This window comes from Homo sapiens, chromosome 17 (assembly GCF_000001405.40).
Source record: "Homo sapiens chromosome 17, GRCh38.p14 Primary Assembly".
Taxonomy (NCBI): domain Eukaryota; kingdom Metazoa; phylum Chordata; class Mammalia; order Primates; family Hominidae; genus Homo; species Homo sapiens.
Window position 1 is genome coordinate 48484725 of NC_000017.11, and position 545601 is coordinate 49030325.

Below are 545601 nucleotides of genomic sequence, written 5' to 3' on the forward strand. Positions count from 1 at the left end.
ATACTTCTAATGTCACATTCCCCTTGTCTTATAGTTGTTTTGTGATGAAAGAAACTAATGGGATCTTAGAATCAGACCTGGGTTACATGGCTTAAACTTTTTAAAAAAAATTTAATTGTGGTAAAATATGCATAACATAAAATTCACCATCTTAATGATTGTTAAGTGTATAGTTTAGCAGTGTTAAGTATATTGACGTTATATTGCAACCTTTTTTCATCTTGAACAACTGAAGCTGTACCCATTAAACAACGGTTCCTCATTCTCCATTCCCTTTCAGTCCCTGACAACCACCACTCTACTTTCCATCACCATGAATTTGATGACTCATGAGTGGAACCACACAGTATTTGTCCTTTTGTGAATCACTTATTTCACTTAGCATAATGTCCTCACAAGGTTCATTCATGTTGTAGCACATGTCAAAATTTCTTTCCTTTTTTTTTTTTTTTTTTTTTTGAGATGGAGTCTCATGCTCTTTCCCCCAGGCTGGAGTGCAGTGGCATGATCTGGGCTCATTGCAACCTCCGCCTCCTGGGTTCATGCCATTCTCCTGCCACAACCTCCCGAGTAGCTGGGACTACAGGTGTGCGCCACCACGCCCAGCTAATTTTTTGTATTTTTAGTAGAGACGGCGTTTCACCATGTTAGCCAGGATGGTCTCGATCTCCTGACCTCATGATCTGCCTGCCTCGGCCTCCCAAAGTGCTGGGATTACAGGCGTGAGCCACCATGCCCGGCCTTCAATTTCTTTCCTTTTTAAGGCTGAATAATATTCCATTTTATGGATATGCCACATTTTGTTTATCTATTTATCCACTGATGGACACTTGGGTTGCTTCCACTTTTTGGCCATTGTGAATAATGCTGCTATGAACATGGGTGTACAGATATCTTTTTGAGACCCTGACTTCCTCAATTCTTTTGGATATATATCCAGAAGTAGAACTGGTGAATCCTATGGTAGTTCTATTATCAAGTTTTGGAAGAATAACCATACTGTTGGCTTAAACTTATTGGGCTTTTATTTTCCTCATCTATAAAGTAGACTTGAGGTTGTTGTGAGTATTAAAGAAATCATGTGCATAAAGCTCTTGGCTCAATGCCTGGTACATGGTTGAAATTTAAGAACTGGTTGTTTCCTATGAACTCTTGAAGACAGAGACTGTTTCATTTCGGTATCTAACCATTTAGCATGGCGCCAGACATATAGTAGGGGTTCACTATATGACTGTTAGTGAATGAATGAATAATGAACAAACATATCCTTGTAACTTTGAAGTATGGCCGGGAGCAGTGGCTCATGCCTGTAATCCCAGTACTTTGGGAGGCTAAGGCAGGCGGATCACCTTAGGTCAAGAGTTCGAGGCCTGGCCAACATGGCGAAACCCTGTCTCTACCAAAAATACAAAAATTAGCTGGGCATGGTGGCAGGCACCTGTAATCCCAGCTACTTGGGAAGCTGAGGGAGGAGAATCACTTGAACCTGGGAGGCAGAGGTTGCAATGAGCCGAGATCGTGCCATTGCACTCCAGCCTGGGAGACAAGAGCGAGACTCCATCTCAAAAAAAAAAAACAAAAAAAACCTTTGAAGTACATAGAATAATTCCTGCACATTGTGGGTGTTTAATAAATTTCAAATGAATGCATGTAATAATCCTATATGAAGCCTACTTCTTCTGCATCCTACTTCATGAGAAAAGGAATTTGCTCATGTCCCTAAAGTTCCTGAAGGACAATTCAGAATCAAGTATTTGACCTACTCCCAACTTTCTGGGGATCCTCCTCTTTCACCATTCATGGCAAATTCTACTGTGCAAGGGATACAAAGGAGGAAGATCTCCATGTGAGAGTAACCGAGCACTTCAGTCTGCACTGTGCTTGCTAAGTTTTCTCTCTTTCTACCATGTTCACAGAACACTTGCTGTGAGCTCCAAAGCATGTTGAAGAGCGGGGCTGTCCATGTTGAATCCTGTTAGTCATGCAGCTGAGGGAATTCCAATCACCTGACCCGGGTCTGACCGCAGTTACCAGTCTCAAGTCTGAGCAGCGTCTCCAGTGCTGGGCTGCCTTCTTGACTCCAGGAGGCATGCCTGCTCTTACAATGAAACTCAAGTCTTTTTTTTTCCTTCCCACAAGTTTGGCTTCTACTTTTCTAAGTGCTGTTCATCATATACTCTGTGTTGTAAGTACTCAGCTCTCTAGCATCTCTTTATACTACCTTTTATTCTTCTGGAATATCCTTCCTTCCCACCCACAAGCATATTAGGCAAAACTTGCCCACCGTGGTAACTGGAAACAGGACTGAGGGGAAGGAAAACTCTCTCCCAGGTGCATGGAGTGGGAACTCATTTAGGGCATCTTTAGTGCCATACATAGAACCTGGAATACAATAGGAGCTCAATTAATACATGTTAAATGGATAAATATTGGTTAAATGCATCATGTTTCTATACAATTCTCTTTAAACTATAAACTCCCCAAGCACAAAGTTAAGAACTATGTCTCTCTTATCAGACAAGATGCCTCCTAACCCAGATTATACAGGAGCATTGTGAGGGCAAGCCCATGCCAACTCCACATTCTGTGAGCTCCCAAAACTCCACCAAGGACCTTGCTTAATGATGACTTAGACCAGGGTTTCTCGACCTCAGCATTATTGACATTCTGGGCCAGATCCTTCTCTGATGTAGGGAGCTGACTGGTGCATTGTAAGATGTTCAGGGACATCCCTGGCCTTTACCCACTAGATGCCCATAGCAACCCCCTCCCAGTTGTGACAACCAAAAATGCCTTCAGATAACAACAGATATCCCCTGTGTTTGGGGGAATGAAGAGGTACAAAATCACTCCCTGTTGAGAACTACTGACTTAGACTGAAGCAAAACACGAAGGGATTTCTCTACTTTTTATTGCCTGTGGGAATGGAAAATATTTTTCTAGCAGAGAAGTTGAATATTTATTAGATTAAGAATTGGGCCGGGCACAGTGGCTCATGCCTGTAATCCCAGCACTTTGGGAGGCCGAGGCGGGCAGATCACAAGGTCAGGAGATCAAGACCATCCTGGCTAACACAGTGAAACCTCGTCTCTACTAAAAATACAAAAAATTAGCTGGGCGTGGTGGCGGGCACCTGTAGTCCCAGCTATTTGGGAGGCTGAGGCAGGAGAATGGCGTGAACCCAGGAGGCAGAGCTTGCAGTGAGCTGAGATCCGGCCACTGCACTCCAGCCTGGGCAACAGAGAGAGACTCCGTCTCAAAAAAAAAAAAAAAAATTGGGCCAGGCGCAGTGGCTCACACATGTAATCCCAGCACTTTGGGAGGCCGAAGCCGGCGGATCACAAGGTCAGGAGTTCGAGACCTGCCTGGCCAAAATGGTGAAATCCCGTTTTTACTAAACATGCAAAAATTAGCCAGGCATGGTGGCAGGTGCCTGTAGTTCCAGCTACTCAGGGGACTGAGGCAGGAAAATCACTTGAACCAGGAGGCAAAGGCTGCAGTGAGCCAAGATTGCGCCACTGCACTGCAGCCTGGGTGACAGAGTGAGACTCCATCTCCAAAAAAAAAAGAATTGATGAAAAATGTACTTCCAACTCCCAGGTGTTCTCAGAATTGAACCCGGGAGGACTCCAGGTGAGAAAATCTTTGCCAGGGACAAAATTTCCTTGTCTAACCATTGGAGTGCAGAACAGAGTGACAGAAGAGGGAAGTGCTAGAGGGTAAGGGCATGCCCCAACAGAAGTTACTGGAAACAGCAATTACTTTCCATTCCTTGGGACCTACTAGGGCTCTGAACCTGGATTCAAATACATAAAGGCCCACTATGGTTGGGGCCTACTTGCCTACTGAAATTGGAGTTTCAGAGACTGAGTGACCTTTCTGATATTGCACAGCACATCAGAGACAAAACCAGCACTTGAACTCCCTTTGAGTTAGACATCTGAAGGACAAGGGCATGTGGTGCATCCCCAGCTATCCAGTGCCTTTTCTTTTTTCTTTCCCAATCCAGTGACCCCTCTGATTGTAGGATAACAGACCAGACAGGCAAAAGGTATCTGTGGGTGATCTTTGCTTGGGGGTAGGGTTGGGTAGGGGGCAGAGCTGCTCACAACAGCAGGCCATTTCCCAAGATGCTCAGGGTTGCTGGCTTCTGCACTCACCATCTCACTTTCTGGTTGCTGCGTGGAGATAAGCTATCGACTTCTGCACAGGATCAACCAAGGAAGTCAGGAGGGTGGGGAGGCCCTGGCGGCTGGCAGGAAAGGGCTGGCAGAAAAAAAAAAAAAAAAAAAGCAAAGCATCCTGGGGACAAAACTGCTGACTGGACTGCTAAGAGACAGGAGGGAAGAAAAAGGAGAATCAATGCAAGGGGAGAACATTGGAAAAGCAGGAAAGGCAGAAAGACCCACAAAACCTAAAGAGACTCAGCAAGGCAGAAATCAGGAGAGTTTTCCCCTTTCTATTAAAAATGTATTTTCTCGGCCAGGTGCAGTGGCTCACACCTGTAATCCCAGCACTTTGGGAGGCCGAGGTGGGCGGATCACCTTAGGTCGGGAGTTTGAGACCAGCCTGGCCAACATGGTGAAACCCCCTCTCTACTAAAAATACCAAAAATTAGCCGGGCGTAGTGGCGGGTGCCTGTAATCCCAGCTACTCAGCAGTCTGAGACAGGAGAATCACTTGAGCCCGGCAGGCGGAGGTTGCAGTGAGCGGAGATCATGCCACTGCACTCCAGCCTGGGCAACAAGAGCGAAACTCCGCCTCAAAAAAAAAAAAAAGTATTTTCTCATCTACCTGTAGATATGTCATTTTAAAACATGCTTTTCTTCTGCCTTGGCCTTCAAAGAGTGAATGCAAACCAAATATTCTTAAAATGCATTTGTGATCCAATAAACAAAGGGTCAAGTCTTCAACAGTGATTTACTATGTGACTTCTGGAAAGTCACTCAACTGTACTGAGGCTTTATGCCTCTCTTTTATTTAAAAGAAAAAAAATGCAGAGATTACCCCAGCCGGCTATAAGGAGAGCCCTCATTGTCTAACTCACTAGAAGTGCTAAAGAGCTGTTCTTTCATCTGAAACTACCTAGGGAGAGATTTTCTTACCATGAGCTTTTACATCCTCATTCATTTGAATTGGTGCTCTGGGAACCAGGCAGGGAACAGGTATTTTTATCTTACTTTAGTGGATAAGCAGTAGTGTAAATAGTGAAAAACAAAAAGGAGGGGGGGAGCCGGGCGCGGTGGCTCACGCCTGTAATTCCCAGCCCTTTGGGAGGCCGAGGCTGGTGGATCACACGGTCAAGAGATCGAGACCATCCTGGCTAACACGATGATAACCTGTCTCTATTAAAAATACGAAAAATTAACCGGGCGTGGTGCAAGCACCTGTAGTCCCAGCTACGTGGGAGGCTGAGGCAGGAGAATGGCATGAACCCAGGAGGCGAAGCTTGCAGTGAGCCGAGATTGCCTCACTGCACTCCAGCCTGGGCGACAGAGCAAGACTCCGTCTCAAAAAAAAAAAAAATGGATCTCTCTTTTATTACACTCCGATGCGTACCATAAAAAAGGCCCTGCCTTTCTCCTTCAGATAGAATTCAGAGACTAGGCTAAGTAGACTAGATTTGGGTGGGCAAATCCTGCTCTTTGGAGAGGGAAGGGACCCATAGACTAGCAGGGAGGCTGCTGGTGTCATGGAAAAGCTAAAACCCAGAGCCTCTCGCCTGAACCCAAGCCCCTCGCAGTTATGTGGGTTCACAGCCTTGGCTGCTCTGGCTTGGTTTCAATGCTGGAACTGAAGCAGGACTACATTCCATAACTCTCTGATACAGCAAGTCAGGGGTGACTGCGGAAGTAAAATCAGGATTAAGAATTCCCAGCCTGGGCTCTTAATGAGCAGGCAGAGTTATTTCCTCTTCTGTCCTTTCTTATATGCTCACTCCCAGTTTCTCTTTCTACAAAGTCTCCTCTCCATTCCTATTCAACTTGTAGGTGGCAGCCCCTTTTTTATTTATACTCTTTTCCAAACCACATCCTCCAGGAGGCTACTCAGATTACACCTGCCATTGAGGAATCCTTCCTTTACTTTGTTATTAGATCTCCAAATGTATCTATAAGAACAAGACCCTGCACACCCAAAAAGACAGCAGTAAATTAAGGGTGAGTTACATGCCTAGTGTAATTTATATGCTAGCATGTAAGTTAATACCATGTGGATGAAATCTAGATCTGCCCCTGTTAATGCAACCCCTTGGGCTCTGAAATTCTCACTTTTAGGAAACTGGTTTCTGCAGAGTTTCAGGGACTATGATTCCATCAGGCATGGGGCTGAGTCCCATGGTTGTTAGAATAACTGGGTGCTTTTGCTGTGTCAAATCCAGCCCTCGCCCTAAGCCCTAAGCTCTACCTCCCCAAGGACAAAGACTAAGTTAGAGAAGGTGCCCCAGTGGATGATGGCTTCATTCAGAACCACTCTGGGGCATCCAAGTCGGATTGCTTCTGAAGCATCTGCCTCTGCTTTTGTCACAGGATAAACCCCAATTTTGGACCTCCAAATTTGGGAAATTGGGGTTCATGTGGGTTCTTGACTTCATGCAGGAAGGAATTCAAGAGTGAACCAATACAGTGAAGTGAAAGAAAGTTCATTAAAAAAGTAAAAGAATAGTCCAGGTGCGGTGGCTCACGCCCGTAATCCAAACACTTTGGGAGGCTGAGGCAGGTGGATCACCTGAAGTCAGGAGTTCTAGACCAGCCTGGTCAACATGGTGAAGCCCCATCTCTACTAAAAGTACAAAAATTAGCTGAGTGTGGTGGTGGGTGTCTGTAATCACAGCTACTCAGGAGGCTGAGGCAGGAGAATTGCTTGAACTCAGGAGGCAGAGGTTGCAGTGAGCCGAGATCATGCCACTGCACTCCAGCCTGGGCAACACAGCAAGACTCTGTCTCAAGAAAAAAAAAAAGTAAAAGAATAAAAGGGTGGCTACTCCATAAGCAGAGCAGCCCCAAGTGCTGCTGGTTGGCTATTTTTACGGTTGTTTATTGGTCATATGAATTTTCCAGGAAAGAGGTGGGGGAATTCCCAGAAGTGAGGGTTCCTTCCTCTTTCAGACAATATAGAGTAATTTCCAGACATTGTCATGGTGTTTGTAAACTGTCATGGCACTAGTAGAGTGTTTTTTAGCATGTTAATATATTATAATTAATGTATAATGAGCAGTGAGGATGATTGGAGCTCATTTTCGTCACCATCTTGGTTTTGGTAGGTTTTGGCCAGCTTTTTTACATCTCATTTTATCAGATGGATCTTTGTGACCTGTACCTTGCAAAACAAGTCCTACCCAACTCCTGTCTCACTTTGAAGTCTAGGTTAGAAGAATCTCTAAAGACAGGAGGCCTCCCATATGTCAAAGAGGAAGGGAGGTTCCAAGTTCAGGGCCAGGAACAGAAATAGAGAAAGGAAGGACTATCAGGCAGGAGGAACCTTTCCCCTCTCCTTGGGAGGACACAAAATCACCAGGGAACAAAAAGAATGTCCTTTCTCTACCCTAAGTGATTCCTAACCACCATCCCCCAGCCCCCCAATCCCACCCCCAGCCCCCCACCCACCCCCACCCCCGCGCTGCTTTTCCTGATCTGGCAAAGAGAGAGTTCCCTTGCCCTTGCAGTAGACCCTTGGGCCAGGCCAGACCAGCTGACCACACACCAAGGAATCCCAGGACTGGGAAAGAGTGGGAGCATCCAGGTCAAGGGTCCTCTCCAGCCCCAGCCCCCACCGCAGCTGAAGGAATGCCGCAGGTGCAGTTTCCCAGCAGGATGGAGATGGTGCCTCTGTTCTTGACCGAAATTGTTTTCAGGACTGTACCTGCGTGAGATAGTGAGAGGGAGAGGGGCGAAGGGACGAAGGCGCGCCCGGAGAGGCGCGCGGGAATGCGGGAGCCGCGGGCGCAGAGGCCGCCGCTAGGGTGCAGCTGTGGGCTGACGTGGGAGCCAGGCCTGGGGTGGAGCCGCGCCGGAGCCGGGCCGGCAGCGCTGGCGAGGAGGTTCGGGTGTTGTGTTTCCACTGTAACTATAATTAGGCGGATTCAGTGTTTATTTAGGCTGAGAGCTGTAAGATAAATGACAGCTTCGAAGATGCTTTTCAGCACTTCGTAAATCACCCATCCGCCCGGGCAGTTTGCTGCTGCCACGTCTCGGTTCTCCCTCCGCGCGCTCCCTGTCCCCCCACTCACCTCGGAAGAGGGCACACCCGGGGACGACTCCGGAGCTGTCACCACAAAGGGCAGGAGGGCAAAGGGGAAATGGTGTCTGTGCTTCCCAGAGCCCTCAGCGCCCCGGAAGGGTACGGGGCAGCCTCCAGGAAAGCTGTCAGGAGACGCTTCCTCCCGAGGTGGTCCCGGCGGCCAAGTGGGGCTCGGTTGACGGGCAGGCTTGCCCTCCTCTGGGAGAATATGGTCTCTAATCGGCTCTAATTCAAGATCTCTTCCCTGTGCCCTGATGACACATCTGGAGATTTACAGGAGACGTTTGAGAAATATTTATAGTATGGGGACCGTTCTTTACCCTCCTGTGACTGTCTGCGCCTCTCTTGGGGGCTCAGGGTGGAAGGGCCCATGCCCTTTCCCATGGGAGAGTGCATTCTTGGAGAGGGTTGTGGACAGCAGGCCTGTCTCCCAGTGGGAGTTTGGAGCTCTCATGTCATTAGAAAGGGCAAAGACCTGGATGGCAACCCACCCTGCCTAGCCAGGCCTGGGCCTGATCAGTTCCCTTCGCAGGAAAAGGGAGCTCGGTGTGGGGAGGCCAGCGTTGGGCTCATCAGGCTTTGACTAGAAGCATCTAAACAGACCCAATGCAGAGGTGATTAACCCAACAGGGACCTGAATATGGTCCCTGGACCAGCGCCTTCCCTCACAGAAGTTTTGAATCAGAGTGGGTACTGCAGGGGCTCATGTCACACGTCAGGGCCAGCGCCATGGACCCTTCTCCCAGTATGGAAACTGGGAGAAGGAAATTAGTCTTGTGTAAAAGGAAACTGGATTTGGGGAAATTAGTCTTGTGAAAAATAACAAGTTAGCCTCTTTAGTAGAGATGGGGTTTCACCATGTTGGCCAGGCTGGTCTTGAACTCCTGACCTTGTGATCCACACGCCTCGGCCTCCCAAAGTGCTGGGATTACAGGTGTGAGCCACCCGCACCCGATTAGCTGGGCATGATGGCACGCGCCTGTAATCCCAGCTACCCGGGAGGCTGAGGCAGGCGAATCACTCGAACCCGGGAGGCGGAGGTTGCAGTGAGCCGAGATCACGCCATTGCACTCCAGCCTGGGCCACAGGGCGAGGCTCCATCTCAAAACAAAACAAAACGAAACAAAAAACAAACAACAACAACAAAAAACAAGTTAGCCTTCAGCAGCCAATAAGCCCTATAATTTTCTTATGAGGCCCATGATGCCAGGTTAGGTCATTCATGGTTTGGGAAGGTCCAGCCAAGCCACCAAGGAGACTGATTCCTGGCTTCAGACATCAAAGTACTGCTGAACTGGGGAGGGGCACCACACCACCACTGCTCTTTTCCCCATGCACAGACCTCCCCAAGGGATCTGCATTACCCCAGAGAGCAGAGCCATCTTCCCGCATCGAATGTGTGCGTATTGATACGTAAGGCACCATGGCCCCTGGGTTCTACGGCTACGATCCTCACTGCCCATGCCATGCCTCTAGGCCAAAATGCACCCAGCAAAGGAGTACATAGGCCAAATTCTGGCTTCAGAGATTGGAAGATTATCTATTGACATTTGTATTTGGTAGGGCATGAACGAGGTTGTTCTTTCTCCCACAAGGAAACCAAGCCGAGAGAACAGATGTAGTGGATCAAGTCCCCAATTCAGAGGCTCTGAGTCATTCTGTTAGTGTTGGATAACCCTGGGAGCTGTGTCAGGGTTTCATTCAGCTCTTCATTTATTCAGCACATATGACACACCTTCTCTGTGCTAGGTGTTGAAAATAAAATGATTAAAGACACGATTTCTTCAGCTTCTACTCTCATGTAAGAGATGGGAATAAAACAAATAATTACAAACGGGCTATAGTGGAGATGTATACAAAATAGGATGGAGTCTGGTACCTACTTAGCAAGGGTGATTCCTCTATCAGCAAGTGAGCCCAGTTCTCCATAGTGGGGCATTGCTGAAGTCTGAGTAACGCTGTTAAAAACAAACAAACAAAGAAACAAACAAAAATTATAGAGCCATGGTTAAGAGCATGGACTCTACAGTGAGACATATTTGAGTTTGAATTCCAACCCTGCCACTTACTGATTTCGGGATCTTGGGCAAGTTGTTTGACTTCCTTGTACCTCTTCTACAAAATGGGAATAATAACTGTTGCTGTTGTTATTATTATGTTTACTTCATAGGGTTGTAGTGAAGATTAAATGAGAGGGCTAGGCATGGTGGCTCATGCTTGTAATACCAGCACTTTGGGAGGCTGAGGCAGGTGGATCATCTGAGGTTAGGAGTTCGAGACCAGCCTGGCCAACTTGGTGAAACCCTGTCTCTACTAAAAATACAAAAATTAGCTGGGCATGGTGGCAGATGCCTGTGATCCCAGCTACTCAGGAGGCTGAGGCAGGAGAATGGCATGAACCCAGGAGGTGGAGGTTGCAGTGAGCCGAGATGGTGCCATTGTGCTCCAGCCTGGGTGATAAGAGCGAAACTCCATCTCAAAATAAAAAGATTAAATGAGAGAATGTGTATAAACTCTTTCCTGCTACACCATAAGTATCCCATACTCTAAATGTTAGGAATAGAAATAAATGAAGGAAGGAAGGAAGGAAAAAGAGAGAGAGAAAGAGAAAGGAATGCCTCTGTGTATAGGAACTAGGAAAAAATGCTCAAGTCCCCTGAATAAGAGAGAAGTAACTCTTACACAGCCACTGCCATCTTCTCCCTGGTTTCTAAGCCTTTATTGTGAATTGGGAGGCCTTGATTCTAATCCCAGCTCTTCCATTAGCTGGTAATACACCCTTGCTCAGTCTCTGGGCTCCCATTCCTCATTTGTAAAAAGAAAGGGGCAAACTCCCTTCTATAGTATTTTCACTTTTAACATTTGATGGCTCTGTTCAAGAATGCACACAAACTTTTGGAGGTGTGGATATGTTTATGGCATTGACTGTGGTGAAGGCTTCACAAATATACAACTAATCAAGTTGTACACATTAAATATGTTCAGCTTTTTGTGTGTCAATTATACCTTAATAAAGTGTCTTTTAAATGCACAGAAAAATATGAACAGTTAGGTATATTAATAATTTTACAAATCAACTAACAAAATGCATTGCTGCAGCAGTTTCTAAGCAATATTCTATCACTGATAAATGCCCTATGTGGTGCTCAAAATGATGACATATCAGCTGTCCTCAGTCCTGTCAAATATCTTTGTGACACTATTAACAGCCCAGCAACCACACTGAGGCTGTAGCAATGTCAAGGTTGAAGAGGTCAAATTTCCAAACCCAGGATTATTTTGAAAGTTTCCCTAAGCCCAAGATACTCAGAAGAAAAACTTAGATCTATTTTCTTTCCAAAACATGGATCTCTCTGATTAATTCGTCCTTGTCCTCTCAACCTTCTGTGTTCATTCCATTTAGTCAACATATACTGAATATTTCCCATATACCAGACCCTGGCTAGACACTTAGGATAAAAACAAATACTAGGCCGGGCACGGTGGCTCATGCCTGTAATCCCAGCACTTTGGGAGGCCGAGGCGGGCAGATCACGAGGTTAGGAGATCGAGACCATCCAGGCCAACATGGTGAAACCCCGTCTCTATTAAAAATATTTTTAAAAAAAGTTAGCTGGGCATGCTGGCGGGCGCCTGTAGTCCCAGCTACTTAGGAGGCCGAGGCAGGAGAACCGCTCGAACCCGGGGGGTGGAGATTGCAGTGAGCTGACATCACGCCATTGCACTCCAGCCTGGGTGACAGAGCCAGACGCCGTCTCAAAAAAAAAAAAAAAATACTAGTACAATTCCTTCCCTCAGCTGTGTATTGTCTTTTAAAGGGAGATATCTGAAGACATATCAAATAAATGCAATAAAATGCTGTTAGGTTTGTGACAGAAGTCTGCATAGGGAACACTGGGGTGCCAAGGAAGAAGTGGTCAGTTCTCTCCCATGCCTATGTGGTGCTCTGCACGCTATTGGTGTCCCATATGTGTTGGATGAATGAATGAGCTTACAAATAGCTTGGAGTAGAAGATCTGAGTGGGTGGAATAGTAGGAAGGGAAAGAAACCTACCTGCCCCCAGCAATGCTATGAGACGAAAAACCAGCTAAATTAAAGGGAATAGGAATGGGGTTATACATCCCTGCAAACAACCCCTGGAAACTGACATATCTAATAGATATACCCTGAAGCTGGTACTCTCTTATTTTAATTTTTTTTTAAGTTAAATAAATGAGTCAGGGTTTCACTATGCTACCCAGGTTGGTCTCAAACTCCTGGGCTCAAGTGATCCTCCCGTCTCAGCTTCCCAAAGTGCTTGGATTACAGGCATAAGCCACCACTTCCTGCCTAGTATGTCTCAGACGTAAGCCACTACTCCCAGCCTAGTACTCTCTTCCTTTCTGATCTAACTCTTAGAAAATCCCAAGGCTAGATTTCCTGGCCAAAACAAGTTGAGCAGGGTAAGGACAAAGGGAGGGCTTTCTCCCACCCATATCAGAAGACTTGAATCCCTGCCTGCCCAGATCATTATATAGAAGGAAAAAAGTCATTTATATTATACTATATTATACTATACTATATTATATTGTATTATCCCTGCCTACCCAGATCACTATATAGAAGGGAAAATGTCATTGTGCTGATTTCCAAAGAAGCTGGGCAAGGATGAACCAAGCCTCTCCAATCTTCATATGATCAAAGGCCACATTGTGTCTTGTTGCACATAGGCTTCCCTCACTCTGCAGCGTAGGGTCTGATGCGCACAAAGGAAGATAAAATTATAGACTTCTCTGTCTGATGGCTCACAGACTTCACCAGACACAAAGAGTGTTGGATGAGAGTATGTGGGTAAAGCAGCAAAACCAGCCCAACCTAAGTAGAAGAACCCCCAAATTGTGCCCACTCAGGGAGGGTAAGGATTGATAGCTTCCTTTGAGATATAGTGTATTCCTTTCATTTATATTTTGGCTTGAGATGCTAAAATGCAAGGAGGAGTGGAATAGCTGTCAAATTTACTAATGGGATCCATCTTCATAACGCAGATCTTCAGAAAACTTCTTGCAGCATAATAATTCAACTCTCCTCAGAACTTTCCTTCATTTCTGCCCTCTTGGGGAAGGGAGCAAAGAAAACTAGGCATTTCCCATTCAGCCCTGTGTCCGTTTGATGCACTGAGATCCCCTGCCTGGTTAACTTCAGGTTTTTCCCATCAAAAATCTCAGAGAGAACCCCAAACATTAGCGGATGTTAACAGGCAGTCCACAGTTACTGCCACCCAACAATCTCCTTCTGCTGACCCCTGGCTCCAAACTGGATTCAGTCAATGCGCTTGACTTTTCCCACACTTCCTGCTTCCAGTCAAAGAAAATGCAGCAGAGCCTGTTTTCCAGTGTAAGCATGTAAATTCCACACTCATCAACTTCAGGCTTTTGCAGCTGTTGGCTTGAGCCCTGCTCAGGACACAGAGAGACAGAGACAATAGAATTTGTTTTGAAAATCTGTCCTTCGAGTTAAAAAGATGGTGTCACTAATTCTTGTCTGGAGGACCTGTAATTTCAATGTTTCTGCAGGACTAGAGAGAGAAGTCACGAAGACCCAGAACGCTTCTTTACCAGTGTGCCTTGGTAATCAGACTGAGAGCTTTTGCTAATGCTAGGTAATTCTATTTGGCTCAACAAACATGTGTTGAGTGCCTACTAAATGCCAGGCACTGTGACAGGTGCTGGCAATTATTGCTAACAGCCCGTGCTTGTGTAGTATTTGGCCAGGGTTAGAGATGCTGTTAGGTGGCTGGGGGAAAAAAAAGGACTGAAGGGAGAACTGAATTCATCATTATAGCTTATCCTCTTTCAGAAAGCTTCTTAACACTACTTCAGGTGAGAAACACAATCAGCAGCACAAAGAGGTCATGTCTCAGGATAACACATTTGCATCAAGTCAGCTACTTTGTCTCCACTTCTGAATAATGGCATAGTAGGCAGAGCTTGGCATCTGGAGTCAAAAGAGCTAGGCTCAGATTCCAACCTCTCCGTTTAGTTGTGTGAGCATGGGCAAGTCGCCTGACCTCCGAGCCTTGGTTTCCAATTATATGAATTCGAAATAAAAATACTTGCCCTGTCCGGATCACTTGAGGTCAGGAGTGTGAGAACAGCCTGGCCAACATGGTAAAACCCTGTCTCCACTAAGAATACAAAAATTAGCCAGGCATGGTGGCAGGCACCTGTAATCTCAGCTACTTGGGAGGCTGAGGCAGGAGAATTGCTTGAACCTGGGTGGGTAGAGGTTGCAGTGAGCCAAGATCATGCCACTGCACTCCAGCCTGGGCAACAGAACAAGACTCCACCTAAAAAAAAAAAAAAAAGTGCCCTGTCTACCTCATAGGTAGAAGAATCAAGTGAGATAATGTAATATGGACCAGTGATTCCCAAATTTAATGTACATATGAATCATCAGGGGATGTTGTTAAATTGCAGACTGTGAGTCAGTAAGTCTGGGTGGATCTGAGATTCTGCACTTCTTTTTTGTTTGTTTGTTTTTTTGAGATGAAGTCTCATTATGTTGCCCAGGCTGGAGTGTAGTGGTGCGATCACAGTTCATCGCAGTCTCGACATCCTAGGCTCAAGCAATCTTCCTGCCTCAACCTCCAGAGTAGCTAGGACTACAGGCCTGTGCCACCACATCCAGCTAATATTTTTAAATTATTATTTGTAGAGATGAGGTCTTGCTATGTTGCCAAGGCTGGTCTTGAATTCCTGGGCTCAAGTGATCCTCCCCGCTCAGCCTCCCAAAGTGATGGGATTACAGGCATGAGCCACCAAGCCCAGCGTGCAGGCCTAACAAGCTCCCAGGAGATGCTGCTAAGGATGGCCTGTGGATCACGCTTTGAGTAGCAAGCTATGGACTGTTCACTGGTCATATGAAAAAGATGATGACACTGATTAGGCCCACCAGCTAAGTAAACATCGAAAACTCATTCAGCCCCATGAAGTCACTAGAGCTGTGTTAAACAGCCAGTGTGGTCAACAGAAGAAATTTATGTCATGGTATTTGCTTATTTAGGTGAAACCATTAGAGAATAATACCAATCTATCCAAACACAGCAGCTAGGTCAAAAATTTTTCCTATCTCTTTCAGTTAAAAACATTTACCCTGGATGTAAAACATTGAGATAAAGATCAGACAGGCTTTGATCCTGCCAGATCATATCCATCCCACTGTAACTGTCTCCTGCCACATTCCCTTGGAATCTTAAAACTGTTAGAACAGATATGCTTGAGGGTGGAGACTGCAAATCCTCCCCTGCCCTGGGCCTTCTCCAAGTGTTTGAAGACAATTTTGAGGTCACTTCAACCTGCTTCTGGGCACTGAAACATCTTCCTCTTTCCCAAATGCCTTCAGAACAGGTTTCTTCACTTCCCGAATACAAATGACGACTTACTCACACCCATAGGAATATTAATTAGTTAACATTTGTATAACTCTTATGAACTCATGGGATTATCCTAACAATGTACAACCTAGAAGAAATGAGCTTAAATCTGTTTGTCCCAGTCGCCTGCAAAGAGATGATCCATTCCTTAGAGCCTGCATGGCCAGGCCTCCAAGGGCCAAGACAAAACATATAATTAAGGCAATTATTGAGATAAACGGGAGGGGGAAATACTATAATGCAACATCCCTGGATGGGAGGCAGGATTCTCAGATTTTGGTCTTATCTTTGCCATTGTCCTGCTGATCTGGGATGGGGCTCTCCACTTTGCTAAGTAGAATTTGCCTGCTTGTAATGTACATACCGCTCGTGTGGATGGAAAGAATGTGTGAGTCAAAGGCAATATGAAGTGAAGAAAAGTAGTAAAAAGCAAGAAAGTAAATAAAACACATAGTTTTTTTTTAAGTTAACATGCCCTAGTGGTTTTTACCTGTGTTTTTCAGACAGTTGTGAGTTTTCTGCTTGTCATTGGTCCTGGAGACTTGGGTTCAGCTGGAGTTAAGAGGAATCAAGGTTCTCATCAGAGTTCCCTGAAGTCTCTGCTCCCTCCAGAACTTCCCTGGAGAGCAGCCAGCACTGAGATCTCAGCTTCTGCTCCAAGCCCATAGCTGATGCAAAGCGGAGTCTTTCCTGAAGGAGGGCGGGGAGGAGTAAGTGGCGACAGTTTATCTGAAGCTGGCGCTGGGTTCATTAAGAGACCTGGTGCAGTTTATCTGCTTCTTGTCCACGGAGTCAGCTGCTCTGAACGCTGAGTCCAGGGCCTGTCACCATCCCAGCCCTGGTGGCGTCAGGTTGGAAGGGTGTAAAACAGAGCGTCCTCTCTCTCCCCCAACCTCAATCTCCCCTTGTCTCCAACTATCTGTCCTCAAGGGGTCAGATAGGAGCTGCAATTGTAGGAAAGAAGCTAGAAGCCCTCCTGTCAATGCTTTCTGCCCTGCAGACAGTGAGGTCCTCTGAACTGATTTGACTGCTCCCAGAAAGAAGCAGCCTAGAGCTCAGTGGAGGAGGTGGAGAGAAGAGACATGGACTTACCTTTATCAAAGCCGCCTTGCCTTGAATGTAGGTGACATGTATTTTAAGTGATGCCATTTGTCCTTGTCCATGTCACATTCTCACGATGGGGAATGGGATGAACTTCTGTATTCCAGAAGGGGAGGCCCAGGGATGGTAAGACTTTCTTAATATCCCACAGCAACTCAGTGAAAGCGTCAAGAATACAACACACACCTCCTGAGTCCTGGACCAGTCCTTCCTGGGCCCTGAAGTGAGGTCTTCAGTCCTTCTTCATGCCGTTCTCATGATCACAACCAGCTTTAAAAATGAAGATGTTCCAGACCGCTCCGCAGGATAGTCAGATGGTCAGGATGTATCACACTGTGCCATCCATGCTCTCTTGCCTGGTTCTCCAAGATCATCAGCACAACAGGTGTGTCTGCCTGGGCTTAAAGGCCCAGCCTGTGAACAGGGGAAAGATCCATTCTCTGGCCAGGCTCAGTATTCCTTCAGTTCAGGACAGGTCAGTGACTTATCCAAACAACTTAAGACACCTGTCTCAGGAGGGAGGTGGCACCTTCCTAGAGCATCAGTGCATCATTCAACTATTTGGAGTAGACTCCAATAACAGAGATGATCAACTTCCTACTCTATTGGAAGAGTACCACCACCATATCTACTATTGGAATTCATTTCCAAAGGGTTATTGACTTTTCCCAGGAAGGTGGGAGACAGCAAGTGGATTTAGCCAAGTAAAGGAGAAATGTTTTTTTAATGGAAATCTGCCTCTTCAAAACTCCAAAAGCTGTCAGCCCCAAACCCTCAAAGCCCATCTCCAAATTCAGCTTCTCTGAGGGTCCAATTCACACTTACCCTTTGCTATCTGCTTGATCCATGACCCCTTAGAGTTGCTGCCTCACTCCAGGTTCAAGCACCCAGGATGTCATCAAGCAAAAGCAGGTAGAGATCTCACACTGGTCTGTAAGCCCCCACAGCCCTCTTTTCCCCCAGGAGAGAAACCAGCCACAGTGCATGCCTACATTGGAGGGTAGACTTGTGGCTGAGGGAGAGTGAACAGTTTGGCCAGAAGGTGGCTGGGCTCAAAGCCTGCACTGGCAAAGACCTAGGAAGAGTAAGACTGTGAAGGGGGTCGCTGTGCCACTTTTTGAGTTTCTTGGCTGGAAGTGTTTGGGTTTTGTTTGTTTATTTTGTAGAAACGAGATCTCACTATGTTGCCCAGGCTGGTCTAGAACTCCTGGGCTCAAGCAATCCTCTCACCTTGGCCTCCCAAAGTGCTGGGATTACAGGCATGAGCCACCATGCCCAGCGTGGCTGGACATGTGGAAAACATTTATTGTTGCTAACTCAACAAGGAAATTTTAGAAGAAACTGAAGAAGCCTCCCTCAGAGGGCAATTGTTCCTTGCCTCAAGTTCATAACTGCTTGCCTCTCAAGGGGTAGAAAGGGGAGGAGTGGATGTGTCAGGATCCTGGACCTCTGTAAGTAGCAGGATTTGATGTTGTGAGACTGCATAAGGAAAGGGCTAGGGACAGTTTGACACTCGGTCCGCTGAGCAACTCTAAACTCAAACCGGAGTCCACAGAACTCTGTACCCTCAGACTCAGCTGCCCATGGTATGTCTCTCTACTAGAGCACAGTTGTTAAGGGTTTGGGGCCCTGGAGCCAGGCTATTCCACGTTTACATTTCAGCTTGTCATCTTACAAGCTGTATACTTAATCCCTCTAAGCCTCTATTTCCTCATCTGTTAAATGGATATAATAAGAGTATTTATTTCTTGGGATTAAATGAGATCAAGTTCTTAGCACAGGGCTTGGGTGCATGGTAAGCACCCCATAAATGTTGTTATCATTAACTTTATCTTTAGAGGCTTTTAGGGAGGGGGCTTCCTCACTCTCCACTTCCAAGTGCATCCTTCTAGAATGCTACTTCTGTCCCAGTGGGCCTTTCTCTTCGTCTATCCGTCCCCCTCCATCATAAAACAAGGTTTGTCTCTGATGCCCTCTGCCAAGCAGACACCCCTTCTCTCTTAATTCTCCAAAGGCAAGAAGGACAGATGAATTATTTGACTACCTGTTTCCAAAATCTGTAAATAGAGAAAGAGCGAAACACCCTGCACACCAGATAGCTGGAAAGCAAGTCTCACTTGACCCCTTGATATAAAACCTCAGCAGCCCTCACCCCATCCAGCCCTGCTGCCCCTGGTAACTGGGATGGGGGCTCAAGAGAGGTATGTAAAGCCCGTAAGTGGCTCTCCCCGGCTCTTTAGAAAGCTGCTTATCAGGGAATGAAACACTGGCCCAAGCTTGCCATGACAGCAGGAGCTGCCTGAGAAGAGAGGCTGAGATAAATGAAGTATCCTTCATCCCCATCAGTGTGGGCCAGACAGAAACCAGGTGCGAGGCAGTGAGCCTTCATCTTCTGTAAACAATCTTCCATCGCCCACTGCAGCAGCTTGAGCCTGAGATGAGGATTAGAAGAACAGCTTCTGCAGGCCTGGGGCCTCTCAGCTGGACAGAGAGTTAAAGGGCGCACAAGATAGCTCACTGCTGGGAAGGATGCTTGAGGAAACACAGCCATTCGTCACCAGGGGGTTTGCCTGACCTGGCAGGAGAGAATCTGATATCTAAACAGTTCCCTGCGTCCCTGAAGCACTCTGAAAGTTCTCCAGCTAAATATTTGATACTGCATCAGATAACAGCCCAAAGCTCTTCCCACTAGTTTGAGAAGGCTGCTGCTACAGAAGGGAGAGACCTAGCCAGTGCTGGGCTTGGCTGCAATCATGCAGGACTTAAGGTGGGGGCATCCTAGCTCCCACCTCAAATTTTTGGTGTCCTTTCACCTTGGCCAGGTTAGGGCCAATTAAGGGCAAAGAGGTTGCCCACCAAAAGTTAGTGCTCTATAAATCCATGAAGAGAAATGGAACCTAAATCCCTTTCAAAGGTAGTTCTCTTCTCCCCACCCCACTCCACCTGCCTCCCCTACTCCTTTGACAGAGGTTTCGCTTGCAGGAGCTGAAAAAATTACCATGACCCCTGTGCTCAGGTGGTAGATGGATGCCAGGTTCCTCAACCTGAGATTACAAAACAAAGTTAAGTGCTTGAATCCCCTCAGGGAGCTGGGGACAGACAAGCCTGGCTGAATGAAAGAGCTATTCTGTTTACAATTCTTATTTTTCCAGCAGGGGGGATGAAAATGTCTCCAATTCCGTGTTTCAAGTTTCTTGTAAGATAGGCAAATGAAAGCACATTTCAAACAGTATTGCCTCCAAGAGAAAGATGTTCCCCTCTGGTTGTAAGGAAGTGAAGCAGTGGAAATAGTTAAAGATGAGACTTTGGGTTGGGCACGGTGGCTCACACCTGTAATCCCAGCACTTTGGGAGGCCAAGAGGGGGTGGATCACTTGAGGCCAGCAGTTCGAGACAAACCTGGCCAATATGGCAAAACCCCGTCTCTACCCAAAATACAAAAATTATCCAGGCATGGTGACACATGCCTATAATCCCAGCTACTTGGGAGGCTGAGACATGAGAATCACGTGAACCCAGGAGGCAGAGGTTGCAGTGAGCCAAGATCACACCACTACACTCCAGTCTGGGTGACAGAGCAAGACTCTGTCTCACAAAAAAAAAAAAGGGGCGGAGGATGCTTTGGGACTGGACACACCTGAGTTCAAGTCTCAGCTCTGATATTTACTAAGGGTGTGATCTTGGGCATGTTATGTGACCCCTCTGAGCTTCAGTTTCCTTATCTGTAGAACAAGGATACTAGTACCTAAGTCACAGGCTGGTTGTGAGGGTTAAACACTAAGACATGTGAAGAAAGCACTTATCAGAGCACCTGATACACTAAACTCTCAGTTAATGGCCATCATTGTCAGTAATGAGACTCAACCATTAAAATAAAACTTGGAGACAGGATTTATGGAAGAAAGTTTCAAAGGGGCAGATTTCAGCACAGAAAACAGATTTATTCTTTTTTGAAAAAAGTTTATTACAGAAAAATTCAAACATATACATAAATAAAAGAATATAATGAACTTCCATATACCCAACAACACCCAGCTTCAACAATTATCAATCAAGGCCACTTTTATATCATGCAAACTGCTCTAGATGGATCTAGTCCATTTTAATCTAGTTATTTTGGTCACAAGGGTAGGTATTTTCTTATAGGAGAGGGAATTCGGGATTTAGAGTCTGAAAATGTGTTTCACCTTTGATTAAATGTATGACCTTGGGCAGGTCACTTAATTCTTTTGATCCTCAGTAAAATGAAGATCTTTCATCTGTAAAATAAAATTGATAACACTGGCTACACATACAAAAAGTGTACAGGCAGTGAGATGTCTGTGAAAGAGGCTCAAAAAGGAAGCACTATGTAAACACCTGCCACTGTGTACAGCACCAGGTGTGGCTCAACAAACATTTATTGAGGTTATTGTTAAGTATTAGGTCATGCCAAAAAAAAAAGAGAAAACCCAACTCTTCAATTTTAGGTTGCACCATTGAGCTTCTCTTGTCACATTGCAAATGTGGTCACTAAGGCAACTGGGCCAGACAGAATGGATGACTCATCCTGCTCCAACCTAGTATGCACATCCTGTTGGTCCAGGAGAGTCACTTCTCATACCACATGTCCTTGTTCAATGTCAAGGCCTGGAAAATGTCAAATCATGTCAAAAGTCTCCAGTCCTATATCTCCGTGAAGGTTCAGAGTGAGAACTGCAGAGCCAGTGGGCAAGACCTGAAAATTATATTTTGAAAAAGCAGCTGTTGTGAACACAAGCCAAATCACCCTTTCAAAAAGAATTTGGAGGTAAGTCTCAGATACAGAATTTAAAGCTGCAAGAGGAGACTATAGGTGAATGCCTGACCCAAAGGTTGGTCCGAAAACTATTTTGACTACAGCCAGAGAGATGCTATTTCTTCCTTATTTTTCTTCCCTTACAGAGAAGAGAATTTTAGAATTTCATCTTTGCCCTAACCTCTGCCTCCTGGTGGCCCATGAAAACAATATTGTCCTGCTCAGCAGGGCAAAGCCTCCTATTTCCAGCTGTCCTTTACCCATCCCGTAGCTCCACACTGAGGTCCCCGCTGTAGATGGATTTCTCAGCCAGTGATTTTCTCACTACTGAGCCCCAGCTGTTTTGCATCCGTGGAGCACATGAGGGCGAGAGCAGAAATGAAAGGACCAAGGCAGTGTCAGTGCACTAGGGTCCAGGTCACTGGTGATTCCAGTTTTTAATGAACATGGAGTCCAGGGACCTGAAAGGAAGGTCAGAGTTCACAGAAGAGTAAGCACAATATGCGTCTGGATTATTAAATCCTCACTGTGCAGACATCACTGTTCCTCAATACCCATTCCTCTCAGGGGTTCAGTGTTGCCCTGAGCAGTCAGGGCTCCTGATCTCCTGGAAGCCTTTGACTTCATGCTGTCAAAGGAGTATGAAGGACATTTGACAACTGGGTTATGTCCTAAGAATTTGATTCCCACTCTGACTCTCCAGGTTTCTGACTTCTCCTTTTCCCCAGAAAGAATCCATAACCAAGTCTCCAAAGTGGCTCCAGGAGAAAGATGTGGCCTGCAGAAGGGAAGTCTTACTCAGAGGTCTATTCTGGCCTCTGCTTAATTCAGCTGTTCCCCGTATTTTCATTTGGTCATGCCTTTGAATTTCAGAGATCTTGACTTCCTGGTTCCATCACTGGAAAGAATACGTTTGCTGGTGGGAAGCAGTCTTTATTTCTTCCACTTCAGAGTTGTTTTCTTTATCGGCTTCTAGGAGAAGATACTATCCACTTCTCTCCCTCTTTTTTTTTGAAAGAGGGTCTCACTCTGTCACCCAGGCTTGAGTGCAGTGGCATGATTTGGCTTATTGCAAACTCAACCTCCTGGGCTCAAGTGATCCTTCCACCTCAGCCTCTTGAGTAGCTGGGACTATAGTTGCACACCACCACACCCAGCTAATTTTTGTAATTTGTTTAGAGACGGGGTCTTGCCCCATTGCCCAGGCTGGTCTCAAACTCCTGGACTCAAGCAACCCACCTGCCTCAGTCTCCCAAAAAGCTGGGAGTATAGGCATAAGCCACAACGCCTGGCACTATCCACTTCTCTGCAAAAAGGCGATGCCCATTTTTGGTGGTAGTTGTGGTTAAGCCAGGCATGTAGATGTTCACATGACAAGGTATAGGGAAAACCCAAAAGGAATCCTAGAGTCACTGAGAGATCTCAGGGCATCTGGTCCAAGCTTCCACCCAAGACTCTCCCCTACTATATCACTGATGGATGGTCATACACTGATGCTTTAACAGCTCAAGTGGTAGGGACCTCATTTGGAAGCCCAGCTCAATTTTGGACAGTTTTTATTTAAGAAAACAAAACAAAAACAAACAAAACTTTTTTTTCTATTCATTTTCTAATTTCACTCAAAGAAGCAAAATGGGATGAATGGAAGCCCTCTCAAGAACCTCATGTGACATCCCTTCAAATCTATGAAAATATTTATAATGTCTGCACTGAGTCTTTTCTCCTCTAAAGTAAGCATTTCAGGTTACTTCAACAACACCTTATGCAGGGAAATAACAATTAACTGGGACTGAAAAGACCTGGATTCAGGTTCTTTTTTTTTTTTTTTTTGAGATGGTGTTTTGCTCTTGTTGCCCAGGCTGGAGTGCAATGGCGCGATCTTGGCTCACCACAATGTCCACCTCCCGGGTTCAAGCAATTCTCCTGCCTCAGCCTTCCAAGTAGCTGGGATTACAGGTGTGCGCCACTATGTCCTGCTAATTTTGTATTTTTAGTAAAGATGGGGTTTCTCCATGTTGGTCAGGCTGGTCTCAAACTCCCGACCTCAGGTGATCGGCTTGCTTTGGCCTCCCAAAGTGCTGGGATTACAGGAGTAAGCCACTGCACCCGGCCTTGGATTCAAGTTCTAATTCCATCAGTTTTCAGCTGGGTGACCTTTTCACCCAGTCATTTAACTTCCCCGAGGCTTACTTTCTTTCTCCATAATGTGGAGACCACATGTATATAACTTACCTATGGTTGAAAGGATTAAATGAGATGATATATGCCTACATTATTTGATTATTATAAAACATTATACATATGCTTTGTAATCACCATCATACTCTCCTCTGTTCTGGCTGACCTCCTCTGGATCTCTCTAGTTCATAGTGTTCAGCTAAAAATAGCAGTTGTTAGTTCAATAGGCATCTATGAGCCAAACACTGTACTAGGCACTGGGGAAAACAAGGACTAACAAGATGATCCCTGTCTTCAAGGTAACCAGGGGATTATAAATGCACTGGTGTAAAAGCCATGGTACAGGTGTGCATGTGGAGCACTATTAGAATACAGGGGAAGGGCTCCTAACTCAGGGCGGAAGGAAGCAACACTTGGAATGGGTCTTAGAGAATGCATAGAAGTTATCTAAATAAACCAGAGGAAGGTAAGAGGGCATTGTAGGCAGGGATGAAAACATGCAAAGCCATGAAGTTTAGTTGGGATAAAGATAAGCTATTTTGAGTTCAAAAAGTCATTGTTGGCCGGGCGCGATGGCTCATGCCGCTTTGGGAGGCCAAAGCGGGCAGATCACGAGGTCAAGAGATCAAGACCATCCTGGCCAACATGGTGAAACCCCATATCTACTAAAAATACAAAAATTAGCTGGGCATGGTGGTGGGCACCTGTAGCCCCAGCTACTTAAGAGGCTGAGGCAGGAGAATCGCTTCAACCCATGAGGCAGAGGTTGCAGCGAGCTGAGATGGCCTCACTGCACTCCAGCCTGGCGACAGAGTGAGACTCCGTCTCAAAAAAAAAAAAAAAAAAAAAGTCATTGCTCCATCAAAGGACACAGTCAACAGGGTAAAAAGGCAATCTGCAGAATGGAAGAAAATATTTGCAAATTACATATCTGATAAGGGGTTAATGTCCAGAATATATAAAGAAGTCCTACAATTCAACAACAACAAAAGCCCCAAACAATTCAATTAAAAATGAGTAAAGGACTTGAATAGACATTTCTCCAAAGAAGATATACAAATGACCGATAAGCACATGAAAAGATGGTCAACATCACTAATCATTAGGGAGATCCAAATCAAAACCACAATATCACCTCACACCAATTAGGGTGGCTACCATTAAAAAAAAAAAAAAAAAAAAAGGCCAGGCATGGTGGCTCAGGCCTGTAATCCCAGCACTTTGGGAGGCCAAGGCGGGTGGATTGCCTGAGGTCAGGAGTTCGAGACCAGCCTGGCCAACATGGTGAAAACCCGTCTCTACTAAAAATACAAAAAATTAGCTGTGCGTGGTGGCAGGCGCCTGCAGTCCCAGCTACTTGGGAGGCTGAGGTAGGAGAATCACTTGAACCTGGGAGGCGGAGGTTGCAGTGAGCTGAGATCGCGCCATTGCACTCCAGCCTGAGCAACAAGAGCAAAACTCTGTATCAAAAACAACAACAACAAAAAAAACAAAACAACAACAACAACAACAACAACAAAAACAAGGCGAGGTGCTGTGGCTCATGCCTGTAATTCCAGCACTTTGGAAGGCCAAGGTGGGTGGATCACCTGAGGTCAGGAGTTTGAGACCAGCCTGACCAGTATGGTGAAACTCTGTCTCTACTAAACATACAAAAATTAGCTGGGCATGGTGGCATGTGCCTGTAGTCCCAGCTACTCGGGAGGCCGAGACAGGAGAATTGCTTGAACCCGGGAAGCCAAGGTTGCAGTGAGCCGAGATCATGCCACTGCACACCAGCCTGGACAAGAGTGAGACTCCATCTCAAAAAAAATAAATAAATAATAATAATAATAATTAATAGATGGCATAGATGTGGAGAAAGTGGAATCCTTGTGAAGTCTTAGTGAGAATGTAAGATGGTTATAGCCATTATGGAAAACACTATGACAGTTCCTCAAAAAATTAAAAATAGCATTTCTATATAATCTAGAAATTCCACTTCTGCGTGTATACCCCAAATAACTGAAAGCTGAGTCTCATGTTCATAGTAACAGCATTCACAATACCAAAAGATGGAAGCAATCCAAGTGTCCATCAGTGGATAAATGGAAAAACAAAATGTGGTATAGCCATACAATGGAATATTATTCAGCCCTAAAAAGGAAGGAAATTCTGACACATACTACAATATGGATGAATCTGGACATTATGCTAAGTAAAATAAGCCAGGCACAAAAGACAAAAACTGTGTGATTCCACTTATATAAGGCACCTAGAATAATCAAATTCACAGAGACAGAAAGTAGCATGGTGGTTTACAGGGACCAGGGGGACCGGTGAATGGGCAGTTGTTGTGTAATGGGTATAGAGCTCCAGTTTTTCAGGATGAAAAGAACTCTGGAGATTGGTTGCACAATAATGTCAATATACTTGACACCACTGAACTGTACATTAAAAATGATTAAGATGGTAAATTTTATGTTTTGTGTATTTAATCACAATTTTAAAAAACATTCGGAGAACATTAGAGAAATTTGATATGGACTGGGTTTTATTGCTAATTTTTTAGGTATGACAATGGCACTGTGGTTATATTGAGCAATGCCCTTATTCTTAGGAGATGTGTGCTGAAAGTCAAGGTTGAGGTACAAGTTATTTTGAAATGCTTGGATGGAAGAATGAGTGCTTGCATAATAACATACAGCCAAACTGGCAAAATGGCAACAATGGATTTCAGGCAGTGGATGTATAGCATTCATTGTACTATTCTTTCAATATTGAGAAAATAAAACCAAGCCACCATATGTGCCAAAAAAAAAAAAAAAAAAGATGTTTCAGTATGAGTCAACTCCGGGTGTCTGCTCCCCGCAAAAAAAGTCAGCAAAACAAAACATGAAAGTAACCATGAGCTGTATTACTAGAAATATATTTTAGTTTTTATTTAAAAAAATTTTTTTTGAGACAGAGACTCACTCTGTTGCCTCAGCTGGAGTGTAGTGGTGCAATCTTGGCTCACTGTAACCTGTGCCTCCTAGGTTCAAATGATTCTCATGCCTCAGCTTCCTGAGTAGCTGGGATTACAGGTGCGTGCCACAGCACCCGGCTAATTTTTGTATTTTTAGTAAAGATGGGGTTTCATCATGTTGGCCAGGCTGGGCTCGAACTCCTGCCCTCAAGTGATCCACCCACCTCGGCCTCCCAAAGTGCTGGAATGACAGGCGTGAGCCACTGCGCCTGACTGCTAGAGATATAATATTTTAGTATGAGCATGGACAGGTTACTTATCCTCTGTAAGTGTCAATTCTATTGGATGTAAATGAGAATTATGATAATACTTTGCTTCTTGGAGTTATGGCAAAAAGTAAATATGGTTAGCCTTGTCATTTAAATCTTGAAGATCTTTACTTTATCTGAAGAGAGAAAACCAAAAAAGTGAATAGATTTGCTGTATCTGTCAGCTATAATATTATACCATCTATGCGAACTGTCCAATCTGTCTCATCTTTACCGTCGTATTCATTCATTTATCTTTTCAACAGTTCATATATACTTACAAGATACATATTTTCCTAGATACTAAGGATACAAAAATGAATAGACGTATTAACAGGTGAAAACAGCAATGTGCTATGTGCCCAGCAGTGGGCTGACCATGGCACAGAGAGAGCAAACAAGGAGAGAGTTTCATGCTGTTTGGAATGGCAGGGAAGGCTTCTGCAAGAAAGTGACATTTGAACTGCATCTGGGATGATAAAGATTTTCTAGACAGAGAATGAGTAGAAGATCATTCAGACAAATGAAAGGACTTATTGGGCTTGGAGCGGTGGCTCACGCCTGTAATCCTAACACTCTGGGAGGCTGAGTCGGACTGATCAGGAGGTCGGAGATCGAGACCATCCTGGCTAACACGGTGAAACCCCGTCTCTACTAAAAATACAAAAAATGAGCCGGGCGTGGTGGCGGGCGCCTGTAGTCCCAGCTACTCGGGAGGCTGAGGCAGGAGATTGGCGTGAACTCGGGAGGCGGAGCTTGCAGTGAGCCGAGATCGCGCCACTGCACTCCAGCCTGGGCAACAGAGTGAAACTCCAACTCAAAAAAAAAAAGAAAAGAACAGAAAGGACTTATTAAAAATCAAGATAGAAAGAGTGCCACTTTTGTTGTTGTTCTGTTTTGTTTTTGTTTTGAGACAGAGTCTCTGTCTCCCAGGCTGGGGTGCTGTGGCACAATCTCGACTCACTGCATCTTCTGCCTCCCAGGTTCAAGTGATTCTCCTGCCTTAGCCTCCCAAGTAGCTGGGATTACAGGCGCATGCCACCACACCGGGCTAATTTTTGTATTTTTAGTAGAGACAGGAGTTCACCATGTTGACCAGGCTGGTCTTGAACTCCTGACCTCAGGGGATACACCTGCCTCAGCCTCCCAAAGATTACAGGTGTGAGCCACCACGCCTGGCCAAGAGTGCCATGTTTTAGAGGGACAAGTAACCAAGTAAGACTGAATCTCAAGGAAATATGAAAAGCCAGAAACATTAGGAACATGGGTCACAGTTCTTAAAGGAGAGAGTTACTTAAGCACCAACCTTCTGTTTATCTTCTTCTTCCCATTTTCAGAGCCTGTCTCCTAAAACCCAATATCTTTTCGTTCTTAGAATTTTCTCTCCTCCCAGGTATCCTTGCATTTTAAGATTTGCAGATACAACCTGGAATTGGTCTCTTCCTCATTGTAGATTTCAGATTTTTTGACCCCACACAGTACGTCCTACCTGCCCACTCTGCCCTTTAATGGGCTTATCTTGGCTCTCTCGCCATGACACTCCCTGAAAGCTTGTCATGTGTGGAGAGCTCTCGGTTTCCTCTGATATCGCCTCCAGCTTATTGAAATTCCGTGGGCCTCCATTTCTGTAGCTACCAATCAGGGCTGATGATGGGAGAGGTGAAAGTGAAAGTGCAGGAGACTCATGAGGCTTTAACTTGGTCTTATAAAAAGAAGCTGTAAATCCCACCCCACCCCCTTATACTCTCACTGTCGTTTAATGATTTTTACTGATTCTCGGCAAAAATTGATATTCCCCTTGGTCAGGGGGCTGAGTGACTATCTGCAAAGTAAGTGAAATATTGCAGATTTGGAGTCCCTTAGCTTGTGAAAATTACCAAGACCCATTATTTCAGCTGGTTGTCTCCAGGCCGGCTCCAACATATGAAAAAAGAACTTGTAAGGTGCCTGGATCCTGCCTTCCCATAAACTATTTAATCTGTTTGACACCTCTTGCTGGTAAAAGCTCAGGTAAAGACATACTGAAGCTAGACGAGAGCTAGGATCTCTAAATATGTTGAAAATGTTATCTGTTCTTTCTCAAATATGTCTCTCCTATTCAGGTATTTGCTCTGTGATAGCCTTTTACCTTGGCAGCCACTGAGGCTCTGTGCCTTGTATTTCAAAACTGATAAGGAAAGGCAAGATCCTCCCACACTGTTCCCTCAGAGCACTTGGTGAGGATGGGCCATATGTGATGTGGACCGCGTGGCCTCGCTACCAGTGGCTCACCCACCTCCCCCTTCTTGTGCATGCCTTGCTCATCTAGAGAGCAGAAGGTAATGGGAAGGAGAAAATAAATGGGCTTTCTCTGAGGATCTCACACAGGCACTCCAGTGATCTCCTTATCTGCAGACTTGGCAAATTCTTTACAACATCTGATCAAGGAAGGGCTTTTTTGATGTTTCTGCATGTTCTCGATTTACTGCCCTGCTGCTGGGATATGACGAGATGCCTGTATCAGGAGCCCCTCAGAGCTTTCCAGATGGGCTGCAAAGTCTGCATATTTTTAAATAAACAACAAGCTAGTCTCAGAATGTGGCTTCTTTGGGGTTAAAGCAACATTTGCATAAAGCAGAAGAGCAGATGCCAGACCCAAGTTATCTACTGCCCCTAATCTGGCTCTGTGTCCCTTTCCTCTCCTCTGCCTGCCTCTCCCCATCATGTTAATTCTGCTGTCAGGACCCTCTACAGGTTCCCCAGGACCTGGGCTGAGTTATAGGATGGGAAGCTGCTTGTAGCCTCCAGGTTTCTGCCTTCCATCTGCCTTGCAGCTGGCTCTGCAGTCCAATGATGGGAGATTCACAGGTGAAAGGAGTTGGACATTTGGACTTTTGATCTGCTTATTCCCCAAAGTCTTCAAAGCTCTGACCCATATATCTACCATGATGGGGTTTTTAACAAGGTGGGGGAGGAAGCGATGTGCAGGGAGGCTGATTCATGTGAGGGCAGGAAACTGGGCAATGCTGTGGTCTCTAACTCTGGGACTGAAAGCCCCCACTTCTTACTCCTCCCTGTATCATGACTCCCACTATCTGGATAGTCATAGCATTCCATGCCCATTGGAAGGATTTAGAAAGAGATGTCCTCAAAGAAAACGCTTCTCAAATTCATTTTAATAACCCCCTTCTCATTTTCCCAGGCTTGCTGTGGTATAGAAACTGGAACCTTCAACTGCAAGATCAGTCACGTTCAAACAATATCTTTCCAAACATGGAGAAGACCACCCCAAGCGGAAGATCCCTAAAGCAAAACTACCCATCACCACCAAGCCATGGACTATTAGAGGTTTTCGCAAAATCTGAGTCAGTGTCTGACTTGGACTCTATTTGCAGTGATTCTCATCTTAAAGGGTTACACAGAGAGGGGTATTCTCTTGCTGAACCTGATGATCTTGGCTATTTGGGCAGTCTGCTTGATTTTTCTTTTCCAAAAGGAAAAAGAGGAGGGAGTGACCTAAGACGCTAAACAATGCTTGATGATCTGATACCTAGGGGTAGTGTTGAGGAGTAGGGAGAAAGAGAGGCCATCATCCTAAATGTACTGCATATTCAACATATGTAAATGTATATAAATTCTTGAGGACCAGAGGCAGAAAAAGAAAATTATATGTTGCTTTTCAGATATATGATCTGGAATACATTACTTATTTTCTCCAAGCCTTGGGCTCTTCATATGTAAAGTGAGAATAATGATCATACTAACCTCCCAGAGATGTAGTGAGAAATAAGCGCTAATAGCAAAGTGCTAGATAAATGTCAATAACAATAACGACAACAAAGCTAGTAACAGCTGCCACCAAGGAGGAAGGTGGGGATACAGTTTCATGAAAGAAATAGATAGTCAGGCATCGTAGCTCATGTCTGTAATCCCAGTGACTCAGGAGGCTGTGGCTGGAGGATTGCTTGAGCCGAGGAGTTCCAGACCAGCCTGGGCAACTTAGTGAGGCTCTGTCTCTAAAAAAAATGAAATAAATTCGTCAAGCGTGGTGACACACACCTGTAGTCCCAGCTACTTGGGAGGCTAACTTGTGAGGATCCCTTGAGATCTCTTGAGCCCAGGAGTTTGAGGCTGCAGTGAGCTATGATGGCATCACTATACCCCAGCACGGGCAACAGAGCTAGACCCTGTTTCTAAAAAAGAAAAGAAAAGAAAAGAGAGAGAGAGGAAAGAAAGAAAGAGAGGAAGAAGGAAGGAAAAAGGAAGGAAGGAAGGAAGGAAAAGGGAGGGAGGAAGGAAGGAAGGAAAGAAGGAAGGGAGGGAGGAAGAGAGAGAAGGAGGGAGGAAAGGAGGGAGGGAGGAAGAGAGAGAAGGAGGGAGGAAAGGAGGGAGGGAGGAAGAGAGAGAAGGAGGGAGGAAGGGAGGGAGGGAGGAATGAAGGAATTACCTGAACAGCAATGGAAAAGAGGAGTGGAAATAGTTAGCTTCCCTAGCCTAGGTCATCTGCACTTCCTTCCCTTGAGATAACAGGGCCTCTCCTTCTCACCTGTCCACATTGTTTCTCTGCACTAATGCTCCTTTCCCTTCTCATAAATTACAGATTCTACTCGGCAAATGTTTGCTTGCCACAAATGGCTGCTGATGTGGCAGCTCCCTTTCTGAGCTTGGAGATTTGTATGGATTAAGGTATCAGTGACTGATGCAGCCCCAGAGCTCAAGTAGATGGACACAATTTGCAAGAGAAAGAGAATTCCTCTCATTTCTCACTCCCAGCCTGCCCCATAGTCCTTCCCTGCCCCGGCTATCCTGCTTATGTCAATAGAAACACAGTGCTAGCTCAAGGGATATAGTATTCTCACTGTATTAGAATTTATCTGATTATACAATATTTTCTATTCAGTTCTGGATACCTCATTTTATAGAATATATTAACTAAGGAAGGAAGAACAGAGTGAGGAAAGATCTGGAAATCAGGTCTCAGGAGGAACAAATGAAGAAATTGAGAATGTATATTGCTCAACAGAGGGAAAGACCTATGGGCACACAGGACAGCTGTCTTCAAATATTTGGAGAGGTAGCGTAGGGAAAAGGAGTTAAGAGTTATTGTGTTGGCTCCAGAGGGCAACAAAGAAGTAGAATCAATGGGTGTAAGTGCCAAGAAGGCAAACTCCCATTCCATATAAAGAACCATTCTATCATTTACAGCAGCCTAACATTATGGGAGTCTTCCTTATAAATAGTGATCTCTGCCAGGCACAGTGGCTCATGCTTATAATCCCAGCACTTTGGGAGGCTGAGGAAGGCAGATCACTTGAGGTCAGGAGTTCGAGACCAGCCTGGCCAACATGAAGAAACCCCGTCTCTACTAAGAAATACAAAAATTAGCCAGGCATGGTGGCGGGTGCCTGTAATCTCAGCTACTTGGGAGGCTGAGGCAGGGAGAATTGCTTGAATCCAGGAGGTGGAGGTTGCAGTGAGCTGAGATTGTACCACTGCACTCCAGCCTGAGTGACAGAGCGAGACTCCGTCTCAAAAAAAAAAAAAAAAAAGAAAACAAACAAAAAACCAAAAACCCACCATCTCAGTCTTCTTGTTTTTTGAGACAGGGTCTCACTCTGTTGCCCAGGCTGGAGTGCAGTGGCGCTATCTTGGCTCACTGCAGACTGCCTCCTGGGCTCAAGCGATCTTCCACATCAGCCTCCTGAGTAGCTACAGGTATGCACTACCATGCCTGGCTAATTTTGTTCATTTTTTTATAGAGACAGTCTCCCTATGTTGCTCAGGCTGGTCTTGAGCTCCTGGGTTCAAGGGGTCCTCCCACCTTGGCTTCCAAAAGTGTTGGGTTTACAGGTGTGAGCCACTGCAACCAGCCTCCAGCTGAGATTTAAAGCCTGCCTCAATTGAAAGGAGAGGATGGAAGAGGGCTCCTCTAGGTTTCCACATGACCCAAGAGAAGAATCTGAGTTATTTCTCAGGGACTGGGCAAACATTTACACTCGTCACCAAAAACAAAACTGAGAATTAAACTTAAAGGTTCTGGGAAGGATAAAAAGAGGGAAGTGGGTATTTTCTTGTTTACTAAGGGAGGAATCCGACTTTGAGAGCAACTCAGCGCCTGCCCAATGCAGAGGTAATACTGAAAAAGAGGTTTATGGTATCTATTAAATTAAATGGAAACCTAAGGCATTGTTTTTGTCTGGAGATTTGTGTACAAGAGGACTAGAGGAAGAAAAAGAATAAAGCAAAATCTGCATTGAATTTTTTTCCAGTCTCCCATATTCCTTTGATTTTGAAAAAAATAAAGAGGTCAGATGTGGCTCATGCCTGTAATCCCAATGCTTTGGGAGGCCAAGGCAGGAGGATCACTTGAGCCCAGGAGTTCAAGACCAGCCTAAGCAACATAGTGAGAGCCCATATCCACAAAAAGTAGAAAAAAATTACTCGGGTGTGGTGGTGCATGCCTGTAGTCCCAGCAACTTGGGAGGCTGAGGCAGGAGGATTAGCTTGAGCCCAGGAGGTCGAGGTTGAGGTTGAGGCTCAAATAGAAACTCCAGAGGGTGGAAGAGAAAGAGACTGTTTTCTCATAATTAACAATACTTGTCTCCCTCGCCAGCTTTCTCTGGTTATGCAGAAACCAGGTCTGCAAAACTGTGTACAAGGTCAGTTTGTTTTCTGACTGAGAACACAAGGAACAATGCTTGTGTTTTCATTTGTTTGCTTGTTTGTTTGATTTTGAGATGGAGTCTTGCTCTGTTGCCCAGGCTGGGGTGCAGTGGTGTGATCTCAGCTCATGGCAACCTCCGCCTCCCAGGTTCAAGCAATTCTCCCTGCCTCAGCCTCCCAAGTAGCTAGGATTACAGGTGTGCACCACCACACCCAGCTAATTTTTGTATTTTTAGTAGAGACAGGGTTTCGCCATGTTGGCCAGGTTGGTCTCGAACTCCTGACTTCAGGTGATCCACCCACATCGGCCTCCCAAAGTACTGGGATTACAAGCATCAGCCACCATGCCTGGCAACAATGCTTGCTTACAGATAGGTCTGCAAATGTGTAAGGGAGGCCAGCAAGTCTGCAGCAATGTGTCCAGGTGTGGATTTCAATGGGTTTTCAATGGGTGTAAAACGTGCGAACTGTGGGTGGGAACCTGCAAGCACTCAGAGTCTTTCAAAGTCATTTTTTGTAATTCCCATTTCCAACATCCAGATTACTGGATTTGAGTGTTCTGAATGGAGACCCCATGCTGGATTCAGGCCTTGCCCCATCCCAGCCCACCTATCCTCCAGGGACGCCTTCCTGCTTTGCTCAGACTCTTTCTAGTCCAGCGTCTCTCCTGCCCTACTCAAGTGTGGGGATTGAAAATTGAGTTTTGGGGCTGGGCACAGTGGCTCATGCCTATAATCCCAGCACTTTGGGAGGCTGAGGCAGGTGGATCACTTGAGGCCAGGAGCTCAAGACTAGCCTGGACATCATGGTGAAACCCTGTCTCTACTAAAAAATTACAAAAATTTGCCAGGTATGATGGCTCACACCCGTGGTCCCAGCTACTCAGGAGGTTGAGGCATGAGAATCACTTGAACCCAGGAGGCAGAGGTTGCATTGAGCTGAGATGGTGCCACTGCACTCCAGCCTGGGAAACAGAGCAAGACTGTCTCAAAAACAAACAAACAAAAAAAAAGCCAGGCGTGGTGGCTCACACCTGTAATCCCAGCATGTTGGAAGGCCGAGGCAGGTGGATCACAAGGCCAGGAGTTCAAGACCAGCCTGGCCAAGATGGCGAAACCCCATCTCTACTAAAAATACAAAAATTAGTTGGCTGTGGTGGCAGGCGCCTGTAATCCCAGCTACTCAGGAGGCTGAGGCAGAGAATCACTTGAATCCAGGAGGTTGGAGGTTGCACTGAGCTGATATCGCGTCACTGCACTCCAGCCTAGGAGAGCAGGTCTCTGTCTCAAAAAAAAAAAAATTGAGTTTTGGAAGAAGACTGAGTGTGAATAGGAGAGATAGTGGAGTAACTGGAGGTGACGGAAGAGAGGAAGTTCTGGGCCTGAGAAGAACATGAGGTAGCTCTTCCTGCCATCTATCTTCCTGCTGTGCTTCCAGGAAGATACACCTCAAAGGCATCCCCCTGCACAGCTTGTTGTACACATTTTGCCTCTTCAGACTTTCCAGCTTGAAAAGTGACAGCTCCTGGCAGAAGCTTTGAGCTGGTCTGAAATGAGGAATCAGAGAACTCTGGCCAAAATTATTAGATCCTTGCCCTGGACTCTTGAACCTTCATTTTCCTTCAAGTGAGGAATTCTCTCTCCTAGCTTCATTCTCCCTAGGAGGGGGGTCCTAATGTAGAAATCTAACCCCAGGGTGGAACAGGCAGGTGATCTTTTTTTTCTTTTTTTTTTTTTTGAGACGGAGTTTCGCTCTTGTTGCCCAGGCTCAATCTTGGCTCACCACAACCTCCGCCTCCCACGTTCAAGTGATTCTCCTGCCTCAGCCTCCCGAGTAGCTGGGATTACAGGCATGCGCCACCACATCTGGCTGATTTTGTATTTTTATTAGAGGCAGGGTTTCTCCATGTTGGTCAGGCTGGTCTTGAACTCCCGACCTCAGGTGGTCCATCTGCCTCGACCTCCCAAAGTGTTGGGATTACAGGCGTGAACCACCATGCCCAGGCAGGTGACCCTCTTTTTTCTCCTTTTCCTTTTCCTTGCCAGTTTTCTCCTTCCCTCTGCCTGACTCAAGTCAGGTTCCAGGTCCTGTTTCTGTGGCATCAGGATGCATGTGTGTAGATCCATGTGCGGAAGAAGGAAGCAAGAAGATGTCATCAATTCTCAACAATTTCCACTGATGGTAACCGACCATGCCAGACTGATCTTCCCAAGGGCTCTGTGAAGCTTCCAACAGGTGGCCATCCTTGCCCTTGAGTTCCAGTAATGTTGTCCCCTTTCTGATCCCAAAAAATCTAAACCCATAGCCCTGTGTGAATTCACCTTACTCACCTTAGAAGGGGGAAGACAACCCAGATGTTTTTGGAAAAGATGAAACCAAACCCTGGTATAGTGGTGGAGAAGGGAATCTGACACTAGCTTCTGTGGGAAGTGGGAAGATGGAAAGGAAGGGTTGAGACAGGCTCACTTCTCTTGGGTGTCCCTGCAGGAGGTCTTCTCTGTCCATTTTCTGCCAATAGAAACATCCAGCTGGTCCTTCAAATCCTTTACATTTCCAAAGTTGAGTCTTTTCTTGGGTTTACACTTGCTAAAGTAAAGGAAGCCAAACAAAACAAAAGAACAAACAAAAACTCTGTGGGAGAACCCTTAGATCAGACTCGCCCTAAAGCTATCCAGTGAATGCTTTGTCATTTGCCTGAGATAAATTCCTCTAACAGAAGGGAGGGAGAAAGAAAATGCCTCCCAAGTCCTCATCCATCTCTAACCCTGTCTGAAATATCTTCATATTAACATATTCATTATGATAGCACTATTAGACTAATCAAACATCTAAAGCTAACATCGTTTCTTCATTTCTTTCTTTTTTTTTTTTTTTTTTTTGAGACAGAGTCTCACTCTGTCGCCCAGGCTGGAGTGCAGTGGCGTGATCTCGGCTCACTGCAACCTCCACCTTGCTGGTTCAAGCAACTCCTCTGCCTCAGCCTCTTGAGTAGCTGGGATTACAGGCGCATGCCACCATGCCCGGCTAATTTTTTTTTTTTTTTTTTGTATTTTTAGTAGAGAGTGGGTTTTACCATGTTGGCTAGACTGGTCTCGAACTCCTGACCTCAGGCAATTTGCCCGCCTTGGCCTCCCAAAGTGCTGGGATTACAGGCGTGAGCCACTGTGCCCAGCCTAACATCATTTCAGAACACCATTTTTGGGGTGCTTGTCTTCTAGGCAGAAGAATTTTGCTTCAATATTCGTTTATTTAACAGATATTTACTGAGCATCTACTATGTTCCAGGCATTGTTATAGGCACTGGAAATGGAACAAGGAACAAAACAAACAAAAATCCCTGCTTAGCCGGGTGCAGTAGGCATACACCTGTACAGTCCCAGCTACTCAGCAGGCTAAGGCCAGAGGATGGCTTGAGCCCAGGAGTTCAAGTCTAGCCTGGACAACATAGCGAGACTTTGTCTCTAAGGAAAAAAAAAAAAAAAAGTCCTGTCTTCATGGATCTTACATTCTAGAATGTTAGGAGATAAGAGATCAGTTTTCAGATGTGTTGCTGAAAACCCAAGTGTCACTTATTTATTGTATTAGCTCTTTTCGTGTCTTTGGAAAGAGTTCAGACTGTTACAAATTTACCAAGTTTCTCTACCATAAACCATGGTTTATAATATTGCACACAGCTATGTGAAGCTTTTACAGTCCTGGATCATGTCCCCAACCCCACAGTTCCATTTTAGCCAATCTCCACGCACTCTTCCCCCAAAAGACAATCATTTGCTGAGTCTTCTCTTCTTCTAGAGGCCTAGGCTGCTGGTCCAGTAAGGGTGGAGAGACCAGGACATGACCCCACGACTGACTGGTGCCCTTCCCCCGCTCTTCTGGCCTCAGCAGTCCCCCGACAGGCGGCTCTGTCAGGGCTGGGGAGTGGAGGGGGCTGCAAGCCATTGCAGGGCTGAACTCTCTATGAACCGGGAAGGAAGGGGGTGGGGGCAACAGAGCAGAGCCAACAGGAGGAGGCTGGGGAGGCAGGCTTCTGGACAAACCTCTCTGGCTGAGTAAATATTGAGCTGCCTCATCTCCAAGGTGGGGGTTGAAATGGAGCTGTCAAGCCAGAGTAAACTGAAGGGAGCATCAGGCCTCTAAGGAGCAGAGGGCGCATGTTTGGTGCAGCTCCCTCCCTGCTCGGTTCCCCTCCAGGCAGAAAGGGCTGCAGGGCTCAGAATTCTCTGGACTCAGGCCAGTGATCTGGAGAGGATGAAGGAAAGGGGTGATTTTAATTAGCTCTAACTAGGCCAGTAAAATACATCCAACAGGATGCTTCTCCACCCAACTATTTCCATCTCCCACCAAGTTTACACTCTTTCTTACCTAAGTCTTCATCTACCCTCAAAGGAAAGAATGAGTCCAGCTGCAGTGGGATAATTTAACTTATATTAAAGACTGGGAAAATAGGCCCAGAGAGGTTAAGTGACTTACCCAAGGACACAAGGAAGGGTCTTAGTAGACTAAACTTAGGTCTCCTGACTTCCTACAAAATTATTTCTTCTCTGAAGCATCTGATCCATTTCTTTTCTGATGAAGAGAATAACAGTGGATGAGGGCCAGGAGGTCAGCCTTGGAGCTGAATCCTGCAGCTACTTGAGCCTCCATGTTCTCCCAGGAATGGACATTAAGTATTTTACATCTCCAACTTTTGTCCCACCCAGGATACACTCTGATTATAGGAAGCATTTTGAGAGCCACAGAAATAGCAAAAGCTGAAGCCTCTGGAATACTCTGGTTGAGTCATGCAAGGAATTCAGAGCCAGGACTGAGGCACAGGGGAAAAAATCTGGTACAACTGCAGGGGGCGCCAATTTCGTGGACTACAACGAGAATACCCTCCCGAGTTACGCAATGAGTCTGTCTTGTCAAGGACATCCCTCATTATAATACTGTACTTAACTGTAAGCCTGTAAAGCCTGTATTCTGTGGACTCCTCTGAAACCTTTCATTCATAATTATTTTACTGTCTAGCAGCAAGTCCCATGCTTATGGTGCTGGCTGGGTCTGCTGGTACAGCGCAGGGGGGCCAAGGCTGGACAACATCTGCTTTCATCATGCCAAGACCAAGAATAACTCAATGTAAGAAAGTAATAGGAAAATGTCCTATGTAACTATGTAAAATAGGAAGCCTCTGCTCAACACTCACCATACACCAGGCAGTGTTCTAAGCATCTCTCATATATATCATGTATTATTCAATATCCTTCATTGTATATCTGAAGAAACTGAAGCACAGGGAAACTAAACAACTCACATGAGCTCATCCAGCTAATAAAAGGGGACCATTCTGAACACTAAGTTATACTCCAGAACCCTTGCTCTCCACCACCCTAAGTCAGGGAATTGAAGTTTCTGCCTTCCAGACTTCTTATCCATCTTCTATAATGGAGAAGAGAGGGAATGAGTGTGAGAGGCCAGGATAACTTTCCTCTTCGACAGGTGGGTACGCTGAGAACAGAACAAAAAGGTTTCTCAGCCAAATGAACCTTCAGTGTTCTCAGCTGCTAAGAGGGCAATCCCTTCCATTTGTCTCTAGCTCCATACACCTATCAGGGATCAAATAAGCTATGAGTGTGAGAAGTGGGCATAGTCAAGATACTCCCTGGAAGAGATTGGGGACTATAGAAGGGAAGATCACAGTCCCTTTTAATAATGATAATAATTTGTTATTGCTCACTTTGTTTATGTGGGACCATTCCAAGCATTTTACACATATTAACTCATTTAATCCCAACATCAACCCCATGAAATAGGTACTGTCGTTATCCCTATTTTGTAGATAATGAAACTGGGCACAGGGAATTAGGCAACTTGCCCAAGGCCACAGGGCTAGTGAGAGGCAGGGCTTGGATTTGAACCCAGATATCCTAGACATGTCCCCCAACTCCTTGGTGCTGCTCTCTGGCTCATTTTGATCTCCCTTGTCTGTCATCTGGAGAGATTCCTCCAAGCCTGCCATCCACACTCTCTTCTAAACATCATCCCACCAACTCCTTCCCAGGAGCCCGGTGCTATCTGCACAAGGAATGCTCACAACAAAGAAACCTGCATTGGCCGGGCAGGCGTGTTGGCTCACGCCTGTAATCCCAGCACTTTGGGAGGCTGAGGCCGGCAGATCACCTGAGGTCAGGAGTTCGAGACCAGCCTGACCAACATGGAGAAACCCCATCTCTACTAAAAATACAAAATTAGCCGGGCGGGATGGCCCATGCCTGTAATCCCAGCTACTCCTACTTGGGAGGCTGAGGCAGGAGAATCACTTGAACCTGGGAGGTGGAGGTTGCAGTGAGCCGAGATCACATAGCCTGGGCCATAAGAGGCAAACTCCATCTCAAAAAAAAAGAAAAAGGAAAAGAAAAAAAAGAAACTTGCATTAACAGTTAGAAGAGCTTCAGGGCTGGCCAGGCATGGTGGCTCACGCCTGTAATCCCAGCACTTTGGGAGGCTGAGGCGGGTGGATCACCTGAGGTCGGGAGTTCAAGACCAGCCTGACCAACATGGAGAAACCCCGTCTCTACTAAAAATACAAAAATTAGCCGGGCATGATGGCGCATTCCTGTAATCCCAGCTACTCAGGAAGGCTGAGGCAGGAGAATTGCTTGAACCTGGGAGGCAGAGGTTGCGGTGAGCCGAGATCGCACCATTGTACACTAGCCTGGGCAACAAGAGCGAAACTCCGTAAAAAAAAAAGAAGAAGAAGAGCTTCAGGGTCTTCAAAATCTTTTTCTTTCTCTCTTGTTCAGGAGATCAAAGGGCCTCACAATGGGAGAACAAACGCTGAGGGAAAAGGCAAAGGAAAGAGGAAAAGTTCACACTCTGGCTGAGAAACAGATGGTGCAGAGGATTGGGTGGAGTGAAGACTTGACTGGCTCCCTACCTGATGCCCGGGTTTGTGGGGAGTGGGGGGCTCCTCAGAAATCTTGACAAACTTTCAACCAGCCTAGAGAATTCTCCCTCCTGTGAAGAATGAAGACTAGGCAGGCATGGTGGCTCATGTCTGTAATTCCAGTATTAATACTTTGGAAGGCCAAGGTGGGAAGATCCCTTAAACCCAGGAGTTCAAGAGCAGCCTGAACAACACAGCGAGACCCCATCTCTTAAATTAAATTTTTAAAAAAGACAGTCAAGACTCAAAAAACTCAAGCTTTTTGTTTTCAAACTGGAGATATTTTTTGACATTTGGGAAATGGAGGTGTGGGTGGACAGCTTTCAAATTTTGCAAAAAAAAAAAAAAAAAAATTACTTTCAGACCTCCTAGTAAATATAATACCCTCCTTCCCAGAGCTATGAAAAAAACAGCAATCTGAAAGACATGAAGAAGTCTATGAGTGAAGCAATTTGGCATCTATTCTGGAAAGTTTAACAATGAAGGGCTGGGCACGGAGGCTCCCAGCACTTTAGGAGGCCAAGGCGGGCAGATTGCTTGAGCTCAGGAGTTCAAGACCAGCCTAGGCAACATGGTGAAACCCCATCTCTACAACAAAAAGATACAAAAATTAGCCAGGCATGGTGGCATGCGCCTGTAGTCCCAGCTACTTGGGAGGCTGAGGTGGGAGGATCACTTGAGCCCAAGAGGTCGAAGCTGCAGCAAGCTGAGATCAGGCCACTGCACTCCAGCCTGGGCGACAGAGGGATACCCTGTCTCAAAAAAACAAAACAAAACAAAACAAAAAACAATGAAGACTATCAATTTATCTCAATGGGGGCAAAATGTTTTTGTTAGTTTACCATTCTCTCCTTTGTCCTAATGTCTCCCATGTAGGCCTGTCTAGGGCCTCAGATTGGAAGTGGAATTCAAGTAGGAGAGTGCAAGTAGGAGAGAGGAAGGGGTCAGGATCTCTGCATCTAAGGAGATGGAAGGCTTACATTCACTGGATATTATTTTGAGCCTGCCCCTGTGTGAACAGAGAATTGATTTGTCCCTCACCCTTCCCTGGGGGAATCTGGTGGCTCCCTCTGCTATGATCAAAAATCAAATGGGCCAGCAGCCTTCTTCTTTCCTCCTGGCCCTTTCATCAATCCTCCCCAAGGACTTGTCGGCCCCTCTGAGGCCCTGCTCCACCATACTCATGGTTCTGCTTTGCTCTCACCACCGCACCTTCCTCCTCCTCCCTGCTTTCTTGCCCACTTGTCCAAAATTTGGAGGATCCACAAATACCCCAACCCAGAAGGCTCCACTGGCTCACACTGAATGTCTCCAAGGAAGGGGAGTTTTGTTTCCACCGACACTCACTCTCTCCCTTCTGTCAAGGTGACCTCTTTGGGGAATCAAGCTTGGTGGCAATTTCAATTAAATGCAGAAAAGCAGTTAATAGAATTTTTTCTTTTTCTTTCTTTCCTTTTTTTTTTGTTTTGACAAAGGGCAAGACATCAGCCTCTGAGAAAGCTAGGCTGCTTATTGCAACAGACTTCTCTTCCTCTCCAGCTGGGCTATACAATTATTGATAACGTTGCCTCTCATATAATGGCACCAATTTCATTAGGAATCAAATGCTCAGCGTTTCTCACGTACGCTTCTAGTCCTTTTGGCTGCCTCCCTCGAAAGACCAAGAATTAAATAGATCAGAGGGTGTGGAGAAGACACCCCGCCTTGGTCTGGCCCGCCTCCATCCTGGCCCCTGGGCATCTGGGCTCCCGGGGTAACCGGAATCAATAAACCAGGGCCCGATCCCCGAGGCCCGCGGCATCTCGACGGCTCGGCGGGGCCAGAGAGCGATCGAGGTTTGTTGCCCGCCGCGGAGCTTCCTGAGCCCCGGCCCCCCGCCTCCGCCGACCAAAGGTTTGCCAGTGGGACCGGCCCGGAGACAATAGCTGCCCCCGCGGGCGCGCTGTCGGCTTGTTTGGAAAGCCCAGAGGCGCTTCGAGGTAAAAAGGTCAGCCCGGGATCCCAGGTTACCTCGGCCTCCTCCGCCCGCCGTCAGGCCCCCGACCATCCTCGGACTCCCCCCGCCCCTGACGTCTTCCTCCCTCTCCAGACCTCGGTCTCCCCTCCCCCGCCCGGCACACTGCCCCCCACTAGGCCCCTTCGCGGCCACCTCCTTCCTGCCGTCCAGTGCCCGGAGACCCAGGGCTTTCACCTTGAGCCCAGGCGGAAAGGCCTTGCGGAGGCTGGCCGGCTGCGGCCGGACTCAGGCAGCCACTCCTGACGTCCCCGAGGAGTGGCTGGGTGGAAGGGCGCTGGGCTGGGGTGGGAGTGGGGGTGTTAAGCTGTGTGCCAATTTGGAGTTTGTCAGCGACCCCTCTGGAGTCTAAGCCAGGCCTGGCTCTGGGCGGGAGGGAGGCAGGTGAGGGGGAAGGGAAGGGGTAGAGTTCACGTCGCCTTCCCCCACACTTCCTCCTCTTTTTAACACCCTCTTTTTGTCCTCTCCAAACAGATGTTTCTCTTCTTTCCCGTCTTCCTCTCAAGACCCTCTGGGCTGACCCGGCGCGGGGGCTCACGCCTGTAATCCCAGCACTTTGGAAAGCGGAGGCGGGCAGATCACTTGAGCCCGGGAGTTGGAGACCATCCTGGGCGAAATGGCAAAACCCTGTCTCTACAAAAATACAAAAATCAGCCGGGAGTGGTGGTGTGCGCCTGTGGTCCCAGCTACTCTGGAGACTGAGGTGGAGAATCGCTTGAACCTGAGAGGCAGAGGTTGCAGTGAACGGAGATTATGCCACTGTACTCCAGCCTGAGCAACAGAGCGAGACCCTGTCTCAAACAAACAAACAAACAAAAACCAAAACACAAAACCAAAAAACAAAACACAAACCAAAAAACTGCACTCCAGCCTGAGCGACAGAGCCAGACCCTGTCTCAAAAAAAAAAAAAAAAAAAAAAAAAGAAAAAGAAAAAGAAAGAAAGAAAGCAAGAAAGAAAGAAAAAAAGAAAAGAAAAAGAAAAATCTCTGGGAATTGCATTCATTCCACAGACTTCTTCCATGCTTTTCTGGATTCTCCCAATAACCAAGGGACTGACAACTGTCAAGCCTGAATGCCTGGGACCCAATCCTGCTTAGGCCACACCCAGTAAGTCCTTCTCTTTATCCAGCTGAGATCTTAAAGCTCAGTTCATTCCAGCCCAACCAGCCAATGGCCACTCTTTCTTCACCTCTTCTCCACGGTGCACGGAGTATGAGGCCTCTTCTACCCCTGAATGGAGAAACAGAAGCAGGCAGGAAGAAGGGAAAACACAGACTTTATTGAAATGAGGTAGTTGCAGGTACAGAGAGAACCCGGGCTCACTTGGGGCTCAGGTTTCCAGAAACTTAGATGGCTCCTCCTCTTTCTCAAAGGTTCAGATAAATCCTTGCAGCTGTTGGGAGCCCTCATTGTGCCTGGCTCTCCCTGGGCTGCCCCCAGGGGTAGGGGTGGAGATGGGGAAGAGGGTCCTGGGTTTTCCAGGAGGCAATAAATAGGGGAGGAGCTAGTGGGGGCGTGCCTGCACCTTCCTGGTTGTGGCTTGCTGGGGGCAGGCCTTGCACGGCGTTCCAGAAGTCTCTGGAATACCAAGTTCCAAAACACTTTGGTGACATAGTGATGAGGTCGCTGGTGTGAGGAGGCAGGTCTCAGAAAACAACCTCTGAAGGCTGCATTAGTGCAATATAAATATGCCAGGAGAGGGCTAATGGGGTTAGATGGGGGCGGGGGGCTTTTTGGTCTGTCACAAGGCAGCTGGTGCTATTGTAAGGTCTGTGGTGACTGGATTAAGCATTGATAATAATATGGCTGCACCCAAACACCTCCCACACAAGAAAATTTAAGGTTCTGTGTCAGGCCTAGAAGGGGGAGTTAGGATAAGAGTGCGTGAGGAGACTCCTCAAAGCTCGAAGGCACTGAACCGAATAAACCCAAGTTGGAAGGGAAAGGAGGATGAATCCAGGAGGATGAGGCTGGCCCCCACCCCCACCACATGTTGACACTGAGCTGATCCCCAGATCAAAGGCAGAAGCCCTTCCCTCTACATTTGACAGGTTCCATGCCTCCCAGGCCTCTGGTCCTGTAGGGCCCCCAGCCACCCAGGTCTGAGAAAAATGTTTCCCCATCCCCCCTCCCACCCCCAGGCAGCTCTAAACTGGCATTTCAGCCCTAGAGAGGATCCCCAGGCCAGTGAAGCCCAGGCCTGGGGTTGGGGAGAGCCTGGGATAGGGCTGGACTGGGGCGCTCCAGTGCCTGGAAGCCCCATTGGTGGCTAGGTTCAGTTCAGGAGGTGACAGAGCTGGGTGAGGCTTCCGGGGAGGTGCATGTCGACTGGTCTGAGGCATCTCCAGCTGCCTCCTTGGGGCAGCCTGGTGGGGCTGGGGGGACCCGACCTTCCTCTCGCTCGCGCTTCTTCTGCTTCATTCGTCGGTTCTGGAACCAAATCTTGACCTGTGTTTCATTGAGCTCCAGGGTGGCGGCAATCTCCACCCTCCGGGCCCGGCTCAGGTACTTGTTGAAATGGAACTCCTTTTCCAGTTCTGTCAGCTGCCTTGTGGTGAAGTTGGTGCGGAGGCCACTGGGCGAGCCCAGGCCTGGCTCTGACACCTTCGCTAGGGGCGGGGCAGGGAGAAAGGCCAGGTCAATTCTCTCACCTCTTTCTCCTTCCGCTTCCCTCCTCCCGGGGCTGGCTCTGGACCTCCATTTGCCATTCTGCCCAAGTACAGTTGTCAAAGTTCCCAGGGACCACCAGGTACCCCCATGGTGATCACCAAGTCTGGAGCAGCCTTCCCCATACTTCCATCCCCCATGCACACCAGGTCCTGGGTCTGTGCTGGGTGCACAGATCAGGAAGTGGGGTGTGTATGGAAACTTACTCCTGGGGTGACCGGTTACATACTGGGTGGGGAGACCTCACCTGACCTGAGACGTAGGTTGTGCTCTTACCTGTGTCTACCAGAGCCGCTGAAAGAGAAGAACCCAGCCCAGACCCAGGACATGTCACTGCAGGGGAAGCAGAGATGCTTTGGGCCCCGGAGAAGGGGTGGCCACATCTGAGCCCTACCTGTCTTGGGTGGGTTTCTCTTAACCTTCATCCAGTCGAAGGTCCGGGCCGTGGGGGTGTTAGGTTCTGAAGGGCAGGGTGTTTCCTTGTCCTCGGAGAGGAGATCAGCATAGGCCGGTGCAAAGCTCGCGGTCTGCTCGTTCCCATAAGGGGGATGCTGCGGAGGATATGGCCCCGGACCGGCTCCACCTGCTCCGTAGCCATCGGACAAGCCCCCTAGCTGGGCCCCGTAGCTCGAGGGATGAAAATAGCCTCCGTCTCCTTCTGATTGACCCAGAGGGTAGTACTGAGAAGGCCCGTAGCTGGGGCTGCAGGCGGCAGGAGCATACCCCGAGGGCGCGGAGCTGGGGAAGGGCACCCCCAGGGTCGAAGGCGGCTGCTGGGCGGGATAGCCGGAGTTCTGCTGAAACGCAGGGCTGGACAGCCCCCCACCGTAGCGGCCCTCGCTTGCATAGCTGTCAACCGCCTGAGCCGAGCTTGGGGGAAAGGAGGTTGGGGCGCTGTGGGCGCTGTAGGCGCTGGGTCCCCGGTTACAGAGTGGGTACTCTAAGAAGGAGTTCATCCTATTATAGTCCATGCGTCAAGGCCGCAGGAGGGTCGGCCCGTTTGGGGGAGACACCCTCTTGCCCTACAACCTTTCGGCAGTATGTCACAGCGCTGGGGCTCGAATCCATGGCCTGACCCGCTCGCCTGGGCAAGCGCTTCCCTAGGAAGGGGGTAGGGAGTGGGGGTGAGGGGGCACATGTGATCTCTCCCAGGCCAATGGGCTAAGCGGGCCAGAGTTTGGCAGCCCCAGCGCCCATCCATCACCCCCCAAGCATTAGCATGACAAAGACACTTCAATCACCCGCAGCCCATCCATCTGAGAGCGACATGGAAGCGTCAAAAACATCTTTCTTCAAAGACTTTTGGAAAGAAGGGACCAGAGGGAGAGGGGGAAAAAGTTAGGAGAATATTCAAGACTTTCCTTCCCTCCCAACCCCCAAGGCCTTCAATAGGCTCCTGGGTTATTAGATTTGGACAAATTCAAGCCAGCTGCCCCTCACTCTTCCCACCCCTCAGAGAAACCTTCCCCCTAAGTCTGTGGACCTGGAGGTGGGGAATCCAGCTTCCATACTTTGCCCAGAACTCCCAAACCATGTTCCTTTCTTCCAATTTGTCTTAGGGTGGTGGGCTAGGACAGCCGGGTGAGGTATGTTATCTTGGGCCAAATGGATGACTGTGTGGTGGGGAGGTGGGGGAAGGTGGTGCAAAAACACCTAAGGGTGTGGGGCAGGATCTAGAATCTAGAGGAAGAATTCATGAAGCCAGGGGTGGGAAATTGGCATTTCAGGGAGCAAGGCAGGACTACAGAAATGTGGAGAAAAGGATGAGAAATGCCCCATCTTCCCTCTCTCTCTCTTTGCATAAATGTTCTCTCCTCATTCACACATCCATTTCTCTCCCTCAGCCTCTCTTTATATTCTCTCTGTCTCAATCCATCTCTCTGTTCGTCCATCTTTCTCCATATTTATATTCGTTCCCTACCTCTCATCTCTCTAGATGTATTTATCCTCTCTCTAGCCATCCATAGCTGTAGCTGGCTCACTCACTCAGACTTAAATAACTCCCTATATCTCTCTAGAGAGCCACAATGAGCACAGCCAGGTGATGTTTACAGCGGGGTGAAGAGGAGGGGAATTTTTTATTCTCTTCTTGAAGTGTTTAAAACTAGTGGAGACCTGCATTCTCCTGGTTCCCTCCTACCTGTCTCTCCTTCACCACCCTCCATCTCCTTCCAAAAAAAAAAAATTTCCAAACCTCAAATGCATAAATTTAATACCAGTTAAATCTTAAAGATTCCTCCAGATTTCAGTAATTTTTCTAGGATTGATAAAGGGAGTTTGGTCAGAGAGTGGGAGAATCGGGGTGGAGGCCCTGAGGCTCTGAATTCTAAGACTCCAGAGTGAGGAGTGGAGTCTCGCCCCTTTTTGTTCTGTGTGGCTGTTGCGGAGGGACACAGGATGTGTCTTCTTCACTCTCTCAGACTCCAAACCCAGATGGGACTAGAAGAGAAGCCCTTAGGTAGAGCCCATTGACTCTCCTCCTCCGGACAACTTGAGGGCAAGAGCTTGGGGCAATCCAACACCCACGCTCATTTGTAACCTGTCAGGGTGTCTGCCTGGCCGGAGGCCTGGGGCCGAAGCTAGGGCAAGTCCAGGAGGGCAAGAGTTCAGGGAGTGATCTCTGTAAACAACGGAGCTCAGGAGAGGAAAGGGAAGCAGGTGGGACAGGTTTAAGGAGGACCCTCAAAACTTCTCAGGTTTCCACACCCCAAAAAGGGCAGGGCGAATACTCCTTCCTCTGCAAGGGACCCCAAAGTTGTCCCCTGCAGTCTGTGTCTTGCCCCTCCATCTTTGTCTCCCATTCCCTCTTGTTTTGCTTGGCCTTACCGTAGCTGCCTCTCCTGCTTTCTGCTCTATACCACCAGCATCACACTGCCTTTCTCTTCTCTAATAATTGTGGGCCTAGCCCAACTCTGTTTTTTTGAGGGGGAGGGTTTTGTTTTGTTTTTGTTTTTTGAGATAGGGTCTTACTCTGTCATCCAGATTGGAGTGCGGTGGCATGATCTCAGCTCACTGCAACCTCTGCCTCCCAGGTTCAAGCAATCCTCTCACCTCAGCCTCCTGAGTAGCTGGGACCACAGTCAGGCACCACTGGGCCTGGCTAATTTTTTTTGTATTTTTAGTAGAGACAGGGTTTCACCATGTTGGCCAGGCTGGTCTCGAACCCCTGGCCTCAACGATCTGCCTGCTTCGGCCTCCCAAAGTGCTAGGATTGCAGGCCTGAGCTGCCACACCTGGCCATCACCCCCAACTCTGAAAGAGCTCAAAGCATTTCACAGAACCCCTGCCTCCTTTTCCCGATCATGTGTACTCTGCTTCAGACCCTGCTTCAAGCTGAGGGGGAGGGGCACAAGCTGGTAACTTCTTTAATAGATGCAATGGGGGTGAGAGAGAATGTTCACTTGCCAAGGGAATGAGGGCAGACAAGAGAAAGGAAAATTGAGATGGGAGGAGGTGACCTGCAGAGGAATTGAAGAGAAAGAAATTATTGAGGTAAGAGCAAGCTTATTTCTTTCTATTTTACTTTTTCGGGGAGAAGATTTGCAGATGCTTCATCCTTTCATTTTAAGATGTCTTCCACAGACGCTAAGAATAACTTGTCTGGAGGAATCTAGGGCTTGTCTTCTAACCCCAAATTTGAACAAGGCCTGTATCTGATCTGGCAGCCCTGCTTCTGAGAGACTTGAGACTTGTTCACCTTCCACCTTTTCCTCATCCCGGGGAGAATCTTCTCACCCCATCCTTTGCCTTCATAATTAAGGGAACAATTTGAGGTCTAAAGGAAGAAGTGAATTTCAAATCAGTTTAATAAAACAGCACAAATCTGGGAATTGAGGAATGCATTCCCTTTATAACAGCTGAAGTCACCAACAATCTATTATTCATGACAGCAAGCAAAGACTGAGGCAAAAGTGCCCTAAGTTGGCTGGGTGCAGTCCCAGCACTTTGGAAGGCCAAGGCAAGAGGATCACTTGAGCCCAGGACTTCGAGACCAGCCTGGGCAAGATGGTGAGACCACATCTCTACAAAAATAAATAAATACAAAAATTAGCTGGGTGTGGTGGTGCCTCCCTGAAGTCCCAGCTGCTCAGAAGGGAGGATGGCTTGAGCCCAGGAGTTCAAGGCTGCAATGAGCTATGACCACACCACTGCACTCTAGCCTGGGTGACAGAGAACCTGTCTCTATTTAAAAAAAAAAAAAAAGTGCCTCAAGTTATACTGTCAATTGCAGTGATTGCCTCAGCTTTCCAAATTCACTATGCTCCCCAATTCATCCCTGAGTCATGCCACCTTCTCTTGTGTTAGCAGGGACATTAAAACTTGCCCAAATTCCTGCTGGCTCTCCCAGCCCCAGCAGAAAAGACTGGGAGAACCAAGCAACTTTGCTCCCTAGGTTCCCAATCTCCTCCTCCTCCCTAAAAGAAGCTTCGCTGACTGGAATAACCTATGGCCCATAGGATTTTTGGTGGACCAAATTAAACTCACCAGAGAGGGTCTGGGTGGACCCAACACCAAAATGAAATAAAGTTGATGTCCTAGTTTGTATGATCTGCTTGTACATAAAAGAGAGCAAGGAGAACATAGACATGTTTGGAACTGAAGTTATCTTTGACAGTTTTCACTCCTTATCACACTGAGAATGCAGGCAAGGAAACTATCTAACCAGAATGGGGATATATTAGAAGTTTAACCTCAGATTCTGGTCCTTTCTGTGAAGGAAGCTGCTTCAGCTGGGGGCTTGGCAGGAGCAATCTAAATTCTCTCATTAGACCTTAAATGTCTCTATCTGCTCTCCCCAGCCCAAATCTAGGGAGGCCAAACCCAAGATCAAAGGTTGGGGCTAGGCCAGTGAGGTGGCTCATGCCTGTAATCCCAGCACTTTGGGAGGCCAAGGAGGGCAGATCACCTGAGGTCGGGAGTTCAAGACCAGCCTGACCAACATGGTGAAACCCCCATCTCTACTAAAAAATACAAAAATTAGCCGGGTGTGGTGGCAGGCACCTATAATCCCAGCTACTCAAGAGGCTGAAGCAGGAGAATCGCTTGAACCCGGGAGGCGGAGGTTGCAGTGAGCTGAGATCGCACCATTGCACTCCAGCCTGGGCGACAGAGCAAGACTCAAAAAAAAAAAAAAAAAGTTGGGGCTTAGGAAGTAAAGAATATTCATAATTTTTTCCTTCTTTCTTTCTTTTTTTTTCAGGCAGGGTTTCGCTCTGTTGCCCCAGGCTAGAGTGCAATGGTGTAATCACGGCTCCCTACAGCTTTGACCTCCTGGGCTCAAGCGATCCTCCCACCTCAGCCTCCTGAGTAGGTAGGACTACAAGCATGCACCACCACAAGTTTTTCACTATGAGATGAATTGTTTTTGTTGCTGTTAGAGAAAGGATATTTCTTTTAATGCAAGCTAATTAAACTGTCATAAATCTGGTTGAGAACCTTAGACTGTATGTAGTACATATTGTAATGGGATTAGTGCTAGCTATGTGGGCCAGAATAGTTGGGTTCAAGCCCTTGCTTGGCCATTTTTTTTTTTTTTTTTTAATACAGGGTCTCACTTTGTCACCCAGGCTGGAGTGCAGTGGCGCAATCTCGGCCCGCTGCAACCTCTGCCTCCCAGGCCCAAGCAATCCTCCCACCTCAACCTCCCAAGTAGCTGGGATCACAGGTGTGTGCCAACATACCCAGCTAATTTTTTGTATTTTTGGTAGAGATGGGGTTTTACCATGTGGCACAGGCTGGTCTCGAACTCCCAAGCTTGGGCAATTCACCCGCCTCAGCCTCCCAAAGTGTGGGATTACAGGCGGGAGTCACTGTGCCTGGCCTTTGCTTGGCCACTTCTTAGCATTGTGGCCCTGGACAAGTTTCTTGATTTCTATTAGTCTCAGCCTCGGAGAAAAAGAATGGGTTTAATACTACTTATCTTGCTGCCTTGTTAGTAGGATTAAAGCAAACAAGAAAATACAAACCACAGGGAACTCTCTAAATGTATGATATTAACTTTAAATCACATTCTGAAATGCTATGAGTCAGTCTTCTGCTTTTTAATATAACTAGCATATTAAAATATGGAAATAAGTAGGCTGGGTGCGGTGACTCATGCCTGTAATCCCAGCACTATGGGAGGCTGAGGCAGGCAGATCACCAGAGGTCAGGGGTTCGAGACCAGTCTGGCCAACATGGTGAAACCCTGTGTCTATTAAAAATACAAAAATTAGCCGGGCGTGGTGGCACACACCTGTGGTCTCAGTTACTCAGGAGGCTGAGGCAGGAGAATTGCTTGAACCTGGGAGGTGGAGGCTACAGTGAGCCGAGATCACGCCATTGAACTCCAGCCTGGGTGACACAGTGAGATTCTGTCTCAAAAAACAAAAAACGAAAAACGAACAAAAACTTATCTATCTATCTATCTATCTATCTATCTATCTATCTATCTATCTATGTGTGTGTGTGTGTGTGATAGGAGGAGAATAGCATTTAGGCTATATTTTCATGTAACATAGCACCATATATTATACAATATAATATGTACTTTATCATATGCAAATTTCATTGAGAATTGAGAAGATTGGCTCTGTTTAGGCAAAGGATTTTCTTCTAACCTGAAGGGTTTCTTGAAAACCAAAGCCTAATATTTTATGCCTATAAAGAATCCAAATTATTAAAATTGCAACAGAAAGGTTTGTGGTTGGATATTAGAAAGAACTTCTTGATTTTCCAAACATTGGGGAAAAGTTTTCTAGGGAGGATGTTGTCTCTTCTTCCTTAAGGAATTTCGCTTGGAAACTGTCCATCCTAGAGGTGACCTGACTTCTGGATCTAGACAGATCAGCAAGATGTAAACTTCCATCTGGAGTCAATAATTGGGGGCATGATTAAATAATGACTGAGATCTTTCTAAAAGGAAAGGTTAGCGTGACATGAAGAATTAAAATAATTTTCTACTTAATCGAGTTTATCTAAATGCAATAGTTTTTTTTTGGCCAAAATATCTGCTTTGGAAATCTTAGCCAAACAGTGATCAAGCTGAATTTGGGTCTGAATGACTATACAGATTGTGATTTTTCTGCAGTTGTTGGGGGAGAGAGAAAGTTTTTTTTTTTTTTTTGAGACGGAGTCTTGCTCTGTCACCCAGGCTGGAGTGCAGTGGCGTGATCTCGGCTTACTGCAAGCTCCGCCTCCTGGGTGCACGCCATTCTCCTGACTCAGCCTCCCAAATAGCTGGGACCACAGGCGCCTGTCACCACGCCCGGCTAATTTTTTCGTATTTTTAGTAGAGACAGGGTTTCACTGTGTTAGCCAGGATGGTCTCGATCTCCTGACCTCGTGATCCGCCCGCCTCAGCCTCCCAAAGTGCTGGGATTACAGGCGTGAGCCACCGCGCCCGGCCCCGGAGAGAGAGAAAGTTTTAAGAGGGCTCCTTTACTATTCATTCTCTCCTCTGAAGAGGAAGATCTCTTTCCGGCACTAAATATCTACCTTACCCTGAATGTGGACAGAGGGATGGCTGGAGGAGAGAAGAGGGGTAGGCAGAGCTGGGCTGGAGAGATCAGTGGAGGATCTGGGCTATAATCAGCCTCAGCAGGCAGAAGATGAATTGAGGCCCTACAGGCCACCTTCTGCAAAGTGAGGACTGAGAGTACATCCCAAGAAGATCTGCAGTGGGGCCAGCAAGTGCTTGTCAGAGACTTGGGTAAAGATGGGTAGGTGAATTCAGCAGTGCTGTTTAGGGAGTCTCAGAAATTGTGCCTATGCTCTGATGCCCCAGCAACCAGATTAAACATAACTAAAAGGGACTGTTAAAGTCTAGAACATCATGTCAAAAAAGAAGTTTGGTGGCTCTTTTTATATGAAATGGCCTACTTAAAAAAACAAACAAACAAAAAACAAAAGAAAAAGAGTAAACATAACCAAATGTTGGGGGAGGTGGCAGAGGATGAAAGTCAAAGGAAAACTTGGCTAGGATACTTTTTAATACTCATATTTATTGAATACCAGGCACCTGGCAGACAATGCTGCACCCGATTACCTGCTTGTTGAAAAGATTTTGCTCTCTACTCATTTAAATAAAGATAAATGCATGATTATTGGTGTAAAGATACTAATTAAAATGTATTGACCAGGCACAGTGGCTCACGCCTGTAATCCTAGCACTTTGGGAGGCTGAGGCAGGAGGATCACTTGAGCTCAGGAGTTCAAGACCAACCTGGGCAATACAGTGAGATATCATCTCCACAGAATATTTTAAAACTAGCCGTAAAAAATAAATAAATAAAATAAATAAAAGGCCAGGGGAGGTGGCTCACACCTGTAATCCCAGCACTTTGGGAGGCCGAGGCGGACGGATCACTTGAGGTCAGGAGTTCGAGGCCAGCCTGGCCAACATGGTGAAACCTCATCTTTACTAAAAATATAAAAATTAGCCAGGCGTGGTGGCAGGTACCTGAGGTCCCAGCTACTTGGGAGGCTGAGACAGGAGAATCACTTGAACCCAGAAGGTGGAGGTTGAAGTGAGCCGAGATCCTGCCACTGCACTTCAGCCTGGACAACAGAGTAAGCCTCCGTCTCAAAAATAAATAAATAAATAAATAAATAGCCAGCCAGCTGCGGTAGCTCATGCCTGTAATCCCAGCACTTTGGAAGGCCAAGGCGGGCAGATCACCTGAGGTCAGCAGTTTGAGGCCAGCCTGGCCAACATGGCGAAACCCTGTCTCTACTAAAACTACAAAAATTAACCGGGCATGATGGCGGGCGCCTGTAATCCAAGCTACTCAGGAAGCTGAAGCAGGAGAATTGCTTTAACCCAGAAGGCAGAGGTTGAAGTGAGCCGAGATCACGCCATTGCACTCCAGCCTGGGCGACAAGAGCGAGACTCTGTAAAAAAAAAAAAAAAAAAAAAAAAAAAAAAATTAGCCAAACTTAGTGGCTCGCACCTGTACTCCTAGTTACTCGGATGGCTGACATGGGAGGACCACTTGAGCCCAGGAGGTTGAGGCTGTGGTGAGCTGTGACTGCACCACTCCATTCCAGCCTGGGTGACAAAGTGAGACCCTATCTCAAAAAATAAAAGAAAATTTGTTAAAATGGCCCCACCAGATTCACGTGAGGTAGGTCACTGTCAAACACCAAGAGTTACTTAACAGCACAAGACATCGGCCATAATAAACAGTTAATACATTGTTTGTGAAGACTAAATAATATATACTAAAGAATATGCATATATTAATGTAGAGTACATTAGAGGCATTTAATTCTTACATTTATTTCACAGATAGAGAAACTGAGGTCCAGAAAGGGGAATAGACTTGCTCAGGCATAAGTTAACTTTTTTTTTTTTTAATGACTCAGGGTTACCATGATTGCGAGTAATTCCTCAGTCTAATGGTCCTTTGCTTTCACTGTAATATTAATGGGACATGCCTCTTAAAAGAATGATTCACTAAGAGCAGGGCAGACTGACGAGCAGCTTTCCGGGCTGCACTGAAACCTTCCCACTCCAACCACAGGGAATTTATAACCACTCTGTGCTACAGACCACTCACAATTGGTCCTGACCCAAGAGGAACCCTGCCCCAATCAGGATGGAATAAGTGAGTGCGGCCACTTGGAGCTGCCCTCTAATCTGCCACCACCACTGGGGTCTGCTGCCCTATCTGGGAACCACCCCCTCTTCCCCTTACTCCTCCATGGCCAACTGGGAAAACTCAAGCTAAAAAGGATGACCCAAGAGATGAAAGAAGGAAAAGAAGTTAATTCGGAACACAGGGATCCTGAATTGCAATCCTTTATGAATCCCAAATTGCCAGGCATTCCCTTGAATCTGAATTGGGTAGGGAAATTGAAGATGGGAGTCACTTCCTTCTGCAAATTCATTGCCTCTTTGTGCTGCCGTGGTATCATCAGAGACGGTGAGTTTCATAAATTTGGAAAGAAGACAGCCAGCAACGCTTTTGTGTTTCCTGTAAAAAGAGTTTCAACTCCTCTCCAATAATCAGCCAAAGACAACACCTGGACTAAGACCTCTCACCCCTAGGATATCCAAAGTACCTGAATCTAAACAGGTACATTGAGCCTTTGGTTGGCTCACCACTACTTTGGCAGGAAGGAATCAGGACTGATGCAGGCCCAGGCAGGAACAAAGATTCCCTGCCATTTGAGCTACTGGTTTGGGTTGGGAGAATTGGAAGGCAGGGGCCAGGTAAAGTGAGTCAAAAATTCTGAAGCATGGAGGAAGGCAGAAAGCAAGGTGGCACTGTGATCTAGCAGTACTTCTCAAACTTTTAAGTGTACATAAATCACTTGGGGAGCTGCTAAACTGCAAATTCTGATTCAGTAGGTCTGATTCAGGGGCCTAAGATTCTGTATTTCTAAGTAGCTCATAGGTAGTGCTGATGCTGCTGGTCCATGGAGCAGCCAGGCTGCAGAGAACTGGTGCATCGGAGGCCCTTGAGTGCTGCAGACCATGATGGGGGATAGGAATTCTCTCCTGCAGAGCCAACTCTGCATTTTTTTGGCATTGAGGAAGGGTGCTCTCATTTTGACCAAAGAAACTGGAAGGTAGGACATTAGCAAGATCCTTGTGATATTCTTGATCTTTGTAACAACCTGCTATAGCTAGCTGCAAGAGCATTTTTAATTAGACCAAATTATCTAGTTTGACTGTCCATAGAAATCAAAGCCCCAGCTGAAATATCTGTTCATTTTGCTAGTGTAGAGATGGCTTGTGTGCTGTGATTTTTAAGATGTTAAACACTGCCTGTGGGCATATTTTATGGAGAAATAAACACACAGCCCAATGAGATGTATAGCGTAGTTTTAATATATTGTATATTCCCTTATTTATGGGGAAAATAAACACATAAGCCAATAAGCTGTGTATTACTACTTTAATATATTGAATTTATTTCATACCTATATATTTTATGAGGGAAAATAAGATACATGACATTATTATAACACATCTAATTGTTCTATATTTATTTATGAGAGAAATAAGTGCAATTTAACATGATGTAAGATTAATGCACGAGATGAATTCTATATTAAGACAGTTTAAGGGATTAAGTTCCAGCTAACTAAGAGGTGTGTACTTCCCACACTGAGGGACCCATTTTAAAATATGCAAAGGGCCTGTCTAGTCCTCTGTGTCACAACCTATGTTGGCTCCTGGCTTATCCTGACAATTGCTGCCTCTGGGTGACTGGTACTCTAAATCCCGGTCCTGTTGGTCCAGGGGAAAGTCTGGAGGCCCAGGAAATAAACTGCTTTTTGAGAAGGGCAGCATCTGCCGGGGAGATAGCCCCGTAGTGTCTGTTTCTGAGCGGGAGAAATATTAAAGAAACCTAAGGAGGATGGATGGCTTTCCGGGGACCTTTAAACCTCCACCTTCCCAGAACAAACCAGGAGGCAGATGGGGGAGATCGATCCTTGCTTCCCGCTTACCAGGTTTACAAGGAACCAGGCAGGGTGTGGTGGGGGATAGACAGGACATGGTGTTGATACGTGAAATGAAGTTGTTGGTCAAGACTGGTGGGTCTGCATTCAGAGAAAGCTCTGGCCTGGCTTCAAATCCCACAGCGAAGAATCAAAAGTCAGACTGGATGAGGCACACCCAGGCCCGCAGACCCGCCGCTCTCCTTCCCTTCCCACATCCACCCGGACTCTCCTTCCATCTCGCGTCCTCAGCGTCCGTTGGGCTCCACTTTAAAAATAAAAAAATCAAACTAACTAAAACGAAGGTGGGACCCCCCAGGCTCCCCTTCTTCCCTGGCCTCTGGAAAATCCAGCTGGGAGGACGCAGGGGCGGGGGCAGATCCCGGCTGGGCCGGCGCCTCCTGCAGCGGCTGTCATGGCGGCCACAGCTTCTTCCCTCGCCCCCCCCCCGGCCCGCCGCCCGGCCCCAGCGCCATTTTGAGCATCGTCTTTGCTTCCCTGTCTCCCTCCCGCTCTCCTCGCTCCTCCTTCTCTCCCCGCAGGTCCAGCGCCTCGCGACGCTGCCGGGCCACCCTGGGCTTCTCGCCCGGCTGCTGCTTGGATGGTCTCCCAAACCCCAGCAGCCCGAGTCCATGGGTGTCCCGGCAGCGCCACATTTCTCAGCTGGCCTCTTTTCTTGCCCACTGGGAAGCCAGTTACCATCCCTGGGTGCGGGACCCTGCTTCCCGAGAAAATCCCCGACCCCACTCCACTCCTTGGAGAGCCACCTACAGCTCCCAAAGAGGCCCGGCTCAAGCCCCAGGCCTCGCGTCCCTAGGCTTCTTGAGTTCGGAAAAAGGTCCTACACCGGCTTCGGTCATAAGAAGCAAAAGCCTAGGAAGCCCTTGGATTGTTCCCAATTCCAGTAAACTTCTGCCCCCGCCACGACCCTGAAGACTGTCCACAGGCTTCCTCTCCTTTCACCCTCCTCTGTTCGCTGTACACTCTCTCCCTCGACCTGCCCATCTCTATTTCCAAGCAGAGGCCCCAGAACCACCCGCTCAGGACCAAAGACCCTCTGCTGAGGGGCGGGGAGGTGACCCAGCTTCCTGCAAACTCCCGACTTTTGCCGGAGCCGTGGGCGAAGCGGCCATCAATCGGGTCACCTTTGTACCACCCGGACTTCGCCGGCCCTGGAGGCTTTGCTGCCATATGGGCCGCTGAACCTAATCAACTTCGCACAGGTCCTGGAGGGGTGAGGACCGGCCTTGGGGCCGCGGGGAAAGAGTTTAGGTCCCAACACAAACACTCGTTTTGGTATTATAAAGACATTTATTTAATCTATGAAAATAATGTACAATAAATACTTTCCCCTTTTCCTATTATTAAAGAATTTTAATAAATAATCTACAGTCTAAAACATAAAAAAGAGGAAAATAGGTCCCTCTAGTTATTTTTAAGAAAGTCCCCCTAGAGTTTAATTATTCCTGAGATTTCATTGGAAGGAGTCTACCAAACGGAATTTTTCTGTGTGAATTTTAAAAGATAACCGAGTGCCCAATATTTTAGAAGAAGAAGAAAGGGAGTGGATTAAACGCTAATTCAGTAATACCTGAATTTTAGCAAAACACATAAGTCTATGCGACTGAGGGTGGGAGAGGCTCGATTTTTCCAGTAGACGGCCAAGGAGCGCGGGGGTCGAAAGGACCGGGAGGAGGAAACAGGTTAGGGAAACTGCAGGTCGATGGCACAGAGCGTACTGGTGAAAAAATCCAGCTCTTCCTCGGAAAAAGGGACCGGGCTGTCGAGAGAACCCTGTAGGCTAGGGGAGAGGCCTCCGGATAGCTGGAGACAGGAGTCGGCCGCGAAGAAGTTGAGGTCGGGAAGGAAAGGTGAATCCTGGCGCCCCGAGAAGACGTCTTCTGGCAATGGCCCGGGCTCCAGCCCGCCGGCCCCGCGCAGCGCGCAGCCGGGACTCGACGCGCCTGCGCCCTCTAAGCGAACGGCTAAAGGCCGGGGGTCCGCGCTTAAGGCCCCCGGCACCACCTCCGGCGGGTGACAGCAGGCTTCCCACGCCGCCCGCGAGGCGGAGGGGCCGCCCGGGCTGGCCGCGGGTTCCTCGGCAGGGTCGCAGATGTCCTCCAGGGCTCCCGGGCAGGCAGGCTCCCCATCCGGCGGCTCTCGGTGCTGCGTCTGCCGCTTGTGCTTCATGCGCCGGTTCTGAAACCAGACTTTGACCTGCCTTTCGGTGAGGTCCAGCAAGGCCGCGATCTCGACGCGGCGTGGCCGGCACAGGTACTTATTAAAGTGGAATTCCTTCTCCAGTTCCAGCAGCTGCGTGTTGGTGTAAGCCGTGCGCAGCCTGCGCGCCCCGCCGCCACCAGCCTCCGGCAGTCCCAGGCCATCTGCAGGGAAAACAGGCTCGGCGTCATAGCGGGCCGTGTACTCAGCCCAACCTCAGTTCGGACTACCCCATCCTCCAAAACCAGTATCACCTCTCCCCTTCCTCGCCACCCCACCCCCGCCCCCACCCCAAAGCCGCTCGCTTTACTGCTTTTGGGTTTTCTTCTCTCCCTCTCTAGTCTACAGCCCCGGCCCGGGTCAGGGCAAAGCATTCAGAGCCGCCCACGGGCCACGCAGGGGGCGGAGAGCGGCTCCCTTCGGCGCCGGAACCTCAGATCCCCCTCCCAAGCCCTCCCAGTGGACCCCTCAATTCGGAACTTTCCAACTCAACCGGAGCGAGGGTCAGAAAGATTGTTCTTCACCCCTCTTCCTCCCTAGCTCTGAATTCTTCCTCTTCTCCTAGAGTTGGGGCAGAAAGGACCGAATCTTTTCTGCTTCTAGGGTCTATCCCAGCAACAACATACTCATTCCCCTACACAGATACGGGTGAAAACCTCAATCAAATCATTTTCTTCTAGCAGAAAAAAAGGCGTTTCCCCAACCAGCTTCCAAAATCAGCCATAGGGAGAGAAAGAGAGAGAGAGACAGAAAAAAAAAAAGACGCTGTTAGCGGCCAGGCCTGAACCCCAGTGGGATATTCTACTTCCCCATCCCAGGAATGGAGGGGGTAAGGAACCCCAACAGGCTCGCCACCATTTTTTTTAAACCTCCTTCCACTGCTTTTTCTCCCCCTCTTCTAGCTGCCCCTCACCCCACCCCCACCACGCTTACCGACCTGCAGGCGATCCGACCCCGGAGGCCGGAACGGCGGAGGCGGCCGGAGAAGGAGACGTGGCGGATTGGCTGGGTTTCTTGGCGGATTTCTTCTCTTTCATCCAAGGGAACTCGGGGGCCGGGGGGGCAGCGGGGAGTGGCGGCGGCGGTGGCGGCGGCAGAGCAGGCCCATCTTCGGCTCGCTTTTGGCTCCTGGGTCTCTGAAGGGTGGAGGCGCCGGGCTGGAGGCTGGGGAAGGTTTGCTCGAAAGGAGGAGGAGGAGGAATTAATGTCGACTCCTTGATTGATGAAGTTTGAAATGTCTCCAAGACAGCGGGGAAGGAAGTCAGACACTCGGCGAGCGACGGCTGGCTGTTTATAAACCCAATCTCCCTCTCAAATTCAAAATTCATGGCTTTCAATGGTGGGGGAGGGGGCTGCTGGGGGGGGCGTCAGGAGGGAGGATCGGAAGGGACCCCCCTCCTGCACCCCCCCCGATTTATGTAATGGAGCGATTTTGGGAGGGGGAGATTTCGGTCTCTCTTTTTTTTAATTTTGGGCCTTTATAATTGTATATTGCTGATAAATACAAGCGTATGGGGACTCTCTCTATTAAACCCAGGACTCCAGCGAAATTACAGGGAATTCGTGGTCACGGGACCGGCCTCCGCCAATCGCTCGTCTGGGCCTGGTGGAAAACAGAGAGCATTATTTGGTTTAATTGATTCAAAAACACCAGAGGACCACGACCAGGACACCATGAGCCCCCATTCCTACACCAGTGCCTCACATGCTCTCTCCCCAATGCCTCCGTTTCTCCAGAAAAGCTAGAGGAACCTTTTCCTCATCCCCTTCGAAGGTTAGAAGGTTTCAGAAGCCTGGAAAAGAAGAGACTCTAAGGGAGAAACCTTCCTCTTTTCCAAGTATTTTAATAGAGTAAATTAAGGCCTTCTTTACGTGGCCAGCAGCATCCCCTTCCCTTCTCCCCTTCCCCAGGAAAAGATGAGTGAGGATCTCCGCGTTGGAGGAAGAGGGAGTCGAAAGAGGCTTCCACTCTTTGAAAAAGGTCAGTATTAAGGTGAAAATAAGAAAGAGATTTACAATCATCACACCACTATCCCTGTTACCCTCCAAAAACAACAGTTAAATCTTGGGAAATGGACAGGAACTCCCAGGCAGACACATAGGAGTGAGATGGAGCATAAGGGGCATTTTTGGGCCTCTGGCCTCCATCGCTGTATGGTCTGGGTTCTCTTCTCTGCCCAGTGTTTGCAGCACTGCCTCTGCCCCTTATGTACCCCTGCTTTCCTCACTTTCAGGCTTCCATGCTTCTCTGTGACATCCCCCAAAAACAGGCAGAGTCTAAGATGTGCATGTACCCACTCAAGCCTCAAGCTTGTATCTGTATCCATATCCAGGGACATGAACAAGAACTGAGGTAGCCATTGGTTTAACTTAGAGCACTCTCAAAGTTCAGATCAGCGTTATGTGTGTGCATGAGTGTGGTGGGGAGATTTTCCCCTAGGACAAAGAGACTTTCCCTCCCATTTTTGCCATTGTGCTAGTTAAAAAAGAAAAAAGAAAAAAAAAAAAAAAAGAATCCCTGACAAGGAAGAATTCCCTGAAGATGGTAGGGGTGGAAATAATGACCACTGAGATGATATTCCATTTCTGGCTGCTGGGGGAAAATGTTTTTAAAATTTATTTTATTTTGAGGAGACCAAGATAGTCTGAAGTTTAGAGTGTTGTAATTTACTATGGGGAGAGGGCACAAGACTCTGAGCCCCAAGCAATTGGTGGGAAACTAGGCCTCAAAGCAGAAAATGAAAAGTCGATCTGGGGGAAGATTTTTAAATAAGTGGGTCAGACGGATGGAGAGGAGATGAGGCGATCAATCTTAGCCCCCTGACAGCTCCCTCCGATTGCATCAAAGAATTTGGCTCTTTGGGAAAGCAGAGCGAACAGCCAAAATTTCACATCCCTTAAAAAGGCCTGGGGGTGGGGGTGGGGGTGCAAAAGAGAAGGGTGATTCTGGGAGAGCTGGGAAACAGATGGGAAATGGGGACAGAGGGAAAGCGCTAAGTTGGGTGGAAAGTTTGCCTGGAGAACTCCCATGGCTTTGGCCTCCCCTCCCCCTCCTCTCTCTCTGCTGCCCAGCCAGGAGGAGAAGGCTGGTTAGCAGAGAAATGGCAACTGAGCCCGGAGCTGGAACTAGAAACTTTCTGTCAGTGTAACATCTGCGTGAGTACTTAAAAAGAAGGACAGAGAAGTCTGAGTAGAAGCATGAGGGTGGGGGAGAGGAGGATGGAGAAAGGGGAGTTGGAGGTGGGGGCTGCAGGGACCGAGGAGGCATGCTCTGGAGGGCTCAGAACAGAGAGAGCTGCTCTGACCTGGGCAAAGTGGCCAGCGACAGTAGTGTGCAACTAGGCTCCAAAGAAAACAATTTTTGCCATTTAGAGGTGTGGATGGGGGTGGGCATAGAATAATCCAAATAGTAGCTGTCTGGAAGTCATGCAGGGAGGCCTGAGAGTGGGTTCTCCCTCTGGCCACCCCCTTGAACACCTCTGAAAGTTTAGCAACAGCTTCTGTAGCTGGCTGAAGGATCCAGAGCTTATCTCAGGCAACTCGGGCAGACTGTCCCTGCAGGAAATACAGCTCTCTCTAACCCTCACTGACAGATTTTATGGCCAGATTAGCAAACAGCGGAAAACTTGGGTGTTAAAAGGGGCCCAGAGAACCCTCCTTTTCAGAGACATCCCTCCCCCGCCCCCCTGTCCTGCTGTGAATTTAACAGCACGGATATTTTACCCACGTCTTTGGCTGCTTTAGCTGAGCGCCTGGAATCTTCCAAAGAGAAGGATAGGGAACACCAAGCCAAGTTGGTTCTTATTTTTCTTGTTTGCAATTCCAGCTTCGAGCCAAAGCTCTGTTTTTCAAACTTAAGCTAAATTCTCTTTCTTGGCCTCTTTCCTGCTAGATAAATAACAACCCAACCCAGCCCCAGAGCCAAACATGGTGCTTCATCTAGTTATATCATTCAGAAAATGTTATTCAAGGAAGAAGAGAGAAAGAGAAAGAAAGAAAAACCCTTGAGCGTTATTTGATCCCAATCAAACTTTGCACGCTCTTATGCCTTTAAATTATAGCCTGACCCAATGCTAAATTGCTTGCTGCTTGGATGAGTCCAGTTAAAATCCTACTTGGTGGTGGGGAAGGGGGAGGGCGTAGAGTTCAGGTTGCTTTTTTATTGTTATTTATTGTTGCATAAAGACTATAATTACTAACCTTGGACTGCCAGGATGCAACATAAAAATGAAAATCAGCCCTCTCTTTAAGGCAGGGCCTGGAACGATTCTCACTCCCCCAACATCACTACCACCAAATATATGCTCCTAATTAAGCAATGCGGGCACATCGCTTACAATTAGAATTATGCAGCTCTTCAGCAAGCAGCCATCGCTTCTCTTTCAACGAATTAGCTCCATATTTCAGCCGCCCTGTCTTCTCGCTCTTATCGGCTCCAGCGACTCGGCGGTGACATTTCATCTTTGACAGACCTTCTCTATTTTCACTCCAATGTGATAAAACTTTTATGGAACCACAACTAAGAAATGAAGTTTTCCCAAGGATGATGGAAACAGAGCCGCACATTAGCCTGGGGACCGTTTTATTTACGCTTGGATCCAACAGCTTCTCCCACCCTCCTCTCCCCTTTCTCTGGCAGGGGAAATCGAACGTGCTTCCCCTCCCTCCGCCTCGAGTTTTATTTAGTGATTTAATTTTACTTAGTTTTAAAGTTTGACCTGAGAAGTCTAGGCCTCAGTTTTGTTTTTTTTTTTTTTTTAGATTAATCATTTTTCTTTGTTTTCATTTTAGACCCAATGGTGGTTGGGCTTCGGGTCACGTGACACCTTCTTTGTGGCTCCGGAAGAGGATTGTGAAGTTTAGGTTTCGTGGAAGAAACCGTAATCGGCCAGATTTTCTTGGTGGTGGTGGGAAGGGGTGGGGGGTGGGGGGTGCATGGACGCTGTGGCCAAAGGAGCTAACAGACGAAAGGTCAATGAATGAAAAACCTAGAGGCATACAGGCCAAACAGAAAAACCTACAGAGAGCATCCAAGAGTCCCCCGTTACCTCCCAACTTGCTACTTAAACCACAGCTGAAGAAGTTGGCAAAATGTTACAGGCTCTTATGAGTGAGAAAATGGTATTTAAACTTAAGACATATCAAGGGGGAGACAGGAACCTGGGCAGTGGACAAAAAGGCCAGGGAAGGGTCTTCAGTGTCCTTGTCCTTGTCCTTCTTCCCTTGGGGGAAATTTGGCAGTCAGCAGCCTTGCTCTGCTATCTAAATTGGACCACCAGGACAAGATAAAATTGATAACAGAAAGTTTATTCAAGAATTGTTTGACAGACAACCCTTTTAGGTAAGGAAAAAAGTAACTACTGAAGAACAAAGAAAGTTCCAAGAGGGAATTAACTCTAGTTCTACAAATTCAGGACTATACAGTGACGATTAGGAGCTGAGTTCATGCCTTTTAGAACTAATTACAATTGTTCGTAAGTACGAGTTTAACATAAATCTACAGCTCTTTTCTAGAGTACAATAGTAACTAAAATAGCTGGTTTTACATGACAGGAAACACAATGTCCTTTGTAACAGGTAAATACTAAAAAAGTACAATTTTTTCCTTTTTTTCCCTCATATAAATACATAATGTAGGGGGATAAATAATACAAAAAAGAAAATATTTTAACAGGCTATAACCAATAAATATATATGAAAATGTTCACTAGAACACACGCTTTTTTGAGCAATGCTGGACTTCTGCAGGCCCAGACATCTCTCACAGTTGTTTTTACATCCATTAAAATGTAAATTCTAAGTGCAACAAAAGTGTCCTGTCAGGAGGCTGAGCAAGGCACACAGGCCCTGCCCAGCCCCTGCCTGGGACAGTTTGTTCAAATATACCCTGTTTTCACGTTAAGTCAAGAGAGCAACAGAAGAAAAGTATAGAACCTCGTGTCACCAACTGCTTTCTGTGGAGAGGGGGATGGAGCTGGAGCTGAGATGGAGGCAGCAGAATGGGCAAACCTTCAGTCCTAACAACCTGCCTGCCCTAGCCTCCACACTTTTCCTTAAAAAAAAATGTATATAATTTATAATATAGGCAGCTCTTTCAGGATCTCTCACCATCCCTGAGCCCTCTAAAAACTGTAATTGATGGGGGTGGGATGTATAGATATGAATGTTCTAGAGCAGAAAAACCGGGGGCTAGAAGTGTACCTCAATAAACCTCAAATGGGAACAAATTTGAGGTTTTGGGAAAGTTGGAAGGGAACGTGTTTTGTGCCTTTTGGGTTTGAAATGTGTTTTCTTATTTTTTAAAGGATAATTGAGGAAAAAAAAAAATCAAGATTTGGGGGGAATTACCTACAAAGATGTAAGGTAAGTCCGTTGGTTGGTGATGGCCTAGCCATCTTGTCTGGTTTTTAAAATGTGCTTTTCTGCCTCGTCCTGTCTCGTCTTCCTCTACCCCACTCCCGGGCGTGGAATTCCAACTTGGTAGTGCTGGAGCCCTGGGGTTGATGGGGTCATCTCCAATATGATGTGGATTCCTTTCCGATGGGTTGGCAGGCAGATGGAACAAGGGGTGGAAGACTTAAAAGCAACCTCTCAGGCCAGGGGGAAGGGAAGGAGCTCCAGGCCGGTTCTGACCAGGAAGCCTGGGTACCACCTTCTCTGGCTCCTCTTTTCAGACCTCCAGGTTGCCCCCCAGAGCTCCACAGTCTCTCTCTTCCTCCCCATCCCCTAATCCTCGTTCGCCCTTTCCCATCACAGGTGTGTTAATTTGGGCGCTTCTTGGATTCTACCCTGAGGAGGAGGCGCGTGGTGAGAGGAGAGGTCTGTGTAGGTGGGGTGGGGTTCGCAGGGTCCGTGGTGCTGGCTGGGCGCCATAGGGGGCGCCCCGTTGTAGTCCAGGTTCCCGGAAGGGTGATGGGAAAGGTGGTTGAGGCCATAGAGGGAGGGGCCGGCAGGGGGCGGCAGCGGATCCGCGTAGCCGCCCCCGCCCACGTACACCGGACTGCCCTGCATGGTGGGCGTCCCGTAGGCGCCCCCGTTGGCTTGGAGGACGTGCGGCTCATACTCGGGCGCCGGGGTCGGAGGGTACTTCTGCGGGGCGCCGCAGCCTTTGAGAGGGGGCTGGTAGTTGGAGGGCAGCGCGTAGGCATTCTGGTGGGCTTTACCGAAGGCGGGTGGGGACGGGCTCTCGTAGCTGGGGGTCATGGAGTGTAAGGCGTTCATGAAGCCGGCCGTGGACTGCATGGGCTGCGGGGGGCTGCCGGCTGGAGATGGGCCCCCCGACGACGAGGCCAATCCCTTGGCCTTCTGGTCCTTCTTGTACTTCATGCGCCGGTTCTGGAACCAGATCTTGATCTGCCGCTCGCTGAGGTTCAGCAGGTTGGCCATCTCTACACGGCGAGGCCGGCACAGGTAGCGGTTAAAATGGAACTCCTTCTCCAGCTCCACCAGCTGCGCGCTCGTGTACGCCGTCCGCGCCCGCTTGGACGCCGCCGACCCCGGGGGGCTCTTGTCCCCTCCCCCGCCGCCGCCGCCACCGCCCCCGCTGCCACCACTGCCTCCGCCGCCGCCGCCACCGCCGCCGCCACCACAGCCCTCTGCTGGATCCGAGGGGGAGGGGTGGGAAGGGGAGAAAATGAAATAAAAGATAATTACTGAACACGCCGAAATTGAATGCATCGTTTCTTAATAAATCCAGGCCTGGACTCAGAGCCCCCGCCGCCCTCCCCTTCGGGTCCCCGCCGCCTCCTCACTCCCCCACCCCACCGCCCGTCGCATTAGCGGACACTCTATAATAGTGGCATTTATTAAGAGACCTGTTCTCCTTTCGCTGCCCCAGCTTATGAAAATTTGATCATGTCACGCAGACAGAGCCGCATGGCCATTTATTTAGGGCTGGATTTTCGCGTGCGTGCTTTCTCCCCCTTATCCCCAATTCCAGGTCAGGGAAGACATTTCCCCTCCCCGCCCACCCCGTCCTGAGGACAGGATGGGAGACTGAGGAGAATCCTCGGGGTAATCTGGACACTCGTGGGCAGGAAGTGTGGCACGAAGAGGCTGCCGTTTCTGGAGGCCGGGACCCCGGGCCGTCCAAGCGATTGTGATTAATACCCACAGTAATCATACTTAATAATAATCAATCGTTGACGACTCTGCATCCTCCCGGCAGCGCCTCGTCTTGGCTCTGTGGCCTTGGGAAGGGCTTTGAGGCCACGCACTGGGCCTTCTGGAGCTTTCAGAAGCTCCGGTGGAGGGCAGCTAGAGGGAGGAGGGTGTTGGCGGGGTCAGGGGTCATTAGGGGGTAGGGGTATCAAAAATGTACCCGCTGGCCACCTAATATTGTTCCCAGGCAGCCTCGCGGGCGCCTAGGGGCTGGGTGCTAGAATAACAGTGACATTCCTGGCTCCGACAAAAGCTGAGGACAAGGAAGGCAGAGAACTGGTACCTGTGCCGGGGGAGTTGTTTTTCAGCTTGGACGTTTGCCTCGACTCTTTCATCCAGGGGAATATCTGTTTGGTGAGGGTGGAGTTGGTGCCGGGACCGCACTTTGGGGGACCACTTTTGCTGGGCCCGCCCCCATTACTGCTGTTGCTAGTGGCACTGGTAGGTGCGGCACTGGGCGGGGGTGAGCCAGGCGGGGCCGACAGGGGCTCGGGGGCCAGACCCGGCCTCATGCAGCTGCCGTTGAGCTCCTTGCTCTTGGCATGTGGGGCAGCGTTGCCCAGGGACTGCAGCGAGCAAGCTGAGCGCTGGTAGTCGCCCTCCAGGTGCGTGGCGGCCTGAAATGGGGGTTGGGGGGGGACATCGAAGCCGAAGCCATTGCTGCCAGGGTACGAGGAATAGCCTCCGAAGAGAGCAGCCGCGGCGTTGTCGTAGTAGGTGGCTTTCTGCATCGCTGGGTGAGGCCTGGGCAGTGGGTGGCAACTTGGAAAGGCCTGATACCCTCAGGACCGGACATTGGCAACCCTGGGGGTCACGTGACACGCCGGACCCCCCCCCCCCACCTCCCCTCTCTGCCCCCCTCCTCCGGGGTCTGTTCCAAGCGGCTGACCTGCGAGGCGAGAGAAGAGACACAAGGGGGAGAAGAGGACTGGGGCTCGAATCCATCTTAGGAACTGAAAAGGGAACTGACATCAATAGGGTTTTTTCTTTTCCCCTCCCCAACATCTCCAAAGCAGATGCTGAGAAAAAAAAGCCCACCAGTTTTCATTTCCACTAAAAAATAAAAAAATAAATAAAGACTATATGCCTTTCAAGACTGCCTAGATGTAGAATCTATGGCAAAGGCCATTGCTTCTCTCCTGCCTGTGCACTAGCCCCTGACCTCCCCTAGTCCCTCTCTCCCTATCTCTCCTCCCCAACTCTGGGATAGGATGGCTCAAGGGAGGGGACACTAGGAGACTCCAAAATAAAAGCATCATCAACACCCTCCTCTGAGCCCAGAGGCTTCTATGCTTCCAGCCTTTGCCTCCTTCCAAGTCGGTTTAGGTCTCTTGCCCAAGCAAAGTCTAGCCTGAAGGAAAACCAAAGGATCTCCTAAAAGAACAGGCAGGAGAAGCAAGTTCAGCAGAGAAGCTTCTCTTGTGAGGTATCCTCTCCACTTCCCACCACTCTCCCACCAGGAAGACAACAACAGCCTGACCTAGAAACTTCCTGATGATTTTTAACCTCAAGAGCCAGCTGAACCGAGACTCATCTGTCCATGGCCCTGCTGCAGGTACCACCACCTCCAGCCCTTGTCTTTGCTCAGCCAAACCTGGGATCGGGCAGCCAGTGGCCCTGTGGGGCCCCCACATGGAGCAGGATTGTTTCAATTTCCTGGGCCACGCCAGTTGGTGCTGTGACCATTTGGCCCAGGTCTCTCCCCGGACCTCTTTTTTTTTTTTTCATGAGACTTAATTTTTCCCACCCTTTCCTTCACCGTCTGTTTTCTTTGATTTCCCCCAAAGCAAATAAGAAACAAGAAGTTACAACTGCTAGACTTTTCTACTGAGACGGGGAAAGTGCTTTCCAAAAGAGAAAATTATTCCTGAGGAAAAAAAAATTAACAAAGCAATTTTAACAATATTATTCTCTAGGTTAGAAACAGAGGTATTCCTGTTGACTGAGGTTCCCTGAGGCAAAAAAAAAAAATCACTATTTTAATACAGCCTTTTAAAAGTGTGCCAGAAAAATAAAGATTCAAACTAACATAGGATTTTGTGTATTTGTTCTGAAACTTCTGACTGCATTTTTTTCCCTCCATCTCTCCCAACTCTTCACCATCACTTTTCATAAAACCTCCATACTGCCATGTGTGTTTGGAAAACTTTAATCTCATTCAGCCTAGCTGTTCAACTCCAAAGAAAACTAAACATAGGAAAATAAAATAAAAGGAGTGCAGGTGAAGAAAAGTCCCTCCCTCACATAAATCCCCTTCTTCATGGCACAGATTTATACTCAAAAGGGAATCAGTGTAACCCTGAGTTCCGATTGGTTTCTGGAAATACACATGGGTCTGCAAAGCAGCAGGTCCTTCCAGGGAGAACCAGAGTTCAATTGACCAGGCTGACCCAATCCCTTTATTATTATTACCATTAGCCTCTGCTGATTTAACCAAAATTAGCTTCCAAGCAGCCCTGGCTGAAGGGGGAATTAATTAACAGGCATTAGTTGTGGTTGTTATTAATAGAGAAGAGAATGAAATAAAAACGTTGGAGGGGGTTGGCTGGCTAGGCCCTGGCTTTATTTAGTCTGATTGTTACAGCAATAATAATGATGACGATGATGATGATAGTAATAATAATAAAACAATAATTTAACTAGATGCCTGGGGCCGAAATTCCTGCCGCTCCCCTTGCAATAAACCCCAAACCATCGCGGGACGGAGGCCAGGCGAGTGTGGAAAGCGAAGGAGCCAGAGACGCGATAGGAAAGAATGGAGACTCCGCCGGTGGTGCAGACAGGGCTGGGAAGGTTTGTGCACCCGGGTAGTCCCTGGCTGCTGCTGCCAGGCTGCCTCAGCCGGTCGCTGCTGCCGCGGCGACTGGCGACAAGCTACCAGCCACCTACGATGGCCCAAGGAGGCGAAGAAGAGCAAGCGATCAGGACACCAAAACGGTTATCGGAGGCAGGTTCCCAGCACACCAGCCGGCCGAGGGCCGAGCCCCGCGGGCGGCAGCAAGTTTTGGGAGCTGGAGGTAACCGAATTAAAAGGCGCCTTAGAAACTCCGCTTCGGGACTTTGCTCAGCAGGGCTCCGGGTTGGAGGGCGCCGAGGCCTGGCGGACGGGACAGTGGGAAGAGAGAAAGGTGCTAAGGGGACCCAAGATCTGGGATCCAGAACAAGAGGGGGTGGGGAACAACTCTACCAAGCCAAACAGATCTATTTCCCTTGCCTCCATGTTGGAAAAATTCAGGTTCCATATGGCTCCTCGGGAGGGAGGGAGGGAGACGGTGGCTGCCGGCTTCCCCCCAGGGTCTCGCTGGAGAAGGGAGATGAGCCCCCCGCAAGAACCCCACCTTGCCAAGCACACCCCAGGGAGAGCCAGGAGAGTAACAATAGCTGGGGAAGCCCCGAGAGAGGGGATAGGCCATCTTCCAGGACTTAAAAAAATTAATGGGAGAAAGAAAAATAACAAGAAAGGAAGACAGAGAAAGGTTGAGACTTTCTTAGCAGCCGCGGAGAAAATTCAGCCCTGGATCTGGCTGCTGAAAGAAAAGAGAGAGAGGAGAAAAGAGGAGAGAAGCAGGAAGAGAGAGGGGAGAGAGAGAGGGAGAGAGAGAGAGAGAGAGAGAGAGAGAGGGAGGGAGGGAGGGAGGGAGGGAGGGAGAGAGAGAGTCGCTGCGTGGAAGGAAGCTTAAAGCTTGTGAACTCTTCTTGAACCGAGATTGGAGTCATATGGGCCATAAATCATTGAGACATACTCTCCGCCATTCACAAACTGATAGCCTATTTCAGTCCAGCTTACCTTAGCCACCGACGAGGGGAGAACAGGCAGACATAATATATATTCACATCGAGCCCCAGAGCGAGCGGCAGGCGACAAATCTCCCCTCCTTGAAGGCAAAGGAAAAAAAGACCACTGTTTAAAGCTGCGTCGCCCCCCGCCCCCCCGCCCCCGCCCCGCAAAGCCACCCCGGCTGGGGAGCCCGAGGGGCAGACCGGCCAGAGGAGCCGCGCGGCGTCCGCTTCAATTCACTCGGCTTAGGAGCAGGGGTGCGCAGGAGGGAGGGGGTGGGGGAGCGGGAAAAAAAATAGAAGACCGAAAGGTGCCGGGCGGCTCAGCTCGCCAGAATCCAGCTCCGGGCTCCAGCAGGGCTAAGCCGCCACAGTGTGGTTGCCCTATAAGACTGGTACGCCCTACTCTCCGTAACAATGGCCTCTGCTTTTGCACAGGGAAAAAAAACCACACAGACACACACACACACTCACTCACACACAAGCTCACACCCCCCCACCTCTCCCCCTTTAGCAAGCTTAGATGCCTGATAAGGAGGGAAGGTGATGGTGGTGATGGGGAAGGGGGGAAATTTTAAAATACCCGCCTCCCCAAAAAAAGAGTAAGAAGAAAAGAAGGAGGGTTTTTTTTTTTTCCTTAAAGAACAGGTAAAAATTTAAATCTAGATTGGAGGGACAGGGAGGAAGAGGTGAGCAAAGGCAAGGAAGGGCGGTGAAGTTCACAGCTCCCCCCATACCCCACTAGTGAACTATTATGCTAATATGAGAAGTAGTATTTGGAGGCTGAGTCAAAGGCAGGCCTGGCCCGGGGGTGAGGGTGCCGGGTGCCCCTCTGCACTCATTCGCAATTGGAACACCAGGACTTTTTTAGAAAGTAGTTCTGGGTCTCCAACCCTCACACTCTGGCTCCCTCCTTCTGAGTCTCCAGCCCCGGCTTCTTCCCTCCACTACACCCTCTCTATTCCTCCCAAATCTCCCTCCAGTCTCCAGGCCCAGTCTCTAACCAAGGGAGAGGGAAAGACCAGAACTTAAAAAAAAAAAAAAAAAAAAAACACCCCTCCCCCTTTTTCTTTTTGAGAACAGACAACAAGCGGTGAGTGATGATTTTAAAAACTCTGAACATCTTGCAGGGGGAGGAGGGTTGAGAAAAGGGTGACAAAAGGAGGACTCTGTGTTTTAGTTTGAGCTCCAGACTGGCTGGCAGTAGACGGGCTGAAAGAACTTCATGGATAAGTTTCTGTTATGATTCTCACCTCCGAATAGGCAGAAGGGGCTAAGAGGTGATAAGGACATTTGTACTTCTAAGAAGAGAAGAACTAGCAGGGTCGCTTAATTTTAAATGCACTGGCAGAAGAGATGGAAGATGGTTATTATTATTATTCAGAACAACCCTGTTTGTTTCTCTCTGCCCTGCAAGATTTATGACTCTTGGCACAAGTGAGGAAGGCCACAAAAGCTAAAGTTTTCTTAGGGTGTGTTTGAGCAGGGCAGGAAAAGGCAAGGAGGAGGCCTGTAGGAGGAAGACAGGAGCCAAAAATGTAGGTGTCTGCAGATTTGGGACAGGGGGTGGGGAATAGTCATTCCGGGAGGAAGGAAAAGACAAAAAGAGCACCAGGACATTTCCCAAAGCAGGAGTGTTTGCAACTCTGCCTAACTGCTGACTCGGAGCTAGGGGATGAAATAGAAAGCTGACTCTTTTCTCTAAAGGCAGCTTGGAAAACTGGTCCTCTTAACTTCATGTAAGGCACTACCCTGTGATTTCCTGGTTAGAATACTTGGCTTTTGCCTTCTCCCATCTGGATGCACCAGAAGAGGGAACGGGACTGGGGACAACAAAGGTGAGAGTTGATTTCCAGCTTTTGTGTTCCCTCCAGCATAGGTTGGAGGTGTCTGGCAAAGCTTCCCTCATTCCCTCTCTCTCCCCACTCACAGGCTCTACTTTGGGATGAGATAGGGAGTGGCCCCTGGCCTCCAGCCCCTACTTCTTCCAGGCAAGGCTAAGTCAGGCCAGGTGATTTGGAGCAGCCGGTTTCCAGGGGCCCTGATAAACTGGGGGTACCTATGGCCTTCCTGCCCTCCAGCAACAGAAGCCACTTGCAGAGCCTCAGAATGTAATGTCCTGAGGACCCCACCTCCCACCTAGAAAGTTGACAGCTGGGGGGAAGCACGGGTTGGGGGACATGGGGATGGAGGGTGGGAGCTATTTTTCTGTGTTTATTAGCTATTATTCTGTGTTTATTAGTATTTTTCTGTGTTTATTAGTAGTATCAAGAAAATAAAACATCCAAGTCAGACCTAGACTTGGGGCTCAAGCCAGCCTGGAACCCCAAAGAGACCTGTTAGGGGTGCCTGAGCATGTGGCTGCAAAAAGTCTGTCCTGAGATCTCTACACTCTGGTTAGAGACCTACAGGGTCAGACCCCATGTAACTTTGAGCTTGGTGGGTCAGGGACTCAGGCCAGGGAGGCTTCCAGAGGCTTAAAGAAACCAGTACCTTTGGGGTTTTTTTTTCTATCACTCCCCCAAATAAAAAAAAAGCCAAGAATGTACCTCAAAACCTCTGCTGTCCTAGCTGTTACTATCATTGGGTTAGAGAAGGTCATTGTAAAACTGAGAGAAGAGGAGAACCTGATCGCTTTTGGGACTGCGCAGCTTTGCCTCTAGGAATAACACGAGAGTCCAGAAGGCACCCAGGCAGCCTCGGGCCGGCTGCAGGAGAAGCGGGCCTGGAGCTGAGCTGGGAGTGGAGGAGTGTTCCAGAGACAACAGCAGACCCCTCCCTTCCCCAAGCCTCCTCAACTCTTTGTGGTCCCTCGGGCTACAGAAGGCAGTGGGGCATAGTGGGGTGGGAGTGAAAAAGAGGACCGAGAAGCAAGAAAATGAACCTGGAGAAAATCTCAGAGGACATATACCCCCAAATGCGGTAGGAGATGGAGTGGGGGCTTCTTAATTCTGGAGTACAGAGCCCATTTGGAATACTTGGGAGGCAATTAGATCCCAGTTTAGTTTCTGTCTTGCCTTTTTTCTTCCATTCTCAGAGGTCTCTGGCGAGCAGGCGGGCTGCCCTCTGATTAGGGCTGGGAGGCTGGAGGACGGAGGGTGGAACAGGCACCCCTAAGGGCCCCTGTTTGGACTGAGGTGTTGCTGCTAGCCAGGGGATTTTCAAACTTCAGGGGATAAAGGCTGGTAGTGAGGAGTTTGAGCAGGGAACTTGGGGTGGGGGACGCCAGAGCAGGCTGAGGGAAGACTTTGGGGTCTGGGAAAAGAGAAGCAGGAGAAGGGCTTATCATCCCTGAGAGTGAAGCCATGATTTCGGAACAGACTGGAGATACAGAAGAGGGAACAATTTCTTCTTGGATTTGGGAGGGAAACCTGGAAAACTGTGTGTGTGTGCCCATGTGTGTAGGGTGTGTGTGTGTGTGAGAGAGAGAGAGAGAGAAAGGAGGAGAAAGAGAAATTGAAAAAGAGGAAAATTGAGTAAGAGACAGAGACACTAGCATAAACTAATGAAGTAAAAAAATAATAAGGGTAAAGATTAGAGAAAATGCCCTTCTTCACAGACATCTTTTCCTCTTCCATTCCGTTTCTTCAGAGCCAGAGCACTCGCTCTGGCACTTCTCTCCCCCACCCCACTGGGTACCCAGTATCAGGCGACGGGAGCACTTTAAACCCTCTGGAACAATCAAGGGCTACCCGCCCTTCTAGACCTCGGCGGCGGGATCGTGCCTGTTTCTCTCCTCCCCCAAAAATGCATCAACTAGCAAACAAAAATTCTCTCAATAAGGGCATACTGGTTGGCTCTTTTAAAACCAATTTCTGATCTCAGACTTGGGGCAGTCAAGGATCCTGCCCCTGGCTCAATCCACACAAAATTTGCCTGGCCCAAAGGCTAGCTTGGGAGCTAGGACCTGTAAGCCTGGGGCGAGATGTTTGGCGATGTGTTTCTTCCTGGCCCTGTCTGGGTTCCCAGTCCCACACTGTTTTCCAGCTTCACTGCCCAACTTTGTAGCCCTAGAAAAGTGGTGTAAAGGTCACACACTCACCCGAATCTCCATTTTCCCCTAAGTATTAACGAAGATTTCAAAGCTGGGAGTTGTAAAGTGGGAATTGCTAATGAAGAAGGCTCTTGGCATTTGGATCCCCATCTCCAGCTCTCCAATAAGCCAGAGCAGGAGGGAACAAAGGGGCACCCGGAAGGGAGAAGAGGAGACTCGCATAGACACTGCTCAGCAATAGTGGGGATCAAAAGAAGAAAAAGGTCGCTGCAGTGGAAGAAGAAAAATCCAAGCTGTACTTTTTCCCCACCCCACGTGTGGGGGCGCTGCCCTCTCCCCAGCTGAGCCTGTGAAGGGGTGGCAGGACAAAAAGGGCAGCCACAAGGGTCTGCGAAGTCCACTCGATGACCACGGAGGCCGCCTGAACATGCTAATGAGGGGATGGCGGTGCTGCCAGCGAGTTGGGAGCCTCAGGCAGGTGGGCTCCTTGGTGGTGATAGATCCCAATCTGAATCAGGGCTCCCGCCTCACCTAGAAGCTCAGCCTTAGCCTGGCAAACCCCACCCCCAGCAAGTGTTGAGACAAAGGTGGGCAGAGCAGAGAAGGCAGAGGAAGGGAGGCTGCAAATCCTGGGCAGCTTGGGGGCTGCAGGGGGTGCTGGGAAAGGGAGGGAGAAGCAGGAAAAGAGGAACGGGCCCAGTCCCTGAGGTTCAGCGGGCCTCTCCTGACAGACTGGATGTTTCTCTCCCAGTGACCTCTGTTTAGCAGACAATAACTCAGTGGATTAATGACCAATCAGCGAAAGGCCTTCCGAATTGCCTCCAAATATAAAACTCCGAAGTCAGAATGGGACAGAGCCAGAGTCTGGGCCTGCCAGCTCTTTTGTTTTTTTTTTCTCTCTCAAATTAGTGTTTGGGGCTAGGCTTTAGGAAGTGGATTATCTGCCCAGTGTCTCAGATTTCCAGAGCCCCAAAGATGAGGTTGTTTCCCATCTCTTCCCATCTTCTTCTTCCCTCCTTCCCCGGAATTCATATTCCAAACCACACTTCCCAAGGCAGCCTGGAAACCTCCCCTCCCCTGCTAGCCTCTTCACATCCCTGATCCTGCAAGAAATTTCCTTGCTCACAACCATGCAATTGAGAAGCCACCACTCCTTTGGAACTGGGGGAGGAGCTGGAAAATAAAAGCAAGTATAGAGTGGGAGTCTTCCACCATGCAGGCCTTCTGTCCTGGCTACCCTAGAGGAGACCCGGTAGAGTGCTGTGGCACCCTGTGTGTGCTTCCTCCCAAGAAGCCAGGGCTCAGAGGCCCAGGGTTGGGGTGAGGCTGAGAAGGGAGGCACCTGCTATCACAGAATCTAAACTCTGAAACCACTGTTCAGTCCCTGGGCTGGGGTAGGGGGCACCTTAAAAACCACACTCTGTTGGGAGGCCGAGGCAGGCGATCACCTGAGGTTGGGAGTTCGAGACCAGCCTGACCAACATGGCGAAACCGTGTCTCCACTAAAAATACAAAATTAGCCAGGTGTGGTGGCGCATGCCTGTAGTCCCAGCTACTCGGGAGGCTGAGGCAGGAGAATCGCTTGAACCCAGGAGGCAGAGGTTGTGGTGAGTGGAGATTGCACCATTGCACTCCAGCCTGGGCAACAAGAGCGAAACTCCGTCTCAAAACACACACACACACACACACACACACACACACACACACACACACTGAACAATGACAGCCTTAGCCCAGTGCCTGGCAGGGAAAGACTCTTGCTCAGTAAGGCCCAGCCCTTCTTTACTTAGCCCTTCTCCAAATGCCAATCTCAACCCAACCCAGCTAGCTGGCCCCTCACCACTTCCTTCTAGTTCCACTGCTCTCCTCAGGGCTACTCCTCAGCTGAGAATAAGGGCACCTTCAGAAAGAGGAATAGTCCAGATTCCAGTGGATTTCCTAGAGCCAGACTGAGTAAGCATCCACTGCTCTGGGTGTATGTAAACTCTGAATATTGCAAATAAACATGCAGTAACTTCTATACCCAGATGCCCACAGAGCTCCAGGACACACAAGGGAGTGCCTCCCATGCACTGTCCTGCTGAGGATGGGTACACACAGAGGTGCCCAATTTCAGAACAGGAGAGAAATCAGGAAGTGTCCAGTCCAACTCTTGCCATTGTTACAGATCAGGAAACTGAGGCCCAGAGCAAGGAAGTGATTTGTCTAGAGTCATACTTGGGATAGGCTTGGGAGTTGGAAGGCCTGAATTTCAGATGTTCCAGCTTGGCTATGTGACATGAGGCAGGGCACTCCTTGGGCCTGAGTGTCCCCTTCTGTAAAGCCTGGGCATGTGTATGGAGGGAAGGGGTTTAGCTAAATGATCTCTAAGGTCTCTTTTTGGACTGAATGTTAGTGATTCTCCATGTGCTGATGTAAAAGTGAGTGACAAGAAGTAATAAACTGAGTTCAGACAATAACGGGCACCATCGTCACCAGATTCAGAGTATTTCCTCTTGAGGTTTAAATGCTTACCACCACTGAGCACCAACCCGATGCCTGGCCCTCCCTTGCCCCATAGAGGCTCATGCACTGCGTTTTACTGCTCTTCTGTGTGTAGGGTGGGTTGTTTTCTACCCTCATTACCAAACCAAAAGTGCTATATTTAGACACTGCAACTTGAGCAGTAAATAATTAATTAGTCTAATTAAAGGAGGAAGGTTTCAACCTGGCAATTTTTAACCAGGCATCAATGCACCCATTGTACCAGCCGAGCCCTCTCACCCGACCCCCTCCCTGCCCATACACCTACCAGCCTTCCCAGTTGCCTCCCCCTCAGTTGGAGACAAGCATTCCCCCAGATGGCCAGCAGGGTCCACAGGGCCAGACTGTGTCCCTCATGACAAAGTTCCACGCTCTGCTGTGCTTCCCCATAGAAATAGGTCTGCCGGCAGCTGCACCTCAAAGCTTGCTTTCCCTACCCCCAAAGCTGTGCTGGGCTCCAGGTCTCTGCTCTCTGCTCTTGGGAAATGTGTAATCTACCTCCCCAGCTCAAGATGCCCCAACAATGCAGCGAGTTTGCATTTCAAGAAACTCCCATTAATATCAATTTACTTCACTGAAACCTCGGGTTCTTCATCAAGTTGATGATTTATGATAAAATCAATTAAATTACGGCCACTTAGGGCCCAGCCGCTTCCTCTCAGATTTCATTGGTGCGGGGCCCAAGTGTCTGGTGGAAAAATGCAAGTTTAGCTGGAGGCGAGGAAAGATAATTCTGCGGCTGAGAAAATTTAATGCAAAACAATTTCCAGGCAAAGCTGGGTGTCTGGACAGAAATGCAAGAGCCACTAGTTGGCCTGCGGAAATTACTATCTGGGGGTCAAAATGTTTTTCTCCCCACCGCCATCCTCCTGCATGGCTCCCTTACTCTGCTCGTCTTTGTATTATTCACTTGCTCCCCACTCCCAAACAGAGATTTTGGGGGAATTCGAGCAGTAATGGTGGGACACAAGGCTGCCAAGGTCCAGCCTCAAACCACGGATCTCCCCGATCTTCCCTACCACACCAAGCCTTTTCTCCTTTTGGCCTCCCCTCCTCAACCAACCATACTCACTAATTCCTTGGCTTCCCACCACAAAGTTAAAAATTCAAAGTGAAGATGAGGCTGGGTGGGCAGAAGGCACAGGAGGCACACAGGGAAAGGGTAGAGGGGCAGGGGCCAGGAGGCCAGGCCAAGTGGGCTCTGCTGCATGTGGCTGCGGGAAGAAAAAAGCAGGAAAGAGCACTACTTCGTGGACAGGACAAGGGGCAGTGTGTCTAGAGCTACCTCATCCCAGAGTTCCAGAACCAGAGAACATGGGGTCTCTCTCCTGACTCCCAATCTCCCAGCTCACAAAGTGATTCTGCAAACCCATCCGCAAAGCCCCACCTGGAGTACATACAGCTCCCGATGTGCAGATGCACTCACACAATACACAAACATACCTACACATGTGCCTGCTTACATGCTCCCTTTGCATACACCCACCACACTGTGCGCCTGCAAAGGGACAGTTCCCACTATTCTCCCTCATCTGGGAAAATAAATCCCAGTGCGTCAGGCTGGCATCGCTTCCCACTCCAAGGAGAGGGGCTTCTCTGGCCTCTGCTCTGTTTGGTTTTTGGTTTCCAGAGCAGGCAGGAGTAAACACAGCTTCTCTGAAGCCATAAATCACCCCCTTTCCTACCTTCTGGGCTTAACACTCAGCCTCAGTGCAATCCCTTGTAGTTTTGCCTTCAAATAACCCGCTAGGTGCTAAAGGGTTGGGCAATGGTGGCAGCTGGGTTGTGGAAGCTGACCCAGCGGTCGCCCCCCAACCCCACTGCCCCTAACAGATGCCCCTCACATTTCCCTCAGTACCCACAGCCCCCAACTGCCCTGGAAAACCCTCCTGGGCCTCAACGCCCTTTCTGAGCGGGAGGGCTCTCCCATCCCCTAACAAGATCATGTCCACACGCCCACCCAAACAGCTCCACATTCCTCCACACTCGTCCTCCACCCCCAGGTCCCTTTACCCCCTTGAAGCCCCCACCCTGCCTTTCAAAGTTGCTCTCATCTTCGTCTTCAATTCGGATCCCGGCCTGTCCCAGGAGAGAGGCCTGGGGGCGGGGGTCTCAGCCACCCACCTCTGCACCCCCGCCAGGCCCCGAGCGCCCCGGCTCCGCACCCCACACTTACCTGTGCGGTCTTCCGCTAGGGCGCGGGCAACGGCGGGCGGCCGGGCGCTGGGTGCGCGCGGGGGCCGACTGCCAGGCCCCGGACCCTCGGCCCAGGCTGGGGCTCCGCCGCCGCAGCCAGCCGCATCCTAGTCGCTCAACCCGCAGCAACCCCCAGCAACCCCCGAGCGTCCCGCCGAGCTGGGGGAGAGGCCCGGATGCGCTCGCCCCCACCCCGCCCCCGCCCCCGCCCCCGGCTTTGTTCGGCCTCCAGGGCCCCAGGAGCGCGCGGATCTGGCACTCCGGGCGCGGCAGACGCCAGTTTCCTGAGAAGCTCCCACTCCGTCCGGGCCGCGCAGGGCTGCGGGAACCCCGGGCTCGTCTGGCACCGAGCTGAACTCGGGCTTTGAGAGCGGGCCAAGTTGCCAGGCGAGAGGAGCGGCAACTGACAGGGGCACGGCGAGGCGTAGGGAGCGCCGGGGGCGCCATGGCGGAAGGCGGGCACACCGGCGACTCTTCAATGTCACCAGCGAAATGGGTTCCATATGTCCGACCCGGCAGAGAAGGGAGGGGAAGGGAGAGAGTTCTGGGCAGGACAGGAGTGGGGACAGGGAGGGCGGCAATGGAGGGAACAGAGCAATGGCGAGGGGGCAATAGGAAGGATCAGACGGGCGAGAAAGATTTGCATCTCCCCTTTTCCCTCGAGTTTTCTAAAGCTGCTTAGGCTGGTAGGAACTTGCTTTCTCTTTTTCCTTTTCTTGTTCTTTCCTGTAAGATGGGGGAGGAAGGAGATTAGTAGGGGAAGCATCCGCTTGTTAAGGCTGGGAGTTTGAGGGAGGAGATGTGGAATGGAGGTGAAAGTTCTTAGGCGGCTGGAAGATCAACAACTTCCCCAGGTCCCTAGAGAAAAAAAGAGACCAAACCCACAAGGGGGAAGAAAAGCCAAGAAAGGATTCCAGGGTCCAGGTGTGAAAGTCCCAACTCCCCCCACCCCCATGATGAAATTCTGTTTGGGGAGGTCCCAATGATTAAGTTACTGATGCTGGTGATTGTGGTGGAGGCTGAAGTGTCCTGGACATCTTGGCCATTCCCTGGCACTTCAGCTCCTGCCACAGCTGCCTCACACCTGATTTAGCACCCCCAAGGGCCTACTCTAGAGGCAGTTGTTTCTGAGATGGCCTGGGCTTTGGGCAGCTTCCTGTAAAGAAGGCTGCTAGGGAGCAGGGAGCCTGGAGGGGCTTCCCTCTGTGCCTGCTCCCCAAAGGGTTTGGGCTTTTTTTCTGTGTTGGGTCTCTCTGTCTTTTCTAACCATCTCTGTTGTCTCCGTTCCTTTCTCACAGCCCCTTTGTCTTTTTCCAATTCTGCGTCTCTCAGTGTCTTCAGTGAATTTGAATTGAGCCTTGCAAAGGATTTAGGAGTGTCTCCAGAAATCACTTCTGGGCTCACCCATTAGGTTGAGTCTCTTCTTCCCTTTCCTCTGTGGGGGAACCCACCCTCTATCCAGAGAAATTCTCTTCTAGAGAGAAGGGGACAAAAGGGGTAGTTTCCTTCCCACTGCCCTTGTTCTCACTTAACTCTGTGTGTGTGTCCCCTTGTGAATTGTGGGGCTCCTTCCTCCAGGACAGCCTCCCTTCCCCTCTGACTGGCCTTTGTTTCCACTCTCCCTGTCATCACCTCCTTGGGCTCAGCCTTGACTTCCCATCCCAGAAAGGGATCCTGCTGCTTGTTCTCTCTCTGGGTCCCTCTCTTCCTCATCTCACTCTTCATCTTTCTATCCAATTCCTCTGGTCACTAAAGCGTTAGCAGCCTGCCTCCTTAAAGGCACAGAGATAAACACTGCAATTATATAGAGAGGATACCAGCAGAGAGTTAGGGGAGAAGACAGAGTCAGCAGCTTTCTTAGAGCTCTGTCTACCAGATGCATTCTATCCCAACCCCTGAACAACACAAAAGCAAATCAGTGGGGTGGAGGGTGCAGGACTGGTAAGAGACAGGGTGCTTCATAGCTAAATGAAGCAAATGTATATATAAACAACAAAGTCCTTTCAAACTTGCTGATTTGGGGTAGGCCTAGATGCCTGGATGGAAGGCATTAGGCATCACATGGGGGATTTACCAGATAATGGTGGCAAGGGATGGTCCCCTTGCTTTGTCTCCTGGGGAAGAGTCTGTGCGTGTTGGGGAAAGGGAAGGGGAGGGGGTATCAGTGTCACCTCCTCTCCTCTGGGCCAGAGGAGACAAAGACCTGAAGAGGGCTGAAAGAATAAAGAGGAAAAGCTGGTGGAGTGGGGGTGGGGGTGGTTGGTCAGACTTCCACGTCACAGGCAAAGGTAGCAGCAGGAGGGGAGATGGAAAAGGGTTGGGGAGGAGGAGTTGCAAACGCAGGGGGAAGGGGCCTGTGGGACTGGCTCTCCATGCTAGCTATGGGCTGGCCCAAAGAGCAGATCCTTTTCTTTCCCATCTTTCAAAGCATGCTGAATTCAGAAGCTAATACAAATGATTCTACCCTCTTCCTTCTCTGTCATGTCCCTCCTCCTCCCCATGGAAGAAGTGATCCTTCCCTGCTCTCTCAAAAACTCCAAGACTTTGCCCTAACTCTGGACCACCGGTTTGAGGGAGAACGCACCCTCTTCACAGTCATACCCCCCAACACTTTCCAGATGAGGGAGAAGTAGAACTGCTTGCCTCTCACACTGAATGTGTGTGGGATTCTCCAACACTCAAGGAGTGGGTGGGGAATGAGACTGAAAGGTTTGGAGCCCCTATGCCCCAGGTCTCTTTGCTGCCTCTGCCAGCCCTTCCCACCTCCTCACAATCTCCAGTGCTGTCAAAGCTGCCCCTGTATCCAGACTTTTCCCTAGTTCTTTTTATCCAGGTCAGACAGTGCCTCTACCCATCCCAGCCTTGGGTCCTGGCCTTCTCTTTCTCCCCAAACCCTTTTCAACTGAGACTCCTGAATTGGGAGGCTTCACCCACTACCCACTGAGAATCCCTTGTTAACATGGATGAGACTCAGTGTTCACTTGGAGCAGAGTGTGGGAGCGAGCTCCTGGATGCTGCAGGGACTGGGGCCTAAGCTGCCACTCCACGTAGTGGATGCCATGAATAATTAACACCTGGGCGCGGCGTTGCTCTAACTTCCCTGCTCAAAGGTTTACACTAGCAGGCAGAGTTAAATATCACAGATAATCGTGGCTATAAAGTCAGTTGGCCTGGCTCCAGTCAGGGAATGAGGGGCCAACAGCTGGGACTGGAGTTGGTGAAGGCTCTGGCCCTCTGCACCTCATCCATCACAACTTTGGGGCACAGTGCAGAACATTCCCCAAAGCCACCTCTGGCTTTGCTCTTGACCAGCAGCCTCTCCCCTAGTAGGAAGGAACTGTGACCTCCACATGAAACTATAGGAGAAAGTTAACAGCTCTTCCCCTCCCTCTCCAATCTGCACCCCGTTTGCTCCCTTTTTGGATGGGGACTTAGTTAAAAGAACACACCCAACATCCTCCAACACTCCCAACTTTCTGGGACCACCTGATTCCTAGAACATTTCTTTTCTAGAAAAACTTCGGAGAACTTCTCCCCACTTTAGCCCCAAACACAGAGTCCCTCACTGCTGAGGAAACTTTTCTTTGTTTCAGCAGGTCAAAGGAAGGCTCCTGGGGTGTGAATTCATTTCCTTGTTTTGTTAGCCAGGAGGGTGGGGAGCCAAAGCTTTCAGCTTCTCTCCCTGCCCTTCACCCTCTGCTTGCCTCCATTGTCTCCCCCAATTTGGGTGATTCCTTTTCCACCTTTGACCACCCCCCAGACACATCAGTCCTATAAATTAAGCTTTAATAATGTAACGGAACCCCTCCCATCCCTTTCCAATTGCACAGAACTTTGATTTGGTCTCCATTGATCACAAAAATATTTGCCTTCAACTCCAGTAATTTCTTTCTCCACTTCCACCTCTCTTACTCTAAGGCTCCTTCTGCCTTCAGAGTTGGGTTTGTTCATCCAGGGCTGGAGTTGGAGAAGCCAAACTCCTGGAGGGGAGCTGCTAAAAAATGGAGCTCTGTCTGCTGCTGCAGGAATGTTGGCTCTATCAGGCTCACAAATATAATTTTTATATTAGACCATGGTCATTGACTGGGTTTATATGCCAATGAGGCATTTCTGGTTTACCAAATTTATGAAAATCTCGCTTTAATTGATAATCACAGATGCTGTAATTTAAGACCTCCAGCTATAGAGCTTTCATATTAACTGCTGATATATTACTGTAAATCGTCTGAAATAACCAACTCCTGGGAGCAGAGCAGAGAGGGAGGAAGTGCCTCCGAGAGCGACTCTCTCCCGGCCGGCCGCAGAAACAGCCCAGCTTCCACATCATTTTCCGTGAAAAATGATTTATCGAAGACATGGCCATAAACAACACAACTCGCTCACAAACACACGCAGACGCGCACGCACACACACGCGCGGACACACACACACACAATGGCTGGCATGCCGGCTGAGAAGCTGACACCCATATTGCTATAAATCAAGAAAAAGGTTGGAGGACAGAGGGAGAGAGGGAGAGGGAGGGAGGGAGAAAGAGAGAGAGAGAAAAGAAGAATATTCCTAAAATCTCTATGCAATGCCTCAATGGGCATAAACACACAGAGCACCGTGTGAAGAGAAATGGCAGGAAATGAAGATGGCTATTTGTCACATTTTACGACAATAACATTAATAACAAACAATAAATTTACATGGACATATAAGACGCGGTAGGTAGTGAGAAATCCCTTCTACTTACAATACCCCAGCCCGCGGTGTGGCTCCGGCTGCGGGGCTGTTTTATTGCTGTCTCCCTTTCTTTCTCTCTCTCTCTCTCCCTCTCTCTCTCCCCCCTCTCTTTTTTTTTCTCGGGGTACAGGCTTGTTTTTCAAAGGACAGTTGAATTGCACGTCAGAAACAGGGAGACCGAGCCTGCGATTTTCCTGACGAATACATATCTATTCTGCAACCTCGGCATTAATTATTTAATGAATCACGTGACCGGGAGGGGGAAGGGGGTCTTTCGATTTCAGGCTCAAAGGACCACTATGACCTTCCCCTTCAGGAGGAGAAATTTTCCTGCAAAATAAGTTCCCCCTCAACCCACCAATGGAACAGTAGTGAGGTCTCCGTCTGTCTCCCACACTCACATCCATACCTACTACATCTGCAGCTCCCTAACCCCCATGGACACACACTTACCCACAGCCCACCTCTCCTCTCTCCCTTCTCCTCCTGCTTCTGCTTAGTTCGTGGAGGTGCAGAAATAGTCTGCAGGGGCGTCTAGGGGGTGGGGGTGGGGTGGGCTCAGAGCCCTTCTCCAAGCCCCTGGATTTCTCAGCTTCCAGTTCTTCTCTCTGCATCCTTTAGGATTAAGGTTCCCTCCCCAACTCCATTTTTTCCCCAACTCCTGGGGATATTTACTTGAGTGAGACCCACTCCCTCTCTTCCTAAATAATGGACAAAATTTCTGAAGGAGCCACTTTGAAAATAAACACTTCATAAGTCCATGGTATAAGTGGATAAATAATGGGGCTTCTGGCTTTATTCTCGTTTTGATCTTTTCTGGTACCTTTTGAAGGGGCAAAAAAGGGACAGGGTGAAGAGATTACTCTGGAGCTTCCAGAGTTGAGAATAACCGCAAGGGGGACTTTTTTCCCTGTTGTGTTGTTACTACTATAGGAAATCAAATGCGACTGACCGTTTGAAAATAGATTCTAGAGACAAAGACTGGGACTAAGGTTTCTACACAAAAGAATCGGACTGTCAGCCTCTCTCTACCTATGTCACACCCTGTCTCATTTCCCCCCCTTCCCAAACCCACCAGTGAAGACAGCTGGAGATTTGAACAGGAGAGGAGGGAAAAGAAAAGAAAAGCTTTGAAGTCAGCCTGGCAGCCCCAGGATCCCTATTTCCCAGGTGTTAGCACCCCGAGCTTCCAATCAACAAACAATGGAGGCTGATCAGTGGGAAAAAGATGGGGGATGGCTATGCCTGTTAAAGGGTTAAATACCAGGGACTATCTATTCCCCAGGCCTAAAGAGAGAGACACACACAGACCCCTTCAACTCAAATATAAACAAAATAAAACAAAAACAACCCCCCATCCAAACTTGACCAGTTACGTGCAACTAGAATCAGAGTTCTCGGCCGGGGCATGGGATGGGGGGTGGGGATGCAAAGGGAAGCAGAAAAGACATTCCTGAAGAAGTCGCAGCCTTATCTGTCCTCAGCAGCTCTGGAGGCAGCCAGGACCACAGCCTCCGGGGCAGGCAGGGAATCCAGGAAGAATGAGCTTCAGGGTACGGGAGCAGGGGTCTGAGGGGCCTCCCCCGGCTTGTTCGAAGGGGTCTAAACCAAAAGCAACTCAGTGGAGAGAAGGTTGAGGACCCGGTTGTCTTAACAAGCCCCAAAGAAACAGCCACCCCGGTGTCGGCCTCGGAGGTTCCAGCTACAGTGGCAGCTGCACAGCTTCTGCCCCAGCTAAGAGCACTGGAATCTGCTCTGGCCTCATGGGGTGGGGGCGCCGGCCAGGCCTGGACTCTGTAGGGGAGGTGGTCAGCTTTGATTGTCCAGATACAAAACACAGACTGGTATTGAATTCAGCCTGATCCCGATGTGGGCCCTGCTCCCGGCTCCAGCGAGGGCAACTCCCTGAAACGTTCTGGCCACAAATCCATTAAAAATGGTCCTCCAGAGAAAAACACTCTGCTAAAGTCTAAAATGAAAATAGAGAGAGAGCAGAGAGAGGAGAGAGAAATGCTGGATGTGGGAAGACAGCAATCTCTAAAACGGAGAAATAATTTTTAAGGACAAGAAAAAGAACAGCAAAATGACACGAAGGCACGCCAGCAGGTTCTGTTAAAATGACCATACTCTTTTCGGATCCTGGGAATGTCCACGTTCAAATAAACAAGCGCCTGATCGCGAGCCGAGCACTTTCTTGCTGCCGATAAAGCGAACGTTTACACTGTGAGAAAGGCGAGATTGATTTACGAATCTGAACGCGCCAGTTTTATGGCTGATCACAAATCCGTCAGCGCTCAACTCACGCTGAGAAACTTCCCAACTCCGTTTTCCAACCAGACCCCCTCCCCAGCTGCCGCTTCCCAGGGAGACCCACTGCCAGCGCTGGGGCCGCCTTCAAGGGCTCTGGCAGAACTGGGCAACCCCCTCTGCCCAGGACAGGCGGGTGGAAGTAGGAGGGAGAATGGGGAGGGCCGAGGGAACTGGGGAGAAAGAGGGAAAGAAGTCAAAAGGTTGGGAGGACTGGAGTGGCACTAGGATTGTCTGGAGTGAAGGAAATGGGAGATCTGGCAGTTCCCCTTAGTGAACCCCAGGCTTCCCTGACTATGGTCTCTCTCCTTTTCCCTTTGGTGGGCCCTAATCCTCACATTGCAGAAAGCAGTTTGTAAAGTCCTCGGCGACTAGGTCTTTGTCACTTGAGCCTGTAGAAGGCCCACAACTGGCTATCTGCCCTTACAGGTAATGAATACACATCTCCCTGAGCCCCATATATTTTTAGTCCAGGAGCAGCCTAGCTAGCTTTGTGCTCATCCTCTGTCTTTCCTGAGGCCTCCAGCCCCTCTACTTATGCCACCCAGGGACAAAGGAGAGAGTATCAACCACTCCAGTTATTTCTTGCCTGAGATAGAGTCCCCAAATGTCAAGAAACAATTTACAAAATGCAAACCAACAACCCACATATCCCAGCAAGGTTCTGTCTCTCCTAGTCTTAACTGAAGGGTAACATTTCATCTTCCCAGCCAGCGTCTGTCTGTATCTGTCTCTCTTTCTCTTTCTCTTTGTCTCTGTCTCTCCCTAAGAGGGTGGCTGCTGGTGTGGATTTTTAAGATACAGCAAACAGAATACAGTTTTTGGAAAGGCTCTATGTTCAGGGCTCACTGTTTGGCAAATCCTTCACCTATTTCTTAAAAGTTTCTGGAAACTTTGGCTAACCTGGGACAGCAGGCCCTGGAAAGTACTCAGAATAGCCTGCACTGATCCTCCTCCCATTTCCCTTGCTCCTCTGGTGGGTGAGGCACTCCAAGGGCTTTTTTCATTATTGAGGAGATTGAGAATTAGGGGAAAGAGGTAAAGGTAGTTATAGAAATAGCTTCCTCAACAAATGAACTTCAGAAAATGGGTTGACAGGCTGTGGATTTGGATGTCAGCCCTCAGGGAGATGACAGCCTCTGAAGCAATGTTCAGGGCGGATAAGCCCTTTCTCTCCTCGCAGCCCAGGAGTTTATTCCCCTGGCCCTCTGAAGCCTTGTGGATTAGGCCCCTCCAACCTCTCATATCTTCTCCCTTTGTCTTTCTTCCCTCAGTTCCCTCCAGGTGAAATAGTAAAGAGATGAACTGGACCTGGGAGTGGTTGCGGGGAGGATGGCTGGAGCCTGGACTGCTGAAGGTGCTGTGTACAGAGAGACAGATTAGCACCCTACTTTCGTCCCCCAACTGGACCCTTGGGCTAAAAATCTTTACGTTTTTTTCCCCCAGTGGGCAGTAATAGAAAAATAATCCAAAATTTCCAAAATAGCAAAGATGGGTTTGGGGCCTAGAGGGGGATGGAGAAGATGGGACATATGATGGGCCAAGGACCCCTCCCTGCAGAGGTGTGACTCTCCCTCCTGGGCAGGAGGCAAATGCCAACACAATGTCCAGTCTCAGCGAGGTCAAGGGGCTTCCGAGGTCATTTTGTGGTTCTAATACTGAGCTAATCGCCTAGAAAACGTGGCCTCTCCATGAACTCTCTCTCCTGCCAGCCTCCCGCCTCCAAACCCTAAGTGAGGCCTCAGGGAAAAAGGGCCAACACATTCAGGTCGGCTGCAGAGCCCACTGACTCCCTCAGCCTAAGAAACAGGGCTGCAGAGGAGAGAACAGAGACCTCAAATTAGGAGAGCAAAGGGAAACCAAACCAAACCAAACCAACATTGCTCCTCCAGGAAGAAGGCTGGGGGGACAGAGCAGAAGAGAAATATTTCTGCATCAGTCCACCTTGTCTGTGAACTGAGCAGTTTCCTGCTCCAGAGAGTAGCACATATTTGTCTAGAATCCCAAGCTAGACACAAGAAGAAAAAAAAGAACATATCCACTTATACCCGCTCCAAAGCTGGAACATTCCATCCAAGCACTGGATTTGATTTTTCCAAGAGGCAGCAGTGACAACGTCTCACTGGTAAACAGGCATAGGGGACACCAGTACCCAGTGTAGACAAGCAGAGTCACAGGAACACACCGACCACATGTGGACCTCACTAGACACACCCATGCACACATGCTGGGGCTCGCTGTGCCTGCCTGCATTTTCCAAAACCAGAAAAGCGCTTCTGAACTGCCTCACAAAACAACCGTCTTCTCTGGGGTTTTTCATGGGCCCTGACACCTCAGTCCCAACCAGTTCAAACACTCTCCAGGTGTCGAGGCCCCTCTTTCTCTCCCTCTGACCCAAGCATCAGTCATCATAAAAGGGAGCAAACCTGCTGAAGCATCCACCATAAAAACCCAGCCAAGAAAGTTAAAAAAGAAAAAGGAAGAGGCGAGAGAGTGTTTCTTCTTTCAGTTGTGAAAAGAGCTCATAAAACGATCAAAACACGCCAGCCCGGGCCCGGGCTTTGTTACCTTTGCGCCTCTCGCCTCCTCTCGCCCGAACTCTGCAGATCCCATTCATGACGAAGGGCTTCTTCCAAACTGAGAGAAAAAAGTTTTCAACTTTATGGTTCCAAATTTTTTCCCCCTTGCAGATCCGGGAGAGACGGCTAACACTTTTTTCCCCCAACAGCCGGTCCAAGGAGATTTGCTGTTGAATAATAACAAAGGAGAGAGGATACGTATTTAAAGAAAAGAAGTGATTAATGGTTTTCTGTATAATTCTCACATTTTTCTTAGCTCTTGTCTACACAGAATGGCTGTGAACTTTAAGCTCCATAGAAATCTTTTTTTTTTAAATTCTATTCATACCTTCCAAAGAGCAGCTTTGATTTGGTTCTTTAGAGACATTCCTTAGGGGGGCATATGCTTTTTAAGAACTATTTTCCCCCTCAACTGGGGCTGCGGCATCCCCTTGCAGCTAAACCACCACACCGCAATCCGACCGAAATAAAGCTCGCCCCTCTCATCCTCCAGGTCCACGATGATTTTTTTACGAGTCTCCCAGCAGCATTTAAACGGACAGTTCAGCAGCTCTTTTGCGGCTGGGGACACCGGCCTGTCGGTTCCCCCTGCCCTACCCAGCCTCCAACTACCGGAGCTGCAAGCTGGAGGAATGCAAAATAAATAACAATAAAACGCGCGGGTGGGATTGGTTCTTTTTATTTTCTGAAAGGAGATGGGACTGAAAAAACGACTTTTAATTGCATATGCTCTCCCGAGCCCCGAGCTTTTTGGAGATGTGGTGGCTGCACCCTGGATGACCAATAGACCAGAGACCCTGAGGCTGGAGCCCCCAGACCTTAGAACTTCCAAGCAGTGCTGCACAAAAGCAATCTGAGCCTGACAGAGCTTCTGAGGGTCACCTGCACCCCTTTCCCCTACCCCCACTCCATTCTAGGGGTGACTGGGACCTCAGAGACAGAAAGCTATTTGGTCCCCAGTCATACTTTCGATACTTTCTATGAGAAAGAAAATGAAAATTAATACTGGAGCAAGGCTTCACAAAAGAGGCCATTTGTCTTCTTGATTATCTATTTGCTTGTCAGAGTTTGAGCTATGGCACTGGCTAGCTTCTTTGTAATATAAAAATACTCTGAAAACCTGCAAACACCCAGAAACATCTGTGCAAAAAATTATACTCATTAAAGCCTTAAACACCTCAGAGGAAAGCGATACCTTCTTATGCTGCGAGGAAAGAGGCCAGCCTCATGGAATCCTCTCTCGGAACTTTAATAACCAAAGAGCCTTCTGTCTAAAAGGAGACAGCTTAACCGCATTTTATTTGCTTATGACAAATAAATCACGATATGAAAGGCTTTGCCGTACTTAAGCCTCTTGTGTCCTACAATGAAACATTTTCCCCCATTAGGGACTGGAATCAGCCTTCCCAGTCCTTTCAATCCATTTTTGGACTGAAGGGAAAAAATTAAAAGCCCCAAAACAAAACACACCCACCCTAAAAGGAAAACAAACCAGCCACCACAATTTGGAGTCCTCTGAGATAAAAATTCCCATCAGACTCTTTGAAAAAAATCTTCAACCACACACAATGTGGGGCTGAACCCAGTAGGGTGCTTAAAATATACACTGGGTGGCATTTGTCCATATCTTTACGCCAATGTTTCAACAAAAACACGCTGTGCTGGTCACAAGAAACCAAACATTTATTTCTATTGTCACTCTGTACAGCACACAGATATTCACACATACGAAGGGTTCTAGACTCAAGCAGCCCCAGAGGTAGGAAGGGGCCTGGTTTTGGAATGTCAGAAAGAGAAAAGGAGAGAGGACTCACATGACACAAAAAAATAGTAATAATAATATTATCAATAATAATAATAAACGATGCAACATAATAAACTATGGGAGAGGGCTCTGCAACATCCTCCTCCCAGACTGGGAGGGGCACATTTTATTTCCTAGTTTCACATTCATTTTCAGTCTAGGAGAGAGGCTTCTGCTGTACAACTCTGGACTGGCAGAGTAGTGCCCAGCTCCCAGAACTCAACTGGCCCCTCACCCTGCCAAGCATGGCTTGGCTTGGCCTTTCAGAGGAAGGCCCTCCCGGGTCTCTGAGTCTCTCTTTTTCCTTGGACTCAATTTTCCTGCTCACTCCTGAGTTGTCAAGGCCACCCCCTTCCCTACTTGCTCCCCTCCTCTGTTGCCCACCCCCAACCCCACGGTGGAAGTGGGTGAGCAGTCATTCTGGCCCTCAGTGAATGGGCACGAAAGATGAGGGAGAGTGTGTGTGTGTTACCGTGACCAAAACACTGCACTATCTGGCAGTCAGAGGGTGCTTTCGCTGGGTATCGGGAGTGGGGGACAAAGAAAGGAAATCCAGGCTGTCTTCCAGCAGCGGCAGTAGCAGAGGCGGAGGCGGCCGAGCCGGGCCTCATTTGTTAGCGGGTGTCGAGGTAATGGTCGCCACCGAGGCCCGTCTTCTCCTCGGCAGAGGAAACAAGACAGATGGGCCTGGACCTGGCGTGATTAAAGATGAAACGTGGATCCATCTTCGCCAAAGCTGAAAACGAGGAGCTGCAGCCTCCTCCTATTTCTCTTTCTGTCTTTTTCTTTCTTCCTTCTTCTTGCTTTTTCTTTTTCTTTTTTTTAAGAAAGAAAGCAAGAGATTTGAATCTTGCTTCTGGGGGGGCCTCCCCGTGGCCCTCTATTGTCATTTCTATAAATAAAGCTTCCCCTCCCCCTCTTCTGCGTTTATTCGTATATAAAGTGTGGGGGAGGGCAGATAGATTTTTCCGGGGCCCAGGCCCCAGGGCCCCCTCCTGTCCCCCCACCCCATCCCCTGCACTCACTGCCCACCCCCACCCCGAGGTTCGTGGCTCCCGCGTGCGGGGGCACTAGAGCGCGCGGGGGCCTCCATTGGGCCGGCCAGGGGGCCCTCCGGCTGAGCCTGCCGCACCACCCGAGCGGATCTTGGTGTTGGGCAACTTGTGGTCTTTTTTCCACTTCATGCGCCGGTTCTGGAACCAGATCTTGATCTGGCGCTCGGAGAGGCAGAGCGCGTGGGCGATCTCCACCCTCCGGCGCCGTGTCAGGTAGCGGTTGTAGTGAAATTCCTTCTCCAGCTCCAAGACCTGCTGGCGCGTGTAGGCGGTCCGAGAGCGCTTGGGCTCCCCGCCGGCGTAATTGGGGTTTACTGGACACACACGGAGAGAGGGAGAAAGAGAAAGTTTTATTGCCCCCGAAAGAGAGAGTCCTTTCTTCCAGGGAACACAGCGTTTCCCTCCCTCCCTCTCCCGCCACCTCTTCTTCCTTCTGAGGGAGAGCGGGGAAAAACGAAAAGGGAAGAATGCAAGACCCAAGAATGAGAAAGAGACCTCCAAGTTTTGGAGGGCTGTGCTGTGTCCTTGTTTGGGTGTGTGGTGGGGAAGGGGGGCGTGTGAGGACTCCCCCAAGGTTTTAATTGCTCCTCTCTCCCCCTCAGCTTGGGGCCCCCAGAATGGGAGAATGAGGGGGTGGAAGAGGGAGGGGAGGTTTCCCTAAACCTTTCCTCTGTTTAGTTCCCACCCTTGCTGCTCAGATTCCAAGCAGTGCCTACCCCTACTGAAAACTTTTGCTCACTTCTCCAGCCAAGGAGTCAGACTGGAAGAAAGGAAAAAATAAATACTGGGAGTTGACTCAACTCTCTGCTTAAATACGGATTACCTCCTCCTCCTTCTCCTCCTCCACCTCCTCCACCCCTCCCCAACTTCCAACTTCATTAAGACTGTATCTCCCTGGCGAAAAAGTCGCTGGTGAGAATGGTGAAGAGGATGGGGAACCTACTTCAAAGGCGCAGGGCCCACCAGGCCATAAAAATTTATGGGGGATGTAATTATGTGGCTCTGAAAACAGGCGACCGTAAATCTCCGGCAATGGCGAGTTTATAGCGGGGACAATTGGCTTCCCCAGCTCAACCCCCCCCCAACCCATGCCTCCGAAGTCCCTTTGGTGTAAAGCTCCAGGGGTGGGAGGGGGAAGGGGTGCCCACGCACTCACCCGTGCTCACGTGAACTTTGCGCATCCAGGGGTAGACGACGGGCTCTTTGCACGCGGAGTGGGACGGGCTGGGGTGCAGGGGGTTCTGGGCGCAGGGAGGCGGCGGGGGGCTGCTGCTGACCGCCTCGCAGCGCTGGCCGGGCTCCGGGAGGAGGGCCCCGGCGGGTGGCGGCGCAGGAGCCCGAGGGGACAGACCGGGCGGTGGCGGGGGCGGCGGGGGTGGTGGCGGAGGCGGCGGGGGCCCAGGGTCCCGGCAGGCCGCGTAGCGCTGCACGGTGCACGCCGCGCGCCGCCCGAAGCCCGCCTCCGGCTGGAAGCTGCTCTCTCGCCTCTGGCCGCCGGCGTAGTACCCGGGCGAGTGGTCGCTGGGTAGGTAATCGCTCTGTGAATATTCCTCGCATGGAGGGAACTTGGGGTCGACATAGTTTGAGTTGATCAAAAAAGAACTCATAGCCATTAATTTCTGGGAATTGCCCACAAAATATACTAAAATTTATTCCGACCCCTGACTCGTTTTCCTGTTTCCGAAAGCCCTCCTACTTACTGTCAAGTGAACAAAGTTAGGCGCCCACGTGATCCTCCGAGCCAATGGCCGCCCCGCCTGCGATTCCCGGATAAGGAAATCTGCTCACCCGGACCCCACTCCAGCCAAAGAGGTTTATTTCCCCTTCTTCCCTTCCCCCTCCCCACCCACCCACCCAACACCAGGATTTACATAGGGCTCCTGCGGGGCGACCCCCTCCTTGCCTCGCTCTCTCCGGGATCAGAGAGAGAGCGAGAGAGAGAGCGCGCGCAGGTTGCGACTGGAGGGCCTGTTGGGGCGCTAGGCAGAGCGCAAACCCTAGATCCCTTAAGAAGTTGGGGCTCCCGGTGTAGCCCTCCTGTTCTGCCTCACCTCTGCCCAGCATTCTGTACCTTCCAAAGGCCCCAGTCTCCTCCCCTCGGCGGGAGGGAGCGCTAGCACCCTGCGTCTCTATGGGGAGTTAGGTTACTGGCGGGTTGGGGGCTCCGTCTCGAAAGGGGAACCCATACGGGGGCCAGAGCACAGAGCTTGGGGCTTTTCTCTGCAGCTGGATGGGGAAGGGTAGGGGTGAGAGAGGAGGCGTCCAGAGCTAGAGGGCGGGTGCGCAGAGGGACTTGTCAGAGATGAATGGAACCGCGGGCGGATCGATAGGAAATTCATGCACTAATTCGGGGAGACTTCGCCTTCCAAATCTCATTTAGCTGCACGGTTAGCTAGACTGTGTCCGTCAGTCCGTCTGTCCCCCTTCTCCTATCCACTCCTCCCTTTAACCCACACGGCCCAAGCCTGGAGAAACGACTTGGTTTCCCACACTATAGACAGAGCGCTGGGGTAAAAAAACCTGCAACTTTTGAGAGCAAAATTGATTAGCAATTTGCTAATTCCATAACCACCCGAGCAATACTAACCATGGGTCCGAGACGTTCTAATTGTCGCCGCCTCCGCGGCGAATAGAAATCTCACATCCCTTTGATACTGGGGATACAGCCATAGAGGTGACCCACACAGACAATAACACTCCTTGGTAATCGAGTATTTCCAGGTCATCTTGTTCTGAACTGAAACGGAAAGGCGGCCTCAGCATCCGTTTGTTAAACAAATTTCCTTTGCCTTCTTCGCACACTGAAGACAAGTCATTTTTTTTCGCAATTTCCAATAAAGCCTCCCTGAGCCCAGAATAGAAAATGGGTGCGTTTGGGACGAGAAGATAAATTTAAAACTTCAACAACAATAACATTAACCTCTTAAAGAGATGTGAAAAGGGACCAAGGCTCCCAGGGGCAGGCGTGGGGAGAGTTCAGGTAGATGATTTCTCCATCTCTAACCAGTTGAAGGAGGAAAAGATAGAGGAATAAAGAGGAAGGAGTCTTCGTGTGGCCAGTCACCAGACTGTCCTCATTCAGAAAAATACTACATATACATATATATATATTTTTTTCTTCTGGAAAAATAAGAGCGGAGTGTTTATGTCAACTACATATTCCCCTAGATACGAATTTGTGACCACAAAATTCCTTACACAAATTCGGATCTACAGGGTATATACAGAAGACAGACAGATCTTCTTGGCCCAGAAATTTTCCAGTTCTCCTACTTTCCGCGCCTTCTTCGTTTGGGGTGTGGTTTGAGTGCTTTGGTTTTATTTCGTTTTGTTCTAGTTTTGAGCTCTGGGAACAGAAAAAGGCAGTGCGAGTCTGTTCTTGGGATTACAAGGTTTTCAATTCTCCTCTTCTATTAGAATTTCAAGTAGCCAGTTCGCAAAGGGACGAGAACCTTGCCTCCGCCGCCGCCGCGCAACTCTCGGTGGCGCATGAATTATGAGATGTAAACATTAGCTAAGCACAAAAGGAGGAAGGGTCATTCTGAGGCTGCCACGAAGTCAGATTCAGGCCTTTCTGGGTGCCTTCGCGCCCCTCCCCTCCCCCCAGGACTTTTTTTTTTTTTTTTTTTTTAGAAAAAACAAAACCCCAATCGGCTCCTCCGTGCCCCTCCAAGCCTTTAGTTTGTGATCAAACGAATATCTAGATATTTTCCAAAGCGCCTCTCAGCGAAGGGAGGAGGAAGAGGCGGCTGGGTGTGAAGGTGGTGTAATAAAAGTCCTTTTGGAAAAATTCAGTGGTAAAAAGAGAGAGAAACAGCTGTAAAGAAAAATGCTGGGAGACCAAGCAGATGGGGCCCCGGATATTTAATGACGGGCAATTCCGTTTACAACCTGAGAAAAGATCAAAGGCGTTTCATTTCCGAATGAAGGGCAATGAGGAACCATAAAAGATGCAGCCAGATGATATAGGGCCCCTCCCAGCCTCTCACACATCCTGGGAGCCAGGAGAGAGGGTCTATCCCGGGGAGGTGTGGGGAGGAACCCCATTTCCCCACCTTCCTAGCCCCAGACGGGTCCTTTCCTTCTAAACACATATGAACTCGCCTAGCCACCTGCTTGGGTTGCTGGTGGTAGGGCCAAAATGGGCATCTGGGGTTTACGAACCAACTTTCTGAAGCTCCCAGAAGCCGTGAATTTACTAAGCTGAGAGTCTGGGGATTGGGCTGGAGGGAACTGAGACTGTGAAAGCTGTGACAGAGTAAGGGAAAATGTGCATAGAAAAAGCCTCCACCCCACCCAGACTCCCTACTCAACTCCCTAGGTCTGAGAAATACTTGCATCTTTAGTGAGGAAGTCAAAATAATATCAATTTCATTAACAAATACAGGAACAACACAAAAACAACCCTCTAACTGCAACACTCCAGAGATCTCTGCCTATGCCCAGTCCTGGGACCTTGCAGGTGGGTAGGAGGAGAGTTCCCACCTGCCCACAACTAGGTCCAGAGACCCTCTGATTTTCTTTTAATCTTAAATCTAGGAATTGCCAATGTTGGCCTCTGGGCCTGATTTCTAACATCAACATTCTCCCAGACAGGCTGAACTCACACATATTTGGGAGAAAAAAGCAAACTATCACACTATGGTTGTCTTTGCCAAGAGAGGGTCCAATAGGTAATCTCAGACCCCCATCTGGGCACTCAGGGAGACTAGAGTCTGGCCCAGGGCCCACAGACAAAATGCGCTGCTAGGATCCCCACCAGCTCCCTAGCGTCAACCAGGGACCTTTCCAAATCTTGTCATAGGCCACTTAGGGTCTCCAGGACCCACTCCAACGGTCCAGGCCCCTCCCCCACCCCATACCTCCTGTCCTTCTCAACTCGCCAGCTCTCGGAAACCCGTCCAACCCGTCGGCATTTCGGAAGTTTGGGAGGGCCGCTGGGCCGGCGGCCGGGCCTCTCTGCTGCTCTACACTTCACAAGGGATGCGGCCCAGGTGCCCCAGCACCCCAAGAGAGAGGAACAGGCGGCAGAGCCACCGCGGGTTTGGGTATCCTTGATCCTGGCGCCCAAGAGCAGAGATTTTTCTCCTCTGCGCCCTGGAAGTCACCACCTGCCAATCCCACCAAGGCGCCGCACCCCCCTCACCCCTCCAGCCGCCTGAGATGGAGAACAGGGTTTATGGGCGACTCCCAGGACGGGTTTCACCGGAGCGGGAGGCTGCCTCTCCCCTTCACCGCCCAGAAGGATACGAACAGCAACACGCATAATAGTAAAATAAGAGCAGGGGCTGCGCGCGAGCTGAGCCACCTCCCCTGCGCTCCCGGGTCTTTCCGTGGCTTCCCAGCCGCCTTCTCCTGGCAGCCACAGGTTGCTAGCGTGACCTCGCCCCTCCCAGCCACCCTCCGCCGTCCAGGCGTGCCCAGTCCGCTAGGAATCATCACCTTTTGTTGGCGGGGAGAAGGGACTCAGCGAGGGAGCGAAACCGAAGGCCCGAGCGGAGGCGAGTCCCCAGCCGGCCTGCGCACCGGCGGCGGCGGCGCGGAGGAGAGAAAGGCCCAGAGGGGGCGCGGGCGAGGGTACTCACCGGGAGGCTCCCCAGCCCCGCCGGCCGCCGAGCCGCCCGCGGACGCGCCGGGCAACAGCTGAGCTCTCTCCTGTCCACTATTGTGTGTCCGGAAAACCGGACCGCGGCGGCGGACACAGCCACGGGCTCCCTCAGAAGCCGGAACGTGACTTTTTTTTTTGGTGTGTTTTTGTTTTGGAAGCGCAAGTTTTCGTGTTAATCTCATACTTTGGCAGTCTTTGTTAAACAGCTAGGCGCGTCACGAGGCTCTCAAACATTTTAATAATTTTTAGACGCCGTGACCTGCGGTTCACCTCTCTCCCAGCCTCCCCCACGAGCAGGCAGTTACTATAATATGCTCGCGCAGTTCGCTGGGTCATATTGAATTTTGCGTAGGTCATTACTTGGGAAAAAAATGACAGAGCAGAAATTTGATTCAGCTCATCCTCTCCAGCTCGACTTTTCGCCAGAGCCTTCTCTTCTCTTCATCCAACCCCCACCCGAAAAAAGTCCCATTCGGATAGGAGTCAGTCGGCCACGCCCCTGTTTTGATTTTCCATCATTCCCATATTTTGTCAGCTCGGGTTCCAGAGAGAGTGTGGGGTTTCATGTGGGATCCTTTTGAGGCCTGAGAATGAGGCTGGCACGGGGAAAACTGAAAGCATGGCTTTGGGCACCTGGGCCCCAGAGAGCAGGCCTGAGCAAGAGGCCCCTTCCCTGAACCTTACCCCTAAATGCCTGTATGGCCAGGGCCCGGATCCCCACCCCATTGCACACTCCATCTGCTTTATTTGCTCCCCCAAGTGTCAGAGATATCCTCATTTCTACAAAAGCTTTGGAAGCTCCAGGGCCTAGAAATGACCACTCCACCTCTTGGGGCCAAGATTTTGGTCCACACAACCCAGCAGGTTTGGGGAAGATAGAACCCTGAGAGAGGTGCTGGGCTGGGCTGGTCAAAGCCGGCGACATAACTTTCAGAGCTTTAACTGTCCTTTAAATACAAAACAATAGCTTCCCCCTCCCCCCGAAGAATCGTTCTCATCAATACAGTAACACTTTTGCCTACCCCCATCACCCACACAAGGAGGTTCAGGAGCAGATCAAGAAGGCATTTAAAATAGTGAGATTTTCTTGGGTTTGTCTCTCCAGGATTAGAATCTGGTGGATTGCCTACAACACACTTCTCCCTTTCTCCAGCTTCCTAGGGTCCTGCAGAGGTGGGTCAGGTGACTCCCTTTCCTCCCAATTCAAGTCTACAGACTGAAACAGGGCTCCAGCCTAGTTGGTAGGGTGGTATCCTCCTAGTACGGAGAGGTCAAGAAAGAACTCCCCAAGGCACCCAGCTTGGTCCAGAATGGCAGAGGCCACTTCTTCCCCATCCTGGTCCTTCTAGCCCAGGACCTTGGGCTGCTCCAGTCTATACCTAAATTTGCTAACGTTCTGTGCTGGAACAGAAGGAGATGGATTCTTCAGTTCAGGCTTTGACATCTGTCTCTTCAGGACTCCAGGAATTCCTTCCTGGCCTGACACTGCAGAGAAACTCACCTAAGGACTAAGCAGAAATAGGGACCTTCACCCAATTGGTTTAGTCAAAACCCTGGGTTAAATCTATTTGAAATTTGATATTAAACCTTTGTCTCTTCTGGCCATGTTTCAAAAGGCATCTTTACAGAAACTCTCAGGTTATCTCCATCCTGGAAGGAAAAACGCCCACAGTGTACCTCCTATAGTAAATGCTTGGAAGAGCAGATAATGACATCTCATAATACAACAGTCATTTAAAGACCCAAAATAGACATATGCCCCAGTGTTATAATTACTGAGTCTCTCTAGGCATTTGCTCATGAGCTAAGTTTAATGTATGGATTCAAAGTTCATTTCAGGTTGTCTGTTTCAACTCCCGTAAAAAAGATCTCCGTGAGGCCATTTGGTATTTTTCCTTTGCATTTCTCCTCCCTCATCCAAATAGGAAGAGAAGGAGTCAAGATGAACACACAAATGGAGGCTTGGGAGAGAGTGAGAGAATTAACAAGCTAATCTTTCAGTAGGCAAGTTCTTAAACTGGAGCAATTTGGAGAGAGGAATGAGAGTTTGGAAAGGCTCCAGTGTTGGCCCATGCTCATGGACCCCACCTTCCTGACACAGCCTGGGGGTTAAGGGTTCTTGAAAACAGGCCTGCCTCTCCCAGGGGTGGAGGATTGAAAGAGCCAGTAGTTTGACCCCTTTAGGGCAAGCAGAGTGAGTTGATGTTGGTGAAAATCAAACCTTCACATTGGAAGTATTCTTTGGCCCTGCCAGAAGTCCTACAAAGACGTGGGGGTAATTTAATTGAATTTCTAAAATGTGTGTGGCTAGGAAGGTTTTAATTAAATTTAATATGGTGACTCAAAGATTATCTTTGGAAGAGAAAATTGCTCAGAGGGTTCACCACACCCTTAAGCGCTGTCTTTTCTACAACTCACCACCACCACCACCAGTCTCGCCCTTTTTGGAGAAGGGATTTTTCCTTCCTCAGTTTCCCTTCCCCAGATATCTGCCTCTTCGCTGCCCATTTCTGCTCCCCCACTTCTGCAACCCACAAGTCTTCCTTACCTCCAGCATCCCAGGCTCCCTCGTCCGTCTTCACACACATACAGCCCCCTCCCCCACCGCCCCACCCCGCCCCCGCCGCTAGTCGCCTCCGCCGCTCCCACTCACGCATGGTGTAAACTTTTGACCCTCCAACTTTGCGACCCCTCCGGCAATAACACTGGCCTCACCACCCAGGGTCTCATTCTGCTACGCGCCGGCCGCAGAAACCCCAGGGCAAAACGCTTTCCTTACCCCTCCCCCCTTCGCCAATGTCCCTACTACCCCAGAGCCTTAGACCTGGGCAAGAGGAGTCTTTTGACTATTAAATAACTCCTTGGAAAAAGACGCGGAACCCACCTCCCGCATTTTCAGCGGTCTCTTCTATTGGGATGCCTGGAAGGGCTTTTGACCACCCACCCTTCTTCATTTTTGACACCCGAGTGGGGCCGAGGTTGCCGGATGAGGAGACCTATGGCGAGCAGTAGAATGGGCTGACCTGGAGAAGGGCATTTCTGGGGTGAAGGGTGGAGAGAGCTTGGAGCAGGGGCTCCTCGGGAGCAGAAGGGGCCGCTGTGCTCACAGGGCTAGAGGGAGAGTTCAGTGTCCCAACGATGCGGGGGGGCCCGGGGCCACCTTGCGCGGCCGCTCGCTGACGCCTCAGAGGCCCCAGCCTGGCTGTGAACTTGGTCTAAGGCGGACTCTACTGGCAGCTCCGGGATGTTACAGCCTCTGCCTCTGGTCCAGAGCAGCGGCGGTGCGGACAACCCGTGCGCTTTCGGTTTCCCTTCCGCCCAAATATCGCCTCCCAGACCCCCACCTCTCCCTGGGAAGGATTTCCTTTCTCCCTCCTTGGGATCCCTTGGGATTCAGAAAACAGAAAAGAAAACGAATTAGAGAGATGCATGCACCTAAGGACAAGCCTGCAGGAGCCCCGAAATAGGGTATCCTCTATCATGCCTCCAAATCCCTCAAGAGGCGACGCCCCACACAGGCTGGCACTTTCCCTCCACTTCTCCCCTAGGTGTGCCTTTCCGTCCTGACTCCCCACCTTTCCAACTGGCCTGGGTCATCTTTTGGTAAGGCAAAATGGTCTGGGGCCTGCGAGGTACCTTTCCTCCCTAGATGCATTCAGCCCTACCCCACCGGGCTCCGAGGTCAGGGATCCAGGGATCGTTGCGACCAAAACCAGCCGCTGTGCTCCGAAGCCGCAAGGCTCAGCCCGGATCCACTAGGGGAGAGGCAGTCCAGAGGGCGGCCTCGCAGACTGGGAACTGTTTCCGGGGAGGAGAAGCTAGAGGATACTGCAGAGAGTGCATTTTTCTCTCCAAGAGGAACTTTAGGGGGAGAAGAGACAAGAGAGGAGACGCCTAAATCACTGAGAAAAGGAATAAGAAGAGAGGGAAGAGAAACGTTAAAACTTGGGGACAAGGTGCTTTTTGGGATCCGACAGGTTCCCGAATTGCCCGAAGTCCAATACTCTCCAGGCTCCCAAATTTCCCCTCTTCCTCTTGGAGCCTGCAATCAGTAAATTCGCCAAAAGAAAGAACGAAAGATCCGCCTAAACCTGCCGGCGTGCCCCCACCCCCGGTCTACAGAGGCGGAGGTGGCTGCGGCGGTGTGGCCGGCGGCGCGTAATGTATGCTGCAGCGGCTCGGAGCCCCACGTAGGCCGGCGCTGCTGCCCCCGTCTGCTGACCTCTGCATGATCCCGGACTCTATGAATTATTGATGAGATATGAGCGTTGATTTCCCCTTTCAGGATGCAAACTCCATTATATTGTTAAAATGGCGATTTAATCGTTGAGAATAGCTTTGGTGTGGGTTTTTTCCCCCAACTCATTTGCGCCTCCTTCCTTTTCATTTAACTCTCTTAATTAAATCCTTTAACAGATTTTAATCACTTTTTGGAGGGAGGGATAGGAGAAAGGAGAAGGCCATAAGACCATCACTACCAACAACAACGGGACGCTAAAGCAAAATAAAACAAACCAAATTCGAAAACCGTCATAAGCCTCTACCTTTGAGAAGTCGAAAGGAAGGTGAGGGGGGAGGTTAACCCCTCTAGAAAGGATGCTCACTAACCTCTGCTGGAGACAGAGCATTAGAGGGCTGGGGAAACCCACCAGAGACAAGGAAGAGTGGGGTGGGGCCTGCAGGAACGACCTGAGGGGTATTTAATCCCCCACCCCGCCAACCATTACCACCATGAGACTTGTGTGTGGAGTTGACTGTAGAGACTAAGTCATTTTTGCCCTTGCTGAGAACTCCAGGGGCTTCAAGCCTGGGGAGGGCCACAGGATTCATGTGCAGAGGGCCCTCCAATCTCAACCTCAGAGTCCCTTAGGGAGAAATATCCATTCTGCTTAAGGGGCCCCCGTTTTTCCCTTCCCCTCCCCAAACAGCTCCGTTTCCAGGCGGTGTTAATTAATATGGATGTGTAACAGCGCTGCAGCAATCAATAAGTCTCACTGTGGGCAGATCTCAGCCTCAAAATCCGATTACTCTGAAAAACTCCAAAAATGGGGAGGGTTACCAGTATCCCCTCCCTTAAAAGAGGGGAGCTCATTCTTGCTAGCCCTGTCTTCCGAGATTGACCAGGTTGGTCCCCCAAGCTGAGAAGTCCATGCTGGGGAGACTAGCCCTGGGAAGGGACTGAGTTTGGGGGGGTTGTGCTGAGCTTCTGTCTTCTCCATTGCTCAGAATCCTTGGCCTGCAATTCCCAGGGATAAAGGAACCAGGCAAGGAAAGGAGCTGCCTCTTAGATCTTCCCATTCTGCTCACCAGCCCTCAGAGAATAACTTCTCACAGCCAGGGAAGGGTTAAGTGTCCCTGCCACAGTTATGGAGAGGAAGCTGATGAAATATGGGCACTTGGAACTCCAGGCCCAGCTGGCTTTCCTGTTTACACTTCTTTATACTTCCTCCCACCCATTGGCCTCAGAGAAACAAAACAAAACAAATAACCAAATAAAACAAAACAAAAAAAATCAAAATTGAATTGTCCACCGAGTGGTGGCCAGGCTGGCCTCAGAGGGAAAAGAGAAACTGCAGCCTTAATCTCCAGCTGTCACCTCCTGGGGCCTGCCCCAGGTTGAAGATTTGGCCAGAGGGTACCGGCTTGGCTTATAGCTCAAGAGGTTGAAGCCTGGACTGGCAGGGAGAGAAAGCAGGTGGGAGAGGAGGGAGAGCAAAGCCCTGGAGAGAGTAGAGCAGCTCTCTTAGAGGGAGACAGCCTGGGAGGGCAGGAGGAGAGGACAGAGGTCTGGGGCAGAGGAGAGAGTTCTTGGCATCAGAAATCCCTTCACACCTCTCATTGCCTCCCGCAGCTTGTCCTGACTGGGGTTCAGACAGGACTGGGGTTCAGCTCAGGGAGCCTGAAGTGGAGAAGAGGAAAGCCCAGCCTAGGGCATCTTCTCCAGGACCTGCTTAGAGCTGGAGGAGACCCTTCAAGAGTTTGTTCACTGAGGTGGAAGTGGGCACCCCAATTTGCTCTTTGCCATCCTGGAAAATCCGACCAGATATGCCTAGTAGATGTTAGAGCCTACAGAACTGACATGAGAGGGGGCAAAGAAACAATTTTTCAGGAGCAGGCCTTACTATCTGGGGTTCTAGCTTCCAGAAGGGCTTTCAGAAAGGGAAGTATATTAGAGTGAGGCCAGGGGCACAATAGGAATGGGGTTCCCCTGGAGACCCAGGTCAGACTCTCCCTTGCAGAGCTCTTTGTCTGCATGTCTGTCAACTCCGTTGCCTTGTAGAGTGGAAGACTGTGGAAGCTGTGCCTCCAGCACTTCTTTATATTTTCAGTGGTGCTGGGGATCCTTTGGGAGATGACCTGTGTCTCCTTTCTAAGGGATACAAATGCCCTCATCATTCTTGGGATGATATGTCTTCAAACCAGGGTGACTCTGCTCTTAAAGCCTGTTAAGGATTTCCTGTAAGTCAGGCTTGGGCAGTGGATAGAGAGCTCAGGGAATAGAAAGTGGCTTCAGGAGAAAGAGGACAGGGGGAGAACTCCAATGTCCCTTAATGAGAAAAAGGGAGTCTTATGACCCCATCCTTGTCCCAAAGATCAGAAGCCCCTCGAGGTGCCACATATCCAATCCCAGAAACTACCTATGGCAGTTGGTGAGCTGAATCAAGGGATGGCAGGCTGGTGAAAGTAGGAGTGACAGGGTAGTTAGCCCCACGGGTGTTAAATTGGAGGGGGGTCAATTTGGTGGGGAAGAAGCCTCTGACTTTTAGAAGGGTGACTTTTCCCTAGAAAATAACAGAACCCCTGGGGATCAAATCCTGAAGTCTCTCTGGTTTATGGTTCTACAAAACAAAGGGGACTTTGAGGGTGTGCCCAGAAAAGAAGAGGGAAAAAGAGAGGAAAAAAGAGCACCTTTCCTATTTTCTCTTCCAGCTCCTGAATCTATTTCCTCCCGACAGTTGAGGGATTTGTATTCTTGAGCTGATTTTATTTGAGGAGGGCTTGCCAGAGTTCTACTTAAACACCTAACACCTCTAGGCAAGAGAAGAAGCTCTTCCCTTCCCCCACTCCTGGTTCAGGAATTAGGTTTTGAATTGGGGGAATTGCCCTCTCTGTCTGCTCCCTAGTCTGACTTCAGGATCCTACTTCGAGCCAAGGAGAAAGATTAGCTTGAGACCAACAGGCTGAAGGTGGAGGCAAAAGCAGCGCTGTGCTCCCCATCCCAGAGAAGCCTGATGAAGCCAAAGATAACCGGAGGGACCTCTTTTTATGGGCTTCAAAGATCGGAAAGCCAGAGATCACCCCAGGGCAAGGTAGCCCACAGCAGCCGCCTACCCGGTGCTTTTTCTCAGCTCAGATGTATCCAGATAAAAGTGCCCAGCGGTGCACCCCCACACACCTCCGACAAATGAATGTCATAAAGTTTCTTTCCGGAGGATGGGGGGATAGTTGTCTGAAGATATCCAGCAGTGAAGTGGCCCCCACCAATGGCCCCTTCTTTCAGCAATATACACCCCTCCTTCCTGGTCCCTAAATTTCCGCTGGCACTGAGGGAGCATGGATCCCCCACACAAACCCTTTTCCCCACAAAGTCAGACACTCCTGTTGGTAAAAATCAGGCACCCCCGACCGATGAGGCCTTAAGAAACTGAGAGCACTCATTTCAGGCACCCAGTCCCTTAGAACTGGGTGCATAAAACAGGCTAAATTTCCCCTACATCACCCCACAGCCCCAGGTGGAAACAAGTTTTCTTCCCCCAGTCCCAGGCCCCAGAATTGCAAGGGGTAAAAGCGAAAGCTGAAAGCGACTTACTGCGGGAATGCTGGCCTGGGCCGCCGCTGCCTTCTGGGCTGGTCCGGCTGCTCCAGGCTGGGAGAGTGCTCACCTACCTCTGCCCCCTTCCCCACCACAGCGAGCAGTTAAAGTGTCACTTAACATTCTGGAGAATGTGAAATATACTGCGCGGTGTCAACTCCCCAAAACCATAAAACTAACTTTATGGACCTCACGTGACTTTCTCGAGCCAGTGAGGGGTATCTGTCTGACTTCTCGGCGATTTTTACGATCTAACTTCGAGATAAAACCCCTATCCATTTGACATCTAAATGTCATAGCGACTTTTGGGATAGTTTGCTATCGACAAAGGGAGACAAAGTCAAGGGGTGAAGGGAAAGGAGGGCCAAGTAGAGCCTCCACGACCCTCGGCTTCCTCCTCACCAGCTCCCCCTCCCTCCAAGTCCAGTAAGAAGTTGGGCCAAGCTGGAAGGGATTGACCGGGTAAGTGTCCAGACTTGACTCTTGTGCTCAGGGTGGAGGCTGACTTGGATGGAGGTAGACTGGGCCCTAGCCCTGGGCCAGGCTGAAAGGGAACCAGGGGTCTTTCTGAAAGGACCCTAACTCCTAATCAAGAGGGAAGATCAGTTGGGCCCTTGGAGAGAAGGAGCCCTTGATAAGGGTAGGGAAGGCTGAGGGTGAGAGAAATCCTTTGAAATCCAGCTGAATTTTTTTTTTTTTTTTTTTTGCTTTAGTTGGTGGCAGAGCTGAATTGGGACTTGGAGTAGGAGACAGGGGGCTGGGCAGGCCTCTACCACTCCCAAAAGGCCAGGAGCCTCCTGCTGAGGACTTAGGCCCAAATTACTTTCCCAGAAGAGTTTTCCAGAGGCTTCCTTGGCCAGCTAGTGGAAGACCAGGATGAAGTCTAGCTCAGCCTTTCCTCTGCCCCAGCCCCACATGGGGTTTCTGGGCCTTGGAGTCCCCCAGGCATGAAGGTCTGTTCCCTGGCCCAAGCACTGTTGACCAAGCCAGTGACTTACATGGCTGAGAAGAGTTGTTGGGGAGCAGCCTACTTTTTCTTCCCTGCACCCCAGATCTATTGAGAATGGTGCAGGGTGTGCCCGGGATGGGAGAGGCAGACCCCTCGGAGAAAAGACAAGTGGAAGGGCAATGGAGTGGGGGAAACATTTATTTGACTTCCAGGAAAGCTACAAACAAATACCAAAAGCGAATCACTGAGACAGGCCCCGCAAAGACAGATTTCACACGTAGCACAGCATCCACTCGCTCACTACAAATGGTCTTGGAAGCAAGATGGGTAAGGGAGAGATGGGTCTGACCCAGACTATCCCCATATTTACAAGCTTTGGGCCCTCTAGCCAGACCCATGGATTCACAGAGAAATACACAAGACATTTTGCACTGAGGATCATTTTTGTTTCCGTATACTCCCAGACCAGGCCTTGTGGGGCCTACCCAGGCAGCAGGAACTTAAATCTCACTATCTTCTTTCTCTCTTCTCAATACCATCCCTTTGGTCCTCCCTAGCCCCTTCCCACCCTAGGACCAAGCCCCTAGGAGACTTGGGCCTAGGGAGTGAGGAGGGAGGAGGAGGAGAATGAAAAGGGACTCCATCTCCGAAGCCAGCTCAGCTTGACCCCACTGCGGCACTACCCCACCTCAACTGCTGCCCCTTACAGAAGTTTCCAGCTGAAACTCAAAATACAGCGATCATCTTTTTATAAATAAGTTAGAACACAGATGGGGAGGGGAGAGTTCACATTAAACATGCGAATTTCTTTTTTTTTTTTTCCTGGGGGAAAGACTGCAACCACAGACACAAACATTCAGAAACACTGGCGGATTTGGGACAAGCAGAAGGGAGTTGGGAGCATGGAAGGAAAATAATAATAATAATTATTATTAACAATAATAACAAGATAACCAGTCCAGGAGAGAGGGAGCCACAGGAAGACCTAAGACCAAACGAAATATCGTAACACAAGGCGAGGCAGGCTTGTGGGAACCGGTCCCCAGCGGGCGGCGGCAGAGCGGGGAGGATTGGAGGGGCCAGGGCTGGGGGTGGCACGGGCTCTTGGGCCGCTGGGCTCCTCTGGGCGGGCTCAGGGCTGGAAGGCGCTGCCAGCTGTAGCCAGGCTCATACTTTTCAATTTGTTGTCCTTCTTCCACTTCATGCGCCGGTTCTGGAACCAGATCTTGATCTGGCGCTCGGACAGGCAGAGTGCGTGGGCGATCTCGATGCGCCGTCGCCGGGTCAGGTAGCGGTTGAAGTGGAACTCCTTTTCCAGCTCCAGGGTCTGGTAGCGGGTATACGCGGTCCGGGCCCTTTTCCCGTCCGGCCCGGTCATATCTGGAGCAGATAGAGGAAAGCCGCAAGGCAACATTATTCCGGTTAAGGGAGGGGGCACTGGGTGGGAGGGGGCGGGGGAGCAGGACCCAGGCGTCCCGGCACCCAGCTCACCACAGCTCCAATCCTCTCTACTCCAGATGCCCACATTCAAGCTCGATTTCTGCACCCCTTTCTACTGCATCCCCCACTTCTGCAGGCAGCCAGTGCGCCCGGCTTTGTCTCTTGCTCGCTCCTAGTGCCTCACCCTTGGCTGGGCTCAGGCGGCCGCTCGCCCCGGGAGGGAGGAGAGCGGTTGCACTTTTGCCCCGGAAAGCTCCTTTTACTGTTCACCCCTTCTTTGCTAGCGACAGTCTCAAAATTTCAGGGGTAAGCAGGACCCTTCCCCACATTATATGAACCCCATCCTTTATCCTAAAGCTGGTTCAGCTGCGCTAATAAAAACCTAAGCCGAAGCTGGAAACAAATTATTAAAAATACCCCCCTCTTAACAGAGAGACCCTTTTTGGCTCTGTCTACGAAGCTATGAGGCCCCTCTTAGATACTTCTCCCCCTTAGAAAAATGAATCTATATTTAGGGTAAAGCCAAGCTCTCCTTGTCCCCCCGATCCCACCCCAAAACGCAGAGAAGGAAAGCCGAGAAGACAAAAAAGAGAGAGAGAATTACCATGGCTGATGTGAAGCTTCCTCATCCAGGGGAATATTTGCGGAGTCTGCCCCTCGGGCGCGGCTGTGGAGGTGGCCATGGGCTCTGGCTGCGCCCGAGCTAGGCTGGGGCTGCTTAGCTGGCTTGCCGCTTCCTCAGGCTCCGAGGACGCGCTGGCCTCGTCTATTTCGGTGAAATTGGCGCTGGAGCTGGCTGAGGTCGCCTGGTCGGAGGGGGACGAAGCAGAGGGCTTGGCGCCGTGGCTGTCGCCGTTGGTGCAGGGCAGGGACTCGGGCGAGGACAGGGAGCAGCTCGAAGCCGCTTGCCTGAAGCGGGGCTCCTGGGCGGGCGCGGGGAAGGCGCGCGAGCTCTCGCCCACCGCCCCAAAGTGGCTGGAGGAGGCCGAGGAGCGGTTGACGCTGAGGTCCATCCCATTGTAATTGTAGCCGTAAGAGCCGGTGTGCATGGCAGCGGGATCCCTGTAAGAGCCGCTCAGAGAGCTGCCACTGCCATAATTTAGCAACTGATAGTCCGGGCCATTTGGATAACGCCCCGAGAAGGAGTTTACAAAGTACGAGCTCATTTGGGTGATTTTGGAGGGCTTGATTTGTGGATCGTGGTCGTTATAACCCTGTGCTTCACGATTTATGATGTATTAATGAATTATAGCGATGCACTGTACTTCGTTTTGCTATGTATGCGGCCAAATATGGGGGGGGGGTTGGAAGGGGGGTGGGGGGCGTTAGGGAATCACGTGCTTTTGTTGACCAGTCGTAAATTCTCGCTGATGACCTCAAGAGGTAATTCATGCTCTATGGTTACAAATAATGACGATCCGAGAATCGTTAGGGCCGATTCAATGCGAGCCTCCGAGAGAGGGGGAAAAAAGGAGAAGGGGGAGAAACAGAGAGAAGGTTGGCTTTGGCCTCTGAGCAGAGCGCGCCACCTCCCGGCGACCGACGGGAGCGCGGGCGTGAGACCGCCATGGCGGCGGGCGGCTGCCTCCCTGCTGGCTCCCTGCAGGCTCCCTGCAGTCGCCGGGAGAGAAAGAAACCCGGCCAAGGCTCAGCCACAGGGTTGAGCCTTTTAGAGCAGGGGTTGGGCTTTTTACCCACTTTCTTGTGGGTGGGGTTAGCCTCTCTATTTGGTTCTTTCTCCCTACATCATCATTGTCGTTATTATTTTAACTTTGGATGAGAAGATCAAAGATAGAGTTGCTTTTCCCTTTCTTGGGCTTTGCAAGTCTCCGAATTGGAGGCGGAAATGGGGGAAGGGTTGGAAGTTGTGTGTGAAAAACAATTATTGCAACGGGTTTTCCCCAGGAGCTTAGTCCGGCCTGCATCCTGGTGGAACTGCTGTTACCGGTCCACAGCGCCCAGGCCGAGCCGGCAGGGCTGGGCGGGAGGCTTGAAAAAGAAGGAGAAGCGTTCACTTCTCCTGGGCCACTTGGAAGTTCGAAATCCCCTTCCGGACCTCCTTGGTGGTCCTTAGCCCAGGCGTGGGGAGTGACAGAGCAGGACAGGGACCCCAGAAACCGAGCACAGCTGGGGCTAAGCGGCCTAGTTGCCGAAAAGACTGCAGCGGCCACCGCGTCTGCTGCTTAGTTTGAGTAGTAACATGTGTCTGAGAGTTTGTAAAGCGGGATCCCTTCCCCTCCTCCTCGGCTATTGCATTCGGAGGCCCCACTACAGGTCCCTCACTCGCAGCTAGGCAGTTTGAGAATTTGCCTGGTGGCAGCCGCCTTCCCGGAAAAGGGGTTCCAAGGACCCGCATGCTTTGCTGAGCACGCTGGGCGGCCAGAGACCGCCGCAGCTGGTCTCCTATTAGGAGGGGACTATTTTCTTTAAAAATAAGAAAGGAAGCGAGAGGGCGGAGGAATAAAGGAAAACAGTGACCGCAGCTTGCCTTCTGGGTGCCGGTGCAAGCAGAGAGAGAATGAGCCATTCTGGGTTGAGAGGATGACACTAAAAGCCCCATCACCTGGCCTCCTGCCCTGGGGTCTCCAAGGAGCAAGGGAAAGTTGTGGCCTTCGGCCTGTGCCTGGCTGGTGGCTTTACATTCCCCTACTTGAGGCTGATCTCCTACTTGAGGCTGATCTGCTACTTGAGGTGGGAAGGGGCACCTGGAGCCTTCAGCTGCAGGGTGAGAGATACCCAGTGGCCCCATTTTTCAGTCTCCAGAGCCACAGGCCAGGAGCGGAGGGCCAAGGCTGGCGAAAAAACCTGGCCATGTGGACGGGCCAAAGACCAGGGGTCGCTGCGAAGGTGAGGACAGAAAAGCGCTGCAGAGGCCCCCAGACTATGGCTCCGTCTCCGCCAGAGAGCTTTAGGGGCCTCAGTGGCTCCCTTAGTGCTGTGTATACACGAGGAAAGGCTAGAGAATGAGAGGGACACAGCACCTCTCCATCCCCCAAGTCTGCACGGGGAGAAGCGGCTGTGAGCCTCAGCACCAGGGAAACGCAGCGCTGGGGCCTGGGCAGGACTGATCGCTCCAGCCTTTATCTCAGCTGTAACTTCCCAGTCGAACAGGGCTCGCTTCGGCGGGCCAGGGCTCTCGCCTTTGCTGAAGAATTCTGGCTCAGGAAAGATGGAGAGGCTGGGGGTTGAGGAGAGAGGAAAAAATGGCAGGGGAGGATTGGAGGTGACCGAGCGTCGAGTTTTCACATCTTTATTATTGTTGTTGTTGTTGTTATTATTATTATTATTATCATCATCATCATCATCATCATCATCGAAGTATTTCACGTCCAGAGCTAAGACAAGACTACAAACACAACACATAGAAAATTAATAAAATAGAACTTTGTTTTCTTCTGAGGCTCCTCTTCTTACTTCTAGGTAGTATGTGCTCCTTCCAGTGGCTTTGGGGAGGGGGTGGGAGAGACGACAGGTCTGGGATCAGGGAGTCTTCAAGGCCCCCGCTGAGGGGACAGCGAATCTACCATTGAACCGTGCACGGGGGACATGGACAAAATGAGACGCGACAGGGACAAGAGCATTTTGCTCTGCTTCCAGGAAACATCAAGTGAGTCCGCTCCTCAGTTCTCACCAGGAAGCCTGATCAGGCTGAGGCGAGTTCCTCGGGAAGGAAGGGCGCGCGGGATGCTGGGTGGGCTCGAGTAGTGAGGCCTCAGAGCACCCGCCGGGAGCTGTGCGGGCGGGGGCGTCCAGGAGAGCGCTGGGCCCCGCCTGTCTGCGCCGGAGAGCAGGTCTCCTGGCTCCCCCACCCGAGAGCCTTCCTTCCCGGGTCTCTCTGACGCCCTCGGCTCCCCACAGGCCTTTCCCCTCGCGTCCTCCCTCCCTTTCCAGCACCTTCACTCGGCCTGTTTTTCTTCCTCCTCCTCGGCACTGAGCTGAGACGCGCTGAGCAGTTTGCTCTCCTTTTTCCACTTCATGCGTCGGTTCTGGAACCATATCTTGATCTGCCTCTCCGTCAGGCACAGGGCGTGCGCGATCTCGATGCGCCGCCGCCGCGTCAGGTAGCGATTGTAGTGAAACTCCTTCTCCAGCTCCAGCGTCTGGTAACGTGTGTATGTCTGGCGGCCTCGCCGGCCGCTGGGCCCAAAGGAGGAACCTGTTACGCAGAGTGGAGATGCTGAGGCCTGCGGTCACCGGGCCCAGGACCCCCTCCCCTAGTCGACCCTCGAACACAGACTCCAGCCAGTACCGGGATGCCCTCTATTCTGCCGGCTCCCTTCCCCCGTTTCGCACTCCTCCAGCGCCCCCTCCAGATTCCCTCCTAGTCTCCTAGGCCTGTGCCGTCTGTCTAGACTCTAGATGGGGGAGGGGAGGAGCAGTTTGAACTCCCACCTGAGCCTGGGGGGAGGGGCTGGTCAGGTGTGTCTCTTCCTAGTTGCATCTTGTCTTTCCCTCCCTTTCCATCCATCTTGTTCCCACCCCCCGTCATCCCCCCAACCCAATGATAAATCCAGGCCGTTAATCCGTAATGACGTAGATCGATCCATAGTCCACATTAACGGCTCCTCACTTTCGAGTCCGGCTAATGGACATCAGTTGGGACTTAAGGCCAACAAATAATCCAACCTGAGACCCCGCGCCTGTTTCTCCCTCTCTCGCTCCGCCTGCTCCCTCTCTCTTCCTTCCCCTTATTCCTCCTCCCTCCTCTGACTACCACCCCTTTCCTGGTGCCTCATCTTGCCCCAGCTCCCCACCCACAGGGAAACACAGTCCCAGACAGACTCAACTCTTTCTCTTCAGCGTCACCCCCTACCCCCTTGCATGACGCACTCCGTTTTTAATGGAGCCGTCTTTGGTTGGGGAACCCTACCAGGGCTGGGAGAGGGGGGTTGGGGGCTCAAAGTAAAGCCAAGCCAGTGACTGCAGGCTCCTGCTCCCTTCCCTGTCCTGGAACCCCGGCTCTGGCCAGGCGCCCCAGGAGAGCACACTTGCTCCCCATGGCTCCCAGTGCGGCTGGGACTTTGCAAACTTTGTAACTCCTGCCTAATAGGGGACACAGCGAGAGACCCCCGGCCGGCGCCCAATCTTCTTCTATCTCCTAACTGAGATGCCCACCCAGCACCCTGTGGGAGATTGGGGCAGGGGGCGCTCACTAGTTCTGTGTCCCGGGGTGGGCGCCCAGGGGAGCCGGGGCGACGGCGACGGGAAGTCTCACTCACTGTTGCACGAATTCATCCGCTGCATCCACGGGTAGACCGGAGTGGAGCACTTCTGCTCTTCTGTCTCGCCGAACACGCTCTTGTCCTGCGCGCAGTCCGACTTCCGCGGCTCGGGGTGGAACGGGGGCTGCTCGTCGGCGCCGGAGAGTGCGCAGGCCGACTCTTTCTCGCGGTAGAAGGCCGGCGCCGGCCCGTAGTCGCAGGGCGCCGCTCGGCCGTAGCCACCGCCCGCCGGCGGGTAATAGGAGGAAGTGGCAAAGCCCTTGTCCTGGCCCGGCCCTGGCCCGTAGGGCGCGGGGTAATGTCTCAGCGGGTCCGCATAGCCCGACGAATAGAGCGGTAGCTGGCCCAGGAAGGACTCCTGCCCGCTGGCCAGAGTGACGGGGAAGGTGGAGTTCACGAAATAGGAACTCATTGGGAGGGGAGGCGCGCGCGGCCGCTGCTGCTCCGCCGGGTTTATGATTTGTTGTGTTTTATAGTCCGAGCGCCGCGCCTATTAGTAGTATATCCGAGATTGGGTTTTAGCTGAGGGGGGATGGCGAGGTGCCAGTGAGGGCCAGAAGGAAATACAACCATCTGATCCAACACTGACCAATGGCAGAGGCAGGAATTGTCAAATAGCACCCAGGAGGAGCGCAGCCCGCACGAGGGACCCGCGCACAAACCTATCAACCTTTTTTTTTTTCCTCCTTCTCCTTCGCCTTTCTCCTCTCTCCCCCCAACAACACAACGCGTCCTGTTCCACCTACGTAGGATCTGTGAAACAGGCTCAGTGCCTTTGAGGGAGGAGGGAACGTTTAGATTGAGACCACCCCACTCCCGGGTGATTAAATAAATATGTCTCTCCCCCACCCCACGCAGGATTGGAAAAAGTTAATTGTGTTTTCAGAAAAGTTAACCCCTGCGTTGCTTCGACCCCTTCTCTCCGGGGAGGGTTGGGTAAATGTCTCCGAATCGCCTTGAGAGAGAACTAAAGAAGGTTTGTTTCTAGGGTTTTGTGTCGGTAGAAGGTGAGAAGAGTTCTCCGCTAAGATAAGCAAAGAAGAAACACCCTCCTCCCCAGGTTTTGAACATCGTTTTTCCTGTTTATCAGATCTGCTCTGTCTCCTCCAAGCCTCGGCTTATTGTTCCTGCTTCTCCACAACCCTTCTGGTCTGAGGGGGCAGGCCAGATCCCACTGCCTAGAAGACCCAGAAGAGGAGGAGCTGGCAGGAGGGACTGAGCCCAAGCTTCCCCTTCTGACTCTGTGGCTAGACTAGGAGCTTCTTGGAAGGCGGCGACGAGGGTGGCTGCCCAAAACATTCTGCCTGGTTCTAGTATGCAGCTGCTCACCCTTGGCAGGGGAAGGGGCACTGGGGAAAGGGACTAGCCCTCTCCTCACTTGGTGATATGGAGTGAAGGAGTGAGGGGTATCCCTCAGCCTAGGTGGCTTTATTTGTCTGATCCCTATCCTGCCTGCAACCCTCACTCCAGTACCCTCTACAATCCCAAAAGACTTAAGAATAGCCTGGGCTATAGGATTTTCAGGAATCAGGGATGTCCCAGTAAATCTGGGCACAAGGAAGAAATCATTCTTCTTCCAGTTGTGGGCTTTGAACCCTCCTGATAGTTGAGGCAGTCAGAGACCACTGGGAAGAAATGCATCCTCACTCCTCTTCTAAGTCTCTGTAGGAGCTGCCAGTTCTTTTTAAAATTAATTCTTTCCCAAGACTTGGTTTTTGCTTTAGTTTGATAGGGAGAGAAGGTCGTTTGCGTTCTCTTGGGGACTCAGCAGGCTGCTTCCAGCCATCAGCCAGCATCCCCTCTCCCTTCTGTCTGTATCTCAGCATCGCTACAATTCCCTCCCACACCCCGTGTTTGTATCATCAGCTTTGCCGCCTTACAAATTTAGGTGTGTCAGAGAATGTATGTCTCTGGCTCTTTCATCCAAGGAAAATAAGCATTGAGCCCAGGCTGGGAGACAGGGCCACAGTGCATTCCCAACATTCTAATATACATACACAGGCCAAGTAGTGAAGGGTGACAACCTTCACACCTGGGGACAAGAAGGGGCCAGGGCATGGAACAAAGTCAGATGTCAGGCCAGGCTGACCCTCCTCTGCCTTGTCCTTCCTTTGGGCTCCTTTTTCTGGCCAAGTTCTGCCCACTGAAGATGGTACAAGACACTAGGGAAGGTGGCAGGGGACTGAGCTTGGATCACCAAGGGTGGGAACTTATTTGGTTGCAACGTGGTCTCCAAGGCTCTCTAAACTCAGGGCAACTTCTTGGCTGTACCTTAATGGCAAAATAGCCATCCCTAGATGGCCTCCAATTACTTCCTAACCTGACTCTGTGGGAGTGTTTGATAAGCATTTAAGAAAACAAATTTAAACCCCCTGATAATGAAGAAGGATAAATATTCCATATCTAGGTATGGCTGGGCTTGCTTCTAGAGAGGACTAGGGGCCATTTGAACAGGGGGAGAAAAGTGGGAGAGAGTACCTGCATGCACCTCCCTGCCTACTGCTGAGGCTGAGCCCTGGGCCTCAGCCTTCCCTGCCTCCTCCCTGCCCACAATGTCTCCATCCTAGCACTAAATAGTGTGGTTTTCTCAGTGAAGTCTGAACAAAATAAGATCTGGTGAGGAAGGGAGCATTTCCCTGTGTCAGAAGCAGGGAAATAATTGCCTTATCTTTAGAGTCACAGCCCCCAAATTAACCTCACCTCTGCAGGTTGCTTGTCTGGAGATGGAGCCACTACAGGCGGGCCTGGGCGCCTGGAGTCGGGCATGAAAGAAAATAGCGCCTCATCGCTCTTATCTAAGCCCAGAGGTATTTATGAGCGTTTATTCGTCTGATCCGTTTGTTTGGGAAAAAGAGCAGGCGGGCAGGGCAGGCCAGAGACCGACTCCTTTCTGGAGCCAGATCCCTACGAATCTGTCTGTGGTTCGGTCCACCGCCCTCTGTCTGTCTCCTTGGGGGAATATGTAAATACACAGCGGGCTCAGCCATCCGCCAGTCTGGGGTGTCTCTCCCTGCCTCAATGAGGAAGTGTGTGTTCAGAGAGATGGATAGAAGTGTGTACCAATTCTTGAGTACATAACAGAGGGATTGTACAGATACCCCACAGGCAGGATTTATAATTGTAATTTTCTATGCTGTGAGTCTGCAGTCCTGTGGGCAAGCTAACACATTCCAGCTCCCAGGAAAATGTTTCCTAAGTTGTGTTCAGTTCGGGAGTAAAATTCTTGATAGGTAACCTCAGGAGGGATATTTGCGTGTGTGTGTGTGTGTGTGTGTGTGTGTGGTGTGGTGTGGTGTGTGTGGGAGGGTGCTGAGACATTGTCCAGGCTTCCAATTTCCTCTAAGCTATAAAGCCCTCTCCCTCAGCTCTTTGAGGTGATGAGCACCTTCTCCCACCACCCCCAACTTTGGCTGGGGTGGGGTGGGATGAAAATATTTCAACTCAATTCTCGTCCTGGACTCTGTTTCTCTGGGTTTGGGGAACATAAATAAATGTTCCCAGGGGTACTGAGTGATCACTCCCATAGGTTGAGGGAGGCTGTTTAGATGAGACACTTTGCCCTAAAATCGGCCCCTCCAAATCAAAGTACAAAGACTTCATTTTCATTATGCAAAGGAGCGGCATCCTCTTTGATCTTTAGGGGAGTGAGCAGTAGTGCTGAACCCACTCTCCCGGTTTCCTACCCGCAGGTCCAGGGGACAACCTGAGGGCCCTGAAGTGTTTCAATACCATGTACCAGCTTGACTTCTCTACATGTCCTTTGGATTGCCCAAAAGCAAAATCTCAGAGGGGCCAAGGACCTTCTAGGGCTGGCTCCCTCAGGGCCTCCTATAGAGCAGCTCCTTGAGTCGGGCCTTATAGCCACCAGAAAGTCACCTCGCCGCAGGAAAGCTATAAAGAGCTGCTCCAGAGGCGCCGAAAGAGGGTGAGGGCTGCAGCCACAGTGTTTGTCCCCAGCACCACCAGGCCCCTTAACCTCGTCAGCTCCTCTAGCCCTCGGCCAGACTCTGGCAACACCTTGGTTTGCCTGGCACCGCAGGCAATTTCCTGGAACCCCACCCCCACCCAGGAACGGGGACCACAGCACCTTTAAAGGAACTGCCAGAGCTTCCTCCTACGGCTTGAAAGCCCAAGCTAATCAGTAACCCGTGAGACAGGGGCCAATATTCAAACGCTGCAGCAGAGGCGCATAGCCTAGCCCTGGCCACCCCCTCTTGGGAAGGAGGTCGAGTTAAGCCGGTGTGGAGGGTCCAACAGGAACGGAAATTACGACGGTGTGGTTCCTTAAGGATTTGGCCCCAGTCCCACTACCAAATTTTTCCCAAATCATATTTAGGTAGACTTCGCTTGAAAAGATCGAGAATGGAGGAGGGGATCGGCACTCACTTGCAGACATCAACAGTTTCCAGAAAATTCGGTTCAATTCCTTCACCACGGACCCACCAACCAAGGAGCTGGCAAAACCCACTAACCAACCAGGAGAACACAGACCCGGTTTGTCTTTTGACAACCGAGTGGAACTGACGGGGCCGGCGCCTGCCCTGCGGGTCCCCTCCCTTGGCTGAGAAGAAAACCAAATAAACCTTGAACAGCCTTGGCTTCGGATGTCTCAAGCGGCCTCATCCTCTCCCGCGCCTTGGTGGGGTGGGGGTGGGGATGGCGGTGGGGGTGTCGGCTCTGATCCCTCCACCCTTTGATTCAGGGCCCCTGCCCGCTGGAAGCAGAATTAGACCTTTTTATATATGCCCTAGAGGAAGCCGCTTCCCTTGCCAGCCGCCAGGTTTGGGGCTAGGATGGGCGGGGACGGGGGCAGTGGGAAATTGGGGATGATGGGTGGAGGAGAGACTTCTGTTCTCTAACTCACACCGGGGAACCAAGATCTAGCTGAGAGCGTCGGTGTGGGCCCGAAATCCCCCGAATCCCGTGGACCCTGCGAGGCCGGGGCTCCAGGCGTCGGGCACCTCTGGACAGTGTCGCGGGGCTTGCGGCGCCGAAGCCGCGTGTCTCCGAACGGACGGTAGATGGCAGCAGACCGCATAATTTGGGTCACAGCGAACTGTCTAAGGGAGGATTTATAACCCTCCAAGACTACAGGAGAAAAAGACCTTTAGTATGGGTGGGTTTGGGAAATTTTTCCCTTGAGAATAGTCCCCGAGTGCCGTGGGTGCTGGCGGAGAACTCTAGCTACGAAGCCCAGCGGTCCCTCCAGGCGCCCAGGCCGGGCCTGAACCTAGGGCATCTACCTGGGGCCACAGAGCCGCCTCTTCCGCGCCACAAGTGGCAGCGTCGTCCCTCTCCTAGCTTAGGACTGAGATAATAAATATATCCCCACTTCCAAAACGCCCCAGACCCTGTAACTCCGGGGCAACCAGAGGCCCGAGGCTGAATGTCCTGCATCTGGTCTTAAGAAAGAGAAAAGCAATCACATGTTCGTGCAAACCAGACTAAAAATCACAATTTCTCCTGCCCTCCACAGCCAACATCACTTATCTCTTGGCTGGAAGCTTCCCCAGAAGCTCCCTTACCCCATTTTTAAGTCCTTGCCTCAAGGCTGGCACCTACTTCCACCCCACGAGCTACTTTAGGAATCTCTGTCACCTGCCCAATGTTCTCCGCCCTCCCCACCCCCTAGAAGGCCTGACTGAGGGATAAAATTGGACACCCGAGGGACGGGACTGTCTGAGCTCAGTGCCAGTTAGCTTTTCAGTTTAGACGCCGCTAGGTCCCATAATTGGATTTTCTTTTTATTTTCTTCTTTCATTTCTTTCTCTTTTATTTTTATTTACAAGCCTAAAACAAAAAGGCACTTAACAGCTTCTTCACAATCACCATGTCTGGACCCAGGAAAGTTTGAAATGTTATCATATCAGACACACACATGGCAATTTTTTCCTCCACCGAAATCCACACATCCCATACCAATACAACGCAAGTAATAGAATCAGTATCACGCAGAAACCAACAGCTGTAACCTACCGCATTAAAACCACAAAACTGTCTCCCTGTAGAGCGAGGCTCCCTCCTGCGGGAGTGGCGAGATACTTGGGCATTCTCGGGCAGGCTTCCTGGTGAGGGGGGAGTCTCCCTCATTTTTGGTGTTTCCACCCACAGCCCTTTAATTTCAAAAATGTCTCCGAAGGGAGATAGTAAACATTTCTCTGTAAATTGTCTTTTCTGTGTTTCTCTAGCCGTTTCCTCTCCCTCGCCGGCCTCGGCGGAGATTCCAGGCCCTATAGAAACCAGGACGTCCCTTAGCGCCACCGCCTCACATGCCAGTGCTGCCGGGAACCCAGCGATATCCGCACCAGGCAAGAGAACTGCGCTGGGGCAATAGCCAGAGGCCGAGACAAGGGAGGGATGGCAGGAGGGGGAGGGGCAAGCCCGCGGAGGCCAGAACCACTGGCTTCTTTGGGTGCCACTGAAGCCCAGATACCCCCCATCCTCTCTTTCGCACCCCCCTTGCTTGAGTCTCTCCTCCAAGCTTAAAAAGGCGACTTAGAGCTGGTCTCCTGGCCCTCTTTTGATTCCTCTTCCCGCTTTCCCTGCCTTGGCTCCCCCTCCAGGAAGCAGCCACCCATATCTCCACCACTGAATTTCCTGGGAAGCTTCTCCCTGCAGCGCCCAGAGGTGGGGTTCAGCCCCGTCTTGGAACGGGGGAGGAGGGAGAAAAACCCAAGCCCCACCCCCACCCTACAAAAGCGATGCAAAAGAACAAGAAGAAAATTGTAGAATCTCCCTTACCTTTGCAGACCTTGGGATTTTTTCCCCCTCCGGATTTAAAGGAATGGGTGGGGAGGAAGGAAGGAGTATTCAGTTTCTTCTTCAGCTTCCAGATAATATTGTCCCAACGTGAGAGCCGTTGCTTCCCCTTCTCTGACTTGGGAGAGAGGGTGTTTCATTTTTCTGACATTTGCATAGAAAATGGAGTAAGTTCTGGCTTTGAAAAATAGTATCGGGCTGCAGTCCTGGGCAGATTGTCCATTTACCCTCCATGGTGACTAAAATCCCAGATCAGTGAGCAAATTAACTTAGGAATCAAAATTATTTTTGGTTCTCTCTTTGTGTAATTCCCACCCCTCCTTCTCTCCCTCTCCCTCTCGCGCTCTCTCTCTTTTCTCCTCACCCCCCTCTCTCGTCCTCTCTCTCTTTTGCTCTATCGAGCTGATACTGAAGTACAAAAATATCAAGAGGCTGGAGCCCTGAAGGACGACAGTGCTCCGACCTAGGTGTGGTGTCCAAAAGAATGCTGCATTATAACCACCAGGGAAATGATAAAAAGTTCATGTTCACGATCGCCCGGCCACATGACCGGCGCCGGCCAATCGCTGGATTCAACCACTCATAAACTTCTATCACAAAGTTGTAAATTTTCATAAAACAACAAGGAATTTATTGCATTTCTTCATGGCTGCTCCACCAGCAACCCTTTTCTCAGTCGCCATCTTCTTTTCTTCTCCTTCTCTCTTTTTGGGGAAACCCCAATCTGAGAAGGGGTGAGATTTGGGGGGGCAGGAAATCAGAGTGCAAAAGCCATAACGGTACAGCTGGGAAGGGGGTTCTTTTCCGAACCTCCCCACTCTCCACAGGAGCTCTGCTCCCTCTTCTAGTAAAGGTCTACCCCAAATCCTCTGCATAGGGACTGTTCTGAGACAATTTTGGGGTGAGGCAGGAGCAGGAAACGGTGTCTAGAGTTGCCACCTGCATAAGGGCAAAATGAAAGCTTCAGTGTCCCCTCTCCCCCTCTGAACTGGCCCCCTCATTCCTAGCCCTGTAGACAGCAGGACCCCCACCTGTGAGGCTTGCAGCATTGCAGGCGTGGGGGCCTTAGATTCCCTAGGGCTTAGTTTTTGCCCCAGGAGGAAAAGTGGCCTGGATGGGGGCCAAGGCAGATAGTCTGACAACCTGATTCTCGCCTCCGGAACCCAGAAACTGGGGGAGGGTAAAGCCGGATCCTGGCTTCTCCCGCCCAAATGCAGGCAAGTCCAGGTTTCCTATGACAGCTCCATGCGCTCTCCAGGGCGTTACGTGGTCATTAATGGGGGAAACTGCAGGTTTAAAAGCATTTTACATACAAATTCAAATTCAACAGATTATCCTAAAACCAACCCTCTTCCCTCTTTCTATCCAAAGTCTGTTTAAATTTAAACAATCCAGAGTTTATAATCGAATAAATGCTAAAAATCAATTCAGCGGGTCTAGCCGCATAGACACCATCCTCCAAGTTTTGGTCCTGCAATCAGCGGATGTTTGGAAGCAAAAAATAAAATAAAAATTCAGCCCAGGTTTTTCAGGTCCCCTGAAATAACCCCGTATTTCAAGTTGACCTACCAATGCCCGAATTCTGGAAACGAAATAACCTCCCCCAACATTTTCCCCCCTCTCTCTCTGTGCAGCGGAGAAGGTTCCAGGCTGCCGGCGGCGGCGCAGAGAGCGGGAAGAGAGGCTCGGAGGAAGCCCCGGGCGTGGCGTGGTCAGGCTCCGAGAGCGGCCGGGATGCGGCCACACCGGCCTGGTAAACTCGCACCTCTTAGGATCTTGCTCCCGGACTCATTCCCTTCCCCACCCCCTATTTTAAAGTTTTATTTGGGTCGTCTGTATCAATTTAGAACGAGATAAATTAAGACAAAGAAAGTAAAATAAATCGAAATAAAATATAGGAATAGCTCTTGGCGAAAATGTTTGCCGTGCGAGCAGGAAGCCGTGAGCGCCCTAGTTGGAGGCTGCTCTGCGCCGACTAAGAGGCCTCTACTCCCAGGCCTGGCCTCTACGCAACGCCACCCAAGAAGCCAGAGTGAATTTGGGTGTTCATTTTCCCTTTCCTTCCGCTCTTCCTTCATGTGGGGCCTAGCAGCTTGGATTTCAGCTCCGTCTTTGTGCCTGGGCTGCAGCCCAGATCCAGATCCCGCAGCTTGGTTTCCAGGCCTGAATGAGGACGCGGGTTTGTGAAACTGTGAGGTTTTTGTTTTGTTGTTTTGTGAGCTTGTGTGACTAAGCATGTGGGCTTCTGAGTGCGTTTACTTGGGGGCAAATGTGAATCTGTGTTTATAAGCCAATGTGTGAATGTACGTTGGTATCAATGTGTCTGTGAGTGTGAATGTGTGTTTACTTGTGAGCGTGTGTGAACATGAATGCCTATGTTCTGGGCGTGAAGCTGGTATTACGTGAATGCCTGTATGTTTGTTAACATATGGGTATGAGTGTCTCTTTGTGACTGTGACAGTGTGTATGTTTGATGTCAGCCTGTAAACACATGTGACTGTGTGCATCATGTATGTCAATGGGTGTAAAAGGGTGTAAAGGGAATGCATGAGTGCAATATCGGGGTTCACTACTTGGCAGCCCCCCAGAGCAGGAGGCACCAAGAAAAAGAACAAACTCAGCACAGAAATGAAGCTGCATCAGAAGTCAGAGCCAAGGAGCTCTGGGATGCCCACTCATCTCTAACCCTGAACCCCTTCCCAGCTTTAGGAAGACACAGAAAATAGGGCATCTGTTTATTTTTAATTGCGTTTTATTTTTCCATCCTTTAGATACACACAGAATGTAAAAGGGAGCATGGGGCTGGGGGACGGGAAGCAAGAAGCAGCAGCCAGGCGCTTGGGGAACACGCGAGTGGTAGGTTTTGGGGCTCCCTAAGGCCCCTTGGTGCCGCTGCTGGGAAGGCGGAGGCTCAGGAGGGCAGGCAACCACAGGGTTAGTCCAGACCCACAGTCCACAAAGACAGCATTAAAGAGGGCTTACAAAACTGCAAGATTTTACAAAGACCTTACAATAGCAACATAGAAAAGGGGAGGTAAATTCCAGAAAGCTACAGAACAGGTAGATAATATCCTTTTCATATTGTACAAAAAAACCAAACCTGACAGACTTTCCTATAGGTAGTATTTTTTCAGTGTTGAAAAACCAAAATTTCTCCTTTCTCCCTCCTTAAAAAATGTTTTTAAACTCCTTTCATTTAAATAGGGTTTTTTTTTTGTTTTTTTTGTTTTTTGTTTTGTTTTTTTACTTCCCTATTCGATTTGAGTTTCCTGATTCAGTTCCCAGAGCTGGGCTTCTCTTCCTCTCCCTTTCTCATGTCTCTTCCTCTGCCCTTTCTCCATCCCTCACTCTTCCTCTTCCTCCTCTGCTTCAGCCCTGTCTTGGCCGGTGGTCCCCGGGCCCGCGGTCTTGTTCTCCTTTTTCCACTTCATGCGCCGGTTCTGAAACCAAATCTTGATCTGTCTTTCCGTGAGGCAGAGCGTGTGCGCGATCTCGATGCGCCGCCGCCGCGTCAGGTAGCGATTGTAGTGAAATTCTTTCTCCAGCTCCAGGGTCTGGTAGCGGGTGTAGGTCTGGCGGCCTCGTTTGCGGTCAGTTCCTGCACACAGTATTCAGAGGAAAATCAGTGAGTAAAGAAAACGCCGGCCGGGCGCGGTGGGCTCAAACCTGTAATCCCAGCACTTTGGGAGACCGAGGCGGGCGGATCACGAGGTCAGGAGATCGAGACCAACCTGGCTAACACAGTGAAACCCCGTCTCTACTAAAAATACAAAAAAATTAGCTGGGCGTGGTGGCGGGCGCCTGTAGTCCCAACTACTCAGGAGGCTGAGGCAGAAGAATGGCGTGAACCCGGGAGGCAGAGCTTGCAGTGAGCCGAGATTGCGCCACTGCACTCCAGTCTGGGCGACAAAGTGAGACTCCGTCTCAAAAAAAAAAAAAAAAAAAAAAAAGGAAACGCCAAGAGAGTGGCCACCTCCCTCTTATACCGTGTATGTGATTTGAAGTCAATGGGCGATGGGCAAAGAAGCCCATTTTCCCACTAAACCAAATTCTGGCTTTTCATACCCCAGCCCTTACTCCAGCTGCAAACTCCCCTAATTGCTGAACTTTCTACAGGCTTCTCAAAGCAAACATTCCCATTTTTCATCCAAGAAGTCTTTTTTAGCCTGGAGCTTCTGAACCCAGGAAAGTAATCTGCTGGCTCTTAAAGGCTCTGCACCTAAGGGGTGCAAGTGGGATGAGGGGAGGTTAATCCTCCTTTCACTCTCTGGGGTCAAGGACCCTAAACCCCCTTTTCTGAATGCTGATCTGATGGTCTTTCCAGTAGAGACCAAGAGAAACCATGCAAGTGACCCTGGAGTGGGGCGCCAGGCCTAGCTTAAGAACGTTTCCCAAGAAGAAAAGGAGACAAAGGGGCCTCAAAGGCCCAGTCCCCCCAACTCATCCCCAGCATGTTGTGGAATGAGAAGGTAAGAATTTGCAGATTTCCTTGGAGCAAAGAGTTGGTCTGACAGCAGTGACCCTCTGATGATTCTTTTCCAGTGAGTGGCTAAGCTTCAGCCAGGGCCAGGCTGTCCTGCTTGCCTGCTTGCCTAGACAGCCCAGCTCTCTAAAGCAATCCTTGGGCCTCCAGGAATGCACAGGGGAAAAGGAGAGACAGCAGCCTGGGATAGGATGGAACATGGAGTATCTGGGTGGTGGGGACTGAAGGGTAGAGGGGAACTTCTGCATTAGGACCAGAACCTGAGGAGACTTTAAAGAGGTGCTGATGTCAGCCCTCCTGGGAAGGAGACAAGGGAGGAGGGGCTAGGGGCCCTAGTTTCAAGTCAGATAAAAGCCAAGCTGAAATGCTGATGAGCAGAAAAAATGGGGCTTTGATAAATCAACTGGAAAGGCAGTTAAACTATGGAGCAGGTAATGGGACCTATAACCACTAATACTGATGGTATGAGAGCTGGGCTGCTTCTGGCCCCTGACCATTGCTGGGTTGGGTGCCTCTGACCATGAGTCTTGGGTCTTCTGGACTTTGGGGCTAGCCCCTAAGTTCGTCTGCTTTGGAACAGTGCAGAAAAGGATGTCTGGGTCAGACTCGGCAGGGACCCCATGGAACCTCAGCCTCTTGGGGTTCTGCAGCAGCTGGCTAGGTGAACTGCACTCTCTAATTTTTGAATTGGCTCCAGAGAGTCCTAGCCCCTCCCCCAAGAAAAGGGTCACTTATCTGGAATGACACCTCCAAACTTGGCCAGTTCTTTAGGGGTTCCTAGGAGCCCTAGGAAGAGCACCTCAGGAAGCCAGCTGCACTCCCATGAAGCCTCTGCCCCTTTCTAGTTCTCCTGTTCCACTCCCCCACCCAGGTTCACTGGGATCAGGAGGATCATCTCCTTTGGCCTCAGCCCCCTCCCTCCACCTGCCTCTCTAGCTCTGTGTCCCTGGCTGGGTCCTTTTCTCCTCCCGCCAGGCCTCTAGAGCCCACCTCTAATTGTCCTGATGGGAATAATGGGGGAGCGGGGTTGGCTGGAGAGGAAGGGGGAGGGGAGAATTGCTTAGCGCTATGGCCCCCTCCCCCATACCTTATCCGAGTGGGGCAGGGGGACACACCCAGGGCTGAGATCCTTAGCTGGGAAGGGGGGAGAAGGGGGAGACCCTAATGGCTATTCTCTGCAAACACCGGCCTTCCTCCGCAAGACAAACGGCCTCGTCTCCAGCCCGTGCCGGCGCTGCTGATAAATATTTAAAGCTAAAAGGCCGAGAGGAAGGGTGGGGGCGGGCTGGGGGCTCGCAGCGCCGTGGTGCCGGCGAAGAGAGATCCGCCGGGAAGCAGAGCGAGCCTGAGAGCACCGAGCAAATATGGGGGCGGGGATGGCCTGCTGGGTCGCGGCCCAGTGGGTGCAGCCTTCCAGGGCCGACCTCCGGCTGGGAGCACTCTGGACGCGGAAAGGGGCGCCCAGCCGGGAAGGAGGCGCCTTCAGGGTAATGTGCCCCGGCCCCTGGGGCTCAGGACAGCTCGGTGCGCGGCGTTACCTGAGCTTCGCATCCAGGGGTAGATCCGGAAGTTACTCTCGGCCGCCAAGTCCGAGTCCCTCTGCTCCTTGGCGCCCGCCGCCTTGGCGGAGTCGCCGGGACACACCCCGGAGAGGTTCTGCTCAAAGGGCGCGCAGTGCATGTTGAAGGAACTCGGCTCGAGCCCATAGCCGGCCGCGTAGACGCCGGCCGCGCTCTGGCCCGCCATGCCCCCCCCGCCGGGGTACAAGCCCTGCATCGAGGCGGCGAAGGAAGCGCCCGAACCCGCTCCATAGCCCGGGCGCTGGGGGTTGGAAGCAAACGCACAAGAAGTTTGTTCTGGGAAGGCTCCGGTAGCGAAAACCGAACTTGAGGCTGGATATTTAGAAAATAAAGTATTCGCATAATACAATGAACTCATAATTTGGCCGGATGATTTGTAGGCAGGGACGTTTTAGTGTCGGTTTTACGAGATTCCTTGATATATTACAGAATTAGAGTCCAGATTTACACCAAAAAGGACCCCCTTTTTCCTCTCCGGACCACGTGACCCCGCCCACGTGACGTCCCCTCCGCCAATGGCCGGGCCGTCTCCCCACGGCTCCCGGTAATGTGGAAAAAATTGTGTGGCGTTGGATTTATAAAATATGATCAATAATGAATGGGAAAGCCGAGCCCTGTGGATTGGGGCTGGGGGCTCAAGGGCCGCTGCCGACTCCCGCGGGCTGGAGGCCGCTTGCAGGCGAGATTTGGGGAGGAAGAGATTGAGTGGAAGGGAAAATAAATAACCTCGGGGCGATCCGTGTCACCCTCCACCCATCCTCTTCAGCCCGTTACCGAGCGAGAGACAAACGCAGGGATTGAATGCACGCAACTGGGTGGGTGGGTGCTTGGGGCAGGTCTGTTCTTTATTAAACCAGGCCAATTCTGCACGGCAAGGCCTTTTGGGGAAGTTGGTCCGGTTCTCCCAAGACGAGGAATGAGGCGAGCCTGGCTCACGACTCTGTCTCTCTTGGTGCCCCAGATATGCGGGCGGAGATGGAGCAAGTCTTCCTAGGTGCTCCTAGGGCACAGGATCCAGCCCACGGGCCTTGGACGCTGCCGTTTCTGGTGGCAAAAAAAAAAAGAAAGAAAGAAAGAAAAAGAAAAAAAAAGGTTTGAAAGTAAAAGAAAAAGGGGGTTGGGAGGGTGGGGAGAGAAAGGAAGGGTGGAGGTTGGCCCGGGCGCGCTGCTCTCCCGGTTCCCGGAGGCGGATGCCTCAGTGGAGCGTGACTACCAGAGAAGCAGAGGCAGCGAAGGAAGGAAGGCAGAGAGCCATGGCCTCAGAACAGAGCGAAGGTGGCCAAGTCCCTGAGAGGGAGAGGCAGGGAAGAGCGGTCTCCCTTCTCCTCCTGCTCCCCCAACAACAACAGTCCGAGGGAAAAAAAGTATGCTCAGCAGGCCTGCACTCCACCTTTATGCCTGCCCCCCACCCCACCTCCCGACACACATCTTGGGAGGACACACAGCAAAACAAAGAGGGAGGTGGCGGGGGACACAGCCACCAGCCCAGCCGCAGGTCTCCAGCGTGGCCTGGGCGCCCTGGCCTCCCTGGCCGGGCAGCCTCGGAACGCGAGAGGAGGGGGTTTCTCTTGGCTCCCCTCCCTCGTTTTTCTCTCCTCCAATCAGGCTCAGCCGCCTCCCTCACCCCCAGCGCCCCTGGGCCGAGGGACTCGCACCACCTGCCTCCAGCCCCCGCCCCCTCCTCTCTGCAGCCTAGCCTCAGCAGGCGCAGGAGCCCGGTGACAGGCTCCCCACCGGCTCTGCAAGGCACCCGGGAGCAAATGAGGAGCGCTGGCCGGGCCAGTCTCGGGTTCTCGCTTGTAAACTTTATTGTAACTCTTCCGCCCTTTTCAGGCGCAGACAACAGAACAAAGTATAGAGGAACAACAAAATATATAATTAGCCCTCCCTCCCCCCCATAAAGCAATTCACGGATACAGAATACATTCTCTTCACAGTAAACCTAAGAACACTTGTAACAATTGCCCACAGCGCGCATGCTAACTAAAGTAACCTCTTTTGAGAAACACTTAAGACAAAATTGTCAAACCAAAGGGGGTGGGTGGAGGAGGAAAAGAGAGAAGCCAGAGAGAAAGCCAGCGAGCTGGGGGGTTGCAGAGGGGAGAGAGGATTGGGAGGGGAAATGAGGACGCAGCGAGAGAGAGCGAGAGCGAGAGCGAGCGAGCGAGAGAGAGAGAGAGAAGGGAGACAGAAAGAATTACGGCGTGAATAGGCAGTTTCATGTTGTTGGGAGAACTTAGCAGAAATCGGTACCTTGGTCATTACAAAGAAGCACGTTCAAAGGAAAAAAAAGACAATTGCACAAGGAGGCTTTTTACACGGGGAGGGGAGGGGCATGGGGGGCTCAGCCGGGCCTTTGCCGCTCGCCCTCACAGGGCGAGGGAGCCTTTGCTTAAATCCTTTTCTTTCCCCCCGGCCCCCAAGAGAAGGGAAGGAGATCCACGGTAGCTCACACACAGAAGCTATTACGAGATACTACCACTAGCGGGGACTGGCGCGGCGGGGGACGCTGCGGTGGGAGGCCCGGCTCCTGGCCCCGCTAGCGGGGCCAGAGCTCTCTCGGGCAGGGGCGCGCGGCGGCGGCGCGGCCGGGACCCGCGGACGTGCGGGCGGCCGCGGCCCTGGCAGTCCCAGCTGAAGCCTACTTCTTGTCGCCCTTCTGCGCGTCGCCCTCGTCCGCCGCCTCTGGGGCCCGCTCCAGCTTCTGTTTCTCCAGCTCCTCCTGCTCGCATTTGCTGCTGGGGAACTTGTCTTTGTTGTTCTCTTTTTTCCACTTCATCCTCCGGTTCTGGAACCAGATTTTGACCTGTCTCTCTGTCAGTCCCAGGGCGTGCGATACCTCGATTCGCCGCTTACGAGTCAGATAGGGATTAAATAGGAACTCCTTCTCCAGCTCCAGGGTCTGGTAGCGGCTGTAGGTCTGTCGGCCTCGCCTGCGTCCGGCGGCTGCTGGGAATGGGGGAAAGGGCGAGACAGAGGGGAGGGGAGGGTGGGGGAGGGGGCAGGGACGGAGAAGGTTGGAAGATTCGTGAACGAGCCTGGGAGACCATTATAATAAGGGCAGGGGACCTTCTACCCCGTGCGGGGGCGGGGGGGGCGCAAGAAGGCCGCGGTCGGCGGAGGAGGAGGGGCGAGGGGGATTAGACACAAGTGAATCTAAGGGAGCCAGAAAGGGGAGCCCCCTCCCCCGGTAACCAGCACCAGAGTTGTGTAGGAGGTGGTTCAGATCTATTAGAAGTGCCATAAACTTTAGGAGGAAGGATGTGAAGGAGGGGGGAAAATAAGAATAAAAAAGCCGGGTGGGGACGAATGGACCCACCTTGAAAAGCCCCCAGAGCCTCTGCCCCAGAAGAAAAGTTTCTTCAGGGTAATTAAACTATAAAGCAATTGAGAAGTGCAAAAGTTGAGCGCCCCCACTCCCACCACCCTCTCTTCACTACCCCCCATAAAACAGTAAAAGGGGAAAAAAAGGAGGAGAAGAAGAAGAAAAGTAAGGCAGGATGAGGGGTTTATAGATTCAGGAAATGTTTCTAAGCGACCCCCTTCAAGGGAAAGAAAAAAGAAAGAAGAAAGAAAGATAAGAAAGAAAGGGGAAAAGCGGCAGGCGATCGGAACGGAGCCGGCAAGTCTTCCAGAAGCTGGAGGAAATGCGCCCCGGCCTGCCAGGCCTTGGGCCCTTCCGGCCCCCTCCTGCCCTTGTCGGCCCCGAGGCGAGCTCACCTTGCGGGCGCATCCAGGGGAAGAGCTGTGTGGGCGACGGGCTCTGCTCGGAGCCCTCGGCCTCCTCGCCCAGGCCGCTGGCGGCGGCAAGCTTGCAGTCTGCGTACTGCACCAGGTCTGGATCCTGCGCACCGAATAGGCTCTGGCGTTGCAGCGGGTCGTAGCCGTAGAAATTGCCGGGGTCCCCGTGGCACGCCACGGCGCACGGGTTCTGCTGGTAGGGAGCCGTGGACAGCGACGACGGCCCGTGGTAGAACTCCTGGATTTGCGACGGGTGCTGGAAGCTGCCGCCGCTGCTGGGACCGTACACCACGGTGGGTCGGCCGCCCAGGTCCTGGGCGAAGCCGCAGTCATAATAATTGGGGCGCAGGGACTCCCCGGTTTTGTATTTGGAGAACAGTGAGTTGACGAAATAAGAGCTCATTTTATTGAATTTTGAGGCGGCGGCGGCGGCGGAGGCTATAGTTGGGGGCTGTTGGGGAGGGGGTGGGGAGGGGGAAAGGGAGGGAGAGAGAGAAAAAAACGCGGATTCGCCGGCTCCTAGTCACCCTCGCCAGGAAAGGAGAGGGAAAGAGAGGAGGGAAAAAAAGAAAAGAAAGAAAAGGCGAAGAAGATCTCGAAGCCGACACACTTTTTGTGGTTTCCAGGAATAGAAAAGGACAGAGAAGCCTCCAAAAGTCTAAGCTTGCATGGCAGCCGCGGCTCGCTCGCCCTCCCCCCACCCCCCACCCCCCAAACAAAAATATACCACCACTTAAAGAGGTCCTCGCTTTACATTTCGAAGAAGGGATGCCAGTTCATAAACAGTTTTCGGTGATTTACTTCCCTGCAAATGAGTTGTTTCATATTTTGCACTGTCTTTTCATGATCATTTGCATCCATTAGAGACCCCGCATCCTATTGGCTTCTTCGTACTCCTCCCGGACAGAACGCAGAGCGAGGGTGAGAGCGAGAGAGAGCGAGCGAGAGAGAGAGCTAGAGCGAGAGAGCGCCAGGGAGTGAGGAGAGAGCGGAAAAAAAAAAAGGAGGGGAAGAAAAAAACACCCAGGGAGAGAGAGGGGGAGAGGGGGAGAGAGAGGGGGAGAGGGAGAGGGGGTGAGAGAGAATGAATACGGATTAAATCTGTTTAACTACCTACATTAATGAGATATCTCTCGCCTCACAACAAATCAAATACCTTCGCAGACCACCCCCAAAGACTGATGTGGGGGAGTCACGGAAAAAAACACGCACACACACATACACAACGCGCCAGGCGTAGGCACGCTGTTAATTTCGCGATTTTAACGAGGCAATTGGAGTCTTTCTAAATGTCAGGGTCGCTTCGGAAAAATGTAAAAGAACACGGTTTAATTGCGCCGAGTTTTAAAAGGTCCTATAAATGTAATTGGTATTTTAATACAAGTTATCAAATCATACAGCTTCCTCTCCTAAACGTATTTTCAAACAAACGAGGTAGTCATATTTAAAGCTTTAATGATCAATTTCCTTATTATTGATAAAGGTTTAACTATCGTGTGGAGGGAATTGGCTGGATAACCGGCCCCCCAAAAAACGGCTGTAAACTCTTTAAGAAACTATAAAACGCAATAAAGCCGGAGTCTGTTGTTGTTTATGCCGCAGCGCATAAAAGCTGTTAGCATTTTACGAGTTCTTTCCTCTACAGCTATAAAACTGCAGCTTCGATCGCCCCCGCCGCCCGATTGCAGCACGGTGGGGGTGACGAAGCCGAAATGAGAATGATTATGGGGATTTTTTTTTGGCACAAACGGTGACTTTTCTGAGATTTTCACCTCCTTCCGTCCTGGCAAGCACCTGCCCCCACCCCTTCTCTGGAGCCCCCAAAAGGTCCCTTCTCTGCCCTGCCCTCTCTGCCCTGCCCTGGCCAGTCACAAAACTTCCTCTCATTAAACAAATAAGCAAAAATTTTCTGTGAAACAGGGATCTGGGAGATCTTGAGGAGGGAACGGGAGGGAAGAAGAAACTTTCTGGTTAATGAGCAGTGGTTGAAGCACAGAGCAAAGTTCGAGCTGCCACTGCCGATTCTGCAGGTTTGTGCACTCTCTGCTTGCTGAAAAGGGGGTCTCCTGAAGGCCCTTCAGCCCATCAGCACTTTTGAGGGCAGACTTTGCATGAAGGGAGAGGGCCTGATGCCATCAGAGGGATGAAGCCCCAATGGGCTACCCGACACTTGCACCCAGGCCTTGGGACCCAGTAGCCAAGCCCAATTATTAATAGCTCCCAACCTTCCCAGGCCGACCCCCACACCTTCTGCAGTGCCTAAGGGTGAGAGGGGACCACTGAGCCCATCACTGCATCAAAAGGAAAGAAGGTTGGGTATCAGGCCCTGGCACCTGGCCTTCGTGTCCGCTGTCCTATGCTCTCAGCCACCCTAGGCAGTGCCTGCAGAGTATGTGTTGGGAGGGCATCTATTAGTCCTCAGTGTCCCCAAGACCTTTTGAGCCACTGTCACCACCTAAACTGACTTGGGTGTGGAATTCAGATAAAGCAAGGTTGCTGAGTCTCCCATTTTCTCTCCTTTCGCCTTGGGGAGCCTGTAGTTAAACCTGGCTCTCCCTGCAGACCTGGGAACCAGAGGTCTGAACACGGAAAGCTGGAACAAGCTGACTGGGTGCCACACTCTGTGGCCACTGCGTTCCCTGCCTACCCGGCTTCACGATGGTGGTGGCCAGGCTTTAGAAGGCCCCAGTCTGAGGGTCAGAACCAGTAGCCTCCTGTAGCAGTAGATTGGCAAGGGAGAGGAATGAGAGACAGAAAGAAAATTTTGAGCAACAAAAGTGGAGGCTTTACAAATATATTCAATCCATTGTTTATTCAGGAAACAGTGGTTTGTTTTTTTGACGGGCACCTTTTGGGGACCCCATACACCCCAACATTTGTAAAAATGAAACTATCACTTTTCCAAAGGGAACCTTACCAGTGAGGTCATTTGGTTCTTCAAAAGTGAACCTAGAGAATGAGAGAGGGGCTAGAAGCGGGAGAGAGATAAAGGAAAAGAGGAGGAATGGAGAGAACCAGGGCTTTGAATTTTCAGCGCGTGGCTGAGGGGACCGTGAGGCAACGGAGGGCCGAGTTAAATTGTTGCCGAAGCAAACATTTTTATCAAGTGCAGAGGATTTTATGGTCATTATTTGAAAACTCACCGGCGAGGTACAAATTCAATGGCTTGTTCTAAATCATCTCTACACCGTGCCAGAAATTCCTGATGGAAGGAAAATGTTTCTGTTATAGGAAAAAAAAAAAAAAAAAACGAAAGAGCGAGGAGACAATTTATAAACACCCAGCGGAGCGCAGATTTATTAGAGAAACTCAAGTTGAGGAGAAACTCCGCTTACCTCCTTGCACTAAGTCCTGGTGGGGGAGAGGAGAGGCTGCAGCTGGGGTGATTTTGAGGGGGTGGGAGTATCTATTGCTGGCGCAGGTTTGTCGGATGGAAGGCAGGGATCCGGCGGGGCCGGGAGGACACAGGAGATTTGGAATGCAAGGGGCTGTGAACAACCAGGGTGCGGGTCTCAGAACGAAAGTGCCCGGAGTCCAGACCTCCAGCTGCTCAATGAGGAAAGGACCGGCGCCCCCAGGTTTGCCTGCGGCCAGGGCCAAGGCGCACTGAAGCCGCACCTCTCACCTGGAAGCCCAGGAACCCAGGGAGAACAGAGCTCCTGCGTCCTGACGCCGCGCCCGCCTTCGCGCCCATGGGAAAACGCGCATTCTTTGGGAGCGCGCAAAGCATCCAGAGACCACATCCGAGCCTTCCCGCACCCTGCTGCCCTGGGGAGCCCCTGCCCCGTGCCTAGGTCGCCCTGCGCGAGCCCAGCCCAGCCCTGGACTCATACAAAGGCTCCAGAGCTTGCGCCCGTGCGAAGCCGCCCTGCCGGCTTTGGGCATCTCCGAATCCCCACAAAAGCTATGGCTCCATTCCCCCACACACACAAACTGGGGGGTCTCGGGCTGGCTTACGTGATTTTCTCTCCAGCCGATGGGCAGCTTCCTCTCCATCCTACCTTCTTTTGCCGGCTAGCCCCTCTCACCTGACCTGCTGACCCGCATCCAGGGACATTCCTTTCGCCTCCTTTCACGGAAAATCTCGTTGTTTCGAATCAATTCTCCTTTTGGATTTGGACCCATTATTCCTATTATTACTATTATTCCCCGTTTTCACGCATTTGTTGCCCCACCGAACACAGCAACTGGGTGAGAATCACTGAGCCCTCCTCTTGGGGAAAATTCAGAAAATTGACCATTTGAGGAGATGGGGGAACACTACTATAACTGAAATCTATAAAATGGGGGTAAGGCCATAACGAGCCCTATTTTTTTTATTAGGTACAAATTATTCATGACTTTTGGTAGCACTCAGTTCCTGGATTCAGGGCCGACCAAGGCGCGGTGCCGGGAGCAGACATCCGCAGCTGCCGCTCCAGGGAGTTTCACATGGAGCAAGGGTGCCATCTAGCGGCTGCTCTGCGAAAAGGCGCCGCAGCCACCGGCTCCACCAGTTTTCTGGGAGAGCAGCCGCAGAGGTGGCCAGCAGGAGAAACTTTCATAACTAGCAGTAAAAGGGGAGGGATAGGGAGTGGGCATCGGAATCAGGAAACGGTTCATGAAATTGTGTAGATAAGCTAAAAAATAGAAAAAAAACACAACAGAGGGGAGGAAAAAAAAGAAGCCCTAAGCTTTTTTCTTTCTACGTACACCTCCCACCCCTGCCCCTAATTTCTAGCGGAGACCGCAAAGCAGTGCGCCCTTTATGGCCTGTAAAAAGGGGGACCGAGCAGTTTTCAAACTCCACGCGATTGTTTCAAATTCTGAGGAGAAACAGTTGGGCTTTTTGTCGGGGGAGAGGAGGCCTGAGAGGATAGGATGAGACTGTAAAAGAATCAAGAGGCTGCCCGCGCCCAGACGTCTGGCCCCGCCGGACCTGAGTGTGTGTGTGTGTGTGTGTGTGTGTGTGTGTGTGTGTGTGTGTGTGCGCGCGCGCGCAGGAGGCTCCTCGTTTCCGACGCCTGATTCTGGAGGGGGTGTGAAGAACAAAGACAAGAGCCCCAGTTGCAATTTCTGAAGCATTTGCGACAACAAAGTGTTCTTTCCCGGCTTCTCTCTTCTCCCTCTCTGCCCCCTGCCACCCCCCGCCCCGGAAGCCCGGAGCCCCGTGTTCTGTGCGGGTGAGGGTGAAGGCTGCCGGAGCGGGGCCCACCCATTCCCCCGCCAGGCCGGGAGCCCCGGCCCAGCTGCGGCTCTCTCAGCTCCGGAAAGTTTCCCCTCGCTGTTTGCTTTGCTGCTGTTTAGTTTCTTAACCTTCAGAAATTTATACGCTATAAACTTTTATAGCGGTCATATTATTTTATTGCTGCGCACACGGCATTGAATTCCTCTCCCGGCTTCTCTCTGCCTCGCACTCTGGCGGTGTCCCTCTCTGAATCTCTCTTTTATGACAACTGATTTCCCCATCTCCGGCTTCCGAGCCTCCGCATCTTCGCCTTTGTTTGTCTTTAAAGAAGCAGCCCTGGGCTGGGGACCCAGACGCTGCAGGCAGAGGCCCCTCCAAGCGCCCTCGCCCCTACCACGCAGCACTCCCCTCTGTTCCAGCCTCGCTGAGCGTTTGCTTTAGGCAGAAACCGACCTTCTGTCTTTGCTGTCAGCACCGGCTGGGCCTGGGTAGCCCAGGATGGGGCAGGAGCCTGGTCTACACCAGCTGTAAAGCCAGATTCATTTTGCATCCCTAATGAAACCCTCTTTGGAGGGTGCCTGTCCGGGCCTGCCTGATGCGGAGCTCCGCTTTCTCCTGCCTCCCGCCGTCTCTTGGATCAGTTCGTCCTTTCGTTGGAGGAGGGTAGGCCTGGCCTTTTCACTTGCAGTCTCCCTTCATTCGGGCCATGCTTCGTTCCCAACTCTACCCCAACTCGCAGGGTCTCCGCGGGCCGCAGTGTTGCCGGCTTGGGTTGGGGAGAGGCTCCTGAGGTAGGCGGGCTCGGGAGCGCCGGCCCGCCGAAGCGGAATCCCAAGGCCTGGATGAGAAGCGCAGGCTGCCGAGAACTGCGATCTTCATAAGAGGCTCTGGCGAAATCCCTCAGTCTGAGAGGGACAAAAATGTGCCTCTTGAAACTGAGTTTAATTCTGGGGTCCTTTTGGGAGGTGAATTTTTCTACTGAGACATTTCTGCTTCACACTCAATGACCTCTCCACCCTTTGCAGAGGTGCTTACCCAGGGCTCAGCCCCTACCAACCCAGCCCACCTCAGACCAAGGCTGCTACCCTGTGGCTCAAACTGGAGCCTCCAACCCCAGGTGGGGGCCGAGAACCCTAAGGCGTTGGCTCCCTTTGAATGGAAGGAAAGAGATTCCAGCCCTCTGGAGGCCTCTGTCTAGACCTAGGCACCCTACTGCAGGGAAGAACAGAGGGAAATTACTGTGTTCCTCCCTTGCATCATATTTTAAAGCGGCCAAACTAAGGTGACATTCTCAGTGGCTGAGGGAGGAGAGCTACCCCCAGGAGGTGCAGGAAGACCTACCTTCCCTCCTATTCTCTAGTCAATGAGGAGGTTTCAGGACCTCATTGCTCCCCAGACCCTGTGCCCTCTCCAAACAACCCACATTTCCTTCCCTCCCCGCTCGTTTTCCAGTTCTCCTGTTGGAAGGCTCTTGATCAGTTTAACCAGTAGTCTTGGGACCTGGGGTCTGGGACTGGCTCTCAGCTCCACCTCTAGAGAGCTCTGCAGGGGACCTTGCCCTGCAGGGTGTAAGGAGAAACCTCCTGGACTCAGCAATCTTTTTTTTTCCAAGCCTTTCTCCCGACAACTGGGATCTCTACCTATGGTCAGGCCCAGAGAGCCAACACAGAATAAGACACAGGAGAGATTTATTTTCTAGAGTGATATATATTTTTTGTTCTTTTTCTTTTTTTCTTCCAAAACAAACAATTAGAGCTCTAGGCCCCTCGCCCTCCCCACTCCCACCCAGAACCCTCCCATATAATCGACAACTGAAAACAAGCGAGACAATCACCCCCAAAGAAATCACGAAACACAAGCACAATTTCACGACAGCCACCGACAAAGCAAAAAACTTCTACTGGAATGTCCCCTTGCAGGATCAGGAGAAGCAGGAGCAAGAGTCTACAAATTGAAGGGGACTGAGAAGTAGGGGAGCAGGGGGAGGAACGGAAGCAGAGAGTAAGCTTCCATCTGATGCTTAGGTGCCATTTTGCCCCTTTCCTTTGCACGCGGGACTGTTTCCCAGAAGCGCGCGCACGCACCAGCCACGCAGATCTGCATCCAGGCCCATGAAGCAGGAGGCCAAGCCCGGCCCTGGGGCGGGTCTCCTTTGGCGCTGGGGCTAGAGCCGCCAAGCCCGGGGCTTCTCTGCGTGGGTCGAGAAGCCGACGGGATTCGGAGGAACGCGCAGAGCGTTGCGCGCTGGGGCCGTTGCTCCTCCCTGTCCCAGACCACTTGTCCCGGAAGGGAGCTTGGGAATCGATTCACAATAAATTCTCATTCGGACTCTCCTGGCCTGGCTTTCCTGTCTACAGTGGGGTTGACCTAGCGGGGAACGGAAGGTGGAGGGATTTTTCTACAAGGGGCGGCTTGACTTGCGGGTGCAAGGTGGATACGACCGAAGAGAGTTGATTTCAGAGCTAGGGAGGGTGCGGAAGAATGCAGGGCCGGTCGAGAGCAAGAGAAGCTACAGTCTGTCAAGTGGTGCACAGATGAACAGGAGGACAACATTGTCAAGGCTCTACGACCCACAGTTTGACCTTCTTTTGTTGGAAGGAGAGGGAAACATCATGCGGAATTAAACATTTCCTGCAACAAAATGTATATGTTGGTGGGAGGTGGGGAGTAGCTCCACCTAAGATAGCTTCATAAAACCACGTGCTGCCTTTTCTTGTACTTTCTAGCCCACCGGCTTGGGGGCTAGGTTTGCTCCATCTTCCCCATGGCCCTTGGCCTGAGAATAGTTGGCAACTCCATGGGAATGGTATGGCAATGCTGCAGCCTTTGGGCTGCAACACCTCACTCAGGAGTCTGCCTCTAGACATCTCCCTGGTGGGTATTTGCATTAGGGGTAGAACCCGGGCTTGCCTGACAGTCTGAGGGCTGTTTTGCCAAATTTGGTGTGCGATGGTCTGCAACTGGAGTGTCACCTCACTTGACTGAATGGTGGTTGTGAGCTCACCCCATTACTGTGTGTGGATGTCTGCTGAGCTGTGTAGAGTTGGAGTGTCCCTGGGTGACTTTTGGGTGGGTGTAGAGAAGAAACAGGCAAGCTGGAAGTGAGGGGCTAGGACTTCCCAGAAAAATTACAGGGCATACTAGGAGCTTGACTGGGGTCTCTCTTTCCTTGTGGCCCATCACATTCTTAGGAACCAACTATTTCTATCTTCTAAATCAACAAAACTTTCTCCTGACACCTAGAGAGAAGAGAGAGACAGGTAAGGGCAAAGGAAAGGAGGGAGGTTCTAGGTGCAGATAAAGGACTTGGAAGAGAGACTCCCTTCCCCATTCACTTGAATACATCCCAGACAGCACTGGCTTTGCAGTCGTCACATAACTAAGAGTGAGATGGGGAAGAGCTAGGGAGGACTGGGGGTAATCTTTAATCTTTACTCTTTGCCCTGCTCCTTATTCATTTTCTTCATTTTCATCCGCCGGTTCTGAAACCAGATTTTGACTTGTCTCTCACTCAGATTGAGGAGTCTGGCCACTTCGTGCCTACGGTCCCTGGTGAGGTACATATTGAACAGAAACTCCTTCTCTAGCTCCAGCGTCTGGTATTTGGTGTAGGGACAGCGCTTTTTCCGGGAAGAGCGAGCGTGCAGCCAGTTGGCGGAGGGGTTGGCTGAAAGAGAAGCAGCGATAGAATCAAAGAAAGGAAGGGGGTGAAGGGCCCCAGATCAAGAGGGCACTCCCTTGGTCTCCACTCCCCATCTTGCACTGGAGAAGAGGCCACCTGGGTCTTCAAGCTCCCAGGAAGGGTGTCACAGATGGGCCAGCCATTGCTATAGACACCTCCAGGTGAGAGGCTGTGTGGAAAGGATGGAGCCAAACGTGGGCCCAGGCTTCCTCAGCACTTCCAAAGCTCTGCCTACATCAAGTTCCCTCTCAATTTTTCTCTACTTGGGTCCAAACTGCTTAGGACTCAGGTCAGAGTTCAGCATGGTTGAAGTCCCACCAGCAGCACTCCCAGGCTGACTAGGGGTGGGTGGCTGACCTGAAGGGTCCTGGCTCTAGGAGGTGAGAGGAGGAGTTGGGTGGGGAAGTGAGATGTCTGTTCAGTCACTGCATTTGGGGTGTCACTTCACCCCAAGAGACCTCTCAGCCCTTCAGTCCAGTCCCAATATCCCCTGCCTTGATCACAAACAAGCTTGTGTCTCTAGACCACATGGCAGCAGGCATGTGTGTCTGCGTAGAAATCTCCCCCCCTGCCACCACCACACACCACGAATATGGGTCTGCACTTAGAGCCACAAACAGCCAGCACACTCCAATTCACACGCAATGCAATTGCAACCATTTATCAACTCCAGCTTATGGACAGGGGAGCACTGGGGGCTCACAGATAACTTATGGTTGCAATAGTCTCTCTCCTTTTCAGCTCCTGCTCAGCTCACAGTTTGGTTAACGCAAGTGCAGGGAAATTAGGGAATAAAATTGCTCCAGTCCCAAGGTGGGGAGCCAGGGGTGATGTGGAGGTAAAAGGAAGCCCTTCACAGCACACCTAGCCTTAATTGATCCTATGTGGGGGCTGGAGGGGAGAAGAGGGTAACCGAGTGGAAGAGAGGAAACAAAAATATATACAGGCTTCTCTTCTTACCTTCTCTCCCCCTACTCTGGAACTCAAAAAAGTTGCCAAATAAAGCTAAGCCAATTAAAAATAACAGCCACCAGCTACTAGCTTCCTTCTCCCCAAGTGAAAAACACTGGATTTTTTTATATAAAAAATTTGGTTCATCCTACACTAAGTACCGTGTCTTACCAATTTGCAGCGCTATTTCCTTAATGTGATTGCCTGGGATGGGACCCGCAGCCGCATTAAATATGAAAGAGGGAAAAAACTGTTAATAATTGATCCTAGCCAAATGGCTGCCTTGCCATAATGGGCTTTTCAGGCAGAATTTGGGGGTTTAGGGTGGGGGATCTGTTTGGGAGTGTGCGGGGAGGGTTGGGGAAGAATGTGTTCCCTAAATGCCAGCTCTTAGGATTCCACCTGGCAGGTTGGAGGTGACAGGACCCTGCAAGGAATGGGGCTGCTCTTTACTCTCCAGCAGGCAAGGATGCTCTAAAGGGCCCTGGGGCCACTCCGTCAATGGGAAATCTAGCAGGGCAAGGAGAGACTAAAACATCCCTACTTCCCAAAAAGAGTAAGAAACGAGGACCTGATCCACCAGCCTGCGAGTCATTGTTTGAGGCTGAGTTCCCTCACCGATGAGCCCTTCTCAACCTTAAAAATAAATAATAGGAGAACCCTCTCTTCTCATCTAGTAGCACCTCCTGAAAATCAGCCAGACTTGGCGTTCTGGCCGGGGTGCTTTTGAGGAGTGGGAGGTGACGGGAAACTACCCACAAAGGGTAAAGTTCTCCGCCTCTCTGCAACTCTCTCTTCCCCCCACCCCTCCTCTCCCCGGGGTCCCTTCGAGATGCCCCGATATTCGGAAGCGATTCCCCGACTCCCCAAGAGGCGGACAGCCCGGGCTGGGGCTCGGGAGCCCCGCAGAGAGCAGCGGGGGACCGCAGAAAAGGAAGCGGTAGCCCCTGCGAGGACGCCGAGGAGGAGAGGGGCCACCGGAGGGAAGGCTCCCGGGGAGGGGCCGGCGCATCCGGGGAGGGGGCTCAGTCACCGCGTCCTGGGCTTCCCCCGCCCCTCCTGTCGCCGGTTGCGGACTCTGCGCGGCTACAGCGCGAGATCTGCTAGGAACAATCCTCCGCCAAGCTGTTGCATCGCAAATAAAATCCTAATGAGCTCCCTCCCCCTTCCCCTTGGCCGGCTTTTACGGTCTGCGCGTGGCGCGGGGAGCTCTGCCAGCCGCACGGCCCCGGGCAGCCCAGTGCGCTCCGGCCCTTGCCCTCGCCGGCTCTCGGCCTCGCTGGCCGCTGGCCCCGGCCCCCGCCAGCTCCTCTCCCGGCCGTCGCCGGTCTCTGGCCGGGCTTTCAGCTGGGGCCTCCGGGAGAGAGGGGGAAAGAGGGCCGAGAGAGCTGCAAGTCGATCCCCGAGCCCCTGTTCCCCGCAGGACTTGGAGAAGTGGGGGCAGCGCTCCTCTGGCGGCCTCAGTCTCCCCTTCTAGAGCACGCAGCTTTCCCCTTCCCTCCGTCTTTCCTTCCTCTCCCCTCCTCCTCCCGGCCCGCTCTCCGGCCACCGCCGCAGTTTCCCTTCACATTGTCCGCAGTTTATTGCCTTTCCCCTCCCCGCCCCCCTCCTGGCCTTCGGCCTGGGTATTTCCTCACTTTTTATAACTTACTTTGATCCGGCCTCTCTTTGTCCTCGCTTCCTTCGCAAATTTTATTGTCCCCGTAGCCGGGTCTTTGATTAGACAGCACGGCCTCCCTGCCCGCCGAAGTTTCCAAACTGTACTCGGGCGTGCCCTGTTTGAGCAGCTCCCCAGGCGCGCCCAGCAGCGGCTCCGCCTTCACCGCCGCCTGGCCCTGCCCCGGGGCCGCTTCGCCGCGCGGCGCCGGCTCCAGCCAGGTGCGGAGGTACCTGCTCTCGGCCGGCGGGACGCCCTGGGGCTGGATGTAAGGGTGGTAGACGGACGGCAGGCTCCCGGACGCGTGCGGGCTCAGCGGCGCCCAGGAGGCGCCGAACACCGGCGCTTTGGGCTGGAAGCTGCACGAGGGGAACTCCAGGTGCTCCGCGTGGCCCGGCTGCCGCGAGCTCGCGTACTGGCCAGAAGGAAACTTGGCTGGAGGCGCGTCCTCACTCTCGTGACTTATGATCGAGTCGACATAATAGCTGCTAAGCGTCCCAGAAATGGACATTCTCAGACATTATCCGGGCGCTTGCAGGGGGAAGGGAAGCGCTCGCGCGGCGGCGCCCAAGCAGGGAGAGGTGGCACCCGGACCGGTGTGAGGGCTTTCGGACGCGACCCCCCCAGCCCCCCACCCTCCCACCCCCACCCCCTGCTCAACTTCTCAGCCAACAAAGTACAGTGGAGCAGCCCGTCTCAGCTCTCCTTGCAAAATGATTGGTCAAAGTTTTTCCGACTGCCTGATAAAGCGTCAGCTCCGACATAAATCAATCGGGCGAGGGGGCTGCGCTCTCGCTGTCATCCGTCCGCACCGCACTCCATATCGAGGATGGATTGTTTTATGCTGATGCAATGTGCTATCACGTCAGGGCTCCGGCGGCCACGTAACCTCAGCCCCAGCTACCGGCCGCCCGGTCCCCCCCTCCCGCTGCAGGAAGGGGGGCAGTTCTCAACATGGGGCGGCGGGGGCGGAGGAGAGGCGGAGGGAAGCGGCGGGCTGCCTTGGGAGGGACGCAGGCTGTAGAGCCCTCTCCCCAGGCGGGTCGGGGAGGGAGGGAGAGCAAGGGCGGAGGGAGGGAGAGAGCCCCAGCCCGGGGAGAAGCCATAGAGGCCCGAGAGGATACTGGAAGAGGAGGTGCTCCTGTCCCCCCACACACACCTCCACCCCGCAGGCCCTCATTTCCTCTTCTCTTTCCCCTTGACAAAAGATGTTTATTAAACAACAACAGCAGCAGCAATCCACAGGAGATGAAGTAAAATGATGAGGGGAAAAGTTGGGGATTTTAGGACGTTGTCCGCTTTGGAGGGGGCTCTCCTTGCACTCTTTGTAGAGATTTACATGACTGCGAGCTTCCCTGGGCCCCTCAGTAGCTGAGGGAGGAGGAGAGAGGTGAATAAAACGACTGAGTGTCCAAGAATCCACTATCTGTCCTGAAATTAGAAACTACTTGAGGTTAAAGGGATCCATCAGGTCCCGGAAACGTGAGCCTAGGAAAGAGTTTAATACAAGGAACCAGAGCGCCTTTACATTTATTGGGCCTTTCTCTGACTCTGGCCAGAAGGATGGATTTAAGATGGTGGTGGTGACGTGGGGGGTGGGGGTGAGGGAAGCCATTTCTCCTTTTCTCCACTGAATAACCACCCAGGCCCCTAAATTTGCCCTGATGAGGGAGCTAAATAGGAGAAAGGGTTAAGGCCACTTTCCTGAGGTGTGACCAGAGCAGAGGCCTGGGAAAGGATCCCCAGTCAGCAAGGGAAGGGGTCCCAAGTTATCTCCCCTTCCATCCAAAGAGGAAGGAGCCTGGGCTGAGTTTTCAGCCCTCCTGTACTACTCCTCTCACCTGAGGCTCCTGCTCTGGAGATTTCCAAACACCGATATAGGGGCCAGTGTGGACAGCGAGCCCATGGTCAGTCTCTTCCCCTCACTGCCTTACCCCCTGCAGACCCCTTCATTGGAGCTTCCAAATAGCCCTTTTTATATATATCTATTCTGTGGCCCTGCACAGGGACTCCCCCGGGGCCCACCGACTGGCTTCCTCGCTCCTCTCCCAGCCCCTGCTCCTCAGCTTCTGCCCTGGTTGCAGTCGCCTCTCCTGGCACTTGGGGAGGTGTGACCCCTGGACAGACCCAGTTCTCCTCTGGTTAGGCTCAGGGGTAGATTGGGGTGGATTTCTCGGCAACTCTCTGACTCTGAGTCCTAATAAGGCAGGCTGCCCTCAGTCCGGTCCTTTTAGCAAAAGAGGGGCCACTCTAACTTGAGTCCGTATCTTTTTGGCCACCTACCCCTCTGCCTTGTAGAAGGCTGCGGATCACCTCCCACACAGGCACACACTCCCACCCGCTTGTCTTTCCAAATGAAGCCATCTCGTGTCATTACACGTGAAATACGAGGGTGAAGCGCCATATTTCTTCACATTATGGCGATTTCAAAATGATTTTTTAAAGATCAATGCCGGCGCCCATCTGGCCCCCTCCTTTCCCACCCCTGCTCTCCGAGGGTGACAGCCCGGCAGATCCGTAACCAAACAGCATGAAGGTCTGCCTTTTCCATAGGACCCAAGTGGGGAAACAAAAATCCGATGCAAATTCTTCCAAGCAGAGGTTGGACGCTTGGGAAAGTCGAGGGAGCTCCCCGGACTCACCAGCGAAAAAGCTGGGCACTGAGCGAATGAATCACAGTTAAGGCAAAGCACCTGTTCTCAATTTGCCAGCCCTATGAAGTCTGCTGTTGGCTTTACCTGTCATAAATACACTCTTCAGGAAAAAAGATTCCCTCCCCCGCCATAAATAATGGTGTTATGAAGCATGGTGGGCTGAGTATATGATTTCTGTAGTATATAAATTAGGGCCTAAAAGGACATGTTTACTACGGACTGGGGTTTTTTTATTTATTGAAAAGTCACAGCGCTGGGCTGTCCTTAAGACCCAAGCAAAGCAGGCACTGCGCTCTGACTGCCGTCTTCCTGGTTCCCCTTCCCTCTCCTGCCCTGACTTTGCAGCTGCCTCTCTGCAACAAGAGAGGAGTCAAGAGGACCACTCAGTTTAGGGAAGAAGTTAGAGGAAGAAGAACACTTGGGCTGATGGCTTGTGCTCTACAAGGGTGAGTTCTCCCAGCAGACAAGATTTGGGTTTGTGGGTTGCTGTCTGTCTGAGGAGTTGCCCTTTATTCCCTGGTGGCTCCTGAGTGCTGGGTGAGAAGGGGACTTAGGCCTCTTTTCTGAGATCGGAACTTAGCCTTTGCTCATGAAGAAGCTGGAGAGTGGAGACAATTTTAAAATGACAGGTTTTGGAGGTCTTGGTCTTCTCAGGGAGCAATGACTCCAGAGGAAAGAGAATGAACTGGCCCCTAAGCCCTGTAGTCTGCATCCCAGCTCTTTGCCGTCCAGGTAAATGCACCAAGCAAGGAGTCCCACCCCAGCCAAGCTTTCTGGAAAGCACTGCTGCCCCAAACTGGAGTTCAACTCCAGCTCAGGCAAATGATTAAAGGGTCAGCTGAGAGACTGTGGACTCCCTCCCACCAAAAAAGCCTTGTTTTCTCCCCAGACAATGGTACCCACCATGAAGGAGGATAGCAAACAGGATTGTGGCTCCTGGAGCCCAGCTTCCAAAGACACTTAGTAAAGGGGTTGCTTCAGTGGGGGTCACCTTATCCTAAGAGAGCAAAACTGCTCCATACCCCACCCCCAATCCTAAACAGAAAGAAGGAAAACCCTGCCTTCCCTTGCAGCCTTTTGCCATTCCCTGCACTGGAGCCTCGCCTGAACACAGCTGGGGCCAGTAGCTGGTAGCTTGGAGAAGGGCAAGCAGGGAAAAAAGCGCAGCTCCTGGCCACACTGGGGCCCAGAGCAGCCAACAGTGAGGCCGAGGTTTGAAGAGCAGAGGCCGACCAGCCGGTGAGTGCCTATGCTGTGGGGGTGACTTTTGGAAGGGTCCTTGTCAGTAAGAAGAGAGAGAAAATCTAGAGGAAGGGAAGGAAATGGGAGAAGAAAGAAAAACAATAAGTGAGAATGGGGAAAAATAGTTTGTTTTTAATTAATAAGCTTAGCTGAAATTTACGCGTGTTTAATGTAAATAGATGTGTGTGTCCTATATGTATATTTCAAATCAATATTTCTGTATGGGGAACCCAGTGTGCAAATGCACTCTGCTCTATACTGTATATAGAATATGTAATAAATAAATCTGCCCAACTATGAAACTTGCTGTGCTTGGGCGTTCGTGTATGCAGGATCTAATCGTGCATATGTGGATGCATGCATAACCTCTGTGAGTGATGGAGGTTTCTGATTCTGCTCGTGTAAGAAGATCAGTTACCCAAAAGGTTGTGTGTACATTTTTATAACCATCACACACCTATGGAAAAGGCAAAAGCTTGGGTATTTGTGTACTTGAATTATGGCTATAAAATATTAGCTAATTCAGATGTCGCACTTGAAAATCTGTCCCTTGACTTGATATTCAAGCAAAATATACAGCGTATCCTCAAACAAGTGCATATGACTTAACACTACGTTGATTCTACGACAACTTCTTTCCAAAATGTTTCTCTGGAAGGTAAAATAAATGCTTCAAAGTGGCCCAGAAGAGGTTATGAAATTTTGTGACTTCTTTGTTTGACCATAAAATCCTTTACTGTGTTTCTTACCCAAGACCGCAGGGACGGTGTGCATTGTGTGATGCCTATTTCATGACAGCGATGAGCGCGGGGGTGGAGGCACAGTTACTTATAAGCACATGTGTCTCACAGAATTATGAAGCAGAGGTGGACAGAGATGAGCCGAGTGTGAAAGTGACTGTGGAGGTCAAGCAAAAGCACTGCTGTGTACAACAAAATTAGAAAAGTCCCCAAATCTATGTCTCCAAGCACCAGAGGTATTTCTTCAGACTCAAGATCACAGTCCAGACCCACTCTGGGAAAGAGTGAGGCATGAGGACACTTGCCCCAGTGGGAAAGGACACAAGATCGCAAAATCCTTACCCTTTATGCAAAACGGCCTCCAAAACAGGTATCACATCGAATCTGCATACTCAGGTTCAAATCTCGGTGCTTCCACACCCCCCAAGTGGGGATCTTAATTGTGAAGTAATGAAATCTTCTGCCAAACCTCCCTCCCAGGATGTCAGAGGTGAAAGGAAGGACTGAGAGGTCAGTGGCCCAAGCCCACCTCAGGAATCTTCTTACCAACTCTCAGCCATCAAGGATATCCAAGGCGATGGGGGTGGCTGACTCCTTGGGAGGGGGCATCCAGGAGGCCAAACGGGGTGGGCGGCAGGCAGGCGGAAAGGAGGCGAGCAGGTAGAAGGTTATTACGAAATTGCTTCCATAAAACCTGTGGCTGTTGTAAAACTCTGCTTTCCAAAGACTTTATTTCCTCCTTTCTCTCTAACATTCTCCTTTTTTCTTTTTACAGCACTTTTCCTGGGAGGGGGTGGCCAAGGGACACCAGGGATGGAAGACAGTCAGGCTCTGAGTGACTGGGCAGGTTTGTGAGAGGCCCAGGGAGAAGTGAGATAAGGCCGCAGGGACGCGCCAGGCCATCTCCACCCAGACCAGAGGATGAGAAACTGTCAAGGGACAGAGTTGTTAGCCTTTGCTTATCAGGACAGTGGGTTGAAGGCTCCATTTCCCCTAGGCTAGGGGTGGGTCTCCCTAATGCCCCTCTGCTCTAGCAGAAGCCCCTTGTTCAGAGACCCCCTGGCCCTCCAAGTCAGCCTGGCGCCGAAGCCCCATCCGGTCGGGCCTCTTTCCCGGGCCCCTTTGCACATTTCCTCTGCCTCAAGCAGCAGGGGGAAGGTTTGGGAACAAAAGTTAGCTTATGCTTTGGAAAGTCCCCCTTCTTCCACCAGCACTTCTAGTTATTCCTTTCCTGGGCACAGGGCCAACAGCCTTAAGAGGACCGAGGTCAGAGAGGGTATCAGAGTCTTGCCCTGCCCAACCCCTGGTTTCATCCCTTGTCACTGCATCAGTCGGGGTTGAATTGTCCAACAACCTGGGCTCCCCATTAGCTTGCAAGTCAGGCCCCTCTCCAAGGAGGTGGCACTCAGGACCTATGTGTACCCCCAGCCCAGCCCAAGGCCAGTGGGAAGCCTTTGGCCACTGGGGTGGGTGGGGAGGAAAAAGTCAACTGAGGGATTAGGAAAGGAAGGACTTTTCGGACCTACTTCTGTAGGTCTGGTCCCATAGGGGGCCTTCGACAGGACCCTGAGGGCTTTAGGCTGAGATTGCAAGAGCTCTCAGTGTTTGCCTTTCAGAATGAGACCTACTGAGCCCTCTTCAAGGACCTGAAGCTTCCTGCTGAGGTGGAGCACCAGCCCGCAAAGAGTTACAAAAACCTCAAGAACCCCCTGCATTTCTTTTGAAATCAAATATTTGTGAAGTTGGGGAGAGTTTCTCTGGAAAGTTCTGGATGTAGTTGAGAGCTCAGAGACCCTAAGGCTGGAAGTTGGAGCTCTGACTGCCATCTTTGGGTTGGGCTGAACAGCCCAACAGGGCCAGGGAGGTGCCTCGGGAGAGTTGACTGCTCCTCATCCCCCTTCCCCTCCTAACACACACACAAAAAAACATTCAGAAGTGGGAAGACACTTCCCAGATCTCTTCTCTGGGGGAACATCCTTGTTGCTCCTGGATGAAGGACCTCAAACCTCTTCCCCATTTTGCAAGGTTGATCTTCCAGTCCTGATTCTGCTCCCCTCCCCCAACTCCTCCAGCTAAGCAAGGAGCAGTAACTGCCGTGAATCGGGTGGTTTAATGTTGTTGTGTTCAGAAACCCAGGCCCAACAACATGAAACTACCTAATTCACTCAGCAGTTCCAATTCAAGCTCTAGGTCAAGAGCTCACTGGGGGCAAACCCTGTGGCCATTTTTTTGTGGGCCAAAAAGCGGCTTAACTTCATTTTGCTCCACCTCTTCCCCAACAGAAGAACCCAGTTGCTACTAAACAACACATCGGAAGAACTGAACCCAGGACTCTAGGTAAAACCATTTTGGAGCCGGTCCTGATAGCTCAGATTCCAGAGACATTTGCTGCCTTCCAGGAGCCCTGGCCAGAGAAGAAGACCCTAGACACAGGCACAAGCCTGGGCAGGGCCTCTTTGATATACCTGCTCAGTCTCTGCCTCTCAGCCCAGCTGGAGGTCTCCACAGATAAAAAGAATTCTCAACTTCAAACAGATACGAAGGTGCATCTATACTCAGCACCCTGCTAGCCCCTGTATTCCAGGTCACCCAGCCTCCCAGTGTAGCTCTGAGAGGCCAGATCTTCAAGTCCTACACACCCCCCAGCTTTGAGATTGGGGCTCAGACAGGAGAGTGAGACAAAAGAGTGCTGAGAAAGAAAGTGACAGAGAGAAAGGTGGAAAAGCAGAGTGTCAGAAAGTTTCGGGAATTCTAGGGAACAAACAGAGGAAGAATGGGATTTGGAGGGGAAAGCCGGTTGATCTGAACAGTTGCTGTGAAGGCACCCTGCCCAAAATGTCCCAGGGCCCTGGCTCTGCAGAGGCCGAGCTGCCCCAGGTAAGACAATTCATTCCGAATCTTCGCAGAATAAGGACTGAGAGGCTAAGGACTGGGATTGGGACACAGAGAACAAATTTGCTTCCTCCTTCCTGACCTTCGGTCTGGGTCCTTGGCCCCCTAACGTGCCCGCTCCTCACCTCTGCCTCTCCAGACACCCGCCTGCTCACAGGTGCTCACGCTCACACCCGCACCCATCGCAAAAACGCAGCTGTGCAGGCCGAGGGCGGCGGCGGACTTACCTGGGCGGCGGCGGTGCCGGCAGTGCGCGGCCGTCGGAAGGTGCGGAGCCAGCGGCCGCGGCCCAGTCCAGGCTCCCTCCCGCCCTCGCCCAGAAGCGAGGGTCCGAGTGGCCACGTGTCCGGCAGGGAAGTCCGAGGTAGCGAGGGAGTCCACCTGGCCGCCCGCTCCCCCTCCCGGGTATAAATCTTGGGGACCGGAAATACAATAAAACTTCACCGTGTTGATGAACTTCAAACGGTTTACATCCCCTCCTGTCCTGAAAAGAAAGACGTCCGGGGGCGGATTAAAAGGAAGGGGAAACAAATTTACGAGCGGCAGAAGCACCCGCCTCGGCCCCTTTCTTTGCCCGCACACTTTGTCCGCGTGGAGAGAAGCAGCCCCAGCCCCCGGGACTTGGCCTCCGCCGAACCGGCCGCCAGGCGCGCTCTTCTCTCGGAGGAGTCGGCGCTGACCCAGCCCGCGCCCGGCAGAGACTGGAAGCCGCCGCCTACACGGAAAATCCACAGAGCCCCGCGCAGACCCTATGATCGGCTCGGCCCGCCGGGCTTGGGATGAGGCTCCCTGCTTCTCGCTAGAGCAGAACTGGGCTCCCTGGCGCTTCCTTGCGAAAGCCCAGGCTCTCCCAACCACGCCCGGTGGCCTCCATTTTTTGCATCTTTCCGCTGAAAGCGGGTTTTTTCTTTTTTCTTTTTTTTTGACAGAGTCCTGCTGTGTCACCCAGGCTGGAGTGCAGTGGCGCGATCTCGGCTCACTGCAACCTCCGCCTCCCGGTTCAAGCGATTCTCCTGCCTCAGCCTCCCGAGTAGCTGGAACTACAGGCGCCCGCCACCACGCCCGGCTAATTTTTGTATTTTTAGTAGAGACGGGGTTTCACAATATTGGCCAAGCTGATCTTGAACTCCTGACCTCGTGATCCACCCTCCTCGGCCTCCCAAAGTGCTGGGATTACAGGCGTAAGCCACCGCGCCCGACCCAAGGGTTTTTTGTTTTTGTTTTTTGTTTAACTTTACTTTTCTCTTTCCTTTTCCGTTTCTAGCGGCCAGACCTTTGCCCAGCCCTGCCCGTTTATTGCCGGGTACTTGCTGGAAGGGGACAGAAGATAAGACTCGGGGTGACTCCCAAGGCCTGAAGGGGGCTGATTGGGCCGGGGGCTCCCAGAGGATAAACCTAGGGGCCGGTCGGTCTTCCTCGGCGTGGAAGTGAGAGCCACGCGGCGTGGCGGAGCTCCACCACCGTCTCCTTATCTCTTTAAAGCCTCAAAATCAAACAAAACCACTACTACCCAGGCCTCAAGTTTCCACAGTTTTTGTCTGCTCTGGACCGTTTACTTTTTTTGAAAAAAGAGAACTTGGTGGAATCCAAATTCTCTACTAGGCCTCCGAACCAAAACGAAGGAAAATCCGTTTTCTTCTTGGGCTTCAGAGAACTGGGATCGAAGTGATTGACTTCCTGCTCCTTTTGTCTGCTCCAGGGGCCTGGTTAGGTGCCCTTCTGGATGGGAGAGCAAAAGGTTCTCCATCCTGCCTCACAGTTATTCACCTCCAAAACAGTTTTGAGACACAATGGATGGCTAAGATTAGCTCAGGCTCAGGCAGAGTGTTCAGGTACAGGAGTGAGGTCCAGCTGCAGGCCCAAGAGGGGGTTTAGTGCACTGAAGGCACCCACCTTCCCATAGATACACACATAGATAACCCCACTCCCCAACCCCAAGAAAAGGCACCAAAGTGCTGCTGGATATTTTAAAAATCTGATTAAAAAATAAACGGGCAGGGAAAATACTAGGCAGTATAGGTTTTGAATTTTCTGAAGGGTTAACTCTGCTGCAGGCAGTCCCACTCGGCCCCAGCTCTCCAGAGGTGGGTGGTGGTCTGGGGGCAGTGCCCTCTGGCCCCTTCCTAGCACCAAAAGGGAGGAATTGGGGAGCTCTTTAACAGCTGGAGGGCAGGAAGTATCTTATTTCTGGCCAACATTCATATTCCAGTATTTGCATGGGGAGGCCCCTCCAGCCTCCCTCATTTGCTCTTTATCATGTTATATTTTCATTCAAAATACTGAGATGGCAGCTACTGGCTGTCACTTCTTCTATTAGGATTTCCCTCTGGGAGGACGGCAGGACTGAGGGGCCAGCAGTTTCCAGACCATTCAAGAGTGTTATTACCCATCCCCTACCGGGCACCTGGTGGGGGCCGGTGTGCTGGCTCCCAGCCTACTGCTGGCCTGGGTCTCTGTGGCTCCCTGGCTGAGAAAAGGAGATGGAAACCTTTTATAGTCTTAGACTCTTTGGAAAAACTGAAGAGGCCATAGCCTTAGGATGATGCACCTGCACACCCATATGTTTTGCATACATTTCCAGGGGCTTTGTGGCTTCCCCCTACCCCCATCCCAAGAACCCAGGCCATGGATTCCAATTAAAAAAACAAAATTATCTGTATGGTGCCAAAGGACACCCCAAAGCCATTCCCATAGATACCAGCTGTGTCTTTCCGAGGGCTCCCCAAAGGATAAGTCAACTTTCAGAGGCTCAGCACAGACACCCATGGCCGGGGTGCTGGTGCCGCTCATACACTAACTAGCTGAGATGATGGTCACTCCGTGAGTAAAGGCCAGTTAGGCAACATTTCTTTTCACCCCCAAACGTTTTCCAAACACTTTTCCAAAAGCATGTTGACCTCCAAATTATTCAGAAAATTGATGGCCATGCTGGAGGGTTTAGAGGTAACTTCTCCCCACTCCCTTTCTTCCTTGAAGATAAAGCAGAGTTCTAGCGTAACTGGAGGGGGGCTAGACAATTTGGTTGGTGAGAGGAGGCAGTGTAGACACAGACGCAGAACACAAGTTCCTTAAAGAAACAAAAATTGAGACCCTTTTCCATTTTGTGAGAGTCACAAGAATAAATATTTCTGGGACTTCCTGGCCTGTCTCCCTTCACAGGGTTCATTACAGGCGGGGAGGGAGGAGACAGTCTCGGAGAATTCAGAGGTGCCAGAAGCCGAGTTCCTAGACCCCAGCTGGATTTTTTTTTTTTTTTTTTTTTTTTTTCCAATTTCTGGCGGCGGGCGGCTGGGGAAGCAGCTCTGTGGTCTCCCGGCGGGTGAGGCCGAGACAGAGACCAACCTCTAGGCGGCGCCCTGGCGTTGAGTCCGCGCTGAACAAGATTCTCTCGCAGCTCTGCGTCCCGCGCCGGGTGAAGGGGCGTGTTCCTGCAGGCGCTCGGGGCTCGGCCTGGAGCTGGCGGCCGGCACGTCGCCTTTGGCGCCCTCTGCCAACCAAGAGAAACACGGTTAAATGAGTGCGCTGGGACAGAAATCCACAGCTAATCAAGGCCCCATCCGCTCCCACCCCCTGGCCCTTACCTCCTAACTCCATCTCCGACGCTAGGGAGCCTTCCACAGCCCGAATCTCCTTTGATGTCCCCAGCAGCCGGCTAGAGGGCAGCGCCAGCATCTTTAAACCCCTCCCCCAGCTTGCAAAAGAAGACACTGAGGTCCGAAGGAATTAAGTGATTAGCCCAAGATCGGAGCAGCTATTAAAAGTGGTGAAGCAGGGCTGGAGGAGGAGCCCTCTATTCCAAGTGGAATGTTCTTTACCCCAAATTACCACGACCATTCACCCCCTCCAAACGTGTCTTTCTTGTAAGCAAAATTCATCTCCAGAAAGGCAGCTTTTTGGTGTTTTCTATGTTGGAAGTTTGGCGTTTCTTGGGTTTCAAATTTGGGGAGGCCCATAAGAAAACTAGAGGCGGATATAGGGACAGCCAGTACAGGATTCAAAGCCAGGGCAAATCCAGCCCCCTCTTCCAAGAAATGCCAACTCCTCACTTATGACGTCCCTAGCTGCATGACCCTGGCCAAGTGCCTTAGGCCCCGAGGTGCCCAGATGAAGACCTACTGGAAAGGGAAGTTGTGAAGTGTGAATGCTTTGTGAAAGAGACTCAACAACTAAGAGAAGCTGCCAGCAGCAGGACTGCTCCACAGCCCCCAAACGAGGGGGGTTAGGGCCAGTCAGGCCACTCTCCTTCTTGGCCCAAATAGGGCCTCTTTGTTAAATTCTTGTGGAGCAAGGAAAGAGAGGTCTTGTTCTGGAATGAGCCCCTCAGAAACGTCCAGGGCCTAGGAAGAGCAGGATAGGAGAAACCAGGGTCCCTCTTCCCCTTCCCCTGTGGCAGAGATGCCATTTTATACTGCAGAGCCCTCTGAGAGACATTTCTGCAAAGTTATTCCTAAAACAGAGGAGCCAGAGAATCACCTGCGGAGGAGGAAGGCAACAAGAGGAGGGACGGGCTGCTGGGACCAGGCAGCAAAGGACAGGCACCTACTATGGGGCAGACTATGATGGGGCGCCTGCTGGGGTCTACAGTCCCACAAGAGGTGCATTTCCCAGCCGGGCAGGAGCTCTTGAGGATGCCTAATTACCCAGCGCACATCTGGAGCAGCTGCACCCTCGGACACATTATTTCGCTCCAACCCCTATTTTCATTCTGGAGGCTGAGTCATAAAAGACTGTAGAGGCAGAATAAAGTCGGGTCTGTATGTGTCAGCATTCCTGTGTGTGAGTGTGTGTGTGAATATGTGCACGTCTGGGGTGACGTCTGTGCATCTCACTGTGATTGCCCAACGGATTCGCTAAAGTTAGGGAAAAAAATGGAGCAACATCAGGCGAATTCAACTGCGAACATACTGTCAGCCTCATTATCTGCCCATTTCAAGGGAAAGCATTTGGGTCTTGGAATTAGCCAGTTAATTGCCTCACTTCTTTGTTCACTTTAGGGCAGGAGGAATTATCTGCATCCTTTTAAAGCATCTATATTTCAAAACTTTAAGATCTCCGCATTCTCAATTTTCTTTATTTCTATCTTTATAACACTTGAGCACTCAGATCTGCCTGTATCTCTCTCTCTCTCTCTCACATACACACATACACACACACACACACGTGCTTCATGCTTGAAAAGTAACTCTTAGTATCTGCATCTGTAAAATCTGGTGTCTTAACTCTTAAAGTTGATGTAAGGATTAATTAATGTACTATGATGTACTATGTGTCTAGCATTTAGCACAATACCAGGTGCACAGGCAGCATTTAGTAAATAGTAACTATTAATAATAAGGAGGAGGACGAAGAGAAAAGAGGAGGGGGAAAGTGGTATGGGGGGTGGGGGTGAGTGGCAAGGAGGAAACCTGCTTTGTTCACAGAGAGCCAGCCTAGGACGGAGGGTGTGTGTCTCAGCTGTATATGTATAATGTATTCTTTTGACTTAGAGCAATGTCTATAAAAGTGAGGCCCCTTGGACCCCTTGGCCTGTAACTACCTCTTCAATAAGGTACAGAGAATTGGGGCAATTATCTGGCTCATTTCAGGTTCAAACTCCCTTTAGCCTGTAGTATCTGGATCTCATAGGGGAAAGGTCTGAGAAGTGGTGGCTTGTATTCCTTTGGCTTTTCAAGGAGTTATTTCCCTTTGCTGTGGTGAGCACGGTCCTGCCTTAGAAAATGGGTAGACAAGAAATAGGGGGCCACGAAGCTGGAATTAAACAAAACATCTAAGAAACGCTTGACAAAAATCAGGTCTTACCTACTTCCTGGGCAGCCAGGAGGAGGCCTTGAAGTTCTCCATACACTCGCCCCAGAGGACCACCACCCCACTAACAGAAGTCACAGCCTTTTGCCTGCTGGGGACTTTCATTCCACATTCAGCAATCATTTCCTGAGCGCCTACTATGTGCCCAGCACTGGGCTGAGCTCTGGGGCTTCAGCAGGGCTGCACCCCACCGGTTGGCAGTGCCGATGTGGCAGCCAGCAAGAGGTCTTGGCTCCTAGAAACAAGTCCAGGACACAAGAAGGAAGACAAGCCTGCTGGGCAAGAACTTCTGGCCAATAGCAGCACTGCCTTTTCAGGGCCAAGTCCTAGTGCAGGGGCGGAGCCAGAAGGTCGGGAGCACCCCCTTCTAATTGTCTATCAGAAAAAGGCCAACTCCATGGTGCAGATGGCCCAGTGCAGGGAGGGGTGGGGCAGGCAAAGAGATGGCTAGAGGCTCCTGACCCTCAGTTGGAAGTTTCTGAGAACACCAATTAGCTTTCTTTAATTAGTAAAGTAGGGAGCAAATGAGCATATATTTCTTCTGCTCTGATTAAAAGCATTTAGGTCAGGTTTTCACAGCCAAGATTATCCAGTTTAAGCTGTCCCAAGAAGAGAATTGTTTATTTTTTTCTTTGTATTTTCAGGCAGGGGTCTGAATACTATTAGCCAACCATTGGCTTCTTGTCACAGCCTCGAACTGCTGGGCAGGTGGGTGGTGGTTGTGCAGCACAGAGAGGGGCAACTAGAAATGAGTTGGAGTCTTTCCTGTGCCAAGTCACATTTGTTTGAAATGTATAGACAATTGAGGAGCAGCCAGGAGGGCTTGGGTTTGGAGTGTAAGTATGTATGGAGGGGGAGGGTACAATTAGCCAGATAATTTCCAGTTCTCCTAATTTGTCTTAACATAGTCCTTGAAAAAGGAAGTTTCTTTTTACTTCCCAGACCCCAAAGAAGCCTGATTTTTCTCCTGGGAGATCTAGCTTGGTCAATTCACACATGTGGGGAGATGGCCAGGAAACTTAATAGGCCGGGAAAGAAGAGCTAAGTCCTTCTTTACACTCTGTGTCTAAACAGGCCACAACACAAGAGGCTGGGCGTAATTAGGAGGTCCCCCAGGATAGTCAGGGGTCACATGCTGTTTATCTCTTACAAACAAGATTACTAAAATATTAGGGAGCAAATCCTTCCCCTTTAAGTTCAGCATTTGGTATTCCCCAGCCTCTAACCTTGGCTAAATCAGCCCCAAGTAGAGCTGGGTCCCTGAGGAAATGGAATAAGTGAGTCAATAAGGGACACAAAGGAACATTCTATTGCCCAGTCCCCATTTGCTTGACTTATAGGCAGCTTTAGTTAGGAGGCTGTTTCCAGATAGTCTTCCCTTCCAGGAGTTCTGGTATGGTTTTTAGTCCCTGGGAAGCTGCTTAAGCCTGATTTCCTTCCATTGCTGGTCCAACTGCTGGCCAGTCTAAGATCAGCTTTCCCCAGCAAAGCTCTTCCCACGTTCTCAGGCTCCCAGCTGCTGGGAAGGAAAGACTGACTCCCACTGGGAGCCCAGACCCTACAGGTAATGGTGGGGAGAGGACACTGCCACCGGAGTGTTTTTACAGGTGAAGGCTGGCCTGGCAAAATGGAGATGTCAGCCAAGAGAAAGGGTGAAGACCTACGTAAACTGACTATATTTGGCCTCGGCATTTCCCAGACACCAGCTCCTTTGATCTATCCAAATTGTAGTTGTTAACTTGGTGTCTGAGGAGTCTGAAACTCTCTGAAATTGTGGGATTTGGTGAGTACTACATACGCACATTTTTTTTCTGGGTAGAGGGGAATCAATATTGTTCATCAAAATTTAAATTATCATATCAGGGAGTGGCCCCAAAATGTTAAGAACCTCTCATCCACCATTCTTACACAACCAACCAAAAATGTAATGCAGAGGGAGGCATTGTAATATACTTGGGGATCTGACAAGACAAATTAAAAGGACAAACAATTTATTGTTCCACAAGGTTGAACAGATACTGTCACCTGGACTTCTTGGAACACCAGGAACCAGGTCACAGGTGCTGGGGACTCTTAGACTGAGACCAGTCAGGCCACAACACCCAATCACTACCTCCTCCATATTTGCCTGTGCAGACAAGGAGTATGCAAGGTCTCTGTGTCTCTAATTAAATTAATATGGAGCTTTTATCCACTGGGGCCTGGACCTTCCGCCATTTGTCACCTTGTCCAAAGCTATCTCATACCGAAAGAGAATTGAACGTTTCAGGAAACACTTCCCCTTTGCAAATGCCCTTCTCTTGGGGAATGGGTATAGTGTCCAAATCTCCAGCTCCCACCATTTCTAGCCAGCCCTGAGGAATTGTCTGAGACCCGGGAGCCCAGAGATCATCAGCGGGGGCCAACAGCCATGACCTTTGAGTTTTCTTGGCCGCTGGGCCACAGAAAGGGTGCAAGAGGCAGCTGGACAGGTAGACAGAAGTAGGCACAAAGAAAGGGGCCCTGGACGGTTGCCAGAGAAAAGACGGAGAATGACAAAGAGAGAAGTGAAATAGCTGGACTGGAGGCGGGAACTGGAGCGCAGCAGGCAGGTGGAGTGGCCAAAACCCGCGTGCTAAGAAGAGCCCACAGGGGCGGCAGGGGCGGCAGGGGCGGCAGAGGCGGCCAGGCGCGTCTCCGTTCCCCATCTTTACGGGGAGGTTAATGACCTCCTCAGCGCCCCCTCGTCCCAAACCACCCAATTACAACTCCTCAGGCTCCTTAATGATCTGATTAATTGGTTGGTTAGGGCGGATGGAGGTGCTTCTCTGCCGGGGACCTGGCGGGGTTTCGCTAGATCATTTGTTAATTGTGGGAAGGAAGGACGCATCCGGGGAGAGGAGATCCAGGGCTGGAAAAGTGGGTGAGCGGCGCTGGCGCAGGCGGCCAGGAGAGAGCAGATGAACCGTTCGTTAGGAGCAGCGAGGTAGTCGTGAGCGCTGAGATCCAGAGACTAGGACCCACTCCCTCTCTGAGCAGCAAATTGGGAAGAAGATGCTCACTCGGTAAGGGCGAGGGAGCCCGGCATGGCGCCCCACCACGGGCTCGGTCTATCTGCGCGCCAAGATCCCGCTTGGGGCGAGGCGTTGGGTCAGCGTTTAGAGCCACTCCCTGCGCTGGTGGCTGGACATAGCCTCCCTATCCCACCTCATCTTCCCCCATCCCCGACAGAGGAGGTTGTGAATCTACAGGCCCTTGACGTTGAGGCGTCGGAGGGCGCACCTTTGTAATTGCGGCCTCCCTTCGCCCCTTAAGTGCCGCTTCTGGGCGCCTAGGCTGGATATGAAAGCCCCGTTCCTAATCCTCTGCTCTGGTCCCCTCCTCTGGACTGCTGGGACTCTAAGCTAGGCCCTCCCCAGGTTCCATCACTGCGGCGCCAACCCGCGGCTGGGCTGTCCGCAAGAGGGAGTTGAAGGCGCGCGGAATCCCGAGGTGCAGCTGACCCTCCTCTCAACGCCGACTCTGCCGCTCCCGCCCGGCCACCTCCCTGTCGGGCAGACTTCCTGTTCTCCTGCTCACAGCAGGGAGGCAGTCGCCGAGCCGGTCAGCAGCGTGCACGGAGATCTTCACTCTGCGCCCAGCCCCGGGACACAGGTGCAGATCTCCAGCGGAGCACTGCGGAGTGCGCGCCGTCGAGCACTAGGGAATCCTAGACGGAGGACTTGGTCCATTCCACGCAGTCCCAGGCAGGTCCGCAGCGGAGGGACGCAGCGGTCTCCAACTCCTGGTCACGACTTCGGCGACCCTCCACCCCCTGAGAGACCTGGTCCCACGGAGCTGTCCCCCCAGGAGCCGCAGCGGGAATAGCAAAGCAAAGGGGACCACTCAGCCCCCAGGAGGAGCCCTGAAGCAAAAAGGTTGCTGCGGGGAGCCACGTTCCCTCTGGTTCACCTCGAAGCCCAGGAGCTCCGGTCCCTGGACCAAGGAGTGAACAGACCTGAGGAAGAGGTAAGAGGAGGTTTAACGAGTAAAAATTTGGACTCTCTCCTCTTATACTGCTTTAAAGCATGAGGAATTTGGGCCCTGACTTCTCTCTCCTTGAAGAAGTTTCTCGCGTTCTGGCCAGTCCTTGCGTGTCTGCACCCAGGGCCGGCAACAATTTAAGGAGGAACTTTACTGGGTGGTCGAGGCTTGAGAGTTCATAGTTACCTTTTAAAAAAATCATTACTATTACTTAATATCTAGGTTATTTTGGACTGAGCCCCCATCTTCGCTCCAGCCCAAATTCGGCCTTTAACAGTACTAGGGAGTGCTTCAAAAGAGGAGGGTCGTGGAGGAAGCGACTCAGACGGCCCCAAGAGGAGAGATGGGAAGGAGTGAGGGCTTTGGCCTTAATGATCTCTGCAAGTTAAAGGCCATTATTCCTATAACTACAGCTGGGGAAAGGGCAGAGGAGGTAAGGACGGAAAGTGGGCTGAGGGTGGCCACTTTGGCATCTTCTTGAGAAAGGAGACATTTGAATTCCCGGCCCAACTAAAAGCCCTGAGATGCTTGCCCTTTGCTTTACAGACAGTGATGGCAAAGAAATACTGCCACCAGGGTGTTTTTAAAGGTGAAGGTTGACCTGATAAGCACTGAGATCAGACAAAGGAAAAAAAAAGTAAAGCATTTGGTCTTTCAGTTTTCTGGCTAAATCTGGCATCATTTTCCAGACACAAACTTCTCTGATTAATCCAAATAGCTCTCAACCTGAAGTTCAAGGAATTTGAAATCCTCTGAAATTGTGGGATTTCACAGTTCTAAAAGGAAGTCAGCTGTCACTTTCTGAGAAGCCCTGGGAGGGGAAGGAAGCAAGAGGAGGTATATGAGGAAAGGGGGTGAGAGGCCCCAGATCTAGCTCTCTAGACATTTAGTGCTGGACCCCCAAGCTCTGAAACTCAAGCTGACCCCATCTACACATTGCCAAACTGAGTAGAAAGTTGCAAGGCAGTCAAGGAGATAAATTTTATTTACTGCTTTAAGGATGAGTTTGGGTGTCTAAGCAGATTATAAATCTGGGTGTTTTCAGTATTTGTTTCTTTCTTTCAACTATTACTGATTTTTGGCCCAGAGTAGTTTCTGGGGCCCTTGGGGCAGTTAGGCAAGAGAGGGACTCAGACCTCCAGTCCCTTGATCTTGCCTTTACTTGGTGAAGAGCCCAAGATTCTCTACTGGCAGGCAAGGTCAGAACCAAGTTGGCCCTAGGCCTTGCCCCAACCCCCCAGCCCTCAGGACTCCTTTCTCTGAGACCAGGCCTCTGGCCAAACTGCAGACTCCCTCCACACCCGGTCACTGGAATAATGATGGCATTTTTGATTTCTCCCATTTTTGAAAACTATAGAAGCCCCAAGGAGGAAGGAGGTACCACTGGATCTTGGGGTGCTGGTGGGGGATTCTGGAATCAAATATCCTCTAAGCCTGTGAGGACAAGGTCTACTAGGATGACTTGGTGTCAATTACAGCTCTGAGTGCTGCCTGGATAGGTCAAATATTCCCTCCTTTCCCTCCTCATTCCTTCCGTTCAAGCCCAGAAAATTCACAGATTTTCTGTGTGGAGAGAGAGAAAAAAAATGGGCAAAACCTGGGAGTAAAAGGGAGATGAGGGAGAAGAAAATGAGGGAGAGAAACCAATAGACTAAAACAATGAAACTCTCTAACCCAACAGCACTTTAAGCTTGACTTTTAATCTGGCCAGAAAAAAAAAGAAGTTGGAGGCAGGGTGGGTGGGATGTGAAGTTCCCAGCCCAACAGATCCTCCTGTTGTCACGGGCTCTGTGCGTTCCCAGCTGGTGAGAACCCTGTCTGTCCTGGGGGTGGGAGGGATGTCCTGGGTCTTTCAAGTTGCAGTGTGGGGAGTGAGGCTCTTTCTAAGGGTCTCTGAGGTCTCCCACAACACCTTGCTTGGACTAGCAAAACCTTTCTTTGCATTTCCTCTGGGGCACTGTGTATGTGTATCCCTGTGTAGGGTGGTGTTCTAAACCACCGCAGAAGGTGAGCAATTCTCCTCCCAGCGAGCCAAAGGCTATATGTTTGGGGTGGAGGAGGCTTCATCCCTTCTGGACTGGAGAAATGGGGACTTGGAGCCAAGTGCGCCAGACTTTAGGGAAAGAGAGGAGCTCCAGCTCCAAAAGGGATTTGGAGGGAAGATCCTATCAGGAAAGGCCCCCCAGACTTGCTTCCTCAAAGGGTTAGGGAAGTGCACTGAGAAAAGAGAACTTTCACTTAACTCTTCTCCATTAGGCATCTTTGTGCTTCCATTTGTACTGGAAAGCACAGTCCTGGGCAGTCAGTTGCACATTCCGCCTCTGGTATGTGGACTATGTGAAATATACCATGCAATGTTCTACTTTGCGAGGGGGGAGGCATATAGATGAAAATATGAATTTCCCTTCTACTGCCTTTATTATTGAGCACAGTTGGGAGCACATAATTTCACATCTCTTTCGCATGTCTGTATAAATCCTCAATCTTTAAACGGTGCTTGACTACTCCGAGAGGCACAGTTGCTGTCATATAAGATTCCTAGCCGACTCCGGCGAGTTACTAATTCCTCTCAGACTCCACAATACCCACGATGCACGATGCACACCCCTTTATGCTTGCTTTTCTTTACATGCCTTTTCAAAGGCGAATAATTTTTGTATTGACCCATGAGTCAGTCCATACAGTTTGAAATCCTTTGGATGCCCTCTGCCCACTCCCATAAACAACAGGTCCCTCCACAAAAATGCACATGCCCCGTTTTTGTGAGTGTGGGTTTCAAATAAGATGGCGTCTCCTGGCATTCCTTAGATTCAGATACACGCTCTCTCAGGCAGGAGGCTGCTCACAGTCCAGAGGGGAAGAAAACCTATGAGGCCCCCAAAAGCCAAAGCAAGAGACTCCCCCAAGTATTCTGCCCCCTCCACGCCAGGAGGCAGCTAGAGAGACAGCGCGCGGGAGAGCTGATTCTGCACCTTGGGGAGCTGGGGGCTTCTGTCTAGACCAAGAGTTCCAGGCCAATTCCTAATTTCCGTTAGGAAAAGTGGCCCTTCTTCCATCCCAAGCGATTCCTCACCCCCAAGGCTGCTCAGGGCGTCTGGCCCTTGCCTCTCTCACGGCATCCGCCTGGAATCCGGGGTTGTGAGCAGGAGGCCCAGGACGCAGGGCCTCAGGCTGGGCGGGGCACTGAGCACTCGGCTCTGGGGAGCCAGGGTTTCCGGTAGAACGAGGGGAGGCGACCCCCTTTCCCCACACACACACCTGTTGGAGAGGTAGGGTCGGGTGCCAGCGGACAGGGAGGCCAAGGCGTTTTCGGGTGCGCCCCGAGGCCCTACCCGGGAAGCTGCCTCGGTCTGGAGATCAAGGTTAAGCCGGTGGCCCCGGGAAGCCCACGCCTGCCACGGGCGGTTGGTCCTGAAAGCTCGGGCCACGGGGCTGCCCAGCTTGGAGAGGGGCCTTTCACGCCGCAGTCCCCAGCTGCGAGAGGAAGGGCTGCGCCCGCCTCCTCACCTACCTCTCGGAACCACGCCGTCCCCCGCGCGTCTTCGTAGACTGCAGGAGTCCAGGGCGTCTGGGGACTGTGACGGCGCCCAAGGCGGGGGATGTGGCGGCTCTGGGTCGCCGCCTTCTGCCCCCGCCTCTGTGAGGCCTCTCGAGGCAGTGTCTGTGTCTGGGGCAGCGACGCCGACGGCGCTGGGGGCGCGAAGGGGCTCACGCTCCTGCGTTCCCCTGGCGCCGGTGAGTGGCGGGCGAGGACAGGGTCCGGGAGGGGGATAGGCGAGAGCGCTTCCTGCCTCCGCCCGGGCGGGGCTCGGCCGTCTCACCTGCCCCCACCCACGGCGCCGTCGGATCCCAGAGCGGCTGGTGAGGAGATGGGCCTGGCGCGCCGCGGGGAGGCCAGAGGCGCGGAGGAGCAGCGCCCAGATGGCCGGAGAGAGCAGAGAGAGAGAGAAGAGAGAGAGAAGAGAGAGAGAGAGAGAAGAGAGAGAGAGGGAGAGAGGCAGAGAGGGAGAGAGGGAGGGAGAGAGGGAGGGAGGGAGGGAGGGAGAGAGAGAGAGAGAGAGAGAGAGAGAGAGAGAATATGAGAATATGAGAATATAAAAGGCAAGAGAGAAGCAGATCCAAGGGCGCGCCCAGAGAAACATCAAATGCACAAATAGACAAAAGAGGTAGAGGAGAAAGCTGAGTCCCAGGGGCTGAAAGAAGCCATGGGCGTCTGAAGCGAGCGACAAGTTATCCTTGGGAGTTGGAAATGTGAGAGGGAGGGGCGAGGCCGAAGGAGGCTGAGAAGGGGAGGGGGCGCTCACACCCTGGGCGGGAGGCGACTGATCCACACTTAGGGCTCCGAATCCGGAGAAAGAGAGCGCCGGACCCTCCTCCGCCCACCTCCCGCCCCAGCCGCAGCCCAGCGACTTCCCGCCATCCTCGGCCACCGAGCGGCTCCTGCCTGGGGTTGTTCGACCGGGATGGCTGCACCAGGCTGAAGGTTGTCCCTCTACCTGCCTCCTTTCTTCTGTTCCCTGTGCCTTACATGGGTTCCTCCCTATTCTATGAACCCAGAGGGAACGACCTTGGCCAAGGTTAGAGAAGGAGCTTGAAAGTTTCACTTTCCATCTTAGCCCTCAGGACGCCTTTGCGTTTTGGCCCTTCGTTAGCGTGCTATCCTGGAATTGCAGGCTCTTCTCTTTATTTCTGAGACCCAAATAGAGGTTTAACCTCCTTAAAATCAGTGAAACTACGACAAACAGTGGCATTCCTGGCTGTCTGGTCTCTAAGGAGTGCCCCCCCTCCCTGACCTCAGCCCTGAGACCCTGCTTCCTCCTCAACCTGCATGGGACTGGGGACACCCCCTCACAATCCAGTCCCTTCCTGCAGGTGGTTGTCCAGGGGGCATGTAGAGGTGTGCCTGAGCTCTGTGTCCTAAGCCTGGCTCTGCCACTGACTTCAGCCCCCACCCCTTCTCCTTTTAGGCCTCAGTTTTTCCTCTGTAAAATGGGCAGAGTGATTTTACAAGTGATTTTACCAAGTGAGAACTGTTGAAATATCTTACTATAATTGTGGATTTGTCCATTTCTCCTTTCAATTCTATCATTTTCGGTGCTTCATATATTTTTGAAGCTCTGTTATTAGGTGTGTACATTTAAGGTTGATGTGTCTTCCTAGGTGTGTACCACATTTAGATTTAGGATTGATGTGTCTTCTTTTTTGAGATGAAGTCTTGATCTGTCACCCAGGCTGGAGTGCAATGGTGCAATCTCGGCTCACTGCAACCTCCGCCTCTTGAGTTCAAGCGATTCTCCCACTTCAGCCTCCCGAGTAGCTGGGACCACAGGTGTGTGCCACCACGCCCAGCTAATTTGTGTAGTTTTAGTAGAGACGGGTTTTCACCATGTTGGCCAGGCTGGTCTCGGCTCCTGACGTCAGGTGATCCGCTTGCCTCAGCCTCCCAAAGTGCTGGGATTAGAGGTGTGAGCCACGGCTCCTAGCCATGATATGTCTTCTTATGCTTTGCTTCTGCAGCCTCCTCTCATTTGCAGGTTCTGTTGAGCTTGAACCGCTGAGAGAAAAATGCATCCAAATGGGAATTTTATTCTATATCCACGTAAACATGAATATAGAAATATGACAAAACTAAATTTTGCTTCCAAAATGTTTTTGTTTTGTTTTGTTTTTGTTTTTTTGTTTGTTTGTTTTTTCTGAGACAGAGTTTCGCTCTTGTTGCCCAGGCTGGAGTGCAATGGCACAATCCCAGCTCACCGCAACCTCTGCCTCCCGGGTTCTCCTGCCTCAGCCTCCCTAGTAGCTGGGATTACAGGCATGTGCCACCATGCGCAGCTAATTTTTTGTATTTTTAATAGAGACGGGGTTTCTCCATGTTGGTCAGGCTGGTCTCGAACTCCCGACCTCAGGTGATCCGCCCGCCTCAGCCTCCCAAAGTGCTGAGATTACAGGCATGAGCCACTGCACCCGGCCAACGCCCAGCTAATTTTGTATTTTTAGTAGAGATGGGGTTTCTCCAGTTCGTCAGGCTGGTCTCGAACTCCCTACCTCAGGTCATCCGCCCGCCTCAGCCTCCCAAAGTGCTGGGATTACAGGCGTGAGCCACCATGCCCGGCCCCAGAATTTTTTCTATTTGGGTCTATTTTTCTACTTTTTCTTCACTTTTTGTTGATATATAGTATTATAGAACCTAATATTAAACCTCTGGCTCAATATATTTTTGCATAGATCCCATCTGTGTAACCACCACCTAGATCAAGATGTTTCCGGCTTACCAGAAGGCCCCATTGTAACTCCTACCAATCAATAGCTCTCTGGTCAATCCCTCCATACCCCCTAACAATTATTTGGCTTTCTATCACCATAGATTAGTTTTGTCTAATCCTTCAACTTCATATAAACATAAGTATGTATTCTTTTGTCTGGCTTCATCTGCTCAGTATTACTTGTGTGGGACTCATCCATGGTGTTGTATATGGCAGCAGTTCATTCATTTTATCATTGTGTCATATTAGTTGTATGAATATATTACAATGTATTTAACCTGTTTGGCTCTTGGTGGACTTAAGGGTTATTTTCAGTTTGGAGCTATAATGAAAAAGCTGTTATGAACATTACATCTGTGTCTTTTGATGGATGCCTGGACTTGGAGACCCAGGAGTGGAAATGCTGGATAACAGAGTAGGAAAATGTTTGTTTGTTAAATAATGACAGTTTTCCAAAGTGGTTGACCAGTTTACACTCCCACTAGTAATGTGTGAGATCCATAGAGAAGTAAGCTTTACAAAAAAAAAAAATGACAGAGAGGACTCAGGATCCAGTTACTGCATATCCCTACCAACACCTGACACTGTCTCTCTTCATTCTGGTGGGTTTGTGGTAATCTTGCAATGAGGTTTTTTGCTTGTTTGCTTTTCGGAGTTGTTTTTTTTTTTTTTTTTTGTACATTTAAAAAATTGTGGTAAAAACATATAATAAATTTTACCATCTTAACCTTGTTTAAGTGTACAATTCAGTATGTTAAGCACATTCACACTGTTGTGCCACAGATCTCTAGAATATTTCCATCTTTCAAAACGGGACTCAATACCCACTGAGTAAAAACCGCCCCCCCATTCCCCTCTTTCCCCAGCACCTGGCAATTATCATTTTACTTTGTTTCTATAAGTTTGAATACTTTAGATACCTCATATAAGTGGAATCATACTGTATTTGTCTTTTTCTGACTGATTTGTTTCACTTTGCATGTCTTCAAGTTTCACCCACACTGTAGCATGTGACAGGATTTCTTTATTTTTAAAGGCTAAGTAATATTCCATTATATTTATATACTACATTTTGCTTATCCATTCATCCATTGATGGCCGTTTAGTTTGCTCCCACCTCTTAGCTGTTGTGAACAGTGCTGCAATGAATATGGGTGTGCAAGTATCTCCTCAAGCTCTCTCTTGCTCTCAGTCCTTTTGGGTATATATTAAGAAGTAGTATTGGCCAGGTGCAGTGGCTCATGCCTGTAATCCCAGCACTTTGTGAGGCCGAGGCAGGTGGATCACCTGAGGTTAGGAGTTCGAGACCAGCCTGACCAACATGGTGAAACCCCATCTCTACTAAAAACACAAAATTAGCCGGGCATGATGGCGGGTACCTGTAATCCCAGCTACTCGGAAGGCTGAGGCAGGAGAGTCACTTGAACCTGGGAGGCGGTGGTTGCAGTGAGCCAAGATCGCACCATTGCACTCCAACCTGGGCAACAAGAGCAGAACTCCATCTCAAAATAAATAAATAAATAAATAAATAAATAAATAAATAAATAAATGAAGTAGTATTGCTGAGTCATATGGTAATCCTATTTTTAATTTTTCTGAGGAATCTGCATACTGTTTTCCGTAGTGGCTGCACCATTTTACAGTCCCACCAACAGAGCACAGCGTACAAATTACTCCACATCCTTGTCAGCACCTGTTAATTTTTGTTTTGTTTTGTTTTGTTTTTTGATAGTGTCTATCCTAATGGGTGTGAGGTGATGGCTCACTGTAGTTTTTTGTTCTTTGGCTTTTTTTCTTTTCTTTTTTTCGAGACAGAGTCTCGCTCTGTTGCCCAGGCTGGAGTGCAGTGGCGCAATCTCGGCTCACTGCAACCTCCGCCTCCTGGGTTCACGCCATTCTCCTCCCTCAGCCTCCCGAGTAGCTGGGACTACAGGCACCCACCACTACGCCTGGCTAATTTTTTGTATTTTTAGTAGAGACGGGGTTTCACCGTGTTAGCCAGGATGGTCTCGATCTCCTGACCTCGTGATCCGCCCACCTCGGCCTCCCAAAGCGCTGGGATTACAGGCTTGAGCCACTGGGCCTGGCCTTTTTTTTTTTTTTTTTTTTAAGATAGGGTCTCTCTCTGTCACCTAGGCCAGAGTACAGTGGCACAATCATAGCTCACTGCAGCCTTGAACTTCTGGGCTCAAGTGATCCTCCCGCCTCAGCCTCCCAAGTATCTGGGACTACAGGCGTGTGCCACCACTCCTGGCTTATTTAAAAAAGCACTGGGATTACAGGCATGAGCCTCCATGCACAGCTGTGGGAAGAGTTCTGATACAAATTCAATTTCTTGCCGGGCACAGTGGCTCACGCCTGTAATCCCAGCACTTTGGGAGGCCAAGGCAGGTGGATCACCCGAGGTCTGGAGTTTGAGACCACCTTGACCAACATGGAGAAACACTGTCTCTACTAAAAATACAAAATTAGCCGGGCGTGGTGGCACATGCTTGTAATCCCAGCTACTCGGGAGGCTGAGGCAGGAGAATCACTTGAACCAGGGAGGCAGAGGTTGCTGTGAGCCAAGATCGCGCCGTTGCACTACAGCCTGGGCAACAAGAGCAAAACTCCGTCTCAAAAAAAAAAAAAAAATTCAATTTCTTTTCATACATAAGACTATTCAGATTATATATTTCTTCTTGGGAAAGCTTTGGTAGTTTGTGTTTTTCAATAAATTTGTTAATGTATTCCATAGTGTTGAGTTTATTTGCATATAGTTGTTCCTAATATTTCCTTAGTATCTTCTTTTTAATGTCTATATGATCTGTAGTGATGTTCATTCATTCCTGATAATGGTAATTTGTGTTTTTTCTTTTTTTCTTGATCAGTCTGCCTTTTAAAAAACTGGCTGTTCTTAAAACTGGCTGGTTTCATTTTCTGTATTGTTTACACATTTTCTATTTCAGTAATTTTCACTCATCTATATTATTTCCTTCCTTCTGCTTACTTTGGGTTTAATTTGCTCTTTTATTTTTTTCTAACTTCTTAAGGTGCAAGCTTAAAGTGTTGCTGCCAGACCTTTCTTCTCTTCTAATGTAAGTATTTGATGCTATAATGTCCCTGTGAGCACTTCCTTAACTGCATTTACACTTTGTGACATGTGGTATTGTTCAATTTCCTTTAGTTCAAAATATTTTCTAATTTTCTTCATGCTTTCTTATTTGATCTACGGGTTAAGTTTGTGTTGTTTCATTTCCAGATGTTTTGGCTATTGTTGTTATTGATTTTCAGTTTACTTCTGTTCTGGTCAGGGAACATAATTTATATAATTTCAATCCTTCTCAATTTATTGAGAATTAATTTATGGCTCAGATTATGGTCTATTTTGGTGAATGTTCCATGTACACTTGAAAAGAATGTGGACTCCGCTATTGCTGAGTGGAATATCTGTAAAGATCGATAAGGTCAAAGTATTTGATGTTGTTCAAATCTTCTGTATACTTACTGATTTTCTTTTTACTTCTTCTATCAGTTACCAAGTGAAGAATGTTGAAATATCCAACTATAATTTGTGGATTTCTCCTTTCAATGCTATCATTTTTGGTGCTTCATGTATTTTTGAAGCTCTATTATTAGGTATGTACCACATTTAGGATTGATATATTTTCTTAGTGAAATGACCCCTTTGTCATTATGTAATGCTCTTCTTTGTCCATGGCTATAGTCCTTGTTCTAAAGCGTAACTTATTTTCTAATATATATATATATATATATATATATATATACATATATATACTAGAATATATATACAATAGATTATGTATCTATATTCTATATATGTATATATATACTAGTATGTATATGTGTGTGTGTGTGTGTGTGTGTGTGTGTGTATATATATATATATATATATATATATATATATATATATATATGGCCAGCGTGGTGGCTCATGCCTGTAATCCCAGCACTTTGGGAGGCCGAGGTGGGCAGATCTTTTGAGTCCAGGAGTTTGAGACAGACTGGCCAACATGGCAAAACCCCACCTCTACTAAAGTATACAAATTATGCCAGACGCGGTGGCTCACACCTGTAATCACAGCAGTTTAGGAGGCCGAGGCGGGTGGATCACTTGAGGTCAGCAGTTTGAGACCAGCCTGGCCAACATGGTGAAACCTCATCTCTACTAAAAATACAAAAATTAGCCTGGTGTGGTGGTGCATGCCTGTAATCCCAGCTACTCTGGAGACTGAGGCAGGAGAATTGCATGAACCCAGGAGGCAGAGGTTGCAGTGAGCCGAGATGGCACCATTGCACTCCAGCAATAGAGCGAGACTCTGTCTCAAAAAATAAAAATAAAAATAAAAAAATAACCGGGCGTGGTGGCGTGTGCCTGTAATCCCAGCCTCTGAGGAGGCTGAGGCACAAGAATCTCTTGAACCTGGGAGGTGAAGGTTGCAGTGAGCCATGATCACCACCACTGCACTCCAACCTGGGCAACAGAGATCCTGTCTCAAAAAAATATATATATATATCATATTAATATAGTCACTCAAACTTTTTTTTGATGTGAATGGGAATTTTTATCCTTTTATTGTTGATCTATCTGTGTCTCTATATTTAAAAGCGATTTATTGTGGGCAGAATATGGTTGAGTCTTGTGTTTGTTTGTTTGTTTGTTTGTTTTTGAGATGGAGTCTTGCTCTGTCACCCAGGCTGGAGTACAGTGGTGCAATCTCGGCTCACTGCAAGCTCCGCCTCCCGGGTTCATGCGGTTCTCCAGCCTCAGCCTCCTGAGTAGCTAGGACTACAGGCGAGTCTTGTGTTTTTATTCAGTCTGACAATCTCTACTCTTATATTGATATTTAAACCTATTGACTTGGTTAAGTTGAAATCTACCATCTTGCTATCTGTTTTTTATTTATACTATCTGTTATTTGTTCCCCTTTTCCTCTTTTTCTGCCTTTTTTTAGATTGAATATGTTTTAAGATTTCTTTTTGTTGTTGTTGTTTTGTTTTTGAGACGGAGTTTCATTCTTGTTCCCCAGGCTAGAGTGCAATGGCACAATCTTGGCTCACTGAAACCTCCGCCTCCTGGGTTCAAGCGATTCTCCTGTCTCAGCCTCTGGAGCAGCTGGGATTACAGGCGCATGCCACCATGCCCGGCTAATTTTTGTATTTTTAGTAGGGATGGGGTTTCACCATGTTGGCCAGGCTGGTCTCGAACTCCTGACCTCAGGTGATCTGCCAGCCTCGGCCTCCCAAAGTGCTGGAATTACAGGTGTGAGTCACTGGGCCTGGTCAGGATTTCTTTCATTTCAACTAACTGTTGGCTTATTAACCCTACTTTTTTGTTTTAATTTTTAGTGGTTACTGTTATTTTAATGTATTAGTCAGATTTTTCCAGAAAAACAAAACCTATAGGAGATAGATAGGTAGATAGATAGATAGATAGATAGACAGACAGAGGAGGATTTACTATAAGGAATTGGCTTGCATGATTATGGAGGCTGAGAAGTCCCAAGATCTGCAGTTGACAAGCTGGGGACCCAGGAGCATCAGTGGCATAACTCCAGTCTGAATCTGTGTCTAAAGGCTGGAGAAGATCAGTGTTCCAGCTCAAAAACATTCAGGCAGGGAGAGCCTTCCACTACTGGCAGGAGCGCCTTTTTGTTCTTGTCAGTTCTTCAATCGATTGGATGTGGTCCACCCATATTAGGGAGGGCAATGTGCTTTACTCAGTCTATTGATTCAAATAATGTCATGCAGAAACACCCTTGTAGACGTACCCAGAATAATGTTTAACTGAATATCTGGCACCCCATGGCCTAGTCAAGTTGACACATAAAATTAACCATCACATTTGAGATTTATAATTTGCATCTTTAACTTATCACGGTCTATCTGCAAAGAATATTATATCACTTAGCTGGGCGTAGTGCTGTGTGCCTATAGTCCCAGCTACTCAGGAGGCTAAGTGGGGAGGATTGCTTGAGCCCTGAAGTTCGAGGCTGCAGTGAGCTGCGATCACATCACTGCTCTCCAGCCTGGGCTACAGAGAAAGAGCTTGTCTCTAAAAAAATTAAAAATAAAATAAAAAGAATATTACCTCATGTATGGTGATACAATAGTATACTTCTATTTCCTTCTCTTTTGTGGCTATTGCTGACATATAATTTATCTGTAGCTATGAGCCCTGCAGTACATTGCTATTATGTTTTGCTTAAATAGTAAATTGTCTTTTAAATATATTAAAATGAAATAAGGTGTTTTATATTTATATGCATATTTAACATTTGTATACTGCAGGTATGCTGGCGACAGTTTCTTTTAGCTTTTGTCTGAAATAGTCATTTAAAGGTAAAACATTTTAAAACTTTATAATTTGCAATAATATTATACTTATGAAGAATTACAAAATTGCCCAAAAAATTTCCATAAACCTATTTCCCAATTTCTTCATACGGTAACATCCACAAAACTACCATCCAAACTAAAAGATTGACATTGATACAATACTATTAGCTCACCTGGAGACCTTATTCCAGTTTTGTCCATTGTCCTACTATTGCCCCTTTTCTTGACCAGTATTCAATCTAGGGTTGCTTATTGCCTTTAATTGTCTTTTCTTCTTAGTCTCCTTTAATCTGGGATAGTTCCTCAGGCTTCCTTTCTTGACACTTGTGCTGGTTGTTTGTGGTTGCCCTGCAGAGCAAAGATCAGCAACTCTACCCAAATGTGGTTTGAATGTGGAGACTGATGATGCCACATATACACAAAGAGGGCATGAGGCATTCTGGGCAGAGCACAACAGGCTCCCCAAAAGGCCCCAAAATGGCTTGAGAACAAGGGAGGGGCAAGTTGCCTTGGGTCTTATTGAGGTTAAGGGCTGGGGATAGGGCATGGTTTTCCCATGCACAGGCCAGTGTTTGAACTTCCCTGCTGGAGCCAAGGGAGGAAACACCTAGGCTTTTTTGTCTACCAAATGGAGGGCAAAAGATTAAGGAGGAGTTGTGGGGCTTCAAAGCTGTCAGTGGTCAAACATCAAATATGGAATTGGATTCTGTTACAATTCACCCCTGATGTTTAATGGATTACTGAAATGTATCCTGTTTTTTTAAATTAAATTTAAACCTGTTTAAGTATGCTGTGATGGTACTCTATGAGGCCTGCAGCCTGAGGCCAGTAAGGGGGATAAAATTTCTGTTCAATGCCTTCTTATTAAAGAGCCTAATGTTATGTATTTTGAGAAGTGAAATGAATGCCTCGGTCACTCTCAAGAATGTATGGAACTCTGAAGGGGATAAGGAGTATCTTGGTGAGGCCTTGTATTGTGGCTTGAGTATGTGCAGAGATATATCTGACCTTGATTTATATTTCTGGGTATCTTCAAGCAAGACATTTCCAGAGTTCTTTACCCCAAAGAGGATGACCTTGGATAAAGAACTGTTGTTGCCATTAGTCAGACCAGATAGCCAGGTAATTGGCAATGGCCTAAGGGTCTGAAAAATGTTAAGATGGGGTTGCTTATTGGGCAGGGCATCCTTTGTTGCTAAGATGACTGCTTGAAGTTTGGCAAATTGTGTGGACCCTTGGGTCCTGTCTTTTATCAGGGATGTCTGTTAAGGGATGGAAAACACAAATAGAATCAGTTGTGACGGTAGCACTGCCATTTTTAAAGTATGTGAATTCCCTTTGCTGTTCACTCAGTTGATCCCAAAGGGATCCCCAAGAAGCCAAGGGGTCTGAGAGAGGAATGACCTCCTTCAGCACTGTGGTGTCTGGCCAGAAACTGAGGACAGGGGAGCCCATGGCCTCCTGCAGGCAGGATATGCTACAGGACCCAGATTTGGCTCCATACTGTAGATACTATTTTCATTTTAGCAAGGAAGCCTCAATAGCCATGCCAAGCTTTGGGGGTGTGCCTTCCATGGCCCAAGGCATAGCGGGCAGCTAGTGTGTCATGGTCTCAAGGCCTGTAAGAGCCTCCTTTTTTGGAAGAGTCCAGTATGCAGTCAGCTATTGTCACTCTAATAATGTATAGCATCAGGCTGAGGAAGGCGATTTCTTGCATCGGAAACCCACAGACTATTTATGGCCATCATAAGTGAACCAAAGACTCTGGAAGTATGAGAGGAGGTTGCTAAAGCCTCTACAGTGAAGGAATTTCTGGGGAGCACTAACAGTCTCTGGAAGTATGAGAGGAGGTTGCTAAAGCCTCTACAGTGAAGGAATTTCTGGGGAGCACTAACAGTAGGGTCTGTCCTTTTGCAATTTGAACAGGTTTTAAGCCTTTTGTTTTAGTGGACCCCATTCAGGTGAACCAATTTGTAAGGAACAGCAAAAATGGGCTTAAGTAGGGCCGGGTGCAGTGGTTCACACCTGTAATCCCAGCACTTTGGGAGGCCAAAGCGGGTGGATAACTTGAGGTCAGGAGTTCGAGACCAGCCTGGCCAACATGCTGAAACCCCGTTTCTACTAAAAAAATACAAAAAAATTAGCTGAGCGTGGTGGTGGGTGCGTGTTATCCCAGCTTCTTGGGAGGCTGAGGCAGGAGGATCACTTGAACCTGAGAAGCAGAGGTTGCAGTGAGCCAAGATCATGCCACTGCAGTCCAGCCTTGGTGGCAGAGGGAGATTCTGACTCAAAAAAAAAAACCAAAAATGTCTTAATTAAAATTTGCAAAGGAGGAACATGTTGCTTCAGAACCCCCAGAGTTCTAAAAGATACTGGGCTTTTAGCATTGTGGGTGCTAAGAGGGTCAATAGAGATTTCTTGACAATGTCAGAAATGTCAAGGATAAACAGCTCTCAATTTACTAAGTAATACCCAGAAATTTTACTGAGGTATACTTGTGCTTGTACCTTGTACTTTGTGTGGAAGAAATGACCCATCCTTTTTCATGAGCTGCCTTTTGAATGTTTGTATGCGTTAAATTAGTGTATCAAATGAATTTCCACTGCACCCAACTACTTCAGGAGGCTGAGAGGGGAGGATCGTTTGAGCCCAGGAGTTTGAGGCTGCAGTGTGCTATGACTGTACTTGTGAATAGCTACTGCACTCCAGCCTGGGCAACATCATAAGATCCTGTCTTTTTATTTTTATTATTTATTTATTTATTTATTTTTTTTTTTCGAGACAGAGTCTCACACTGTTGCCCAGGCTGGAGTGCAGTGGCGTGATCTCGGATCACTGCAAGCTCAGCCTCCTGGGTTCATGCCATTCTCCTGCCTCAGCCTCCCGAGTAGCTGGGACTACAGGCACCTGCCGCCACATCCGGCTATTTTTTTTGTATTTTTAGTAGAGACGGGGTTTCACCATGTTGGCCAGGATGGTCTCGATCTCTTGACCTCATGATCCACCCACCTCGGCCTCCCAAAGTGCTGGGATTACAGGCGTGAGCCACCGCGCCCGGCCTCAAGACCCTGTCTTTTTAAAAAATTAATTTCCTCTGAGAAGGATGTCATATATCTAACATCATACTTGTGTTTCTGGAGAGAGTTGGATGCAGTTAAGGTTTTTGTTTGCAAAGATCGTGTGCAATGGCAGGTCTGTTGGGGGTCCCATGGGTAGTTAGTATATTGTGTCCATGCAATGGTAAAGACAAGCTGGCTGAAACGGGAACTTAAGAGAACATATTAGCCCAAATATATGATAGCAAAGTATTTGCCAGTTGCTGATTGGAGGGAGGCAGTAATTTTAGTAGTATAGAAGCTGGCCTGTTTTTTACTCACAACACTTCTGACACTAAATGTATGGGTTTTTTCCCCTATACCAACTGATATGGTTTGACTGTGTTCCCACCCAAATCTCATCTTGAATTGTAACTCCCACAATTCCTACATGTCGTGGGAGGAACCCAGTGGGAAGTAATTGAAACATGAGGGTGGGTCTTTCCTGTGCTATTCTCATGATAGTGGATAAGTCTCACAAGATCTGATGGTTTTAAAAACGGGAGTTTCCCTGCACAAGCTCTCTTTCTCTTGCCTGCTGCCATCCATGTAAGATGTGATTTGTTCCTCCTTGCCTTCTGCCATGATCGTGAGGCCTCCCCAGCCATTTGGAATTGTAAGTCCATTATACCTCTTTTCTTCCCAGTCTCGGGTATATCTTTATCAGCAGCCTGAAAACGACCTAATACACCAACCAATTCTCCAACTCTCTGAAAACCAACTGGGTGTCCAGCAATTCAGTTTCATTCTGACACTATCTACCTGGAGTTCACATCAGTTCCCACGAGATTGCCCCATCTTTAGAGACCAGTCACAAGTCCCAGGCCTCCTGTACTTCTGACTGGCCAGTTAAAAATCGGGTGTTCTCATGACCCCCTCCTCAGTTTCCATAATTTACTGGAATAGCTCACAGAACTCGGGAAAATACTTTACTTACATTTACTGGCTTATTATAAAGGATGCAATTCAGGAACAGCCAGATGGAAGAGATGCCCAGGGAAGGGTATTGAGCGGGGGTGGAGGAGGGTACCCCCAGAGTTTCCATGCCCTGAGTGCTTCACTCTCCCGGGACCTCCACGTGTTTACAGAACCCTGTAGGGTAGAAGGGACTTATGGAGGTTTAATTACCTAGGCATGATTGATTAAATTATTGGCCATTGGTGACTGATTCAATCTCCAGCCCTCTCCCCGCCCCATAGGTCTGAGATGAGCCTGAAAGTTCCAAACTTTTAATGCCTTGGTCTTTCTGATCATCAGCCCCCATCTTGAAGCTATCTAGCACTCCCAGCTAATCATTTCATTAGCATGCAAAAGACACATATTAGCCTAAAGATTTCAAGGGTTTCAGGAGTGCCAGGAACTCTTAAGTGGAACTGCAGCATTATGATTGTGGTAATCCACCATCAGGCATCCTTCATTCATTCTAGGTTTAAGACCAGGACAATTTGGAGTGGAGAAAAACTGGGGACAATCACCCTTCTCTAAATAGGTCTTATATAATGGGTTTTGAGCTTATGGCTAGGTGCGGTGGCTCACATCTGTAATCCTAGCACTTTGGGAGGCTGAGGCATGTGGATTGCATGAGTCCAGGAGTTTGAGACCAGCCTGGAAAACATGGGAAAAAACCCATCTCTACAAACAAAAATACAAAAATTAGCCGAAACAAGTGGCGTGTGCCTGTAGTCCTAGCTACTAGGGAGGCTGAGGTGGCAGGATCACCTGAACCTGGGAAGGGGAAGCTGCAGTGAGCTGAGATTGCACCACTGCACTCCAGCCTGGGCCACAGAGTGAGACCCTGTCTCGAAAAGGTCCTAGTACATTTTATTTATTTATTTTTTATACAGAGTCACTCTCAGGATACCTAGTTTTATCTGTGTGAACAGTTTTAATAGGTTATGATAAAGGCTCAGGTTCTCATTTTGTTAAGCCAGTTGTAATTGCCAAAAACTTAATTTTGTTTTTGTTTAGTACTCACTAGGCCAGAGTACATGTCCATTGTGGAATATTTTAGGGCAACAGGCACTATGAATATGGGGAATTTAGGCAAATCAATAGTTCTTCTTCTTCTTTTCTTTTTTTTTTTTTTTTTTTTTTTTTTTTTGAGACAGAGTCTCGCTCTGTCGCCCAGGCTGGAGTGCAGTGCCATGATCTCGGCTCACTGCAACATCTGCCTCCTGGGTTCAAGCGATTCTCCTGCCTCAGCCTCCAGAGTAGCTGGGACTACAGGCGCGTGCCACCACACCTGGCTAATTTTTTTGTGTGTTATCCAGGCTGGTCTCGATCTCCTGACCTCGTGATCTGCCTGCCTCGGCATCCCAAAGAGCTTTTATTACAGGCATGAGCCACCGCGCCCAGCCTAGTTTTGTATTTTTTAGTAGAGATGGAGTTTCACCATATTGGCCAGGCTGGTCTCGAACTCCTGACCTCAGGTAATCCACCTGCCTTGGCCTCCCAAAGTGTTGGGATTATAGGCATGAGCCACCACGCCTGGCCTAAAGTTAATTTAGAACTTATGTTGTACAAGTGCAAAAGCCAACAAGACCCTCCCTTCCTTCTTTAAATATCTTTTTATTGTATAGTTTTTAGAGTAAATTTAAGATTTGCAACTGGGTTAAATCATGAACCTCTGTTAAGTTGTGTGTGTGTGTGTGTGTGTGTGTGTGTCTGGGGGGAGTTACTGGATGTACTTCAGGGGGAGGGAGCTTCTCTTCTCTGCTCATATTTACGTTTCTTCTTCTGGAGAGTCCCAAATCAGTACCCTCAGGGTTAGGGGCCACTTTCATGACAGCCATTTTCTTTTTTTTTTCTTTTTTTTTTTTTTTTGAGACGGAGTCTCGCTCTGTAGCCCAGGCTGGAGTGCAGTGGTGCGATCTCAGCTTACTGCAAGCTCCGCCTCCCGGGTTCACGCCATTCTCCTGCCTCAGCCTCCCGAGTAGGTGGGACTACAGGGGCCCGCTACGATGCCAGGCCAATTTTTTTTACTTTTAGTAGAGACGGGGTTTCACTGTGTTAGCCAGGATTATCTAGATCTCCTGACCTCGTGATCTGCCTGCCTTGGACTCCCAAAGTGCTGAGATTACAAGGCGTGAGCCACTGCACCTGGCCTTATGGCAGCCACTTTCATGGCAATTGTTATTTTATTTGATTTAGGGACTGTAGACTTAAGTTGGATTTTTATTTATTTTTTATTTTTTATTTTTTGGCAGTCTCGCTCTGTCTCCCAGGTTGGAGTGCAATGGTGTGATGTTGGCTCACTGCAGCCTCAAACTCATCAGCTCAAGTGATCCTACCACCTCATCCTCCAGAGTAGCTGGGACTATAGGCACCCAACACCACACCCAGCTGATTTTTGCATTTTTTGTAGAGATGGGGTTTTGCTGTGGTGCCCAGGCTAGTGGATTTTTTTTTTTTTTTTTGAGACAGGGTCTTACTCTGTTGCCCAGGCTGGAGTGCAGAGGCACAATCCCAGCTCAGTCCAACCTCTGCTACTAGGTTCAAGTGATTCTCACGCCTCAGCCTCCCCAGTAGCTGGGACTACACGCCCCCACCTCTGGCTAATTTTTGTATTTTTGGTAGAGATGGGGTTTTGCCATGTTGGCCAGGCTGGTCTCAAACTGCTGACCTCAAGTGATCTGCCCACCTCAGCCCCCCAAGTGTTGGGATTACAGGTACAGGCATGACTACTGCACCCAACCCCTGGATTTTTTTAATGACAAGGTCTTACTCTGTCACCCAGGCTGGAGTGCAGTGGCACAATCATGGCTCACTGCAGCCTCAAACTCCAGCAATCTTCTCACCTCAGCCCCCCAAGTAGCTGGGACTACAGGTACATGTCACCATACCTGGCTAATTTTAAAATTTTTTGTATAGATGAGGTTTTATTTGTTTGTTTGTTTTTTTGACAGAGTCACGCTCTGTTGCCAGGCTGGAGTACAGTGGCGCAATCTCAGCTCACTGCAACCTCCATCTCCCAGGTTCAAGCGATTCTCCTGCCTCAGCCTCTCGAGTAGCTGGGACTACAGGCACGCACCACCACACTCAGCTAATTTTTATGTTTTTAGTAGAGATGAGGTTTCACCATGTTGGCCAGCATGGTCTCAATCTCTTGACCTCGTGATCCGCCCGCCTCGGCCTCCCAAAGTGCTGGGATTACAGGCATGAGCCACCATGCCCGGCCTAGACGAGGTCTTACTATGTTTCCCAGGCTGATCTTGAACTCCTAGACTCCAGCAATTCTCCCACCTCAGCCTCCCAAAGCATTAAGATTACAGGCATGAACCACTGCACCCAGCCTTGAGTTGGATTTGAATGAATCCCTTGACAGTTTGATAAGGTGCAGCACTTAATCAAACCCAGCTTCTTTCTGGGTCTGTTTTATAGTTATCTGGTAGGGTGATGGTGGTGTCCTCTGACCCTTTAAGAGAGATGGAGTAAGGCATTCTGGCCTAGTTTTTATAAGGGTTCATGGCATGGAGTGCTATTGAGTGTTTTTATCTTTAATCCTGGTGACTGCGCTTCCTCACCGGAGCAACCACCAGATGGCCCTGTATGTTGCACAGAGTATCAGCCTTTCTCCTGCACACTCTATAGAACATAGGCTAATGCCTGGTTGGGACATACAACCAACAGTCACAAAATAATAAGTGTCATGCCCTTGAGCCTAGGATCGGCGATGGTTTATGCCAGAATCAAGACATACAATTCAATCTAAGATGCACAGATAGGTCCAGACGGGGCTCACATTTTAGGGCCACTTTAAGGACATCCTCAATTTCATATTTCTGTCTCAAAATGCCAATTATAGAAACTTTCAATTCAGGTCAGTTACATCTGTAACAGAGATTTAGTAGTCCTCAGCAAATGTGGAACAAAGCAGCACAGCTCGAAGTGTAAGCTTGCCAATAGGCAGCAGAATCAATAGCAAGCCAAAGTGAGAGGAGAGAGACCCCTGATGGTGGGTGGCTATCATCTAAGGTACGCTGTTCCCTGTGCCAGTTGTCTTGTGATTGCCCCACAGAGGAAGGGATCAAATCTCTACCCCAGATTTGGTTTAGACATCAAGATTGGTGATGCCACATACACACATACAGAGGGTTTGAAAAAGCTTATTACTCGTGTAATGAGGTTTTCTGTGCAGAACAGGGCAGGCTCTTAAGAAGGCCTAAAAACAGCTTGAGAACAAGGAGATGCAAGTGGCCCTGGGTTTTACTGTTAGGGAGTAAAGCTGGGGTGAGAGTTCTGATGCACAGGCCAGGGTTTTGTGGTTTGAATTTCCCTACTGGTGCAAGGGAGGAGAGTACCCTGGCATTAAGGGAGGAGAGTACCCTGGCATTATTATTCTTATCATTATTATTATTTTGGAGACAGAGTCTCACCCTGCTGCCCAGGCTGGAGTGCAGTGGTGCAATCTCGGTTCATTGCAACCTCTGCCTCCCAAATTCAAGCAATTCTCGTGCCTCAGCCTCCCAAGTTGCTGGGATTACTGGCATGCGCCACCATGCCCAGCTAATTTTGTATTTTCAGTAGAGATAGGGTTTTGCCATGTTGGCCAAGCTGGTCTCAAACTCCAGGCCTCAAGTGATCCGTCAACCTTGGCCTCCCAAAGTGCTGGGATTATAGGCGTGAGCCACCACGCCCAGCTTCTGCCTTTATTATTGGCTTGCCCAGGTTTTGGATAAAAGGGAAAGGAGGAGTGGGGGTGGGGGCTTGAAAACTCAGCAGTTGAACATCATGGAATCAACTAATTTATTACACTGGTCAATTATTTTGTAAAACTCGTCTCAATTTGAGTTTCATGTCTCTCATGACTAAACGTAAGCATACATTTTGGCATGAAAACCACAGAAGTGATGTTTACCTGTCTCAGTTCATGACATTATGAGGTACAGGATGCTAATAGGTGTCTCATGTTCATAGTTTAAAGATGGAAAAAATTTTAAGTTAATAGTTTTTATTTTAGTACTTTAAAGATGTTATTCCATTATCTTCCGGTGTACATAGTTTGTGACAAGAAGTCCACTGTATTTGTCTTCTTTGCCCTTCTAGGTAATGTGTTCATTTTTCTCTAGGTACTCTAAGATTTTCCTTATTAATTTTTCTATTTATTTATTTATTTATTTATTTATTTATTTTTAGATGGAATCTCATTCTGTTGCCCAGGCTGGAGTGCAGTGGTGTGATCTTGGCTCACTGCAACCTCCACCTCCTGAGTTCAAGCAATTTTCCTGTCTCAGCCTCCCGAGTAGCTGGGATTACAGGCATGTGCCACCATGCTTGGGTAATTTTTGTATTTTTTTTTTAGACAGAGTTTCATTCTTGTCACCCAGATTGGAGTGCAATGGTGCAATCTCAGCTCACTGCAACCTCCACGGTTCAAGCGATTCTCCAGCCTTAGCTTCCCGAGTAGGTGGGATTATAGGCACCTGCGCCACCACGCCCGGCTAATCTGTGTATTTTTAGTAGAGAAGGGGTTTCACTATGTTGGCCAAGCTGGTCTCGAACTCCTGACCTCAAATGATCCACCCACCTCAGCCTCCCAAAGTGCTGGCATTACAGGCGTGAGCCACCTCACCCAGCCTAATTTTTGTATTTTTAATGGAGATGGGGTTTTGCCATGTTGGCCAGGCTGGTCTCAAACTCCTGACCTGATGTAATCCGCCTGCCTCGGCCTCCTACAGTGCTGAAATTAGAGGCATGGGCTACCATGCCCAGCCTATTTTATTTATTTTTACTTACTTATTTTTTTTAGACAGAGTCTCACTCTGTTGCCCAAGCTGGAGTGCAGTGCAGTGGTGCAATCTTAGCTCACTTCAACCTCCGCCTCCCAGGTTCAAGCAATTCTCCTGCCTCAGCCTCCCCAGTAGCTGGGACTGCAGGCGTGCACCACTACGCCTGACTACTTTTTGTATTTTTAGTAGAGACAAGGTTTTGCTATGTTGGCCGGGCTGCTCTGCTCTTGAATTCCTGTTCTCAAGTGATCCACCTACTTCGGCCTCCCAAAATGCTGGGATTACAGGCATGAGCCACACGCCCAGCCAACCTTTTCAATAATTTGATTATGATGTGTCTTGGTTTTGATATTATCTTATAAGACATTGGTGCTCTGTTATTTTTGTGGATTTTCTGTGCTTTATTTTCAATAGTTTTTATTGCTATATTTTCAAGTTCACCAATCTTTTCTTATGCAGTGCTTCTGCAGTGTATAATCTGCTGTTAATTCCTCCTGTGCATCTTTCATTTTTAGATCATAAACTTTTCATCTCTTGAAGTTCCATTTTGGGTCCTTTAAAAATATATTTCTTTTCTCTCTTCATCATATTTATGTTTTTCTTTATATCCTTGGGCATAATTTATGAGATTTATAATGGCTATTTTAAGGTCCTCACCTACTAATTTCATCATCTCTGAATATTGTGGTCTGTTTCTATTGCTTTAGTTATCTACTGGTTATGGGTAATTTTTTCCTATTTATTTGACTACCTGGCAATTTTTTATTGGATGCTGAATATTGTGTATTTTGGGTTGTTGGGTGCAAGACATTGTTATATTCTTTTAAAGAGTACTAGAGAAAAATACAAAAATTAGCTGGGCATGGTGGCTCATGTCTGTGGTCCCAGCTACTTGGGAAGCAGAGGTTGCAGTGAGCCGAGATCATGCCACTGCACTCCAACTTGGGCGACAGAGTGAGACTCTGTTTCAAAACAAAACAAAACAGAAAAAACAAACACTCAAACAAAAAAACAGAGTGCTGAACTTTGTCCTGGCATATAATTAGTTACTTGTGATTTGTTTTCTTCTTTTAAGTCTTGCTATTAAGTTTTGTTAGGAAAAGCCCAGGTTGGCCTCTACTCCAGAGATATTAATAATTTAGCCCCACTAAGTCTCTATCCTTCTGAAGACTCTACCCAATACCTGTGTGTTATGAGGTCTCTTTACTCTGGTTGATGGAAACACAAACTATGCCTAGCCCTGTGTAAACTCCAACACTTGTTCGGCCTCCTGCTTTCTGGTTTTACTTTTTCCAACCTTCTGGAATTTCACCCCACACCTGTGTAGATCAGTCCCCAAAGACTTGAGGGAATCTCTAATGGTCTATGAGGCTTTGTCGCTTTCTCTCTGTCTCTCCCCATGCAGCTCTTGCTTCTCCAGCACTCTCTCCCACAAATTCTAGCTGTCTTCATGTCCTTGAACTCTAAACCCTGTCTCCTAAACTCAGTGAGACCACGGGGCTCTGTTTGGGTACTCCATGTAGCACTCTCTTCACTGTCTCCACGTAGTAAGCTGGGGCTCTGGTGAGGCTGAACTTATTTTTCTTTTCTCAGAGATCTTAGTCTTGCATTGCCTGCTGTCTAATGTGTGAAAACAGTTGTTTCATATATTTTGTTTAATTTACTAATTTTGGGTGTGTGTGGTGGGGGAAGCCATCTCTACAACAGTTTATCCTTCATGTGCAGAAGTGGAAGTCCCACAGTGATCCCTTTAAAATACATGGCTAGGCCAGGTGCAGTAGCTCACGCCTGTAATCCTAACACTTTGGGAGGCCAAGGCAGGTGGATTGCTTGAGGCCAGGAGTTCCAGACCAGTCTGGGCAACATGGTGAAACCCCGTCTCTACTAAAAATACAAAAATGAGCCAGGCATGGTGGTGTGCACCTGTAGTCCTAGCTACTCCGGAGGCTGAGGCACAAGAATCACTTGAACCTAGGAAGTGGAGCTTGCAGTGAGCCGAGATCGCACCACTGCACTCTAGCCTGGGCAGCAGAGTGAGACTCTGTCTCAAAATAAATAAATAAATAAATAAATAAAATAAAATACATGGCTAAAATCCAACCATGTACTTAACATTTCAAATGAAGTACTGAAATGGCTCTATAATTCAAACTTTCAGATATATCTAGCTTTATTATTACTATATATATATTTTTTGAGACAGAGTCTAGCTCTGTTGCCCAGGCTGGAGTGCAGTGGCATGATCTTGGCTACTGCAACCTCCGCCTCCTGAGTTCAAGCAATTCTCCTGCCTTAGCCTCCCGAGTAACTGGGATTACAGGCGGGCACCACCATACCCGGCTAATTTTTCATATTTTTAGTAGGGACAGGGTTTCACCATGTTGGCCAGGCTGGTTTTGAACTTCTGACCTTAAGTAATCCACCTGTCTTGGCCTCCCAAAGTACTAGGATTACAGGCATGAGCCACCGCGCCCAGCCTAGATGTATCTAGCTTTATATTTAAAATTCACAGGCTTCACCTACTTAAGTGTATATTTAATTGGTTTGAAGATGATTTCGTCTCTGGAAGGTTTTCCCAAGAATCTTTTACCAAGCCAGGGAAGAAAGAGCTTGGGACATTGGAGGAAGAGGAAGCAGGCTAGATGTGACCAGAGCAGAGGAAGAGAGGAGAGTGGTGTAGGATGAGATTGGAGAGCCAGGTAGAACCCAGATGATGCCGGGCCTGGGATGTCAGAGTGAGAAGTTTGGATTTTATTCCAAGTGTAACGGGAGGTCACTGAAAGGTTTTAAGCAAGAGAGTGACATGATCTGATTTTAAAGATCACATTGCTGTATGAATAATGGTTTCTAGGGGGCAACGGCAGAAATAGAGACCATTTAGGAAGCTGCTGTTGTAGTCAAGGTGGACAAATAGTGACTTGAATAAAGGTTGTGACGGCAGAAGTGTTTAGGGACTAGCGGTGTTCGAGTATCTACTGTGTTTGTCAGCTCGAAACACATGACAGAGAAATAACAGATGAATAAGAGAAATAGATCCTGGCCCTGTGGGGCTTCCAGACAAATGGAGTGGTTAATTCTTTTTTTTTTTTTTTTTTTTTTTTGAGACAGAGTCTCACTCTGTCGCCCAGGCTGGAGTGCAGTGGCACGATCTCGGCTCACTGCAAGTTCCGCCTCCCGGGTTCACCATTCTCCTGCCTCAGCTTCCCCAGCAGCTGGGACTATAGGCGCCCGCCACCATGCCCAGCTAATTTTTTTTGTATTTTTGGTAGAGACGGGGTTTCACTGTGATAGCCATGATGGTCTCGATCTCCTGACCTTGTGATCTGCCTGCCTTGGCCTCCCAAAGTGCTGGGATTACAGGTGCGAGCCACTGCGCCCGGCCTGTAGTGGTTAATTCTTAATACTTTGGGGGTCACAGACTCCTTTGAGAATCTTACCTAAGCTACAGAACCTCACCACAGAAAAAAGCACATAATCACTTTTTTTATCATTTTATGAATATTTCACATTCATCATGATAATTTCACCTGGTCAAGTGGATATTAAACGATAAGTAAAGGCTCATATATGTGTGGAGAACTAGTGCATACAGAATTATGGAGAAATGATGGTGGATCAGTGGAGCAACTGGGGAGCTGCTGGGGCACAGGAGAGTGACAGGACAGGGGCTCAGCATGCCTCCAACCCAATCAGCAAAGCATCCACACTTCCACAGCACTGTGCTGGGTGGGAAAGCTTGTTCTTGCCCTGGCTGAAAGACAAGATGCAAGCGATATAGTGCTTCATCAATGTTGTAGACCGAACATTTATCTCTCTCCAAAATGTATATGTTGAAATAGAATCTCCAATGTGATGGTATTTGGAGGTGAGGCCTTTGAGAGGTAATTAGGTCATGAGCCTTCATGAATGGGATTAGAGCCTTCATAAAAGAGACTCCAGAGGGCTCCCTCACCCATCTGCCATGTGAGGATACTGAGAAGATGACCATCTACGACCCAGGAAGCAGGCTTCACCAGACACCAAATCTGCCAGCGCCTTCACCTTGTCCTTCTCAGCCTCTAGAACTCTGAGAAGTGTTTGTGGTTTAAGCTGCCCAGTCTAGGGTGCTTTTGCTATGGCAGCTCAAACTGCCTAAAGCAGTCAGTAACCTCAGGATAGGAGTGGGCTGCCAGGTGGAACCCTCCCGAAAGGTTTCTGGATGGAAGATTTGAGTCACTTAAATATATATCATGCATCATGTGTGCGTGAAGAGAGACAGAGAGAGGCGGGTGGGGCAGGAGAATATGTACTGCCTCGTTATGCATGCTCATATAGTCCTGATTTGTTATGCTGTCATGTGATACATAACAATGTTTGGGTCAACAATGAACCACATATATGGTAGTCATCCTATAAGATTATAATACCAGGCCAGGCACAGTGGCTCACGCCTGTAATCCCAGCACTTTGGGAGGCCTAGGCAGGCGGATAACCTGAGGTCAGGAGTTCAAGACCAGCCTGGTCAACGTGGAGAAACCCTGTCTCTACTAAAAATACAAAAATTAGCTGGGCTTGGTAGCGTGCGCCTGTCATCCCAGCTACTCGGGAGGCTGAGGCAAGAGAATCACTTGAACCCGGGAGGCGGAAGTTGCAGTGAGCCTAGACCCTGCCATTGCACTCCAGGCTGGGCAACAAGAGCAAAACTCCATCTTAAAGATAAAAAAGATTATAATACCGTATTTTCACTGTACCATTTCTATGTTTAGATACACAAACACCACTGTGTTACAGTTGCCTACAGCATTCAGTATACAGTACTCATCATGCTGGATGAGTCTGTAGCCTAGGAGCGACAGGCTACACCATATAACTTAGGTGTCTAGTGGGTTATACCATCTAGGTTTGTGTAAGTATACTCTGATGTTATCACAATGATAAAGTCGCCTAGCAATGCATTTCTCAGAATGTTTCCCTCTTGTTAAATGGCACATGAGTGTATTTCAGTTTCTTTCTTTCTTCTTTTTCTTTCTTTCTTTCCTTCTTCTTTCTCTCTCTGTTTCTTTCTTTTTCTTTTTCTTTTTTTTCATGGTCATTCTCTTTCACCCAAGCTGGAGTGCACTGGTGCAAACACGGCTTACTGAAGCCTCAACTTCCTGGGCTCAAGCAGTCCTTCCACCTCTGCCCCCCAAGTAGCTGGGACTACAGGCACACACCACCATGCCCAGCTAATTTTTTGTTGTTGTTGTTTTTGTAGGGATGGGGTTTCGCCATGTTGCCCAGGCTGGTCTTGAGCTCTTGAGCTCAAGCAATCTGCCCACCTTGGCCTCCTCCCAAAGTACCGGGATTGCAGACATGAGCCACCTCGCCCGGCTATTTCAATTTCTATAGTGCTAGTAAAAATCCACTAAATTGTTTATCCAACTCATCAATAAGTTCAACCCACAGTTTGAAAACCCTAGTCTAGATTTTTTTCTTTCTATTCCCTTCAGTATGAACATGAGAAAGGCTCATCATCATTCCATATTTGATATTTTGACATAAATCTGCTGGATTTAGTTAAATTACAGTTCTCCCAAATAATCAGGAGAAATTTGACTAGAACTATCTTGGTATTGCCCATGGTTGTTGCTTCTCTTTGACAGTAAACCAAAAAATTAAGCGCATGGTTATGGAGTCTGACCGCTTGAGCTGGCTGCCCCACCTGCCTCAGTTTCTTTATCAATATCTGGGACATCATCATCTTAATAGTAACTGCCTCTGGGTAAGCCATGTAAGACAAATTAACACAAGGCCTGGCACATAGTAAGTGCTCAAAAGATGTTGGCAACTATTTTTATTTATTTATTTATTTATTTATTTATTTATTTATTTAACTATGTATTTAGTGACGGAGTCTTGCTCTGTCGCCCAGGCTGGAGTGCAGTGGCTCACTGCAAGCTCCGCCTCCCTGGTTCACGCCATTCTCCTGACTCAGCCTCCCGAGTAGCTGGGACTACAGGCGCCTGCCACCACTCCCGGCTAATTTTTTGTATTTTTAGTAGAGATGGGGTTTCACCGTGTTAGCCAGGTTGGTCTCGATCTCCTGACCTCGTGATCCGCCCGCCTCGGCCTCCCACAGTGCTGGGATTACAGGCGTGAGCCACCGCGCCCGACCTATTTATTATTTTTTAAACTGTCAATGTTGTTGTCTTACAGCGGAGACCTGAAAGCAGCTTAGCCATGAGCAGCGCTCAAATAAGGAAAGAAATTCTTTGCAATAAATAGGGATCTTTGAAAGGTTTTACGTTGGACCCGCCTTACCGTGGACAGACACTAGAGGGTGCTCCTCGCTCAGAAAGCCGAGTGTTTCCAGGCCCGGGACCTCTGCCAGGAAGCGCTTCGACTGCCGGTTCTGAAACTCTCTCTTTGGGTCTGGTAATTTACTGGGGAGAACTGGCTGCTGCCTTGGTTCTGAAACTAAAGGCTTTTTACGGAAGTAGGAGGAGACTGCAAGAGGCTATATGGAGCAGAAATGTGGCTCCTTCAAACTTTCACCAATTGGCGTTCTGCCGGACTGTGACTTGGAGGATTCCAGCAGTGTCTCATTCACCCATGAGCCCCAGGGTCTAGCACACATAGTGTCTGGCAGACAGTGAGCGCTTTGTAAATATTTATGGAATGGGACCAACCGATGGAGGCGTCTGAGACCTAAATAATTATAATTACAAATTGGCAAGTGCTGGCACGATGACCACAGACCATTAAGGGCGCTCCCAGAAGAGTGGGGGCTGGGGAGGATTGGCCAGAATGGCTTCCTGAAATTCAGGAGCCCTGGCACTCTCTGGGGTACACAGAAAAGATCTTCCACATCCGGCTTTTGGATATTTAAAAACAGCTTCATGCTCCATTTTTTTCATGTCCTTCCTGTGGAATGATTTCTAGGCTTTTCACTAAGTTGATCGCTCCCTGCAGACTTGTAGGAAGGCAAATAATAGGTTAGCACCTACTGGGTTCAAGCATCTCCTATGATCTCCATTATCTGATTTAATTGTGTCTTTATCTCATTTAATCCCCACAACAACTCTCTGAGACTAAGGCTATTATCCACATTCTACAGATTAGAACTTGGTAAGGTTTGATAACTGGCCCAAGATCACACCATTAGGGAGTGACAGGACCAGTATTTGAACCCAGATAGTCTAGCAGCAAAAGATGCTTTTAAAAATTTTCACTTAAAAGAATAACAACAACAGCAACTAACAGTATGGAGGGGGCCAGATAGTTTTCTGTGTTTTACATTTATTAACTCATTTAAGTCATTTAATTGCTATACACCTAGATGTCATCCTTTCTATTAATACATTGTTAGTACTGAAAAGTGAAGAGAATGATACAACAAACACCCATGTACTCATCACCTGGCATGAAAAAAAGGTTAATGTTAAAGTTGATATTATCCAGCCACAACAATCTTGAAAAAGAACAAAGTTGGAGAACTTGGCCCAGTGCGGTGGCTCATGCTTGTAATCCCAGCATTTTGGGAGGCCAAGGCGTGTGGATTGCTTGAGCCCAAGAGTTCAATACCAGCCTGGGCAACATGGTAAAAATACAAAAAATTTCTACAAAAAAAAAAGTTTCTACGAAAAAAATACAAAAATTAGCCTGGTGTGGTGGTGCTCGCCTGTGGTCCCAGCTACTCAGGAGGCTGAGGTGGGAGGATCACCTGAGCCCAGGGAGGTTGAGGCTGCAGTGAGCCAAGATAGCACCACTGCACTCCAGCCTAGGCAAAAGAGCAAGACCTTGTCTCAAAAAAAAAAAAAAAAAAAAGTTGGAGAACTTACACTTTCCAAGTTCAAAAGCTACAGTAATGAAAACAATGTGGTACTGGCATAAGGATCAACATGTACATCAATGGAATAGAATTGAGAGTCCAGAAATAAACCTGTATGTTTACGGTCAAGGTATCAAGACAATTAAATAAGGAAATAAGTTTTTTTCCCCACAAATAGTGCTGGGACATCTGGATAGCCACATGCAAAAGAATGAATTTGGACTCCTATCTTTTATTGTCTACAAAAATTAACTCAAAACGAATCAAAGACCTAAAGATAAGAACTAAAACTATAAAACTCTTAGAAAAAACATAGGTGTAAACCTCTATGACCTTGGATTAAGCAATGGTTTCTTACATACAACACCAAAAGCACAATCAACTGAAGAAAAAATAAATCAATTAGACTTCATCAAAATTAAAAATTTGAGTGTCAAGGCCCTATCAAAGTTAAAAGATAAATCACGGAATGGGAGAAAATTTTTGCAAATCATAGATCTGGAAAGGATCTTGTATCCAGAAGATAGAAGAGCTGTTTTTCTGTTGTTGTTGAGACAGAGTCTTGCTCTGTCATCCAGCCTAAAGTGCAGTGGCATCATCATAGCTCACTGCAGCTTCCACCTCGTGGGCTCAAGCAATCCTGTCACCTCAGTCTCCCGAGTAGCTGGGACTGTAGGTGTGCACCACCATGCCTGGATAACTAAAAAAAATTTTTTTTATAGACGAGCTCTCACTATGTTGCCCAGGATGGTCTTGAACTCTTGGCCTCAAGCGATACTCCCACCTCTGCCATCCAAAGTGTTGGGATTAGAGTGAGCCACCTCATCCAGCCTATAAGAACTCTTGTAATTTAATAATAAAAAGACAAATAACCCAATTTAAATTTGGGCAAATGACTGGAATAAGCATTTCTCCAAAGAAGATATACAAATGCCAAGAAGCACATGAAAAGATAGTCAGCATCAGCCAGGCATGGTGGCTCATGCCTATAATCCTAGCACTTTGGGAGGCCAAGGCAGGTGGATCACCTGAGGTCAAGAGTTTGAGACCAGCCTGGCCAACATGGTGGCACCTCGCCTCCACTAAAAATACAAAAATTAGCCAGGTGTGGTGGCAGATGTCTGTAATCCCAGCTACTCAGGAGGCTGAGGCAAGAGAACTGCTTGAACCTGGATGGTGGAGGTTGCAATGAGCCAAGATCGCACCACTACACTCCAGCCTGGGCAACAAGAGCAAAACTCCATATCAAAAAAAAAAAAAAAAAAAAGATACTCAGTATCATTAACCATTAGGGAAATGCAAATCAAAACTTTCAAACCCACTAGCATGGCTATAGTTTAAAAGACAATAACTAGTATTAGCAAGGATGTAGACAAATTGGAACCCTCATAAATCACTAGTGGGAATATAAATAGGTGCAGCCTCTGTGGAAAATGGTTTGGGAGGTCTTCAAAAAGTTCAATATAGAGTTACCGTAAGACCTAGAAATTCCACTGCTAGCTATATACCCAAAATAATTGAGAACATTATATATACTTGTACATGAGACCAGGAGCAGTGACTCACACCTATAAACCCAGTACTTGGGGAGGCCAAGGCAGGAGGATCCCTTGAGCCCAGGAATTTGAGACCAGCCTGAGCAACATAATGAGATCCTATCTCTACAAAATATAAAAAATCAGCTGGATGTGGTGGTGTATGCCTATAATTCCAGCTACTGGGGAGGCTGAGGTGGGAGGATCGCTTGAGCAGAGGAGTTGGAGGCTGCAGTGAGCTATGATCATACCATTGCACTCCAGCCTGGGTAACACAGCAAGACTCTGTCTCAAAAAAAAAAAAAAAAAAGGTGTAGCTGGATGCAGTAGCTCACGCCTGTAATCCCAGCACTTTGGGAGGCCAAGGCGGGCAGATCACGTGAGGTCAGGAGTTTGAGACCAGCCTGGCCAACATGGTGAAACCCTATCTCTACTAAAAATACAAAAATTAGCTGGAAGTGGTGGCGCACACCTGTAATCCCAGCTACTCAGGAAGCCAGGATGGGAGAATCGCTTGAACCCAGGAGGTGGAGGTTGCAGTGAGCCGAAATTGTACCACTGCACTCCAGCCTGGCCAATAAAATGAGATTCTGTCTCAAAAAAAAAAAAAAAAAGATACATATACATATACATGAATGCTCATAGCAGCATTATTTATAATGACCAAAAGGTGGAAATGTATCAGTCCATTCTCACACTGCTGTAAAGAATTGCCTAAGACTGGGTAATTTATAAAGGAAAGGGTTTTAATTGACTCACAGTTCCGCATTGCTGGGGAGACCTCTGGAAACTTACAATCATGGCAGGAAGCAAAGGAGAAACAGGCACCTTCTTCACAGGGTGGCAGGACGGGAGTGAGTGCAAGCAGGGGAAATGCCAGATGCTTATAAAACCATCAGATCTCCTGAGACTCACTCATTATCATGAGAACAGCATGGGGGAAACCACCCCCATGATCCAATTACCTCTACCTGGTCCCGCCCTTGACATGTGGGATTAATACAATTCAAGGTGAGGTTTGGGTGGGGACACAGAGCCAAACCATATCAGGGAACAACCCAGGTGTTTATCAGTCGACGAGTGGATAAACAAAATGTGGTCTGTTCATGCAGTGGAATATTATTCTACCATAAAAAGGAATGAAGTACTGATACAAGCTACAGCATGGATGAACCTTGTAAACACTATGCTAAGTGAAAGAAGCCAGTCACAAAAGGCCATATATTATATGATTCCATTTATATTAAATGTTCAGATAGGCACATTCATTGAGATCTGTGGTTGTCAGGGGCTAGAAGTAGGGAGTAATGAGAAATGACTGCACACAGGCACAGGTTCTGGAATTGGATAGTAGTGATTGTTGAACCGCCTTGTGAATCTGCTAAAAAACACTGAGTCATACATTTGTAAATGGTGAATTTTATAGTATATGAATTATAGCTCAATAAAAAAAGAGAGAGAAAAAAGTTGATATTTTCTTCATAGATAGCTCCATGGTTCTCAAACATTTTGGTCTCAAAACCCCTTTAGACTCTTAACAATTACTGAGGGCCCCAAAAAGCTCTTGTTTATGTATTTTGTTTTTGTGTGCTTATGTTCAATATCCATTGACATTTACCATGTTAGAAAGTAAAACAGAAATTTGTAAAAATATGCATTATTTCCTTTAAAATAGCATTAATAAACCATATGCTGTACATGTTATCATAAATAACAGTTGAAAAATAATTGTATTTTCCAAAACAAAAGAATTAGTGAGAAGAGTGACATTGTTTTGCATTTTTGCTGTCAAATGTCTGGCTGAGTAGAAGATAGCTGCATTCTCTTACCTGCTTCTACTTACATTCAATGTGTTGAGATATGTTGTTTTGGTTGAAATATATGAAAAAAGTCTGTCTTCACACAGATACGTGGTTGAAAAAAGGAAGACTATCTTAATAGCCTTTTCAAATAATTGTGGATATTTTTCTTAGATTACATACCAAAACTGGACAAGTATAGTTTCTTAAAGGTTAATTGCAATGTGGAACCTGAAACCATAAACTTTTCAATTGGTCTATCATGATCATGTACTTTTTTTTTTTTTTTTTCAGACAGAGTCTTACTTTGTCGCCCAGGCTGGAGTTCAGTGGCACAATCAGGGCTTACTGCAGCCTCAACCTTCCAGGCTCGAGTGATCCTCCCTGCTCAGCCCCTGGTGGGACTACAGGGATGCGCCACCATGCCCAGCTAATTTTTTTTTAGTAGAGATGGGTTTTTGCCTGCCTGCCTGCTTTCCTTCCTTCCTTCCTTCCTTCCTTCCTCCCTTCCTTCCTTCCTTCCTTCCTTCTTCAGGGTCTTCCTCTGTCACTCAAACTGGAGTGCAGTGGTATTATCTCAGCTTACTGCAACCTCCACCTCCCGGGTTCAAGCAATTCTCATGCCTCAGCCTCCCAAGTAGCTGGGATCACAGGTATGTGTCATGATACCTGGCTAATTTTTGTGTTTTTTCTAAAGATGGGGTTTCGCAATGTTGACCAGGCTGATCTTGAACTCCTGGCCTCAGGTGATCCACCCACTTCGGCCTCCCAAACTGTTGGGATTACAGGCGTGAGCCATCAAGCCTGACCTCAAGTTCCCTCTTTCTAATCTGGAATTGAGAATAGCACTAGCATCCAGGCCCACCTCAAAGGGTCAGACTGAAGTTCAGATGGCCCAAGGATGCACTAGAAAGTTCTTTATGCAATGTAAATGAGAGTTGCCTACTCTTGTCAGGCTCAAGTACCTTCACTCTACAGGCAACTGGCTACAGGCTTCTCACCCTGAGCGGTGGTCAGCTCAGCCAACTCACCCTCTCCACCCTCCTCCCTCCCTCCTTTTTCACAGGAAACTTAAGAGTCAGATCTCTTCCACTGCAAATGGAGATTCTTGATTTGGAGAGAATAAGATAAAGGACCTGACATCAATCCTTACTCTTGAAAGCATGTTGTTACTTTCTAAATATTATTGAAATTAAAAAAAAAAAATCTTCCCCCCAAATCAGTATATTTGAATTGCTAACAAGCCTCTCTGCCTTGTTTTTATCTCAAAGAATAAAATGCTGAGCCCTGCGTGGGATGCTAGATGCTAGAGAACTCCCCCATCTCTCTCTCTCTCTCTCTCTCTCTCTCTCTCTCTCTCTCTCTCTCTCTCTCTCAGTTCTGAACAAGGAGGGAAGGGGTAAAGAGTCCTTAGTGAGCGCCTTCTGCAGGGACAACCCTTCTGGACCCATCTGGATGGGAGCAGCCAGGAGAGGCAAGAAGCAGCTGTATTTGGTGGCACTGCCACAGCGTCTCCTCAGCCCCAGCAAGTGGCCTTTGGTCTAGAGTTGGTCCATCTGGCCCGCACAAGGCTCGAATCCAGCCCTAGAGACGCTCCCCGCCTGCTCCAGGTGGCCGGCACCCTAGACGGGGCAGGAAGGGCAGGCGCCAAGCCTCAAGTCTCAAACACGGTGCGGGGCTGCGCGGCAAGGAGAAACCCAGGAGATGCTCGGGGTCGGGGCCCAGGGCAGGGAAAACCCTCAGCTCTGGTCAAAAGCCAAGTGAGCGAAGGAGGCGATGCAACGTCACCCTGGTGGCCAAGGCAGGCACCCAGGTCTCGAGGTTCCAGGAGAGGGACGCGCTGTGACCACCAGCCCCCTAGGCTCCTGTCTGCTCGATGAGCGTCCACTCGCCAGTTCCAGCCGCGAGCGCCCCCAGCACTCCCGGAGCTGGGCCGGGCGCCGCCTTCCCTCGGGCGGCCGGCAGGGGTCAGTGTTTGGCCGCAGGTGAACAGACAGCGGCCGGGGCTGAATCTGGTTCTTCTAGCTGGGTCTTGCCCCTGCCAATCTGTCTGGACTTGTCCCCTGGCCGTTAACTGGGTTCTAGCCTATCGAGACTCCTCATATTCTCCCCACCCCCGACCACTACCTCCATACTGTCCTTCCTAAGTCACCAGGCCTGCACCCTTCCAGAAGCATAGATCCCTGGATACATGGATAATTACTTCCTGGCCTTATACCAGACAGTGATGCGAGACTGGAAAGAGGACATGGCACGGAGTCAGAAGATTTGAGTTCAAGTTCCTGCTCTGCCAATTACCAGCTGTGTGATCTTGGGCAAGTCACTTTACCTCTCTGTGTTAAGTTTCTCATCTTCAAAAATGAGCTAATGGCAATAGGAATGGCTATGATGCCACATGCCAAGGACTTATATGCCATATACTGTGTGTGTTATCATCTCGAGGGTTTAATAGGAGGAGACTATGGCCCAGAGAGATGAACAAGCAGCAGGAAGTAGCAGAGCCAGCCTCTGAACCCAGGTCTATCCATTTCTACCATGTTAACCTGCTTTGCAGGGCTGTAGTGAGAATTTAAATGTGGAATTTATATTATTCTCTTCTGGCAGTTTGGCCTGGATCCTGGTGGGTGAGCTTTCCCTCCTACTAACAGGGGAAGCAGGGAAAGGCATTTTCAATTATTAGAAACATCCTTAGTTAGTGGGGTATGAAATGAAAATAGCCCACTAGAATACAAGCTTCAGAAGGGAAGAGGTCTCACCTGTCTTGAGTCTGTTGCTCACATAATTCCTGATATATAGTAGATGCACAAGCAATATGAAGAAATGTAAACATGTGTACACCTCCTACCTTCATTATAAGATGGATTCTAACACAGAGTCATTTTTCATACCAACCGTGCAATTACCAGGCAAGTGATGCTAATTACTAGTTCTCATGACCACTATTGAGTTTAATTCAAGAGTTTTATTGGATCCCCTGAAGCTCCTACAACCCTCTAAATCATGGGGATTCAATAACAGTCTTTTTATCAGTATGTTCACAAGATAAATTGAGTAAACCAGCTTAATGACTCATCTTCATGACTTATGACGTTAAGAATAAGATGGGGGGAAATGACAAATGTGATAAAAACTGATGGCTCTGAGAAAATGTCATGGGCATGTGGTTCTGAATGCTCTCCCATGTGGCTCTAGGGGCCTCAGCAACCTTCAGTCCCGTGTCCACCCTCACTCCGCTTCAATAATCAATTTGTTCTTATCCAAAGCATTTTTGAGGACCTTGTTACTCTTCTTCTCTGTGTTAATCAGGCACACAGGCCTAAAATATCAAATCCTAGGCAGATGCATGAACCCACAGGACAGCAACATCGGGAGGGCAGAGTAGAGGCAGGCTTCAGTTCAAAGCAGGCATAGGCTTGGAGAGGGAAACTGGGAAATGAAAACAAGTTGTCTATATAGACTCTCTCCCTAGAAGTCCATTTAAAGAAAATAGAAGCTCAGTAAAATCAAAATCCATGGGCAGTGGTGCCATGCAAAGAGCAAAGACCTGAATCTGAGTCTTGGATCAGTGAGCGTCTTAGCTTTGCCTCCAAGCTCCAGTTTCCTCCACTCTAACTGGGGACGTATTCTCTCCTCTCTCCTGGTTTCCTCCAGTTTCTCTGAACATTCTTTTCATTTTGGTTGTGAGTTCTTCTGCTGCTCTCTCCTGCACCCTTGGTAGGTTCTATGCTGACTTTTATTTTTCTCCTCTTATATGCTCTTGTTGGAAAGTCTCATCCTTTTGTGAATCCAACTGCTGCCCACGTGGGGTGATTCCCAGGTTTATGTCACCAGTCCTGCCTTCTCTACTACTCTTTAAATTTGAAAACAAGGGCCGGGTGCAGTGGCTTATGCCTGTGATCTTGGCACTTTGGGAGGCCAAGGCAGGAGGATCACTTGAGGCCAGGAGTTTGAGACCAGCCTGGGCAATATGACAAAACCTCATCCCTACAAAAAATACAAAATTAGCTGGGCATGGTGGCAAGCACCTGTAGTCCCAGCTACTTGGGAGGCTGAGGCAGGAGAATCACTTGAACCCAGGAGGCAGAGGTTGCAGTGAGCTGAGATCGCATCACTGCACTCCAGCCTGAATGACAGAGTGAGACAGTCTCAAAAAACAAACAAACAAAACCCAACTTTGGGTCACGCATCCATCCTTGACCAATTAGCTGTAGCTAGGGAAGTGGAGTCCTACGGACACAGCAAACCACCACGAGAATCATGGAGATGAATAGGGGCAGGATAATTTACCAGAGGAAGCCTAGAGTGGAGTGCTGGACAGACCACCATGTGGAGTTGCCATCTGAGGACATTGCTACTTGGATACCCCCACAGGTATTTCACCATCTTCCCCTGAACTCATAATCTTCCCCTGAAAACCTGAATCTCCTCTTCTCCTAACCCCCATGAAGGGGCTGTCATCTACCAAGTCACCCCACCTAGAGATGTGAGAATCATTCTGGAATCTCCCTCTCTATCACGAACCCCAATACTTCTAGCTAATCACCATGTCTCTCTAATTCTACTTTCTAAATATTTCTCTTGTCCATGCTACTTCTGTTTTCTGAGCTCAGGCCCTCCTCATAGATCTGGAACATTGCAATTGCAATAACTTCTTTCTTTCTTTCTTTTTCTTTTCTTTCTTTTTTTTTTTTGACAGAGTCTTGCTATGTTGCCCAGGCTGGAGTGCCCAGCTAATTTTTGTATTTTTATTAGAGACAGGGTTTCGCCATATTGGCCAGGCTGGTCTCGAACTCCTGACCTCAAGCAATCTGCCCGCCTCGGCCTCCCAAAGTGCTGGAATTACAGGCGTGAGCCACTGCTCCTGGCCTGCAATAGTTTCTTAGCTGGTCTCTCTGCTTCTAGTCATGCTCCCCTAATCTACTGTCCTCACTGCTGGCAGCCATCTGCCTTTGTTTTCCTAAATGAAATAGATTATTTTCTGATTATATTAAAAATACATGTTCAGCCAGGTATGGTGGCTCATGCTTATAATGCCAGCACTTTGGGAGGCTGAGGCAGGAAGACTGCTTGAGGCCAGCCTGAGCAACATAGTGAGATCTCATCTCTACAAGAAATTTAAAAATTAGCCAGGCATGGTGTCACACACCTGTTGTCCAAGCTACTGGGAAGACTGAGGTGGGAGGATAGGTTGAGTCATGGGAGGTCAAGGCTGCTGTGAGCTGAGATCCTGCCACAGCACTCCAGCCTGTGTGACAGGGTGAGACCTGTCTCAAAAGAAGCAACAACAAAAGACATGATCATTTTAAAAATTAATAAGGAAAAAAATAAAAAGAATGTAAACTTTGCCTAAAATTTTACCACCGTGAGAGAACCATGTTATTTTGGTGATCATTCTTCTTTGCATTTTTTATTCCTATTTTTAAAAATTACATATCATACACGCAGTGAGTGGGTTTTTTCCACTCTCCAGCTTCATTGCAGGACATGCCTTGCCTTGCACCTTAAGGCTGTAAATACGGAGTTGCCTATAATCTCTTTGAGTACACCATGTTGTTTCTCACCTCTCTGCCTGTGGTTATACACCCTGTATTAATTTCCTAGGGTTGAAGTAACAAAGTGCAGGACTTAAAAATAGCAGAAATTTATCCTCTTACAGTTCTGGAAGCTAGAAGTCTGAAATCAAGGGGTTGGCAGGACCATGACCCTTCCAGAACTTCCAGGGGGAGGATCCTTCCTTGCCTCTTTCAGTTCCTGGTAGGCCCAGGCATTCCTTGACTTGTATAGCAAAACTCCAAACTCATGTGATCATCTTCATGTGGCCATCGTCTCTGAGTCTGTGTGTCTCTCTGTCTTCACATGGCATTATCCCTGTGTGTCTGTCTCTGTGTCTAAATTTTCTTCATCTTAAAAGGACGCCCAGCCAGGCATGATGACTCACATCTGTAATCCCAGCACTTTGGGAGGCTGAGGCAAGAGGATTGAGGCCAAGAGTTCAAGACCAGCCGGGGAAGCATAGTAAGTCCCTGTTCTCCACAAAAATACAAAAATTAGTCCCAACTACTTGGGAGACAGGCAGAAGGATCACTTGAGCCCTGGAGATAGAGGCTGCAGTGAGCTATGATTGTACCACTGCACTCCAGCCTGGGTGGCAGAGCAAGACTCTGTCTCAAAATAAAAAGAAAAAACAAAAAAGGACACCAGTTGTATTGGATTCTAGCCCACGCTACTCCAGTATGCTAAGGTTCCCTGCAGCCTCAACATCCTGGGCTCAAGCAATATTCTCACCTCAACTTCCCAAGTAGCTGAGACCACAGATGCATGTCACCATGCCCTGCTAATTTTGTTTATTTTTTGTGGAGACGGGGTCGCACAATGTTGCTGAAGCTGGTCTCGAACTCCTGGACTCAAGCGATCTTCCTGTCTCAGCCTCCCAAAGTGCTGGGATTACAGGCATAAGCCATCACATTTTCAACGACCCTATTTCTAAATAAGGTCACATTCTGAGGTACTGGGATTTAGGACTTCAACATGTCTTTTGCTGGAGGGGGACAAAATGTAACCCATAATATACCCTTTTCCATTTTCTCACCTGACCAGCCTCTCTTGAACCTTCACAGTCCAGCCGAGCTGCCATCTCTTCAAGGAAGTTTTCCCTGAAGCCCTCAGGTAGACCCGTTTTTCCATGGCGGCCACATCAGCATGCAGCACATTTAATTGGAAGTCTCCACATATGAGTTGGTTTTCCTTACTTAAAATATGCTTATCATCCCTTGGAGGTAAGGACTGTATCTTTTCCATCTTTAATATGCCCAGCACTTGTCTCTTATATTAATTAGTTCAAGACTAAGTGGGCTGGAGGCTCAAAACTACAGTGGCTTGCCAGGCATGGTGGCTCACACCTGTAATCCCAGCACTTTGGGAGGCCAAGGCAGAAGGGTCACTTGAGCCCAGGAGTTCAAAATCAGCCTAGGCAATAGACTGAGACCATATCTTTACAAAAAAAATTACAGTGACTTAAGGAAGAATAGAAGTTCATTTCCCTCCCTCATAGCAGTCCTGAGTTGAATAGTGCAGTTTGGTAAGGATCTTGCCCCACATGGCCATCTGAAGACTCTAGTTCCTTCCAGATTGTTGCTTTGCAAATGTAAGGACTCTGTCCTCATCTGCTTGACAGAAGCTGGATAGCAGGCACATCGGTCTTCCAGGTTGGAGAAAGAGGGAAGAGACTGTGGGAAAATACGTGCCTGGTGCCTAAAAGTTCAGACCCAAAGCAGCCCTCATGACTTCTGCTCATATTCTCTTGCTGAGAGCTTAGCCACATGGCTACACTTAGTTGAAAGAAAGGCTAGAAATGTGTCATCAATTGAACAGCAATGACTATATTACAACTCTATTATAGTTCCATAACTCCTTATCTCCAAGTTCTGAAATCTCAAAAGCTGTGAAAATTGGAAAGGTGTGTGTGTGTGTGTGTGTGTGTGTGTGTGTGTGTGTGTTGTTGTTGTTGTTGTTGTTGTTGAGACAGGGTCTTTCTCTGTCACCCAGGCTGGAGTGCAGTGGCATGATCACGGCTCACTGCAGCCTCAACCTCCCAAGCTCAAGGGATTCTCCCACCTCGGACTCCCAAGCAGCTAGGGCTACAGGTGTGTGCCATTGTGCCCAGCTAATTTTCTTACTTTTATAGAGACTGGGGTCTTGCTATATGGTCCAGGCTGGACTTGAACTCCCAGGCTCAAGCGATTGTCCTGCTTTGGCCTCCCAAAATGTTAGAATTACAGGCATGAGGCCGGCCAAAAGTTTTTTCTTAAGTTTGGCACAGACTCAAGTGGTGGCAAAATCTGACTTGAAATGACATGAGGAATTTATAGAGACATCTATAGACTATTTATAGTCTTTATTTCATTCACTTAGAATGAATATTAATGTATTTTGTTGCAAAAGTGCCAACATATTTGCTCAAGCTCTCCCCAGACCCCACTGGGGGAATGAATAATATGCAGTGTGTGCAGCATATCTCTCTGAAAACTGAACACTTCTAAATTTCAGGGCTCATCTTAGACCCACGCAAGAGGACCCCACATTTTGGAGGGCCTTACTTTGCCCTTCTTCTAGATAGCCCTTGCTGATTAGGTAGGCCTGTGAGGCAAAATGAAGGGCCTCTCACCACCTGAGCACCGCCCCCCCAACTCTAGATCATGTCCCAGGTACCTGGGCCACTGGAGTTTGCTGCCCAAGTGGTCCAAAGTCTGTGCAGATCTCTTTAATTGGTCTACCCTCTGGATGGGTGGGGGGTGGGGGTTACCGCTGTCATATGCACTCTTAAGGCCAAGACATAACCAAAGAGCAGCTGTTTGCAGCAGGTATGGATAGAGGCTGGTTGTGCAAACTAAAATGTCCACACATGTGCCCGTGAGACCACTCAAGGTAAGGATAGAATTGAGTGTGCAAAGAGAAAGGGGATAGATATAGTTATCCAAAATTGTAAATTTGACCCTGGCTATATCTATCAACATAGGACAGAACACAGCTCTTATTTATTTATTTGTTTGTTTGTTTAGTTTCAAAGAGATGGGGGTCTCACTATGGTGCCCAGGCTGTTCTTGAACTCCTGGGCTCAAGTGATCATCCCGTCTCAGCCCCTCAAAGTGCTCAGATTATAGGCATGAGCCACCATGCGCAACTCAGAAGACAGTTCTTATTTAGTAGCTTGTTAACTTGATTTACATATCGTAAATATATTAGGCATGGATATGTGGGCCTCCAGGCCTGCATGTTCGAGTGAGTCTGTACGTCAGCCCCAGATATTTTATTTTATTTTATTTTATTTTATTTTTGAGATGGAGTCTCTCTCTGTCGCCCAGGCAGGAGTGCAATGGCGCGATCTCGGCTCACTGCAACCTCTGCCTCCTGGGTTCAAGCAATTCTCCTGCCTCAGCCTCCTGGGTAGCTGGAATTACAGGTGCTCGTCAACACGCCCGGCTAATTTTTGTATTTTTAGTAGAGATGGGGTTTCACCATGTTGGTCAGGCTGGTCTCGAACTCCTGACCTCAGGTGATCCACCTGCCTTGGCCTCCCAAAGTGCTGGGATTATAGGCATGAGCCACCGCACCTGGCTGAGCCCCAGAGATTTTAGAGAGGGATTGTGTACTCGTGCTATGGGAGAACAGGAGAATGGACTCTACAGCTTGGTTCCTGGCACTTAGTAGGTACTTGATAAAGGACTGTTGAACTGAAATAGGAACAACAACTAGCTCACAGGATTCCTGGGACGATCACAGATAGCATATGTGAAAGCCTGACTTGAATTATGAAGGGGTCCCCGAATGTGGAGGAGGAGGAAGAGGATGGACGGAGTGGAGAAGTTCAGGGAGACCCGAGAGTAGATGCAGAGTAGATGATTGAACAACAGAATATGCCAAATGGTATTTGACAAATGATTGAGGAATGTTAGCAGTTGCATTAGTTATGAATCTTGTTGAAACACCAGAAACCAACTCAAGATAGCTTAAACAAGTTGGGGGCAGAGGGGAGGATGAAGAGAGGTGGGTTAAAGGGTACAAACATACAGTTAGATAGAAGGCATAAATTCAATGTTTGATAGCAGAGTAAGGTGACTACCGTTAATAAAAATGTATTGTATTGGGAGGATGGACACCCTAAAAACCCTGACTTCTTTGTTATGTATTATATACATGTAATAAAATTTCACATGTACCCCATGGATCGTATGAAAAACAAGATAGCTTAGCCAGGCGTCGTGGCTCACGCCTGTAATCCCAGCACTGTGGGAGGCTGAGGCGGGCAGATGGCTTGAACCCAGGAGTTCAAGAACAGCCTGGGCAACATGGAGAAGCCCCGTCTCTACAAATACAAAAAAATTAGCTGGGCCTGACAGCGTGCACATGTAGTTTCAGCTTGGTAGGCTGAGGTGGGAGGATCACTTGAGCACAGGAAGTCGAGACTGCAGTGAGCTATGATTGCACCACTGCACTCCAGCCTGGGTGACAGAGTGAGACCCTGTCTCAAAAATATATATATATACAGTCCCAACCTGTAGTCCCACCTCCTGGCGGAGGCTGAGCCCAGGAGTTCAAGGCTGCAGTGAGCCATATGTGTGTGTGTGTGTGTGTGTGTGTGTGTGTGTGTGTGTACGTAATAATACATATATGTGTGTGTATTCACACATACATATGTACATATACACATTTATATATATACATTTATATTTAGATATATTATATAAATATTATAGATATATATACACACACGGCTCACTGTAGCCTTGAAATTCATATCTATATGAATTTATATATATATACACATTTATATATACACATTTATATATTATATGTTATATATAAATACACATTTTTATATATATACACATTTATATATATATACACTCACATGGCTCACTGCAGCCTTGAAATTCATATATATATGAATTTATATATATACGCATTTATACATATGCACATTTATATATTATATATACACATTTATATATATACATATTTATATATATATATATATATACACACACACACACACACACACACACACACACACACACACACACACAGCTCACTGCAGCCTTGAACTCCTGGGCTCAGCCTCCCCCAGGAGCTGGGACTACAGGCTGGGACTGTATATATATATATTTTTGAGACAGGGTCTCACACATACATATATACACATATGTATATATACACACACACACATATATACATACATATATATAGCTAGAACAAAAAAGGGGAATTGATGAAAAGAAAATAGAACGCATTCAATCCAGATCTCCTCTCATGGAACAAGTTGTCATCGACTTCTCATCTCTGCTTCTTTTTTCTTCAGGTCTGATGCATTTTTCTGTCTCTGCAGACCAGCTCCTCCCCCCTCCAAATCTCAATGGAAGAATGCGACATTCTGGATTCAGCTACCCAAAGAGGGGTTTTTTCCCCCTCTTTGTCTCTATTATACATTTTATAGGAAGGAATTCTGTCCCAGTTAATTCAAACTGGGACCAGAGGAACAGGGTCCCGCTGCTCAAAATGGCTGTCACCCGTGGGTAAGGGGAGCAGTCAGAGAGTCATTGTGACTGGGGTGGCAGTCCCACTCCAATCTGCCTTGTGGCTTCCTAGCCTGCAACATACATCCTCCCAGACATACAAAATGTGCCTCTGCCTGAGTCTTCCTGGCAGGGAGTTTGGTACCCCCCAACATTGGGAGGGGAGCTTACAACACAGGACTATCTCTTCCCATAGATAATCTCCTCACAAAGCTCCACTCAGGACCACTTATATTCTTGAGGTAAGGGAGGAGGTTCAAATGTCATGTAACAGTTTTTTGTTTGTTTGTTTGTTTTGAGGGAGGGTCTCGCTTTGTCACCCAACCTAGAGTGCAGTGGCGCGATCATGACTCACTGCAGCCTCAAATTCCTGAGTTCAGCCTCCCCAGTAGCTAGGACTACAGGTGCTTGCCACCACGCCCAGCTGATTTTTTTTTTTGGGAGAGACAAAGTCTCTCGATGTTGACTAGGCTGGTTTTGAACTCCTGGACTCAAGCAATCCTCCTGCCTTGGCCTCCCAAAGTGTTGGGATTACAGGCATAAGCCACTGTACCTGGCCCATATAACAGATTCTTAAGGTTATTTCTTTTGAAAGTTTGCATATAGTGACTTCACACATCACATTGTTTTACAACTAAGGTATATTAATGCTTAATGGAAATTTCCATTTTATTATTTATTTATTTTTATTGTATTTATTTATTTATTTTTGAGACAGAGTCTCGCTCTGTTGCCCAGGCTGGAGTGTAGTGGCGTGATCTTGACTCACTGAAACCTCCACCTCCCAGGTTCAAGCGATTCTCCTGCCTCAGCCTCCCAAGTAGCTGAGATTACCGGTGCCTGCCATCATGCCTGGCTAATTTTTATATTTTTAGTAGAGACAGGGTTTCACCATGTTGGACAGGCTGGTCTCGAACTCCTGACCTCAGATGATCCATCTGCCTCGGCCTCTCAAAGTGCTGAGATTACAGGCGTAAGCCCTCACACTCAGCCTATTTATTTATTTTTTGAGACAAAGTCTTGCTCTGTCGCCCAGGCTGGAGTGCAATGGCATGATCTTGGCTCACTGCAAGCAATTTTCATGCCTCAGCCACCCGAGTAGCTGAGACTACAGGCATGCACCACCACACTTGGCTAATTTTTGTATTTTTTAGTAGAGACCAGGGTTTCACCATGTTGGCCAGGCTGGCCTCAAACTCCTGACCTTAGGTGATCCACCGCCTCGGCCTCCCAATGTGCTGGGATTACAGGCATGAACCACCATACTTGGCTGGAAATTTCCATTTTAATATCTTGTTTACAGATAGCTTGAATAATGCTGGGTAGTGGGATGGTACACAGAATAGAATATATTCTTCTATATGTGCATATATTTGATTGCATATATAATACATATTATTATATATTAGGCAGGGTTCTGAGTTGCAACTCTAAGCAGGTTAAAGGAATTAAGGATAGACTTTGTTTTCTGACATAACTGAAACGTTCAGGGAGCTTCAGGTGCTATTGAATTCAAGGGTTCGACAACCCCATTAGCTTGCCCTTAGTGGTTCTGTGTCCTTTCCTCTCTCCTTCTCACCCTCTTTCCCTCCCTTCATTTCTCAGCTCTGCTTTCCTTTGGCTTCACATAACTCCAGGCTCATGTCATCCTTTTTGTCCCAATCTGAGATAAAAAGACCATCTTTCCTTTCAGGCAATAGAATATGATTGGCTAGGCCTAGGTCACTTGTCAACCTCTATACCCTTACGTTTTTGGAGTGGGGTAGGAGTAGGAGAAATAAAGAATTCTACTTTATGTGTTTGTGTATGTATCATTTCTATGAGAAAAAGTTTAGCAGGAAGCTTTAATGTTAAATAAATAATGGCATATTGACACCAAAAAATATATACATAGCAGTTAAAAGAGCAAGGTTTCTACATACTGCATAGAAAGGTATCCTCAGCATGTTATTAAAGACAATTTGCAGAACAGAAGGTATAATATCATATGATGTTTTAAGAAAATATTTTTTTGTTTGTTTGTTTGAATCAGGGTCTCACTCTGTCACCCAGGCTGAAGTGCAGTGGCTTGATCTCAGCTCACTAAGCCTCAAACCACTGAGCTCAAGCAATCCTCCCACCTCAGCCTCCCAAGTAGCTGGGACCACAGCTCTGCACTACCATGCCTAGCTAATTTTTGTATTTCTTGTAGAGATGGGGTTTTGCCATGTTGCCTAGGCTGGTCTCAAACTCCTGGCCTCAAGCGATTCACCCACCTCGGCCTCCCAAAGTGCTGGGGTTGCAGGTGTGAACCACCATGCCCAACCTAAGAAAAGATTTTAAGCATGGTTGCAAATTCAGAGAAAATGTCTGTACAGGTATACAATAAATTATTAATAATGATAGCCGCTGAGAAGTAAAAGGAGGCCTAGAGGAACAGGAGTTCCAGGTTACTTTAGTCTCCTGCACTATTTGGGCTTCTTTTTTATTTCTTAAACATTTTACTATGAAAAAACTTCAACATACAGAAAAGTTGAAAGTTTTACAGGAAACATCCGATATCCACCTCCTACATTGTTCCTTTGACAATTTGTAATACTTGCTTTGTCACATGTTTATTCATCCCACCACTCAGCATGCGTGTCATTAACTGCTTCCCTGGTTTGTCTTTTAATTAAACTTTTCATTTTGAGATAATTGTAGGTTCACATGCAATTGTAAAAAGAAACCCCATGTACAGAGATCCAGTGTGCCCTATAGCCATTCTCCCAATGGTAACATGTTGCAAAACTCCAAGAAGACTGAGTTCTATATTGATGTGATTGAAGTCCCTCCACAGGGTTCCTCTGGGGCCCTTCACAACTGTGTATCCCTTCAGAGTGATGTTAACATTTTCTGGAATGTCAACAGTCTGATTGCTGAGAATGGTCTTCATTCTCGCAGTAGACGTGGCTAATAGCACAATATCACAACCAGGATACTGACACTGATAGGTCAAGATATAGAACAGTTTCATCACCATAAGGATCTCTCATGTTTCCATTTTATAGCTGCCCGCATTTCCTCCATTTCCTTACTGCTCCTGCTCCCTGCTCTTTTGTTTGTTTGTCTTTCTTGCTTTTCTTTTCTTTCTTTCTTTTTTTTTTTTTTGAGACAGGATATCATTCTGTCACCCAGGCTGGTGATCACGTGGTGCGATCATGGCTAAAGGCAGCCTTGACCTCCTGGGCTCAGGCGATCCTCCTGCCTCAGCCTCCTGTATAGCTGGGATCACAGGCTCATGCCGCCATGCCCACCTAATTTTTTGAAATTATTATTATTATTATTTCCAAATCAGTAGGTCTTTTATTGTATCATTTAAATATCACAAATAGGTCTTAGGAATCATCCAGCATCTTGTTTGTGTAGGTGGACAACTCTCAAATCTTATTCATCAGCCTGCTGAACAGTTCCCTTTTCAGAGACGTAGATACCGTTCAAAAATTTCCTGATATCCTTGTTTTTAACTGTTGTGGCTTGCTGAATCAAAGCCGCTGAATTTGAAACAAGCTCAATGTCATTTCCTTCAAGGATGAATTCATCTTTCTGGGCTTGAGATACTGAACAAGCAACACCTGGTCTCATCTGAACCCCGTGGATGTATTTTTCACCCAATAAATTTTGGATTTCAACAACAGACCCATTCTCCTAGATAACAGTGTTGACGGGGAAGTGAGCATACACAGACCTCATCTTGTAACTGAGGCCCAGTGTAACACCCTTGATCGTGTTCTGTACATGACTACAAATATTCTGAACGGCAGCCAGTTCCTCTCTGTTACCCCACCGTTTGTCAACCTGGAGCCTCTGTTTTTTCTTTCCAAGAAGACTGAGTTCTATATGGATGTGACTGAAGTCCCTCCACAGGGTTCCTCTGGGGCCCTTCACAATAACTGTGCATCCCTTCAGAGTAATGTCAACATTTTCTGGAATGTCGACAGTCTGATTGCTGAGAATGGTCTTCATTCTCGCAGTAGACGTGGCTAAAAATTATTTTTAGAGTTGGGTCTCCCTATGTTGCCCAGGCTAACCTCAAACTCCTGGGCTCAAGCAGTCCTCACACCTTGGCTTCCCCAAGTGCTGGGATTACAGGTGTGAGCCACTGTGCCTGGCCTCCTGCTCCCCGCTTAACCCCTGGCAACTACTAATCTGTTCTCCATTTCTATAATTTTTTTTTCAAGAGTGTTATATATATAATGGAATCAAGCAGTATGTAACCTTTTGGGATTGACTTTCTTCACTCGGCATAATTCTCAGGAGATTCATCCAGTTTGTTGCATGGTTCAACAGTTCATTCTTTTTTATTGCTATATAGTATTCCATGGTACAGATGTACTACAGTTTGTTTAACCATTCAGCCATTGATGGACATTTGAGTTGTTTCCAGTTTTTGGCCATTACGAATAGATTTACTATAAACACTCATGTATTCTTTTTTATGAACATAAATTTTTATTTCTCTGGAATAAATTCCCAAGAGCCCATATGGTAGTTCCATGTTTAGTTTTTTTAAGAAACTGCTGACTGGGCATGGTGGCTGACACCTATTATCCCAGCACTTTGGGATGCCAAAGTGGGCAGATCACTTGAGCCCAGGAGTTCAAGACCAGCCTAGGCAACATAGCAAAATCCCATCTCATACAAAAAATTAGCTGCACATGGTGGTGCCTGCCTGTTGTTCCTTGCTACTTGGGAGGCTGGGGTGGGAGGATCACTTGAGCCTGGGAGGCAGAGGTTGCAGTGAGCGGTGATTGCGCTACTGCACTCCAGCCTGGGCGACAAAGACCCTGTCTCAAAACACATACAAAATTTTCCAAACCATTTCTAAAGTGGCTGTATCATTTTACATTTCCACCATCAATGTGTGAGTGACTTAGTTTCTCCACATCCTCACCAACATTTGGTATTGTCACTTTTAAAAATGTTAGCATTCTGATAGGTGTGTAGCCATATCTCATTATGGTTTTATTTTGCATTTCCCTATTGACAATGACACTGAATCTCTTTCATGTGCTTATTTGCCATCTGTATTTCCACTTTTGTGAAATGTTCTCTTCATGTCTTTTGCCCATTTTCTAATTAGATTGTTTGTGTTTTTATTGTTGCATTTTTAGAGTTCTTTAATATTCTATTTACTAGTCTTTTGTTGGATAAATGGTTTGCAAATATTTTCTCCTCTCTAGCTCATCTTTTTGTCTTTTTACAGATTATTTCACAAAAGTTTTAAGTTTTGATAATGTCTAATTTATCGATTTTCCTTTTATGGATTGTACTTTGGTGTCAACTTTAAGAGCTGTTTGCTTAGTCCTAGACCTTGAAGATTTTCTTCTATTTTTTTTTCTGAAAGGTTTTCTTTTTTTTTTTTTTCTTTTTTTGAGACAGGGTCTCGCTCTGTCACGCAGGCTGAAGTACAGTGGCACAATCACAGCTCTTGCAGCCTTGATCTCCCAGGCTCAAGCAATTCTCCTGCCTCAGCCTCTGAAGTAGCTGGGATTACAAACATGTGCCACCACAACTGGCCAATTTTTGTATTTGGGTTTTTTCTTTTTTTTTTTTTGTAGAGATGGAGTTTCCCAAAGTGCTGGGACTATAGGCATGAGCCACCACACCCAGCCTACATGTTTATCTTGTATCCTGTGACATTCCTGAATTCACTTATTTCTAGGGGGTTTGTTTGTTTGTTTTTGTAGACTCTTTGAGATTTTCTATATATATAATCACGTCATCTGCAAATAGGAAGAGTTTTGCCTCTTCATTGCCAATCTTTTATTTCCTTCTCTTATTGCACAGACTAGAGCTACCAGCACTATGTTGAATAAAATTGGTGCTTTATTCCCACTATTAGGGGCAAAGCATTCAGTCTTTTACCATTAAGTATAATGTTAGTGGGTTTTTCATAGTTGCTGCTTATCAAGTTAAGGACATTCCCCTCTATTCCTATTTTTTCTTACAGGTGTTTTTGTTTGTTTGTTTGGTTTTTGTTTTTTGAGACGAAATTTCGCTCTTGTGGCCCAGGCTGGAGTACAATGGCACGATCTTCACTCACTATAACCTCTGCCTCATGGGTTCAAGAGATTCTCCTGCCTCAGCCTCCTGAGTAGCTGGGATTACAGGCATGCGCCACCACACCCGGCTAATTTTGCATTTTTAGTAGAGATGGTGTTTCTCCATGTTGGTCAGGCTGGTCTCGAACTCCTGACCTCTGGTGATCTGCCGGCCTCAGCCTCCCAAAGTGCTGGGATTACATCACACCAAGTCAGGTTTTTTTTTTTTTTTAATTATTAAATGGGTGTTGAATTCCGTCAAATGTCTTTTCTTCATCATTGCTATGACTATATGGATTTTCCTCTTTATACTGTTAACATGGTGGATTACATTGATCAATTTTTGGATATTGAATCAGCCTTGCATCCCTGAAATGCAACTGTATAATTCTTTTTATATATTGCTGGAGTCCATTTGCTACTATTTTGTTAAGGATTTTTGCTTGTATATTCATGCAGGATATTGGTCTATAGTTTTCTTTTTGTTCTACTGTCCTCATCTGGTTTTGATAATATTAACCTTATAAAATTAATTGGAAAACATTTTCTCTCTTCTGTTCTCTGGAAGAGATTGTGAAGAATTAAATTCTTCTTTAAGTGGTAGAATTCTCCAGTGAAACCATCTGGATCAGGAAATATTGAGAGGGAGGGAGGATGGTTTTATTACAAATTCAATTTTCTTAATAGTTATAGGGCTATTCAAATTAAACTAATACCCTAAAATTAAACTAATTTAAACTAATACCCTAAAAAAAAAACCTCTACACATATAAACTCATACTGGATGAGTTAGGTAGTTTGTGTTTTGAGGGGAATTGGTTTATTTTATTTAAGTTGCCAAATTTATGCATGTAGAGATTTTTTGGAGGATATTAATTTCTTGGGGCTGCTGCAACAAATTAACACAACTTAATAACTTGAACAACAGAAATTTATTCTCTCACAGTTATGGAGGCCAGAAGTTCAAAATCAGCATCAATGGTCAAATCAAGGCATTGGCAGGACCACACACTTTTCAGAAGCTCTATAGAAGAATTCATTTTTTGCCTCTTCAAGTTTCTGGTGGCAACCAACATTCCTTGGCTTGTGGCCACATTGCTTCAATCTCTGCCTCCATGGTTGCATTCCCTTCTCTTTTGTCCACAACTCCCTCTGTTACTCTCTTATAAAGACATTTGTCATTGCACTTAAGGTCTACTAGGATAATCTCATCTCAAAATCCTTAATCGCATCTACAAACGCTCTTTTTCCATATAAGGTAATATTTACAGGTTCCAGGGATTAGGACCTAATTAACGCTTTGGAGGTCTACTGAGGCTGACTAATGGCCTCCAAACATAATTCTCTATTTCTTTCATTTTTTTTTTTTTTTTTTTGAGTCTCGCTCTGTCGCCCAGGCTGGAGTGCAGCGGCGCCATCTTGGCTCACTGCAAGCTCCGCCTCCCGGGTTCACGCCATTCTCCTGCCTCAGCCTCCCGAGTAGCCAGGACTACAGACGCCCGCCACCACGCCTGGCTAATTTTTTGTATTTTTAGTAGAGACGGGGTTTCACCGTGTTAGCCAGGATGGTCTTGATCTCCTGACCTCGTGATCCGCCAGCCTCTGCCTCCCAAAGTGCTGGGATTACAGGCATGAGCCACCGTGCCCGGTCATAATTCTCTATTTCATTTTATTTCCCTATTATTAAGTCCCACGGTGTTTCCCTATTATCCTTTTGATGCCTACAGGGTCCATGTGATATCTTTTCTTTCATTGCTAATGTATTTCTCCTCTTTTAAAATTTGTCAGTCTTGCTAGAGATTTATTGATCTTTTCAAATAATTAGCTCCTTGTTTCGTTGGTTTTCTCCTTTTCTTTTCAGTTTTCTGTTTCTTTTTTTATTTTCAATTTCATGGATTTCTGCCTTTTTTTTTTTTTTTTTTTTGGAGACAGGGTCTTTCTCTGCCGCCCAGGCTGGAGTGCAGTGGCATGATCATAGCTCACTGCAGCTTCCAGCTCCTCAGCTCAACTGAGCCTCCCACCTTAGCCTCCCAAGTAGCTGGAACCACAGTTGTGTACCACCATGATAGGTAAATTTTTAATTTTTAACGTTTTTCAGAAATAGGGTCTCATTATGTTGCCCAGGCTGCTCTCAAACTCCTGAGCTCAAGCAATTCTGCCACCTTGGTCTCCCAGAGTGTTGGGATTACAGGTGTGAGCCACCATGCTCAGCCCTGCTCTTATCTTATTATTTCCTTCCTTCTGTTGGCTTTGGATTTATATTTTTCCCAAGTTCTTGAGGTATGAGCTTAGATCATTGATTTGATAAAGACTTTTCTACTTTTCATTTATTTTCTTTTTTCCTTTCTTTCTTTTTGACACAGGATCTCGCTCTGTCACCCAGGCTGGAGTGCAGTGGCACAATCTCAGCTCACTGTAGCCTTGATCTCCCCAGCTCAAGTGATCCTCCCACCTCAGCCTCCTGAGTAACTGAGACCACAGGGACACGCCACCATACCTGGCTAATTTTTGTATTTGGGTTTGTTTGTTTGTTGTTGTTTTTTTGTGTGTGTGTTTTTGTACAGCTGGAGTTTCGCCATGTTGCCCAGGCTGCTCTCGAACTCCTGGGATCAAGCGATCTGTCCACCTTGGCCCCCCAAAATACTAGGATTACAGGCATGAGTTACCATACCTGGGCCTCTACTGTCCTAATATGTGCATTTAATGCTATACATTTTCTTCATCTGTGTCCCACAGATTTTGTTACATTATATTTTCATTTCACTCGCTTCAGTGTATTTTACAATTTCCCTTGGCCAGGTGCAGTGACTCACACCTGTAATATCAGCACTTTGGGAGGCAGAGGCGGGTGAATCACATGAGTGCAGGAGTTGGAGACCAACCTGGGCAACACAGGGAGACCCCATCTCTACAAAAAAATCCAAAAATTAGCCAAGCGTGGTAGTGTGATCTTGTAGTCCTAGCTACTCGGGAGGTTGAGGCTGCAGTGAGCTGTGATAGCGCCACTGCATTCCAGCCTAGGCAACAGAGCGAGAGCCCATCTCTAAAAATGAATAAATATATAAATGTATATTTTTATATGTATTATATAATAGTATAATATATTATAATAGTATAATATTATACTATTATATAATAGTAGTAGTATATATTATGTATTATACTATTATATAATATATAATACATGCAATACATATACATATATGTGTATTTTTATACATGTATTATATATACACATACAATATATAGATGTATATATAATATTGTATATATAAAATATTTTATATATACACATATATAATTTCTCTTGAGACTTCCCTTTTTCGTCCATGGAGTACTTAGAAGTGTGTTGTTTAGTTTCCAAGCATTTGGAAATTTTTCTGTTATCTTTTTGTTATTGATTTCTAGTTTGATTCCATTGTGGTCAGAGAACACACTTGGTATTAATTCAGTTGTTTTACATCTGTTTGTTTTATGGCCCAGGATATGGTCTATTTTGAAATGTGTTACCTGAGTAGTCGAAAAGAATGAACATTTTGCTGTTGTTGGGTGAAGTGTTCTATAAATATTCATTAGATCTTGTTGGTTGATGATTTTGTTGAACTCTTCTATATCCTTGTTGATTTTCTGTCTAGCTGTCGTATCAATTGTTAAGAAAGGAGGATTGAAGTCTTCAGCCCCAGTTGCCGATTTTTCTATCTCTCCTTTCAGTTCTATCAGTTTTGGCTTCATATGGACTGCAGTTCTGTTGTTTGGTGCATACACATTTAGGATGATTTGTTTTCTCACTAGATTGGCTCTTGTATCATTGTACAATGTCTCTGTCTCTAGAAAAGTTTCTTTGCTCTGAAGCCCACTTTATCTGACATATATACATGCACAATATATATATGTATAGCTACTCTCCTGCTTTCTTTTGTTTAATGTTTACATAACCTATCTTTCCTATCTTTTTTCATCTTTTTACTTCCAACCTACCTTTATTGCTATACTTACAATGACTTTATGCACCACATCTAGTTAGGTCATGTTTTTTAATCCACTCTATCAATTGCTTTTAAATAGATATCAATCTTTTGCATTTAGACCATTTACATTCAATATAACTATTGATATGTTAGGGAATAAGCCTGCTGTTTTATTTTTTGTTTTATGTTTTTCTCTCCTTTTTTTTTTCCTGAGATGGAGTCTTTGTCTATTTCCCAGGCTGGAACGCAGTGGCATGATCTCGGCTCACTGCAACCTCCGCCTCCCGGGTTCAAGTGATTCTTGTGCCTCAGCCTCCTGAGTAGCCTGGATCACAGGCACCTGCCACCACACCTGGCTAGTTTTTGTATTTTTAGTAGAGACGTGGTTTCAATGTTGACCAGGCTGGTCTTGAACTTCTGAGCTCAAGTGATCTGCCTGCCTCGGCCTCCCAAAGTTCTGGGATTATAGGCGGGAGCCACCGTGCCAGGCCCACTTTTCATTTTTCTATTTTCTTTTCCCTGCCTTCCTGTGGGCTACTTGAACATTTTCATTAGAATCATCTTTTTATTTATCTGTAGTATTTGGGGATATTTCTTTACATGTAACTTTTTTTTTTTTAGAGGCAGTCTCACTCTGTCGCCCAAGCTGGAGTGCAATGGCATGATCTCAGTTCACTGCAGCTTCTGCCTCCTGGGTTCAAGTGACTCTAATGCCTCAGCCACTCAAGTAGCTGGGATTATAGGCATGCACCACCACGACAGGCTAATTTTTGTATTTTTAGTAGAGATGTTAGCCAGGCTGGGCTCAAACTACAGGCCTCACATGATCCACCCGCCTCGGCTTCTCAAAGTACTGGGATTACAGACATGAGCCACCAAACCTGGCCTACACGTAACTTTTTTAGTGACTTATCTAGGTATTACATTGTATGTACATGGCTTAATACAGTGTACTGGTTTTACCAGTTAAAGTGAAATATAGAAACCTTACCTCCCAAGCTGGGCGTGGTGACTCACGCCTGTGATTCTAGCACTTTGGGAGGCCCAGGTGGGAGGATCCTTTGGACGTAGGAGTTCAAGACTAGCCTGGGCAACATAGCGAGAACAAGTCTCTAAAAAATTTAAAAATTAGCAGGTTGTGATGGTGTGCCTGTAGTCCCAGCTACTTGGGAGGCTGTGGTGGGAGGATCACTTAAGTCTAGAAAGTCGAGACTGCAGTGAGCCATTATCATGCCATTACACTCCAGCCTGGGCAACAGACTGAGACCCTGCCTCAAAAAGAAAAAAAAAGAAATATTACTTCTCTTTACATCCCTTTGCCAGCCTCCATTTATAATATGATTGCCTTAAATATTTCCTCTGCATATTTTTAGAACCACAACAGACTGTATTGTAATTTTTGCTTCAACTATCAAAAATAATTTAGAAAACTCAAGAAGGGGCCAGGTGCAGTGTCTCATGCCTGTAGTCCCAGCACTTTGGGAGGCCAGGGTGGGTGGATCACGAGGTCAGGAGATCGAGACCATCCTGGCCAACATGGTGAAACCCCGTCTCTACTAAAATACAAAAACAGCTGGGCATGGTGGCGCACGCCTGTGGTCCCAGCTACCTGGGAGGCTGAGGCAGGAGAATAACTTGAACCCGGGAGGCAGAGTTGCAGTGAGCCAAGATCACACCACTGCACTCCAGCCTGGCTAGAGAGTGAGACTCTGTCTCAAAAAAAAAAAAAAGAAGAAAAGAAAAGAAAAAGAAAGAAAAGAAAGAAAGAAAACTCAAGAAGAAAAGGAGGCCAGATGAGGTGGCTCATGCCTGTAATCCCTGCACTTTGGGAGGCCAAGGCAGGCAGACCACTTGAGATCAGGAGTTGAAGACTAGCCTGGCCAACATGGCAAAATCCCGTCTCTACTAAAAATACAAAAAAATTAGCCAGGCACGGTGGTGGGCGCCTATAGTCCCAGCTACTCAGGAGACTGGGGCACGAGGATCGTTTGAACTTGGGAGGTAGAGGTTGCAGTGAGCCAAGATCCTGCCACTGCAGTCCAGCCTGGGTGATAGAACAAGACTCAGTCTAAAAAAAAGAAAAGAAAAAGAAGAAAAGGAGGCTGGGCATGGTGGCTCACACCTGTAATCCCAGCACTTTGGGAGGCCGAGGCGGGCAGATCACGAGGTCAGGAGATCGAGACCATCCTGCCTAACATGGTGAAACCCCATCTCTACTAAAAATACAAAAATTAGCCAGGTGTGGTGGTGGGCACCTGTAATCCCAGCTACTCAGGAGACTGAGGCATGAGAATAGCTTGAACCTGGGAGATGGAGGTTGCAGTGATCCAAGATTGTGCCACTGCCCTCTAGTCTGGGTGGCAGAGTGAGACCCTGTATTGAGGAGGAGGAGGAGGAAGAAGAGAAGGAGGAGGAAGGGGGAGGAGGAGGAGGAGGCGGAAGGGGAAAGGAAGGGATGGGGAAGAAGAAGAAGAAAAGTGTTTTTGAACAATGAGAATACGTGGATGGGGAGGGGCAATCACACACCAGGGTCTGTTGTGGGGTGGGGGGCTGGGGGAGGGATAGCATTAGGAGAAATACTTAATGTAGATGACGGGTTGATGGGTGCAGCAAATCACCATGGCATGTATATACCTATGTAACAAACCTGCACATTCTGCACATGTACCCCAAAACTTAAAGTATAATAAAAAAAAAGAAGAAGAAAAGTGTTTTATATTTAACCATGTCTTTGCTCACTGTGTTCTTTCTCCCTTCCTGATGTTTGTTTTCTTTCTTTTTAGAGAAATTTATTGTGCTTTACCCTTTATTCCTGAAATATAATTTCACAGGCAATAGAATTCTGGGTTGACTATTTTTTTTTTCTTTCAGCACTTGAAAATATTGGCTATTTCCTTCTGACCCCCATGGTTTCTTTTAAAAAATTTGCTGTTGTTTGAATTATTTTTCTCTACAGGTAAGGTTCATTTCCGTCTTGCTGCTTTCAAGAGTTTTCTTTGCCTTTACTTTTTTTAAAAAAATGTTTTAAATTTTATAGAAACAGGGTCTCACTGTTATCCAGACTGGTCTTGAACTCCTGGACTCAAATGATCCTCTTGCCTCAGCCTTCCAAATTACTGGGATTACAGACATGAGCCATCATGCCCGGCCTGCCTTTAATATTTAGAAATTTGGCTTTAATATATCTTGGTATTTCTTGAGTTTATCCTGTTTTGATGTGTTATCTTGTTCACTCAGCTTATTGAATCTGTAGGCTAATGGGGCTCTTTTTTGCCAAATTTGGGGAGTTTTAAGCCATTACTTTTTTCTATTTTTTTTTTTTCTTTTTGAGATGGTGCCTTGCTCTGCCACCCAGACTGGAGTGCGATGGCGCGATCTCGGCTCACTGCAACCCCTGCCTCCTGGATTCAAGCGATTCTCCAGCCTCAGCTTCCTGAACAACTGGGACTACAGGCACCTGCCACCACACCTGGCTAATTTTTGCATTTTTATTAGAGACGGGGTTTCACCATGTTGGCTAGGCTGGTCTCAAACTCCTGACCTCAAATGATCCACCCACCTCAGCCTCCCAAAGTGCTGGGATTATAGGCGTGAGCCACTGCGCTCCGCCAGCCATTACTTTTTGAGTACTTTTTTTAGCTGTGCCCTCTTTCTCATTTCTTCCAGGATTCTGATGACATGAATTTTAGATCTTTTCATCTAGTTCCACAGGTCCCTGTGGCTTTTTTCATTTTCTTCAAACTGTTTTCTCTCTGTTTCTCAGATTGGGTGATTTTTAATTATTCTATTTTCAGGTTCACTTGTTCTTTCCTCTGTCCCCTCCATTCTACTGTTTAGTCCATTTACTGAGGTTTTTTTACTTCGGTTATTATGTTTTTCAGGTTTAAACATTCCATTTAGCTCTTCTTTATATTTTCTGTTTCTTTACTAATACTTTCTATTTTTTTTGCTTTGTTTCAAATGTGTTCTTAATTATTTGTTGAAGCATCTCTCTGATGGCTGCTTTAAAATCTTTGTCAGATAATGTTAACATCTGGTATCTTTGTATTGTTGATTGTCTTTTTAAAATCAGTTTGAGATTTTTCTGATTCTTGGTAACATGAGTGATTTTCAGTTGATACCTAGATATCTCATATTATTTTATAGGCTCTGGATCTTATTTAAGTCTTCAGTCTTAGCTGGTTTTCTCTGAAACTGCTCCTACAGAGGAAGGGTGGGGGACTGTTACTTCTTTATTGCCAAGTGGTGGTAGAAGTCCAGCTTCTCCACTTGGCCTCCATTGACACTTCAAGGAGTGGGTGTTTCTCATTACTGCTGGTCAGGGGTGGGCGTTCTGCCTCCCCACATGGTTTCTGCTGATATCATGGTGGGGATAGGCTTGTTACTACTACGTAATGGTGAAAGTCCTGCCTCTTTACTAGGTCTCTACTCTAGTGGAAAGGGAGAAGGACATCTCGTTGCTTCTAGGTGAAGAGTAGGTTTCCGATGTAGTCTCCACTGACACAGGTTGACACTGAGGAGGTGGGGGTGGGACCCAGGGACATGGGTACAGGCCTGCAAGGATAAAAGTCCCTGATCTCTACATGGCCTCCTCTGACACCACCCAGTAGAGGTGCCGGGGGGCCTTGTTACAGCTTCGCCTTCAAAAGCGTGAAAGTCTCAGCTTCTCCCTCAACCTTTGCTGGTGTGAGTGGGACCAGTTTTTTTCTGTAGCGTTTGATTGGCGCGGAACTGTTATTGTCTTCAAAGTTTTCTGTCTTGCTGGGCTGTCCCTTTCCTAGTCCTTTGTCTAGTGAGAGCAGGCTTTTTTTCAGGCTCCTCTTTCTCCTTCTTATTCTTCTCCTCCCGTCTGAACCCATTGGCATTTCTAGGTTGCTGCTCCAAGCCTTGGATATATGACACCGTAATAAAATCGAGAGAATGCACCACCATGTTTTCCTCAGCCCAGGTCCATAGCCTGTCTGCCATCTTTGTATCTTTCCTAGTCTTCTAATGTCTGTTTTATAGACAATGTCCAGAGTTCTTAGCTGTATTTAGGAGGAGGAATAGGGAGAAGTACAGCTCCTCTGTATTCCTGGAGTGGAATTCTCTGCCTCTCTGATTTTAAACAAGCCAAACTCACAAGAGGGCAAGCAGAAAGCAATTTCATTCTTTCTCACGACTATCCCTTTCAATCGGGCCTGTGGCTTCATTCTTCTAGATGAAATTTCAGGCAGATTCATAGCCTTTTCAATCCCTTTCAGTTATAAATATGTGCATGTGTGTTTGTTCGTATTAACATCAATCCTCTGAACTCTTGTCCAATCTAATCTTTTGCCCTCCCAAACTTGGACTTATCTCAGGGCCTATCTATATCTATGGTAGAAAGAGGGGCTCTTGGGGGTCTTGGTTAGCTTCTTTGCTATTTCCCCTCCTTACTCTTTTCTTCTCCCCTGTCTCCCTTTTTCTTTTTTATTTATTTTTAGAGCTAGAGTCTCGCTACATTGCCCAGGCTAGACTCAACTCCTGGGCTCAAGCGATCCTCTTGCCTCAGCTTCATGAGTAGCTGGGACTACTGCAGGCAGCTCCCCTTTATTTTCTGTATTGCATCTGGCTCCGCTAGTGTTGAAGTGAGAGAGATCAAGGAGAAATACAGGGCAAGAAAAGATCCTGTGTCTGTTATAGTTTTAATCAGGTGTTGGAGCTCTCCAGATGTAGCCAAAGGCCAACTCTTTTCTATGGGGCCCATTTGTGGATTTTTCAGTTCCTCCCATTTCTGGTTATTATTTGGAATCAGAATACCAATAATTGAAAAGAAATAGCATTTCAAGCAAGGGAATATCTGTTCTGGCTTGGAAAAAATCTATTTCATACACATTTTCATTTTTAGAAAGAATATTGTTGTTTAGAAGGAGTATTTAAAAGTTTATATTTAGAATGCTGTCGAAAGTTCCAAATTATTTGTTAAATATTTAGAAGATTTTATAGAAAAGGAGCATTTCAAATAAAACTCAAGTATTAAAGAAGAATATCAATTAGGCAATAATACCAATTAAGCATAAAAAAAGAGAATACCAGTTAGGCAACCCACTCTCCTGTTGGGCTGTGAACTGGCCATGCCCCTTTTTGCCTACATTTTTTGCTCATGCCATTCACTGGCTGAAATGCCTTCCCCTTCCTCTAGCCAAATCCTGCTTTTCCTTTGAGGCCCAAGTAGCACCTCCTCATGAAAGCCTCCCATGACTACCCCAACTCACTTCTCTTTTTCCTCTCGCATTTAGGTATTGACTGCTGCCTCATGAAGGCTGGTCCTGTCTCTATAGTGAATATTGTGCACCTCAGGGTAGAATGGAGAGCAGAAGACTTCAAATCAGGCAGTCTGGGTTCAGACCCCAATTCTAGTGCTAAATAGCTACGTGACTTTAGGCCGATTGTGTGTGACTTCCCTGAGCCCCAGTCTCTTTGCCTGCAAAATGAGAAAAATTATAACAATGTCATCGGTTGTTCTGAGGATTCTGAGAGGAATTAGTAGGAGAGAGAACTAAGAAGCTGCGGGCCTCTACAGAGCCATTCAACTGGCATTTCGGAAGATGTTGCCCATCAGAGTCAGACCTTCTTAGCATCTTCCGGCTGGGCCCAAACTTCCCAAGACCATTTGGACAAGGTCATCTCTATCCCACCATGGCCTCCTCCCAGAGGAGGAGAAGAATCATGCTGTTACAGCAGAACCGAAGATTTGGGCAAGGGAGCTAATGATTATGTTCTGCGTCAGGTCAGAGATGGGCTGGGAAAGCCACTCCAAAGCCAAGACAAGCAGTTTCCTGGAAAAAGAAGGCTGCGCGGAGCCCAGAGTGGCCTGGATCCTGCCTCATTTCCTGGACCAGCTCCTTAGGTGGTTACTGGATTGCCAATAAAGCAGAGCTTATTAAAGTCAACGAGCTCAGGCTTCATCGCCGCCATGGTATCCAAGCACCAGTCTGTCTGGGATTTCATTTGCCAGATGGACAAAGGAGAGGTTGTTCCAATACATATCCTGAGTGGTGGGGGTGGGGAGAGAAGGGGAAGAATGCTCTCTAGAGAATTCTCTTTGTCCTCTGAAGTAAATAGAGATCATGTCTTCCCCAGCCACACTCAGTGATCTGAATCTCTTGGACTGTGGATTTTTCCTTTACCTGCTGTGAAGCCTTGAAAAGTATGAATTAGCTTGATAATGATCCTCTAAAGATGTTCAAGAGTTAAAGACGTGTTTAAGTTCTTCAGGCAATCCAATATGACTACGGGTTTCCAAAAATTTGAAGGAAACTGAAAATCATAGTTCCCAAACCAGATATTTTCCGGTGTCCAGATGTTCACTGGCATGCAAACCAAATGTCTGGATTATGAGCTCCTTTTTTCATTTCTTTTTATCAGCTTACATCCAGATGTTGGATCCAACTGGTCAGAGGCCTGGGGCAGAGACAGAAATCAAATCTAGGGTGTTCATCTAGAGTCTCCTGCTCCTCCATTCCTGCTTCCTCCTCACGCTGCCCCCACATCCTCCCCAACTCACCTTCATGCTACATCTCGGCAAATACAGCTCATATCCAGGCACGGTGCAGCCCTTGACAGCTGGGTCCGCAAAGGCAGATCGGGTATATCTTTAAAGAAAAGTTATCTTAACCATTGAGAAGCCTTCCTTCCTCAGAGGAGAGCACCTCCCCAGCAGACCTCCGAGGAGACCAAGGGCAGGACAGGAAGGGTGAAAGGAAGTTTCAGGACTGCAGGAAATAAGAGCTTGGAGGTCAAGGGAGAGATCAGATAAAACATGAATCTGATCAGCATCCTAGTGGTCTAGAGTGGAGACAATCTGCGGAGTCAACCTCAGTAAGGACACACATAGAGAAGAACCAAAGCCTCTAAAGACGAAGCTGAGAAGTGTACGGTCGTAGAAGACTCGTGTCTGTTATTCTTAAAAGCTCAAGGAGGTATAAACTGCATAAGATTTAAATGGAGGAACACACGATCTTACTTGCTTTCAGAGGATTTTGGGGTCCCCATTCTCCCATTAGCAGCCAGGCAACTCTCTCTGTCCTCTCCAAAGGGAGGAGTGGAAAGGCTTCAAAATCCCTAGGAAATAAATGTCCCCTCCACCCAAAGTCCAGTGTGTAGCCTGAGGACAGGACTTTCACTGAGAGAAATATATAAAAGAAGGGGATAGAAGCCAGGCACCCAGGTGGTGGGTAACAGAAGGGAACTTTCTAGCTGGTTTTATTTAGGGAGGGCATCCTGGGCAAAAGTCAGAATGCAACTTTTTTTTTAAACCCCTTTTAACAAGATGCTGTTGAATTCCTCTTTTGCAGATGTTCTGCCAATTGAATGGAAACTGTCCATAGTGGGGAGCAGAGAGCCTCATCTTTTCTGGAACTGAACATCCATCCTTAAGGCCAGATTTCTCCCATCACCAACTTTAACTCCTGCCCTAGCCCTCTCTCTTCCTTTTCAAAACCCTCTCCACCCAGGAAGGGAGATTCTGGAGCCAAGACTGTACCAGCCACACCTCCCCAGAGTTGTTAAGGAAGGAACTCGAAGCCAGGGGTGGTCTTCTGGCAAGCACCCCCACTACCAGTAGCAGGACAGATGTGTTTCTAATGGACTACACTATCCCCGGAGGTCACATGATTCAGGCTGCCAAGGGTACCTGCCCTTGGGAAATCAACTCCCGAAGATAAATTGGGATTGGGTCCTGAGAAGATCCATGGAAGCCCAGAGGACCCTGCCTCTCTCTGTTGCTTCATGCTGTAGAGGCAGTACTGGGGAGGGCCTGCCCCACATCCGGCAGGGCAGCTGGAACCATGTGTTTGATGACACTCTGCTCCCTCAATGTGGAGCCTCATCCTCATCTCACAGTCTAGCAGGCCTCTGGTGGGTTAGGCTTGTCTCACCCAGTGTGTGAGTTTTTTTGGAAGTGACCTGATTTTGGAGTTTCCCTCCAAGCCTTTCTCAGGTACATGCTTTCTCTTTTATTCTGTCTTCTTTTTTTGATCTTCTTAAATCTGATTTTCTCCTTTTTCCCTCTCTTGTCTCCATCTTTTTTCCAGTCTCTCGCTTCTCTTTATTTCTCCCCATATTTCACTCTGTTCTCTCACCCCAACCTTTCCCTTCTGTTTCTCTCCCTCCCTCTCTTCCCACCCCCTGCCTGGCCTTCCATATATCAAGCAGAGTTTTATCACCTTATGCAGGGGCAGCCCTGCCACCTGCCATAAAGTTGATAGGCTAATGACATTTTGTGGATATTGCCATGTCACAAGTCCAGGACAGCATCAAAAATAGCCCTGATGTCTAAACCACTTCAGCTATCTTTTTTATTTTTAAAATAAATACATTCACATGCTTTTAAGAAACTATAAAAATATATAAAGTAAAAAGATCTTTCTCTCACACTGTCTCCACCTCTCCTGGTCTCACCGTTGTGCTTAGGGGAAACCATTGTGATTAGTTTCTCCTGTGTCCTTCCAGAGTGTCTTTATGCAAATGAAAATTATTGTGATAATATATTCCTATTTTCCCCCTTACTACACAAAAGATAGACTACCATAATCCCATTCTGCACTTTTTTTTCACTTGATAATAAAAACATGATTTTATTAATGGGTGTTTATGGAGTGATTACCATGTGCTATGTGCCTGCTGGGCACTGCAGAACATACACTGGTGAACAAGACACAATCACAATCCCCGTATTCAAGGATCTGAAGACCGTCTAGTGACAAAGCCCAACAGGCTCATCTACATTCAGCCATGCGATAGAGGGCTGAATGTCTTTAAATAAGTAAAGTCGGCCAGGCATGGTGGCTCCTCCCTGTAATCCCAGCACTTTGGGAGGCCGAAGCAGGAGGATCACTTGTGTCCAGGAGATCGAGACCAGCCTGGGCGACACAGTGAGACCCTGTCTCTACAAAAAATAAAAAATTAGCTGGGCATGGTGTGGTGGTGTGTGCCTGTAGTTCCAGCTACATGGGAGGCTGAGGTAGGAGGTTTGCTTGAGCCCAGGATGTTGAGGCTGCAGTGAGTCATGGTTTGTGCCACTGCATTCCAGTCTGGGGTGACAGAGCAAGACCCTGTCTCAAAAAAATAATAAACAAAATAAGTAAAATCAAGGAACAATGAGTGCACAGAAGAGGGAGATTAAATCCAACCTTGAGGACTCATGGTGGGGATGGTGTCTGAGCTGAACTACGCAGAATGGATGGGATTCTGCACACACAGAGCTGGGGAAGTGGAGGGTTTCATGTGGTCAGAGATGTCAAGGTGAGAAAGTTCTGGCACATACAAGGAAGTGAACGGCAGAAGCCCAGGGGGTTGGGAAAGGATACAGCTGGAGGGGCAGTGTGTGCAGTAGGAAACTTAGAGAACTGGGGTCAACCACCTGGATTTAAGTCCTGGTTCTACCTCCTACTAGCTAGTCAGTTCTTCATCTGTGAAACGGGGTAAAAATTATCTCCCGCATTATTAGAAGGATTAAATGAGGCAACATCATGAAGACCTCACAATGAAGGACTGCACAGGGTGAGGTGTTAAGCCTGAAAAGACAGGTTGGAATTTGATCTTATATGGCCCTGGGGGCCATGATGCAGAGCTCAGGCCTTATACTGAAGGCTTTGGAGAAGGGAACAGTGAAGTGTTTGGGATAAAGAAATAACATATAGGACCAAGGAGAGAAGGTGCGGGTGGTAGGACAGGCATTTCATGAAATGCTATAAATCTTTTCTCTTGGTTACCAATGAAAGACAACTACACATCAGATAAACTTTTACTTTATTATAAAAATGATTTATAGTTTCACTTAGGAATGCAACTTCAGTGGGTAGTAACTCTGTAACTATATGGTGGCATCCTTGGAATATATTGATTTATTCACTCCTCATTTATTTATTCATTTGATCAACATTTGTCCAGCACCTATGAACAGTTAGGCGCTTGTGCCATACCTTCTATCCTGAAGTCAGTTTACCAGACAACATACCATGAAGGCTGACTGAAGAGGGTCTGCTGAGTTCCACAACTCTCAGTCTTGCCCCAGTGCCTCTTTGGAACATCATGGCACAGAAAGGAAGTTCACATATTTCTCTGACTTCTAGCTCCCTGCAGTTAGAAGAAGTCAACCACGGCAGGGCTGAGGACAACAGAAGAGTCAGGTCCAGAGGATAAAGTCATGATGTCAACAGTGTGGATCAAGACTGGCCAAGGCTGGGTGCAATAGTACACACCTGTAGTCCCAGCTACTCAAGAGGCTGAGGCAGGAGGATCGCTTGAGTGCAGGAGTTCAAGTCTAGCCTGGGCAACATAGTGAGACCCTCCCCATTTCTTAAAAAAAAAAAAAAGAAAAGAAAAGAAAAAAGATTAGCCAAGCCAAGAGAAGTCCAGGGCAGAACATTTTATTTCAGGTAATTGGGAATTGATGATGTATCATTACTGGGCTCTGTTCTCCCTTTAGGGGGTTCAAGCCAAGTGGAGGAAATGCTTCATTCCCACTTGCCTTTCTGACCAGATTCTCCTGCAGTGCTGCAGTTTTCTGCTTTTAGGGAGCTGAGGATATAGATTGAGGTATGGTAGAAACTACAGAGTGAGCCTCATCTGCCTCATTTTTTTGTTTTGTTGTGGGTTTTTTGTTTTGTTTTGTTTTTTGTTTTATTGAGAAGTTTTGCTGTTGTTGCCCAGGCTGGAGTGCGGTGGCGTGATCTCAGCTCACTACAACCTCTGCCTCCCGGGTTCAAGGAATTCTCCTGCCTCAGCCTCCTGAGTAGCTAGGATTATAGGCATACACCACCACCCCCGGCTAATTTTGTATTTTTAGTAGAGACAGGGTTCCTCCATGTTGGTCAGGCTGGTCTCGAACTCCAGACCTCAGGTGATCCACCCGCCTTGGCCTCCCAAAGTGCTGGGATTACAGGCGTGAGCCACCGCGCCCGGCCCATCTGCCTCTTCAATGAGCTGAGGTGGCAGAGACGGCACCCTCAGCCCAGCCACTGGAAAAACCCTTGCCAAGTTGGAGGAAGACCTCTCAGCCCAGAGTCACACTTATACCTAACAGCTGTGCCAAATATGATTCTGGGCCATGGAAACATTCAGAGTAAAAATAGTATATGGGGCATATTGAGATGCTTCCACGGAAACCTTCTGGGGGACAAATAAAATGTTTTTATTGAGAAAGGTCTCGCATCTATCATCTAAATCATTTCTGAAATGAAACAACAGTCTCTGGTTACTCACACCTGGGTTGAAGGAGCCACTCCTCTGGGGAATCCCTTGTAGCTTTACACGTGAATGGGGAATCCTTTGTTTTAGAGCCACAGCTTACTCTTCAGAGAAAGGGCGTTAGGAAGGGAGACAGCTGATTCTTAGGTCCAAAGCCCAGAAAGTAGTTCCGCCTCTAAGGCCGAGTGAGCCCCACCTTGGGCCAAGCTGGGAATGAAGCAGCACTGGTTTTATTTTTTTGTTTTTATTTTTTACCTTTTTTTTTTTTTTTTTGAGATAGCATCTCACTCTGTCTCCCAGACTGGAGTGCAGTGGTGCGATTTAGGCACACTGCAACTTCCGCCTCCCAGGTTCAAGTGATTCTCCTGCCTCAGCTTTCTGAGTAACTGGGATTACAGGTGTGTGCCACCAAGCCCAGCTAATTTTTGTATTTTCAGTACAGACAGGGTTCCACCATGTTGACCACACTGATGGCCAACTCCTGACCTCAAGTGATCCACCTGCCTCTGCCTCCCAAAGTGCCGGGATTACAGGCATGAGGCACTGTGCCCAGCCCAACACTGGTTTTGTCACCTGTACACATACTCCACAAGGGCCCCTGACAACCAAGTTTTCAGCTCTCCCAAGCCTCAGACCACATGGCACCAAACAGCTAGATGAAAAATTCAATTAGACTCACAGGCACTATTTTCCTACAGGTTACTGAGGTATTAAAACAACTGGAAATTTAGATGAGTTTGTGTTGCTTATCCAAATATTTTATTAAAATATTTTATAAAAAGGGGAGAAGAGGCAGAAGAAAATAATCAGGTAGACTGCCAGGGTAAGGAGGGACAGGAAGAGGAACACAGCATGTGCTCCCCAAATTCCCAGAGGGACAAAACTTTTTAGGGCAGTTTTATTTAACTGCTATAAATTGTCAAAAAACATGAAATCATCCACATACATTGTGAAACATCTGACATTCCATGACAACCATGTCAAATGCATGCAGATCATTAAGATAGAAACCAAAACTCATAAAATCATAGATATGTTGCTCTGATGCAGCTGTAAATTATCCTTCAACTTCACTCCGTAGGGGGATCTCTAACCAGTTTCCTCAATTCCCATGCTTCCATGCCAAGCATTTTCAATGGGATATCTACCAACATGCTAAAAATGTACTTCGTTCAATTGTGTGGCCAATTCTTGACCTGACCGTTCATATCATTTGCTTAGATCTCCCCTTTACTGTGCCTAAGCACACCCAGCCCTGTATGACACAGAAAGTTCACTGACAGTTTGAATAATTCAGCCAGGAATGTCCCCTGGAAGACCACATGGGTAGAGAAGCTCTAAGGAGGCAGAAAAACTGGCTCATCCCTGAGAGAGCTCCAGGAACAGTCTCCCCCACGCCTCCTCTCCCACCCATCCAAATTTCTCAGAGCTGCTCTCAAAGCTGCACAGAAAAGATTTGGAGACAAAAGGCAATAAGGGGGCCGGGTGCAGTGGCTCATGCCTGTAATCCTAGCACTTTAGAAGGCTGAGGTTGGTGGATCACTTGAACCCAGGAGTTCGAGACCAGCCTGGGCAACATAGGGAAACTCTACAAAAAATACAAAAAATTAGCCAAGCGTGATGGTATGCACTTGTAATCCCAGCTACTCCAAAGGTGGAGGGAGAGGATCGCTTGAGCCTGGGAGTTCAAGGTTGCAGTTGAGTGATGATTGTGCCACTGTATGCCAGCCTGGGTGACCAAGCAATACCCCATCTCAAATAAAATAAAGTTAAATTAAAATAAAATAAAACCCTGCCGGGCGCAGTGGCTCACGCCTGTAATCCTAGCACTTTGGGAGGCCAACGCGGGTGGATCACCTGAGGTCAGGGGTTCGAGACAAGCCTGGCCAACATGGTGAAACCCTGTCTCTACTAAAAATACAAAAGTTAGCCAGGTGTGGTGGTGGGCACCTGTAATCCCAGCTACTCAGGAGGCTGAGGCAAGAGAATCGCTTGAACCCCGGAGGCGGAAGTTGTGGAGAGCTGAGATCACACCACTTCACTTCAGCCTGGGCGACAGAGCGAGACTCTGTCTCAAAAAAAAAGAAGAAAAAAAAAAAGCCAGTGAGGGGAGGCTCCTCTCACCTCCAATAATAAGAAGGAACTGGCTCAAAGATATCCATTTACCCTTTCTGTAAAATGGACATTCTTTCCCTTTCCCTGTACCTCACCATACATGAGATGAAAGATGTGAAGTACACAGGTACTTGGAAAATGAAAAAGTTTCATACCAATGTAAGAGGGCTTTTTCCCTAGACCACAGCAGGACTTGAATCCAACCCATTGGCTCGAAGTCCAGCGCTCATTCTATTCTGCCACAGCTACTGAGCAATGAGGCAAGTTCTACCTTGGGCCAGGGCAGGGCCAGCCCACGGCAGCAGGTAAGAGCCTGTGAGTTGTATTAACCTGCTAGAATAGGGGAGTGTGACCTGTGAAATAAAGATCCTAATGCTCCCTGCTCCCAGAGTGCAGAAATAGCACTGAGTTTCCTTCCTCTTGAATTTTAAAATGCCTCGTAATACTCTCCCCATGTCCTAGATTATGATATGGAGCTAGAAATTAGCATTCTATTCCAACACACTGTGGGGCCTTCGCTTTGGGGTTTGAAATGATGGTTTTTAATAAGCTGGCTCCAGGTACCTGTCACCAGTAATAGAAGTTCTGCCCGGGAAGATAGATCGCTTCTTGTTAAAAGACCATGGGGCAATAAATTTCCTGAGGCATAACTCAGCTTCCAAATCAGGACTCAGGAGAATCGCTTCTACCTTCTGACACTAACCCTTTGGCCTCTGGTCCCTGCTGACCCTGACCATTAACCTCAGTCACAGCTCTTCTTTGCCCAGGTCATTGTGCTTGCATTTAGGGGAGTTTGGTGAGATCCACAAGGGCATAACTTGCAGGTGTGACTGTGCCCCAGGACTGGGGTCAGTGGAGGGAGATCATAGAGAGGACCAGAGCCATGAGTCTTGATGGTCTGCCGTGAGCAAACGCATATCTCTGCTGTCCCAAGGATCCAGGCCATCAAGACTGCAAAATAAGCTCATCATAGAAATTTAAGCAGTTCTGTCAGACACTGGCATCTTTGCTGAGGCATCAGGGGAGTCTTTAAGTGCACAGTGGCTCACACCTGTAATCCCAGCACTTTGGGAGGCCAAGGCAGGCAGATCGCCTGAAGTCAGAGTTCGAGACCAGCCTGGCCAACATGGTGAAACCCCATCTCTACTAAAAATACAAAAATTAGCTGGGCATGGTGGCACATGCCTATAATCCCAGCTACTTGGGAAGCTGAGGCAGTGGGATCACTGGATCCCAGGAAGTTGAGGCTACAATGAGCCAAGATCACACCACTGCACTGCAGCCTGGGTGACACAGTGAGACCCTGTCTCAAAAAAAAAAAAAAAAAAAAAAAAAGACCCAAATCAAGAATAAGACCAGCCAGGCACGGTGGCTCACACCTGTAATCCCAGCACTTTGGGAGGCCGAGGCAGGTTGATTACCTCAGGAGGTCAGGAGTTCCAGAGTAGTCTGGCCAACTTGGGGAAACCCTATCTCTACAAAAATACAAAAATTAGCCAGGCATGATGGCAGGTGCCTTTAGTCCCAGCTAGTCAGGAGGCCGAGGCGGGAGAATTGCTTGAACCCACAAGGCGGAGGTTGCAGTGAGCTGAGATCGTGCCGTTGCACTCCAGCCTGGGAGACAGAGCAAGACTCCTTCTCAAAAAAAAAAAAAAAAGAACTACAAGACCGCTCTTTTTGACAGCAGCTTCCCCAACCAGAACCAGCCCAGGAACTGCTTGCAGGACTACCTGGACTTCCACCTCTGTGAGAAGGCAGTGATTGCTAAAGGGGACAATGTCTTTGTATGTGAATGGTACCAGCCTGTGTACAAGTCCCTCATTCCCATATCCTGGATCTCAGCCTGGGACGACCACTGGGCAGAAGCCACATTTCCCTGGGAAGATTTGAACTGGCTGCACCCCACCTTTCCTCTGTCCTCCGTCCTTCTCCCAGGGTGGTAAAAGGGGACCTGGGTACATGGCGATCCCCACCCTGGAACCCTCAATCATGACTTGACTAATAATAAAACTTATTGGAAAGTGAAAGAAAGAAAGAAAAGAAAGAAAGAGGCCAGGTGTGGTGGCTCACACCTGTAATCCCAGCACTTTGGGAGGCCAAGGTGGGAGGATCACTTGAGGCCAGGAGTTCAAGACCAGCCTGGCCAACATGGGGAAACCCTGTCTCTACTAAAAATAGCAAAAATTAGCTGGGTGTGGTGACACATCACCACTACTCGGGAGGCTGAGGCAAGAGAATCGCTTGAAACTGCGGAGGTTGCAGTGGGCCGAGATTGCACCACTGCACTCTCCGGCCTGGGTGACACAATAAGACTCCGTCTAAAAAAAAAAGAGAGAGAGAGAAATCCAAGCAAATGTAATCAATCATGTTATTCAATCTGACCACTTGCTTGTGGGGATTGGAGACTGATATATGGATAATGAACTTTTAAAAATACCACAGAGGTAGTAAATTAAACATATATAGTGCCTACCCTATAACCCAGAAATTCTACAAGAAATGTGATTCAATTTGTTCACCAAAAGACTTGTTCAAGAATATTGATAGTAGCTTTATTTGTAATAGACAAAAATATAGACAACTCAAATGTCCATCAACAAATGAATGGATAAACTAGTTGCGGTGTATCCATACAGTGGAATAGCAGAACGCAATTAAAAATAATAAACTGTCAATACACACAACAACATGGAGATTAATCTCACAGACATTTTGTTGAATGGAAGAAACCCAGACCCCAAAGAGTACACACTGTGTAATTCTACTTATAAAAAGTTCAAGAACAGTCAAAACAAGTCAATGTCAATAGATGCGGGGATTTGAGACTGATCAGAACGGCAGTTACGGCCAGGCACAGTGGCTCATTCCTGTAATCCCAGCACTTTGGGAGGCCGAGGCAGGTGGATCACCTAGGGTCAGGAGTTCGAGACCAGCCTGACCAACATGGTGAAACCCTGTCTCTACTAAAAATAGAAAAATTAGCTGGGCATGGTTACATTACAGGTGGAAGCCTGTAATCCCAGCTACTCAGGAGGCTGAGTCAGGAGAATTGTTTGAACCCAGGAGGCAGTGGTTGCAGTGAGCCACACTCCAGCCTGGGCGACAGAGCGAGACTCCGTATCAAAAACAAAAACAAAAAAGAATGGCAGTTACCTCTGGAATATTATACTGGAAAGGGTCTGGAGGGAACACACAGGGATAGAGGAAATGAAATGTTTTCTATCTTATTCTGAATGGTGTTTATCTAGGTAAATAGGTAACTTCAAGCTATACACAAGATTAATACACTTTATTGTATATATGTTATACTTGGAAAAAGGAAAGCTGTTTTGTAAAACATCCATAGTGGTTTTTTTGACACGAAAATGTGTCTCATGTCTTTCTTTATAAAATATTAAAAATCCAACTTTATCCTGATTTTAAGTGAAAAGGAATAAAATGACAGTAAAAAAATAAGAAGTCACCACTAAATATGAATGTGTGAAGCCGTTGTAGCAGTTCCCTGTCTGAAGCACAAACAGGAAGTAACTCTGGTGCCCAATAGCATAAAGGGTTTTTTTCCCCCTCTCCTCAGCATCCCAAGGATTAACCATATGCTCTGGCCAGCACGCAGCCCCAATGACCTCACGTGACAATGCCAATAAAACCAGACTCAGACACCAGACTCCACTCCAGTCCCTCCAGGTCCTTATTGTCACCTACGAGAGCAGTTGTCCTTGCAATCCCCAAGTTCTGCCTGTTGTATTTTTAACTGAAAGTAGGTTACAAAGTAAATAAAAAATCAATCTATTTCTGAAAAAAAATTATTATTATATTTTAAAATCCCATTTCTATTTCACATGACACTGTTAGATGAGTCAGCTGTGTATCTGTTCATTTTAACTCTTTTAAAATATTTTCTACCCTGTTTTTATCCCTCTTCTATTCATTAGAGAAGGTCAATGCCACAGGAGTGCAACAATAATAGGAAAAAAATCCTCTCTATCTAACAAGGGCTAGCATTGGGGTTGGGAAGAAGGGCCAAGCACTTCGCCCCCACCCACCCATCATCACTAACTGTCAAATATTTACTTCTGGTAAATATTTTAGTCTCTGAACCAAAGATAATAACCTAGGAAGGGGTGAATCAATCCAGTTTGGGTTGGTCCCACCCCTTCTTTGCTTCCTCCACCTATTTCCTGCATTGCTCTTTTTCTTTGTAAACAGGCACAGGCTTTCAGGGGGTGGGAGAGCAGTGTTAAAATTTTAAAAGTAAAACACACAAATCTTGAATGTTTAGTTTAATGAATTTTTACACATGTATACAGGCACATAACCACCACCTTGATCAAAACACGGAACATTTTGAGCACCTTAAAAGGCCCCCTTTTATTTCCTTCTAACAATGGGGACTTTTTTTTTTTTTTAAGACACAGTGTCTGCTGGGCCTCATGGCTCATGCCTGTAATCCTAGCACTTTGGGAGGCCGAGGCAGGGGGATCACTTGAGCCCAGGAGTTCGAGACCAGCCTGGGAAATATGGCAAAACCCCATCTCTACCAAAAATACAAAAAATTAGCTGGGCTTGGTGGTGCACACCTGTAGTCTCAGCTACCTGGGAGGCTGAGGTGGGAGGGGGAGGATCACTTGAGCCTGGGAGGTTGAGGCTGCAGAGAACAGTGATCACACCACTGCACTCCAGCCTGGGCAACAGAGCAAGACCCTGTCTCAAAAGAGAGAGAGAGAGAGAGAAGCTCATTGCAGCCTCGAACTCCCGGGCTTAAGCAATCCTGCCACTTCAGCCTCCTGAGTAGCTAGGACTACAGGTATGCACCACATCTGGCTATTTCAGAAGGGGGAATTTTTAACCTAGAATTTTTGAAGCATTCTATTTCAGGGGATACTACTCTCATGTCTCTAACAAACATACTCAGTGGCATAACAATTTCACTCTTAGGAATTATTTTTAAAAGTAAACATGGAAACAAAAAATCGAAATGATTTTTAGATAAATAAATGCAATCATTAAAATCAAGCTTTTGAAGAATATTTAATAACACTGGGAAATGTTCATAATCTAACATTAAATAAAAGGCAAGACAAAAAAATTCTTGCAGAATCTCAGTTTTGAAATTGTACATATGTGCAAGGAAAAATAACTGAAGAAAATATAACAAAAGAGTAGCTTGGTAAACTTTGGGTGGTAGTATATGGGGTGAATTTTATTTCCTTCTTTATAATTATTTTTATATTTTGAAATTCTTAATAATAAGAATGTGTTACTTTTCTAATCAAGAAAAAAATTTCTTCTTTTCATTTGTTTGTTTTCTAGAGACAGGGTCTTGCTCTGTTGACCAAGCTGGAGTACTTTTCTAATCAGGAAAAGAAATTCTTCATTTTATTTATTTATTTTCTAGAGACAGGGTCTTGCTCTGTTGACCAAGCTGGAGTAGACTAGGCTGGAGTGCAATGGCAGGATCAAGGCTCACTGCAGCCTGAAACTCCCTGGCGATCTTCCTACCTCTGCCTCCGGAGTAGCTGGGACTACAGGCAAGTGCCACCATGCCTGGCTAATTAAAAAAAAAAAATTGTAGAGACGGAATCTGGCTATATTGCCCACGGTGGTTTTGAACTCCTGGCCACAAGCAATCCTCCCATCTTGTCCTCCCAAAGTGTTGAGATTATAGGTCAGCTGCGGTGTCCAGCTGAAACTCCTCTTTTTAAATATGGGTACAGCCTAAAAGACTAACTTTAGGGAAATCGTTTTCTAAATTATGACAACTTCTTTCATTGCATATTATGCAATCTAAAAATAGCACTTAGAAGACTGCAATAACTTGAGGAATTGCTTAGGACACAGAAAATGTACAGTATGTTTTCAAACCAAATTAGGTTGTGTATAACTAGGTTGAGGGGAAGGGGAACAAAAAGTAACTATTAACAGTGGTTAAAAATTATAAAACATACACGTTGAAACAATTTTTTTAATTTAAAAGGGGCTGTTTATAAAAAAGTTTTAAAAGTAGCTCTGTGTTTTAAGACCCGTGTTCTACTTGCTGCGATCGGGATAGTTTTTTTTTCCACTTTGAGGCTCTTTTTTTTTTTTTTTAAGGGGCAGGAACATCATTTTGCATCAGGCCCTGTAAAAAAAAAAAGGGGGGGGGGGTGGGTAGGAACCAGGATGTTGGGGAAAATTATTTCAATGTGTTGAGTCTGAAGCTTTTTGGAAAGCAATGTAGATGTGATCTCGTTTGCTCTGAATCGAATTCCACAGAAACCGCTGTGCCGAATACTGCAAATCCTTAACTTTCATAAACGCCGGCACCGAACTCAACGCAAAACTACCCAAGTGCCAAAGACCATTTCTGGGAAGCTCATTCCATGAGACCTTCGCATTTTTCCAAATCAAAGGCTTCCCTTCGGATCTAATTATTTCTCCTCTACAGGGCTGCGGGAGGGGGAGGGGATGTGAGACTAGGGCAACAGATTAAGATTGAAAGTCCTTTCTCGCAGCTTCATTTTCGCCCCCACACTGTCCCAAATGCTTAGAACCCTCCTCGTCAGAATGGGAACGGTGCCCCCGCTTGTCCTAAAAGACACAGACCAGGTCCGTGAACTTGACCCAGGCGCCCACGCCTCTTTTCCCCGAAGGTCAGACAAAGGCAGAAGGGTTGGCTGGATTCTTTCCCGGGCCGCGAAGGCCTGGGGATCGCAAGTTGAGGAGGAGAAGACCGCAAACCCCTTTGGTTCAAGCAAGCTCTGCGGCAGGTAAAAGGCAAATTGGTGGGGACGGGTAGGACAGGGAGAGCATTATCTGGCTAACTCCCGCAGGCCTCTTCCGATTTGTCGGCGGGGACCTGACTCCCTGCGGTGTCTCTGGCCCCAAATACGGAGGCCAGGAGCTTTTCGTTGTCTCGCCCGATTTGGTATCTTATTAGCCGGTGTCGCTGAGCCGCGGGGGACTCCCGGCTGGAAAGGAAGCCCTGCGCTCGAAGCGCCCCACGCCAGACGGAGTGGCCCCTGCGCCTCCCCGCGCGCCGGCGCGCCCTGTTCACCTTCGACTGGATGTTACCGAGCCAGGGAGAGACCCGGAGATCGAGTGTTTGATCTTCCCTTGCTCCAGGATCCTGAATTCTTTAAACACACTCGCACGCGCTCGCACACAAACACACACACACACACACACACACACACACACGCACACGCAGCACTACTACCGTCTGAGCAGGCCGCTCCTCGCAGCCTCCGCAGTCGGCGGGTCGCCTGGAAAGACGCGCCGGTTTCCCGGGTCGGATGGCTCTCCAGGCCGCTATTTCCTCCGCCACCGAGTAGGGAGACGCCCCATTTGCGAAGTTTAAGTTTCCAGGTCCTGGGAAGGCAGCTGGGAAACCCGCGGGGCTCGGCAGCCGCCCTGGTAGCAGCCAGGGATCGGATAGCGCGGCGGGCGACAGCCCCCCGGATAACCCCGCCGAGGGAGGGGCGCTTGTAAAACCGAGCGGCGACGGCCTCGTTACGACCGACTCGAACATTCTCTAATAAATCATCGGCCTTAGCTAGTATTCGTTTGTGTACGCATCTGTTTATCCTGATTATTAAAATAAATTAAGGATTAGACTGCCTAGAATAAGGTAAACGAACATGAAATGCCAAGGAGGAAAACAGAAAAAGTTACACCATGTCGATCCCGACCAAAACATTGGCCTGACTTGCCGGATGGCCTCAAGAATCCGGCTTTTAGCTGCAGGCCCGGCGGGTGTTCCCCGGAAGGCAAGGATTGGAAGCTCTTTGATAAAGCCGCGCGAGGCCCGGTTTCTCGCGTTTCGGGTCGCTCCACAGCCCCCTCCGCCCTTCCCCTCCACCCCTCCGCGTCTCGGCCTGGCTCCGGAGGGGTGAAGGAATGTTTATAGCCTGACTCAAGTTCAATGACAAAAACCTGCCTGGAATGGGAGGTGCGGCGAGCTTCAGCCATCAACATGACAAAGGCTGGACGCAGGTCTCGGGCGGGGGCGACGGGCTGGGCCCACCTAGAGATGGGGAGCTGAGGGCCCACAGGATGGGTACGGACCCCGCAGACCAAGAGCTGCCTCTCTGCCCTCAGCCTGGGGTCTGCGGAGTTTGGCGAGTAGTGCGGGTGTGTGCCCGCCTGGATGAGGGTAAGGCGATCAGCCTCTGAGTGGGCAAGGGGACGTCTGATTACTGCCCAGGCTTCGCCTGGGGGTCCAGGACCCTGTGAGATGCCCCTGCTCTCTGCCTGGCCAGCTCTAGCTCACCCGGAGTAAGGATCCGCACCGTCCTTCTATCCACCGCGACCTGCATTTTCTGGCCTCCTCCGAGTTTTGTTCACATCTTCCCTCCCGGATTTGATATTCCAAGCATCTTCTCCAGGGAAGACTCCCAGAAGCCTTGCTTGTCTGTGTGTGTGTGTATCTTTCTCTTTCCCTGTTCCCCGTCCTGTTCCCCATTTGTTCTGATTGTAGTCATTTGGTCATGGAATAAAATCCTCTGGCCTCAGGTCACATATGGGGAAGCTGCAGACCCAAGATTTACCAGCATAGGAGTCAGGCCTGGTGGGAAGGGAGAGCATATTTCCAACTCTTTCCTCCTGTCTTCCACCCCTAGTGGAAGATTTTGCATACTCAATTAATGAGTAGTTGGTTGACAAAAATGTCCACACGTGTTTAATCCCCTGTTTGCATATATGCAGATCTGTCCAGTGCCTGAGGAGGGGCTGGGTCTAGGGTGTTTGGGTGCACCTGTGTGATCTCAGCTGGGTGACTCCGGATGGAAGCAGGTGCTTGTTAGTGTCTGAAGGGCCTTGCAGGGAGAGGTATGTTGACAATAGAGGAGTCCCTGGGCTTTCTATTTTTTCAGTTGGTGGTAGAGGTTAAGCGCTCCTGTTTTGGGACCCAGATCAAGTAACTTACCCTCTTAGTTTCAATTTCTTTAGGTTATAAAGTGCTCACTCAATTGTGGGTTTTGTCATTATGGGAGGGGGAACTGGCAGGGAAGGAGCCAGCTGTGGGGAGAAGAGAGTTAGGTGAGTCCTGAGTGTTTTTGTGGATTACTGTGCCCACCCCAAGACCAATGACTTGGCAATATCAGTGGTTGGCTGAAGATGTGAGCATGTGGTCCCCAGCCTGCTTCTGTACTGGACCCAGAGCCCCTGTGCGCACACATGCCTGCTGTGGCATTGATCCCACACTTGGCAAGGCAGAGCTTCTGAGAGGGTGCAGGAAAGGGAATAAGGAAGCCAGGGGCCCAGAGAAAAAGGTGCAATTATTATTATTATTATTATTTGTCACAGAGTCTCACTCTGTCACATAGGCTGGAGTGCAATGGCATAATCTCAGCTCACTGCAACCTCCACCTCCCAGGTTCGAGCAATTCTTGTGCTTCAGCCTCTTGAGTAGCTGGAATTACAGGTGTGAGCCACCATGCCCAGCTAATTGTTGTATTTTTAGTAGAGACAGTTTTCACTATGTTGGCCAGGCTGATCTCAAACTCTTGGCCTCAAGTTATCTGCCCACTTCAGCCTCCCAAAGTGCTGGGATTACAGCCATGAGCCACTATGCCTGGCCCGTTTTTATTTTTTTAAGGCCCAGAGCTTTTGCCTTAAGGATGAGTTAGTTTAAAAAAGAAAAATTGTTATAATCACAGTTAACTTTCACCCAGTTTCCTTTTTTAAAAAAATTTTATTGTATAAATAGAGACAGCGTCTTGCTACATTGCCCAGGCTGGTCTGGAACTCCTGTGCTCAAGGAATCTTCCTGCCTCGGCCTCCCGAAATTCCAGAATTACAGGCTGAGCCATCACTCCTGGTCTCGCCCAGTAGATGTTTCAAAGTAGATGTTTTCTAAAATATTTTACAATATTTACAAATTTTAAATAATAATAACGTTATCAATATTAATTTTGCTTATGCCAGGACTCCATCCCATTGGAGACAAACATTAAGTCTTATGGCAGACCTTACAGCGGGTGCTAGTTCCCACTCCCAAGCCTCTCCCCCGCCTAGGTCCTGCAGGTCCCGCGTGCTGCGAAACATTTTCTTTGTCCCTTTCTGCCCAGGGCGGCTGCCGGTCTCTCCAGGAACCGCGAGTAGGTGCTCCCGCCAGGTGGTATCGGTGAAAGCCTGCTGCTCACCCTTCCCTTGTTTCCCAAAACTTCTGAAGGCTCCCAAATTCCTGGGAGACCCTCTCCCAGGGCCTCCTGATGCAGCTACCATACTGAGCGATCCGTCGATAACGCCCTTGGCCCACCGATCAGTTTACCTTATTAGAGAGAAAAGCACTCTTGGAGGTAGTAAGATGGGCCGGTCCTTGATCTGAGAAATGGGCGCACAACATCGCTGTTCTCTCTGCAAAGGTGGGGACCAGAATCCAGCTTGCCTGACCTTGCAAGCAAGCATCGGCCTAAAGGTTTCAGCCTCCCAGTGGCGCTCTGTTTGCACGCCTTAGGCTAGGAGAGGAAGGACGGGAGCACAGCACTGGGTGCCCCTCTCCCTGTAGAGTCTGGGGCGGGGCTCAGTAAGAAGGCCTGCGGTTGGTGGCTCCCCACCTCATAGCTGCAAGTAGGGGCGAAAGCTGGAGTGTCTCCTCCCAGCAGCCTCCTCGCCTCCCCGCAAACCTCCGAATCTCCCTGGACCTCCTGGTTGCTGTGGCCCTTCCTCCCCTGATTGGCTTCCTCCCTCTTTCCCAAGGCCAGAGAAGTCCTCTCTTCCCCTCACCTTCCTCCCTCTTCCCATAAAACTTTTAGGAAAATGGGGGCGGGGGCGGTGGAGACCACCAGCCTGGAACTTCAAGTTCAATGGCAAAGTCCCTGACCCTCCCCCCAGGCTGGGCGCCAGCATTATTCTAGGGGCGATTAAACTCTTTTGCTGCCCCCTGTGCACCTCCCAGTTCGGGGGCAGTTTAGGGGAGGAGAGAAGGTAATGGTGGAATTCTTTCCCTCACTCTCCCCCGACCACTTCGTCCCCTCCCCCTCATCCCCTCTACACAGAACTAACTGGTAGGGAGAGAGGAAGAAAGGCTGGCATCGGTTCCTCATTGGATGTTTTAAATCTGTCTCAGGCCCAGGCCAGTGCCTGGGGGGAGGGGCGGGGTGTCCTGCTTTTGGGCTAGAGGCCCGGGGCCGCTCCCGAGCTTTCTCCCCTCTTCCCTGGAGAGCGACTGTTCGGGAGGGTGAGAATGGTATAAATTTCAAAAACAACGAAACCTTCTTTTGCCCCCTCCGCAGCAGTCGCCTCCGGGCTTTATTGCAAGTTTACGGTAACGAGTTCATCTATTTAATTCGCGGTTGCAGCTCGGGGATTTCTATTAGACAGGACGGGTTGGGGCCGGGGGGCACAGGGTCTCCCCTGAAGGAAACCCAATTAGAGTGCAGCACTTAGCACCTTCAATATAACTTTAATGAAGGGGGGGAGGGGAGCTGCAGGGAAGAGAAGTTTGCTCTAGGTTGGGGAAGGAAAGCTGGAGCTGCTCCCGAGAACTGGGGGGCCTGGATGAGGCTTTTTCCTGCTTCGAGGGCTTTCCAGCTTCCGGCCCGGGAACTACTATTTGGAGTAGGGATCGCCTGCAGGGAAGGCGGGGCGGATTCTCGGCTGGCGGCGGCCTCGCAGGGTTCCCGGAAGCGCTAGCCAGCCGGAGTAAAACCCGAAAGATGGAGCCTCAGGTTCGCGCTCTGCGTTGCGGGTGCTGGAACCGAGATTCAAAAAGAGCTTCCGGAGGTAGTTTCTACGCATTGCGCCACTACTCCCTTATTCGGCTTCTGGAGGCCTAATAAAATCCACTTGCTTTGGAGTTAGAAATTATTTCGGGCCTGGAGCCCGCGTAGACGCGACCCTGTGATCCCATTTCGTAGCTTGCTGAGAGATTCGCTGCGGGAGTTTGGCTCTGAGGGAGGGGAACGGTCTGGAGGGCAGCTCAGGGTACAATTGCGCCTTGTTAGTGAAAAGGCGCCCTGCTTATTTTCCGGAGTATATGTGTGTGCCTCTGCGTTTATTCGTCTGTGAGCTCATTGTCTGGATTCACCTATTGTGACATTGTGTTCACACGTTTGTCCGAATGGTAAGCAAAACATTTCCTCCTGTAGCTTAACATAGCCCTTATGTAAAAATAAATATCTGCAGGCGAATATAGGTTTGTAGATTTTGTTGTGATTTAAACACAAATAAGTGAGAGATTTCAATGTGGTCGTCCAGGGATAGGTGGGAGACTAAAATTGGGAAGGGATTCCCAATGAAAGCGTTTAATACAAAACGAAATTAAATATTTTTTGCACAGGTTCCATACAAGTAAATCCGAAAAAAAGTGTGTGTGGGGGGGTCCACACCACTAATTATTATGGCGAGGAAGATAAAGAAGACATGGACAGAAGGCGGATGGCTCTGCGGCCTGGCTCCCGCAGACCGACCGCCTTCTTCTTCCATTCGAGATGGCTCGTACCGAACCTCCTTGCCTTCTTCCTGGGTCTCTCGGGGGCTGGACCAATACATCTGCCGATGCCCTGGCCGAATGGCAGGCGACATCGGGTCCTGGACCCCCACACGCAGCTCAGTACCCACGAGGCCCCAGGCCGCTGGAAGCCTGTAGCTCCGCGGACGATGAAAGCCTGCCCGCAGGTTCTCCTGGAGTGGTGAGCCTCTGTCGGAAGGGGGCGCCCACGTCTTTTTAATGGTCCTAACACACCAGTGGAATAAATCTCTAAGATTCCACATCTTTTGTTTGCTCTGAATTTATTGCGAGTGAAAAACAGAGAAAATCCTCAAGTTTAAGTTTCTGATAGCAGAGTGTGGGAGTTAGAGCATGGGGAGTCCAGAGGTTCCAGACCCCCAAAGGTCTCTACCAGGGCCATCTCCGTTAGTGGCGGTGGCAGCCCCTCTTGTGGCCTTTTTCCTCTCTCCAAGGGGTCACCCCGCACCATGCCGCTCCCCCTCATCTATCTTGCCCCCTCCCCACAGGCCCATCTGCGCTGAACTCTCGCCAGTTCCGAAGTCGGCGAGGGAGGGGGTTTACTTGCCCGATCGTTGGTGGGTTTGAGCTTATAGAGGCAGAGGAGTAAGAACCTGCGATATTGAAAGCTACCCACATGGGGCTTCCTTGAAGGAGGACGTGGAAGGCAGAAAGTGACCTGCTCTGAGCGGCGCATGTAACCGAGGACCTTAAGCTGGACCACGGGGCTTGGACGATTTTTTAAATCAGGAAATCGACCTCATCTTCCTCCTCCTCGTCCTCTTCCCCTGAACCCCCAGTCCGCATGCACTCACACTCTTTGGCCTTTTCCCTCAGTCCCGGGCTCCTCTTTGGTAAATAGATTTGTAGGTGTCTAAGTCACGTCCCACCCTCACTCCTTCCCAGGAGAGGAGACAGGGCTAGGATCCCACCCGACCGCGGGCCATAAACACTTGGCTGCGGCGGCCGCCGCGGGGTTTCTAGGAGAGCTGGCTCCGGGAGGGAAATGTCCTCGAGGTAGTGGCGGCCGCGGCCCACCACCAACTGCTCGCCACCGACCCCACTACTCGCCACCGACCCGCTGCTCGGAGCTTCGGTTCTGCGGGTTGTCCAGACTTCAGGCCTGTGCGCTCAATCGTGGAGAATGCGCCGGCAGGCCCCCCACCCCCAGCCTAAGGTGCAGGAAGGACCAGCACGAACCCGCTGGCTTTGCTGCGCGGCCAGGAGATGAGTCCCACCGGGCACTGAGCCCAGGTACAGGACATCAGAGAATGAACACAGAGGCAGAGGCCCTCATGTCCCTCTCAGAGTCCCGGCTCTGCAAAGAGCCCGTCTGTCTCCAGCTTCCAGAATTCCGCACTGTGAATCTGTCTACGTGGACTGGGAAAACAGGGTTGGCACCACTCTGCCACTCCGTTTGTGCCTGGGAAGGGCTAAGTATGCAAGGCTACAAACATCTACTTCACTGGGATCCCAAATGCTCAACAAACCATGACCTGCTTTGGTCAGAACCACCAGAAATATTAAGGGAAGACTCAGAGAGTTTGGGGGAGGAAATTAATGGTGAATTACCCAGGCACTTTCTCAAATCTCTTTTTCTCTGGAAGGAAGGACTGACTAGGGGCAGCCTGCTGGCTTCATTTTCACACGACAGAAAAATCATCGTATTAAGGATGGGTGCTTCCAAGACCAGTGGGTACACCCTATGGGGTGGACAAGGAGGGAGGAAGAGACAGCCTCTACAATTGTCCACCTACCCAGCTGTCAGCTGAGAAAAATGCTAAACGGACATCACAGCCACACAACGAATCTGCCCGTTCCCCTCTCCTCAGTCTTCCTGCTGTTACCAGGGTGAGAGGTGTAATGGAAGGGGGTCTGAGAGAAAGCTTCCCTGCAAAGGGATCGCCTTCCAAATTTATTCATAATTAGCTCAATTCATGAAAGCGGTTTCTAAAGTGCTCTACAGAGCTCTAGATAGAAAATATGAGGCTAACGATCATGGCAGCTAGTACTGGTTATCGTGATTATTGCCACTGTCAGGATGAATGATTATGACTGGGCCAGGTTCTTTGGGAACCCTGGTGGAGTGGGCTGTCACATGGGGTTCCGTCTCCCTGCACATACTGGGTACCCAGGCCGCTCCTGAGGAACAGTCCAGCAGCCAGTGGCCTGGGAAGGGTGTTGTCTCTAGGGGCCTCTCAGCAGAGTCCTTGGCCCCAGCCTGGGCTTGGCAGGTTCCTGGTCTCCCCAGGACACCCCCACTTTCGCTCCTCCCACCCAGGCAAGGAGATCTCTTAAGGGGTAGCGCTGTTCTTCACCTTGGCGAGAACCTTCTTCTCTTTGACCCGGCGGTTCTGAAACCAGATGGTAATCTGGCGCTCCGAGAGGCTGGTGGCTGCCGAGATCTTGCGCCTCTTGTCCTTGGTGATGAACTTGTTAGCCGCATACTCCCGCTCCAGCTCCCGCAACTGCCCCTTGCTGTACGGAATGCGTTTCTTGCGGCCGCGACGAAAGGCGCAGGCGTCAGGAGGGTGCTGCCCGCTGGAGTCTGCGCGGCGTGAAAGGGAGGGAGGAAAAGGCATGGTCAGATACCCACCCATGCAGACCCAGGCCTTGCAAGCCCCAAGCTAAGTCATCTCACAGGTGCACACAGGTCACCCTACAGGCGCACGTGCAATCCTGTTCCTCCAAAGCATACCAGGACAGCACCCTGGCTTCCGGCTTGTTCTCTCACCACCGCTCAGCCTTGGCTCCTGAAGGCCACCCTCACCCATCACTGCTCTCACACCCGCGAATCTGCAAACATACCCACACACCACACACAGTCAGGCCTTTGCCCACCATCACATACGTCCAGTCTTCATGCATTTCCAGACTCTTGGCCACTCTTTTAGATTCTACAGGCAAATTCTGGAAACACGTTTCTGCCCCCACTCCCAATACATGCGCATACACACACACACACACACATTAACCCATCCCAGTGCACACACATATGTCACGGCTGCAGGAAACCTAAATTTTTCTTTGGAAATTGGAAAACTCATCTAATAGAAAGTGAGAGGTTGTATTCTCTACAGTACATCCAATACCTTTTTACCCATCTCCCACACCCACTCCCCACGCACCGAATTGAGAGTTATTTAGCTTTTGTGTAGAATTAGTTTGGAATTGTGCTGGGTAGGGACACCCTGATCCCCACTCAACAGCAAAGAGATCTAAACCTCTCAGACATGTTGAAAGGCTGGTCCCAGGGCCTCCTGGAGAAGTGAGGTGGCCTTCAGGCTTCAGATAGCACCCAGCTCAGGCCCCTCACACTGACCTCCATCCAGGCCCTCCAGCTACTCAGACCTCCTTCAGAGTCCTAATAACCAAGGGAGGAGCACCAAGCTCATCCTCACCAGCTCCAAGTCTCCCTCCTCCTCCTCCCAGGGAAATGCCATTGGGACCCACAACCCCAGGCTCAGAGACAAGGGGACCCAGGGTAATAGAGGTACCTGCAAATGCTGCCTTCCAAAAGGGACCTGGTGGGTTCTGTTCTCCCTGGCAACACATCTGGCTGTTCCAGCCACCAGCGAGAGCCCAAGACTGGTAACTGTCCACAGGCAACAGGGAGTCATGTCGCGGTTCTCCAGGAGCACCCAGAGTCTGCACCACAGACACGTCCAGGTAACTGGCCATAGGCTGGTAGGTTCCCGGATATCCCGGATAGAAGGCAAACTCAGTGGGGCGGCTGGGGTACTCTTCCCCGGCCGTGGGAGTCTCCGCGGGGTACGCGGCCAGGGTGGCTGCCTGGGCACAGGGTTTCAGCGAGCTCCGGGACACTCGGCAGGAGTAGTACCCGCCTCCAAAGTAACCATAAGGCACGGGAGCTGGGGACGTCCCCTGGGGCACCCCAGGGCATGGGTGGCATTGCTTTGGCGGCTCCGCCGAGCCTGGCAGATCCAAGGGGGCATAGTTGACAGCAGGCATCAGCGTAGGCGCCGCTGGGTGGCTGGTCAGAGGGGAGTGGGCGACCAGATTCCGCCCCCCTCCCGCTCCCAGCAAGCCTTCGATATCCTTGGCTCCATCCAAGGTGGCATAATTGCCGGGCTCCATGGAGCCGAGGGTCGGCTCATGAGGTGCGGGGGCGGGGAATCTAGGGGGCACCCAGCTCGCTCTCCCCACCCAGGCCGGGGGAATCCAAAGCGTTTTAAATCGCTCCCAGCTCGCAAGTCGCCTGCATTCGCTCAGCACGGCCGTCTTGACGCAAGAGACGCAGGGGCCCGGGCACGCGCGCTGATTGGCTGCGGCCTGGGGGAGAGAAGCTAATAAAATCCTAAAGGCAGAAACTGCGAAAATACTTTACCCCAGCTTATTCTCTCTCTCTCTCTCTCTCTTTCTCTCTCTCTCTCTCTCTCTCTCTCTCTCTGTCTCTGTCTCTCTCTCTCGCTCTCTCGCTCTTTCTCTCCTCTCTCTCTTCTCCCTCTCTCTCTTCTTTTCCCTCTCCACTCCTCTCTCTCTCATTCCACTTAAAAACAACAAGAGAGAAAAGGAAGGAGGTGTCCTTTCGCTGCTTTCCAGTTTGCAGAGTCTCATTTACACGTCCGGGGGGAGGGGAGGCGTGGTGGGCGGAGGAAGAGGGGACGAGGAGCCGGGCCCCACCTCCTTCTCCTCCTCTCCCTCCCTAGCTTTCTGTCTCCTGCGCTTTGACAGGTTTAACGAGAGAATAAAAAGCTCTCTCTATAAAGTGTCCATCTCCTGGGGGGGAAGGGGAGTCGGGGGTGGGGCTGGGAGGCCGCTCCCGGCCTCAGAGGAGAACCCGGGAATGCGCCTGTGTAAGAGGAGGCTGGGAAATGGGGGTTAATAGGTATTTCTGGCAGCCCCTGGCTTTGGGTCCTGGGTACTAGCACCCCAGTTCATTCCCGGTACCCTTCCTGTCCCAGATGTCCTGGAATGAGCTGCTCCGGGCCCCAGGGAGGTGCCCTGGACGCCCCTTACCCAGGGACTCGCTACTGCCCAGAATGCTCTGGAGGCCCTGATTCGGGTGAGGCTGAGGGAAGAGGCGGGAGACACGAACGTAGACGTAGAAGACATGCGATCTGGATGGAACCCAGGACACTCCACTTCCGGACCTGAAGGGGAAATGGAGCCTCTAGAGTGGCCTGTGGAAGGGTCTGGATTTCCCTTTAAGTAAAGACATACGGAGGGACGGAGACCCACAGGACTTGAGGGAGGGACGGGGAGAGGGAGAGATGAGACTCAGGGACAGCAACACAAAGAGGGAAAGAGAGAAGCTGACAGAGCGGATGGGACAAAATCTTGTAAAATCCTGAAGTGTCAGTCAGAAAAGAGAAAGAAGAGAGGCACTTTCCCCCTTTTTTGGGATCTAAAGAAGTCTGAGGAAGCCAAGCCTGGCTGACTGCCAGAAACCAGCTGCGGGAGTTCTGGACCCCAAGAATACAGACGCCTGTGTGGAGATGCCAGTCTCCCTGCCCTGCAGTCCTCTCCCTATGGTCTGCAAGGGGCCCAGGAAACTGTCCCTGATACTGGCATACTCCCACACAAGCTGAGTACCCAGAAAGCCCAAGACCCCTATCTGCCTCCTGCAAGCTTTAAACTTCCTTACAAGGAAAAGGGAATGGAAGGGGAAACCCCAGCCACTGGCAGAATTGCTTGAGGCCCCTCTGTTGGGGCCTAATGTGCAGTGCAATTCAGAAGAATCAAACGGTTTGTTTCACAAATCTGTCTTTAGAGGTTTTCCGCTTCCTTTACTACCCCTCCCAAATCAAATCCTTCTGTCTGCTTTTTCTAGAACTCCCAGTTTTTCTGGAGAAGACAGGAATGTTTCCATTCTACACGAGGGTCTTGACAATTATATGGAATGGCTTACCCTAAACTCTGGGCAGACTCAATCATAGCCTCTCACCAACCTGACCTTGAACTTGAGCCACTTTGTGGGAAAGGGCCCACAGGCAGTAGTGTACATCACTCCTAATGAGCATTGCTATAATTGAAGACACCAAGCACGAAATCTTCACTAGATCGCATTTGAAAACAATATGGAAGAAAAGGGAGGAGATGTCTCTTCAGTGCTTTCCAGTTTCTCACCAGAGTTTCTTGCTTGTCTAATTATGAACTGCAGAAATATCCAGACTTTTACCTAAAGACTAAGAATTTTTCACCAATTTTTACTTGGTAGATGATAGATATGTAGGGCATGTCCACAGTTTTAGTTTCCACTAGGCAAACACCCACACATGCACATTTATTCATCCTTGTACAGTAGAGGCATTAATAGATCCCTAAATTTAAAAAATAATAATAGTCATAGTCATGCCCTATGACCCAGCAATTCCATTCCTGGGCATAAACCCAACAGAAATGAACCTTTATATCCATCAAAAGTCATGTACTAGTAGGTCCACAGCAGCTTTATCTGTAGTTGCTCAAAGCCACCCATGGCAGCGCACGCCTGTAATCCTAGCTACTAATCCTAGTGGAGGTGGGAAGATCGCTTGAGCCCCGGTGTTCAAGACTAGCCTGGGGCCAGGCACAGTGGCTCAGGTCTGTAATCCCAGCACTTTGGGAGGCCAAGGCAGGTGGATCACTTGAGGTCAGGAGTTCGAGACCAGACTGGCTAACATGGTGAAACTCTCTCTATACTAAAACTACAAAAAAAAAAAAAAAAAAAGCCAATTGTGGTGGTGGACACCTATAACCCCAGCTACTCAGGAGGCTGAGGCAGGAGAATCGCTTGAATTTGGAAGGCAGAGTTTGCAGTGAGCCGAGATCGTGCCACTGCACTCCAGCCTGGGTGACAGAGCAAGACTCCATCTCAAAAAAAAAAAAAAAAAAAAAAAAAAAAAAAAAAACCAGCCTGGGCAACAGGGGTAATAGGGATAATAGGGATACCCCATCTCATAATGAAATCAAAATATAGTAGCTCAAAACTAGAAACAACCCAAAAGTCTATCAGCAGTAGCATGAATAAAGAAAGCACAGTATAATTATACAATGAAGTACTACACAGCCATTTGAAAAAGAATAAACCACTACTACACACAACATTGATGAATCACAGATATGTGGATGAAAGAAGCCAGACACAAAAGAGTAACTTTTGTATGATTCAGTTTCTACATTTCTATGCAGTTCAATGACAAGCAAAATTATGGTATAGTGATAGAGGTCAGAATAGAGATTGGCATGGGGAGAGGTCTCCTGACTGGAAAAGGACATAAAGAAGCCTTCTGGGGTGCTGGAAATAGTCTCCATCTCAATCTGTCTGCTAGTTACAAGACTTTGTTCACTGTGAAAATTCATCAAGCTATACACTTGGTATTTCTGCACTTTATTGCATATCAGCTATATCTCAAATGTTAAGGAAAATAATTAAAAACAAAAATTTTTTTAATTCATTGCAACACTTCCTGAAACTGTGCTTTTGGATGTATAGCATTCTTATCCATGTTCATTGAAATAAGTAGCCAAGTGCATGTAACTGCAGTGTTGTGGAATGCAGAGATGGTTAACTTAAACTTGGCGGGAGTGAAGGTCACCAGCTGTGCTGGAGACCCTCCTGTAAATGGATACATTTCAATACAAATAAATTCTATAGTGCTTGTTTTATTTGCTTTACAATTTATTTAGCATCTGCTAGATCCCAGGGAACAGTTCTGGATCTCATTTTTCTTTCATTTCATTTCATTTATTTTGAGACAGAGTCTCACTCTGTCACCCAGGCTGGAGTGCAATTGTACAATCTCAGCTCACTGCAACCTCCGCCTCCCAGGTTCAAGTGATTCTCATGCCTCAGCCTCCTGAGTAGCTGGGATTACAGGTGTGTGCCACTATGGCCCAGCTAATTTTCTATATTTTTAGTAGAGACAGGGTTTTGCTGTGTTGGTCAGACTGGTTTCGAACTCCTGGCCTCAAGTGATCCCCCTGTCTTGGCCTCCCAATGCGCTGGGATTACAGGCATGAGCCACCACACCCAGCTTTGGATCTCATATTTATTAACACTTGGGTATGTGCCCCTATTTCCTGTACATAGGTATGTGTGTGCATCTGCCCATGACCTATCATAGATCTCAACCGGCATCAGGTAAAGTAAGATTAAGTCTCCTTATCTGTAAAATATGGATAATAATTCTTTCCTCACATACTGTGATGATATAATGAGATTTTGCACATAAAAGCATTTCACAATCTGAATAAATATGAGCTCTATTTGTATTCCTCCATGTGTTTCTGTTTCTAATGAATTACAAGCAACCTGCTTTTACCTGAAAAGGACAGTTGCCCTAAAGAGTGTCAGTCACTTCTCACTTGCCCCCTCAGCCCTGCGTAAGCTACATAGTTCTCGCATCGGGAAACTGAGGCTCAGAGCCTCCAAGTCCTCCCTGGGGCTCTACATGGGTTCAGCGGGGAAGTCCCTGCACAACCCAGGCGTCCTGATCTTCCAGACTGACTGGGCTGAGCCTGGCCTTCCCCTAACCCCACAGATGCCTTTGTGTCCTGCTGGGAGCCTCCTGGCAGACCCTCCGGGAGCCCGGAGCCTCCCCCAGCTTTCTTTACTGACCCAGCCAAAAGCGCTGAAAGCCTCAGCGTGCTCCTTTACATACCCGCCAGACACCTCCAGGAAGGTAAAGGCCAAGTTGAAAGTTAAGAGTCTGTTTACCTCCAGGAGCCCATTCAGCTCGGCCCCACAGACAGCCTGTGACCTTTACAGCCCGGCCTTTGAGCGCGGCCGCCGCGCCCCCGGGGGTTCCGGCAACGGGGACTTGGCACCTCGGTGTCAGCTCCCGCCCCCACCCAGGCTAGGGACCCGCCAACGAGGGGTGGGGGCGGGAGGCGCCCACCCGTCGCACTAGTGGGCATTTGCTAAACTACGTTTTATTTTTTTGTAAAGTGAGCGCCCGCTGCCTTCGTTCTCCCAACTGGAGCAAACTCTGTGGCGGCGACGATGGCGGCCGTCAGGTCGGTGGTGATGAATAGAGAGGATTTCTCTGCAGCGCGACGCTCCCCTCTCCCGAAAGGTTGGCTCCACGGTCCCGCCGGCCGCGCAGGTCTGGCTGAACTGCTTGGGGTCGCCCGGCTCCTCTCGATTTTATGAAAATGGCCTAATTGAGGTGTGCTCTTTTCTTTCCTTCCTCTTTTCATCTTTTCCTTCCGTCTGCATTTTCTCTCCTCTGTCTTAGGCTTGGTATCTTCTTTTCTTTTTATATTTGTGTTTTTCTCACCGCCTTTGCTTCCTTCCATTTCAGTTATCTTGCTTTTTGTGTGTTCTTTCTTGATTTCTTTCTTTCCTTTTCTTGTTATTGCTCACTCTCTGGCTCCGCCACCCACCCCTTGCTCTATCTTCATTTTCCCTTTAGTACTTTTCTCCCTATCTTTCATCTCACTTACACTATTTTTCTCTTTGTTTGCTTTTTCTTCCTCATTTTTCCTTCTTCAGTTTTCTCATTTTTCCTTCCTCCTTCCTTTTTTTTCCTCTCTCTTCTCTATTTCTTTTTTCTTTCTCTCATCTCCGTTTTACTTCCCTTCCTCCGCCCGCCACACACGTTTTTCCTTTGCAGCGCTCTCGCCCAGTTTTTCCATTGTTCTTCTCTGAAGTCTGGAAAGGGCCTGCGGGGCTATAGCTCTCAGCGGCCGGAGCCTGCGCTTGGCAGGGGACGGCCTGGAGGACGGCCTAGTGTGGCTGGTGGGTTCGCGGAGCCCTGCCCTGGAGCTCTGCCTGAGGCTAGAACAGCACCCGCTGGAGATGAAGGGTGACTCCGGCCTTTCGCCCTGAAACGAAGTCAAGCGGGGCCTCTCCTGGCCTTAGAGGAAAATCTTTTGGACAACTTGACAGAGGGATCCCAGAGCTAAGAGCTCAGAGGATGGAGGCATGGCTGGTCAGGAGGAGGCCCCTCTCACCTCCTCCTTCCTTCTCCAACCCAGTCAGCCCTGCGACATCCTCAGGAATTAGAACCCTCTCGGGATAAGCCTAAGTGCCTCTGAGGCCAGGGCTGAGGGAGCCAGCTATCAAAACCATGGGACAAATGGATCTGAGGAGGAATCGAAGGATGGACAGCTGAAGGGAGAGGCTTGCTCCAACAACAGGGCGGCCACGGCAGCTGCTGCGCGCCCTGACGCCGCCTAGAAACCGGAGGAGGGCCTAGCCAAGCCCAGAGAACTGTGAGTGGGGTCCAAAGAGGAGGGAGGGAGGAGAAAGGGAGGAAGGGGGTCAAATATGAGGGTCACTGAACACAGACCAAGAGTCTCCCTTCCTCTGGTCCGGCAGCTCTAGGGGAACAAGCCAGCTGTTCTTGCCTATCACGCATCACACGTGCTGAGTAGGGAGACTGGCTGGCCCCAGAGTCCCCAGCCCCCTTCTCCAAACCTGGGCTTTAATGGGGAGTTACCCAATTCGGAGAAACAGCCCAGATCAGACCCCAACCATTAGGAAGTCTGGTCCTAGGTGGCTGCACTGCAGAGCAATGCAGAGTCTCATGTAAGGTTCTGTTCTAGCTCAGTGTGCTGGACCAAGTCAGTTGCCCTCTCTGTGCCTCAGTTTTCCTATCTGCACTGTGTAAGGAGGGAAGGACTGGACCAGCGGACCTTTGAATCCCTGCCAGTGTTCACCTTGCACAGAAGAGTGACGACGGGCAGCAGGAGGGAAGGGAGCTTTACCGGAAGGAGAGGGAAGAAAACTGTAGAAGGAACAAGAAAGAGTCCAGGAAGCTGCCACGGATTTTTCATGCGTGTCTAGTGCAGGCACGGTTATTAGTGCTTTGAGGGAGCCCAGCCTCTGTGGAGGCAACTGTCATGTTCTGACTCAGTTGGAGCAGCCAGCCCCACAGTGTAAATTCTGCAGTGGCTCATTAAAGGGGACCAAACTGTGTGGGAGTTCACCTCCTCCCTACTTTCCCTATAAATCCCTCCAGCCACCCAGCACAGAGACACTTGAAAGTAAAGGAATAGGAATGGGATCCTCAAATGGGGACCCACAATTAGAGTCTTTAGGGGTTTCAACGACTTCCAGGGTCATGGGAGACTGGGCTTTCTTTGTTCCAACCCCTGGGATACTGGATAGGACTCAGGAATTAGGAATGTATCAAAAAACCTATCTGCAAATTGAAGAAAGCAATTTGAGTCACTTCAAGCTCTCCCACCATCTCCACTTTGTTTTTCCTTTCAGGGAATGTGGGTGTTGATGATATAACTATTAGGAAAATGCTGGCTACTCTCAGGACTGCTAGTGTAGACCCTGCCAGAGATAAAGATCGAGTCTTCATTTCTTAAATCAAGAGGAATGTCAGCACCAAGGCCCTGGCCCCTCAAGTCCTAAACCCACCTATTTGGCCTGAAGTGGAGCTGTAGCATTAACGCCTAGGGGAAAGTACAGTTTGAAAGATTTGATTTCTTACTTTGATTCCCCCATTTACCTTAATGAAAGTCCTGGGATCCTTCCAAAAACCCAGAACGTGACCATCTTGTGGCCTACCTCCCTCCTCACTGTCCCCTCAACCCCAATCCCTACAGCAAAAGCCTTTCCCCTGTCTTCCCACTAAGATCTCTGTTCCAAGAAACAAAGTTGGGAGAGGAAGAAGGCAGGCATTTCGCACACACACAGACACACAAGGTGGAGGAAAAAAATGGTCCATAATTCATCCCTACCAAGTCCTATCCAATTCATGGTGCTCATGGGTTCCCACTCCTGAGTGCCACAAAAGACTACCCTCTTGGGGCTCAATGAAGGCTTGAAAATAACACTGCTCCAAGAGTATCTGCCTTTCTGAATCTCAGCCCCAGCTTGAGATGAGCATTGGGCAGTTCCAAGTTACTGCCCTGAGGACTCTAACCTGGGGAAAGTCCATGTTAGCCAGGCCCTCAAGGTTCTGGGCCAGCCATTTACCCCAAATCCTGACACCTTCTGAGACTGGAGAAGTCTGGCTGATGGTCTGCAGCCTGTCTGCATTGACCCTACTAGTCCAGAAGTGATATCGGGCCATACACATAGGACTCCTCATCAAAGTGGGATTTGGGATTGGAACAGAGCTCTGGGCTTTTAGTCTGCCTTGGCTCTGAATCACTTGAACTTAAACTGATCATTCTTTCCCTTTACTCCTTCAGAGGTTTTCTAAGAGTTCTGAGAGGGAAAGTAAAATGCTCTTCACTTTAAATTGTAAAATCATGCACTTAGGAAGGCCGAGGTGGGAGGATCACTTGAACTCAGGATTTCGAGACCAGCCTGGGCAACATGGCGAAACCCCATCTCTACAAAAAATAGCCCAGTGTGGTGGCACACGCCTGTAGTCCCAGCTACTTGGGAGGCTGAGGCGAGAGGATCACTTGAACCTGGGAGGTTGAAGCTACAGTGAGCCGAGACTGTGCCACTGCTCTCCAGCCTTGGTGACAGAGTGAGACCCTGTCTCAAAAAAAAAAAGAAAAAGAAAAAGAAAAGAAAAAAGAAAGAAAAAGAAAAAAAAAAAGAAAAGGGAAAATTACTCGGAGGTTTTTTTTTTTTCTATTTGGTCCCTGTAACGTCTATGGTTTTGTTCATAATTGGAAGGGACTCTAGCCACTGCTGAAGAGACAATGAAGATCTTTGCTCTCCCCTCATGTTGCTCATAGGTAGGGCTTGGATTTGAGAGGAGATTCCAATTCTGGAGGCTACTGTGTTGAAACTGACACCAGGGGAAGCTTAGAAGCTTAGAAAAGCTTCCTCCTGGCCGGGCGCAGTGGCTCAAGCATGTAATCCCAGCACTTTGGGAGGCCGAGGCGGGTGGATCACCTGAGGTCAGGAGTTCAAGACCAGTCTGGCCAACTTGGTGAAACTCCATCTCTACTAAAAAATACAAAGAATTAGCTAGGCGTGGTGGTGGGTGCCTGTAATCTCAGCAACTTGGGAGGCTGAGGCACGAGAATCGCTTGAATCCAGGAGGTGGAGGTTGCAGTGATCCAAGATGGTGCCACTGCACTCCAGCCTGGGCAACTGAGAGGGACTCCTTCGAAAGAGAGAAAGAGAGAAAGAAAGAAAGAAAGAAAGAGGAAGGAAGGGAAAGAAAGAGAGACAGAAAGAGAGAGAGGAAGAGAGAGAAAGGGAGAGAGAGAAAGAGAGAAAGAAAGAAAAAGAAAGAAAAGAAAAGAAGGAAGGAAGGAAAGAAGGAAGGAAGGAGAATCCTTCTATGAAATCCTTAATTAGGGCTCTCTGCTTAGGGGATATGTAGAGCTCCCCACCTTTCCCTTCTCTTAAAGAGCAGAGAGCTCCAAATTCCCTGGCTCCCCAAACTAGTCAGTTGGTGTTTGGGGTTAGGAGAATCCTTGGAGATCATGCAGTGCTAGCAAGCTTTGTACTTGGGTAGCTGGGTGGCAGATGCCTTGGCAAGTTTGCTGTCTTGCCCAATTCAGAGAGAAATGACCTCAGGCAACCCATGGCCAGTTCTGTGGTACCAGGCAGCTCTGAGCTACTGAAGTGGGAGCAGGAGAAGAAATAAAGAATACAAAAGGCAGACAGCTATGGCAGCTGGATGCAGTTTTAGAGTTTCTGGTGATGCCCTGACTGTTCTCCATGCCTGCCCCAGGAGAATCCAAAAAGTCAGGCAGTCCGGGACTTGTGTATGTGGAAGCTCACACATTCAGGATGTTGTTCTGGTTCCAGCTCAATGTCCACTAAGTCCTAAGGACTCAAAGCTTGGTCACAAGGGTAGCCCCTCCCAGGCTGAAAAACTGCTGGTCTAGCTCTGTGAGGCAAGGCCAGGGCTCCCCGTTTCTTAATTTCGAGGTGAACCTGGAAACTTTCCCTAGAAATGGTGCTTAGCCCCAGAGACAGGTTGGGGAGCTGGGGAAGAACCATGGGAAGCAAACCCTGGTCTCTCCATGCCCTCCACCCTCTCAATAACCTGTCCGGCCCAGACCCAGCCCAGATCTCCAGCTGCCTTGGGTGGGGGATGCAGATAGAGATTGTGGGGGCAGGGGTGCTCTCTGCCCTGGAATTGGAATCCCCCACACCAGTCTACCGGTAGATTCTGCTTCCTTTGCCCCTTTATCCTCCACCCCCATCTGCATGGTTTTTCTAGCCTCGGGAATCACCTGCCCTGGGAGTGCAGGCCAAGCTTTGGACGAGGGAAAGCACAGACTGACGCCGACCAGCCCATCCTCCCCGGCCTTGCACTGCCCGAGATCCGTGCAGGTCAAGCGGGCAAGGTGGGACGCTCTCAGGTGGGAGAATTCATAGGAATTAAGGGGAACCCACTAACTCTTCATCAAGACTAGAGGCCAGCCTAAAGAATTTTCCCCCTTTTTGTCCCAGAGACATTCTTTCCTTCCTTCTGCGTGTGTAAACACACCTGGTCGGGCAGATTTTTCAGTAATCCCAATACTGAGTCACCTCACCGGCCGGGGTTTACTCCCCAGCTCCTGGATGGTAAAGCGCCCTGCGGCCCGCGGGTCAGGTCTTTAACGGTCCAGCCAGCGCAGCAAGAGAGCTGGGGAGTCTTCTTGCAGTCCCTTCCTCCTACTCACGCAAAGATCTCCTCTATGCTGGTAGGTGCACCTGCCCTCCACCGATCCTCACCCTGAGCGCAGGTCGTACCTCAAGGCGAAAACCCGCTTAGTGCGTTGGCGGGTGGAGAGCTGCCGCCTTCTTGATCCGGGACTGAGAAGCTGCACTCCCTGACGCCACTGTGGCCAGCACCTCGGGCCGCGCAGACCCCTACATCTCTAATCCCATAGCCCTCCAGGGGTCCTTGGGGCAGTCCCTTTGGAAAGTCTTCGAAGTGCAGGGTACTTTAAGTACCCTGTAGACGCCTTTTATTTAATCCGCACAACAAAAGAACGGGGCAGGAGTGGGGGGAAATTGTTACTTCCGTTTTGTAGATAAGAGAACTGAGCCGGGACGGTGGCTCACGCCTGCAGTCCCAGCACTTTGGGAGGCCAAGGCCGGCGGATCGCTTGAGCCCAGGAGTTCCAGATCAGCCTGGCTTGAACCCTGAATTTCTGTTGAATCCGAAGTTGGATGGTGCAGTGAGCCGTGATTGCGCTGCTGCACTCCAGCCAGGGAGACAGAGGGAGAACCAGTCTCAAAAAAGTAAAAGAAAACAAGAAAGCTGAGGTTTAGGAGATAATTTGTCCAACTTCTAGAGGCAAATCGAGGCTTTATGGCACCAAATCCTGATTCTGATATTTTCACTTCTCTTCCCTCTCCAAACACAAATCGTTGACACATTTTTATTTTATTTTATTTTATTTTATTTTATTTTATTTTATTTTATTTTGACACAGGGTCTCATTCCCTCACCTAGCCTGGAGTGCATTGGCGCGATCTCGACTCACTGCAGCCTCGACCTCCCGAGCTCAAGCAATCCTCCCACTTCAGTCCCCTCAGTAGCTGGGACCACAGGCACTTACCACCACGCCCAGCTAATTTTAAAATTTTTTATAGAGACGAGGTCTCGCCATGTTACCCAGGCTGGTCTCAAACTGCTGAGCTCAAGCGACCCTTCCACCTCAGCCTCCCAAAGTGCTGGGACGACAGGCATGAGCCACTGCAACCGACCATGACAAATTTTAAAATGGAAATAAATTTCATTATATCTCATTAGTATCTCAAACTAATACTAAAAACAGACTTAAGATATTTGGGAAATTATTAAAGGGAAAAGGGAAAAATTAAGGAATTTGGAAAAATCAAAACATGAACTCTAAAATAAAGAAACCCGGCTGGGAGTGGTGGCTCAAGCCTATAATCTCAGCATTTTGGGAGGCCGAGGCAGGTGGATCCTTGAGGTCAGGAGTTCAAGTCCAGCCTGGCCAACATGGTGAAACCCCATCTCTACAAAAATAAATAAATAAATAAATAAATTAGCCGGGCGTGGTGGCATATGCCTGTTGTCCCAGCCACTCGGGAGGCTAAGGCAGGAGAATTGCTTGAACCCGGGTGGCAGAGGTTGCAGTGAGCCAAGATCGTGCCACTGCACTCCAGCTTGGGTGACAGAGTGAGACTCCGTCTCAAAAAATGAAATAAAATGAAGAAAACCCTTTAATACACTGTCATCTTTTTTATCAGTGCCCCCCATGACTTCTAAAACTACAAAAGTGGGAACCAATTTCTGTCCTCTTCCTCCCACCCCATTCCTCCCACCCTGTTTTACTTTGGAGGCTGAGTCCACATGAGTAACAAAGGAGCTATACCTGGCAAATGTTCACCTAGAGTTGAATTGTGGGAGGCTCAAACTCCTCTAATGGCTCTGTTACCCACACTGACAGCAGAAAACTGTCATGTTTGGGTCAACAAGCATGGTTGGGTCAACCTGGTGCCAAAACACCTTCCAAGCCTGTCCCTTCTATGGGGGAAAAAAATGGGTATTTGGTGGGCACTGAGGATTCTGAATTTGATTTTATGGGTGGCTCTCAAAGCCTCACCCTTTAAAATTGAGGGTGAACATTGGTGTACATGTGTGGTTTTTTAGGACATGAGCCTACTGCTTTATTCTTTTCTTTTTCTTGAGACGGAGTCTCGCTCTGTTGCCCAGGCTGGAGTGTGGTGGCGTGATCTCGGCTCACTGCAACCTTCGCCTCCCGAGTTCAAGCGATTCTCCTGCCTCAGCCTCCTGAGTAGTTGGGATTATAGGCACACATCACCATGCCTGGCTAATTCTTGTATTTTTAGTAGAGACAGGGTTTCACCATGTTGGTCAGGCTGGTCTTGAACCCCTGACCTCGTGATCCACCCGCCACAGCCTCCCAAAGTGCTGGGATTACAGGTGTGAGCCACCGTGCCCAGCCTATTGATTTGTTTTCTAATGGCAAATTTTACAGATACAGAAAAGTAAACAAAAAAGTGTAATTCAACCCCTCATACCTATCACTCAGCTTCAACAATAATCAACTCATAGCCCATCTTATTGCATTTCTTTCTGGAGGTTTTTTGTTTCGTTTTGTTTTGTTTTGTTTTGTTTTTTTGAGACAGAGTCTCACTCTGCCTCCCAAGTAGCTGGGACTACAGGCGCCCACCACCACACCTGGCTAATTTTTTGTATTTTTAGTAGAGACAGGGTTTCACCTTGTTAGCCAGGATGGTCTCCATCTCCTGACCTCGTGATCCACCCACCTTGGCCTCCCAAAGTTATGATGAGCACCGGGCTCAGCCTTCTTTCTGGAGTATTTTAAAGCAAATCCCAGACTTCTTTTCTTTTTTTTTCTTTTTTTTTGTTCCAAAATTCTTCAGTTTGAATCTTTAACAGGTTTAAAAAAATTTTTTTTTGTTTTTAGAGATGGATCTTGCTCTGTCACCCAGGCAGGAGTGCAGTGTCACTGAAGCCTTGAACTCCTGGGCTCAAGGGATCCCACGCCTAGGACTACAGGACTACAGGCATGTGCTACCATGCCTGGGTACATTTTTTTTTTTTTGGTCGAGACGGGGGTTCCCAGATGGGTCTCAAACTCCCTTGTTCAAGTGATCTGCCTCTTTGGCTTCCCAAAGTGGTGGGATTATAGGCATGAGCCACTGCGCCCAGCCTAGTTTTATTTTATTTTTTGTAGAGACAAGGTCTCGCTTGTTGCCCAGGCTGGTCTCTAAACTCCTGGCCTCAAGGGATCCTCCAACCTTGGCCTTTTGAAGTGTTGGGATTATGGGCGTAAGCCACTCTTCTTTTGCTTTTTTTATATATAACCTTTATGTGATTGTCACACAGGACAAAATTGAGAATAATTCCTTAATACTATCCATGTTTGAATTTCCTAAGTTTTCTCAAAAATGTCTTTTTACAGTTAGTTTAAGTCAGGATCTAAACAAAGTTCATACATTACATTTGCTTGATGTCTCTCAACTGTCTTATAACCTATAACAATTGCTCCCAATCCATTTTTCATGCCATTACTTTATTTAAAAACCTGGGCCAACCCAGTTCTCAAAAGGTATTGGACATCCTCAGAAAAGATGACTGCTCTATGTTGAACCAAACAACTGATTCTTACAGGTTTCTTCCTCACTTGTCCTCTGGCTGTGGCAGCCAGATATGGACAGGAGAGCTACATCCTTCCCTCCACTCCCTGCCAAAGAAAGGAGAGCTGGGATAAGCAGTGCCCTCCCCTGCCCACCCACTATGTCACTTTCTGACTCCCTTTGGTCCCCTCATTGCTCTTGGAGTGAGAGACCTCATTCCTTCTCTCACTGGAGGCAGCCAAGAATGGGATCCTCTGGTGGGTCTTTGGATTATGTAAGTTTCAAACACTGGATACACAGCTCCAGATCTAAAGGCAAGATTGCTGCTCTAGAGGCAGGACTGTTCATTTCCTGCCTTGGGGATGCACCCAGAGGCCTGAATGCTTCCCAAGGAAACCAAAGAAAGAACATGGTCTGTTTCAGAGGTGGAGTGGCCAGTCTAGCTCTGCCATCTCTCACTCCTTCCTGCCTTTAGGGTACCACTGAGGTGGAAAGCCTGAACTGCTGTCTCTGCTCTGGCTTGTGCTCAAGCTGTGTGTCCTTGGACTGGCCATCTCCTCTCTGCAGCCCTCGGTCTTCTCATTTGTAAAATGGAAGTGATCCTCTCTGCCCATACTTCCTTACAGGGCTGCTTGGAGACAATCAATCAAGATGAGGGAAATTGAGATTCTACAAAGAGTGTGATGCCTACATAACAAAGTATTGTTTTTCTCACAGTTGGTGGTATTTGAGGAGAAGGTGAAGATTTTGGTTGGAAGAGGGACCAGCAGACAAACTTGTTCTCTTGTGTATAAAAAGCCATAACACGCCCCACATCCCTCAAGCTAGGAAGAAACCTGGGCTGGATGGTGACCCACTGGAGAAGCTGTGACATCCTAGCATGGGGAAGAGTACCAGGATGCCCACTCCTCTTCCCCAGGAACCACCAAGGAGCCTGGAGCCTGGCTTTATCTCAGCCCTGAGTCCCCCTCTCCCGGTGCGCACACCCCTAACTTTTTTTTTTTAGATGGAATCTTGCTCTGTCGCCCAGGCTGGAGTGCAACGGCAGCTCACTGTAACCTCCACCTCCCAGGTTCAAGCGATTCTCCTGCCTCAGCCTCCCGAGTAGCTGGGATTACAGGCGCGTGACTCCATGCCTGGCTAATTTTTGTATTTTTAGTAGAGGTAGGGTTTCACCATGTTGACCAGGGTGGTCTGGAACTCCTGATCTCAGGTGATCTGCCTGCCTCCACCTCCCAAAGTGCTGGAATTACAGGTGTGAGCTACCGCGCCCGGCCAATCTGGGGCTCCTAGCTTTGGTGCACCAACTACTCAAATCCCCAACTTCTCTCCAAGAGGAATTTCAAGAAACACTGACCAATCTGGTTACAGAAGCTGAAGGGGCCCCAACCAGGCTGCAATAAACCTGCTTTACCCTTCTAAGCTGAAGTCTCTCTTGCCCAAAACTTTGTTCTCTGGGACCTGGTGAGAGGGTGACTCCGTGAGTGCAGAATGCAGTGCAGACGTTATTGAAGAGGCCTCACATTTTTCATTTCCAGACTACACCTAGCTCGTAAGAAGCCAGGGAATATAATAAATTCTCCCCTGCAGGACCTGGTTTTAATTAATTATTGGGTTATTCAAGGTGACTCATGTGTGAAATGCAATGTGCACTCGTAAACTGAATCTCACATAATCCATTCTAAGTAACTGGCTGCGAGCTATCCTCTCCAGAGACTTACACAAAACTTATATTTATCCTTTGAGGGTCTTGGGGCAAAATGTAAGGGTGACTTCAGTTTAAAGAGAGCTCACTTGGCTGGCTAGGGGTACTAAGAAACTGGGTCTTGTTTTCTCAACTGCTGATTTGATGAGGTTTATTTCTTAGAACATCTGGTGTTTTTATATGTATAGTATATATATAAGATATATGTATACGTGTATACACACATATACATTTATATATTTTAGTCATTTGTTTTGCAGTATCTGCAAAGGATATGTGAAGCCAGCTCATTGCAGAATAGAAATTGATGCTGAGTTTTTCTACAGCTAACCTGGCAGCTGAAGCTCCTCCTACTGCCAGGACCTCTGAAATTTGGTCTTTATCACCCACGATCCATGTTCATCTCACATCTCAAGGTCTCTCCTGTACAGCGTGGAATTGCTCTTGTCTGGGATTTATATTCCCTTCTGTGTAACTTAAAAACTCCAGGCCCCATATCTTCAAAACAGGCTTCTGTTCAGAATGGGTGTGAGTCTCCCGCAAAGAGCCATTAACACTGCAGAGCCTCTTGGTCTGCAGCATTAGGGAGTCTACATTTTTGAAACCATTTTGGGATGGTAGGGTTGGGGGCTGAGTCTGTTCATGTAAACAGGATCTGGAAATGGTGAGGGAGTGCATCTGGCTACTCTACATAGCTCCACCTGTTTGCCAGGTGCCTTCTCCAGACCCAGGCAATGCAGAGGAGGGGGTTGGGTGGGGGAGGGGAAGGGATCCAAGGGAGACTGTGAGCCCCCTACCCAGAGTTCAGCCAGAGAAGGAAAGGGAGACTCTGGCATTGCACCTGGGTTCCTGCCCCAGAAAAGAGGGTAAGATCTGATTTTTTTTGGCGAAGGAAGGAAGGAGAAACTGAAGGAAGAACGGGATGGTTTATTTTCTCTCAGTTTTTGTCTGACCCCTGGGTTGGAAGTGGAAGGCTCTGCTAGGGGCCCTGCACTAAGCCAGTTCTGAGCGGAGGAAGCCTCCAGCTTTTTTTCTTCCTGGTTTTCTTTTCCCTTTTGCCTCCTTTAATTCCCTTTCTTGACCTGGAAGCCAGACATTTTTTTTTCTAGGTAAAAGAGAGGCTAGATTCCAAATACCCCCTCAGCTCCCTGCAGACCCTGGAACTCTGTCCTGACTGGTCCCTGAAGTTCCTCTGGGCCTTCCAAACAGTGGATAAAGTCTGTGTCTCAGCTAGAGTCTCAGCCTGGAATTTCTTTTTCATGCATGGGCAGGCCTAGGGACTCTAAACTTTTGAAAAAAAATAAAATTTTCTTCCTTTCTCTGACCTACTTGAACTTTCAGTTCCAGGAGGAAGGAAATAAATGTGATGTAGTTTCAAAGTATGTGGGAATTTAATAAATGCAGGCCGTGGAGGGTCACTTTCCCCATGAAGACAACTTTATCTGCCCCACTAGGCATCTGAAACAGTGCCATCCGAAACAGTGCCATGCGAAACAGTGCCCACAAGCACCCACCTGCAAAAAGACACAGTGACGGAGCAACAGCAGCTGCGTCCTTACACGCAGATGAGCTGATCCAGGCTTTGAAGGAGCCAGTTAACCAGAGATGGGTTAATTCCTTTGCCAGACCAGAGGTATTGAATCCAGAGAACCCTCACTCCAGAGAAATGGAAGAAGTCTGTGACAGACAGGCAGAGGGACAGAGGGACAGATGGGAGCTCACATAGGGAAAAGAAAAAGGATGAAAATTGTAGTTAAAGAAATCAGGGACTTTCAGGGCACGCAGAGCAGAGCTGATGGGAAGTCCCAGAGAGCTGGATAGGAGGGTAGTGGAGGCTGGGATTATCCAGAACTTGTTTTAACACAGGTATACCTGGCTCGGCTCAGCACCTGCTAGGTTGGCTTTCTAGGATGACAAAATAACCAGCCAGCCCTGCCAATTCTGGGAGAAATCAGCCAGAGCCATTGTTTGGCTTGTCTTCGACCAAACAATAGTTGATTGGCTGGAATTTTCACTTTCCCTGAGTTGTTAGCTCCTGTAAGGAGCTGGTCAAGTCCCCTTGCCCTTAGCTAAGAGTAGACCCCAGCCCCTTCTCTCCCGGCCAAGAGCTGATCGACCTGTCAGTGCAGGAAAATCTCTCAATTACTCACCTCTACCGATTGAATATTGAGAGGGAAGTGTTTTGGTTTGTTGCTTGTAAACAAAACAATCTAGAGTGATCCAGAAGTTTTATCAGCTCTAATCTCATCTCTTTCATCAAGTTATAGGCCCAGAATCAGGACTAGAGACCCACCCACATTTTTAAAGCCCCAGACAGCCTACACGTTTGTGTGTGTGTGTGTGTGTGTGTGTGTGTGTGTGTGGTGTGCGTGTGTTTGGTAGCCTGTATAGGGAAGTTTTTATTTTTATTTTCATTTTCATCATTAGTCTTATTCTTGGTTATCTCTACTTGTTTGATGTGACAGAGCCACAGCTATATTCACAACAAAGAAGGCTGAAGCATTTGGGCAAATACTCAGATTCTAATCTCCGCCCCAACCCCCCACCCCTCCATTTAGCCACATCAGTCAGAGGGCCCCCCGCCAGGGGAAAGAGAGTGGAATGGGGGATTGAGAAACAAGATTCCAAGGGCCGTGCTTGGCTGACAGTGGTCTTTCCTTCTTTTAGTAGTTTCTTTGGAGGGACTGATGAGGGACAGCAGAATCCCCAGGAAGGGAGTGGAGGAGGTGAAATGCTGCCATCAGTGAAATGGAGAAAGAAGGAAAGCGGAGGGTTTGCTGGTTCCGGGGGGGAGTAAATCAGTCGCTTTATAATTCCACGATGTTTGCATCATTTTGGCTTCTGAGAGGCTGCGTTTTGAGGAGACACCAGAAGCCTGGGAAGTTCGCTTACTGGTTCTCAAGTCAGAGTCCCCCTTCCCGGGGCTCCTTCTGGGGACTCCGGGGGAGAGGGATCTCTCTGTCCATCCTGCAACTCCTCTCCTGGCATAGATGCCCCGCACCCCCACCTTGGGCCATCCTTATCTGCCTGTTCCCCATCACGATTGATCCTCCAGGGTCGCCAAGGCTCCTGCTGACTACAAAAACATCCCCAAGATTCCCTTCTTGACCCGGTTCAGGCATATCTCTTTATACTTCCATGTCTCCGTTTCTCTATATTTTTACTGTGGAGGACTCAGAAGAGAGCTGAGGCTATTGTCCGGGGAGGAAAGGAATTCGGGCAAATTTGTGGGTAGGGGCCCAGACCCAAGACCCGTGTTTCTCCTGCGTGGGTTGGAGTCTGTCTCAGGTCGCTCCAGGGACATCAAGAGCCCGCGCCGCCGAGAGCCCGCGCCGCCGTCCAGCGGGAAGCAGCGGACCCACAGGGGCCTCCAGCCGCCTCCCCGCTCCCGCCCCGTGTTTCTCCTGGGCCTCCAGCTCCGTGGAGAGAGCTGAGAGTTCTCGGCCCGCGGGCTTCCTCACCAAATCCCCAAAAACCGACGCAGGCACAGAGGGCTGACTGTGTTTTGAGTAATGCACGCGAGGCAGTCCAATCCGGCGAGATGGCCCGAAGCGGGGCCCAGCGGTCGGGGGTGTGGGTCTGGAGAGAGAGGGTCTCCCCACTTCCTTCCTCCGGCTGCTCGGTCACCCATCGACTACCCGGGCGGAAGCGGGGCGCAGAGGGGCGCAGAGGGAGGCATTGCCCTCCAGGAGTATCTATTCCCATCGGGGTATGGTGAATGCCATCTAGGCCCATGCTCCATTCCCAGGGCCCCCTCGGTTCCTCCAAAGGCGTCCACCCAGAAGCAGCCCCAGTGTCGCGCATTGACTCCCGCCGGCCAAGTCGCCGCCGAAACAGGATCTCCTAAAGCGGGCTCCACCGGGTCCCAGGGCGAAAAGGTCCGAAGATCTACGCTGTCGGAAAGACCTGGAGAACTCGGGAAGCCCAGCAACAACAAACAGGTTTCAACTTGGAAACAAACCATTAAAGTTTGGCTTAGTTTTTGGTGTGAATGGTGCAAATAATTTCTCCTCTTCACTCTTCAGTCGATCTCAGCTGTATAGAGCTGCTCTGCAAGCTAAAAAGAAATTAGTATCTATTCCCCCCGCCAACAATTTTTTTTTAACCCGGGCTACCAGCTTAAGCAACTGGTATCATTCTTGTTGAATTAAGCTCTGAAAGCTCGCCTCAGAAAAAAAGTTTTTATTTTAAAAAACGAATTATTAAGTCGGCAGTCTGATTTTTATTGGTTTTAATTATCTGAGAAAACTCTGCCTTTTAGTTGTGATAACGAGTATGTAGAACAGACCTTAATAAGCAGAAATGTAATTAATTTAAAATCCATAGTAGTTTTATTACCTACATATTTAAAAACAAACACTACTAAAATAATTTCCCGATTTTAATCTATCTTTAAAAAATAGGGGCCGGTGTAGTGGCTTACAACTGTAATCCCAGCACTTTGGGAGGCTGAGACGGGAGCATCTCTTGAGCCCAGGAGTTAGAGACCTGCCTGGGCATTAGAGTGAGAACCCCAGTTTCTATTTTTTTTAATAAAATAAAGAAAAAGAAAAAATAGGTAATGTATGCTAAAGGAAAGAGTCAAAAGTTACATTGGGGACATACATTAAAAAGTAAAATAGGTCTTCCTCTCACCTCTTATCCCAGCTTCCCTTCCAAAAAGCAACTACGATTCCCATAGTATCCTTAGAGAAATGTATATAAATAAAAATTTTTAAGACAAATGACAACATTCCACATACCGAGCTTTATATTTCGCCTTTTATTTTAAAAACTTAGTGCAACTTAATGACGATTTTATATCTTTACTACTGCCTCTTCCTTTATAATGGTTCCATTTCGTTTTCTGAATATATCTTAATTTATGTAATTAGATGACAATTGAGAAATATTTAGATTGTTTCCAATTTTATTTTCTTCTTTTTTCTGGTGGTGCACACAATATACACTATTCTGTGTATATGCAAGTATATCTGTATGATATATTGTTAGAAATGGATGATCTCAAAGGACTTGTGCACTTTAAAATTTTGAAGTGGTTGAACATATTTGCAGAATTACAAGCAATTTGTATGTTCTTTTCCAGAAAACTTTGTTCATGTTTTCCCATTTTCTGTTGTTTTTCATTGTTCTCGTAATTTGTTTTTATCGTATTTTGTGTTTCGTTGTTCTCATAATTTGTTTTCATGGTATTTTGCTAAAATGTAAGATTGTGTTTCGGTTTGGTTTTGTCAATAAAAGTTATGCTCGTGACTAATGTAAAGTCTCTCCGTCTATACTTATTGGAATTTTCCAGACAATTTTTCCTAGAGATGGAGGACAAAATGGAGGGGATGCCGAATGTCGACTATTGTCAGCTTAGATTTTTTTCTCTTACGGAATTCCGACCTTATTGAAAAAAATGAGGAGAGGTTTGTTTTGTTTCTTAATCATTTCTTCGCCATCTCTGACTCTCTTTAAGGTTAGAAGACACGGAAAAGTTCCACATTGGGCCGGGATGGCAAAGGCTGGATCACTGCAGAACAAAGACCTCAGTCCTCGCATCCCCACCCCGACCCCCGGCAGCCTCTTTCGCTCTAAGCCTCAGCCTAGGGCAAACTCCCCTCCGCAGGTCATCAGCCTCCCATGCCTGAGCCTCACGGAAAACCACTAGAAGGAAAGTAAGCTAGGGTCTAAGCTGTAGCCCCTCCAGGCACCTGGCTTGTTGACATTACCCCTTCCTCCCAAGCAGAGGGGTGTCGGTCAGGCAGAGGGGTGTCGATTGCCTTGGCCTCCAGTTCCCAGTGAACTAAGAGAAAGCAGCTGGTCCCCATTCCCAGCTCCTGGGACCTAGTGATCGCCATGAGCTTATGTATGTTCCTTGGAGGACAGGCGGCTGCTTAGGAGTGGGACAGTAAGGACTAGGCTGGGTCTGGAGGGCTGGCGGGGCAGGAGTTGGGGGCCAGGTAGGAAAGCCAGGGGTCGAAGGGATCGATTCTAGGGGCCGCAGAGGCTACTCTCGTGCTCTGGAGAAGCACCGCATCTTTCTCCGGACCCCCGCGCTCAGCCAATCGCCCCAAAGTCTCCAGGTGGGGGCTCCGCATTACCAGTCTTGGTCGCAAAAGCAGCCCTTTCAATCGCACCGAATTTCCCCTGGTGTGAAAAGGCGCCATCGCCAGCATTTTGCCGGGGTTTATGCCTCAATCCCGCATTCCAGCCACTTCCACGAATTACTTGGAAGACAGAATGGTTTGTGCCCATTTATCCTACCTGGAGCACAGACAAGAAACGGCCAAAAAATGAAGGCAGATTTTTAGAGGAAAGGCAAAGAGAGAAGTCGGCCTTACAGAGTTCCATGGCTCCGAGCCTGGTCTACCTAATGCAGGAGAGGAAATCACTCACATTTCCTGAGCATGCTCTGTGTCTAGGAACTTGCCAGCAGCTTCCAAGATGGAAGGGACTTCAGTCAGCCTCAAATGCCTCACCACAGCGTTTAAAGTTTGAAATAGAGGTAGACTTTCCCCCAATGTTTTGTTATTAAATTTTACCCCCTCAGAATTATTGGACATGGGGTACAGGATTTGGTAAATTGAATTTTTAAGTTTTTATTTAAAAATCATTTATGGCCTGGTGCGGTGGCTCACGCCTGTAATCCTAGCACTTTGGGAGGCCGAGGCTGAAGGATCACTTGAAGCCAGGAGTTAAGACCAGCCTGACTAACAAAACAAAAAATATTAGCTGGGGTGATGGCACATGCATGTAGTCCAGCCACTTGGGAGGCTGAGGTGGGAGGATTGCTCAAACCCAGGAGGTGGAGGCTGCAGAGCTATGATCACATCTGTGAGCACCCACTGCACTCCAGCCTGGATGACACAGTGAGTCTGTCTCAAAAAACAAAAACAAAAAAATTATTCAGATAATGATTTATTATTATTATTTTGCCAAAAGACTTCTGCCAGCTATGGCCTGAGGGGCTTTATCTTATTTCTGACTGAACAACATTTAACTTTTTGGTCCCATTATCAGGTTATTTCAGGTGAGAAAATGATTTGTCCAAACAATTGCCTGAGTTAGTGTAAACTGAACACTTGTGCTTAAGATGTCTGCTCCTGTCTAGAAAGGGAGGTGGTCCTTCCAGGAAGGAAGAGCTCCCATCTCCACAGCAGACATTTCCACCCTCCTTTGCAGGTACCAGTGCCCTTGGGTGTGCATGGATGCCATTCCCCATGCTTCCACTCTGCTTCTCTGTCTGCAGCTTGTCTTCCAGAGTGTGGGGAAAGAGCTGGGGAAGAATCTAAGGGTGGAGCTAGTGTTGCACGGTGGTGGCAGTGGGGGTGCCCGAAGCAAGCAGCTGCAGCAAGACAGACCGGATTTCTAATGGCAGCTCCCTCCACCCTGAACAGATGGGCTGCAAACCTGGGGCCTTAACTCACATGGGCTTTGTCTACACTCCATGATACCAGGGGGAAACCAAAATCATCCTGATGCTTCTCATCAACTGGTTGTTTCAGTGTAGATGCTGTCTCCTATCAGTCTGATCCCATTTGTGGGCAAGATCTTTAAAAGCAAAGGGAAATAAGAAGCTGAGAATATGTTTTAATAGTAACAGTCTGAGTGGACAACTCAGTTCTTCCCTCTTCCCCTCATATTCAGGGTAGAGCGGGGAAGGATTTTAAGCTTCAATTTCTGAAATCATGTTGACCTTCTGCCCGCCCTGGTGGGTGCCACTGCACCTGTCCTCAATGTCCCCTTTCTTTCTGTTTAGTTTTACTGTTTCCTGGAGCTCTTCTGAGGCAGTCAGTGTCCAGGCAGGCAAGTGAGTTGTGGTGGGGTAGAGGGTGAGAGGACACTGTTAGACCACCTGGGTGTCACAGAAAGTTTGCTGCAGTCGAGAAGCCTGAAGGAAGGGTGGGGGCTGGGGTGGAGGAGTGTATGGCGAAAGACAACAGTGGTGTGGTGGAGTCCACTGCCTAGGAAAGCACAGACGCACCTCCAGGCGACCCTGCAGACTGGGGTCGGGAAAAGGACAGGCTGAGAAGTCTAGAAAGGCAAAGAAGTTAACGATGTTTGGCAGTCTGAGGTCTTATCAGTGTGTTGGGGTCAGGTGGGGGCCGAGGCAACAAGCTCAGGCAGACGCCAGCCGGGGCTGGGACGGTGCAGGTGAGGAGGGGCTGCCTGGGGGACAGCCCGCCTCACTGACCCAACCTGGGACAAGGTAGTGGCTGGGTTAGGGGCTGGGGTGTGTCTTGGAGCCCCCAGGTGACAGGAGAGGGAGGAAGGGAGTGACTGGTGAAACATTAACCCCCTCAGGGTTCTGAAGGGAAGGGGAACATCCTTAGAGGACACAGGGAGAAGACAAACGTCCCTTCATCCTGAGATTCACTTGGAAATCCCCTGAACTTCCAACTCCTGGCTGATGAAACGGAGCAAGTTGTCTCTGCCTTATGGCCTCCATCACCAAGCCTGAAGGAGAGTCTCTCAGCCCGGTTTGGGAGTAAACCCAAAACCGTTCATTCGTCAGGGAATGCCCCAGGTTGGTTCACGCGAGTTTTAAAATGAATCGGAGGTGAAATGGAGCTCATTACCCTCTCTTCAGCCCGACCCTCAATCTTTGGCAGCGAGGGGCAGTTATGGGACGGGGGGCGGGTGGGAAGAGCGCCCAGGGCCCCCTCCGGGTTCTCCCACGGTTTCCCGCATCTGGGCCTGGCCAGCGCCTTTGGGAGGAAGGGCCTAGGCGCGGTAGGGATGCCTGGGAGTCTAGGGAGTGGCGGGGGTGTTTCTTGGCCCGGCAGGGTGGGGTTTCCAAGCGTGATCTCCTCGCCCTGGCAGAGCCGGGGTGCCGGGTGGGGGCAGGCTCGGGGGCCTGCCTGCGGTGAATCAGGCTTGTGACCTCAGGCCGTCCAGGTAAACATCCTCTGCGCTTTGGAAACTGTTGGGACTAGAAAGGAGCGGGCGGCAGGGAGAGGGAAGGGGGAAGGAGGGATTCTGAGTGGAGGAGACCTCTGAAATCCTCTCTCCTGCCAGGAAACCAGGGCGGTCTTCCAAGCGGGCAGCCACGTTGCCTACTTGAGGCCAAGGCAGAAGCATCAATCACATGGGGCGTAGTTTCTGTCTGGCTAAAGAACGGCTCACGCGGACCTCGGGAATGCGACTGTGGAAACGACGGGGAAGCTGGAAGGGCTGGGTGGCGGGGGAAGCTGGAGGGCACAGCTTCCAGATTCCAGTTTGTTAAGAATCACCTGAAGGACGTTTCTCTGAAGGGAAAGTGGGCATCTGTGAAGGGTTAGAGGCACATACTTCAACTTTCCCTAGCACAAGAGTGGAAATCCATACTCCTTGGGGAGGGACTTTGTCACTGAACCTTAAGAAAATGGTTACTGGACTGAGCTTGGTTACTTATGCCTGTAATCCTGACGTTTTGGTAGATGGAAGTGGGAGCATCGATTGAGGCCAGGAGTTCTAGCCTAGGCAATGTAGTGAGACTCTCATCGAAAAGAAAATAAAAAAAAGAAGAAAGAATCTCGTGGCTGTCATTTTTAATGTTGCTGGTGTGCAGGGAGGCTGTTTTGACTCTTATTTCCATTCTTGGGCCACCGGCAGAGCAGGGCAAAGCTATGAGGTTACATAGACCTGGCTTAGACCCCAGTCCCATTCCCCAGCAGCTTCAGGCCCAAGCAACGGTCTCCATCTCCCTGAACACAGTCTCCTTATAGGTAAAATAACTGCAGAGTTGATGCTGGAATTAAATCAATGCAGTGGCGAGCCCAGCGCTGCAGAGCCCCGTGCTTAGTGACCAAAATAATGTCCCGCCTGCCTCATCTTCCTCTCGGATTTTTGCCAAGGCCAAACTGCGCGTGTCCCAGAAAAAAACCCTCGGACACTTGGCCTCTGCCCTGTCTCAGCCGAGTGACTAGGATGACTGGGAAGTGAATCACAGGAAAATCACCCAAGCCCACTCTTCTCCACAGCCGGTGAGCAGAAGGAAGGAAGCAAAGAAGGAAGGGAGGAAGGGAAGAAGGGAGAGTTCAGTTCCCTTTCGTCGTTCACACAGTGGTCCTCCACACCAGGAAACCTAAGGGCTCTGTGGAGGGCCAGGTGCCGTGGCAGCAACACTCCTCAGGGCCTGTTTCAGCACCCCATTTACGTGGCACATGAAAAATTCAGGATGAACGCCCTGGCTGAAAGCTCTTCCTGGGTTTGGGACATCAGAAGACCTTCCCGGGATGGGCTCTTGTCTCTGCAGTAGCTATGACCTGCACATAAACCTGTTTCCTACACTGTAAAATTGGCGTAACCACCATTCCCTCCCAGTCTTTCTCTGGAGTCCTAATGGGAACAGTGACGGAATGAAAGTGACCACGCTGGAACCCGAAGCGCTGTTCCCCTCCGTGGCTTCACACTGATCTCCACACTAGAATTCCGTGTCTGCAGTTCAAGTTCAAACTACTGTGGTCGGGGAAGGGCTACAGAGATCTCGCTTGGCCGTGGAGTCACCGGCCCCGTCCAGTCTTGCTTGGGACACATACTGGTTTACACTCTCTCGGGTTCAGTTTCCTCATCTGTAAATGGGGCTCGTATCCCCCTCATAAAGTGGTTTGGGGGATAATAAAGCTTGTAAAAGCGCTTTGCCCCAGTGCTTGGCACATAATACGCGCTACGTTAACAATGTCGCGTACACGCCCGAACCGGAGGAACCCCATTCCACGCTCCTTCTGGAACCGAATTCACCTCTGAGGCTTTGGGGCTTCAGAGCCGGAGCCGCTTGGGCAAAACCAGCAGAACAGCGAGAGGGAACGGGCTGGTCTAGCCCTGCCCTGAGCATTTCTACTGAGACCCCCGGTCCTGCTTCTTCCAGCCTCTGCTGGATTTCTCTCCGACCCCTCTGGAGCGAAGCCCTTTGGCCCTGCGTTGCATGCGGCACGGTGCGGGTTCGGGCTCTGCGCTGGAGCCGGGATGCCCTCCGGCGGAGGGTGCGCGTAGGCGGCGCCTGGGCGTGAGCCCCGCCTGCAAGGCTCAGCGTCGGGGAAGCACTTTTCTCGTCGACCCGGGGTCTTTTTCCGCCAAGGAGCTCGGGGCTCAAGAACTCGGGACTGGGCTGTGGGCGGGGCATGGTTTTCCTCTCTGGGCGTCCTAATCTCCAATTTCAGGCAAATTCGCTAGGAAGAACCTTCCCGAGCGCGCCTTCTCCAACAGGACCTCCAAGCCAGCCTCACGCACGCAGGCCTGGCTCTCTCCTGCAGAATCCCCACCTGCCCTATAACTACCCACTTCAGATATGGGGGAATGGAGGAGATATTCCAATCACGCCATCTACCTACAGTTTCCACGGCCCCTTCTGTTGAATGGTATTTTCCTTTAGGGTCCCTAGAAGCAGAGCAAATGAAAAGGCCAGGGGGAAAAAAAAAAAAAAAAGAAAGAACCGGTGAATTGGCTCTGAGCCCAATAAACGGTTCCTCTTTCCTTCTCCGGTCCTTTCCCTTCCAACAGAGCGATTGAGAAATCATTTCAATAATCAGCAAATCGGCTGGGAAATGGAGAACCAGAAGGGAATGTCCTATCCAACAGCGCTTTTTCTTCTCTCAATAGAAGCCCAGTCTTTCATTTAGATATGAATATAGCTACTGTGCATTTCTCCATTAATAAATATAAATTTCCAAACTAGGTGGTGAGGGATATGAATTTCCATGGTACATTGGGCCCTAGAGACACCAAGAAGCTTCAGGTCATAAGGGGGTCTATTCAGGCTATGTCCAAGCACAACCAAATTATGGCATTAAAAACAAGAGGTCTTGATTCAGATCTTTCACGTTTTAATAACAGAGGGGGATGCTGCTGATATAGAAAAGTGATTGAAAATATTTGTAAACATATACTTCTCACTGGACCTCCAGTCATGTTGGTGGGTGTGGTAGACAGAATCAAGTACGTCAACTAGCTGTTTTCTGGTTTAGAAACAAAAAATACCCCCAGCCCCACCCCCACTCTGGAGTCTTTGCTTCTCAACTACGAAATGGAAAAAAAAGAACTCAAGTCCCATTTAGACTGTGGGAGCTCAGCCCATGAAGGGACTGTGGGAATTGACATGGAGAGTTTGGGGTGGAGAGGTGGAAGGGTGGAGGAAATGAGATCGGCAGCAGACACTGAGTCAGAGGCCTGAGACTAAGGCCTGGCTCTGTGTCCTTGATATCCCCAAGCCTCAGTGTTCACATCTATAAGATGAGGATAATATTGATCTCACAGAACTGCTGTGAAGAATCAACCACATAATATATGTGACGATGGTTTTTCATTATCAGCCTTTCCTTGGCCTGGACCAAATTGAAAGGAGACTGTGGGGCCAGGCAAGGTGGCTTGGATCATGCCTGTAATACTAGCGCTTTAGGAGGCTGAGGCAGGAAGATCCCTTGAGACCAGGAGTTTGAGACCAGCCTCAGCAACATAGTGAGACTCTATATCTTAAAAATAAAATAAAATAAAATAAAATAAAATAAAATAAAATAAAATAAAATTAGCCAGACATGGTGGTGCATGCCTGTAGTCCCAGCTCCTCAGTGGGGAGAGTTGGGAGGATCACTGAGCCCAGGAGGTCAATGCTGCAGTGAACCATGATCTAGACACTGCACTCCAGCCTGGGTGACAAAGCAAGACCCCGTAAAAAAAAAAAGAAAGAATGAGGAAGAAAGGAAAAGAGAAAAAAAGAAAAGAAAAGAGACCGTGGCAAAGAAGGCAAGGGTCCAGCTTGGGCCCAGCCCAGGGATGGGTATGAGCATCCCCATGGCTACTTGATGCCCTGTCACGTGGGTTCAGCTGGCTTAGTCTCACCCTCTGCCAGATCCAGGAGGAAGTGAGAATCCATTACAGTGGGCCTGTCTCAGCTCCTGTTTGCTTTGGCCACAGCGTGATGGTGTCTTGCTGGCTTTGCCAACAGGATTTAGGTGTTTGCTCTCCCGCCTGGCATGGCTGCTAAGGCAGCTGGCATTCTGCTCCTGCTTATCATGCTGGCTGAGACTTCCTGCTGCTGCTGCTTCCCCTTTCTCAGATGGATGGGGTCCTATTTTATTATCATTGTCACAAGACTCCTATGCTTGAGAAAGCAGGGTGGTGAAAAGAGGCCACAGACTTTCCCTTTCAAATGGCTCCCCAAGAAGTACATACTCAAGGACTAAGATGAATCAGGAAGTACGCCAGGAAAAGAAATGAGACAGAGAGCCAGAAAAAACAGGCACTAACCCTAGATCTTTAAAGGACTTGCTTTGCTTTCCACACTTCTTTCCTCATGCTTTCTGAGGACAGTAGTAGATAGCGGGAGTAAAGGGGAAGGGAGCCCCTTGCTGAAGGTCACCCCACACCAGCCAGAGCCCACGGTTGGAGAGTCTTGGAGGAGAGTCTTGGAGGAAACATGATTATCAGGTGCCTGATGGGAAGAACATGTGCTCAGAATAATCACATCCCCTCCCATAGCCAAGGCAACTCCCAGAACCTCCAGCCACCTCCCCAGCACAGTGTGCATTCAGAAGACATGAAATCCCCTCCACATGACACACTACCTGCTTGGCTTTCCAGGCTGCTAGTGAATAACTTACAGTCATGGCTGGAGAATGCAAAATAATTGAAAGCAATGCTTAGTAAATTGCAGTTTCAAGGTCTTCATTGCCTTCCTAACAATTTGCAAAACTCATTTTATTGCTTTTTTAGATTCCTCGAATTGAAATACCACTGCATGCTGTAATTAAGCTAAGTGACATGCCAGCTGTAAAGGCAAGGGTTGTGAATGATTACATTCAGTTCATGTAATCATACAGGATGAGTGTGGGGAGGGAGCCTACAACAGCTGCCGGTCTGCCTTGCTTACACTCTCTGCCAGGGTGGAAGGAAAGCTGGAATCTAAACTCACTTTTTTTTAAAACAGGGTCTCCCTCTGTCACCCAGGCTGGAGTGCAGTGGCACAATCATAGCTCACTGTAGCCTCAGCCTCCTGAGCTCAAGCAATCCTCCCACCTCAGTCTCCCGAGTAGCTGGGACTATAGGTGTGCAACACCATGCCTGGCAAATTTTGTTGCTGTTGTTGTTTGGTAGAGACGGAGTCTCTATGTTGCCTAAGCTAGTCTCAAACTCCTTGAGCATCCTCCCACCTCAGTCTCCCAAAGTGCTGGAATTACAGGTGTGAGCCACACACTCGGCCTGAAGTCACCCTTTTAAGGCTAGTAAGAGTTACCCATGCTGTCTGAGGCGGCCTAATCCAGTGTGGGGTAAGCCAGGCAAGTGGTTCCCAAACCTGACTAAGCATCAGAACTCCCTGGCACAGCTTTTTATTTTTATTTTATTTAAGTTATTTATTTATTTATTTATTTATTTATTTATTTATTTATTTATTTTGAGATGGAGTTTCACTCTTGTTGCCCAGGCTGGAGGGCAATGGCGCGATCTTGGCTCACCGCAACCTCTGCCTCAAGCGATTCTCCTGCCTCAGCCTCCCGAGTAGCTGGGATTACAGGTGCCTGCCATCACACCCGGCTAAGTTTGTATTTTTAGTAGAGATGGGGTGTCTCCATATTGGTCAGGCTGGTCTCGAACTCCCAACCTCAGGTGATCCGCCTGCCTCGACTTCCCAAAGTGCTGGGATTACAGGTGTGAGCCACTGCGCTCGGCCAGGCAGAGCTTTTTAAATCCAAGTTTACCTCCCCCTTGCTCCAAAGTGACTAATAAAGTCTAGGGAGAACCACAGGTCTTTACAATTGCCCAGATATCTCTGAGCCTGGAGATGAGAGAACCTGCCCCATCCAAGATGGCTATTTTTAACAACTTGGTCTTCAGAAACGTCACTTTTGCACTTGGAAACTTTTCCTTCAGTGTTGCTTTCATAAATCTGTCTGGGGACAGGAGTTCATCCAACTGCTTTATGAACAGATACCTTGATCTCTATCCTCCCAAAGCTCCTTCTCCTAATGTTCCCAATTTCTTTCAGCGGACTCAGTTCCTTTGAAGCCTTCTTTATTGTTCCTTTATCCTCTGCCACACAGTCAGCTGCTAAGTCCCAGCTCTACGATATTTTTCTCACTTGCCTCTTTTTTTTTCTTCCAGCTTATTGAGGTATATCTGCCTCCTTTTCTCTCCCCCAGCCAGCCATCCTGATAGAGGCTGCAAGGGCTTGAATCCTGGACCACTGTATGAGACTCCCAAGCCCTCTCCCACCTTTGGGTCCCTCCCCTTGCCAAGCCACTCCACCATCTACTACTAGATTCATCTTCCTAACACTAAATAAAATCTCCTACTCAAAAACCTTCAGCAGTTTCCCACTGCCTGCTGAATTAGGTAAACACTACCCAGGATAACAGTTTAGATCCTCTGCAATATTTATTCATTCAGCAAATATTTACTGAATTCCTATTATGTCCTAGGTACTAAACTAAAAGCAGAGAATATAAAGATGTAGAGACATGGTACATTCCAGTGGACAGACAGCTGCACAAATTCATTATCATGAGGAGTGCAATAATGGCAATATAAACAAAGGGTCACTGGGTTTCCAATATGGTCTCTTAATCTATCTTTCCATCTTCATCTCCCAATTTCCTTTCTGATCCAGCCAAACTGGACTAGACCTTACTTTTTTGTTTTTGTTTTTGTTTTTGTTTTGAGACGGAGTTTCACTCTTGTTGCCCTGGCTGGAGTGCAGCAGCATGATCTTGGATCACTGCCAACTCTGTCTCCTGGGTTCAAGCAATTCTCCTGCCTAAGCCTCCCGAGTAGCTGGGATTACAGGCGCGTGCCACCACACTTGGCTAATTTTTGTATTTTTTGTAGAGATGGGGTTTTGCCATGTTGGCCAAGCTGGTCTCAAACTCCTGACCTCAGGTGATTCACCCACCTCGGCCTCCCAAAGTACTGGGATTACAAGCGTGAGCCACCACGCCCAGCCTAGACCTTACCTCTTGATCATGTTCAGGGTTTTTAGTTTCTTCCAGGCCTCTATACCTCAGTCCATATCTTATATCCACCTTTTAAAATCCTATTTATCAGCCTGGTGCGGTGGCTCACGCCTGTAATCCCAGCACTTTGGGAGGCTGAGGTGGGAGGATCACAAAGTCAAGAAATCGAGACCATCCTGGCCAACATGGTGAAAACTGTCTCTACTAAAAATACAAAAATTAGCTGGGCATGGTGGCGGGCGCCTGTAATCCCAGCTACTCAGGAGGCTGAGGCAGGAGAATAGCTTGAACCCAGGAGGCAGAGGTTGCAGTGAGCTGAGATCATGCCACTGCACTCCACCCTGGCGACAGAATGACACTCCATCTTAAAAAATAAAAATAATAAAATCCTATTTGTCTTTTCCTGCCACCTCAAATATCACCTCCTCCAATGAAGTGGACTTGGTCCTCCCAGCTAGGTGTGAGGGTGTTTCCTTCTCGTCTACTGACACTCTTTTTTAGTGGCACTTAACTCAGGCTAGTTATCTGTGGACCCGCCTTCCTCCACTGCACACTCTTTGGGAGCAGGAACTGCCACAGCATTTTTCTGTCTCACAGAAGCACTGTGCTCTGCACAGCCCTATGAGTGAACAGACAGGAGGTGGGTGGGGCTGGGAAGGCAGCCTGATATTGTGCCTTCTCGTTGGATAACCTTGAGCTGTTAAAGCCTCTAGACAGGATGTGCTACAAAATTTGGCAGGTCCACTAAAAAATGAAAACGCAGAGTTCCTTGTTCAAAAATGATTCAGAATTTCAATATGGTGGCAAATACAGGGCTCTTCTAAGTGCAGGACCCTGTGCAACTGCACAGATTGCATGTCCTGTCTCTAGGAGCAAAGGTGCTGGCACCACATGTCCCACAGACAGCCAAATAATTCTGGCATCGTCTTATTAAGATACTTCCTTTTTATCAGCTCAGGAATCTCGACTGGCTGGAACTCGTGACCAGGAAGAAAAGGGGAGAGATGTAGAGATTCCAGGAAGCCCCTTTTCAGCAAGTCTTACATCTTTTGCTTGGGCCAGGCTATGATCTCTGACAACCTGATGAGAACAATGGGAAAAGTGGCCTCACATCAGTCTGTTTTGAGCCTTCCGAATGGCGTCAGGAATGGGCTTGTGGAGGTTGAGATGGCAATTAAGCTTTTACTTGTCTGCTGGGATAACCAGGCCTTGGCTTCTTTTGCCATCCAGGTGGGCCTTGACTATTTACTAAAAAGAAAAGAACGCTATCCCGGGATCCTTGAAAACCAGGCTGACATGGGGATGACGTGTACATATGTGTGTTTCAGAGCTGGACACAAATGATTTGAGTCTAATGTCTCCATTCAATATCTTGGATAATTAAGGTCTTTTGCCTGAAGGGTACTGTGGGCTTCAAGCATCCCAGGTTCCCCTGACATTCTTGAGGCCAGAAATTCGTTCTATTGGAAATCCATAAGGCAAAGCCAGGTCAACACTGTGAAGCAAGCACTTGTCTTCAGAACTTACTTCTTCCACCTCTGCCTCATATGCCCCAAAGGTCTCACCAGGGATCAGACTCAGGAAGAGTGAGTGAAGCAAAAATGGATCACATTCCTGGAAAGGGCAGAGAGTGAGCTGGCAGATAAGGAAAGATGTTATGCCTGCGGTCTAGCCAGGCCCTGTGCTGGGCAGAGTTGGTGGAGTCAGTTGCCCAGACAGGGCAACGTCCACGTCAGGCTCTGGGCTCCTAGCAAGGAGGGCAGGGCTTACTGTAGACCATTTGTCCCAAGAAAGTCTTCAAAGCTTCCTATTTTTAATGTATTTGGAGCTTTTTTTTTTAGACGGAGTCTCACTCTGTTGCCCAGGCTGGAGTGCAGTGGCGCGATCTCAGCTCACTGCAACCTCTGCCTCCCAGGTTCAAGCGATTCTCCTGTCTCAGCTTCCTGAGTAGCTAGGACTACTAGCTACCATGCCCGCCACCATGCCTGGCTAATTTTTGTATTTTTAGTAGAGACGGGGTTTCGCCATGTTTGCCAAGCTGGTCTTGATCTCCTGACCTTGGGTGATCTGCCTGCCTCAACCTCCCAAAGTGCTGGGATTACATGCATGAGCCACTGCGCCCAGCCTGGAGCTTTCTTAGTGAGGGGTACTCAGGATAACTGTCTCCCCACAACCCTCCTTTCCCATTATCCCTCCAAATCAGGCTCCTCCTCCTGGCAGTAAGCATGGCAATTTCTTTTATTAATGGATGCCTGAAGGGAAAGTGTAACATTTCTGCAGGCTGATAGAAGAAGCATCTTCAGGCTGGGTACTCTCGCCTCACCTCTGTTTTCACTGGTGAGATTAAGTTGGGCTGGTGAGGGAGGTCACCAGAGGATGCTCGGGCACTGAGGTGGCAAGTCTTTGGGCTGGTGGGGATGGGCGGAGGTCGGGCCTTGACCTTGTGAAGTTGCAGCTGCCTCAGTTCTCTCACTCAGGGCTCAGAGTTATGCACCATGCCCATCCCTGACCTCATCTTTTATCTTGGAGACGAAGACCAACTGGCATAGTTCTGTTGGTGGACTGAGGGCTTTTGACTCCTGGAAATCATGAGTCCTTCTCTGAAACACTACTCCCGAAGTTGCTTTATCTGGGGGAGTATTCTGGATGATGGTGCCATGTGAAGAACCCAGAGAAGTGCCACTGGTACGGCAACTGGAGTGTGTCCTGGGGCAGCACCAATCCAACCCCAGAAATCATGGTCCTGTAGCACTGTAAGCTAACTGGGAGGGAACAGAGGCAGGGCTGTTGGCCCCATTGCTGCTACTAGGAACTAATGGAAGACCAGTATATCTAGATGAGCAAACAAAACTTCAGTTGATTCTGTGAACACTGGAGACACTGTCGGAAGAGACACATTGTTTCCTGCAAGTTAAGAGGTAGGAAGGGAAAAGTGGCAGAGATCCAGTCTGATTCTGGAAAAAAAAAATTTTTTTTTTAGATTTTCCTTTAAAATGGCCTCCAGAATATTAAAGTCAATGAACTCATCATCACCATTCCTATCTAGTGGATCAAGAGACGCTTAGGTGACTTATATCTGTAGTCACCAGAAACTCATTCTACCTACACAACATTCATCTTCCTGTAGCCTTCTTGCCTGAAATATTGGATATGGATCATTTAAGAGCAGCCAAGATGGCTGGCTGGAGAGAATGTTATAGTGGTTAAGAAGCTGTATGCCCTTGGACAAGTTACTCAACCTCTCTCAGCCTTGGTTTCCCCATTTGGAAAGAGACAACAACAATGCCCCGAGGACTGAGACAATATATGCAAAGCTTTTAGTACACCAGTGGGAAGTGTGTCTTGGGCCAGTTCACGCTGGGCTCATCACCATCAGCACAATATCATCCTCATCAGCAATAGCATCACCATCATTGCAGGTACCATTGATTCAGTAAGATGCCAGGCATCCCACTTTACCAAGCCATGAGTCATCCTTAAAATCCTACAAAATGAGGCCAGGCACAGTGGCTCATGCCTGTAATCCCAGCTCTTTGGGAGGCTGAGGCAGGTGGATCACTTGAGGTCAAGAATTTGAGACCAGCCTCGTCAACATGGAGAAACCCCATCTCTACTAAAGCTACATCCAAACATTAGCCAGGAACAGTGGCACACCTGCAGTCTCAGCTACTCAGGAGGCTGAGGCAGGAGAATCAGTTGAACCTGGGAGGTGAAAGTAGCAGTGAGCCAAGATCACACCACTGCATTCCAGCCTGAGCGACAGAGCAAGACTCTGTCTCTAAAAACAAAACAAAACAAACAAACAAACAAAAAAACAGAAAGAAAAAGTTAGCTAGCGGGAGGCTGAGGCAGGAGAATAGCTTGAACCTGGGAAGCAGAGGTTGCAGTGAGCTGAGATCGCGCCACTGCACTCCAGCCTGGGCAACGGAGGGAGACTCCAAAAAGAAAAAAGAAAAGAAAAGGAAAGTTAGCCAGGCATGGTGACAAGCACCTGTCACCTCAGCTACTCAGGAGGCAGAAGTGGGAGAATCTCCTGAGCCTGGGAAGTTGAGGCTGCAGTGAGCCATGATAGTGCCACTGCACTCCAGCCTGGATGACACAGTGAGAACCTGACTCAAAAAAAAAAGGAAGATCCTACAAAATAGGTTGTTTATCCCCTAGAATTCAACTCTTATACAGATCTGCACCATGGACTCAGTGACCAACCCACTGTGAAAGTGGGTCCAGAGGAAGAAGAATGATATTCTAGCCACTAAAGCAGAAAAATGCAGGAATGTGTCAGGGCGCCATTCCTCACATGGGTCAGGATGGGTGCCAAGTTCATGGCCAGATGGTAGAGAAGGAAACATAGAGCTGTTTGTCCAGTCCATCACTTGTGTGAGGTTGGGCAAGTCATTTAACATCCTCAACCTTGAGTTTCTTCACTTGCAAACTGGGCATAAGGTAATAACGTCTGCCTTGCCAACCTCACATTGTCAATGTGAGGATTCTATGAGATATGATCTGTAAACCTGATGTGTGGAAGGTGTTATTACTCTTACGCTTTCCAAAGAAACCCCTGATCCTCCATTGAGGCCTCTGCTTGCTCTTCCTTCTTTCCTTCAACCATTATTTATTGTGCAGAAGCCCTCTTTTCAAACCACATTCTGCTCCGTCTGCAAATCAATGCATTAATATCATGCATTCCAATGGACATTCTGCTGTATATAGTCTTTTGGGAGTCTGCTTTTTTATGTGTAAGTCCTTTATGGTCCGATTAGTTTGGAGAGAACTTTTAGAAGACATTATTTGGCCTAAAAGCAGGGGGCCAGTTCTGAGATCTGGTGACCCCATACGGTATTCTAGGAGGCTCTGCTTGGTCTTTGTCATATCTGCTACCTGCAGAAATGCCTCCACTGAAGAGCCACTTATTGTCACCTCAGCTCTAACTAAAGACTAATATGAAAAGTATCATTTAACAGACAGATAGTATGGCTTCAAGAGTTTGGGGCTTGAGAATCAGAAGCATCTGACTCAAATCCTTGCTGTGACAATTAAAACTGGGGGACCTGCTGAATGTTAAGCCTTATGCTCTTTGAGTATCAGCTTTTTTTTCTTTTCTAAAGCTCAAGGCCAAGTGCAATGACTCACGTCTGTAATCCCAGAGCTTTGGGAAGCTGAAGCAAGAGGATTGTTTGAGGGCAGGAGTTCAAGATGAGCCTGGGCAACATGGGAGACCCTGTGCTACAAAAATACTTTTTAAATTAGCTGGACATCATGATGTGCACCTGTAGTCCTAGCTACATGGGAGGCTGAGGCAGGAGGATCGTTTGAGCCCTGGAGTTTGAGATTATAGTGAGCCATGATCCTACCACTGCACTCCAGCCTGGACAACAGAACAAGACTGTCTCCAAAGAAAATAAAAATAAAGTGTACAACTGTGATTGAAATTCAATTAGATAAAATATTTATCTAGAAGAGTGCTGGCGCCTTTATAGTCGGCTAGCAAAAAAGGGTAACTATCACCATCTATCATCCTGATTTTTTCTTTTTTTAGAGATGGGGTCTTGCTATGTTGCCTAGGCTGGAGAGCAGTGGATATTCACCAGCGTGATCCCACTATTGATGAGCATGGGAGTTTTGACCTGCTCCATTTCTGTCTTGGTTTACCCCTCCTTAGGCAACCTGGTGGTCCCCAGCTCCTGGGAGGCCACCATACTGATGCCAAACTTAGTGCAGATACTTGATCAGGGTAGCGCATTACAGCCCAGAACTCCTGGACTCAAGCAATCCTTCTGCCTCAGCCTCCCCAGTAGCTGGGACCACAGGCACTCGCCACCATGCCCAGCACCATGACTAATACTAACACATGGCCATGCCCTCAGCCATTGCTTATTATGGCAGAAAAGATCTAAGATGCCACATGATAAACTGCTCTTTCAGGGAAAGAAGTCTTCCCTAAGGAACTACTAAACTTATTTTTACTCATCTAGGAGAAAATATTGAAACCCTGTCTGCCTAAAAAATACCAGAGCTTCTTGGGGAATCTAGCCCACGTTGCTAAAAAGTGACACGAAGAATCAGCATCTGATGTCAGAGGTATTCACCAAGATTCAACTGATGGGGAAGTTCTCCCTGTTTCCCAGCTCACTACAGCTCCAAGCGGGTGAGGGCCAGTGTACACAGGGATGTACCTGGAGCTTGGGGGTGGGGAGAGAAACCAACAGAACCAGTCCCAATCTTTGAGGAGCCCCCAATCTTGAGGGAAGGAATAAAGTTCCTGTCTTCAGGGAGACCCCCATCTGATGGCAGAGACATAGTCCATGCCACTAGAGACTCTCTAGTATGATTGGACAGACAAAAAGGACCAAAACAGGATGCTGTGCCTGGCCTTTTCTGCTAAGAGGTTCAGAGCTAAATTCAACGGTCAATGCAGGAAGCACTTTATCACACCCTCTTCATATAATGATCTCTTCCCTTTCTTCGTGTGGCTTCTGATCATTATTATTTCATTTAACAGTCCTACTGAATACAAGTTTTCATTGTAATGTGCTACATCATCCTTTTTTAAATAGTAGAAACAGACTGGGTGTGGTGGCTCATATCTGTAATCCTAGCATTTTGGGAGGCCGAGGTGGGTGAATTGCTTGAGGCCAGGATTTCGAGAACAACTTGTCCAACATGGCAAAACCCTATATCTACTAGAAATACAAAAATTGTCCGGGCATGGAGGCACATGCCTTTAGCCCCAGCTACTCAAGAGGCTGAGGCACAAGAATTGAAGATAGTGGTAGTGGGTTGGAGCTCCTTAGGGATCAGAGTTTTGCTCCAATAACAGGCCCACAGGTCAGGGCTGGCTGTAACAGGCTCCTCTGCCCAGGCCTGGGTCTACATGTAAGACAAGTACTTATTACCCGTATGTTTTTGTTGTTGTTGTTTTGTTTTGTTTTGTTTTGTTTTGTGTTTTTGAGATGGAGTCTCGCTCTGTCTCCCAGGCAGGAGCGCAGTGGCGTGATCTCGGCTCACCACAACTGTAGCTGGGACTACAGGCACGTGCCATCATGCCCGGCTACTTTTTGTATTTTTAGTAGAGATGGGGTTTCACCATATTGGCTAGGCTGTTCTCAAACTCCTGACCTAGTGATCTGCCCACCTCGGCCTCCCAAAGTGCTGGGATTACAGGCATGAGCCACCGTGCCTGACCTATTACCCATATTTAAAAGACTTGTTCAAAAGACAAATTCCCAGGGCCCCTTCCCAGCCCTCTTATGCCAGAATTCCCAGGGGGTTTGGCCTGAGAAACTACAGGCTTAAACAAGGGCCCTCATATGATTCCCATCATCAGGGAAATGGGGAAACATCAGGCCCAGCTCTTCTCTGAGCATGGTGAGAGGACTATCAGAATCAACTAGAGGAGCTTCATAAAATGCAGATTCCTGGGCTCTCCACCCAGGACCACTGAATCAGAATTTCTGGGAGAAGGCCCTGGAATATGCATTTTTACAGGAACCCAAGGTGATCTCTATGGGCTGGATGTTTCCTTGCAGGCCCTCCTGCAGTGTGAGCTACTGGTCACAAGGGGCCAGGTCAGAGTATCTGCTCACAGTAAGCTTTGCGTGGCAGGGTGGAGGGAGACGATTCACATCTCTAGCCTTCTTCTTTAGACAGTCAAGCAGCAAAGATCCCTTAATTCCACAGCTCTATGTTGTGGAGTTCTCCGAAGTTTTTACATATGACCTTCCCTCAGAAGCACTGAAGTTCAGACGGAGGGCATCTTACCATCTCCTGGGGCCTTTTGCACGGTGGAACCAAAGCTTCTCAAAGGCCTTTGGTTCCACATCTCAGTCTCTGCTGTCCTGTTGCTCTGTCCCCTCAGCACACTCCATTACAGGGCCAGCCTTTGGGGCAAGTGATCTAGGCCTAGACCAGGCGGCATAGCTTGAAGGATGTGAAAATCAACCCATTATGGTTGACATGGTTCTACTTCTGGGATCTCCATATATGACTATCTCAATTTTAGCCATAAGTGGAAGACAAGGCAAAGTGCCTAGTGGGGGCAGATCAGTTCTACCAGAAATATATTAATACATAGCAAGGGGGTCACTTTTTTTTTTGGAGACAGAGTGCTGCTCTGTCACCCAGGCTGGAGTGCAGTGGTGCAATCCCGACTCACTGCAACCTTCAGCTCTGGGCTCAATCAATCCTCCTACCTTGGCCTCCCAAGTAGCTAGGACCATAGGCATGCTCCACCACACCCAGCTAATTTTTTAATTATTATTATTATTTTTTTGAGACGGAGTCTCACTCTGTCACCCAGGCTGGAGTGCAGTGGCACAATCTCAGCTCACTGCAACCTCTCCCTCCCGGGTTCAAGCAATTCTCCTGCCTCAGCCTCCCGAGTGGCTGGGACCACAGGCGGGTGCCACCATGCCCAGCTAATTTTTTGTATTTTTAGTAGAGACGGGGTTCCACTGTGTTAGCCAGAATGGTCTCGATTTCCTGACCTCGTGATCCACCCACCTCGGCCTCCCAAAGTGCTGGGATTACAGGCATGAGCCACTGCACCCGGCCTAATTTTTAAATTGTTTGTAGAGACAGGGTCTTGCTATGTTGCCCAGGCTAGTCTTGAACCCCTTGCATCAAGTAATCTTCTCGCCTCAGCCTCTCAAGTAGCTGGGACCACAGGCATGTGCCACCACACCCAGCTAATTTTTAAATTTTTTGTAGAGATGGGGTCTCCCTTATGTTGCCCAGGCTGGTCTCAAACTCCTGGGCACAAGGGATCCTCCTGCCTTGGCCTCCCAAAGTGCTGGGATTATAGGCATGAGCCACTGCACCCAGCCAGGGTCACATTTTTACTAAGTCTTCATTGTCTACTTACCTGTATGTCTTTATCAATCCATCCATCCTCCTACCTACCCAACATTCCAGAAAAACACAGAGCACCTGCCAACGCACCAAATTCATTAAGGGAATATGTGTGGGCCTACCTAGCTCCTCTCACATCCTTTTTGGCCAGAGATCAGGCAATGGCTGTATGCTTCTTGATCCTGCATACATGGGTCCCTCATAGCACTTGCGTGGCTTCTACAAGGCCTTGGATCCAGTTGGGCTGGAGTGGCAATCACCAGCAGGTCCCTCAGAGTAACATTATAGCTCTGAGGACTCTGCAAGAGGAGGGAGGACACATCCAGCTGCCTCTTCTCGCCAGAGCTGTCACTGCGGGAGTGGCACTCCCCAGGCAGGGAGGGGTTTTCTGGAAAGGCAAAGTCAGAAGCATCAGCGATTTGTGCTGCTGGATTCAGCACAAATTCCTGGTGAAGACCACCTCCCAGTAGGGTCCCATGGCCTGTAACTGCCATTCAAAGCTCTTTGAGCCAGAATCAGCCATTGCTCCTTTTCTCCAAATAGTTTTTCTTCCCCATTTTTTCATACTTAACATCAGTAACTGGTGCAGCCTCAGCTGAATGAGCCTCATGTGAATGAGAACCAGGAAGTGGTGAAGAAGGGAACTGGACAGCAATCTGTTTTTATCTTTTTTGTCTTCCCAATCAGACTAGAGACTTCCTAATGGTATGGACTGTGTCTCCACCATCAGACTGGGGTTTCCCTGAAGACAGGGGCTGTCCCCCCTCCAAAGACTGGGAGCTCCCCAAAGATTAGGACTGGTTCTATCGGTCCCTCTCCCCTTTAAGCTCCTGGCACATCCCTGTACACACTGGCACTCACGTGACAGGTTATTCATCCCCAGCTTGGGGTTGTAGTGAGCTGGGAAGAAGGAGAGCTTCCCACTCAGTTGAAGCTTGGTGAGTAGCTCGGATATCAAATGTGGCTTGTTCATGTCACTCTTTAGCAAAGTCCAGTTTGTGTTCGGACTCTCCCAGAAGCTCTTGGATTTTGTGGGCAGAAAAGATTTTAACATTTTCTTCTGGGTTAAGTGTGGAGGGGTCTGCTGCTTCTTGCATTTAAAGGATACCACCCTGTCCGTCTCTGGGCCACTGTACTCAGAGCTGGCGGTCACAGCCAGGGTTGGCGGAGACTTTGGGGAGATTGAGAGTTGGGTGGTGGATTCTGGGGTGGTTTCTACGGAGGTTAAGTGCTGGAAGAAAAGACAGTTCAAAATGAGACTGTGGAAAGCAAAGGGTTCCTTCCTATGCTATTTTTTTTTTATTTTTATTTTTTGAGACAAGGTCTTGCTATGCTGCCCAGGCTGGCCTCAAATTGGGCTCAAGTGATGCTCCTGCCTCAGCCTCCTGAGTAGCTGGGACTACATGTGAGTGCCACCATGCCCAGCTCCCATGCTATTCTTGATTAAAATAAACAGATTAAGAGCTGGTTCATTAGCAGCAAGAAAGATTAGGTTAGAATAGTTTCCTCACCATGAATTGGTTAAACAGTAAGGCAGAAGACAGTAGGAGACTCTACAGCCTCCTCTAAAAGTCTCTAAACATGAAACAGATTATAAACAATAAAGATTGGCAATCAGAACAATAGGTATTATTATTGTTGTTGTTATTATTATTATTATTATTATTTGAGACAGGGTCTCACCCTGTCACCCTGGCTGGAGCGCAGTGGTGCAATCTTGGTTCACTGTAACCTCCACCTCCTGGGCTCAAGCAATCCTCCCACCTCAGTCTCCCAAGTAGCTGGGACCACAGGCATGCGCCACCACATCTGGCTTTTGTATTTTCTGTAGAGATGGGGTTTTGCCATGTTGCCCAGGCTGGTCTCAAACTCCTGGGTTCAAGTGATCGGCCCACCTCAGCCTCCCAAAGTGCTGGGATTACAGGCATGAGCCTGTAATCTCCTGCCTCCTGGAGGCAGGAGAATCACTTGAACTTGAGAGGCAGAGGTTGCAGTGAGCCGAGATCACACCATTGTCCTCCAGCCTGGGTGACAAGAGTGAAATTCTGTCTCAAAAACAAACAAAGAAACAAAAAAAAACAACCAAACAAACAAACAAAAACTAGTCTTGGGGAAAAAAAGAAACTGCACTTGATGAGATCTGCAGCTTTGCAGCTTTTTGTCCGAGGACACCCACAATCCACATGGTGTGGGCAGCAGAAGCCACAGACTTACTGGCTAGAGGTAAAGTTTGAGGCAATCAGAGAAGCCAGAGAAACAGAGTGTAAATTGTGAAAGTGTGAAATCCTTTCATGTGCAGTTTGGCGTGACTGATAAACTACACATGCTGGGGGGTGTGGAATGAGGAGGAAAGGATCTCAGGGGACCCAATAAAAAATAGCACTGGAGGCTGAAATAACTAATAAGATTTCGATTGCTGCTGACCACAGTAGATTTAGAATGTGAAGTTAATGGATGGCTCAAATAAAAATAACTCTTTAGGCTGGGCAAGGTGGTTCATGCCTGTAATCCCAATTATTTGGGAGGCAGAGGTGGAAGGATCACTTTAGGCCAGGAGTTTGAGACCAGCCTGAGCAACACAGCAAGATCCTCATCTCTAAAATAATTGTTTAAAAATTAGCCAAGCATGGTGGTGCACACCTGTAGTCCTAGCTACTCGGGAGGCTGAGGCAAGAGGATCACTTGAGCCTGAGAGCTTGAGGTTATAGTGAGGTATGATCACACCACTTCACTCCAGCTTAGGCGACAGAGCAAGACCCTGACTAAAATATATATATAAAATGTGTATATATACACATTAGTGTATATATATATATTTATCTATCACTCTTTAGAAGAACAAACAGAATCCAGAGACTCTACAATGAATCACTGCATCATGCATAATTCATGATGTCCAGCATCCAAACTTAAAACCACTAGATATGGCCAGGTGCAGTGGCTCACACCTGTAATCCCAGAACTTTGGGAGGACAAGGCAGGAGGATCACTTGAGGTCGGGTGTTTGAGACCAGCCTAGCCCACATGGCAAAACCTCATCTCTACTAAAAATACAAAAATTAGCCGGGCATGGTGACAGGCACCTGCAATTCCACCTACTCGGGAGGCTGAGGCAGAGGAATCACTTGAACTCGGGTGGCAGAGGTTGCAGTGAGCTGAGATTGCGCCACTGCACTCCAGAAGCCTGGGTAACAAAGCAAGATTCTATCTCAAAACAAAACAAAACAAAACAAAAAAACCCACTAGATATGCAAAAAAAGAAAAGAAAAGAAAAGAAAGAAACCAGAAAAATATAATCCACACTCGAGAGAAAAAAGTAGTCAATACACTAAGACCAGCTGGCCGCAGTGGCTCATACCTATAATCCCAGCACGTTGGGAAGCCAAGGTAGGTGGATTGCTTGAGGCCAGGAGTTCCAGACCAGGCTGGGCAACATAGCAAGACCATATTGCTTAAAAAATTAAAATAATAGATAAATAAAAATAAAGAAATAAAATACTATGAGATGACCCAAATGTTGGTTCATTAGCAGACAAGAACTTTAGCAGGCATTATAAATATGGCCAAAGAATTAAAAGAATATGGCTGGGTGCAGTGGCTCACGCCTGTAATCCCAGCACTTTGGGAGGCCGAGGTGGGCGGATCACGAGGTCAAGAGATCGAGACCATCCTGGCCAACATGGTGAAACCCCGTCTCTACCAAAAATACAAAAAATTAGCTGGGTGTGGTGGCACGCGCCTGTAGTCCCAGCTACTCGGGAGGCTGAGGCAGGAGAATCACTTGAACCTGGGAGGCAGAGGTTGCAGTGAGCCAACATTGCACCACTGCACTCCAGCCTGGCGACAGAGTGAGACTCCGTCTCAAAAAAAAAAAAAAAAAATTAAAAGAATGTATGCATACAAAATTCAAAAGTTGGGAATCTAAGCAAAAAAACACAAACTATAAAAAAGAACACTAGCCTGGGCAATATGTACAAAAACTACAAAGATTAGCCAAGCATGGTGGCATGCACCTGTGTCCCACCTATTTGGGAAGCAGAAGCCAGAGGATTGCTTGAGCCCAGAAGGTTGAGCCTGCAGTAAGCTGTAATTGTGTCACTGCACTCCAGCCTGGGTGACAGAGTGAGACCCTGTCTCAAAAAAATAAATAAAAAGAACTGAGTAGTATTTCTATAGGGCTTAAAGGTATAATAATTGAAATAAAAAATTCACTGAATGGGCTTAATGGCAGACAAAACAGTCAGCGAGTTTGACTATAGAGCAATAGAAATTATTCAATCTGAAAACAAAAGAGAATCAAGATTAAAGAAAAGTAAATAGAACCTAAGAAGTCTGTGAGACAATATTCTGTGACTTAACATACATGTTATTGAAGGGTCCAGAAGAGAAGAGAAACAAAATAAGGCAGCAAAAGATTTTGAATAATGGCAATAAATTTCTCAAATTTGGTGAAAGCCATCAACTTATAAAAACAAGATCAAGAACCCTAAGTAAGATAAATACAAATAAAACCATACTCTGGTTTCTCTTTAGATGGTATAAATCTTCCACCTTTTACAAATAAAACCACACCCAGACACATTACAGGCTCATGCCTATAATCCCAGCACTTTGACAAGCTAAGGCAGGTGGATCACTTGAGGTCAGGAGTTTGAGACCAGCCCGGCCAACATGGTAAAACCCAGACTCTACTGAAAATACAAAAATTAGCTGGGCGTGGTGGTGCACGCCTGTATCCCAGCTACTCAGGAAGCTGAGGTGGGAGGATTGCTTGAGCCCAGGAAGATTGAGGTTGCAGTGAGCCATGATTGTGTCATTACACTCCAGCCTGGGCAACAGAGTGAGAGCCTGTTTAAAAATAAAAATAAATAAATGATTATATTAGGAAAAAAGTCTTAATAGTCTAAGGTTTCTCCTTAAAAAACTAGAAAAGTGGCTGGGTGGGGTGGCTTACGCCTGCAATCCCAGCACTTTGGGAGGCCGAAGCGGGTGGGTCACCTGGGGTCGGGAGTTCAAGACCAGCCTGACCAACATGGAGAAACCCCGTCTCTACTAAAAATACAAAATTAGCTGGGCGTGGTGGTGCATGCCTGTAATCCCAGCTACTTGGGAGGCTGAGGCAGGAGAATCGCTTGAACCTGGGAAGCGGAGGTTGCAGTGAGATGAGATCGTGCCATTGCACTCCAGCCTGGACAACAAGAGCAAAACTCCATCTCAAAAAAAACAAAACAAAAAAAAAAAAAAAACAAGAAAAGTAAAATAAATCCAAAGCAAGCAGAAGGCAAGTATTAATAAATAGCAGAAATCAATAAAATCAAAAATAGAAAAATAGACAAAACTCAATGAAACCAAAATCCAGGTTTGTTGTTTTTTTTTTTTTTTTTTTGAGACGGAGTCTCGCTCTGTCGCCCAGGGTGGAGTGCAGTGGCTGGGACTACAGGCGCACATTGCCACGCCCAGCTAATTTTTTGTATTTTAGTAGAGACGGGGTTTCACCGTGTTGCCCAGGCTGTTCTCGAACTCCTGAAATCAGGCAATCCGCCCGCCTCGGCCTCCCAAAGTGCTAGGATTACAGGCGTGAGCCACTATGCCCGGCCCAAAATCTAGTTTTTTTTTAAAAGGTCAATAAAATTGATAACTCCAGCAACATTTATAAAGTAAAAAAGAGAAAGAATAAGGAAATTACTAATATCAGGAATGAAAAAGAGGGTATCACTAGACTCTACAGACATTAAAATGAAAATAGGGACTACTATAAATAACTCTTCATGTATAAAGCCACCTCAGATGAAATGAACCAATACCTCAAAAACCACAAACTGCCGAAATTCATTCAAAATAAAATAAGTTATTTGGATAGTCTTATATCTACTTTTTTTAAATTGAATTTTTAGTTTAAAATACTCTAAAAAAGAAATATCCAGGCCCAGATAGTTTCTCTGGAGAATTCTATCCAAATATTTAGATAAGAAATAATGACAAATCACCAGGCACCATGGCTCATGCCTACAATCCCAGCACTTTGGAAGGCTGAGGAGGATGGATCACTTGAGGTCAGGAGTTCGACACCAGCCTGGCCAACATGGTGAAACCCCACCTCTACTAAAAATACAAAAATTAGCTGGGCATAGTGGCGGGTACCTGTAAATCCCAGCAACTCAGGAGGCTGGGGCAGGAGAATTGATTGAACCTGGGAGACTGAGCAAAGATCGTGCCACTGCACACTAGCCTGGGTGACAGAGTGAGACTCCATCTTAAAAAAAAAAAAGAAAGAAAGAACAACAAATCTATATAATCTCTTGCAGAAAACAAAAGAGAAAGGAATACTTCCTACTTCCCAACTCACTTTATGGGGCCAGAATTACACTGATATCAAAGATATACAACGAAAATAGAAGAAAAAAAACACTATAGACCAGTATCTTTTATGAACTTAGACATAAAATTTCCCAACAAAAATTTTAGCAAATTAAATTCAGCAATGTATTAAAAAATATACAATGACCAAGTGAGGTTTATCCTGGGAATGCAAGGTAGGTTCAATATTGAAAAATCAATCAGTGTAACCCACCATATTAGCAGTCTAAAGAAAAAAATCCATATGATTATATCACTTGATGCCAAAAAAGCACTTGACAAGGTTCAACATCCATCTATTATTATTATTATTATTATTATTATTATTATTATTTGAGACAGAGTTTTGCTCTTGTTGCCCAGGCTGGAGTGCAATGGCACGATCTTGGCTCACCACAATCTCTGCCTCCTGGGTTCAAGCAATTCTCCTGACCCACCCTCCTGAGTAGCTGAGATTACAGGCATGCACCACCACATCCGGTTAATTTTGTATTTTTAGTAGAGATGGGGTTTCTCCATGTTGGTCAGGCTAGTCTCGACCTCCCAACCTCAGGTGATCTGCCCACCTTGGCCTCCCAACGTGCTGGGATTACAGGCGTGAGCCACTGCACCTAGCCTCATCCATCCATTATTTTAAAAAACTCTCAGCAAACTAGGAATAGAAGTGACCTTTTTCAATCTGATAAAGGGCATCTACAAACACCTGACAGCTAACATCATACTTAATAGTAAAAGATTGAATGTTTCCCCGCTAAAATCAGAAACAAGACAAAGATGTTCGCTGTTTCCACCCCTATTCAACGTTGTACCAGAAGTCCTAGCCAGTGCAATAAAGCAAGAAAAATAAAGAGACTAATGATTGGAAAGAAATAAAACTGTCTTTATTTGAAAGTGACATATGATGAAAATCCTAAAGAATCAACAAAAAAACTTACTAGAATTCATAAGAAATTTAAGTCTAGGCTGGGCGCAGTAGCTCATGCCTGTAATACTAGCACTTTGGGAGGCCAAGGTGGGCGGATCACGAGGTCAGGAGATCGAGACCATCCTGGCCAACATGGTAAAACCCTGTCTCTACTAAAATAAAATAAAAAAATTAGCCAGGTGTGCGCCTGTAGTCCCAGCTACTCAGGAGGCTGAGGCAGGGGAATCACTTGAACCTGGGAGGTGGAGGTTGCAGTGAGCCGAGATCGTGCCACTGCACTCCAGCCTGGTGACAGAGCGAGACTCTGTCTCAAAAAAAGAAATTTAAGTCTCAAAATTCAAGATAGTATACATTAATCATTATTTCTATATGCTAAGAACAACTGGAAATTAAAATTTAAAGAAATAATTCCATTTACAATATTGTCAAACAACAAATACTTAGGAATAAATTTAACAAAAGGTGCAAAATGTCTACATTGAAAACTATAAAACTTTGTTGAGGAAATTAGAGAATATCTAAATAAATGGAAAGATAAATCATGTTGGAAGACTAGAAGATTCACTATTTTGTTTTATTTTGATTTCTTGTTGCATAATACCAAATATTCACTATTGTTAAAGACATTGTTTCTCCTCAAAATTTTCTGCAGATTCAGCACAATGCCAATCAGAATCCCAGTGTGCTTTTTTTGCAAAAATTGATGAATTTATTCTAAAATTTAAGTGGAAATGCAAAGGACCTAGAAGACCCAAAACAGTCTTGAAAAAGAACAGCAAAAGTGGAGGACTTATATTATCTAATTCTAAGATTTTCTATATAGGTTCAGTAATCAAGACAATGTGGTATTGGCATAAGGATAGACACACACACACACACACACACACACACACACACACACCCCTAAAAAATCAAAGGAACAGAATAGAGTACAAAAATAGATCTACATTTACATGGTCAATCACTTTTCAGCCAAGTTACCAAAGCAATTCAATGATAAAGGAAAGTCTTTACAATAAATAGTTTTGGAACAACTGAACATATATATGGGAAAAACAAACCTTGGATCTTGTCATCTAACATACTTAAAAATTAATTTGATGTGGATCATGAATCTGAAACACAAAGCTAAAGTTATAAAACTTCTAGAAAAAACATAGGAGTGGCCAGGTGCAGTGGTTCACGCCTGTAATCCCAGCACTTTGGGAGGCCGAGGCAGGAGGATCACCTGAGGTCAGGAGTTCGAGACCAGCCTGACCAATATGGTGAAACCTCGTCTCTACTAAAAATACAAATATTAGGCTGGGCGTGGTGGCTCATGCCTGTAATCCCAGCACTTTGGGAGGCCGAGGCGGGTGGATGGTCTGAGGTCAGGAGTTCGAGACCAACCTGGCCAACCTGGTGAAACCCTGTCTCTACTAAAAATACAAAAATTAGCTGGGCATGGTGGCAGGCACCTGTAATCCCAGCTACTCAGGAGGCTGAGGCAGGAGAATCACTTGAACCTGGGAGGCAGAAGTTGCAATGAGCTGAGGTCGTGCCATTGCACTCAAGCCTGGGCGACAGAGTGAGACTCCGTCTCAAAAAAAAAAAAATATACAAAAATACAAAAATTAGCCGGGCATGGTGGTGGGCGCCTGTAGTCCCAGCTCCTCAGGAGGCTGAGACAGGAGAATTGCTTGAACCTGGGCGGCAGAGGTTGCAGTGAGCCGAGACTGTGCTACCGCACTCCAGCCTGGGAACAGAGTGAGACTCCATCTCAAAAAAGAAAAAACATAGGAGAACATATTTGTGACCTGAGGTACATGAAAATCTCTTAGATAGGATATAGAAAGCAACAACCATGCTGGGCGCCCGGTGGCTCACGCCTGTAATCCCAACACTTTGTTAGGCCCAGGCGGGCAGGTCACTTGAGGTCAGGGGTTCAAGACCAGCCTGACCAACATGACTAAACCCCGTCTCTACTAAAAATACAAAAATTAGCCGGGTGTGGTGGTGTGTACCTGTAGTCCCAGCTACTTGGGAGGCTGAGGCAGGAAAATCACTTGAACCCGAGAGGCAGAGGTTGTAGTAAGCCAAGATCATGCCACTGCACTCCAGCCTGGCCTACAGAGCGAGACTCCATCTCAAAAAAGAAAAAAAAAAAAGACAAGAAAGAAATAAAGAAAGAGAGAGGGAGGGAGGGAGAAAGGAAGGAAGGAAGGAAGAGCTATACAAGAAAAATTGATAAACTTTATCAAAATTAAAATTTTTCACTAATCAAAAAACACTATTAGGAAAAAATCAAGTAAATTTCCAGAATATATAAATTAAGTAATTCCCACAATGGAATAGTCAAAAGACAAACAATCCTACCCAAAAAGGAGGCCAGGCACAGTGGCTCATGCCTGTAATCCCAGCACATTGGGAGGCTGAGGTGGGAGGATTGCTTGAGCCCAGGAGTTTGAAACCAGCCTGGGCAACAAAGCAAGACTCAGTCTCTTAAAAAAAAAAAAAAAAATTGCCAGACACAGTGGCTCACACCTATAATCCTAGCACTTTGGGAGGCTGAGGCGGGCTGATCATGAGGTCAGGAGTTCGAGACCAGCCTGACCGACATAGTGAAACCCCGTCTCTACTAAAAATACAAAAATTAGCTGGGCGTGGTGGTGCTCATCTGTAATCCCAGCTACTCAGGAGGCTGAGGCAGGAGAATCGCTTGAACCCGGGAGGTAGAGGTTGCAGTGAGCTGAGACCACACCACTGCACTCCAGCCTGGGTAACAGAGTGAGACTCCATCTCAAAAAAAAAAAAAAAAGATTAGCCAGGAACGGTGGTGAGGGCCTGTAGTCTCAGCTACTCAGGAGGCTGAGGTGAAAGGGAGGATCCCTTGAGCTCAGGAATTTGAGGTTGCAGTGAGCTATGATGGTGCCACTGCATTCCAACCTGGGTGACAGAGTGAGGCTCTGTCTCAGAGGGGGAAAAAAAGGGAGGGGATGAAAACTTGAATATACTTGACAAAGAAAGATAAATAACCAGTAAACATCAGGGAAATACAAAGTAAAACTACAATGAGATATCAAAACATAGCCATTAGAGTGGTTCAAATTTAAAAGACAGGGAGGCTGAGGCATGAGAATTGCTTGAACCCGGGAGGCTGAGGTTGCAGTGAGCCAAGACTGTGCTATTGCACTCTAGCTTGGGCAACAGAGCAAGACTCTGTCTCAAAAAAAAAAAAAAAAAAAAAAAAAGACAGATAACGCCAAAACGTTGACAAAGATATGGAGCTACGGAGCAACTGGAACTCTCATAAATTGCTGCTTAAAATGTACAATAATACAGTCACTTTGGATAAAGACTTTGGAGTTTCTTATAAAGTTACATATAGATTTACCTTTTGATCCAGTGATCCTTCTCCTAGGTAGTTATACAAGGAAATGAAAACATTTGTCCACAAAATGATGTGTACAAAAATGTTCACAGGAGCTTTAATGACCATAAAATAAACAACCAAACAAACAAAAAACTGGGAACAACCCAAAAGTCTATCAATAGGTGAATGGATAAACAAACTGTAGTATATCTGTACAGTGAAATACAATTCAGCAAACTACTGATTAGCCCAACAACATGGATTTATCTCAGAGATATGGTACTGAGCCAAAGAAGCCAGACACAAAAGAACATATACTATATTATTCCATTTACGTAAAATTCTAGAACAGGCAAAACTAAGGTGAAAAAGTCAAAGAAGTCAGAGTCAGGGTAGCAGATGCCTTGAAGAGGGATGAGGGGAGGAAGATTGCCTGGGAAGAAACAGGAGGAAACTTTCTGGAGATATCAAAATGTTCGTATCATGATATATCATGATAGCATGTAGGTTATAGGGTACATTTATTTGCCAAAATTGTACGGTGAAGATTTGAGTAAATTTAATCTTAGGGAAAAAATAGGGCTCAGAAAAAAAAAAGAGGACATAGAATGAGATATATAATCAAATCATATTTAAATACATTTTGTTTGTTTATTTATTTTGAGACGGAGTTTTGCTCTGGTCGCCCAGGCTGGAGTGCAATGGTGCAATCTCGGCTCACTGCAACCTCTGCCTCCTGGGTCCAAGCAATTCTCCTGCCTCAGCGAACTCCTGACCTCAAATGATCTGCCCACTTCAGCCTCCCAAAATGCTGGCATTACAGATGGGAGCCACTGCGCCCAGACTCTACTTTAAAAAATCCATTCTTTAAATGGGAAAACTGAGGTTTAGGGAATTTAAAGTGTCTAAAAGGAAGTTCTATTAAAAGGAGACTCCAGGATCCAATCGAAGGCAGCCAGATCCCCAAAGCATAATCTCTATTTTAAATTGTGGTTTAAATAAATAAATAAATAACATAAAATCTACCATCTTAGTCATTTTAAAGTGTTCTATATGTAGTAGTGTTAACTATATGCACATTTGTTGTGCAAGAGATCTCTAGAACTTTTGCACCTTGTGAAACTTATGTATTTATTAGACAAGTCCCCCTTCTCTCCCTCCGCCCAGTCCCTGGCAACCATGATTCCACTTTCTAAGAGGGGCTACTCTAGATACTTCACAGAAGTGGAATCATAACAGTATTTATCTTTTTGTGACTAGCTTCTTTGACTTAGCATAAACATCCTCAAGGGTAAGTCCTGTTGTAGCATTTGACAGGATTTCTCTCTTTTTTAAGGCTGAATAATATTTCATTATATGTATATACCACATTTTCTTTATTCATTTATCTGTGGTTGACGGGCATTTGGGTTGCTTCTACCTCTTGGTTATTATGAAAAATGCTGCAATGAACATGGGTGTGCAAATATCTTTTTGAGATCCTGTTTTCAATTATTTTGGGTATATACCCAGGAGTGGGATGGTTAGATTATAGGGTAATTCTATTTTTAATTTTTTTTTTTTTTAGACAAGAGTCTAACTCTGTTGCCCAGGCTGGAGTGCAGTGGCGCGATCTTGGCTCACTGTAAACCTGCCTCCCGGGTTCAAGCAATTCTCCTGCCTCAGCCTCCCGAGGAGCTGGCATTACATGTATATGCCACTATGCCTGGCTAATTTTTGTATTTTTAGTAGAGATGGGGTTTCATGATGTTGGCCAGGCTGGTCTTGAACTCCTGGCCTTAAGTGATCTGTCTGCCTCAGCGTCCCAAAGTGCTGGGATTACAGGCATGAGCCACTGCACCTAGCCCTATTTTCAATTTTTGGAGGAAGCTCCACACTGTTTCCTTAGAGGCTGCAGCATTTTACATTCCCATCAACAGTGCAGAAAGATTCCAATATCTCCACATCCTCACCGAGGCTTATTTTCTGTTTTTCATTTTTTTAAAAGTAATGACCATCCTAACAGCTATGAGGTGATATTTCATGGTTTTGATGTGCATTTCCCTGATGACTAGTGATGTTGAGCATCTTTTCATGCTATTGGCCATTTGTTTATCTTCTTTAGAAAAATGTTTGTTCAAGTCCTTTGTCTATTTTTAAATTGCATTTTTGTTGCTGTTGAGATGTAGGAATTCTTCATATATGCTGGATATTAAGCCTGCTATGGTGTGAATGCTGATGTCCCCCCAAAATTCATGTTGAAGTGCTAACCCCCAAGGTGACGGTAATAAGAGGTGGGGCCTTTGGGAGATGACTAGTGGAAAGGGCAGAACCCTCATGAATGGAATCAGTACCCTTATAAAAGAAGCTTCAGAGAGTTAACTAGCTCCTTCCACTGTGTGAGGACACAGCAAGAAGCTGCCGTCTATGAGGAATAGGCCCTCACCAGACATCAAACTTGCCAGCACCTTGATCTTGGACTTCTCAGCCTCCAGAACTGTAAGAAATAAATTTCTGTTGTTTATAAATTACGCAGTCTAAGGCATTTGGTTACAGCAGCCTGAACAGACTAAGGCAAATCCCTTATCAGACACGTGGTTTGTAAATATATATACTTTTTCTTTTCTTTTTTTTTTTTTTTTTTGAGACAGAGTCTTGCTCTATTGCCCAGGCTGTGGGGCAGTGGCATGATCTCAGCTCACTGCAACCTCTGCCTCCCAGGTTCAAGCGATTCTCCTGCCTCAGCTCCCCGAGTAGCTGGGATTACAAGCGCGCACCACCACGCCTGGCTAGGTTTTGTATTTTTAGTAGAAATGGGGTTTCACCACGTTGGCCAGGCTAGGTTTTGTATTTTTAGTAGAATTGGGGTTTCACCACGTTGGCCAGGCTGGTCTTGAACTCCTGACCTCAGGTGATCCTCCCACCTTGGCCTCCCAAAGTGCTGGGATTACAGGCGTGAGCCACTGCACCCTGCCCTGGTTTGCAAATATTTTCTCCCATTGCCCAAGTTGCCTTTTCACTCTGTTGGTTGTTGCCTTTACTGTGCAAAAGCTTTCAGTTTGACATGGTCTCATTTGTCTATTTTTGCTTCTGTTCACTGTGCTTTTAGTGGCATATGCCCAAGAAATTATGAAGCTGCAAAACATACTCTCTTAAAGGTGCTTTTCAAACCATGGGTTGTAAACCTATGAAATCATGAATTAATCTGGTAGGTTGTAACTGGTACTTTTTTTTTCTTTTTTCTTTTTTTTTGAGACAGAGTCTCGCTCTGTCACCCAGGCTGGAGTGCAATGGCACGATCTTGGCTCATTGCAACCTCCGCCTCCTGGGTTCAAGTGATTCTTCCGCCTCAGCCTCCCAAGTAGACGGGATTGTAGGCACCCACCATCATGCCCAGCTAATTTTTGTATTTTTGTAGAGACGGGGTTTCATCATGTTGCCGAGGCTGGTCTTGAACTCCTGACCTCAGGTGATCCACCCACCTCGGCCTCCTAAAGGGCTGGGATTACAGGTGTGAGCCACTGCACCTAGCCTTAACTGGTACTTTTTCAAAGAATAGAACAGACAGAATAGCACAGAATAGAAAATGTTAATTGAGGTATCATATGTAGTATGCCTAAGCACTGTTTTAGAAACTTTTTTCCAGGTGTGTGTGTGGGAGGTGGGGCGGGGGTGATGGATTGTGAAATAAAGTGGATTTCTTACTGTGGGCTATGGTGAAAAATTTTGAAAAGCATTGCCCTACTCTCTACTGCACTTGGTCCAAATGAAGGCCCAACAATGCTGAAGATTTTCCAGTAATTACAGTAGGGTCAGCCCTTGGTGGGCTTCAGTGGGAGGAACACAAAGAGATCTGTGCTAGGGCAGTTAGTACCATGTTCATGTGGCAACTTCGTTTCTGCAAAATAGAAAAGTCAACTGTCACCTTAAGTGAATATTTTTTATTTAAAAAATATTGTTTTTTTTTTTTTAGATAGAGTCTCACTCTGTTGCCCAGACTGGAGTGCAGTGGCATGATCTGGGCTCACTGCAACCTCCACCTACCGGGTTCAAGCAATTCTGTTGTCTTAGCCTCCCAAGTAGCTGAAATTACAGGCATGCACCATCACACCTGGCTAATTTTTGTATTTTAGTAGAGATGGGGTTTCACCATGTTGGCCAAGCTGGTCTCAAACTCCTGACCTCCAGTGATCCATCTGCTTCGGCCTCCCAAAGTGCTGGGATAACAGGCATGAGCCACTGCACTCAGCTTTTATTTATTTAAATTTTATTGGTGCTATTTGTTTTGGTTTGGTTCTATGGTTGCCTAAGTGCTCTAAGTATAAAGATTTTATGTCTGCTTTTATGCTTGTATATATTCATAAAAATAATTTAAGTCTACAATGGGGGTCTGAGAGAGTTTTCTTTCCTTCAAAACAAGGTGTCCATACATCAACAGAGTTTGAGAAATACTGTTTAGGCTGTGCTGAGTTCAAAGGTGTACTACCAAAATTCATGTCCAATTGGATAGAACCTCTCAGAATGTGACCTTATTTGGAGAGAGGGTCTTTGCAGTTATGATTAGTCAAAGGTATGATTATGAGATCACACTGGATTAGGGTAGGCCCTAAATCCAATGACTGGTGTCCTTATAAGAAGGCCATGTAAAGATACACAGGGGAAGGCCAGGCGTGGTGGCTCACGTCTGTAATACCAACACTTTAGGAGGCTTGAGCTCATGAGTTCAAGACCAGCCTGGGCAACATGGTGAAACCTTCTCGACAAAAAATACAAAAATTAGCCCGGCATGGTGGTGTGTGCCTGCAGTCCCAGCTACTTGGGAGGCCGAGGCGAGAGGATGGCTTGAGCATGGGAGGCAGAGGTTGCAGTGAGCGGAGATTGCACCACTGCACCCCAGCCTAGGTAACAGAGCCAGACCTTGTCTCAAAAAAAAAAATAAGATACACAGAGGAGAAGCACAGAGAAGAAAGCCACATGACACCAGAGGCAGAGATTGGAGTTATGCTGCCACAAACCAAGGACTGCCAAGCACTCAGCAGCCACCAGACAGAATCCAGCAAGAAGCAAGGAAGGATCCTCCGTCTAGAGCCCTGAGATGGAGCATGGTCCTGCCAACACCTTGGTTTCAGACTTCCAGCCTCAAGAACTGTGAGAGAATAAACGGTGTTGCCTCCACCAAGTTGGAGGCAATTTGCCACAGCAGCTCTAGGAACCACTCCAGGGGATAACCTGCCTCCCAAGAGGGGACGCACAAGAGCATCTTCCTAAATGCCGGTCCTCCCAGCAGCTATGCCATTCCACAGTGTGGGCTTCTCAAGGGGAGACACCAAGGCCCAGGGAGGCTCAGTGGCTTACTCAAAGGGTCACAGCAAGTTGGGGGTAGAGAAAGGACCAGTAAGCAAGACTCCCACCACTCCCTCCCAGAGCTCGGCTCACTACTTACCACAGTGCCAGTGAATACGTTCACTGCAGAGGCAGACTTGGCCTCCTTGATGCTGAAGTTGGGTTTACTGGGCTCCAACTTCGAGCTGCTGAGATTGATATTCCTCAGATCGGGTAGAGAACTGAAGGGCTTCGCAGACGTCAGCTTGGGGAAAACAGAGCTGGCCTCCTCCGTGGGAGCCTCCTGGTTGAGGCTGCTGTCTGTTTCATTTTTCCTTTCACCTCTGACACTCAAGAGCAAGTCAGGTGTGTAGGATACTAATGTCAATGGCTGGATGTACTGAGGGAGGAAGAAACCACAACACACAGCCATGGGAACCCAGCTCTATCCACTTCCAGATTCATCTGCACCCAGGGGTAGGTGAAAAAGAGATGAGGAGAAGGAAAGCAGTCGATAGTAAAGTCTCTCTAATGTGGGGCTCTCAACTTGGAATTCTGGGACCCTTAGAGGACTCATGGATAGCTCACAGGGTCTCTGAGCCACTTGAAATTGCAGTTTAAAAACTGTGCATTGTGTACTTTCTGGCAAGAGATTCCATAGCTTTTATCAGATTCTTAAAGGGTCTGTGACCCTAACAAAGTTGAATAATACGAAACAAAAATCCCTGCTCTAATCCAGGTGAGCCTTTGAGACAAAGTAGATGGACTGAAAACTCAGCTGAATCTTCCCACTGAGCTAGAAGAGAGTGCTAAGCAGAGAAGGCGTAGACAGACCACAGGCCAGCTGGATAGCTGACCCACAGCCAGGACTGGTCCACGCTTTGCATAGAGGAGGAGAGACCCAGCCATGACCGACATCCCATGTAATGTTCTGAGAGTCCTGTTCCCAGAAGCTCTTCCCAGTGGCCTGCTCTCTCCACTGTGCCCTGGCCTGCTAGAGGGGAGCATTCCAACCCAAGCTGCAGTTGAGGACCAGGAGTACATGCACTCCTGAAGCCCGCTCCCTAAATAAGGTTCATGCTCAGCCTCCCAGCATGGCCTGGCTGCTCTTACTCCTACTGGAGGAGGCAAGCAGGACAGACCGGTGAGAGTCCTCTGCTGCCTGGATTGAGGGATCCTCTAAAAGATGCCGGCTCCTGTGTGCCTTCAGGGCTCCCCGCACCGCCCCGTCGTTGCCCAGCCCTCTGCACAGCCTTTCGGTGTGTCTGGGCTCTGAGCAGTGGTCTCCTCAGCACCCCTCCACGGATCAGGCCCAGGTGGGGAAGGGTGTGGCTACGTGTGTTCCCCTCAATCCAGGTTTACCTGTTTGGAGGCTTGGGTGGCGGCCTTGTCTTTCTGCTGTTGTTTCTGTTGCCAGCCCCTCATGCCCTTCTTTCTCACTTGCTCGCCTGCCGATTCCCCCTGCATCTCTACCTTCTTCTTCATTTGGAAGGGCTTTTTCTCCCGTTTTAGTCTCAGCTCCTGGATCAGTTGCCTGCCCATGAAGAACAAGTGAACATCATGGGGGTTAGAAATGCGCTGCGCAGGCAGGCATTCTCCTTGAGGGATGGACATGACTGGGCGAAAAGTTAGCAAGTTCCACATTCCCTCCTCCAACATATCCAGTCTGCACAAGTGATTGAATGTCAAGGAGCAGGGTGTGGAGGAAAGCATCATTCTGCCAACCATACCATCCCCTGTGTGGGAATAGCATCCAAGGAGAGATGTGCAGTAAGGGGGCTATTCCCTAGTCCATCACAGCCCTATTTGTTCCCCACTTCCCAGCAGGCCAGTTCCCATCCATGGCAGGTGCTGGGGAGAGGGTCTGGGTAGGAGGCTAACGCCAGAGGCTCTCATATTGCGCCATTTCATGTGCTGGGCCTGTCTAGCCAATGGATGCTGAGAGTGGACAAAAGGTGACATAATATAGCAGAAATAACTCAGTCTCATGAATCAGGACACAGGGGAGTTCTGGTCCCTCTTCTGTCATCTTTTTTTTTTTTTTTTTTTTGAGATGGAGTCTCGCTCTGTCCCCCAGGCTGGAGTGCAGTGGCACAATCTCAGCTCACTGCAACCTCTGCCCCTCCAGGTTTAATTCTCTGCCTCAGCCTCCAGAGTAGCTGGGATTACAGGAGCATGCCACCACTCTCGGCTAATTTTTTGTATTTTTAGTAGAGATGGGGTTTCACCATCTTGGCCAGGCTGATCTTGAACTCCTGACCTCGTGATCCACCTGCCTCGGCCTCCCAAAGTGCTGGGATTACAGGCGTGAGCCACCGCGCCTGGCCTGTCATCATCTTTATATGTGATCCCTCCTCTGCTCTGCCTTCTCTTTCCACAAAATGAGCTGGTAGGAGAGGACTGGACTCAGTGGATGAGTCCCTCCAGCTCCTGGAGTTTACGCCTGTGTGAATCCATGAGGCAGCTTTGAGGGGGTGGCTATCCTCAGGAGTGAGTTTCTAGAAAGAGCTACTTCTCTCCACTTCACATAGGGAATCTTCCAATTCCTTGTCCTTGCGAGACCAGGGCAGATGTTCATCTGGCAACTTTCTTTTTTTGCTTTTCTTTGAGACAAGGTCTGACACTGACACCCACGCTGGAGTGCAGGGGTGCAATCACAGCTCCCTGCAGCTTCCACCCCCTGGGCTCAGGTGATTCTCCTACCTCAGCCTCCTGAGTAGCTGGGAGTATAGGCACATGCAACCATGCCCAGCTAATTTTCCTTTTTGTTGTTTTGTAGAGATGGGGTTTCGCCATGTTGCCCAGTCTGGTCTTGAACTCCTGGGCTCATGCCATCCACCTGCCTTGGCCTCCTAAAGTGCTAGGACTACAGGCGTGAGCCACGGCGCCTGGTTGCTCTGGCAACTTTCATGGCTGGGGACTCTCCCTGCCACTCCAGGCCAGTCAGCCAATAGATCACACACAATCCCCAGAACCCCTCCACCGACCTCATCCCGGATGTCTTCCTACCGGGCATACTCCTCCCGAGCCCTGGAAGCAACAGTATTCTGGAAGAGGGAGTTGTTGTCCTGGAAAAACTTCTCATACTTCTCCGAATTCAGACTGGGATAAATCAGTCGGAACCCTCCACAGTTTTCCTTCTCATACGTTTCAGTTTTCTTTAACTGCACGGCCCGGAAACCCTTGGCTTCCTCAATCCTGTTGGGAAGCAGAACATGGGGCTGCTGTCAGGTTTTCTTGGGACAAAGCCTGGAAGGGATATGTCCAAGCTGGAGGTCGTCTAGGGCCAGATGGAGGCCTTGCACATAATGGCGGTCAATCAGGATTTGCTAAATAAATGCATGACTGTTTCCCTGAAAGGAGATTCTAGCCCTCCTGGGACAGCCAATGTCATAATGCACTAAAAGCTGGTTAGCACAGTCTTTCTAACAACTCACCAAATTCTGTCCTGTTCCAAGTAAAACCCATTTTCTACTCGGCTTAGCTCTGACTAGGCAGACTGTCGCCACCTTCCCATTCACAGCCCTGATTACCCTTTTCTAGAGAGTGGCAACTTGCACTTTTGCCGAATTTGAGGGCTTCCTGGATGACCTTGATGACCGTTTACGAGCTGCAATGATCTCATTCTTCCTCACAGCCCCCTGGGGGAAGTGGGGGTCAGACAGGGAGAAATGATAAGCCCCCTTTTACAGCAGGGAAACCCAGAGCCACAGAAATATCCAGGGCCAAATAATGAGGAGACTGATTCGGAGAAGGCCCTTAACCTGACAGCTGCTCCTCAACAGGACACTGCCTCCTTCTCGAGGAGTTTAGAGATGGCAGGGCATGGTGGAAGGCATCCTGGAATCCCAGGCGGCAGACTCACTGGGCTCTGGGTCCAGAGCTGTCATTTACCAGCAGGGTGACCTTGTAGAAGTCAGTTCCCTTTCTGCAGTCTTGATTTCCTTAGCTTTCAGAACAAGGCCACACAGCACTCCACCCTACCTACCTACCCGCTCCTTACAGGGAAGACAGTGCAAGTGCCTGAGAAACACTGTGCCATCCAAACATAAATGCTATTTATGGCATCAGTTCCAGAAACTCAACCCCAAAGGATTAGACTGGTTCTGCCCATGAGGAGTGCAGGGGGCTGTAGTGGGGTCTGAAAAGCAACAAAGGATCCCCTTGACTAGGCTCAGAGTCTCCAGACACTAGAATCACTCTTCAGAATGGAAATACCAGTTACAAGGCAAGTGCTGCCCAACAGGAAGCAGGAGACGTTAGCTCCTGGCAACAGGGGAACATGGAGAAGGACAGACACATCTTTCTTTATAGTAAAAAAAAAAAAAAGGAATGGTCTTGTTTTTATACTGGTAATTCCTAAAGCTTCACTTAGTATTAATTAATTTCTATCCATTATATATAGCTATATATCTGTAACTTAATCTCCTATTTCTAGGAACAAAGGAATATTCAGAGTAAAACTATTCAAACTGCTACATTCTGCCAATATAAACTCATTTTCCAAATGGGATTATCGTTTGTTAAAATGACCCCCTCCAACTCCAGGCAAGATTGTAATAGCCTTCGATATATATTATAGTGCCAGGCACTATGCTAAGCCTTTTATATGCATTATCTCATTTCATTCGCCCAACAACCTTATGTATCATAGCTCCATTTCATAGAAAGATCACTGAGGCTCAGAGAAGTGACAGAAAGGCCACATAACTAGTAGGCTGTCGAGTCATAATTTGGAGGAAGACAGACCATTCTTTTATTTATTTATTTTGAGACGGAGTCTTGCTCTGTCACCCAGGCTGAAGTGCAATGGTGTGATCTCGGCTCACTGCAACCTCTGTCTCCCAAGTTCAAGCAATTCTCCTGCCTCAGTCTCCTGAGTAGCTGGGATTATAAGCATGCGCCACCATACCCGGCTAATTTTTTTGTATTTTTAGTAGAGACGGGGTTTCACCATGTTGGCCAGCCTGGTCTCGAACTCCTGACCTCAGGTGATCTGCCTGCCTCAGCCTCCCAAAGTGCTGGGATTACAGGTGTGAGCCACTGCACCCGGCCCAGGACAGATCATTCTTATTGGGAGCAGGGGAGTCAGAGAGAGAGCCCCGCAAGGCTGGGGAGTGCGAATGTACCTCATCTCCCGAGAACAACACTGCTGCAGGAACTGCCCCCGTTGTCTCTCCTCCTCCAAGACTTTCTTCTTGTCACAGCTTTCCAGGTTGATCAGGACTAAGGTGTCATACAGCAGACCATCTTTCACCTCTTTATCCAACCGAGAGTCGGTGGAGAAGCTTGGAGAGTGGTTGACCTGTGAGGGCAAGATTGGCAGCTGGTGACAAAGCCGTCCAGAATGAAAGCAGAGAGTGAGGCCGAGGTGCCACCTCCAGGGCACTACCAAAGCCCACCTCAGGGCCCTCACTACCAAGATGAAAGGGAGGGGAGAGAGCATCTGGACTAGAGCCACAGTGAAAAAAGGAGGCAGCAGAACTCCCTCTAGTTAAACCAGCTTTTATCTCAGGCCTTTCTTCTTTGGGAGCATCAGGGTTACCCTCTCTTTGGTGTGTGTGTTCCACTCCATCTGGGGTGCATGTGTTCTCTCATATGCACTGGGCATCCAGAGAGCAGGATGGAAGGGGTACTTCCCAAAGGGACAGGCTTGGACATAGGAGGTAGAGAGGAGTGGCATTCAGGAGCCTGGCCAGGGTGGAGGGGAGACATGTGGGAGGAAGGAGAGGACTCATTCCCGCCCACTGAAAAGTCTGTATTGTTTGGAGGCACCATGTGACATTTGCAGATTTCTAGAAGTTTTTGAAGGGCTTGGTCCTGATGGCTCATTCTGCTCTTTGGGTAAGGGCTGCAAACAGGCACATCCCTCTTCCCACCACACCTACAAGGGCTGGGAATGGAAGAAGGGCAAAGCTGCAGGAATCTGACCTGTAATCTCGGGTTCTCCACCCCAGAGTCTGACCTGTGTCACTGCACCTGGCACTAGCACCCTTTGCTCCCTGAAGGGCCACATGAGAGGGCTCCTGAGGACAATTCTATCAGGAAGAGAGGCAGTCACCAGGAAAGCTTCTCCTCCTCCTCACACTGCCGTATGGGTCTAGGGGAGGCAGGAAACTCACTACATGGCCCCCCATCCATTTCGGTGGCAGCAGGCCCCAGGACGCTCTCTGCTGGTGTGTGTGAACTGAGTAATCCAGGACCCTAAGAGTGGGGCACCGCCGCTCCTGTCTGATACTGAACGTTGCCAACCCAGCTTTGATGAAAAACGCCCCTTTCTGGGAGACAACTCTTACAAAAGATCGAGCTGTCTTTAGAATCACTCTGTGCCTAAGATCAGCACTTCCTTGTCTAAGAGGACCTCAAGAAGGCAAAGGAATTCTCTAATTCCCAGCTGTCTACCCCCCTCTGGTGGCCACTTCTCAGCTAAGAGAGAAGCCCCAGGCAGCAGGCACCATGGGAGGAAGTGGCCTGGGAAGTTGAAACAATTTAGGTGAGCCAGGAGGGCGGAATCCTTGAAGCGGGCTGGCCCCAATAACAGGAGTTCGTTTTCGCCCCTCGCCCAAACTTCCCTACCTCCAGCAGCCAGGGTTTGAGTTTGTGGTCCAACAAAATGTCAAAGCCCAGGATCTCAAAGCAGGCGCTGTTGAGTGTGTGGTTGGGGAAGCAGGTGTGGTAGTTATGCCTGATGATGGGGTGGGCCGAGATGAGGGTCTTGATGATGACGTCCTCAATATCCCTCCATATCTGCTCCACGTTGTAGCTGTGGTCCTCCAAGTATGCACTGAAGGTGGAGAGCTTCCTGGAAGGGAACCACAGGCCAGGAGGCAGTGTAGCTGGCTTCTGGTCACCCGAGGCCATGGCATGCTGGAAACCAGAAACTCCTGGCGGAGACAAGGCTCCAGAGCCAGCGAGGATGAACGCCCAGGAACCAGGGTGACACCTGGGCTGTGTCGGTGCCAGATGAGGTCCCAGGAATCCCAGGACCACACCCTCCAAGTCTCCAGAGCCCCAGGGTGGGTGCAGATGCAGTCACATAGGACATGGTCAGGACACTTTCACTTTCACTGTGACCCAGAAAACATCTATCAGCAGGGGAAGGGATGAGTCAAGAAAACCCCCTGACACCATGGTTTTACTTTGGCAGCAATGATTCCTCAGCCTTTGGTGTTCATTAGAAGCATGTGGGCAGCCTTTTAAGAACACTGATGCCTGGGTCCCACCTCAGCCATCTGAGGGGATTCTAGGGACACTAATGACACAGAAAACTTGTTTTAGGGCTGCCCACAAGGAAAAGGCACCCAAGGGCATGTCCACAGATAAGGTTACCAACTGTGCCAGGCAAACTGGACTGTCCCAGTTTTAGAATTGCAAGTCCTGAATTCCAGGAAACCCCTCAGTCGTGGGCAAACGGAGACAGCTGGTCACCTGATCACAGATGAACTCAGAGATGTTTACCTCATGTGGAATAGTTCATGAGGAAATACCTGAGTGGGTACTCAGCCAGCTCTGAGCTGGGCATTACAGAGAGAGGATGGATGTCACAAATCCAAGAGGCAGTGGTGGGGACAGACATTTGCCACCTCACATGCACACAAATGTGCACAGACAGCCAAAGTGGAAGTGGCAGTGTGGAAGGAGGAGGTGCAGGGGAGTGAACAGCAGAAAGAATGAAAAAGACAAGAGACACGGCTCATCCAGGCAGTTTCAAAAGCTCACTAGATCCCAGCCCAAGGGGTCAAGAAGGAGGAAGCAGGGTCAGCCAGACAATGAGCATTTGATAAGGGCCTTTGGTGCATGCAAAGCCTCATGCAAGGAGGGGACACTAGAAACTGTCACCTCTGTCATGGGAAGCCTCAGGACCATTCAGGGAGTCAACACACATGTGAAACAACCAAGGATGCATTTATATAAAGACAGATAAGCAAAGGATACTCAATATAGAGGCCACCTCCTCCACCTGCCATTGTCAGAAAACAGTGTTGCACATAAATGGATTTTCCAGATCGCTTTAAGCCAATTTTTTTCAAGTGGAGAAAATGTATTTAATTTGCCTAATTGGGAAATAAATTTTCCTGAAATAGATTATACACCTCCCTGGCAACATATAACATAACCTTTTCTTGATGACTCAGGCTCATCACAATGAATATACTTCATTGTGTAATTTCATAATGCCCAGTGGTAAGTCAATTCAATTTAATACCAGCCATGTGCTGAGCACACTGAAAGATGAAGATGGCTTGGTGTCTGCCCCAGAATCCTGCCAGGTTTTCAGGTTTCCTGTCTTCTCCTTCACTGTGACCGCAGCACTACTCCTGAGTTTGTGCGCCAGTGGGGTATTGACAGGGAGGGCAGTTGACCTCAAACGCCAACTTTGGGACAGATGAGACAGTCAGTATGAGAAGAAGATTGTCTCAAAAGATGGAGAGGAGGAAGAGGAAAGGAGAAACAAGATGGGAGGGAGAGGAGGAAAGATGAACTCTGCCCAGCACTATGGGAAGAACCCCAAAGGCCAGGGCACCATTGTAACCCTCAAGGAGCAAAGTACAACTAGGGACAAAAGACAAATGTGCACTGGGCAAAGAATAGTTATGGGCGATGGCTGATGTTGACCATGAGGGTTGTAAAAATACAAAAAATTGGCCAAGCATGGTGGTGGGCGCCTGTAATCCCAGCTACTTGAGAGGCTGAGGCAAGAGAATCGCTTGAATCCGGGAGTCGAAACTTTTGCAGTGAGCCGGGATCGCGCCATTGCACTCCAGTCTGGGGTGACAAGAGCAAGATTCCGTCTCAAGAAAAAAAAAAAAAAAGACAGTGCCCTGTCCATGAAGTGGATGGCACGGGCAGCATGGCTTAGTGGGTAAGGGCACCAACTCGGGGGTCAGGCAGCCCTGGTTTCAATCCCAGCTTCCTAGCTGTGCGACCCAGGTAAGTTACTTAACTTTTTCACACCTCAGTTTCCTAATATGCAGAATAGGGATGATGATAATGCTGACTTCATAGTGTTGTTGTGAGGAGGATTAAGTGGGTTCAAGTATGTAAATTATCACTAGGAAAAGAAATGTCCAAGCTCTCCACCCCTGGAGATGAGAAGGTAGAGATGGGGAAGTTGGGCAGGGAGACCAATTTGGAGTGCTGCGGTGGAGGCAAGGAGAGAGAATACACCCATTCTGGGAAATGCTGAGTTGAAGACGTCCAGGTGGAACTGAGGAGAGATGGACCTGGAGCCCAAGGGAGACAGGCTGAGCCCAGCAAGGGCAGGCGGAGGCCACGGGGGCACACGGCTGCTCCAGGAGAGAGTGGATGGAGAAGTACAGTGGGGTGAGAGGGAGATGAACAGAGGAAGAGGACAGGGGAAATGGAAGAGGCAGAACAACACTTGAAGCCTTGCAACCTCACCTTAGTTCTGCTACCCCGAGACACCCCTCCATCACAGCCGAGGGCCCAGGGCCTGCTGTTGGGGTGCCAATTCTCATTGGAGGAGGAAAATGAGAACCTTTCCATTCTGTGCCCTTAGACTAAGGAAAAATGACAGTAACCACGCACACTGTCTGTGTTGCCATCACAAGTCATTTGAACCTCACAGAGACCCTGTGAGGTGGCAGGGCAGGGCAGGGAGTCTCATCACGTTCATCCTCCAGACCAAGAAGTGCAGGCTCAGAGAGATGAAGTAACTTGTCCAAGCCTAGTTGGCAAGTGTCGGAGCCGGGACTACAAACTAGACCTCCCAGAGTGCCACGCTCAGAACGCAGCAATGCAAGAGGCCCAGCTGATGCCCACAGCCCAGGTGGGGAGGAGAGGAGGAAGTCGCAGAGCTTCAGGCAGCACAGGTGGCTGACATCTTCTGGAAAAGGGGGAGACTGCCTCCCACCAGCCTTCCACATCCCCTTTAAGCAGCCTTAACTTAGCGATTTTCTGTGTGCTTTTTGGAATGCTGCCACTGAGGGGGTCATGAACTGTCACATGCCTCTCTGATGGTCTGAAGCCAAACTAATTGCCTGTTCAGAGGTCCTTTGAAGCCTGGTGCAGCGGAAAGAGAATGAGCTCTGGGGTCTAACAGACCTCGCTTCTCCACCCAGTCTAGCAGTCACAGCTGCGGGACCTGGGGCAACTCACGCAACCTCTGAGACTCAGTTTCCTCATCTGTAAGATGGAGATGGCACCTAACTCACAGTTCTCCACCTACAGAGGGCAGATAGTAATGCCTTTGCCATAGTGTTGCTGTGAAAAATTCAAGAATAGGCCGGGCGCGGTGGCTCACGCCTGTAATCCCAGCACTTTGGGAGGCTGAGGTGGGAAGATCACGAGGTGAAGAGATCATGACCATCCTGGCCAATATGCTGAAACCCTGTCTCTACTAAAAATACAAAACTTAGCGGAGTGTGGTGGCACATGCCTATAGTCTCAGCTACTTGGGAGGCTGAGGCAGGAGAATTGCTTTAACCCGGGAGGCAGAGGTTGCAGTGAGCCAAGATCGCACCACTGCACTCCAGCCTGGCGACAGAGCAAGACTCAGTCTCAAAAGAAAAAAAAAAAAAAGAAAAGAAAAGAAAAATTCAGCAATAAAAAATGCACAGAAAGCACCAAGCACAGACCCCAACACACATGAAGCCTCAGAAATACTTGCTCCTTTTCCCTTTCCTCCTTCACCTGGTCAAGTTCACATTCTTCAGTCCCCCGTTTTCTTAAAACTCAAATGAGACCCGATTAGACAATAACAGGAATGGAAAAGCCTCTCGTGAAGATACTCTCATGAACTGCTCTCAATTTCCCCCCTTCTGAGGAATCTTCAAGCCGGCTAGCCACATGTCAGGGCACTGTGACACATCATTTGAGAATCTCTAATGGAGCAACGTCCAGGGGAACATGGGCCAAGCAATGACTGCCTGGCAAGTCCTTCTCACGTGGCAGACTAGCGATCAATAAATATCTGTTGATTTGGAAATATCAGAAGGGCCAACTGTAATAAGGGTATGTTTTGGTGTGTGTATATATTCTGCTGGGGAAACAGCTCATGTTTATCTCTCCTCCTCCCAGCCTCCCAGGGTTTACGATGGGGCCTTCTTTTAATGATTAACAGCCAAGAGGGCAGAGATGAAGGAATTTGTTCTGGGTTGCGAGGCAAAGGAGTATATTCTCAGACCATGTGACCCAAGATGGAAACACTGATGGGGACTAACAGGGTTTGGGTAGAATCCCAGAAAGCAGTTCTGAGGTTGGTAGGGAAAGGAAAGAAAAATGAAGCCTCTTCCTTACCTCTTACTGCCAGAGTGTGCATCTCGACTGAAATTTGAACTGTGCTTATTAATGGAATAATTAGTCAGGTGCATGCAGATATCATCCTGGGGAAAAAGACACACATCTGTCGGGTCAGCTCGGAAGGGCAGGCCCCCTGCTTCCTCTCTGTGCCCTCCCATGGCCCCTGGGGCTTGAAGGGATGGAAAGAAAGGGAAGTTTTAGGGCTTATTTAGTGTGGCAAAATACAGGAAGTAAGAAGGGGTGTCCTGCAGCCTCGAGCCTAAGAAACTCCAATTCTGCTGGGCGTGGTGGCTCATGCCTGTAATCCCAGCACTCTGGGAGGCTGAGGCAGGCAGATCACGAGGTCAGGAGTTCAAGACCAGCCTGACCAACATGGTGAAATCCCATCTCTACTGAAAATACAAAAATTAGCCGGGGATGTGGTGCACACCTGTAATCCCAGCTACTTAGGAGGCTAAGGTAAGAGACTCGCTTGAACCCAGGAGGCAGAGGTTGCAATGAGCCGAGATCATGCCACTGCACTCCAGCCTAGGCGACAAAGCGAGACTCCATCTCAAAAAAAAAAAAAAGAAACTCCAGTTCTTTCTGAGATTGGGTGGTGCCCAGCCTGAGAAAAACTTCAGGAGTCCTGGGGGTCCAGGAAAGGTGGGGATGGCAGGGTTGCTCATCCACGGCCTTTTCTCCTTGATTACCCCTGAACTGTGGTTCTGGCTTTGGAGTCAGGCAGACCTGGCCACAAGCCCCAGACTCACCTCTTCCTAGCTGTGTGACCTTGGACAAGTCCCTTATGCTCTGGGTTTTAATCTCGTCATCTGTAAAATGGGGATAATAATCCCTCTCTCTGAGGGATCCTGGCAGCGCTAAATGAAACCCGGCACATAGCAAGTGCTCAACAAATGACACTCACAATGTCTTGAGGATGTGGATTTAACTAGAATTTTTTTTTTTTTAATCACGCTATGGGGGTAGGGTGAGGTAGTGTGTCTCCTTAGCTCACCAGGTTGTCTGTGCAAGGGCGGGAGTAAGAGGTCGTCGCAAAGCGGGCCAGTCCTTCATTGTACACAAAAATCCTGAGAGGGTCACAGGATGTCACCAGTACATAAATCCGTAGGTCAAACTTAAACCCATCAATGATAAAGGGCTGGAAGGAGAGAACAGAAGTCAGACATGCATTAGAGGAGAAATTTACACTTGAAAATCACTAGCTCCCGCCTTGTTTCCATGGAGTTGGCTCCAACATTGCCTAGTGTTGTGGAGGGCAGGCTTGTCCAGGGTCAGAGAGAGGAACAAGGAGACTTGGGCTCTGTGTCCCAACATGTGACCCTGTGGAGGTCACTAAACCACACTGTGCCTTGGTTTCCTGATCTGTCAAGTGACACAAGTAACCACCTCTAAGAGGCACCTTGGCAACTAAACAAAGTAACATTAAAAAGTCCTCTGAAGCCAGGCGTGGTGGCTCATGCCTGTAACTCTAGCACTTTGGGAGTCTGAGGCGGATGGATGATCTGAGGTCAGGAGTTCGAGACCAGCCTGGCCAACATGGCAAAACCCCGTCTGTACTAAAAATACAAAAATTTGCCAGGCGCGGTGGTGGGCCCCTGTAATCCCAGCTACTCAGGAGGCTGAGGCAGGAGAATCACTTGAGCCCCGGGGGGCAGAAATTGCAGCAAGCCAAGTTCACGCCACTTCACTCCAGCCTGGGCGAAAGAGCAAAACTCCATCTCAAAAAAAAAAAAAAAAAAAAAAAGTCCTCTGATGGGCCAGGTGCAGTGGTTTATGTCTATAATCCCAATACTTTGGGAGGCCGAAGAGGGAGGATTGCTTGACCTCAGGAGTTCAAGACCAGCCTGGGCAACAAAGTGAGACCTTTTCTCTACTAAAATTCAAAAAAAGAATTAGCCAAGTGTGGTGGTGTATGCCTGAAGTCTTAGCTACTCAGGAGGCTGAGGTGGAAGGATTGCTCAAGCCTAGGAGGTCGAGGCTGCAGTGAACCCTGATCACACCGCTGCACTCCAGCCTGGGTGACAGAGTGAGACCCTGTCTCAAAAAAAATAAATAGATAAAAATTCTTTGATAGGCCAGGTGCAGTGGCTCACACTGGGAATCCCAGCACATTGTGAGGCCGAGGCAGGAGGATCTGTTGAGGCTAGGGGTTTAAGACCAGCCTCAGCAACATAGAGACTCTACCTCTACAAAGAAATTTTTTTTTAATAAAAAATTAGTCTGGGCACAAGGGTTCACACCTGTAATCCCAGCACTTTTGGAGGCCAAGTCAGGCAGATCACTTGAGGTCAGGAGTTTGAGGCCAGCTTGGTTAACATAGTGAAACCCCGTCTCTACTAAAAATACAAAAATTAGCCGGGTGTGCTGGTGGGTGCCTGTAATCCCAGCTACTTGGGAGGCTAAGGCAGGAGAATCACTTGAACCTGAGAGGCAGAGATTGCAGTGAGCCGAGATTGCACCACTGCACTCCAGCCTGAGCAACAGAGTGAGGCTCTGTCTCAAAAAAAATAACAATTACAAATTAGCCAGATGTGGTGGCATGTGCCTGTAATCCTAGCTCTACTGGGGAGGCTGAGGTGGGAGGATTGCATGAACTCACGAGTTTGAGGTTGCAATGAGCTATGATTGTGCCACTGCGCTCCAGCCAGAGTGACAGAGCAAGACCCTATCTCTAAAGAAATAAAAATAAAATAAAGTATTTTGATGAATGGACATATTGTCACCATTCGGGACTACATATTGTTGCAGTTCTTTTTTTTTTTTTTTTTTTTTGAGACAGGGTCTCCAGGGTCTCACCCTGTTGCCCAGGCTGGAATGCAGTGGCACAATCTTGGCTCATTGCAACCTCCACTTCCCGGGCTCAAGCAATTCTCCAGCCTCAGCCTCTAGAGTAGCTGGGACTACAGGCATGTGCCACCACGCCTGGCTAATTTTTGTAGAGAAAGGGTTTCGTCATGTTTCCCAGGCTGGTCTGAAACTCCTGAGCTCAAAGCAATCCACCCACCTCGGCCTCCCAAAATGCTGGGATTATAGGCGTGAGCCACTTTGCCCAGCCAATGCATAGTTGCAGTTCTACAAGAGTTCTCCCTGCAATGTTGTCCCCTGGCCATTTCTTCCCAGAGAGATCAGTGTGTCCCCCTCTGTCCACACTCCTAGAGGGCTCCCTCCCCACAGTGGGCTGTGACCTATGACCTCAAGTCAAAGAGAAAAGCTGATTGCTCTCCAGCATCATGCCCCTTTCCCACATGAGGGCTTCCCCAAACCAAAGGTGCTCTCCTAGCCCTAATGTGTTACAGGAAAAGGGCCAGCCTGGCAGGGCCAGACCAATTGACAAGGGTAAAAGGATAACAGACACTCTGGCCCGGGCACGTGTCAGCACCCCGGTCAGAACGTTTGGTCTGACAAAGTGCAAGGCAGAAGCCAGGTCAGCTCCACCTCCACCTTCACCCTCCATCCCCTCATTTCACATTCTGTCCAGTGGAGCTAAAGTCCGCGGTTGCTGTGGGTGATAAATAAATAATCACAATGAGGAAGTACCTTTGAAATATACAGCTGACAGATCATATCCTCCCCTGGTTTGATTTCTTTCACTGTCCGGGTGATGAATATACCTTTCCCTTGGCAGCCCGAATCCGGCTTACAAATGTATGTCTTATTTTTTCTTGACCTGCTGTAGGTCTGCAAATCTCCCCAGCTACCAGAGCAGGGAGGGAACAAGATACATCTTTAGCTGGGGAGCAATGAAAAGGAAGGCTAGCCCTTTATGAAGAAAAGAAAGAAAAGCTGTCTAATGTGACAAATCCCTGGCACTGACAGATGCCCAGAGGTCCAGCAATGGGAGAGAGTAGAGCACACGCAGTGGGGAGTGTGGGCTTCAGAGGGAATTCAGGCCTGGGTTGAAGCCCAAGCAACACCACTTACCAGTGGTGCAACCCTTTGCAAGGACTTGACCTCTCTAAACCTCAACTTCATCATCTATACAGTGAGGATAATAACGACACCCACCTCCTGTGGTGCCTAGTTGCATGACATAATGCAGGCACAGTGCTGCATGTCCCATCAAGGTGACCATGGCACAGGTAGTTTTGTTTTCTGGGTTTGCAGGTAGGAGCTTTGGAGTTCTGGACCTGGCTCAAGCCCTGACAAGTGATGTGATTTTGGATCCGTCAGTCTCTCACCCCATGCTGGGCTTCAGTGTTTCGTCTGTGACACCTCCATTTCAGCCAGAGTATGGGAGAGCAAATCATATATTTGAACATATTTTGAGGAAAGTATATTCAGAAGAAAGAAAGAAACTAAATTAATGGATTCGGTCTATCAGTCTCGCTATACTTCTGTGTTTTAACTCAAAGGAAACTTGTAACCAGGAAGTCACTTAACTGCAATGTTCCTCAGTAACCATGAAATCTGGAGCTCCTGTTGACCTGATGGCAAATACATTTCCTTCTAATTTGCTGCTAAGCCCTGAAACTTGTTCCAGACAAGCCAAGGAAAGTCTGAGAACCCTGGTGCTCTTGGTTTTGGAAAGCACTGGGTGGAGAGGGGAGGGTAGAATTCCTCTGATACCCTTGCCATGTGAGTATAATCTGATGGTGACAGTGTTCTACCCCTCTGCCCTGTCTCAGCCACCAGATTGCACCCTAGGTCATGGATGTCATCTCACATTTCTCCTGTTCCTCGGTGGTGTGGTCCAGAGTACTTTACACACCAGGAACTGATGTTGTTTTGAAATGGATATAAAGAGAGCAGAGAAGGGGAAGTGCTGACTGCTATCCATAGCATTGCATGGGACAGAGGTCAGGCATCCCTCCCTGCTCCTAACCGGGGTGCTAACCACTAGCACACTCTCTCCAGAGGTGCTCATGGTCCTTAAAGATTCAGAAACTGCACAGTTACGTGGTTGGAATTAGTTCAAAACCAACAGCTTTCAGGGTCAGAACAAACTCTCACCCCAACTGCACGTACAGGCTCCAGGGCACCCAGCCCCTAAATGTCATCTAATTTTACAGGCAGAGCCTTGTGTTTTCTCAACCTTGGACACACCCTTTATCCCTTCTCTTCCTGAAAAGTAGCCAGAGAGATGGGAGTTCATATGGGCAGGGAAAGTGGCAACCAGGGAATCGGGGGCAAGAGGAAATGTAAATGGGGAGGGGAGTGGAGAAGGAAGTACAGGGCGGGGGGCACTCACTCAGCAGGAAGACACCAGGTCCTAGGGAAAAAGCGGAAATCTTTAGGGAACATCTTTAACATGCGGCTCATGTTCCTGGCCAGCAAGTCCTTCCGGCAGATTTCACTCATCCCGGGGAAGTGATTGATCTTCTGGAAGGGAAGCCGGAATTCATGAGCAATCGAGGGACATGGGAGTACTACAAGATCTCCTCGGGAGACAGGTGTAAAAATGGGGCCCCGCCGGGTAAGATGGCACACTTAAACCAAGGACCATCACTAGCCCAAATACCTGGTAACTTTTCATTTCCATCACCCGCTCCAGTGACACTGAGTAATCTGTCCAATAGAGAGTCCAGTCATCGTCTTCCCCTCCCTCTCTAAAGCCGTACTGTTGGGCAGCCCTGCGCACTATTGAAGAAAGAAAGGCCTATTAGCCCAGGAAGTGGGGGAGGAGTATGGGGTGGGGAGATTCCATTACTAGGTGCTCCCAGACCAAGTACTGAAGCAAAAAATCTCGGCTCCTCGAGACTGGAAGCCATCTTGCCCTCTCTGGATGCAAGAATGGAGAGTCAAACACTGTCACTGCATCACTTGAGTCCAGGAGTTCAAGACCAGCCTGGCCAACATGGCAAAACCCCACCTCTACTAAAAATACAAAAAATTATCTGGGTGTGGTGGGGTGCGCCTGTAATCCCAGCTACTCAAGAGGCTGAGGGGGAGAATAACCTGAGCCCTGGAAGTCGAGGCTGCAGTGAGCCGTGATCATGCCACTGCACTTGAGCCTGGGCAACAGGAGACCCTGTCAAAAAAAAAAGAAAGAAAGAAAAGAAAAGAAAGAAAGAAAAAGAAAGAAAGAAAGAAAGAAAGAAAGAAAGAAAGAAAGAAAGAAAGAAAGAAAGAAAGAAAGAAAGAAAGAAAATAAAGGAACATGGAGAGTTGAAAACTACTGAAGAATCCAGCCTGTGCTCAATGATCCCCGTAGAAGGTTATCTGAGGTGAATGATTTCCCTGTTCTGGCTTCCCTTTGCCAGAAAGCAAGCTTCTGGCTTTCCTCCAAACACCAAGCTCTGAATGTTCAGGGAATATAAACTAATCCTTAACATTAGCCAGAGCCAAGCTTAATTAGTATATGGTATATTAAGCATGCATTTTTTTAAGTACACACTGGATTTCAAAACCACATTTGTGATGTCATATCCTTCTTTCTGTTCCTGTCAGGATTAATAAGTAGGAGCTGACTCCAACACAAACTCAAATGCCTTCAAGGGCCTAGAATGGGAGAAGTGCCTGCAGTAACCGGGACAGGACAAGACTACCCTAAAGCATTCAATTCTAATTTAAAATACAGCAACAGGCTGGGCACAGCGGCTCACGCCTGTAATCCCAGCACTTTGGGATGCCAAGGTGGGCGGATCACCTGAGGTCAGGAGTTCGAGACCAGCCTGGCCAACATGGCAAAACTTTGTCTCTAATAAAAATACAAAAATTATCTGGGCATGGTGGTGTGCACCTGTACTCCCAGCTACTCAGGAGGCTGAGGCAGGAGAATCACTTGAACCCGGGAGGCGAAGGTTGCAGTGAGCCAAGATCATGCCATTACACTCCAGCCTGGGCGACAGAGCGAGGCTCCATCTCAAAAAAAATAAATAAATGGCCAGGCGCAGTGGCTCATGCCTGTAATCCCAACACTCTGGGACGCTGAGGCGGGCAGATCACCTCAGGTTGGGAGCCCAAGACCGGCCTGACCAACATGGAGAAACACCCATCTCTACTAAAACTACAAAATTAGCTGGGCGAGGTGGTGCATGCCTGTAATTCCAGCTACTCAGGGGGCTGAGGCAAGAAAATCGCTTGAGCCCAGGAGGCAGAGGTTGCGGTGAGCCGAGATTGTGCCATTGCACTCCAGCCTGGGCAACAAGAGTGAAACCCAGTCTCAAAAATAAAATAAATAAATGCAATACAATACAATACAGCAAGAGCCGGGCACAGTGGCTCACACCTATAATCCCAGCACTTTGGGAGGCCGAGGCGGGTGGATCACTTGAGGTCAGGAGTTTTAGACCAGCATGGCCAATGCTGCGAAACCCCATCTCTACTAGAAATACAAAAATTTAGCCGGGCATGGTGGCACTTGCCTGTAATCCCAGCTACTAGGGAGGCTGAGGCAGGAGAATCACTTAAACCTAGGAGGTAGAGGTTGCAATGAGCTGAGATCACGCCACTGCACTCCAGAGCAAGATTCCGTGTCAAAAAAAAAAACAAAAAAAAAAAACAGCAACAGCAACACTGTGTTCTAAAATAGAAAATAGGTCTGTAGATCAGATTCAGTTCACGAACTGCAAGTTTGTAACTTGTACTCTGAAACAGAGCCACTGGCTGCAGCAACAGCTGTCTCTTTTACAAGTAGATCCCCAAATCACTATATATAAGAATTACAGATAGTTGAAGTACACACCATTGTGGTGAAAACCCATGACTCTTGGAATAGGATTCCCAACCTCTTTAATTAAATAGTTCATTGAGCTAGGAGAACTGAAGGACAGGATTTGAAGATACGCCCTTTCATCCTCACAAATATACAAGAGTGACTCTTCCCAACCCTTTGGGAGAATCCAGTGGGTCCCCATTATAGATCTCCTGAATGTAGATGCTCACCACTCTCATACCGGCAGCTGGATAGATTGATCACCAATCATCTGGAAAAGAGAAAAAGGAAAGCAGCAAGACAGAGACACACTTGCCAGAACAAGTGACTGTATCCAGAAACATCCTGTCCCAGGTGGAGCTGTCTGAAATCTAGCCTGCCATGCTAAGCCTGGTTTGACCGTCCCTGTTGCTGAGGACACGAGTCCAAGGGGGTACAGCATGGTGGAAAACATGGCATCAGGGTACTATTACTCTACCCAGAAGGTAGAAATTCTGTATTGCAATTACAGCTGATCTTGCTTGCAGCTTCTCACTAACATCATTGCCTCAAGCCTTTTACTCCACTGGCTCATCAGGGACAGGAATTGAAAATATTTTTGGCCAAAATACTTGTCTCCTTCCTCTTCCCCCCATTAAGGGAAGCTATGAATAAGAAAGTGGACAAGCTTTCCTTCATCAATCAGTCTGAATGGAGCAAGGCATGGTGAAATATTAAACAAGAACTGGAATGCACAAGCTGCAGTTGGATCCTGATAAGTCAGTATGGTGCTATCATACTGAAGGCGTACTAAATTTCCAGGACAAATCAGCGCCTTCTTAAAACAAGGAAATCTTCTTTTCCTGCTATTTTTTAAAGGCATCCTAAACACAAATAGAATGAAAATTAGGACAAGGCATGGTTTTTTAGATTACACACACAATCATTTGATTCTATAAAACAGATCATCGAAAGTAGATTCTTTTTATATGAACCAAAAGTGGTGAGATGTTGACAGTCTCAGCACACAGTTTCTCCTTTACTCTCTCATCATCAGCCAAGACCCCCTTCCCTCCAAGTCCTTCCTGTTATTACCAACATGGCTCCCCATTCCCCAGCTTTCAATCCTAACCTCTTTTTCTTCCTCTTCTTCTTGCCTTGCTGCTGGGCATTCTGAAGTCCGTTTTGTGCCCCTGGGTTCTCTCTCACAAAAGCCAGCGCGACGGTTTCTTTTGGATCTTCTTTGGAACTGTCCCCCTTCTCTTCGGAGTTTTCCCCTTCCTGGCTTTCCAAAGTCGGGCACTGTGGCATCTCCCTGGCCTGGGAGGAGGCTCTGGGGAAATACCAGGCCCCTAGAGAGAGGGCAGAGGGAGCCGCAGTTACAGAGATCCACCTGCAGGGGGACCCCCTCCCTCGCTCATGTGGGTAGAGACCCAGGGTTCTAATTCAACGCAACAGGTTGCAGTTTATAAAATGCCACCCGGCCTCCGCGGTTTGATGCAAGCTCAGGGAGGGAGCTGATTCCACCTTTTGCCATTGGCTGTGACCTTGGAGACTCACTCAGCCAACGCTAGCCTTGGTTTTTCCCTCCTGGGATTTTCAGGAGAAGCCTGAGATGCTGTGCATGGCACCACCTGGTAAACAATCTTATTAAAGTGAGTGAGTGTCTGGAGACAGCGAAGCCCCAAGCCTTCCTAGCTGAGAGAGTTAGTCCTAGAGGGTGCAGGTGGAGGTGCTTTGAGGAGGTCTGTTAACTGTTTCAGCACTGCACTGAACCTCCACACAGCAATATGCTGGCCTGAAAATAAATGCAACTGCCGCTCGTGGAGTACAAGACTAATGTGTAGCTGATTGAACAATAAGATTCAAGCCCAGGGCCAGATGCAGACCTTCAGAGACACCAACCACAGAGAAGGCTGTGTCTCTCCCACCATCCATTCCAAAATAAAAACAAGATCAAATTATAAAATACATGTAAGGAAGTCCAGTAAAGATCTCATCCTCCCTGGCCCCATGAGATTTCGTTCATGTTTACTCAAAATGCCAAATATCGCCAGGCGCAGCGGCTCACGCCTGTAATCCCAACACTCTGGGAGGCCAAGGCGGGCAGATCATTTGAGGTCAGACGTTTGAGACCAGCCTGGCCAACATGGTGAAACCCCGTCTCTATTAAAAATACAAAAAAAAAGGCTAGGCGCAGTGGCTTACACCTGTAATCCCAGCACTTTGGAAGTCCAAGGCAGGCGGATCACCTGAGGTCGGGAGATTGAGACCAGCCCTACCCACACAGAGAAACCCTGTCTCTACTAAAAATACAAAATAAGCCAGGCATGGTGGTGCATGCCTGTAATCCCAGCTACTCAGGAGGCTGAGGCAGGAGAATCGCTTGAACCCAGGAGGCGGAGGTTGTGGTGAGCCAAGATCGTGCCATTGCACTCTAGCCTGGGCAACAAGAGAGAAACTCCATCTCAAAAAAAAAAAAAAATTAGCCATATGTGGTGGTGGGTACCTGTAATCCCAGTTACTAGGAAGACTGAGGCAGGAGAATCGCTTGAACCAGAAGGCAGAGGTTGCAGTGAGCCGAGATCATGCCACTGCACTCCAGCCTGGGCCATAGAGCGAGACTCCATCTCAAAAAAAAAAAAAGAAATGTCAAATATCAACTATTTTTAATGGATGTGAATGCCCCTGCTTCACTCCTCCTTAAGAACATGCTTAGTTTGCCTTTGGGTAACCCAGAACTGCCAGGCCCAATTAATGGATTCATATTCCCTCACATCCAAGGCACCTATGACCACAGAGCCAATTTTCTGGTGCTTTCCCTTCCTCTCTTCACCTCCGAAAATCCTGCAAACCTCCTCACATTTCAACCCCTCTCCTCCGATGTCCACAGTCCCCTTGCTACTTATTACCTGTTCCTCCCTCACAAATTCTTTGGATTTAAAAAAAGATAATAATACATTACAATGTATTATCATTGAAAGAATATAACATTAAAGGAGGCTTAGAAAATGAGGTAGGATGAGAAATCACCTGTAGCTTTCCTACTCTATCATAGTCACTTTAAACTGTCTATGAATTCACTTTTATTCTTAATTTCTAAGCATAAGGCCAAGCACGCTGGTTCACGTCTGCAATCCAAGCACTTTGGGAGGCTGAGGCAGGCAGATCACTTGAGGTCAGAAGTTCGAGACCAGCCTGACCAACATGGCAAAACCCCATATCTACTAAAAATACAAAATTAGCCAGGCATGGTGGTGCACATCCATAATCCCAGCTACTCGGCAGGCTGAGGCAGGAGAACCACTTGAATCCGGGAGGCAGAGGTTGTAGTGAGCCAAGATTGCACTGTTGCACTGCAGCCTGGGCAACAACAGCGAGACTCCGTCTCAAAAAAAAAATTAATTAATTAATTAATTTAAAAATAAAAATAATTTCTTTTTTTGTTGTTGTTTTTTGTTTTTCGAGAGGGAGTTTCACTCTTGTTGTCCAGGATGGAGTGCAATGGCGCCATCTCGGCTCACTACAACCTCCACCTCCCGGGTTCAAGTGATTCTCCTGCCTCAGCCTCCCGAGTAGCTGGGATTACTACAGGCATACACCACCACACCCGGCTAGTTTTGTATTTTTAGTAGAGATGGGGGTTTCTCCATGTTGGTCAGGCTGGTCTCAAACTCCCAACCTCAGGTGATCCACCTGCCTCGGCCTCCCAAAGTGCTGGGATTACAAGTGTGAGCCACCGTGCCCTGCCAAAATAATAATTTCTAAGCATAATTATTCTAATATAATTGTAATCAATTTTGTATTTGCTTTTTGTCCACTTAGTAGATTATAAACAGCCTTTTCACTGTGGCAAAGTTTACATGTTTCTGGGTTTTTTGGTTTGTTTTGAGACAGAGTCTTGCTTTGTCGCCCAGGCTGAAGTGTAGTGGTGCAATCTCGGCTCACTGCAACCTCTGCCTCCTGGGTTCAAGCAATTCTTGTACTTCGGTCTCCCAAGAAGCTGGGATTACAGGCATGCACCACCACACCCGGCTAACTTTTATATTTTTAGTAGAGACAGGATTGCGCCATGTTGGCCAAGCTGGTCTTCAACTCCTGACCTCAAGCAATCTGCCCGCCTCTGCCTCTCAAAGAGTTGAGATTACAAGCATGAGCCACCGTGCATGGCCATTTCTAGTTTTTTTGTTTGTTTTGTTTTGTTTTTGTTTTTGTTTGAGACGGAGTCTCGCTCAGTCGCCCAGGCTGGAGTGCAGTGGCGCGGTCTCGGCTCACTGCAAGCTCCGCCTCCTGGGTTCACGCCATTCTCCTGCCTCAGCCTCCCAAGTAGCTGGGATTACAGGCGCCCGCCACCACGCCCGGCTAATTTTTTGTACTTTGAGTAGAGTCGGGGTTTCACTGTGTTAGCCAGGATGGTCTCAATCTCCTGACCTCGTGATCCGCCTGCCTCGGCCTCCCAAAGTGCTGGGATTACAGGCGTGAGCCACCGCGCCCGGCCATTTCTAGTTTTTAATGGCTGTATGTATTCCATTGAAAGAATGCACCTGAGTGTATGTAACCAATCATTGTCCTATTGTTGGAAATGTAAGCTGCTGCCAATTTTAATATTATACAAATAGCTCTAAAATGCATTATCGCAGGTGAAGAAGGCCTTTTACTTACTTGGGGTTATTTTCTTAATATCCTGATATTACAGGGCTAATGAATATGCAAATTACATCGCTTCTCATATGTATGTGTGTGTGTGTGTGTGTGTGTGCACGTGCATAGATATATGTTGCTTCCCAGAGGGATTGCATATTCCCATGTTGCTTCCCAGAGGGATTGCAATAATTTGGAATACTACCAGCAATATGCAACAAGAGCAGGCTCACCAGAGCCCCACAATCTCTTGGGAATCATCTCCCCTCTCTATACATATTTGCTATTTGTTTTGTTTTGTTTTTTGAGATGGTGTCTCATTCTGTCACCCAGGCTGGAGTGCAGTGGTGCAATCTCAGCTCACTGCAACCTCCATCTCCTGGGTTCAAGCGATTCTCCTGCCTCACCCTCCTGAGTAGCTGGGATTACAGGCACCTGCCACCACGTCAGGCTAATTTTTTTGTATTTTTAGTAGAGACAGGGTTTCACCATGTTGGCCAGCCTGGTCTCAAACTCCTGACCTCAAACGATCTGCCCGCCTCGGCCTCCCAAAGTGCTGGGATTACAGGCGTAAGCCACCACGCCTGGCCCAAACTTGCTAATTCTAGACAACTTTTATACCCTACAGCCAATGTCTTTGATATGACTGCACCCTTCCACCTTTCTCTATTCCTTTCTAAATCCAAATTTGGTGGTGTGGAGCCCTTAACTATGGAAGCTACCTATAAATAATATAATTATAAGCTTTTATGTGGGGATAGTTCTCTGGGCTTTTCAAAGAATTTTCATATTCATGCTCCCATTGAATGCTTACAATGAGAGGGATGGCAGAATTGTTACGTCAGCCAAGGATTGCCACTTGTTTCTTTCTCTTTCTGAAGAGGGCTGCCACTTATAGGCAAGACCCTTTATGGTGACACCAGAGCAGGGGGAGGAAGAGATGTGCTCAGGACAGATAAAACCTGGGTCTTCTGAGTCAATTGTTCCCAGTGAACAGGCACATTCTTGGCAAAGTTCAGGGGAACTAAGGTACTTGAAATCTTGACCTTGGACTACTTCCTTCCTTGAAGGTAAACGGCTAGCTCCACTCCCCTAGCCCTCCGCAACGGCTCCTATGTACCAAGCCCTCAAGGAGGAGTGGCTCTGTTTACCTAAAGGTTAATGTTAACTTGGGGAGAGAAAACTGACCCTGAGTTTGACCTCTAGAAGTGCGGGTTCTCTTTGCTCATTTTTGAGTCCTTGCCTGAGTGGTAAGAACAAGTCATGGCTCCTTCTATGTGTCTGCCTCAAAGAGTAAGCCAGGTGCAGTGGCTCACGCCTGTAATCCCAACATTTTGGGAGGCCAAGGTGAGAGGATTGCTTGAGCCCAGGAGTTCAAAACCCGCCTGGGCAACAAAGTGAGACCCCATCTCTATTAAAAAAAAAATTAGCTGAGTGCAGTGCTGCATGCCTGTAGTCCCAGCTACTCAGGAGGCTGAGGTAGGAGGATTGCTTGAGCCTAAGAGTTTGAGGCAGCAGTGAGCCATGGCTGCACCACTGCACTCCAGCCTGGATGACAGAGACCCTGTCTCAAAAAAAGAAAAGAAAGGCCGGGCGCGGTGGCTCATGCCTGTAATCCCAGCACTTTGGGAGGCCTCAACTGAGGTCGGGAGTTCGAGACCAGCCTGACCAACATGGAGAAACCCCGTCTCTACTAAAAATACAGAAAATTAGCCAGGCATGGTGGTGCATGCCTGTAATCCCACCTCCTCAGGAGGCTGAGGCAGGAGAATTGCTTGAACCTGGGAGGCAGAGATTGCGGTGAGCCGAGATCATGCCATTGTACTCCAGCCTGGACAACAAGAGCGAAACTCTGTCTCAAAAAAAAAAAAAAAAAAAGGAAAAGAAAAGAAAAAAAAGGTCAAATTATGTTTGCTCTTGCATGAGAGGGCCTCATGCATGTAAAGTAAAAAATTGAGCCCATGCACTTTTAGATAAACTGTTTCACCATGGAATTATTGCCTGCATTTCCTCGTATTCTAGGCTGCCTATGACATAAGAGCCATCTTGGATGGTACCCGAGACAGGTGCAAGATGGCAAATGGTACTTGCCATGTGACTACTTTTGCTTTGTCTTTGGCCTCCTTGCTTTCATTTCCCCCAAGCTTCTCTCCCTGTTTAATCTCCAAGGCTGAATCCTGTCTCTCCAAAGATCCTGAAAGAGCATCTCCTTCAAAGTTTGCCTACTGGGGACAGGCATGCTGAATCTAGCTTGCAGAAATGTCTACTTCTGGGGCATAGTAGCGCATACCTATAATCCTAACACTTCGGGAGGCCGAGGTAAGGGAATCACCTGAGCCCAGGAGATTGAGGCTGCAGTGAGCTGTGATCATGCCACTGCGCTCCAGCTGGGCAACAGTGAGACCCTGTCTCAAAAAACAATCAAACAAAAAAACCTATGTGTATATATAGTATGTGTGTATATATATATAGTACATATATACACATATATAGTATGTGTGTATATATATATAGTACATATATACACATATATAGTATGTGTGTGTATATATATATATATATATATATATATATAGTATGTGTGTGTATATATATGTAGTTGCCAACAACTAGAAAATGCAGATTTCCATTTCTTTTGGAGAGGTCTCTATTCCTTCATGCCAGCAATCAACCAGAGCTCAGTAATGCCTCCTGTAGACATTTCCCAGTCTGCCCCAATGCCCAACACTCCTTTTTGTTTCCCTGACACAGGAGCCAAGTGACAGTTATCCTTATATTATTATTTTTCTTTTTTTTTTTTTTTTTTTGAGACAGAGTCTCACTCGTCACACAGGCTAGAGTGCAGTGGCATGATTTCGGCTCACTGCAACCTCTGCTTCCTGGGTTCAAGCGATTCTGTTGCCTCAGCCTCCCGAGTAGCTGGGATTACAGGTGCCTGTCACCATGCCTGGCTAAGTTTTGTATTTTTAGTAGAGAACGGAGTTTTATCATATTGGTCAGGCTGGTCTCAAACTCCTGACCTCAGGTGATCCACCCACCTTGGCCACTCAAAGTGCTGGGATTACTCAAAGCAAGTGTGAGCCACCATGCCCAGCCTATTTTTCTTATAGTAGCATTGAGACATCTCTTTTTTAGAGACATGGTCTTGCTATGTTGCCCAGGCTGGTCTCAAATGCCTGGCCTCAGGAGATCCTCCTGCCTCAACCTTGGAAGTAGCTGGGATTACAACCATGAGCCGCTGTGCCCAGCTCAAGAGAGGTGACATTTTCTTAAACGCAGCCCACTTCTTTCATTTAAACTATATGCCTGACCCTATAGACATCTGAATTTATACCAGTTCTGCTCTAGTATCTCTGGCCTCCAAGCAGTTTCAAGTGAAAACAAAAGCTACTTCCACCAGGGCTGAGCAGAAAGCTTTTTTTTTTTTTTTTTTTTGAGACAGAGTCTTGCTCTGTCACCCAGGCTGGAGTGCAATGGCACGATCCCAGCTCACTGCAACCTCCACCTCCCAGGTTCCAGCTATTCTTCTGCCTCAGCCTCCCAAATAGCTGGGATTACAGGCACCTGTCACCATGCCGGCCTAATTATTTTTGCATTTTTAGTAGAGACGGGGTTTTGCCATGTTGGCCAGGCTGGTTTCAAATTCCTGAACTCAGGTGATCCGCCCACCTCGGCCTCCCAAAGTGTTGGGATTACAGGCGTGAGCCACCACGCCCAGCCAGAAAGCATTTTAATTCCCTGGTTTTCAGAATAAGAATTAAATCTGACCCAGGTGATGCTGGGACCCCCCCCCCCACCCCCCGCTCAGACTTTTCAGATGTGGACTTTATTTGGTTCTACAAGACTTCTCTTAACAGTCTTAGCAACCACTCCCTGCTCACCTGGTAGTTCCCACCTATTGTCTTGCGTAACAATTTTGTTGGTGCCAACACCAAAAGCAGTCTTGTAGCCTTGAGGAATAAAAGGAGGAAAGGCAAAAGACATGGCCTAAGGAGAATACAAAGGAGTGAGGGGAGCTGCTGGTGGCATCCTGAAATATACATACATCATGGTGTAAGGGCCTCTGCCGTCAGCTACAGGTGACTAAGCCACTTATTAAGAGGCAGCTGCAGTGTAGTAGCTAAGAACTCAGATTTCGAAGTCTCTGTCTGGATTTAAATCCCAGCTCTGCCACTTCCTAGTTGTCTGAACTCAGGCAGTTTATTTAACCTCCTGCCTTAGTTTCCTCATCTGTAAAGTGGCTTCTCCCAGTTATGGAGATTAAATGAGTTTACTCATTTGACTTAATGCAACACAAAGTTCTTAGAACAGTGCCTGGCACATAGAAGGTACCCACAAAGTGCTCTCTACCATTACCAGCTGTGTAACCCTGGACTGTGAACTTCCTGATGGAAGAGGCTGTGTCTCTGCATTCTCAGCTCCTAGCAGTGTCTAGAAAAGATACTAAAAATGAGATGTTCATATGCTCCTTGAATTAATGGGCTGGAAGAATGAATAAATGCATGAACTAATTAAGCTTCTCCAAGGTTCATTTTCCTTAGCTATATAACAGAAGTGTTGTTGTGAGCATTAGGTAAGTAACATTTGTTATTTACATTGTTAAAACATCAACCTTGGGTCCTTCTCATATAGCTGGCACTTAAAATGCTTGTTTCATTCACTTACAATAGACTATTGAAAACCCACTTACCAAGTAGCAGACATTACACTAAAGCATTTATAAACATAATGTCTCATCCTCATAATAACCTATCATGGATACTCTTTCCTCTATTACAGATGAGAAGACTGAGACAGAGAGACTAAGGTAAGAGGCACAGCTGGGGTTGGAAGACATGTCCATCTGACCCCACAGCCTGTCTCTCCATGCTCCCCTCACTGCCTTTTCCTCTCGGCAGGCCATCCATAAATAGTGTGACCATAAACTAAAGTAACTGATCTCCTAACTCCCAAAAGCAATCTTAGTGACTTTAGTCTCTTAAGAGTCAGTTGGGGACAGGCACGATGGCTCATGCCTGTAATCTCAGCACTTTCGGAGGCCAAGGTGGGCAGAGCACTTGAGCCAGGGGTTTGACACCAGCCTGGACAACATGGTGAAACCCCACTCTACCAATAAATAAATAAATAAATAAGCCAGGTGTGGTGGCGTGTGCCTGTAGTCCCAGCTACTCAGGAGGCTGAGGTGGGAGGATCACTTTAGCCCGGGAGGCTGAGGTTGCAGCGAGTAGAGATCACACAACTGCACTCCAGCCTGGGAGACAGAACTAGACCTTGCCTCAAAAACAAAAAGAAAAAGAAAAAGAGAAAAATAATCAGTTGGTCCCACATCATTTTCCTTAAAGTCAACTGCTTTAAATTCCCATCTCCAACAAGGGCTTGGATCTCTCCAGATTTGCCATAACCTGGTAACAGCTGTATTGTTTCTACTTGTATTTATTTTCACTCTCTTTCCCTTCTTTTCTCCAATGTCCACATTGTACCAGGGCTCCTATTAAGGGTGTAATTAGAATATTTTCTAAGCTTCTATGGAATTCCTGAATGTTAGAGCTGGGAGGAATCTTTTTAGAGGAGGTTTTGAACTCTCTGCCCTCTGCCAGTCTGTGCTAGGGGAGGGGACTTGTACCCAGCCAGAGAGCAAGAAATCAGAAGCACCATCAAAACCCCAGCTTCCTGGTCCCCAAGTTATCTTCCCATTATGCTGGGTTAGTGGACAGACAAAGTGGACTAAGTGCTTTAGAGAGTTTTTAAAAGACTAAGGCTGGGTGCGGTGGCTCACGCCTGTAATTCCAGCACTTTGGGAGGCCAAGGCAGGTGGGTTACTTGAGGTCAGGAGTTGGAGACCAAGTTGGCAAACATGGTGAAACCCCGTCTCTACTAAAAATACAAAAATTAGCTGGGCATGGTGGCAGGCGCCTGTAATCCCAGCTACTCGGTAGGCTGGGGCAGGAGAATCGCTTGAACCTGGGAGGCGGACGTTGCAGTGAGCCCAGATCGCACCACTGCCCTCCAGTCTGGGTGACAGAGGGAGACAGTGTCTCAAAAAAAAAAAAAAAAAAAAAAAGACTAAGAGCTGTACTACCAATGTAACAAACACAGTAAATAGCAAAATAGCATCTTCAGTTTTTCTTAATGACACAAGAAAGAGCATTGTGTCATTAAGGAAGGGTATTAGTCCACCTTTCCAAGTAGGATATAGTTAAGACACTGAAAAAATTCTCATGTTTCCTTCCATTTTAGTATAGGGTTTGATCTTGAGATCTTCCAAGCCAGAGGCTGTCAACAAGATCCTGGTTAGACAGCACGAAAATGTCCTACATTGGCCACCAGGGGGAGGGAATGAGCACTGGGACGGGTCCACTGGGACGGGTCCATTGCGGGTTATTTGGAAAAAACTCAGAGGAGGGTCCCTGTCTTATTTCCACTTCTGAAGGACTATACCTGTTGACTACTCTCCTCTTCCCTGGAGGTGTTGCAGAGGGTGGAAAATGTTTAGTGCTTTCTTTTATCTTTCTTTCTTTCTTTCAAACTCCAGCCTGTTGCCCAGGCTGGAGTGCAATGGCACGATCTCAGCTCACCGCAACCTCTGCCTCCTGGATTCAAGTGATTCTCCCGCCTTAGCTTCCCGGGAGCTGGGACTACAGGCATGCACCACCACGCCTGGCTAATTTTGTATTTTTAGTAGAGATGGGGTTTCTCCATGTTGGTCAGGCTGGTCTCAAACTCCCAACCTCAGGTTATCAGCCCACCTCAGCCTCCCAAAGTGCTGGGATTACAAGCATGAGCCACCGCGCCCAGCAGTTTAGTGATTTCTTTTGCAAAACTGAATGAACACGGGCATCCTATAAATGATAGAAAACAATAATTTGGTGGTTGACTAAGAGAACCCTGGGAGAACATATTTCAAGTTGTAGCCAAGTTTTTTCATCTCTGACCTTCATCACCTGGACTTTTTTTCTAGTCTATAGGAATATATAGAGCACTGAAAGTTTCGCCTATTGTGTCTGTCTGTGAAGTCCCTCTCTTTCACCAGATAATAGGTTTTCCTTCACGTACCTCCTTTTCATCTTTTGGTCCTCATTTCCCTACTGGAAGCATCCCTCTGAAGGCCTCCAGTGGTTCTTGGAAAATGTCAAATTGGATGGGGGAAGAAAAGATGTGGAGGTAAGACCTCTGGATCTTGCTTTCAGCTTTGCCCCTCCAACTCAGTATGTCATAAAAATCCAAGCAATTATTTCCTCTCCCACTCCCTATCTTCTCTATAATTACAGGACCACTAGGAGGATAAAAGCTTCACATCTAGAAAAGTGCTTTGAGCTTTGATTCAGACAGGATAAAATAAGATGTTTTTTGTGGTCTTTTGACTTTTCGTTTTAGTCACACTTTGAATTTCAGCCCGGGGCCTGAAAGGGTCCTAAGCAAAATGTGAACTAACAAGGGAGGGATGGGGCACCCAATTGCTCAAGGGCTTTGCCAATAAGAAGTGTTGAGAATGACAAGTCACCTGTAGTGGGAACAATAAGAATCTTGCTGACTTAGATGCCATCTTTTATTCTTCTAGAAACTGAGAAATTCTGCAAGATTGGAAGATGCAATATTCAGATCAGGCTCATGCCTAGTCATTTTCTCCACAATATTCAGGGCATTGCTAACAAAGACAGATGGATCTGGATCCAAATCCCAGCTCTACTAGTTTCTAGAATGTGTGACCATGGGTGAGTAACTTAGCCTCTCTGTACCTCAGCTTCTGTATAAGTAAAATGGGGATGATAATAATATTCATTTTATGGAGCTGTTTTAAAGATTAAATGAGTTAATATTTCTAATACCCTTAAAGCAGTGCTTGGTTCAAAATAAAGGCTATATTGTAAAATGAAAATATAAACCAGGCGTGGTGACTCATGCCTGTAATTCCAGCACTTTGGGAAGCCCAAGTGGGAGGATCACTTGAGCTCAGGAGTTCGAGACCAGCCTGGGCAAAAAAGTGAGCCCCCCCACCCCCACCTCCATCTCTTAAAACAAACAAAAAAGAAAATATAATAATAAGATTGGCATAAATATTAAATTTTTTTGGAGTGCCTCGCACATACTGGTGCTTTCAAAACGTTAGCTCCCTTCCCACTTCATCCCCCAATGTGATATTTTTCCTAGAGTTCAAATCCCAAAGGAGAACTTTCTGCAAAGCCAGAAGAGTATTTTTTCAGGAGGGGTGAGAAATAACAACTGGAAATGAAAGAACACCAGGCTGGAAGGCGGTAGGGGCATCAGCAGAGGACTATGCCGGCCATGAAAAATGGGAAGTGTCTTGCTGGAAGGTTTCTCCAGACAAAGGAAGAACAGTGATGAAGAAAATGACCCAATGATGGGGATGAAGGGGATGAAGAGAGTTGTGTGAGTCCCAGGGATCGCTGGTGTCTAAGCGACAGCTCCTTGGTGGACTGTGGTTTAGGAAATCGGGGGAGGGCGGGAAATGAACGTTAATAAGAGGGACTGAGAAGGGGGGAGTCCCGGAGCCGAGGGACCGTGAGGGTGAGTGCCTGGCGCCATGGAACGCCACCAGGGAGGGCAGCGGGCTACCCTGGGGACCTGGGTCCCGTGTGGGTTTAAGGAGACGTGTCTAGCCAGGTTTTCAGGGGACAGGCACCAGGAGGCTGCGGTCTGGAGCCAGCACCGGGCTTTGGGGCGCTCTTACCCGCAATTCCTACTCCCCCGTCTCGCCCCGCTGGGCTGCTAGTCCAGCTTGCAACCACACCTGCCGGCCCCCTCCTCGAAGGATGAAGGAGTAACGCTCCCATTGGCTGCCAGACAGCCCCAACCCCAACCCGCGCTCGCCCTAACTTTGGGTCCGCCCGGCCCTCATATTTGCATACGGGGCCTTCTAGGCCTTCGATTGGCCCCTGCAGTAGCTGCCATGCCCCCTCCCTCCCGAATCCAATTAACCGCCCAGGCGCTAGGGGAGGGGCGCGCCCACGGTTGTCCCGGGAGACGCGGAGGACGCGCGCACCGCGCACCCGGGCGCCAGGGGCTGGACCGCCGCTCGCTCCCGCAGCCCTACCCTTGCCCAGCGAGCCAAGCCGCAGTCCCAGCCCATCCGCGCCGGTGCCGTCGGGCGCCGTGCGCGGGCGCGGCCAGAACGTCTGGCTCCAGAGGTCCAGCTGCGCGGGGCTGCGGTGAGGGAGGGGGGCACCTTGAATTTAGGCCTTCGGGAGAGGGCAAACCTGAAGCAGGAGGCACTGTGGGAAAACACTGGTTGGAGACTTAAATCAGCATCTCAGGCATATTAGTGCCTGTGTCACCTTGGGCAGGCCACGTTACCTCTGTGAGGCTTAGCTTCTTCAACAGGAAAATGGGTGTTGCAAACCTGTGATGACCGCTCAGGCGTATTGAACCCTGACCTCACCTCCAGAGTGTGGGGGTCATGGCCTCCAGTGAACTGATCAGTAAGAGAGGGCCGCCTAGACCGACTGAAGAGTCAGTGAGACTTAAGGGGTTAGGGGTCTGGGCTTCTCAGAGCAACCATTTGGTCTCAGGTGGAGAATCTGTAGTAGTGACTGGATTCAAATCATTGAAGATGGTCGGGCGCGGTGGCTCACGCCTGTAATCCCAGCACTTTGGGAGGCCTAGGTGGGTGGATCGCTTGAGCTCAGAAGTTCAACACCAGCTGGACAACATGGCGAAACCTCCTCTCTACTAAAAATACAAAAATTAACCGAGCGCGGTGCGCGTACCTGTGGTCCCAGCTATCGGGAGGCTGAGGCGGGAGGATCGCTTGAACACAGGAGGCAGAGGTTGCATTAAGCTGAGATCGCGCCACTGCACTCCAGCCTGGGCAACAGAGGGAAACTCTGTCTCAAATAAATAAATAAACATTGTTCATTTGGGCCTGAGTTGGTAACCTAAGTTCCTCCCAACCCAGATCCCCTTCACCTGCTGATGTGCACAGGCAGAACACCAGAGGCAAGGGTGTAGCTTAGCCTCAAGCCGACCCTGGAAGCCTACTACGTGGTGCTTACAGTCACCCCGGAGTGAACAGAAGGCCCAAAGTGGAACCAGTGGCCCATCTGCTGCTCTTTCAGAAACCTCTCTGCCATCCAGTCAGCACTCTTCCCTTTTCCCCCCGCAGGTGGCCCCGTGCTGTGGTGCCCCTCCCCGACAGGCCCTAAGGGGCCAAGTGACCATCATTAACTGGTCACCCAGCAGATGCTTCCCTAAGACCAACTGTCCCAGCCTGGTCCCCTCCCCCATCCCACTGTTGTCTTTCCCCAGCGTCCTACCAATCTGCTCTGCCTAGCTCCTGTTTGGTCTCCGGTCCCTCAGGAGTGATATTGTGATGGAAATGAGGGAGAGGATACAGGAGAGAGCAGCAAAGATTTACGGCTTTCAGAGAGTTTCCACTAAAATCCCTGACAACTGGTTATTTATGAGATGTTGCAACGGGAGCTTATAGGCCAGAGCCTGGCACTACTGTCCTTTCAGGGCTGATGTCAGGAGCAAACACAGGGTGAACACGGTGAACAGTGGAGCTGCCCTCACTGTAGAGCAAAGCAAGCTTCAACCCGAGTGACAGCCAGGAAAGCAGAGAATATCAGTGATTTGTGCCTGGCAAACCCTAAACAGACAAATCCACAAGGTAAACACTGAGGGACTTACTCGGCCTGGGCATGAAAAACTGAAGCAGAATGATGGAGGGTCCTAATTGTCAAAAAATTTGGACCATGTCCTAGAAGCTGTCAGAGGCAAGAGTGTGTGGAAAAATCCAGGTCCAACCCTGTTGTTTTCACTGCTGTTTTGTTCCTAAGGCACCCACCTGACTAAATAGATAAATAGTAAAACAACAGTAAAATCCCCGTAAGGTTGTTTGCTCTGCACTTCACACACAGCGTTTTTTCTCAGTTTGGAGTTCTTCCTTTAAGTAGTTAATGAAACAAACAGAGATCCTGCTTCTGCTCCCTGAACCAAGGTCCCTCCTAGAAGCCCTTTCTTCCTGTGCCAGTCAAAATATATTTTTTTTTTCAGACGGAGTCTTGCTCTGTCGCCCAGGCTGGAGTGCAGTGGCGCGATCTCAGCTCACTGCAATCTCTGCCTCCTGGGTTCAAGCAATTCTCCTGCCTCAGCCTCCCAAGTAGCTGGAATTACAGACACCCGCCACCATGCCCGGCTAATTTTTGTATTTTTAGTAGAGACGGGTTTCACCATGTTGGCCAGGCTGGTCTCAAACTCCTGACCACGTGATCCGCCCACCTCGGCATCCCAAAGTGGTGGGATTACAGGCGTGATCCACTGCACCCGGCCAAAATAATTTTATTTTGTTTTTTTCGAGATGGAGTCTTGCTCTGTCGTCCAGGCTGGAGTACAGTGGCACGGTCATGACTCATTGAAGCCTCAAACTCCTGGGCTCAAGCAACGCTCCTGAGTAGCTAGGATTACAGGCTCCTACCACCATGCCTGACTAATTTTTTAAAAAAACAATTTTGTAGAGACGGGATCTTGTTTTGTTGCCTCTCAAAATGTTGGGATCACAGGTGTTAGCCACCGTGCCCAGCCAAAATAAAGTCTTGATATGTGTACCAGGAATGATGTAAGGAGTGGGAATGAGGCAAGGATGCTTAGATAAAATTTTGCATACCCCAGATTTTTTTTGCTTTAAGTCTGCAATGCATGAGAGAATGTTGTAGAAGTGTATATAATCACAGAATTGGGCTTCTTTTAAATCAGAAGAGTTCTTAGAGACCTCCATGGCATTTGTCCTGTTTTCAGATGAGGAAACTGAGGCCCAGGAAAGTGGGATGGCTTTGCTCAAGGCTTGCAGTGGGGTCATAGAGTCCATTACCCCTTCCTCCACATGCTCTGATATTAGTGAAATAGAAATAGCAATAGAAACTGCTGCCAAGCACCTCTTCTGAATCCTCTCCATTTTGATGTGTAACTGTATCTGATGGGGCTGAAAGAGCCCCTGGACAGGGGACTGCCCACCCATGAGCAGTGGAGCTCCCAGGTTTCTGGGTTTTTTTGTTTTTGTTTTTGTTTTTTCGAGATGGAGTCTCGCCCTGTCACCCAGGCTAGAGTGCAGTGGCACAATCTCGGCTCACTGCAACCTCCGCCTCCCGGGTTCAAACGATTCTCCTGCCTCAGCCTCCTCAGCCTCCTGAGTAGCTGGGACTACAGGCACCTGCCATCACGCCTGGCTAATTTTTGTATTTTTAGTAGAGACGGGGTTTCGCCATGTTGGCCAGGCTGGTTTTGAACTCTTGACCTCAGGTGATCCACCCACCTCAGCCTCCCAAAGTGCTAGAATTATAGGCGTGAGCCACTGCACTCAGATAATTTTTTTTTATTTTTAGTAAAGATGGGGGTTTCGCCACGTAGGCCAGGCTGGTCTCGAACTGCTGACTTCAGGTGATCTGCCCGCCTCTGCATGCCAAAGTGCTGGGATTACAGGCAGGTTTCTGTTTTTATTTTGCCTTTCTTCTTCATCCTCCTCCACTTTCTGGGAAAACAAACTTCCCTGTTCATAGATGTTGGGTTTTTTTTTTCTTTTTGCCCTGTAAGGAAACAACATGGCTGTTTTTAAAGCATCCTTGTCTTGGTGTAGATGGCCCTCAGACAAGTTCCATAGACAGTGCCCTGATTAGCTGGGCGCAGGGGCTCATGCCTGTAATCCCAGCACTTTGGGAGGCCGAGGGGGGCGGATTACTTGAGGTCAGGAGTTTGAGACCAGCTTGGCCAACATGGTGAAACCTCGTCTCTACTAAAAAAACAAAAATTAGCCTGGCATGGTGGCAGGCACCTGTTAATCCCAGGTACTCAGGAAGCTGAGGCAGGAGAATCACCTGAACCCAGGAGGCAGAGGTTGGCAGTGAGCCAAGATCTTGCCACTGCACTCCAGGCTGGATGACAGAGTGAGACTCCGTCTCAAAAAAAAAAAATTATTTGGGCACCGTGGCTCATGCCTGTAATCCCAGCACTTGGGAGGTCAAGGAGAGCAGATTGCTTGAGTCCAGGAGTTCAAGACCAGCTTGGGCAATATGGAGAAACCCCGTCTCTACTAAAAATACAAAACTCAGCTGGGTGTAGTGGTGCACACCTGGAGCCCCAGCTACTTGGAGGCTAAGGGAGGAGGATTGCTTGAGTCTGGGAGGTGGAGGCTGCAGTGAGCCAAGATCATGCCACTGCACTCCAGCCTGGGCGACAGAATGGGACCATGGATCAAAAAAATAAAATTGGGCCCGGTGCGGTGGCTCACACCTATAAAGCGCAGCACTTTGGGAAGCAAAGGCAGGCGGATCACTTGAGGTCAGGAATTCAAGACCAGCCTGGCCAACATTGTGAAACTCATCTCTACTAAATATACAAAAATCAGCCAGGTGTGATGGTGGGCACTTGTAATCCCAGCTACTCGGGAGGCTGAGGCAAGAGAATCACCTGAATCCAAGAGGCAGAGGTTGCAGTGAGCCAAGATGGTGCCATTGCACTCCAGCCTGGGCAAGAATGAAACTCCATCTCAAAAAAAAAAATTTTTTTTTAATAAACAGCTTAAATATTCAATTGTTAGAAAATGGTTAAGTAAATTATGGTAGAATCAATTATATTACAGCAAAAAAGAAACTAACATATATGAAGTTTCATTGCACCAAGGAAGTTTTTTACTTAATAAAAGTAGTGAGTGAAAAAAATATAAAGGCTATGACTATGTCAAACATGTATTTACATATTAAAAAAACTGGAAAAAAAGAGAGAATTTTCTTAATAAAGATAAAACCAGGACTCTCATATAGATATAAAAACGAACACATGTTAAGGATTTTACAGCTGACCCTTGAACCATGCAGGGGTTAGGAGCATCAACCCCCTAGGCAGTTGAAAATCTGCAGATAACTTTTTTCTTTTTTTGTCAGACCTGGTGAACCAGAAGTTTTGGGTTGTTTTTTGGTTTGTTTGTTTTGTTTTGTTTTTGTTTTTGTTTTTGTTTTTGAGATGAAGTCTTACTATGATGCCCAGGGTAGTCTCTAACTCATGGGTTTAAGTGACCCTCCCACCTCAGCCTCCCAAGTAGCTAGGATTAAAAGTGCGCACCACAGCACCCAGCTCTCCCAGTACTACTTTTGTTTGTTTTGTTTTTTGTTTTTTGGGTTTTTTTTGTTTTTTTTTTTTTGAGATGGAGCCTCACTCTGTCGCCCAGGTTGGAGTGCAGTGGCGTCATCTCAGCTCACTGCAAACTTCGCTCCCCAGCTTCAAACCATTTTCCTGCCTCAGCCTCCGGAGTAGCTGGGATTACAGGCATGCACCACCTTGCCCAGCTAATTTTGAATTTTTAGTAGAGACGGGGTTTCTCCATGTTATGTTGGTCAGGCTGGTCTTGAACTCCCGACCTCAGGTGATCCGCCCACCTCGGCCTCCCAAAGTGCTGGGATTACAGGAGTGAGCCACCACTCCCAGCCACAGATTCTCTTTGACCAAACTTTAGTTAGGCTCCTCTGAGCCCTCTTTGACCTTGGGCTTCCATGTCTGTCCTTACTGAGTCTGATTTTAGCAAGAATCTTTTTTGCTTTTTGGCTTCTTTTTTTTTTCCTTTTTGTGAAGAACCGAGTCTAGCTATATTGCCCAGGCAGGTCTCAAACTCCTGAGCTCAAGCTATCCTCCTGCCTCTGTCTCCCTAAAAGCTGGGATTACAGGCGTGAGCCACTGCACCCAGCAGTTTTGGCAACATTCTTAAGGCAGTTTAAAGAGAACCCTCCACCCTTGATAACTGATCACCCTCAAAAACTGATCAAATTCCTCACCCCCCACTCTTCTTTTTTTTTTTTTTTGAGATGGAGTCCTCACTGTCGCCAGGGCTGGAGTGCAGTGGCACGATCTCGGCTCACTGCAACCTCCACTTCCTGGGTTCAAGCAATTCTCCTGCCTCAGCCTCCTAAGTAGCTGGGACTACAGGTGCCCGCCACCACGCCCAGCTAATTTTTTGTATTTTTAGTAGAGACAGGTTTCACTATGTTAGCCAGGCTGGTCTCAAACTCCTGACCTTGTGATCCTCCCACCTTCACCTCCCAAAGTGCTGGGATTACAGGCATGAGCTGCTGCGCCCAGCCTCCCCCACTCTTCATATGTGATCAATCTCTAGCCTGCCTTTGGCAAGAATCCTGTTAAGTTGGTTTAGCAAGAATCCCGCCCCCCCACTCTTGATGTCTCCTCTTAATAATTTTCCATCCGTGGATTTTCCTCACTCTGCTCCTTAGCTATAAATCCCATTTGTCGTTATTGTATTTGGAGTTGAGCACACTCTTTTTCACCTATTGTAATGTCCCTAATGCAACAGTCCTGGATGAAGTCCTCCTTACTATTTTAACAGGCTTCAGAATGATTTTTTCTTTAACATCTTTCCTATGAAGCCTTCCTGCTTGCCCCTAGGAAAAATTGATTCTGTGCTCTCTTAGCACTGTGTAAAAATTCCTTTTCTAAAGCCAATATCTTGGCCGGGTGCAGTGGCTCACGCCTGTAATCCCAGCATCTTGGGAGGCTGAGGCAGGCAGACTACCTGAGGCCAGGAGTTCTAGACCCACCTAGCTAACATGGCGAAACCCCATCTCTACTAAAAAACATAAAAATTAGCTGGACATGATGACATGCGCCTGTAATCCCAGCTACTCAGGAGGCTGAGAGGCAGGGAGAATTGCTTGAACCCTGGAGGCAGAGGTTGCAGCGAGTGAGCTGAGATCGCACCACTGGACTCCAGCCTGGGCAACAGAGTGAGACTACATCTCAAAAAAATAAATAAATAAAACCAATATCTTGTGGTATTATAGTCATTTATGTGTTTGTCTTCCCTTATAGCTTGCTGAATTCTTCATTAAAAACATAATGAGGACAGTGGTTAAGAATGGGGCCAGGCGAGGTGGCTCACACCTGTATCCTAGCACTTTGGGAGGCCGAGGCAGAAGGATTACCTGAGGCCAGGAGTTCGAGACCCACCTGGCCAACATAATGTGAGATCCCATCTCTAGATAAAATAAAAAAATTAGCCAGCTACATCGGGTGCGGTGGCTCACGCCTGTAATCCCAGCACTTTGGGAGGCTGAGGTGGGCGGATTACGAGGTCAGGAGTTCGAGACCAGCCTGACCAACATGGTGAAACCCCATCTCTACTAAAAATACAAAAATTAGCTGGGCCTGGTGGTGTGCACCTGTAATCCCAGCTACTCAGGAGGCTGAGACAGGATAATTGCTTGAACCTGGGAGGTGGAGGTTGCAGGAGCCGAGATCACACCATTGCACTCCAGCCTGGGCAACAGAATAAGACTGTCTCAAAAAAAAAAAAATTAGCCCGTTACAATGGTGCATGCCTATAATCCCAGCTACTCAGGAGGCTGAGGTAGGAGCATTGCCTGGGCCCCAGAAGTTGAGGCTGCAGTGAGCGGTGATTATGACACTGAACTCCAGCCTAGTGACAGAGTGAGATCCTGTTGTTACTGGAAAGGAGTCCTGATCCAGACCCCAATGGAGGGTTCTTAGATTTCCAGCAAGAAAGAATTCGAGGTGAATCCATAGAGTGAGAGCAAGTTTATAAGGGAAGTAAAGGAATAAAAGAATGGCTACTCCATAGGCAGAGCAGCCTGGTGGGCTGCTGGTTGGATATTTTTATGGTTATTTCTTTCTTGCTTTCTTTTTTGAGATGGCATTTCACTCTTTTGCCCAGGCTGGAGTGCAGTGGCGCAATCTCGGCTCACCGCAACCTCCACCGCCCCCCACCCACCCAGTTCAAGTGATTCTCCTGCCTCAGCCTCTCAAGTAGCTGGGATTACAGGTGCCGCCACCACGCCCGGCTAATTTTTGTATTTTTAGTGGAGACGGGGTTTCACCATGTTGGCCAGGCTGGTCTCGAACTCCTGACCTCAGGTGATCCACCCGCCACGGCCTCCCAAAGTGCTGGGATTACAGGTGTGAGTCACTGAGCCCAGCCTCTTTTTTTTTTTTTTTTTTTTTTGAGATGGATTCTCGCTCTGTTGCCCAGGCTAGAGTGCAGTGGCGTGATCTCGGCTCACTGCAACCTCCACCTCCTGGGTTCAAGCGATTCTCGTGCCTCAGCCTCCCGAGTAACTGGGACTACAGGCACGTGCCACCACGTCCAGCTAATTTTTTGTGTTTTTAGTAGAGACAGGTTTCACCGTGTTAGCCAGGATGGTCTCGATCTCCTGACCTTGTGATCCTCCCACCTTGGCCTCCAAAAGTGCTGGGATAACAGGCGTAAGCCACTACGGCCAGCCCGTTATTTCTTGATTATATGCTAAACAAGGGGTGGATAATTCATGAGTTTTCTAGGAAAGGGGTGGGAAATTCCTGGAAATGAGAGTTCTTCCCCTTTATAGACCATATAGGGTAACATCCTGACATTGCTATGGCATTTGTAAACTGTCATAGTGCTGGTAGGAGTGTCTTTTAGCCTGCTAATGAATTATAATCAGAGTATAATGAGCAGTGAAGACGACCTTTCATCGCCGTCTTGGTTTTGGTGGGTTTTGGCTGGATTCTTTACTGCAACCTGTTTTATCAGCAAGGTTTTTATGACCTGTATCTTGTTCCAACCTCCTGCCTCATCCTGTGACTAAGAATGCCTAACCTCCTGGGAATGCAGCCCAGTAGGTCTCAGCTTTATTTTAGCCGGCCCCTATTCAAGATGGAGTCACTCTGGTTCAAACACCTCTGACACTGACTCTTTAAAAAAAAAAAAAAGTGAAGGGTACAGTACTGGAGTCAGAATGCTTTGCTCAAATTCTTCTGATGGCACTTATTAGCTATGTGAGCATGGGAAAATAATTTTATGTCTCTAAGCCTTGCTTTTCTCATCTATAAAATGCGAATAATAAAAATACTTCCCTTAGAAGAATGAAATGAGATAATCTACTGTGTCATGCACAGAGTAACCACATACCGCCTCAATCTTTTTTTTTTTTTTTTTTTTTTTTTGCCCTGAGACTTAGCAGTTGAAGATAGAAGTGAAAGATTTTCTCTGTAGGTCTGAATATAAATTCCTATTCCTTCCATATCCAGTTATAAAGGGTTGCAGCTACAGCCCTCCCACGACATTTCTATTAGAAATAAATCAGATTAAGGCCTGGCTCAGTGGCTCACGCCTATAATCCCAGCACTTTGGGAGGCCGAGATGTGCAGATTGGTTTTGTTTGTTTGTTTGTTTGTTTGTTTTTAATTTTGAGATGGAGTCTCGCTCCATCACCCAGGCTGGAGTGCAGTGGCGAGATCTCAGCTCACTGCAAGCTCCGCCTCCCGGGTTCACGCCATTTTCCTGCCTCAGCCTCCCGAGTAGCTGGGACTACAGGCGCCCACCACTGCGCCCGGCTAATTTTTTGTACTTTTAGTAGAGACGGGGTTTCATCGTGTTAGCCAGGATGGTCTCAATCTCCTGACCTCGTGATCCGCCCGCCTCGGCCTCCCAAAGTGCTGGGATTACAGGCGTGAGCCACCGCACCCGGCCCGAGATGGGCAGATTACTTAAGGTCAGGAGTTTGAGACCAGCCTGGCCAACATGGTGAAACTCCGTCTCTACCAAAAATACAAAAATTATCTGGTCATGGTGGCATGCACCTGTAATCCCAGCTACTTGGGAGGCTGAGGCAGGAGAATCACTTGAGCCCAGGAGGTGGAGGTTGCAGTTAGCTGAGATCACACCACTGCACTCCAGCCTGGGTGACAGAGCAAGACTCCATCTCAATAAATAAATAAATAACTACATAAATACATAAATCAGACTAGCCTGGGCATGGTGGTTTATGCCTATAATCCCAGCACTTTGGGAGGCTGAGGCAGGAGGATCACTTGAGCCCAAGAGTTCGAGACCAGCCTGGGCAACACAGTGAGACCCCATCTCTACTTAAAAAAAAAAAAAAAAAAAAAAAAAACAGGTGCAGTGGCTCATACCTGTAATACCAGCCAGCACTTTGGGATGCCAAGGCGGGCGGATCACCTGAGGTCAGGAGTTCAAGACCAGCCTGGCCAACATGGTGAAACCCTGTCTCTACTAAAAATACAAAAATTAGCCTGGCGTGGTGGTGGGCACCTGTAATCCCAGTTACTTGGGAGGCTGAGGCAGGAGAATTGCTTGAACCCAGGAGGCAGAGGATGCAGTGAGCTGAGATCATGCCACTGCACTCCAGCCTGGGCAACAGAGGGAGACTCCGTGAAAGAAAAAGAGACAGAGAGAGGGAGAGAGAGAGAAAAATCAGACTAACTGTTTTATTTTGTGCTATTGAATTTAGGTGCTGAAAATATCAACAAAATAACCTGTTGATAAAACAAAGTCTAGTTTATCCTTACTGCAGTGAGAAGAGCACTACTTTGACAGAATTGTGGAGGCTCAAAGTAGGGAGCACATAGTGGTATATACTGAGTCTTTGAAATTTGGTTTAAGTGTAGGCTCTTTCAATGCGGGTTGGGGGTTGATTAGGATGGGGTAAGGATCATGATACAATCATTTAGGACTGGTAGACACAACAGAGTATTTTGAGGCCAGCGGTTGTATAAACACCCAACGAGTTCTTGTCCACTGCTCAGAGAGAGCCAATTTATCAAGACAGGGGAATTGTAATAGGGAAAGAGTTTAATACCCATAGAGCCAGCTAAATGAGAGAGCAGAATTTTATTATTATTCAAATCAGTCTTTCTGAAAATTTGGAGGCTGGGTTTTTTAAAGATAGTTTGGCAGGCAGGGGGCTAGGGAATGGATGCTGCTAATTGGTTGGGGATGCAATCACAGGGGTATGGAAAATATTTCTTGTGTGCTAAGTCTGTTTCTGGGTGGGGAGTCACAGGACCAGTTAAGAGTCCTGGGTTCTGGTGGAGCCATCTGATTGTCAGAAATGCCAAAGTCTGAAAGGATCTATCAAGAGGCCAATCTTAGGTTCTACAATAGTGATGTTATTTATGGGAGTAATTGGGAAAGTTGTAAATCTTGTGACCTCCAGAATAATGGCTGGTAATCATTTAACTATGCCAACACGTTAGCAGAATTCAGGCCCCTCTCATAATTCTAAATCTGTGGCCTTTTATTAGTTTTATAAAGGCAAGTTTGGTTTTTTTTTATTTTTTTCTTTCTGAGACAAGGTCTCGCTCTGTTGCCAAGGCTCGAGTGCAGTGTGCAATCACTGCTCATTGCAAACTCAAACTCCTGGGCTCAAGTGATCCTCCTGCCTCATCCTCCTGAGTGGATGGGACTACAGGCTGGAGTGCAAAGGTGCAATCTCGGTTCACTGCAACCTCCGCAATCTTGGTTCACTGCAACCTCTGCCTCCTGGGTTCAAGCGATTCTCTTGCCTCACCCTCCCAAGTAGCTGGGATTATAGGCGCCTGCCACCATGCCCAGCTAACTTTTGCATTTTTAGTAGAGATTGGGTTTCACCATGTTGGCCAGGCTGGTCTCAAACTCCTGACCTCATGATCCGCCCGCCTCGGCCTCCCAAAGTGCTGGGATTACAGGCGTGAGCCGCCATGCCCGGCCAGCCTTCATTTTTAATTTACTGAAATAGTTATCATGTTAATGTAGACAATAAGCTGTGTGGGTGCAGATGGTTTTCATTCTCAGTGCTTTTAGAAAATCTAATAAGTAAAATTAAGGGAAATGTATCCAGGATACTGAGGGCACTTGTCCCTGCAGACCGAGTTTAAAATGGAAGATATTATTTTGGTAACTCAGAAGGTGATTTGAACTTTAGACGGATGACCCACTTCCTGGCTTACTCATCATTTCCCACCATCCGTTCATCTCAGTTGAATGCCACCAGTCTTGTGAGGAAGCAGATTAGGAATGCTCATTCCCGCTGGGTGTGGTGGCTCATGCCTGTAATCCCAGCACTTTGGAAGGCTGAGGCTGGTGGATCACAAGGTCAGGAATTCAAGACCAGCCTGGCCAATATGGTGAAACCCCGTCTTTACTGAAAATACAAAAATTAGCCGGGCGTGGTGGCGGGCGCCTGTAGTCCCAGCTACTCAGGAGGCTGAGGCAGGAGAATCATTTGAACCCGGGAGGTGGAGGTTGCAGTGAGCCCAGATCATGCCACTGCACTCCAGCCTAGGCGACAGGGCAAGACTCTGTCTCGACAAAAAAAAAAAAAAAAAAAGGAATGCTCATTCCCCTGCCTGAGATGGCACAGAAAAATTTCTTTCCACATTTAAACAGTGGAAGAAGGGGCACTTCCAAATTTAATCTTTCATAGACAGCATATACAGCATTTAACATCTTCTGGATGTTAAAGAAAAAAATATTCTGAAACTTGTTAAAATGGCAAGGAAGAATTTATTCAGGACCAAAGGGGAGATTATGCTGCACTCTGAATACAATAATGACAAGTGGGATTTATAGCCAACAAGCAGAGTGAGGGGTCACTGCATGGAAAATTACTAAAAGGAGATTCTTGTTAAACCAACTTAACAGGACTCTTGTTGAAGGCAGGCCAGGGTTATTAGATATTAAGGATGGGGGATTTTCTTTAAATTGACTTAGCAGAATTCTTTTCTTACTGAGTTTATTCTTTTTTTTTTTTTTTTTTTTTTTTTTTGAGACAGGGTCTCGCTCTGTCTCCCAGACTGGAGTGCAGTGGTGTGATCATGGCTTATGGCAGCCTCCACCTCCCAGGCTCAAGTGATCCTACCACCTCAGCCTCCTGAGTAGCTGGGACTACAGGGGCCCACCGCCACACCCGGCTAATTTTTTTATTTTTTGTGGAGACAGGGTCTCCCTATCTTGTCCAGGATGATCTGAAATTTCTGGGCTCAAGAGATCTCCCACCTCGGCCACCCAAAATGTTGGGATTACAGGCGTGAGCTACTGTGCCTGGCCATGAGTTTATTCTCTTTTTTCTTTTTGAGACGGAGTTCAAGGCCAGCCTGGCCAACATGGTGAAACCCCGTCTCTACTAAAAATACAAAAAAATGAGCCGGGCATGGTGGCGGGTGCCTGTAATCCCAGCTACTGGGGAGGCTGAGGCACGAGAATAGCTTGAACTCAGGAGGCAGAGGTTGCACTGAGCCGAGATCGCCCCGCTGCACACCAGCCTGGGCAACAGAGTGAGACCTTGTCTCAAAAAAAATAAAGACTCTTCGTGAAGTAGTGTTAAGTGGACCCAGGAGAAAAATGAAGATGACCTCTTAATGGCCCTTCAAATGTATAAAGCTTTCTCATTCAGGGAAGAAAGACATAAAGATGTAGCCCAGGCGCGATGACTCAGGTCTGTAATCCCAACACTTTGGGAGGCCGAGGCAGCTGGACCTCTTGAGCCCAGGAGTTCAAGACCAGCCTAGGCAACATGGCAAAACCCCATCTCTACTAAAAATACAAAAATTAGCCTGGCGTGGTGGCGGGCGCCGTATGGGCACCGTGGTTGTCCCAGCTACTCAGGAGGCTGAAGTGGGAGGATCACCTGAGCCCGGGAGGTCGGGGCTGCAGTAAGCCGTGTTCGCACCATGGCACTCTAGCCTGGACGACAGAAAAAGAAAAAAGAAATAAAGGTATAAAAGAAAAAAAAGAAAAGTAAACAGCTTCTTCCAGGGGATGAAGTAGGTTTATTTCGGTGAGATTGCTGCTCAGGACTTAGGAGAGCCATCAAAGGCAGAAGACCGCTCCTGGGGCCCGGTCACCTGAACACTACAAGTCCCAGCAAGCGCCGCGCGGGGGCGGGGCTTGCTGACCGTTGTGACGTGTGGGCGGGGCAGGCGGGACGGGCTCTCCCTTGGGTGCTTAGCCCCGCCCCCGTCCCACTCTGCCCTGTTGCTGTCGCGCCGCTGCTGGTTGCTGTCCCTGGTGAGTGCCTCAAGTGGAAAGGGGCAGTTAGGCCCTCGGGGTGCCCACATTCAGACTTGCAGTCCTGAGAAGGGGCCACGGGGGTAGAGGTGTGGCAAGTTTCGGTTCTCACCGCAGTTCACCCTCTGGGGTGATAGTGGGAGTGGTGTTCTGAAGGCCCTGGAGCCCCTCCCGCGGCCCGGGAGGGTTGCGGGGCAGTTTTGTCTTGCGGAGGGCAGCGCTGCAGTGCTGTGTGGCAGGGTGGGAGGCTCCTCGGGAAGAAGTGACACCCCTGGCGGCGGCGAGGGTCTTGAGGCGGCGGCTGCCGCCCCACGGGTCGTGGCGTCCCGTCCCCTCCCGCGGGCCCAGGCTGTGGTGGTTCCGTAATCCCTCGCCTGGATGTCATCGCCGTTGGCTTCGAGGCGGAGGTGGAGCCTTGTTGCGTCACCCTGAGCAAGTTACTTTCTTTTTGGGCCTCAGTGTCCCCCTTTACGAGTAGGTTTGATCCCTGAAGCGCCTTGCCTTTTGCATGCTGCAGCTGTCGGAGAAGACGTTCTAGGCAGGAGGAAAGACGGTGTCGTGACCTGCCTCTACAGTTAATCCATTGCCCCTCCACCACTGACCCAGCTTAGTTTGGGAGCTAATGTTCCCACTCGTATATTATTTCAACCCCACTGGACGTGTTAACTCTTTTCTATCACTTGGATTCTTGCTTCACATGCAAGCCAACAAGTGACCATGGTTGGAGCTGAGTAAAATATGGATAATATAACTTATTCTATTATTGGAAACACCATTGCAAGTAAAGGACTTTATGTGGTAGGTCTTTGTAGCTTGTGGAGAATACATGATTAAGGAATATCCAGATGGCTCAGTTTCCCAGGTATTTTCAAGGGACCTGGAAACTCTATCCTTTGGCAGACATGACAGCTGTGGAATGGAAAGGGCCTTGAAAAAGGTAGTCGATAATCCTGAGTTACCTGGCACTAACAGGTCATATTGTCTTTCGAGTCAGATAGTACATCTGTGGCTCTTTAAAAATTTAATTTGGCTGACTAGGCGCGGTGGCTCACGCCTGTAATCTCAGCACTTTGGGAGGCCCAGGCGGGCAGAATCACCTGAGGTCAGGAGTTCAAGACCAGCTTGGCAAACATAGCAAAACGCTGTCTTTACTAAAAATACAAAAATTAGTGGAGCGTGGTGGCGGGCGCCTGTAATCCCAGCTACTTGGGAGGCTGAGGCAGGAGAATCGCTTGGACCCAGACAGCGGAGGGTGCGGTGAGCCGAGATGGCGCCACTGCACTCCAGCCTGGGCAACAGAGTGAGACTCCGTCTCAAAAAACAAACAAACAAAAATTTAATTTGGCAGTATGTATTGATAGAATGTCATGTATCCTTAATTATTTTTAGATGAAAAGAGAGTTAAATGAACTCTTTCACTTCTTTTTTCCTTCACTTAGGATCATCATTATATCAGGCAAGGTCCTTGAAGATTTTCTAGCCTTAGCCATGCATTTTGCTGATGAGGAAACAGGCCAGAAAAGGGTACTGTGACTTGGCCAAGCTCTCAGAGTGGCAGAACTAAGATAGGAACCCAGCTCCCTTGGCTGTTAGCCTAGTCCCCTTTCCACCACACTTCAAACACTGTCACTGCCCATGTCACAGGGACATGGCATGTTAGAATCACCCCTGTCAAGGGAAAAGTGGATGGTCTCAGTAAAATGGAGATTAGTACACAGCTTTGAGCCTTTCAGAGTTTCCAGTTGCCCGCACCTGATGTCCCAGAACTATTTTTTCCATCTTCCCCTAGAACTGGCGCCAGCACTATGGTGGTGTGGATGTGAGATGAGGGCCTGTTTAGAAAAAGCTGGACAGCAAATTCAAACAATTGTTAATGAGTAGTAATAAAGGCCTCCTGGGGTGTAAAATTTTTGTAAGACACTCTGAAACATTTTCATATTTTAGGTAAGGGTCTAGAATTAACTTGGAAATTTTGGGCTAGAGCAAATGGCTCGATAATTTGAAGACCAGTGATTGTGTCTTTGCTTTTGCTACCTGTTTCAGGGCCATCTACACACACCCATAGTATCCACTGCTGGTATTCTTTAAGGCTGGTTATGTGTAAGCATTTCTGCCATAGCCAGGGAGAAACGGGATTCAAATCAATTCATCCATTTTTGCTAATTGCTAATCGTTTAGAAAGAAAAGTAAGCAGAAGGCCGGGCACAGTGGCTCACGCCTGTAATCCCAGCACTTTGGGAGGCCAAGGTGGGTGGATCACGAGGTCAGGAGTTAGAGACCAACTTGGCCAACATAGTGAAACCCCGTCTCTACTAAAAATACAAAAATTAACCGGACATGGTGGCACATGCATGTAGTCTTGGGAGGCTGAGGCAGGAGAATCACTTGAACCCAGGAGACAGAGGTTGTGGTGAGCTGAGATCACACCACTGCACTCCACCCTGGGCAACAGAGAGAGACTCTGTCTCAAAAAAAAAAAAAAAAGAAAGAAAAAAAGTAAGCAGAAAGATAAAGGAATCCAATTAAATTGGGTTTGACTTTTATCTTTGTTTTTACTGTTCTCAAATGAAGAATTGATTTGCATGTCTTTCTTGCCTGTAGAAGCATTTGATTTCCTTCTGTGAACTAATCTGTAGTCTTCATTTCTCTTGAAATATATGCCCACTGGTATAAAAAAGGCTAATGTAAACATGTTGGCCATTTAAAAAATTTTCTGCTAAAAAACCTATCAGTGTAGTTTGCAGATGCAGTTAGAAAGAGCAGAAGTAGGCTGGGCACGGTAGCTCATGCATGTAATCCCAGCACTTTGGGAGGCCGAGGCAGATGGATCGCCTGAGTCCAGGAGTTCAAGACCAGCCTGGGCAACATGGTGAAACCCTGTCTCTACAAAAATACAAAAATTAGCCAGGCACATGCCTAGGGTCCCAGCTACTCCAACTGAGGTGAGAGGATTGCTTGAGCCAGGGATGTCAAGGCTGCAGTGAGCCACATTCATGCCATTGCACTCCAGCCTGCAAGACCCTATGTCAAAAAAAAAAAAAAAAAAAAAAAAAGCAAGAGCAGAAGTAGAACAGGCTGCTGTTCCTTTTCTTCAGGAAGACATAAGAGGATCTATGTCCTCATGGAACAGCCCTGGGAGTAGTATATTAGGCTTGAAAAGCTCATTAGATGAAGATGTGTCAGGTTTTCTTGGAAGCTAGGAGACAGTTCAGGGGACTCATTTAAAAATACTTTCCCATTATTGCCTGCTCCTCTGAGGGCCCTAATCCTTTTGGAAACTGAGCTGAAAAAAGGTAATGACTATGTCAGAGGCCAAATAAAGTTGCCTCTGACAGTTTGTGGAATTTGTGCATTATTTTACCCATGCTTGATAGTTTTGTTTTTGAAAATCCCTATTTGTTTTCTCTGTTCATTCCTTATGTGGCCAATCTTTGATTTGAGGGTTGGAATAAGGAATTAGGTAAAATACCACTTTATAATTTCTAGGGGACCTAGCTCGTCCCACTAATTTTTCATAACTCAGCAGTTCTCTGGGCTTCTAAATTTAACTTTTGCTCTTATATTTCTTCTCTTTTCTTTACCTCTATGAATTGCTGCCAAGTTAGAAATGGATGGTAGACAGGTTCTATAGTGGGAAAGGTGGTTAAAGGAGGGGAAGTTGATGCTTAAGTCATTTTAATTTTCATGGGCCAGGTGTAGTGACTCACGCCTGTAATCCCAGCACTTTGGGAGGCCAATGCGGGAGGATTGCTTGAGTCCAGGAATTCAAGACCAGCCTGGGCAACATAGGGAGACCCTATCCCTACAAAAATACAAACATTAGGTGGGCATGGTGGCGCATACCTATAGTTCCAGCTACTTGGGAGGTTGAGGTGGAGGGTCACTTGAGCCTGGGAGGTTGAGGCTGCAGTGAGCCATGGCTGTGCCACTGTACTCCAGCCTGGGTGACAGAGTGAGACCCTGCCCCCCCGCAAAAAAAATAATTCTCTTTACATATCTTCCCTCCCCTGTCCACAAATACTCATTTCTAGACTACTTTGTCAGAAAGGTAATTTCCCAAGCCATTGTTGGAGCCCATTTCTCCCAGGAATTTTATCACTGGGAGGAAGGGAAGACTAAAGATTACTGACCTGAAAACTCAGTAGATGCCCTCCCTCCAGGAAAAGCTGGAATACTTCCTCACTGACCAAGTTCGGGTTGGCATGGTTATGTTCTAGTTTACTCATGGCCCTTTGTGTCCACAGCTTGGTAAAAAGGAGAGAAGAGAAGCCACTGCTGTTCTCATCTACTTGCCTCCTCAAACCCTTCCCCAGCCTTGGCAGAGGAGAATTTTAACCTTATTTCAAGAATGATTGAGTTCTCAATACCTCACATGCCATTGGATGCCCTCTGAGTCCCTTCTGGGAAGGTGATGAGATTTCTGAAATGGGAAACTCCATGGGGTCTTTTGCATTTTTGATAAGCAAGGAACCAAAGCTGTTCACTTTTCCAGACAGATTATTAGGTTTTCAGGTGAATGAAAATAGCTAGAATTTCCTTTGACTATACACTCAAGCCTCAGAACATGAGCTCTTTCGTGTTGTCTATATATGTGCTGTCCTTTCTTAAGCGTTCTGCTTATGAGCTAACTTAGATTGGTTGTTTTTCTTTTCTTTTCTTTTCTTTTCTTTTCTTTTCTTTTTTTTTGAGACAGAGTTTTTTGCTCTTGTTGCCCAGGCTGGAGTGCAATGGCATAATCTCGGCTCACTGCAACCTCCGCCTCCTGGGTTCAAGCGATTCTCTTGCCTCAGCCTCCTGAGTAGCTTGGATTACAGGCGCCTACCACCACGCCCGGCTAATTTTTTGTATTTTTAGTAGAGACAGGGTTTCACCATGTTGGCTAGGCTGGCCTCGAACTCCTTACCTCAAGTGATCCACCCACCTCAGCCTCCCAAAGTTCTGGGATTACAGGTGTGAGCCACGGCACACGGCCAGATTGGTTGTTTTTCTGGTAATGAAAGAGAAACTATACCAAGCTACCCCATGCCCTTAGCTGGTCTTGCCTTTCAGAGTAGCATCCATTTTCACAACAGCTTGCCAGAGTTTGAGTGTGTGTAAGGTAGGTAATGGAGTGTGAATTTGATGGGTTCTTAAGGAAATCAAATCTGTTCCTTTTGGTTTTTTGGCACCATGCCACTTGAACCAGCCATGCCAGCTGAACCAGCCATACCAAGAAGTGACTTAGCACTTGGAGATTATCATCTCCTCACCCTATTTTAGAAAAGAGAAAGCTGAGAAACAGCAGTTTCTCCAAGGGTCAACAACAAATTAAGAGGGCTTAAAAAAATAAAACATACACACTCTTAGCCCCAGAGTCACCCTTACCATTGTTTACCTACAAAGCCCCTTCCTTTTTTACTTTTTGATGAATGATGTGCATATCTTGTTAGTTCATTTATCCAACAAATACTTAATCAGTGATTACTACACCTTAGGCATTGTGTTATGTATACAATGGTGATAGTGTTGTGAAGGAAAAGAAATGGGGATAAGGTACTTGGTACCTGTGTACAATGAGGGTTTCTCTTGGATGCTATGGGAGAATGGGCAGGGAGGTTTCTCAGCTTGCAGACCCTTTATTTCCAAGTGGTCTACTGACATATGGAGGCCAGCGTATGAGGGGCAGTCCCGGAAGTCACTCTTTTTTTTTTTTTTTTTTTTGGAGATAGAGTTTTGCTCTTATTGCCCAAGCTGGAGTGCAGTGGTGCGATCTCAGCTCACTGCAACCTCCGCCTCCCAGGTTCAAGCTATTCTGCCTCAGCCTTCTGAGTAGCTGGAATTACAGATGCATGCCACCACACCCAGCTAATTTTTTGTATTTTTAGTAGAAATGGGGTTTCACCATGTTAGCCAGCCTGCTCTTGAACTCCTGACCTCAGGTGATCTGCCTGCCTTGGCCTCCCAGTGCTGGGATTACAGGCATGAGCTACCACACGCAGCACTCAGAAGAACACTCAGAACACTCTTATCTGAGTGTTCTTCATGATCCGCAAAGGACAAGTTAAGTAATTTTACACGCACAGATAAATTGGTGCTCCAGGCTTAGGACAGAGGGATATGCTGGCCTCCATATGACGGTAGACCACTTGGAAATAAAGGGTCTGCAAGCTGAGAAACCTCCCTGCCCACTCTCTCATAGCATCCAAGAGAAACCCTCATTGTACACAGGTAACAGTTTATTATAGGGAAAAATCTTGACCTAGACTGGAATGTGAACATTCCCCCACCGTTGAAAAACTCTTTTGAGCCGGGCATGGTGGCTCATGCCTGTAATCCCAGCACTTTGGGAGGCTGAGGTGGGTGGATCACCTGAGGTCAGGAGTTCAAGACCAGCCTGGCCAACATGGTGAAACCCCCTCTGTACTAAAAATACAAAAAATTAGCTGGGCATGGTGGCGTGCACCTGTAGTCCCAGTTACTCAGGAGGCTGAAGCAGGAGAATTGCTTGAACCCCAGAGGCGGAGGTTGCAGTGAGCTGAGATACCGCCACTGCACTCCAGCCTGGGGAACAGAGCGAAACTCTGTCTAAAAAAAAAAAATGGAAAGAAAAACTTTTGAGGTTTGAGGTTGAGGATGTGGCTAAACTGTGTCACAAACCAGAAAGTCAATGCATTTTTTAGTTCCTTAACTCAATTTCAAGAATAGACAGTTTAGTGCTCCAAAGTCCTGTTGCCTTCTTTATGAAAAAACTGACTTCTGGGGAGTTGGAAGAGCAGGCCTGGTTGCTTAGACTTCAAAGTAAAACCAGTAAATAGATAGGATGGGGCTAGAATAAGTATTATGGTTGTTTGGGAGGTCTTGTTTTTTTGGTTATTGTACTTATTTATTTTTAAAAATTATATGTGTGCCAGCCGGGCGCGGTGGCTTACATTGAAGCAGGAAGAGCCACAGACAAAACTCCTCAGACACCGAGTTAACGAAGGATGGGGTTTATTAGGCCGGGGGCATCAGCAAGACTCCTGTCTCAAGAGCTGAGCTCCCCGAGTGAGCAATTCCTGTCCCTTTTAAGGGCTAACAACTCTAAGGGGGTATGCGTGAGAGGGTCGTGATCAATTGAGCAAGCAGGGGGTACATGACTGGGGGCTGCATGTGTCGGTAATTAGATCGTCACAAAACAGGATAGGGATTTTCACAGTGCTTTTCTATACAATGTCTGTAATCTATAGATAACATAACCAATTAGGTCAGGGGTCGATCTTTAACTACCAGGCCCAGGGTGTGGCGCCGGGCTGTCTGCTTGTGGATTTCATTTCTGCCTTTTAGTTTTTACTTTTTTTTTCTTTGGAGACAGAAATTGGGCATAAGACAACATGAGGGGTGGTCTCCTCCCTTAATGTCTGTAATCCTAGCACTTTGGGAGGCCGAGGTGGGCTCATCACGAGGTTAGGAGATCGAGACCATCCTTTCTAACACGGTGAAACCCTGTGTCTACTAAAAATTCAAAAAACTGGCCGGGCATGGTGGCAGGCGTCTGTAGTGCCAGCTACTCGGGAGGCCGAGGCAGGAGAATGGCATGAACCTGGGAGGCAGAGGTTGCAGTGAGCCGAGATCGCGCCACTGCACTCCAGCCTGGGGGACAAAGCGAGACTCTGTCTTAAAAAATATATATATATATAACAATTACATGTGTGCCTGTATGTGTACACAATCTTCCAGCATATACCAATAGCTGAATTTGTAAGATATTATATAGTATTTGCATGTGTATAGCTCTTTCTTCATCTTCTGTGTACAACTGAAATATTTTTTTCATGTCCTAGTAAAACCCTAAATTGAGAATTACGGACTCACTAAATGTTAGACCAGCTAGTCATTTAGAAAACAGTGCATGTGATTTGTTTAAGGGGCAGGAAGTATTAGGTGTCAACAATTAAAATCACTTTGTTTCTTTTTTTTTTTTGAGACGGAGTCTCACTCTGTGTCCCAGGCTGGAGTGCAGTGGCGCAATCTGGCAATCTTGGCTCACTGCAAACTCGGCCTCCCGGGTTCCTGCCATTCTCCTGCCTCAGCCTCCTGAGTAGCTGGGACTACAGGCACCCGCCACCACGCCCGGCTAATTTTTTGTGTTTTTAGTAGAGACGGGGTTTCACCATGTTAGCCAGGATGGTCTCAATCTCCTGACATCATGATCCACCCACCTCTGCCTCCCAAAGTGCTGGGATTACAGGCATGAGCCACTGTGCCCGGCCCACTTTGTTTCCTTTATGTACTGTTTTTGACTCCAAAATGGTTTCTCTTTTTTTTTTTTTTTTTGACAGTCTCACTCTGTCCCCCAGGCTGGAGTGCAGTGGCATGATCTTGGCTCACTGCAACCTCTGCCTCCTGGGTTCAAGCGGTTCTCCTGCCTCAGCCTCCTGAGTAGCTGGGATTACAGGTGCCTGCCATCGTGCCCGGGTAATTTTCGTATTTTTAGTAGAGACAGGGTTTCACAATGTTGGCCAGATTGGTCTCGAACTCCTGACCTCAGGTGATCCACCTGCCTCAGCCTCCCAAAGTGTTGAGATTACAGGTGTAAGCCACAGTGCCCGGCCTTTTTTCTTTGCTTTGCTTTGCTTTTTTTTTTTTTTTTTTTTTTTTAAACGGAGTTTCACTCTTCTTGCCCAGGCTAGAGTGCAGTGGCATGATCTTGGCTCACTGAGACCTCCGCTCCCAGGTTCAAGCAATTTTCCTGCCTCAGCCTCCCAAGTAGCTGGGATTGCAGGCATGTGCCACCACGCCCAGCTAATTTTGTATTTTTAGTAAAGATGGGGTTTCTCCATCTTGGTCAAGCTGGTCTCGAATTCCTAACCTCAGGTGATCCACCTGCCTCAGCTTCCCAAAGTGCTGGGATTACAGGTGTGAGCCACCATGCCTGGCTTTTTTTGCTTGTTTGTTTTAATAGAGACAGTCTCACTATATTGCCCAGGCTGGACTTGAACTCCTGGCTCAAGCAATCCTCTCACCTCAGCCTCCTGAACAGCTAGGACTACAGGCATGCACTACCCTAGTTTCCTATTTCGTTGTTGTTGTTGTTGTCATTGTTATTGTTTTGAGGCAGGGGCTTGCTCTGTTGCCCAGGCTGGGGTGCAGTGGCACAATCTTGGCTCGCTGCAGCCTAGACCTCCCAGGCTCAAGCCATCTTCCCATCTCAGCTTCCCGAGTAGCTGGGACTGCAGGTGAGCACCACCACGCCCAGCTAATTTTTGTAGTTTTCTGTAGAGATGGGGTTTTGCCATGTTGCCCAGGTTGGTCATGAACTCCTGGACTCAAAAGATCCACCCGCCTCTGCCTTCCAAAGTGCTGGGATTACAGGTGTGAGCCACTGTGCCCAGCCACAACTTTCCTATTCTTGATCACATTTTATCTGTACTATAACCTAGAAAGGTGAAACACAGTGTATTATCCCCATTTATAGCTAGGGATCCAAACTTGTTTGCTGTCTTCCAAATGTGGGTTGCATTTTTCTGTTTCTTTGTTGTTACTCATGCTGTTTCCTTCACCTAGAATGCCCTCACTCAAAAACTCACTTGTCGAAATCCTAATCCTCTTTGAGGGCTAATCTAAGATTCTTCTCATTCCTTGAAGTTTTCTTTATTTTCCTAACCAGTTGCATCTCTCCCTGTTTTGAACCCGAGAGCATTTTGCACTTCTTATTCGATTCATTTGGCAGTCATTTGTATACTCCTCTATCCTCTCTATTGGATTGGGACCCTTTTTAAGGTTGTACCAGGAAAAAAAAACCCACAACTACAACAGTAATAACTATATAACTAACTATAACTAACGTCTCTTAAACCCTTTATGCAGACTCTGTGCTAAGTACTTTGTCATTCAACATGCATCAACTTTGTGTGAAGTGCCTACAATGGCAGACACTGATTTAAGGGCTGGACATCTTACATTATTTCACTTATGCCTCACAAAAAACTAAATGGGGTAGATGTTATTTTTAGCCCCAATTTACAGATAAGGAAACAGGCACAGAGCCAGCAGATTATATAAATTGCCCAATGCCACAAATTTAATAGGTGGTGAAGCTGGAATTTGAACGCCACCATTCTAATTTAGAACCCATGCTTGTCACTACTGCATGTCAAATAATTTTCTCTCATTCCCATCCCCAGGTCCTAGCAGAGTATCTTATGTATGGAAGGTCCTGATAATTATAGGATAAATGGGATTGAATATAGAAGATGAAATCCAGAGAGATGGACTTTCCTAAAGTCATAGGGCTTGTTGGGATGAAAAATCTAGAATTTAACAGTTCCCAGCTCAGGCTATTTTATCTAGGCTGCCTTGCTTATTTAAGTCATTTAGAGAAAGGGGAACTAAAGTAGCTATAAGCCTCTGTTCATGTGAGGGTTGTGGTGCCTGTGGTGAAGAAGTTAAAGATATTGTCAGAAAATTCTCGTAGCATAGGAAGTTGTGACTGAGATGGCTCGAAGTGAAACAGAAAGCAAGTTGTGTAATCTCAGTATTTGTCAGGATTTTGCTTTTCCTGACTTGCTTTGCACAGAATGTTCCCTGGATGAAAGCCCAGAAATCACCAACATTTCAGACAATGCTTTCTGAGCCTTACTCTGTTCCACATTTCATAACAGGACCCCTACCATGGAGGAGACCATCAAAGATCCCCCCACATCAGCTGTCTTGCTGGATCACTGTCATTTCTCTCAGGTCATCTTTAACAGTGTGGAGAAGTTCTACATCCCTGGAGGGGACGTCACATGTCATTATACCTTCACCCAGCATTTCATCCCTCGTCGAAAGGATTGGATTGGCATCTTTAGAGTAAGTGGTTAATTCAGTACCAAGTGATCAGGAACTAGAGGTGATTCTTAGTTACCTAACTGTGTGACTCTCTGTGTATTATAAGCATTTTGTATAATATGTGTTGGCAGTTTTTAAATTCTAGCCAAGCTCCACAGCACTTCTCTCTTCACACATTAATGTGTGCTGTGGGACTCAAATTTTCATTTCAGTGTCAAGCTAAAATAAGATGGCAAATCATATAATCCTCAAATTTTGTTATGCTTTTTTTTTTGCTTTTTTCTTTTCTTTTTTTTTTTTTTTTTTTGAAATAGAGTCTTGCTCTGTCACCTAGGCTGGAGTGCAATGGCACGATTTGTCTCACTGCTACCTCCACCTCCCGGGTTCAAGCAGTTCTCCTGCCTCAGCATCCCGAGTAGCTGAGATTACAGGTAGCTGCCACCACATCTGGCTAATTTTTGTATTTTTAGTAAAGACGAGGTTTCACCATGTTGGCCAGGCTGGTCTCAAACTCCTGATCTCAGGTGATCTGCCTGCCTCAGCCTCCCAAAGTGCTGGAATTACAGGCGTGACCCACCACGCCTGTCCTTATTATGCTGTCAAAAACCAAATATAAATACTTGCTTCTTGTTGTTGAGATAGAGTCTTGCTCTGTCTCTCAGAGTGGAGTGTAGTTCACTGCAGCCTCAACCTCCTCCCAGGCTCAGTGATCCTCCCACCTCAGCCTTTTCAGTAGCTGGGACTACAGGTATGCAGAACAATGCCTAACTGATTTCTTTCTTTTTTTTTTTTTCTTTGAGACGGAGTCTCATTGCCCAGGCTGAAGTACAGTGGTGCAATCTCGGCTCACTGCAACCCCCACCTCCCAGGTTCAAGCGATTCTCCTGCCTCAGCCTCCAGAGTAGCTGGGATTATAGGCGAATGCCACCACACCCTGCTAATTTTTGTATTTTTAGAAGAAACCAGGTTTCACCATGTTGGTCAGGCTGGTCTTGAATTCCTGACCTTGTGATCTGCCCGCCTCAGCCTCCCAAATTAAATGCTTTTTACATGATCCTATTTTGAAATATTTATGTATGACTTGACTGAGATGGCTGACCTCATATGTCATTTCTGAGACTAAACATTACTTCCTTACTTGGTATGATGTTTAGTTTGTTTTGATACAAATACCTCAAATCTGGAAAGGATATTGAGGATATTGACATCCTGTATCCAAAAAGTTTATTCCTGAATAAGTGCGTCTGACTACTTTATAATGATTTCCAAGGACTGAAAGTTTATGAGCTCTCTTAGTGACCTCTTCCAGTGTCTGATCACCCCGTCAGTTCAAGTACAGAATGGTATTTTTAAATTTTAATTAGCTTACTCTCTATGTCCCCTTTGCCCTCCCATCCGTGTCTTTCCCTCTTATACATCTCACATACACCATAATGACAAATCTTCTTATTTCCAGAGACAAGAAATAAAGGTCAAATTTAATTAATTTACACTGCCAACTCCCAACGTCAGTGACCTTTGGTTTGACACCTCAGTATGTCATGTGCCTATTTGCCAGTGCTATTCATCCTGAAATCAGACACCATTCTCAACTGCACTGTGAAGGAGCTGTTGCTTATTTATATCCTTCATTGAATTCCTTTTCCATAATTGTTTGGAACATCAAGCTTATTGATGAGCAACGGAAGCTGGAGGTAACAAGACTGGTGTTTGGAGATAGGGATTGTGGCCAACCAGCAGGACACTGGCAAGTATCATGACAGCTGTTGAGACTGCAAGGTGTTGAATCATCAGACTAAAAGGCGTGCCAACCCACCAGAGTGTTTTCTGTCTTAGAAAGAAGATGGTAGTTGTTTTTCTTCCTCATATGTAGCAAAGCGTATAGGTCACATTGCCTGGTAAGAGTTTTCTGCAATGGAGCTGTAGCTTCACTGTCTAGTACAGCTGCTACTAGCCACATGTGGCTGTTAAGCACTTGAAATGTGGTTAGTGTGACTAAGTAACTGGATTTAATTTAATTTAATTTATTTATTTAGAGACAGAGTTTCGTTCTGTTGCCCAGGCTGGAGTGCAATGGCGCAATCTCGGCTCACCGCAACCTCCGCCTCCCAGGTTCAAGCGATTCTCCTGCCTCAGCCTCCCGAGTAGCTGGGATTACAGGCATGTGCCACCACGCCTGGCTAATTTTGTATTTTTAGTAGAGATAGGGTTTCTCCATGCTGGTCAGGCTGGTCTCGAACTCCCCACCTCAGGTAATCCGCCTGCCTCGGCCTCCCAAAGTGCTGGGATTACAGGTGTGAGCCACCGCACCCGGCCTGAGTAACTGGATTTTAAATTTTACTTAATGTTAATTAAAGTTTAAATAGCTTCATGTGGCTAGTGGCTATCATTGGTTAATGCAGGTACAGATCATGAAAAAGAGAATGATTCAAAAATTACTTACCAGACTTTAAAACGTAGTTTATAACGTCTTTTTTTTTTCTTTTTGGAACATCGTTATATTTCTATTTTGCTTAGACTGGTTGTATTCCCCCAAGCGCTTAGCAACCACCAGTAAAGACTTCACCATATATCATATGAAAATCTTGGGCGTTTTTCTTTTTTTAAGATGGAGTTTTGCTCTTGTCACCCAGGCTGGAGTGCAATGGCGCGATCTTGGCTCACTGCAACCTCTGCCTCCCTGGTTCAAGCGATTCTCCTGCCTCAGCCTCCCAGGTAGCTGAGATTACAGGCACCCCGCCTCCCCAGTTCAAGCGATTTCCTGTCTCAGCCTCCCGAGTAGCTGGGATGACAGGGACCCACCACCATGCGCAGCTAATTTTTGTATTTTTAGTAGAGACAGGGTTTCATCACGTTGGCCAGGCTGGTCTGGAACTTCTGACCTCAGATGATGCACCCACCTCAGCCTCCCAAAGTGCTGGGATTACAGGCGTGAGCTACCGCGCCCGGCCAATCTGGGGCCTTTTAAAAACAAGTGTTTAAAAATATTTTGTCCAGGTGCGGTGGCTCACGCCTGTAATCCCAGGAGGGAGGCCAAGGCAGATGGATCACTTAAGGTCAGGAGTTCAAGACCAGCCTGGCGAACATGGTGAAACCCCATCTCTACTAAAAATACAAAAATTAGCCAGGCGTGGTGGCACCCACCTGTAGTCCCAGCTACTCAGGAGGCTGAGGCAGGAGAATTGCTTGAACCCAAGAGGCAGAGGTTGCAGTGAGCCAAGATTATGCCACTGCACTCCAGCCTGGGCAACAGAGCAAGACTCCATCTCAAAAAAAAAATTTTTTTTAAAGATGTATCTATATTTGGAATGCTTCATACATTTCAGAGGTATTACCATACCCCAATAAAGAAATAATCGTTAATCTGAAGAAGGGCTTCTAATGTCCCTTGTCCATAAAGCTATTGACTTGAATACCTACCCTGAGGACACACTATGCTAGGCCTATGTTGAGGGTGTGTGTGTGTGTGTGTGTGTGTGTGTGTATTGCCTAATTAAATCCTCACTGTGTGTGTGTGTGTGTGTGTGTGTGTGTGTGTGTGTGTGTGTGTGTGTGTATTGCCTAATTAAATCCTCACAGTGGGCCAGGTGCTGTGGCTCATGCCTGTAATCCCAGCACTTTAAGAGGCCGAGGCAGGTGGATCACCTGAGCTAGGGAGTTCAAGACCAGCCGGACCAACATGGAGAAACCCTGTCTCTACTAAAAATACAAAATTAGCCAGGCGTGGTGGCACATGCCTGTAATCCCAGCTACTTGGGAGGCTGAGGCAAGAGAATCCCTTGAACCCAGGAGGCGGAGGTTGCAGTGAGCCAAGATCATGCCATTGCACTCCAGCCTGGGCAACAGAGCGAGACTCCATCTCAAAAAAAAAAAAAAAAGAAAAGAAAAGAAAGAAAAATTCTCACAGTGCAGTAGCCCCCTGAGGTGGGTAGTAGTATCTCTTGGGCATAAGTAAGTAACATGAATATCCCTGAGAGATGGTGACTTTCCCAAGGCCTCACAGTGAATAAGCCGTGAAGCAGGTTTGGCTCCCAAACCTCTGGTTTTTCCTCCTCTACTCTGCTGAATTCCTTTGAGCAACAGATAGTAAATTAGAGAATGAAGAGTTGGCTGTAAAGTTTCGTCCTTTGCAGCTCACCTCAAATGCTCTCCCCAGTGTTCTTTCAGTGTAGTCTTAATCAGACTATTCAACTCCTCATCACCCCAGACACTGGTAGTATCTGGCACCAGGTAGGTACTCAGTAACTCTTTTTATTTTTTATTTATTTTTTAAAATTTATTTTATTTTGAGACAGAGTCTTGCTCTGTCACCCAGGCTGGAGTGCAGAGGTGCAATCTGGGCTCACTGCAACCTCTGCCTCCTGGGTTCCAGTGATTCTCGTGTCTCAGCCACTGAGTAACTGGGATTATAGGCATGCACCACTGTGCCCAGTCAGTAAATATTTTTAATACATACAAATATGTTACATCTTCTCTATAGTGAAAGCCACCACCAATGATGGAGCCTAAAGCAGGAAGCAGTCTGCTTTCCTTCCCTCAGTGTATAATCCTATGCTTCATACTCTCCTTGACTTAGGCATTTAAATGTTTCCAAGACAAATTGGAACAAGAACTACTCAAATGGAGGAGCCAAGGACAGAAATTGCAGGTGGCTAGAAGTTGTTTCCCTGTTCCAAGGCAGCAATAATTCTTAGGCCTTCCCAATGATATTTTGGTCACAGTGCATTAAGAAACTCCAGGATGTGAATGAGGACTCCATAAAATTCCTGCTTCCTGTACCACCGCAGGCTGCAGTGGCTCTGAGATGCTTACAGCAATGGGGTGTGTATTAATGAGACTCTAAAACATGCCCTAGGATGTTCTGATGAGTTTTTGGTATAGACTTTTCAACCCTGCTTTGATTCCTTAATATATAAAAATGGAATTTATTTTTAGTTCTCTTCTTACTGAGCTCAGACAGGGTCAAAATATGGCAATAAATGTAATTTTGCTTCTCATTTGCTGAGTGTTGTCCCCTTGAAGACACAATAGCTTCCTTTCTATTCTCTGGTGTGCTTTTATTTTCTAGATAAGATTTGAGCAATCTTTTACCCCCTTCACATTTGTGAGAATATTTTCCACTTAGCCAGCTTTCTGCTCTGAGGCGTGTTTTGCTGCATCCTTATGTCTTATGATTTATTGTATTCAATACCTAGAAGAGGCCTTTACGACTACCAGATTGTTGTTAATATCTTTATTACCAAAAAGCCATCATTAAGCATGCATGAAGAAAAAAAATTATATAGACCTGGAATCTCTTATCTGGTGCCTCATAATCTAAGAACCCTGTTCTCCCTCTGCCCCCAACACAGACATTATGAAAAATAATGGGTTTTTTTTTAATGCAGTAGTATATCCAGGTTGGTATATGACAAGGCTTAATTGGACACAATAGAGGACACACCAATAGAGAGGGCAGGTCAGAAGTGATTTCTGATTTAGAAGTCCAAAGAATGCCATTGTAAGAGGATCAGGGTTCATATTCCCGCAACTTTCCCCTTAAATCAGTCTCAGCTCTATCTCTGACTTGTAGATAGAATTTTTGGAGCTTTTTTCCTGGGTGGTGAGGAGCTAGTTTTCAAATCCTTCTAAGACTTGTATTTTGAGCTGTGTATGTGCACCCCAATTTTTGGTTGTATCAGACATTTTCCCATATGTATTTGTCATAAGTGAAAAATAAAATAAAAAATTAAAAAAGGTTTGAGCCCTGGCGTGAGAATCTTGTCATAATGAACTCATTCTATTATATTTTCTTTTTTCTTTTTTTGGAGACGGAGTCTCACTCTGTCACCCAGGCTGGAGTGCAGTGGTGCAATCTCGGCTCACTGCAACCTCCGCCTCCTGGGTTCAAGCAATTCTCCTGCCTCAACCTCCTGAGTAGCTGGGATTACAGGCGCACACCACCGTGCCAACTTATTTTTTGTATTTTAATGGAGACGGGTTTTCACCATGTTGCCCAGGCTGGTCTCAAACTACTGAGCTCAGGCAATCCACCCACCTTGGCCTCCCAAAGTGCTAGGATTACAGGCATGAGCCACTGCACCCGGCCTATATTTTCAATATATACAAATAAAAAGTGATTTTAAGAAGATGTAGCCCAATTAGGATTTTCCCCAGTCCCCTTTCAGGTACTAAATAAGAACTTCTTGTCATTGCAGGTGGGGTGGAAGACAACCCGTGAGTATTACACCTTCATGTGGGTTACTTTGCCCATTGACCTAAACAACAAATCAGCTAAACAGCAGGAAGTCCAATTCAAAGGTGAGAAAAATACTGGATCAAAGGTGTTGAAGACAGTAGCCAAGACTAATTAATTCCCTTCAGCTTGAGCTTTCTGGGGCAGATAAAAAGATTTCCAGAATTTTACTTTTCTGAATAGATCTTATTTTGGATGAAAAATTATGTTGTGTTTTCAGCTTACTACCTGCCCAAGGATGATGAGTATTACCAGTTCTGCTATGTGGATGAGGATGGTGTGGTCCGGGGAGCAAGTATTCCTTTCCAATTCCGTCCAGAAAATGAGGAAGACATCCTGGTTGTTACCACTCAGGTTTGTAAAACTTCTCACCTCAATCCCTTACTGCCATTACGGGTAGCAATATAGGATAGGATGGAATTTGAGTTAATAAGGCTTTATTGAATATCTAACGGGTATCATTGGAAAAAATGTATGTAGTACTCACACAGACTCACTCAGGAATGACTTCGGAATGTTAACAAGACTCATAACAATAAGTGGTTTCTTCTTTTCTAAAACTTCTTTAACTCAGCTGGCATTCAGTTATTCTTTTAACTTTCCAATTGCTTAATTTTTGTCATCTACACATCTTATCACAATGGTAAATGTAAAAGCTCCTTTGAGGAGAGAAGCACCAAATATTCTTATCTCTTTCAGTTCTGGCCTACAGCCTGTCTGTCATACGTGAGTATTAGATTCATTTTCTTACTTCATCATTTAACAGGACACCTACTTTTCATCCAGCACTATGGTAGGCACTGGGAACACAATGAAGAATCAGTTAAAACACTGTCCTTGGCCTCAAGGAGCTAAGTCCATTGGGAGAGACAAACAATACTAAGCGTCTGCAAGAAGAAGCTACATTCTTATATCATTGTTCCTTTTAATTTTAATGGATATAATTTTTGCTTGCCTTTCTTGGTATTGCTGCAATTATAAAGACATACCTCTGTTATACCCTTACCTAGGTATTAAGGAGCAGCCCCCATCTGGGATACATAGGTGTCACTGCAGTGAATGGGAATCAGCCAGTCCCTCACCATCCTAACCTATGGGAATTTTCTGCTAGAGGGACTTGGAATATAGTTTATGGAATGTTCTTTTGTAGGGAGAGGTGGAAGAGATTGAGCAGCACAACAAGGAGCTTTGCAAAGAAAACCAGGAGCTGAAGGACAGCTGTATCAGCCTCCAGAAGCAGAACTCAGACATGCAGGCTGAGCTCCAAAAGAAGCAGGTATGGCTGCTGGTTATAGGTGACCTTGGAGCATGGAGATCAGAATTGGATGGTGCCTCTTATCCAGCACCATATTCTGTTTTGCCTGTGATCTCACCTTCTTATACCAGTATCTTTGAACAGGCATTAGTTTTGTTTGTTTGTTTGAAATGGAGTCTCACTGTGTCACCCAGGCTGGAGTGCAAGGGTGCGATCCTGGCTCACTGCAACCCCCATCTCCCAGGTTCAAGCGATTCTCCTGCCTCAGCCTCCCGAGTAGCTGGGATTACAGGTGATCACCACCACACCCAGCCAATTTTTATATTTTTTAGAGACAGGGTTTTACCATGTTGGCCAGGCTGGTCTCGCACTCCTGGCCTCAGGTGATCCACTCGCCTGAGCTTCCCAAAGTGCTGGGATTATAGGCATGAGCCACCGTCCCTGTCTGAATATCTCCTTTTAATTGTTCATATGTTGAAATGATATTTTAGGTACATTCGGTTAAATATACTATCATTTGGCCAGGTGCAGTGGCTCACACCTGTAATACCAGCACTTTGGGAGGCCAAGATGGGTGGATCACTTGAGGTCAGGAGTTCGAGACCAGCCTGGCCAATATGACAAAACCCCGTCTCTACTAAAAATACAAAAATTAGCCAGGAGACCGGGCGTGGTGGCTCATGCCTGTAATCTCAGCACTTTGGGAGGCCGAGGCAGGTGGATCACAAGGTCAGGAGTTTGAGACCAGCCTGGCCAAGATGGTGAAACCCCGTCTCTACTAAAAATACAAAAATTAGCCAAGCATGGTGGTAGGCACCTGTAATCCAAGCTACTCAGGAGGCTGAGGCAGGAGAATTGCTTGAACCTGGGAGGCAGAGGTTGCAGTGAGCCAAGATCACACCCCTGCACTCTAGCCTGGGCAACAGAGCAAGACTCTGTCTCAAAAAAAAATTAGCCAGGCATGGTGGCATGCGCCTGTAATCCCGGCTACTCAGGAGGCTGAGGCAAGATAATTGCTTGAACCCGGGAGGCAGAGATTGCAGTGAGCCAAGATCACGCCACTGCACTCCAGCCTGAGCAACAGAGCAAGACTTTATCTCAAAAAAAATTAAAAACAAAAAATATATATATATGCATACACATAGTATTATTAAAATTAGTCTGTTTCTTTTTACCTTTTTAAAAATGTGCCTCCTAAGATTTTAAAATTATATGTAGCTCTCACTTATTGAACAGCGCTGTTCTAGGAAAAGGGCAGTTCTGTCTATTTTGTCCACTGTTGTGTCTGCAATGCAAGAACAGTGTCTAGTGTGGAATAGGCTCTCAGTAAATATTTGTTTAATGAACAAATTATAAGCTCCAGTGGAATGAGAAATTAAGGTGATGCATTTTTAATATAAAAAGAGCATTTTGTGACCAGGCGCAGTGGCTCATGCCTGTAATCCCAGCACTTTGGGAGGCTGAGGCACAACAATTGCGTGAACCCGGGCGACAGAGGTTGCAGTGAGCCAAGACTGCGCCACTGCACTCCAGCCTGGGCAATAGAGTGAGACACTGTCTTAAAAAAAAAAAAAAAAGAACATTTTCCTTTTATTTGAGTATTTCATTTACTGCTGTGTCATGCTATGCCTGACATATAGTAAGTGCTCAATAAATATTTGTTGCCTGCCTAAGATACTCATTCAAAAGTCATAGAACTAGTCTGTCCCTTTGATGTTGTTTCAATCTATAGGAGGAGCTAGAAACCCTACAGAGCATCAATAAGAAGTTGGAACTGAAAGTGAAAGAACAGAAGGACTATTGGGAGACAGAGCTGCTTCAGTGAGTGCATCCCATAATTCTGGGAGGGGAAGAGCTGCTGTACCATCAGTACCCTTAAGTACAGTCAGATTAGATTTCTGGAATTTGTGAGAAAACACTGTTATGACATTGATGATGTGATTCTCCACCCTTTGAATCATGAATTAGAAAATTGGTATCAGAATAGTCAGGAAAAATGATCTGATTTCAAATATTAACTTTAGGGATTGAATACTTGCAGTTTTTTGGAGTCAGGAAGCCAAAACAGGACTGCAATGGAGACTAGTAGATTTTTAAATAATTCTGCAGGCTTAGGGCCAAGCCAGCCTTAAATCACTTAAGGCCAGGGGTAGCTGACCTGGAATCAGTGAATTTTTCACATAGTTATCTCCACCTCTACAGACTGAAAGAACAAAACCAGAAGATGTCCTCAGAAAATGAGAAGATGGGAATCAGAGTGGATCAGCTTCAGGTAGGTAATGCCATATGTTTGTCAAAGGATATTTTCTTAGCCTTACCACTGCTCCAATTTGGTGGCCTAGAAAGATGTATTTCATTGCAGTGAGTGCCTAATGGCATACTTTTCAAAGTATCACACTAAAGTTTCAGGTTATGTATTTTCCATTCTTGGACCAGGTAAGCCTCCACCCTACCCATGCCCCTGCTTTTAAAAAAAAAAAAATCATGATTCACAGCCGGGCGCAGTGGCTCATGTCTGTAATCCCAGCACTTTGGGAGGCCAAGGCAGGTGGATCACCTGAGGTCAGGAGTTCGAGATCAGCCTGGCCAATATGGCAAAACCCCGTCTCTACTAAAAATACAAAAATTAGCTGGGCGTGCTAATTTACAGGCGCACGTGTAATTCCAGCTACTCGGGAGGCTGAGGCAGAAGAATCACTTGAGCCCCGGAGGCAAAGGTTGCAGTGAATAGAGATTGCACCACTGCACTCCAGCCTGGGTGACAGAGCAAGACTCTGTCTCAAGAGAAAAAAAAAAAAAAATCATGATTCACAAGGAACTTAGTGATTTGTTCATGTATTACTAAGGTAGTTTACCATGAGCTCTTAATATAGATGACAATCATCTATATCAATAATCAAACTTTAATCTTTTCAAGCAAAATCGTACTCAAAAGTCTGGAATATAGAGCAGATAGCAGAACTGCTCTCATTTTTAGGAAGCTATGCCTTAAAGAGGTGCTTTAAAGAGTGATTTGTCTAATTTTACTCAGTTGGCAGTTGGGAGTTGCTAGGGAAACACATCTCTTTGTTATTGTACGTTAAAAAGCATTGTTCCTGTTTTGTTTTCCTTCTTTTATATCTTGGTTATGTTCACTATTTTTGTTTTAGGCCCAGCTGTCAACTCAAGAGAAAGAAATGGAGAAGCTTGTTCAGGGAGATCAAGATAAGACAGAGCAGTTAGAGCAGCTGAAAAAGGAAAATGACCACCTCTTTCTCAGTTTAACTGAACAGGTAGAGTCATGAGAGAAAACAACACTTTTAGGCATTTGCAAGAAAATATACGTTGTTCTTTGTATAAAGAACATTTTAATGTTCTTTAATATACCTGGATGTCACTGGCTTTAGGAAAGGGCTCAGAGGAAGCTATCTGAAATGAGATAGCTCATGGCTTTCTTCAGAAACTGACGAGAGAAGACTTGCCTCTCCCTATGCATCCTGCTTGCTCATTAGCTTAGCAGGCCCTTCCATGGTGTGTGTGTGCATGTGTGTGTTTTCCCAGCAATGGTACTGAAATCTCTTTTTGTGCAGAGGAAGGACCAGAAGAAGCTCGAGCAGACAGTGGAGCAAATGAAGCAGAATGAAACTACTGCAATGAAGAAACAACAGGAATTAATGGCATGTCTGTCTTTGGATGGTTATGTGGGAGGGAGCCTATAGGGATGTAGAAGAAAAGGATATGGGCCTATTTTCCGGTTGATGGACAGGATAAATAAGAGAGTGTTCACCTCTAGATGTTTTGCTTTCTAGCCAAAAGGACAGAGAATCTGCCATTTATAAAATGTTTAGAAGTGGGCATTTCTAATATGTGATAAGTAATAAAGGAATATTGCAAGTTAAACTTCATGACAAGATGTAGTTAACTAGATCCTTGGACTAGGGCTCACACAGAATAACCCCTACCCTCTTCTTACAGAGTTACAATAGGGGCAGACAAATGAATGGTTATAAAGGGCTCTACGACAGGAAAATATACCACCCAAAGCAAATCTTGTTATAATTAATATATTAGCAATTATCATCATTATCAATTATGTAGGAATGAAAGGCTAATTGACTAATAATTTCCTGTAATATATTGTTGAAAAAGAGTCCCCAGGGCGTTGACAGGTGCCTGGAAGCCCCGTTTACTTAGTTGATCCAAGGACATGAGTAATCCTGATGTCTGAGGGATATCCAGTCATCTGATTATAATTCACATCATATATGCATCATCCAGTCAACCATTGAGTACCTACTGTATCTAAGATACTGTATGCTTTAGCATGATATAGGAAAGAGTAGAACAAAGTTTGCAAATCAGCAGATCATAGGTCAAGGTCAGACCACAGAAATGTTTTAGAAAGTAGTTACCAACATTTAAAAATAGGAATATTTCCCATAAAAATTTGTATTTCCAACTTCCTTTGGGAAATGAAGGGACCTAGCAACATTGAGCCCACATTCCTGTGCAGCAGCAATAGCTAGAGCTGAGTAGCTGCTGTCCCTATAGATTCTCCATCTAGCTGCAGTCTGCACTGTTTTATTGCATTCAGTTCCTTCGTTTGATTACATTTCTTGCCTGCTCTCTATAGGCACATTCCAGTTTGTGACCTCTGATGTAGCAAATAAATTACTGTTTTAAATGATCTATAGTCCCGGCTGGGTGCGGTGGCTCGCGCCTGTAATCCCAGCACTTTGGGAGGCGGAGGCAGGTGGATCACCTGAGGTCAGGAGTTCGAGACCAGCCTGACCAAAATGGAGAAACCCCGTCTCTACGAAAAATACAAAAATTAGCCGGGCATGGTGGTGGGCGCCTGTAATCCCAGCTTCTCAGGAGGCTGAGGCAGGAGAATCGCTTGAACCTGGGAGGCGGAGGGTGCAGTGAGCTGAGATCGCGCCATTGCACTCCAGCTGGGGCGACAGAGCGAGACTCCGTCTCAAAAAAAAAAAAAAAAAGGTTTGAACCTCTTTGTGATAGGTATGGATTTCCTTGGTTTTCTTTTATTTATATATATATATATTTTTTTTTTTTTTTTTTTTTTTTTTTTTGAGACAGTCTTGCTCTGTCACCCAGGTTGGAGTGCGCTGACCTGATCTCAGCTCACTGCGACCTCCACCTCCCGGGCTCAAGCTATTCTCCTGCCTCAGCCTCCTGAGTAGCTGGGATTACAGGCACCCGCCACGATGCCCGGCTAATTTTTGTATTTTTAGTAGAGACGGGGTTTTGCCATGTTGGCTAGGCTGGTCTCAAACTCCTGACCTCTGGTGATCCACCCACCTCGGCCTCCCAAAGTGCTGGGATTACAGGTGTGAGCCACTGCACCCGGCCAATTTTCTTAGTTTTCATGGAATATTTTTCAAGACCTAGGGGCTCCCCACCTGGCTGATAGCAATCCTAATTCCTCATACATCCTAAAAGGCCGCTAAATATGAGTACTGTGTATCTTATGCTTCAGGAGCCTAGGAACAAGAAAGCGGCACTAACTGTGGAGGAGCAGTTAGCACAAGAGGTGGAACGCCTTAAGGCAAAGGTAGAGGCCAGGAAAGCCTATTTCTTAGAGAAGTACAAAGAGTGTCAATGACTTCACAAACAGATCAGCCAACTCGGGGCGGCTGCACTGGTAGGTGACAGAGATAAGGGGGCCCAGGAAAGCAAGAGGTGCAAAGGTTAGTGGTTCTTAGACCAAGTCCAGAAAATGGTACACCCTTGTTAAGGTGAGAAAGTTATCTTTGCACTAAAAAGAGGGATGTAGTGTATGGCCAGAAACTAGCATGGGGGTCCCTGGAAATACTGGCCCCAACTTAGCCACAGGTCTCAGGGAAGGTTTTTGTAACTATCAAGCAGGTTTCTGTGCAGACTCAGAGAGCCCTTTCTTATTTCTGCCTTTTGAGGAAGTGAAGCAGGACTAGAAGAGCCATCAGGAGCCAACGGGGATGGGAAGCAAGGAGCCTGCAGTCAGCATTGTCACTGGGTAGCCCCCTCTGGCATTACTACCTCAGGGTCGGCTAGACATGCACAGCAGTTTGGGCACCAGCATTCAAATAAAAAATCTTGGATGAAAAACCACAACTAGTAGGCTTAGCTTAAGTGTGTTTGTGAGGTATGCACATGTGTATGTATGCAGGTAGAAGATGGGAAGCTCTGAAGCATGAAACCAGTTAGGTCAACCCATCACACTGGGTTGCTTATGGCCCCAGTCTGAGCTCCTTGTATCCTTGGACAAATGCCTTCCTGTGTTCCCTCTTCCTTCATGTAACTTGAGCCGAGATGCCTATTCTCACACTGTAGGAAGGAATCACACTAACCCAAACCTAAGTGCTTCAGGCTTCGCTGAGTGAGACGTTTATTCAAAACAAAGATTATTGTTTTCATGGTTAGGTGGGATTCAACAAGGTTTCATTTATCCCTAATTCTGATAAGTCAGTCTTGAGATTTTCCCCAAGGTTGCTTTTTCCCTCCTTGGTCACTTATACCCTCAGCTAAACCAAAAAAAAAAAAAAAAAAATTGGCATCTTGATGCCAGCTCAGGCCTTCAGGTGTCTTTTTAAGTCACTTTAATTTAGCACCCTGCCCATAGTACCATTTCTTCCTCCCAGTTGCGTTCTCCTCCATCTCAGTCTCCCCGCTTTGCAATGCCAGATTCTCTACAATTTCTCACCTTGTACCCAGACTGCAATATGTGATCCTAATCCTAATTTTTTTTATTGTTGACAGGATGAAAACTTTGACCTGTCAAAAAGACTGAGTGAGAACGAAATTATATGTAATGCTCTGCAGAGACAGAAAGAGAGATTGGAAGGAGAAAATGATGTAAGTGTGTGAAAGAGGGTATAAAACCCCAAGGTTTTAAGGGGAAGGATCAGGGTGGCCCAGAGATGTAGTGAAAAAAATAAAAAGTTAAGGGCCCTTTCTGGGACAGTGGGTGAAACAGTTGTTCCTAAACGAAGAGTAAATTTAATCTAATTTCCTAATCTACCACAAAACCCTGTCTTTATTCTACAACTGAAATTTGTTTGGCATGGCAATAGTCACCTTGAAAGAAGCCACACTGATGAAGACCTAACTTATTTTTGCTTTTAACTTCACAGCTAATATATGTTGCCTTGGGGGATAGGGGAATAACGTCCTACATAACTTTATGCTAGTGGGGAACTCCTTTTCTTCAGCACAACTTTTTCCTTTTTCTCTGCTGCCAAACCAGGAGCAGAAGTGGTGGTCTGTACCAGTGCTGGACCCATGGTAGGCCCCTAATAAATGCTGTGCATTCATTCATTCATTCATTCATTCATTCATTGGTTCATTCATTCATCCAACCAACATTTATTATTGATTGAAGATGATATGGCAAAAAATAAAGTGGTTGTACTTGAAGTCAAGGTCATTCTCATGTTCTTTCTTTTCTTTTTTTTTTTTTTCTTTTTTTGTTGTTGTTGTTTTTGAGACAAGGTCTCACTCTGTCACCCAGGCTTGGAGTGCAGTGGCACAAGCTTGGCTCACTGCAGCCTTGATCTCCTGGGCTCAAGTGATCGTCCTGCCACAGCCTCCCAAGTAGCTGGGACTATAGGCATATGCCACCATGCCCGGCTAATTTTTTTTTTATTTTTAGTAGAGACAAGGTCTTGCTGTGTTGCCCAAGCTGCTCTCAAACTCCTGGGCTCAAGCAATCCTCCTGCCTCGGCCTCCCAAAGTGCTGGGATTACAGACATGACCCACCACGCCCGGCCCATTCTCATGTTCTTGCTCAGCATCAAATAATAGGTGTCCATGCATTCTGGCTGCTACTCCTGTATCTATACTTCCATCAATTCTTCATCTTTACCCTTTTTTTTTTTTTTTTGAGACGGAGTTTCACTCTTCTTGCCTAGGCTGGAGTGCGATGGCACGATCTCAGCTCACCGCAACCTCCACCTTCCGGGTTCAAGCGATTCCCCTGCCTCAGCCTCCTGAGTAGCTGGGATTACAGGCAATTGCCACCACGCCTGGCTAGTTTTGTATTTTTAGTAGAGACGGGGTTTCTCCATGTTGGTCAGGCTGGTCTCGAACTCCTGACCTGAGGTGATCCACCCGCCTTGGCCTCCCAAAGTGCTGGGATTACAGGCGTGAGCCACTGCACCCGGCCCTTTTTTTTTTTTTTTTTTTTTTTGAGACGGAGTCTCACTCTGTTGCCCAGCCTGGAGTGCAGTGGCATGATCGTGACTCACTACAACCTCCACCTCCTGATCTTTACCCTCTATAATCCTTCTGGCCTATGCCTCCTAGTGATCATTTTTACTATTTTTTTCTTTTTAAAATTGCGGTTAAAACACATAAAATTTGGCTGGGCGCGGTGGCTCACGCCTGTAATCCTAGCACTTTGGGAGGCCAAGGCAGGTGGATCACAAGGTCAGGAGATCGAGACCATCCTGGCTAACACAGTGAAACCCCGTCTCTACTAAAAATACAAAAAAAAAATTAGCGAGCTTGGTGGCAGGCGCCTATAGTCCCAGCTACTCAGGAGGCTGAGGCAGGAAAATGGCGTGAACCCAGGAGGTGGAGCTTGCAGTGAGCCAAGATCGTGCCACTGCACTCCAGCCTGGCTGACAGAGCAAGACTACATCAATAGAATAGAATAGAATAGAATAGAATAGAATAGAATAGAATAGAATAGAATAGAATAGAATAGAATAGAAAATAGAATAGAATAGAATAGAATAGAATTTTACCATCTTAATAATGTAAAAGTGTACAGTTCAGTAGAGTTAAGTGCATCACAGTGCTATGCAACAGATCTCCAGAACTTTTCCATCTTGCAACATTAAAACTTCATACCTACTAAAACATTAATTCTCCCTCACTTTCTACTTTTGATTATATCATTTATGCCAATGTGTTTCATAATTGCAGAAGGCTTTTTGGGTTCTCTTTCTAGTCTTGTTATTCCCATTCTCTCTTTTTTGTTTTGTTTTGCTTTTGTTTTGTTTGTTTGTTTGTTTTTTAGAGTCTTGCTCTGTTATCCAGGCTGGAGTGCAGTGGCACCATCTTGGCTCACTGCAACCTCCACCTCCCAGATTCAAGTGATTCTTGTGCTTCAGCCTCCTGAGTAGCTAGGATTGCAGGTGCGCACCACCACACCCAGCTAATTTTTGTGTTTTTAGTAGAGAGGGGGTTTCACCATGTTGCCCAAGCTGGTGTTGAACTCCTGGGCTCAAGCAATCCGCCCACCTCAGCCTCCCAAAGTGATGGGATTACAGGCATAAGCCACTGTGTCCGGCCTATTCCCATTCTCTTAATTTATACCTTGAGTTTGAAATCCCTGTTTTCCTGAGTTAGTTTGATTGTGGGGGGGGGCAGGTGCACACACAGTTTGCAAAACAAAGGGAAAGATTTGGTATTTGGAAGCTTTGTTAAGAACTGTAGGCCGGGTGCTGTGGCTCACGCCTGTAATCCCAGCACTTTGGGAGGCCGAGGCGGGTGGATCACGAGGTCAGGAGTTCAAGACCAGCCTGGTGAAACCTCATCTCTACTAAAAATACAAAAAAGTAGCCAGGTGTGGTGGTGCATGCCTGTAATCCCAGCTACTCAGGAGGCTGAGGCAGGAGAATCGCTTGAACCCGGGAAGTGGAAGGTTGCAGTGAGCTGAGATCGCACCACTACACTCCAGCCTGGGCGACAGAGCAAGACTCTGTCTCAAAAAAAAAAAAAAAAAAAAAAAAAAAAGAACTGTAGTAAAGCCCTCTTAAGATGATAAGGGAATTTTGCTTATTTTCTTTTTCCTAAGAACTTGAAATGCTGTCTGTGCCACTTTTAGTAATTTTTTTCTCTTTTTCATTACCTCCCTCCCACCCTGTCTTCTTACTCATTCTCTGTGTTGATATATCCATTTGAATGGGATAAGACCTGAAGAAGGAAAAATTATTTTAGGTGAATATTTGCATTGTGTAAGAAATTATTCTAGGAAAGAAACTGAAAAAATATTCTGCTCTCAATAATATACAACACTGGGAGGCCAAGGCAGGAAGGTCACTTGAAGCCAGGAGTTTGAAACCAGCCTGGGCAACAAAGCAAGAGCCTTTCATCTCTACAAAAAATTTAAAAATCAGCCAGGCACGGTGTCGTGTGCCTGTAGTCCCAGCTACTAAGGAGGCTGAGGTGGGAGGGTTGCTTGAGCCCATGAGTTCAAGGCTGCAGTAAGCTATGATCTCACCCCGCACTCCAGCCTGGGTGACCAAGCAAGACCCTGTCTCTAAAAAAAACAAATTTAACAACAACAATAATAATATACAATAGTTTCAACGTTAATATACCTATCAGAATAGTTGCAGTGTTAATATAGCTCCTGCCACTTTCATATATCTACATATTTGTTCCTCCCTGTAGTTGGCATGTATTTAGAGATTTAAAACTTTTTTGTATTAATATAAACAAAATGTAGTAAATATATTTAAATTCAGGTATAGGCTGGGCACAGTGGCTCACACCTGTAATCTCGACACTTTGGGAGGCCAAGGCGGGCGGATCACTTGTGGTCAGGAGTTCGAGACCAGCCCGGCCAACATGGTGAAACCCGTCTCTACTAAAAATACAGAAATTAGCTAGGCGTGGTAGTGGGTGCCTGTAATCCCAGCTACTTGGGAGGCTGAGGCACAAGAATCACTTGAACCTGGGAGACGGAGGTTGCAGTGAGCCGAGATGGTGCCACTGCACTCTGGCCTGGGTGACAGAGCAAGACTCTGACTCAAAATAAATAAATAAATAAATTCAGGTATAAAGAACTTAGATCTTTGGAATATTGAAACTGCTGCCTTCTCTTCTGAAGAATTATGGATTATCAATTATTGAGTTTCTCCAGTGCCACATTGCTAATTGAGAACTACCTGGGAGGGGCATCTCCTAGCCAGTTCCTGGTGGCCATTCTTGGTATTGTCTTTCAACATGTCTATAAATCCTCTATCCTTAGCTTTTGAAGAGGGAGAACAGCAGATTGCTCAGTTACATGGGTCTGGATTTTAATTCTTTGCCGTATCAAGTACCTACTTCAGATGAAGGAGGCGCAAGACAAAATCCAGGACTTGCCTATGGAAACCCATATTCTGGTAAGACAACTTTCCCATTCCAACTGGAAGGACCCTGCCTGCATCCCTTTCCCCTACTAAATTTTTGTTTCTGAGGTGCTAATTAAGACCAGTCTCATTGTTAAGACTTGCTGGGCAGAAGCTGAGGACCCAGTAGAAAGATTGCCAGGCGAGAAGTGTTAATTGAGAAATAAATCTGAATCCAGAAGACACAAATCAGATCATTCGCCTAGAGGCAGCAGACACAAATTGAGTCCCGTGGCTATATTCCAAATGTGTAAATCAGAGAAATGTCTTTATGTAGAAGATATACACATACAAAGCTGAGGAAGCTAATTAAGGTTTTGAAATGGTAGCAAGAGAGGCAAGTTATGCCGCCCAGGAACTAGCAGTTACAGCAGCCACCCTGATGGCTAACCAAGGATGACAGAAACGTGCTCCACAGAGACTCCTCGATGGTAGGACAGGAAATGGGGGTGAAAAGGACTTGGGGTAACATGTCCTTGCCAAACAGGGAGCTTTTCTCATTTGTCTCCAAAAGCAATATGAGATCTCATTTACTTTTTGGGACAGTTAAAGCAGCAGTATTATCTTTAGAGTTACAACCAGATGTTTATAACAGGCAACAAGTTTATTTTTCCTTTAAAATAAGTTTGTGGCCGTGCGCGGTGGCTCACACCTGTAATCCCAGCACTGTGGGAGGCCGAGGCGGGCAGATCACCTGAGGTCAGGAGTTCGAGACAAGCGTGGCTAACGTGGTGAAACCCTGTCTCTACTAAAAATACAAAAATTAGCTGGGCATAGTAGTGGACTTGGCTCACTGCAACCTCCGTCTCCTGGGCTCAACCGATCCTCTCACCTCAGTGCAACCTCCGCCTCCTGGGCTCACCTGATCCTCTCACCTCAGCCTACCAAGTAGCAGAGACTAAGGCGCCAGCCACCACACCCAGCTAATTTTTGTATTTTATGTAGAGATGGGGTTTTGCCATGTTGCCCAGGCCGGTTTCGAACTCCTGAGCTTAAGCAGTCCACCCACCTCAGCCTCCCAAAGTGCTGGGATATGTGAGCCATCGTACCTGACTGTGGATACAGTCTTAAAACCTATTCTCAGATAGTCATTAAATTGTTACTGTTTTTATTAAAATCTCATTTTCCCCAATCTGAAAATAGCTTTGTTGTTTTTTTCTGACTGTATAACATATATATATATGTATATATATATATGTGTGTGTGTATATATATATATATAAAGCCTGTGTGTGTGTGTGTGTGTGTGTGAAATGAAAATACAATTTTCATTTGTAATTTTATTTTGAAATAATGAAAATACAATTTCAGGCTGGGTGTCGTGGCTCACTCCTGTAATCCCAGCACTTTGAGAGGCCGAGGCAGGCGGATCACTTGAGGTCAGGAGTTTGAGACCAGCCTGGCCAACATGGAGAAACCCTGTCTCTACTAAAACTACCAAAAATTAGCCAGGCATGGTGGTAGGCACCTGTAATCCCAGCTACTCAGGAGGCTGAGGCAGGAGAATTGCTTGAACCCAGGAGACAGAGGCTGCAGTGAGCTGAGATCACACTAGTGCACTCCAGCCTAGGCGACAAAGCGAGACTCTGTCTCAAAAAAAAAAAAAAAATACGATTTCATTATTTATGTTTTCTTTTCACCTTATCATTGACCTAGATCCCCTCTATCAGAAGTAACGGTATATATATGAGAGAGAAAGAATCAGAGGCATTGAGGAGAAAGGGAACAATGAAAGTTACAGGAAATATCTGCCAGAACACAGTTGGAGAAGCTAGGGATGGTATTTTCTCATTGAATGAGATCTTTTTTATTCTTTTCAGGTATCCAAGAAAGTTCTTCCCCCAGCCCGGTAAGTATTTGATTCATGAGAATATTCCCACAAAGCACTTGAAAATTTCCCTTCCTGCTCCAGTTCATGGGAGAACCATAGGGAGACAGGTTCATTTTGATAACTCCAGAAGTCAGCTGGATCAGTTTGTTTTGGGCCCAAGGCTGAGCCAGCCTGTTGTGGAAGGGAGATGAAAGCACAGTTCATCCATCAGCATTTTGCTTAGGATCTATACCTTTGAATTATTTGGTAGCATAAGTAGGGAGGAGATCTGAACCAGGCAGCTAGCCAAACAAGTTCTGTCCAATGCCCCTTCAAGGCTAGAAGCTATGTTGGCTATTTCAGCAATATTAGGCCATTTCAATTCTGGGGTTAGACGAAGCCTGGTAAGCATCTTCAAATGTGCATTCTCTTCATTCATTCACTATTTCTTGAGTGCCTAACCATGTGCCAGTCATTATGCTAGGCACTGAGGATACAGTGGAAGACAGGATGGCCACATCTGTGCCACATATAGCTTACATTTGTACTGACCTCTTTGCTCTTCCTCCCAGCTCTCCATCAAGAAATGCCCTATCTGCAAAGCAGATGATATTTGTGATCACACCTTGGAGCAACAGCAGATGCAGCCCCTTTGTTTCAATTGTCCAATTTGTGACAAGATCTTCCCAGCTACAGAGAAGCAGATCTTTGAAGACCACGTGTTCTGCCACTCTCTCTGAGTATCCCAACCTCTTGGATGTATACAGAGATTTTATAGAATAGAACCTATAGCTTCTACCATGAGTTATATGAGTCAAGATCCTGCCTAACCTGAAATTATTAGGGATTTACTCAGCCCTGCTGCCGCTAACAGTGGAGTTATGTCACTGATCTGAAGGTCACTGTTAAGGGCTTCTGCTGCCATCCTTGTGGGTTGCTACCTTTAAGTCGCATAACTCTAGCTGTATCATCCTCTCACCTGTCATTCTTCTGAGGGTCTCAGTACAAGGGCCCTGGGATGGAGCCAACCTGGGTATTCACAACAGGCCTGACTTGATACTAAGTGATTAGTTTTCCAAGTTGTCCCACTGCCATTCAAAGTCAGCCCTTGAGTGTATTTGTTCTCAGTCCTAACCCTGGGGCCAGAGATTGGTCCGAGGTTGAGAATTCCTTCCTCCTCATCCTTGGTGTTGCTTTCTCCAAATGATTGTTTTAGACTAGCCAAAAATGCCGTGGCAAAGAGCTCAGAAATCCAATTTGGATACCAAAGGTTTCTCATGTTAATTTCTCAGCCCCCAAAGAAGCATCTTACTCCTGAACCTTAGACAGGAAGTATTGTTTCAGTCACAGAAAGCTTTTCTGGGTACCTCTGGTTAGCACTTTCTACTCTCTGATATTTCCTATGTACATAGCTTTTATTGTTGTAAATCCTTTCTTAATGGTTAAATAGGATTGTTAGCAACTATGGGTTTGCAGTTTTCTGAGTAGGTGAGTTTTGAATATGGGTAAATCAGAATAATGAGACAACTTGTTAATCTCTTTAATACTAAAAATAAATTACTCTTCTATTTCAGGGACTTAGGTAATTTAAAATAAACCTTCAATTTATGGTCTTCTGTTTTGAAGCTCATGGGAAAATTGTGATCAAAAGGGCTATGGGAAGGGCAGACCCCGCCAATGATTTCTCTTCACCTGTCTTAAGATTAAATAAAAAAGAGTGTCCTGGCAGTTATCTTGAGGTGGGGAAGGAGGTGATGAAACATTAGTTTGTGAAATCCAAGGCCCTGGCTTGCTTTCTTTCTTTTTTTTTTTTTTTTTTTGAAACAGTCTCTCTCTGTCACCCAGGCTGGCGTGCAATGGCGCAGTTGACTCACTACAGCCTCTGCCTCCCAGGTTCAAGCGATTCTCATGCCTTAGCCTCCCAAGTAGCTGGGATTACAGGTGTGTGCCGCAATGCCCAGCTAATTTTTGTGTTTTTAGTAGAGACAGGGTTTCACTATGTTGGCCAGGCTGGTCTCGAACTCCTGGCCTCACGTGATCTGTCCACTTCAGCCGTCCAAAGTGCTGGGATTACAAGCGTGAGCCACTGTGCTGGGCCCGAGGCCCTGACTTCTTGCTGTAACTTTCCATGCATTTTTTTTAAAAGGAGCAGTGTGGATTTTCGCACCCTTTGTGAACTAAGTTCAATGCGCTCTATCCAAATTTGCCTAATTGAACTATAAGAAAGTAATAATTCCATTTTCTATCCCCTCAGGGACTGAACAAATGGAAATAACTCCCAGGCAGTATCAGGTGGTCACTACAGAGACTTCCACAAAAACTTTTGAATGATGTGAAACACGATGTCATGAATAAGGGTTGAGCCAACTATAGCTCTGTGTTCCTACTGGGCTTTCCCTAATGTGGTTGGGAGTTATGCCCTAGACTAACTGTATTGTCCTAGTCACAGCTCCTTGCTTTGATTTCATCCTTGATAAAATGAAGATGAAACTTACACTACTTCTCCAAGCCTTTTGCTGTCTTAAGAATAAGACCTGAGATTAACACTAACCCTAGAATAGAAATGTAATAGGGAGATGGTAATAAAGGAGTTTTTCTGGCACATACCCTCCCTACAGAATTTCTGTTGCTCCCCAGATCCAGTGAAGAATTGCAGTTTCATTTATTTTGTACCAGTCAGCTCTTAATTAAGTACATGAATGGAGAGGAACAGTGGTGCACATAATCCAAATCAGTGAATACCATTTTCTGGTGAATTACCCACCCCTTTGCCCCTGCTACCCCGAGGGTTACCATGATTGTCAACAGCAGCAGGAGCCCTTCCACAGGGCTTGGTAAAAAAACCAGTTGAGGTGTTAATGACCCTTTTTGCTGGGTGTAAAACAAAGCATCTTTAACCACTGTTCATTATCCCCAGCTGCTCTTACCAAGGCTTTGAAGGGGGAAATTATGCTCTAGGCAGCCACTAGTAGTAAACAATAGTTCTTTTTTTTGAGACAGAGTTTCACTCTGTCACCCAGGCTAGAGTGCAGTAGGCGCTCACTGCAAGCTCCGCCTCCCGAGTTCACACCATTGTCCTGCCTCAGCCTCCCGAGTAGCTGGGACTACAGGCGCCCGCCACCGCTCCCGGCTAATTTTTTGTACTTTTAGTAGAGACGGGGTTTCACCGCGTTAGCCAGGATGGTCTCGATCTCCTGACCTCATGATCCACCGGCCTCGGCCTCCCAAAGTGCTGGGATTACAGGCATGAGCCACTGCGCCCAGCCAACAATAGTTCTTATATAACCCACTGCCCACCCTGGCCTTCCTCCATCCCCCTCGCACCCACACATTATATAGCTGTAAAATACCTGCAAAAAATAGGAAGTTATGAGAGCAAATAGTTATCTGAGTTGAATTTTTGAATCTTTGTACTTGTTATGGCAACAGGTTTTCCTTCCTAATTTCTTTTCTCTTGGTCTAATATTAAAATGTTTTTGCATTACCTTAGCATGCTTACTGGATGGGCAGTGAAGGGAGAATAAAGTCACCCTGGCACATGTGAGTGTGAAAGAAAGCTAACTTAAAAAAAGGAGGCCGGGCACGGTGGCTCATGCCTGTAATCCCAGCACTTTGTGAGGCCGAGGCGGGTGGATCACGAGGTCAGGAGTTCAAGACCAGCCTGGCCAACATGGTGAAACCCCATCTCTACTAAAACTACAAAAAATTAGCCAGGTGTGGCAGCAGGCACCTGTAATCCCAGCTACTCGGGAGGCTGAGGCAGAGAATTGCTTGAACCCGGGAGGCGGAGGTTGCAGTGAGCTAAGATCGCACCACTTTACTCCAGCCTGAGCGACAGAGCAAGACTCTGTCTCAAAAAAAAAAAAAAAGAGAGAGAGAGTTGGCAAGATATTTGGTAAACCTAGGCCTTAACACCTATAGCTTCAGCTCTTTTCCCTGGTCTTGCTAAAAATTGGGATGAAATGTGACTGCCTTGATGTTCAAATATCATTCTCCTGTGATTTGATTTTCTACGGTGGCAGTGGCTTACACTGAGGTAAGCATACTCTAACCTGGTCTCCTAGGAACAAATGTGGATGAAATGTGGATGCAGTCCATTACCTGGGAAAAAAGCAAAATGGACTCTACATAGAGACAAGATCCAAAGAGATATTCATCTGATTGCCCTGAGTTAACCAACAATAGGCCATAAGCTCAGTGAAGTTACACTGGCCCCAGTGCTTTCCTTAGCTGCTCTCATATAAATATTCAAAAGTCTTAGTCGGTGCTCACGCCTGTAATCCCAGCACTTTGGGAGGCCAAGGTGGGCAGATCACGAGGTCAGGAGATCGAGACCATCCTGGCTAACATGGTGAAACCCCATCTCTACTAAAAATGCAAAAAATTAGCGGGGCTTGGTGGCAGGCACCTGTAGTCCCAGCTACTCGGGAGGCTGAGGCAGGAGAATGGCGTGAACCCGGGAGGTGGAGCTTGCAGTGAGCCAAGATCGCACCACTGCACTCCAGCCTGGGAGACAAGGTGAGACTCTGTCTCAAAAAAAAAAAAAAAAAAAAAAAAAGTCTTGGCCGAGTGCAGTGGCTCATGCCCATAATCCCAGCACTTTGGGAGGCTGAGGCAGGTGTATCACGAGATCAGGAGTTCGAGACCAGCCTGGCCAACGTGGTGAAACCCCATCTCTACTAAAAATTCAAAAACTAGCCAGGCATGGTGGCGGGCTCCTGTAATCCCAGCTACTCGGGAGGCTGAGGCAGGAGAATCGCTTGAACCCAGGAAGTGGAGGTTACAGTGAGCCGAGATCGCACCACTGCACTCCAGCCTGGGTGAAAGAGCAAGACTCCATCTCAAAAAAAAAAAAAAAAAAAGTTTTTAGGGCCAGTCATGGTGGCTCACATCTGTAATCCCATCACTTTAGGAGGCCGAGGTGGGCAGATCACCTGAGGTCAGGAGTTCAAGACCAGCCTGGCCAACATGTTGAAACCCCATCTCTACTAAAAATATGAAAAATTAGCCAGGAGTGCTGGCTCACGCCTGTAATCCCAACTCTTCGGGAGGCCGAGGCGGGTGGATCATAAGGTCAGGAGTTTCGGTCCAGCCTGGCCAATATGGTGAAACCCCGTCTCTACTAAAAAAAAAAAAATACAAAAATTAGCCAGGCGTGGTGGTGGGTGCCTGTAGTCTGGGCTACTCAGGAGGCTGAGGCAGGAGAATCACTTGAACCCAGGAGGCAGAGGTTGCAGTGAGCCGAGATCGTGCCACTGCAATCCAGCCTGGGCGACAGAGCGAGACTGTCTCAAAAAAAAAAAATAGCTGGGTGTAGTGGGGCATGCTTGTAATCCCAGGTACTTGGGAGGCTGAGGTTGAGGGTGCAGTGAGCTGAGATCGTGCCACAGTACTCCAGCCTGGATGATAAAGTGAGACTCCATCTCAAAAAAAAAGTCTTTAGGCCAGTGTGATGGCTCACACCTATAATACCCCGTGCTGGTATTGTTTGAGGCCAGGAGTTGGAGACCAGCCTGGTCAACATAGCAAGACCTCGTCTCTCCAAAATAAATAAATAATAAATAAATAAGCTAGGTATGGTGGCATGCACCTGTAGCCTCAGCTACAGGGGAGGCTGAGGCAAGAGGATCCCTTGAGCCCAGGAGGTTGAGGCTGCAGTGAGCCATGATTGCACCATTGCACTCCAGCTTGGGCCAGAGAGTTGAGACCCTATCTCTAAAAAAAATTAAAGTAATAAAATATCATTACATTCTTGTACCGCTTTATAGTTTAGAATGTATTTCACATATTCCCTGTGTGCCTCTCATAATCCTCCAAGACAAGGCAGCTATTAACTCATTTTTATGGATGAATAAGCTGAAACATGCAGAAATAACTTGCTAAAGGTGGAAACAATCCAAATGTCTATCAGCTGATGAATGGATAAATAAAATATGGTGTATCCATACAATGGGATATTATTTGTCAATAAACAGGAAGTAGTCATATATGTTGCAATATGGATGAGCCTTGAAATTATGCCAGGTGAAAAAAGCCAGTCAAAAAGACCACATTATTGTATGATTCCATTTATTTGAAATGTCCAGAATAGGCAAATTTGTAGTAACAAAATAGATTGGTTTCCTAGGGCTAGGGGTTGGGGGGAAATGGAGAGTGACTGCCAATAGGTATGGAGTTTCTTTTGGGAGGATAAAGAAAATGTTCTAAACTTCATTGTGGAGATGGTTACACGACCAAATATACTAAAAACCATCAAGTTACATACTGTTTTTTTTGAAACAAAGTCTCACTCTGTTACCCAGACTAGAGTGTGGTGCGATCTGGGCTCACTGCAACCTCCACCTCCCGGGTTCAAGTGATTCTTCTGCCTCAGCCTCCCGAGTAGCTGGGATTATAGGCGTGTGCCACCACAACCAGCTAGTTTTTGTATTATAGTAGAGACGGGTTTCACCATGTTGGCCAGGCTGGTCTTGAACTCCTGACCTCAAGTGATCCCCCCTGCCTCAGCCTCCCAAAGTGCTGGGATTACAGTCCTGAGCCACCGCACCCGGCCGAGTTACATACTTTAAATGGATGCATCTTATGCATTGTGAATTCGATCTCAAATTATCATTTGGGACATGAAGGATGTCTCAAATACAAACACAGAGCAAGTTAAACACTGTTGAACTTGGATAGATTACGGTGATGTCAGTACAATCACTGCCACAACTGTGCTGTGTTCTCCCCCTATCTTGGACTGGAGGCAGCAGCTTCAGTGCGATAGAATCAAGATTAATAGGGTCAAGGGAATTAGTGATAGCCCACCATTTGGCCAACAGCATTAGTGGTCTCTGGTAATATCTATTCTGTGGAGATGGATGTACCCAATAAAGTTGGGGGACAGAGTCACTGGCCCACAAATCCCAGGTAATCACATTAAGAGATCCAGCCTGCTCTGCCTAATGTTATTACTTTCTCCCTGTGGAAAGGAGAAATATGACACTCCAGGGGACTACATTCATTGTTTACTCAGTCAATCAACATTTATTGAGCACCCACAGTGTGCAGAGCTAGTATCAGACCAGGATTTGAAAAGTAAAAAGTTCTTCCCCTGAGGGATCTGCAAGATTAATGAAGTCTCTGCCCTCAGGGAGCTGGGAAACTGCTGGGGGAAAAAGTCTTCGGTTTCAGGGCTCTCCCAGTCAGATGGGGAAAGGAGAAAACCACCCAGAAAAGCAATGTAAAGATACTCACAGCACTACACTCTGACCAACTGAGCTAACCGGTTGGCAGCCCTAAGGACTCTTAAAAGATAAGGGAAGTCATCCTGCAAATTAAGGACTTGGCAGCTGTGGGACCTCAGTGTTAATTAAAGGTGTTTTGAAAGCCCAAGTTAAGGATGTTAGAGAAGTGTGCTTTGGAAGAGGCAGAGAGACAGAGATGGCAGACAGACACGGGGAATGTATTCTGAGGTTCTCTGCAAAGGCAGAAGGAGAAGCAGTACCAGAATGCGAAGGACTGGTAAGCAAAAATACTAGAACATAAAAAGAAATCAGTTTCTGTCCTGAAAGACACCACAACCTAGTTGAGCCACATTAACAAGCTTATTTGCGCTAACAAGGGGTAGGGTAAGGGTGGGGAAGGATTGTGTTATGAGGATATAGGAGTGGCTCAGAATCCCAGGTTGCAAGTCTCCCAGCACTGTACTCGGCCATAGTTCTTAAACCGCATGTGAATCTATAATTATCTCAAAGAGCATGTTGAGATGAGGGAATTGCAACCATGTGTGAGGTGAGGGTATAGTGTTCTAGTGTGTCATAGTGAGAGACAAGGCTCCATCCCGAGGCTGTAGGGGACAGTCCATTCTTTCAGTGGTTGTTGGTGTCCCTTGACTTGTGGCATCACTCCAAAACCTGCTTCCATGGCCACAGTGCCTCCTTCCTATGCCGCCGCCTCTCCTCAGTGTGTGTGCTCTGTGTGCCCTCTTATAAGGACATATGTCATTGGATTTAGGGCCCAGTTGGCTAATCCAGGATAAGTCTTTTCTTCAAGATCCTTAATCACCTTTTGTCATATAAGGCATTACTTGTTCAGTATGTAAAGGGTATGAGAAGCCTGTGCAATGTGGCAAGACTCCTATCTACAAAAAAAGAAAAAGCCAGGCTTGGTGGCATGTGTGGACATCTCTTTTTGGGTGGGAGGGCACCATTCAACCCACTACAGAAAGGTAGGGGCAGATAAATGATTACTAGGATTCTGACCCAGCCAATCAAGATAGAACACACAGAAGAAACAGCAGCCTTCAGGGCTTGAACTTCAGGGAGGGAAGTTCAAGTTTTAACTGAATTTGAGGGTCTTGTGAGGATACTCAGTAGGCAATGGGATAAATGTTTCAGCAAAGAGCTGGGTTGGAGCTGCAGGTTATTCCTGACATGAGTGGCATAGCTGAAACCAAGGGAGTGGACGAGCAAATCTGGAGAGAAAAGATAGGGCAGGCTGAGGACAGACCCTGAATAATGCTAACTTTAGGAGTCAGGCAGGGGACCAGAAGCCATCCATGAAGGGAAGAAAAACCAGGAGAAAATGGGAAGGCTGAAAGCCAAGCAAGGAAATAGTTTCAGAAAATGAGTTCAATAGTGTCAAATACTAGTAGGGTAGGACTGGAAAGAAACCTTTGATTTTAGGAACTTAATGTTGACAGGCAGATAAGCTTTTTTCTCTCTTTAAAAAAATTTATTCTCATTAAAGAACACTTGAAATGCATGAAGTACAAAAGTATAGTTACATCAACCAAACACAATTATTAGCATTTCCATCCATTTTTTAAAACATTGTTTTCAGTCAGGGTTTCACTCTGTCACCCAGGCTAGAGTGCAGTGACACGATACTTCACTGCAACCTTCACTTCCTGGGCTCAAGTGATCCTCCCACCTCAGCCTCGGAGTAGCTGGGACTGCAGGCATATACCACCACGACCCAGTACATCTAGTTGTTTCTATATATAGGTGAGCTTGTGAGTTTTTTTGGGTTTTGAGATGGTATCTCACTCTATCTCACCCAGGCAGGAGTGGTGTGATCATGGCTCACTGCAGCCTCGACCTCCTGGGCTCAAGCAGTCCTCCTCCCTCAGCCTCCTGAGTAACTGGGACTGCAGGCACATGCCATGACACCTGGCTAATTTTTTTTTAAAAATTTTTGTAGAGACAGGGTCTTGCTATGTGGCCCAAGCTGGGCTTGAACTGGCCTCAAGTGATCCTCCTGCCTTGGCTTCCCATAGTGCTGGAATTATAAGTGTGAGCCACCATGCCTGGCCTAGGTGAGTGTTCTTTTTTTTTTTTTTAACACAAACAGAACTAGGTGAGCCTTCAAGGAAAGAAAAAAGACTGTGTGCATGTGTGCGTGCATGCCCGTGAATGCCTGCCTTGATTTCCAACACACGCGTCCTCCTTTAAATCCTCCCTGAGCTGGAGACTGACTTGTGGGCCCTGGGAGAGTGTGTGGGAGTGTGGAGAGTGACCTTTGGACCTGGGTACTTTCCGGCCCCTCCTCCCATGGAAGTTGCTGCACTGATTTGGCCTGTGCAAACACCAGGCACTTTTCGCTGGGTCAATATTTCACATCCGTTGTCAGGGTCTAATCCATCTTCAACATCTGTTCCCTGGGATGTTGTGCACTGCTCTGCCACCTATGACCCCTCATGGTCTTTGTCCCCAGAAGAGGATCTCTACAAGGTCCCCAGGGCTTTCTCCAGCTTGAGGCTGCTCGGTTCTTCTCTTTTTTTCCTCTTTAAACCCTCTCACCTTTGCCTGAGCCAATAATCTCCCTCAAATTACAGGGAGAAGCCCCTTCTGTCTGGAAGCCTTCCCTGGCTCCAGAACACAGGGACGTGGTAGCTGCTGTTGTGTAGAATTCAGCAAACCTCACCTGCCAGTGGGTCCAGAACACGTTCTGACCCAGTGTCCTGCTTGCCACCTTGTACTTCCTGACTGCTGCTTCCTGCTGTGAGCCTGCTGGAGCCCTGGGGACACACATTTACTTGAATAACATCTCAAAATAGACTGGGAAGACAAAATGTACTACAAGGGGCCAGGCACCGTGGCTCATGCCTGTAATCCTAGCACTTTGAGGGGCTGAAGCAGGCGGATTGCCTGAACTCAGGAGTTCAAGACCAGCCTGGGCAACAGGGTGAAACCCCATCTCTACTAAAATACAAAAAATTAGCTGGGCGAGGTGGTGGGTGCCTGTAGTCCCAGCTACTCAGGTGGCTGAGGCAGGAGAATTGCTTGAACCAGGAGGTGGAGTTTGCAGTGAGCCAAGATCATGCCAAGGCACTCCAGCCTGGGCGACAGAGCAAGACTCCATCTCCAAAACAAACAAACAAACAAGAACCCAAAATATACTACAAGGTGTAACTAGAAATTGTTTTCAAGATTGGTGCTTTTGCACCATTGATTAGACGAGGCAACCAAGTGCATTTATTTTGATGCATGCCTGTCTTGTTCCTCTAATCAACTCCCAAGAACAGGGACAGACTGGGCATGGTGGCTCATGCCTGTAATCCCAGCACTTTGGGAGGCCGAGGCGGGCAGATCACCTGAGGTCAAGGGATCGAGACCAGCCTGACCAACATGGTGAAATCCCGTTTCTATTAAAAATACAAAAATTAGCTGGGCGTGGTCGTGGGTGCCTGTAATCCCAGCTACTTGGGAGGCTGAGGCACGAGAATCACTTGAACCCGGGAAGTGGAGGTTACAGTGAACCGAGATTGCACCACTGCGCTCCAGCCTGGGATACAGAGCAAGACTCGTCTAAAAAAAAAAAAGAAGAAGAAGAAGAACAGGGACAGATTTCTGTTCATTCTCCTCAGTGCAAATCTCTGGCCCCAGCTTTCCTCATCATTATTCAAACCCAACATATATTCGGCATTTACTATAAGCAAGTGCTGTTATTAAGCCCATTTATAGATGAGGGAGCCAAGGCTTAGCAAGGATAAAGACTTGAAGGCCGCACAGCTGCAGAAGGTCAGGCTGGACCAGGGTTTATGTTGTTAACACTAAATTGTTTGGAGAAACAGCAAACCCAGCTGTGGGGGAATGGGAGGGGTGGGTGTGGAGCCTGAGGCTAACTTCCTCCCACCCAGCCATTCTGTCCTCTCTGCAATAAAATTCATAGTCCAGGAAATTCCCTGCAAGTGACAATGACTCTTAAACTTTCCTGAAGATAAGAATTGCTGGGCCAGAGCCTCCTTCACTGCTTGCCATCCCTTCAGCTGATGGTCAGTAACTCTTTCTTTGCCAGTAGCCTGCCTGGCCTTCCAGTTTACCAGAGAGGCCCTGGTGATGAACCAGGCCCACCTCCCATCTTCCGGAACCCATCCCTGCCACCTCACCCAACCCCACCCTCCTTCCCTCTTTCACTCTGGGAGTTTTTGCAGTTCATCTGCTCAGCCAAAGAGAAGTAACTGCTAATGTTAAGCCGAAATTTGGGTCAGGCCAGGAGGCACCTTTAAAATAAAAAATTTACTCGGGTACAGGAAACAGCTATAAATGATCTTGGAAATGCAGGCACTCCATCTGGTTACACACTCCAGGCAATGCCCAACAGAGCATCTGAAGGGGCCTTGCTTATCAACTGTCATGGATTCAGGAAGCCAAACAGACCTGCCTGTTACCAAGGTGTCTCCTGCAGGCCCCTGCCTCCAGAAATGACCACCCCTGAGATGAAAACTTCTCTTGGGAAGAAACTGAGAAGGAGCTTTTAACAATTTGCTCAGGGCTTCCCACTCTTTGTTGCTGGGACATTCTTTCTGTAGCCAGCTTCAGTCCCTGTTAACACATAGTGAACAACAGTATTATTTTTGTTGTGTTCCACATCTGCCGTGTATAATCTCCTTTTATTTTTTTCTGAGTTAACTTTGTTTTCTTTTTTCTTTGTTTTTTTTTTTTGTTTGTTTGTTTTTCTGCTGACTACCTACTTATCTGTCATAACTTTGTTTTTATTGTGGTAAGAACACAATGTGAGATCTAGCTTCTTTTTTTTTTTTTCATTTTAAACAAGAAGTTTATTTAAACAACAAGACGCTTGACTTGAAGGGAAAACTATGTAGGATTCTTTTTTGTTTTAGAGTAATTTATCCTTACTTAAAGACAGATTACCCTACATGTAACAGCTACGTACAAAAAAGTTATAAAATTGTCCTTGGTTTTACAATGATAAATGAAAAACATTAAAATTCTCCAATTGAACAAGGTATGCAAGGATTTTTATGTTGTTGTTGTTGTTTTGTTGTTGTTGTTAAAACAGTGAGAGCAAAATAACTTACTGGAATATAAAGATAGGAGCTGAATGAGCATGCCACTAATGGAGAAAGGGGGTATTTTCACAGAATCAGTATTTTTCCCCATCCCGTCTCCCCTTGATGTCAGTCAAAACATACCATTGGCTGTTTAGTTAAAAAAAAAAAATGCAATATGCTTGTGCACATATACCAGTTACTTTACGTACAATAAAGGAATGGGGAAGGGGGAAATGAAAGAACAGAGAAAACTATACGGTAGTAGTCAGGATGTGGTGGAACCAAATTGCAGTTTTCTAATTGAGAATGTAATCTTGGTCTTTAAAGAACAGAGTTCTGGAGTAAAGAAGCAGGTTCCCTTTTCAGTAGACACCTCCCGTCTGCTGTTGGAACACATCAATTGTATCTTCATCCTCCATTTCCAACTGTGCAGGTGTGTCTGTTTCATTGACTGGTTGCCCGTCGAATGGGAATCTGATCTACCTCATTGACAATCCCTGTTGTTCACAATAGGCTTTCATTAGTTTACTGAGTGGTGTATGCCTCTTAATCTTAAACTGCACCATAGAACCATCCTGCCCCGCCACCTTCAAATTAATATGATCGTTGTTCTGTCTTGACTCCTTCCTTGGGCTTTTCGTCGGCCATGGCGAGCACTGAAGTCTCCTCAGCTGCCGCTTCACAAAAGAGGTACCAGGTCCGCACCAAATGAGCACACAAGCAGCACCAGAAGCGGCAGAAGAAGGCGAGATCTAGCTTCTTAACAAAATTTTAAGTGTAACATCTCCTTTTAATTTGGATAAAATAGTAGGTATTGGGCCGGGCGCGGTGGCTCATGCCTGTAATCCCAGCACTTTGGGAGGCTGAGATGGGTGGATCACCTGTGGTCAGAATTCGAGACCAGTCTGGCCAACCTGGTGAAACCCCGTCTCTACTAAAAATACAAAATTAGCCGGGTGCGGTGGCGCGCACCTGTAATTCCAGCTACTCGGGAGGCTGAGGCAGGAGAATCGCTTGAACCCAGGAGGCAGAGGTTGCAGTGAGCCAAGATCGCACCACTCACTGCACTCCAGCCTGGGCAACAAGAGCAAAACTCCATCTCAATAAAAAAAAAAAAAAAAAAAAAATAGGCTGGGCGCAGTGGCTCACGCCTGTAATCCCAGCACTTTGGGAGGCCGAGGCGGGTGGATCACAAGGTCAGGAGATCGAGGCCATCCTGGCTAACATGGTGAAACCCCATCTCTACTAAAAATACAAAAATTAGCTGGGCATGGTGGCGGGCGCCTGTAGTCCCAGCTACTCCGGAGGCTGAGGCAGGAGAATGGCGTGAACTCGGGAGGCGGAGCTTGCAGTAAGCCGAGATCGCGCCACTGCACTCCAGCCTGGGCAACAGAGCCAGACTCCGTCTCACAAAAAAAAAGTAGGCATTGAGTGCTTATATGGTAAGCACTGTGTTAAGCACTTCATATTTGATGATTTTAACCCCCACAACAAAACATTAATCGTTAATATGTGATAATTAACAAAGTTATGAATAAATCCATTTCACAGATGGGTCACGGAGAGAGGTTGAGTAAATCACGCATGGTCATACAGGGTTGGGATTTTTTTATTTTTTTGAGACAGAGTCCTGCTTTGTTGCCCAGGCTGGAGTGCAGTGGCATGATCTCAGCTCACTGCAGCCTCTACTTTGTGGGCTAAAGCAATCTTCCCACCTCAGCCTCCTGAGTGGCTGAGACTATAGGTGTGCACCACCATGGCCAGTGAATTTTTGTGTTTTTTGGTTGTTGTTTTTTTTTGAGACAGAGTCAGGGTTTCACCTTGTTGGCCAGGCTGGTCTCACCCACCTCGGCCTCCCAAAATGCTGGGATTATAGACATGAGCCACCGCGCTCTGCCAGAATTTTTGTATTTTTTGTAGAGACGGGGTTTCACCATGTTGCCCAGGCTGGTCTCAAACTCCTGGGCTCAAGCGATCTGCCAGCCTCAGCCTCCCAAAGTGCTGGGATTACAGGTGTGAGCCACCATGCCCTGCCTACAGAGTTGGGATTTTAATTCAGGCAGTCCAACTTCAGAGCTCTTGCACTTAATTACAGATGCTCTGTGTCTCTTTCCAGTTCTCCTTTCTCCAAATGGGATCATTCTACCTCTGTAAACCTGTCCTTATGACTTCCCTTTGAGTCAGGAAACCTAGTGCTGATGCCAAAGACCCTGAATAGATTTCTATTAGGGACGAGAGCCATGGAACGTTCCCTTTCCATCACTTAATTCAATCTCTGATGAAGTCCACACCAGTCATTCCCCCTGCACAGCCATCTTGCTCATATCCTTCTCAACAAAGTGGCTCCTAACCCTATCTGGAGGACTAGATAGCCATTCTGGCAGAACAGTGGCCCTAGTCACAAGGGAAAAAGGAACCCCTGTTTGCAAAGCAGCTGTATTTGCTAAGTAAGACACTTTGACAGGCTGAGCATGGCCTGTAATCCCAGCACTTTGGGAGGCCAAGGCGGGCAGATCACTTGAGGTCAGGAGTTCGAGGCCAGCCTGGCCAACATGGTGAAACCCCAGCTCTATTAAAAATACAATAATTCGCTGGGTGTGGTGGCAAGTGCTTGTAATCTCAGCTACTCAGGAAGCTGAGACAGGAGAATTGCTTGAACCTGGGAGGCTGAGGTTGCAGTGAGCCAAGATCACACCACTGCACTCCAGCCTGTGCAACAAAGTGAGACGCCATTTCTTAAAAAAAAAAAAAAAGGACACTGACAAAATGCCTTTTAAGGAAATGATATTTGGGGAGATATGCTGTCAGTAGTTTCGATAGGAACTCAGCATTGAGTTCCTACTGAGGAAACAGCAGAGAACATCTGTGAACATCTGTGGTTGGGTTCTCCTTCATGTTTCACCTCTTTCACATACCTCACATACCCCTGCATCCATCCTGCCCATCCTCTATTCCATTTGTCCTGTCATTTTTGACCCCGAGTTTTGACAACCCCAAACCTTGTCCCTCCATAAAGTAGACAGGCTAGTAGGTCATCATGGTGAAGAGCCCAGACTCTGGAACTAGACTGTCTGGTGGCAACTTTAGACAAGTCACTCAACCGCTCTTGGCTTTGGTTTCCCCATTTGTAAAATGGCATTGACAATTATAGTCTCTGCTACAGCTAGATGAGTTAAAATGGGTAGAGCATTTAGAGCAGCGCCTGACACACGCTGATTGTAAGCACTCAATACGTGTTCTTCCCTGCCACCTGATTAACAGCTTTGTGAAATTGGGCAGGTCACTCTGAAAGAGGGTATGATTATGATGTAGTGATTAAGAGCACTAGGTTTGACATCAGATGCCCTTGAATCTTGACTTTTTTTTTTTTCTGGAGACAGGCTCTCATTCTGTCACCTAGGCTGGAGTACAGTGGTGCAATCTCGGCTCACTGCAGCCTCAATCTCCCAGGCTTAAGTGATCCTCCCACCTTCAGCCTCCTGAGTAGCCAGGACTACAGGCATGCGTACACGACACTTGGTTCTGTTCTTGTCTCCTGTCCATTCCACCCCCGAGCCAGCAGTCCCAGGAGACAGCCTCTTCCTATTCAGTATCTCCCCCATGTAGGAGCTTAAGTAAATGAAATACCACCACCCCTCTCCCATCTTACCTTGAGATTAGGAAAGACTGTGGTTGAGGGCAGCCTGTGTTACTGAATGTTATCTTCGTGGGCTTGGCTCCAGAGCCCTCAGCAGGAAGAGGGACTGGACCTGCAGCCTCAGACTCAGCACTGGGACTTATAATGAACAGAGTCCTGAGCCCTCTGGTGGGGAGTATTGGGTTCCATTCTGCTTGCTCCTTGCAGGGCCTTTCCAAGAAGTCAAGGGCCCTTGACACTTTAAGGAGTGCCCACATCATGTCAAAAATATTAAAATGCACTGACATCCCACAGAATTTTTTTTTTCTTTTTGAGATGGAGTTTCGCTCTTGTCGCCCAGGCTGGAGTGCCACCACGCCTGGCTAATTTTTGTATTTTTATTAGAGATGGGGTTTCCCCATGTTGGTCAGTCTGGTCTCAAACTCCTGACCTCTGGTGATCCGCTCACCTCAGCCTCCCAAAGTGCTGGGATTACAGGCGTGAGCCACCATGCCCTGCCTGAAATGTGGTTTATACATAAACTATATATACAAACTGAGTTGAGTTGCAGTTGGTTGAGATTTTGTTTTGTAGCCATTTATTTCAATATTTATCCAATGCCATTTTGCAACTGTCTTTTTTATTTTGAAAACAATAACTTTTTTCCAGGTTTCAATAATAAGCCCTAGCTCCTAAGCCATTGTGTCTAAGGGATGGGCCAGCAGTCCCTCCAGTGCTTAGGCTGACTTGGTTGGATTCCCTGGTCCCAGAGCTTGTCAACTCCAGAGCCCATGTGAACCATGCCCACCCTATCTATCTATTCATCCACCCATCCATCCATCCGTTCGTTCATTCGTCCATCTGTCCATCCTTCCATCCATCTATCCACCCACCCATATCTATCTGAGCTGTCTATGGTAGAAAAAAAGCAACTTGGGCGGAGGCTAGAGAAGACAAGCATGGTGTGAGACTGCCCTCTAGAGATTGCTACAGGAAAGTGCAGGTGGGGAGCTCCCTCTTTCAGGATAAGATCAACCCCACCACTCGTTCACTCATTCACATTTATTGAGCGAGTACCTACCTATACCCGGCACCGTGTACTTACCTGTTCTGGGAACAAAAGACAAATACAAAGAGAAACACCACACGTCCCTGTTCTCCAGGAGGTCACCATGTTGTAGCAGTGACTGCAAACACATAAACAAATGATTACTGTTCTGTGCAATGACTACTGGAGTAGATGTGCACCAAGTTCTATGGGAGCACTGAAGGCAAGGAAATAAGTCTGGGGCAATAGGGGAGGTCATCACAGGGAAGGTGGCATTCAAGATGGGCCTTGAAGGATGTGTAGAAGTTTGCCATGTAGTGCTGGGGAGGAAAGGCATTCGGGGCAGAAGGAATGGCAGTGTAGAAATGCAGGCTTGTTGAGGGCCAGCAAGAGGTGTGGCAAAGCTGGAGCATGCATAGTACCGAACAGTCAAGACCCAGCTAGAGAGGCAGGTGGGACCAGATAGTGAAACTCCCACTCAAAAAACAGGAAGTGAGCCAGGTGTGGTGGTGCTCACCTGTACTCCCAGCTACTCGGGAGGCTGAGATGGAAGGACTGCTTGAGCTCAGGAGTTTGAGGCTGCAGTGAGCTATGATCACACCTGTGAATAGCCATTGCACTCCAACCTGGGCAACATAGTGAGACCCTGTCTCTTAAAAAAAAAAACAGAAAACAGGCCATGCCCAGTGGTTCATGCCTGTAATCCCAGCACTTTGGGAGGCCAAGGCAGGAGGATCACTTGAGGCCAGGAGTTCAAGACCAGCCTGGGCAACATAGCGAGACTGCATCTTTACAAAAAAAAAACAAACATTAGCAGGTCATGGTGGCATGAGCCTGTAGTCCCAGCTACTTGAGAGGCTGAGGTGTGAAGACCACTTGAACCCAGGACGTGAAGGCTGCAGTGAGCCATGATCGCACCACTGCACTCCAGCCTGGGTGAGAGAGAGAGAGAGACTCCGTCTCAAAAATAAAACAAAGCCGGGTGCGGTGGCTTATGCCAGCACTTGGGGAGGGTGAGGCGGGCAGATCACCTGAGGTCAGGAGTTTGATACCAGCCTGGCCAACATGACAAAACCCCATCTCTAATAAAAATCCAAAAAATAGGCCAGGCGCGGTGGCTCACGCCTGTAATCTCAGCACTTTGGGAGGCCGAGGCGGGTGGATCATGAGGTCAGGAGATCGAGACCATCCTGGCTAACACGATGAAACCCCGTCTCTACTAAAAAATACAAAAAAAATTAGCCAGGTGTGGTGGCGAGTACCTGTAATCCCAGCTACTGAGGAGGCTGAGGCAGGAGAATGGTGTGAACCCGGGAGGCAGAGCTTGCAGTGAGCCGAGATTGCGCCACTGCACTCCAGCCTGTGCCACAGAGCAAGACTCCATCTCAAAAAAAAAAATTAAAAAAAAAAAATAGCCCAGTGTGCTGATGGGCACCTGAAATACCAGCTACTCAGGATGCTGAGGCAGGAGAATAGCTTGAACCTGGGAGGCGAAGGTTGCAGTGAGCCGAGATCACATGCTATTATTGCACTCCAGCCTGGGCGACAGAGTGAGACTCCGTCTCAAAAAATAAAAACTAAAAAGCAAAAAATAAAATATATAAAACAAAAAAACAAAACAAAAGTAGGACATGTCGCACTTAAACTTAAGACTCTTTTTCTTGCAGCAGTGGTTTAAACAGAGGAACAAACAGGAAGATCTTGTCGCCTTTGAGGGGCTGTGGTTGGGCCCCTCAAAGTGACTTTGGAGGTTCTACGCCACTCATGGTCACCCAGTCCCCCAGTTAATCCCAAGTGGGAGCTCCCAAGCAATTGCTGTGCCTGACAGAATGTGCCAGGTACTTGATATGAGGTTTGTCAAATGCCCAGATCCCAGTGATTGCAGTCACCCTGCCCTCTCCCGTTTTCTGCAGACCGAGACGCGGGCACCCAGCACCGCACCTGGGCCCACTTCATCCAGATCATGAAGGTGGAGGAGACTGCAGCCAGCAAGTGCAACTGGCCAGCAGTCACACAGCTCCATGACTCCAAGGTTGAGTTCCTGCTGCCTCACTGGGTCCTCTGTGGCCAGCAACAAGCCACGTGTCACCACCAAGAGGCCCGACATCTTACAGGTGAAGGGCCCTCTCACCCTGGGTGTGACCAAATAAACTCCTCAAGAACACCAAACCAAACAAAACAGGACGTGATGCTCTGACCAGAACTCTGTGCCAAACAAGAGGGAGGCCTGACCCAGCCATTCAGAGAATCAGGCATATCCAGGACCAGGATCTCAGACACTGAGACACAGTACCTGCCTCTCAGGTGGTCTCAGCTGAAGACATTAGTGCTGAGATGATGAGGCCAGGGTGGGTGGGGAACTTTCAGGTGGGAGTACAGGTGAGACAAGGGAGCAGAGCATGCTAAGAGGAGCCAGGAGAGCTTCCAGAACACCTGTGGCTCTCCTATCTCCCTAACAATTCCTGCTTCACTCGAGTTTCCTTCCTGGACAGGAATCCTGTCTTCACCATCAACTGGCTGCGAGACCTTGAGAAAGTCACTTAATGATGCACTGGCTGGGTGAGGTGACTCACGCCTGTAATCCCAGCACTTTGGGAGGCCAAGGCAGGAGGACCACTTGAGCCCAGGGCTTTGGGGCTGCAGTAAACTATGATTATGCCATTACACTCCAGCCTGGGCAACAACAGAGAGAGACCCTGTCTTTAAAAAAAAAAAAAAATGCTGGGTACAGTGGCTCATGCCTGTAATCCAAGCTCTTTGGAAGGCCGAGGCAGGCAGATCACCTGAGGTCAGGAGTTCGAGACCAGCCTGGCCAACATGGTGAAACCCCATCTCTACTAAAAATACAAAAATTAGCTGGGTGTGGTGGCACATGCCTGTAATCCCAGCTATTCAGGAGGCTGAGGCAGGATAATCGCTTGAACCCGGGAGGCGGAGGTTGCAGTGACCAGAGATCGCGCCATTGCACTCCAGCCTGGGCGACAGAGAGTGAGACTCCATCTCAAAAAAAAAAAAAAAAAAAAAAAGAGTAATGGAAAGCCCATCCTTAAGCTTTTGTAGGATACATGGTGGCCCAGCCAAAGACTGGATTTAATAGCCCTCCTTGCAACTAGTTGTGGCCATGAAACTAAGTTCTGGCCAATGGAAGGTGAGCAGTAGGGAGCTGTGCAACTTCTAGATCCCATGCTTAGAAGGAAGAAAGTTGCTTGCTCTTCATTTTTCTCCTTCCTGCTGATTGAGAAGTGGTAACACCTGGTGTAGCCACCTTAGCCACAGAGATGGAAGCCACATGTTGAGGATGGCAGAGTCACTCTGAAAACCCCGGGCTGCTCACCTCTTACTGCTACATGAAAAATAAATGATCTTCTTTCGGATCTATCTTACCTAAGCCCCTGGATTCTGGTGCCTCTTTGTTATAGCAGATTACCATGTACCTTTAATTAATGCAGCATGTTTTTTAAAAATAATCCTTTCCTGTTAGAAAAGTGGGCAAAAGGCATTAGGTGATGGTTTACTCACACAAAAAAGGGCTACAAATGGCCTTTACATATGTGAAAATATGCTGAACTTCACTTAGAAGAGAAATGCAAGTTAAAACCACACTATGAGACTATTTTACATTAATCACATTGGCAGAAATTCAAAGGCTCAACCATACACTCTGTGGCAAGGCTGTGTGGGAAATAGGTATTCTCATAGTTGGCTGGTGGGAGTGCAAAATAGACCAGGCGCAGTGGCTTACGCCTGTAGTCCCAACACTTTGAGAGGCCAAAGTGGGAGGATCGCTTGAGGCCAGGAGTTCCAGGCTGCAGTGAGCTATGATTGCACCACTGCACTCTAGCCTGGGCAATAGAGAAAGACCCCAACTCTAAAAAAATAAAAAATAAAAAAAAAAAAACAGAAGAAAATAAACGTATCAGAATTGGCACTATCTTCCTCCAAGAGGGCAAAAGCTTGTCCCCTTGCTCCATGAGGGGAGTATTTCATGCTCTGGAGCTCCCCATGGGCTCAGGCTGCATCTGATCTCCAAATGAGATCAGATCCTTACTTCCCCTTTCCCCGTTTCCCCCGCTTCCCTTATGTCCTGCTCCGGAGAACAGTCTGTCCATCAATCACTTGCACAAGCATCCCGGTTTCAGGCTATGCTCTAGTGAACCCAGCCTAAGATACATGACGCTTACTAACCAGTCAGTAGCAAGGAAACGGAATGGCCAGCACTCGCTTCAGGCTCTGCCTCTGTGTGAGTTGCTGACACACAGAACATCGCAGAGGAGGAACACCGGGCCCAAACCGGTGAGTGATTAAGAAGAAGAAAACATGGTTCTTGGTAAGGCAATCAAACTAACAGAGGTGCTCTGGAAAGTCACACTCTTGGGGGAAGAAAAGAAGTAACCCTTGACCAGGCGCATGGGCTCACCCCTGTAATCCCAGCACTTTGGGAGGCCGAGGCAGGCGGATCACCTGAGGTCAGAAGTTCGAGACCAGCCTGGCCAACATGGTGAAACCCTGTCTCTACTAAAAATACAAAAATTAGCCGGGCGTGGTGGTGGGTGCCTGTAATCCCAGCTACTCGAGGCTGAGACAGAAGAATCGCTTGAACCAGGGAGGCGGAGGTTGCAGTGAGCTGAGATCATGCCACTGCACTCCAGCCTGGGTGACAGAGTGAGACTCCATCTCAAAAAAAAGAGAAAGAAAACTGCAAGATATTTTCTTTGTTTTTGTTTTCAGACAGGGTCTCACTCAGCTGCTCAGGCCGGAGTGCAGTGGCACGATAATAGCTCACTGCAGCCTTGATCTCCTGGGCTCAAGCGATCCTCCCACCTCAGCCTCCTGAGGCCCGGCTTTTTTTTTTTTTTTTTAAGTAGAGATGAGGTCTTGCTATGTTGCCCAATATGGTCTCAAAATCCTGAGATCAAGTGATCCTCATGCTTTGGCCTCCCGAAGTGGTAGGATTAAAGGCGTGAACTACTGCATCTGGCCAGATCTTAGCTGTTGGAATAAGGGTATTGATTCATTAATTCAATAATTTACTAATCGAGCACCTACTCCATGCCAGGTACTATCCTAAGCACAGTGAACAAAACAGGCAAAGATCCCTGCCCTCAAGGAGCTTAAATTATAGAAAGAATAAAGATGAAAAATACAGTAGTAAACATAACAAATAATGATATGGGTAAGAAGTTCATAGAGACTAGGGAAGAGACAATTGCAATCTTAAATAGGGAGATCAGGCAGGTCTCACCGAAAAGGCAAGATTTGAGCAAGACATGAAAGAAACTAGGTGCTGGGAGCGGTGGCTCACGCCTGTAATCCCGGCACTTTGGCAGGCTGAGGCGGGAGGATCACCTGATGTTGGGAGTTCGAGACCAGCCTGACCAACATGGAGAAACCCCGTCTCTACTAAAAATACAAAATTAGCTGGGCGTGGCGGGCCTGTAGTCCCAGCTCCTAGGGAGGCTGAGGCAGGAGAATCGCTTGAACCTGGGAGGCAGAGGTTGCGGTGAGCTGAGATTGCGCCACTGCATTCCAGCCTGGGAAACCAGAGCGAAACTCCATCTCAAAAAAAAAAAAGAAAAGAAAAGAAAAAGAAAAGAAAAACCCAAACCTCGGGTCTCTCCAAAGTAGCTCCCACTGAGCTCCCTCTGCTGGACAAATGTGAAATTGCTTCCCTTTTTAAAGATAATCTACCGATAGTTGTGGAATGCAACAACCATGTAAGACTAACCTTCCAAAATGGATTAGAGGCCCGGTGCGGTACTTTGGGAAGCCGAGGCGGGCGGATCACTTGAGGTCAGGAGTTCGAGACCAGCCCGGCCAACATGGTGAAACCCCGTCTCTACTAAAAATATAAAAATCAGCCAGGCGTTGTGGTGCACGCCTGTAATCTCAGCTACTCGGGAGGCTGAGGCAGGAGAATCACTTGGACCCAGGAGGCGGAGGTTGCAGTGAGCCAAGATCCAGTCACTGCACTCCAGCCTGGGTGACAGAGTGAGACACTCCCGTCTCAAAACAAATAAACAAAAAAGTGGATTAGGGGAGAAAGGCTCCCATGAGACACCTCCACCCCCATTATTCACCATCCATACCCTGGGGCTAAGGCCCTTAACTGGAGAGGAACTGGGATGGATGAAAGCACCCCCCACCCCGGGCCAGGCGCAGTGGCCTGTAATCCTGGCACCTTGGGAGGCCGAGGCCCATGGATCTCTTGAGGCCAGGAGTTAGTTCGAGACCAACATGGCAAAACCCCGTCTCTAAAAAAAAAAGAAAGAAAGAAAAGAACCCCCCCAAGCAAGCCTTGCTCTGAATCCTTACCAGGCCTGGAAATTCTCAAAGAAGACAAGCTTCCTGGTTTGAGTTTTTTAGCAGTGACTCCCGCTAAATGAAATGCTCAAGCCATCAGGTGTTTTAGGAATTGTAGCACCAGGAAGAAACAATACATAGTGCTGGCCAACCGAGGCCTGAGATTTTTTTAAAGCCAATGTTGCAGGAAGACAACCCCAGACAGACATACAAAAGATTCCCGCAATCGTAGGAAGTGGATGGCTCAAACTGCACAGTTCCCAACAGGAAACCCTACTCATTGCTTGTCTTTGGAGCATTCCTGAAGGATGCTTGTTATACAAGGGAAGTCTTCCAAACAGGTAGACCATAGGGACCAAAGAACTCACTGTCCAGGAAGTGAGTTACATAAAAACGAGGCTTGTGAACTTTGTTGGTTCTGTCATTGGCTGCTTCTATCATCTACCTGTACAGCCTTGTCCAGCAAGACACAACACAGCTCCTGGACCAATGGCCAAGTATGGTGCTTCCTTGGAGGTGTCCCTTTTCTTAATGGTAGCTATTGTGAATGTCTCTTTTTTTTTCCTCCCACTATTGCATATGAGTAGTGATTAATAGTAGGTATTGCCAATCAATTAAAATTGGGAAATTGTAATGGTCAGTAATATATAAGGAAATATACCTTAAAATTGATACTACATATGTGTGTATATTTAGGAATATTTTGTGTTCGAAAAATTCAATGAACCAATAAAATTAGATTAACATGTCTTGGTCACTAAAATGCTGGCAGGTGCAAAACTGATTATAGAAATAAATTGGGAGGCCAGGCGCGGTGGCTCATGCCTGTAATCCCAGCACTTTGGGAGGCCAAGGCAGGTGGATCACGAGGTCAGGAGTTCAAGACCAGCCTGGCCAAGATGGTGAAACCCCATCTCTACTAAAAATACGAAAATTAGCCAGGCATGGTGGCAGACACCTGTAATCCCAGCTACTCGGGAGGCTGAGGCAGCAGAACTGGAATTGCTTGAACCCGGGAGGTGGAGGTTGCAGTGAGCTGAGGTTGCACCATTGCACTCCAGCCTGGGCGACAGAGCAAGACTCCATCTCAAAAAAAAAAAAAAAGAAAGAAAGAAAAGAAATAGATTGGGCTGGCCGGGAGCGGTGGCTCATGCCTGTAATCCCAGCACTTTGGGAGGCTGAGGCAGGCGGATCACGAGGTCAAGAGATGAAGACCATACTGGCCAACATGGTGAAACCCCGTCTCTACTAAAAATACAAAAATTAGCTGGGCATGGTGGCGCATGCCTGTAGTTCCAGCTACTCGGGAGGCTGAGGCAGGAGAATCGCTTGAACCCAGGAGGCAGAGGTTGCAGTGAGCAGAGATCGCACCCTTGCACACTAGCCTGGCAACAGAGTGAGACTCCATCTCAAAAAAAAGAAAGAAAAGAAAAGAAAAAAGAAAAAGAAAGAAAGAAAATAAAAGAAATAGATTGGGCTGGGTGCAGTAGCTCACACCTATAATTTCAGCACTTTGGGAGGCCAAGGCAGGAGAATTGCTTGATCCTAGGAGTAGTGAGACCAGCCTGGGCAAGATAGTGAGACTCAGTCTCTACCAAAAAATTAACAAACTGGGTGTGATGGTGTATGCCTGTGGTCCCAGTTACTCAGGAGGCTGAGGTGGGAGGAATGCCTGAGCCTGGAAGGTCAAGGCTGCAGTGACCCATGATTGTGCCACTGCACTCCTGCCTGGTTGAAGGAGCAAAATCCTGTCTCAAAAAAAAAAAAAAAAAAAAGGCTGTACCATTTGACTGTTTTTTTTTTTGAGACGGAGTTTTGCACTGTCACTAGGGCTGGTGTGCAGTGACACAATCTCAGCTCACTGCAACCTCTGCCTCCCGGGTTCAAGCAATTCTCCTGCCTCAGTCTCCCGGGTAGCTAGGATTACAGGTGCCTGCCACCACGCCCGGCTAATTTTTAAATATTTTTAGTAGAGACAGAGTTTCACTATGTTGGCAAGGTTGGTCTCAAACTCCTGACCTCATGATCCACCTGCCTTGGCCTCCCAAAGTGCTGGGATTACAGGCGTGAGCCACCACGCCCAGCCCATTTGACTTTTTTTTAAAGACAGGGTCTCGCTCTGTTGTCCAGGCTTCAGTGCAATGGCAAAATCATAGTTCACTGCACCGTCAAACTCCTGGGCTCAAGCAATCCACCCACCTCAGCCTACCAAATAGCTGGGACTGCAGGCCTGTACCACCACGCCCCACTAATTTTTTGTAGAGATGGGGTCTCACTATGTTACCCAGGCTGGTCTCAAACTCCTAACCTCAAGCAATCCTCCCACCTAGGCCTCCCAAAGTACTGGGATTACAGGTGTGAGTCATTGTGCTGGCCTCACATTTTTTAATTTTTTAAATCAGAAGAGAGGGAGAAGGAACTTGGAAGTTAGTGCAAAGATAATGACTGAGAACCATAGACTGAAGGTCTAAGTTGTTGAAAAAATGGAATGCAGGCTGGGCACGGTGGCTCACGCCTGTAATCCCAGCACTTTGGGAGGCCGAGGCGTGTGGATCACGAGGTCAGGAGATCAAGACCATCCTGGCCAACACGGTGAAACCCATCTCTACTAAAAATACAAAAAAAAAAAAAAATTAGCTGGACATGGTGGCAGGCGCCTGTAGTCCCAGCTACTCGGGAGGCTGAGGCAGGAGAATGGCGTGAACCCAGGAGGTGGAGCTTGCAGTGAGCCGAGATCGCGCCACTGCACTCTAGCCTGGGCAACAGAGCAAGACTCCGTCTCAAAAAAAAATTATTTATCTATCTACCTATCTATCTATCTATCTATCTATCTATCTATCTATCTATCTATCTATAAATTAGCTGGGCGTGGTAGTGGGTGCCTGTAATCCCAGCTACTGGGGAAGCTGAGGCAGGAGAATCGCTTGAACCCAGGAGGTGGAGGTTGCAGGGAACTGAGACTGCGCCACTGCACTCCAGCCTAGTGACAGAGCAAGACTCTGTCTCAAAAAAAAAAAAAAAAAAAATTAGGCAGGCGTGGTGGCAGGCACCTGTAATACCAGCTACTTGGGAGGCTGAGGTAGGCGAACTGCTTGAACCCAGGAGGCGGAGGTTGCAGTGAGCCGAGATTGCGCCATTGCACTCCAGCCTGGCAACAAGAGCAAAACTCCATCTCAAACAAAAAAGAGAGGCCGGGTGCAGTGGCTCAAGCCTGTAACACCAGCTCTTTGGGAGGCCGAGGCGGGCAGATCACGAGGTCAGGAGATCAAGACCATCCTGGCTAACACGGTGAAACCCCGTCTCTACTAAAAATACAAAAAAAATTAGCCGGGCGTGGTGGCGGGCGCCTGTGGTCCCAGCTACTCGGGAGGCTGAGGCAGGAGAATGGCGTGAACCCGGGAGGCGGAGCTTGCGGTGAGCCGAGATCGCGCCACTGCACTCCAGCCTGGGCGACAGAGCGAGACTCCGTCTCAAAAAAAAAAAAAAAAAGAAAGAAAAAAAAAAAGAACTTTTGCTTTGGACCCAGACAGACCTGGGTTCAAAGCACCTAGCACAGTATTTGTCATATAATGAGGTATCGATAAATGATAGCTTATAACACTAACACAAAGAAAGACTGGATAATCTGCTCAGAAGATACCAGTTATGTGTTGTAGCCATGGTAGTGAGCTCAAAACTCCACTCTCCTTTTTGTTGTTGTTGTTGTCGTTGTTGTTTTTGAGATACGGTCTCGCTTTGTTGCCCAGGCCAGTGCAGTGGTGCAATCAGAGTTCACTGAAGCCTTGACCTCCTGAGCTCAAGTGATCCTCCCACTTCAGCCCCCTGAGTAGCTGGGACTACAGGTACCTGCCATCACACCGAGCTAATTTTTTTTTTTTTTTTTTTTTTTTGGAGAGATGAGGTTTCGCTATGTTGCCCAGGCTGGTCTCCAATTCCTGGGCTCAAATGATCTGCCCACCTTGGCCTCCCACACACTTTCAATTATACCATGCTAGCAGGATATTTTAAATCTCCACATGATATGAAAATGTGCTGGCCCAGCACAGTGGCTCACGCCTGTAATCCCAGCACTTTGGGAGGCTGAGGCAGGTGGATCACCTGAGGTCAGGAGTTCGAGACCAGCCTGGCCAACATGGTGAAACCTTGTCTCTACTAAAAAAAAAAATTTTTAAATTAGCTGGGCGTGGTGGCCCGCACGCTGCGGTCTCAGCTACTCGGGAAGCTGAGGCAGGAGAATGGCTTGAACCCAGGAGGCGGAGGTTGCAGTGAGCCGAGATCTCGCCACTGCACTCCAGTCTGGGCGAAAGAGTGACACTCAGTCTCACAAAAAAAGAAAAAAGAAAAAAAAAGAAAATGTGCTGGGCACGGTGGTTCATGCCTGTAATCCCAGCACTTTGGGAGGCCAAGGCGGGCAGATCACGAGGTCAGGAGTTCAAGACCAGCCTGGCCAACAGAGTGAAACCCCATCTCTACTAAAGATACAAAAAAATTAGCCAGGCATAGTGGTGCGCACCTGTAATCCCAGCTACTCAGGAGGCTGAGGCAGAGAATTGCTTGAACCCGGGAGGCAGAGGTTGCAGTAAGCCGAAATCACGTCATTGCACTCCAGCCTGGGTGACAGAGCAAGACTCTATCTCAAAAAGAAAAGAAAAGAAAAGAAAAGAAAAGAAAATGTTTTTCTGGCCAGGTGCAGGTAGCTCACATCTGTAATCCCAACACTTCCAGAGGCTGAAGTGGGAGGATCCTTGAGGCCAGGAGTTTGAGACCAGCCTGGACAACATAGCAAGATCCCACCTGTAGTCCTAGATACTTGGGAGAGTGAGGAGGGAGGGTTACTTGAGCCCAGGAGATTAAGGCTATAATAGTGAGGGATGATTGCACCACTGCACTCCAGCCTGGGCAACAGAGTGAGACCCTGTTTCTAAAAACAAAAAAATTATTAAAAAAAAAAAAGTTTTCTTAAGAGTCCAGACTTGTGAATTGCCAGATTAGTGTAATTTTTAAAATATGTTTCTATTATAAAGTACCCATACTCATAAAAATATAAATCAATTTATTACACCCTCTAGAATTCACTATTAATTTTCAACATTTTTTTCATTCTTTTTCCATGCATATTTTTTCACAATTCTATGCATAGTTTTGCATTATAAAATATTTCTCAATATAAAATCTTCTTCAAGGCCAGGCGCAGTGGCTCATGCCTGCAATCCCAGCACTTTAGAAGGCCAAGGCGAGCAGATCACTTGAGGTCAGGAATTCAAGACCAGCCTGACCAACATGGTGAAACCCCTTCTCTACTAAAAATACAAAAATTAGCCGGGCATGGTGGTGCGCGCCTGTAATCCCAGCTACTTGGGAGGCTGAGGCAGGAGAATTGCTTGAACCGGGGAGGCAAAGGTTGCAGTGAGCAGAGACCGCACCACCGCACTACAGTGTGTGAAACAGAGTGAGACTCCGTCTCAAAAAATAATAATAATAAAAATAAAATATTCTTCAAAAACATGGCCGGGCGCGCTGGCTCACGCCTGTAATCCCAACACTTTGGGAGGCTGAGGCGGGCGGATCACGAGGTCAGGAGATCGAGACCATCCCGGCTAACACGGTGAAACCCCGTCTCTACTAAAAATACAAAAAATTAGCCGGGCGTGGTGGCGGGCGCCTATAGTCCCAGCTACTCCGGAGGCTGAGGCAGGAGAATGGCGTGAACCCGGGAGGCGGAGCTTGCAGTGAGCCGAGATAGCGCCGCTGCACTCCAGCTTGGCAACAGAGCGAGACTCCGTCTCAAAAAAAACACATGATTTTATTTCCTGTTTTATTTCTGCTTATTTCATCAAGTGAAAATATCATAACTTATTTCACCTTTTACTGTCAGTGGAACATTTACTTGTTTCCAATTTCGACAAACTCTGCAAATGCACATCTTTTTAAAAGAATCTGCATTTCTGATTCTTCAAAATAAATTCCTAGAAGTGATATTACTGGATGAAAAGTGGATGGAGAGCTTAAAGGCTCTTAGTTACTCAAGAATTACTGGGTCAAAGAGGATGGCCCATTCACAGCCTTTGAATAAAAATAAATATTGCCAAACTGCTTTCAAGGAAGGTTTTCTAATTCATCCTCTCACCAGCAATATAGGAGAGCGTGTGGCTCACATTAATAAAAAGAACTCTGCTGTTTTGAGCAGTACTAAGCGGAGCGTTTAAACTTATATTTCTTTGATTAGGAAGGCTGACATTCGTTCCTGCAATTCATATTTCTTCCTTACTGAATTGCCTGTTCCTATCCTTTGCTCGTTTTTCTATAGGGATATTATTTCATTCTTTCAGTGTTGTTTTTACAAAATAAACAATTTTTTTGTTTGTTTTTTCCCCCGAGACGGAATCCTGCTCAGTTGCCCAGGCTGGAGTGCAGTGGCGCGATCTCGGCTCCCTGCAACCTCGGCCTCCCGGGTTCAAGCGATTCTCCTGCCTCAGCCTCCCAAGTAGCTGGGATTACAGGCACGCGCCACCACCATGCCCGGCTAATTTTTGTATTCTTAGTAGAGACGGGGTTTCACCATGCTGGTCAGGCTGATCTCGAACTCCTGACCTCAGGTGATCCGCCCGCCTCGGCCTCCCAAAGTGCTGGGATTACAGGCGTGAGCCACTGCACCCGGCCCAACAAATGTTTTAGAAAGCCATCTGGATGATAGTCCATGACTGCTGAACACCGGCTGAGGTCCACAAAACTGCGCTCACCGCTTGGGGACTTTCCAGCCGGCCTTTACTCTCCATGGAAAGCGGTCTTTCCACAAACCTCCACGGTGGGAATTACTGCAAAGGCATCGGCTCTCCCGGCCTAGAATATCTCGCGGGATCTCAGCTGTCCTTGGGCCCCCCCCCTCAGCGCAACTACCAATCCCAACATGCAACGCGCCCCGTGGCCCAAGCGCCCGAATGAAGGCTCGGGGCCAAAGTCATGTGTCTGACTGCGTCACACGTCCCGTCATCTCTCCCACGCCTTTTTCTTCAGCGTACACCTTGGTCGCCATCTTGTGCGCGAGGTTATGGAACCTCTGAGTCCCGCCAACTCTATGGTCGAGCGTTTCAGGGATCGGCCAATCGTAATCCAGATCTCGTAGGAAAGCCCCGCCTCTATCCGCATGGAGGCGGGAATTGCCACGAAGCTCCTGTGGAGGGAGAGGAAGCAGCTGCGGAAAGCCAATAAGAGTGGGGAATCGATGACGTCAACCAATGGGGACGCGGGGATATTACGGCCAATGAGAATGGAGAAGGTCCAGGACACGTGGGTGGGGGAAGCTGAGCGCTGAGACCAAGGGCTAAAGCTGGGAGGTGAGTCTGTCACCTTGAGCCGGGCGAGCGCTGTGGGCCAAGCAGGGGTTGCAGGGTAGTAGGAGTGCAGGTGACTTGGGGCCGGGAGCCAGCAATAGGCAGGGTTGTGGGCTGGGCAGTGTGGAGGGGTATTTCCCCCCAGTGCTGGGAGAGGCTATGGCAATCTAGATATGGCCTTATCAATGAATGTTAATTACCAACGGTAATGAACGATTGACTGCCTCGGCTGGGGCGGGTCGGGGACTGCTGTGTAAGATGGGCAGGATCCTGCGCGACACCTGCCCAGTATCCGCCTCCAGTCTTCCCGAGAGACCATTCCCTTTCGCAACATTTCCTTCCTGGGGCTTGGGCACATTTCCTTGACTTCCGATCTCCATGACTTTGCTTTGAAGACCCACTGCTCTGTCCCTCTGACCTCTAATGCCCTCCTCAGCTGGGGCACGGTGCAAGGAAGAGCGTGGTCTAGGGAGGACGGACGGGGGTGAAGGGGACGACCAAAGGTCGTCATTATAAGCAAACAACCAGGGTCTCAGTGGGATTATTATTACTATTTTTTCCCCCTCTGCAGACTGAAAAAATGCAGACCGCCGGGGCATTATTCATTTCTCCAGCTCTGGTAAGGTGCCGCGCCGCAGTGCTCTGTAGTACCAGGTGTATGGTGTGGACGCCATCAGTGTTTAATGAATGAACCCAGGGGAGCTTGGCGTCCTGATGATGTAGGCTCTTTGAGGTGGCTGTAGGATGTGATGAAGGTAACCCCTGTTTATCTGGGCCTGTGAACCAAGCTATCTTGGCTTTGGAATGTGGTCAGAGAGTCTGGATTTGATTTTTATCCCCAGTCTGTCCTGGCCATAGAGACAGCCCACTAAAACAGTGGTTTTCAACAGTGGCTGCACGTTAGAATCATCCAGGGAACTTTTTAAAATCCTGATGCCTAGGCTGCACCTTAGACCATTTGCATCAGACTTTGGGAATGGGGGTGGAACCCAGGCATCTGTATCTTTTAAGACTTCTCCAGATGATTCCACCGTGCAGCCAAGTTTGAGAACCACTGCACTAAAAATTATTTCAAAAAAGCCATGTTACAGATGGCTCTCCTTGGATGGCTATTCCAGTCGGTTTCCGGGGCTGACTGGCCCACTCCATTTAGGGTGTGTAGCTGTGAGTGTATTTTAGCAGAATAAAATTTCCCCCATCTGATTACTTGGTGATCTGGGTATAAACCTTTCCTGTACCTGCTTTGGTATTAGTGTGGGTTCTTGTTCCATTCTGAGAAGCTGATTAAAGCTGTGCCCAAAGAAGTGAACTTTGGTTTGGTTTTGAATGGTGAAGGTTGCCACTGCTGACTATATCAAGCTATTGAGACAGCTGTCTCTGGGGCAGGCCTATCTGATAGGAACAGGAATAAATTGACCTTGAAATACATTGAACTTATTCTGTTTATGAAATCTGTAGTCATTTTTGACAGCTCAGCAATTAGGATTTTTTTTCCTTGACTGATTTGGTAGGATGTGGCTTTCTGATTTTACAGATCCGCTGTTGTACCAGGGGTCTAATCAGGCCTGTGTCTGCCTCCTTCTTGAATAGCCCAGTGAATTCATCTAAACAGGTAAGGGAGGAATAGCTCTCTTAGGAATGTTCCCAAGGCCCAGGATGGTGGCTCACACCTGTAATCCCAGCTCTTTGAGAGGCTGAGGCGAGAGGATCACTTGAGCCCAGTTGTTCAAGACCAGCCTGGGCAACACAGTGAAACCCCATCTCTACAAAAAAAATAAAAAAATTAGCCATGTGTGGTGGCATGTGGCTGTAGTCCCAGTTACTCCAGGGCTGAGATGAGAGGATTGGTTAATCCCAGAGGTCGAGACTGCTGTGACTATGCCACTGCACTCCAGACTGGGTGACAGAGCAAGACCCTGACTCATAAAAACCCATTAATTAATTTTTTTTAAATCAAGGAATGTTCCCAGACAGGGGTCCTTCAGCTTAAGTTGCCTTTAGACCAAAGTGGGAGGAGAGTTGGAGAATCTGTATGCTTTAATAGTTCTAAGTCCCCCAAGGTAAGCCTTGTAGGTAAGAAACTTATAAAAGTGAGGTGTGCCTAACCCATGAAATTTCCCTAGTCCTGTCTGCTGTCTGACAACAGACTCTAAGACTAATTCCCAGCATACTCTGCAATCAGAGTATTCTGCATTTACCAGGCAGTTTGCCAACAGTTTCAGAGCTCAGGTGGGTGGGGTGAAGGAGGTAGAGTCAGCCACCTGTCCTTATGCCATACTATCTCTCTGCTATCTCGCCTGCCTTGCTTCTCTTTCTAGCCTTCCTACAGCAACTTCCCACTCCAGGTGGCCAGACGGGAGTTCCAGACCAGTGTTGTCTCCCGGGACATTGACACAGCAGCCAAGTTTATTGGTGCTGGGGCAGCCACAGTTGGTGTGGCTGGTTCAGGGGCTGGCATTGGAACCGTGTTTGGCAGCTTGATCATTGGCTATGCCAGGTAAGTTTGGGTGGTCTACAGCATCTCCCACTGTAAATTCCACCCCGTTTGGGGAAGCCTCAGCTGGAGGAGCTCCCTTCAGGAGCCTTCAGGTTGATTTCATCTACATCATAGTTTCTCCAGAGAAAACATGCATCCAGCCTGGCTCACTTAAACTTACCAGGTTGGCCCACTCTGCTTGTCCATCCAAATCCCCAGGATCTGTGCAGGCTAGGCCCTCTCCCAGGAGTAACAGTCCCCATTCACCTCACCCTCCTGTGTCCTCCCCTCCCCTCACCCCTTCCTCTCCCTCAACTGGCAATGATCTCTGTCCCTCCCAGGAACCCGTCTCTCAAGCAGCAGCTCTTCTCCTATGCCATTCTTGGCTTTGCCCTGTCTGAGGCCATGGGGCTTTTCTGTTTGATGGTCGCCTTCCTCATCCTCTTCGCCATGTGAGGCTCCATGGGGGGGTCACCGGCCTGTTGCTACTGCAACTCCACACCATTCTTGGTGCTGGGGTGTGTTAAGCTTTACCATTAAACACAACGTTTCTCTAAACCCCTGTCTGTGCCTCTGTCCTTTGACCTTCAGGAGGGCCTTGGTAGAAGGGTGAGGAGAGGGAATTTGCTCAGCCATGGGTGATGGGAACTCCTCAGGGCTGAGAAGGAGCACTGCCATGACTGTAAGAACAGAGGGTTCTCATGTTCTCCCAGGAGGAATATGGGTTTGTCTGAGTAATGAGATTTTTGCCTTTTCCCTTCAGATTTATTACAGTTGGCCATCTGTATCCATAGGTTCCATATTTGTGGATTCAACTAACAGTAGACAGAAAATATTCAGGGAAAAAAGTGAATGGTTGTGTCTGTACTGCACAAGTACAGGCTTTTTTTTTCTTGTCATTATTCCCTAAACAATACAGTATAGCCATTATTTATATAGCATTTACCTAGTATTTAGGTATTGTAAGTAATCTAGAGATGATTTAAAGTATATGGGAGGATGTGCATAGGTTATATGCAAATACTACACCATTTTATATAAGGGACTTGAGCATCTGTGGTATCCACTGGGGTCCTGGAGCCAATCTCCCACAGATACCAAAGGATAACTGTAACAACTGCATATTAATAGGTTACATTTTTGAAGGGCTTAATTTACACCAAGCATTTTACATTCGTTATCTCAACAACCCTAAGAGTTATAAGCACAACTTTAAAACTGTTTTGCCAATGACAGACCCAGGGTTTGGGGAAGCAAAATAACTTATCCAGTATCACAGAGCTAGTAAGTGGCAGATTGGGGATTTCTCCCCCAGGCCAGCTTAAACCTTAACTGCACTGTTGTCCTATCTATTTTCTTTTTTTTTTTTTTTTGTCCCATCTATTTTCATTCTGGTCACACAACAATTAATGTGGCACAGAAAGGGAAACTTAGTCCCAAAGAAGTTGTATAGCAGGTGAAAGGTAGAGGTAGGCTTCTATCTGCCTGTGTTTAGCCCCATTTGTAGGTTTCATTTTCACTATCAATTAGCCTTTCTCAGAGTATCTAAATGTTCTTAAAGCAGATAAAGTACACAATCCTGGTTCTTGGAGAATTTATCACCTTAGTTTTGCTAGGATAAAAGACTATCTGGAGCCAGGCATGGTGGCTCACGCCTGTAATCCCAGCACTTTGGGAGGCTGAGGCCGGCGGATCACCTGAGGTCAGGAGTTCGAGACCAGCCTGAACAACATGGAGAAACCCAGTCTCTACTAAAAATACAAAGTTAACCAGGCATGGTGGCGCATGCCTGTAATCCCAGCTACTTGGGAGGCTGAGGCAGGAGAATCACTTGAACCCAGGAGGCGGAGGTTGTGGTGAGCCGAGATCATGCCATTGCACTCCAGCCTGGGCAACAAGAGCAAAACTCCGTCTCAAAAAAAAAAAAAAAAAGATGATTTGGGGGCGTGTGCCAAATAATGAATTCCATAAAGAGCTTCGTCCAGCATCTTCCTTGGGTTCTCAAAGTCTATGCCCACCAGTCTTGCCCCTCTTGGCTAAAGTGGGACTGATAACCCATGTAAAATTAGCTAAGTTGACATATCAACAGTTGCTGCTTCTCTAAGTCCTTGCAGGAGCAAGCCATGGACAGAGAACTCATGCAAAGATGCTGGGAACGTGGTCTGTCTCAAATTGGATGGCTTCAAAAGGAGTAGTAACGTAAAGTGGGATCCATTCTGTGAAAACTTTATACCTCAACTGCAAAATGTGAAATAGTGAAACCAAGAAAATATCTAATTGGTGTTAAGAACACCTTCTAACTGAAAGGCAACTAGCAAAGAGGGTTAAAACATACAGAAAATTTGGATTCCATTTACGTGCAATTTAAAGACAGTCATGTAGGTATTTAAGCATCTTCCTAGGGACCTTAGGGGAAGCAAAGAAATCTAATTCTAATGTCCTTGCCCTCAAGGAGTTTGGGGCACCAACAGAGTAGAAATAAGTACACCATGCCCTACCTCATTGTATATGTGGGTACATGAGCTATGTGCTATAGAAGTTCCCAGAGGAAAAAGGAGGCTGGTGTGAGTTATAATAATGTGGGCTAACATTTGAGCACCTGTGTGTCATGCACAATGCTAAGCACTTTCCACGATTAACTTCCAACATCCCTATAGAATAAGTCAGTTTACAGGTAAGTAAGCAAATGAAGAGGCTCAGAGAGGTGAGGCATTCTGCCTAAATTCTACTAAACCACAGCTGGTTAGTAAAGCTGGGATTCAAACTCCAGAACCTGTGTTCTTAGCTTTGTGCTGACTCATCTGAGGTTTGCACAAGTGTGGTGACTTGCCCAAGGTCATAGAGCATGCCAATGATTCGAATCCCAGTCTGACATTTATACAATCATGGCGTTTCTACCCCAGGATTTCTTGACCTTGGCATATCTGGGGCCAGGTAATTCATTGTTGTGGAGGGGACTCCCTCGTGTAGTGTATGTTTAGCGGCATCCCTAACCTCTACCCGTTCAATGTCAGTAGCAACTGACATCCCCACCCAAGTTGTGACGACAAATTGCCAAATGTCAGAATGTTGACAAATGCCCCCTGGCTGGGGGGCAAAATCATGCCCAGTTGAGAGCTACTGGTCTACCACAATCTGCTGCATCTCCTCAGCCTTTTCACCTTAAGAAACTCCCTCAAGTTTGCCCACAACAAGCCAGTGACAACCAGAAGCAAAGCCCAGGAATCTCACGGCTGAATAGGAAATGGAACTGAGGTTAAACTGGTGACTGATGTTTCACCAAGAGAGCAATGGATTAACTGGTAATGCTGTTACACAAACAGAATGGCACAGCTGGCTTCCTACCAGGTCACTTCCTACCACCTCCAGTGGCAATCAAGAAGCAGCCCCCAGGGAAGGTGGTTGCTCTATCTTTCCTGTGAAATTCCAGGAATCCAGTTTTTGCCAAGAGGCTGGTAAGAATTTCCTGCTCGGCCGGGCGCGGTGGCTCACGCCTGTAATCCCAGCACTTTGGGAGGCCGAGGCGGGCGGATCACGAGGTCAGGAGATCGAGACCATCCCGGCTAAAACGGTGAAACCCCGTCTCTACTAAAAAATACAAAAAATTAGCCGGGCGTAGTGGCGGGCGCCTGTAGTCCCAGCTACTTGGGAGGCTGAGGCAGGAGAATGGCGTGAACCCGGGAGGCGGAGCTTGCAGTGAGCCGAGATCCCGCCACTGCACTCCAGCCTGGGCGACAGAGCGAGACTCCGTCTCAAAAAAAAAAAAAAAAAAAAAAAAAAGAATTTCCTGCTCTTTGGTCTCGGCTGCAGAAGCAAGACGAAGGGAACGTCAACGTTTGGCAAGCGTTGCAATAAGACACACAGGTTGTGCCACCAATATGGCTCTAAGGCCTACCACCTTCAGAAGTCGACCTGTGGCGGGCCAGGCGCGGTGGCTTACGCCTGTAATCCCAGCACTTTGGGAGGCTGGGGCGGCGGGGGCGGGGGGGGGGGGGGGGAACATGAGGTCACGAGTTCAAGACCAGCCTGGCCAACATGGTGAAATCCCGTCTCTACTAAAAATACAAACAAATTAACCGACCACAGTGGCAGACGCCTGTAATCCCAGCTACTCAGGAGGCTGAGGCAGAAAATTTCTTGAACCTGGGAGGTGGAGGTTGCAGTGAGCCAAGATCACACCACTGCACTCCAGCCTGGACAACAGAGTGAGACTCCATCTCCAAAAAAAAAAAAAAAGTCGACCTGTGGCAAATGTGGCTACCCTGCCAAGCACAAGAGGAAGTATAACTGGAGTGCCAAGGCTCAAAGATGAAATGCCACTGGGACTGGTCGAATGAGACACCTAAAAGCTGTATACCACAGATTCAGGCATGGATTTCGTGAAGAAACAACACCTAAACACAAAAGGGCAGCTGTTGCAGCATCCGAGTCATCTTAACAATTTCAACCGATAGGCCGGGTGCGGTGGCTCACCCCTGTAATCCCAGCACTTTGGGAGCCAAGGCGGCTGGATCACAAGGTCAAGAGATCAAGACTATGCTGGCTGACATGGTGAAACCCCGTCTCTACTAAAAATGCAAAAAAAAATTAGCTGGTCATGGTGGCACATACCTGTAGTCCCAGCTACTCGGGAGGCTGAGGCAGGAGAATTGCTTGAACCTAGGAGGCAGAGGTTGCAGTGAGCCAAGATCGTGCCACTGCACTCCAGCCTGGGCAACAGAGCGACACTCCATCTCAAAAAAAAAAAAAAAAACTTTCAACCATTAGTCATGCAATAAATATTCTGTTTTTTTAAAATAATAATAAAAATTTAAAAAGAATTTCCCTTCATGAAGGGCTCCAAACAGCCTTGGAATGGCTGCATTTATAAACTCAAGTCAGCAGAATTGGGAATGTGGTTGGTGGGCCCACGGAGTCCAGGAGAGTCAGGGGAGAATGCTTCCTTACCCCCTACCAAGCTAGTTAGTCCCAGAACTTTATCATTAAGGTTCTTTATCTAGGGTCTATGGACTGGTCCATAGATGAGACCATTTTGTTTAGTGTAAAATATTTTTAGTGGATACAGCAATGCATTGTTCTTGGGAGAGGGCCCATTGTATTCATTATATTCTCAGAGGAATAGTGAGCAGAAAACAATTAGCAACCATCACCTTAAGAGTTCAGCAATGGTGGCAAAGAGAGGGAATTAACGGGATAACACATAACAGATTAAATTATTAAAAACAGATGTCATGGCTGGCACGGTAGCTCACGTCTGTAATCCCAGCACTTTGGAAGGCCAAGGTAGGTGAATCACGAGGTCAGGAGTTCGAGACCAGCCTGGCCAACATGGTGAAACCGCGTCTCTACTACAAATACAAAAAATTAGCTGGGCGTGGTGGCAGCCACCTGTAATCCCAACTACTCGGGAGGCTGAGGCAGGAGAATCGCTTGAACCCAGGAGGTGGTGGTTGCAGTGGGCCAAGATCGCGCCACTGCACTCCAGCCCAGGTGACAATACGAGAGACCATCTCAAAAAAAAAAAAAAAAAAAACAGATATTACAATCAGAAGCTTCAAAACATCTAGTCCAAGTTCTGATTATTCTCTTTAGTGTAAGGTTTATGACATGGTGGGAATTCTTTTTCATTTATCCCTGGCATTTAACCAAGACAAAAGGCTGGGCCCTGGAGGTCTACTCCAGAGGGCCATAGGACCCAGGATTTTAGGGAAGGGAAGGAGAAGGATCTTCATGGTGTATCTTCTCAGAGGATTGAGGCACAGCAGAGACCTGAACCCCAGGACACTTGCTAATGCCTGTCAGATGGAGGGCACTTGCCTAGGTGCCACGAGCGACGTGCTACCAAACCTTGTTGCACCAAGAGACAGCCCAATGCACTGTAGTCAGTGCTAAGGAGAGAGAGGCTTTGATCCAGGTTCCTGAGTTCCACTCAGTTGTGTCAATTACCTCTGAGGGTATGGAAGTGGCTCCAAGGATGCACATGTTTGCCCTCTGCCCAAGCTGCCAGGGGAAAGCAGCTAAGTGTTGGCCTTGAAAAAGTGAGCACGGAACTAAGAAGCACCAGCTTATGTTCTGCTCCCTCTGTCTGGCCCTTCCTCTCTCCCCCAGCTTAGAGGCCTCCCAGAGGTAGTTAACTGGTCCTTTAAGCAGCTGCCATCCCCTGCAGCCCTTCAGGCCCTGACTTGCAGGTTCTCTGTGCAAGCTTGGCTCAGCCTTTTTGGAAATATAATAGGTATAATACTGTTAAAATGAGGATACTGGAGGAAAAAAGAAGAAAAAATAAGCATGGCAGAGGAAGTAAATGCTAAGATATATAGCTGCCAAGCATGGTGGCTCATGCTTATAATCCCAACACTTTGGGAGGCTGAGGCGGGACAGTCATTTGAGGCCGGGAGTTCAAGACCAGCTGGGCAACAAAGTGAGACCTTGTCTGTCTGTCTCTCTCCTCCCCCCGCCCCCCCACCCCCGCCCCCGTCTCCCTCTCTCTCTCCATATATATATATATATATATGGCAACAAAGTGAGACATTGTCTCCATATATATACATATATATATATATATGGCAACAAAGTGAGACCTTGTCGCCATATATATACATATATATATATATGGCAACAAAGTGAGACATTGTCTCCATATATATACATATATATATATATATATATATATATGGCAACAAAGTGAGACCTTGTCTCCATATATATACATATATATATATATATATATATATATGGCAACAAAGTGAGACCTTGTCTCCATATATATACATATATATATTTTTTTCTTTTTCTTTTTTTTTTTAGACTGAGTCTCACTCTGTCGCCCAGGCTGGAGTGCAATGGTACGATCTCTGCTTGCTGCAACCTCTGCCTCCCGGGTTCAAGCTATTCTCCTGCCTCAGCCTCCCAAGTAGCTGGGATTACAGGCACACACCATCACGCCCGACTAATTTTTGTATTTTTAGTAGAGATGAGGTTTCACCATGTTGGCCAGGCTGATCTCAAACTCCTGACCTCAAGTGATCCACCCACCTCGGCCTCCCAAAGTGCTGGGATTACAGGCGTGAGCCACCGCATCTGGCCTCTAAACATATTTTTAGATAAAAACTGTAAGATCTATAGCCAGGGGAAGGGCAGCTGGCTACCGTGTTCTCATTTCCATTCTGCTCACCAGTTATGCAACACCCACTGAATGTCAGGTCCAAGTGATAGAAAGATAGGTGCCCCCATGCTTCTTGCCCAGGAGGAGGTCATATCTAGTGGCCAGAGGGATGAGTAAAAAGCCATTAAAATAAAAAGTAGTGCATGTTATAATAAAGGTATGAGTAATCAGCCATGAGAACCAGAGGAGGGAGTAATTAAAAATAATAATAATAATATGCCTGGAAGTGTCAGTGTTTAGCAGAGAAAGTAATATTCCAGCCAGCCTTGAAGAATGAGTAAGAATAATAAGAGTTAATAATTATTGAACATTTCCAGTGACCAGGCATTGTATACATTCATTATCACATGATCTTAGTAGCTACTATTATTTTCTCAATTTTGCTGATGAAGAGCAGAGGTTCATAGAGCTTAAACAACTAGGATTTCCCTACCTAGGATATGGTAGAGGTAAAGAGTATTCCAGCGGGCAGCAGTAGCTCATGCCTGTAATCCCAGCACTTTGGGAGGCCGAGGCGGGCGGATCACCTGAGGCCAGGAGTTCGAGAGCAGCCTGACCAACATGGAGACACCCCATCTCTACTGAAAATACAAAATTAGCCGGAAGTGGTGGTATATGCCTGTAATCCCAGCTACTTGGGAGGCTGAGGCAGGAGAATCGCTTGAACCCGGGAGGCAGAGGTTGCAGTGAGCTGAGATCGCACTATTGCACTCCATCCTGGGCAACAAGAGTGAAACTCCATCCCACCTCAAAAAAAAAAAAAAAAGAGTATTCCAAGTAGAAAAAATGGGCAAAGGCTTGGAGGGGGGAGAAGGTACACTGGAAAGTGAGATGCCAATTATTTGTACAGTCCTTGCCACTTTACAAAAGCTTCTGGAAATGCCACACTTAATCCTCAGGGAAACCTTGAGAGGTAGGAATTTTCACTATTCTATATTGCAAAATATAGGCTGCAAAAATAGGCTTCAAAGAAGGTAAGAGATGCAGATTAAAAACCTGAACCTCCATCTAAATCTAAGGTAAGGGTTTTCTGTTCATTGCCCCATCACTACCAGACCTTGTACTTGAAAATAATGGTCCAGTGGTGAGATACACTGAGGAATCCCCTCACCCCATGGGCCACCTCTGGGCCTTTGTATTCTGTAGCTATGGAGGAGCTATGGAATAGTGTTTTTCTTTGTATGAGGTTACCAAGCAAACTGACCTTTGACCACCTTACTGAATAAATAATAATCAAGCAAAATTCTGGAGTCCTTTTTTTTTTTTTTTTTTTTTTTGAGACATAGTCTCCCTCTGTTGCCCAGGCTGGAGTGCAGTGGCGTGTTACCTCCCGGGCTCAAGTGATTCTCCTGCCTCAGCCTCCCAAGTAGCTGGGATTACAGGTGCCCACCACCACGCCCAGCTAATTTTTGTATTTTTAGTAGAGATGGGGTTTCACCATGTTGGCCAGGCTGGTCTCAAACTCCTGACCTCAAGTGATCCGTGCACCTCAGCCTCCCAAAGTGCTGGGATTATAGGCATGCGCTTTGCAATCTCAGCTCACTGCAACCTCCACCTCCCGGGTTCAAGCAATTCTCCTGCTTCAGCCTCCCGAGTTGCTGGGACTACAGGCGCGTGCCACCACGCCCAGCTAATTTTTGTATTTTTAGTAGAGATGGGGTTTCACCATGTTGGCCAGGATGGTCTCGATCTCTTGACCTCATGATCCACCCACTTCAGCCTCCCAAAGTGCTGGGATTACAGGCATGAGCCACCGCACCCAGCTGGCAACCACTGTTAACATTTTCTTGGGTATCCTCTTTTTTTTTTTTTTTTTTTGAGACAGTCTCACTCTGTTGCCCAGGTTGGAGTGAAACAACACGATCTCAGCTCACTGCAACCTCTGCCTCCCAAGTTCAAGCAATTCTCCTGCCTCAGCAGGAGTAGCTGGGATTACAGGCGCCTGCTGCCATGACCAGCTAATTTTTGTATTTTTAGTTTAGACGAGGTTTCACCATGTTGGCTAGGCTGGTCTCGAACTCCTGACCTCAGGTGATCCACCTCAGCCTCCCAAAGTACTGGGAGTACAGGATGAGCCACCACTCCCGGCCTTGTGTATCCTTTTATAGATATTCTGGCATCTTTATTATGCTGATAAAACACTATACCAACAAAACGCAAAATCTGCATAAAATACTATATTGATTCATTTCATTTCATGTTGCGCCTAAGCTGTGCCATGCCCTGTGCTGGATTCACATATAATACATTGTCTAGAGCCCCAAGGGTGTACACGTTGTGTGCGTATGTGTGTTAAGAGGGGATGGGGATGCTTATACCTGTAATCCCAGCACTTGGGAGGCTGAGTGGGGTGGATCACTTGAGATTAGGAGTTCGAGACCAGCATGGCCAACAGGGCGAAACCCAGTCTCTATTAAAAATATAAAAAGCAGCTGGGCATGGTGGCCCACACTTTACAAAAACTTCTGGAAATGTCATAGTTAATCCTCTGGGAAACTTTGAGAGGTAGGAATTACTGAAAATACAAAATTAGCCGGACGTGGTGTAGTCCCAACTACTCAGGAGGCTGAGGCACAAGAATCCCTTGAAACTGGGAGGCAGGGTTGCAGTGAGCTGAGATCAGGCCACCGCACTCCAGTCTGGGTGACAGAGCAAGACTCCCTCTCACAGAAAAAAAAAAGGGGGGGGGGTGGGGGCAACAGGTACCAAGGGACCATAATTAGTACAAGGTAAAATATAAGTGTGGGAGTGTCACGTAGTGGTTAGCACTTGTTCTCAGAAGTCAGATTTGGTTTACAGTCCCAATTATGCGACTTGCTCTCAGCATGACCCCATGTAATTCACTGAACCTCTGTAAGTCTGTTTTTCCATCTATCAGACCAGATTAATAATAGTACCTAAGGCCAGGTGCGGTGGCTTACGCCTGTAATCCCAGCACTTTGGGAGGCCAAGGCGGATGGATCATAAGGTCAGGAGTTCAAGACCATCCTGGCTAACACAGTGAAACCCCATCTCTACAAAAAATATAAAAAATTAGCCAGGCGTGGTGGTGGGCGCCTGTAGTCCAGCTACTTGGGAGGCTAGGGCAGGAGAATGGTGTAAACCTTGGAGGTGGAGCTTGCAGTGAGCCGAGATCGCGCCACTGCACTCCAGCCTGGGCGACAGAGCAAGACTCCAAACCAAAAAAAAAATAAAAATAAATAAATAATAGTACCTACTACTTCACTGAGTGTTGAAAGGAATAAAGCCAAAGTATACAAAATGCCTGCCACATATTAAACACTCAATAAATGTCTGCTAAAAAAATAATTTTTTAGGCCAAGCACGGTGGCTGACGCCTGTAATCCCGAGCACTTTAGGAGGCCAAGGCGGAAGGACTGCTTGAGCCCAGAAGTTCGAGACCAACCTGGGCAACATGGTGAAACCTCGCTTCTACAGAAAAATACAAAAATTAGCCGGGCATCGTGGCACGTGTCTGTAATCCCAGCTACTTGGAGGGCTGAGGCAGAGGTTGCAGTGAGTTGTGATCCCATCACTGCACTCCAGTCTGGGTGACAGAGCAAGACCCTGTCTCAAAACAAATCAATCTTTAGCTCTCCATAAATCTTGGTCATTATCCTTCAGGTCTGCATTCCATTACTGTAAATTCATAAAACTCTAAAAGGCAGGAAGGGTGGGGTGGGTGGATGACTTCTGTAATCCCAGCACTTTGGGAGACCGAGAAGGGCGGATGACTTGATCCAACTCCAAAAGGAGTTGGAGACCTTCCTGGCCAACATGGTGAAACCTCGCCTCTACTAAAAAAATACAAAAAATTAGCCAGGCGTAGAGGCGCCTCTACTAAAAAAATACAAAAAATTAGCCAGGCATAGAGGCATGCTTGTAATCTCAGCTACTGGGGAGGCTGAGGCAGGAGAATTGTTTGAACCCAGGAGGCGGAGATTGCAGTGAGCCACGATTGCGCCATTGCACTCCAGCCTGCGTGACAAGAGCAAGATTCCCTCTTTAAAAACAAAAAACAAAAAACAAAAAAACTCTAAAGCCAGACTCTTTTTTTTGAGACGGAGTCTCACTCTTTTACCCAGGATGGAGTGCAGTGACTCAGTCTCGGCTCACTGCAACTTCTCCTTCCCGGGTTCAAGTGATTCTTCTGTCTCAGCCTCCTGAGTAGTTGGGACTACAGGCGCCTGCCAACACACCCGGCTAATTTTTGTATTTTTAGTAGAGACGGGGTTTCACCATATTGGTCAAGCTGGTCTCGAACTCCTTACCTCAGGTGATCCACCCACCTCGGCCTCCCAAATTGTTGGGATTACAGACGTGAGCCACCGTGCCCGGCCCAGACTTCTTTTTTAAAAAACCAAACTTGGTGGCAAAACATCCAAAGTGAGGCTATTCATTTGACTTGGTACGAATGTTCATACACTTTGATGCAGAAATGTCAATAGGTTTGGCTACCCGGCGCTGCCCCACTCCTTGCTTGGTGTGTCATTCCAAAGTCTGAAATACATCTGGCCCCACTGGTTTCCAGTTAATATTGATCCTATATTTTTGCTAGGGAAAAAAGTTTTTGTTTTTGTTTTGAGACGGAGTCTTGCTCTGTCGCCCAGGCTGGAGTGCAGTGGCACGATCTCCGCCCACTGCAAGCTCCGCCTCCCGGGTTCACGCCATTCTCCTGCCTCAGCCTTCCGAGTAGCTGGGACTACAGGCGCCCGCCACCACGCCCGGCTAATTTTTTGTATTTTTAGTAGAGACGGGGTTTCACAGTGTTAGCCAGGATGGTCTTGATCTCCTGACCTAGTGATCCGCCCGCCTCAGCCTCCCAAAGTGCTGGGATTACAGGCATGAGCCACCGCGCCCGGCAAGGAAAAACAGTTTTTTAGGAAGGCCCCTGTCATTCTTAGTCCATAGGAATTTTTTTTTTTTTTTTTGAGACGGAGTCTGGCTCTGTCGCCCAGGCTGGAGTGCAGTGGCGTGATCTCAACTCACTGCAAACTCCGCCTCCCGGGTTCAAGTGATCCACCTGCCTAAGCCTCCTGAGTAGCTGGGACTACAGGTGCACGCCACCACGCCCGGCTAATTTTTGTATTTTTAATAGAGGCGGGGTTTCACCATGTTAGGCTGGTCTCGAACTCCTAACCTCGTGATTCGCCCACCTCGGCCTCCCAAAGTGCTGGGATTACAGGCGTGAGCCACCGAGCCTGGCAGATTATTTTTCACTTTAAACATTTTAGGAAAGACCCAAAGAATCCTCAGGGTTTACACTCACAGTACCTCGATTCCTGTATATTCCAAGATTTGTGGGAAGAAAAAGTACTAAGCTTGGAGTCAGGAGGCCTGATGTTTCTTCCTTTCACCAAGCTTCTCTAGTTCTGTTTCATTATCCCCATGGCAACAACTAGCAACAGTGACTGGCATTTAGTAGGCCCTTCATAAATATATGTTGAATAAACTCTAAAAGAGGTAGCTTTTCATTCCAAGTTGAGTTCTCTCTTGGTCCTGTTGCAGGCAAGGGCAATGGTACCCTGCCCTAGGTGCACAAGTGTGCAGGAGGGATCAATCGCAGAGCCTTTCCGAGAGAAGGGGCCCAAAGCGAGTCAACTTCTCTACTGAGCTTCCCATGAGGATGCTGGATCCCCAATCCTAACCATGCAGACGTCTGAGGGTCGCCGCCATTAACGGGAATGATATGGCCCTTCCTCCCCCACTCCCTCCTCTCTTCTCCCCTTTCAACACTTGAATTGGGCTCTCCGCTACTTCCGCACAGCGCAGGACCCACACGAGCCCAGAACCATCACGGCCTGCTAGTTCCCACCCCTCCCGTCCTGGAGGACCGTAGGTGGACGCTCTTGCAGAGCGCCTCTCGCTGGTTGGGGCGGGGGTGGGCGGAGCCAGCACCGTCTGGGCTGTGGAAGCGGAGGGGGTGGGGACACTCTGGCCCGGTTCTCGGTGGTGCGGGAGCGGGCGGGAGCAGCGGCCGCTCTGGTCGGCGGACGTGCTGCCGAGTAGTCCCGGAAGCGAAGCAGCGATGGCGGAGAGTCCGACTGAGGAGGCGGCAACGGCGGGCGCCGGGGCGGCGGGCCCCGGGGCGAGCAGCGTTGCTGGTGTTGTTGGCGTTAGCGGCAGCGGCGGCGGGTTCGGGCCGCCTTTCCTGCCGGATGTGTGGGCGGCGGCGGCGGCAGCGGGCGGGGCCGGGGGCCCGGGGAGCGGCCTGGCTCCGCTGCCCGGGCTCCCGCCCTCAGCCGCTGCCCACGGGGCCGCGCTGCTTAGCCACTGGGACCCCACGCTCAGCTCCGACTGGGACGGCGAGCGCACCGCGCCGCAGTGTCTACTCCGGATCAAGCGGTGAGCCGGGGTTTTTCCTCCCCCAGCCCCGAGCTCCGGGGCTCGACCTTCCCCGCCCCCCACCCTCTCCCACTACAACTCACCCCCCACCCACTGCGCTGCCCTCGCGGCGGCCCACCTCCACGGCCCAAATCTTGCCAGCTCCGGGCGTCGGGATCCAACTCCCTTCTCCCCCCACCCTCAGACCCGCAAGCACCAACCCCCGCCTCGTGTGCCCAGATCCGACCCCGCCCCTCGACAACCTCCCGTGAGCCCTCCGTCTCCATTCCGGCCACCCTCCCCCACACCTCCCACCTCCGGGTGGAAACCCGACCCTTTAGCGCTTCAGTAACGCCCCCTCCCGCCTTCGGCGCCGCCCCTATTTCCCCTTCCCCACCCCAACCTTGCTAGATGCTGCCCGCAGGCCCCACCCATCGGTCCCCTCTCTTCTCCTCTGGAGCCCCGTTCCTAACACAGACGAACTCAGCTTCCTTTGCCATGCCTCTGACTCGAGCCAACCTTTCTTTTTATCCTCCGTTTTTCTCAGATTCCCTCCACACAGTCTTTTCCCAGGTCTAGATCGCTTCCCTCGCCCCAATCTTTCCTTGAACCCCTTTTCCAGTGTCCCAAAGCTGTCCACTCTTACGCCTCTTCCAGAAACACAGGCTACCTCCCCCCAATTCCCCAGTGCCACTCTGGATTGTAATATCCCACTCAGGAGCTTCTTTCTTGTAATTTCCCTCCCCCCACCCCCCACCCTCCCCGGGTCGTCTGTTTTACTTCTATGAAGCAAATATACTCATCAAATATAGGAACAAAGGCCTAAGTCCTTTCTGTGCTTATTTCTTGGGTGACTGATCTTAGATCCTATCATTTAGTAGATGATGTTTTCCAGAAGCACATAGAATAGTACCTATCGCATAAGAAAAGGGCAGTGCTCTTTAGCTATTAATCCTGAAACCTGTTTGACTTCTCCCCATGCCCCCATCACAAGCATCTTCGTTTAGTTCTTATTCCCCATGTTCCACGTCCTTTCAGATGTCTCTGTGTCTACTTTTCAAGGTTGTAATAAAAATTAATATAATGTGTGTAAAGTACCTGGCACAGTGCCTGACACAGGAGGTCAACTGTGGAGGGATTGCCACCTCTAACTGAAACTCAGCACTCAACTCTTTTCCTCCTCCAGCCATTTCAGTCATCCAATTCTGACATACCTTTGAGTTTGGCCAATGCTTTCCTCTGCTTTGTCGCCTATTTGCCCTTTTTATGTCCCTACCCACCCTAGCAAGTCCCTAGGCTTTTCGCCACCTAGAATGTTCTTTAGCCCCTTGCTCTCAACTGATCCATTCCAGTTGGTGAGATATGAGTCAGAAATCTTATCTCCTATGGAAGTCCACATGTCATCTTCCAGATGGGAGATTCTTAGCAATTTCTGAGGATCCCTCCCCAGCCTGAAGAGATCTCTACCCTGAGACACCCCTGGGCAAGAAGGCCACCATGATAGTCTTACTCTCTGCTGGCTGGCTTGCTTCATACAATCCCCTTACCAATAAAGGTCCACTGTATAGTTTATAGAATTAGTTTTTTAGTGGAGTTGATGATGCCTTTCCAGTTACTAAAAAATCTTCATTTAGCATTCAGTCGTAGTACCTGGGAATCATGGAGGTGGGGAGTGAATGAATTGCCATGTGGGAGGAAGTGAGAGTAAGTGGAAAGTGGCTTTTCCAGGCTGACATTTGATGCCATTGGGATCTCTGATTTTTTTCCTCTCTCCCTCCCCTCCCCCTGAGGAAACAATGCCCTTTTGATAATAATTTGCTCTCTGCCTGCCTGACAAGTACTCAGCTGAGATTTCTCAGCCAACAAGACAGTACAAACACTTGCGGTACCAAGCACCACTTTCTCAAACCCTGGCCTCATTGAGGTGATAACAACTGTCCTGCTCAAGGGATTCCCCCTTTCCCCCTCTTCCTCACTCCTTCCCCCACCTCCTCTTGGTGTTATACAGGGATATCATGTCCATTTATAAGGAGCCTCCTCCAGGAATGTTCGTTGTACCTGATACTGTTGACATGACTAAGGTATGTAACTTGATGGGGGTTTGGGGGGTTTTGGGAAATTGGGGGCCATAAGGTTGCAAAAGCCTAAAAGAGATTATTCAGCTCACCTCTCCGATTACACAGATGAAGAAATCAAGACCCCAGGAGAGTAAGTGGCTTGTCCAAGGTCACATAGTGAGGTGGAGCAGCACTTTGAAGAGGTGTCTGTTATTAGTGTACCCCATAGGTACTGATTGGCTTGGAAAATCCCAGTTCATGTCTGTTGTCGCAGCTTGACTATTTATAGGGCATTCTTTCACTCTCAAAAATGCTCCTGTTTGGATAATAAATTATATGGTCACCCTATCCATTGTACTACCCAGCTCTTCCCCCATCCCGTTACTCTTGACATTAACTATGCTATGGTACTATAAATCAGATGTAGGGAAGGTTGGGAATAGGGCAAGCTTGACTGAAGTGTTTGTGGTTAAAGGACTTTGCTCAGGATCCTGTCCTTACTGGTTGCGTTTAAGTATCCCTTCCACCCCAAAGACTATACCTCTCTTGTCCTCCTCTCAGAGAGAAAGCTTAATACATAATGTCACATTTCTCTGGCATAGATACCTAGGTTTCTCTGTCACTGAATGCTCTACCCACAGAAGTGCAGTTGCACTTAAACTGATGTTAGAAAGAAATCATATTTCCTAAACCTAATGCTGTTTAAGTGAAACACATAGTTTTCTTACAGTAAATTTCTTACAGTAAAAATTCAGATTTTGTATTGTTGGTGTATCTTTTTTTGTTGTTTTGAATAGATTTCCCTTCATATTTTTTTTTTATGTAGTTAGAAATGTTTTTCCTAGGACATCTCGTCCTCAGTCAAGTACCAGTGTTAATAGCCTAGTACCTGGGGTCCCAGAGTTGATGCCATGTTGAGACCAGTTGAGTTTACTATTCCAAATGACTGAGAGCCAGAATATGACGTAGGGTCTTGCCAGGAGGGCAAGGTGGGAACTATAGACTTAGGCATTGGATTGCCACGTCCCTTTCCTTTTGCTGTTCAAATGCTTAGCAGACCTAAATGCCTAGGAGCCTTTGTGGAAGAAGAAATATAACTGAGTCAGTTCAGGTTTTCCTCCCTTCAGGGGGGGAAATCCTGTTGAAGAATTATGGCTTGAGGGGGAAGAGAATTTAGTGTCGTTTTCAGGACGGCTGATTTTTTTTTTTTTTTTTTTTTTAAACAGTATTGGGGAAAGTTCTGGGACTGGTCTAATGGCTCTGAGTGGACCCTGAGTCTTCCCCATTTTCAGTCATGATGTGCTGCCTGAGCCACATCCTCCACAATAGGTTTGATCCTCTGCAGAGGAAGCAAGCAGATACCCTAGGCATCCATCACACCCCCTAACCCTGCTGTGTTACTGGCACTGGGCTGTGGCCTCCAATCCCTTTCTTCGTCTCCTTTCATCATACTTTCCCTTCGTGCCACATAAATGTAGGGTGGGGTTGCATCATATGCATGTTTGGCCTGGGCAAATCCAAACATATATTCAGTCAAAATCTGTGTCGATTTCTCAAAATTAAAAACGCTAGGGTTATATTTTATAGATAAGCATATTATATTTTTCCACAGTGGTGTTTTATCCATTATATGTAACACTGATCAGGGAGGTCTGCACAAAAAAAAAAAATGCTTTAAGAGAGTTTTAGGGGATACTCAAGAGTGATTTTGACTAGATTCAGTTTTCGCCTTGGGCTCTAACTTTAGAAGTAACCCCTGAGTAAGATGTCATTCCACTGTAATGAGATTTCTTAAAATTCCAAACCTACGTATTAGTATGAGTGAATACAGGATGTTCCTTCTGCATGGTGAGGATATAGAACATGTGTACCAGATTATGGACTCTGCTTCTGGTGTGGGTAGTAGGTGGAGGGTAGCCAGGAGGGCTTGGGGTGGGTCATCACCTCACAATTTTGAGATGGGGTTTTATTTTGCAGATTCATGCATTGATCACAGGCCCATTTGACACTCCTTATGAAGGGGGTTTCTTCCTGTTCGTGTTTCGGTGTCCGCCCGACTATCCCATCCACCCACCTCGGGTCAAACTGATGACAACGGGCAATAACACAGTGAGGTTTAACCCCAACTTCTACCGCAATGGGAAAGTCTGCTTGAGTATTCTAGGGTAAGAGGAGACTTTTAAGTAGCCAAGTCGGTTGTTAGCAGATAATTACTCTAGGTCAGCCTTTATCAACCGGAGTCCCTCATCTGAACTACAGAACACAGAAAATGATTGAGTGACTCTTCTCAAATCTCCTCAGGATGGTATGTGACTAGTATCATTCTAGATGCAGAGGGGAGAAGTTAATTTATTACAGTGGTAACCTTTGAGAAGTGGTTCTCTTAAGAGTGTGGCCCTGAGCATCTGGGAACTTGTAGCCGAGCAGTTTCTGGGGCCCTATCTTAGACCTACAAAAGAAACTCTGGGGTTGGGGCCAAAAATCTGGTTTTTTTGGTTGTTGTTTTTTGTTTGTTTTGAGACGGAGTCTTGCTCTGTCGCCAGGCTGGAGTGCAGTGGCACGATCTTGGCTCACTGCAACCTCTGCCTCCCAGATTCAAGCGATTCTCCTGCCTCAGTCTCCCAAGTAGCTGGGGCTACAGGCGTGCACCACCACACCTAGCTAATTTTTGTATCTTTAGTAGAGACGGAGTTTCACCATGTTGGCCAGGATGGTCTCGATCTCTTGACCTCATCATCCACTCACCTTGGCCTCCCAAAGTGCTGGGATTAGAGGCATGAGCCACCGTGCCCGGCCCAGAAATCTGTTTTTTACAAGCTCTCCAGATGATTGTGGTGCATACTGCAGTTTCAGAACCACTCTCTTGGGGTGTTAAGGCCTTATTTTCTCTCCTGAACAGGTTGAGAAAGGCTGCAGGTCTGTGCCATTCAAGATTTGGGGTGTCTTAATTTGAGTCTTGCAATAAGTTGCTTTGAAGGCAGTGGCGGTGGTGGTGGTGGTGATCATTATGGTTTCATTTTTGTTTTGTTTTGTTTGTTTTTGTTTTGTTTTGTTTTGTTGGTAGAGGCAGGTATCTCACTATGTTGCCCAGGCTGGTCTTGAATTCTTGTCCTCAAGCAGTCGTCCTCTTGTGGCTCCCAAAGCACTGGGGTTACAGGCATGAGCCTCCATGCCTGACCTGATTATAATATTTTAATAATGACAAATGTCTGAGATTGGAAATCACATTAGATATGAAATGAGTTTCTAGTGCATCTTCTTTCTGGATGCTTCTGAGGTTTTGCTTCATAGAGTTCCCATTTTAGTTGCCTTTGGGGGCTGAAAACTCAGTGTGGACATCTTCTCGCATATTTTGGATTGGTGTTTTTATAGTGGTCTGAACTTCTCTGGGACAGAGAACACGTGCAGGTTGAAGTTGAGAAAGTACCCCCAAACTGATTATTCTGTTTTCCTGCTATCCAACATGTTTCCAGGTTTGTGTGAGGGAAGAGCAGCATTTGAAATAAACTTAGAGACATGATTCATTTTTCTAGGACTTGCTCAGACCCAGGGATATGTTCTGCTGTGATTTTGGCAGTGAAGAAGTCTTTTAAAGGAGGTTGTCCTTAAAGAAGTACTTCATCTCGTTAGGGTACTTAATTAATTGTCTTTGCTGGTAGGCTAAAACCCATGATGATAAAGAAATTTAGTCGTTGCTTCTGTATGAAATTTGTTCGCGAAAGCGTGTCTCAAAGTAGGCTCTCCCTCATTGGGTCAATATAAAACTCTTTTGAGATACCAGCCACAGGACAGTGGGGTAAAAGTAGTAGAAGTGTGTTAGGTAGAAAAGGAGAAGCTGCCCTGAAATTGAAAATTTGCCATAAAGAATCACAGAGTAGAAAATTTCAGCCGGGTGCGGTGGCTCACACCTGTAATCCCAGCACTTTGGGAGGCCGAGGCGGGTGGATCACCTGAGGTCAGGAGTTCGAGACCAGCCTAGCCTGGCGAAACCCCGTCTCTACTAAAAATACAAAAATTAGCCAGGCATGGTGGCGCATGCCTCTAGTCCCAGCTACTCGGGAGGCTGAGGCACAAGAATTGCTTGAACCTGGGAGGCAGAGGTTGCAGTGAGCCAAGATCACGCCACTGCACTCCAGCCTGGGTGACAGAGGGAGACTTTGTCTCAAAAAAGAAAGAAAAGAAAATTCTTAGGTGTTCCTAGTTGACTGTATTAGCTTTATCAGCCATGTTTTTTTTTTCCTCTTTACCTAGAAAACAATGTTGGGCTGACTTACTGACAAAAGAAATTTAACGAGAGTTGACTCTGTTGTAAAGCTTCAGAGAGCAGTAGGTCTAGAGTTCCTGGGGGAGCAAAGCTGAAAAGATAGAGGCACTTAAGAGCAGTCCCCAGTGAAGTTACTATTAGGCATTACTGACTTGGGCTTTCCTCAAGTACAGCAGGGAAACAGAAGCAGGCAGTCAACTTGAACAAGCCAGTCCTGGCTTAGGTTGTGTTCGGCTTCCAGCTCCGGTGCCATCTCTTCAATTAATTGAGCTAAAAATAAATGTCATTAACATCCAAGCTGTCCCCTCCCCCTAATACTTGGTTGGGTTTATGAAAGAGAGGAGCAATTTTGGTATTTGACGTTTTCCATATATTATTTTCAGACCTTCCACTGTCTGGAAGCACCCCTTATTCTCTTCCTGTTCTTTGGAAGAGTTGTGTAGTCTTAAGAGAATTTGACACTCCTTGGGGGTTTGATACAGAACTGGATCCCCAATAGCCCCACCACATGGCCTCTAACCAGATGGCTTCAGTCACCTGTGTCCCTTTATGCTCAACTTCCCTCTCCCCTCACTAACTCCATCACCACCCATAAACAAGCTCTTTGAGATCCACGGAGATTAACATTTAGACAACTTTGGAGCTAATTGCTTACCTAATTTCTTTTGTTTTGATTGTCGTAACTGTTTCTAGTACAAAGAAAATCCCTTCAAAGTTACATAGCTTGCTATTACCTGTTCTTTTGCCCCCCCCCCTTGATTTGAGGATTAGGCAATTGACTGATTTCTGGTGAAATCAGAACATGAGCATGAGACAGAGGCTGGGAAATTCCAGAGTATTAATAGTGAAAGAGAAACTTATGGTGAGTCACTTATGGTGGTGTTGCCGGGCCCCAGGGTACTTGTTCCCTATTCTTTCTCTGCCTCACCCTCCATTCCTTCTGATGTGTTTACAGTACATGGACTGGACCTGCCTGGAGCCCAGCCCAGAGCATCTCCTCAGTGCTCATCTCTATCCAGTCCCTGATGACTGAGAACCCCTATCACAATGAGCCCGGCTTTGAACAGGTAAGGCCAGATGGGCCTGGCTCTGGGGTGTAGACTATTGTTTTTGTTTGTTTGGTTGGTTGGTTTTTTTGTTTTTTTTTTTTTTTGAGACAGAGTCTTCCTCTGTCACCTAGGCTGTAGTGCAGTGGTGCAATCTCAGCTTACTGCAACCTCCGCCTCCCGGGTTCAAGCCATTCTGTCTCAGCCTCCCAAGTAGCTGGGACTACAGGCGTGTACCACCATGCCTGGCTAATTTTTATATTTTTAGTAGAGATGGGGTTTCACCATATTGGCCAGGCTGGTCTCCAGCTCCTGACCTGGTGATCCGCCTGCCTCGGCCTCCCAGAGTGCTGGGATTACAGGCGTGAGCCACCGCGCCCAGCCAGAATAGTGTTTTAAGAGATCTGCTTGGGAGGTTTTTTTTGTTTTGTTTTGTTTTGTTTTGTTTTGGACCTAGCACAGCCCCATGTACTACATTTGTTGGTATAGGGAAAAAAAGGGAATTGACACGTGTTTTTTAGTAATGAAATTTTTTGCCGACCACTGTGGCTCACACCTGTAATCCCAGCACTTTGGGAGGCTGAGGCAGGCAGGTGGATCACCTGAGGTCAGGAGTTTGAGACCAGCCTGGCCAACCTGGTAAAACCCCATCTCTACTAAAAATTAACTGGTCAGAAGTTTGAGACCAGCCTGGCCAACATGGTGAAAACCTGTCTCTACTAAAAATAAAAGAAATTAGCTGGGTGTGATCACTTGAACCCTGGAGGCAGAGGTTGCAGTGAGCTGAGATCACGCCATTACACTCCAGCCTGGGTAAGGAGCGAAACTCGGTCCCCCCACCCCCAAAAAAATAATAATGGCCAGGCGCGGTGGCTCACACCTGTAATCCCAGCACTTTGGGAGGCCGAGGCGGGCAGATCACAAGGTCAGAAGTTTGAGATCATCCTGGCTAACACAGTGAAACCCAGTCTGTACTAAAAATACAAAAAATTAGCTGGGTGTGGTGGCAGGCGCCTGTAGTCCCAGCTACTCGGAGGCTGAGACAGGAGAATGGCGTGAACCCAGGTGGTGGAGCTTACAGTGAGCCAAGATTGGGCCATTGCATTCCAGCCTGAGCGACAGAGCGAGACACCGTCTTAAAAAAATAATAATAATAATGAATTTTTTTATTTGTGAGAGTTACAATAAGTATGTGACTTGGATTCCTTTATAGCATGGAAGTCAATGGACTCCTTTGGAAATTAATTCTGACCTGCTTTGGGGGTTGTGGCATCCAGTGGGTTCTATGTGCCTATATTCTCAGCATCCCCTAAAGTTGCTCTGTAGGGACTACTACCCAGCCAGCTGTTCTTCTGGGGTTATGAAGGACTGTTACCTGCAGAGTCAAAGGAGCTAGTCATTAGGAGTCCCGGGCAAGACTTTTTGAGTTAACAGTGCCAACGAGAAGGTGGAGAAAACTCACATTTTTCCAAGAGCATGCTCTGTGCTGGACACTACCAAGTTTTTATATATAATTTCTTGTTTAACCTTCATACTATGTGAGGTTAAATATGGTTATTCCCATTTTCAAGTGAAATAATGTTGCCTCAGAGAGGTTAATTAACTTTCACAAAGACACACAGATCAGGATAGGACCCCAGACTTACATTGGAGCCCAACTTCTCCCACTCTTCCGATGTGCCTTCCTGAATTACTCATGAGCACGGGAAAAAGTTCCAGTGATAGTCCCAAAAGAAAATGATTCCGGATAGGTGATTAGAACAGCTTAATTAATTTATTTATTTTTTGAGACAGAGTTTCACTATTGTTACCCAGGCTGGAGTGTAATGGCACAATCTCGGCTCACAGCAACTTCTGCCTCCCAGGTTCAAGTGATTCCTCTGCCTCAGCCTCCCGAGTAGCTGGGATTACGGGCACGCACCACCACACCTGGCTAATTTTTTGTATTTTTAGTAGAGAAGGGGTTTCACCATCTTGGCCAGGCTGGTTTCGAATTTCGGACCTCAGGTGATCCACTCGCCTTGGCCTCTGAAAGTGCTGGGATTACAGGCGTGAGCAACCATGCCTGGCCAACTTAATTTATTTTTAAACTATTACATATGACACCAACTTTGATTCTTCCTCTATAGACCTGAACAAAGGATAATAAAATGCCTTTCAAAAATGAAAAATAAAAATTTTTTTTGAGACAGAGTCTCACTCCATCACTCAGGCTGGAGTGCAGTGGTGTGATCTCGGCTCACTGCAGCCTCCACCTCCCAGGGTCAAGCAATTCTCCTGCCTCAGCCTCCTGAGTAGCTGGGACTACAGGCGCACACCACCACGCCTGGCTAATTTTTGTATTTTTAGTAGAGGTGGCGTTTCACCATGTTGGCCAGCTGGTCTTGAACTCCTGACCTTAGGTGATCAGCCTGCCTCGGCCTCACAAAGTGGTAGGATCACAGGTGTGAGCCACAGAGTCTGGCCTCAAAAGTTAACAAAAATTATTTCCTAACCCATCCTTTCTCCAAACATTCATTTCAGGAGGAGAGTCTAATTGAAATAGACCTCATTAGCAGGAGCTGATTTTTAGGTCTTGTCTTTTTTTTTTTTTTTTTGGAGGCAGACTCTCACTCTGTCACCCAGGCTGGAGTGCAGTGGTGTGATCTCAGCTCACTGCAACCTCTGCCTCCCAGGTTCAAGCGATTCTAGTACCTCAGCCTCCCAAGTAGCTGGGATTACAGGCACACACCATGACGCCTGGCTAATTTTTGTATTTGTAGTAGAGATGGGGTTTCGCCCTGTTGGCCAGGCTTGTCTTGAACATATGGCCTCAAGCAGTCTGCCCACGTCCGCCTCCCAAAGTGCTGGGATTACAGGTGTGAGCCACCATGCCCAGCCTTGTGTTTTTTATTTTTTACTTCCAGAATGACTTGCAGTTGTTTTTATTTTATTTATTTATTTATTTTTTATTTATTTACAGGCACACACCACCACACCCAGCTGATTTTTGTATTTTTAGTAGAGACGGGGTTTCACTGTTTTGGCCAGGCTGGTCTCCACCTCCTGACCTTATGATCCACCTGCCTCGGCCTCCCAAAGTGCTGGGATTACAGGTGTGAGCTACCGCGCCTGGCCCATCAGCTATTTTTATCAGAGGCCAGGGCTCTAATTGACTGGGGTTGGTGGTAAGAGGAGAAGAGCACAGGAAAAATTAAAGGAGTAGAGGCCATACTCCCCTTCTATTCACACCATAGTGAGACCCTGTTTATATTGGCTTTCTAGACCAAAGTTGAAGTTTATCTTTCGAAGCTTCTGATAGATTTATTTCTAATTGTACTATTTCTTTGAGACAAAGTCTTGCTTTGTCACCCAGGCTGGAGTACAGTGGCACAGTCATAGCTCACTGAAGCCTCGAACTCCTGGGCTTTAGCCATCCTCTCACCTCAGCCTTCTGAGTAGCTGGGACGACAGGTGCACACCACCAATGCCCAGCTAATTTTTGTATTTTTTATAGAGACGGGATCTCACCATGTTGCCAATGCTGATCCTGAACTCCTGAACTCAAGCGATCCGCCTGCATCGGCTTCCCAAAGTGTCGGGAGTACAGGCATGAGCCATCGGGCCCAGCCCTACTTCTGATTTATAATAATTGGTTCAATGATGGTGGGACCCTAGAGACATATAACAGGTAAAGGGGTTAACCAGGAAGCATCCTTTACTTGTTGATGCCTGAAGGTTTTCTACACTGAGACTCTTCACTTCATTTATACCTTTTTGTCCCACCATCATTCTTTCTGTCTTTTTTTTTTCTCCCCCTAAAGAGACAAGTGTTTCCCAGCCTGGGCAACGTAGTGAGACCTTGTCTCTACCGAAAAACTTTTTTAAAAAAATAGCTGGGCATTGTGACATGTGCCTTGAGTCCCAGCTACTTGGGAAGCTGAGGAGAGGAGCATCGCTTGAGCCCAGGAATTCGAGGCAGCAGTAACCTCTGATCATGCCACCACTCTCCAGCCTGGATGACAAAGCAAGAGCCTGCCTCTTAAAAATTTTTTAAATAAAAGACAAGCCGGGTGCGGTGGCTCATGCCTGTAATCCCAGCGCTTTGGAAGGCTGAGGCAGGTGGATTACCTGAGGTCAGGCGTTCAGGACCAGCCTGGCCAACGTGGTGAAACACTGTCTCTACTAAAAAATACAAAAACTAGCTGGGCGTGGTGACAGGCGCCTGTAATCCCAGCTACTTGGAAGGCTTGAGACAGGAGAATCGCTTGAACCCAGGAGGCGGAGGTTGCAGTGAGCTGAGATCGTGCCATTGCACTCCAGCCTGGGTGACGAGCAAAACTCAAAAAAACAAATAAATAATAAAAAATAAAAACTCGGGGCCCACCATGGTGACGAATGTCTTTAGTCCCAGCTACTCAGGAGGCTGAGGTGGGAGGATCGCTAGAGCCCAGGAGTTTGAGGATTGCTGGAGCCCAGGAAGTCAAGGCTGCAGTTAGCTGTGATGGTGCCGCTGCACTCCAGCCTGGGCAACAGCAAAGACCCTGTCTCCAAAAAGAAAAACTGAAAAAACAGGAACTTACTTTGTTGTCTAGGCTGAACCCAAACTCTTGGGCTCAAGTGATCCTCACACCTTGGCTTCCTGAGTAGCTGGGACTATTAGTTTATGCCACCAGGCTTAGCAACCCTACCATCATTCTTATGTTTGGTTATTTCCCACATAATCTTTACTTGATAGACCTTTCACTTCACATTCAGGAAAATATGATGGATCTAGTTTGCTGGTGATAGGCCAAATGACCTGTAACCTGTTGGTATATTTGGAGGGTGGTGGAGGTGAATGGTGTCAAAAATAAAGGTGTGGTTGCTCTTCATGGATCTGCCATACAGTGGGAAAGGTATCTTTTTAGTTTGTGTGACTGGCTGACATACCCCATACTAATCTTGAAGTCCCTTCCCATTGGTTTTCTTTTTGCTTAATTTTTGGAATACTCTGGCATCTGTTACATTATAGGAGAGACATCCAGGAGACAGCAAAAACTATAATGAATGTATCCGGCACGAGACCATCAGAGTTGCAGTCTGTGACATGATGGAAGGAAAGTGTCCCTGTCCTGAACCCCTACGGTATGTGTCAAGCGGGCTTGCTTGGTATTCCTTTCGGGCATTTGGGTAGTTGGCATCTTTGGGGCAGAGTACAGTGTTGGGTACCAGAGGGAGATAGAGAAGAAGGAAAGATGTGGTTCCTGCTTTTAAAGAACAAGTGGCTGAGGGTTACCCAAGAGGAAGTTCAGAGAGCTACTCTGTTGTTGGAGAATGCCATGCCTTTGGGAGAGGCAGTCCACACGCTCAGGGAGCTTCCAGTTTGATGAAGGCTTGGACGTACTTTTTTCCAGCCAAATGTGTAGAGTACTTCATAATAAGACTCATTTCTTAGTGCTGAAGTTATTTTTAAGTGCCAAAACTGGATGAGCAACGTCAGGGTTAAATAAATAAACTTCTAGGAGAATTTTGAGTAAGGTTTGGGATTGGGGATGGCTGATGAAAAGCAATGGAGGTGGAGCAAGTCATGAGTTGAAGTTGGGATTCAAATGGTGAGTATTGGCTTGGTGGTGGCTCACGCCTGTAATCCTAGTACTTTGGGAGGCTGAGGCGGGAGGATCACTTGAGCCCAAGAGTTCGAGACCAGCCTGGGCAACACAGGGAGACCCCATCTCTACAGAAATTTTAAAATTAGCCAGGTGTGATGGCACGCTCCTGCAGTCACAGCCAGTCAGGAGGCTGAGGTGGGAGGATTGCTTGAGCCTAAGAGGTTGAGGCTGCAGTGAGCTGTGATGACACCACTGCACTCCAGCCTGGGTAACACAGCAAGACCCTGCCTCAAAAAGAAAACTAATGGTGAATATTACAGTCACACTCATAATTCCTGATGTGTAGGGGAAGTCAACCACGGGCAGTTAGGTGTTCCTTTTTCCAAAAGGAACTGTAATCCCAGCACTTTGGGAGGCCAAGGAAGGCAGATCACCAGGTCAGGAGTTCAAGACCAGCCTGACCAACATGGTGAAACCACATCTTTACTAAAAATACAAAAATTACCCGGGTGTGGTGGCACGCACCTGTAATCCCAGCTACTCAGGAGGCTGAAGCATGAGAATCACTTGAACCTGGGAGGCGGAGGTTGCAGTGAGCCGAGATTGCGCCACTGTATTCCAGCCTGGGCAAAAGAGCGAGACTCAGTCTCAAAAAAATAAAAAATAAATAAAATGAAAAGATCTTTGTAGAAAACAGATCTGGACTTGGGAATGGTAGGTATTTAATTTGGCATTAAGGTTAGGTAAAGAGGCCAGGTGTGGTGGCTTGCGCCTGTAGTCCTAGCACTTTGGGAGGCCGACGCAGGCAGATCAGTTGAGGTCAGGAGTTCCTGACCAGCCTGGGCAACATGGTGAAACCCCGTCTCTACTAAAAACAAAAATTAGCCAGGCGTGGTGGCATATGCCTGTAATCCCAGCTTCTCAGGAGGCTGAGGCAGGAGAATTGCATGAATCCGGGAGGCAGAGGTCACAGTGAGCTGAGGTTGCACCACTGCACTCCAACATGGGCTACAGAGCAAGACTCCATCTGAAAAAAAAAAAAGGTTAGGTAAGGAAGGGGTGACCTGTACCCCTGGGTTTCTCACTTACACTTTTCTGCTTGTTTTCCAGAGGGGTGATGGAGAAGTCCTTTCTGGAGTATTACGACTTCTACGAGGTGGCCTGCAAAGATCGCCTGCACCTTCAAGGCCAAACTATGCAGGTAATACAACCCCTGCTGCTAATTGCAGAAGCCCTACAGCTGGCCATGTAAAAGCCCCCCACAAGCGTGGCATCGACAGCTGTCATAGAATGACACAGCTAAGCCTGGGTTCAGTGGCTCATGCCTGTAATCCCAGCACTTTGGGAGGCCAAGGCGGGCGGATCACGAGGTCGGGAAATTGAGACCATCCTGGCTAACACGGTGAAACCCCGTCTCTACTAAAAATACAAAAAATTAGCCGGGCATCGTGGCGTGTACCTGTAGTCCCATCTACTCAGGAGGCTGAGGCAGGAGAATCACTTGAACCCAGGAGGCAGAAGTTGCAGTGAGCTGAAATTGTGCCACTGCACTTCAGCCTGGACAACAGACCGAGACTCTGTCTCAAAAAAAAAAAAAAAAAAAAAAAAAAATAGCCAGGCGCGGTGGCTCACGCCTGTAATCCCAGCACTTTGGGAGGCTGAGGTGGGCAGATCACCTGAGGTCGGGAGTGTGAGACCAGCCTGGCCAACATGATGAAACCCCGCCTCTACTAAAAACACAAAAAATTGGCTCAGCGTGGTAGCATGTGCCTATAATCCCGGCTACTTGGGAGGCTGAGGCAGGAGAATCGCTTGAACCTGGGAGGCCGAGGTTGCAGTGAGCTGAGTGCACTCCAGTCTGGGCAACAAGAGCGAAACTCGGTCTCAAAAAAAAAAGCTAAAAGCAACCTATATCATTTGAGGGACTGAGAGCCAGAGAGGAGACTGATTTTCATGAAGTCATAGGGAACTCTTTACTTTCCTTGGTCAGTAGCCTCTTTTTTTTTTTTTTTTAAAGGCAGGTTCTCACTCTGTTACTCAGGCTGGAGTGCAGTAGCTGGGTCACAGCTCACTGCAACTCCAAACTCCCAAGCTCAAGCAGTCCTCCCACCTCAGCCTCCCAAGCTGGGACTTACAGGTGTGCACCACCACAGCTAGTTTTTGTTTTGTTTTGTTTTTTGAGACAGAGTCTTGCTCTGTTGCTCAGGCTAGAGCAATCTCAGCTCATTGCAACTTCAGCCTCCCAAGTAGTTGGGATTACAGGCATACGCCATCATGCCCAGCTAATTTTTTGTGTTTTTAGTAGAGACGGGGTTTCACCATGTTGGCCAGGCTAGTCTTGAACTCCTCACCTCAAGTGATCTACCTCCCTCGGCCTCCCAAAGTGCTGGGATTACAGGCCCTGTTTTGTTTTGTTTGGTTGTAGAGATAGGGTCCCACTCTATTGCCCAGGCAACTCCTGGGTTCAGGTGATCCTCCTCCCTTAGCCTCCAAACTGGGAGGCTGAGATTATTACAGGTGTGAGCCACTGCACCCAGCCCATAGTGTTTTGAAGCTAAGATGCGTTCAGCCCTCCCAGAATCTTAGGGATTATATGAATCCTCTATTTAAATTCTGTTCCCAGCCCTGAGGGTTGATCACAGAAACAGTAGCTTAGAGAAACAACATACCTGTAGTGTCACATGTTGAAAGATTCCTATTCAAAGATGATAACCATTGTTCATTCTTTGCCTCTACTGGGAAAAGTGTGCTTTTGCTTCCCATAAGAACTCAAAATTTAGGCTTGTTTTAAGGAAGGAGGCTATCATTGACCAAATTGTAGATAGACAGCCAGGTGCGGTGGCTTATGCCTATAATCCCAGCACTTTGGGAGGCAGAGGTGGACAGATCTCTTGAGGCCAGGAGTCCAAGACCAGCCTGGCCAACATGGTGAAACCCCATCTCTACTAAAAATACAAAAATTAGCCAGGCATGATGGCTCATGCCTGTAATCTCAGCTACTTGGGAAGCTGAGGGATGAGAAATGCTTGAACCTGGGAGGCAGAGGTTGCAGTAAACTGAGATTGCACTACTGCACTCCAGCCTGGGCAACAGAACAAGATTCTGTCTCAAAAAAAAAAAAAAAAAAAAGACAAAAATTATAGATAGACTAATGTAAACCACCTGGTTGGTAAGAGAATGAGAATTCTCCTGTCCTGGAGAATCAGTTCTTGGGTGTTTGGATCATCTTACTGGTGGTCTTGCTTAGAAATGGGATACTCGTGGGGCCTGGCGCAATGGCTCATGCCTGTGATCCCAGTACTTTGGTAGGCCGAGGCAGACAGATCACTTGAGATCAGGAGTTTGAGACCAGCCTGGCCAACACAGTGAAATCCTGCCTCTACTAAAAATACAAAAATTAGCCAGATGTAGTGGTGCGTGCCTGTGGTCCCAGCTACTTAGGAGACTGAGGCACAAGAATTTTGCTTGAACCTGGGAGGTGAAGGTTGCAGTGACCCGAGATCACGTTGCACTCTAGCCTTGGCGATGGAGCCAGACTCCACCTCAAAAAAAAAAAAAAAAAGAAAGAAAAAGAAATGGGAGACTTGGATAATTGACTAAGATTTCTTAAGGCTCTCTCCAGCTCTCGTACTATGTCTGTTCACCCACCCCAACACCAACAGCGTAGGAGGAGATGACTTATGCCCTCCAGTGCTACTTATAAATGGTAGTTTTCCCTTCCTTCTTTCAAGGACTTTCCACCCACCTGTCTCATTTAAGCACAAAGGGCAGGGCTGGCTCAGGACTAAGTTGTCTCCTAAACCCTTTTTGAGAGTATATCAATGACATATGTCCTAGTTTGTTCCCCATCAGGAATTCTAATTGCTGGTATCCAACAGCATTAGCAATATCAGTGTGTAAAGGAAAAACAACTGGTGATGAGGGATGGGAGGGAGTACAGCATCTGGGCAGGAGGAGCATTAGAGGAGCTGGAGCCACGGATGAAAGAAACAAGATTTGCAGAATTGACAGCTCCATAGTAGTAAATGTGGAGCTCAGTCTTGAGGGAGTTAACTCTCATGAAGGAGAAGTGCAGGCTGTAGTCCCAGTGACAGTGACTAGCATCCACTGCCATCCCACTCAGGATGAGGGTAATGTGTGGGCAGAAGTATGGAAGGAGTTTTTGTGAGAGAAGCAAACAATGTGAGAGGGAAAGTTGTGTACCTTTTGGGGGCTGTTGCACTGCTTTGCTGCCTAAGTCCCTATATAGTATTTTAAACTCTTTTTTATACCATCCACTCAACTAGTTGTTTTTGAGACTTTGGGGACAATTAAACCTTTCTGTACAACGTTTAGGGATCTTTGATCTAGAACAAGAAGGACTAAGATCGAGGCTGGGTGGCCCTGGAGCAATGCCCAGAAACCTGGATGGGAATGGAGTGACGAGTCCCTGGGGAGGAGTACAGGTGCTTATCTGAAAGTCAGAACTCTTGAATTCTAGACCTGCTTCTGACCTTAGAAAAGCAGATTACCATTTTTGAGTACAGAGAATAAAGAGCAACTTTTACCTTCTGTGGTTTTTATGAGGTTAATTAAAAACATAGGCATACTTAACAATTATAATTCTGGTCTTGAATTTCTCATTCCTATCTATCTCACCCTTATTGTCCCTTCTTCCGGATATTGGTTTGCTTTTGAGGAATACCAATACATTTTCACTCTAGCCCAAGCTACACCTATTTGGGGCGGTAAGAGTGTCTTTTTTTTTTTTTTTTTTGAGACCAAGTTTTACTCTTGTTGCCCAGGCTGGAGTGTAATGGTGCGATCTCGATCTCAGCTGACTGCAACCTCCGCCTCCCGGGTTCAAGTGATTCTCCTGCCTCAGCCTCCCGAGTAGCTGGGATTACAGGCATGCGCCACGACACCCGGCTAATTTTGCATTTTTAGTAGAGACAGGGTTTCACCATGTTGGTCAGGCTGGTCTCAAACTCCCAACCTCAGGTGATCCGCCCGCCTCGGCCGCCCAAAGTGCTGGGATTACAGGTGTGAGCCACCGCGCCTGGCCCAGGTGTCATATTTTTAAGCAAAGGTTATTTTGCCTGCTGTTTGGGACTGCCTGTGCTGTTAGGCCTTCCTGCTCCCATGGCTCAGAAGTTGAGCTTTCATTTCACATGGGCCCGAAGTTGCTTTCTCTAGGATCAGCCACCCAGACTTGAATCTTCCATCCCCTTGTCTCCTTTCCCCACAGGACCCTTTTGGAGAGAAGCGGGGCCACTTTGACTACCAGTCCCTCTTGATGCGCCTGGGACTGATACGTCAGAAAGTGCTGGAGAGGCTCCATAATGAGAATGCAGAAATGGACTCTGATAGCAGTTCATCTGGGACAGAGACAGACCTTCATGGGAGCCTGAGGGTTTAGACCCTGCTCCCATCTCCCCTTCCCCCACTCAAGAGTCCCAGCAGAATCCCTTCCCCCCACCCCAGGGATGGAGAGGCACTGTGTATCTCCCTCCAGACTCGAAGTCATCCTGCAAGATGGCAAGAACCAAGCAAGCTCCGATCCCAGGGTGTGGGAGTGGGGGCCTGTTCCCGGTCTGACCTCCTTGGCACTGGAGCATCTGGGGCTTCGTTCATCCATTCATCCCGTATCAGGGGCCAAGGTACCTTTACAGGAGCACCTAGAGCGAGGGCCTTTGGCAAAAACAAAACAACCAACACACCTCTCCACAGGGCCAGCTCCTTAGGGATAAGTGGAAGATGGAAATTGCAATTCCAAGAGGGAGTGTGCCCAAATGATTTATGGGGATACCTGGAAGGGAGCTTGGGGTGGGGGCTGTCTGTGACACTTAAGCAGTCTGGGTGGTTGTCTATTTGTCTGTCTTCAGTCTTGAAGCAGGGCTTCCCAATGCCCTTTTCCTCCCTGCCTTCCTTCCCCCATTATTTCCCACAGGCCAGCATAATTTTGTTTTTCCTAATTTATAGTCACTGTTCTAGACAGACCAAAGAGAAGGAACAGTGGTGGAGTCTAGGCTGCTGATCAGTAAGCTTTACCTAGCACCTGAGCACCTTTCTCCCCTCCCCTCTTTCCTCACCCTTTTCTAGATGTAAGACAGAAAGTAAATGTGACTGGGACTTAACCAAGGTCTTGGTAAAGCCTGCATGGCACCGTAAGAAGCTGAAAATACTGTTTGTTCCCGCAATCACTGATTTGAAAAGTTCCCAACACAGGCAGCTGCTGTGTATATGGGATTAGAGCCACTACATAGAATAGTCTCTTACAGATTTTCATAAATACTAGTCACAATAAGGGTATTTTTCTTGGGGGTGGAGTAAGGGGGAGACTGATGCTAGTCCTTGTTGTATTTTGTTGGGCTGTCCTTGTGTATTTTCACCCCAGCCTGTAGTCCTCCTCACTTCAACCCCAGGGATTTTTGGGGAGCAAGGGTAGCCAATGGCAGAGGGGGTTGGGGCTGGGACTCTGGAGGCTCCTCCCCTTCTTTCTCTTCCTTCCGCCTCCCCCGTGCCCCCAGCTGCTCTTGTCACTGTCTCTGATGGGTATTTGCCTGGCTTTGTTGCTTCTCTATCTGTATTTAGCTGCAGTGATCCTTTAGCTGGTTGGCTCAGAAAAAAAAAAATGTGCTTTAGGTGCCCTGTAATCCTGGGCATCAAGGGAATCCATCCTTCCCCTTTTTGATATGTTCTCCCCGTACTTCCAGATTTATTGTTATGGCTCCCAGTGGGTATTGGCGATTCTTGTGATGCAGGGCCTCAGTCAGTGTCCAGCCATGCATAAGGGAGAGGATAGTGTGTACCTGCCCTGCCCTCTGCTATGAAGGTCTCTGCCTTGTGGATCATGGGACTCCCCTTGGAGGATCTGTGCAAAGGGGGGCTGGGCACAAAGGAGAATGTCCTATTTGGGAGGGCAGGAAGCAAAGGAACTGGACAGGGATTGGTGGGCTTGGGGAACGGAAGTTTATCTTGGATACCCTTGAAGAGGCTGGGTCTCTTCACATGAAGATCGAAAAGGGACCCTGCTTCCAATTTCCCTCTTCCATTCCTCGAGCTACTCCAGGGCTTAGAAGAATGCTCTTGGTCTGTGGGTCCAGTGTTGTCTGTCATCCATTTAAGTGTTCCCACTTTCAAGTGACAATCCTCTCCTTGGCCCTGCCATAGGGCAGAGCATGTCTGGCATAGCAGCCTGACTTTTATGCCCTAATCTTGAGTTGAGGAAATATATGCACAGGAGTCAAAGAGATGTCTTTATATCTGACTGTATATAAATGAAGTTTTTTTGTTTTTTTTGTTTTCCTTTTTGGTGCAATAAAGTTTGTTTTGGCAGAAGGAGGAAGTGCCTGTGGGTGTGGGAGGGCTTGTGTAAAGGACGAATGGGATCATCTTGTCAACCACACCTCACCTAGGCCTGGAACTGTTAGGGAGAAGGAAAGTGCCATGAATTGTCTGGAAACCGAAGACTTGCATAACATGGTGGAAGGGCAGGGCTGGGTGGGGAGAGCAGGACAAGTTTTCTCATTGGAAATGGGGTCCATGCTCTGGCAGTCAGTGACATCTTAGTTTGAGTGGTTTCCAAAGACAGACCTATTCCAGAGCTTGGAGTGAGCATGTCCTACAAGGATAGGCAGAGGAAGAGATGGGCCCAGGCTATATCCTGCTAAAGGAAGGGTCTCAGTATGGAAAAACCATTGAGTTTTCAGATTTCCAGTACTAAACTAGCACTTTTAGGATCTTAGCCTTTAGACCATAAGGACTTTGGGAGCCTTAAACAACTCTGGCCTCTTCCCTCATCACCACTTCTACTTGCTATAGGAGATTCTTGCTTTCTGATGCAGAGGCTTTTACTCTTGGCTGACCACGTGTGTAGAAAAATGTCTACACACAGTATGTGCTGCCATTCTGTACTATGCAGTGATACATGAAGGCATGGGCTCGGGTTAATAGGCCTAGGCACCAGCTTTAGCTCGGCTGAAGCTGGCGGCCCCTGGCAAATTACTTTGATTGAATCACCTGTGATGTTGAAGGCTGCCTACTTGGTGAAATTTAAGTGAGCTGTATGTAAAATGGCACAGGGTAGGTGTTCAGTAAATGACTCCCTTTCCCACTACTGAGGCTAGAGGGACCTGGCAATCACTACAGGAGGGTGAGAAAGCTAGTAGGGAATTTAAGAAAATAGAACATTCCCTAACTATTGTTTGATTCCCCTCAGATTCCATTGTTTTCTTTCCTCCAATTTAGCCACGATTGGACATTGACTTCTATTTCCTTCATACTCACAGCTAACTCTGTCATAACCTAGAGCCTCTACAGAGGAAGCCAGAAGAGACTGAAAGTGAATATTATTTACTGGTCCATTAGGACCAGCTAGTTTGAGATAAGGAACATTTTATTTAAAAGGTTTGAATTAGCATAGGCTGTAATCTATGTCTCACAGCTACAAAGACTAGACAGGCCAGGAAACAACCCACATTCTAGGCCCAGCTCTTCCATGAACTTGCAGATGACCTACAAAAATCATTTTATATGTGCTTGCCGTTCTCTGTGTTAATCAGATTATGCTTACTGAACGAGCGAGGTTTTCCTCCAATAAAAATGCAACGTGAAGGCACTTTTCAAAAATAAAAGAATGAGGGAAGAAAGAAAAACTTGGAACTTTTTTTCTATTTTTTGTATAAACAAAATTGCCCAGGTTTATTTGCCACCTCCGCCTCCTCCCTGCCTGCTGCTGTGTGCCCTTCCACATGCAGTCAGGGGAGGGCTTCTCTGGCCTCCTCAGCTGTAATCTCCTGGGAGTAGAGGTCAGTGAAGAGAGCTGGCAGCCAGTAGTGGGCCTCCCCTGGGGCCTGTAAGTCCAGCCACGCCAACCCTTCCTTCAGCAGGTGTTCCTGGAGGGAAAAGGGAAGAAGAGCAGTTTGAGAACAGGGAGGTTCCATAGACAAAGGGTAGGTAAGCAACCCCCACACCTATTTTGGCTTCAGTGAGGTTTTCAAACTAAATCTACTAAGTGCCTTCAAACCTTTACACAACCAACTAAACGAGCTGTTTGGCCTTGGCCTTTGCCTGAATTTGAAAAATGCTACGAAGTCATTTAACTTGTGCTGCTGGGGAAGAGGGGTAAAGCCTAGCATAGTGGAATATAGTGGAAAGAACATAGCTACAGAAATATTTGCTGTGTGGCCTTCAGCAAATCACTGCCTCCATTTTCCCAGAAACTGTTAAACAGAGATCACTGTTTAGCTACCTTTGAATTAAGTTATTCCGGGTAGCAAACATGATTGACCATACTTATGCAAGAATAGACTCAGTTCCTAGAGCTGGAAATAATATGCTCAAAATGGGTGGTTTCTGTCCAATATCATTAGGTAAATAATTATGTTATCCCCATTTTACAGATGAAAGGTTTAGACAGTTGAATTGTTTGGATAAGGAAAAAAGGTACTGAAGCCGGAGTTCTTACATTGCTCCCTCTTCACATCATTCATTCTTCAGTACGATGAAATTTGTATATATAAAGCTAGAGTATATACTATGCAATATAATGCTTAGTGGATAATTAGATATGTAATTAACGTAGTTAATAATTCACTGTACTAACAGTGTTACTTCCAGTACAAACTACATTAATCTCCTGACCAGCAACTCCAGGCTCAGCATGTTCAGGAGAGAGAGTGTCAGTTCCCCAAGTAGCAGGGGCAGCCTGGTATTGTGTGCATGCCAGAGTTAGGAACCTGCCTTCCTAGTTCTACCTTTTTGGTGCCATCTTCAGAGAAGTGCTGGGCTTCCTTCTAGCATGGCAGCAGTAGCCTTCAAGGCAGAAGGCCAGCAAAGCAATGCTGAAGTTCCTGCATTTGTGGAACCCACATCCTCCCAACTGGGGCCTGCCTGTCTTTTCTGGACTGTTCCAAAGTTGCATACCAGCACTTGCCGCGCTCGCTCGGTCTCCCATTTAAGACTGGCTTTGATCTCACTGACAGTCACGTAGCCATTCTTCTGAAGGAAGGAGGAATGGGGATTGAATCAGTTAAGAGTGCACCTTCCCTTAGAACCCAGGATCTGCCCAGGAACAAGAGACTTACCCAGACAGGAGGAAAAGCTGTCAAGCATGAGAGAACACAGAAAATGTTTAAAGGTTCCAGCGGGGAGAGAGAGAAGTGACTTTCAGCATGACAGAGGTAGGTTGGTGGGTTCAATCCTAAAACTGGGGTACCGGCCAGGCACGGCAGCTCATGCCTGTAATCCTAGCACTTTTTGGGAGGCCGAGGTGGGTGGATCACCTGACGTCAGGAGTTCGAGACCAGCCTGGCCAACATGGTGAAACCCCATCTCTACTAAAAATACAAAAATTAGCCAGGCATGGTGGCACACGCCTGTAATCCCAGCTACTCGGGAGGCTGAGGCAGAAGAATCACTGGAACCTGGGAGATGGAGGCTGCAGTGAGCCGGAGATTGCACCACTGCACACCAGCCTGGGTGACAGAGCGAGACTCCATCTCAAAAAACAAAAAAGTGGGGTCCCTTGTACTAACATACTGAGTTAGACTTCTGCAAAGCACTCTAGAGCATGACAAGGGAAGATTCTGGACAATTAATTGATGGGAAGAAATGATGATAATCATAAACTGCTAATAACCTCCATTATTTAAATATTCAGCCCTTGCCCTGCCTCATTCTACTCATCCTCCAATACAGAAAAGCCCCTCCCTTATTTAGTTCTGTTTTACGTCATAAAGGAAACTGGGCCGGGTGCGGTGGCTCACCCCTGTAATCCCAGCACTTAGAGAGGCTAAGGTGGGTGGATCACCTGAGGTCGGGAGTTCGAGACCAAACTCAGGCCTGGCCAACATGGAGAAACCCCATCTCTACTAAAAATACAAAATTAGCTGGGCGTGGTGGCACACACCTGTAATCCCAGCTACTCGGGAGGCTGAGGCAGGAGAATCACTTGAACCCGGGAGGCTGACATTGTAGTGAGCTGAGATCACGCCATTGCACTCTGGCCTAGGCAACGAGTGAAACTCCATCTCAAAAATAATAAAACTGAACACATCTAAATACCTGATGGGGATTTGGGGGAAGATGGCATATGCTTAAGGCATGATGAGGGATGGGGGCATGGCAAACAAGATTTTTTAAAATCTGTTTTTGAAGAATCCATAAAGTAGTTTCAAAAGACATCAAAGAGTCTGGCTACCCAAAGAAATCTAGTTAGTTGTCTGCATGTCTGTCTACCTGACTAGACTGTAAGCTCCTTGAGAGCAGGAATTTTATCATCTTTATATGCCCCACAGCCTGGCCCAGTGCTTTGCACTGTAGCTGCTCAATAAATGTCTGCTGAACAAGCACAGGCCTGAGTAGTTCATCCACTGGATAGTCTCAGCAAAAGACCTGCATAATGGGGAGCACGAGCTGAGAACTGCTCCAGACTTGCCTCACAGACTGTCCCTTGCACACACACACACTCGAAGGTGCACCAGTACCTCTGCCAGCTGCAGCACCACGGTGTGATCCATATTGAGCTCAGCTGGAACAGACTGAATGAGGTAAGTGCCGCCCACAGGGATGATGCCGAAGCCAGTGCCAAGTGCCTTTAGTTTCTTGATGGCTCTGATCAGGTCATCTCTGAGGTAAGGAAGAGTTGCTTAACGACCCTTGGCAGAATCAGACCTAACAACACAGTTTCAGCTCTGCCCTGGGCAGGATACTGACAGAAAATTTAGAAGACTGCACAACTGCCAGGCGCAATGGCTCATACCCATAATCGCAACACTTTTGGGATGCCCACATTGAGAAGACTGCTTGAGCCCAGGGGTTAGAGACCAGCCTGGGCAACACAGCAAGACCTTATCTTTACTAAAAATAAAAAATTAGCAGGGCATGGTGGCAATCGCCTATAATCCTTGGGAGGCTGAGGCAGGAGGATCACTTGAGCCCAGGAGTTCAAGGCTGCAGTGAGCTGTGATTGTGCACCACTGTACTCCAGCCTGGGTGACAGAGCGAGACCCTGCCTCTAAAATAAAAGGCTGCACAACACTCAACTACGTCAGTAAAAAGACAGGGTCAAGGAGCAATAAGTGATGCTTGGACAATCATGGGAGATACACAGGAGTCAGGCTGTCTGCTCAGCGAACCACTCATTCCAACATCCAGACAGCGGTCAAAGATACACCTGCAGATGCCCATCAGGAAATGTGAATGAGTGAGCTGAAGAGGCAATGGGGGTAGTGTCACCTGTGGCAAACTAGAGAATGCTTATCTATTTTAAAGGGGGCAACCCAGCTGACTATTATTGCCAAGTGGCAATTCAAACCCAATACTGCCAAGTTTTCTGATTCTAATTGAAATCAGAGAAAAAGAAAACCTACAAAACAGTGTGTAGATCACATATCCAGCCCACATACAGAGTTTAAAACCTCTGCCAAAGCTCAAAAAATGTTATCACCCAAACAGCCAGGGAAAGGGCACTTTTAGGTAGATTGGAATGCATTCTCCAACCCCCAAAGAATAGCAAACTGAAATGCTTCAAATGCTCACCCTCTCTTCATGAAATCTGCAATGAGTATGGCTAGTAATCTTTTGTTATCACTTTCCTTTTTTTTTTTTTTAGGAGATGAGGTCTTGGCTGGGCGCGGTGGCTCACGCCTGTAATCCCAGCATTTTGGGAGGCCGAGAGTTCGAGACCAGCCTAGCCAACATGGTGAAACCCCATCTCCACTAAAAATACAAGAACTAGCAGGGCGCCAGTGGCAGGTACCTGTAATCCCAGCTACTCAGGAGGCTGAGGCAGAAGAATCATTTGAACCCAGGAGGCGGAGGTTGCAGTGAGCCGAGATTGTACCACTGCGCTCCAGCCTAGACAACAGAGCAAGAGTCCATTTCAAAAAACAAAAAAAAAAAGTAGAGATGACGTCTTGCTCTATATCCCAGGCTGGAGTGCAGTGGTGCAATCATAGCTCACTGCAGCCTAGAACAATGAGTGCATGCCTCAACACCCAACTAATTTTATTTTTTGTAGAGACAAGGTCTCACTACACTGCCCAGACTGGTCTCGAACTCCTGTCCTCAAGCGATCCTCCCACCTCAGCCTCCCAAAGGGCTAGGATTACAGGTGTAAGCTATTGCACCCAGCCTCGTTACTTTTCTTTGAATATTCTAGGTCTTCAAGATCTCATAGTAGGCTGACTCTTTGGAAGTTACATCAAAAACAGCCTTTTATCTTTTCTCAAACTGGACTCGCACATAGAGGCTGGAGAACTAGATCAATTTATATTCCATCATCTCACTACCACCTCCTTCCCCAGCCTTTCTAGGCACCTACACTACTCTCCTTGGCCTCAAATAATCTCACGACTATATACAGCCCTGGCCAGCCGTGGTGTCTCACACCTGTAATCCCAGCACTTTGGGAAGCTGAGGCAGGCAGATCACTTGAGGCCAGGAGTTCAAAACCAGCCTGGCCAACAACGTGAAACCCCATCACTACTAAAAATACAAAAATTAGCCAGGCGGCCAGGCGCGGTGGCAGACACCTGTAATCCCAGCACTTTGGGAGGCTGAGGCGGGTGGATCACGAGGTCAGGAGATCGAGACCATCCTGGCTAACACAGTGAAACCCCGTCTCTACTAAAAATACAAAAAATTAGCCGGGCGTGGTGGCGGGCGCCTGTAGTCCCAGCTACTCGGGAGGCTGAGGCAGGAGAATGGCGTGAACCCAGGAGGCAGAGCTTGCAGTGAGCAGAGATCACGCCACTGCACTCCAGCCTGGGCGACAGAGTGAGACTCTGTCTCAAAAAAAAAAAAAAAAAAATTAGCCGGGCATGGTGGTGCACACCTGTAATTCCAGTTACTGGGGAGACTGTGGCACGAGAATTGCTTGAACCCAGAAGGCAGAGGTTGCAGTGAGCTAAGATCGGGTCACTGCACTCCAGCCTGGGTGACAGCAAGACTCTTTCTCAAAGAAAAAAAAGACTATATATAGCCCCAAGTTTGTTAAAAAATAATACATGAAAAAATGCTTAGAAGGAACTACATTAAAATATATAGCAGTTGTAATCTCTTAATTGAGAAATAATGGTTTTTGTTTCCTTTTTTAAATCTATATTTTCTGTTTTCTAAAAATAGCCAGCCATACTGGCCCATGCCTATAATCCCAACTACTTGGGAGGCTGAGGTGGGAGGATTACTTGAGCCCAAGAGTTTGAGGCTGCAGTAAGCAATGATCTTGGTAGCAGTAAGCTGTGATCATGCCACTGTACTCCAGCCCGGGCAAAAGTGAGACCCTATCTCTTATTTTTTGTTTGTTTTTTGTTTTTTTTTTTCCTGTATGATATGGAGATCATACAGATTTCTAAGCTAGCCTAGACATGAGGAATAGGGAGAAAAGAGTTCCATCTGAATTTTAAAGACCTCTTTCTGTACTCCAAGGGATTGGAAGACAAGACCTACTGACTGACATCCTGGGCGAACTTGCCCCTTCCCTTCAACACCTGTTGATGTAGTTCCTCCAAAGTTATCAGACCTGTTTGGAGACAGGGAACAGAAATCAGAAAAAGAGATTACCCACTTTAAATAAGTTGACAGTCATTACAATTCCAGTGGCCTACAAGTAGCAAATAACATTCTAGTTCCTAATTTTTTTTTAACACTCTCCTTATGAAATAACTGACCATAATATGAGAAATGGATTCTGAGACCTTGCTAGGCCTGTCAACAGAGAGCTACGAAAATCTAAAAACAAAAGCAGTATCATCTTTGAAAAACTATAAATGTCCTCTTGACATCAAGGCCGTGTCTATTTATAGTTGATGATGATTTGTAAATGGTTTTAAGTTTTCTTTCTGTAACTTCAATCCACACCATTTAACGTGCTTACTAAGAAAGATGGCATCACCAGATGACAAATTTTAAGGTCACATTTTAGGGAACACAGACTCAGTTGGCATTCCCATACGTCGGAGAGACAGTGCAGGACTATAGTTACTAATGAGAAAATCACTCCAGACACATCAGACATCAGGGGAAAAGGCCTACTTCCTACCTCTCTACTATTTTCTGTACTGACTAGGGACTAGACCTTCCTGGCCAAAGATCTTTGGAGAACAGAGACAATCGTTCAGGTAATTCTATTTACCCTTGGCCATGGAGACTTGCCATGGATTCAACTGCATGAAACAGCTAAGATGTCTCTCAAGTCCTTAGAGGCCTGTAGACTGCAGGATGGAAACGATAATCTTTTACGGTTTTCTCCCTCTCAGAGAAGTCCAGAGTCCAGTTCACAGGACCTAGCCACCCTCACCTCCATTCCGATGCTTCAGCGCCAGGCACACTTCGATAATTTGGACACCTAGTTCGTAATAGAAGTCCCCCACGCCCAGCATCTCAGACCAAAATCCTTTTCCAGCTACAAGACAGAAAAACAAAATCTCGGTTATTGATTAATTTACATCCCTTCTTTTCTTTCAAACCTGCATTAAAACATCTATCATATGGGAAGTCTTCCCTGCATGGCATGAAGTTCTTCTGCTCCATCTGCTACTCAGGAAACAATCGGACTCACGGTAACTCCTGCTGAAGAACAGGGTCAGACGGCTCCAGAGGGCAGGCAATCTAAAAGTCATTTCTGGCCGGGCGCAGTGGCTCACGCCTGTAATTCCAACACTTTGGGACATCGAGCTAGGTGGATCGCTCGAGACCAAGAGTTCAAGACCAGCCTGGCCAACATGGCAAAACCCCATCTCTAATAATAATAATAATAAATTAGCCAGGAGTGGTGGCGTGCGCCTGTAATCCCAGCTACTTGGGAGGCTGAGGCAGGAGAATTGCTGGAACCCAGGAGGCAGAAGTTGCAGTGAGCCAAGATCGCGCCACCATACTCCAGCCTGGGCAATAAGAGCACAACTCTCTCTCAAAAAAAAAAAATACAGCCGGGGACAGTGGGTCACGCCTGTAATTCCAGCACTTTGGGAAGCCAAAGCTGGTGGATCACAAGGTCAAGAGATAGAGACCATCCTGGCCAATACAGTGAAACCCTGTCTCTACTAAAAATACAAAAATTAGCCGGGCGTGGTGGCGCGTGCCTGTAATCTCAGCTACTCAGGAGACTGAGGCAAGAGAATCGCTTGAACCCGGGAGGCAGAGGTTGCAGTGAGCCGGGATTACGCCACTGCACTCCAGCCTGGCAACAGAGTGAGACTCCGTTTCAAAAAAAATAAATAAATAAAAATAAATAAATAAAAATTTAAAAAATAAAACAAAAGTCATTTCTATTTGGCTAATTCTGGCTCAGGATACTGAAAAAACGAGTTTCCATTCACAAAGCATGCAGTGAAATATAATGGGAAATATGGTCTAGACAAGACTAAGAGAAAGAATATGCAGACTCAGCATTCAAAAATCCACTGAATGTTCTGTGAGTTACCAGGAGTGTAGAAATAAAAAATAAATAAATAAACAATCCACTGACGACAATATTCTATTCAGTGAAAAATGCAGGTTGGGCGCAGTGGCTCACGCCTGTAATCCCAGCACTTTGGGAGGCAGAGGCAGGCGGATCACCTGAGGTCAGGAGTTCGAGAACAGCCTGACCAACATGGAGACACCCCGTCTCTACTAAAAATACAAAATTGGCCAGGCATGGTGGTGGGCACCTGTAATCCCAACTACTTGGGAGGCTGAGGCAGGAGAATCGCTTGAACCTGGGTGGCGAAGGTTGCAGTGACCCAAGATCACGCCATTGCACTCCAGCCTGGGAATCAAGAGCAAAACTCCATCTCAAAAAAAAAAAAAAAAAGAAAACAAAAATGTAGGTTATAGAGCAGTAGTAATTATATTATAATCCCATATATGTTTACAAAGTTGGGGCCACGCCAGGAGCAGTGGCTCACGCCTGTAATCCCAGCACTTTGGGAGGTTGAGAGGGGCAGATCACGAGGTCAGGAGATCAAGACCATCCTGGCTAACATGCTGAAACCCTGTCTCTACTAATCATACAAAAAATTAGCCGGGCATGGTGGCACATGCCTATAGTCCCAGCTAGCTACTCAGGAGGCTGAGGCAGGAGAATCACTTGAACCCAGGAGGCGGAGGTTGCAGTTAACCAGGATCGCGCCATTGCACTCCAGCATGGGCAACAAGAGCGAGACTCCGTCTCAAAAAAAAAAAAAAGCAGTAAATTATATAGTGCAATGCCTGGCACACAAATAAATATCGTTTATGATTGTTATTCATTGTTTGAGATAAAATCAGTCATCTGTAGCCGGGCGCGGTAGCTCACACCTGTAATCCCAGTACTTTGGGAGGCCGAGGCGGGTGGATCACGAGGTCAGGAGTTCAAGACCAACCCGGCCAAGATGGTGAAACTCCGTCTCTACTAAAAATACAAAAAATTAGCCGGGCATGGTGGCACATGCCTATAGTCCCAGCTAGCTACTCAGGAGGCTGAGGCAGGAGAATCACTTGAACCCAGGAGAAGGAGGTTGCAGTGAGCCAAGAGTGTCACACCACAGTACTCCAGCATGGGCAACAGAGTGAGACTCTGTCTCAAGAAAAAAAAAAAAAAAAACACTGGGGCCAGGCACGGTGACTCATGCCTCTAGTCCCAGCTCCACTTGGGAGGTTGAGGCAGGAAAGTAACTTGAGCCCTGGAGTTGAAGGCTGCAGTGGGCTGATTGCACCAATGCACTCCAGCCTAGGTGACAGAAACCTCAATGCTAAAAAATAATAAATTAGTAATTTCTTTTTTTTTTTTTTTTGGGGGGATGGAGTCTCGCTCTGTTGCCTGGGCTGTTGTGCAGGGGCGCGACCTTGGCTCACTGCAACCTTCACCTCCCGGGTTCAAGTGATTTTCCTGCTTCAGCCTCCCGAGTAGCTGGGATTACAGGCATGTGCCACCATACCTGGCTAATTTTTTGTATTTTTAGTAGAGACAGGGTTTCACCGTGTTAGCCAGGATGGCCTCATCTCCTGACCTTATGATCTGCCCGCCTCAGCCTCACAAAGTGCTGGGATTACAGGCGTGAGCCACCGCGCCCGGTGAATAATTTTTTTTAAAGTTTATAAGTATGAGGAAGGGCTCAGTGCAGTGGCTCACATCTATAATCCCAGCACTCTGGAAGGCCAAGAAAGGCCGATCACTTGATCCCAAGAGTTGAAGACCAAACTGGGCAACATGGTGAAACCTCCTCTCTACAAAAAATACAAAAATTAGCCAGATTTGGTGGTGCAGGCCTGTAATCCCAGCTACTTGGGAGGCTGAAGCACAAGAATTGCTTCAACCTGGGAGGCAGAGGTTGCAGTGAGCCAAGATGGCACCACTGCACTCCAGCGTAGGTGACAGAGCAAGACTGTCTCAAAAAAAAAAAAAAAAAAAAATTTTTTTTTTAAACAAGGTCTTGCTGCAGCCTCAACTTCCCAGTCTCAAGCAATCCTCCCACCTTAGCCTCCCGAGTAGCTGGACTATAGACACATGCCACCACACCTGGCAAATTTTTATACTTTTTGTAGAGATGGAGTCTCGCCATGTTGCCCAGGCTGATCTTTAACTCCTGGATTCAAGTGATCTGCCTGCCTTGGCCTTGCAAAGTGCTGGGATTACAGGCATGAGCCATTGCACCTGGCCAAAATTAAATATTTTTTAATAAAGAGGGAAAATGCCATAAAAAATTCTACTGTAGATCATTCAAGGAATGATCACAGACACTGGCTACTCAGCCTATAGTCGGTCTATCTTCCATATCAGACTGGGAACTAGCCATCCTGCTAGGTACTCCCTAAAGACGACACCCTTGGCCAGGCGCAGTGGCTCATGCAGGTAATCCCAGCACTTTGGGAGGCCGAGGCGGGCGGATCACGAGGTCAGGATATCAAGACCATCCTGGCTAACATGGTGAAACCCCATCTCTACTAAAAACACAAAAAATTAGCTGGACGTGGTCGCGAGCACCTGTATTCCCAGCTACTCGGGAGGCTGAGGCAGGAGAATGGCGTGAACCCGGGAGGCAGAGCTTGCAGTGAGCCAAGATTGTGCCACTGCACTCCAGCCTGGGCGACAGAGCAAAACTCCGTCTCAAAAAGACAGCATCCTCTGGGTCTTCCTGCAGGCCTTTCTAGTGGATGCCCCAACAGTGGTAACAACAACTATGTGAGCTTCTGTTCCTCAGGTACTCTATAAGAACGCTGGACCCCTACAGACAACTTCTTACAGGCCAGCGGATCCACGCCAATGGTTGCACACATGTCCTGGAACTGCACACGGAACTCAGGATTCTTCCGGATCTCCTGCTTGTGTTTGCTGGCAAATTCCTCCAGGTTGGTCTTGAACATGTCCAACTGCTTTGACATCTGTTGGATGGACAGGGAGTGGTGAAGGGCAGCCCAGCCAAATGATAATCAGATGCCAAAAACAGGTCCCCAGCCCTGTGGCAGGGCAAAGGCTGAAATAACCAGTCTCCCTCAGCCTACCATTATGCTGTTTACCATCTCTCTTTTTATCCCTGCCTCTCCTTCACAGTTCTGTTGTCAGCAGAAATGGGATGCTGTACTGTTTTCTCACTTCCAAAATACACAATTTTTCATGTATTCCTCTTCTAAAATCAGCATGCATTTAATAATCAAGGTGCACATATATACAACCAAATATATGCACAAAAAAAGAAAAAGGTATATATATAATGTGGTATTCCTTTTCTTTTTCCCAGAAAAACGTATTAATTTGAAGATGTACCTAATAATTCATCATATCTTAGAAATGAGGGAATGCAGTGTTCACCCATTAGAAAATCTTTACCCCCCCCAGCCGACAGAAAGGCTGGATGGGAAAAAGTGAAGCGTCACATGAATCTGTTTATAACCTTTGAGTCTGGCCAGGAATGGTGGCTCACACCTGTAATCCCACAACGGATCACTTGAGCCCAGGAGCTCAAGATTAGCTGGGGCAACATAGCAAGACTGTCTCAATCAATCAATATTTTTTTTTTTTAATTTTTTTGAGACAGAATCTTGCTTTGTCGCCCAGGTTGGAGTGCACTGGCACAATCTCAGCTCACTGCAACCTTCGCCTCCCAGTTCAAGTTGATTCTCTTGCCTCAGCCTCCCGACTAGTTGGGACGACAGGCATGCACCACCACACCTGGCTAATTTTTGTATTTTTAGTGGAGACAGGGTTTCATCATGTGGGCCAGGCTGGTCTCAAATTCCTGACCTCAAACAGTCCATCTGTCTCAGCCTCCCAAAGTGCTGGGATTACAGATGTGAGCCACCGCACAGGGCCAATCAATCAATCAACCAATATAAATTAAAAAAACAAAAAACTTTTGAGTCATGAACCTCCCTGGGGATCAACTCCAGATAAAGAACTGCTCTGGGACTGTAATTTGCCAGATTCCATTTCATGTTAAATACAAAAGACTTGGGGATTTTCTGACTTTGTATTACCCCTTCTCTTTTCCTAATTAACAAGGACCATCTTCTATCCCACCAAAAATAAGCACTCCTAGCCCAATATTTATTTCTCATATAAAACTGTTAGAAACCTCCACATTCTTAGGCGGAGGTTGCAGTGAGCCAAGATCACGCCACTGCACTCCAGCCTGGGCAACAAGAGCGAAACTTGGTCTCAAAAAAAAAAAAAAAAGAAACCTCCACATATTTTAATCACCATTTTCAGTTGATTCCTGCATGCCATCTCCCCTGTGAGTGGGTGCTTTTGAAGAGCACAGCCTGGGTTTACTATTTTTCCTCAGCTCACAGCCCCATTTTCCTGCTTAACGGCTTCCTCCACTTCTTCCCCAATCACAATCACTGGGTAAACTCGGAGCACGTACAGAGAAGGGAAGGGCTGGAAAAGAAAACTGCACAGGAGCTGCACCCCCCATCACTCACACACTGTCCTGGTATGTGCCTAGATGTCATGATGGTGGTGTGGGTGCCACAGGTTAGGCAATATTTTCATTTTATTCTGAGGTATTTAAAATGAAAAGCCCCAGAGGACCTAAATCAATAACAGCTCTACCACTTACTACCCATATAACCTTGGATATATTACTTAACACCCCAGTGTCCTCAATTTCTGCCCACCTCGGCCTCCCAAAGTGCTGGGATTACAGGCGTTAGCCACCGCACCCGGCCTTTTTTTTTTTTTTTTTTTTTTTTTTGCTTTTTTTTGAGATGGAGTCTTGCTCTGTCCCCCAAGGTGGAGTGCAGTGGCATGATCCTGGCTCACTGCAACCTCTGTCTCCTGGGTTCATGCAATTCTCCTACCTCAGCCTCCCCAGTAGCTGGGACTACAGGAGCCCGCCACCACGCCCGGCTAATTTTTGTATTTTTAGTAGAGACGGGGTTTCGCCATGTTGGCCAGGCTGGTCTCGAACTATGGACCTCTGGTGATCAGCCTTCCTCAGCTTCCCAAAGTGCTGGGATTACAGGCATATGCCACAGCACCCGGCTCTCAATTTTAAACTCAGAATATGGCCGGGCGCGGTGGCTCACGCCTGTAGTCCCAGCACTCTGGGAGGCCGAGGCGGGTGGATCACCTGAGGCCAGGAGTTTGAGACCAGCCTGGTCAATATGGCGAAACCCTGCCTCTACAAAAAAAAATAACAAAAATTAGGGCCCGGCACAGTGGCTCACGCCTTTAATTCCAGCACTCTGGGAAGCCAAGGTGGGCGGATCACGAGGTCAAGAATTTGAGACCAGTCTGACCAACATGGAGAAACCCGTCTCTACTAAAAATACAAAAATTACCCAGGCGTGGTGGCGCATGTCTGTAGTTCTAGCTACTCGGGAGGCTGAGGTTGGAGAATCACTTGAACCCAGGAAACGGAGGCTGCAGTGAGCCGAGATCGTGCCACTGTACTCCAGTCTGGGCAACAGAGCAAGACTCCCTCAAAAAACAAACAAACAAACAAACAAACACCTCAGAATAATAGGGTTCCTTCCTTATGGGACTGTAATGAGGATTGAACAAGACAGTCTATGTAAAGAAAATAGACAAATGCCTGGGACGTTACAAGCATGTAATCACTCAAAGATGTTAGCCATTATTGTTATTAGCAAGTCACCTAAAAGATCTCAGCGGCTCAGAAATCAAAATTTGCCAAACACCCTATTTCTAGTTCAATCTACACAATCAAGTTCGTATCCAAGGTGTCTTGGCCAGACCTGGTTAGGTCTCCCTCCCTGCCTGGGGCCCCCCAACCGACTTACCTGGGCTAGCTGGTCCTCAGCCAAGACCGTCCCTCGCTCCTTATACTTGGCCTGTCAGACAAAGAGACCAGCATAAGTTAAGAGAGTGGGCGCTGGAGGCCAGGCGCGGTGGCTCACGCCTGTAATCCCAGAACTTTGGGACGCCGAGGCGGGCGGATCACGAGGTCAGGAGATCGAGCCATCCTGGCTAACACAGTGAAACCCCGTCTCTACTAAAAATACAAAAAAATAGCCGGACGTGGTGGTGGGCGCCTGTAGTCCCAGCTACTCAGGAGGCTGAGGCAGGAGAACGGCGTGAACCCTGGAGGTGGAGGTTGCAGTGAGCCGAGATCGCGCCACTGCACTCCAACCTGGGCGACAGAGCAAGACTCTGTCTCAAAAAACAAAACAAAACAAAAAAACACAGAGTGGGCGCTGGGTTCCCCCATTTGTGCTGCCACAGCTTTGGGATGAAAAGAGGAGGATCTCTGTAAATTGTTTTCTTAGGGAGAAGGATAGGGTGAAGGAGTAGAATCGACGACTGTAGATTTGTGAGTAGAATCCCATTTGTAGTTAAACTTGGGTAAATGGGAGAAAGGGCTGGGCATCTGGGAACGCTGCCAATCCACCGGAAGCTGGAGAAATTCTGTGTCCCGGGGCCGAGAAGCCAGTCTCAGATTCTGTTGGGAGGTGATTAACGGGTAGGACACTGCTCCGGGACAATTCAGTCTCGCACGGGTCAGGGGCAGGTTGTGGGTCGGCCTTCTTCCTGCTCACCTCTGCAAGTTTCTTCTTGGCGATGGCGCCAGCTCCCACCCCGCGGCGGTGCATCCCCACCCTGGGCCCGCGGGCCGCCCGGCTGCCGGGACCCCGGGTCTCCACGTCCCGGACTCCGCCGCCGGCTCCCCAAGGCGGAAGCCCGAGCCGCGCGTCATCTGCACGCGCCGGAAGCCACGAGCCGCATTTCCTGCCGCGAGGCTGAGTGTCTCCAGTTCCTACCGGCCCGGCGACCCCGCCTTTAGCTAGTGGCCAAGATTCGCAAAGCCTCGCGGCGAGGAAAGCACGAGTATTCAAGCGCGGCTGAGGCCCTCCTTGGCTAGTGCTGGGACATGGAGCCCCGGCAGCCAAGGCCAACCTTGTGCATTCCACCCACGTAGGCGCCTGGGGCCCTGGTCTTCCTCGACTGCCTCTCCACTGCCTGGAGGTCATCAAATGCCCCTGGACCACCTCCTACGTGCCACACGCTGTGTTGGCCATCCAAGGTTCCATATTGAGCATAAAACAGCCCTCTGCCCTAAAGGAGTTAACCTGTTGGAATCACATACAAAGGATTCTGACTACCAAGCGCCTTGAAGTTAAGTTGAACTCTGAAGACAGATTGCCTGGCTACAAAGCTCAGTTCCACTACATATGGTCCAGGAACTTAAGACAAATTATTTTAATGTCTTTATGTTTCACTATCCGCTGTAGTGAAATAGAATAATACCTACTCATGGCCTGACGCGGTGGCTCAAGCCTGTAATCCCAGCACTTCGGGAGGCTGAGGCGGGCGGATCACCTGAAGTTAGGAGTTCGAGACCAGCCTGGTCAACAAGACGAAACCCCGTCTCTACTACAAATACAAAAAAATTAGCAGGGCGTGGTGGTGCGCATCTAATCCCAGGTACTCGGGAGGCTGAAGCAGAAGAATCGCTTGAACCCAGGAGGCGGAGGTTGCAGTTAACCAGGATCGCGCCATTGCACTCCAGCATGGGCAACAAGAGCGAGACTCCGTCTCAAAAAAAAAAAAAAAAAAAAAAAAGCAGTAAATTATATAGTGCAATGCCTGGCACACAAATAAATATCATTTATGATTGTTATTCATTGTTTGAGATAAAATCAGTCATCTGTAGCCGGGCGCGGTAGCTCACACCTGTAATCCCAGTACTTTGGGAGGCCGAGGCGGGTGGATCACGAGGTCAGGAGTTCAAGACCAACCCGGCCAAGATGGTGAAACTCCGTCTCTACTAAAAATACAAAAAATTAGCCGGGCGTGGTGGCTGGTGCCTGTAATCCTAGCTGCTCGGGAGGCTGTAGCAGAGAATTCCTTGAACCTGGGAGGTAGAGGTTGCAGTGAGCAGAGATCTTGCCAATGCACTCCAACCTCGGTGACAGAGTGACTCCATCTCAAAAAAAAAAAAAAAGGAAAAAAACGAAAAAGACCCAGGTTCCTTAAGCGAACCAGGAGGTGGTAGTTAGGCTTCTCCACATGGAAACCCCTTAGTTTCACTGGCCATGGCCAAAAACCTGCAGTTGCTTCCATGTTTGGGCGCTGCCCACCAACGGTCCTGGGTTGGAAAGGAAGACAGAGAGAGGGAGAGATTCCCCTTTATGGAGTAGAAAGGAAAAGGAAAAAGGGGGAAAATAAATCCCAAACTTTGGGCTTACATTTTCCTCCTGGCTGGCTCGCCAAAATATGTTAACGGTGGAGGGTGTTCCAGGTTCTTGGGGTTTTGCACAAACAACTGGACAAAACGCACAAACAAAGCAAGGAAGGAATTAAGGGATTTATTGAAAATGAAAGTAGCACGGGCGCGGTGGCTCACGCCTGTAATCCCAGCACTTTGGGAGGCTGACCCAGGTGGATCACTTGAGGTCAGGAGTTCGAGACCAGCCTGGCCAACATGGTAAAACCCTCTATCTACTAAAAAAAATGCAAAAGTAGACAGATGTGTTGGCTCACACCTGTAATCCCAGCTACTTGAGAGGCTGAGGCAGGAGAATCACTTCAACCCGGGAGGCCGAGGTTGCAGTGAGCCAAGACCACACCATTACACTCCAGCCTGGGCAACAGAAGGAAACTCCATCTCAAAAAAAAAAAAAAAAAAAGCAAAGAAAAGAAAACTCAGCTGGGCGTCGTGGCTCATGCCTGTAATCCCAGCAATTTGGGAGGCCGAGGCGGATGGATCACCTGAGGTCGGGAGTTCAAGACCAGGCTGACCAACATGGAGAAACCCCTTCTCTACTAAAAATACAAAATTAGCCAGGCGTGCTGGCACATGCCTGTAATCCCAGCTACTCGGGAGGCTGAGGCAGGAGAATCGCTTGAATCCAGGAGGAGGAGGTTGCGGTGAGCTGAGATTGCGCCATTGCACTCCAGCCTGGGCAACAAGAGCGAAACTCCGTCTCAAGAAAAAAAAAAGAAAAGAAAACTCTACAGCGTGGGAGCGGGCCCAAGCATAGGGGCTCAAAGGTTCTGTTACAGAGTTTTTTGTGAATTTAAATGCCCTCTACCTGGGGTACACACGCCCTATGTAAATGAAAAGGATGAAGTAAAGTTACACAGTCCCATTTACCCAGTGTATGCCCTATGAAAAGGATATTTCCTCTCATAGCTGAAGTGAGTTGCCTGCCTCTAGACCCTATGTTCCTGCCTCAGTGGCAGCCTGGATTTAATTCATCTCAGTTGTAGTAATCCAAACTAGAAATGATGAGGGCCAGAACAAAGACAGTGGCAATAAGGAAAGCGAGAATGGGACAAATCCAAGAGATATTAAGAAAGTAGAGTGAGGCCAGGCACGGTGGCTCACTCCTGTAATCCCAGCACTTTGGGAGGCCGAGGCGGGTGGATCACGAGGTCAGGAGTTCAAGACCAGCCTGGCCAATATGGTGAAACCCTGTCTCTGTGGTGGCACAAGCCCGTAGTCCCAGCTACTCGGGAGGCTGAGACAAAAGAATCGCTTGAACCCGGGAGGCGGAGGTTGCAGTGAGCCAAGATTGTGCTACTGCCCTCAGGCCTGGGCGACAGAGCGAGACTCTGTCTCAAAAAAAAATAAAAAAAGGACCAAGCGCGGTGGCTCATGCCTGTAATCCCAGCACTTTGGGAGGCCGAGGAGGGCAGACCACGAGGTCAGGAGATCGAGACCATCCTGGCTAATGCGGTGAAACCCCATCTCTACTAAAAAAAATACAAAAAAATTAGCTGGGCGTGGTGGCGGGCGTCTGTAGTCCCAGCTACTCGGGAGGCTGAGGCAGGAGAATGGCGTGAACCCGGGAGGTAGAGCTTGCAGTGAGCCGAGATTGAGCCACTGCACTCCAGCTTGGGCGACAGAGTGAGACTCCATGTCAACAAAAAAAAGAGAAAGGAAGGAAGGAAAGAAAGAAAGAGTGGTAAAACAAATAGGGTGGCATGGGTGGGACAAGGACGAGAGATGCTCAGTATTCTACCTGGGGTAACATGGTAGTGCCATTCAGAGAGGGGGGCCACAGAATGAAGACGATATTGGCGAAATAATGAAGGGTAGAGTATTTTTGTTTTTTTGAGACAGAACCTCACTCTGTCCCCCAGGCTGGAGTGCAGTGGTGCGATCTCGGCTCACTGCAGCCTCTGCCTCCTGGGTTCAAGCGATCCTCCTGCCTCAGCCTCCCGAGTAGCTGAGACTACAGGCGCATGCCACGACACTGGCTAATTTTTTAAAATATTTTTTTATTTTTAAAAATGCGCCACCGGGCATGGTGGCGCATGCCTGTAATCCTAGCTACTCGGGAGGCTGAGGCAGGATAATCGCTTGAACCCGGGAGATGGAGGTTCCAATGAGCCGAGATTGTGCCATTGCACTCCAGCCTGGGCGTCAAGAGTGAAAATCTGTCGCAAAAAAAAAAAAAAAAAAAAGAGCTGGCTGGACACAGCGGTTCACACCTGTAATCCCAACACTTTGGGAGGCCGAGGCAGGAGGCTTGCTTGAGCCCAGGAGTTTGAGACCAGCTTGGGCAACATATGAAGACCTGTCTCTGTTTTTAAAATAAATTTTTAAAAAGAGCTGGACTGGGAGGATCTCTTGGGGCCAGGAGTTCAAGACCAGCCTGGACAATATAGCAAGACCCCGCCTCAAAAAATAAAAATAAAAAGAGCTGGACTGAGTTACAGTTTTGGAATCAACACAGTGAAATCATGAATGTGAATTTTACTAGGAAGGTTTCAAGTAAAATGATAAAAAGAGGATGAGAGCAAAGGTTGATGGCAAGACATGTAGCTGCCATTTTGGACCTAGAGGAATGGTGGAACCATGAGTCCAATGAGCTTCGATCCCTAAGGATTTTACAGAGCAGACTGTCATACTAGCCCTAGGCCACCAATCTCTGAGTGTTTATTTATTTATTTATTTTGAGACAGAGTCTTGCTCTGTCGCCAGGCTAGAGTGCAGTGGCACGATCTTGGCTCACTGCAACCTCTGCCTCTTGGGTTCACGCAATTCTGCCTCAGCCTCCCGAGTAGCTAGGACTACAGGAGCACACCACCATACCCAGCTATTTTTTTTTTTTTTTTTTTTTTGTATTTTAGTAGAGACGGGGTTTCACCATGTTGCCCAGGCTGGTCTTGAACTCCTGAGCTCAGGCAGTCCGCCCGCCTTGGCCTCCCAAAGTGGTAGGATTATAGGCGTGAGCCCAGCCTATTTTTTTTTTTTTTATTTTTAATTTTACTAGAGCGCAAACGCAGTCCACCGCTACCACAAATTACGCAGTCGAGTTTCCCACATTTGGGGAAATCGCGAGTCGGCACATCCGGAGTGCAATGGATGAGCCTCGCCCTAGGAAAACCACCTTCAGGATCATGGTATCTCCCCTGCCAGGTAAGTATTGAGTGTTTATGAGAAAGAGAAATAATGTCCTGTCTTACTGAAGCCACTATTATTTTGTGTTTTCCTGTTATTTGAAGCCAAATCTATCTCTTCTTTTTTTTTTTTTCCTTTTGAGATGGTGTTTTGCTCTTGTTGCCCAGGCTGGAGTGCAATGGCGCGATCTCAGCTCACCGCAACCTCTGCCTCCCGGATTCAAGCAGTTCTCCTGCCTCAGCCGCCCAAGTAGCTGGGATTCCAGGAATGCGCCATCACACCCAGCTAATTCTGTATTTTTAGTAGAGATGGGGCTTCTCCATGTTGGTCAGGCTAGTCTCGAACTCCCGATCTCTGGTGATCCGCCTACCTTGGCCTCCCAAAGTGCTGGGATTACAGGTATAAGCCACCGCGTCTGGCTTTTTTTTTTTTTTTTTTTTTTTTAGATGGAGTTTCCCTTTGTTGCCCAGGCTGGAGTGCAGTAGCACAATCTCAGCTCACTACAATCTCTGCCTCCTGGGTTTAAGCGATTCTCCTGCATCAGCCTTCCGAGTAGCTGCCACCATGCCCGACTAATTTCTGTAGTTTTAGTAGGGACAGGGTTTCACCCCTGTTGGCCAGGCTGGTCTTGAACTCCTAACCTCAAGTGATCCACCCGCCTTGGCCTCCCAAACTGCTGGGATTACAGGCGTCAGCCATCTTGCCCAGCTGCCAAATCTAATTTTTTTTTTGTTTTTTTGGAGACGGAATCTCGCTCTGTTGCCCAGGCTAGAGTGCAGTGGCGCAATCTCGGCTCACTGCAACTTCCACCTCCTGGGTTCAAGCAATTCTGTCTCAGCCTCCTACGTAGCTGGGACTACCGTGCACACTGCCATGCCCAGCTAATATTTTGTGCTTTAGTAAAGACGAGGTTTTACCATGTTACCCAGGCTGGTCTGGAACTCCTGAGCTCAGGCAATCTGCCCGCCTCGGCCTCCCAAAGCGCTAGGATTACAGGCGTGAGCCTCTGCGCCCGGCCTTTTGTTTTGTTTTGTTTTTTGTTTTTTTTTTTGAGACAGAGTCTTCCTCTGTTGCCCAGGCTGGAGTGCAATGGCATGATCTCAGCTCACTGCAACCTCTGCCTCCCGGGTTCAAGCAATTCTCCTGCCTTAGCCTCCCGGGTAGCTGGGACTACAGGCGCACATCATCACACCTGGCTAATTTGTGTATTTTTAGTAAAGACAGGGTTTCGCCACGTTGGCCAGGCTGGTTTCAAACTCCCAACCTCAAGTGATCCACCCACCTTGGCCTCCCAAAGTGCTGAGATACCATGCATGAGCCACCACCCCCAGCCATCATATGAGGTCTTAACTACATAGCTTCCAAACACAAAACTTGGTCCCATAGGTACTCACTGACACCATCTAGATATACCTGCTTCCTCCCTTACTCTTTGACTCATTATACAGTGCCCTAAGGTATACACACTGATCCGCTCGCTCACAGTGAAGACCTTAGATTTAATCATTCATGCCTTCAAATGCATACACACATGCCTAGTCCCTTTTTTTTTTTTTTTTTTTTGTGATGGAGTTTCGCTGTTGTTGCCTGGGCTGGAGTGCAATGGTGCGATCTCAGCTCACTGCAACTTCTGCCTCCTGGGTTCAAGCTATTCTCCTACCTCAGCCTCCGGAGTAGCTGGGATTACAGGCATGTGCCACCAAGCCTGGCCAAGTTTTTGTATTTTTATTAGAGACGGGGTTTCTCCATGGTGGTCAGGCTGGTCTTGAACTCCTGATCTCAGGTGATCCGCCCGCCTCGGCCTCCCAGAGTGCTGGGATTACAAGCATGAGCCACTGCGCCTGGACTTTTTTTTTTTTTGAAACCGAGTTTCGCTCCTGTTGCCCAGGCTGGAGTGCAGTGGCGTGATCTCAGCTTACTGCAACCTCTGCCTCCTGGGTTCAAGAGATTCTCCTGCCTCAACCTCCCAAGTAGCTGGGACTACAGGCGCTCGCAACCATGGCCGGCTAATTTTGGCTTTTTAGTAGAGACAAGGTTTTACCACATTGGCCAGGCTGGTCTTGAACTCCTAACCTCAGGTGATCCACCTGCCTTGGCTTCCCAAAGTGCGGGATTACAGGCGTTAGCCACCATGCCTGGCTATGCCTAGTCCCTTAGATGCACGAAATGGACCTCAATGGCTATGCTGAGTGTAGCCACACTCAGGCAGACATGCTCATCCTCCTATGCAGATACCTTTGTACCGTTTTATAATTTTAGGGAAAATATGCTGACCAGTGATATCCTGGTAAGGGTTTAACAACTACCTTGCCAGGTTGGGAGAGGGGAACCCTGATTTGTAGCATTTGCCTATCTCCATGGTGTAAATACTCTGATCATGGGCTTGATATGTTGCCAGGATGGTGTACGGTGGCTATTCACAGGTGCCATCACAGGGCACTACAGCTTTGAACAACTGGGCTTAAGTGATCCTCCTGCCTCAGTCTCTCAAGTAGATGGGACAAGGCACTCGCCACTGTGCCTGCTTCCAGCACATCACTGAATGCTGACCATTATGGAATCCCTCGTTTGCTTTAAGTGACTCATTGGCTTCGTGGCAGGGTGGCTAAGAACATGGTCTTTTTGCGGGGAGGGGCACGGAGTTTCGCTTTTGTTGCCCAGGCTGGAGTGTAATGGTGCAATCTCGCCTCACCGCAACCTCCGCCTCCTGGGTTCAAGCGATTCTCCTGCCTCAGCCTCCTGAGTAGCTGGGACCACAGTCATGCGCCCCCACGCCCGGCTAACTTTGCATTTTTAGTAGAGATGGGGTCTCTCCATGTTGGTTAGGCTGGTCTCGAACTCCTGACCTCAGGTGATCCACCTGCCTCGGCCTCCCAAAGTGCTGGGATTACAGGCGCGAGACACTGCGCCCGGCTAGAACATGGTCTTTTATTTTTATTTTTATTTTTTTTGGAGACAGGGTCTCACTATGTCACACAGGCTGGAATGCGGTGGTGCCATCATAGCTCATTGTAACCTCGAACTCCTGGGCTTAAGGGATCCTGTGGCCTCAGCCTTTCAAGCAGCTGGGACTACAGATGCATGCCACCATGCCTGGTTAATTTTTTTAAATTGTCATAGAGACAAGGTCTGGCTTTGTTTCCCTGGCTGGTCTTGATCTCCTGGGCTCAAGCCATCCTCTCACCTTGGCCTCCCTAAATACTGGGATTACAGGCGTGAGCCACCGCACTCAGCCTCCAGTTGACCTCTAAGGTTTCTTTCAGCTCTGACATTCTTGGTTTCTATTCCTTTAAATTCCTGGAGCTCCTGGAATCTGTACACACAATTTAGAGCAAGCCTTTGTTTAGAGGGTTTATTTTAGTGATTCTCCATGATAGAACTGATTGTCTGGGGGAGAAATTTGAATCTGCATTTCTGGGGTCTTGGATGTCTTCGGGGGAGGTTAGTGAATCAAAAAGAGTTAGTTTTGAGCTGGACATGGTGGCTCACACCTATTAATATAATTCCAGCCACGGAGCAGAAGGGGGTGGAGTACCGAGGCAGGAAGATCTCCAGCCCAGGAGTTTGAGGCTGCTGTGAGCCATGATCACACCACTGCACTGTAGCCTAGGCAACGGAGGGAAACCCCCAACTCTAAAAAAAGAAGTTAGCTTTTTTCCATTTGTACAATGTTCTTACTATGGGCTCGGCATTGTGCTAGGCATTTTGTAAACATTGTCTTCCTTTTTTTTTTATCATGATGATCTCATTTAAATCCTTATCATAACCCTTTAAAAATGATAATATAATAATTGTTATTAACCATGCACTGCACTGCCTCTATGAGGTAGAAAATTAAAAGCCTTAAAAAGCCTACAAAACTACCTATCGGGCTCTATGCTCACTGCCAGGGTGACAGGACCCGTACTCCAAACCCCAGCATCATGCAATGTTCCAGTTTAACAAATCTGCACATAAATATCTGTATCTAAAATAAAAGTTGAAAATTTTTTTTTAAAAGTAAATTTGGCTGGGCGCCATGGCTCACACCTGTAATCCCAGCACTTTGGGAGGCCAAGGCGGGCGGATTACCTGAGGTCAGGAGTTCGAGACCAGCCTGGCCAACATGGTGAAACCCCGTCTCTACTAAAAATACAAAAATTAGCTGGGAGTGGTGGCACACGCCTATAATCCCAGCTACTTGGGAGGCTGAGGCAGGGGAATTGCTTGAGCCCGGGAGGCAGAGGTTGCAGTGAGCTGAGATCTTGCCACTGCACTCCAGCCTGGCCGACAGAGCGAGACTCTGTCTCAAAAAAAATAAAAAATAAAAATAAAAGAAAAAAGAAAATTTAAAGTAGGCTGGGTGACACAGCAAGACTCTGTCTCAAAAAAAAAAGGAGTTTTGTTTGGTTAGCAGAATGCCTTGAGGCACAATCCTACCCCTCCCATTGTCTTGCACTCTCCCCATTTTGCTCACAGCCAGACCTTGGGACAATCTGGTTGCCACTCTCTCCCTGATTTGATTTTATTTATTAATTTTGGTTTTAGGTAATTTATTAGGATAACTTACAGACAGAAGGGTGGTCTTGGGTGGCCACAAGATGGGTAGATCTCCACAAAACAACCCCCAGACCCAGGGCTTATATCCTGGGGAAAAGTATAAATGCTCTGGAAGTAATGTGCAGGCGTTTACAAGCTTCACAGCCTATGATTTCTGCAACAGCATCAAGGGTTGTTTTGGAGGAAACTTACAGTGAATAAGTGTTCTACAGAAAGCGTAATACATCAAGTAGACATTTGGGAGGCACTTCTGGGTAAATCAGAAATTACATGTCAGATTAGGATTTAAAATAAAGTCCCTCTCTTGACCACACTCCACTCATCTAATCCGGCTCATACAATCTCATGCACCCACCTCTTTCACGACGGTTCCTCAGCCTGTAGAGAAGGGGGCGCTGCAGTCATTTCCATGGCATGGGTGGACAGGTTGCATTAATTTGTTTTATGCTTGTTAGCAGAGGCCACACCAACAATACAAACAATGAAACCTGGCCAAGTGACTTTAGGAGCTTTACAGCTGGTCCTGGGCTTTGTATCTTTTGCGGGTTGATGGCCCATACTCTGGATTGGAGAAGCATACACAAGGCATCAAGGTGTTGCTTTCCTGGCTTCCGGGGTGTCCTGGTGTCTTAGTTATGGATCTCCCAATATCTGCAGGTCACAGAGTGACAGAAGCTGCAGCACAGTTACGTGGACCTCCCAGAGCAGAGGATAAGGAGCAGTGAAGATAGGATGGTGCTCTGATTGGAGCAAGAAACCCACTCCGTGATATATATATATACTTTTTTTTTTTTGAGATGGAGTCTCACTCTGTCACCCAGGCTGTAGTGCAGTGCTGCAGTCTCAGCTCACTGCAACCTCTGCCTCCCGGGTTCAAGCGATTCTTCTGCCTCAGCCTCCCAAGTAGCTGGGAGTACAGGCATATGCCACCACACCCAGCTAATTTTCTGTGTTTTTAGTAGGGATGGGATTTTGCCATCTTGAACTCCTGGCCTCAAGTGATCCACCCGCCTTGGCTACCCAAAGTGCTGGGATTACAGGCGTGAGCCACCATGCCCGGCCATTCACTCCCTGATTTTATTTTATTTTATTTTATTTATTTATTTATTTTATTTTATTTTATTTTATTTTTTGACACGGAGTCTTGCTCTCTCACCCAGGCTATAATACAGTGGTTCATTTAAAGCCTTTTTGGGAGGCTGAAGCAAGCCAATTACTTGAGGTGAGGAGTTCAAGACCAGCCTGGCCAAATGGTGAAAACTGTCTCTACTAAAACTACAAAAATTAGCCGGGCATGGCGGTGCACACTTGTAATCCCAGCTACTTGTGAGGCTGAGGCAGGAGAATTACTTGAACCCAGGAGGCGGAGGTTGCAGTGAGCCGAGATTGCGCCATTGCACTCCAGCCTGGGCAACAAGAGCAAGATTCAGTTTCAAAAAAAAAACAAAAATGAAGGAAGGTCTTTATGACTCAAGGATCTTTTAAATAAGTAAATAAATATAAAAATTAAAGTCTGGGCCTGGTACAGCAGCCCACACCCCATAATCCTAACACTTTGGGAGACCGAGGCGGGAGGATCACTTGAGCCCAGATGTTCAGGACCATTCTGAGCCAAATAGGGAGACTCCTTTTTTCTTTTTCTTTTTTTCTTTTTTCTTTTCTTTTTTTTTTTTTTTTGAGACGGAGTCTTGCTCTGTCTCCCAGGCTGGAGTGCAGTGGCGCGATCTCGGCTTACCGCAAGCTCCAGCTCCCGGGTTCACGCCATTCTCCTGCCTCAGCCTCCCGAGTAGCCGGGACGACAGGCACCTGCCACCATGCCCGGCTAATTTTTTTGTATTTTTAGTAGAGACGGGGTTTCACCGTGTTAGCCAGGATGGTCTCGATCTCCTGACCTCGTGATCCACCTGTCTCGGCCTCCCAAAGTGCTGTGATTACAGGCGTGAGTCACCACGCCCGGCCTCTTTTTTCTTCTTATTTTTTTGTGAGATGGGGTCTTGCTGTGTCACCCAGGCTGGAGTGCAGTGGCACAATCTCTGCTCACTGCAAGCTCCGCCTCCTGGGTTCACGCCATTCTCCCGCCGCAGCCTCCCGAGTAGGTGGGACTACAGGCGCCAGCCACCACGCCTGGCTAATTTTGTTTTTGTATTTTTTTTTTTTAGTAGAAACGGGGTTTCACCGTGTTAGCCAGGATAGTCTCGATCTCCTGACCTTGTGATCTGCCTGCCTTGGCCTCCCAAAGTGCTGGGATTACAGGCGTTAGCCACCGCAACTGGCTTTTTTTTTTTTTTTTTTTTTTTTTTTTTTTGAGACGAGTCTCGCTGTGTCACCCAGGCTGGAGTGCAATGGCGCAATCTTGGCTCACTGCAACCTCCGCCTCCTGGGTTCAAGTGATTCTCCCGCCTCAGCCTCCTGAGTAGCAGGGATTACAGGCACCCACTATCATGCCGGGCTAATATTTTTGTAGAGATGGGGTTTCGCCATGTTGGCCAGGCTGGTCTCAAACTCCTGACCTCAGGTGATCTGCCCACCTCCGCCTCCCAAAGTGCTGGGATTACAGGCGTGAGCCACCATGTCCAGCCGAGACTCCTTTTTTCTATCTTTTTTTTCTTTTCTTCATGTCAGAAGGGTAATGAGCCAACATTGTAACAAGGTTCAAGGGTGGCACATCTCACACATGCCCGTTAACACCCAATCATCACACTCATGCACTACAAAAGGATCAGAGGATCAGACCTTTTCTCTACACAGATTTTTTTTTCTTTTCTGGTTAATTGGGCTTGGCGGCACATGCCTGTAGTCCCAACTTCTCCCAGCTACTCGGGAGGCTGAAGTGGCAAGATCGCTTAAGCCCAGGAGCTCGGGGTTGCAGTGAGCTATGATTACAGCACTGTACCCCAGCATGGGTAACACAGCAAGACTCTCCCAGTAAAACAAACAAAACCACAAAAAAACTAGAGGTCTTTGTCACCAGACTTTAAGCTCTTCGGGGGCAAGGATTGTGTCCATTTTCTTCATTGCTGTATACACAGTGTTTAGCACAGCCCTGCCAATATTAACTTTCCAATAAGTGTTTGTAGAATAAATAGATGAATTAACAGATGCAAGTAAAAACCATATTTCCTTTTCTTTTCTTTTTTTTTTTTTTTTTTTGGAGACAGGGTCTCACTTTGTCACCCAGGCCGGATGTAGTGCAGTGGTGTGATCTCAGCTCACTGCAACCTCTGCTTCCTGGGTTCAAGTGATTCTCATGTTTCAACCTCTCGATTAGCTGGGATTACAAGCGTGCACCACCACGCCTGGTTCTTTTTTTTTTTTTTTTTTTTTTTTGTATTTTTAGTAAAGACAGGGTTTCACCATGTTGGCCAGGCTGGTCTCAAATTCCTGACCTCAAATGATCCTTTTCTTTTCTTTTCTTTTTTTGTATGTGACACAGTCTTGCTGTGTTACCCAGGTTGGAGTGCAGTGGCGCAATCTCAGCTCACTGCAACCTCTGCCTCCTGGGTCAAAGCGATTCTCCTGCCTCAGCCTCCTGAGTAGCTGGGACTACAGGTGCCTGTCATCATGCCCAGCTAATTTTTATATATTTAGTAGAGACGAGGTTTTGCCATGTTGGCCAGGCTGGTCTCAAACTCCTGACCTCAGGTGATCTGCCCACCTCAAGCTCCCAAATTGTTGGGATGACAGGCTTGCGCCACCATACCCGGCCCTCTTTTTATTTCTTATTTTAAAGACAGGGTCTCAGGCAGGTACGATGGCTCATGCCTATAATGCCAGCACTTTGGGAGGCCGAGGCAGGCGCATCACCTGAGGCCAAGAGTTCCAAGACCAGCCTGGCCAACATGGCGAAACCTCGTCTCTACTAAAAATAAAAAATTAGGCCTAGCGCAGTGGCTCATGCCTTTAATCCCAGCACTTTGGGAGACAGAGGCAGGCGGATCACTTGAGGTCGGGAGTTCGAGACCAGCCTGACCAACATGGAGAAACCCCATCTCTACTAAAAATACAAAATTAGCCAGGCGTGGTGGCGCATGCTTGTAATCCCAGCTACTCGGGAGGCTGAGGCAAAAGAATCAATTGAACCTGGGAGGCAGAAGCTGCAGTGAGCTGAGATCTCACCATTGCACTCCATCCAGCCTGGGTAACAAAAGCAAGACTCCATCTCAAAAAAAAAAAAAAAATTTAGCCAGGCGTGGTGGTGGGCGCCTGTAATCCCAGCTACTCGGGAGGCTGAGGCAGGAGAATCACTTGAACCCAGGAGGCAGAGGTTGCAGTGAGCCGAGATTGCACCATTGCACTCCAGCCTGGACGACAGAGTGCGACTCCATCTCAAAAAAAAAAAAAAAGATGGGGTCTCACTCTGTTACCCAGGTTAGTCTCGAACTTCTGGGGTTAAGCGAATCCTCCAGACTCAGCCTCCCAGAGTACTGGGATTACAGGCATATGCCACCATGCCCAGACCATATTTCCTTTTCATTGGGTGGTGCCCACACACAGAGATACACAAAGACAAACATGCCCTGTTAGTGCTCAGTAGTCATTTTAATAAATTTTCACAATGGGCTCGACTTAGCATAAACTTTATTGGTTTGGGTTCTCTTGGCTATTCTGGAGTGGGGCTGAGGCAGGTGCTAAGTGAAGGGCAGAATCCAGTCCTGAGCTGGGTGTGGTCAGAGTCACCGAGACCTGGGGAGAGTGGGGAAAGGAGAAGAAGGTTGTTATGGACTTGGAGTCGGCCAAGCACATTTATCCTGGGACCCAACCATTGTTGAACCCCTCCTACCTTCAAATCACCTTTTTAAATATTTTAATTTTTATCAATTTACTTTTTTTTTTTTTTTTGAGACGGAGTCTCGCTCTGTCGCCCAGGCTGGAGTGCAGTGGCGCGATCTCGGCTCACCGCAAGCTCCACCTCCTGGGTTCACGCCATTCTCCTGCCTCAGCCTCCCGAGTAGCTGGGACTACAGGCGCCCGCCTCCACGCCCAGCTAATTTTTTGTATTTTTAATAGAGACAGGGTTTCACTGTGTTAGCCAGGATGGTCTCGATCTCCTGACCTCATGATCCACCCTCCTCGGCCTCCCAAAGTCCTGGGATTACAGGCATGAGCCACCATACCCGGCCTCATTTTACTTATTTTTTAAGAGACAGTCTCACTGTGGTGCCCAAGCTGGAGTGCAGTGACTGTTTACAGATGTGATCATAGATCACTGCAGTCTTGAACTCCTGGCCTCAAGCAATGCTCCCACCTTTGCCTCATCAAATCACCATTTTAATGATAAGTAATCAAAATAATTCACAATATCCACCTTCTTACGGAGATTTTCTTACACCCTCTTCTCCATGGATCTGCTCACACTCCTGTCCCTTCTTCCCCTCCTGAGGTTCCTGTCCCAGATTTGCTCCCTCAATCCCTCCCTAGCTGCTCAGCATCAATGTCTGAAGTGTTTTGGTTTCCGTGCCTCTGTGTCTGCATCATGAGGGTCCTGTCTCACCCTTTAGGTGGACAGGTGTCTTCATAATATTTAGTGCCTCGATTCTGGGACATAAGGAATGGACTGAAGAATTTTCTAGCTGATGAGGGGGATTCAAGAGACCATTGAAGCCAGCAGTGGCCACAGAGGAAGGAAACATGCCTCTAACTATGTAGTTTCCCATCACCAGGAAGGTGCCATGGCCCAAGGGTACAGAGGGAAAGCTGAGAACAGGATGGGCTCAGCTCTGTGTGTAGGGACAGGCAGGACACAGGATGGGCTCAGCTCGGTGGGTAGGGACAGGCGGGACACAGGATGGGCTCAGCTCGGTGGGTAGGGACAGGCAGGCCACAGGATGGGCTCAGCTCTGTGTGTAGGGACAGGCAGGCCACAGGATGGGCTCAGCTCGGTGGGTAGGGACAGGCAGGCCACAGGATGGGCTCAGCTCGGTGGGTAGGGACAGGCGGGACACAGGATGGGCTCAGCTCGGTGGGTAGGGACAGGCAGGCCACAGGATGGGCTCAGCTCGGTGGGTAGGGACAGGCGGGCCACAGGATGGGCTCAGCTCTGTGTGTAGGGACAGGCGGGACACAGGATGGGCTCAGCTCGGTGGGTAGGGACAGGCGGGACACAGGATGGGCTCAGCTCGGTGGGTAGGGACAGGCAGGCCACAGGATGGGCTCAGCTCGGTGGGTAGGGACAGGCGGGACATAGGATGGGCTCAGCTCTGTGTGTAGGGACAGGCAGGCCACAGGATGGGCTCAGCTCGGTGGGTAGGGACAGGCGGGACACAGGATGGGCTCAGCTCTGTGTGTAGGGACAGGCGGGACACAGGATGGGCTCAGCTCGGTGGGTAGGGACAGGCGGGACACAGGATGGGCTCAGCTCTGTGTGTAGGGACAGGCAGGCCACAGGATGGGCTCAGCTCTGTGTGTAGGGACAGGCGGGACACAGGATGGGCTCAGCTCGGTGGGTAGGGACAGGCGGGGCATAGGATGGGCTCTGGGTGGGTAGAGACAGGCAGGTAGGGATAGGCAGGGGAGAGCATCACCTCGCCTGGAAGAGTGAGGAAGAAGAACAAATAGTAATCAGAGCTACTAACCTTGCTGAGCTCTTATTACTCCTCAAAGATGGCCCTCAGGTCTCCACTTGAATTGTCTTTTTTTTCTTTTGTTTTTTTTCTTTGTATTTTTCCACTTGCATTCTCTTACTTAAAGCTGACAACAATCCTGTGAAATGATTCTATACCTCTGATTTTAGTGAAAACACTGAGGTTCAGAAAGGCTATGTAATCAGCCAGCATGTGGAGGGGCAAAGATCTGAATCCATGTCTGATGCCCAAGCTCAAGTTAGAACCGCTGTGCAACACCACACTCCCCTACCTGAGCCTGCAGAGGTTTGTCTGATCCAGCAAGCAGGCCAACAGCTCTTGAATCAGCAAGTCCCGCAGCAAATCTTCATCGCTGGGGTTCTTGGCTGGGGAGCTGCAAGGGAACAGTCTCTGGCTAACTATTTTAGCCTGAGCTTCGCCCAGAGAGGGTAAACACAGGGTTGGGGACACCACTGAGGGGCAGCCGCGGATGGGGGGAGGGAGCCGACACAGCTATCTCTCCGTTGGCTCAGCTCTGAGATCTGGAGCCTCCTTTCTGCCAGCCCCACCCAGCGCTGCCTGCCTGGGGAATATGGACTCTTCATACAGGGAGAGTCAAACAGAATTCTGGTATGAGATATTCTGCCCATCCACCTCTGCCAGTGTTCCAGAATGCAGAGAGTACTTTGGGCACATTCACTCTTTGAAATGACCTGTGCCATTCAGAGAGGGGATAACTGATTTCAGGGGAGTGGGCCTGGGAAGATCCCCCGCTCTTTCACAAACAGTCTTCCCGAGGTTTGGCAGGGAGAGGTGGTGAGGCCAGGACCTGAGGTCTCTTCTTTCCTGCCCTTCTCCTGACTCAGTGACTGTGCTGTGCATGCAGTCATCAATATTAGAAACCCTGTCCCTGAAACCCCTCCTAGCACCCCTCCCGTTTCTCCAAGGCTTCTTCCTTAAGCTTGGGCTGACCTCCAGGAGTTTGCTCAATGAAGACCCCTCTTTGAACTCTGAGAGGAAGAGGATGCTTATCTCAGGTCCTTGCTCTGCTCTGGGGTCAGGGAGAGGGAACAAAGAGGTGGGGGCGGGGCAGGAGGCTTGGCTCCCTCCCTTCCCTCTGCGCCCTGACTCACCTCTGTGGCTCCACTGCCTCCTCCTCCTTCCTATTAGCTTGACTGGCCAGCTCCAGCGCCCGAGCCTCCCTCTGGGTGATGTTGTGTTTCCAGCTGGGAAGATAAAGATTAGAGAGTGGGCAAGCTGCGGAGACTCCAGTCTAGGGACACTTGAATCTTTTAATATCTGAACCCCAAAAGCAGAGGGTACCTTTTTCCACTCAACCCCACCTAACAGTGGTCTTCAGCTGCCTCCACCAGTGAACAGCTTTTCAGAATCTACCGTGCTGACCAGAGAGGGCGGGGAAAGAGACTTGGCATAGAGCAGGGAGAAGGACGAGGACAGTTAATCTTCTCTTCATTTTTTTTGGTGTGTGTGTGAGAGACAGGGTCTGGCTGTATTGCCCAGGCTGGAGTGCAGGGGCACCATCTCAGCTCACTGCAACCTCTGCCTCCCAGGCTGAAGCCATCTTCCCATCTCAGCCTCCCGAGTAGCTGAAACTACAGGCAGGCATCACCACACCCAGCTGATTTTTGTACTTTTTGTTTGCCATGTTGCCCAGGCTGTTCTCGAATGAACTCGTGAGCTCAAACAATCCACCTACCTGGGCCTCCCAAAGTGCTGGGATTACAGGTGTGAGCCACCATGAACAGCCAATCCTATTTTCTTTCCTTTTTCTTTGAGACGGAGTCTCGCTCTGTTGCCAGGCTGGGGTGCAGTGGTGCAATCTCAGCTCACTGCAACGTCCGCCTCCAGGGTTCAAGCAATTCTCATGCCTCAGCCTCCCGAGTAGCTGGAATTACAGGCACGTGCCACCACACCCAGCTAATCTTTGTATTTTTAGTAGAGACGGGATTTCACCATGTTGGCCAGGAGGGCCTCAAGCTCCTGACCTCGTGATTTGCCCGCCTCAGCCTCCCAAAGTGCTGGGATTACAGGTGTGAGCTACTGGGCCTGGCCCTAGCCAATCCTGTTTTCAAAGTCTAAAGTGGCCACCGCCAAGCAAGCAGTCATTAGAAGGAGCTCGTCTCTCCCTTGCTTCATCCTCAGACCCCTGGGGATCCTCTCTGAGCTCCCATACATCTTCTGACTCCTCCCCTTTGAAGTAAAGGATTAGGGCCAACACAGTGGCTCACACTTGTAATCCCAGCACTTTGGGAGGCCGAGGAGGGCAGATCACGAGGTCAGGAGATCGAGACCATCCAGGCCAACACGGTGAAGCCCCGTCTCTACTAAAAAAATGCAAAAAAATTATCCGTGCATGGTGGCGGGCACCTGTAGTCCCAGCTACTCAGGAGGCTGAGGCAGGAGAATGACGTGAACCCGGGAGGCGGAGCTTGCAGTGAGCCAAGATTGTGCCACTGCACTCCAGCCTGGGTGACAGAGCAAAAAAAATCCGTCTCAAAAAAAAAGAAGTAAAGGATTAGGGAATAGCCCTGGTCCCTACCCCTAGCCTAGACTGGTGCCCAAGTCAGGGTCCTGGCCAGAGCTACCATGTCTGACTCCCCATCCTTGCCTGGTGAAAGGTGCCACCCAGGCTGGGTGTGGTGGCTCACACCTGTAATCCCAGCACTTTGGGAGGCCAAGGCAGGTGGATCACCTGAGGTCAGGAGTTCGAGACCTGCCTGACCAACATGGAACCCCGTCTCTACTAAAAATACAAAATTAGGCCAGGCGCAGTGGCTTATGCCTGTAATCCCAGCACTTTGGGAGGCTGAGGTGGGCGGATCACGAGGTCAGGAGTTTGAGAACCAGACTGGTCAACATGGTGAAACCCTGTCTCTACTGAAAAAAAAAAAAAAAATTAGCCAGGTATGGTGGCGCGTACCTGTAGTCCCAGCTACTCAGGAGGCTGAGGCAGAAGAATCGCTTGAACCCAGGAGGTGGAAGTTGCAGTGAGCCAAGATCGAGCCACTGCACTCCAGCCTGGGCAACAGAGCTAGACTTCGTCTCAAAAGAACAACAAAAAAATACAAAATTAGCCAGGCGTGGTGGCACATGCCTGTAATCCTAGCTACTCGGGAGGCTGAGGCAGGAGAATCGCTTGAATCCAGGAGGTGGAGGGTGGAGGTTGTAGTGAGCAAAGATTGCGCCATTGCACTCCAGCCTGGGCAACAAGAGCAAAACTCTGTCTCAAAAAAAAAAAAAAAAAAAAAAGAGAGAGAGAGGCGGGGTATGGTGGCTCACGCCTGTAATCCCAGCACTTGGGAGGCCGAGGCAGGTGGATCACGAGGTCAGATCGAGACCATCCTAGCTAACACGGTGAAACCCCGTATCTACTGAAAATACAAAAAAAAAAAAAAATTAGCCGGGCATGGTGGCAGTTGCCTGTAGTCCCAGCTACTCAGGAGGCTGAGGCAGGAGAATGGCGTGAACCCGGGAGGCGGAGCTTGCAGTGAGCCGAGATCGCGCCACTGCACTCCAGCCTGGGCGAAAGAGTGAGACTCCATCTCAAAAAAAAAAAAAAAAAAGAAAAGAAAAAGAAAGGTGCCACCTGGGGTTGTGCATCATGTGGCCTGTGTGGCCACAGCCGGTGGCCTCCTCTGAAGGTAGGAAGGCAGAGCCCGGCACAGGGAACAGGAGGAGTGTAAGCAGCGACTCACTCATTCTTCTTCCCCTTTTGGGCCAGCAGCCAGTTCACAAAGTCTTGTTGGTGAATCTTGTCCATGGCAATACTGTAGTCACTGATGAAAGTCCCTTCCGCGTACCTGGGGCCTCGAGGTTGAGGGCTGCTCACCTTAGCATGAGATCCAACAGGCAGGGAGGGGAGAGCGCTGGAAACAAGGGTGCGGAGAAGGGGCAGAGATGGGGGGAGAATCACAATGCTAGGGTAAATGACTGTCACTAACAGGAGGCAGACACTTGAAAACAAACCAGTCCGTTTTTATGGAGACTCCCTGTGGATCCACTCCCCCACCCCACCCCAGGCTTTATCCTCAGCTCCAGGGCCCACTTCCTGCAGCCTCAGTGTGTGTGGCTCTGGATTCTGGGCAAAAAGAGATCACGGGGCCAGGGGCGGTGGCTCATGCCTGTAATCCCAACACTTTGGGAGGCCAAGGCAGGCGGATCACCTGAGGTCGGGATCGAGACCAGCCTGACCAACATGGAGAAATCCCGTCTCTACTAATAATACAAAAATTAGCCAGGCGTTGGCAGGGCGTGGTGGCTTACGCCTGTAATCCCAGCACTTTGGGAGGCTGAGGCGGGCGGATTACAAGGTCAGGAGATCGAGACCATCCTGGCTAACACAGTGAAACCCCGTCTCTACTAAAAATACAAAAAATTAGCCAGGCATGGTGGTGGGCGCCTGTAGCCCCGGCTACTCGGGAGGCTGAGGCAGGAGAATGGCGTGAACCCGGGAGGCGGAGCTTGCAGTGAGCTGAGATTGCGCCAGTGCACTCCAGCCTGGGAGACAGAGCGAGACTCCGTCTCAAAAAAAAAAAAATTAGCCAGGCGTGGTGGCACATGCCTGTAATCCCAGCTACTCAGGAGGCTGAGGCAGGAGAATCACTTGAACCTGGGAGGTGGAGGTTGCAGTGAGCTGAAATCGTGCCATTGCACTCCAGCCTGGGGAACAAGAGCAAAACTTCGTCTCAATAAAAAAAAAAAAAAAAAAGGCTGGGTGCGGTGGCTCACGCCTGTAATCCCAGCACTCTGGGAGGCCAAGGTGGGTGGATCACAAAGTCAGGAGATTGAGACCATCCTGGCTAACATGGTGAAACCCCGTCTCTACTAAAAATACAAAAAAATTAGCCAGGCGTGGTGGCAGGCGCCTGTAGTCCCAGCTACTTGGGAGGCTGAGGCAGGAGAATGGCGTGAACCCAGGAGGCGCTGCTTGCAGTAATCGGAGATCGCGCCACTGCACTCCAGCCTAGGTGACAAAGGGAGACTCCATCTCAAAAAAAAAAAAAAAAAAAGGGATCGGGGTCCCCTCATCTGAAAAGACTGAGTCACACAATTCCCTCCTTTATTCCTCCTGCCCTGGCCCTTCCTGATTCAATTCCTTGGTTCACATTCCATAACAATAGTCAACTCATACGAAAGCTCTGAGAAGCACTGTGTAAGCCCTTGAATCCATAAAATAATTTCATCCTCACAACATCCTATGAGGTAGGTTCTATTTATATCCCCATTTTGTGAATGGAGAAACCAAGGTGCAGAGATTACCTTATTATTGTCTTATTATCTGCCACTCCGTATAGGTAACAGATCCAGGATTTACCCCAGGCCATCTGGGCTCAGATCTATGTTCTTAACATCTACATGATACAGGCCAGGCGCAGTGGCTCACGCCTGTAATCCTAGCACTTTGGGAGGTCCAAGCAGGTGGATCACGAGGTCAGGAGTTCAAGACCAGCATGGCCAAGATGGTGAAACCCCATCTCTACTAAAAATACAAAAGTTAGCCGGGCGTGGTGGCAGGTGCCTGTAATCCCAGCTGCTTGGGAGGCTAAAGCAGAGAATTGCTTGAACCCGGGAGGCGGAGGTTGCAGTGAGCCAAGATCGCGCCAGTGCACTCCAGCCTGGGTGAGAAAGTGAGACTCCAATTAAAAAAAAAAAAAAAAGGGCCAGGCACAGGGATTACATGCCTTCAATCCCAGCGCTTTGGGAGGCCAAGGTGGATGGATCATCTAAGGTCAGGAGTTCGAGACCAGCCTGACCAACATAGTGAAACCCCATCTCTACTAAAAGTACAAAAATTAGCCGGGTGTGGTGGTGGGCACCTGTAATCCCAGCTACTCGGTAAGCTGAGGCAGGGAAAATTGCTTGAACCCAGGAGGCAGAGGTTGTAGTGAGCCGAGATTGTGCCACCACACTCCAGCCTAGGTGACAGAGCGAGACTCCATCCCCCCCCAAAAAAAAAGAAAAAGAAAAGAATAGAAAAAAAAAAGAATGCATTCATAAGCCTGGGTAACATGGCGAAACCTCATCTCTACAAAAAATTCAAAAACTAGCCGAGCGTGGTGGTACATGCCTGTGGTCCTAGCTGCTCGGGAGGCTGAGATGGGAAGATGCTTGAGCCTGGCAGGCAGAGGCTGCAGTGAGCTGCGATCACGCCACTGCACTCCAGCCTGGGCGACAGGGCAAGATCCTGTCTCAAAAAAAGAAAAAAGAAAAAAAGAAAAGAAAGAAGCAAACATGCATAAATGAATAAAACATTTATTGGGAAGGGAGATTCTGTCATCTTCGGACAATTAACCACCAGGAAGTCCCGCCAGAGATCTAACCATAGTCTCTCCCACTGTAACAGCAGCACACAATAAATCCTCTCTGGCTCAGTGCTCACTTTGCACTCACGCTGCCGGCAGGTATTTCCCTGGAGCTTCCTACCTCTTAGCCTGGATTCCTTCCCTTTCTCATCTCCCCCTAGAAACAAATCCAGAACCTGTCATCCCCTAACCCCTCCTCTGCCCCATCCCTTTCCTCTCACCACTCCTACCTGAAGTGACCCTCTTTCTTCTCTCCTAGTCCCACTGCCAGGAACAGGGACAGCAGCAGCAGAGCAAAGGTCTTCGTGGCCACCATCTTCCAAGGTTATTTCCTGAGCTAAGACAGAAAAAAGCCAGGACATGTTGAGAGAGCAACCAGTAGGGGTTCTGAAAGCTGGAGAGGGGCAAAGCCCTGAGGTTTGGACCCTTTCTTTTCCTTTTTCTTTTTTTTTTTTTTTTTTGAGATGGAGTCTCGCTCTGTCGTCCAGGTGGGAGTGCAGTGGCACAATCTTGGCTCACTGCAACCTCCACCTCCTGGGTTCAAGCCATTCTTCTGCCTCAGCCTCTCGAGTAGCCTGGACTACAGGCATGTGCCACCACTCCCGGCTAATTTTTGTATTTTTAGTAGAGACAGGGTTTCACCATATTGGCCAGGCTGGTCTCGAACTCCTGACCTTGTGATCTGCCCACCTGGGCCTCCCAAAGTGCTGGGATAACAGGCGTGAGCCATCGCGCCTTGCCAGTTTGGACCTTTTCTAAGAGCCTGGGGCAACACCATGGGGGAAGATGAGGGGTGCTGTGCACTGGAGTTAGTGACTAGAAGGGACATGGAATCTTACCAAAAGATGGACCAGGCTGGGTGCAGTGGCTCATGCCTGCAATCCCAGCACTTTGGGAGGCCCAGGTGGGCGGATCACTTGAGGTCAGGAGTTTGAGACCAGCCTGGCCAATATGGTGAAATCCTGTCTCTACATAAAAGACAAAGATTAGCCAGGTGTGGTGGTGCGCGCCTGTGATCCCAGCTATTCAGGAGGCTGAGGCATGAGAATCGCTTGAACCTGGGAGGAAGAGGTTGCAGTGAGCCGAGATTGCGCCAGTGCACTCCAGCCTGGGTGACAGAGCGAGACTCCATCTCTAAATAAATAAATAAAGGAAACATCAGCGCTACCTTCTCATTTCTCTTTCTCTTTTTTTGAGACAGGGTTTCGCTCTGTCACCCGGGTTGGAGTGCAGTGACACAATCGTGGCTCACTGCAGCCTCGACCTCCTGGGCTCAGGCAAACCTTTCACTTCACCCTCCCGAGTACCTAGAACCGCAGGCATGTACCACCATGCCCAGCTAATTTTTTAAATTATGTGTAGAGATCGAGTTTCCCTCCATTGCCCAGGCTGGTCTTGAACTCCTGTGCTCAAATGATCCTCCTACCTCGGCTCCCAAAGTATTGGGATTACAGGCATGAGGCACCGCACCTGACTATCTTCTCACATCTCATATAGAGGAAGAGAAAACTAAGATGCCAGGGCTGCTGAGCATCTCAGGGTTGCCAAGATCCATCTGCTCTCGGGTCATCTCATCCATCCCTGTCTCCACTTCTCTTACCAGACTTCCTTTCCAGCTCTTCCAGAAGAAGGACAGATAGGGGTCTCCTTCCCCTGATTTCTGGACCTTCTGAGCCTGCTGAAGAAATCATGCCCCAGCTCCTTTATATTAGGCATAGACCTGCTGATTAGCCTAAAAGCATCTTATCTCAAGAAATTAAGCCCACAGCTCCTGCCACATTAAGTCCATTTTACACATAATAGAGTTGCCCTTTCCACCTGAACTGTGCTAATTGGTGATTAACATTTGGCTATCTCCAGCTGCTGTCTGGGGCCTGCCTGTGGGTAGGGTACCCTAAGTACCCCCTTTTTTCTTCCTCCTCCTCCCTTCTGGGCACAGGGCCCACTACTATTCTTCTATGCCCTACTTCCTTTACAGTTGCCCTCAGTTAGAAGGGATACTTGTAGGCCAGGCGCGATGAATCACGTCTGTAATCCCAGCGCTTGGGAGGACGACACGGGCGGATCACCTGAGGTCAGGGGTTCGAGACCAGCCTGGCCAACATGGTGAAACCCAGTCTCTACTAAAAATACAAAAATTAGCTGGGCATGGTCGTGCACGGCTGTAATCCCAGCTACTTGGGAGGTTGAGGCAAGAGAATCACTTGAACCTGGGAGGCAGAAGTTACAGTGAGCCAAGATCGAGTTCACTGCACTCCAGCATGGGCAACAAAGAGAGACTCTCTCAAAAAAGAAAAAAAGAAAAGAAAAAAGAAAGGGGGCCGGGCGCAGTGACTCACGCCTGTAATCCCAGCACTTTGGGAGGCCGAGGCGGGTGGATCACGAGGTCACGAGATCGAGACCATCCTGGCTAACACAGTGAAACCCCGTCTGTACTAAAAACACAAAAAATTAGCCGGGCATGTTGGCAGGTGCCTGTAGTCCCAGCTACTCGGGAGGCTGAGGCAGGAGAATGGCGTGAACCCGGCAGGCGGAGGTTGCAGTGAGCCGAGATGGCGCCACTGCCTGCCAGCCTGGGCGACGGAGCGAGACTCCATCTCAAAACAAACAAACAAACAAAAAAAAAAAAAACAAACAAAAATTAGCCAGGCATGGTGGCACGTGCCTGTAGTCCCAGCTACTTGGGAGGCTGAGGCAGGAGAATCGCTTGAACCCAGACCTGGAGGCAGAGGTTGTAGTGAGCCAAGATCGTGCCACTGCACTCCAGCCTGGGTGACAAAACAAGACTCTGTCTCAAAAAATAAAAATAAAAATAAAAAAGGGTACTTGTAGTGAAGACAGACTTGGGGTAGGGTGGCACTAACTGGCAGGGGGACACTCCCACAAGGCAACAGGCTACTTCTGGGTGGGAGAGAGTAGGTCCACAGTCATCTGAATCCCAGCTCTGGACAGTGGCCTATGGCTTTGGTGATGTGGCAATGCCCCCATCACATTATCTAGAGAGGTGTCCCAAGGGCTCAATGTTGAGGGAATATGAAGGATCGGGGTTTCCTAGGGACAGCTGGATAAACTGAGAACATACATTCAAGCTGTCTTCCTGCTCAGGGGCAGGATAAAGCAGGAGAAAGAGACATGTTTGTACCTCAGGGGCTCACAGGAGGGTGGGGTAGTTACAACTTTATCTATAGAGATTTAGGAGCCCCTCTCCTCATATGTCCTACTGTCCTGTACAAGAGAAGTATGTCATCCTGTCTCTTCTATCAGAGTGAAGACCCTGGAGTTATGCTGTGCCTCTCTATTATACAGGAGCCACTCCAAGGCAGGGGCTTTCTGTCCCTGATCTGCCTGGGAGCTCTCTGAGAGGAGGAGGAGAGCTGGAGGCGATGTTCCCCCAGCACACTGAGGCTTTCTGAGGCTAAGGGCTGTGTCTCCCCCTCAGACTGGAGACTCCTTGGGATACTCCCTTTGCCTTTCTCCAAGTACTTAGCACATGGCTCTGTCCACAGGGGCTCTCAGTCTAGAAGGGGCAGGGCACAGATTGCATTTTTGGCAGACCTCCAAGGCGTTCTTTCCAGGCTCCTCCTCTGCCGCCGCCATGGGTACTTGGGACCATAAACAGCCAAGCTCATGCTCTGCCTATCAGCTCCAGGTCCTAATAAAGGCCACCTTCCTTTCCAGGTGAACACCCTAGCCTAGGAGCAGATCCAGCATGAAATTAAGTGTGCGTGTGGGATGAGAGGTACCTGGACTAGCAGGGTCACTTACCTCTGCCTCCTGGAAACCTCCTCTGCATACCCACCCATTCTCCACCATCTAGAAAAACTCCTCCCTTAGCAAGCTCTCCAAATTCCATCTCCCAGCTACCAATGGGCAGAGATTAGACGTCGATTCAGATTTGACCTCCAAGGGAGATGTGAGGGCTGCTTGTGATCTTGTTTTCTGCTGAGCAACACAGTTAATGAGCTCAGAAGGGCTTGTGTTCAAATCTGCCTCCTGCCTGGAGGCAACAGTATCCAAGAAAAGTGGACAACATTCCCTGGGAACCCTGAGTCTGGGGCCAAATTGGAGTCAAGGAAGGCTCTGTGATGGGCTCTAGCAGCCATGAGCCCCTGCCTTGTACTCTGTGGATTTGTTTTGGGGGTGGGCTGCTCTGAAGGCCAATGTACTTCATTTTGTTTATTAATTTAGAGACGGAGTCTCACTCTGTCTCCTAAGCTGGAGTGCAGTGACACGATCTCAGCTCACTGCAACCTCCACCTCCGGTTCAAACAATTCTCCCGCCTCAGCCTCCCGAGTAGCTGGGATTACAGGCAAGAACCACCATGCCCGACTAATTTTTGTACTTTTAGTAGAGATGGGGTTTCACCATGTTGGCCAGGCTGGTCTTGAGCTCCTGACTTCAAGTGATCCGCCCGCTTCGGCCTCACAAAGTGCTGGGATTACAGGCGTGAGCCACCGTGACTGGCCAAGCAAGTGTACTTTAAGTCCCCACCCCACCCCCTTCTCTGCAGCCTCATCCCCATTTCTCTTTGATCTTTGGCCCTCATGCCCTGCAGTGCACAGACAAGAGAGAATATGTCCTGGACCCTGTAGGCAGGGAAGAGCAGGGCAGGCAGGAACAGGGAATGTGGGGAGGGCCCCCAAGCCTAGAGCTCCTGCTCAAGTCTGCAAGTTCCACACTCCCCAGAAGCAGCAGAATATGCGAGGAGGGCCAGGGGAGATCAGAGATGAAGCCAAACTCCTAGGGGGTTCCACAGCTCCCCCAAAAGGCATATTGGGAGGCAGGAAATTGAAAAGATGACCCTGGGAAGTTTCTGAGGATTGGAAGAGCCTGCTGGACTTGATCAAAATCATTTAATAAATCCAACTGGCAGTTAAGCCAGCCTGTCCACACCATAAGGAGAAGCGCCCTGGTGTGCAGAGTTCTGTGCAGGTTTGGGGTTGGGGGTGGGGAGGAGGAGGCTCTGGAATTAGCAGAGCCTCCCTCTTCCCATTTCACTATGGAGAATTGCTAGCATGTGAGGGGTCAGAGAGGACACAGGGGATGGGGGTCAGGAGGACACCCCAACTAGCCCAACACCCACACAAGTTGAAAGAGTGTGTGGGGGCCCGGCACAGTGGCTCACGCCTGTAATCCCAGCACTTTGGGAGGCCGAGGAGGGCAGATCACAAGGTCAGGAGTTTGAGACCAGCCTGGCCAATAAGTGCCGATAGTCCCCACTACTTGGGAGGCTGAGGCAGAAGAATCACTTGAACCCAGGAGGCAGAAGTCGCAGTGAGCTGAGATCACTCCACTGCACTCCAGCCTGGGAGACAGAGCGAGACTCCATCCCCCGCCAAAAAAAAGAAAGAGTGTGTTGGGTTGGGTTGGGGGGTTTCTGAGGTGTTACAGGAGTTAGGTAATCAGGGGAGTGAGATTCAGAGAAGGGGTGATGGGCAGTGCCATCGCAAGAGAACCCTGGGTCCCATTTCCCAGCCCTTCCTGGGTTCTGACTGGGCCCTCAGGAATGAGAACTGTAACAGCAGAAGAGCATCTGGGGTTTGCTTGCTCTTCCAGTCCCCACTGGTGACTCACCGCCACCCCCACCACCATCCCCATCCCCCTCGCTGGCGCAGACATTCTGGCCCAGCTCTGCAGCCAGGTCAGGGTGACTCAGAGGGCTGGCTGCTGCCTCCCCGCCGTGGACCCTGCTTTTGAAGTTCACTTAGTCTTCAAACTCACAGCTGACTGAGAAAGCCGACTTCCCTCTCTGGCTTCTCTCACACCAGTCAACAGATTTCTTCTTAGGCAGAGGAGGAAACAAGAGGTGACTTGATGCCCAACAACTTTGCCAAGTCCTCCGGTCTATCCTGATGCTTAGAGGGACTATCTCCAGCTTTTCCCCACAGTCACATCACACACACAGTCATGCTCCCAAACATTTTTGCCGACAGCATTTCCCTTAGGTCCTGATAGATACTTTCCAGAGGGGTCTTCAAGAAGAATATATGGCCGGGCACAGTGGTTCCCGCCTGTAATCCCAGCACTTTGGGAGGCCTGGGCGAACGGATCACTTGAGGTCATGAATTTGAGACCAGCCCAGCCAACATGGTGAAATACCATCTCCACTAAAAATACAAAAATTAGCTAGGTATGGTGGCAGGCGCCTGTAATCCCAGCTGCTTGGGAGGCTGAGACAGGAGAATCACTTGAACCCAGTGGGCAGAGGAGGTTGCAGTGAGCCGAGATCGTGCCACTGCCCTCCAGCCTGGATGACAGAGTGAAAGTACGTCTCAAAAAAAAAAAAAAAAAAAAAAAAAAAAAAAGAATATGCTATCTATAGCCTTTATGGCCATCTGCTACAAGCAGTTTGAAGCAGTTTGGAAGTCCTCTCCCAGTTCTAACCCCAATCCCTCTTGCTGTTTTCAAAGGCTTTTGTTTGTCGGGAAAAGAGCTCAAGCTCTTAGTAGTTGCTGCCTAATCCGTGGGAGGAGGGCTGCAGTGAAGAGTTGGAATGGGAGAAGATGGCTACAAGGTCCTCACTTCCAAGGAGTCCTGCTGGAGGGAAAAAATTGATTGTGTATTTAGGATAAAAGGCCAAAGGGGGCCAGGCACGATGGCTCACGCCTGTAATCCCAGCACTTTGGGAGGCCAAGGCGGCCGGATCACGAGGTCAGGAGTTTGAGACCAGCCTGGCCAACATAGTGAAACCCTGTCTCTAGTAAAAATTCAAAAAATTAGCTGGGCATGGTGGTGCACGCCTGTAGTCCCAGCTACTTGGGAGGCTGAGGCCGGAGAATCACTTGCATCCGGGAGGTGGAGGTTGTGGTGAGCTGAGATCACGCCACTTCACTCCAGCCTGGGCAACAGAACGAGACTCTGTCTAAAAAGAAAAAAGAAAAAAAGAAAAAGAAAAAGAAAAGGGCTGGGCCTCCCTGAAAGAGCAGAATTCCTGAGCTCCTCTGTTTTTCTGCTAGGGGTACATCCCAGAGAAAGGAAGACAGTGGTGAGAAGGGAGGGTTTTCTCTTCCTTTTCCTTGTGTGGGGGCATGAAGGATGGAGCAGTTTCCAGAGTCCCCAGTGGAACCTCCCCTACCCTTGCGCCCCCTCCTGCCCCTGGTATCCGAGTCCTGCAATGGGTGAGTGTGTGGGTGGGGCTTCTGCAACTTCGGAAAACATATACCTCCTTAATTAGATTAAGGAGCAGCTTGGTGGGCAGAGAGAGAGGATTAGACTGGAGTTCAAGCCCCAGCTCCACCTGTCCCCACTACCAAGGTTATGTTTGGCTTTGGGCAAAGCTCTTAACCACTCTGAGGCTTAACTCACTTGCCCATTTCTAAACTGGACATAAGAACAAAACTTTCCCAGCTTACCTTACTGTTAACTTGAAGGTATCCTGCTAGTGTTGGCTGGCAGTATTCTCTGCAATGATCTCCCCTGCATCACTCTATGCTGAAAATCATCATTATTTTTTAAATTATTGATTTTTATTTTTAATTTAGGGTCTTCTCACTCTGTCACCCAGGCTAGAGTGTAGTGGCACAATCACAGCTCACTGGCCGGGCATGGTGGCTCATGCCTGTAATTCTAGCACTTTGGGAGGCCAAGGTGGGAGGAACACTTGAGGTCAGGAGTTCGAGACCAGCCAGGCCAACATGGTGAAATCCCATTTCTACTAAAATTACAAAAATTAGCCAGGTGTGGTGGCACACACCTGTAATCCCAGCTACTCAGGAGGCTGAGACAGGAGAATCGCCTGAATCCGGGAGGTGGAGGTTGCAGCGAGCCTAGATTGTGCCATTGCCCTCCAGCCTGGGGGACAAGAGCAAAACTCCGTCTCAAAAAATAAAAAATAAAAAATAAATCACAGCTCACTGTAGCCTGACCTCCTCCAACTCCTGAGTAGTTGGGATTACAGGCATGCACAACCATGCCTGGCTAATTTTATTTTATTTTGTTATTATTATTTTTTTGAGACAGAGTCTCCCTCTGTCACCAGGCTGGAGTGCAGTGGCGCGATCTCGGCTCACCGCAACCTCCGCTCCTGGGTTCAAGAGATTCTCCTGCCTCAGCCTCCTGAGCAGCTGGACTACAGGTGAGTGCCACCTTGCCCAGGTAATTTTTGTATTTTTAGTAGAGACAGGGTTTCAGCATGTTGTTCAGGATGGTCTCGATCTCTTGACCTTGTGATCCACCCGCCTCAGCCTCCCAAAGTGCTGGAATTACAGGCATGAGCCACCATGCCCGGTCATTTATTTTTTAAGTACAGATCTTGCTATGTTGCCCCAGGCTGGTTTTGACCTCCTGGGCTCAAGTAATCCTCCTGCCTTGGCTTCCCAAAGTGCTGAGACTAGAGGTGTGAGCCACTGTGCTTGGGCTATGGAGAAAATTAAATACAGTGAATTAAGAAAGCCAGGCTGGGCCTGGTGCGGTGGCTCACGCCTGTAATCCCGGCACTTTGGGAGGCCAAGGCGGGTGGATCACGTGGTCAGGAGATCGAGACCATCCTGGCCAACATGGTGAAACCCTGTCTCTACTAAAAATACAAAAAAATTAGTTGGGTGTGTTGGCATGTGCCTGTAGTCCCAGCTACTCGGGAGGCTGAGGCAGGATAATTGTTTGAACCCTGGAGGCGGAGGTTTCAGTGGGCTGAGATCACGCAGTTGCACTCCAGCCTGGCAACAGAGAGAGACTCTGTCTCAAAAAAAAAAAAAAAAGAAAGAAAGAAAGCCAGGCTGAGGCCAGGTGCACTGGCTCACGCCTGTAATCCCAGCACTTGGGAGGCTGAGGTGGGTGGATCACCTGAGGTCAGGAGTTCGAGACCAGCCTGGCCAACATGGTGAAACCCCATCTCTACTAAAAATACAAAAATTAGCTGGGCGTGGTGGCGGGTGCCTGTAATTCCAGCTACTTGGGAGGCTGAGGCTGGAGAATCGCTTAACTCTCCAGCCTCCAGCCTGGGCAATAAGAGCAAAACTCTGTCTCAAATAAAATAAAATAAAATAAAATGAAAGAAAGAAAGAAAAAGAAAAGAAAGCCAGGCTGACATCCCAGCACCTGGGGCATGATGGAAGGTTATGAAAGTCCATATTAGGAGCAAGAGCTTTGGAGATAGACCCACTTATGCACTTATGCTTACGAGTAGGATAATTTATAGCAACTTGCTCCAGGGGGCACTTCAGTTTGCCTTTCTGTAAAATAGGAAATGTAATAGTTTCTACCTGGAAGGATTGATTTGAGACACATGTATACTTAGAAGATGCATTATGTTACATTGTATCTTGATGCATTAGTTATCTTCTGCTGCCTAACAAATTACTCCAAATCTTAGCAGCTTAAAACAAACATTTGTTATCTCACACAGTTTCTGAGATTCAGGAATTTGAGAGCAGCTTAGTTGGGTGGTTCTGACTCAAGGTCTCTCATGAGGTTGGAGTCAAACTGTTGGCTAAACTGCAGTCTTAGAAAACTTGTCTGGTGCTATAGGATCACCTTTCATGCTCATTCCCATGACTGTTGGCTGAAGGCTTCAGTTCCTCACTATGTGGACCTCTCCATAGGGCTTGTCATTTCTTTCCCCAGAGTGAGGGCATACACCTAAGATGAAAACCACAATTAGATGTTTTGTTTTTTGTTTGTTTGTTTGTTTGTTTTTGCAACAGGGTCTCACTCTGTCACCCAGGCGGGAGTGCAGTGGCACCATCCCAGTTCACTTGCAACCTCTGCCTCCCAGGCTCAAGTGATCCTCCCACCTCAGCCTCCCAAGTAGCTGGGACTACAGGTGCCTACCACCACGCCCAGCTAATTTTTTGTGTTTTTGGTAGAGACAGGGTGTTGCCATGTTACCCAGGCTGGTCTTGAACTCCTGAGCTCAGATGATCCACACGCCTTGGCCTCTCAAAGTGCTGGGATTATAGGCATGAGCCACTGCGCCCAGCCCACAGTTAGGTTTTAAAACTTTACTCTGGAAGTGACATAACATCACCTCAGCTATATGCTGTTGGTCACACAGACCAATCCTGGTGCAATGTGAGAGGCATTACGCACAATGTGAATACCAAGAGGTGAAGACCACTGGGGGCCAGTTTGGAGGCTGGCTACCATATACATAATCAGCCCTAAAATATGTTGGCCAACATTGTTATTTTTTTATTTTTTGAGACGGACTATTGCTCTTGTTGCCCAGGCTGGAGTGCAATGGCACAATCTCGGCTCACCACAACCTCCGCCTCCCGGGTTCAAGCAGTTCTCCTGCCTCAGCCTCCCGAGTAGCTGGGGTTACAGGCATGAGCCACCACATCCAGCCAATTTTGTAATTTTAGTAGAGATGGGGTTTCTCCATGTTAGTTAGGCTGGTCTTGAACTCCCGACCTCAGGTGACCTGCCCTCCTTGGCCTCATAAAGTGTTGGCATTACAGGCATTAGCCACTGCGCCCAGCCCAACATTGTTATTATTACAGAAGATGCTCAGTTCATTGAGCATTTCTTTTCATCATCATCAACTTTAGCTATTTCATTAGTTTATTTTGTTTTGCTTTAGAGACAGGGTCTTAATCTGTCCCCCAGGCTGGAGTGAAGTGGCATAATCATAGCTCATCTCCTGGGCTCAAGTGATGCCCCTGCCCCAACCTTCCAAGGAGCTGAGACTACAAGTGTACACCACCATGCTCTGCTAATTAAAAACATTGTGCGTGTGTGTGTGTGTGTGTGTGTGTGTGTGTGTGTGTCACATGCCTGTGGTCCCAGCTACTTGCAAGGCTGAGGTAAGAGGATTGCTTGAACCCAGGAGGTTGACTCTGCAGTGCATGCCACTGTGCTCCAGCGTAGGCGACACAGTGAGACCCTGTCTCAAAACAAAGAATAAAACAAAAACCGGCTGGGCGTGGTGGCTCATGCCTGTAATCCCAGCACTTTGGGAGGCCGAGGTGGGCGGATCACGAGGTCAGGAGATTGAGACCGTCCTGGCTAACACAGTGAAACCCCATTTCTACTAAAAATACAAAAAATTAGCTGGGCATGGTGGCGGGCGCCGGTAGTCACAGCTACTCGGGAGGCTGAGGCAAGAGAATGGCGTGAACCCGTGAGGCGGAGCTTGCAGTGAATCAAGATCGCACCACTGCACTCCAGCTTGGGCGACAGAGAGAGACTCCATTTCAAAAAAAAAAAGAAGAAAACAAAAACCATGGCCAGGTATTGTTGCTTATGCCTGTAATCCCAGCACTTTCAGAGGCTGAGGCAGGTGGATTGCTTGAGCTCAGGAGTTACAGAGGAGCCTGGGCAGCATAGCAAAACCCACCTCTAAAAAAATACAAAAAAAATTAGCGGGGCACGGTGGCACACAACTGTAGTTCCAGCTACTTGGGGGCTGAGAAAAAAAAAAGACTTTTCTGCCTATGGAGTAGCCCTTCTTTTATTTGTTCACTTTCTTAATAAACTTGCTTTCACTTTACTCTATGGATTTGCCTCAAATTCTTTCTTTCAGAAGTCCAAGAACCCTCTCTTGGGGTCTAGATCAGGGACCCCTTTCCGGTAACATCTTCCTGGTGACTATGAAGGTACGATACTGAGGAGACCCCCAACCCACAGGAAATAGGCTGCAGCACCAATTGGCTGACTTTGGAGCCACAAAAACTTTTCTTTTGAGCTACTTACAGCTTTCAACAATTAAGTAAACTATATTTCTGTGAACACAATTTGGAGCACATTTGTTTCTCTCTACCTGATTTCTCCAGAATTTGGAAACTACTTGAGCGTATTCTTAACTTATGGCAATATAGTTATTTGCATAAGTGCTATAAAAATGTTTTCTTTTGCAACAGGACACAATTGGAGAAACTGATTATTTTACTGAGGTATTGACTGGAATGGTATGTTTTCCTTTAAGGAATAAAACTTGACTAATGGACCAGGTGTGGTGGCTCACACCTGTAATCCCAGCACTTTGGGAGGCTGAGGCAGGTGGATCACTTGAGTCCAGGGGTTCAAGACCAGGCTGGCCAACATGGTGAAACCCTGTCTCTACTAAAAATACAAAAATTTGCTGGACATGGTGGTGTATGCCTATAATCCCAGCTACTCAGGAGGCTGAGACAGGAGAATTGCTTGAACCTGGGAGGCAGAGGTTGCAGTGAGCCAAGATCACGCCACTGCCCTCCAGCCTGGGCGACAGAGTGAGACTCCATCTCAAAACAAAAACAATAACAACAACAACAACAACAAAAAACTTCACTTATAGAGCCAATAAAAGCCCCTTGGAAGAATTGGCCTCATACCTTGTCTACAGTCCCTGTGCAGGGTTTCTCACCTGTGGTAAGTAAAGAAGGTCACTTTCTGACAGGCCCAGGAGCCCTAAGTTATCTTGGGACCTCAAGAAGAGAGGAATTTGCCCAACTCATATAGGTATTTAAGGGTACAAACCCATAGCTAGGCTCAGCTTTAAAAAAGTCTTACCTAAGATTCCTTTTATGGAGCAAAGTTCCATCAAAGCCAAAAAAAAAAAAGGCCTATGTAGGCCAGGCGCAGTGGCTCACACCTGTAATCCCAGCATTTTGGGAGGCCAAGGCAGGTAGATCACTTGAGCCCATGAGTTCAAGACCAGCCTTGCCAACATGGTGAAACCCTGTCTGTACTCAAAATATAAAAATTAGCCAGACGTGGTGGTGCACACCTGTAATCCCAGTAGGCTAAGGCAGGAGAATTGCTTGAACCCAGGAGACAGAGTTTGCAGTAAGCCAGGATCATGCCATTTCACTCCAGCCTGGGTGACGGAGTAAAACTCAGTCAAAATAAAATAAATAAAATAAAATAAAATAAAATGCCTATGTAAAAAATAATTATTCTTGCTGCACTTTATTTTTGTTTATTTATTTATTTATTTTTTTGAGACAGAGTTTTGCTCTTGTTGCCCAGGCTGGAGCACAATGGTGTGATCTCGGCTCACTCTCTGCCTCTGATTCTCCTGCCTCAGCCTCCCGAGTAGCTGGGATTACAGGCATGAGCCACCATGCCCGGCTAATTTTGTATTTTTGGTAGAGATGGGATTTCTCCATGTTGGTCAGGCTGGTCTCGAACTCCTGACCTCAGGTGATCTGCCTGCCTCGGCCTCCCAAAGCGCTGGGATTACAGGTGTGAGCCACAGCACCCGGCCACACCAGGCTAATTTTTGTATATTTCGTAGAGAGGGGTTTTTGACATGTTGGCCAGACAGGTCTCAAACTCCTGATCTCAGGTGATCTGCCCACCTCGGCCTCCCAAAGTGTTGGGATTACAGGCGTGAGCCACTGTGCCCAGCAGACCGTAGATTAGTTTGTCTTTTCTAGAATTTTATATAAATGAAATCATACTCTATATTATTTTTTTGTCAGCTTCTTTCATTCAGCTACTTATTTTGAGATTCATGTATGTTGTAGTGTGATTAATAGTCCATTGTCTTTATTGCTGAGTAATAGTCTTCTGTCATATGGATACATTAGTTTGTTTATCTATTCACCTGTTGATGGACATTAGAGTTGTTTCTAGTTTTTGGCTCTTAAAAATAAAGCTGCTATGGTCTGGGTCTGGTGGCTCACGCCTGTAATCCCAACACTTTGGGGGGCTGGGGTGGGTGGATAACTTGAGCTCAGGAGCTCCAGAACATCCTGGGTAACATGGGGTAACATGGGGAAGCCCCACTCTACAAAAAATGCAAAAGTTAGCCAGGTGTGGTGTTATGCACCTTGTAGTCCCAGCTACTTGGTGGGCTGAGGCAAGAGGATCCCTTGAGTCTGGCTTGCACCGGGGAGGTTGAAGCTGCAGTAACCTGTGATCGCACCACTTCATTCCAGCCTGATCAACGGCGAGACCCTGTCTCAAAAACAAACAAACAAGCAAACAAAACTACAATAACAACAACAAGAACAAAATAAACCTGCTCTGAATATTTATGAACAAATCTTCATAGAGACATATGTTTTTCTTTTTCTTTTTTTATTTTTTGAGGTGAAGTGTTTCATTGTCATCCAGGCTGGAGTGCAGTGGTACAATCTTGGCTCACTGCAACCTCCTCTTCCTGGGTTCAAGCGATTCTCCTGCCTCAGCCTCCCGAGGAGCTGGGATTACAAGCACCTGCCACCACGCCCAACTAATTTTTGTATTTTTAGTAGAGACGGGGTTTCTCCATGTTGGCCAGACTGGTCTCAAACTCCTGACTTCAGGTGATCTGCCCACCTTGGCTTCCTCCTTTTATTTTTGTTGAATAAATACCTAGGATTGAGGCATGTTGAACTTTTTAAGACTGTCAAAATGTTTTTTGAAGTCATCGTAACATTTTATATTCTCACCTCTTGTATGACAGTTCTAGTTCCTCCAAAGTTTTGCCAACACTGAGTAGGATCAGTCTTTTTAATTTTAAGCCATTTTAATAGTTATGTAGTAATATCTCCTTGTTATTTTAATTTGTGTTTTCCTAATGACTAATGATGTTGAGTATCTTTTCATGGGCTTATTTGCCATCTGTATACCTTTTTTAGTGAAGCATCTGTTCAAATCTTTTGCTCATTTTGGTTGGGGGGGGGTTGTTTGTTTTCCTGTTATTGAGTTTTTTGTTTGTTTGTTCTTTGAGACAGGGTCTGGCTCTGTTGCCCAGGCTGGAGTGCCATGGTGCAATCTTGGCTCACTGCAACCTCCACCTCCTGTGCTCAAACTATCCTCCCACCTCAGCCTCCTCAGTAGCTGAGACTACAGGTGCACTCCACTGGCTAATTTTTTTTTTTTTTTTTGATACGGAGTCTTGCTCTGTCGCCCAGGCTGGAGTGCAGTGGAGCAATCTCGGCTCACTGCAAGCTCCGCCTCCCGGGTTCATGCCATTCTCCTGCCTCAGCCTCTTGAGTAGCTGGGACTACAGGCGCCCGCCACCACGGCCGGCTAATTTTTTTTTGTATTTTTAGTAGAGACGGGGTTTCACCGTGGTCTTGATCTCCTGACTTCCTGACCCACCCGCCTCAGCCTCCCAAAGTGCTGGGATTACAAGCGTGAGCCACTGCGCCCAGCCTCCACTGGCTAATTTTTTTTGTATTTTTGGTAGATACGGGGTTTTATCATGTTGCACAGGCTGGTCTTGAACTCCTGGGTTCAAGCAATCATACTGCCTTGGCCTCTCAAAGTGTTGGGCTGGGATTATAGGCATAAGCCACCATGCCTGGCTAACAATATCTTTTCAAGAGCAGACGTTTTAAATTTTGATGAAGTTCAATTTATCAGTTTGGTTTATTTTTCCTTCCTTCCTTCCTTCCTTCCTTCCTTCCTTCCTTCCTTCCTTCCTTTCTTTCTTTTGTTCTTTTTTTTTTTATAGAGACAGGGTCTCACTGTATCTTATCTTCCCATTCTCTTAACAGTATCTTTTTGTAATTTTTTTTTTGTATTTTTTTTATGGAGATGGGGTACACTATGCTGCCCAGGCTGGTGTGGAACTCCTCACCTCAAGCAATCCTCCCTTCCTGCCTCAGCCTCCCAAAGCGCTTGGTATACAGGCATGAGCCACCACACCTGGCTCAACTCAGCCTTTTAGTGATTGTGCTTTTGGCATCATATCTGTCTGGAATGTCTTTGCTAACCCAAAATCACCATCTTTTTTTTTTTTTTCTTTTTTTTTGAGACAGAGTCTCACTCTATCGCCCAGGCTGGAGTGCAGTGGCACAATCTCTGCTCACTGCAACCTCTGCCTCCCAGGTTCAAGCAATTCTCCTGCCTCAGCCTCCCAAGTAGCTGGGGATACAGACGTGTGCCACCACACCTGACTATTTTTTATACTTTTAGTAGAGATGGGGTTTCGCCATGTTGGCCAGGCTGGTCTCAAACTACTGACCTCAGGTGATCCACCCATCTTGGCCTCCCAAAGTGCTGGGATTATAGGCACGAGCCACCATACCCAGCCCAAGATCACCAATTTTTCTCCTAGAAGATTTATAGTTTTTGGTCTTACATTTAGGTATGTGACTTAAATAATTGCATTTAAGCATATGATTGAGTTAATTTTTTTTTTGAGACAGAGTTTCACTCTTGTTGCCCAGACTGGAGTGCAATGGCACAATCTCGGCTCACCGCAACCTCCACCTCTGGGTTCAAGCGATTCTCCTGCCTCAGCCTCCTGAGTAGCTGGGATTACAGGCATGGGCCACCATGCCCAGCTAATTTTGTATTTTTAGTAGAGACAGTTTCTGCATGTTTGTCAGGCTGTCCTCGAACTCCCGGCCTCAGGTGATCCCACCTCAGGTGATTCGCCTGCCTTGGCCTCCCAAAGTGCTGGGATTACAGGCGTGAACCACTGCACCCGGTGATTGAGTTAATTTTTATACATAAGGTGAGGCACGAACAGAAGATTTTTTTTTTTTTGCATATCTATGTTTAATTGTTTTAGCACTATTTGTTGAAAAGACGCTTTGTCCATTGAGTTGTATAACTCAATAACTTTATGGCTTGTATAAAATAAGTTGTGATACATGTGTGTTTCATCGGATTTTTTTTTTTTTTTGAGATGGAGTTTTGCTCTTGCTGTCCAGGCTAGAGTGCAATGGTGCGATCTCGGCTCACTACAACCTCTGCCTCCCAGGTTCAAGCGATTCTGCTGCCTCAGCCTCCCAAGTAGCTGTGATTACAGGCATGTGCCACCACTCCTGGCTAATTCCGTATTTTTAGTAGAGACCGGGTTTCTCCATGTTGGTCAGGCTGGTCTCGAACTCCCGACCTCAGATGATCCATCCGCCTCGGCCTCCCAAAGTGCTGGGATTACAGGCATGAGCCACCGCGCCCGGACTGCATTGGATTTTTAAATGCTTCAAAGGTCATGAAGCACTGTTATCAAGGCAAAAGCAAGGACTTTGGCTGTAGGTACAGCTGGGTTAGACTCCTGGTCTTGCCACCAACGTGAGGCACAGTTGACCTATGAAGTAGAAACAATGGTACTGGCGCCTCAGGATGTTTGCCACTTTTTTTTTTTTTTTTTTTTTTTTTTTTTTTAGAGTCTTGCTCTGTCACCCAGGCTGGAGTGCAGTGGCACGATCTTGGCTCACTGCAACCTCCACCTCGCAGGTTCAAGCAATTCTTCTGCTTCAGCCTCCCAAGTAGCTGGGATTACAGGCATATGCCACCAAACCCGGCTAATTTTGTATTTTTAGCAGAGACGGGGTTTTGCCATGTTGGTCAGGCTGGTCTTGAACTCCTGACCACAGGTGATCCACCCGCCTCGGCCTCCCAAAGTGCTGGGATTACAGGCATGAGCCACCACGCCCGGCCTGCCATGTTTTACAATGTTCTCCTGGATTTCTTCTGTCCTTTTCTGCTCTCCTCCCAGGTAACATAGGGGACTGGGAAAGCTGATCCTGGTCCTGAATAACATCTCTTAATTCCTAAGGTCCCTAGATTCGGAGCTCTAGGAAGGAAAGAAGGTAGGGCTAATGGGTACAGTGTTATCTATAGGACATCCAACACAAATCAGCCATTTGCTCTGGGCAAGGCTGTACAGGCAGATCCCAATGCAAAGTCTCTTTGCTTTCAGTGAATTTGTGCACAATCTTTTTTCTTCTTATTTATTTATTTATTTAAGACAGAGTCTCGCCCTATTGCCCAGGCTGGAGTGCAATGGCGTTATCTCGGCTCACTGCTACCTCTGCCTCCTGGGTTCAAGTGATTCTCCTGCCTCAGCCTCCCAAGTAGCTGGGATTACAGGCATGTGCCACCATGCCTGGCTAATTTTTTGTATCTTTAGTAGAGACGAGGTTTCACCATGTTGGCCAGGCTGGTCTTGAACTCCTGACCTTGTGATCCATGCGCCTCGGCCTCCCAAAGTGCTGGGATTACCGGCGTAAGCTACCGTGTCCGGCTATTTATTTATTTATTTTTGAGACAGAGTCTCGCTCTGTCGCCCAGGCTGGAGTGCAGTGGCACGATCTCAGCTCACTGCAACCTCCGCCTCCTGGGTTCAAGTGATTCTTCTGCCTCAGCCTCCCGAATAGCTGGGAGTATAGGCAGGTGCCACCATGCCTGGCTAATTTTTGTATTTTTAGTAGAGACGGCGTTTCACCATATTGGCCAGGCTGGTTTTGAACTCCTGACCTCGTGATCCACCCACCTCGGCCTCCCAAAGTGCTGGGATTACAGGCGTGAGCTACAGTGCCCGGCCTTTTTTTCTTTTTAGAGATGAGGTCTCCCTTTGTTGCCCAGGCTGGAGTGCAGTGCAGCGATCATAGCTTAGTGCAGCCTCAACTTCCTGGGCTCCAGAGATCTTCCTGCCTCAGCCTTCCTAGTAGCTGGGTCTATAGACACGGGCCACCACACCCGGCTTTTTTGACTTTTAGTAGAGATGAGATCTCTGCTATGTTGCCCAGGCTCGAATCAAACTCCTGGGCTCAAATGATCCTCCTGCCTTGGCCTCCCGAAATACTGGGGTTACAGGCATTAGCCACAATGCCTGGCTGTACAAACTCTTGCCATTTATGCAGGGCAAAAGCCCTGCTCTACACAATTATAACAGGCATAATTTGTTATTACTTGATCAATGGAATTTTTTGATAGGCAACATTTTTCAAAACATTGGGCTCATGAAGAAATAATAAAAGAAATGCTAGGTGATGAAAATAATGGAAACGACTTGCTTAGATAAATGAAGCAATATGACCAGACACAGTGGCTCATGCCTGTAATCCTAGCACTTTAGGAGGCTGAGGAGGGCGGATTGCCTGAGCTCAGGAGCTTGAGACCAGCTTGGGCAACCTGGCAAAATCCTGTCTCTACTAAAAATACAAAAAATTAGCCGGGTATGGTGGCGTGCATCTGTAATAGCAACTACTGGGGAGGCTGAAGCACCAGAATCACTTGAACCTGGGAGGTGGATGTTGCAGCGAGCCGAGACTGAGCCACTGCACTTCAGCCTGGGCAACAGAGCAAGACTCTGTCTCAAAAAAAAAAAACAAAAAAAAAAAAACGAAGCAATATGGATCTTGCTTTGTGGTTTCCAGTGTGTTGTAAGACGTGATACTACAGCAAGAAACTCTCAGACTGATGAGGAGAAACTCTCAGACTGATGAGGGCTTCATGCTTAGAGGTTTCCAGTGAATGCAAATGAAATGCTCTAGCTTGGCAGTGGAAAGGAGCAACGCGTCTGCCGGATCCAGGACAGACGGGCAAGGTGTGAATCTGAGTGCTTACTCGCTGCTGTTTACCATGGTGGTCCTAAGTTTCAGCACATGCCCTCTCAATTTATTATGAATACATGTATAATTAATCAGACTTTTAGCTAAAGTCAGTCCACATCCATGATTGATCAGGGTGTGTTGCAGCTAACCCTCAATGCTTGCTGGTTGCTAATTAATGGAAGAATTTCTGGTGGCATCAAATCTTGGGGCAGGAGATCATCCAAAACTATTCCCCATTTGGTTTACACAGGTATTCTGGGATGATTCATTCAAATATTTCAAATATTCATTTGACTTTTTAATAATTTGCTATGTAAAAATATAATACACACAATCTAGAAATGTTGAAAAATATGAGTTAAGAGGAAGAGAAACACACAGCGGGGAAAGAAAGAGAACATTCGTGTTCTCAAAGCCAAAGAGAATCACTGTTAACAATTTCTTCCTAGACTTTTTGTTATTTCAATTAGTTTTTTTTTTTTTTTTTTTTTTTTGAGACAGAGTCTGGCTCTGCCACCCAGGCTGGAGTGCAATGGCTTGAGTTCAGCTCACTGCAACCTCCACCTCCCGGGCTCAAGCGATTCTCCTGCCTCAGCCGCCCAAGTAGCTGGGATTACAGGTGCATGCTGCCAAGCCCGGCTAATTTTTTTTTTTTTTTGTATTTTAGTAGAGATGGGGTTTCACCGTGTTGCTCAAGCTGGTCTTGAACTCCTGAGCTCAGGCAATCCACCCACCTCGGCCTCCCAAAGTGCTAGGATTACAGGCGTGACCCACTGCGCCTGGCTATTTCAATTAGTTTTTATTATGACATATTTATACTTAACAAACGTAATATCCATAATATAAAAGGTACATGTGCTGTTTTTTTGTTTCGTTTTGCTTTTTGAGACTGAGTCTTGCTCTGTAGCCCAGGCTGGAGTGGAATAGCGCAATCTTGGCTCACTGCAGCCTCCGCCTCCCGGGTTCAAGCGATTCTTGTGCCTCAGCCTCCCGAATAGCTGGGATTACAGGCGCCTGCCACCATGCCCAGCTAATTTTTGTATTTTTAGTAGAGACAGGATTTCACTTTGTTGGCCAGGCTGGTCTCAAACTCCTGACCTTAAGTGATCTGTCGCCTTGGCCTCCCAAAGTGCTGGGATTATAGGCTTGAGCCACCACGCCTGGCCTGTGCTGTTTTAAGAATGATAAAACAAGCACTGTGTAGTTGCTACATGGATTAAGAACTAGAACATCCTCAATATCTCTTTTTTTTTCTCAATATCTTTGAAGTGCCTTCTGTGCCCCTCTGCAATCAGCCCTGTGCTACTTCCCCAGAATGAACCACACTCTGGAATTTTGTTCATCATTCTTTTTACTTTTGTTAAAGTGTTACCTTTTCTGAATGTATACCTAAACAATACATTGTTTAGTTTTGGATATTTTGGAACTTATGTAAACAAAACCATAATGTGTCTGTTCCTCAGTTCTAGGTTTTGTTTTGCTTTTTACCTTAAATAATTTTTTTAAGAGATGGAGACTTCTTATGTTGCCCAGGCTGGATTCAAATTCCTGGGCTCAAGCAACCCTCCCTCCTCAGCCTCCTGAGTAATTGGGACTAATGGTGCGCACCTTTGCTTCCCAGGTTTTTTAGATTAACGCTGTGAGACTCATCCATCTTGGCTTGTGTGGGTGAAGTTCATTCATTGACACCGCTTATTAGTACTTCACTGAATGAGTATACCAGGCATTATTATCTGTTCTCCTATTGATAAACTTTAGTATGGTTTCTAGTTTTGCTATTATAAGCAATGCTGCTGTGGATATGCTTGTACAACATGTCTCTGGGCACGGATTTCTGCAGGTAATTTCTAGTCTTTTATGCACGTGTAGTTAAATTTTTTTTAAAAAGGTTCCAATCATATGAACTATATGAACACAAATACTGTTTTGTGTTCATTTTCTGTAAACTTTTTCTCAAATTTCTCTAAACCCTTTGGAATGTAATATTTCAAGTGGTTATGCTAGAAGTTATTTGAATATTCCTCTTTTAATATTTATATTGTTAAAACTTTTCTTCCTTTCTTTTTTCTTTTTCTTTTTCTAGACAGGATCTCACTCTGTTGCCTAAGCTGGAGTGCAGTGGCACCCATCTCGGCTCACTGTAGCCTTGATCTCCTGGGCTCAAGCGATCCTTCCACCTCAGTCTCCCGAGTAGCTGGGACAACAGGCATGTGCCACCAAGCCCGGCTAATTTTTTTTTATTGTTGTTTGTTTATTTTTTTTTTTGAGACGGAGTCTTGCTCTGTCGCCCAGGCTGGAGTGCAGCGACGCGATTTCTGCTCACTGCAAGCTCCGCCTCCTGGGTTCACGCCATTCTCCTGCCTCAGCCTCCCGAGTAGCTGGGACTACAGGCGCCCGCCACCACGCCTGGCTAATTTTTTTGTATTTTTAGTAGAGACGGGGTTTCACCGTGTCAGCCAGGATGGTCTGGATCTCCTGACCTCGTGATCCGCCCACCTCGGCCTCCCAGAGTGCTGGGATTACAGGCGTGAGCCACCGCGCCTAGCTCCCAAGCGCGGCTAATTTTTAAAATTTTTCGTAGAAATGAGGTCTCATTGTGTTTCCCATGCTGGTCTCGAATTCGTGGGCTCAAGTGCTCCTCTGGCCTCAGCCTCCCAAAGTGGGGGGATTACAGGCATGAGCCACCTTGCCCAGCTGAAAGTTTTTTTTGACGGTTATTAATAACACATCTTTATTCATTGTTTTGTTTGTTTGTTTTTTGAGTCGGAGTTTCATTCTTGTTGCCCAGGCTGGAGTGCAATGGCACAATCTCGGCTCACTGCAACCTCTGCCTCCTGGGTTCAAGCAATTCTCCTACCTCAGCCTCCCGAGTAGCTGGGATTACAGGCATGCACCACTACGCCCGGCTAATTTTTGTATTTTTAGTAGAGACAGAGTTTCTCCATGTTGGTCAGGCTGGTCTCGAACTCCTGACCTCATGTGATCCACCGGCCTCGGCCTCCCAAAGTGCTGGGATTACAGGTGTGAGCCACCGCACCCGACCCTGTTTGTTTGTTTAGATTTTTTTAAACCAATTTTTTTTTTTTGCCTTTAAAAATATCATGATATCATGCCTGCAATCCCAACACTTTGGGAGGCCAAGGTGGGAGGATCTCTTGGTGCCAGGAGTTCATGACCAGCCTGGGCAATATAGTGAGATCCGGTCTCTACGAAATAAATAAATAAATAAATAAATAAATAAATAAATAAATAAAAATGAGCTGGGCATAGTGGTAGCTTGCCTGTAGTCCCAGCTGCTCAGGAGGCTGGGGTGGGAGGATCACCTGAGCTCAGGAGATCAAGGCTACAGTTAGCTCTAATTGTGTCACTGAACTCCAGCCAGGGCGACAGTGAGATTCTGTCTCTTAAAAAAAAAAAGATAAAATATACATAATAAAATTTACAATTTTAACCATTTGAAGCATAAAATTCAGTGGCTTTAAGTACATTCACACTGTTATGCAACCATTACACTACCCATCTCATGAATTTTTTCATCCAAAATTGAAATTCTGTACCAACTACGAATCATCCATTTATCCTTTTGCTTTGGCTTATTTTACTTAGCATGTTTCCAAAGTTCATCCATATTGCAGTAGGTATCAGAATTTCATTCCTGTTTAAGGCTGAATAATTTTTTTTTTTTTACATACTGGATTTTTTTGTAGAGAGGTTACTCAATAGTGCAATTTCTAAGTGAAAGAGAAATTAATTTTTAAAGGTTCTTGTTGCCTTAAAATTGTCCTCCCACACAGCCATATGGAATGTTTATTTCACTATATTCTTGCTAGTAATGAGTATTATAAATATATTTAAAAACACGCAACCTTACTATTTTCATGAACTGCTTAGTTTTTGTTTTAATTTAGCCTGCTATAAAAATTGGTTTGCTTTCTCCTTGGGTGTTCATAGCTGTATTGACAGGTAGGACATTAGGTGAACATCTGCTCTGGCTGAGGGGCTATAACAGACGACCTGGGGACCAATGAGAAGGGCTGTCTTGGGGTAACGTTTTTGCTTTGGATGATATACAAAATAAGAAATCTTTATGTATGTAGTTAGTGGGGTGCTAGTTACATTCCCAGAAGGAAGAACCTAAGAGAGCTCTTGGCAGTAGGTGTATGTGGGTTACCTCCTTAAGACTGTCATCCTGGCTGTGGGGCACTAGAGGATATCAGAATGGCAAAGGGCTCTGTAATTAATTCTGATGGTGGCTGTGATTGCCTGAAGCCCTCAGTTGAGAATTCTGAGCCGGTGTGACCAGACACAGAGGAAAGCGGTTGCTGACCTTGGGTACAGAACTGCCATGGGCACAAAACTGTCATGGGAACAGAACCAGGGAGCAACAAGCTCAAGCTCAGAGATGCCCCTTGGTTGCTATTTTTGATATAGACCAATTATCCTTTTAAATGACTACATTTATCTGTATTTCATCTGATTGTGTTGTATTTATTTAAAAGAAAAAGGCGCTTACAGGCTGAAAACAGCATCTTATCTGATCACAATGATCACATCTTCTCAGATAGTATCAAATATACTTATTCAGTAGATTTTTACTGTCAGCACTGTTAGACACCCTGGGTGATACAGAGGCTTTGCCCTCAAGGATTTGGTCATAAAATGCTAATTACAAATTTAGTTATAAGCAAAGTAGGACATGGAAAAATGACACAAAAATGTCAAAGTGTCTGATGAATGTTCAGCCAATAAAAACTGGGAATACTGGAGCGGAGTTGTTCTGGGAACTGAATCATCCTGAGGTTCTCCTAAAAAATGTAACAAGTTTCCCCTTTTGGTGTATAAAATAATTCAAGCATCTCTGCATCCTTCCCTTTCACTAGAAGTAAGTTTGAATGAGAACAAGTTAGTGATAGTGGGAGAGGGAGAAGAAAAAGGACAGAAAGTTTGGTTAGGTATATTGATTTAAGAGAAGGAACAAATCAGTTGAGGGGCAGAGGAGCAGGAGAATAATAAAAGGGTAAAGAGAAGCAACAAAGAAAAAGAAAAATTGAAAAGAGGGTAAAGGTAAAGGGGGAGGAGGAAAGGAACTGACAGTGTCCGGAGCGGGAAGAAAAATGGAGGAACAAAAGGAGAGGGGGAGGAAGAGAGAGGGGAGGGGCAGGGGCAGGGGGAGGGGCAGGGAGGAAGAGGAAGGTAGGAAAAAAGATGGGTCAGGAACCTCATTTTAAAGCAATTTAGAAATAACTCTGAATTCTTTCCCTATACACTTTATAAACACATTTTAGAAATGAAAAGAAAATTATAAGAATGTACTCAATAATTTATTATATAAATGCTCACCAAATATTTTCAGATTGTGTTTAAGAGTGGAAATTAAGTTGTGTTGATAATAATTCTTTAAAAAAAAAAAGGTGGAGGTGTTTATAGGAGAGTTGGGTGAACCAAAATTCTCTCTAGATTGTTAACTCATGAAAATTAGGAGTCACTTTTAGAATTGTGTCTCAGTTTAGTCAAACAACCATTTAAAACAAAAATGCCATACTATTAGGCTGAGTCTCTTTTCTTTGTAAATCTGGTTTGTACATGAAGACAGATTGAACTGTTTTAAATTAATTTTTTGGTGATGAAATACTAGTGAAATAATATTTCTTAATTTTTAAAATTTAAAACAACAAAAAACCCCAACATAGCAGCATTATCCCTAGTAACTGAAATATTTGTGGCAGCTCCTGAAAAAAAATCCTAAACAGGAGTAGTCAGTTAATCTCATCATTAGGGGTAAAATTTTTAGAAAAGCAAACGAAAATAATTTGCTGAGTTAAAAAATTCTTTTAGTCTTAAAATGTATAGATGTTGTGTAGCTAAAATGGAAACTTCATGAAGTTTGACATGTAACTGATTAATTTCGAATTAAAATAATTTAAATATTTAGAAGATATGTTGATTTCAAGTACAAAATTGTCTCATTACTGTTTCCACCTTAATATTTATATATGGATTCCTTCTCTTTTGTTGCTTTTTACAATTTATTTTGAAAAATAACATTTTTTCCTTGTCTTTTCTTGAATTATACAATCCCCCCCCAAATCAATCAGTGATCTATTTTGTGTTTTGTGCTGTAGGAACTAAACAAGATCGTACATTATCTTTTGATCAAATGACTTTGGAATAAAAAAAATTACAAAAGGTAATAAGAATGTAATGTGAAGCATGTTATTGACCATTTCTTCTACATGTATTAATAGAGGTTGGGTGGAGTAGTTTACTAACAAAATGAATTTGAAAACATCTATTTTTAAAGTTAATAAAATAAATGATCCCCTCCTTACCTAAAAGTTTCTACATTGTAAACCTGAACCAAAACAAAAAATTGAGAGGTTTTGTCAAACACACTGTGTGACCCACAGAAAAACAAACGATTGTCCTTAAAGTTCTTTTTTCCCCTTGAGCCTCTTCTATCTCTGGAATAAATACATTTCTTTCTCAGGTCTTAAACACTGAACACTTTTGAATGAACGATAATTTGAAGGAGAAAAATTTCCTTTTCTGCTTACAGTTTGCTTACATTTTATGAGATATCCTAAACACATACTTATCCTTATTTATTTGACAGGAGAAAAAGCTGCATGTGCTTTTAAACTGGAACTAATTTACACTTTCTTAAAGTTTATAGGCATTTAAAAGAACCACACTAAGACTTTAAGTTGCAGGAAGAAACAAAACATCCTAAAGTAGTAACAGTAAAAAAACAAGCAAGCAACAACAAAAGTAAATAAATAAAATAAAAACCAACCAAACAAAAAACAAATTCCTCTAAAAACTTTGAGGTTAAAGCAGCAATATATCAGGAAATGTGAGCTTTCCTTTTTCTGTATTTTATAGCAACCGTAATTTTATTCCAAAATTGATGGATTCATTAGAAAATAAATTGTATTTTAATGTATTTCCCTCCTAGCTGCTTTCCATTTGTTTTGTTCTTTCTTTTGTAAAACATGCTACACTTTAAAAATAGAAGAGTCAGTAAGTGTTAGATTTAAAATGCAATATATATTCTGGGGATTTATGCAAAGGAGCTAACCCCAAAAAGGAAAAATTTATATTCACCAGAATATCTGTTCAGCACTGTTTACAAAAGTAAAAAATTTGATGAAATGTATATCTAAATATTATGATTAATAATTTACACATATAACTGGACTGAATTAAAATGATAGTTATGAAAACTTGGAGGCAGCCTGGGGAAATATTTATGGTACAAATGCAAGTGAAAAATTAAGATATAAAAATGATAAATTTTAAACCATTATAAATGGACAAATGCTGAAAAATAAACATTTACAAGTAAAATTAATTTTCTATGACAAGTGAAATTATTGATTTTTAATTTTTCTATTTTTTCTTTTTTCATTTTTTTAAACTTTTTTCTTTCCTTTTTGTCTTTCCTTTTTTTAACTTGGCTTATTTCTCCAAGAAAAATATTCTTTTATTTTCATCTTTAAAAAAGTTGGTTTATTCTCTCAAACTTTTTTTTTCCTCTCTGCATGTATTTGTATATTCACATTGGAGGAAAATGGATTATTATCCTATCTTTAAAATGGAGTCAAATGTCAGTGTTTCTGAATTCAGATAATTAAATTCCATAACTAGACCAAACTGTTCTCCAGGAAAAAATAAAGAAGAGGAGGAAGAGGAGGAGAACAAGAAGAGGAAGAGGTATAACAGTATTAATATTACTATGTAGAATATACAATATATATTATATACGATATGTATTATAAAGGATAATTATTAAAGAAAAAACCATTTAATCCTGTAGCTATATTTTTAACTCTTACACAAGTGTAACTCTGCACTAAAGATTTATCTGTCCCAAAGAAGCAATGTAGAAAAAAAATTGAAAATAAATACAATATTTGATAGTAATCTTTAATGTTAACAAAAACAAAGAAAAGAAAGATGAAAAGTTATGGTACCTCAAGTCTGCCCATTTTTATCCCTAACCTAGGAATGTCAGTCTAGATAAGAAATAACCCTTAATGTGAGTGCTGGGCTCATTCAAAAGGGAGAGATGAAACACCAATCAATGTGATTTAGTTCCCCCAACCCCAGCCTAAAATAGCCAGGTCACTAAGGCAAAACTGATTTGGGGGCTAAAAAGATCTGTATCTCACCCCTGTTGTCTCCTCTCTTGTATTCTTGCAGCCTTTGCAGCTTCTGACTATACACACATAAGCCTTTTTTTGGGGGGTGGAGAGGATTAGAATTCAGTAAAACAGCTGATTTTTTAAAAAGAACTAATCAGTTTCAATTTAGCAATTATTGGTAATTTTTAATTAAATATTTAAAAGGATTTAAAAATAGCAGATTGTTCAAGTGAAATTTATATATTCTCTTCTAACGTTATCTTAAATACATTAAAACTGATTTCAGCTAACATTTAGTTAGTATATTTTTACATGGAAAAAAATCAACCTGAAAGTGAACTGAATTCACTGATTATTTTTAAAAATGTTGTTTCCCATTGACTCTAGGATAGTAAAAAGTGGACTGCATTTTATAGGAGTTTAGAGGTCTGGATGGAGATTTTTATGGGGTGTAACTTGCTTTTGTTTTAGGCATACAGAGGCAGAGTAGTGGATATGTCCCCCAGGGAGACAATCTGAGAAGTGCTTTTATTAGCACCTAAAGATTCAAATTAAATGAAAGAAACAGCACTTAAAGTTTCTGGGAACTGGGATGATCTGCCTAGTTGCCCTCCTCCTTGTTCCCCAATATAACAGAAAAGATTTAAGGAGATTGGGGCTCCTCTTTAGGAAAAGGCCAAGAAATACAACAGCCTTTTTGAGACCATCTTTTAGCCCTTTCAAAAGTCTACACACATCACCAAGAAAAGTTCCCGGGCAACAGAGCCACACGTTCTGGCCAAGATAATTTTTTCCCCCCTGGACTCTAATTTTCATCAATTCTCTTTGCTGTGCTGTTTGTATTAGCTTGTTTTTCATTTAAAAAAATGTTTATTGAGTGCCTACTATGTGGCATGCCTGTTTCCTACTCATTGGTTTGTTTAAAAATAATGCTTGTGACCAACAGCTAAGTATTAAGAGTCAGATAAGGGGGGAGGGTCGGAGGTGTGTGTGTGGGGGTGAGACACAGATGTCTCCCACCTTCTTGGACAGAAAATATTCTCTTTCTACTCAACAACAAATAGCTCCTAGTACTTTAATTCTTGTTGTTCCATGGGAAAAAAAAATCACAAAAACAAAAATCCGACAAACACGTGGCTGGGTAGAACAAAACGCTCATTGGGGAGGGTGGGCTCTAAGGTGGTGGAGGATATAGAGAAACCGAGTTGGAAGCCCTCCCCCGCCCCTAAGTCCCAGCCCCATTTCTTTTCAGCGCGCCGGGAAAACGGGGAGGGGGACAAAGGTGCTGCGTGCTGTCTTTCAACTCCCGACTTTTTGAATGGCATACAATCGTCCGGCCGCAGAGCGGTGAGCCAAAGTCGGAGTCAGCTCAGACTCTGCAAACGAAAAATAATAACAATAAAAAAAATTCAAGGCATTCATATCGGTGTAGTCAACACGTGTTGCGGAGTCGGCCCGGGCCGCAGGCGACTGAGACAATGGGGTCGGGGACTGGGGAAGGGGAGTGACCCCCTTCCTCACCTGCCCTCCCAGCACGCGTGCCCCCGCTAGAATTATCCTCCCTCCCACAGAGTCCGGAGTAACACCCCAGTTTTCGCCCTGTTCAAGGGGATTCCAGAATTTCTGGGGGTCGACCCCTCCTTTTTCCCCGTTCCCTGGGCGAGGGGGTTCCAGGGTCTCCGGGCCGCGCTCTCGGCCACCCCTGGCGCCATCCCAGCCTCCGCCGCTAGAAACTCGTTGGCCTCGCTCGCCGCTCCGCCGTGGAGCCGGGGCTTGCCCGTGGACCGCGCGTCCCGCTCTCCGCCGCGTATCCGGGACTCCGAAACGCGCGGCGAGCAGCCCCCTCCCCCACCGCCCAGACGGGGTGCGACCGCCCACGTGTCGCCCCTTGCCCAGTCGGGTCCTTCCCTCGGGCTCCGGGAGCCGGAGGATCCGGAATGAGTTGGTCAAAGCCGAGGGAAGGGACCCAGGCGGATCCGCTTCCCCCTCCCCAGGAACGGCGGGAGGAGGAGGGGAGTGGCCGCCGCCCCCTCCCCTAAGCTCCCGCCCCTCGCTTCCCCGTGCGCGGAGCGGAAATTACCCCCTCCCCCCGCGGGTCTGACCTGGGGACGTGGGCGGGGCTTCCCGCTTAGCCCCCCGCCCTCCGTCCCTCTCCCGCCTTCCCGCCAGGATCGGAATCCTGCACCCCAAACAAAGTTCCGAGACCCGAACCTAGGGCCTAGAGAGCTGCCAGCAGTGTCCCGGGTGGTGCAGGCTCTGGAAACTCCACCTGTCTGTCCCCGACTCTGGGAGGGAAAAGGGGACCATTCAAATCTCCACCCGGTCACTCCCTCCCTAAGACCTCCCCCTTCAGTTCGCTCCGGTTAGCCCTAGCTATCACTCCTCTTCCTTGTCTCCCACCGTTCCTGTCTCCTGGAGTCATCTCCGGCCAGTTCCGCGTGTTCCCCTCAGGACCCCGAAACGTTATCATTTAACAGCCGGACCCCGGGTGCGAACCACCCTTTCTCCCGTGGGGATCTCAAAACATTATTTCCTGCGGCTTCCTCGTTCTCCACTGGGATACCCCGTTCCCAGCTTTCCAGTCCCGCGCTCGCAGGGTCCCCCGGTCCTGCATCCCCGGAGGCGGGGGAGTTTCGTGGGGCTGGCGTGGGGAAGGCGGAGACCCCCCCCATTTAAACATCTAGGGAAAAGGTTCCTTTCTTTTTAAATCACCAGCTCGTGCGACCCTCTCCTGAAGACCCCAGAGTCTTCGGCTTCTCTTTGTCTGTCTCGGCCGTCCCCCGCCTGTCAGTCGCTAGCAGTTAACCGGGGAGGGGTGAGCAACCCCGCCCCCCAAAACGAATGAAAAATAACCGTACATTTTACCCTTTAAGACATGTGAGATCTGGGCTGGACCATCCTCCCCCAGTTTGGGCTGGGGTAGGGGGATGGGTGGGGGCGGGGCGCTTCCCTAGGGGCCAGGTTCTTGCAAAGGGGGAAGGGGCCTGTAGAGCTTCAGGGACGCTGCCGCACCGCCCCAGTTTACCCCGGGGGTGAGTTGAGTTCCCCACCCTCAGGCGGGAGATTATCGGGTTTGGCCGGAGGGCCGAGGGGCCCTGTGGCGTCGGGGGTCTTTCCCTGCAGGGTGGGTGGGGGCTGTCACCACGTGGCTTCTCCTTTTTTTTTTTTTTTTTTTTTCCGCTCCATTTTTTTTCAAGTCGATTTTATTTAGAGGCGGCGCCAGGGCGGCCGCGGAGAAACGTGACACACCAGCCCTCTCGGAGGGGTTTCGGACCGAAGGGAAGAAGCTGCGCCGTGTCGTCCGTCTCCCTGCGCGCCGCGGGCACTTCTCCTGGGCTCTCCCCGAACTCTCCCGCGACCTCTGCGCGCCCTCAGGCCGCCTTCCCCGCCCTGGGCTCGGGACAACTTCTGGGGTGGGGTGCAAAGAAAGTTTGCGGCTCCTGCCGCCGGCCTCTCCGCCTCTTGGCCTAGGAGGCTCGCCGCCCGCGCCCGCTCGTTCGGCCTTGCCCGGGACCGCGTCCTGCCCCGAGACCGCCACCATGAACAAGCTTTACATCGGCAACCTCAACGAGAGCGTGACCCCCGCGGACTTGGAGAAAGTGTTTGCGGAGCACAAGATCTCCTACAGCGGCCAGTTCTTGGTCAAATCCGGCTACGCCTTCGTGGACTGCCCGGACGAGCACTGGGCGATGAAGGCCATCGAAACTTTCTCCGGTAAGAACACAGCCACCTCCCGGAAAAGCCACAACGAGAGCCCCGAACAACGGAGACCCGCACCTTCCGGTTCCTCTCCCGCCAACTCCTCTCTTCCCGGGCCTGCGGGGTTTGGCCTCCGTACCCACCCTCGACCTACCCCCTTCGATGCCCCCTCCCTCGCTCTGCGCCTCCCACCCCCGCGCAGAAACATTCGGGATTTCCTCATCCCTTTCTCCCAGCCTGAGATAAGGAGCTCTGGCTTCCCCCATCCTTCCTCCCCACCGACGGGGCGGGAGCCCCCACTGGCAGTAGTGGGGGGTTGAATTTAGGGACACGGGGATGACCCCTGGCTGGGCGTTATTTCCACGCCCAGCCCCTCCCTATCCGCCGGTGGACGCCCCCCCAGCTGGAAAACCCCGGCTCCCGTTCCTCAGTCTTAGGCCTTTCCAGGCGTGGAAGGGGTACCCGGACCGCCTGCGATCTGTCCGCTTCGCGTGGGGAATGCAGCCCTCCAGCAGGACTTGCAAGGAAGGGGGTCTTGCCTCCCGCCCAGGGCCTGGGGCTTGAGCCATTTTGATTTGAAAGTGGGGCGTGAGCGGGGTGGCGCGGCGGCGGCGGCGCCGGGTCGCCATGCTGCTTCCCGAGACGCCGAGGCTGGGCCGAGAGGCGCGCGCGGTGGCAGTGAGGGACCCTCCCCGCCAGGCCCCGCTCCGCTCCCCCAGGTCCACCCCTTCCCAAACCAGCCCCGACAGGTGACCGCTCCGTGGCCCAAAGCCCGTCTTCCTGGCCAACAGAGAAAAATAAAGTTTCATTCTGCACACTGCCTCCCGCCCCGCGCCCCACTTTCTGAGGAACGGGGAGCCCTTTCTTTCCTGGCTCCTTCCCACATCTGGGAGCTGTGTAGGCAGCGCACCCACACAAATGGCCTCGCACCTTTCCCAAATCGGGATTCCAGAGCGATCCACTCAACAAGCCTCAGTGATTTAATAAAGCAAAAATTAAAAAATGAATAATAACGAATTTACAGACTCCACCATTCCTAGAGCAACCTTTTTCCCATCTGGATGCGGAAGCCACTGCCTGGATTCCTAGGAAGATCTCGAATCCCAGTAACTCCTGAATTATCCTAGTGTCTTTTCCCCTTCCTCTTCCCACCCCCAACCCCTGTTCAAGCTCTCATGGTAATTTTTTTTTTTTAATCTTTAGGGAAAGTAGAATTACAAGGAAAACGCTTAGAGATTGAACATTCGGTGCCCAAAAAACAAAGGTAGGAAAGAGCTCTTTTCGGGGGGGGTGGGGGGGCCGCGGGGGTGTGCTGTGAAGCTGTGTTCAGGGGTCCATAGCGTCTCCAGTGGAAGAAACCCATTACTGGTCTTTCCCACCCCCAACTCCGGATGTTGGGGGCAGGGAGGGAAGATTGGCCAAGATCTTGTAATGGGTGGTTTACAGCTTGTAAAAAAAAAATAAATAAGTTGGGGCTGGGGTAGGCTAAAAGATGTTACTTGCAGAATTAAAGGGGAAAGAAAATCAATAGGGGAGAAACCTTGTGGAGTTTGTTTGTTCAACTCGTGGGGCCGTTTTTTGTGGGGGAACCTTAAAATCTTTGAAGAGTTCAGACTCATGGCGATTTCTGCAACTTCGTAGCAGGCCTCATTTTCTGTTTTTCCCACTCTTTCCACACCATAATTCTTAAGTGGATTGCCCTTCTCCCGAAGCGATGTGGAATGAGTTTCCCGGCCCCCAAAGAATCCCCTTATGCTTGTACTTTATTTATATTTCTACAACAGGCAAAGACTTTTTATTTTCCATGGACCCCCCACCCCCAATCCCTCATATCTCACATCATCCCTCTCCCCAGCTGGATTTTCCAAAGAATATGCCTTGGCTGTACTATCCTTTTCGAGCCCCCCTACCCCCACTCCTTCAGCCCATTGTTACCAGGGGACCATCTGGGGTGAGAGCTTTGTGTTGAGGCTGTGAGCTGGGGCTCTTTGGAGGGTCTAGAACTCCGTGGATGAATGGTGTGTGTGTGTGTGTGTGTGTGTGTGTGTGTGTGTGTGTTCGTGTGTGTTCCAATACCCTCTATCCTCTCTCTTCAGCAAAATGGGGTACCTCCATCATACTTACCGAGAATTCATGGTGGATTTCAAATCTTGCATTGAACTCTGAAACCTTTCCTTGAACTCTGGCTGGGAAGTATAAGGGCAGAGTCTTTCTACTTTCTCAAATCAGACTTTAAACATGTTGACAGTGTAGAGTTTGCTCTCATGTCCCAAGCTGGAAAGCAGCCCCCAGTAAATCTTTGATCTTCCTCACCCCCCATTTCAGCTGAAAACTTGGTACATTTCAGGATAGTCTCTGGCCTTTTCCGGGTAGATGGGAGATGATGACTGCTTTTTCTGGGGGACCATTAAGAGGGCCTAGAAAGTTTAATGTGAGATAAAAATCTGTTCAGTTGCTTAGCTTGATATTTAAGTAACTTGGAACTATTGTGTCTATAGATCAATATGGCTTGTTACTATGTTTATAGAGCTTGCGATTTAACTTCACATGTTTGAAATACCGTGTTATTGGAAAGGCAATTAGAGTTAGGAGTAAAGAGGCAATAAAATGGGAAGGAAGAAAAGAAGTCTTATTTGTTATTTTGAAACATTTTCTGGAGATGTGTCTAAGGAACATACACTGACACCAGCAGGTTTATTGAAAAGGATATGGATATTTGAACTGAAAGCTGAGTGTTGATGAAAAATATCCAGAATAAGTGGAATTCTAAAATATGTGGATTTTTTCTTTTGCTCTTGAGGATGGTTTAAATTTTAGGGAATAAAGTGAAAAGCAAGAGAAATAGCAAAACGTGATGAAATGGAACTCAAAACATTTATATTTTAATTTTCATGGTGCCCTGTATTTATGAATCTTTTTCCCCAAGCCATCTGCTTGCTTTTAAGTCATTTCTAGGCCCTTTTTCCCTCCAAAATGCATTACTGAGGGCTCTTTTTTGAGTTGGAATGGAGAGGGGGTTTGTGAGAAGACTGGGTAAAAAAAAAAAATCTGTCCACACCCATATTAAATTAGATCTTTTATGTGTTCTCCCCTTCCTGAAATAATTTTTTTAGCCCAAACATTGAGTCAGTTGTGTTTTCTTTGCTTTTTATTTTGGTTGGTGGTGAGAAGGCACTTCATTTTTCTAGAATGAATCAATTTTTGAAGTCTCAAGATTTAAAAAAGAAAGTTTGTTTTCATTAAGTCAGTTTGCTCTATCATTTTGTGTCTTTGAGGAAGTATGTTGTGGTATGTGTCTTTAGTCTGTGTCTGAAAAGTATTTCGTCAGTTAGGTTTGTTACTGACTTTCCATCTCATGGATGTATAGAACAGGAACTAGTTAATTATGACTAATATATTCTAAGCAAAATGAACAACTATACAAATAATATTTTGTGTATATATACTCTTGTATTTTCCTTATGAACTCTTCTTGAGGCATTCAGTTCCAAATGAACTATGATTTCAATTTCTAAAATAATTCATAAAAACCCAACAACTAAATGTTCCTGGTTGTTTTGTTTTGTTTTTTAAGAGGGGGAAATCAAACAAAAGATATGCTGTAGCAATACCTCTTAATGTATTTTGTTCTTAGTTTGAATTTATTTGATACATATAATTTGTACCTTTTTAAGAACTCAAGAGGCCGAACACTATGCATTTCAACTGAAAACAGCAGTTAGCTTGAATTTTTAAAATGAGGTGATACTAATTTCTTAGAGATCACCATCTCAAACCCCCTTAGTGTTGGAATTTGGTTAACAATTTGTGCTTTTTTGTTGAGAATTTGTATATGTTCACTGCCAGATACTGAGACAAAAGAGAAAAACCAAATGCATTTAAAAACAGTTGTGGAAAGGGCTTGTATATGTTTTATTCTGAGAGACTTAGGAGTAGTTGAGGTAAAGGGGGTACCATTTTAGTGTGACTTGATTACTTTGAGACATGATTTGCTTTTTAAGGGAATTAAACCTTTGTTACACTTGCCACTGTGGTGTGCCTTTTTCTAGAGGAATGTGACCTAAAGATAGCATATTCACTGTCAACTGGTGTCATCAAAATAAAAGGTGTTACTGTTAATTAAGAAAAAAATGAAAGAGATGCACTGACTCATTTTTTTTAAAGGTGAAATGTGTTCACATTAAAGAATTCTAAGTTTGGTGATTTCTTTAGGCAGATTAATGGTCCTTTTCCTCTATGTTGACTAAAAATGAGGTGGGCTAACTCCCTTAAGTACCTATTAAACAAAATTAGTTTTATAAATCGTTCATAAAATTGAGAACTCCCAAAAGAAAGTGTCCAAATTTTACAGTTTAATTTTTTGAAGTTAACAGCTTTAAAAATCTGTGAAGGGATGTCTTATAAATGGCAAAAAATATTTTAAATATATTTTAACAATGATTTGTTGAGGCTCTGAAGAAATCACTTGGATCACTAAATGTTTTCAAAACAACCTAAAAATTGTCTTCAGAAATGGATTTGCACTTAAGGAAAAAAGAAAACCTACCTTGTACTTTGGGGCTGAAAATGAATGAAGAGGGGTTAAAAAGGGAATGAAAACTACTAGAGCGGGAGGGTTTTCAGGCACTTTTACTTTAATGGTTGTAATTATGAATTAGTATCCAAGTCAAAAAGAAAGTTTTTAACTCATACGAGGTAAAAGATAACATGTGACTACTATTCAACATGGAAGTTTAAAGTAGAAACAATTGATTACTCTTTTAAAAAGGTTTTCTTATTAATATTAGGTTAGAATTTTTTTTTTTTTTTTGCTTTACATAAGTGAAAAAAATGGTTGAATGTTAAGTTTTTGTGCACTGTTTGGAGGAAAGGTGGAAACTGGGGTACATTCTTTCCCTATTTTAATTTCCACCTAAAAATTAAACTTTGCAAATTCATAAATTAGTTTCCTTCACTGCTGGTAGAAATCCTTAACTGTTCTCATTTGGGTGGTCAGTATTTCAAGATGAGAGTTTTGTAAGGGCAGTGGCAACTGACTGTCCCTTAGAAGAATTGTAGGTTTCTAGAACCCCTTATTTTCTGACCCAAATTAAAAAGATGAAATTTTACCATAATGGTTTCTCAGATGGAGAACTTTTTAGTAAAAAGGGGGAAGAACTGCAAGTCCCATCACTAATTTATTCAAAGTATTGTTAATTGTTGAAAAGGTAAAGTTTTAATGGCACAGCTTTTGGTGGAAAAAAACATAATTATGTTTCAGAGATTAAATACATGACATTAGCAATTGGAAGAACCTTGATTCAAAGGTTCTGAGCTTCTAATCTTTTAAAATTACCTTAATATGTATCATTTTAATCTATGTGTGTGGGTACTTTTAAGGCTTACTTTTTAAGAGTGTATTTATACTATACTTTAATGTGTAGCAGCCAGTTGACAAAGATACTATTGAGGTAGTCTACTGAGTATACAATTTTAAAACATTTTAAAATTCAGATCTGGTTTAGTTGAGTGAGAAGTGGGGAACAGCAAGTGCTATTTGTTGAAGTTTAAAGGTTTTGTGAAGAGTTATTTAGTGGTTAGATCTGTTGATTTTTGTGTGTGGGGTGGTAGTGGTGGTGATGGGGTTGTTAGAATAAGTTTATGAACCAAAGGCATTTGAAGAACGGACATTTTCCCAGCTGTTAGAATTTAAAATAAGTGTGGTTCGTTCCCTATCCTCTTAAAAGATTCTTGAAATGTGGCTAATGTTTTCCAGAAAGTGCAGCTTAGAATTTGGGATGGGAGTGTTAGGGAGAGAAAAGGGGAGGAAAAAAGCAGCAGGGGGAGACTGGAGAAATCAGACGAGTTAGTCCCGGCTTGGAAATTCCAGACGGGGAGGGGGGAGGGAGAGAGGGAGGGAGGGGAGATACGGGGTTGGGTGGATTTCCCGCTTCCCTTTTAAAGGGGAGCGGCTGGAGTCTCACAGTGTTACCCACGGGAGAGGGGTCGGAGACGGGTGGTAGACTCAGCTCAGGGCAAGGCTATATTTGCTTTTGGAGTTGCCGGCCTTCCCTTCCCCTTTCAAAAAAGAGAGAGAGTAGAGAGAGAGAAAGTGGCGGCGGCGCTGCAGGCTCTTCCTGGAGCGCTCGCCCCGGCCCGGCGGCCCTAACCTTCCCCGCCCGCCCCCGCGCCAGTCCCAGCCCGGCAATCTCGTCTCGCTCTGAGGTGGGGCCGCCCGCCTGCCTTCTCTTAACAAGCCCCTGACAGAGAACATCCGCTGGCCTGGGTCTCCGAGGAGGACTTCCCCTCTCAGATCCCTGAGACCCCAGGAGATCCCAGGCCGCTTGTGGTGCGCCTTAGTCCTGGGAACCCCAGATCGCAAACCTCGCAGCAGATACCCCACGAGAGGGTTCCCCCTCACCGGCTGCGGGCTGCGGGCTGCAGACCCTTTCCAGCACCTGGGCTGCCTCAGGAGCTCTCCATTCTAAGGCAAAAAGCCAGTGGGTAAATGTGAAGTGAAAAGAGGCAAGAAGAGAGGAAGAGTAGGTAAAGGGAAAATAGGATGAGACAGTTGGAGAGAAAATGGAAGTGCAAGTAGCTGTTCCTCTCTCCCAGTAGCTGGGGTCTTGGCCTGAGAAATAGAACCTTAAAGAGTTAAGTGTCAATTTAAGTAACCTGCAATCTTTACAAAATGAGCTGTTTGTGTCTGTCCACAGGTCCTGAAGGCTGACCGAAACAATAACAGAGGCAGTAATAGTAGTCAGAGGTTCTATCCATGGATTTTGTTTATCTTGTAAAAGAGAGACAACAGGCCTTCCAGTTGTCCAGGGTCTCAGCCAGTCTTCGACTCCATGTTAGTGTAAAACTTCTGCACCCCATCCATTTCCACCTTTCCTCTCCTCCCCTATACCTTTTTAAATGCCTGTCAAAACAAAAAGCAGAAGGAAAGGTCTCTCAAACCTGTACTCAAGAAAGTGTATGCCCATTTGGTTACCGATAGTTTGGTTAAAAATGATCCTGTAAGATACCACCTGACACACACCATCGCAAGGGCAAGGAGGCAATGCCAGCAGGAAGCTACGTAGTCCCCAGGTAGTGACTTCATTCTACTAGGAGAACTTGGATGGCCCTTCAGATTTTGATCAGAGGAGACTATGTACTTATTACTGGATAGAAGGGGGGTCATCCTACTATTAAAATTTATTGCAGAGCCTGCTTTGTAAGACCTGCTTACTACCTTGCAGCACAGTAGGTTTGCAATAATACAACAGGCTGGAACAAACTTTTGCTCTAACCATAGTTGACTGACAAAATATATGTTGATTACAGGTAAGTCACAGAAAAGTAGGTTTGGACCTCATACTTTTAATACAGTTGGAAAAAACCTGATTGCAACACACTGAAATGTAACTGTGTGCAGAACAAACACCATCAGAAATGCAGTCCTTTTGCATTTTGGGAAATCCAGGTTCCCAGGAGCATGGCTGGTCGTAAGCAAACTGCTTTTGACTGAAATAGAGAGCAAACAGCTCGATGATTAAGAGAAGTTTTGAGTGGATTGTGCAGATATTTTCAAGACCCCTTAGGACAAGTCTGGTTATTAGACAAGTGGCATTTTGGTGGCTGGAAGGCATGTAAGGGATGGTGTCTGATATGGGATGGCTGGAAATTTTGCTTATAGTTTAGAGGAGGGTTGTGGAGAAAAATCCCATAATAGAGGAGGCAGGAGAAGAGGGGAAGCTCTACATTTTCTCTTTCCCTTTCTACCATGTCTGGTTAGTGGATTCTAGTCAATCCTCTCTACATTTCCTTATGAAAAGAAGGTTAAGGAGAACTTCAAATTTTTTTTTTTTCATTTTGAGTTAATTTTGGTTAAAAACTCAATCACTCATTCAGGACAGGCACGGTGGCTCACATCTGCAATCCTAGCACTTCTGGAGGCCGAATAGGGCAGATTACATGAGGCCAGGAGTTCAAGACCAGCTTGGCCGACATGGTGAAACCCTGCCTGTACTAAAAATACAAAAATTAGCCAGGTGTGGTGGTGCATGCCTGTAGTCCCAGCTACTCGGGAGGCTGAGGCCAGAGAATTGCTTAAATCTGAGAGGTGGAGGTTGCAGTGAGCCGAGATCGCACCACTGCACTCCAGCTTGGGTAACAGCGAGACTGTGTCTCAAACAAAAACAAAAACCAACTCAATCACTCATTTGGATGTTTTGGCCACTTGAAATGGAAAATGTTAAGTCTGAGTGAAATTTGATTGGATAGTTTAGTTTAGTTGATTGGATATAGTTAGGATCTTTAAGGGGAGAAATCAGAGAATTCAGAAATATGTGTGTAATGGTTGTTTGTGTGGTCTGACCTCTTTGGCAAAGAGGAACAAGGAGGAAAGGAATCATTCAAAATTCTTAAGGCTCCAGGAGGGAAGAAGTGCTGTTAGGTCAGAGTCTTAATGACCTACCCTAGGTCTCTCACTCATCCTTTACTGGGGTCTGGAGGAAAGGTCTTCCTCCCAGGAGAATTCAGTGTTTAAAAGCTTGAGCTCAATTTCCGTAACTGTAAAGAAGTGGTCCTAATAGTAGTACACAATAGCTCTTATTGTTATTATTTTGTTGTAGATATTGACTTCTGTCCCTCCTGCCCTAGCCATTGTTTGTCCTCCTTTGAAGCTTTACAGTTGTATCCTACCCTGCCCCATATAGCTGTGGTTAGCTCCATGAGTATTAGAACTGATCAAGTGTACAGATGCCTGAAAATGTGTCCATGAGAGGTTGTCTTTGAACTGTGTGTGTGTCAGCTTGGGCTATATATCTAAGGCACTAGGAACAGTGATGGCTAGGCATGTTGAAGGGGATCTGTGCGTAGGGTGCTTTGGTAACTCTACCTGTATGTTGAAAGGAAAAGCCACCTTTTAGTGGAGAGAGATGAAGCTCACCAGGGCAACCCCACAGAGCCCCTAGATTATAGATTCCCCCAGTACATTCTCTGAGACAGAGGCTTGGAGAGATGAGGCGAGCATGGTGGATAATGCTATTAATTGTTCTTTAGGGGAAACAGGCCATTTATTCTGTTATCGTTTATGCCCTGAACTTGGTCCAGGTTCCTAGCTGAAATTTCACACTTTACGGCTACTGTCAAAGGTGTACATGTAGAGTAGGGACATTGGTGAGAGGGGAACTAACTCTGCATATAAGGTAGGTGTTGTAAGAATTCAGGATGAAGGGGACTGTAAGAATCCTCCTGGGGGTCTGAGGAAGGAAGAAATGAGAGTGACCTCCCCCATCTGCTGGGATGGGTATGTTCATTTTCATGTCCTGCTCTTGGTAAGCTAACAAAGTAGGCATTCAGGAACTGGGGATCCCTAGATACCCAGGGGGTGACTGCACACATTGTTCCCTACTTCTTCTGCTTCTGTAGTGTCCTCACATTCTCCCCCTGGTTCCCTGGTCTGGAACCAGTTCCCAGAGATGCACTCAGAACCCACCTTTATGCCCACTTCTTCATTTCAGCCCTCTGCTCAAAGGCTGCGTGCCATAATGCAGGCACATGGGTGGGTGCATACACATACATACACACACGTCCATAGCCCCAGCCCTCGGAATAAGGGTTGAACCTTCTTACTGGGATGGGGAGGAAAAGGGCTTCCCATCCGGATGTGGTTTTCAGTCTTTTAACAGGCTTGTGACTTTAATCATTTACTATAAAGGGTTTTACAATTAGTTTATGCAGAATGATGTATTGCCTCTTTCTGGAGTGGCATTTGGGATTGCTTGGGGCTCGTCAACTTTCCATTCGGGACTCTGAGGAAGAGAAAATGAGGGAGACAGGAACTGAAATGGGAGCTGTTGGGTGGAGTAAACTTGTTGAGGATGTCTATTCAAAGTTAGAAATATTTATTCTACTTCCTCCTTAAGGTCTCTAAGTTGCTTGGGAGGAGAACTCCAACTGTAATAGAGACCAGTTGCTTTGGCAGGATTTGGAGATGAAGTTCTAAATTAAAGGGCAGGCCAGGCGCAGTGGCTCACGCCTGTAATCCCAGCACTTTGGGAGGTTGAAGTGGGTGGATCACCTGAGATCAGGAGTTTGAGACCAGCCTGACCAACATGGTGAAACCCCGTCTCTACTAAAAATACAAAAATTAGCTAGGCATGGTGGCTGGCACCTGTAATCCCAGCTACTTGGGAGGCTGAGGCAGGAGAATTGCTTGAACCCAGGAGGCAGAGGTTACAGTGAGCAGAGATTGTGCCATTGCAGTCCAGCCTGGGTGACAAGAGTGAAATTCCATCTCAAAAAAAAAAAAAAAAGTAAATAAATTGAAGGGCAAAGATAATTCTTCACAGAGAGATATGGCTGTTGGTGGCTGCAGCCAGTGTATTCCAAACAAGGACTAGATGTACTAGGATGTTGGCTGAGGAAGCAGCTAGATTCAGAAGAATAATCTTGTTAAGGGTCTTCCTACAACTTATTTAAACTTATTTAAAATCTAGCTGACTGAGGTTATCTATAGGGTTTTCTTCCTCTCTATATTTATTACCATTTGGTTAAGATATGCTGCTGCTGTTGGCTTTTTAGAATAGAGTGGAGTGATTGCTGTCCAGAATGAGCTCTGGGTGTAGGCAGGAGGTGGAACAGAATGATCTTCACAAACCTCTAATATTTCTGTGAGATAATCTTTGTTCCACTCTTCTACCCTTTCCCTCTTGCTGGCCATCTTGAATGAGTAGTTTCTTTTAAACTTCTAACTAAAAGAGGAATGCTGTCTGTCTAGGCCCAAACTCCTTTGCTCTCTTCTCTTAAAAGCCCCATGGTTAGCAACTGTAGCCTGGGAGTGTGTGTGGGGTCCTTGCCTCAGTCACTGGCTGTTTGAAAAATAACTTAAAAAATATATATTTACAATGAAATGCCATGGGAGAAAACATTTAACAAGATGCTGCAGACGTCTGGGATAGCTTGCATATTGCTGCAAAGATTGGTACTTCTGATGTATTCATTCATGCATGCAGGCATGCATTCATCCAGTTATTTTTATCTAGTAAGAGTCTACTATTGCATGATATGCCCTTTGCTAGGTATTAGAAATACAATGAGGAACAAGTGAAAGACCCTGATCTTACAGTGCAGATGGAAGGAAATACAATTTTTTTTTGTTTCTGTTTTTTTTGAGAGGGAGTCTTGCTCTGTTGCCCAGGCCGGAGTGCTGTGGTGCCATCTTGGCTCACTGCAGCCTCTGCCTCCCGGGTTCAAGCGATTCTCCTGCCTCAGCCTCCCCGAGTAGCTGGGACTATAGGTGTGCGCCAGCACCCCTGGCTAATTTTTGTATTTTTAGTGGAGATGGGGGTTTCACCATGTTGGCCAGGCTGGTCTGAAGCACCTGACTTCAGGTGATCTGCCCACCTCAACCCCCAACAAGGTGCTGGGATTACAGGCGTGAGCCACCGTGCCCTGCTGGAAATATAATTTAACAGATATTTCAGATATTTTCTCTTTGGAAACTTAGGTTTTTCTCTTTATCCTTGGTATTTTTTTTAAAAAAATTATTTTTAGGCTGGGCGCAGTGGCTCATGCCTGTAATCCCAGCACTTTGGGAGGCCAAGGCGGGCAGATCACTTCAGGTCAGGAGTTCAAGACCAGCCTGGCCAACATTTGAAACCCTGTCTCTAATAATAATACAAAAATTAGCCGAGCGTGGTAGTGCATGCCTGTAATCCCAGCAACTCTGGAGGCTGAGGCAGGAGAATCTCTTGAACCTGGGAGGCAGAGGTTGCAGTGAGCTGAGATCGTCCCATTGCACTCCAGCCTGGGCAACAAGAGCGAAACTCCATCTTAAAAAAAAAAATTTAATCGTAAAATATGCAAAAAGCTAAAATTTACCATCTTAACCATTTTAAGTATATAGTTTTGTGACATAAACATACCTGGGCGCGGTTGCTCACACCTGTAATCCCAGCACTTTGGGAGGCCGAGGTGGGTGGATCACCTGAGGTCAGGAGTTCGAGACCAGCCTGGCCAACATGGTGAAACCCTGTCTCTACTAAAAATACAAAAATTAGTCGGGCGTGGTGGCGTGCGCCTGTAATCCTAGCTACTCGGGAGTCTGAGGCAGGAGAATTGCTTGAACCCAGGAGGCGGAGGTTGCAGTGAGCCGAGATTGCGCCACTGCACTCCAGCCTGGGTGAAAAGGAGCAAAACTCGATTTCAAACAAAACAAAACACAAAAAACAAAAAACATTCACATTGTTGTGCAACCATCACCTTCATCTATCGCTAGAACTCTTCATCTTGCAAAATTGAAACTCTGTAGCCATTAAATAATAACTTACCCATTCCTCCTTCCCTCTGGTCATTTCCAGTAAGTAGTAGTGCTGTGATTCAAAAAATGGCCATTTAAAAACTATTGCCAGTTTTACTTTTTCCCACATGGTGGTCATCTTTTTTTTTTTTTTTTTTTTTTTGAGACAGTCTTGCTCTGTCGCCCAGGCTGGAGTGCAGGGGCACGATCTTGGCTCACTGCAAGCTCCGCCTCCCGGGTTCACGTCATTCTCCTGCCTCAGCCTCCCCGAGAAGCTGGGACTACAGGCGCCCGCCACCACGCCCGGCTACTTTTTGTATTTTTAGTAGAGACGGGGTTTCACTGTGTCAGCCAGGATGGTCACGATCTCCTGACCTCGTGATCTGCCCGCCTTGGCCTCCCAAAGTGCAGTCACCTCTTCATCCTAAAGAAAATGGAAGCCTTTGTGTGTCCCCTTTCCTGCATTAAATACTGATTATTAATTGAGTTTTTATTTAGCATTATTGGGTCTTTTCAGGTGGGGAAGTGAGACATAGAGATTGAGAGGGCTCCCAAAAGACAGAGGTACAAGGCCAAGTCTCTGCCCTCCAGCATTTTCACTTTAAATCCAGGAAAAACTGAGAGTACAGAGTCCAGGAGTCCACGCACTAAAATGGGAGGCACACAAACTCAGGAACGAAAATAGAGGAGGGAGACTTTAGAGCTAAGCTGGGTTTTGGAGGCAAGGCAGAAAAAATAGAGGAATGGGTTAAGAAGAGCCTCGTGGACCAGCCTGGCTAACATTGAAACCCCGTCTCTACTAAAAATACAAAAACTAGCCAGGCATGGTGGCGCGCACCTGTAATCCCAGCTTCTCGGGGAGGCTAAGGCAGGAGAATCGCTTGAACCCGGGAGGTGGAGGTTGCAGTGAGCCGAGATTGTGCCACTGCACTCCAGCCTGGGCAACAGAGTGAGACTCTGTCTCAAAAAAAAAAAAAAAAAAAAAAAAAAAAAACAAACCCTAAAAAAACAAAAACAGCTTTGTGGATGGACAGGGAGCTGTTTTCGGGCAGACCATTCACCTAGAAGAGGGAGGCATTCAGTGAGGATTCACAGAAATGAGGCTCTCAGTTGGTAGGGCAGCCACTCCTGTTTATTTCTCTTCTTGAGCATCTTTGCTTCTGAGCACTGTGAGGTGATAAGGCTCAAAAGATGAGTTCTTTCTACAATTATAGGAGCATTTATTGAGTATCTGCTCAGCTCACACTGTTACTTCACCGAATTTCCCAAAGAACTCTGAAGGTATTATCATCTTCATCCTACAGAAGAATCTGAACTAAGGTCACACCTTCAATAAGTAGGAGTGCTGGCATTTCAAACCCAGGCATTTCTATTTCCAAAGTTGAGCTCTCTTAGAAGGTGTGAACTCTGGAGGTTGAGGCAGGAAGGTTGCGTGAGCTCACGTGTTTCACATTATAATGAGCTATGATGGTGCCATTGCACTCCAGCCTGGGTGACAGAATGAGACCCTGTTCCAAAAAAAAAAAAACGTTGGGAACAGGTGATCCTCCAATACTCAGGTTGAGGTTTTCTTGAGCTTTTTTTGCAGGGGCTGGGGAGTGGGGCGTAAGCTTAGCAGATAAAATTTCTCCTTGCTCTGAGCCTCCCCAGGCATTTCATACCTACCTTGCATTGTATTTTCCTATCGCCGTTGAGATTTTCAGATTATCTTGAGTGGTTGAAGAAAATTGATTTTTTTTTTTTTTTTTTTGGGAGATAGAGTCTTGCTTTGTCACCCAGGCTGTAGTGCAGTGGTGCAATCTCGGCTCACTACATACAACCTCCGCCTCCTGGGTTCAAGTGATTCTCCTGCCTTAGCCTCCTGAGTAGATACAGGCATGTGCCACCACACCTGGCAAATTTTTGTACTTTTAGTAGAGAAGGGGTTTGCCATGTTGGCCAGGCTGGTCTCGAACTCCTGACCTCAGGCGATCCGCCCTCCTTTGCCTCCCAAAGTGCTGGAATTACAGGCATGAGCCACCGTGCCCGGCCAGTTGAAGAAAATTGAGATGGATGGGTCCAAATTTTCTCCCCTTGTCTGGGCAGCTAAGATGAGAAATGGGAATTCTGTTGGAATGAAATAATACACTTGAGAGGAAGCTGAACAAAGTGGAAGAAAGATCTGAGTGGGGTTAGAACTTACGTGTCAGCCTCAGCCTGTCCTTTTGCAGATGTGTAAGGTGTGGGATCTGGGGTCACTAACTCTTTTCCTGGGACTCTGTTTCCTTACCTGAATCCTCCCCATCTCCAGAAACTTCATAAAATAAGCTGGATGAGTGTTTTGAATTCTAGGAGTCTCCATCCTTTGACGCTTCTGGAAGGTACCAGGGCTGGAGCTTTAGGCTGATCCACCCCCTCTTTGTTTGGGTTCAAGCCACGGGAAAATGGGAGCTTGAGGGGAAGGTCAGGGATTGAGATGCTTCCCTTTCCCTCCTCCTCCTCCCTCCTCCCAGCAGGAAGGGACAAAGAGTTGACCTTTGTTACAGGTCTACAGAATCATAATTCATAGTTCATACATGTTAGTTTTTCTTTCTTTCTTTACACAGGGTCTCCCTCTGTCGCCCAGGGTGGAGTGTAGTGGCATGATCGCAACTCACTGCAGCTTTGACTTTACCAGCTCAAGCGAGAGCCTGAGCCCCCACAAAGTATTGGGTTTACAGGCACCAGCCACCGCGCCTGGCTTCCATACATGTTAGTTTCTAAAATATCAGGAACCCAGTTACGTTTTTTTCCTGGCAAGCAGGAACAGGCTGCACAGTGTAGTGACATTTGCTGGCCAGTGTCACCTTGACCTCTCTGAGCCCGTTTTCTGATCTGCAGAACGGAAGTAGCAATATTCTTAGTCTCCCCTGGTTGTTGAGAGGCTCAACTCAGCCTCTTGTGGTGGTTCCAGGTTCATAGTGTGGGCAAAAAGAAGTACTTTGTGAACTCTAAAGCACTATGCAAAGGTGAGTTATTAACAAGATCATTAATTGATGACACCCCAAAAGGGCTGAAAGGTCATTCTCACCCCCAAACAAATGTCCTACTCTGCATGGGGGCGAGTATGACTTCTATTGTGACTTTGCTATGGAGCTTCCCAGAAGGCCTTGGGGACTAGCCCGGGAGGAGAGCCTTCTTTCTCTGCGGGTTCCGAAGGCTCCTAGTTCCGTGCCCCCACCCTGCTCCCAGGCCTTAGTTCCTGGCCTCACAGTGGGAGGCCTCCCGCCCCGTCCCGCCTCCTCCCGCGGCCCAGCCAAGGTCTCTAAGGAATGCCGCCTCCCGGGCCATTTTCTCCCCTCCAGCCTCCGCGGCCCCACTTCCAGCCTCTCCCTGGCTTCCCGGTTCCCTACCCCCAACCGGTTGCCACTTAAATGCTTGCAGGCCTGGTGCAGGCGGGAAGCCCCCTTCCCCCACAGGACCACCTCAGTCACAGCCCTGACCACAGGGAGGTCGGGTCTGGATTTACTAAAGGACCCCAGAGCGGGAGACTGCCCCTCGCCGGCTGCCTGGCTTCGCCATGGGGTCGGGTTTCGACCGGCCGGTGGCTCTGCAGAGAGACAAAGGGCAAAGTCCTGGGCCCCACCCCCACCCCGCAGCCCCTGGCGCGGGTCCCCTCCCCCTCGGGGCCCAGGGCGGGTAGCCAAGGGCCGCGGGTCCCCGCCGGACAGGTTTGGAGCGAGTCGGGGCGCCCAAGGGGGCTTTGGCGGTAGAACATTCGAGACCGTGCGGAGCCCTGTAGCGGAGGGGCTGGGGGGCTGCTCTGTCCCCTTCCTTGCGCGCTGCGGCCTCAGCCCACCCAGAGGCCGGGGTGGGAGGGCGAGTGCTCAGCTTCCCGGGTTAGGTGAGAGGGGCTGGGGAGGGGGCGACCGTGGGCACAGGCGGGGACAGCCCGCCCCTCAGCTGCGCCGTCTCAGTTCTCAATTGCCCGTTCACGAGGGCGCCCCTCCCCCGCCTCAGCTGCCGCCGCCCTTCCCAGGCACCGCACTATCCCCGTTAGTGGTTCTCCCCGCGGTCCCCGTCCCCCTCAGTCTCCGCCTCAGTCTCCCCCTCAGTCCCCGTCCCCATCTGTCTCCCCCTCAGTCTCAGCCCCCCAGTCGCCGTCCCCCTCTGTCTCCCCCTCAGTCTCAGCCCCCCAGTCGCCGTCCCCCTCAGTGGCCCGCTCTGCTGCGCTTTCCCCTGCTCCACCGCGAGGGGCCGTGTTCACCGCCTAGGTTCTCTTGGCCGTCCCCTCCTCCTGGCCAAGGATAGGCGAGAACCATCTTGGAAGGCACTCAGTCCTCCCAGACAGGATCCTTGGTGGTAGAACATTCTAGACCGTGCGGAGCCCTGGGGAGGAAGACCTCCACAGAGAGGGCACTTGAGGGGGGGAGGAGGGCCACGTTGGGGCCCTTGTCAGGGGAGAGACTGGCTGAGGAAGCGCCCGCCAGGAAGAAGCCAGCTGCAGCGCCTGTTTCCCACCGCAGGTCATGGTTGGCAGCTAGGGGGAGACGCGGATCCCTGAGGGCTACTGCGCAGCGGCCGCCACTTATGGACACGCAGACGCTTGCGGGGCTGGTGCCCAGATGTTTGCCCATCGTCATCAGGGGGCACTAAGGACCCCGAGGAGCACGGGGATGTCTGCCGGGTCCTTCTCATGGTGCGGTGGGAAGCTGCCGAAGACAGATTGCTTTGGAGGCTGGTCTGGTTTCCTCTCCTGGCTCCTGAGAGGGCCACCTCGGCTGTTCCCTCTGGAGGACAGAGCCCGACTCTGTCTGTTTTCAAGGTACCTCTCATGACGCCTTCCACTGGGCACCAGCTCCATCCTCGGCCGGGCCTCTGAAACCCCGAGTGCCTGAGCGTGTGTCCTGTCGCCCAGGCTGGAGTGCAGTGGCGTGATCTCGGCTCAATGCAACCTCAGCCTCCCGAGTAGCTGGGATTACAGGCGTGTGCCACAACACCCGGCTAATTTTTGTATTTTTAGTAGAGACGGGGTTTCACCATGTTGGCCAGGCTGGTCTCGAACTTCTGACTTCAGATGATCCTCCCGCTTCTGCTTCCCAAAGTGCTGGGATTATAGGCGTGAACCACTTTGCCCGGCCGTGACCGTATGGCTTTTAAGCTTTCTGGAGAGAGGCTGGCATCTCCACCGGGGGCGAGTGCTAAACCAGCATCTCCAGAGAGGCGGGGCCGGGCCAGAGATGGTCTTCCTGCCCCCCACCTTTCCCTCGGTCGGAGCTTAGTAGCCTTCCCGACCCCCGGGGGAAGATTCCGAAACTTCCCTTCCCACTGCCAGTCTGAGAAGGATCGTGAGCAATGTCCCTGAGGGGGACCTCCCCATCTCAGATTGCAGGAGGGAGGCTCAGTTGCACAGCTCCCGTTGGGTCACCTCTTTTCTATTTGTCCCCGTACTGTAGGTTTGTCCTGATGGTTTCTTCTCCACTTCCTCAGTCTACCCCAGGGACCCCCCATTCTCTGTGCTTCCACATGACCACTTCTCCCCTTTGGGAGCCACTCAAGGTCGGGGGAGAGGGTGGCAGTTGGAGACCAGGCTGATGTGGAATTTGTCTGGAAAGAGCTGGACTGTCCCAGAGCTTCTGTTTTGGCCTCCTTGGGGGCTGCTCAGATGGGCTTTCTTGTCAAACTATTTCCGAGATAGGCGAATTGAGCAAAGTATTCATGCTGAGGTTGGCTTGACCCCACCGCCACTTAGCACCTTCCACAAGTTGCTTCCTTCCTCCCCCAGAGCAAGATGACATTTTGCATGGTAGGGATTTTTGGTGAGCACCCTTTCACCCCACTAACAAATCTCCCTGACAGCCATCCAGCCGTATGATAGGGCACTTAGCTCTTCTGCAAGTGAAATCCCGTGCCCAAATTAGAGCCGCATGCAGTAAAAGCCAGTTGGCACGCACTTAACCATACAGAATATGGGCACTTTTCCTGCTTCTGACGTCGGGGCTGTTCAGGCTTCTGCTGTATTAACACTTGTCTTCAGAAAGAAAGCAGTGGAGTTTGGTGCAGTGAGCACAAGCAGCCTACTAGTCCTGCCTCCAAGTTGGCAAGTCTGTTTCCTTCTCTGAGCCTCAGTTTCTCCATCTGTGAAATGAGGGTGACTGTTCAGCATCCTCTCAGGCTTCAGAGGCTTACCCCTTTCCTTTCTGCCTCAATGTATGAATCTGATGTTTTTCAACTGGAACTTCTTGGTGACAGATTAAGGTGTGTGTATTGTGTGTGTGCGTGCGCACGTGTGTGTGTGTGTGTGGGATCATATAAGCTGAGTGATTCCCTTCTCTCCCCTAAATATGGGTAGAAGAGCCCTCCAGAGGAGTGGGAAGAAGGGTTCAGCCCAGAGTAGCTCTTGGTGACCTGCTTTTCCTTCCTACTTTTCCCCCAACAAGTAGTATAGGAAGGAGGCAGTGCGTGTATGCCACATACATTAAAAGACCTTGCTCACAGGGTGACAGTTGCATTCCAGTGGTGTCCTCACCTTCCAGTCCCCTCACACTCTGGCTTTCTTCGTGGTGGTGGCATCTGCTCTGCCCAGTCCCACATCTCCCAGTAGGTCAATGTTTTCTGGCCCCTACCCCTGCCAGCCTGCCACTCGACAGCCCGCCAGCCCGCCCGCCCGCCCCCCTGTCCTCCTGCCCCCCCGCCTGTCCTCCCGCCTGTCTGGCTGCCCTGCCTCTGGATCAGCCTGGCACAGAGCCCTGGGCTTTCGGCCAGCTCCTCCTCCCCTCCCCGCCCCCGCCCCCTTTCTCAGCTACTGCCATCCTGAAGCGTGCCAGGTCCGCCCCCTTCAGAAGTTTTCTTGGACAATTTTTTTTTTTCACCGCCTCTCCACCCTGTAGGGATAAGGAGGCGGGGTGGGGAGGAAGGACTGAGTCAGTGGTGATTTTCTGGAAAAGGCAGAGGTTGGCACCTTAGGGCAACTTCCAGATGGGAGCGACAACTGGGAGAGGGGCCAGCTTTGGGAGGGGGCTTCTACTCTGGTGTCAGCCACATGGAACCCTCTTGTTGAAGAGTCAGCAGAATCACCTACTTCTGAAGGGGTCCAGTGAGCAGCTCTCCCTCACTCCCTGGTTAGCTTTGTCCTCTTATCCCAAACCAAACCAGACCAAATCAAATCAAACCAGGTCCCCTGCTGGACTGTAAACCCTGTCAAAGCAGGGACCATGCCTATGTGCTGGGTACTGTAGCACAGTGCCCAGCACTGTCCAATAGAAATGCAATGTGAGCCATACATGTAAGTTTCTATTTTCTACGAGTCATATTAAAGAAACAGGTGAAATTAATTTTAAAGATAGTTAACCCAATATATAAAAAATTATCTCAACATGCAATCAATATAAATAATTATTAAAGAGATTGCTTTTTGGAGGGTACTTAAGTTTTAGAAATCTAGTATTCTAAACTAGATTAAAATTATTTCATATTCATTTATTTATTATTTTTCAAGTCAGAGTCTCACTCTGTTGCTCAGGCTGGAGTGCAGTGGCATGATATCAGCTCACCACAACCTCAGCCTCCGGGGTTCAAGCAATTCTTGAGCCTCAGCTTCCCGAGTAGCTGGGATTACAGGCGCCTGCCACCACACCTGGCTAATGTTTTGTATTTTTAGTAGAGATGGGGTTTCACCATGTTGGTCAGGCTGGCCTTGAGCTTCTGACCTCAGGTGATCCACCTGCCTCGGCCTCCCAAAGTGCCTCAACTTTCCGAGTAGCTGGGATTACAGGCATGCACCACCACGCCCGGCTAATTTTTGTATTTTTAGTAGAGACAGGGTTTCGCCATGTTGGCCAGGCTAGTCTTGAATTCCTGACCTCAGGTGATCCACCCACCTCGGCCTCCCAAAGTGCTGGGATTACAGGTGTGAGCCACCACACCTGGCCTAACACTTAAAGTTACAAAATTAAAAATTCAGTTGCTCAGTTGGACTGGCCACGCTGTAAGAGCCTCAGTAGAGCAGCCACATGTAATTAGTGGCTCTTGTAGTGGACGGAGAAGGCCCAGTGTGTAGTAGCTGTCAAGATAACAACAATAACAACAAAAAAGAATGGCTCCGAGCAGCTGGACCCTTACCAGAAACCACCAGCTTCTTGACTTCTGATTAGAAATCTGGTACCTGTTAGATGACGTGAGCATGGTGTGTGTGTTTTTGCAGGTTTGAAACATGTTTGTTGCTCACTCTTTTCCAGTATCCTGGGAACCCCAAACTGGCTCCCAGTCTAGCTTTGTTGTCTAATTGCCTCAGGCTGATTCCTTCTCTACTTGTTGAGATGCCTGCAGCCATGACTGAAGACTTGGATATCTTTGGGATGAAGTTAAATTGTGTTAGGTGGGGATGGGGGTTAGGGAGTGTGCCTTTACTTTGGGGTTATGGATGGATTCGAAAGTCTTCATTAATCCCTGAAATCTTGAAATGGTGTGCAAAGTGCATTTTTCTGGTGGAATGTTCTTGCCTTTTATCCTAATAGGAACTGTTTCAAAAAAAAAAAAAAGTTAAGAACCAGTTATTCAGACTATTAGGACACAGAAAATCCCTCTAATTAAGAAGGTGTTTCCTTATAGGTAGACAGGGTTGATCCCTGTCTGGGGACACAGGACCCTCTAAGATGGACTAACCCTACTCCTAGTTTCCCAGATGTGAGAAACTGAGGTCCAGAGTTGAAGGCCACACATGGAGCCAGAAGCTTGGCCTGGGGGAGGGGTGGAGGTGAAGGTTCTAATCTGAAGATCCTGGTTTAATCCTACTTCTTTGCTGGAGATGAAAGTCCAGGCTTGACTCATGACAGGGGCCCTAGGGGAATTGGGGCCCCAAACTAGACAAGATTCCAAAACCTGCTCCCACCTTGCCCTCCTCCCTTCCTTCAACTGGCTTGCCCCACCCCAGTTTAAAGGCAGTCCTCCCTCTAGGGAGGGGTGAGGGAGGCCATAAACATGATTGAAAATGGCATCCTCGCTTCTGGGTATGGGGGCTGAAAGAAGGAGCAGGTTTGCAGAGGATTAGAGAAATACCAGTCCCAGGGGTAGTTTTCAGTCTCCCATTCACACTGTGCACAGTGCTTTCCTGGGAGGCCTCTTTCTGAGACCATCTCATCTGGTGCATTTGCTCCTTCCTCCCTTGGAGCCCAAGCCCTTGTCTCCTTCCAACCCCCCGTAAGCTCCTCAAGGTTCTGGATTCTTTCGAATAGAACACCAATAGGAAAATTTCATCATTACTTCATACTAGTTTCTATTAATTTTGAACTGCTAATAACTTCAGAACTGGGTGAGCTGGAATTACGTCTTTTTAGTTTTTACCTTTTTATTATGGAAAGAAATATAAACATAAAAGTAGAAAGGATAATGTAATAACCCCTCTGTGTACCATCCATCACTTAGCTTTAAAATTACCATGCATATGTAGTCTGTTGTCATTTTCCCCTGTGCTCTGATTATTTTGAAGCAAATCTTAGACATGTCATTTTATTTGTAACTATTTCAGTATGTATTTCTAAAATATAAGAATTACAATATGACTTTAAAAGATTGACAACAGGAGTGAGCCATTGTGCCTGGCTCCTAACTTATACTTTATTTATTTAGTTTGAGACAGGATCTCACTCTCTCACCCAGGCCGGAGTGCAATGGTGCCATCTCGGCTCACTGCAACCTCTGCTTCCCGGACCCAGGTGATCCTCCCATCTCAGCTTCCTGAATAGCTGGGACCACAGGTGCACACCTGGCTAATTTATATATATATATATATATATATATATATATATATATATATATATTTATATACACACACACACACACACACATACACCCACACATATATATACACACACACACACATATATATACACACACACACATATATATGTATGTATTTTTTTGGGGGGGTGGGGTGGGGTGGGGGACAGAGTCATGCTATGTCACCCAGGCTGGAGTGCAATGGTGCGATCTCACTGCAACCTCCCAGCCTCTTGGGTTCAAGCAATTCTCATGCTTCAAAGTAGCTGGGGTTACAGGTGTGCTCCATTACGCCCAGCTAATTTTTGTATTTTTAGTAGAGACAAGGTTTCACCATGTTGGCCAGGCTGGTCTTGAACTCCTGACCCCATGACCCACCCACCTCGGTCTCCCAGGGTGCTGGGATTACAGGCGTGAGCCACCACACCTGGCCCTAACTTCTCCTTTAAAGGAAGGGAATTAACACGCCAGGCTCTGAGATTCATTATCTCATATAATTCTCCCTACCCACTAAGGTGGTATCAACGGATGTTTTACAGACCAGGGTACTGAGATAGAGAGGTTGAGTATCTTGTCTAAGTCACACAGCCATGCAGAACCACAGCCAGAATTTGAACCCAAAGCCTGTTTGAATCCAGACTCTTCGCACTGTCCCTATGCTGCCTTTTTGATGACATAAAAGGGACAAAAAGCATTTGCCAAAGTAAACTCACTTTAGGCTGGAGGACAAAATAAAAAACACTTAAGAGTTCACACGACCCAGTGAACAGTGGGTCTGCACCGTGGAATTGCACTCCGATAAATCAAAACATCCCACCTATAATTCTTTAAGCTATTAACTTCTTCTTCCAGCAGCGTATTTCCATAGTTAGTTGAAAAGTGATTATTTGGCATATTGAACATTGACTAGGTATTTGATGACATCAAGAAATTATTGTCATCCTGGTGTGGTGGCTCACATCTATACAGCACTTTGGGAGCTGAGGTGGGAGGATCGCTTGAGGACAGACAGGAGTGTGAGACCAGCCTCGAAAACATGGTGAGGCCCCGTCTCTACAAATTAAAAAAAAAAAAAAAAAAATTGGAGCCAGGCGTGATGGCGCATGTGCCTGTGGCCCCAGCTGCTCAGGGGGCTGAGGTGGGAGGACCCCTTGAGCCTGGGAAGTCGAGGCTGCAGTGAGCCAAGGTCTCACCACTGCACTCCAGCCTGGATGACAGAGCAATACCCTGTCTCAAAGGAAAAAAAAAAAAGCAGGCTCTTCCCTAATTGAGAACTGTTTTCTTTTCTCTTTGGTGTAAGTCAGTGACACTTCTCTGAACTCTTGAGGTATGAAGGATGAGAACTCTCAGCCCAGGGAGAGTTCCCAACCTCATCTCCCTCCCAGGGGCCCTGCTCCCTGTGCTTCCTGAATCTCTTACTTCCTACATAGCTTTTTAAGCTGTTGCAAGGATGCTCTTTCCCTCTGTTTTCTCCTGAATCACCCCTGGGCTTCTGGAGGATGGTCACTCAGTCTTTGTGGCTCTTATGCCTCCTCCTTGGCCCAGCAGCGTTTGAGAGGTGAGTCCTCAATAGCTGCTATGTATCTGGCAAGCTGCCGCCCCCGTCCCCACGTGCCCCACCCCTGGCCCAGGACCTGATAACTGCTCTGTACATCAAGGAAGGCAGAGGACACCAGAAGCCACAGCATGTTGGCACCCAGAAAAATAGGCTGGTGCAACTGTTGCCTTTATTGCCAGGGGCTGGTTGCTTCATTCTTTGAATCCACAGGTTTATCAGCTATAGGAGGGTGGTGGGGAGGGACTAATGAACTCAGAGTTCACCTTCCTTTTCTGAACAATGGCTGTTCATCGGTTTAGGCAATCCAGGCATATAGAAGGTGCCCAGAAGATACTGCCCATAGGGCAAAGGCACTTCTCAGCTCTGGTAGAAGCTGGTCTACTGAAGTGCTGGAGCGGGTCCCTGGTCCCTGGACCCTTTAACTGGGGAGATGGGGGTGGGGCTCTAGGCAGTGGTATTTTTCACTATTTTCCCCACCAGTGCAGAAGTAAAATCTTAATAACTGTTAACTATTGTCAGCCCTACCCGCCTGCCTCTTTCCATACTAGTCTGGATACTCCAGTTCCCTGGGACTGGGGACTTGGACATGGTTTGAGTGCTTACTACATGGCAGGCAGCTTGTTTTATAAAAGCCTTATTCAAGTTTCATAGGAGGTAACTAAGGTTCAGAGTGAAGAAGTAACCAGTTAGGGTGCTCTTAGCTTCCATCTGGATCCCCCAAGTTCCCAACACACTGCCCCAGCTCAGCCTACACCAGGCCTTCTCTAAGTGTTTGTGGAATGAATGAGACTGGGACCAAGGGAAGGGAATACGGGTTACAGTGATCAGAAATGCCCCATGTGCTTTGAGGCCTGAAAGAAATTAGGTAGCACCATATTTAATAGAAACCGGGCCAAGGGCTTAAAAGACAAAGGTTCTTCACGGCCTCTGTGCCTCCCTGCCCCCCGCCCCGCCCCTCCCGCTGTTGTGTTTTAATCAGGGCTGGGGGCTTTGTTGAAAGGAGGCAGCCTGGAGGGGCCTGGAGTGGGTTCCCAGGGTGGGGTGTGTACCCTGGAGGGCTGGGTGAGTCCCTGCTGGTTGGGGGCAGGGGAGGGCTGCCAGGATGTCTTTTCTTTCATTGGTTGGGTGGCCCTGCCCTCCTCCCCCTCCCTCTCCTGGAACATTCCAGACATTCCAGACGATCTGCCTGCCATTGCTTTCAGGATATGGATTAACATCCTAGCAGAGATTTGATTTCACCACTGCCACCCTTCTCCCTTCCCCCATCCCCTCCACGAAAGAAAGCCTCTAAAACTGGGAGTTTGAAGTGCGAGGGAATTTTGACCTTTGACCTTAGATTGTACTAAGGGACCATCTTGAAAGAGCACACTTCAAACTGGGCCCCTAAACTGGGGTTCCCTTAGGCCCTTACTGGTTTGAACTCCCAGGTAAGCCACCCCCACCTCTCTGCCCTTCATCCAGACATCCAGAAGTGTTCCCTTGAGGGAGGTCCTGGGCCTGGGCCGAAGCAATACCTGTTATAGGTGTTAAACTAGGTCTGCGTTCTCAACCTTCCAATGGCATGGCCATTTCTTTTCCTCATTTCTTCCGGCAGTTTTGCTTTCATTGTGAGGGCTTCTACATTTTCAGTCTGTCTAGTTGGTCATCGAATGAGTTCTAGGAAATTCCTCACAAGGGTAGATGTGGGGGTTCCCTCTTGGCCAATGAATTGAATCACAAAAAGGTGGTCTGATGGCATCTGGGGACCTGGAACTGGATTTGTATCTTACTATTTTGTCCTGCTATAATCTGACTTACTTAGGTCAAGTTCATGAACAAACCAAAGAAGACAGCCAAAGACAGAGATTCTCTTCAATGTTTATTTCCTTCTTTCCCCATTATTTCATCCCTGGGAGAGATTTCCTTAACATATTTTATGGATGAAGACTCTCCACATTTAGAATTGCAGGCTAGAAAAGATCATAAAGATCTTGCTGTACCCACTGTAAACCTGGAGATACTGAGGTCATATGGGTAAAGTGAGTGAACTGGCTCAGGACAGCCAAGGTCAACACTTTTACAACTAGAGCTTAGCATCCCCCTTCCCTGTTTTCAAACCCCTTCCCCCAAGCTTGGCAGGGCTGGCACTGTCCCCATTGCATGTCAGGTAGGAATACTGAGGCCCGAAGCTTAAGAGAGGCTTAATTAGAGGGACAGCCAGTCAGGGGCAGGTTAAGGGCTAGACTTTCTTGCTTTCTAGTTCAGTTTTCCTTCAAGCCACTAGAGTTTTTTTGGACATTGTCCTTGGACTAAGAGTTTATGATCAAGGATAAACAAAGATATAAATGCAATTGGCCAATGCATCAAGTCAATTTAAAAATCTTAAACCCAGGGATTAGCGCATTTATTTGGGTGGTGAGCGAGTGATCTGGGAGTCGACCCTGAGCCTGAAAGCCTTCCTCAGGGAAAACTACCTTTTTTTTTTTTTTTTAAACAAGTCTCATTCTGTTGCCCAGGCTGCAGTGCAGTGGTGTGATTTCGGCTCACTGCAACCTCTGCCTCCCTGGTTCAAGCGATCCTCCTGCCTCAGCCTCCTGAGTAGCTGGAATTACAGGCACGTGCCACCACACCCTGCTAATTTTTTTTTTTTTTTTTTTTTTTTTTTTGTAGAGAGGAGGTTTCACCATGTTGGCCAGGCTGGTCTCCAACTCCTGACCTCAAGTGATTCGCCTGCCTCAGCCTCCCAAAGTGTTGGGATTACAGGCGTGAGCCACCGCGCGTGGCTAAAAATTACATTTTAAAGATGGGAAGAAGAAATTACCTGGGCATAGTGGCATGCGCATGTGGTCCCAGCTATACAGGAGGGTGGGAGCTGGGAGGATCACTCGATCGCAGCAGGTCTAGGCTGCAGTGAGCTGTGTTTATGCCACTGCACTCCAGTTTGGGTGACAGAGCACTTTACAAGATTGTTAATAATAATGATAATAAAGATGGAAAGAAGACAGTACTGTATAGTTACTGGGAGAGGGGAAGGTAGTGGCATTATGCTGACTTGTATGTGTGTTAATCACTCCCACCTTAGTATTCACAGATACATCTATTGTTATACTTCAAGTACTTACATTTTCTAGCATCACCTACCACCCTACCACCCTGTGGAAAGGTATTATCTCTGTTTTACGTAGGAAGAAACGGCCTCAAAGAGGTTAAACAATCTTGTAAAGGTCAGTATTAGTAAGTGGAGCATAGGTTTAAATCCATATCTGTGCCAAGGACTTAACCACTGCACTATATCTTGCTGTGATTTGTTTGCATATATTATCTCACCTAATAAATTGTGAACACCTTCAACCAGGCATTTTGTCTCCTTTGTTTATTTGTGTGTCTCCAGCATCTGGAACAAAGTAGTATGTGAAGTAGGTATCAATTAAATGGTTGTTAGATTAATTAATAATAATGTCTTGGGCCGGGTGTTGTGGCTCATGCCTGTAATCCCTGCATTTTGGGAGGCCGAGGTGGGCAGATCATCTGAGGTCAGGAGTTCAAGACCAGCCTGACCAATATGGTGAAACCCTGTCTCTACTGAAAATACAGAAATTAGCCGGATGTGGTAGTGCACACCTGTAATCCCAGCTACTAGGGAGGCTGAGGCAGGAGAATCGCTTGAACCCAGGGGGCAGAGGTTACAGTGAGCCGAGATCGCACCATTGCACTCCAGCCTGGGTGGCAGAGCGAGAGACTCTGTCTCAAAAACAAATAAAACATAAAAAATAATGTCTTATTTAGCTTTGTATTCCTAGTGCCTGGAACATAGTCATGGTAACCTGCTTACTGAATAAAGGAATGAGAAAGTGGTGGGACAAACAAAGTGTGTGTGTGTGTGTGTGTGTGTGTGTGTGTGTGTGTGTGTGTTGGGAATGTTAACAGAGTGCTTAGAACACCTGATTCTGCATTCCTAGGTATGGTAGCATCCATGATAATTTTGGTCTCTAAAGCGGGTACCCCTACTCCAAGTCTCCATTCCTAAAAGTGTATTCTTAGATTTTAAGACTATGGTGTTGGTGAGCAGAAGGTGGGGAAATAGAAACTGGGGCAAGGATTAGAAACTGCGAGTTCACAGACCCCTAATGTATTCAGAGCTTTCTTTAACTCTGCTCCCCCTTTACTTTCAGGAGCCGGAAAATTCAAATCCGAAATATTCCACCCCAGCTCCGATGGGAAGTAAGTGTTTGGGGGAAACTCTAAATGGAGTGGGATAGTGGAGCCTGGAAAGTACGTCTGGACTAGCTGGAGTTGCCAGAAATGATTGGGGAGGTCTGGGGCCAGGCTAGGGAGGCCTGGGTCTCATCCTTTCTTTCTTTTTTTCTTTTTGAGTCTCATCCTTTCTTCTTTTTCTTTCTTTCTTTTCTTTCTTTTTTTTTTTTTTTGAGATGGAGTTTTGCTCTTTTTGCTTGGGCTGGAGTGCAGTGGCGCGATCTCGACTCACTGCATCCTCTTCCTCCTGAGTTCACGCGATTCTTCTGCCTCAGCCTCCCAAGTAGCTGGGATTACAGGCGTGTACCCCCATGCTCAGCTAATTTTGTGTTTTTATTGGAGACAGGGTTTCACCATGTTGATCAGGCTGGTCTCAAACGCCTGACCTCAAGTGAGCCACCGTGCCTGGCCTCATGTAACCCACAGCCCCATCTTTAGGTTGTCCCTATGGTGAGAGACATTAGGGAGGTGGATGAGTGTTTCCTAAGCCCTAAACTTGGTAATATGGCAGAAGATAATTTAGGGACCCAGGCAGCCCAGGTCTGCTTCCCAAAAGGCCCTTAAGGCAGAACTTAAGTACACTCCTGCAAAGATACCCCATCAGCATTAGCACCCTAGAAAGGTCACACTGGACAGGTAATAATGCTCAAACACTCCTATGGCTCTGTCAATGCCCGATTGCTTTGGGATGCAGGGTGTCCAGTGGCTGCTTTGCAAGGGTCTTGGGACTCAGAGTTAAGTGTACTTCCCTTCTCCATTCTCCTAGGTACTGGACAGCCTGCTGGCTCAGTATGGTACAGTAGAGAACTGTGAGCAAGGTAAGAGTGGGCCGGGTGTGGGGTGGCACTCGTGGTGGGGGTTGGAGGAGTTTGGTGCATTTGTTCTGCTTCACTTTGTTTCTTTCTTTTTCTCCCTTCCTTCCTTCCTTCCTTCCTGCCTTCCTTCCTGCCTGCCTTCCTGCCTTCCTGCCTTCCTTCCTGCCTTCCTGCCTTCCTGCCTTCCTGCCTTCCTGCCTTCCTGCCTGCCTTCCTGCCTTCCTGCCTGCCTTCCTGCCTTCCTGCCTTCCTGTCTATCTTGCTCTGTCACCAGGCTGGAGTGAAGTGGCGCAATCTCGGCTCACTGCAACCTCTGCCTCCTGGGTTCAAGCGATTCTCCTACCTTAGCCTCCTAAGTAGCTGGGATTATAGGCACGTGCCACCATACCCAGCTGATTTTTGTATTTTTAGTAGAGACGCGTTTCACCACGTTGGCCAGGATGGTCTTGATCTCCTGACCTTGTGACCCACCCGCCTCAGCCTCCCAAAATGCTGGGATTACAGGCGTGAGCCATTGCGCCCGGCCTCTGCTTCACTTTCTGTGATCAAATCTACATTGAAAACCAAAAGAAGAAAGGCAGATAGAATGTGTTAGGCGGGGAAATACATTGGATTGGGGGCGTGGACTCCTGGCCTCGGCTTCGGATCTTGGTTATCTGTGGAACTGGGTTTCTCTTCTGTTTAGCAGGAGGCTTGAACAAAGCCACTCCTTCCCAGCCTGGAGTCTCCAGGCTCTTAGGGATCAACCAAGGTAGAAATGGCTATCCCAGGATTTTAGAACTAGTCTAAGAACAGAAATCTTGCATTCAATCGGAGTTACTCTGCAGCCGTTTTACTTGAAAAGCTTCGTGTTTCTTGCTTTTGGCTGGAATAATCAACCGGTTGTCTCTTTTTAGAAGCTCTGATTGGTAGCAATATATGTCTTTGGTCAATTAAAATAAAAAGCAGAGGATTTATTACTTAGTTAATGTAGTTCAATAGGTAAGCAAAGTCTTTTGAAGAGTAGGCCCACAGAAGGAAAAATGATAAAGAATTCTAGGTCATAAAAAGTTTGCCAGCCGGGCGCGGTGGCTCACGCCTGTAATCCCAGCACTTTGGGAGGCCGAGGCAGGCGGATCACGAGGTCAGGAGATCGAGACCATCCTGGCTAACACGGTGAAACCCTGTCTCTACTGAAAATATAAAAAATTAGCCGGGCGTGGTGGCGGGCACCTGTAATCCCAGCTACTTGGGAGGCTGAGGCAGGAGAATGGCGTGAACCCGGGAGGCGGAGCTTGCAGTGAGCAGAGATCGCGCCACTGCACTCCAGCCTGGGCGAAAGAGCGAGACTCTGTCTCAGAAAAAAAAAAAAAAAAAAAAAAAAAAAAGTTTGCCGGCTGGGCACAATGACTCACACCTGTAATCCCAATACTTTGGGAGGCCAAGGTGGGCAGATCTCTTGAGCCACGAGAGTTTTGAGACCAGCCTGGGAAACAGTGAGACTCCATGTCTACAAAAAATTAGCTGGGAGTGGTGGTACATGCCTGCAGTCCCAGTCACTAGGGAGGCTGAGGCAAGAGGATTGCTGGAGCCCAGGAGGCCAAGGCTGCAGTGAGCTGTGATTGTGCCACTGCACTCCAGCCTGGGTAAGCAAGACTCTGTATTGTCTCAAAAACAAAACAAAATAAGTTTTGTCCATTTAGTAATGGAAAGTGACTTTGGTTGGACATAAGGCGGTCTTTAGGTAGATAAGATACTGGGTTAGGTTTGGAGATCTTCAAGAAACAAGTGGATAATCACTTGGTTTGAGATTTAAATATTCCTCTCCAAATTATTTGTGGAAAGGGGCAAGTTATAAATGATTATAAATGATGAAAACCTTCACCCACGCAAGAGTAAACTGCTGAATCTATCAAACACATTCTAACCTGCTCTAATCCTGTGGCTTGCCTTTTATCTTAAATGCCAGGATACAACAGGACTCACTGATAACTACTGCCCAGTACTGTTCACAGTTTAGACTAATGAATAAGTTACTCCTGGACAAACAGTAAGATTGAGCAGTGGCTTGGGAGCAAGTGCATGCTGAATTTCACTGAGAGGTGTGTAAGGAATCAACACTAGTTTAAATTTATCCAAGGCTCACTAGGGAGCTGTAACACACCCTGTCTGGAAGGATATCTGCTACCTGGAGAGAACAGTATGGGAAATGTTTGACTTTGTTGGACAGTAGAGAAAGTCCTTGAGTCTGCTCAAAAGTCACTTTGTGAGTGAGGTCCATTCTTTCTACCTATCCCATCCTCTTTCATCTGATTTATTATTATTATTATTTGAGATGGAGTCTCACTCTGTTACCCAGGCTGGAGTGCAGTGGTGCGATCTTGGCTCATTGCAACCTCCGCCTCCTGGGTTCAAGCGGTTGTCCTGCCTCAGCTCCCAAGTAGCTGGGATTACAGGCACCCACTACCATGCCCAGCTAATTTTTGTACTTTTAGTAGAGATGGGGTTTCACCATATTGGCCAGGCTGGTCTCGAACTCCTGACCTTGTGATCCGCCCACCTCGGCTTCCCAAAATGCTGGGATTACAGGAGTAAGCCACCGCACCTGGCCTCATCTGATTTATATTTTTCCATAGCAGTCATCACTGTCAAATATTCTGTAGAACTTGCTTATTTATTATGCTTATTGTTATCTCTCCATAAGCTCCACAAAGGCAGAGGTTTTGTTGGTTTACTACTGTATTTCCAGTCACTGGAAGATTGTTCTTGCAGAAGCTTCCTTACCACTGAGGAGGGAGAGACCTACTGATGAAGACCAGAGCAGTTAAGAGTGGCCTGGGGCCTAGCGTGGTGGCTCGTGCCTGTAATCCGAGGACTTTGGGAGGCTGAGATGGGAGGAATAGCTTTAGCCCAGGAGTTAAAGGCTGCAGTGAACTCTGATTACGCCACTGTACTCCAGCCTGGATGACAGATTCTTTGCACTGAAGTTTGTGACCAAGTGCCTTATCTGTCCTCAGTGTTGTGGGGGGCAGAGGCTTAATTTAAGCCAGGGTCCCCCACCCCATGGTTGAGCAAGCCCAGGGGACCCAAATTCACAAGACATTGATACAGGAGAAGGAAGGTTAACTTTATGTATTTATTTATTTATTTTAGAGACAGAGTCTAGCTCTGCCTCCTAGGCTAGAATGCAGTGTGATCATAGCTCACTGCAGCCTCAAACTTCTGGGATCAAGTGATTCTCCTGCTGCCTCAGCATCCCAAGTAGCTGGGACTATTGGTGTTTACTACTGCACCCGGCTGATTTTTTTTTTTTTTTTTTAATTTTTTGTAGAGACGGGGTCTCCCTATGTTGCCAGGCTGGTCTCAAATTCCTGGCACCACCTTCTGAAGTGATTCTCCCACCTCAGACGGTTAATTTTAATAATTGTAAGTGAGAAATATGTTTCCAGACTGCTTGGGATTCTAATGTCAGCTTGCCAAACCATTTTCCTAGTTAGAGCCAAGAATTTTGATGGGATCAATGACTAGCATCCTGAGGCTACAATGGCCACATCCAAGACAGGAAATCCTTTCCCCTGGAAAACATGCAAATTCTTTTTTTTCTTTCTAGACTTCTACAGCCATTCCTGTCAGTCCATTTAGCTGGACTTTTTTTTTTTTTTTTTTGAGATAGAGTCTCGCTTTGTCACCCAGTCTGAAGTTCAGTGGTGCAGTCTCTGCTCACTGCAACCTCCACCTCCTGGGTTGAAGCAGTTCTTCTGTCTCAACCTCCCAAGTAGCTAGGATTACAGGCATGCACCACCACACTTGGCTAATTTTTGTATTTTCAGTG

At 47.8% G+C, this 545601-nt stretch overlaps 19 protein-coding genes, 14 long non-coding RNA genes, 5 other non-coding genes and 6 pseudogenes across 110 annotated transcripts in view, besides 75 other annotated features; 16 read left to right on the plus strand and 28 right to left on the minus strand.

Moving 5' to 3' along the window:
- Window positions 1-2207: 2207 nt before the first annotated feature.
- On the minus strand, window positions 2208-4245 carry LOC124904019 (uncharacterized). The gene is made up of 2 exons (XR_007065828.1): window positions 4161-4245; window positions 2208-2382 (listed from the first exon to the last, which is right to left on the minus strand). It is a non-coding gene; the product is annotated as an uncharacterized LOC124904019 (long non-coding RNA).
- Window positions 29477-29526: an enhancer, noted in NCBI's record as "active region_12332". NCBI's record gives its function as "activates an Ori minimal core promoter by ATAC-STARR-seq in GM12878 lymphoblastoid cells {active_cell/tissue: GM12878}" and the evidence as "EXISTENCE:reporter gene assay evidence [ECO:0000049][PMID:35858748]".
- Window positions 31804-32314: an enhancer, noted in NCBI's record as "NANOG-H3K4me1 hESC enhancer chr17:46593890-46594400 (GRCh37/hg19 assembly coordinates)". NCBI's record gives its function as "activates a minimal SCP1, AML or CMV promoter by ChIP-STARR-seq in primed H9 embryonic stem cells {active_cell/tissue: H9 hESC(primed)}" and the evidence as "EXISTENCE:reporter gene assay evidence [ECO:0000049][PMID:30033119]".
- Window positions 35197-35888: an enhancer, noted in NCBI's record as "NANOG-H3K27ac hESC enhancer chr17:46597283-46597974 (GRCh37/hg19 assembly coordinates)". NCBI's record gives its function as "activates a minimal SCP1, AML or CMV promoter by ChIP-STARR-seq in naive H9 embryonic stem cells {active_cell/tissue: H9 hESC(naive)}" and the evidence as "EXISTENCE:reporter gene assay evidence [ECO:0000049][PMID:30033119]".
- LOC105371808 (uncharacterized) lies at window positions 35664-42783 on the minus strand. Its single transcript, XR_934811.2, has 4 exons — window positions 42719-42783; window positions 38073-38168; window positions 37640-37841; window positions 35664-36188 (listed from the first exon to the last, which is right to left on the minus strand). It is a non-coding gene; the product is annotated as an uncharacterized LOC105371808 (long non-coding RNA).
- Window positions 35889-36578: an enhancer, noted in NCBI's record as "OCT4-NANOG-H3K27ac hESC enhancer chr17:46597975-46598664 (GRCh37/hg19 assembly coordinates)". NCBI's record gives its function as "activates a minimal SCP1, AML or CMV promoter by ChIP-STARR-seq in naive H9 embryonic stem cells {active_cell/tissue: H9 hESC(naive)}" and the evidence as "EXISTENCE:reporter gene assay evidence [ECO:0000049][PMID:30033119]".
- Window positions 37403-37697: an enhancer, noted in NCBI's record as "tiled region #4378; K562 Activating DNase matched - State 5:Enh". NCBI's record gives its function as "activates a minimal TATA promoter and a strong SV40 promoter by Sharpr-MPRA in K562 cells {active_cell/tissue: K562}" and the evidence as "EXISTENCE:reporter gene assay evidence [ECO:0000049][PMID:27701403]".
- Window positions 37403-38067: a biological region, named in NCBI's record as "Sharpr-MPRA regulatory region 4378".
- Window positions 37545-38067: an enhancer, noted in NCBI's record as "H3K27ac-H3K4me1 hESC enhancer chr17:46599631-46600153 (GRCh37/hg19 assembly coordinates)". NCBI's record gives its function as "activates a minimal SCP1, AML or CMV promoter by ChIP-STARR-seq in primed H9 embryonic stem cells {active_cell/tissue: H9 hESC(primed)}" and the evidence as "EXISTENCE:reporter gene assay evidence [ECO:0000049][PMID:30033119]".
- On the minus strand, window positions 43802-46287 carry HOXB1 (homeobox B1). Its single transcript, NM_002144.4, has 2 exons — window positions 45604-46287; window positions 43802-45151 (listed from the first exon to the last, which is right to left on the minus strand). Exons 1-2 carry the CDS (start codon window positions 46178-46180, stop codon window positions 44823-44825), a joined length of 906 nt encoding a protein of 301 aa, NP_002135.2. The 5' UTR covers window positions 46181-46287; the 3' UTR covers window positions 43802-44822.
- Window positions 46177-46757: an enhancer, noted in NCBI's record as "OCT4-NANOG-H3K27ac-H3K4me1 hESC enhancer chr17:46608263-46608843 (GRCh37/hg19 assembly coordinates)". NCBI's record gives its function as "activates a minimal SCP1, AML or CMV promoter by ChIP-STARR-seq in primed H9 embryonic stem cells {active_cell/tissue: H9 hESC(primed)}" and the evidence as "EXISTENCE:reporter gene assay evidence [ECO:0000049][PMID:30033119]".
- Window positions 52203-52497: an enhancer, noted in NCBI's record as "tiled region #4554; HepG2 Activating non-DNase unmatched - State 22:ReprW, and K562 Activating DNase matched - State 5:Enh". NCBI's record gives its function as "activates a minimal TATA promoter and a strong SV40 promoter by Sharpr-MPRA in HepG2 cells, with weak activation in K562 cells {active_cell/tissue: HepG2 | K562}" and the evidence as "EXISTENCE:reporter gene assay evidence [ECO:0000049][PMID:27701403]".
- On the minus strand, window positions 57931-60385 carry HOXB2 (homeobox B2). 2 transcript variants are annotated; one of them, NM_002145.4, is made up of 2 exons: window positions 59797-60385; window positions 57931-59023 (listed from the first exon to the last, which is right to left on the minus strand). In NM_002145.4, exons 1-2 carry the CDS (start codon window positions 60185-60187, stop codon window positions 58344-58346), a joined length of 1071 nt encoding a protein of 356 aa, NP_002136.1. In that variant the 5' UTR covers window positions 60188-60385; the 3' UTR covers window positions 57931-58343. The 2 variants fall into 2 exon arrangements, with proteins under 2 accessions (NP_002136.1, XP_005257332.1); XM_005257275.5 differs by having other exon boundaries at window positions 59170-59866.
- Window positions 58511-58800: a silencer, noted in NCBI's record as "silent region_8652". NCBI's record gives its function as "represses an Ori minimal core promoter by ATAC-STARR-seq in GM12878 lymphoblastoid cells {active_cell/tissue: GM12878}" and the evidence as "EXISTENCE:reporter gene assay evidence [ECO:0000049][PMID:35858748]".
- Window positions 58511-59253: a biological region, named in NCBI's record as "H3K27ac-H3K4me1 hESC enhancer GRCh37_chr17:46620694-46621339".
- Window positions 58608-59253: an enhancer, noted in NCBI's record as "H3K27ac-H3K4me1 hESC enhancer chr17:46620694-46621339 (GRCh37/hg19 assembly coordinates)". NCBI's record gives its function as "activates a minimal SCP1, AML or CMV promoter by ChIP-STARR-seq in primed H9 embryonic stem cells {active_cell/tissue: H9 hESC(primed)}" and the evidence as "EXISTENCE:reporter gene assay evidence [ECO:0000049][PMID:30033119]".
- HOXB-AS1 (HOXB cluster antisense RNA 1) lies at window positions 59627-66517 on the plus strand. The gene is made up of 7 exons (NR_102279.1): window positions 59627-59688; window positions 60397-60633; window positions 60771-60840; window positions 63651-63739; window positions 65165-65222; window positions 65616-65678; window positions 66300-66517. It is a non-coding gene; the product is annotated as an HOXB cluster antisense RNA 1 (long non-coding RNA).
- HOXB3 (homeobox B3) lies at window positions 64146-105517 on the minus strand. 18 transcript variants are annotated; one of them, NM_001384749.1, is made up of 5 exons: window positions 105401-105517; window positions 89113-89290; window positions 70807-70894; window positions 67303-67908; window positions 64146-66457 (listed from the first exon to the last, which is right to left on the minus strand). In NM_001384749.1, the coding sequence occupies exons 4-5, from the start codon at window positions 67748-67750 to the stop codon at window positions 65610-65612; spliced, it is 1296 nt and encodes a 431-aa protein (NP_001371678.1). In that variant the 5' UTR covers window positions 67751-67908; window positions 70807-70894; window positions 89113-89290; window positions 105401-105517; the 3' UTR covers window positions 64146-65609. The 18 variants fall into 18 exon arrangements, with proteins under 18 accessions (NP_001371678.1, XP_047291856.1, NP_001317251.1 ...); XM_047435900.1 differs by having other exon boundaries at window positions 67303-67636; window positions 79490-89290; NM_001330322.2 differs by lacking the exon at window positions 105401-105517 and adding an exon at window positions 97568-97655 and having other exon boundaries at window positions 67303-67636.
- Window positions 67346-68091: an enhancer, noted in NCBI's record as "H3K27ac-H3K4me1 hESC enhancer chr17:46629432-46630177 (GRCh37/hg19 assembly coordinates)". NCBI's record gives its function as "activates a minimal SCP1, AML or CMV promoter by ChIP-STARR-seq in naive H9 embryonic stem cells {active_cell/tissue: H9 hESC(naive)}" and the evidence as "EXISTENCE:reporter gene assay evidence [ECO:0000049][PMID:30033119]".
- HOXB-AS2 (HOXB cluster antisense RNA 2) lies at window positions 71433-77253 on the plus strand. The gene is made up of 2 exons (NR_046610.1): window positions 71433-72634; window positions 74862-77253. It is a non-coding gene; the product is annotated as an HOXB cluster antisense RNA 2 (long non-coding RNA).
- Window positions 79629-80433: an enhancer, noted in NCBI's record as "H3K4me1 hESC enhancer chr17:46641715-46642519 (GRCh37/hg19 assembly coordinates)". NCBI's record gives its function as "activates a minimal SCP1, AML or CMV promoter by ChIP-STARR-seq in primed H9 embryonic stem cells {active_cell/tissue: H9 hESC(primed)}" and the evidence as "EXISTENCE:reporter gene assay evidence [ECO:0000049][PMID:30033119]".
- Window positions 85163-86014: an enhancer, noted in NCBI's record as "OCT4-NANOG-H3K4me1 hESC enhancer chr17:46647249-46648100 (GRCh37/hg19 assembly coordinates)". NCBI's record gives its function as "activates a minimal SCP1, AML or CMV promoter by ChIP-STARR-seq in primed H9 embryonic stem cells {active_cell/tissue: H9 hESC(primed)}" and the evidence as "EXISTENCE:reporter gene assay evidence [ECO:0000049][PMID:30033119]".
- Window positions 90783-93626, minus strand: HOXB4 (homeobox B4). Its single transcript, NM_024015.5, has 2 exons — window positions 93139-93626; window positions 90783-92296 (listed from the first exon to the last, which is right to left on the minus strand). The coding sequence occupies exons 1-2, from the start codon at window positions 93593-93595 to the stop codon at window positions 91998-92000; spliced, it is 756 nt and encodes a 251-aa protein (NP_076920.1). The 5' UTR covers window positions 93596-93626; the 3' UTR covers window positions 90783-91997.
- On the minus strand, window positions 95114-95223 carry MIR10A (microRNA 10a). Its single transcript, NR_029608.1, has one exon. It is a non-coding gene; the product is annotated as a microRNA 10a (primary transcript).
- On the minus strand, window positions 95593-100200 carry HOXBLINC (HOXB associated long intergenic non-coding RNA). The gene has a single exon (NR_183916.2). It is a non-coding gene; the product is annotated as an HOXB associated long intergenic non-coding RNA (long non-coding RNA).
- Window positions 97228-98040: an enhancer, noted in NCBI's record as "H3K4me1 hESC enhancer chr17:46659314-46660126 (GRCh37/hg19 assembly coordinates)". NCBI's record gives its function as "activates a minimal SCP1, AML or CMV promoter by ChIP-STARR-seq in primed H9 embryonic stem cells {active_cell/tissue: H9 hESC(primed)}" and the evidence as "EXISTENCE:reporter gene assay evidence [ECO:0000049][PMID:30033119]".
- Window positions 97514-97563: a silencer, noted in NCBI's record as "silent region_8653". NCBI's record gives its function as "represses an Ori minimal core promoter by ATAC-STARR-seq in GM12878 lymphoblastoid cells {active_cell/tissue: GM12878}" and the evidence as "EXISTENCE:reporter gene assay evidence [ECO:0000049][PMID:35858748]".
- Window positions 100866-100985: an enhancer, noted in NCBI's record as "active region_12333". NCBI's record gives its function as "activates an Ori minimal core promoter by ATAC-STARR-seq in GM12878 lymphoblastoid cells {active_cell/tissue: GM12878}" and the evidence as "EXISTENCE:reporter gene assay evidence [ECO:0000049][PMID:35858748]".
- Window positions 105518-105695: 178 nt separating the features above from the next.
- On the plus strand, window positions 105696-121690 carry HOXB-AS3 (HOXB cluster antisense RNA 3). Of its 8 annotated transcripts, NR_110331.1 has the most exons (4): window positions 105696-105865; window positions 115723-115821; window positions 116704-116939; window positions 117351-117617. It is a non-coding gene; the product is annotated as an HOXB cluster antisense RNA 3 (long non-coding RNA). The 8 variants fall into 8 exon arrangements; NR_033201.2 differs by lacking the exons at window positions 115723-115821; window positions 116704-116939; window positions 117351-117617 and adding exons at window positions 119203-119322; window positions 121408-121690; NR_033202.2 differs by lacking the exon at window positions 116704-116939.
- Window positions 106533-109055, minus strand: HOXB5 (homeobox B5). Its single transcript, NM_002147.4, has 2 exons — window positions 108397-109055; window positions 106533-107732 (listed from the first exon to the last, which is right to left on the minus strand). Exons 1-2 carry the CDS (start codon window positions 108956-108958, stop codon window positions 107485-107487), a joined length of 810 nt encoding a protein of 269 aa, NP_002138.1. The 5' UTR covers window positions 108959-109055; the 3' UTR covers window positions 106533-107484.
- Window positions 108679-108728: a silencer, noted in NCBI's record as "silent region_8654". NCBI's record gives its function as "represses an Ori minimal core promoter by ATAC-STARR-seq in GM12878 lymphoblastoid cells {active_cell/tissue: GM12878}" and the evidence as "EXISTENCE:reporter gene assay evidence [ECO:0000049][PMID:35858748]".
- Window positions 108985-109492: an enhancer, noted in NCBI's record as "H3K27ac-H3K4me1 hESC enhancer chr17:46671071-46671578 (GRCh37/hg19 assembly coordinates)". NCBI's record gives its function as "activates a minimal SCP1, AML or CMV promoter by ChIP-STARR-seq in primed H9 embryonic stem cells {active_cell/tissue: H9 hESC(primed)}" and the evidence as "EXISTENCE:reporter gene assay evidence [ECO:0000049][PMID:30033119]".
- Window positions 109194-109263: an enhancer, noted in NCBI's record as "active region_12334". NCBI's record gives its function as "activates an Ori minimal core promoter by ATAC-STARR-seq in GM12878 lymphoblastoid cells {active_cell/tissue: GM12878}" and the evidence as "EXISTENCE:reporter gene assay evidence [ECO:0000049][PMID:35858748]".
- Window positions 109493-109998: an enhancer, noted in NCBI's record as "H3K4me1 hESC enhancer chr17:46671579-46672084 (GRCh37/hg19 assembly coordinates)". NCBI's record gives its function as "activates a minimal SCP1, AML or CMV promoter by ChIP-STARR-seq in primed H9 embryonic stem cells {active_cell/tissue: H9 hESC(primed)}" and the evidence as "EXISTENCE:reporter gene assay evidence [ECO:0000049][PMID:30033119]".
- HOXB6 (homeobox B6) lies at window positions 111027-120262 on the minus strand. 4 transcript variants are annotated; one of them, NM_018952.5, is made up of 4 exons: window positions 120138-120262; window positions 119756-119891; window positions 113012-113504; window positions 111027-111948 (listed from the first exon to the last, which is right to left on the minus strand). In NM_018952.5, the coding sequence occupies exons 3-4, from the start codon at window positions 113424-113426 to the stop codon at window positions 111689-111691; spliced, it is 675 nt and encodes a 224-aa protein (NP_061825.2). In that variant the 5' UTR covers window positions 113427-113504; window positions 119756-119891; window positions 120138-120262; the 3' UTR covers window positions 111027-111688. The 4 variants fall into 4 exon arrangements, with proteins under 4 accessions (NP_061825.2, XP_011523029.1, XP_047291864.1 ...); XM_011524727.4 differs by adding an exon at window positions 118991-119244 and having other exon boundaries at window positions 119756-120262; XM_047435908.1 differs by having other exon boundaries at window positions 119756-120262.
- Window positions 111041-111712: an enhancer, noted in NCBI's record as "H3K4me1 hESC enhancer chr17:46673127-46673798 (GRCh37/hg19 assembly coordinates)". NCBI's record gives its function as "activates a minimal SCP1, AML or CMV promoter by ChIP-STARR-seq in naive H9 embryonic stem cells {active_cell/tissue: H9 hESC(naive)}" and the evidence as "EXISTENCE:reporter gene assay evidence [ECO:0000049][PMID:30033119]".
- Window positions 111770-111939: an enhancer, noted in NCBI's record as "active region_12335". NCBI's record gives its function as "activates an Ori minimal core promoter by ATAC-STARR-seq in GM12878 lymphoblastoid cells {active_cell/tissue: GM12878}" and the evidence as "EXISTENCE:reporter gene assay evidence [ECO:0000049][PMID:35858748]".
- Window positions 112996-113045: an enhancer, noted in NCBI's record as "active region_12336". NCBI's record gives its function as "activates an Ori minimal core promoter by ATAC-STARR-seq in GM12878 lymphoblastoid cells {active_cell/tissue: GM12878}" and the evidence as "EXISTENCE:reporter gene assay evidence [ECO:0000049][PMID:35858748]".
- Window positions 113276-113375: a silencer, noted in NCBI's record as "silent region_8655". NCBI's record gives its function as "represses an Ori minimal core promoter by ATAC-STARR-seq in GM12878 lymphoblastoid cells {active_cell/tissue: GM12878}" and the evidence as "EXISTENCE:reporter gene assay evidence [ECO:0000049][PMID:35858748]".
- Window positions 118079-118128: a silencer, noted in NCBI's record as "silent region_8656". NCBI's record gives its function as "represses an Ori minimal core promoter by ATAC-STARR-seq in GM12878 lymphoblastoid cells {active_cell/tissue: GM12878}" and the evidence as "EXISTENCE:reporter gene assay evidence [ECO:0000049][PMID:35858748]".
- Window positions 118239-118288: an enhancer, noted in NCBI's record as "active region_12337". NCBI's record gives its function as "activates an Ori minimal core promoter by ATAC-STARR-seq in GM12878 lymphoblastoid cells {active_cell/tissue: GM12878}" and the evidence as "EXISTENCE:reporter gene assay evidence [ECO:0000049][PMID:35858748]".
- Window positions 122508-126293, minus strand: HOXB7 (homeobox B7). The gene is made up of 2 exons (NM_004502.4): window positions 125795-126293; window positions 122508-123371 (listed from the first exon to the last, which is right to left on the minus strand). Exons 1-2 carry the CDS (start codon window positions 126192-126194, stop codon window positions 123118-123120), a joined length of 654 nt encoding a protein of 217 aa, NP_004493.3. The 5' UTR covers window positions 126195-126293; the 3' UTR covers window positions 122508-123117.
- Window positions 122795-123340: an enhancer, noted in NCBI's record as "H3K4me1 hESC enhancer chr17:46684881-46685426 (GRCh37/hg19 assembly coordinates)". NCBI's record gives its function as "activates a minimal SCP1, AML or CMV promoter by ChIP-STARR-seq in naive H9 embryonic stem cells {active_cell/tissue: H9 hESC(naive)}" and the evidence as "EXISTENCE:reporter gene assay evidence [ECO:0000049][PMID:30033119]".
- Window positions 125165-125985: an enhancer, noted in NCBI's record as "H3K27ac-H3K4me1 hESC enhancer chr17:46687251-46688071 (GRCh37/hg19 assembly coordinates)". NCBI's record gives its function as "activates a minimal SCP1, AML or CMV promoter by ChIP-STARR-seq in naive H9 embryonic stem cells {active_cell/tissue: H9 hESC(naive)}" and the evidence as "EXISTENCE:reporter gene assay evidence [ECO:0000049][PMID:30033119]".
- Window positions 125986-126805: an enhancer, noted in NCBI's record as "H3K27ac-H3K4me1 hESC enhancer chr17:46688072-46688891 (GRCh37/hg19 assembly coordinates)". NCBI's record gives its function as "activates a minimal SCP1, AML or CMV promoter by ChIP-STARR-seq in naive H9 embryonic stem cells {active_cell/tissue: H9 hESC(naive)}" and the evidence as "EXISTENCE:reporter gene assay evidence [ECO:0000049][PMID:30033119]".
- Window positions 126806-127626: an enhancer, noted in NCBI's record as "H3K27ac-H3K4me1 hESC enhancer chr17:46688892-46689712 (GRCh37/hg19 assembly coordinates)". NCBI's record gives its function as "activates a minimal SCP1, AML or CMV promoter by ChIP-STARR-seq in primed H9 embryonic stem cells {active_cell/tissue: H9 hESC(primed)}" and the evidence as "EXISTENCE:reporter gene assay evidence [ECO:0000049][PMID:30033119]".
- Window positions 127420-127469: a silencer, noted in NCBI's record as "silent region_8657". NCBI's record gives its function as "represses an Ori minimal core promoter by ATAC-STARR-seq in GM12878 lymphoblastoid cells {active_cell/tissue: GM12878}" and the evidence as "EXISTENCE:reporter gene assay evidence [ECO:0000049][PMID:35858748]".
- Window positions 127622-130568, minus strand: HOXB8 (homeobox B8). Its single transcript, NM_024016.4, has 2 exons — window positions 129557-130568; window positions 127622-128785 (listed from the first exon to the last, which is right to left on the minus strand). The coding sequence occupies exons 1-2, from the start codon at window positions 129978-129980 to the stop codon at window positions 128478-128480; spliced, it is 732 nt and encodes a 243-aa protein (NP_076921.1). The 5' UTR covers window positions 129981-130568; the 3' UTR covers window positions 127622-128477.
- Window positions 132786-133309: an enhancer, noted in NCBI's record as "H3K4me1 hESC enhancer chr17:46694872-46695395 (GRCh37/hg19 assembly coordinates)". NCBI's record gives its function as "activates a minimal SCP1, AML or CMV promoter by ChIP-STARR-seq in naive H9 embryonic stem cells {active_cell/tissue: H9 hESC(naive)}" and the evidence as "EXISTENCE:reporter gene assay evidence [ECO:0000049][PMID:30033119]".
- On the minus strand, window positions 136432-141634 carry HOXB9 (homeobox B9). The gene is made up of 2 exons (NM_024017.5): window positions 141029-141634; window positions 136432-138411 (listed from the first exon to the last, which is right to left on the minus strand). Exons 1-2 carry the CDS (start codon window positions 141543-141545, stop codon window positions 138176-138178), a joined length of 753 nt encoding a protein of 250 aa, NP_076922.1. The 5' UTR covers window positions 141546-141634; the 3' UTR covers window positions 136432-138175.
- Window positions 140487-141164: an enhancer, noted in NCBI's record as "H3K27ac-H3K4me1 hESC enhancer chr17:46702573-46703250 (GRCh37/hg19 assembly coordinates)". NCBI's record gives its function as "activates a minimal SCP1, AML or CMV promoter by ChIP-STARR-seq in naive H9 embryonic stem cells {active_cell/tissue: H9 hESC(naive)}" and the evidence as "EXISTENCE:reporter gene assay evidence [ECO:0000049][PMID:30033119]".
- Window positions 142575-142730: a silencer, noted in NCBI's record as "fragment chr17:46704661-46704816 (GRCh37/hg19 assembly coordinates)". NCBI's record gives its function as "represses an EF-1alpha promoter that drives an FKBP-Casp9 reporter gene in an ReSE screen in K562 erythroleukemia cells {active_cell/tissue: K562}" and the evidence as "EXISTENCE:reporter gene assay evidence [ECO:0000049][PMID:32094911]".
- HOXB-AS4 (HOXB cluster antisense RNA 4) lies at window positions 143974-150208 on the plus strand. Of its 2 annotated transcripts, none has more exons than NR_046611.1 (2): window positions 143974-144134; window positions 149827-150208. It is a non-coding gene; the product is annotated as an HOXB cluster antisense RNA 4 (long non-coding RNA). The 2 variants fall into 2 exon arrangements; NR_170224.1 differs by lacking the exon at window positions 143974-144134 and adding an exon at window positions 144797-144927.
- Window positions 147766-147835, minus strand: MIR196A1 (microRNA 196a-1). Its single transcript, NR_029582.1, has one exon. It is a non-coding gene; the product is annotated as a microRNA 196a-1 (primary transcript).
- On the minus strand, window positions 150080-162128 carry LINC03057 (long intergenic non-protein coding RNA 3057). 3 transcript variants are annotated; one of them, NR_186590.1, is made up of 2 exons: window positions 161881-162128; window positions 150080-152049 (listed from the first exon to the last, which is right to left on the minus strand). It is a non-coding gene; the product is annotated as a long intergenic non-protein coding RNA 3057 (long non-coding RNA). The 3 variants fall into 3 exon arrangements; NR_189643.1 differs by lacking the exon at window positions 161881-162128 and adding an exon at window positions 154366-154606; NR_189642.1 differs by lacking the exon at window positions 161881-162128 and adding an exon at window positions 154362-154606.
- Window positions 156502-157500: an enhancer, noted in NCBI's record as "H3K27ac-H3K4me1 hESC enhancer chr17:46718588-46719586 (GRCh37/hg19 assembly coordinates)". NCBI's record gives its function as "activates a minimal SCP1, AML or CMV promoter by ChIP-STARR-seq in naive and primed H9 embryonic stem cells {active_cell/tissue: H9 hESC(naive and primed)}" and the evidence as "EXISTENCE:reporter gene assay evidence [ECO:0000049][PMID:30033119]".
- Window positions 157501-158497: an enhancer, noted in NCBI's record as "H3K27ac-H3K4me1 hESC enhancer chr17:46719587-46720583 (GRCh37/hg19 assembly coordinates)". NCBI's record gives its function as "activates a minimal SCP1, AML or CMV promoter by ChIP-STARR-seq in primed H9 embryonic stem cells {active_cell/tissue: H9 hESC(primed)}" and the evidence as "EXISTENCE:reporter gene assay evidence [ECO:0000049][PMID:30033119]".
- Window positions 157903-222622, plus strand: LINC02086 (long intergenic non-protein coding RNA 2086). Of its 5 annotated transcripts, NR_189648.1 has the most exons (11): window positions 162035-162230; window positions 167665-167709; window positions 168147-168250; window positions 170924-170974; window positions 186416-186534; window positions 194066-194232; window positions 198535-198693; window positions 202773-203228; window positions 215888-215972; window positions 219277-220959; window positions 221335-222622. It is a non-coding gene; the product is annotated as a long intergenic non-protein coding RNA 2086 (long non-coding RNA). The 5 variants fall into 5 exon arrangements; NR_189645.1 differs by lacking the exons at window positions 162035-162230; window positions 170924-170974; window positions 186416-186534; window positions 194066-194232 and adding an exon at window positions 157903-161638 and having other exon boundaries at window positions 203183-203228; window positions 219277-220626; NR_189647.1 differs by lacking the exons at window positions 170924-170974; window positions 186416-186534; window positions 194066-194232; window positions 202773-203228.
- Window positions 161665-162333: an enhancer, noted in NCBI's record as "H3K27ac-H3K4me1 hESC enhancer chr17:46723751-46724419 (GRCh37/hg19 assembly coordinates)". NCBI's record gives its function as "activates a minimal SCP1, AML or CMV promoter by ChIP-STARR-seq in naive H9 embryonic stem cells {active_cell/tissue: H9 hESC(naive)}" and the evidence as "EXISTENCE:reporter gene assay evidence [ECO:0000049][PMID:30033119]".
- Window positions 161772-161821: an enhancer, noted in NCBI's record as "active region_12338". NCBI's record gives its function as "activates an Ori minimal core promoter by ATAC-STARR-seq in GM12878 lymphoblastoid cells {active_cell/tissue: GM12878}" and the evidence as "EXISTENCE:reporter gene assay evidence [ECO:0000049][PMID:35858748]".
- Window positions 162042-162221: a silencer, noted in NCBI's record as "silent region_8658". NCBI's record gives its function as "represses an Ori minimal core promoter by ATAC-STARR-seq in GM12878 lymphoblastoid cells {active_cell/tissue: GM12878}" and the evidence as "EXISTENCE:reporter gene assay evidence [ECO:0000049][PMID:35858748]".
- Window positions 162712-162921: an enhancer, noted in NCBI's record as "active region_12339". NCBI's record gives its function as "activates an Ori minimal core promoter by ATAC-STARR-seq in GM12878 lymphoblastoid cells {active_cell/tissue: GM12878}" and the evidence as "EXISTENCE:reporter gene assay evidence [ECO:0000049][PMID:35858748]".
- On the minus strand, window positions 206293-206994 carry RPL9P28 (ribosomal protein L9 pseudogene 28; annotated as a pseudogene).
- Window positions 228211-228384: a silencer, noted in NCBI's record as "fragment chr17:46790297-46790470 (GRCh37/hg19 assembly coordinates)". NCBI's record gives its function as "represses an EF-1alpha promoter that drives an FKBP-Casp9 reporter gene in an ReSE screen in HepG2 liver carcinoma cells {active_cell/tissue: HepG2}" and the evidence as "EXISTENCE:reporter gene assay evidence [ECO:0000049][PMID:32094911]".
- COX6B1P2 (cytochrome c oxidase subunit 6B1 pseudogene 2) lies at window positions 228923-229144 on the plus strand (annotated as a pseudogene).
- On the plus strand, window positions 233942-240034 carry PRAC2 (PRAC2 small nuclear protein). 5 transcript variants are annotated; one of them, XM_047435918.1, is made up of 2 exons: window positions 233942-234090; window positions 239604-240034. In XM_047435918.1, exon 2 carries the CDS (start codon window positions 239687-239689, stop codon window positions 239957-239959), a length of 273 nt encoding a protein of 90 aa, XP_047291874.1. In that variant the 5' UTR covers window positions 233942-234090; window positions 239604-239686; the 3' UTR covers window positions 239960-240034. The 5 variants fall into 5 exon arrangements, with proteins under 5 accessions (XP_047291874.1, XP_011523049.1, NP_001269204.1 ...); XM_011524747.2 differs by lacking the exon at window positions 233942-234090 and adding an exon at window positions 236078-236149; NM_001282275.2 differs by lacking the exon at window positions 233942-234090 and adding an exon at window positions 238461-238589.
- Window positions 236995-237794, minus strand: PRAC1 (PRAC1 small nuclear protein). Its single transcript, NM_032391.3, has 2 exons — window positions 237594-237794; window positions 236995-237175 (listed from the first exon to the last, which is right to left on the minus strand). The coding sequence occupies exons 1-2, from the start codon at window positions 237666-237668 to the stop codon at window positions 237077-237079; spliced, it is 174 nt and encodes a 57-aa protein (NP_115767.1). The 5' UTR covers window positions 237669-237794; the 3' UTR covers window positions 236995-237076.
- Window positions 237740-238254: an enhancer, noted in NCBI's record as "NANOG-H3K27ac-H3K4me1 hESC enhancer chr17:46799826-46800340 (GRCh37/hg19 assembly coordinates)". NCBI's record gives its function as "activates a minimal SCP1, AML or CMV promoter by ChIP-STARR-seq in naive H9 embryonic stem cells {active_cell/tissue: H9 hESC(naive)}" and the evidence as "EXISTENCE:reporter gene assay evidence [ECO:0000049][PMID:30033119]".
- Window positions 238255-238770: an enhancer, noted in NCBI's record as "NANOG-H3K27ac-H3K4me1 hESC enhancer chr17:46800341-46800856 (GRCh37/hg19 assembly coordinates)". NCBI's record gives its function as "activates a minimal SCP1, AML or CMV promoter by ChIP-STARR-seq in naive H9 embryonic stem cells {active_cell/tissue: H9 hESC(naive)}" and the evidence as "EXISTENCE:reporter gene assay evidence [ECO:0000049][PMID:30033119]".
- On the minus strand, window positions 239684-239751 carry MIR3185 (microRNA 3185). Its single transcript, NR_036150.1, has one exon. It is a non-coding gene; the product is annotated as a microRNA 3185 (primary transcript).
- HOXB13 (homeobox B13) lies at window positions 240039-244026 on the minus strand. The gene is made up of 2 exons (NM_006361.6): window positions 243269-244026; window positions 240039-242319 (listed from the first exon to the last, which is right to left on the minus strand). Exons 1-2 carry the CDS (start codon window positions 243867-243869, stop codon window positions 242066-242068), a joined length of 855 nt encoding a protein of 284 aa, NP_006352.2. The 5' UTR covers window positions 243870-244026; the 3' UTR covers window positions 240039-242065.
- Window positions 248259-258741, plus strand: LOC105371811 (uncharacterized). Its single transcript, XR_934823.2, has 3 exons — window positions 248259-248398; window positions 248665-249932; window positions 258400-258741. It is a non-coding gene; the product is annotated as an uncharacterized LOC105371811 (long non-coding RNA).
- Window positions 258742-267703: 8962 nt separating this feature from the next.
- On the plus strand, window positions 267704-269990 carry LOC105371812 (uncharacterized). Of its 2 annotated transcripts, none has more exons than XR_007065830.1 (2): window positions 267704-267899; window positions 268391-269990. It is a non-coding gene; the product is annotated as an uncharacterized LOC105371812 (long non-coding RNA). The 2 variants fall into 2 exon arrangements; XR_934824.3 differs by lacking the exon at window positions 267704-267899 and adding an exon at window positions 268182-268270.
- Window positions 267893-268810: an enhancer, noted in NCBI's record as "H3K4me1 hESC enhancer chr17:46829979-46830896 (GRCh37/hg19 assembly coordinates)". NCBI's record gives its function as "activates a minimal SCP1, AML or CMV promoter by ChIP-STARR-seq in naive H9 embryonic stem cells {active_cell/tissue: H9 hESC(naive)}" and the evidence as "EXISTENCE:reporter gene assay evidence [ECO:0000049][PMID:30033119]".
- Window positions 268863-269852: an enhancer, noted in NCBI's record as "H3K4me1 hESC enhancer chr17:46830949-46831938 (GRCh37/hg19 assembly coordinates)". NCBI's record gives its function as "activates a minimal SCP1, AML or CMV promoter by ChIP-STARR-seq in naive H9 embryonic stem cells {active_cell/tissue: H9 hESC(naive)}" and the evidence as "EXISTENCE:reporter gene assay evidence [ECO:0000049][PMID:30033119]".
- Window positions 269991-277509: 7519 nt separating the features above from the next.
- On the minus strand, window positions 277510-332505 carry TTLL6 (tubulin tyrosine ligase like 6). 10 transcript variants are annotated; one of them, XM_047435804.1, is made up of 17 exons: window positions 332246-332505; window positions 330610-330674; window positions 327438-327506; window positions 320048-320267; window positions 319167-319207; window positions 316801-316919; window positions 316531-316661; window positions 314880-315036; window positions 312337-312480; window positions 311337-311422; window positions 306654-306879; window positions 305207-305382; window positions 303087-303275; window positions 301440-301611; window positions 300199-300477; window positions 285004-285373; window positions 284265-284530 (listed from the first exon to the last, which is right to left on the minus strand). In XM_047435804.1, exons 6-17 carry the CDS (start codon window positions 316819-316821, stop codon window positions 284265-284267), a joined length of 2217 nt encoding a protein of 738 aa, XP_047291760.1. In that variant the 5' UTR covers window positions 316822-316919; window positions 319167-319207; window positions 320048-320267; window positions 327438-327506; window positions 330610-330674; window positions 332246-332505. The 10 variants fall into 10 exon arrangements, with proteins under 10 accessions (NP_001124390.1, NP_001353243.1, NP_775894.2 ...); XM_047435803.1 differs by lacking the exon at window positions 327438-327506 and adding an exon at window positions 331058-331127; NM_001130918.3 differs by lacking the exons at window positions 327438-327506; window positions 330610-330674 and adding an exon at window positions 277510-278249 and having other exon boundaries at window positions 319167-319204.
- RN7SL125P (RNA, 7SL, cytoplasmic 125, pseudogene) lies at window positions 280830-281123 on the minus strand (annotated as a pseudogene).
- On the plus strand, window positions 327516-332234 carry LOC105371813 (uncharacterized). Its single transcript, XR_001752926.1, has 4 exons — window positions 327516-327635; window positions 328336-328363; window positions 331115-331268; window positions 331705-332234. It is a non-coding gene; the product is annotated as an uncharacterized LOC105371813 (long non-coding RNA).
- Window positions 332211-332260: a silencer, noted in NCBI's record as "silent region_8659". NCBI's record gives its function as "represses an Ori minimal core promoter by ATAC-STARR-seq in GM12878 lymphoblastoid cells {active_cell/tissue: GM12878}" and the evidence as "EXISTENCE:reporter gene assay evidence [ECO:0000049][PMID:35858748]".
- Window positions 332351-332700: a silencer, noted in NCBI's record as "silent region_8660". NCBI's record gives its function as "represses an Ori minimal core promoter by ATAC-STARR-seq in GM12878 lymphoblastoid cells {active_cell/tissue: GM12878}" and the evidence as "EXISTENCE:reporter gene assay evidence [ECO:0000049][PMID:35858748]".
- CALCOCO2 (calcium binding and coiled-coil domain 2) lies at window positions 346311-380521 on the plus strand. Of its 7 annotated transcripts, none has more exons than NM_001261391.2 (14): window positions 346311-346354; window positions 356974-357163; window positions 361310-361372; window positions 363340-363442; window positions 363598-363731; window positions 364528-364653; window positions 366365-366453; window positions 366835-366904; window positions 367782-367904; window positions 368202-368288; window positions 371368-371463; window positions 375590-375725; window positions 377552-377580; window positions 378114-380521. In NM_001261391.2, the coding sequence occupies exons 2-14, from the start codon at window positions 356984-356986 to the stop codon at window positions 378279-378281; spliced, it is 1404 nt and encodes a 467-aa protein (NP_001248320.1). In that variant the 5' UTR covers window positions 346311-346354; window positions 356974-356983; the 3' UTR covers window positions 378282-380521. The 7 variants fall into 7 exon arrangements, with proteins under 7 accessions (NP_001248320.1, NP_001248319.1, NP_005822.1 ...); NM_001261390.2 differs by lacking the exon at window positions 361310-361372 and adding an exon at window positions 361719-361790; NM_005831.5 differs by lacking the exon at window positions 361310-361372.
- Window positions 346315-347196: an enhancer, noted in NCBI's record as "H3K27ac-H3K4me1 hESC enhancer chr17:46908401-46909282 (GRCh37/hg19 assembly coordinates)". NCBI's record gives its function as "activates a minimal SCP1, AML or CMV promoter by ChIP-STARR-seq in primed H9 embryonic stem cells {active_cell/tissue: H9 hESC(primed)}" and the evidence as "EXISTENCE:reporter gene assay evidence [ECO:0000049][PMID:30033119]".
- Window positions 346567-346726: a silencer, noted in NCBI's record as "silent region_8661". NCBI's record gives its function as "represses an Ori minimal core promoter by ATAC-STARR-seq in GM12878 lymphoblastoid cells {active_cell/tissue: GM12878}" and the evidence as "EXISTENCE:reporter gene assay evidence [ECO:0000049][PMID:35858748]".
- Window positions 356916-357105: an enhancer, noted in NCBI's record as "active region_12340". NCBI's record gives its function as "activates an Ori minimal core promoter by ATAC-STARR-seq in GM12878 lymphoblastoid cells {active_cell/tissue: GM12878}" and the evidence as "EXISTENCE:reporter gene assay evidence [ECO:0000049][PMID:35858748]".
- A 9462-nt stretch (window positions 380522-389983) lies between the features above and the next one.
- Window positions 389984-390564, minus strand: SUMO2P17 (SUMO2 pseudogene 17; annotated as a pseudogene).
- On the minus strand, window positions 390136-424259 carry LOC105371814 (uncharacterized). The gene is made up of 4 exons (NR_135674.1): window positions 424215-424259; window positions 407523-407953; window positions 394540-394621; window positions 390136-390315 (listed from the first exon to the last, which is right to left on the minus strand). It is a non-coding gene; the product is annotated as an uncharacterized LOC105371814 (long non-coding RNA).
- Window positions 394368-394467: an enhancer, noted in NCBI's record as "active region_12341". NCBI's record gives its function as "activates an Ori minimal core promoter by ATAC-STARR-seq in GM12878 lymphoblastoid cells {active_cell/tissue: GM12878}" and the evidence as "EXISTENCE:reporter gene assay evidence [ECO:0000049][PMID:35858748]".
- Window positions 396116-396243, plus strand: LOC124900395 (small nucleolar RNA SNORA68). The gene has a single exon (XR_007065988.1). It is a non-coding gene; the product is annotated as a small nucleolar RNA SNORA68 (small nucleolar RNA).
- Window positions 406879-407858: an enhancer, noted in NCBI's record as "H3K27ac-H3K4me1 hESC enhancer chr17:46968965-46969944 (GRCh37/hg19 assembly coordinates)". NCBI's record gives its function as "activates a minimal SCP1, AML or CMV promoter by ChIP-STARR-seq in primed H9 embryonic stem cells {active_cell/tissue: H9 hESC(primed)}" and the evidence as "EXISTENCE:reporter gene assay evidence [ECO:0000049][PMID:30033119]".
- Window positions 406879-407955: a biological region, named in NCBI's record as "H3K27ac-H3K4me1 hESC enhancer GRCh37_chr17:46968965-46969944".
- Window positions 407496-407955: an enhancer, noted in NCBI's record as "active region_12342". NCBI's record gives its function as "activates an Ori minimal core promoter by ATAC-STARR-seq in GM12878 lymphoblastoid cells {active_cell/tissue: GM12878}" and the evidence as "EXISTENCE:reporter gene assay evidence [ECO:0000049][PMID:35858748]".
- Window positions 407966-408085: an enhancer, noted in NCBI's record as "active region_12343". NCBI's record gives its function as "activates an Ori minimal core promoter by ATAC-STARR-seq in GM12878 lymphoblastoid cells {active_cell/tissue: GM12878}" and the evidence as "EXISTENCE:reporter gene assay evidence [ECO:0000049][PMID:35858748]".
- Window positions 408063-411147, plus strand: ATP5MC1 (ATP synthase membrane subunit c locus 1). 2 transcript variants are annotated; one of them, NM_005175.3, is made up of 5 exons: window positions 408063-408186; window positions 408685-408732; window positions 409648-409725; window positions 410432-410610; window positions 410931-411147. In NM_005175.3, the coding sequence occupies exons 2-5, from the start codon at window positions 408694-408696 to the stop codon at window positions 411043-411045; spliced, it is 411 nt and encodes a 136-aa protein (NP_005166.1). In that variant the 5' UTR covers window positions 408063-408186; window positions 408685-408693; the 3' UTR covers window positions 411046-411147. The 2 variants fall into 2 exon arrangements, with proteins under 2 accessions (NP_005166.1, NP_001002027.1); NM_001002027.2 differs by having other exon boundaries at window positions 408063-408116.
- Window positions 408666-408775: an enhancer, noted in NCBI's record as "active region_12344". NCBI's record gives its function as "activates an Ori minimal core promoter by ATAC-STARR-seq in GM12878 lymphoblastoid cells {active_cell/tissue: GM12878}" and the evidence as "EXISTENCE:reporter gene assay evidence [ECO:0000049][PMID:35858748]".
- Window positions 408816-408865: an enhancer, noted in NCBI's record as "active region_12345". NCBI's record gives its function as "activates an Ori minimal core promoter by ATAC-STARR-seq in GM12878 lymphoblastoid cells {active_cell/tissue: GM12878}" and the evidence as "EXISTENCE:reporter gene assay evidence [ECO:0000049][PMID:35858748]".
- Window positions 414374-415037, plus strand: LOC100419622 (ribosomal protein L37 pseudogene; annotated as a pseudogene).
- Window positions 423683-444332, plus strand: UBE2Z (ubiquitin conjugating enzyme E2 Z). The gene is made up of 7 exons (NM_023079.5): window positions 423683-424096; window positions 426084-426156; window positions 428110-428297; window positions 431352-431463; window positions 436436-436548; window positions 438123-438213; window positions 442240-444332. The coding sequence occupies exons 1-7, from the start codon at window positions 423780-423782 to the stop codon at window positions 442408-442410; spliced, it is 1065 nt and encodes a 354-aa protein (NP_075567.2). The 5' UTR covers window positions 423683-423779; the 3' UTR covers window positions 442411-444332.
- Window positions 423822-424071: a silencer, noted in NCBI's record as "silent region_8662". NCBI's record gives its function as "represses an Ori minimal core promoter by ATAC-STARR-seq in GM12878 lymphoblastoid cells {active_cell/tissue: GM12878}" and the evidence as "EXISTENCE:reporter gene assay evidence [ECO:0000049][PMID:35858748]".
- Window positions 424342-424471: a silencer, noted in NCBI's record as "silent region_8663". NCBI's record gives its function as "represses an Ori minimal core promoter by ATAC-STARR-seq in GM12878 lymphoblastoid cells {active_cell/tissue: GM12878}" and the evidence as "EXISTENCE:reporter gene assay evidence [ECO:0000049][PMID:35858748]".
- Window positions 425345-425394: an enhancer, noted in NCBI's record as "active region_12346". NCBI's record gives its function as "activates an Ori minimal core promoter by ATAC-STARR-seq in GM12878 lymphoblastoid cells {active_cell/tissue: GM12878}" and the evidence as "EXISTENCE:reporter gene assay evidence [ECO:0000049][PMID:35858748]".
- Window positions 425415-425464: an enhancer, noted in NCBI's record as "active region_12347". NCBI's record gives its function as "activates an Ori minimal core promoter by ATAC-STARR-seq in GM12878 lymphoblastoid cells {active_cell/tissue: GM12878}" and the evidence as "EXISTENCE:reporter gene assay evidence [ECO:0000049][PMID:35858748]".
- Window positions 431099-431438: an enhancer, noted in NCBI's record as "active region_12348". NCBI's record gives its function as "activates an Ori minimal core promoter by ATAC-STARR-seq in GM12878 lymphoblastoid cells {active_cell/tissue: GM12878}" and the evidence as "EXISTENCE:reporter gene assay evidence [ECO:0000049][PMID:35858748]".
- A 259-nt stretch (window positions 444333-444591) lies between the features above and the next one.
- Window positions 444592-460118, minus strand: SNF8 (SNF8 subunit of ESCRT-II). 5 transcript variants are annotated; one of them, NM_001317194.2, is made up of 10 exons: window positions 459957-460118; window positions 459201-459251; window positions 456200-456338; window positions 452557-452567; window positions 452296-452400; window positions 452131-452209; window positions 451446-451518; window positions 448481-448622; window positions 446919-446993; window positions 444592-445888 (listed from the first exon to the last, which is right to left on the minus strand). In NM_001317194.2, exons 6-10 carry the CDS (start codon window positions 452165-452167, stop codon window positions 445751-445753), a joined length of 465 nt encoding a protein of 154 aa, NP_001304123.1. In that variant the 5' UTR covers window positions 452168-452209; window positions 452296-452400; window positions 452557-452567; window positions 456200-456338; window positions 459201-459251; window positions 459957-460118; the 3' UTR covers window positions 444592-445750. The 5 variants fall into 5 exon arrangements, 4 of the variants coding, with proteins under 4 accessions (NP_001304123.1, NP_001304121.1, NP_009172.2 ...); NR_133679.2 differs by lacking the exons at window positions 452131-452209; window positions 452557-452567 and having other exon boundaries at window positions 451407-451518; NM_001317192.2 differs by lacking the exons at window positions 452131-452209; window positions 452557-452567 and having other exon boundaries at window positions 446919-446990.
- Window positions 459831-460060: a silencer, noted in NCBI's record as "silent region_8664". NCBI's record gives its function as "represses an Ori minimal core promoter by ATAC-STARR-seq in GM12878 lymphoblastoid cells {active_cell/tissue: GM12878}" and the evidence as "EXISTENCE:reporter gene assay evidence [ECO:0000049][PMID:35858748]".
- On the minus strand, window positions 464643-464796 carry RNU1-42P (RNA, U1 small nuclear 42, pseudogene; annotated as a pseudogene).
- On the minus strand, window positions 471926-472029 carry LOC124904116 (small nucleolar RNA U13). Its single transcript, XR_007065995.1, has one exon. It is a non-coding gene; the product is annotated as a small nucleolar RNA U13 (small nucleolar RNA).
- Window positions 472030-473829: 1800 nt separating this feature from the next.
- On the minus strand, window positions 473830-483872 carry GIP (gastric inhibitory polypeptide). Its single transcript, NM_004123.3, has 6 exons — window positions 483793-483872; window positions 482423-482529; window positions 479586-479756; window positions 477003-477095; window positions 476162-476263; window positions 473830-473992 (listed from the first exon to the last, which is right to left on the minus strand). Exons 2-6 carry the CDS (start codon window positions 482506-482508, stop codon window positions 473983-473985), a joined length of 462 nt encoding a protein of 153 aa, NP_004114.1. The 5' UTR covers window positions 482509-482529; window positions 483793-483872; the 3' UTR covers window positions 473830-473982.
- Window positions 479777-480326: an enhancer, noted in NCBI's record as "H3K27ac-H3K4me1 hESC enhancer chr17:47041863-47042412 (GRCh37/hg19 assembly coordinates)". NCBI's record gives its function as "activates a minimal SCP1, AML or CMV promoter by ChIP-STARR-seq in naive H9 embryonic stem cells {active_cell/tissue: H9 hESC(naive)}" and the evidence as "EXISTENCE:reporter gene assay evidence [ECO:0000049][PMID:30033119]".
- Window positions 481458-481958: an enhancer, noted in NCBI's record as "H3K4me1 hESC enhancer chr17:47043544-47044044 (GRCh37/hg19 assembly coordinates)". NCBI's record gives its function as "activates a minimal SCP1, AML or CMV promoter by ChIP-STARR-seq in naive H9 embryonic stem cells {active_cell/tissue: H9 hESC(naive)}" and the evidence as "EXISTENCE:reporter gene assay evidence [ECO:0000049][PMID:30033119]".
- Window positions 481959-482459: an enhancer, noted in NCBI's record as "H3K4me1 hESC enhancer chr17:47044045-47044545 (GRCh37/hg19 assembly coordinates)". NCBI's record gives its function as "activates a minimal SCP1, AML or CMV promoter by ChIP-STARR-seq in naive H9 embryonic stem cells {active_cell/tissue: H9 hESC(naive)}" and the evidence as "EXISTENCE:reporter gene assay evidence [ECO:0000049][PMID:30033119]".
- The window catches only part of IGF2BP1 (insulin like growth factor 2 mRNA binding protein 1), a 59588-nt gene continuing 25820 nt past the window's right edge, over window positions 511834-545601 (plus strand). For 4 of the 10 annotated variants that reach the window (NM_006546.4, XM_017024022.2, XM_047435140.1 and 1 more), the window contains exons 1-4: window positions 512661-513196; window positions 514385-514445; window positions 540894-540942; window positions 541742-541793. In NM_006546.4, coding sequence (NP_006537.3) covers window positions 513022-513196; window positions 514385-514445; window positions 540894-540942; window positions 541742-541793 — 337 coding nt within the window. In that variant the 5' untranslated portion in view covers window positions 512661-513021. Of the gene's footprint in view, window positions 512298-512660; window positions 513197-514384; window positions 514446-529247; window positions 529312-529743; window positions 530233-540893; window positions 540943-541741; window positions 541794-545601 lie in introns of those variants that run through there. The other 6 variants (XM_005256955.4, XM_047435141.1, XM_011524201.3 and 3 more) reach the window with 5 other exon arrangements.
- Window positions 512751-512820: a silencer, noted in NCBI's record as "silent region_8665". NCBI's record gives its function as "represses an Ori minimal core promoter by ATAC-STARR-seq in GM12878 lymphoblastoid cells {active_cell/tissue: GM12878}" and the evidence as "EXISTENCE:reporter gene assay evidence [ECO:0000049][PMID:35858748]".
- On the minus strand, window positions 514545-529763 carry LOC124904020 (uncharacterized). 4 transcript variants are annotated; one of them, XR_007065831.1, is made up of 4 exons: window positions 528821-529091; window positions 528212-528302; window positions 527719-527802; window positions 514545-520082 (listed from the first exon to the last, which is right to left on the minus strand). It is a non-coding gene; the product is annotated as an uncharacterized LOC124904020 (long non-coding RNA). The 4 variants fall into 4 exon arrangements; XR_007065833.1 differs by lacking the exons at window positions 514545-520082; window positions 528821-529091 and adding an exon at window positions 522872-522960 and having other exon boundaries at window positions 528212-528527; XR_007065832.1 differs by lacking the exons at window positions 514545-520082; window positions 528821-529091 and adding an exon at window positions 527469-527555 and having other exon boundaries at window positions 528212-528527.
- Window positions 519037-519558: an enhancer, noted in NCBI's record as "H3K4me1 hESC enhancer chr17:47081123-47081644 (GRCh37/hg19 assembly coordinates)". NCBI's record gives its function as "activates a minimal SCP1, AML or CMV promoter by ChIP-STARR-seq in primed H9 embryonic stem cells {active_cell/tissue: H9 hESC(primed)}" and the evidence as "EXISTENCE:reporter gene assay evidence [ECO:0000049][PMID:30033119]".
- Window positions 527543-528096: an enhancer, noted in NCBI's record as "H3K27ac-H3K4me1 hESC enhancer chr17:47089629-47090182 (GRCh37/hg19 assembly coordinates)". NCBI's record gives its function as "activates a minimal SCP1, AML or CMV promoter by ChIP-STARR-seq in naive and primed H9 embryonic stem cells {active_cell/tissue: H9 hESC(naive and primed)}" and the evidence as "EXISTENCE:reporter gene assay evidence [ECO:0000049][PMID:30033119]".
- Window positions 528097-528652: an enhancer, noted in NCBI's record as "NANOG-H3K27ac-H3K4me1 hESC enhancer chr17:47090183-47090738 (GRCh37/hg19 assembly coordinates)". NCBI's record gives its function as "activates a minimal SCP1, AML or CMV promoter by ChIP-STARR-seq in naive H9 embryonic stem cells {active_cell/tissue: H9 hESC(naive)}" and the evidence as "EXISTENCE:reporter gene assay evidence [ECO:0000049][PMID:30033119]".
- Window positions 529207-529762: an enhancer, noted in NCBI's record as "NANOG-H3K27ac-H3K4me1 hESC enhancer chr17:47091293-47091848 (GRCh37/hg19 assembly coordinates)". NCBI's record gives its function as "activates a minimal SCP1, AML or CMV promoter by ChIP-STARR-seq in naive H9 embryonic stem cells {active_cell/tissue: H9 hESC(naive)}" and the evidence as "EXISTENCE:reporter gene assay evidence [ECO:0000049][PMID:30033119]".
- Window positions 530872-531425: an enhancer, noted in NCBI's record as "H3K27ac-H3K4me1 hESC enhancer chr17:47092958-47093511 (GRCh37/hg19 assembly coordinates)". NCBI's record gives its function as "activates a minimal SCP1, AML or CMV promoter by ChIP-STARR-seq in primed H9 embryonic stem cells {active_cell/tissue: H9 hESC(primed)}" and the evidence as "EXISTENCE:reporter gene assay evidence [ECO:0000049][PMID:30033119]".
- Window positions 537723-538017: an enhancer, noted in NCBI's record as "tiled region #671; HepG2 Activating non-DNase unmatched - State 14:Gen5'". NCBI's record gives its function as "activates a minimal TATA promoter and a strong SV40 promoter by Sharpr-MPRA in HepG2 cells {active_cell/tissue: HepG2}" and the evidence as "EXISTENCE:reporter gene assay evidence [ECO:0000049][PMID:27701403]".

Excerpts from the sequence above, each read along its gene's own strand:
- CALCOCO2 (NM_001261390.2), top strand. The coding sequence starts at position 356,984 with ATGGAGGAGACCATCAAAGATCCCCCCACATCAGCTGTCTTGCTGGAT. Across the intron at positions 357,164-361,718 it reads ATTGGATTGGCATCTTTAGA|GCATTTAAATGTTTCCAAGA; the intron begins GTAAGTGGTTAA and ends TCCTTGACTTAG. Across the intron at positions 366,905-367,781 it reads TCAGAGTGGATCAGCTTCAG|GCCCAGCTGTCAACTCAAGA; the intron begins GTAGGTAATGCC and ends TTTTTGTTTTAG.
- HOXB4 (NM_024015.5), bottom strand. The coding sequence starts at position 93,595 with ATGGCTATGAGTTCTTTTTTGATCAACTCAAACTATGTCGACCCCAAG. Across the intron at positions 92,297-93,138 it reads CAAAGTTCACGTGAGCACGG|TAAACCCCAATTACGCCGGC; the intron begins GTGAGTGCGTGG and ends GTGTGTGTCCAG.
- HOXB13 (NM_006361.6), bottom strand. The coding sequence starts at position 243,869 with ATGGAGCCCGGCAATTATGCCACCTTGGATGGAGCCAAGGATATCGAA. Across the intron at positions 242,320-243,268 it reads TTGGAAGGCAGCATTTGCAG|ACTCCAGCGGGCAGCACCCT; the intron begins GTACCTCTATTA and ends CACGCCGCGCAG.
- PRAC1 (NM_032391.3), bottom strand. The coding sequence starts at position 237,668 with ATGTTGTGCGCCCATTTCTCAGATCAAGGACCGGCCCATCTTACTACC. Across the intron at positions 237,176-237,593 it reads GTGCTTTTCTCTCTAATAAG|AAAACATCTACTTTGAAACA; the intron begins GTAAACTGATCG and ends AAAATATTTTAG.
- PRAC2 (NM_001282276.1), top strand. The coding sequence starts at position 238,981 with ATGGAGCCTCAGGTTCGCGCTCTGCGTTGCGGGTGCTGGAACCGAGAT. Across the intron at positions 239,048-239,603 it reads TTCAAAAAGAGCTTCCGGAG|GTTCCATACAAGTAAATCCG; the intron begins GTAGTTTCTACG and ends TTTTTTGCACAG.
- HOXB3 (XM_047435900.1), bottom strand. The coding sequence starts at position 79,956 with ATGGCGCCCCCGGCGCTCCCTACGCCTCGCCGTGCCCCTGTCAGTTGC. Across the intron at positions 70,895-79,489 it reads CCTAGCGGAAGACCGCACAG|GAGGGGAGATTTGTCGCCTG; the intron begins GTAAGTGTGGGG and ends TTTGCCTTCAAG. Across the intron at positions 67,637-70,806 it reads TCCCCTCGTCGGTGGCTAAG|GCCGCCACGCACCTGGAGGG; the intron begins GTAAGCTGGACT and ends CCCCCATTTCAG.
- HOXB6 (XM_011524727.4), bottom strand. The coding sequence starts at position 119,104 with ATGAGGGAGACTCCCCCCTCACCAGGAAGCCTGCCCGAGAATGCCCAA. Across the intron at positions 113,505-118,990 it reads AGTTTTGTGGTTTTAATGCG|GCGCGGCGCTCGGACTATAA; the intron begins GTAGGTTACAGC and ends TACTACTAATAG. Across the intron at positions 111,949-113,011 it reads GCGGATGAATTCGTGCAACA|GTTCCTCCTTTGGGCCCAGC; the intron begins GTGAGTGAGACT and ends TCTGCGTAACAG.
- HOXB7 (NM_004502.4), bottom strand. The coding sequence starts at position 126,194 with ATGAGTTCATTGTATTATGCGAATACTTTATTTTCTAAATATCCAGCC. Across the intron at positions 123,372-125,794 it reads CCCCTGGATGCGAAGCTCAG|GAACTGACCGCAAACGAGGC; the intron begins GTAACGCCGCGC and ends TACTGTGTGCAG.
- GIP (NM_004123.3), bottom strand. The coding sequence starts at position 482,508 with ATGGTGGCCACGAAGACCTTTGCTCTGCTGCTGCTGTCCCTGTTCCTG. Across the intron at positions 479,757-482,422 it reads AAGAAAGAGGGTCACTTCAG|CGCTCTCCCCTCCCTGCCTG; the intron begins GTAGGAGTGGTG and ends CCTTGTTTCCAG. Across the intron at positions 476,264-477,002 it reads GAGGCAGTGGAGCCACAGAG|CTCCCCAGCCAAGAACCCCA; the intron begins GTGAGTCAGGGC and ends GTTCCCTTGCAG.
- HOXB9 (NM_024017.5), bottom strand. The coding sequence starts at position 141,545 with ATGTCCATTTCTGGGACGCTTAGCAGCTATTATGTCGACTCGATCATA. Across the intron at positions 138,412-141,028 it reads CAAAGAGAGGCCGGATCAAA|CCAACCCCTCCGCCAACTGG; the intron begins GTAAGTTATAAA and ends CTTCTCTTTCAG.
- TTLL6 (NM_001130918.3), bottom strand. The coding sequence starts at position 332,348 with ATGGGAGCGTTACTCCTTCATCCTTCGAGGAGGGGGCCGGCAGGTGTG. Across the intron at positions 312,481-314,879 it reads GTCAGCTGTATATTTCAAAG|CCCTTTATCATTGATGGGTT; the intron begins GTACTTCCTCAT and ends CTCTCCTTCCAG. Across the intron at positions 284,531-285,003 it reads GGGGATGAATAACCTGTCAC|AAAACCCCTCCCTGCCTGGG; the intron begins GTGAGTGCCAGT and ends TTGCCTTTCCAG.
- SNF8 (NM_007241.4), bottom strand. The coding sequence starts at position 460,010 with ATGCACCGCCGCGGGGTGGGAGCTGGCGCCATCGCCAAGAAGAAACTT. Across the intron at positions 459,252-459,956 it reads CCAAGAAGAAACTTGCAGAG|GCCAAGTATAAGGAGCGAGG; the intron begins GTGAGCAGGAAG and ends TTTGTCTGACAG. Across the intron at positions 445,889-446,918 it reads AGCGAGCGCGGCAAGTGCTG|GAACACCTGCTGAAGGAAGG; the intron begins GTATGCAACTTT and ends TTTTCCCTCCAG.
- HOXB2 (NM_002145.4), bottom strand. The coding sequence starts at position 60,187 with ATGAATTTTGAATTTGAGAGGGAGATTGGGTTTATAAACAGCCAGCCG. Across the intron at positions 59,024-59,796 it reads CGGGGTCGGATCGCCTGCAG|ATGGCCTGGGACTGCCGGAG; the intron begins GTCGGTAAGCGT and ends TTTTCCCTGCAG.
- HOXB1 (NM_002144.4), bottom strand. The coding sequence starts at position 46,180 with ATGGACTATAATAGGATGAACTCCTTCTTAGAGTACCCACTCTGTAAC. Across the intron at positions 45,152-45,603 it reads GAGAAACCCACCCAAGACAG|CGAAGGTGTCAGAGCCAGGC; the intron begins GTAGGGCTCAGA and ends CCCCGCCCCTAG.
- UBE2Z (NM_023079.5), top strand. The coding sequence starts at position 423,780 with ATGGCGGAGAGTCCGACTGAGGAGGCGGCAACGGCGGGCGCCGGGGCG. Across the intron at positions 431,464-436,435 it reads ATGAGCCCGGCTTTGAACAG|GAGAGACATCCAGGAGACAG; the intron begins GTAAGGCCAGAT and ends GTTACATTATAG. Across the intron at positions 438,214-442,239 it reads TTCAAGGCCAAACTATGCAG|GACCCTTTTGGAGAGAAGCG; the intron begins GTAATACAACCC and ends CTTTCCCCACAG.
- ATP5MC1 (NM_005175.3), top strand. The coding sequence starts at position 408,694 with ATGCAGACCGCCGGGGCATTATTCATTTCTCCAGCTCTG. Across the intron at positions 409,726-410,431 it reads CAGTGAATTCATCTAAACAG|CCTTCCTACAGCAACTTCCC; the intron begins GTAAGGGAGGAA and ends TTCTCTTTCTAG. Across the intron at positions 410,611-410,930 it reads TTGATCATTGGCTATGCCAG|GAACCCGTCTCTCAAGCAGC; the intron begins GTAAGTTTGGGT and ends TGTCCCTCCCAG.
- HOXB8 (NM_024016.4), bottom strand. The coding sequence starts at position 129,980 with ATGAGCTCTTATTTCGTCAACTCACTGTTCTCCAAATACAAAACCGGG. Across the intron at positions 128,786-129,556 it reads CCCCTGGATGCGCCCGCAAG|CAGCCGCCGGACGCAGGCGA; the intron begins GTGAGCTCGCCT and ends CCCCATTCCCAG.
- HOXB5 (NM_002147.4), bottom strand. The coding sequence starts at position 108,958 with ATGAGCTCGTACTTTGTAAACTCCTTCTCGGGGCGTTATCCAAATGGC. Across the intron at positions 107,733-108,396 it reads GAAGCTTCACATCAGCCATG|ATATGACCGGGCCGGACGGG; the intron begins GTAATTCTCTCT and ends TATCTGCTCCAG.